This window comes from Bos indicus, chromosome 9, assembly GCF_029378745.1.
Source record: "Bos indicus isolate NIAB-ARS_2022 breed Sahiwal x Tharparkar chromosome 9, NIAB-ARS_B.indTharparkar_mat_pri_1.0, whole genome shotgun sequence".
Lineage (NCBI taxonomy): Eukaryota > Metazoa > Chordata > Mammalia > Artiodactyla > Bovidae > Bos > Bos indicus.
In genome coordinates this window covers 27,937,169-28,513,884 of record NC_091768.1, presented here as the reverse complement: position 1 = coordinate 28,513,884, position 576,716 = coordinate 27,937,169, and the positions used below count along the sequence as shown (strand labels likewise).

The following is a 576,716-nucleotide window of genomic DNA, read 5'->3' as shown; positions in this document are numbered from 1 at the left end:
TCATCTGAGTTAAATTCACCCATTCCAGTCTATTTCAGTTTGCTGATTCCTAGAATGTCGACATTCACTCTTGCCATTTCTTCTTTGACCACTTCCAAATTGCCTTGATTCATGGACCTGACATTCCAGGTTCCTATGCAATATTGCTCTTTACAGCATCGGACTTTGCTTCTATCACCAGTCACATCCACAGCTGGGTATTGTTTTTGCTTTGGCTCCATCCCTTCATTCTTTCTGTAGTTATTTCTCCACTGATCTCCAGTAGCATATTGGGCACCTACTGACCTGGGGAGTTTCTCTTTCAGTATCCTATCATTTTGCCTTTTCATACTGTTCATGGGGTTCTCAAGGCAAGAATACTCAAGTGGTTTGCCATTCCCTTCGCCAGTGGGCCACATTCTGTCAAATCTCTCCACCATGACCCGCCCATCTTGGGTTGCCCCATGGGCACGGCTTAGTTTCATTGAGTTAGACAAGGCTGTGGTCCTAGTGTGATTAGATTGACTAGTTTTCTGTGAGTATGGTTTCAGTGTGTTTGTCCTCTGATGCCCTCTTGCAACACCTACCATCTTACTTGGGTTTCTCTTACCTTGGGCGTAGGGTATTTCTTCACGGCTGCTCCAGCAAAGCACAGCCATTGCTCCTTACCTTGTACGAGGGGTATCTCCTCACCGCCGCCCTTCCTGACCTTCAATGTGGGATAGCTCCTCTAGACCCTCCTGCGCCCACACAGCCACGGCTCCTTGGACGAGCCCCTTGGATCAAACATCAGCTGATTGCCAACCTGATTGAAAACCCAAGTGTAAATTCTATCTGAAGAATAAATTTTGTTTTGGCTACTGTATAAACGGGTGGTCTATTTACTTTGAGTTGTATACTGTTTTTGTATAAGTTCCGCACAATACACTGTAGATTCTGGCATATTAGTAAATATTCTATGATTTAGTGCCCAAATACCTGATTTTAAGTTTATTCATATTTTTAGAAATCATACATAATAGCAAAGGACAGACAAATGAAAGCAAACACCACAACTAGGTTGTAAGTAGGCCTTGAGTTCAATCAATTTCAAATAAGTTAATATTTAAGTTTTCAAAGTAATATTAAAGTAATAAAAAAATCGCCATCTTTCCTCAGATCTTAGCAAATTTTTATCTTTATTCCTTTTGGATGATTAGATTGTTAAGATATGATATCAAGAATTAGCCTAAGGAGAGTTAAGCTAAGGAATCACTAAATAATAAAAAGAAATAAATCATGGTAGTGACAGTTAAAAGAACATTGAATTATTATGGAAACAATGAATATAATACCTTTAATAATATGTCCCCACCTGGTTCTATGTTCTACTTTTTATCTACCAAATTCCATTTAATCCTTAAAATCCTACCACCCTAGAGGGTAGATACTAAGACTGGCCAAAATTTTGAGATGAAGAAACTGTGATTTAAGGACACCAATTAAGCTGCCCAAGGACACACAGCTAGAATCTGAATCCAATTCTGTCTGATTCATTAACCAACATCTTTAACCACTGTAACGTACAAGGACAGACATTGCTTTTAAAGAATTATAAAAGTCAACATGAAGCTTTATATTCGAAATGTCTTGTGCATCGTCAGTGGTCAAAAATGAATGGAACTCAAGACTAACTCTGTTGGGCCCTGCATCATTTCAGGACACCTTGTTCTCCAACTCTTGTCTGCTGATGCCTCAGGGAGACACATCTCCATAACACACCAATTAGAACAGAGCAGCAGGGCTGTCTCCGAGCTGAAGTTGACCCTCCAGGTAGTGTAGACCAGTCAGACCTGTCCTCAGAGGACTCCATAATCAGATTTGGGAAGTCTGGAAGGAGGCCAGGCATTCTATTCAGCAGGAGTGGGCTGAGATTCAGATGTGAAAAGGAGAGAAAGCCTGCAGTGGCAGTGGAAAATAACTACGTAGCCCTGGATTGCCGATTTAGCATAAAGACAGCAATGATTCATGGCTGAGTTGATAAACATGTTTTCCAAAGTGAAAGGCAGACAGGATGCAATTTCCAGCTTGGAGGGCTTCATTACTGAAAGGTTTCTAGAAAGAAGCCACTCAGCCCACGCTTCCGTAGTTTTGGAAATGGATTGGTGCTTGGGGCATAGCTTTTTCCAATGAAATGAAGATGAGAGGAAACTCGAGCAGTTTATCATAGCATAGTTTGGGGTGGATCTTTAGTTTTACTTTCCTCATGCTTCACGTAATGAAGCAGGCCCAGCATCATATTCAGGGTTCATACTGACAATAGGCATGCCAGAAATGCTCACTGGTATGGTCACCACTATCTTCCCAATCCCGGAAGACAATAAAAGGGACTCAAAACTCAGCATTTGAACATCTGTCTGGCATTATTTACTATGGATCTACAGGTGAAAAGAAATTAGAAACATAGCTACGAGGAAGACACAAGGAAACCACCACACCTCAGTTATTAACACAGTGAGTTTACTTTACAGGTTCTCTCTGTAATGCATTTAACTCAAGTTCACCCTCAGGCTTTCAAGACTTCCTCTATAACTCACTGGGGAGAAAGAACTTGTGCTCATAGGTAAACAAACTTCCACAGTCTGTTTGATAGGGAAAGCTGGTAACGAGCATTTGAAAAGACTTCAGTTACATTTGAAAAGAATGACAAAACAGAGTATCTTTCAGAAGAAGAGAGTATAGTATATATAAGGGACCTGATGGTGGTTCAGGGAAATAAATTTTTAAGTATTAAAAATATTTTGTTCATGGAGTTTTTTACTTTTAGAATTTGTGACAGGAAATTCAACAGATTATGCATGAGCTAATTGTCTTTTTGGCAATTGTGGCAAAGAATCTGCCTTCCAATGCAGGAGATGAAGGAGATGTGGGCTCAATCCCTGTGGGTCAGGAAGATCCTCTGGAGGAGGAAATGGCAACCCACTCCAGTATGCTTGCCTAGAGAATTCCATGGACAGAGGGGCCTGGTGGGCTACAATCCACGGGGTTGCAAAGAGTCAAACATGACTGAGCACACACCCACCCACACACAACTGCTGATTATCTAACAGTGTCAGGCAGATTGAAGGTAAATTATTGAGTTAATTAAACAAATACACAATTAAATTGTGAAATATCCAAGTGGTATATTACTTGAGCATTTGGCTATAGTTCTAGGGTTTGGAATAAAGATTGTAATAGAAATATAAATCTGATTTATATTCATGGTCTAAAAGGAATGGGAAGAAATATTAACACTTAAAGAATGAAGATAAATTCAAATATACTTAGACCTGAGCCCTACAAAATTCCAGTCTTTAAAGGTCTACTACTTGGCAAGTGTTACTAGAAGAGACTGCCTGAGAAATGAGAAGAAAAATAAGAAAATGTTCTGTTAAAGAAGAAAGGAAAAGGAGGTGTTTCAACAACAGGAAATTGTTGGTTGACTTGTTGAAATCAACTGAAAGACCAAACAAGTTTTCCTGTGATTGAGCTGTCTGGGTGGCATTGATTTCACTGTCAAGAGTAACTTTTTTAGAGTGATAGAGCCAGAATCCAGACTGGAGTAAACAGAAGAATGAGGTGAAAGTGATGAACTCGAGAAAAAGTGAGGAACAACCATTTGGCTGTGATGATAAAGAAAAGGACAGGGAAATGAGCTGCATCTGAAACAGGGTAATAGAAATAAATATCTATGGAATTAAACCTGTGTAAGGAAGACTTTAAGCCTGGAAGGGTTTAGATGTAGTAAAAAATAATAGGGATCGTGGTCTGATGATCTCAATGTGTGTGTGCTAAGTTGCTTCAGCCGTGTCAGACTCTTTGGGACCCAATGGACTGTAGCCTACCAGGCTCCTCTGTCCGTGAGATTCTCTATGCAAAAATACTGGCGTGGGTTGCCATGCCCTACTCCAGGGATCTTCTCAACCCAGAAATCGAACCCATGTCTCTTATGTCTCCTGTATTGGCAGGTGAATTCTTTACCTCTAGTGCCACCTGGGAATGGGTCATATGAATAATTGCTTCAGGGGACAAAGAGGGATTCCGGGCAAGTGGCTGAAAGAATGGATGTTGTGGTCAGAGTAGGAAATTTGAAATGGGTGCTTTGGGAGTGGCTAAATTTCCTAAGAAGGCAGAGTTCAGGTTGTAATAGAGGGAATAGGTGGCTAGGTGAGGTGGAGGAGATCATTAGGAAGTTTAGTTAACACAGAGTCAAAGATTGTTGGATGGTCTGTTCATGTGGCTATTGTATTTACCTGGATGATTACAGTAGCTAAAGTGAAGATGAAGATTGTGCTAAAGTTTTTAAGATTGTGCTTAAGTTTTCAGTTTCTCCTTGAAACTGCTGAAACTGGATGATATGGGTCTCAGAGTTCTGGAACATGGGAGACTTGGATGCAGCTACTGGAAACCAGGAGGACACAAATCCCACTGCTTAGCCCAATGCTTAATCGCTGGAAGTGTGGGAGGGAAAATAAACAGACCACAAAATAAAAGACCACCTTGCCTGAGGAGGATAAAAGGGAAATTATGTTTTCTGGGAACATCTGCTGCTGCTGCTGCTAAGTCACGTCAGTCGTGTCCAACTCTGTGTGACCCCATAGACGGCAGCCCAACAGGCTCCTCTGTCCCTGGATTCTCCAGGCAAGAATACTGGAGTGGGTTGCCATTTCCTTCTCCAATGCATGAAAGTGAAAAGTGAAAGTGAAGTCGCTCAGTCGTGTCCAACTCTTAGCGACCCCATGGGCTGTAGCCTACCAGGCTCCTCTGTCCATGGGATTCTCCAGGCAAGAATACTGGATTGGGATGCCATTGCCTTCTCCGTCTGGGAACATCTAGGTTTCAGTTAAGGTCATTTTTTAATAACAGACAATTTAGGGGAATATCAATGGTCATTGTGGAAGGTTTGAGAGAGAAGATTAGAGTGAGACATTGGCTTAAGGGAAAGTATGTTAAGCATTGTGGGGATGAGAGCCGAAAAGCTGATGAAGGATCTGAAAGGCTTGGCCTCTGGGCAGTGACAATATAAACAGGGAAGAGAGATACCAAAATCTTGGTTCTGATTGTGTCTTGGATGTAAGCGATCTTATAAACTGATGGAAGCAGCTGCAATCAAGAAGCCAGGGCTAGCAATTGCTGTGGAGGACTAGGGTTCCAGTGGCCAAGTGTTACCTGCAGTGGGGGGAATAATGCTGGCCACAGCTGTCCATGATGCTTTACTGGGAGTCAAGTGATTCTTACTGGGGGACAGCTTGTCTAAGTGAGCTCAGTTAAATTTCTGCACTAGGTGGACATCCCAAAGGACTGATCAGAATTTTCCTTGGCTTTCAAATGACTAGGACCAAATACTCCTTGAGGCAGCCTGTGGGGTCCCAGCATATCCACCTGTGTGCTTGTCTCCTAGAATCTCCAGCAGCATGGGAGGAAGTTTTCAGAAAATACAGACTTAACATTATGAGAAAATATCCCTTTAAGTTACATACTGCAAAACATGACTTTTGTTATACATTGAACATAAACTGGAGAATTTTGTTAATACCTAGAGAATAAGTTTTGAGTTTGGAATATAGTTGCATCACTTACAGAATGACACAGAGACACTATCTTTTCTCATGTTCAGATTCTTTATCTTAAAATGAGAAAAAATTAACCTGTAGGAATGATCTAAGAAATAAATATTAATATTGTGCATATATATATTGTATATTTTTATATATTGTATATTTGCATACAAATTTATATAAATAAATATGCATATATACACACATATACATCTATAGCCTTGTAGAGTTTCTAATAAATATGAAACAAACATGTCTTAATAGGATGTTATTCAGAAGTGATAGTCAAATTATTTAACAATTAGTGAGACAGAGAAGAAAGGTTGCCTAATCAATGAAAATGCATATTGGCTAGTTTGTGATACCAAAGCTGTGAAAAATTAATAAACAGAAACTTCAATTAAATAGTACTGGGACACCAGAAGAAATAGATCTCACACCCTGTGATGACAGCTGAGCAGGAAAGGAAGAAGGAAGACTCCTCTTCTTTCCTGGCAACGACTCATCCAGTGAAAAGAACGAACTCTGTTTACCGTAACCCTCCCAACTTCCTTCTCCTGTCTTTCTTTGCCATTTGGGGGATGGGGAGCAGGGGGTTGGGGGGTGGGGGGCTGTGACCCTGCTTTGCCTGTGGATCACCTCGGTGGTTGCAGACCCCATAATGCAATTCTTTGCTGATCCCGCAACAAACCCATTTTTGCTGGAGAAATAGCTGGCAGTGTGTTTGTTTTAGATCAGTGAAGCATGCCCTGACCGGTATTGGTTCTGACGCTAAGTACATTGAAATAGCAAGAGCAGCTGGACAGCAGTCCATTCTATCATGGCCATGTGCTTGTGACTTTTCTTACAGTGAACTCGCTTCTCATTTTTACCCACTGAATTAGTAAGGCCTTAAAATGCAACAGGCAAATTTCTCTACTGAAAATTAGGGTTATTATTTCAAATGTATTTCATTGTAGTATTTAAACATATTTCTAAACTAGTCTATATAAGGGTAGAAATAGTATTTATCTTCCACTAACAAGTTAGAATTGCCCAAAACAAGTACAGTCATCCATCAGTATCCACAGAAGATTAGTTGCAGGATGACCCACAGATACCAAAATTCACTGATACTCAAATCCTTTGTATAAAAATGGCTAGTATGGTTGGCCCTCTGGGTTCACATTCACAGAGAGCCAACTTTAATAGCTAAAGCAGGTGCTTTTTGATGTCTTCTTTGGAAAAGTCAGTCTTTTGAGGAGGTGGTAGCATTTAATTTCTTAAGGATCCTTCTTAAAAATATGTTTATTTCACTTTATAACAACGTACCTGTTTTTGGTGTGTGAGTCAGTGTTTGAACATTGGTTCTGTCAAACTGAAGTGGTAGCTGCTCTGTCGTGTCTGACTCTTTGTGACCCATGGACTATAGCCCACCAGGTTCCTCTGTCCATGGAATTCTCCAGGCAAGAATACTGGAGTGGGTTGCCATTTCCTTCTCCAGGGGATCGTCCTGATTGAACCCAGGTCTCCCACACTGCAGGCAGATTCTTTACAATCTGAGCCACCAGGGAAGCCCTTCTGTCAAACGAGTCTGTTATTAAACTAAGGAGAAAAGAGTAAAATGATAGTCTTTTTCCAAATATTTACATTTTATGGAATTATGTTGATATTCATGTTATATGTTAAAATAAGGAATTTAGACATTTTTTTTTTTTTAAATTTAGGTCTTCCTTCTCTCCTAAACCCTATTACATGCAAGGAAAAATACCTAGAAAGTGGAATCTAATGTTAAGATTTAGACTGAATTAGTAAGTGGTTCTCCATAGCCTTTGAAGTATGGAAATAACATGTATCTATATCAATCATGTATCTATATCATGTATTTATATACATATATATGTGTGTGTGTGTGTGTGTGTGTGTATCTCATCCCTGGAATATTGTAAGGCTTTGAAAAAGTTCTCTCCAGATTTTGATACAAATTTGTGGAGATTTATACGGGGCATCATTTAATCCTAGCATAATTTTAATTTGCATTGTTAAATGGATATTTTTCAGGAAAGTCACAGAGGAATATGTTTGTTTATCCTTTTTTTTTTTTATCACAAAGAGTCGGACATGACTGAGCGACTGAACTGAATTGAACTAAACTGATATGAATATTTACAAGTTCATGATCCTTGACCTTGAAACACAGGAAATTTAAATTTCTTCTTCTCACTCTAAGAAAATATTTTTCCTGGAGTCTAGGATGCCATTCTAAGTTTTGATTTAAAAATATTTTTATCTTATGTAATAATTCTAAATAATTTTTGCATGTGCCATTATAATAAAATTGGTTCTTTGCTGATCTCTATCAAGTTGTTTAAAATAATGTATTGCCTTGATTTAAATGATTTGGTCCATGAGAAATCTAAGAGCTCATGGTGAATGCCTCACCTGAGTCTGTATTCAATAAATATTTATTAAATTAAAAAACAATATGTTCATTAATTGTAAGTGCCCTTTAAAAAAGTTATTTGATCAAATTATGGGGAAATCACAATACTAAATACAAAAAGCAAAATCAATCTAAGTAAGTTACATAACCACTCTTGCTTTTGTTTCTGTAAAATAACAAGATTACTGTTGGGCTAGACTCCTTTGGCATCCTTTGTGATTCTTACAAATTGTTGCATGATTGATTGCTCTGTAGGTTATCTAAATAAATAAAACCCAGGGGCAGGGAGAATTCACTGTTTCTTCTGTGACAAGCTTTCATTTCAATTCAACTCACAAGATACACATTGGGCATCTAATATTTAGTGGGTCTCATCTAGTTGCTAGGATATGAATATGAATAAGAAATATCTTTTATCTCCCGTAACCTAGTAAGGGAGACAGACATACAATCACCAGTGAGTGACGTGCAGCATAATAACTGGTAGAATCATGTGACAGGAGGGCTGTGAGGAAGCAATTTTTTCTGAATAGGATTAGAGTGAGTACTTAGTAGCTCAGTTGTGTCCAGCTCTTTTTGACTCCGTGGACTGTAGCTCACCAGGCTTCTCTGCCCATGGAATTCTCCAGGTTAGAACCAGAGTGGGTAGCCATTTCCTGCTCCAGGGGATCTTCCCGACCCAGGGATTGAACTGCTTATGCCAGTTCCTGAAGCCTGAGAAAATCATTTTCCAGGTAGACTAATGGAGAAAGACATTCTATGCCTAGGGAAAAGCATGGGCAGAGCCATGACCAGAGGATTTATGTGTGATATATTTCTTGCTGGGCAACAGTGACCCACCAAGAATGGCTATAATGGGAGGCTTGGTGGGGACAGTGTGGAGGCAAGTTCAGTTCAGTTCAGCTCAGTCACTCAGTCGTGTCCAACTCTTTGCGATCCCATGAACTGCAGCACGCCAGGCCTCCCTGTCCATCACCAACTCCCAGAGTTCACTCAGACTCATGTCCATCAAGTCAGTGATGCCATCCAGCCATCTCATCCTCTGTCGTCCCCTTCTCCTCCTGCCCCCAATCCCTCCCAGCATCGGAGTCTTTTCCAATGAGCCAACTCTTCGCATGAGGTGGCCAAAGTACTGGAGTTTCACCTTTAGCATCATTCCTTCCAAAGAAATCCCAGGGCTGATCTCCTTCAGAATGGACTGGTTGGATCTCCTTGCAGTCCAAGGGACTCTCAAGAGTCTTCTCCAACACCACAGTTCAAAAGCATCAATTCTTCGGCGCTCAGCCTTCTTCACAGTCCAACTCTCACATCCATACATGACCACTGGAAAAACCATAGCCTTGACTAGATGGACCTTTGTTGGCAAAGTAATTTCTCTGCTTTTCAATATGCTATCTAGGTTGGTCATAACTTTTCTTCCAAGGAGTAAGGGTCTTTAAATTTCATGGCTGCAGTCACCATTTGCAGTGAAAAGCAAACTGTCATGAGCTTGTGGGGTAGGCGGGACAGGTGGTGGGTGGGAGTGGGGAGGTGGGGAGTAGTGGTGACTCCCTTTCTGCTCAGGAAAGTGGAAAGCAAGCAGAGGCTTTTAAATTAGAAGCAGACAGGATCTGAGTTCAGATGCAGATAAATCATCTCAATCTGTTTATTCTTCCTTTTATTAAATTCTTTTGCATTTTCCTCTTAGAGAAAACCTGGTTTTCATACGGCTATATTTTACTCAGGAGAGCAATTATCTGGCAGTACTCAAAGCAGAAGACTAAACATGGGAAATGGGAAATGGGGAGAGAATTTATATAACCAGCAATTAAAATGAATATTGAAAGGTCATACTCTGCCCTTTGCCTCTTGAGATTAGTAAATCTAGGCACAAGAATCAGAGTTGACATATCTTATAGCCTTAAGGATGATAATACTGAGACTTGCTCACAGCACGGTGTGCCTCTCATTGCAATGCTCATCAGACAAGTCTCCTCCTTTGGCACTCTTGAGTGTGGACCCCTCACTTCAGTCCTTCATAATGAATTTCAGGACCTAGAATTCACATGCTTTCTTTTTTCTGTGCCTTTTAAAAAATTATTTAGTTTTAACTGAAGGATAATTGCTTTATGATATTGTGTTGGTTTCTGTCATACACCAACATGAATCAGCCATAGGTATACATACATATGGGATTCCCTCGTAACTTAGTAAAGAATCTGCCTGCAGTGCAGGAGACCTGGGTTCAATTCCTGGATTGGGAAGATCCCCTAGAGAAGGAAATGGCAACCCACTCCACTGTTCTTGCCTGGGAAAACCTATGGACAGAGGAGCCTGGCAGACTATATAGTCCACGGGGTCGCAAGAGTTAGACACAACTTAACAACTAAACCACCATCACATACATGCATATGTCCCCTCCTTCCTGAACCTCCCTCCCATCTTCCACCCCATCCCACCCCTCTAGGTTGTCACAAAGCTCTGGTTTGAGTTCCCTGAGTCATACAGCAAATTCCCACTGGCTATTTTAATATGGTTGCTGCTAAGTCACTTCAGTCATGTCCAACTCTGTGCAACCCCATAGACGGCAGCCCATCAGGGCCCCCCGTCCCTGGGATTCTCCAGGCGAGAACACTGGAGTGGGTTGCCATTTCCTTCTCCAATGCATGAAAGTGAAAAGTGAAAGTGAAGTCGCTCAGTCGAGTTCGACCCTTAGCGGCCCCATGGACTGCAGCACCAGGCTCCTCCATCCACGGGATTTTCCAGGCGAGAGTGCTGGAGTTGGGTGCCATTGCCTTCTCCATTTTAATATGGTAAGTGTATATATTTCATGCTACTCTATCTGTTGTTCTTCTCTGCCTTTTAATATGTCAATCACTAAACTTGTTTTTCCTCCAATGCTTTTTTCAAAACTGGATATTTCCTATTCATTCTTCAAGATTCAGCTCAAATACAATCTGCTCTGGGTGCTCTTCCCTGTACATTTGCAATCTGGGTTAGAAATCCCCTTATGTGCCTCAAGGTCATCCTGTGTATATTTGGATATTATCACTCTTTCAATTGTATTGATGTTATTTAACTTTTTCCCACATTAAATCTCAAGGTTTTGGTAGTCAGGCACTGTGTCCTGCCTTTATATTCTCAATGACATATTCTTAGAAGATCCCAAACTTGCTAAATCTGATGAAACAGGATGAGATGGAAGAAATGAATAGATTAATTGAATTTGATTTTTTAATAAAATCTACCAATAATATACTTTTGACATTACATAACTTGTTTGATCTCCTTGCAGTCCAAGACTCTCAAGAGTCTTCTCCAGCACCACAATCCGAAAGCATCAATTATTCAGTGCTGAGCCTTCTTTATGGTCCAGTTCTCACATCTGTACATGACTACTGGAAAAACCATCTAGGTAATGTGTGTCAAATAGTTGATTTTCTTTCTTTTCTTTTAGTCAGTTTGGGGCATTGGGAACTTGAATCTAAATCCAAAAGCAATTAGCAACATTTTCTGAAATAAATATAAACTTAATTGCTTTGGGGACTGTATAATAATGTCCATTGAGAAAACATAAATGCTTGAATATATATTTACTCTTTTTCATTAGATGTGGAAAATGTTATTATTCTTCATCCCAGATCATACAATAAAATTACAATTCAGTACCTATTTGTGAACTAAGTAAACAATACACTAATTTTAAGTTTTGTTATTTTTGAAGTGGAGTAAGACTTTGTTTTCTTAAAACTCGAAAAAATGACTTCTTCAGGAAATTGTTTATTAAATTGCTTTCTCTTAAATTATTTCATATTGACTTTTACCATTGCTCTAATGTGCTACTAAATTTGAGCTAACTGTCATTATTTGATTAAATAATCCAAGGGACTAATCTACCTCTCATCATAATCCATAAATACCAAAGTTCCTTAGTTTTTTTTCAGGATACATATGTCAAATCACTTGAAGCTTTGATTGATGTTATTTTGAGGTCAGGCTCTGTCTATGCCATTCAAAGATTTATGTGGACCTAGGCAATGTTCTGGGCCCCAGAGGCTCCCATCTACCCTCCCCACATATGTACACACACTTTTACCATGGCCTTACCTCCTCTCTGACATAGTGCTTTCCATGAACTGGGGCTTCTCATCTTTAATGCTCTCTACATTTATATACTTAGAACATATCTATGGGTTTTCTATTGTTATGTAGCAAATTACCCCAATGTAGCTTTAAACAACAAATAGTTTCCAAGGGTCAGGAGCCTGGGCACACTTTGGCTGAGTCCTCTGCTCAGGCTGTCACAAGTTTCCAATGAGATTATAAGTCTGCGATATGATATCATCTAAGGCTTAGGGTGCATTTCCAAGCTCACCAGTTGGCAGAATTCAGTTCCTTTGACCATAGGACTGAAACCCTCCATTCCCTGCCATGAGGTCCTATCCAAAGATGGCAGTTTCCTTCTTCAAAGCCAGCATGAGAGTATTTCTACTACTTTGAGCTTCTGAACTCTGGACTCACTCTGAAAGTGCTGACCTGATTAGTACAAGCCAACCCAGGAAAAACTCCCTTTTGACTAATTTAAAGTTAACTGATCAGGGATTTTAATTATATCTGCAAAATCCCTTTACCTTTGCCGTATAGTCTAACCTAATCAAAGGAGTAGGGCTTCCCTGGTGGCTCAGCTTGCAATGTAGGAGACACGGGTTTGATTCTGGGTTCAAGAAGATCCCCTGGAGATGAAATGGCAACTCACTCCAATACTCTTGCCTGGGAGATCCGATGGAGAGAGGAGCCTGGCTATAGCCCATGGGGGTCACACAAGAGTTAGACATGACTAAAAAACAATAAAGTGATGCTAGGAAGTGGTAGAGGATGTGGTGAGTCAGAAAGCCTGTGGTCATCTAAACAACCCAACTCTTCTCAGCTCTAACCAATCCTTGTCTTGCAGGAAATCTGGCCCAGTGAGCCATACCTGATCTTTTTTCAGGTAAGGCAGGACTCTCTTTTTCTGTATGTGTATGTGCCTATGTATGTCTGAATATGAAATCTTAAATGTTACTGAGTGAAGTCGCTCAGTCGTGTCCGACTCTTTGCGACCCCATGCACTGTAGCCTACCAGGTTTCTCAGTCCATGGGATTTTCCAGACAAGAGTACTGGAGTGGGTTGCCATTGCCTTCTCCAGAAAATGTTACTAATTAATTTAATTAATTCAAATAATAAGAGTACTCTCTAGGCCCATATCATGCAGAACAAATAAATATATGTACAAGCAAGATTTGTTCTTGTGCTATTACTTTGCAAATTTTATCTTAAGATATTATTTTTGCTAGTACTTTTTTTTTTCATATATTTGACCCCTCTAGATCATAAGTGCTTGAGTTCCTGGGTCATGTCTGTCTCATTCATTCACATACTTCAGCACCCAGCACAGTGCATGACACATAATATATCATCAATATATACTTGTTGAATGGATTAATAAATGGAATATTTTGAGCTATCTCAGCAAGGTGGACCTGGGTTAATAATTTGATTCACCAACTGGACTACTTAATCCTTGACAAATGGATTAATATTTCTGACCCTTAATTTCATCATTTATAAAATGGGGTTGTTTGCAGTTATAGTTGTGAGTAGTTTAACTAGAAAAACTACTAGTAGTTATTAGCTAGTAGTTTTATTAACTAGAGTAACAAATATTAATTGTTTAACACAAAGATTGCTCATAACAATGATGATTCCTTTTCTTAGGGATGGCTCATGATGTGAATACTATCATTTATGTTTGTATAATTTCCATGTTTACAGTGGTGGATGCATTTGATTAAATTCATATATAAAAAATAAATACATAAATCTTATGTATTTTAGTATACATACCCGGAAGACCTATAATTATGAATAATGAAGTATGTATATATGAATGTGTATATATATATATATATATATATATTTGTGTGTGTACTTGTATATGTGTACATATAAATGTATGTCAAAGTGAAAGTGAAGTTGCTAACTCATGTCTGACTCTGCAATCCGATGGACTGTAGCCTACCAGGCTCCCCCGTCCATGGGATTTTACAGGCCAGAATACTGGATTGGGTTGCCATTTCGTGTATGTGTATGTGTGTGTGTGTGTGTGTGTGTGTCTATATATCAGAGGCTGATGTGTTTTGGTTAAGGGAAGAGAAATGGAAAAGTATATTTCATGGGTCCTTGGCAGGAAGACAAATCCTGGAAGATGATGCTGTGAAAGTGCTGAACTCAATATGCCAGCAAATTTGGAAAACTCAGCAGTGGCCACAGGACTGGAAAAGGTCAGTTTTCATTCCAATCCCAAAGAAAGGCAATGCCAAAGAATGCTCAAACTACCACACAATTGCACTCATCTCACACGCTAGTAAAGTGGTGCTCAAAATCCTCCAAATTTTAGAAAAGGCAGAAGAGCCAGAGATCAACTTGCCAACATCTGCTGGATCATGGAAAAAGCAAGAGAGTTCCAGAAAAACATCTATTTCTGCTTTATTGACTATGGCAAAGCCTTTGACTGTGTGGATCACAATAAACTGTGGAAAATTCAGAACGATATGGGAATACCAGACCACCTGACCTGCCTCTTGAGAAATTGTATGCAAGTCAGGAAGCAATGGTTAGAACTGGACATGGAACAACAGACTGGTTCCAAATAGGGAAACGAGTATGTCAAGGATGTATATTGTCACCCTGCTTATTTAACTTATATGCAGAGTACATCATGAGAAACACTGGACTGGAAGAAGCACAAGCTGGAATCAAGACTGCCGGGAGAAATATCAATAACCTTAGATATGCAAATGACACCACCCTTATGGCAAAAATTGAAGAGGAACTAAAAAGCCTCTTGATGAAAGTGAAAGAGGAGAGTGAAAAACTTGGCTTAAAGCTCAACATTCAGAAAACGAAGATCATGGCATCCGGTCCCATCACTTCATGGCAAATAGATGAAGAAACAGTGGAAACAGTGTCACACTTTATTTTTTTGGGCTCCAAAATCACTGCAGATGGTGACTGCAGCCATGAAATTAAAAGACGCTTACTCCTTGGAAGGGAAGTTATGACCAATCTAGAGAGCATATTAAAAAGCAGAGACATTACTTTGCCAACAAAGGTCCATCTAGTCAAGGCTATGGTTTTTCCTGTGGTCAGTATGGATGTGAGAGTTTGGACTGTGAAGAAAGCTGAGCGCCAAAGAATTGATGCTTTTGAACTGTGGTGTTGGAGAAGACTCTTGAGAGTCCCTTGGACTACAAGGAGATCCAACCAATCCATTCTAAAGGAGATCAGTCCTGGGTGTTCTTTGGAAGGAATGATGCTAAAGCTGAAACTCCAGTACTTTGGCCACCTCATGCGAAGACTTGACTCATTGGAAAAGACTCTGATACTGAGAGGGATTGGGGCAGGAGGAGAAGAGGATGACAGAGGATGAGATGGCTGGATGGCATCACCGACTCGATGGACGTGAGTTTGAGTGAACTCCGGGAGTTGGTGATGGACAGGGAGGCCTGGCATGCTGTGATTCATGGGGTCGCAAAGAGTCACACGACTGAGGGACTGAACTGAACTGAACTGGCAGGGAGAATGGGCTCCCCTCATAGCTCAGTTGGTAAAGAATCTGCCTGAAATGCAGGAAACCACAGTTGGATTCCTGGGTTGGGAAGCTATGCTGGAGAAGGGATAGGCTACCCACTGCAATATTCTTGGGCTTCCCTTGTGGCTCAGCTGGTAAAGAATCTGCCTGCAATGTGGGAGACCTAGGTTCAATCCCTGGGTTGGGAAGATCTCATGGAGAAGGGAGAGGCTACCCACTCCAGTATTCTGGCCTGAAGAATTCCAAGGACTGCATAGTCCATGGGTTGCAAAGAGTCGGACACAACTGAGCAACTTTCACTTTCACTTTGGCAGGAAGAACAGGGATCAGGGAAAGTTATTTTGCCACAAGGAGAATGAGACAAAGTGATGTTATACACAGAGCCTCTCCTCTGCCTCCCGCATAACACTGTGGAAAAGGAGCTTCTCCCTATTATCAAGAAATATTTTAAAAGGAAATGAAACCCAATTTGTTTCTAAGTGCTTATTCCACAAATGCTAACAGTAAGGGAGATCTTTATTGTTCATGGTGAATGAATTAAATTCTGGATTTTTGTATTAAGCTTTTTCCAGGAATAGTTAAGCATTATTTATAAGCAGACTATGATAGATATCTTATATTCAATAGTTTATTATTAAATGGTGATAAAATTGAAGTATAAAATAGAAAACCCATGTCTTTCTCTAAAATAATGAATGCATTTGTTAAAATGATCAGATAAACCCACAGTAGCAAAGAAAAAAAAGCCACAAGAAGAAGCCCTGCAGAAAGAACATTCCAGAATTTATAAATATTCAATGTTTTTCATTTCATTTTTAAACTGCTACTGTATCTACAGTGAAAGCTATTTTATTTGTTGTATGTCAGAAGGAGATGAGAATGTGCTTAAGGGAATTTGATGCAATTAGTGTTACATTGCTGACCTTTAGTAAAAAATACACCAAGTGAATTCAAGAGTAGGATTTAAAGAGGCAGATTATTCATTGTATGTATACTAACAGTTCAAAGGTGTAAAAATTTTAACTTTGTGGTTACAAGCAAGTACATTGTAAGATTTTACAATCTGAATTGTTTTTGACCCTGGGGCATCATTTCAAGAAATTATCCTTAGGAGAGAAATACAGCCAAATGAAGCTGAACCATGTAACAAAATTAACAATTGGCATTTGGTAAACAACTTCTTTCTAAATGTGTTAATATCATCAGGGTCTATCTCTCTGACTGCCTACAGAAGTCAAAACCTACAAGAGTAAATTAATTCCACAGTTGTCCAATGTACATTATTAGAAAACTTGTGAAATTATTTTATAAATCACTTCATAAGACATTATCTTCATAGTCATTAAAATTGTTCCATGGCTATCTGGTGTATGTTTTTAATGAAGTTTTAAGTGTAGACAAAGGAAAAAAATGGAGCTGAAAAATAGAGCTAAGCAAATTTCTGCTTTTTCTTTTTCTCAAGATCAGGACCCTTGGGAGTACTGCACTAGAACTAGGCCATGAAGAGTATTTGAGGACATAAAATGGAGCCGATTTGGAATTAGGTGATGCAGATTTTAACACAGGTGGACCTTATTTTACGTAGTAAGTGTGTTTCCAAAACCATACATGCATGTGAACCAAGTAGGAAATGATTTGTGCACGTGAGTGGTAGTTTCACTGGTATGTGAATGATACTGTTGGTGAATATTTGTATCCATATTAGATGTAACTGAACATCCAAATTTATTCCTTAGTCAACGCAAAAAGATGGATCTATAGTGGCTCTTACTTTGCACAGTGGGTTTAGAAAATATCTTTGGCTGCTTTAAACTACACACTATTTTGGAATCAAACTTAGCTGGTGGCTTTCTGAAGTATCAGATGGTGCGACCTATCTGATACTTAGTTCTGCTTTGGTGACTTGAAAATGTGAGACTTACTCAATTCCCCAGTGTCTGGATCAGATCATCCACACTCTTAACATCTTTCCATGTCTGCTCTAAATTTTGGCATCTTTTGAGCTACTCACACTTCACAGGTTTTACTTCTTGCATCACTGTCTTTTTCCCTGTTGGATCATTCACATCAGCAAACATATACACTATAGTTTTCCCCATCTTTAAAAAAATGGTCAAAAACCCCTTGACCTCATATCGCCTTCATATACTGCCCAATTCTTTGCTCTTTGTAGTAAATCTTTATAAATATCTTTTAAAATATTTGAGTTTGTGTAGGCTCCACTCATTCAGTTTAATTATCTCCTGAACTCATCCAGTCTTGTCTCCACCTCTCTACTAAAGGGAATTCCCTGGTGGTTCAGATGGTAAAGAGTCTGCCTGCAATGCGGGAGAACCATGTTCAATCCCTGGGTTGGAAAGATCCCCTGGAGAAGGAAACGGCAGCCCACTCCAGTATTCTTCCCTGGAAAATCCTGAACGGAGGAGCCTGGCAGGCTACAGTCCATAGGGTCTCAGAGATGGACACAAGTGAAGTGACTTCACTTCACTTCACTTCTCTACTAAAGTTTTTTAGTCAAGGCCACCAATAAATAAATAATAAGTCATAGTTATAAATCCAAATTCTAGTCTTCATCTTCCTAGACTTCTCAGCAACATTTAAAATAATCTCTCCCTCTGTGTTTGTAATCATTGTCTTGTCTTGTCTTCTGATGTATCAGTCTTTCAGTAGCTTTACCTGAATCTGATTCCTTTTCCCTGCAGGTGTGTGTGTGTGTGTGTGTTTTATTTGCTCAGGGTGGAAAGTAAACTATATGGAAAATCATATAGACTTGACTTTATCAGTATATAATATCTATGCTGTAGAATTTCAGTGATACTAAGGAAGTTTCTCTGCCCCAAATATACATAAGCACTCTCGATAGTGTTAACTTGCACTTCTAGAGATGTTCTTGGAAATTAAAGATTCTTTAGGTCAGTAATAATCTTTATAATACTGCTGGGAGATGTTACTATTGAACAGTTGATATTTTAAGGGGAATTATCTTGTTTTCTCAATTAGTGACAGTTAAGGGAGTCTGCTCTACAGAGACTAGAAAGAAACATGCCTTAGGTAGAGAGTAGAATTATTAGGAAGGAGGTGAAAAGTAGCACAGGTACTCAGTCTATTTCACAATTTAGCTTAGGGCTGGCTCTGAAAAATGATCTGTTATTGACACACTGTAATTCTTCAGCATTAAGCTACAGTGTAGAGAGAAGACCAGCATCCTTCTAAGACCACTCCTCTGTTCATATAGCAGAGATGGAGAGCAGGTACTGTTCTTTATTGTGTAATGGGTTAAAGCACATTTTCCCCAAGTCTTTGATCTTATATTCCTCATGCTTTTCACAAGAGGCATGATTCCCTGGTAAAGGACTGTGCTGCCAAAAACTATTTGGTAATATCTCTACATTTTGTGTAAGGGAAGGGGATAAATAATAAAGTGCCAGAGTTAGTCAACCTTCTCCTTGAATTCAATAAATATAACCTGAACTGTAATTTACTTAATGTTTAAATTTTATCTTAAATTGACTCAATTTCTTTACATTATGTAGTCTTACCCTAAGTATTAAGAATCAAGCACTGAGTGATAACTATAACCTTATTAATGCGATAAGCCATATTCTCCAAGCCAGGCTTCAGCAATACGTGAACTGTGAACTTCCAGATGTGCAAGCTGGTTGTAGAAAAGGCAGAGGAACCAGAGATCAAATTGCCAACATCCAATGGATCATGGAAAAAGCAAGAGAGTTCCAGAAAAATATCTATTTCTGCTTTATTGACTATGGCAAAGCCTTTGACTGTGTGGATCACAATAAATTGTGGAAAATTCTGAAGGAGATGGAAATTCCAGACCACCTGACCTGCCTCCTGAGAAACCTGTATGCAGGTCAGGAAGCAACAGTTAAAACTGGACATGGAAAAACAGACTGGTTCCAAATAGGAAAAGGAGTATGTCAAGGCTGTATATTGTTCCCCTGCTTATTTAACTTATATGCAGAGGACATCATGAGAAATGCTGAGCTGGAGAAAGCACAAGCTGGAATCAAGATTGCCAGGAGAAATATCAATCACCTCAGATATGCAGATGATACCACCCTTATGGCAGAAAGTGAAGAAGAACTAAAGAGCCTCTTGATGAAAGTGAAAGTGGAGAGTGAAAAAGTTGGCTTAAAGCTCAACATTCAGAAAACGAAGATCATGGCCTCTGGTCCCATCACTTCATGGGAAATAGATGGGGAAACAGTGGAAACAGTGTTAGATTTTATTTTGGGGGCTCCAAAATCACTGAAGATGGTGGTTGCAGCCATGAAATTAAGAAACACTTACTCCTTGGAAGGAAAGTTATGACGAACCTAGACAGCATATTAAAAAGCAGAGACATTACTTTGTCAACAAAGGTCTGTCTAGTCAAGGCTATGGTTTTTCCACTAGTCATGTATGGATGTGAGAGCTGGACTATAAAGAAAGCTGAGTGACAAAGAAGTGATGCTTTTGAACTGTGGTGTTGGAGAAGACTCTTGAGAGTCCTTGGACTGCAAGGAGATCCAACCAGTCCATTCTAAAGGAGATCAGTCCTGGGTGTTCATTGGAAGGACTGATGCTGAGGCTGAAACTCCACTACTTTGGCTACCTCATGCGAAGTGCTGACTCATTTGAAAAGACCCTGATGCTGGGAAAGATTGGGGGCATGAGGAGAAGAGGATGACAGAGGATGAGATGGTTGGATGGCATCACCAGCTCAATGGACATGGGTTTGGGTAGATTCCGGCAGTTGGTGATGGACAGGGAGGCCTGGTGTGCTGTGGTTCATGGGGTCACAAAGACTCGGACGTGACGGAGCGACTAAACTGACTGAATAAGAGATAATCAGGAGCAATTAAGTACATTAAAATATATAAGCTGATAAATGATCTCCTTTGAAAACAAAGAATATGCCATACTGCCCTTTAGCAAATGTGATGCTACAATATACATTTATTTTGAATTTTTCACACTTTAAACTTTTAGAAGATTAAAATTTTCTTTAAAAGCTATGTTACCTTTGACTGCTATTTATGGGTTATTTAGTTAAAAGTCAAGTAGTAATTGAAGCTGTGTGTCCAAGTAATTTAAATTCCTGGAGGTAACCACAAGCAATCTCCACCACCAGTTTTTCCAACATTCTGTTTAGTCCTATGAGCTAGGCACTGTGCTGAACACTTTAAATGCTTTACTGTATTATTTATTACTACATATTGCATATTATTTGGGGCTCCCCTGATATTCAGGGCTAAAGAATCCACCTGCAATACAGGAAACACAGGCGACGTGGGTTCATTCAGGAAAATTCCCTGGAGGAGGAAATGGCAATCCACTCCAGTATTTTTGCCTGGAAAATTCCATGGATAGAGGACAGTCTATGAGGTCACAAAGAGTCAGAAACAACTGAGTAACAAAGCACACACACACACACACACACACACACACAAGGCTCATGCTGTTTACACTATCTTTTACATTGAGTTATTTAATGAGTACCAAATAATTCCTTTTTTTTTTTTTTTTTTGCAATCACAAGGTATCTGTTTTTCATTACATAGGCAATAATTTCAAAATAGTATGAAAAGTCCTCTTTCACAACCATAAAAGGTTGGAAAGAAGTTATTAAAATATATTTTCTTAACCAAAAATTTTCTTTTGGTTTGACAGAATCAGCAAAAGTCTCATTAACTCGCTTAGGAAAATGAAATTGGGTGTGGTAAAGAGTACTTTGTAAAGTGATATTTCCACCAGCAAGGGTGGTCTTTCTTCTCTTCAACACACTTAATTATTTCTATTTAATTTTACTGAGAAAAGCAATTTTTTGAGTTTAGTACTCTATAATTAATGGCTAGCATTATATTATCAAGGTGATAATTTTCCATTAATGAGCAAGTGCCCTGCTTGATTTGCTTTATAAACTGAAACATATACTTTAAAATTAGTTAAAATATCTGATTGCAATCCTAGCAGAAGGTAACATTAGACACTTAATGAAATGATCTATCAGTTCAGTTCAGTTCAGTTGCTCAGTCATGTCCGACTCTTTGCGACCCCATGAATCGCAGCATGCCAGGCCTCCCTGTCCATCACCAACTCCCAGAGTTCACTCAGACTCACGTCCATCGAGTCAGTGATGCCATCCAGCCGTCTCATCCTCTGTCGTCCACTTCTCCTCCTGCCCCTAATCCCTCCCAGCATCAGAGTCTTTTCCAATGAGTCAACTCTTCGCATGAGGTGGCCAAAGTACTGGAGTTTCAGCTTTAGCATCATTCCTTCCAAAGAAATCCCGGGGCTGATCTCCTTCAGAATGGACTGGTTGGATCTCCTTGCAGTCCAAGGGACTCTCAAGAGTCCTCTCCAACACCACAGTTCAAAAGCATCAATTCTTTGGCGCTCAGCCTTCTTCACAGTCCAACTCTCACATCCATACATGACCACTGGAAAAACCATAGCCTTGACTAGATGGACCTTTGTTGGCAAAGTAATGTCTCTGCTTTTCAATATGCTATCTAGGTTGGTCATAACTTTCCTTCCAAGAAGTAAGCGTCTTTTAATTTCATGGCTGCAGTCACCATCTGCAGTGATTTTGGAGCCCAGAAAAATAAAGTCTGACACTGTTTCCATTGTTTCCCCATCTATTTCCCATGAAGTGATGGGACCAGATGCCATGATCTTCGTTTTCTGAATGTTGAGCTTTAAGCCAACTTTTTCATTCTCCATTTTCATTTTTATCAAGAGGCTTTTTAGTTCCTCTTCACTTTCTGCCATAAGGGTGCATCTGCATATCTGAGGTTATTGATATTTCTCCCGGCAATCTTGATTCCAGCTTGTGCTTTTTCCAGCCCAGCGTTTCTCATGATGTACTCTGCATAGAAGTTAAATAAGCAGGGGGACAATACACAGCCTTGACATACTTCTTTTCCTATTTGGAACCAGTCTGTTTTTCTATGTCCAGTTTTAACTGTTGCTTCCTGACCTGCATACAGGTTTCTCAAGAGGCAGGTCAGGTGGTCTGGTATTCCCATGTCTTTCAGAATTTTCCACAGTTTATTGTGATCCACACAGTCAAAGGCTTTGGCATAGTCAATAAAGCAGAAATAGATATTTTTCTGGAACTCTCTTGCTTTTTCCATGATCCATTGGATGTTGGCAATTTGATCTCTGGTTCCTCTGCCTTTTCTAAAACCAGCTTGCACATCAGGAAGTTCATGGTTCATGTATTGCTGAAGCCTGGCTTGGAGACTTTTGAGCATTACTTTACTAGCCTGTGAGATGAGTGCAATTGTGTGGTAGTTTGAGCATTCTTTGGCATTGCCTTTCTTTGGGATTGGAATGAAAACTGACCTTTTCCAGTCCTGTGGCCACTGCTGAGTTTTCCAAATTTGCTGGCGTATTGAGTGCAGCACTTTCACAGCATCCTCTCAGGATTTGAAATAGCTCAACTGGAATTCCATCACCTCCACTAGCTTTGAAGTGATGCTTTCTAAGGCCCACTTGACTTCACATTCCAGGATGTCTGGCTCTAGGTGAGTGATCACACCATCGTGATTATCTGGGTCATGAAGATCTTTTTTGTACAGTTCTTCTGTGTATTCTTGCCACCTCTTTTTAGTATCTTCTGCTTCTGTTAGGTTCATACCATTTCTGTCCTTTATCGAGCTCATCTTTGCATGAAATGTTCCCTTGGTATCTCTAATTTTCTTGAAGAGATCTCTAGTCTTTCCCATCTTGTTGTTTTCCTCTATTTCTTTGCCTTGATCACTGAAGAAGGCTTTCTTACCTCTTCTTGCTATTCTTTGGAACTCTGCATTCAGATGCTTATATCTTTCCTTTTCTCCTTTGCTTTTGGCTTCTTTTTTTTTCACAGCTATTTGTAAGGCCTCCTCAGACAGCCATTTTGCTTTTTTGCATTTCTTTTCCATGGGGATGGTCTTGATCCCTGTCTTCTGTACAATGTCACAAACCTCTGTCCATAGTTCATCAGGTACTCTATCTATCAGATCTAGGCCCTTAAATCTATTTCTCACTTCCACTGTATAATCATAAGGGATTTGATTTAGGTCATACCTGAATGGTCTAGTGGTTTTCCCTACTTTCTTCAATTTCAGTCTGAATTTGGCAGTAAGGAGCTCATGATCCGAGCCACAGTCAGCTCCTGGTCTTGTTTTTGCTGACTGTATAGAGCTTCTCCATCTTTGGCTGCAAAGAATATAATCAATCTGATTTCAGCATTGACCATCTAGTGATGTCCATGTGTAGAGTCATGTCTTGTGTTGTTGGAAGAGGGTGTTTGCTATGACCAGTGCATTGTCTTGGCAAAACTCGATTAGTCTTTGTCCTGCTTCATTCCGTATTTCAAGGCCAAATTTGCCTGTTACTCCAGGTGTTTCTTGACTTCCTACTTTTGCATTCAAGTTCCCTATAATGAAAAGGACATCTTTTTTGGGTGTTAGTTCTAGAAGGTCTTGTAGATCTTCATAGAACCATTCAACTTCAGCTTCTTCAGCGTTACTGGTTGGGGCATAGACTTGGGTTACTGTGATAGTGAATGGTTTGCCTTGGAAACGAACAGAGATCATTCTGTCGTTTTTGTCATTTTGTCGTTCTTGCCTTGAGAACCCCATGAACAGTATGAAAAGGCAAAATGATAGGATACTGAAAGAGAAACTCCCCAGGTCATTAGGTGCCCAATATGCTACTGGAGATCACTGGAGAAATAACTACAGAAAGAATGAAGGGATGGAGCCAAAGCAAAAACAATACCCAGCTGTGGATGTGACTGGTGATAGAAGCAGGGTCTGATGCTCTAAAGAGCAATATTGCATAGGAAGCTGGAATGTCAGGTCCATGAATCAAGGCAAATTGGAAGTGGTCAAACAGGAGATGACAAGACTGAACATTGACATTCTAGGAATCAGCGAACAAAAATGGACTGGAATGGGTGAATTTAACTCAGATGACCATTATATCTACTACTGCGGGCAGGAATCCCTCAGAAGAAATGGAATAGCCATCATGGTTAGCAAAAGAAATGATCTATAGTTTCTCTATTAAAAACAATTATATTGCTTAATAATTTGTACTAGTCATCAAGTCATAGTATACATATTTTCTGCTCACCAAACACAAACTTATGGCTCAAAAGTGACTTTTTCTAAACACTTTTAAATGAAATTTAATAGATATTTCAGTGAGGCTGATTTTCATATGTTCTTATACACTAAAATTATTTTAGGCATTTTGAAAATATTCCTACATTATATTCAAGCTGAAATAACATAAAATACAACTACAAACATATCTGCTACTATATTAGAATATAAAGCAAAGGTTAATTTCCTAATTTAATACTTCCTCTCAGATGGAACTACTGCATGACCTTTTATCAATGTTTCCATTAGTATGGCTGAAATTAATAGTGACCAAATCAGAATTCTAAAGATTATTGGGGTCTCAACTTAATTCTGTAGCATTTAAGCTGAAATATGGTTAATTCTTCCCTGGCCCAAGTCCCTCTCAATGTGATGGTGTTCAGTTTTCAAAGTTTTCTTCTTTCCATTTAGAAACATGACTGAGGACTATAGTGATATAGTTTAGGAACATTCCCTCTAACACAATGTTGGAGTGAAGTAGAGATGGGTACCCAACTTTCTTTTGGGATGAGGTGCTGGGAGGAGGGATATTCTCCTATTCTGAGATTCCCTCCATGCTGAGGATATTGGGTGTTTTTACCTGATCAGCATCACCGACTTCTCTTCTGTAAATATCACATCAACCTGACATTACTTGGGTGAGGTAAGGTTTTTCCCATTCCCACCTCTTCCTCTTGACAGGTTAGCTCAGGCCAAAGCCTTAAAAATAGTTGTTAAACAGTGCAGCCCACATTTGGAGGATATCATATTTGGAGGATGCCAATGTTCCTATCTTTGACCACTGCCCATTTCATAGTCCAAGATCTTAGATGGTCACGTGCTACACTGAGACCATGTTGTGGTTCAGTCCCTAAGTCATGTATGACTCTTTGCAACCCCATGGACTGCAGCAGCCAGTCCTCCCTGTCCATCACTATCTTCTGGAGTTTGCCCAGGTTCATGTCCATTGAATCGATGATGCCATTGAAAACACCAATTCATTGGTGCTCTACCTTCTTATTGTCCAACTCTCACATCTGCATATGACTACTGGAGAGGCCACAGTTTTGAGAATATACCCCATGGATAAAGAACAACTGTTCTTCAATGTACTTAGTATTTTTCTCTAATTTGATTTCACCAACTAAACTTTCAAAAATTTGAAATCATTTTAAATTTACAAGCATTTTTAAGAAGTATTACAGAGATCTATGTACCGTTTAGCCAGTTCCCCCCAGTGGTAACATATTACACAGCTATAGTACAAAATCACAACCATACTGACACTAATACAATCTAGCCATCTTATTTGGAGTCTTCAGTCTTACTTGTATTGATTTGTACATTTATGTATATTTAACTTAATGCAATTTAATCATATGTATAGGACTTCCCTTGTGGTACAGTGGATAGGAACTCACCTGCTAGTGCAGGCGAAATGGGTCTGATCCCTGGCCCAGGAAGATTTCACATGCTATGGAGCAATGACGCCCATGTGCCACAGCAGTTGAGCCCACACTCTAGAGCCTGAGAGCTGCAATTACTGAGCCCATGGGCAACAACTACTAAAGCCTGCACACCTAAGCCTGTGTTCTGCAACGAGAGAAGCCACCACGATAAGAAGCCCACATGCCAAGGAAAAGTAGCTCCAGCTCAGCACAACTAGAGAAAGGTCACAACAAGGAAGACCCAGCACAGACATAAATATTAATAAATAAATACATACTTTAAAAATCATGTTTGTAAATCTACCAACACAATGAAGACAGAACATTTGCATCAAGACGACCTTCACCCTGTCTCTAAACACTGACAACCAATAATCTTTCTCCATCCCTATAATTTTATTATTTAAAAACCTTAAATAAATGAAATCCAATAGCATTCATGTTTTATGATTGGCTCTATTTAGTCAGCTGAATTCTTTGGAAGTTCATCCAGGTTGATGAATGTATCAAAGGCCACTCATTTTTGCTAAATAGTGTTCTGTGGTTTAGATATATCATTGTTTAATCTTTCACCTGTTAAAGGACATCTGTCTTCCTGTGAGTTACTTGAACATTTTTAAGATTTCATTATGATATATTTATAGTGTTTTTGATTGCATCATTTTGTATAGTTTTCTTAGTGATTGCTTTGGAAATCATATTTATGTGTAACTTATCATATCTACTAGTATCAATGTCTACAACTTCAACTGAAATGAAGAAAATTTACTGACATTTTTGCCTCATAACCTTAATCACTTTTAAATATTATTGTCTTTAGTATTAGAAAGAATTACAATTGATATTGTCATATATGATTTAGAAATTTCCAGATGGTAGTTTATTGTGTTTACTCATATTTATGTTTTTTCCACTTGTCTTTCTTTCTTCCTGATGCTCCAAGTTTTTTCTTTAATCATTTCCTTTCTGCTTGAAGAAAGCCATTCTTTATGGGTAGATCTGTTAGTGCTAAATTTTTCAATTTCTTTTGTCTGAGAATGCCTTTATTTTCCCTTCTTCTCTAAAGATTATTATTGTTTGGTATAGGATTATGGTTAGCAATACTTGTCTTTGAGCACTTGAAAAATGTGACACTTGCCTTCTTGCCACCATATCTTTAGATGAAGAATTTGCTGTTATGCAAATTAGTGATCCTGGATATGTCATATGTTCTCTCTGCTTTCATGATATTTTTCTTTGCCTCCAATTTATCTTGATGTTTAATTAAAGTGTGTCAATGTAATTTTGTTCACCTTTATCCTGTTTGGATATCCTGGATCCTATCAGTTCTGACTTCTGACAATTTTTTTTTCTGAAAACTAGAAGGTTTTCAGCCCTTATTTTTTGGAATTTTTTTTTTTTTTAGCCCCAGTCTCTTCTTTCTCTCTTTTTGGGACTTCAATGAACATAATATTGGATATTTTATTATTTTACCCAAGTTTCTAAGACTCTGTTTACTTTTTTTGTCAATCCATTTTCCTCTGTATTGTTCAACTTGGGTAAATTCTATCTATCTCTTCTCAAGTTTACTGATTCTATCCTTTATATCTCCATTCTACTGAAAAACCTGTTAGGGACTTTATTGTTTTAGTTATTGTATTTTTCAGTTCTATAATTTCTATTTGATTATTTCTTATAACATCTATTTTTTGCTGAGATTTTCTACTTTTTAAAAAATTTGTTTCAAGAGAATGTTTGCTGACGTATTTTTATGATAATTTTGTCAGATAATTCCAACATCCGATCTGTCTTGGCATTGTCATCAGCTGATTGTCATTTAAGTTTTGATGTCATTCAAGTTGTGATCTTTCTGGTCACAACTGGTTCTTCTTGGTATAATGAATGATTCTTAGCTAGGGAAGTGAAAGGTGTCTCAGAACTGGTACTAAGGGAGACCACTTCCTCCTGGCTACTTACTGTCAGTGGGGCTCCTGATTGATTCCTAGTGACTGGTGCCACTTGCTGATTACAGTGGAATTCCTGTTTGATCTGGGAAAAGATCATATACCTGGAATGCCTTCTGTTGCTATGTTGATAGTCAGGAGATAATCTTCCAGTTCTAGAGTCACTAATTAATTCATCTTCCTCTTCCCACTTTTCAGAGTCCTTATAGGTTGTTTGCTATGTTACTTCCAGTACATATAACAGTACTTAGTGAGGAGTAACAGGGAGAAACAAGCTGATGCCATCTTCTCTGATCAGAAATCACTAATTTTATTTTAAATTATTTACACAGAATCATCCAAAGAGTTAAGGCCTAGTGAAGTGATTTCTATAAAATTGATCAGCTTATATATATATATATATACATTACATAATATATGTAATTTTCAAATACCTAATAAATTACAAAATAAAAAATGTTCCTCTGAAACAATTGGGCATGTTAATTGTAGTATGCATACCATACCACATTGGGAAATATTGTATACAATATAATGCACTTAAAATAATTTGGGTTTTTCCTACTTTAATTGTTTAAAAGATTATTTTTGTTATTTAGTCACTCAGTCAAGTCTGATTCTTTTGCAAACCCATGGACCATAGCCTGCCAGGCTCCTCTGTCCTTAGGATTTCCCAGGCAAGAATACTGGAATGGGTTGCTATTTCCTTCTCCAGAAAATCTTCCTGACCCAGGGACTGAACTCGCATCTTCTGCATTGGCAGATGGATTCTTTACCATTGAGCCACCTGGAAAGTCCACTTAAAAGATTAACGTCTCCTTTATTGATCTGGTACTTTCTCAGAACCCAGATGCTCCTCTCAGAACACTGTTTTCATGTTGGAATGGAGGGGTAGCAACTTTGGGTACTGGTCAGCAAGTCAGAATATGAGTCATTCCCTGCCAGATATCAAAAATGAAAATGGAGAAACTTTTATCCCAAAGCCAGTTAAGTTTTTGTCAGCCCAGAGTAGACGCAGCCATCCTTACTTCACCCCATCTAAATTCTTGACCCACAAACCTATGAGCCTAATAAAATGACGACTTTTTATGCTACTGATCTTGAGGTGGTTTATTATTCACCAATAGATATCAGTAACAGTAGTGTTGTACATTAGTGTTTTTGTAATGATCTTGATGAGATTTAGTAAAAATAGAATTATCATTTAATTACATTTGGCTATTTAACAGTGCTTACTGAAAGTTTTATAGCTTGGAGACTGTACCATCAAGACAATATTAGGGTAGTGAACTGAATATTTAGTTCAATTCAACTTGCATTTGTTTAATGATAAGCATGTAAGAAACACTCTCCAAATACTCTATCCTTGATATTGCCATCTATTTAAAGTGCCACACTCTAGCTAAGCAATGATATTCATAAAATGGTCCTTAAAGAGCCACCTTTGAGCTTTACAATTTTTAGTTTCTAGAAAAAATTCTTTATGACCACACAGATGTTTCTTTGATGTAAACTTGTTATCAAGGCCTGTGACTATTTTTGGTCAAAGAATTATGGTACATATGTCTTAGAAATCTTTAACAACTTTGGATCACTTCATTATGTATGGAAATGTGATTTGTGAAGATTCAATTTACTGTGGAAAAGCACATTGCATTTTTATGTGAATGCTAAACTTTTACTAAGATATACTTGTGATATTAACAACTATTTTCATGTAGTTCATTGGTTTCATTGGCACATTTTTTCTTCTTCCACAAATTGCAGTTTATGTTTTCTAGCAGTTGATCTACTGCTACCCATTAAACCCCCAGGGGTGGTTCTTTATCGTCTTCCATAGATAACTGTCATCCATGTCTAATGGAGCTTTGATTGAGGAAGTTTATTTTGATCATACACCTCAATTGGACTTTATTCTTTCAGAAACTCAGAGGGCACTGGCATGTCACAGTAAATTTTGAAAGTCTTAAACCCCAGGGCCTCATAAATAAAGTTTCCAATAGTATGCTCAAAGAATAAATGGTATACATTTTAATATATCCCCCAATAGGCACATCAAGAACTAAATATGCAGTCACTCTATTCTGCCTGAGAACATCAAGATGAAGCAGGAGCCATTCTTATCTGACCTTAGAGGCTGTTAAAGAAAGTTCTTTCTTCAAATGAAAATGTATTTCTTATCTGTATGGCAAAGTCAAATATACTTTGGAATATAAGCTTCTCTCAAATCAGAGTTAGAGAAATAAAAAACTCCTTTGTTAAATCAATTAATTATTTCCTCCAAAGTTTGTGTAAAGCAAAAGATCACAATTCTTTGAAAAGTAGAGTTCATGCCATTACTTCAGTTTAGCTCAAACTCTTGCCCTTTATCCAGCATGTAATAAGCACCAAGTACTGTTTACTTTGAAATGAATTGAATTTCACATACAACTAAATCCTGAGGTCCACACATCTCCCAATCCAACAATAATATTAGTTAATACAAGAGCAAAGATGTCCTCCTCCCACTGAATTAAAAAAAATTATAAATCTCTCTTTTACAGAATCTTGTCGAACTGTAAACATCTTACTGGGTACCCTTCAGTCTACATATCAGAATTTACTTACAATGCACTTGGAATCCTGAGCATTCCTAAAATCTTTCTATTAGTACAACCAATTTGGGAAAAAAGAGGGAGAGACCTGCTCAGGTTCAGGGAGCAATGTGAGACAAATCTGATGTGAGAACCCCCTAGCCCCTGAGGTCGTGAGAATGACACTAAACCTCCCAAGAATGAAACTAATCAGATGTAGACCTAGGTTCACTTGATTTTAAACATTTTCTTTTCACCTCTCAAACTTTTGATTATTAAGTTTTAGGCCATCTCTCTGTCTCTCTCTTTTTAAATTACCTTCACCATCTGGTGTAGTCAAAACCACTGAACTGAGAACCAAAATACACTAGTAAGGTATCATCTCTAAGACTATCTCTGAATTTTCTTTCTCTCTCAAAGTCTGTGAAAGTGAAAGTGATGTCACTCAGTGGTGTCTGACTCTCTGCGACCCCACAGACTGTAGCCTACCACGCTCCTTCATCCATGGGATTTTCCAGGCAAGAATACTGGAGTGGGTTGCCATTTCCTTCTTCAGAGGATATTCCCCACCCAGGGATTGAACTCGGGTCTTCCGCATTGTAGGCAGATGCTTTCCCGTCTGAGCTACCAGGGAAGTCTGTGATATAAGCACAGAGTGGAGACAGACTATTACTTCCAAATGTTGAACCATATTTCATTTTATTTAACCTCTTAGGTGCTACAGTTATCTGGGAATTACTTGTATAGAGTACCTATAGAGTTATCAGAATCATGTGAAAATGTAATTTAATCTATTTGTTCTTTTGTCTTATGTGAGTTGATTTTAAGGTACAGTCAACGAGGTGGAAATAACTGGATCTATCAAACTTAATCAGTGTGACTTACTTGATGGAGGGTTTTCAAATTGTATTATGTAATATATACATATAAATATCCATATATATGCATATATTTTGGAGAAGGCAATGGCACCCCACTCCAGCACTCTTGCCTGGAAAATCCCATGGATGGAGGAGCCTGGTGGGCCACAGTCCATGGGATCGCAAAGAGTTGGACACAACTGAGAGACTTCACTTTCGTGCATTGGAGAAGGAAATGGCAACCCACTCCAGTGTTCTTGCCTGGAGAGTTCCAGGGACGGGGGAGCCTGGTGGGCTGCCGTCTATGGGGTTGCACAGAGTCAGACACGACTGAAGCGACTTAGCAGCAGCAGCAGCAGCAGCCATCAAGACTGCAGCCACTCCCAACAGTGAGCCCTGAGGATACTCAGGATGTGCAAACACAGGATATTCACTGGCCTCAGTTAGATGAGGTACAGGGCTTCCCGGGTGGCTCTAGTGGTAAAGAACTTGCCTACCAATGCAGGAGGCTTAGGAGATGCTGGTTTGATTCCTGGATTGGGAAGATCCCCTGGGGGAGGGCATGGAAATCCACTTCAGTATTCTTGCCTGGAGAATCCCACGGACAGAGGAGCCTTGTGGGCTACAGTCCACAGGGTCACAAAGAGTTGGACACACCTGAGGTGACTTAGCATGCACACATGTAGATGAGGTACATGTCAAGGAATGATTTCAATTGGCTCAGACTCTTACCTCTTCCCTTACACAGAAAAGCACTAAATTTCTTAAATTGAGAGATCTAGTTTTCTTTTATTTACAGCAATCTTTTGTTTCTACTACCTGTGCTTTGTTGCAAAACTCCTGTGTATCCCAGCTGCCTCCCTCACCTCCTCAGAGCAGTTCTGTCAGGGTTATTTCAGAAGCTGCTTCCTGGGCTTAAAGTCCTCAGTATGCCCACTGAATAAAACATAACTCAAAATAAAAAACAACAAAACACAACAATGGTACTAACGAATGGTAAAAACAAAAAAATAGTAGGAATAAATTAGACCAAGCCACCTTGGGATTTCAAACAGAACTTTGGGATCCAATGTTTGTCTACATTTCTCTGCTTTTAATTAGTATTTTTGTTAATGTTCAGAGTATGGGGAATCTTTTTAAAAGTGCTATATATTCCATACTTTATAATTTCTTAGAGTTGTTTCCATGGGAACAGAGGCTTCATGTGTGTGTGGGTGTGTGTTACCTCAGACAGTTAGTGATGTTCTCAGGTGCTACAGATGGCAAAGATCATCAGAACTTGTACAATTCTGAATGAATTCCAAAATTCATTCACTCTTGGAAAATGAAGGGAAAAAATGGAAATTGCACTGTGAAAATTAGGGTTCAATATTGAAATTTAATGGGGTTCTTAGGTGATGCTAGCTGTAAAGAACCCATCTGCCAATGCAGAAGACATTAAGAGATGCAGTTTTGATCCCTGGATCGGGAAGATCCCATAGAGGAGGACATGGCAACCCACTCCAGTATTCTTGCCTGAAAAATTCCATGGACAGAGAAGCCTGGCAGGTACAGTCCATAGGGTTGCATAGAGTCACATATGCTTGAAGTGACTTAGTATGCACACTAAATCAATAACATGATTTAATGTAATAATATATAGCATGTTAAATTACAAAATGTTAGTTCTAAACAAAAAAGATGGTATCTAAAACTCATCTTGGATCAAGTAAAAAGAGAATTTTAAAAAGTAAATGTCAAATGGCAACATTAACATGAACTTATGACCTTTAAATAAAAAGGGATTTCTCACTTCATTAATAAAGTGATCCCCTCTTCTAAAGTCACTTGCTTAACATCAGGATTTATGCTTCACTGGTGCCTAGATTTGGATCTCTAATGCTCCTTGACAACCATTTGGAGAATAATTGGTCTCATGTGTTGGCACATAAAAAATAAAAATTATCCTGAAATGTACTGTTTTCAGAAACAAGGAGGCTCAATAATTCCTGAGTTAGTGTTAAAATGGACAATTTGACCATCCAGAAAAGATGATTTTTAGTGGAAAAATTTTGACAGAGCAGTAAGAGGAAAAAAATGATTAAGGTCAATTGAAACATTTCTAGTATATGAGATAAGCTGCAAGTATTGAAGTGTTTCCCAGGTGGCGCTAGCGGTAAAGAGCCTGCCTGCCAATGCAGGAGATTTAAGAGATGCAGTTTCAATCCCTCGGTCAGGAAGATCCCCTGGAGGAGGGCATAACAACCCACTCCAGTATTTTTGCTAGGAAAATCCCATGGACAGAGGAGCCTGGTGGGCTACGGTCCATAGGGTCGCAAAGAGTTGGACACAACTAAAGTGACTTAGCGTGCATGCACAATGTTGAAGCAAAACCCAGGTGTAAGTATGTGCTAAAAGTTAGTTTTGTCCACATGAGTATACAATATTGTTTGCAAAAGTACACGAAGTGACTCACACAAATTGTATGAATCCAAAAGTAAAGCTGTGGTCATCTTCCTAGATATATAAGATTGAAAAGTGGGATTTTTTTTTTTAGTATGGCAAAAATATATTTAAATATGTAAGGAGGATGTTGTGTCATGTATCTGGCTTTGTTGTTTTTTCTCTACTGCGGCTCTGGTGGCCCAGCTTGGCTCTTATTTGTAGGCTGCTCTAGAACTTATATTTTGATTGCTTGGTCGGTGCTCTGTGGTAAGCCATGAGTTAAAGACTGGGTTGTCAGTGATAAAATGGAAAAAAAAGAAAAGAAAAGGGAGAAGACAAGAGGAGAAAGGGAAAGGATAAAGGGGTAGGGTGGGGGGAGAGATTACCTGAGTTTGGACTAATTCTGGGAAACTAAACATGAGCAATGTACATAACAATGGAGTATGATATGAAGACTTCCCTGCTGGCTCAACAGTAAAGAATCTGCCTGCCAATGCAGGAGATGCAGGTTCTTTCCTAGGTCAGGAAGATCCCCTGGAGAAGGAAATGGCAACTCACTTCAGTATTTTTTCCTGGGGAACTTCCATGGATAGACGATAGCCCATGGGATGGCAAAGAGTTAGATGTGACTTAAGGACCTAACAATAACAACAACAGCTATATACAGAGCCTGCTTGGCCTACTCCTGTCATTTCCTAAATGGAATCTTGGGCAGGGTAGACTCGGTTATAGAAGTGCTGCACCAGACTATGTGGACACAAACTGAAGTGTATTTTAATTGTAATGGAGCATAGGATTAAATTAATAGAAATTTAACTCAGAAGGACAGAGAATTATCCATGAAATAAATACTTTCATGATCACTTGGGCAGGACAGCTTTGGAAGGGTAGGAGAGGGTAGCAGTTCTATTCAGTTGCTCAGTTGTGCCCGACTCTTTGTGACCCCATGGACTGCAGCATGCCAGGCTTCCCTGTCCATCACCAACTACTGGAGCTTACTCATACTCATGTTCATTGAGTCGGTGATGCCATCCAACCATCTTCTCCTCTGTTGCCCTCTTCTCCTCCTGCTTTCAATCTTTCCCAGCATCAGGGTCTTTTCAAATGAGTCAGTTCTTTGCATCAGGTGGCCAAAGTGTTGGAATTTCAGCTTCAACATCAGTCCTTCCAATGAATTTCCAAGACTGATTTCCTGGAAATGGATGGACTGGTTGGATCTCCTTGCAGTCCAAGAGACTCTCAAGAGTCTTCTCCAACACCACAGTTCAAAAGCATCAATTCTTCAGCACTCAGCTTTCTTTATAGTCCAACTCTCACATCCACACATGACTACTGGAATAACCATAGCTTTGTCTAGACAGACCTTTGCTGGCAAAGTAATGTCTCTAAAGGTCCCATGCATGCACTTCCATACTCAGTGCTCCCGACCCTGCAGCAGGCCACCACTGACCCACTCCTCCTCTGGAGACTCCTGAACACTCATGGGACAGTCTGGGTCAGTCTCTTGTGGGGGACTGGTCCTTTTTCCTGAGTCGTGGTGCACACAAGGTTTTGTTTGTGCCCTCCAAGAGTCCTGTTTGCCCAGTTGCGTGTAAGTTCTGGCAGCTCTACGGTGGGATTAATGGCAACCTCTTCCAAGAGGGCTTATGCCATTCCTGGGTCTGCTGCACCCAGAGCCCTGCCCCTGTGGCAGGCCACTGCTGACCGGTACCCCTGCAGGAGACACTTGAACACTCAAAGGCAGGTCTGACTCCATCTCTGTGGGTTCTCCTGGTGCACACAAGGTTTTGTTTGAGCCCTCCGAGTGTCTCTGGCGGGTATAGGGTTTGATTCTAAACGTGATTTTGCCCCTCTACTGTCTTCCTGGGGCTTATTCTTTGCCCTTGGACATGGGGTATCTTTTTTTGGTGGGATCCAACATTCTCCCATCGATGGTTATTCAGCAGCAAGTTGTAATTTTGGAGTTCTTGCAGGAGCAGATGAGCACATGTTCTTCTGCCATCTTGATTGTGTAAACATAATCACAGAAAATTAATCAAACTGATCACACAGACCACAGCCTTGTCTAACTGAATGGAACTATGAGCCATGCCATGTAGGGCCACCTGAGATGGACGGGTCATGGTGGAGAATTCTGAGAAAACATTGTACACTAGAGGAAGGAATGGCAAACCACTTCAGCATTCTTGCCTTGGGAACCCCATGAACAGGATGAAAAGGCAAAAAGATAAGACTGAAAGATGAACTCCCCAGGTCAGTAGGTGCCTAGTATGCTACTGGAGAACAGTGGAGAAATAACTCTAGAAAGAACGAAGAGACGGAGCCAAAGTAAAAACAACACCCAGCTGTGGATGTGACTGGTGATGGAAGTAAAGTCCAATGCTGTAAAGAACATTATTGCATAGGAATCTGGAATGTTAATTCCATGAATCAAGGTAAATTGGAAGTGGTCAAACAGGAGATGGCAAGAGTGAACGTCGACATTTTAGGAATCAGTGAACTAAGATGGACTAGAATGGGTGAATTTAACTCAGATGACCATTATATCTACTACTGTGGGCAGGAATCCCTTAGAAGAAATGGAGTAGCCCACACAGTCAACAAAAGAGTCCAAAATGCAGTACTTGGATGCAATCTCAAAAACGACAGAATGATCTCTTTTTCTTTCTAAGGCAAACCATTCCATATCACTGTAATCTAAGTCTGTGCCCCAACCAGAAATGCTGAAGAAGCTGAATTTGAACGGTTCTATGAATATCTACAAGACCTTCTAGAACTAACACCCAAAAAAAATGTGCTTTTCATAATAGGGGACTGGAATGCAAAAGTAGGAAGTCAAGAAACACCTGGAGTAACAGGCAAATTTGGCCTTGGAGTACAGAATGAAGCAGCGCAAAAGCTAACAGAGTTTTGCCAACAGAACACACTGGTCATAGCAAACACCCTCTTCCAGCAATGCAAGAGAAGACTCTACATATGGACATCACCAAATGGTCAATACTGAAATCAGATTGATTACATTCTTTGCAGCCAAAGGAGATGCTCTATGCAGTCAGCAAAAACAAGACCCGGAGCTGACTGTGGCTCAGATCATGAACTCCTTATTGTCAAATTCAGACTTAAATTGAAGAAAGTAGGGAAAACCACTAGACCATTCAGGTATGACCTAAATCAAATCCCTTATGATTATACAGTGGAAGTGGCAAACAGATTCAAGGGATTAGATCTGATAGACAGAGTGCCTGATGAACTATGGATGGAGATTCATGACATTGTACAGGAGGCAGTGTTCAAGACCATCCCCAAGAGAAACAAATGCAAAAAGGCAAAATGGTTGTCTGAGGAGGCCTTACAAATAGCTGAGAAAAGAAGAGAAGCTAAAGGCAAAGGAGAAAAGGAAAGATATACCCATATGAATGCAGAGCTCCAAAGAATAGCAAGGAGAGATAAGAAAGCCTTGCTCAGTGATCAATGCAAAGAAATAGAGGAAAACAACAGAATGGGAAAGACTAGAGATCTCTTCAAGAAAATTAGAGAAACCAAGGGAATATTTCATACAAAGATGGGCACAATAAAGGACAGAAATTGTATGGACCTAACAGAAGCAGAAGGTATTAAGAAGATGTGGCAACAGTATACCAAAGAGCTATAAAAAAGATCTTCATGACCCAGATAATCATGATGATGTGATCACTCACCTAAAGCCAGACATCCTGGAATGTGAAGTTAAGTGGGACTTAGGAAGCATCACTATGGACAAAGCTAGTGGAGGCGATGGAATTCCAATTGAGCTATTTCAAATTCTAAAAGGTGATGCTGTGAAAGTGCTACACTCAATATGCCAGCAAATTTGGAAGACTCAGCAGTGGCCATAGGACCAGAAAAGGTCAGTTTTCATTCCAGTCCCAAAGAATGTTCAAACTACTGCACAATTGCACTCATCTCACATGGTAGGAAAGTAATGCTCAAAATTCTTCAAACCAGGCTTCAACAGTACATGAACCATGAACTTTCAGATGTTCAAGCTGGATTTAGAGAAGGCAGAGGAGTCAGAGATCAAATTGCCAACCTCCTTTAGGTCATTGAAAAAGCAAGAAAGTTCCAGAAAAACATCTACTTCTGCTTTATTGACCATGCCAAAGCCTTTGACTGTGTGGATCACAACAAACTGTGGAAAATTCTTACAGAGATGGGAGTACCAGACCACCTGACCTGCCTGCTGAAAAATCTGTATGCAGGTCAAAAAGCAATAGTTAGAACTGGAGAGGGTAGCAGTTTGATCCAAAAAAAATGCATTGTCTAATAACCCAGTAGTTTTGAGATTTCTTAAAATATAATAATTCCTTGATAATATATTGCATAATAAAATTCCTAAAATGCTTTTCTGACAACTGGGCCTATGTAGAGATGGGGCAAGCTGCTACTCAGTTTGAAAAGTGAAAGTGAAGTCACTCAGTTGAGTTCAACTCTTTGCAACCCCATGGACTGTAGCCTACCACACTTGCCCATGCATGGGATTTTCCAGGCAAGCGTACTGGAGTGGTTGCCATTTCCTTCTCCGGGGTCTCCTGTATTACAGGCAGATTCTTTACCAACTGAACTACGAGGGAAGCCCTGGTGGCTTAGACGGTAAAGCGTCTGCCTATAATTCGGGAGACTCGGGTTCAATCCCTGGGTGGGGATGATCTCCTGGAGAAGGAAATGGCAACCCACTCCAGTATTCTTGCCTGGAAAATCCCATGGACTGAGGAGCCTGGTAGGCAAAGTCACAAAGAGTCAGACACGACTGAGCTACTTCACTCAGTTTGAAGGCAACTATTAAGGATATGTATCAGTAATTAAATTTTCTTAGACTAGAGAGAAATTCTACCTCTATCTTATCTGTGAAGTGGGATGTTGTTCGTTTGCTAAGTCATGTCCAATTCTTTGAGACCCTGTGGATGGTAGAATGCAGGGCTTCCCCGTCCTTCACTATCTCCCGGAGTTTGCTCGAACTCGTGTCCATTGAGTTGGTGATGCTATCTAAACATCTCATCCTCTGCAGCCCCTTTCTCCTTTTGCCTTCAATCTTTCCCAGCATCAAAGTCTTTTCCAATGAGTCGGCTCTTCACATCAGGTGGCCAAATTATTGGAGCTTCAGCTTCAGCATCAGTGAAGTGGGATGCTGACCCTAAATAATAGACTTCAGGTATATCCCAAAAGGGATTAATACTCCTCAAAAATACATCATGAAATCCCCTTGGACTGAATATATGTATAAAATAAGCTCCCTGCCTTATAATGTTTTGAATATGAATTGTGTTTTCAGGGAAGGGATGGGTAATGGATCTTTTGAAAACATCATTGCTCTGATGCTAAAAATTAAATTTGCACATGCAAGTCACCAACTGTGAGTGATATTTAGAACATAGATTTCAGAGAGTCAGTGCCCAAAATGAACAAAGACCTCCCCTGGTTGGGAACTAAGATCCCAGATGCTGAGGGGCAACTAACCCTGTGCCATGCAACTGCTGAACCCATGCTCTACAATGAACAGCCTGTTCACTGCAACAAAAATCCAGCACAGAAAAAAAAAAAAGAAAAGAAAGACCCAACATAGCCTAAAAAACAAGTAAAGCACAAGATACCCTAACAGAAAAGGAGGGAGGATAAAAACAAAAATCTGTGCAAAGAAGTAACATGCCTAATAGAATGTGAAAAGTTATCAGGGAAATAAAAATTGAAATAAGATTATTTTTCACATAATATTAGGATAACTAAGAACTTGTTAATATTTCCTGATGGTTAGGGTGAGAGAAAATGAGTACTCACATAAATGGTTGGTAGAAATTGTTTGGCTTTATTTGAAGTCAATTGGTAGTATTACAATTGAAATGTACCTATCTTTCAACTGAACATTTAGGGTACTGATGTCAAAGAAATATATGAGAACATAAAAAAGTACATACAAAAGTGTTCAGTGCTAGAGAGGGTATAAAGTTTTAATAGATAGTCTCATCCTCATGGAGTTTATTTGGCTGGAAAGACATATGTAAGAAAAATATTAAACCATCATATTTGTGTTTTTATTCAAACAATGTGTAAATATTTACAAGGAAAAATAAAATGCGATCTGAGTTTCTCAAAAAAGATTTTATGGAGAAGGTAAAACTCTGGCTTATAAAACCATATATGTAATTATTATTAAAAGATGAGCCTTTATTAATTAGAATATAAGTTCTATGAAGGTAGTTTTTTTTTGGTTTGTTGTATTTATTACTGTTTTCCAACATCTAGAAGAGTGCCTAGCATAAATTGGTCAATGAGTACATACTTTTAAAGAAATTAAATTACAAAAAACCATGTAAAATAATGAAAAATCTCAAATAAAGAATCTTACAGATGTAAAGCTAAATAAAATAATACTAGAAAAAAATGCCTCATTAATCCCATTATGTTATAGGCAGTCAAGGAATAACAGTACCAGCTGAATAATAACACTATGGCATTTTGTTTTATTCTCTGTGAAATATGCCTCTAAAAGAATTTAAAATGACAGAGAATTTTATCATTTTAAAAACAAAGTAACTCAAAGTAACTCAAGGGAACCCTAAAGGCACAATGTCTAAGCAGTAAAATAATATTTATCCCTCCACTTTCTAAATTAAATTAATTGCTCTTTTTGTAAGTAGCATTGGTATAAGCTGTCAGTTTCAATGAAACATTTTATCATTCTGGCTATATCCAAAATCAAACTTTCCTGAAAAATGTGAATCCTTTTTTTCTCTATTAAAAGAAAGTTTTGAGATTTCTGTATTTCTAAAACTATAGATCAAAGACGTTGTGTTAGCATGTGCTGCATAGAAAATTAAATCCTAATGTTGAAGTCCTTAGAGATTGTCTACTCTCATCCACTTTTATTTATCTTATACATAAAAGTCTAGATGAGTTCGATAGACACTGTATCCTGAGTTAACAACTCAGCAATCCTCAGCCTGTCATTTTTTTCATTGATTAAGGGTCATAACAAATTATTTACAAATGAAATCAATGATAGTATATGTTAAGCAAAACAGCACATCTACATTAGTATGTAGCTGATATTTCCAGGGAAAAATAATGAAATTTTAGTATTGAGTACTTTCTCTAATTTTGATTGTAAGCCATACACGTAAATTTCAATATTGGACAAAGCTTTCTACTTTCTTCTATTTTTCCTTTTTTCAACAAAAATTCCCACCTTGTACTTATTTTCCTAGCATAGTTATTAATAATGACTCCTATTACTTTCAAAATATTCCAGTTAAATAATATTATAAAGTCATCCTTGGTTTAAAGCAGATATATGCTCTCTAACTGACATTAAAGCTTTGTAAAAATTTCTAATTAGAGCCATGTCACAAGGAATAAGGAATATTACTATGGCCTTATGATGAAATATCAAGTTTGATCTATTATATTAACTCACTTTAGAGGCCAAATATCCATTAAATGGAAAAAGTTTAAGAAAAAAATGTAACAAGTCATCTACAACAAGCTGTGGGAGATTTATTAATGATGACAGATTGCCCCAAACCATCAAAGCTTAAGTGATAACATCCTTGCATAAAAACGAACACTTTATAACAGATGGTTCATTGGTATGTAAGCATAATAAGCCCCAAAGTCAACTGAACAAAGGTATTTATTTCCTTTTAAAATGAGAGCTTGCCAGTTATATATTAGGATCAATTGAGAGCTATAAAACTTGCCTAGACATACCTTATGAATATAAGCTGTTTTGCCAAACTAAGACAGCCCACCTGTCATAATCAAGCTGGCTTTATGAAATACTTTGCTGCTTCTAATAAGTCAGGAAGATAAAGCCATTTTTCTGAGAGGTTAGAGCTCTGTGTCCTAGTACCAATACTAACTAAGGAATAGTTCATACTTTTGAATAAATTCCCATTTTCTTTTATACATGTAAAAGTAAATACGTATTTGTGGAAGTGTTTTGGAAAGATTTTCTGCTAATCATTATTCTGTTAGATGTTTAGATTTCTTAAACTATCTTAAGAAAACTTTTACCGTTTCTCTTCAAAAAACCCTTTTTCAACAGCAATTTTGTCCTGATAGGTTCTTTTCTTTTTATTATCAAGTTCATACTCTTTATGTGGAGTCATAAATAATGATATGTGCAAAGGTCAAAAGAAAAGTGAAGACAAGCAGAAGTTTTAAAATTTCCAGGAATTAGATCCCTTTGAAATTAGATGTTAATAGAATAAATAGTTGACAGGCATATTTTACATGCAGAAGAAAGTCAAGAAAAATAGTCCAGGAAATAAGTGATCTTTTTCTTCCTCTCTTTTTTAAACAAGAAAGCAAACTTAGTGTTACATAGTTAACAAGAGCAATTATAATAATAGTAATACCACAGATTAGATGCTCAATAACAATACATTACTGCAAAGGTCATTATAGTCAATAGTCATTTCCTACAAAATCTTAAGAAATATGTCAGCACTCACAATTTAATTTTCTAGCAGAGGCTGAAACTCACAGACACAGAGCAATAAAGGATCAGACCAACATCATAACTCGTTTCTACACTGAGCTCACTGGATATCTGGGGAACGTCCTTCCTCATTCTCTCTCCATCACCAACTAGAGTAAAACAACTTTGTCACATGTAAAAACTATGCAGCTAAATTTCCAACCTCTTTACAAAATGTCAAAGTTTTCCATGTCTGTAAGTTCCCTAGTCCCCTTTGTTTATTTAGGTTTCTATGCCTCCCAGCAGAACTGTCAGAAGAGGTCAGTTTTTGGAAGATTACACAGAAATGGGAAAGCAGAAAGCCAGAGCAATCAAGTTATCATCATTTTTTATTCAACCACATAAGGGAGTGATCCTGTTAAGGGTCTTAGAATATATTGACTAGAAAAACAGAGAAAAGTATTTTTTCATGCTGAATAGCTATTTTAAAAGAAGGCATTTTGTCTTCTTTCAGCTAAGGGATTCATTTATTGATATATTTATTTTATAACGAAAACTCATCTTGAAGTGACAGGTTGTTTTTTTTTTTCAGTTTTGCATGTCTTGAAGTTTCTATAATTTGGGAGCCTCTCTTCTTTTTTTAATTGGATAAATTTGACATGTAATATTCATATGTGTGTGTGTGAGAGACATCTTCTTCATTCACTCATCTATGAATGAACACTTAGATTACTTCCATGTCTTCAGTCAGTTCAGTTCAGTTGCTCAGTCATGTCTGGCTCTTTGCGACCCCATGGACTGCAGCATGCCAGGCCTCCCTGTCCATTACCAACTCCTGGAGCTTATGCAAGCCCATGTCCATTGTGTCAGGGATGCCATCCAACCATCTCATCCTCTGTCGTCCCCTTCTCCCGCCCTCAATCTTTCCCAGCATCGGGGTCTTTTCCAATGAGTCAGCTCTTTGCATCAGGTGGCCAAAGTATTGGAGTTTCAGCTTCAACATCAGTCCTTCAATTGAACACTCAGGACTGATCTCCTTTAGGATGGACTGGTTGGATCTCCTTGCAGTCCAAGGGACTCTCAAGAGTCTTCTCCAACACCACAGTTCAAAAGCATCAGTTCTTTGGTCTTTGTCCTTCTTCGTGGCCCAAATCTCACATCCATACATAACTACTGGAAATCGTAGCTTTGACCAAACAGACTTTTGCTGGCAAAATAATGTCTGTGCTTTTTAATATACTCTCTAGATTTGTCATAGCTTTTCTTTCAAGGAGGTTCAGTTCAGTTCAGTCACTCAATCGTGTCCAACTCTTTCTGACCCCATGAACCTCAGCACGCCAGGCCTCCCTGTCCATCACCAACTCCCAGAGCTTACCCAAACTCATGTCCATTGAGTTGGTGATGCCATCCAACCATTTCAACCTCTGTTGTCCCCTTCTCCTCCTGCCTTCAATCTTTCCTAACATCAGGGTCTTTTCAAATGAGTCAGCTCTTCGCATCAGGTGGCCAAAATATTGGAGTTTCAGCTTCAACATCAGTCCTTCCAATGAACACCCAGGACTGATTTCCTTTAGGATGAACTGGTTGGATCTCCTTGCAGGCCAAGGGACTTTCAAGAGTCTTCTCCAACACCACAGTTCAAAAGCATCAATTCTTTGGCGCTCAGCTTTCTTTATAGTCCAACTCTCACATCCAAAGACGACTACTGGAAAAACCATAGCCTTGACTAGACAGACCTTTGTTGACAAAGTAATGTCTCTGCTTTTAATATGCTGTCTAGGTTGGTCATAGCTTTCCTTCTAAGGAGTAAGCGTCTTTTAATTTCAAGGCTGCAATCACCATCTGCAGTGATTTTGGAGCCCCCAAAATAAAGTCAGCCACTGTTTCCACTGTTTCCCCATCTCTTTGTCATGAAGTGATGGGACCAGATTCCATAATCTTAGTTTTCTGAATGTTGAGCTTTAATCCAACTTTTTCACTTTCCTCTTTCACTTTCATCAAAAGGCTCTTTAGTTCTTCTTCACTTTCTGCCATAAGGGTGGTGTAATCTGCATATCTGAGGTTATTGATATTTCTCCCAGCGATCTTGATTCAAGGAAGCATCTTTTAACTTCATGGCTGCAGTCACCATCTGCAGTGATTTTGGAACCCAACAAAATAAATTCTGCCACTGTTTCCACTGTTTCCCCATCTATTTCCCATGAAATGATGGGACCAGATGCATGATCTTAGTTTTCTGAATGTTGAGCTTTAAGCCAACTTTTTCACTCTCCTCTTGGCCATTGTAAATAGAGCTGCAATAAACACTGGAGTTTATATGCCTTTTTGAAGTAGCGTTTTTGTCTTTTTTAGTTAAACAACCAGAAGTAAAATTGCTGGCTCCTATGGCAGTTTATCTTTGATTTTTTGAGGAAACTCCATATAGTTTTTCATAGTGGCTGCACCAATTTACAATCCTACCTATGGTGCATGAGGATTCCTTTTTCTTCACATCCTTGCCAACACTTACGTGCTGTTTCTTTGATGACAGTCTGACAAGTGTGAGGTGGTATGTCATTTTGGTTCTGATTTGTATTTCCCACGATTAGTGATTTGAGCATCTTTTTATGTGTCTTTGGCCATCTTTATATCTTCTTTAGAAAAATGTCTATTCAGGTCCTCTGCCTGAATAGACCAAGAGGTTTTTGGACTTCCCAGGTGGCTCAGTGGTAAAAGAATCTGCCTGACAATACAGAAGACACAAGGGATGCGGGTTAATCCCTGTGTTAGGAAGATCCCCCAGAGAAGGAAATGGCCACCCATTCTAGTATTCTTGCCTAGGAAATCCCATAGACAGAGGGTCCCGGGCTAGAGTCCACGGGATCGCAAAGCGTCGGACACGACTGAGTGACTGAGCGACTGAGCATGTCTGTGTTTTCATTGAGTTGTTTGTTTTTTGATGTTAAGTTGTATGTTTGCTTTACATATTTAAAAAATTAACCCTTTATCGAATATTAAATATATTGTTTGCCAATATCTTTTCCCACTCAGTAGCTGCCACCCAGTGCCTCCACCCTGAGCAACTGAATAAATGCAAGTGGCACCTATTATGATGGTGAGTGCTGAGGAAATAAGAGTTTGGTTATTTTCTGGTTAAGTCTGAGATGACCATTAGACATCATGGTAAAGATGTTGAGCAGGAAGTTTACTGCGAGATTGGAGTGAAACGTTTAAAGATCTCACCTGGAGACATAATTCCGGGTATTGTCAGTAGAGCAATGTTATTGGACTAGAAAGATCATGATCTGGAAGATGAGTATACAGAGAGAAAAAGTCAAAGCACTGAGGACTCAAGTCATATACATGATATTGTTTACCTTGTGTTCCCTTTGTACCTCCTATTAAATGCTCTGGTTTGAATCTTTTCAGTTTTGTTTTTTTTTCTTGGCACTACTGCTAATCCTAATAGTAGAAGGGTGAGGTCACTCAGTCATGTCTGACTCTTTGTGACCCCATGGACTGTAGCCCACCAGGCACTTCTGTCCATGGGGATTCTCCAGGTGAGAATACTGGAGTGGATTGCCATTTCCTTCTCCAGGGGATCTTTCTGACTCAAGGATCAAACCCGGGTCTCCTGCATTGCAGGCAGATGCTTTACTGTCTGAGCCACCTAACCTTATCTTAAATAAATGTCATTTCCTCATGGAAGCCTTTTCTTACCTTCTAGAGAGATCAGACACAATTCCTATAAACCCCAGTACCACTATTTAGCCTTGTGTAACACAAATCATCTTTCTATACTTTGATAAATAGTATTATGTTGCGTGACCCCTGAGGTCAGGTATTGTATTTGTCTTATGTTCAGTGTGCCCAGTTCTTAATCCAGTGCAAGTATATAATGTTCTCTCACTATCTTATTCTTTAAACTCAATTGAATCATTAGCCAGAAACCAATCTCTTCTGACTTTTGAGCAAGGTTTCCATTATGACACGAGATTATCAACAAATAGTAGTAACTGAAGAATTAATGTTTGAGTTTTTACAGAAACTGCAGTTCTCTGCATTCACATTGCCATTCCATTGCCGTTCCATTCCACTGCCATCTTGATTGAACAGTGCAATTACATAGAGTGTTAATTGTCTGCTAATAGGAGGAATAATGATAAAATTGCATAGTACATTCATGTAATAACACTCAAATTACTGTTTTAGATTCCTTTCCAATTTATAATCAAGTTCAGCGATGCTGATCCAATTTTTAACAAATACACTAGCAAATAGTGTTGGTATAAGTATTTTATTGAAATCAGGAATCTAAAGTATATAGTGGAATTCAGCAATGCAGCAAGATACAAAATCAACACACAAAAAGTATTTGCATTTCTGTACATTATCAATGAACAATCTGAAAATAACAAAAACAATTCCCTTTATAATAGTATCAAAAAGAATAAAACCCTTTGAAATTAATCAAAGAGGTGAAAGACATACAATGAAAAACAAAACACTCCTGAATGAATTTAAAGAAGATAGGTAAGTAGAATGACATTCCATATTCATGAATGGGAAGACAATATTATTAACATGTTAATACTATCCCAAGAGATCTACAAAGTTCATGAGATTCCTACCAAAATTCCAGTGATTTTTTTTTTTTGCAGAAATAGAAAAACTCATCCTAAAATTCATATGGAATTTCAAAGGACCCTAAATAGCCAAAACAATAGCTCTAAGACTCACACTTCCTGATTTAAAGACTTACAATAAAGCTACAGTAATCAAAAGAGTATAATACTGGCATAAAGACAAACACATAGACCAATGGGATAAAATCGGTTACAGAAATAAATCCTCACATCTATGGGTCAAAATATTTTGCACAAGGGAATCAAGACCGTTGAAGAGAAAAAAAGACAATCTTCAAAAATGGTACTTGGAAAACTGGATCTCTATATGTAAAAGAATCAAGTTGGACCTACCCAACACCATATACAAATATTAATTCAAAATAGATTTATGACCTAAATGTAAAGTCTAAACTATAAAACTCTCAGAAGAAAACATAAGGGAGAAACTTCTTGACACTGGATTTGGCAATAATTTCTTGGATACACACAAAAGGCACAGGTAATAAAAGAAAAAATAGACAAATTTGACTTCATAAAATTTTTTTTTAAATTGTGCATCAGATGACGTTAGAATAAAAAGGAAACCCACAGAATGGGAGAAAATATTTTCATGCTTTAATATTTAGAATATATCAGTTCAGTTCAGTCACTCAGTCATGTCCGATTCTTTGCCACCCCATGGACTGCAGCACGCTAGGCTTCCCTGTCCATCACCAGCTCCTGGAGCTTGCTCAAATTCATGTCTATCAAGTTGGTGATGCAATCCAACCATCTCATCATCTGTCATCCTCTTCTCCTCCTGCTTTCAATCTTTTCCATCATCAGGGTCTTTTCCAATGAGTTAGTTCTTCACATCAGGTGGCCAAAGTATTGTAGCTTCAGCTTCAGCATCAGTCTTTCCAATGAATATCCAGGACTGATTTCCTTTAGGATGGACTGATTTGATCTCCTTGCAGTCCAAAGGACTCTCAAGAGTCTTCTCCAATACCACAGTTCAAAAGCATCAATTCTTTGATGTTCAGCTTTCTTTATGGTCCAACTCTCATATCCATACATGACTATTGGAAAAACCATAGTTTTGACTAGATGAACCTTTGTCGGCAAAGTAATGTCTCTGGTCTTTGACATGCTGTCTAGGTTGGTCATGGACTTCCCTGGTGGCTCAGATAGTAAAGTGTCTGTCTACAATGTGGGAGACCCGGGTTCGATCCCTGGGTTGGGAAGATCTGCTGGAGAAGGAAATGTTGTTTCCTTCTTTCATAGTTTCCCCATCTATTTGCCATAAAGTGATGGGACAGGATGCTGTGATCTTAGTTTTTTGAATGTTGAGTATAAGCTAACTTTTTCACTGTCCTCTTTAACTTTCATCAAGAGACTCTTTAGTTCCTCTTTGCTTTTGGCCATAAGGGTGGTGTTATCTTAAAACTCAACAATAAAACCAATCCATTTCAAAGCTGGGCCAAGGACTGGAAAAGACATTTCTCTAAGGGACATAGTGTAGGCCCTCTGTTATCCACAGATTCCACATCTATGACTAGCCAACCACAGAACAAAAATATTTGATAGAAAAAAATTCCAGAATGTCCCAAAAAGCAAAACTTGAATTTGCTTCATGTTGGCAACTTTTTCCATAGTATTTACATTGTATTTAGAACTATTTACATTATGCTATTAGGTATTATAAGTAATCTAGAGATGATTTAAGGTACACAAGAGGATGTCCATGGGTTACATGCAATGACACTCCACTTTATTTAAGGGATTTGAACACCCATGGTTTTCGGGTTTCCGTTGGGTTTTAGAATCAATCTTTCCACAGATAGCAAGTGACAAATGTATGCAAATAGTCAATAAGCACATGAAAATATGCTCAATATATCGTTAATTATCAGGGAAATATAAATTAAAACTACAGTGAGTTACCACCTCACATCCATTAAGACGGTTGCTATCAAAAAAAAAAAAAAAAAAATACAGAAAATGAGTGTTTGTAAGGATGTGGAGAAATTGGAACTCTAATACAATGTAATTAGAGTGGGAATGTAAAATGGTACAGAAGTTGTGGAAAACAGTATGATAGTTCCTTAAAAAACTTAAGCTAGAATTAACATGTGATCCTGCAAGTTCACTACTATATTCAAAATAATTGAAAGCAGGGTCTTTAAGAGGTATTTGCACATTCATGTTCATAGCAACATCGTTCACAATAACTAAAATGTAGATCCCAAGTGTTCATTGAAGAACAAATGGATAAGCCAAATATATATTATATATATATAGGATATATATATATCCTATATATAGGATTTATATATTTGGTATATATAAATGAAATATTTATATTTCACAGACCACAGACCACAGACCACAGACCACACACAGACCACATTTGGTATATACTAATGAAATATTTGTCAGCCTTAAAAAAAGAAAAAATCAAACACATGCTACAACATGAATGAATGTTGAGGTCATTATGCTAAGTAAAATAAGCCAGTTACGAAGTGACAAGCACTGTGTGATTCTACTTATATGAGGTGCTTTAGAAGTAGTCAAAATCATAGAGACAGTAGAACCGTACTTGCCAGGGGCTAAGGGACGGGGCATGGGGAATTATGTTTAATGGTTACAACATTTCAGTTTGGCAAGATGAAAGGAGTTCTGGAGATGGATGGTAACAATAGTTGAACAACAAATATGAATGTATTTAAACCATTGAACTGTACACTTGAAAATGGTTAGACAGTAAATTTTATGTTATGTGTAGTGTATCACAATTTTAAAAAATGGAAAAACTATGCAAATCAGGCTAGCATTTGGGCATGATTTGGAAGCAAGGAGAATTCAGTTTTACATTTTAAAATCTTCATTTTAAATAGCTTTGGTAAGCTTTAAACCTAGGATTTGCTGTAGGATTGGATACGGGGTGTGACAGAAAGAAAAACACATTTCCTAAATTGTTCAACCATGAGTATTCATTAAATGCAAATAGGGGCTTCCATTTAAAAAGTGGTGGAGAGACATTGATTTAGTCCTTGGACACTAATGTATTTATCCTAATGTTTTTCTGATTTTTATATTAGAACAACTTTATTTTAACAATGTACATTATTTATACTAATTCTCCATACTTTTAAAGATTCTAGAAAGCTAACTTTCTCAGAGTATTCCTCAGTGATATATAAAGATACAATATGCCTCATACTATTAAACTAAATAATTAAAGGACTTATATATGCCTATGATCAGGTAATCTCTTTTAAACATTTATAACTGCTTTCTTCAGAAAAATCTCTTACTACCCACTCCTTATGAATAAAGATTCAGCATTTCAGCCTGAATTTGAGGCCATTCACAGCCTGAATTGTGCTCGTCTTTCTTCCACATTAATTTCTCACTATTCCCAGACATAAGCCACTTAAACCTCACCTCACAAGAGCAGACACAGCCAATTTTCACCCAAACACATTGCTCCTAAATCTTGCTCTGTACTTTTTCACTCATGCAAATTCCTCTGCCAAGAATTCCTTTCTTTCTCAAATTCAAATTTCCAAACCCTATAGGATGAAAGTTAGGAAGTTATTTCCATGCATTGCCTCTTGTGTCTGTGTCTCCAGTCACTAAACTAACACAGGATTTGCTCTTTTAAAGACTGTGCTTATTCATTTCTTCTATATTTATTGTCTTTCACAATTTGTTGATTATCTTTTGTGGGCAAGATCTTATTTACCGTCACTCTGAAGATGAGGATCACATCTTATTTTTCCCTCACCACTATCATTGCATTTGTTTAATGCTCTCAATAAATACTTGTTGAACAAATGGTTAATTAATGCACACTTCTGAATTTTTTTCTGACTTAGAAGATAATGCAGTGGACACCATTAGTATCCTGACTAATGTGACCCATTAGTACCCATTACCCACCGAATCCAGTGCCTACGATGGTGGCTAATGTCTGACACATGCGATCTTTGCCTGGACTTGCTCTTGACTGATGGGTGCAATCTCAGCTGGAGAAACCTGGAGATTAACCATCATCTCATCTAGCTGATAGGGTGGTACCAGAGCCCAACAACACTTTATCTAAATTGGAACAAACTTATAGAACAATTTATAGTTAGAACCATTTTGTGCTGCTGCTCACCATCAGGTTAAAGAGAGCTGAGCCTCTACATCTTTACACTCTTCCCCTTTACTCTTTACAGGTTCATCCTGAAGCACACTTTTTCGATAAACACTTTCTCGTGTACATGCAAATCCTTGTTTCAGGCTCTGCTCTGTAAAGTCCAAATAAGATTTCTGGGTGGCCCAGGGAAATTGTTACAGTTTAGGCCCTTTTGCTTGTATTTCAGAGGCCTAACTGGGAAATGATGCTAAGAGCTATACTGAGGCAACGTAATCTTGAGAACACCAAAGTTTCTTTCATTCTTTGCTTTTATTTGCTTATTTTAGATGGCAAGAGTCAATCAGTTCAGTCGCTCTGTTATGTCTGGCTGTCTGCCACCCCATGAACTGAAGCATGCCAGGCTTCCCTGTCCATCACCAACTCCCGGAGCTTGTTCATACTCATGTCCATTGAGTTAGTGATGCCATCCAACCATCTCATCCTCTTTGTCCCCTTCTCCTCCTGCCTTTAATCTTTCCCAGCAGCACGGTCTTTTCCAATGAGTCAGTTCTTCGCATCAGGTGGCCCCAAAGTATTGGAGTTTCAGCTTAAGCATCAGTCTTTCCAATGACAAGAGAAGCTACTGAAGAATTTTTAGGTGGATAAAGTCTGTGCTCAGTGGTGTCTGACTCTGTGACCCTAAGGACTGTAGCCCACCAGGCTCCTCTGTCTATGGGATTTCTCAGGCAAGAATACGGGAGTGGATTGCTATTTCCTCCTCCAGGGGATCTTCCTGACCTAGGGATCAAACTTCTATCTCCTGGGGCTCCTGCATTGGAAGGCAGATTCTTTGCCACTGAGCTACTTGGGGTTTAACAGATTAGGTCTAGCTATTTCTTTAAAAACCTTAAGGTATAATTAACTTGTCTCAGTCTAAATTCTATCACGTATATATATTACGTGATATATATTAACTAAGCATTGATTAGCAAGAACATATGTAACATGAAAAAATAAAATTAGCTATTTATGAAAACTTTAAAAGTGTTCTATAATTTTAAAAATACTAAAATAATAAGAAATGAAAAAAAATGCCTTATTTTGATTACATGAAGAGCAATATCTTTTGGCTTACCAGGATAAAGGTGGCGATATTTAATTAAATTTGAATATATTGATAGAGAGGCAGTAGTAGGGAACTATGGTTAGTTCAATAGCATATCTTTATTATTTTTTGGTTTGTTTTTATTTGGCTGAGCCAGGTCTTAGTTTTCGTTGGCATGCAGGATCTTCATTGCAGCATGTGGTTTCTCTCTCTCTCTTTTTAGCTGTGGTGTTCCAGCTCTTAGTTGCAGCATGTGCAATCTAGTTCCCTGACCAGGGATCAAACCCAGGTCCCATGCATTGGGTAAGAAGTCTTAGCCGCTGGCCCCCTGGGGAAGTCCCTCAGTAGTGTGTCTTTGGACTTTGCAGCATATAAATGAAAACATACACGCTTAACTTGGTCAAAAGCGGTGAATGTTTCTGGACTAGCCTGTTTTATTCCAACTTGAATCTCTGTGAGTGAGCTTGGCTAGAGTGTGTGAAATGAGAAAGGAAGATTAAATCCAGTAAAAATATTAATATTATGAGGCTGGGTTAATGTGAGGAGCCCAAAAGAAGGTTCACAAGCTAGATGGAAGTTTTGTAGATAGAAGTGAGGCAGGAATCAATAGATAAAAGGTTTCAAGGAGAGGATGTTTAACAAATTTAAATTCTCCATTGAGACCATGATAAGAGTATAAAGGTGTCTATAGGAATGGCTAAGAGTAGAAGGTGTCTATTGGATTTGGTAGTTAAGAGTTCACTATAAGCATTTCTGGGTTGGATTGAGCAATGAAAGGGAGATGAAGTAATGGAACAGGGAGTCCATACTCTGATTTTAGCAAGTTTGACATGAGCTTCATTCATTTATTCTTCAAAGAGTAAACTTAGGATGGCAAAACTAATTCAAAATGGGGGGCCAAGTGTTCCCAGATTTGGTGAGAGGTAAATTAATAAAAAAAACAATCTTAGATAGATACCTAAAAAATGACAAACTTGAAATGAAAGTATTAATAAGAACATGAACTATATGAAAAAACATCTCTCTGACCCATCAAATGTGGCATTATGTGAAAATAACTTACTTTTTAAATAGCCCCCATGTCAACAACCCATGGGCACTCAAGTACACTGAATTACAGAATGAGGCTCCATGTCAGTTTTTATGTTTCCATAGTCATTTTCAACATGGCTCTGTGTTGTATTCCTACCCTGGGATCCTGGTTTCTTCTTAGATGTATATGAATGGGATGAAGAAGAATGACCCAAACAACAGACCACTTCAAGTTATCTGACCTCAAGCCCATCTCCATGGGCACCTGCACCTAGAATGTGAGCTTTTCCTTTTCTGCCTTAAAAATAATATCATTTATTAATATCTGCAAATAGGAAGGAAATGAAAGCAGCTCTTTTCCTTCACACCTCTGTCTATTATTTCTATTTACTTTTTTAAAAAATTTTATTTTATTTTTAAATTTTACATAATTGTATTAGTTTTGCCAAATATCAAAATGAATTCGCCACAGGTATACATGTGTTCCCCATCCTGAACCCTCCTCCCTCCTCCCTCCCCATACCATCCCTCTGGGTCGTCCCAGTGCACTAGCCCCAAGCATCCAGTATCGTGCATGGAACCTGGACTGGCAACTCGTTTCTTACATGATATTTCACATGTTTCAATGTCATTCTCCCAAATCTTCCCACCCTCTCCCTCTCCCACAGAGTCCATAAGACTGTTCTATACATCAGTGTCTCTTTTGCTGTCTCGTACACAGGGTTATTGTTACCATCTTTCTAAATTCCATATATATGCATTAGTATACTGTATTTATGTTTTTCCTTCTGGCTTACTTCACTCTGTATAATAGGCTCCAGTTTCATCCACCTCATTAGAACTGATTCAAATGTATTCTTTTTAATGGCTGAGTAATACTCCATTGTGTATATGTACCACTGCTTTCTTATCCATTCATCTGCTGATGGACATCTAGGTTGCTTCCATGTCCTGGCTATTATAAACAGTGCTGCGATGAACATTGGGGTACATGTGTCTCTTTCAATTCTGGTTTCCTCGGTGTGTATGCCCAGCAGTGGGATTGCTGGATCATAAGGCAGTTCTATTTCCAGTTTTTTAAGGAATCTCCACACTGTTCTCCATAGTGGCTGTACTAGTTTGCATTCCCACCAACAGTGTAAGAGGGTTCCCTTTTCTCCACACCCTCTCCAGCATTTATTATTTGTAGACTTTTGGATCGCAGCCATTCTGACTGGTGTGAAATGGTACCTCATAGTGGTTTTGATTTGCATTTCTCTGATAATGAGTGATGTTGAGCATCTTTTCCTGTGTTTGTTAGCCATCTGTATGTCTTCTTTGGAGAAATGTTTATTTAGTTCTTTGGCCCATTTTTTGATTGGGTCATTTATTTTTCTGGAGTTGAGCTGTAGGAGTTGCTTGTATATTTTTGAGATTAGTTGTTTGTCAGTTGCTTCATTTGCTATTATTTTCTCCCATTCTGAAGGCTGTCTTTTCACCTTGCTAATAGTTTCCTTTGATGTGCAGAAGCTTTTAAGGTTAATTAGGTCTCATTTGTTTATTTTTGATTTTATTTCCAATATTCTGGGAGGTGGGTCATAGAGGATCCTGCTGTGATATATGTCAGAGAGTGTTTTGCCTATGTTCTCCTCTAGGAGTTTTATAGTTTCTGGTCTTACGTTGAGATCCCTAATCCATTTTGAGTTTATTTTTGTGTATGGTGTTCGAAAGTGGTCTAGTTTCATTCTTTTACAAGTGGTTGACCAGATTTCCCAGCACCACTTGTTAAAGAGATTGTCTTTAATCCATTGTATATTCTTGCCTCCTTTGTCAAAGATAAGGTGTCCATATGTGCGTGGATTTATCTCTGGGCTTTCTATTTTATTCCATTGATCAATATTTCTGTCTTTGTGCCAGTACCATACTGTCTTGATAACTGTGGCTTTGTAGTAGAGCCTGAAGTCAGGTAGGTTGATTCCTCCAGTTCCATTCTTCTTTCTCAAGATCGCTTTGGCTATTCGAGGTTTTTTGTATTTCCATACAAATTGTGAAATTATTTGTTCTAGCTCTGTGAAGAATACTGTTGGTAGCTTGATAGGGATTGTGTTGAATCTATAAATTGCTTTGGGTAGTATACTCATTTTTACTATATTGATTCTTCCAATCCATGAACATGGTATATTTCTTCATCTATTAGTGTTCTCTTTGATTTCTTTCACCAGTGTTTTATAATTTTCTACATATAGGTCTTTAGTTTCTTTAGGTAGATATATTCCTAAGTATTTTATTCTTTCCGTTGCAATGGTGAATGGAATTGTTTCCTTAATTTCTCTTTCTGTTTTCTCATTATTAGTGTATAGGAATGCAAGGGATTTCCGTGTGTTGATTTTATATCCTGCAACCTTACTATAGTCATTGATTATTTCTAGTAATTTTCTGGTGGAATCTTTAGGGTTTTCTATGTAGAGGATCATGTCATCTGCAAATAGTGAGAGTTTTACTTCTTCTTTTCCAATTTGGATTCCTTTTATTTCTTTTTCTGCTCTGATTGCTGTGGCCAAAACTTCCAAAACTATGTTGAATAGTAATGGTGAAAGTGGGCACCCTTGTCTTGTTCCTGACTTTAGAGGAAATGCTTTCAATTTTTCACCATTGAGGATAATGTTTGCTGTGGGTTTGTCATATATAGCTTTTATTATGTTGAGGTATGTTCCTTCTATTCCTGCTTTCTGGAGAGTTTTTATCATAAATGAATGTTGAATTTTGTCAAAGGCTTTCTCTGCATCTATTGAGATAATCATATGGTTTTTATTTTTCAATTTGTTAATGTGGTATATTACATTGATTGATTTGCGGATATTGAAGAATCCTTGCATCCCTGGGATAAAGCCCACTTGATCATGGTGTATGATCTTTTCAATGTGTTGTTAGATTCTGATTGCTAGAATTTTGTTAAGGATTTTTGCATCTATGTTCATCAGTGATATTGGCCTGTAGTTTTCTTTTTTTGTGGGATCTTTGTCAGGTTTTGGTATTAGGGTGATGGTGGCCTCATAGAATGAGTTTGGAAGTTTACCTTCCTCTGCAATTTTTTGGAAGAGTTTGAGCAGGATAGGTGTTAGCTCTTCTCTAAATTTTTGGTAGAATTCAGCTGTGAAGCGGTCTGGACCAGGGCTTTTGTTTGCTGGAAGATTTTTGATTACAGTTTCAATTTCTGTGCTTGTGATGGGTCTGTTAAGATTTTCTATTTCTTCTATTACTTTTTAAAGCTATTTTTATTGTGATAAAATATAAATAACATAAAATTTAGTATCTTAAACATTTTGCATGTGCAGGTCAGTGGTGTTTAATGCATCCATATTGTAGTGCAGCCATAACCACATCCATCTCTGTAGCTATTTTCATCTTTCAAAACTGAAACTGTGTGTCCATTAAGCACAATTTTCCCCCTCTTCTGAACCTTTGGCAACCACCATTTTACTTTCTGTCTCTATGATTTTGACCGTTCTAGTATCTCATATTGGAGAAGGTGATGGCACCCCACTCCAGTACTCTTGCCTGGAAAATCCCATGGACGGAGGAGCCTGGTAGGCTGCAGTCCATGGGGTCACTAAGAGTCAGACATGACTGAGCAACTTCACTTTCACTTTTCACTTTCATGCATTGGAGAAGGAAATGGCAACCCACTCCAGTGTTCTTGCCTGGAGAATCCCAGGGATGGGGGAGCCTGGTGGGCTGCTGTCTATGGGGTCTCACAGAGTCGGACACGACTGAAGCGACTTAGCAGCAGCAGTAGCAGCAGTATCTCATATAAGTAGAATCATGCAGTGTTTGTCTGGCTTGTTTACTTGGCATAATGTTCTCAAGATCCATCCAAGTTGTAGCACGTGTCAGAATTTCCTTTCCCCTTCTGCCTTTTTAAAGGTGTACCTCAAGCAATGACATATAGGATAATGTGACAGTCCATCTACACATTGATTCGAAGTAGATGTGGCCAGGCAGTAGAAGACATCATAAGTTCTTTTTTATTTAATTCTTTTTCTCATGCTGTCACCTTTTGCCTTTTGGTACAAATTCTTCTCAGACTCCTCTCCAAGTCTTTCCCCAAGATAGAGCTAAGTAGACCATTTGTGATGCCACATTTACTTTATTTTTGTGCATTTTCCTTTTATAATTCTATTATAATAAGGTGAAATACCATCTGAGGGAATAATCTTGAAAGTTTTATGTGTCATTTTCAGTCTTCTAAAATCTTACCATTATCTGGTTAAAATCCCAATGGAGTCTTGGCTTACTTCACTCCCCACATTTTCTTGATAGTAGCTAACCTGGATCACTTTCAACCCATACTGGCCATTCGAAAAAACCATGATTATAAAGTAATCTGCTCAGGGATCACCTGGAGTAGAAAGTGGTGCTAGGGAGCTCTTAGACTTGCCATTTTATTGCCTGAAGAGTCTGTCTTAACATGCAATACAGTGGGAAAGCCTTGGTCTAAGGCTCAGAGCCCCAGATTTCAGTCCTACTTCTGTCACATACTTACCACATGCCCTCATAGAAGTCTTGTGATTGAGTGTTTTGATCGTTAAAGGATCAGAATAATGCTTGTCCTACTGAACTGGCAAGACTGATTGCAGACTAAATAAAATAATGTAAAAAGACTTCAAAGACTCTGAAGTACAATAAAAAGATATGTTGTTGTCGTATGTGAAAAAAGAAAGGAAGCAAGCAGGGCCTGAATTAGACGGGTCCAAATATTTGTGGCTTCTCCAGTGGCTATGGTAAAGTGTCCGCCCGCAATGCAGGAGACCCTGATTTGATCCCTGGGTCTGGAAGATCCCCTGGAGAAGGGAATGGCAACTCGCTCCAGTATATTGCCTGGAGAATCCTATGGACAGAAGAGCCTTGCTGGCTATAATCCATAGGGTCACACAGAGTCGGACACAAATGAAGCGACTGAGCCCAGCACACACACACAAATATTTATAATTAGGAGTTGAAGGTAAACGAAGAAAAAACGTGTGGTTCTTTTTTTTTTTTTTAATTTACCAATATTATTTTCAAGCCTCCAAACTTTGGAAACTGATATTCTATTTCAGGCTTCCCAGGTGGCATTAGTGGTGAAGAATACGCCTGCCAAAGCAGGAGACATAAGAGATGTGAGTTCGATCCCTAGGTGGGGAAGATTTCCTGGAGGAGGAAATGGCAATCCACTCCAGTCTTCTTGCCTGGGAAATCCCATGGACAGAGAAACCAGGCAGGCTATAGTCCAGTTCTATTTGGACTACTAAGTGATGCCAGCCTTTCAAATACCACATTCTTTTGGGGCTCATCCTAATACTCTTTCTGAGTCTTTCAATTCCTGTTTTGGCAAACTCACTAACATAGTCAACATAAAAAAATGAATATAAAGGGAAATGTAGAGTGGCAAAATAATGAAATATTAAAAGTCCAAAACATGTATTTGCCTGAGGGCAGCAAAGCTTAAATATGTAAAATTGAAGCTTGCTGTAAGGTTCAACTATACTTTGTAGAATCAAATAGTTCTAATCAATAGTTCTAATATGTATTATGCATTTTCTTCTGAACTCAAAAAATAACATGATTTATCAACTGATGGTCAAGCTTATCTAGGAAGCAAGAGAAAGTTATTACTTATTTACAATAAAACATTTGCTTTAATACTAAGGGACTTTTTGAGGTCACCTACCCCTCCGCTACTTACTGGCAGAAAATGCCCAAATATATTCAGAGTACAATAATTTATTTACTGACTAGTGTTTCTATTCCTTGCTTAAAATATGAACAAGTTCTGAGTTCTCACAGAGGTATGTACATTCCACACTCTTCCCCTGTAACTTAACTCATATTCTGAGATCACTAAAAATGTGCCACCCTACATTGATTATTTCAGTCTTCTTCTTTATTGAATTTACAATTACAATAGCTAAGAAATTGGTAATTTGGCATAAGAGCAACCAACTTTGCTTTATCTTTTCCCATAATTACCAATGATTTTGTTCCAGGCATTATATAATTAACTTTCATATGGTATAATTTTTATGCCTGAAATTACATAGTATATGTTGTCAAATTTAAAGTGCTACAAATAGGTATAGGTCTATAAATCATTTCCAAAGATTCACATTTGAAATTAATTTGATATAAAATAGAGCATTCAAAATTTTTAAATAAAATATACATTCAATGTTTAATATTCAATGCTGGTTTTGTGTTATGGATCCTCACGTACTCTAAGATTTATAAATACCTGTCACTAGCATCAGACTGTGAGCCCCTTGAAGTTGGAGACTCTTTCATTCACTTCGGCATTTTTTTCTGACTAACCATGCTTGGCACATACCAAGTGCCACATAAAAAATATGTTGAATGAATGAAGGAATCTTCGATGTTGCAGATGATCTTCCTACACAATAGATATTGCACTTGGGACCTAATTTTATTTGAATGCCAATTTCCCCTGCATTTATTCTAAACCTAATATAGCAATAAATATCCCTATTGACATGGGTTTAGGAATGACTATGTGATACAGTCCCAGTTAGTAAGTTATAAAGGAGACTCCACTGGGATTTTCTGGGGAAAGATTTTCTTTTCTAAGAAAGAGATAGCCATAAAAGTAGAATGCTATTTATTCTACTTGACCTTTCCTTCACTTGGGAAAATGACAGGTTAAAATGTGAAACCTTGTCCCCGAGGGCAAGATCTTCCTGATACTATGAGGTTGACAGCCCAGCAAGCAGAGAGTGCTGCGAGTTGGGAAGACAAAATGAAAGTGAAAGTGAAGTCGCTCAGTCCTGTCCAACTCCACTACCCCATGGACTGTAGCCTGCCAGGCTCCTTCATTCATGAGATTTTTGAGGCAAGATTACTGGAACGGGTTGCCATTTCCTTCTCTGGGGCATCTTTCCAACCCAGGGATCAAACCCGGGTCTCCCGTATTGCAGGCAGACTCTTTACCATCTGAGCCACCAGGAGTCTTGTTCATGTATATTTTCACCTTTCTGCACAGGCTTGGCTTTATGAGGTCCAAGGCTAAAAGATAAGGGCCCTCCGTCTTCCAGGGAGGAGAAGGGACAGATGCGCCAGCTGTCCTATATAGGCTCTGAGACATGATTTCCAGGTTCGTCTCCTGTGGGACAAACCCTCACGGTATGCGCAGGAGGCAGCAGGCTTCCTAGTGTCGCCTGAAGAAAAACTGGGGGACAAGGAACCTGCGCAAGATGCTGTGCGAGGAAGTAGTGTGTTCTCTGCTCTAGAGCCTTCGTATTTCCTGTCAGAGTGGATAAATATATATACACATACACTGCCTAATACCAGGTATTTAAGAACATGTCGGGTTGGTATATCAATTCTGTAATCTCTCACGTGAGAGACTTATATGTCTTTATTTCTAAAAGCATTTTTAGACAGGTATCCTGTTATATTTAGTTAAAGCCATCCTAACTGAAACAGAATTAATCTACTTCTTCCTTAGACTCATAAGGTGTGGCAATTCTCTTGGGAATACTTTGACAGGACCTCTATCTAATGCATGCTTAGTTTCTTAGGAAATCCATAATATTCAGCCAAATTGTACCTTCTGTTTACCATATCTATAGCATACTGTTCAAAAATATAATGTTTGTGTACATTCAGATCCAGGTTTTCATTCTAATTCTAGAATTTACTGGCTGCATGTGTGCATGGTCAGTTGCTAGGTAGTGTCTGACTCTTTGCAACCCCGTGGACTAGGGACCCGCCAGGCTCCTCTGCCCATGGGATTTCCCAGGCAAGAATACTGGAGTGGGCTGCCATTTCCTTCTCCAGGGGATCTTCCTGGCACAAGGATCTAACTTGCATCTACTGCATTGACAAGTGGACTTTTTTTTTTTAACCACTGAGCCACCTGGGAAGCCCAGAATTGATTTGCTATATGATACTTAACCTTTGTTCTAAGCTTGAGTGTCACCATTTGTAAAGTGAGTAAAACAACATTTATATCATAGGGTTTTATAAGAGTTAAATGAGATAATTTATGTAACGTACTTAGCAGGATGCTTGGCATAGAATAAGTGCTTTTTAAAACCGGTAATTTCAGTCAGTGAAGTAGAAATTCAACTACCACTACAATTACTGAGAAGTGTGTCAGTGTATAATCTAGATGTATTTTTCAAATTATAAATGCTTAGCCCCTACTCCTATCACTCTCACAAAAGGAGATACTAAATTAATCTATGCTTCAGGTGATAATCTACCAACAGAAGTCTCCATTACTGATGGAAATGTGTCATATAGCTCCAGTATGACTAACACTCACAGGGCTTCCCTGGTAGCTCAGATGGTAGAAAATCTGCCTGCAATGCAGGAGACCCAGGTTCAATTCCTGAATCAGGAAGATCCCCTGGAGAAGGGAATGGCAACCCACTCCAGTATTCTTGCCTGGAGAATCCCATGGACAGAGAGGAGCCTGGCAGGCTGCAGTCGATGGGGTTGCAGAGTCACACACGACTGAGCGATTAACACGCTTTCATACAGAGCCAAAACAAATAGCAGAGAATCATGGCATTAATAAGTCTGCTTATTTTTTATAGGTCTTCTTCAGCAGGATAATATTTTTATGTTTGCTGACAACAACATGCTTCCTTATGTTTCTTCTCTTTCCTATTTGATCTGATTTCCAGACTGTTTGGTCTTCCTATCCCTAATTGTGAATGCCTTGTAGTTTGTTAAAATGTTTTCAAAATATGTGACAGAGAAATAACACCAATAGTTCCTCTCTAAGCATAAACAGTGAAGATCATAGATCCTACTGTCTTTCTTAATCTAATGTTTTGTTTTCGGAAGTTTGCTTACTACTTCACCAACTCTTTTAGTACTGCTGTGGTACCCAGCACTTGCTCATTCTATGCTTGTATCCCGGTTCTGTTTTTTCCTGTATGCCTTCTTTCAGCCAAGATCCTATAATGCACATTAGGAATAAGTTTAGGTATTCTGTCTTTATTTTCATTATAATTAATCTTCAGTTCAGTTCAGTCAGTTCAGTTCAGTCGCTCAGTCATGTCCGACTCTTTGTGACCCCATGAATCGCAGCACGCCAGGCCTCCCTGTCCATCACCAACTCCCGGAGTTCACTCAAACTCACGTCCATCGAGTTGGTGATGCCATCCAGCCATCTCATCCTCTGTCGTCCCCTCTTCCTCCTGCCTCTAATCCCTCCCAGCATCAGAGATTTTTCCAATGAGTCAGTATTTGGCATGAGGTGGCCAAAGTACTGGAGTTTCAGCTTTAGCATCATTCCTTCCAAAGTACAGCCAGGACTGATCTCCTTTAGAATGGATTGGTTGGATCTCCTTGCAGTCCAAGGGACTCTCAAGAGTCTTATCCAACACCACAGTTCAAAAGCATCAATTCTTCGGCACTCAGCCTTCTTCACAGACCAACTCTCACATCCATACATGACCACTGGAAAAACCATAGCCTTGACTAGATGGACCTTTGTTGGCAAAGTAATGTCTCTGCTTTTCAATATGCTATCTAGGCTGCTCATAACTTTTCTTCCAAGGAGTAAGTGTCTTCTAGTTTCATGGCTGCAGTCACCATCTGCAGTGATTTTGGAGCCCAAAAAGATAAAGTCTGATACTGTTTCCCCATCTATTTCCCATGAAGTGATGGGACCAGATGTCATGATCTTCATTTTCTCAATATTGAGCTTTAAGCCAACTTTTTCACTCTCCACTTTCACTTTCATCAAGAGACTTTTTAGTTCTTCTTCACTTTCTGCCATAAGGGTGCTATCATCTACATATCTGAGGTTATTGATATTTCTCCCAGCAGTCTTGATTCCAGCTTGTGCTTCTTCAGCCCAGTGTTTCTCATGATGTACTCTGTATGTAAGTTAAACAAGCAGGGTGACAATATACAGCCTTGACAGACTCCTGTTCCTATTTGGAACCAGTCTGTTGTTCCATGTCCAGTTCTAACTGTTGCTTCCTCACCTGCATACAGGTTTCTCAAGAGGCAGATCAGGTGGTCTGGCATTCCCATCTCTTTCAGAATTTTCCACAGTTTATTGTGATCCACACAGTCAAAGGCTTTGGCATAGTCAATAAAGCAGAAATAGATGTTTTTTTGGAACTCTCTTGCTTTTTAGATGATCCAGCAGATGTTGGCAATTTGATCTCTGGTTCCTCTGCCTTTTCTAAAACCAGCTTGAACAACTGGAAGTTCATGGTTCATGTATTCTGACACCTGGCTTGGAGAATTTTGAGCATTACTTTACTAGCGTGTGAGATGAGAGCAATTGTGTGCTAGTTTGAGCATTCTTTGGCACTGCGTTTCTTTGGGATTGGAATGAAAACTGACCTTTTCCAGTCCTGTGGCCACTGTTGAGATTTCCAAATTTGCTGGCATATTGAGTGCAGCACTTTCGCAGCATCATCTTTCAGGATTTGAAATAGCTCAACTGGAATTCCATCACCTCCACTAGCTTTGTTTGTAGTGATACTTTCTAAGGCCCACTTGACTTCACATTCCAGGATGTCTGGCTCTAGGTGAGTGATCATACCTTCGTGATTATCTTGGCTGTGAAGATCTTTTTTGTACAGTTCTTCTGTGTATTCTTGCCATCTCTTCTTAATATCTTCTGCTTCTGTTAGGTCCATACCATTTCTGCCCTTTATTGAGCCCATCTTTGCATGAAATGTTCCCTTGGTATCTCTAATTTTCTTGAAGAGATCTCTAGTCTTTCCCATTCTGTTGTTTTCCTTTATTTCTTTGCATTGATCACTGAGGTAAGCTTTCTTATCTCTTCTTGCTATTCTTTGGAACTCTGCATTCTGATGTTTAAATCTTTCCTTTTCTCTTTTGCTTTTCACTTCTCTTCTTTTCACAGCTATTTCTAAGGCCTCCCTAGACAGCCCATTTTGCTTTTTGCATTTCTTTTCCATGGGGATGGTCTTGATCCCTGTCTCCTGTACAATGTCATGAACCTCAGTCCATAGTTCATCAGGCACTCTATCTATCAGATCTAGTCCCTTAAATCTATTTCTCCCTTCCACTGTATAATCATAAGGGGTTTGATTTAAGTCATACCTGAATGGTCTAGTGGTTTTCCCTACTTTCTTCAATTTAAGTTGGAATTTACCAATAAGGAGCTCATGATGTGAGCAACAGTCAGCTCCCAGTCTTGTTTTTGCTGACTGTATAGAGCTTCTCCATCTTTGGCTGCAAAGAATATAATCAAGATGGGTGGGTCATTGTGGAGAGGTCTGACAGAATGTGGTCCACTGGAGAAGGGAATGGGAAACCACTTCAGTATTCTTGCCTTGAGAACCCCATGAACAGTATGAAAAGGCAAAATGATAGGATACTGAAAGAGGAACTCCCCAGGTCAGTAGGTGCCCAATATGCTACTGGAGGTCAGTGGAGAAATAACTACAGAAAGAATGAAGGGATGGAGCCAAAGCAAAAACAATACCCAGTTGTGGATGTGACTGGTGATAGAAGCAAGGTCCGATGCTGTAAAGAGCAATATTGCATAGGAACCTGGAATGTCAGGTCCATGAATCAAGGCAAATTGGAAGTGGTCAAATAGGAGATGGCAAGAGTGAACGTCGACATTCTAGGAATCAGCGAACTAAAATGGACTGGAATGGGTGAATTTAACTCAGATGACCATTATATCTACTACTGTGGGCAGGAATCCCTTAGAAGGAATGGGGTAGCCATCATGGTCAACAAAAGAGTCCGAAATGCAGTACTTGGATGCAATCTCAAAAACGACAGAATGATCTCTGTTCGTTTCCAAGGCAAACCATTCAGTATCACAGTAATCCAAGTCTGTGCCCCAACCAGTAACACTGAAGAAGCTGAACGGTTCTATGAAGACCCACAAGACCTTTTAGAACTAACACCTAAAAAAGATGTCCTTTCATTATAGGGTACTGGAATGCAAAAGTAGGAAGTCAAGAAACACCTGGAGTAACAGGCAAATTTGGCCTTGGAATACGGAATGAAGCAGGGCAAAGACTAATAGAGTTTTGCCAAGAGAACACACTGGTCATAGCATAATTAATCTTACTAGTTTTAATTCATTATTCTATCTTATTGGGAAACCTTGCTTATGTTCTTTCATATTTTCAAAAATATATTTCTGAATATATAAATAATACTTGTGTAGGAGAAAATGTGTTGGAAATACAAAATAGTAAAATATTAGCAAAGTTTTTTTTTTTCCCTCAGAATACATTGATAAAATTCACACTGCCTAGTTGTACATCTTTCCATGTTTTTGTGCTCACATTTTTATGCAATTGCCTTAATAGGTCACATGATTATATTATCTTCTCTTTTAACTGTTTGAAATATATTTTGGTACTATGTATGGCTACATCACAGTTGTGTTATAACCAGCCCTTACTTTAAAGACAAACCATCCTTAATTTATTAAGTTCAAGGTAAGAAATAGAACAGAATCAGATATACAGACTTGTAACAGACGCTGAGCACTCTCCTCCAGGTATTAATCACACTCTTTGAACACAGGTGTGCTTCCACATAGTTAAGCTATCCTTCAAACTGTACATCTCCATCATGCTCACAATAAAGGTTTTCATTCAATCATTTATTCATTGATTAAATTAGCTTATGAAAATAGAACTTGGGGAAAGTCTATGTATTATGTAAAGCACTGCACTCCAGTATACAGATACAAATTGAATAAAAACATCTATATCTTGAAAATGCAGTTCCCTGAGAAACAAGGAGATTTGTACAAATATCTTTGAAGTATGCCAATTGCTGAATGTACAAAAAGTTGTGGGAGTTAAGAGGAAAGAAATTTATTATTTCAAAGGGAACAAAGAAAGTTTCCATGTTATCTGAGATACTTAGATCAAATTTCAAATTGAATTCAGGAGATAGCTTGGGAGCAAATGATGGCTGAGTAAAAGATTTTAAACTATTATTACTTTGATGCTAACAGAAAGGAGAAAGCAAATGAAACATAAAGAGTAAAAATTACATTTTTATTGTAACCATAACTCTAACCTTTGAAGAATAGCTGCCCAAAAGAAATTGACTTTGGTCTAATTTAGGACACTGCAGTCTGCATATATTTGCCTCTATCTCTGCAAATCCTTGGAGAAGGCAATGGCACCCCACTCCAGTACTCTTGCCTGGAAAATCCCATGGATGGAGGAGCCTGGTGGGCTACAGTCCATGGGGTCGTGAAGAGTCAGACACGACTGAGCGAATTCATTTTCACTTTTCACTTTCATGCATTGGAGAAGGAAATGGCAACCCACTCCAGTGTTCTTGTCTGGAGAATCCCAGGGATGGGGGAGCCTGGTGGGCTGCCGTCTATGGGGTCGCACAGAGTCGGACACGACTGACGCGACTTAGCAGCAGCAGCAGCTGCAAATCCTGATTGAGTAGAGGTTTCCAAAATCAAATAGCAAGCCTTGGACTGGTAGATCAATGATGACTGATTTAAGAATGTCAAGGTCTGGATATAGGTAGGGTAAAAAGTATATCTGAGGTCTTAACTGGTCAGGTATGGCTGAGTAATAGTGACATGGATATGGCATTTTGCAAAACTTGGGCTTTTTTTGTGTTTTGACAGCATGAAGGATACATGCAATTGCCAATCACCTCTGCAGATGTTGATCACTATCAAAAGAAAAGAAGTTTATGCTAATTTGTGCAGAACTCTATTATGAATTTAACTGCTGTTTCATTTAGTTGCTAAGTTGTGTCCAACTCTTTGGAGACCCTACACGTTCCTCTGTCCGTGGGATTTCCCAGGCAAGAACACTGGAGTAGGTTGCCATTTCTTTCTCCCGGGAATCTTCCTGACTCAGGGATCAAATTCACATCTCCTGCACTGACTGGCGGATTCTTTACCACTGAGCCACCAGGGAAGCCCCTATGAATCTGGTAATGGTAGTAGTACTGTTTGTTGCTCAGTCATTTCTGACTCTTTGCAATCACATTGATTGTAGCCCACCAGAGTCCTCTCTCCATGGGATTCCCCAGGCATGAATTTAGTAAACTTTCTCATACTCTGGAGTTGGGTTATAACTGCGAGTAAGAATTCTGTTAATGAGTTTCTGAGACAAAATAATCACAGCCAAGCTGACATGATTCTTCCCTACCCACAATTTTAGCAATAAATAGCCTAAAAATGTTAGCAACAGATGACCTTCATTCAAAGATAATCATCAGAAAGTGGATAATATCTGGATTTTACCAAAGTATTTCACGGAAAATGGTAGAACTTAACTTTAAAATTAAGATTGTAGGGACACGAGGAACCTTCTGGGAGGTAGAGAAATGGTCTGGATCTTGTTTGTAGTGGTGCTGACTTCAGGTGAGTATATATCTGTCAAAACCCATTTTCTACTTGCACAGAGTGTCAAGGTCAGTCAGTAGAAAGCACTTAGCATTTTCTTATTTCCTGAGCTCACAACCTTGGGTGTGTGCAATGAGGTACCTGATACTAGAAATTTACTCTTGAGTAAACTAACATATATAATGATAAAGTTACTTGCCCATTGCTACACAGGTATAAGCTCTTAAGACACAGATCTGGGATTTAAGCTAGCCTCTATAACAATGGTAACTCTTATAAATGACACAAGTCACCCTGTAGTTCTTCAAGGACACATTATAGCTAGCAATTGTCTGAACTCCCTGAGGAAAGAGACAATGTAAGCCTAGATCATTTCTATTTTGTTATATTATGACAAAAAATACTTACACGGTTATTATTTTCTCTGACATTACAGTTGAGAACTCCTGTGTGGATTAATTCTTGGTTTTATATCTAGGGACTTAAATTGTTTGTAAGTTTTTAAAAAATAACCTTTTTCATTAGATTATCTAAAAGTCTAGGAGTCTCATAGCTCAGTTGGTAAAGAATCTGTCTGCAATGCAGGAGACCTGGGTTTGATCCCTGGGTTGGGAAGATCCCCTGGAGAAGGAAATGGCAATCCACTCCAGTATTCTCACCTGGAGAATCCCCATGGACAGAGGTGCCTTGTGGGCTACAGTCCATGGGTTCACAAAGAGGCAGACATGACTGAGCGACTAAGCACAGGCGTCATATATTATACATTTGTCATTTCTAGAGTCTTCAGCCCTTTGTCATTCTCTACTGAAATATCTATCTGCTGCTCAGATGCAATTTTGAATGGATGCTTAGGTAAACAGAATCTGCTGAATGACACCATAAATCCCACTTTTTGGCATTGTCATGGGGACTGAAGGATATGCCAAGACTGTTAAATACATTTATTTGAAGAGAGTGCTTGGGTTTTGACCAATTGTAAGAATAGAAAAGAAAACAACAGCGTTTTGAAAAGGGAAGGGTTGTAATTCTTTTCTTTTGGGAAAAGTAACCAGGCTTCTTGTGGGGAAGGTATCAGATTAAGAAAACCAAAGAACAACTACTTTTAACATTTAGACTTTTTGGCAGTGGTGACAGCAGACCACAGTGCAGATGCAGATGGAAAAAAATAAATTCATCCCCTAAGACAGGGCTAGATCAGACAGGCAACAACAAATAGCAGACTTCTCTTTAAAGAGGGAGCACCTTGGTATTTCAACAAGCAGGGCATCCAGCACTGGACAGCATGGGTTTGAATCTAACTCTTCTTTCTTGCCAGCCTTGTGACCTTGAAAAAGTGACATGTACACTCTGAGTCTCCATGTGGTCATCTGTACAATGATAATAATTTCCGTAACTCACATCAACTAGTGAGATAAGATACTTGGAAACAAAAGCAGTAAATAACTACATACATGTGAATTGTTACTATATTTAATATGGGTATCTATGATGCAATGCAAATTTATTTCTAGTGCTTTTACATGTGTGAATTGGATGTTGGATTCTAGACCAACCAGTATCTAAATTTACAAGTTGAAAGCCAAACTTTAAAAGAGTTTTTTTTCATCTCTTTAAAAATTTTGCAAAATTGCTTTAAATACCTGCATGCATTATAGTTTGTGAAGATAGAGTTTAATGACAAAACTAGGAGGTTTTAATCTACTCAGTCTTGCAAGTTAATTAGAACTTACTAATAATCACTTGATTCTGTATTGAGGATGTGGATGACCAAAGATCAGTTTTGTTGTAGGATTAAAACACAATTCTTATTATAGTTCTAACAAGCACAATCTTTGAGAATTTAAAAATATATTATGGCATTTCTAAAACATGTTTTTACGTCTATATACTGAAGATGATAAAAACTGGTTTTATTATCTCAAAGAAATTCATATACGGATCTAAGAATGAATCACCAAAAAGGGCCTAAATGAAAACTTGGTTCTGTTCTCTCATTTTTCAAAGAACATTTACTGTTTCCTATCTAACAGACACTAGAGTTTTCCTTTATTATTGAAAAGTTTGACTTCATCAACGGTCACTAACATTTTTATAAATAATTTTCTTTTCCCTCAGATTGAAAAGCTTATAATCTTTATGTTAAACTACTTCGCTTTACAAATTTAGTCTTAATAATAAAAATCAAAGTTCTGCACCTTCAGATCTCTACCTGGATCTGTTGTTATCATCAATAATAATAATCACAATAAGAGATTCCCCGGAGGCGCAGCAGTAAAGAATCTGCCTAAATGCAGGCAATGGGTTCAATCCCTGGGTTGGGAAGATCCCCTGGAGGAGGAAATGGCTACTCACTCCATTTCCTGGAAAATCCTATGGACAGAGGAGCCTGGTGGGCTACAGTCCATGGGGTTGCAAAGAGTCAGACATAACTGAAGAAGCAGATCAAAAAATAATAATTATAATTCAACACTCAATGGCTCCTGGCAGAGATATATGCCTAGTCACTGAAATGTCCCAAAGACAAACTCAAGGAGAAGTGCTTTTGAAGGAGATTGTTATCAAGATTCCAAAACCCACCTGTTCTGTGAGTCTTCTGTGCATGACACAGGCCCCATGACTTCAGTTCTAGTTGGTGGAACCTACAGAACTATGATTCAGCTCAGTTCCTTGGTTCTATCACAGTAAAACTTAAGGCTATGCCTTGTACACGTGTACACACGCAGTATATACGTCTACTGTATGTGTGTGTATTCTAAACTACACTGTGAAGGAGAAGGATGGGTGAAGCAGCTTGTACAGATGAAATTATGAAATATTTGGTTATGGATAATACTTGTAGTCTTGTTAGTCCTAGGCAGAAAAATTATTTCCTGGTAATAAGAAAATCCTGCATCATGAAGATATGTAGCAAGGAATAGCATTTTTTTTTTAACCAATATACTTTGCTGCCATAGGATACTTCTCTCTAAAACTGATCCAGAAAATTTAAATATGAGTAAGGAAATATGTGTTTCAAATTCTTTTTTTTTTTTTTTTACAGATTTTAATTTTTTTTTTTTTGAGGTATTTTTTGTTTTGTTTTGTTTTATTTTTTTTTCTAATTTTATTTTATTTTTAAACTTTACATAATTGTATTAGTTTTGCCAAATATCAAAATGAATCCGCCACAGGTATACATTATTAAAGCTACTTGTGTTCAGTATCAAAATAAAAAAGTTATTCAAGAAGCATCCAAAATAAGAGCTAAAACTATGTAATGTAGTATTATGGTAATGTACTGGCTTCCCTGGTGGCACTAGTGGTAAAGAATCCACTTGCCAATGCAGGAGACGCAAGAAATGTGGGTTTGACCCCTGGGTCAGGAAGATACGCTGAGTAGGGAATGGTAACCCACTGTAGTATTCCGGCCTGGAAAATACCATGGACAGAAGAGCCTACAGTCTATGGAACTGCAAAGAGTCAAACCCGACTAAATAACTGAACACATGTGGTAATACATTACCTGTTTGTATGAGATTATATAGTTGACCCACTGAGCCATGATCAAAACAATACTGAGGAGATGGTTCTGATTCCTGCCTGGTGTTTAGGTGATGGCGGCTCAAGTGTATTGTTAGTAGTGTACTCAGTAACATGAAGAATTACAGTCTGATTAGTTAGGTCTGTTGACCTTCATAACAAAAATAAATGTAAACCTGACTGATTATTTAATCTGTGCTAGTACTGTGCAGAATGTTTTGTAAGTATTTCTAATTTAATCCCAGTAACAATCTCATAAGATGGTTTTTGTTAGCATCTACATGTTTAGATAAAGAAATGGAAAGTGAAGTTAAGCATTTCATTCCTACTCACAAGCTGGTTAAGTGGTTGTAACTCAATCCCTGAACTTTTTGCTTAATCACTGCAAAACTGCTAGATCAGCATACTGACCATCTCAAATGACAGTCAACTTACTTACGTATGTTTAATCCTATTGTATTTTTAATGTTAGATACTATTTTTAAAAATCAAACTTCAATCCAGCTTATATCCTGTCTCTAATGTATGCTTACTTTCCTATAGCTAATGTGACTGAAGAACAGCATTCAGCACAGTTTCTTTGTGGAAAAATGTTCAGAATGACTGACTCAGTCGTGTTCTTATTAAATAAAACTTTAGTGAGCGCCTTTTATGTGTATTGAAATGTAAGGTAAAAAGCTGAACTAGACACAGATCAGCCCTGCAGAATTTTTTGTTCCAATAATGGAGATGGCAGGAATACTGCCAACACCAAATGAAATAAAAGACCAGGCTTAACACAGAAGATGCAATTATTACAGAATTTTTATCCACCTTACTCTAAAAGACCATCAGGAACAAGGTCACCTTGCCTTATGTGGCTCTTGACTACCTTTATCTATCATCACCAGATTTTTTATCCACACAAAGTCTTGTACATTTTTAAATCTCCTTTCCTCTGATCTCCTAAACTTGAGATTTGTATCTCCCTGGAACTCTCATCAGCCTACCAAGAATTCTTCCATAAATTGACCTTCTTTTCATGGTTTTTCCCTGGTACTCATCTGCTCCCTGTCCACTAACAACACTGCTTGTTCAGAAGCCTCTCTGGATATTTTCTCTCCCGTATTCTATGTACCAGAGATCCTAAGAGTAGAATGAATTCCCTGCTGAATAATTCTTGCTCCTCAAAGCACTCATATATTTTAATGTATAGGCCACCAGGAGGAATCACCTGCCACCGCTCCTCTGCCAACCTCTCAGACACTCCCTCCTGACACTCCTGCTTAAATAATTGAAAAATTGGGGATATGGTCACTGTCTTGTTATTCCATCATCTCTCCTGTCATCAGTCTTCCTTAACCTTTTTTAAATTAAACAAAACAAAACAACACCGTGGCTGTTCTGAGGCTTCGTTGCTGTGCATGGGCTCTCTCTAGTTGCGGCAAGCGCTGGCTATCTACTTGCAGGGCACGGGCTTCTCATTGCAGTGGCTTCTCTTGTTGCAGAGCGTGGGCTCTAGGTGTGCGGGCTTCAGGGATCGTGGTGCATGAGCTCAGTTGCTGTGGTGTACAGGCTCAGCCGCCCTGTGGCATGTGGGATCTTCCTGGACCAAGGACTGAGCCAGTGTTCCTTGCATTGCAAAGCGGTTTCCCAAACATTGAACCACCAGGGAAGCCCATCTCCTGTCGTTATTCTTGATGAATTTAAAAAAAAAATGAAGGAGGGCTTCCCTGGTGGTTCAGTGGTAAAGAATCTTCCTGCCAGTGCAGGAGGCATGGGTTTGATTCCTGATCTGAGAAGATTGTACATGCCATGGAGCAGCTAAGCCTGTGTGCCGCAACTACTGAGCCTGCGTTCTAGAGCCCAGGAGCTGCAAATACTGAGCCCTTGGGCCACAGCTACTGAAGCCCGTGGGCGCTAGAGCCAGTGCTCTGCAACAAGAGAAGCCACTGAAATAAGAAACACTGGCCACAAGTAGAGAAAAAGCCTGCACAGTGACGAAAACATCCAGCACAGCCAAAACTTAAAAAGTAAAATAAAAAAAAGAAAACATGGAGGACATATCATATATTATATAACATTATATTCTATAGATGATTTATAGACTAGCACATAAGTGTGTACATATACACATGTATGTGTGTTAGTGTGTGCACTTATACCCTAGCATTCCGTTTCGGTTTCCTTCTCTCCTGATCATTGTCAACAACTAACATACCGCATTCAGACTTGTTATTTCAAACATCCCTCACTTAGATTTGCACTGCTTCCAGTTATTTTATTCTTGTGCCCACATTGATGCTTCACTCCTATCAGGACCTCTCATTCATTGCTGTTACCAATTCTCATTTTCTATCAGTACACTTTTACCATCATTTCCCCCCACTTTATTGTCTTAGATTCTGTTCACTCAGATTTCAACAAATATGTGTGAAGTGTCCAAATCTGCCCAGCAGTGAACAGCCAAAGTAAACACCATGAGCACCAGAAGCCCATGCTTAGTGATAATGGTCCATTGCTGCGGTCATGCTCCTGTTTCCACTTATTTTTCTTTGTCCATTACACTCCTCTGACAAAAGCATCATTCATGCATTTATCTAATTATTTCCTGGAGCAAATTTCCATGATTGAAAAAGACAAACCTAGTTGACCACTTCCAAGTTAAATGTATAACCGAAGATTTCAGGTAGTTCAGTTCAGTTCAGTTCAGTCACTCAGTTGTGTCCAACTCTTTGTGACCCCATGAACTGCAGCATGCCAGGCCTCCCTGTCCATCACCAACTCCTGGAGTTTACCCAAACTCATGTCCGTTGAGTTGGTGATGCCATCCAATCATCTCATCCTCTGTCGTCCCCTTCTCCTACTGTCCTCAATCTTTCCCAACAACAGGGTCTTTTCAAATGAGTCAGCTCTTTGCATCATGGCCAAAGCATTGGAGGTTCATCTTCAACATCAGTCCTTCCAATGAACACCTAGGACTGGTCTCCTTTAGGAGGGACTGGATGGATCTCCTTGCAGTGCAAGGGACTCTCAAGAGTCTTCTCCAACACCACAGCTCAAAAGCATCAATTCTTCGGCACTCAGCTTTCTTTATAGTCCAACTCTCACATCCATACGTGAGAACTGGAAAAACCATAGCCTTGACTAGATGGACCTTTGTTGGCAAAGTAATGTCTCTGCTTTTTAATATGCTGTCTAAGTTGATCATAACTTTCCTTCCAAGGAGTAAGCGTCTTTTAATTTCATGGCTGCAATCACCATCTGCAGTGATTTTGGAGCCCCCAAAAATAAAGTCAGCCACTGTTTCCCATCTGTTTGCCATGAAGTGATGGGACTGGATGCTATGATCTTAGTTTTCCAAATGTTGAGCTTTAAGCCAACTTTTCCACTCTCTTCTTTCACTTTCATCAAGAGGCTCTTTAGTTCTTCTTTGCTTTCTGCCATAAGGGTGATGTCAACTGCATATGTTAGGTTGTTGATATTTCTCCCTGCAATCTTGATTCCAGCTTGTGCTTCTTCCAGCCCAGCATTTCTCATGATGTACTCTGCATAGAAGTTAAATAAGCAGGGTGACAATATACAGCCTTGGTGTACTCCTTTCCCAATTTGGAACTAGTCTGTTTTTCTATGTCCAGTTCTAACTGTTGCTTCCTGACCTGCATACAGATTTCTTAAGAGGCAGGTCAGGTGGTCTGGTACTCATATCTCTTTCAGATTTTAGGTAGCTCTTGACACTAAAATCTTATGGTTTCCTGGTTAGTTCATTTTGCTGCATTCTGATATAATAATTTTACCCTTTCTCCTCTAACTTCCAATATCTCATTCACCCTTTTCATTTACAGTTAGTGATTTCACCTTATCTCAAAAGACAACAGAAATATCAAGGGACAAAGTATTGCAAGGGATAAATTTTTCCTGCACTTTTCTACCCCTGACCTTCCACTTGGTTGTAAGCCCCATCCCTTCTCACTAAATTTAAATATATTTCTTTTGTAGTTTTATTCCCCCTTATTACTTTGTTTCCTCCCTATCAAATAATTCCCAAAGCATGCCAATACACCCAAACCTCTCTTAAATAATGTGAAAACACATGTACATATAAATAGATCTCTGTCTTTTTGTCTCTGTCTTGATCTACCTATATTTATATCACATATGTCTATATCTGTACATAAAATGTGGAGTATACAACATGTATAATGTTGAATATATAACATGTAGATATAAAATCTTGGGTTGCAGTTTTTGCATGGAAAGAAGGAAATTTGAGAGGTTAAATTACTCAGAATTTATCAGTATCTCATCCATCTATCTAGATAAAATATAAGGTTATTGTAAGACATGTGACTTCACAATCTTGAATTTTCTCAGCTGAGACAAATGTCACACTTCTGTAAGGATTACAGAAATGCAGCACACTTTAATGTGTTTTATATATATATATATATCTCATATCTATTTATCTATCAAAAGAGAGAAAGACAGATTTAATCCAAAAAGGATCAAGCGAAATACTGCATCAGTTATTACTGCTATCTTTCCACATTGCTATATTGACATCTAGTAAAAACTAGATGCCACAAGTAAGTCAGAACAATATAAAAACCTAGAATTCACTGTGAGTCGACTGAGGGACTGAACAACAGCAATAAAATAAATGTATGTTCCTTTGATTTAATAGGACAATATGGGACGTTAGAAATAATATCATTCCAGTGAGCTAGAGAGACTGAGAATTTTTGATAGATGGTGGTGACCACCACTCTCAGGCTACACAATCCATGAAGATAGAGCTGGGGACCAGCCTGGACAAGCCCTTCCACTTCTAGAGGTATAGAAACCGTGACAGGACTCAAGGATTGAGGTCACTTCTTTAACTTAGAAGATTTTTCTTCTATTTGTTTCACAGTAATATTAACGCAATGATGATTTAAATTTTCAGCACTACAATTTTAACAATCACTGCATTGAGGAATGTATAGTTATATAGTGGTATAAAAAAGAAGACTGGCAGGATGTCTTAGAAGAAAATACATGGAAGAATATGCTCATTAATCATTTCTGCTCCCCAAATGAAATAAACTAGAATGAAACAATCACCCAACACTGACTCTTAAAAATTCTGATATATTAAGTCTGGTCTTTTCTTAGCCTGCTTCAAAGATACTTAGTGTAGTAGAAGCCACTTAAAACATTTATCATGAGAGCAAATGCAAAGTGATTGTGAAGCATGTGGCCTTTAAAACTCCCAGCTAAGACAGATGTCACAGTTTTGTGATGACTGCAGCAATGCCAAGATAGGTTCTTGATTTTATTATGAAAATAAAATTTCATAATGATGACAATCACTGCTGGTGGGAATGCCTTTTTTTTTCCTTCTTTTTTTGGTCTTCAGTGCTCACAGAATCTAGTGTGTCAAATTTAGAAACATAACCGAATTCTTTTAACACAGAAAGTTTTGCTCTTCTGTTGCTTTACAGTAGAATGAAATAAAGGAGCAGACTCTCGAGCATTTTAAGCATACAGCCTCCCCGGTTCAGGTACTCTTGTTGCTTATTAATCATCTTCTTTCCTTCTCCTTCCCTCTCTCCCTATCTCCCTTCCTTCCTCCCTTCTTTCTTTCCTTTCTATCTTCCTTCTTAACTTCCTTTCTCCCTTCCTTCTTTTCCTCCATCTCACATCATCTAGTTAAACATGATTTGAATGATTATTTTGTGCCAGGAAAGTCTTTAGAAAAATATGCAATTTGAGTAGCATGTATTTTCAGCTAAAAACACAATTATGCTTTGTGAAAAGGATGGAAAGTGGTATTTTCTAGCTTTTCATGGGATCATCAAGAAAGACATGACAGATGCATCTTCAAGGGTAAATAATGGCTCACCAGGAAAATCAGATAGAAGAAACAGGATGTGACAACTCAAGAGATTTGAAAGAGTACATGATGTCCTGGGAACTGCTATTATTTTCAGTGTCTAGAAACCAAGAGGCATATGTTTGACTGCAAATAATGGTGCATCATTTATATAATACGGACCTTCAAATTTGGTTTTTTGATTGTGGAGGGTGATGAAAATGTTTAAAACAGGTATTGGCAGTGTTCTGTCTGTGTTGTTTGCTGGTTGGAAGGTGTAGAGGAATTAAAGGAATCAAGTCTGAGGAGGGGAATTCAGATAACAAGCAAACATGAAAAAGGTGATGAAATGGAAGAAGCATGTGCTTTAAAGCAGAAGCTTAATTTTAAATACAGTAGATAAAAATAATAACCAAGATTGCTATGGTCCTTTGTAAAGTATCAAATATTTTACATGTATCACCTCATTTTAATTAAATTATTCAACTATGTTTAAGAAGTTCTCAGCATCTCTGGAAATGTGTTATAATTTAGCTATTACCTTCAATATACTGTAAAACTCTATGGTCCACCCAGGCAATGTCCTCTGGCAGAATTGTTTATTTTGTACTTATTCAATCTGGAAAGTGTATCAGCGTTGCCCTCTTGGACAAGAATAAAATATCATATGATGACAAAAATCAATATATTCACTTCTTTTTAGTGTAAAGTACAACTATGTAAGAAATACCAAATGTAGAGTTTAGACTTTTTATATTATAAGATACTTGAAGATATTTATATCCTCCGTAGAACCTTAATTACCTCTTGAAAGTAAGTACATCCTTAAAAACCTGATGTAAAGGTGAAGGAGTCATACAAGAGAAGATAAATTATACCCAAAGTCTCCTTAGTGAGCAAAGAAGCAGAATATTAAATCAATTATTTAACATTTTAATTTTCATGTAAAATTAAGGTTTGGCTTTTCATGTAATTTGGATAGATAGGCTATATACATACATACATACATATATATATGTGTGTGTGTGTGTGTGTGTGTATAATTTAGGGGAAAAAGTCCAAGAATTTGAAGTTAACGCTAGGGCCCCTAATGACCCTTTTCCTTTGGAATGGCTTTGTTGGTAAAGAACAAAAAATCTGGATTTCTGGTTCCAACCAGGATGGATGAATCCTACTGCATGCTATCTCTCTCTCTGATTGCAATTTAAAATTCTGGGGAATAAATAAAATGCAGCTTGGAATTTGGAAAAGTAATCCATTGCAGGTATATAGGAGCAAGAAGGCAAAGCTTGAAGAATAACCAGTACGACAGTGAACAGTTTTTTGTTTGTACATTTCCCCCCTTTTTTATCTCCTGGATTTGACCTAAGGGTAGACCGAATTGGGGAATTATGTAGCAGGTGCACATAGCAAACTTCAAGATTTTCTTTCTGGCCTCAGGTCTAGGGGACAAAAGCTGCCATGAACCAGAGAGCATGGGATAAATTCTTATTCATTTTTTCTCTGTTCTCTAGTGTAGGTCTGTCCTGGGGTCAACTTCAATTATGGAACAATGAGCTCACGTTGTTGTCGTGAAGATGTGGGCATCTAACCTCCCTCCCGCCTGGAGAAAGCCTCCCTCTCTGGATAAGACCATAATGATTTACTACTGAGGCTTTATAGTGTGTTGTAATATCTGGTAGGTCTTATCCCCTATTATTTCTTTTATTCCTCTACCTTCCAGGGCTCTCTTGAGTATTCTGATAAGTTTATTTTCCACCTGAAATTTAGAATCTACTGTCAAATTCCAGAAAAAAAATTTATATTTTATTTTATTGGGATACAGTTATTAACATGTTAAATATATTTTCTTGAGGGAAATGGATAGTCTTTTGATATATCTGTTCTAAAAGAGATGTTTTCCATTTATTTAAGCCTATTTTTGTATCTTCAAGATATTTAAAAATTTTCCTTACTGAAGGTTCTCACATTTACTCCTAAATATTTATTTGACCTTTGTGACTATTTTTGTAAATGTGATTTATAGTTTTTTTTAATCTATGAAAACTATTGATTTTTATATGTTATTATTATTTTCTGCATTATTTTACTGTTTTCACTGATTTTTAAAATAGACTACCTTTAGTTTTCTGGTTAAATAATCTGCAAAATGTGATAGTAGTGATGGTAGCAAGAATTCCTGCCTTGAGATCTACTGTTCAGAAAGAAAGATTCCTTTCACAATATTGCTGCTCATTGATAATGCATCTGGTTACTTGAGAGCTCTGACAGAAATAAACAATGAGATTAAATGTTGTTTTAATGCCAGGTAACACAGTCTCCATTCTGCATCCCATGGATCAAGGATTAATTTTGACTTTCAAGTGTTATTAGTTAAAAACTACATTTTATAAGGTTATAGCTGCCCTAGTGATTCCGCTGATGGATTTGGGCAAAGTCAACTGCAAACATTCAGGAAAGGATTCACTATTCTTTGTCGCTGTTGTTCAGTTGCTTAGTTGTGTCTGACTCTTTGTGACTCCATGGACTGTAGCCCGTCAGACTTCCTTGACCCTCACCATCTCCCAGAGCTTGCTCAAACTCACGTCCATTGAGTTGGTGATACCATCCAATCACCTCAACCTCTGTTGTCCCCTTCTCTTGCCTTCAATCTTTCCTAGCATCAGGGTCTTTTCCAATGAGTTGGTTCTTCACATTAGGTAGCCAAAGTATTGGAGCTTCAGTTACAGCATCAGTCCTTCCAGTGAATATTCAGGGTTGATTTGCAATAGGATTGATTGGTTTGATCTCCTTGCTGTCCAAGAGACTCTCAAGAGTCTTCTCCAACACCACAATTCAAAAACATTAATTCTTCGGTGCTCAGACTTCTTTATGGTCCAACTATTATATCTGTACCCGACTAGATGCCATTAACATTTATGATTCATGAGAAGAGGTCTTAATATCAATACTAACAGGAGTTTGGAAAAGTTGATTCCAACCCTCATGAGTGACTTTCAGAGGTATAAAGACTTCAGTGGAGGAAGAAATTCCAGATGTGGTAAAATAGCAAAAGAACTAGAATTAGAAATGGAGCCACCATATGTGACTGAACTGCTGCAGTCTCACTGGGGCTTCCCTTGTGGCTCAGCTGGTAAAGAACCTGCCTGCAATGCGGGAGACCTGGGTTCAATACCTGGGTTGGGACGATCCCCTGGTAAAAGGAAAGGCTACTCATTCCAGTATTCTGGCCTGGAGAATTCAATGGAGTCTATAGTCTATGGGGTCACAAAGAGTTGGGCACAACTGAGTGATTTTCATTTTCACATGATAAATGAGTACTTGTTTCTTATGGATGAGCAAAGACAGTGGTTTCTTGAGATGGAATTTTTCCTGGTGAAGATGCTATGAAGATCACTAATATGATAGGAAAGGAATATTACAAAAAATCTTAGTTGATGGAAGTAGCAGTGGGCTTTGGGAGAATTGACTCCAATTTTGAAATGTGTTCTACTTGTGCAAAATGCTGTCCAATAGTGTTGCGTTACCTGCTACAGAGAAACCATTTGTGAAAGAAAAAGTCAGTTGATGGGATGGACTTGATTGTTGTCCTTTTTACAGAAATTGCTATAGCCACCCACCCCCCAGCTTTCAGTGACCACCACTCTACCAATCAGAAGCCATCAACATCTAGGCAAGACCCTTTGCCAGCTGAAAGATTATGACTCGCTGAATCTTCAGATCATGGTTATCATTTTTTAGCAGTAAAGTACTTTTAATTAAGGTATGCAAGCTGTTGTTTTAGACATAGCCCTATTGGGTGCTTAATAGAGCACAGTATAGTGCAGACATAACTTTTATGTGCACTGAGAAACAAAAAATTATGTGACTTTCAATATTTACTATGGAAGTCTGGAACTGAACTTGTAATATCTCAGGATATGTCTGCATTTTTACTCACTTTCTTCAATTCTCCAGTAGCTGATACAAGTATCAGAAATGTTCTCAACAGATAAGCCATTATGGTTGTCTGGGTGACTAATCTATGTTCCATCACCCCTATGACTTCTCTTTTGTTTTCTCCACAATATTATCCTGACCCTCTACTCTGATATGGTTACAAAATTGGCTCTATCTACTTTCTGATTTTTAGCTCCAAACTTCCATGTAATTTGACCATTTTCCATGTTCTGGTTAGTCTAGTATGAGGATGAAGTTTCATTTTATTTATCTTCCTTGCCTATGCGTCTATTTTTTCCCCCTGTAGAATGTGTAGAGAATCCATTTAAAAATTGCTATTATATTATCCCAGGTGGTGCTAGCGCTAAAGAACCCATCTGCCAATGCAGAAGACGCAGGAGACCTGGGTTCAATCCCTAGATCAGGAAGATCCTCTGGAGGAGTGCATGGAAACCCATTCCAGTATTCTTGCCTGAGAAGCCCATGGACAGAGGAGCTGGATGGGCTATAGTCCATACGGTCATAAAGAGTCAGAAACGACTGAAGCAACTTAGCACACAGCATGCATGCTGTTTATAAAATGGTGATCCTAACATCTTAAAGATTCATGGTAATGGTAATTTTCTATCACATAAAAAATAAATGTTAAAAATATAAATTTGGAGAAAGCAAAGAAAGAATTCAAATGAGATATTTGCATTTCACTCATTTCGCCTTTAAGCTTCTTACAGAAACTATTTCTCATTGTGTATATTAAGTTTTTGTGATATGTGAAAATTACTGTTGTACTGAGGTCATGACTTTTTCCCTGGGAGATGAAAGGAACCTTATCTTTTTTATTAAGCCTCAAACCCCTTTAATATATTTGTAGTTAAAGGATTAACAAAAGAGATGACAAATGGGGCAGAAGTCAATGTTAATTGAAAAGAATTTCTCTAAAAACTAATGAAAAGAAGAGGAATAAACAGCAATACTTTTTCAGCATTAGTGTGGTTGGAATCATATAATTAACTAATTAAGAGGCAATATGAAACATTTGCTTTGAATTTTGAAAACTACCCACAACTTCATTCATTTTCACTACATCTGCTTGTTATATGCACTAAGTTTGGGCACACAGCTTTCTGGATTATACAAAAACAACATATTTCAGTAAGTTTTAAATAAACACAAAGGGAGTTAACAGTTGAAATATGGAATATGGGACAAAAATAACTATAATTAGAATATCAGACAAAATGTTTAAAAACAGAAGGTAAAGCCTGGACCAAATCAATAAAATCTAAGATTAGATTTTCAACATTAGTTTAGAGAAGCAGAATAAGAACTTAAATGAGCTATATAAGTGGCTGATGGAACAAAAGCAGAGTATGCTGACACCCTCAACATCCTTGGCATGCCCAGTGAAAGTGGAAGAGAGCACTAATGGTTTCATACCATTCTAATTCATATTTCATATCAACATTACTTACTTAATTATTAATTTACTAAATCAGACATTACTTCTGGGTAATGTCTCCCATACCATTCAAAGAGATAAACTCACTCATCTGTAAACAAGCAAGTCTACATGTTTATCTTTATTACGTAAACAGGTGAAAAGTAGAACCTATTAAACTCAGCTCTTCCTGACTAAATGAAGAAAAGCCTTAGTCCCTGACTTTAGGTTTCCATCCTAAGCTTTTCTGGCAAGAGTTTGCGCTGGGAACTCCTCAAAACCAGGTACACTTTTCAAAAGTGTAGAAGAGCAGCATTGTCACTCCAAGGCACACGTAGGCACTCCTGTGATGTACATGTCCTGTAATATTTACTGCGAGATATTTGGTTATGAAGACTGATGTATGTGGCATAATTACAGAACTGGAGAGAAAACTTTGCATACAAAAACACTACCTATCCTTAATATTTATTGGATTTTAAAATGCTTTTTGATAGGTTTACTTTAAATCCAAATCTAAGTGGCTAGCACTTTTATTAAGTACTTTTATTTTTTATCAGTTATTTATTCTGCAAATAAAGAGTTGAGTTTAATAGTAAAGGGATGAAAATATCAGGCTCCTGGGGGATGGGAAGAGAAAAGCATTAGAAGGTTGATAAATCACCCTTATTTTTGTGAAGGTCAAAGAATTTGAAAAACATCTTGCTTTTAACTTAGACCAACATATCTAGATGAAGAGTGAAATGTTCAATTAGTCCTTGGGTTGTTTGTCAACATCACAATCACACAAGTCATTTAGAATTATGAAAAAAAAATTTTTTTTTTTTTTTGCTGAGTCACTTCAGTCGTGTCCGACTCTGTGTGACCCCATAGATGGCAGCCCACCAGGCTTCCCCATCCTTGGGATTCTCCAGCCAAGAACACTGGAGTGGGTTGCCATTTCCTTCTCCAATGCATGAAAGTGAAAAGTGAAAGTGAAGTCGCTCAGTCATGTTCGACCCTCAGCGACCCCATGGACTGAAGCCTTCCAGGCTCCTCCATCCATGGGATTTTCCAGGCAAGAGTACTGGAGTGGGGTGCCATTGCCTTCTCCGTATGAAAAAATAATGAGTATTTAATTTTTCTTCTAGATATTTGTCATTATATAATCATAGTCATTAACACAATAATATTTACCATACGAAGTTGGAGCATGTCAGTGTTATTAATTCAAATGTTAAAAAGATAGAAATTATATTAAGACAAAGATAAGGTTATTCCTGTAAGTTTGAAGCATATTGATTACATACATCAAAGTCTGGAATCCCCATCAAACTATAATAAATCCTTTAATTTTTGTTGTTTAATATATTAAGCTACAAATAGAGGAGAAACAATAACAGAATTTTAGAAACTAGAAAGCAGATGAAAGAAGAAAGAGGAATTAACAAAACTGAGAAGACAAATCCTAAGCAAGGGAGGGGAAAACATAGAGAACATAAATTTTTTTTCTGAAAAATTTTCAAAAGGCTCAGAAAATGCCCGCCTGAAGTAACTCCAGAAATTGGAGTAGGAGGGATATGAAAGTAAGGAATAACTTGCGTGAACCCTTGAGTGGAAGTGGAAGATCTGAGTGGGTGTTAGAGTTCAGATCCCTAGCAGACCCCATGCCTTGGGATGACTGCTCCCCTCCAGTGCCAGCCAAATAATGGAATGTCATTTTCTCAGTAGAAAAGAGCATAGAATCTTTGTCCTGAGGAACTATGGAAATGATTAAAGCCATCAGTTTCCCATGGAAAATGGTGTCATTAATTGCTCTTATACATACTCAATGTCGCATCTTGGCTGTCTTCCTTTTTTTCAACTCCCAAAATGCTGGCAGCCAGAACTTTATTCCCCAGACACAGATGAAAGAGTCGTCTCCAGAATAATTGATAACTTCAGAGGAAACAATTAAGGATACTGACCATAGGCACTCCCTCACAAATATCTTCAGATATGCAAGTTTCAAGAAATAGATATTTCTGTATTGTTTGTCTGTGAGGTAGCTGAAGATATCCTTTAACAAAATAGGGCAGTACTCAAGAGAGAAAGAGCCACAAAACACCAGAAGAGAAGATCAACAGAGCAGAGTAGCACACGGAATTTCCAGAAAAACAACAACAAAAAAGAAAGTCCAGGATGTTATCTTATATACCCGACATGGAGGGCAACCAGTGCATTTGGAATGACTCAAAGGGCATGCATGTTGAAAGCTACCACCACTATACTGTTGCTATTATTGTCATTTTTACAATCTGACAAAATAACTGGGATATATGCTCCAGCAAAATTAGAGAATAAATAAAGAAAGAGAAAGACAAGAGATTTACAAACCTGATAATTCAATTTAGGGGAAAGGCAAAGAGAATTCCAAGGGTGAAGCAAAGGACATTTCATGCTGGCAACCAGGCAGCAGAGAAAATAGAGGTCCTCAGGCAAGATGAATGCAAAAAACCATTGTAACTTATGGATGGTCTAATGTGATTGACATTGTTGAAAATTGTACTAAGAGTTTGCTGGAAGGTACGAGAAGAATTAGCAACAGACACAAACAAAACTGAGCAGGAAATAGAAGTAATCAATGTTGCATAGGTGTAGTAAAATGTAACATTCAATTATAAATAACACTTTCATAGATATAACAATGTAAACACTGAATAATGATTTAACACACATAAAATAGTTGTTGAAGTGATGAGGAAGGGGTAGTTGACAGAATGACAATGCTAGTAAAATCTATAACCAAAAAAAAAGAAAGAAAAGCCATTTCACAATCCTTGCTATTACTTTGATTGTCATTGCTACTATTAGTCTAAGAGAATATTAATAATTTATTTACTTATTGTCTTTACAATGTGCCTCATCATATCTCTAGAACAGGAAAAAAAGGATGTGGTATATTTACATGATTTGGTGTGATCCTGAATTAATATCAATGGGCCAGCAAATTCAAAGGTTAATAATGCAACTGTAAATGTATTTATTAATTTAACACACATTTATAGGGTACTTACTTCAGCGATCAATGCAAAGAAATAAAGGAAAACAACAGAATGGGAAAGACTAGAGATCTCTTCAAGAAAATTAGAGATACCAAGGAAACATTTCATGCAAAGATGAGTTCGATAAAGGACAGAAATGGCATGGACCTAACAGAAGCAGAAGATATTAAGAAGAGGTGGCAAGAATACACAGAAGAACTGTACAAAAAAGATCTTCACAACCCAGATAATCACGATGGTATGATCACTCACCTAGAGCCGGACATCCTGGAATGTGAAGTCAAGTGGGCCTTAGAAAGCATCACTACAAACAAAGCTAGTGGAGGTGATGGAATTCCAGTTGAGCTATTCCAAATCCTGAAAGATGATGCTGTGAAAGTGCTGCACTCAATATGCCAGCAAATTTGGAAAACTCAGCAGTGGCCACAGGACTGGAAAAGGTCAGTTTTCATTCCAATCCCAAAGAAAGGCAATGCCAAAGAATGCTCAAACTACTGCACAATTGCACTCATCTCACACGCTAGTAAAGTAATGCTCAAAATTCTCCAACCCAGGCTTCAGCAATACGTGAACAGTGAACTTCCAGATGTTCAAGCTGGTTTTAGAAAAGGCAGAGGAACCAGAGATCAAATTGCCAACATCCAGTGGATCATCGAAAAAGCAAGAGAGTTCCAGAAAAACATCTATTTCTGCTTTATTGACTATGCCAAAGCCTTTGACTGTGTGGATCACAATAAACTGTGGAAAATTCTGAAAGAGATGGGCATACCAGACCACCTGACCTGCCTCTTGAGAAACTTGTATGCGGGTCAGGAAGCAACAGTTAGAACTGGACATGGAACAACAGACTGGTTCCAAATAGGAAAAGGAGTATGTCAAGGCTGTATATTGTCACCCTGCTTATTTAACTTCTATGCAGAGTACATCATGAGAAATGCCAGACTGGAAGAAACACAAGCTGGAATCAAGATTGCCGGGATAAATATCAATAACCTCAGATATGCAGATGACACCACCCTTATGGCAGAAAGTGAAGAGGAACTCAAAAGCCTCTTGATGAAAGTGAAAGTGGAGAGTGGAAAAGTTGGCTTAAAACTCAACCCTCAGAAAACGAAGATCATGGCATCCGGTCCCATCACTTCATGGGAAATAGATGGGGAAACAGTGGAAACTGTGTCAGACTTTATTTTTTTGGGCTCCAAAAAATCACTGCAGATGGTGACTGCAGCCATGAAATTAAAAGACGCTTACTTCTTGGAAGGAAAGTGATGACCAACCTAGATAGCATATTCAAAAGCAGAGACATTACTTTGCCAACAAAGGTTCGTCTAATCAAGGCTATGGTTTTTCCAGTGGTCATGTATGGATGTGAGAGTTGGACTGTGAAGAAGAATTGATGCTTTTGAACTGTGGTGTTGGAGAAGACTCTTGAGAGTCCCTTGGACTGCAAGGAGATCCAACCAGTCCATTCTGAAGGAGATCAGCCCTGGGATTTCTTTGGAAGGAATGATGCTAAAGCTGAAACTCCAGTACTTTGGCCACCTCATGTGAAGGGTTGACTCATTGGAAAAGACTCTGATGCTGGGAGGGATTGGGGGCAGGAGGAGAAGGGGATGACAGAGGATGAGATGGCTGGATGGCATCACTGTCTCGAAGGTCGTGAGTCTGAGTGAACTCCTGGAGTTGGTGATGGACAGGGAGGCCTGGCGTGCTGTGATTCATGGGGTCGCAAGGAGTCGGACACAACTGAGTGACTGAACTGAACTGAGCTATGTGTTAGGCCCTGTTTGCAATATGAAACAGAAAAGAAAATAAATACCTTGTCTCATGAAGCTTATATCCTAGTGAAGAGAAAATAAACAGCAAGCATAAGTTGAATGCTGATAACTCCCACAAAGAACAAAAACAAGATGAAAACAAACTGGAATAATGAAGGATGCTGAATTTCTCATTACATCAAATGTAAACAAACATAGCCCAACAAAGAGTCATCATTCGAATAATCACGTGTTTAAATAAATAGACACTGTCTCAGAATTGGTTTCGCAGGTAAGTTATTACTTTGCAGGGCATGATATCCAAAACAAAGAGAAACTTTTTCTTTATTTTTATTTTTGGCCTCCTGGCATGTGAGATTTTAATTCCCTGACCAGCGATAGAACCGGCACTCCCTGCAGTAAAAGGGTGGAGTCCTAAACCCTGGATCACCAGGGAAGTCCAAGACAAACTTTTTAAAGGAGAGATGCCTTTTCTGTGTAAGTTCAGTTCCACTAGAGCTTGCATAGTTCAAAAGCAAACTGAAACAGAAGGTTTATTCAGAATCTTATTCTAGGCATCTTTGCTTGGGCTGTCCTAACAACTTAAACCACAGAAACTTCTTGAGTCATAGTTCTGGAGTCTAGAAGTCCAAAATCAGGATGGCTACTCAAACCGGGTCTTGAAAACAAGCTAGAGAGGTGGGGTGGGGAGGGAGGCGGGCAGGGTGATCAAGCGGGAGGGGACATAGGTGAACATATGGCTGATTCATGCTGATGTTTGGTAGAGACCAGCAACATACTATAAAGTAAATATCCTTCCATTTCTTTTAAAATAAATAAATTAAAAAAAAATCAAAATCCAGGTTGCTCACAGGATCGGTTCTTTCTGAGGGCTGTAAGGAGAAGATTTGCTCCTTGTTGCATAGACATCCGTCTATGTGCACAAGACTCTGCATCGTCTTCTGTCTATGCACGTCGGTCTCTGTGTTCCCAATTTCTTATTTTATAAGGACACCGGATATGTCGGATTAGGATCCACCCTAATGATCTCATTTCAGCTTGATCACTTCTGTAAAGTTCTTTCCAAATAAAGTCACACTGTGAGGTTTTAGGACTTCAGTGCAGCTTGGAGGGCACCCACTGTAACCCATTACAGCAGCACAGTGATTAGAGTTGGAACTATTGTCATTGTCCCAGGCCTATGGAACCTCTGCTGCTAAGTCGCTTCAGTCGTGCCCGACTCTGTGCGACCCCATAGACGGCAGCCCACCAGGCTTCTCTGTCCATGGGATTCTCCAGGCAAGAACACTGGAGTGGGTTGCCATTTCCTTCTCCAATGCATGAAAGTGGAAAGTGAAAGTGAAGTTGCTCAGTCGTGTCTGACTCTTAGCGACCCCATGGACTGCAGCCCACCAGGCTCCTCGGTCCATGGGATTTTCCGGGCAACAGTACTGGAGTGGGGTGCCATTGCCTTCTCCCTATGAAACCTCAGGTTTTCTCTAGTATCTATCCTGTAACAGTGGTACCCTGCTAGCACATTCCACATACCTTTGGTAATATGAATTCTTCAGGAGAACTGGCCCTATTAGGATAAAATATGATGCTACTCCTGGCACTTAGCAACCCCTCTCATAGGGACCTGGATCCCATTTTTTGCCTCAGTGAATTGGCCTAAAGCCCTCCAGTCAAGGGACTCTGATCTCAGTCTTGCTATTGACTTCCTGTTATTTGCCTCTGGCCACAAATATTTCTGACTACCCTCTTTCTAGCAGACTGGATTGTGTTAGATACTAGTGCCCCAAATCATGAAACACTTTTTCGACAAGGACATGGGTTTAAATGGCTTCGCAGGTGCTAGTGGTAAAGAATGCATCTGCCAATACAGGAGAGGTAAGAGACAAGGGTTTTATCCTTGGATTGGGAAGATCTCCTGGAGGAGGGCATGGCAACCCATTCCAGTATTCTTGCCTGGGGGATCCCATGGACAGAGGAGCCTGGTGGGCTATGGTCCACAGGGTCACAAAAGACTGAATCGACTTAGCACACAGCACATGTGGACATTTAGTATCCCATCCTTACCTAGCCTTGATTTTATCCTCACTTTCAAATAGCTCAGGCAGTTGAGATCCCCTAATATGTTAGGCTGGGTCCATGCCTGTGTGATAGAATGCAAGGCAAGATGCTGCACAGAGATTCTAGATGATACTTGTTTTTAATCACTTTTTAAAATTTAATAGAAATCAGTGATTGACTTGCAGGTATATAAGGCTTAGAAATAGCTATGTATATTTTCTGTTTGAATATAATAAGAATTATGCTAAATATGAAGAAAAAGAAAATTCAAGTAAGCTTATCTTACTTATCTAATCTACTTATATTACCTATCTAGTCTACTTATCTAAGCCTATCTTACTTATCTAAAACTTAACTAATCTTATCTAATAATTTAGGCAGGGCTAGAATGTCCTTAGGAGAAGGCAATGGCACCCCACTCCAGTACTCTTGCCTGGAAAATCCCATGGACGGAGGAGCCTGGAAGGCTGCAGTCCATGGGGTCGCTGAGGGTTGGACACGAGTGAGCGACTTCACTTTCACTTTTCACTTTCATGCACTGGAGATGGAAATGGCAACCCACTCCAGTGTTCTTGCCTGGAGAATCCCAGGGACGGAGGAGCCTGGTGGGCTGCCGTCTATGGGGTCGCACAGAGTCGGACACGACTGAATCGACTTAGCAGCAGCAAAATGTCCTTATGAAAGTGAAAGTGACTCTCCTGCTGCTGCCATGTCCAACTCTGTGCGACCCCATAGATTGCAGCCCACCAGCCTCCCCTGTCCCTGGGATTCTCCAGCCAAGAACACTGGAGTGGGTTGCCATTTCATTCTCCAGTGCATAAAAGTGAAAGTGAAGTCGCTCAGTTGTGTCTGACCCTCAGCGACCCCATGGACCGCAGCCTTCCAGGCTCCTCCATCCATGGGATTTTCCAGGCAAGAGTACTGGAGTGGGGTGCCATTGCCTTCTCCGAAAGTGGCTCAGTTGTGTCCAACTCTTTGTAAGCCCATGGACTATACCATCCACGAATTTTCCAGGCCAGAATACTGGAGTGGGTAGCCTTTCCCTTCTCTAGGGCATCTTACCAACCCAGAGATCAAACCCAGGTCTCCCACACTGCAGGCAGATTCTTTACCAGCTGAATAAAAAGGGGAGCCCAAGTATATTGGAGTGGTTAGCCTATCCCTTCTCCAGGGGATCTTCCCAACCCTGGAATCAAACTGGGGTCTCCTGCATTGCAGACAGATTCTATACCAGTTGAGCTATCCCTGTGGGTTTATAGAAATGTCCAAGGAATCCTGATTATTTATTCTCCATCTGCACAGGAGAGAGCATAGTACTCTGCCTACTTGAAGAACTGCCACAGTGTGGACCTCTGAGAACTGGGAGAAAAATGATCAGGAAAAGGGTGAAGATTTGTACTCAAATCAGCCTAGAGAGATGACCTTGACTTCCAAAAGGCAGAGACTGAATCTTTTACAGTTGAGAAAAAAGAAGGGCTAAGTGCTCAGAAGTTATGAGAGAGCCACAGGAGCAATTCGGGACAGTTAAGTGTTGCGATGGGAGACTTTGTTAAAGGTTTATGTATGTGCAGCTGGAACAATTTTGAAAACTTCCAATACATGGTATTTTATTAGTTTTTAAGAGATCCCAAAGTCTTTCTCATACCCACCCCCAGAACTGTTTCTCAAAAATCAAAGTTTGTGGACCACAGAGTTTGAGTGAGAGACAGATTCATAAGGAAGAATTTTGCGGATATGTCTGTGTGTAAGAATAAACACTATGTCCAAAGCCACTATAAAAAAAATTCATTATATTTTGGGACTATGTATCAATCACTGTGGTAGGTACTGGAGATATACTTTTATGAATAAGATATGGTCCCAGTCCTCAAAAAAATTGTAATGAGAGAAATTATATCCAGGGACCATATAGGACCAACCATAATGGGGAGTCAAGTTATTTATTCTTGAGGATAAGAGAAGGTTTATTTGAGGATTTAACATAAAACTGATTCTTAAAGGGTAAGTAGGAGTTAAGCAAAGGAGGATGTGGGGAATATGTAGGTTGGGGGTCAGGCTATGCTAATGGGAGCATAAACACATTCCAGCTTTGCAGAAATATATAGAGTAAAAGGGAATGGCTATAGGGAGTTGGGACAGATCAATCTGCAGGTAAAGATTGAACACAGACAGTGAAGGGTGGTCTCTGATGACTTTAGACTGTATTCTAGTGGCAATGGGAAGCCACCAATGGGAAACAGCAGTAGAATGACAAATTATTCTTTCAAGTGAAAGAAATGGCTCTGGTGACAGTATGGGATATGGATTGAAAGATAGAGAAGACAAGACTGGAAGCAGAGAGAGCATGCAGAACACCACTGTAGTTACCAGGTGATGAATGTAGGCAATTTGAGCTAAGGATCGAAGTGGAGGTGGAGAAAAGTGGATGGACACTGGAAAGATAGAACTGTTAGCATTTTGTGTGGGAAGTAGTAGCTTGGGAAGAAAGGGATGGGGTAAGGAACAGCATGTGGACACAGATAGATTTCTGGCTTGAGAATCAATATCTTTGCAACTAGTTTTCTTCTGAAGATTTATTTGGAAATTATTAAGCCAGATAATGGAAAATTTAGGGCTTTGAGTTATTCAGCTAAAAAATAGTAAATAGACAACTAGTGTAAGATAGGAGCATCGCCAAACTAGTACGGTCCAGAAATGTGTTTGAGAAACTAGCATTTACATAAATTACATCCTAGCAAAGTTGCTTTTTTTCATTCTTCTAGTCGTTTCTGCTCTTGTTGTGGGAATAGGTGAATGTTTGGATCTTCAGAAACAATTTCCATGAGATATCATTGGAAAGAAGTAAATGAAGACAAGTTATCTACAAGGTTCAGGAATTATGGAAGGAACCATCACTTAGAATCAAAAGCAACTAATTTGTCTTCATTTCAGGAGATTATGGTGTGATGTTAGTTCTCATTTAAGTTCATAGTTTGAGTAACCAGGCAATAGATATCATAGATTCCTTGGTTAAACATTCTGAATGATGTTATGTAGTCTTTTCCTGAAATTTAGTTGGTAATCAATATTTCTTCATCATGAGTTCCACACTCATTTACCAAAGCAGGCATCTTGGTGTTATTTTTGGTTGACTATTTTATAAGCCTCAGTTTCATACCACTCATCCTAATTTCTACACTTCTTGCTATTCCTTCAGATCAGATCAGATCAGTCGCTCAGTCGTGTCTGACTCTTTGCGACCCCATGAATCGCAGCACTATAGCATATCATCAAATTACACATTTTCACAACCCCAAGCCTTTGCTGATACTTTCTGTTTTCCATTGAATTGCTTTTTACTCCCTTGCCTTCCATCTTACCATTGTCAGCTCTCCCTTTAAATGTTCCCAGTCCTTCTACTGATGCCACACAGGACAGAATTTAGCATATCCCTGCTAGTCTCCTACAACTGAGTATGCGTGACCATTTTCACTGTTTTAAATTTATTTACAGATCTATCTCCCCTCCTTGACCTCAAATGCTTAAGGGTAGGAACTACAGTTTCCTCACTGGGTATCATCAGCCTCAGCAACCATGCTTTGCATCCATCACACAATTTATGTTCATCAAACATTTGTAAAATGAATTGATGTGAGATTGTTACCCAGGATTCTTATTGGAAGACCTACAGTGTATAATTTCTGAATTTTATTTCTTGGGTAACATAAAAGTAACATAGGAAATGTGTAATGGTATCTTTAAAAAGAGAGACAATGCTTGGCTTTTATAGGTAAATGCAATAGGGTAGCTACATGGGGACATAATTCTCATAGTTAAAGCCACTGGTCTAGGTTACAACTTTATAACCCTCCAATTGAGAGATAGACTGAATCACAAACTCTCTTGTTATGCTGGCTTTCAATTTAGAGTAATTGACTTTAACCAGTCAACCATTAATCCTTTTGATGGGAACTTTCCGGCACAGATGAAATTTTCTCCAAAGGGTAAAAGCCAAAAAAAAAAAAAAAAAAAAAATAGAGAGAGAGAAAGAGAATGAAAAAGGCATTATCTCTTCTGTGATAATGATTTTTCTTGTTAAGTTCAGAATGGTGGCAGTGTAATTGGATGTGTTTGCTAATTTAAGTAAACCACTTATCTGCCTCATCATTAGTAAAATAGAGTTTCCCCACAGCTCTGCAGAAATTGAACCAAATGTGGGGAAAGGTGTTTTCAGGGATGGCATTAGAGGCAATGAATTGCAAGTGAGTGGAAAATTACACATGCTGATTAAATTATCTTTTCTTAAAAAAAAAAAACCAGTAAAAAATGCTTCACCAAAGCACCTGCTTTAGAAAGGGCAGCATAGGCAAGAGAATGTAGCATTTCCAGAAGCTGAGAGAAAAAAGTTTAAGAAGCGATACAGAGACTCCAAGATAGAAAGGACAGATGGATGGGAATTCTTGAGATGGGAACAAGGACTCTAACCTAAAGCTAAAGCTGGTGACTATTGCTACTATCGTTGTTCAGTCGCTAAGTTGTATCTGACTCTTTGCATTCCCATGGACTGAAGCATGCCAGACTTCCCTGTCCTTTACTATCTCCCAGAGTTTGCTCAAACTCATATCCATTGAGTTCATGATGCCATACAACCATCTCAACCTCTTTTGCCCCCTTTTCCTCATGCCCTCGATCTTTCCTAGCATTGGGGTCTTTTCTTTTGAGTAGGCACTTCACATCAGGTGGCCAAAATATTGGAGCTTCAGCTTTAGCATCAGTCCTTTCAGTGAATATTCAGGGTAGATTTCCTTTAGGATTGACTGGTTTGATCTCCTTGCAGTCCAAGGGACTCTCAAGAGTTTTCTCCAGGACCACAATTCGAAAGCATCAATTCTTCAGTGTTCAGCCTTCTTTATGGTCCAACTCTCACATCCGTACATGACAAAAACCATAGCTTTGACTACATGAACCTTTGTTGGCAAAGTAATATCTCTGCTTTTTAATATGCTGTCTAGGTTTGTCACAGCTTTCCTTCTCAGGAGCAAGTGTCTTTTAATTTCATGGCTGCAGTCACCATCTGCAGTGATTTTGGAGCCCAAGAAAATAAAGTCTGTCACTGTTTCCATTTGATTACTATACATTGCTCCAAAAATGAAAGTCCAAGTAGGAGAGCACTGAAGGAAGATATTTTGGAATACTTAATCTTTTGGAGAAGCAGCTATAAAGCCCAATAAGGATGTATATTTTTGCTGCTCTCTTTGTACATTCCTTTGGTCTTTCACATCAGGAATTTCTATCTGCTGCCAAAGCTTAAACACTCTTGAGCACTGTATTGGGAAGGGTTGCTAGATTCTCTGGTCTGCTTCTCTGTGACAAGGTCACTTCAGGAGGATGCTGAGTGCAAACTGCCAGGGCAACATTGTTTTTGGAACACAGATAAGATGCCTGCATTAAAATAACAGACTTCTTAATTCTTTAGCTCTGGGGAAAAAAAAATTACAAATTATCTCTGAGAAAAAAGGTCCTTAACATTTTCCTCTTTCAAGTTTGCTGAAGTTGAAACAATAATTGTGGAAGATGAGGCAGGAAAGGAAGAGGGGTTTGAGAGCATGAAGATGTGGCTGTGAGAACAGACCAGCAGACAGGCATAAGCCTTGGCTTGGCCCCAAGAAAGAGAAAAAATGATGCTGGATGTTGGGAAACACCTGAGCAGCTAAAACCTCATCTTTAGATTCTGATCTGACAAAATCTTCTGGATATTTGATCAAATGATTTCTCCCCAGGGACCTTCTGCCTAGTGTGCAACCATAAAACTGTTTTATTACTTTATTTATTATCTCAGGGTTAAAATTGCAGTGAAATTATTGAAAAAAATTGTACCACTTAGAAAGTTTTTCACAAACTCTAATATTTGAACCAACTCTTTTTAATTTCTATTACACAGTAAATTATAATAAAAGCCATTATATATTTATTCAGCATTCTAATTTCTATCAACTTTCTAATTAGGCTATTTCTATTAACTGAATGCATTTTTAATGAACAATAAATCTATCTCAGGGTACAGATAGTAATCAAATGATTTTATTCCTAAATTTCTTCTTTTTTTCTTATAAAGCATGTTTTAATATATTTACCTTGAGTTTTATTTTTAGCCCTAGTTTTACCACACAGGAAAATTTGGGGTGTTGTATGAATGAGAATCCATTTTTATCTGTGATTTTATTCTTATACCTTAATTATTTAGATTGGCTCAGCCTGAGAAACAAGGTACCTTGGCATTTCCCCTAGTCCTCATATCTTCTTATACCCAATTCTCATACCACTTTCTTCCTGTGATCCTATTAACCACATCATTTGCCTTCTGAAATGGTTTCACAGGGCTATGATGAAAGAAATTTATATCTACAGAGGCTGGGCTGGTGGTCTAAATAGATATTCTATAAAAAATGTCAATGGGGTTTTGGTATTTCCATTTTCAAACATATTGGAGTAACCATACAGTGTAACTGTCTTTGGAAATTGGAGAACAAGCTTAGCAGAACACTGATTCATGACAGGAAGAAAGCAAATGATATAAGAACAGTGATCACCACATTATTCTGTCTGGAGGAATTTTTTGTGAACAATGGTGAATGAAGGGGAACCCAAGCAGAACATGGCAGGCTTGCTGCACTAAGAGAACAGGTTAAGTTTGGACTGAAATGACAGGACTTTGCAGAGTAGATTGTCAGAGAAGATGAGTACAAAGAAAAAGAATTACAATAAATATGTATGAAGTCAGTTGATGAATAGTGATGTATACTTATCTAAATCAGTTCAGTTCAGTTGCTCATTCATGTCCTACTCTTCACAACCCCATGGACCATAGCACACCAGGCCTCCCTGTCCATCACCAACTCCTGGAGTCCACCCAAACCCATGTCCATTGAGTCAGTCGGTGATGCCATCCAACCATCTCATCCTCTGTCATCCCCTTCTCCTCCTGCCTTCAATCTTTACCAGCATCAGGGTCTTTTCCAGTGAGTCAGCTCTTCGCATCAGGTGGCTAAAGTATTGGAGTTTCAGCTTCAACATCAGTCCTTCCAATGAACACCCAGGACTGATCTCCTTTAGGATGGACTGGTTGGATCTCCTTGCAGTCCAAGGGACTCTCAAGAGTCTTCTCCAAAAGCATCAATTCTGCGCTCAGCTTTCTTTATAGTCCAACTTTCACATCCATACATGACCACTGGAAAAACCATAGCCTTGATGAGATGGACCTTTGTTGGCAAAGTAATGTCTCTGCTTTTTAATATGGTGTCTAGGTTGGTCATAACTTTCCTTCCAAGGAGTAAATGTCATGGCTGCAATCATCATCTGCAGTGATTTAGGAGCCCCCCAAAAATAAAGTCAGCCACTGTTTCCCCATCTAAATGGGCTTCCATAATTCAGGGTAAATAACACCTAGGGCCATGTAAACCTGAGCAGTTCCTTAAGCATTCTCACTGCATTCTGACCAGCTAGAATGGAGACCCCTCACTAAGCACCAAGGACATTTAGTAGGGACTACACACAGCAGAAGACTAAAATAATGGATAATGAAAGTTAAGAATAAGCTTTAAGGGGAAAAGCTGATCCATAAATAACTTGATTGATTTCCACACAAAAAAATGAACACCCTTTAAAGGAAGGCAAAATTTCTAGAACTCAACAATGTGAAAAAATAACCAGCATTATTTAAATTTATTAGACATGCAAAGAATCAGAAAAATGTGTCCCATATCAGAAGATCAGTCAATGGATAAAGATCCAGAAATGACAGAAATTATGGAATTAGCAGAAAAGGACTTTAAAATAGCTATCCTAAATATACTACAGGGTTAAAAAAAATTAGTATAATGATAAAGAAAGTGTGAAATATAAAAAACAATAAAAAGGAACACTTAAAGAAGAATTATAAAATATGTGAAATGACATATCACTGTGCACTTATCAGCACATTACATATTGTTGATGAAAAGATGAGTGAATTTTAAGCACAGCAATAGAAAAATTCCGAATGGAAGCATAGTAAGAAAAAGACCTAAAAGTGACGAGCAGAGCTGCAGTGATGTTGGAGACAAAATCAAGCGGTCTAACGTATCTGTGACTGAGTCTTAGAATAATGAACAGCAGTAAAATATTTGAGAAACTAATGACTAAAATTTTCAGAATTAATCAAAACCATAAACTCTCAGATGAAAACAGGCAGAACACTCTGACAAAAATCAAAGCAATATTCTTTTGGATCCATCTCCTAGAGTAATGGAAATACAAACAAAAGTCAATAAACAGGACCTAATTAAACTCAAAAATTTTGCACAACAAGGAAACCATAAACCGTAAACAAAATGAAAAGACAACTTACAAAATGGGAGAAAATATTTGGAAATGATGTGACCAACTGAGGGATTAATCTCCAATATATATATATATATATATATATATATATATAAAAGATAAACAACCCAATCAAAAATGGGCAGAAGACCTAAATAGACATGACTCCAAAGAAGACATACAGATGTCCAAGAGGCACATGAAAAGATTCTCAGCATTGCTAATTAGTGTAGAACTTCAAATTAAAACTACAATAAGCTATCACCCCACACTGGTCTGAGTGGCCATAATCAAAAAGTCTACAAACAATAAATGCTGGAGAGGGTATGGAGAAAAGGGAACTCTCCTACAATGTTGGTGGGAATGTCAACTGATATGCCCACTATGGAGAACAGTATGGAAGTTCCTTAAAAAACTACATATGGAGCTACCATGTAATCCAGCAATCCCACTCCGCAGAATATATCCAGAGAAAAGCTTGGTTAAAGAGGATAGTGTTCACTGCAGCTCTGTTTACAATAGCCAGGACATGGAAGCTAACTAAATGTCCATCAACAGATGAATGGATAAAGAAGATATGTTTATATGTGTGTGTGTGTGTGTGTATATATATATACACACACAGTGGAATATTAGAATATTACTCAGCCATTAGAAAGAATGAAATAATGCAAGTTGCAGCAACATGGATGAACCTGGAGATTATCATACTAAGTGATGTAAGTCAGACAGAGAAAGACAAATATCATATGATATCCCTTATATGAGGAATCGAAGAAAAAATGATACGAATAAACTTATTTACAAAACAGAAACAGATACACAGACTGAGAAAATAAACTTAGGGTTACCAAAGGAGAACGGTGGGAGGGAAGAAAAAATGGTGAGCTTGGGTATAACATATACACATTATTATATTTAAAACAGGTAACCAACATGGACCTACTGTATAGCACAGGGAACTCTGCTAAATATTCTGTAATAATCTAATTGGAAAAAGAATTTGAAAAAAATAGATAAATGTTTATGTATAACTGAATCACTTTGCTGTACACATGAAACTAACATTAATTAACTATACTTCAATATAAAATAACAATTGAAAAAAAGAAAGCTGCAAAAAAATTAAAAATAAAATAATATGTACCTTCCAAATGTTGATGTACCTGACCTGATTTCAGAAATAGTTTCAGTGAAACAAAGTTTCATCCAAAGTGGATTATTAGATAGGCATGGCCATCATCCTCTCACTCTGTCTACTGCAAAATACTGCTAGGCTGAGGGCTCCTATTTGAAATATTGTTTAAGAAAAATGCACAATTGTGGCCAATAAAGAACTCTACAGGGGTCCTTGTCTTCAAGTGTATAATAAAGAACATATTTAATTAACAGAAGGGAACAGTATATATAACAGAAGAAACTGAAGAAATTTTAGAAAGCAGTGGACATCTTAATGTTTTATTTATCTATTTATTTATTTTTGGCCACTCCATAAGGCTTGCATGATCTTAGTTCCCCAAGCAGGGATCAAATGGGCCGTAGCAGTGAAAGTTCCAAGTCCTAAACAGTGTACTGCCAGAGAATTCCCAGCAGTGGACATCTTAAACATAATGTGATCATTCACCTAGAGCCAGACATCCTGGAATGTGAAGTCAGGTGGGCCTTAGGAAGCATCACTACGAACAAAGCTAGTGGAGGTGATGGAATTCCAGTTGAGCTATTCCAAATCCTGAAAGATGATGCTGTGAAAGGGCTTCACTCAATGTGCCAGTGAATTTGGAAAACTCAGCAGTGGCCACAGGACTGGAAAAGGTCAGTTTTCATTCCAATCCCAAAGAAAGGCAATGCCAAAGAATGCTCAAACTACCGCACAATTGCACTCATCTTACACACTAGTAAAGTAATGCTCAAAAGTCTCCAAGCCAGGCTTCAGCAATACGTGAACCGTGCACTTCCAGATGTTCAAGCTGGTTTTAGAAAAGGCAGAGGAACCAGAGATCAAATTGCCAACATCCGCTGGATCATGGAAAATGCAAGAGAGTTCCAGAAAAACATCTATTTCTGCTTTATTGACTATGCCAAAGCCTTTGACTGTGTGGATCACAATAAACTGTGGAAAATTCTGAAAGAGATGGGAATACCAGACCACCTGACCTGCCTCTTGAGAAATCTGTATGCAGGTCAGGAAGCAACAGTTAGAACTGGACATGGAACAACAGACTGGTTCCAAATAGGAAAAGGCTGTATATTGTCAAGGCTTATTTAACTTATATGTAGAGTACATCATGAGAAATGCTGGGCTGGAAGAAGCACAAGCTGGAATCAAGATTGCTGGGAGAAATATCAATAACCTCAGATATGCAGGTGACACCACCCTTATGGCAGAAGGTGAAGAAGAACTAAAGAGCCTCTTGATGAAAGTGAAAGAAGAGAGTGAAAAAATTGGTTTAAAGCTCAACACTCAGAAAACTAAGATCATGGCATCTGGTCCCATCACTTCATGGGAAATAGATGTGGAAATAGTGTCAGACTTTATCTTTTTGGGCTCCAAAATCACTGCAGATGGTGACTGCAGCCATGAAATTAAAAGACACTTACTCCTTGGAAGGAAAGTTATGACCAACCTAGATAGCGTATTGAAAAGCAGAGACATTACTTTGTCAACAAAGGTCCGTCTAGTCAAGGCTATGGTTTTTCCAGTGGTCATGTATGGATGTGAGAGTTGGGCTGTGAAGAAAGTTGAGCGCTGAAGAATTGATGTTTTTGAACTGTGGTGTTGGAGAAGACTCTTGAGAATCCTTTGGACTGCAAGGAGATCTAACCAGTCCATTCTAAAGGAGATCAGCCCTGGGATTTCTTTGGAAGGAATGATGCTAAAGCTGAAACTCCAGTACCTTGGCCACCTCATGTGAAGAGTTGACTCATTGGAAAAGACTCTGATGCTGGGAGGGATTGGGGGCAGGAGGAGAAGGGGTGGACCGAGGATGAGATGGCTGGATGGCATCACTGACTCGATGGACGTGAGTCTGAGTGAACTCCAGGAGTTGGTGATGGACAGGCAGGCCTGGCGTGCTGCAATTCATGGGTTGCAAAGAGTTGAACACAACTAAACAACTGAACTGAACTGAACTGAAATCACTGCAGATGGTGATTGCAGCCATGAAACTAAAAGACACTTACTCCTTGGAAGGAAAGTTATGACCAACCTAGACACCATATTAAAAAGCAGAGACATTACTTTGTCAACAAAGGTCTGTCTAGTCAAGGCTATGGTTTTTCCAGTGGTCAGGTATGGATGTGAGAGTTGGAATATAAAGAAAGCTGAGCACTAAAGAATTGATGCTTTTGAACTGTGGTGTTGGAGAAGACTCTTGAGAGTCCCTTGGACTGCAAGGAGATCCAACCAGTCCATCCTAAAGGAGGTCAGTCTTGGGTGTTCTTTGGAAGGACTGATTTGAAGCTGAAACTCCAGTACTTTGGCTACCTGATGTGAAGACCTGTCTCACTGGGAAAGACCCTGATGCTGGGAATGTTGAGGGCAGGAGAAGAAGGGGACAACAGAGGATGAGATGGTTGCATCACATCACTGACTCAACGGCATGGGTTTGGGTGGACTCCAGAAGTTGGTGATGGACAGGGAGGCCTGGCGTGCTGCGGTTCATGGGTTGCGAAGAGTTGGACACGACTGAGTGACTAAACTGAACTGAACTGATTGTGGACACCAAAGTTAGGTGGATCCCATGATTTTCATTGTTCTAACTACACTATTAAAAATCACATCACATTTTTTTTTTCACATTTCAGTTCTGCTTGGAACAAGCTTGTGATTTTAGGCAAGTCAATAAATTGCTCTGAAATTTAGTTACAGTGCTTGTCAAATTACTGGTTTATCTCTTCAAGTTCAAAATTTATGTAATCACAATATTTTTTCCCTATGCACTTAAAGCTATTCATAATGACTTTACTGTTTTTCAAATCAATATTATAAGTAAGAAATACATAATAAGCAAGTTTCTTAAACATACACTTAAAAAATTTAATATAACCAATCATTTCTGAAAGATGAAGTTACTTATTCCTGTCATTATCAAATTAATGTTTCATTTGTAAAAGGAACTATCTCCTCATTAACTATCAGCTAGTATCTTGATCCTCTTGACTATGAATAATTACTGATATATTGTATTGTCAATCTGCTATGAAAAGAATATGATTCTTTATTTTAATATAGTTAGAGTTTTATTCCGTCAGATACATGAGAAGTATCTTTATGTCCCAAAATTTGGCCTGGTAACCAAAGAATAAAAATCTTTCAGTCAGTTTCAAGATGTTTTTCTCTATTTCAAAAGACTGCTCATTACTTGCCTAAAGGTGGTACCACTGAAATTAAATTACAGAAAATGTAACTATGTTGTGGTCCTATTTTCTATAATATATATTCCATTTTATGTAAAATGTGCTATTTCTGCTGGTTCACACAAAACGTAAAGCACAGACTATGTTATTTGCTAAAATGTGTTCTAAACAACCACCACACTAAATATGCTTTATTTTTATTCAGTTTGAGCATAATGTTGTAGCAAAAAGTAATAGAAATAACCAATGAAACAAACAACATTTGACAATTCTCACTCAACAGCCTAAAAGTTTGTAGTTAAGGATGAAAAGATATGCTGTAACTAGATTTATAATATCAAATTTTAGGATTGATATCAACATGGATTAAAGTCATTTTCAGCAATTTCATTTTTAACAACTTTACAGAGGTAAGTGGTCTGACTAAGTCATTTTAGGCATACATAAGATAAGTTTTCCTCTCACTAGACAAAGGGTTATAAGCTCTAAAGGAACTGAATAAAATGGAATGTGAATGGGATTTATCATCGATTTCAAGCAAAGACTCCTTTGAACCAAGAACTAAAGACTGCTTTACATCAAAGGTAGAGTTGTAAAGCTGAGGGTGTTAATAATATGAATCATGACTTTTTGATTTCTTTAAAATATTTTTATGACTTATAATGAGATTAAAAGTTGACATTATTTCCAGAGATCTGAAATGTAGGCACCCAACTTTCATCCAAAATGACCAACTGGAAAACCTTTGTTTAACCATCCTCAGAATTATAGAAAGTAACTGTTACAAATGAAAAATTTTTCATCTCTCAAAACAGTTTGTATAACTTCCTCATCCATGCCAAAAGAAACTTAGTTTGAAAAGAAACAAATGATTATAATTACAATAGTCTATGCATTGTATCAGGGCTTCCCTGATAGCTTAGTTGGTAAAGAATAGGCCTGCAATCCAGGAGATCCCAATTCCATTCCTGGGTCGGGAAGATCGGCTGGAGAAGGGATAGGCTACCCACTCCAGTGTTCTTGGGCTCACCTTGTGGCTCAGTGGGTAAAGAATCCGCCTGCAATGTGGGAGACCTGGGTTTGATTGCTGGGTTGGAAAGATCCCCTGAAGAAGGGAAAGGCTACCCACTCCAGTATTCTGGCCTGGAGAATTCCATGGACGGTACACTCCATGGGGTCGCAAAGAGTTGGACACTTCTTGTAAACGACATGGAACAACAAAGAGGACAACATAAATGAACAAACTGAAAAGATCCAAACTCTTGTATGCTCAGCAAAACTTGGAAACAAAGAAAATATGAAAACTCAAAAATATATCTACGTGGAGCGAAAGGTATTCCTTAAAAAAAATGAGAGAGGAAAAAAAAAAAATCTCTTTTACAAAGGTCCACAAAGTTTAAGCAAGTTTTACATAAAATAAGATTTCCAAATGATCAGTAAATATATTAAAAGTTCTCAACTTCATTGGGCACCAGAGAAATCCAAAGTATAAGAGTAACAATGTATGACAACAAAGGCCCTAGAAGTTAAAATTAACAAAATGACAATAGCAAGTATAAGCCAAGGATTTGGAGAAGCTAGAACTTGTGCACTCTGTTGTTGGAAAGCAAATTGTTACCAGTTAGAAAACCATTTGGAATTATCTACCAAAAACGTAGATTCACCTACTGTGTGTGTGACAGTCGCTCAGTTGTGTCTGACTCTTTGCGACCCCATGGACTATAGCTCCCCAGGCTCTTCTGTCCATGGAATTCTCCAGGCAAGAATACTGGAGTGGGTTGTCGTGCCCTCCAGGGGATCTTCCTGACTCAGGGATTGAACCCAGGTCTCCTGCATTGCAGGCAGATTCTTTACCATCTGAGCCACCAGGGAAGCCTTCTGTATAAGCCAATAATTCACCTCTGAGTTATAAACCCCCCATCCATCCATTCATACATTTATGCAGTATAAGAAACTAACAATATTTATAGAAGTGCTGTTTTTTATAGAGGAAAACTAGAGATGTCCAAATTACCACCCACAATAGAATGCATACAGACATGAATGCTATAAGACAATGAAAAAGGATAAACTACTCCCTTAGAATGTAAACAATAACAAGTTGAGTGTGTCTTACCTGTATAATGACATAAAGATACCTGATTTATGATTTCATTTATATGAATGTCACAACAGTGAAGACATTTCTTTGACGATAAAGTCAGACTAGTGGTTATCCAGGGGATATTTGCTTCCCAGATAGCACTAGTGATAAAGAACCCACCTGCCAATGCAGGAGACACAAGAGATGTGGGTTCGATCCCTGTTTGGGGAAGATCCTCTGGAGAAGGAAATGGCACCCGACTCCAGTATTCTTGCCTGCAAAATTCCATGGACAAAGGAGCCTGGTGGCTACATTCCTTGGGATTGCAAAGAGTTGGACACAACCAAGCACAGGGAGATATTAACTAGATGAAATATGAAAGAGGCTTCTGTAGTGCTATTAATATTCTGTATCTTGACCTAACTGGTAGTTTTATAGAGGCTTATAGCTCTCCACTCAAGATAATGTGCATAAGACACATTTACCTGTCTATATCTGTCTGTACTAATAAGGAAGCTCTGTGTTCACTCGTTTAAACAAATAATTCAAGATACATTGGATAAATAAATGAAAGTACGAAACAATGTTTATGATATTTAATATTTATGTAAGAAAAGTATCAAAATGAGAACACATATTAGTTGACATTTGTATTTTCATAGGAAGGACACACAAGAATCCATCAATATAATTAGCTACGGGAAGTAAAGAAGTGGATGGGAAACTGAAGCAAGAAGAATGGGATGAGAAGACACTTTCTATGTACACCTTTATAAAGTGTCATTTTGAATTTGAACAACGTTAATATATTCCCAGTTTGAAAAAGTTTTTCATGTGTAGATGTTCCAAAGATGAAAATACTTGAATTGATTATTTACTATATTTGTTCTTAAAATTGCTAGAATTGAGAGTTGTCTTGTTTTTCCATGAAACATTGGCTCCTTTTTAAAGAATACAACTTCTATTCAAATCATCCCAACTCTGTCCATGATGGCATCAAATATATACAAATGATTTGTCATTGAATTCTGAATATGAGAGGGAGAGAGAGTTCTTCCTAAGCATAGACATATGTCAATTGTTTTAAGATGCAGTAATATTTACTTTGACACTGCCGTCGCTAAGTTACATTGCTGAACACCTTCAGATATTCTGACAAATGTTTGACGCTGCAGCGGTGTCTGGGGTCCATGGACCAACTGGTGTTCTATCTCAGCTTTCTATTCAGGGCACTACCTTTCCGCAGATATCTTACAAGCTCTATGGGTTCTGATTCAATGATTTGAAGGATATTCTGTTGTCATTTATTTAGAATATTATGGACTATAAAGAAAGCTGAGCACAGAAGAATTGATGCTTTTGAACTGTGGTATTGGAGAAGACTCTTGAGAGTCCTTTGGACTGCAAGGAGATCCAATCAGTCCATCCTAAAGGAGATCAGTATCAGTCCTGGGTGTTCATTGGAAGGACTGATGTTGAAGCTGAGGCTCCAAAACTTTGGCCACCTGATGCGAAGAGCTGACTCATTTGAAAAGACCCTGATGCTGGGAAAGATTGAGGGCAGGAGGAGAAGGGGACGGCACAGGATGAGATGGCTGGATGGCATCACTGACTCAATGGACATGGGTTTGGGTGGACTCCGGGAGTTGGTGATGGACAGGGAGGCCTGGTGTGCTGTGGTTCATGGAGTCGCAAAGAGTTGGAAACGACTGAGCGACTGAACTGAACTGAACTGAAGGTGTTTGGGATATATAATATATATAATATTAAATATATAAACCTATATATATTGCTATTACTACTTTATTAACATGCACTTCTGAAATTCGTATGACTTATTTATTAATATGCAGTAATTCATCATTTAATTTGAGCTTTCCTTTACAGTCTAAATGTGTTTTTGTAAGCATCTGTTTTCCTTACTTATTTTGTTAACCTGCATCTTTGGTTGTGTTGAGATTAATTTAAAGAGAGTTGTTTTTTCCTTATTTGGAGCAAATATTTGGAGTCTTTCAGTGACTTATATAGTGTGGAAAAATAAAACTATTTTTATACACAAAGGAGAGCATCCACAGGAATTTCTAAATGTTTTGTTGACATGAATGATTAATGAGGGTTTCCCTGACAGCTCAGTTGGTAAAGAATCTGCCTGCAATGCAGGAGACCCCGGTTCGATTCCTGGGTTTGGAAGATCCCCTGGAGAAGGGAAAGGCTACCCACTCCAGTATTCTGGCCTGGAGAATTCCATGGGATTGCAGAGAGTCAGACACAACTGAGCTCACTTCACTTCATAATTAATGAAGGGAGCAGGTACGAGGTAGCAGTAGTGTTGGCCTGAAAGGAGTCGGGCAGAGAGTGTGGGCAGGAAGCCAGTGACTGGAAAGCTGTGCTGAGTTTCTACATCTTAGTGTATGTAAATGTCAGAGGTAGTTCATGATGGTGGAGACTTCAGCATGGAGTCACACAGGGTGGGTTATATGCGGTGGATTAGAAAACAGAAGATCCCAGTTCTCAGTCTACTTCTATTACTAGTTAGCAATGCGACCCTTTGGCATGTCACCTAACATCTCTGAGATTCAGTTCCTTTATCTCTAAGGCAAATGAATGAAACTCTCAAAGTCCCTTTAGGCTCTCATGTAGAAAAAAGCAAGTCTTTCCACATAGGATTACATTTCTAACTCTGGTGATAATTAAAAAATAAATTTTGAGATGCTGGATTGAACTAGCTAAGATTTGTAACTGTATCCTGAGGACAAAGTTAAAGGCATCTGGGAGCTAGCTGACTAATGTTCTAGGCCTGGTTTTCGTGCAATCAGCTACTTTGGGCAAACTTATGCATTTGTATAAGGATTAGGTTCGTTTTCTGTACTGTGAACTTAGCTAGGTCGTCCTTGAATTTTCTATCAGGAATAATATTGGTTATTCTCTTTGCTTTTTTCCAGCAAAATAACTCGAAGAAATAATCTGAGTCCCTCAACATACAGTTCTAGTTCCCAAAATATTACAGTGAGCAGTTTGGACAGGGCTGTACCAGAAGGAAACAATACACCGGGGCATTTCCTGCGAATTATTCCAAAAAAGCCTGGCCCCGTTATCAGGCTTCATGAAAACTAAACATAAATTAAAACCTTAGGTAATTATTTATCTTCTATAGACCTTCATTTATCTTCTATAGACCTATATTTATCTTAGACCTTCATCTATTAAGAGAAGGTAAAGAGAAGGGAAGAGTAAAGAACGGAAATGAGTAGCCCATACCAATTAGACAAAATGAAGAACTAAAACAATTATCAACTACTTACACATTCATAACCAATATGACATGAATTATGAGTGAACTACTTTTAAACCAACCATTTATCTTTTCATTTTAAAATGTAAAGCACAAACATGAAAGGACTAGAAATACTTTATTTGATGGAACTGTATGAACAGATGAGAGTTCAGTTAACAATTTTCAGGTGCTATTTCATTGTAACTTCAAGCAGATACACCGTAACAACACTGTTAATATTGTTTACAGCATAATTGATTTGTCTAATTACAAGGAGCTGTCATATTTTATTTTTTATCAAATAGTTTTCATGATGAGAATGAAAGAGACCATAATATAATGTAGAAAAGCACTCAGAGGAACAAGTAGTGCCACATTCAAAAGTATTCTTTTAGACACTTTTTTGTCATGTCCATATTAAGATATTTTCTCAGTCTCCACGGTACATCTGTGAGGTATAAGGTTGTTTGTCCAGAAATCCTTATTTTACACATGGGAAAAATAAGCACAGAATGTTTAGCAAATTTTCCAAGGCCACATACTGTGTCAGGATAGCACTGGGAACAGAATTTATCTCTGATATTTTCCTTATATGGCCCAGTGCTAACACAGAGCCTTAGAAAGAGTAAATGCTCAACAGTCATTGAATGTAAAGAATGAATGGATAAACCATTCTTTTCTATGAAATTGAGAAAACCATCATTTTTTCTCTCTATTCCTTTAGTCATTAAATTGGACAAGCTGGAGGAGTAGTTGAGCAATAAACTTCATCCACTGTCCTACCCACAAGTTTTCACTGTTACAAGAAGAGGCTTTATAAGATGGTACCATCTGATTGGTACTGAAGTTACACACTTCCAGGCAGCCCTCCATATGGAGTGGCATTAATCTTGGTTCATCATATCATTGGCTTTTGTGGTATAAGTTAGGTCTACCAGCCAGTGGCCAAGATTAACTATTCACAAAAGTCACTGAGAATTCGTTATTAATAATTAACATGTTACTGATGCACTAGCCTAATGATATTCCAATGAAACAGTGTTCCACATCTTGGACCTAAAGAACTTAGTTTCAGTCCTTGAAAATAAATCACTTGGCTAGTATTGGTTCTGGCTCCTTCGGACTTTGCTGAAGATGATTAAAAAGCCAGAAAGAGTAATTCAATTTACTTCCTGAGTTAATGTGTCATAAGTTAAATTGCTACTGTAAACATAATAAAGGTCACAGTGGCATGACATTTATTCATTTATTTATTTAGACTGTACCACGTGACATGCAGGATCTTAGTTCCCTGACCAGGGATCAAATCTGTGCTCCCAGCAGTGGAAGTGTGGAATCCTAACTCTGCCAGGAATTCCCTGGCATGACTTTTATTGTTGATAGAAGAATGTAGTTAAAAAACAAAAGTGTTTATATCACTGAGAGACAAAGGATGGCAAAAGTATAGCTGTTTTCCCCAGTGATGCATCATCAAATAAGTTAAAGATTGTTATTCATTTCATTAGCACTGGTAACTAATTACCTAAAAAACAAGTAAGATATCTCATGGCAAACTTAATGGTTAAAATGTGTTCCTTCCACTTTGATGACATTTATATATTTTTTTGTTTTGAGCAATAAAACCTATTTAACTCCATAGAATGATCCTATTAAAGTGAAATGAAAATCCTCTTGCATCTGTCGCCCAAATTTGGTGACTGATCTAAAATTTCACCCAGGTGACATTTTACTAGGGCACAGTCTGGAGAAATCTGGCTAGTCTACATCTCATTTGCTTATATTTAAACAAATGATTCACCAGACTTGCCTAATTGGATGGCGTATTTCCACTGGAGTGAATTTCCTAATTGTAATTCAAGACAAATCTTAGGGATAAGATTCATCAAGCCTTTCCGCTCAATCTTATCATGTCTAAAGTTCAGAGGTATTTTGAGCTCTAAAAGAGCATTACAAGGAACTTAAAGCATTCTTTGGTGAAACTGTTACCCATTTTTGGAGAAGAGTCACAAGTAAAATAGATATATATATACAGAAATAAAATTAAACTATTGAATATCAACATATTGGGTAAACTGAGTTTAGATACCTACATGATGCAAAAGAGCAGCTTTTGTATAAGCTACTAAAGCCTTTAAACTTAAAGCATAGTCTGTGTTTTCACTTAAAAGTCAATATCTAACTGAAGCCAGAAATTTCATTTTGTAATTGTGTCAATCATGTTTAAAAGATCATTTTTAAGCAAAAGTTAAATTAGTTTGTGAACAACCTTAAAGTGACTGGAAATAGAAAAATACAAGCACCCACACCCAGCAGCAAACAAACGACAGATTCTTGAGCGCCAGACCCTCCAACTTGTCTTCTTATCATTCAGTCCCTTTGCTCACCCTTTCTACACCAGGCAGAAGAGTAAAATATTTTCAAAGAAATCCCCTGGACTACATGATTTCAATTGCCTGTGTCACTGTAGACAAACAAAAGATCCTATTTTCAAAGTTCTAAAGCGATTTGCAAGGGCTGTGCATATGTGTCTTATTGTCGTTGATGCTTCTGTCCTGGAGAATTTGGTTGGCCAGAGCTCTCTCCGGGGTGGTGCACAGGAGTGACAGGAAACTGAAATCCATAGCCATTGTATCCATCCAAGTAGACACACTGGAAGAAGCTGATGGGGGCTAAGAAAGAGAGCATGATGATTTATTAAAAAAAAAAAAACAACTAGAATGTGATTAGGAACAGAGGTAAAGCATTGCGAGGCAGTCTAATTCAATGCATATGGGCATGGGTTCCACAGACAGACAGTCTTTGCAACAGCCAGCATTCTGTCAACCAACCACAGACTTCTCGCAGCTGGCCAGGAAAGAGAATGATAATTGCAGCTTGCAGTATGTGGAATATGGGGCGGGGGAAGCTAGTTAAATCCACATGAGTCTAAGGGCTTAGGAAGTAGAATAGAGCAAAGCGTGGGTAGAAAGAAGCTAAAGGAGACAACAAGGGATTATTCTGATTTCATCACCCATGATGTCAGCTGACTTTAATCACTGAGCTTTTTCACTGATGAAAATGGTTTGGAGAAATCTTGAATTTAGTTCTTCTTTCCTCTTTATCTTATCCAGAATTGTTTTCTATTTTGTTTTAGCCTCAAAGAGGGTCAGTAACACAACCCTCACCCCTGCACCCTCGCCAAGGTTGTGAGAGTTTAGGGTTAGGGGTTGGACAGGCTGCAGAGAAGGAAGGCAGTAATGCTGGGCCTGCATGAAGGAGGAACGGCAGAGCCAGTACTCAAAGCGGGAGAGACCATCAGAATCAGGCTACCTTCCAGCTGAGCCTTCTCGTTCACAGGCACTGTTCTGACATTTATTTTATTGATGCCAAATGGTTGTGAGTGAAAATATCATTGTAGCTGGACATTCTAGATCTTCTATAAAAGGCTCATGAATGTCAAACTATACAACTGCTTCATGGAAAGATAAAAATATTGTTTTGCTATGGTAAATCCCCCAAGTGAACTGAAAATATTTGACACTTTTGTTTTTTACTAAAAAGTGGAATTATTTTATTTACTTACTTTTATTTAAAATTTTTATTTTGAGATCATTGAAGAGTTACATGAAGTTGTAAGAAATGATGCAGAGAGAGCCCATGTATCTATCACCTAGTGTTCACCAATGGTAACATCTTTGAGAAATGACTGATACTATAATATCCCAACCAGGAGATTGACATCAATATAATCCACCTGTCTTTAATAATTATTTAAGAAATAAGAGATTTTGAGTATTATGTGATACAGCCACAAATTGTTACAAGTAGGTGAACAATTGGGAAAGCACTGCTATATAAATCAAAAACATGCTTAGATGACTTTATGGATTTTGCAACCATATCTGAAAGTATTAAGACAACTTATTTATTTCTTATTTCATACAACCTGATTTATGAAGGATTATAATTTGTTATCCCTCATCTGTTGCAGTAGCCGCAGCATCTAAACAGTGCTTAAAACATAGTAGGCTCTTGATATTTTTTCAATGATTCACATATATTAATATAACAGGAAGTGTTTGCTATTATAGAGGTCATTTTTGTAACTTCCTTCAGAAATACATTTAAGAAGGATTGTTGAACCCAGAGAACATTATTGACATTATTTCCTCAGATAAATGTCTATTTTTTATTTCAAAAGCATTATGTGAAGCAAACTTTGGTTATACTTATTTAAAAAATTCCTTCCTTTAGTCTGTGCAGCAATGACTTTTATGCATATGTGAATTCAAGATGTATTGCTTTACCATCTGAAGAAAAAATGTCTAATTTGGATGTGCTGGAATAATAAGAAAATAGGACATTGAATTTTATAATTGCATATGAATATTGATTGCATTATAAAATCAATGATCCCAAAGATTGAATATTAACAGCCTGCCACATAGCGAGAAAAGTTAAAAGGAAATTTGAATCTTAGAAGTGAGTTTCTAAGCAATTGAATTGCTGAGACCTATTTCTACATTTTTTTTCGTTTTGAGGTAAAAAATTTCAGTATATCACTTCAGCTGTCTTTTCATAAAGCAGACAGTAGCAACATTTAAGCACAGATTCAGTTAGAATGTTCAGGATCAGAGCTGTGTAGAATGGTTTGCAATAAATGCCACTTCAGTCATGACTTTTAATTCCTCCAAATATGTGCCTCTTGACTGACATGAAAAGTGCAGAACTCCTCTTAGAAATGTAAGTGAGCTACTTTAATGTTACTCTTCACGTATGTGCTACAAATCTTTTTCTTCTAATGCCGGTTTTCTTAAGAGAGTCTAAACTTTCAGTTTATATGTACCACCTACAGAATGCCTTAGTGGTTTTAATCATTTTTTTTTAACTTACTTTTCTGCTTCTTTGTGGAAGATACCTCTTCAGCTTCTTCTAGTGGATACAAAAATATGAAAGTAATTACCTTGTACATTCATAGTTATTATACAAATATGTAGGGAAATAAAAAATGTCTTAAAAGGTACACAGTATGAAAGAAACAGGAGCTATTTGGCCTCCTTATAATAAATTCTAGGTTCTTATTCAGATTCTGTTCAGTCTTAACTACAAACTTAAGTAGGTTAAGAGCCAGTAATAGAAGAGGAGGCAATGAAAGAAAAGAATGGAAAGTGCTACAGGCAATTGTTCACATAGAACTGGTCCTGATGTGCTGGATGTTAATGGAGGGCTGGCTTGACACTCATTCTTTTCTTTGAAGAGTTTTTGATGCTCAGAGTTATAATATGGTAAGGATGGAATCTTGCTATGAAACAAATGTTTCAATCAAAATAATTTTAAACTTGTGAGAGACATGAGTTTTAATGGTCATCCTTATCATGAAAGAATAGCAGCAGGCTCATATATCCTGCACCCTTTCCTTTTCTCACGTGACTCAAGGACTCCTTTGCTGAAGTGATATGTACCACGTGTCTATCTAATGAAGGATAAATGACATTATTCATTTGAACCCCTTTCCCCAGGTTAGAAGTTCTTAACTGGTGTACACAGGTAAACTTTCACAAGTTTCTTACAAACCTATGGAATGTTAAGATATGAACATGTATGTGTGTTTCATCTGAAGTAGGTTTTAGATTTCATCAAATTCTAAATGAGTTCAAAAAACTTCCTTCTCAAAGTGTGATCCATGAATCAGTAGTTCTAACATTACTTGGGGAACTGATATAAATACAGTTATTGGTCTCCAATATCAATTTATTTCATTTCAAAAAGATTTCCAAATGCTTTGTATATAAAGTTGTTTGAGAAGTTATGTTCTAGAAGTAAAAAAAAAAAATTAAGTTATTGTTCTTAATAATTGTTTTATAAAACTCCCCACATTTTAGTATTCAAAAATATCTTAGGTGTAAATCATCTCATAAGAATCAAAAACCTATTCTCTTGTGTCTTTTCTCAAAGTGCTGTTTTCCACACTATTAATTCCAGACACTGCCACAAAACTTGTATTTTGATGACAAGAGTACATCTTAGGCAAACTCTTACTGTCCATAGGCAAGTCTGAAAGTAGAATAGAAAATATCTGTCATAAAACAAGCCAAACTAGGAAGCCAGGAAACCCTTCAGGAAAAAAAATGCATTAAATTAAATTAGTTGAAAACCTTACAATATAGATGAATAAATTTAGTCCTGGAAATACACGCCTAAGGTCATGTATCTGGTTGTAGCAAATTTTTCTGAGGTTTGAGATCAGTCTTCCCTCCCTCTCTCTCTTTTTCCTTACTTCCATCTTTTCTTTAGCTATTATTGCTAATATAGGCAAGTTATCTTAATTTTTCTTAATAAACACATGTCAATATCATATTTGAACATTTATGTTGTCCTCCTTCTGTCAAACAACACTTGTGAAATTATGATTTTGAAATATTTCTCTTATAATCTTATTGGCCTACAAATTATTTAATAATTACTTGTAAATAAATCAGTGTCCAGTTAGTCTTAAATATATAGAGATATACAGAGATATATAATATATACAGATGTATAATATATATGTATAGCATGTTTTATATATATATATATATATATACACACACACATATATGTTTTCCAAATAATGTACAAAAGCTGTTTACAGATAAGTATACCATCTAAACTTTGCTTAGGTAAAGTTGAGAACCAGAATAGTTAAATAAAACAGATAGAAAAAAATTTACAGATGAGAAAACTCATAGTGAACTGAAAATAACAATCTTACCTTTAGCTTTCTTTGAAGTTGGTACATCTTCAGAATCTTCTCCTAGAGAGTAAAGAAAGATGTATCAATTCATGACCTATTTCCCAAAGAGGAGATACTGTATTTAGGGGGTTTTAAGACTTAGAAGGTCTCAATCTATAAACTCAGCATCAAGTATCTCTATGAACAAGAACTTTCTACCAAATAAGGCAACTTGCCTGACTGGGACAGAGAGTGGGGAGGAAACAGATGCTGTGCCAGGCCTGTGGTCAGCAGGCCAGCAGTCTGGTGGGGGCAAGCAGGACCTGCAGTGATCCTCCCAAATGTGCCTGTCCTCTGACTCCTAACACTACCTCCCCAAACCACAATTGCTTTTGGAATTTAGGGAATTTTAGGTAAATAAATTTATACACATATGGCAGATTAAGAGGAAATACTCCATCCACATCTTTTGTTAGCTGACTTCTGATGATTGTAAAGACAATGAAATGGCATTAAAAGTTGAACAAAAGCTCAGACATAAACAATGACCCTTCAGGTGCATTACATATATTGCATGGTCTTTTGTGCAGTCTACTTAAAAGACACATAGTGGAATAATGTGGCAGTAATTTTAAGTAGGAGATTATTCTAATACATGATTAATTAATCATTAATAAAGATCATTAAAAAATGATCATTACATATTTATATCAAATTTTTAGCACTTATAATGATTGGAAAGAGGGTCAGTTTTATATTATTTATTCAGATTTTGCATAACAGCTATTCATAAATAGTTAGAAAAGGGATAAATAGGTTAGTATGCAAATTTTCTTTAGTAGGACAGAAATGTGACCTTTGGGAAGAGATATTACTATGTAAAAGAACAAAATGGGGAAAAATAAAACTATTAGCATTTTTTATGATGAATTATTGAAGTTTCAACCTGATTAGTTTTTAAAATATGTAAATATAGGTTTAACCCAGTTAAATATTGGATTAAGTGGTCTTAAACTGTCCTATCAACAGTTATAAATAAAATAATGGTATAAATGATTAAATTATATTTTAAAGTAACATAATATTTTAAAAAATATCAGAATTCTTAGATGAATCAAATAATGATCATATTTGTGTAGTAAAAATCTGCTAATTTCTATGGAAGATATTTACAAAATTAAAATGGTGCAAGGTCCTTGTATAAGAAAGACGTATATTATTTCTGTAGATAGTAAGTAAGTAAGGTCGCTCAGTCATGCCCAACTTTTTGCGACCCCCTGGACTATAGCCCACCAGGCTCTTCTGTCCATGGGATTCTCCAGGCAAGAATACTGGAGTGGGTTGTCATTTCCTTCTCCAGGGGAACTTCCCGACCCAGGGATCGAACCCAGGTCTCCCGCATTGCAGGCAGACGCTTTAACCTCTGAGCCACCATAGTAGCACACTTAAAACCAAAGCACTTATTCTCTGGATCTGTTTGTTACCCCCAGGGAAATAAATGTGGATAGAAGAAAAACCTTATCTTACTCTCTTTCCAAAAATCGGTATTCTGACCCAGAGTAAACTAACTACAGGTGACAGAAACTGGCAAGAACTGATCACCTGTCTACTGCTCAGGCTAACCAGATGGAGAACAGAGACACAAGATAAGCAGCAAGCCCTAGGGCAGCTGCCCTAGAGGCACAATCTCTGTGTAAATAACTTAAGAGTAACTGGAATTTACTGAAGGAGGATCAATTCATGCGATTTTCATTGCTCAGAATACAAAAGAAAAAAGAAAAAAACCCCGAGAAAGGCACTACAGCCCATTTACTCTTATAACTTGTGCCTTCATTGGGCAAGTGATGGTTTGGATGAAATATTCAATACTTGACTCTGAACGCATACAGTCATTATTATAAAAGAAGTATCAAAATATGCCAGGGAAATTTTAGGGAATGCCTTGTTTTAATGGGAGGGGTAATCAGAAAATTATTTTATAAAGAAAGTCTAACTCAAAATGAGCTCTTTCATACAGAGGAGATTTTGACTAAAGGAGACAGTAAGCTTAAAGTGAAGGCTATCAGATGAAGAAAGACTAGATGCAGCAAAAGAAAGAGGCTATTCAAGAAGCACAGGAAACACTGAAGAGGGCACGAGAACCACATCTGGGAAAGCTGGATAGGATTGTCACGTGCGAAGATTTTATAGGTCAGGCTGAGTTGTCTCTACATAATGTCACAGCAAGTGGAAGTTGTTCAAGAGAAAAATAATATTTTAGATGTGTTTAGTAAAAATGACAAAACTAGAATATGTGAGAATGGATTCAGGGAAAGAAATAGGAAATGCATTTTCATAGACAACCCAGAAACCAGTGATTTCTGCAACTAGGCGTCACTGAAGAAGTTGAGAGTAAATGAGGCTTTGTATGTAGAGATAAATGGAATTGAATACTGTGAGCGCAAGAGATGACTACAAAAAGGGGTAACATCGTTTTTATTAAGATTGAAGAAAGACGGTGGTGCCATTCCCAGCAGTGAGGAAAACCTAAGAAGCACTCATTAACTGGGAATCACAAAAAGTTAATTTTTCTATGAGTTCAGTTGTGGTGTTGGCCAGTCATAAAGTTTCAATATCTAGAATGAAGCAAGACAAGGAAGTCAAGATATCTGGAAAAGTTTAGAAGAGATATGCATTGTGTTAATGGACAAAACTGGGAGGGTTGAGACATCACTTTTAATGACAGCAATAAGAGTTAATATTTCCTAACACTTAAACCATCTCTTGGGTCCTATTAAGTAATTTCACATGTACTGGCATATTCAATCCCTACAGCACTTCTCTGCATAGATTCTCTTATTTTATATCTCCTGTATAGACAGAGTAGAGAGGGGTTAAGTACTGCCCAAGGGCATAAAATGAGTGACTGGCAGGGCTAGGGCATGGACTCCAACCTGCCTGGACAGAGCTGCTTGAATGAAGATTTATATTTAATTCACAAAGAGTGCCCTGTAAGCTGCCCTCCTTTGTTCTAAGCACGGATACTAACACATCTCACCTTCTCAGCATACCTGTGAGAAGGTACTATTATCATTCCCATTTTACAGAAGGGATCATTAAAATCTAGAAGGTTCCAGAGCTAGAAGTGGGAAAATCAGGATTCAGACTTCAGCAACCCACTTTGGGTTCCAGAGACTGTGCTGTTCACCACTAAGCAATCCTACCTCTCAAGAATGGCCTTCTAAACTCAGTCTTCTCTGATTCTAGAACATTATATTGCTGTTAGCATTATATTGTTTAACAAGCAGCAGCCAGAAGGCTCAGACAGAGTCAATTCACACATGAATCATGCACTTGTGCAGAGCAGAGATGAAGCAGAGTTTCTGTAAGTATATTCCTCTGCTCTTTCAACAATCTGTTCTCCTTTAGTGTAGATGAATAGAAGAGTTATCTAGCTGTCTTTGGAAACAGTAAGAAGAGTAAAAGGCAATACCTGTTCTGTTTGCCTAACCACTTCAATTTAATCATATCCCAAACAATGGAGAATAAAAATGTATTCTTTTGACTTTCAAACTGAGGACTCCATCCTATACTTTCACAGAAACTGAATATCGCATGCAATTAAAGCCTGAAGATGTGGTGAAGAATTGGTGGGAAGCTTTGTCCAGAAGCGTGGCTGTAAATGAAAGCAGAACAAAAGTACAAGAGCTTCAGGAAGAGAAAGGGTAAGAGACACTTTATACAAGGGAATCATCAGAAGATATTTGTCAGCAGGAGGAAGAGGACCTTTTAAAGTGAGAAATGAAAGTGCGGGATTGAGGGAGCAAGATCAGGGAAGACAAGAAAGGACAGAGTCAAGGAGGACATGGAGTGATGAATCTTGGCAGAAACAAAGCTTCTTCACTTGAGCTTGAGAGGGTAGTGGTGGGTAAGAAAGTGAAAAGGAGAAAAGAGATTGTATTTTGGAGAGAAGCAAAATGTTAAAGGATACACATTGATGGCATATATTGTGTATTTTGTTATTTTTACAGATAACATTTTTCTGTGTAGTGCCCAGTCTGCTCTGCATACTCTTAGCAAACAGGATAAATAAATAAAAACTACTTAAATAATGCATGTGTGTACCAGCAGTTACTGTTTATTTCTACTGGCAGTCTATTCTGATTTGTGTAGAGTTTCAAGAAATGCTCATAGGTAAGCATCTGGCATCCTGAAGCACAGACACAAAAGTAGCTTAGCATGGATTTTTGTATTCTTCTTCACTTCTCTCACTTTATCTTACTCACAGCATCACCTTGTGTCTGCAGACTTATGGAAAGCTTCAAATTATTTTCTCAACTGATTTGCTAGATTGTGTGTAAATAGCTTGATAGAATATTATCTTCTAAGAGTTTATATTTTTTCAAGACATCCTAAGAATCTGCAGTAGTCCAGGCAACAGTTGATGGCCAGTTTATTTTAGCTATCAGGTGTGAATAGCTCCTTCTACACATGCTATTATTTAAAATGGTCAGGAGTTTTAAAGAAAATTAACTGCTACACTGAGCAATATCCACAGATTCCTGGAATTGACCACAGGGAGTAATAAAGTTTGCAGAGACAGTTCACATTTGGAACCTTGCACACAGTGAAGCCAAGGGTATTCGATAAACGTGTGCAATCCTTTCTGAGTGTCTATCCCGTCACTCTAAGGACAAGGCATCACTGTCTTGAGGGCAGTGTCAGAACAACTTAACATCACCAGTAAATGAATGAGGCCACATTGTTGGTACCCGAAGACTAATAATGGACAGTGACAAACATTTCACCAACTATGTCTTCTACACTGACTTTCTCTGTGCTGTGCCATGCTAAGTCCCTTCAGTTGTGTCCGACTCTTTGTGATCCCCTGGGCTGTAGCCCGCCAGGCTCCTCTGTCTGTGGGATTCTCCAGGCAAGAATACTGGAGTGGGTTGCTGTGCCCTCCTCCAGGGGATTTTCCCAACCTGGGGATTGAACCCACATCTCTTATGTCTACTGCATTAGCAGGCAGGTTCTTTACCACTGGCATCACTTGGGAAGCCCTGGGGACTTTCTTTGGGGTCTAGCAGAAGGAGGGATCAGAGGGAGTGAGCCCAGCAGCTAGTACCTATTTAGAAGGCTTCAGCCAAAAGTAACTGCTCCATTTTTTTTTTTTTTTTCCTTCCTGGAACAAAATCTCCATGAATTTTATCACTCGTGTCTAAAAAAGTGGGATTGCTTTAAGTCCACAACAAAATAAGTGAGATTTTTAAATTATTATTTTATCTCATTTTTCCATCCATTTTGACACAAAAGGCTTATAAGCAAAGCCTGTCTCTAACTAGGGAAGTAACGTTTTATCATCATTATCACCATCATTATCATCATCATCCTCACAGACTGCAATTAATGATCACTTACTATCCACAAATCACTTGTAAACTCTATTTTATCTTACTTAATCTTCCCAAAGTTTCAGAGAGGTAATTTTAATATCATTATTCACATTCAAAAAATAAGGCTACTGAGCACAAAGATGTTAAGCAATTTACCCAAACTTTTAAGTCAGGATGGGAACTCAGTCCATCTAAAGCCAGTTTCCCTGTTATCAGCCACTACCCTATGAGGATGTTCGTATTTCTACCATGTATTCATTTCTAAATTGTTTTAAGAAAACCTGCACTGATATTAGTATCCATCAAGAGTCCATTCCAGCAAACAATCTCTAGCAATATTCCATTTCAGCAAGGGGCATCCAACAAAAAAAAAGGAGTCAATAACTTTATCCTGAATTAAGTTTTCATCCATATACTACAAGGAAGTGTGTTTTCTTTTTTTTAAAGGTTTGTGTCTATATATATTAACTGAGGATGAGGATGGTTTGCTTGAAAGAAGATTAAATTGAGGCTTCTATGAGTCAAGCTTTCTACAATTTTAACAACAGATTTAGTTTTGTACAATTGTCTAGAACTAGACTATCAGATATTTTACTTTTTAATTGAGAAAAATAAGGCATGAGCCTTGGTTAAAATGAGATGTGTGGGTGACATTAAAAGCACTATTAGGCACAAATACTTCTGATAATATGGTAGATAACAACAACTATGAAAGCACATCTTTTGTTGCCGTGCTGGACTCAGAGGACATGAAGAAAATCTCCAAACAGAATCCTTCCTCCTGCCCCAGAAACAGGGGAGAGATCCTGCTGATACATGAAGGGTGAGGTCATCCTGAGGACAAGTGATGACATTAAAACTGGAACTCAAAAACTAAGTGTGCAAGGAGCAAAGCGGGAGTGCAAGGGCTAAGATCCTTTTTTATGCCAGGGATGGTAGGATGAAAATATAACTGACCCAGGGATTTTTGAGAAGATAACAGCAATGCAGTATTTAAATCTCCTCCAAATCCCACCATAAGAACAGATAGCAAAACCACAGGCAATATTTACTACAAAATGAAATGAACCCTAAAATACTTGTGGATGGAGACAATCAGACAGTCAAAACCCTGCAGGGATCAGTGTTTCCAGAAGAGAAAGCATAAGGAAATAATGGGGATTCTGAGAAACCTGAAAATAAGGAACCCTCCTACAGCCAGCAGGTATTTTCTGAAAAGTGAGAGAGAATAATTTTTGATCATCAGCTGAAACTAACAGGGACTCTGCCCAGTGTTCAGCAGGCGAGCACACAGGGTTCACCATGAGTCTGGGTGCTCATGCCATCAGGTACTCTTTGACCTTGAGAAACTGGTAAGCTCGTGCTGACTCCCAAGTTGGGGCACCTCAGTTAGGAAGAAATTGCTAGGAGTGGAATAAACTTGAGCACGACAGGGACAATAGAGACAAAGAAAGATAAGGTCAGATAGAAATGAGGGAAAGAAAAACAATGTGATTTCATAAAGTCTCAAACACAGAAAAGACCATCCTGAGTGAGAGTCCAAAGAAACAACAAACAACAAAGTTATATCACAAAGTACTTCATATTCAAAATTTAATATATATGAATGCTTTAAAAAGTAAAATATAAATTTATAAATAAGAACAAGCAACAGGTGATTGTGAAATAACAAATAAGATTTTAAAATAACTATTTTAAGAAAAATACAAATTAGAGGGTTCAAAAAATAATTACTAAATATGTGTTGAAGTGAAGTGAAGTCACTCAGTCGTGTCCGACTCTTTGCGACTCCATGAACTGTTGCCTAACAGGGTCCTCCGTCCATGGGATTTTCCAGGCAAGAGTACTGGAGTGGGTTGTTAGAATGGATCAAATTTCCCTACATATGGCATAGAGACACAAGAAGATGAAAGACTTAAAAGAGGTGTTAAAAGAGAAGAAATAATATACATACCCAACACGTTCCTAATCAGCAGAAAAAAGAATGCAGACACAATGTTTGAAGAATAAAGGCCATTAATCCCTCAAATTGGTAAAAGAAAAAAAAAAAGTATACTGGAAGCATTTCACAATAAAAAGAAGCTCTTATTCCAAAAAACTTGACTGAAACTGCAGCAGATAAAATGCAAAGAGAAAATATTTAAAGAAGCCAGAAGAAAAGATAGATCACATAGGAAGGAATGACAATTCAACTGATAATAAAATTCTCCCACCTCAGTGGAAGAAGCAAAAACAAGACAGTGGAATAATACACTGAAAATGTTCGAAGAGTGATAACTGGTGACCTAGATATGTGCCTAGCAGAAGGCTCTCAGGAATGAGGATTACTTAAAGACATTGTCAGAGAAATAAAAACAGAGTATTTTTTCCACCAATAGGTTTTGCTTAAGGCACTTCTAAAGAAGATTGTCTTGAAAGAAGTAGGACAGCAAAAGAAATTCAGAGATGCAAATGAAATGGTAAATAGTGACATTGGTAAACATATGGGTAAAGACAGACACATACTGATTGAAAAAATAATAATAAAATCTGACATTCATACAGTTTAAAGGTTAGAACTAAAAATACTGAACAAAATTAGCATGTAAATCAGGATTAGAAATTCTAAAGAAACATCTACTTCTGCCTCATTGACTATGCTAAAGCTTTTGACTGTGTGGATCACAATAAACTGTGGAAAATTCTTAAAAAGATGGGAATACCAACCTCCTTACCTGTCTCTTGCAAAACCTGTATGCAGGTTAAGAAGCAACAGTCAGAATCTTAAACAACTAACTGGTTCCAAACTGGGAAAGGAGTATGACAAGGCTGTATATTGTCACTCTGCTTATTTAACTTAATGCCAGGCTGGATGAATCACAACTGGAATCAAGATTGCTGGGAGAAATATCAACAACCTCAAGTATGCACATGATATCACTCCAGTGGCAGAAACTGGAGAGGCACTAAAGAGCTTTCGAATGAGCATGAAAGAGGAGAATGAAAAAGCTGGCTCAAAACTCAACATCCAGAAAACTAAGATCATGGCATCTGGGTCCCATCACTTCATGGCAAACAGAAGGGGAAAAAGTGGAAGCAGTGACAGATTTTATTTTCTTGGGCTCCAAAATCACTGTGGATGGTGACTACAGCCATGAAATTAGAAGATGTTTGCTCCTGGGAAGTAAAGTTATGACAAAATTAGATGGCATATTAAAAAGTATAGACATCACTTGGCCAACAAAGTTCTGTCTCGTCAAAACTATGGTTTTTTCCAGAAGTCATGTATGGATGAAAGAGTCGGACCAAAAAGAGAGCTGAGCACCGAAAAACTGATGTCTTTGAATTATGGTGCTGGAGAAGACTCTTGAGAGTCTCTTGGACAGCAAGGAGTTCAAACCAGTTAATCCTAAAGGAAATCAACCTTGAATATTCATTGGAAGGACTGATGCTGAAGCTGAAGCTCCAACACTTTGGCCACCTGATGGAAAGAGCGACTCATTGGAAAAGACCCTGATGCTGGGAAAGATTGAAAGCAAAAGGAGAAGAGGACAGCAGAGAACGAGATGGTTAGATAGCATCATCAACTCAATGCACATGAATTTGAACAAACTCCAGGAGATAGTGAAGGATATCCTGGTGTGCTATGGCCATGGCATTGCAAAGAATCAGACACAACTTACAGAATGAACAACAATTTAATGTATATAGAATTTTGCCTCTAACCATTAGAAAATGAATATTATTCTCAATGATTTATGGAAATTTACTAAAAGATAATGTATTATTTCATAAGATAAGAGCTCAACACATTTCAAAGAGTAGACCACTTTCTCTAATTACTACACAATTAAGTTAGAAGTTGATTAAAAGAGGATAATCTTTATAATTCCCATAGGCTTGGAAATGTTAAAGTATTTAAAATTCTAAAACTTCTATGAAATATACTAATTAAACAATTACAATGGAATTAAGAAATACTTTAAAATGAATGATAATGAAAATACTACATATAAAGAAGCTTGAGAGAGGCTGTTGAAGTAGTACTTAAAGGAAAATATGTTACTTGCAATATGTGTAGAAAGGGTAAAGAGTAATAAAATAAACATACAGAATAAGATGTTTAAAAAGGAACACAAAAATCTTAAATCAGAATCAAAGCAAATATCCATCAATAGTAGAATAGATTAAAATGCATTTATTCACAAAGTGCTATACTATACAGCAGTGAAAATGAGCTATAACTACACAAAACACTTAAGGATTTGAGAAGCATAGCATTAAGTAAAAAAAAAACAAACAAACAAACTTCAGAATATATCTTACAATGTAAGATAAAATTAGAAAGAAAAGTGATAAAATCAGAAAAAAAAATTAAGAGAATTAAAAAAAAAATCAGTGTATTAGTTACTTCTACCAGGAACCAAGAGATAGGATGGAGAGAGTTCAGAGGTAAAGTCACATCATAGTATCTAGTTTTTAAATATATACTTACATGTTATTTTGTTTATGTAAGATATCAAATAATAAAACACTTTTAAATACTTTGAGCTTGTGGAGAAGAAAAGTAAATTTAAATTTTAACATTAATTAGCATGCAAAGATGAATTATAGAAAAGGATAATCATCTCTCTTGTTAAATCTTCATTTCCTGAGGAATTAATTTAGAAATGGGACAGTCTTTTTTCCTCTTTCTGTTTTTAAGTAATTAATCAATCCCACTGGTTTCAACAACGAATAAGGTAATTATAAAATAATTATTTAAATCAATGGAGATACTCTTTTTAAAAAAATGGTCAAAGAATTTTAATAGACCACAGAGTGATTTAATAGTCATTTAAAGTGTCTGCAATTTAGTTTAGTTTGGGGGAAATATTTTGGTCAACATTAGGCAAGTGAATTCAAGATACAACTGGCACTAATAACACCATTCAAACTTACTCTGTAAAAGTAAGCAAACGATGTTTCAAGACATTTTCTGTAACTGCATCAAATCAGATTATTAAGCTTTCTGTGCAGCACTAGAAATGTGACTGCGATATGTTGTGTAATAAAATTGATTCACTTCTTTGAAAGTTAAAGTGTTGATATGCCACCATTAGTTAATGGCATACTATTAATATTTTTATTAGCAAATCAATTAGTCTGAGATAACATAAATAATTTGATTTAGTCATGAATTAACTCTTACAGGACTTTAGGTTGTATCTGATCTCTTTAGAAAAGATCATTATTTTAATTGTTTATAAAAGGGAATTACATATAATATTAACATAAACCAAAGCATACTCTGTGTTTAAAGGTTTAAGAGAATTAGTTCCTTTTGCCACTATAGTAACACTTTATAGTTCACTGACTCATTAATAGTTTCATGATTGTCTGAATTCATGATTGTCTGACAAAGTCAAACTTTCTTTCAAATAGCAGTAACATGTTTATTAGGAAATTGTGGCTTTCTGAAATTCTTGAAAATTTTCAATCCAGGGATATATAATCAATAAAAACAGGTTATGCTTTTATTAATGACAAATGGTATACTTCAGTTATGTGTAATTATAATCTTATAAAAGAAGTGCTTAACCTAAGATATATCAAACATGTAAATGAAGGAAAAGCCTTTATATAAAAACTTTAATTATATCCATGCTTATTTAAATTTTCAGACAAAATCACAAAGTAGCTGAATTTGATATCTAAAATTATCCACTATACTTTAATATTGATACAAATTACTTATTAGTTTACCAAATTCATACACAAAAAATGCAGAACCAAAAGATGAATGAACATTTTAAAAGTTAGAAAGCATTAAAAAGCAAATTACAAATGAAAGCAACAAAGGAAGCTATATAAAAAATGGAAATCCTGGCTAGTCCTCTGCTGGGTTTGCTTAAGTTTTATTAAAAAGTAATTAACTTCTGTAAAAGATTAAAAAAAAAAAGCAAAATGGCTGTCTGGGAGGCTTTACAAATAGCTGTGAAAAGAAGAGAAGCAAAAAGCAAAGGAGAAAAGGAAAGATATAAACATCTGAATGCAGAGTTCCAAGAATAGCAAGAAGAGGTAAGAAAGCCTTCCTCAGTGATCAACGCAAAGAAATAGAGGAAAACAACAGAATGGGAAAGACTAGAGATCTCTTCAAGAAAATTAGAGACAGCAAGGGAACATTTCATGCAAACATGGGTTTGATAAAGGACAGAAATGGTATGGACCTAACAGAAGCAGAAGATATTAAGAGGAGGTGGCAAGAATACACAGAAGAACAGTACAAAAAAAGATCTTCACAACCCAGATAATCACGATGGTGTGATCACTGACCTAGAGTCAGACATCCTGGAATGCAAAGTCAAGTGGGTCTTAGAAAGCATCACTACGAACAAAGCTAGTGGAGGTGATGGAATTCCAGTTGAGCTATTTCAAATCCTGAAAGAAGATGCTGTGAAAGGGCTGCACTCAATATGCCAGTGAATTTGGAAAACTCAGCAGTGGCCACAGGACTGGAAAAGGTCAGTTTTCATTCCAATCCCAAAGAAAGGCAATGCCAAAGAATGCTCAAACTACTGCACAATTGCACTCATCTCACATGCTAGTAAAGTAATGCTTAAAATTCTCCAAGCCAGGCTTCAGCAATACGTGAACTGTGAACTTCTAGTTGTTCAAGCTGGTTTTAGAAAAGGCAGAGGAACCAGAGATCAAATTGCCAACATCCACTGGATCATCAAAAAAGCAAGAGTTCTAGAAAAACATCTATTTCTGCTTTATTGACTATGCCAAAGCCTTTGACTGTGTGGATCACAATAAACTGTGGAAAATTCTGAAAGACATGGGAATACCAGACCACCTGACCTGCCTCTTGAGAAATTTGTATGCAGGTCAGGAAGCAACAGTTAGAACTGGACATGGAACAACAGACTGGTTCCAAATAGGAAAAGGAATACGTCAAGGCTGGATATTGTCACCCTGCTTTTTAAACTTATATGCAGAGTACATCATGAGAAATGCTGGGCTGGAAGAAGAACAAGCTGGAATCAAGATTGCCGGGAGAAATATCAATAACCTCAGATATGCAGATGACACCACCCTTATGGCAGAAAGTGAAGAGGAACTAAAAAGCCTTTTGATGAAAGTGAAAGAGGAGAGTGAAAAAGTTGGCTTAAAACTCAACATTCAGAAAATGAAGATCATGGCATCTGGTCCCATCACTTCATGGGAAATAGATGTGGAAACAGTGGAAACAGTGTCAGACTTTATTTTTCTGGGCTCCAAAATTACTGGGGATGGTGACTGCAGCCATGAAATTAGAAGACGCTTACTCCTTTGAAGAAAAGTTATGACCAACCTAGATAGCATATTGATAAGCAGAGACATTATTTTGCCAACAAAGGTCTGTCTAGTCAAGGCTATGGTTTTTCCAGTGGTCATGTATGGATGTGAGAGTTGGACTGTGAAGAAAGCTGGATGCTGAAGAATTGATGCTTTTGAACTGTGGTGTTGGAGAAGACTCTTGAGAGTCCCTTGGACTGCAAGGAGATCCAACCAGGCAATTCTAAAGGAGGTCAGTCCTGGGATTTCTTTGAAAGGAATGATGCTAAAGCTGAAACTCCAGTACTTTGGCCACCTCATGTGAAGATTTGACTCCTTGGAGAAGACTCTGATGCTGGGAGGGATTGGGGGCAGGAGGAGAAGGGGACGACAGAGGATGAGATGGCTGGATGGCATCACGGTCTCGATAGATGTGAGTCTGAGTGAACTCTGGGAGTTGGTGATGGACAGGGAGGCCTGGTGTGCTGAGACCATGGGGTCGCAAAGAGTCAGACACGACTGAGCGACTGAACTGAACTGAACTGAACTGAAAAGATTAAAATGTATCAGCATTTTATGAAAAAGTTAAATTCATTATTTTAATACAAATATTTGATCTCAGAGACTTTACAATGATTCAAACCTGTCTACACAGATAATTTTGGTGAGGTGCTAACAGTAAAATCCTCACTATTTCTGATCAGATAAAAATGTTACAGAAAAAGGTGTCAAAGTTAAATTTCTACATAGAATAATTTTAAGAAGTGTTCTTAATACATCACTTCTTTTAAAGTACTCATTTTCAAGGGCAAGCCAACCTAGCTTTACTTAAATGTTGACTAGTAGATACTAAGAACAAAAACTATGGATTCTTATAAAATCTTTTTCCTTAATTATAAATATAATATAAATATACTGTCAGTGTCTCAGCTATGTCAAGAACCTTGATACTCTTCTAGGTGCAAGACTTCCCTTGCCCCATTTGCTCTTAAAGACTGTAATTCCTCATTCCCTTGCTTTGTTTCATGTTTTGCCTACAGGCAAGTTCCTGGGAATGATGTTTTACGTAATTTTTTTGTACACAACTTTTTCTCAAAGGAAAAGTTTTCCAAAGCCTTAAAATACTAATATCAGCAAGAAATAATTATACTTTAAAATTCAAGAATGTGAATATTTGTTTTGCTTTTATTTTTTTAATTTTATTTTATTTTTAAACTTTACAATATTGTATTAGTTTTGCCAAATATCGAAATGAATCGGCCACAGGTAAAAGTATCAGTAATTATATCTTAAATATAGTATAGTTTCATGCCTCTTGAGGTCTTCCTCAAAACTCTGTGGAAAGGTAATTTCATTATATATTTACCATACATACAAAGTAAAAAATACAGAATGAAAATTAAATGACTATTCAGAAATTAGAAATCTACATCCTTTGATAAAGTAAACCCACAGAACAAATATCAATTAAACCATAATAGTCTGTGAATCATGGAAATTTTGATTTTGCAATGTTACTTTCACTGATGTAATAAAGAAATACTATTATTTTGCTGATTATTTTTTATTCCTAAAACAAACCCTCAGGGTAGCTGAGAATCTAGTCCACCAGGATGATTTCAAGAATCTCAATCAGAGTAAGCCATGAGATTTCGGAAAGAGATACTGCTTCTCTCTTTTACATCAGTCTTTTCCCACATATTAACAGTCTCCCCCATTCCCAACAAAAAAATCTGGGAATGAATAATGGTCTGTGCGCATCCAGCACCAAAGCAGAAAAAATGATAGAGCAGAGGTGGAAGACCTGCTTCTGTTCAGAGGACAAGAGACACAGGCCCTAGCGGTGGAGAGAAGGTTGGAAGGCAGCAATGGGCACAAAGGAACTATTTCATCAACTTCCTTTAGTAAAGACAAACAGCTAAAAAATAAATTAGACATCTGACAAAAAAAATTACATAATGTTAAAAAAAAAAGAGAGTTCAGGGAAAGAACAATGATTCTTTAGTTTAAATTATCTTTAGTATGTTCTACTTGATATGTATCTGAGGCAGTTTTTGATAATTACCTCTAAAAAGGCATGATGAAAAGTATGTGCTATAAAAACATAATTTTCATATACACACAAAACAAGCTTATTAAAATGCATTATTCCAAAAGACTGTTCTATACATCTGTGTCTCTTTTGCTGTCTCACATACAGGGTTATCATTACCATCTTTCTAAATTCCATATGTATGCGTTAGTATACTGTATTGGTGTTTTGGGGTGGGATGATTTGGGAGAATGGCATTGTAACATGTATAATATCATATAAGAAACGAATCGCCAGTCCAGGATACAGGATGCTTGGGGCTGGTGCACCGGGATGACCTAGAGGGATGGTATGGGGAGGGAGATGGGAGGGGGGTTCAGGATTGGGAACATGTGTACACCTGTGGCAGATTCATGCTGATGTATGGCAAAACCAATACAATATTATAAAGTAATTAGCCTCCAATTAAAATAAATAAATTTAAATTAAAAAAATAATAAAATGCATTATTCCATGATGTCTTGGATATTTATAACTTATTATCCACCAGAATCAATATATTGTCTTCCTCACACATTTCTCTTTTCAGTTACTACTCTTATTCTTACTACTTCTATTACTGCTATTCTTATGAGGTTAGACTTTCCAACAATTCCTCCATATTTCACTCCTTTACACAAAATAAACCATAGCCCTCTGTGGCAATAAGTCTAGAGTTCCTTGATGGGCAGGTTCTCTACCTCACAGTTTCAACCTATATGTTCTTACATCTCACTGCTTTCTAACACAGCCAAAGAAATCTTAAGAAAGAAAAACTGAACTGGAGGAATTAGGCTCCCTGACTTCAGATTATACTGCAAAGCTGGAATAATCAAAACAGCATATCACTGGCGCAAAAAGAGAAATTGAGATCAATGGAATGGGATAAAAAGCCCAGAAATAACCCCCAACATATATAGTCAATTAACCTATGACAAAGGAAGCAAGAATATACAACGAAGAAAAGACAGTCTCTTCAATAAATGATGCTTGGAAAACTGAATAGCTACACGTTAAAGAATGAAATTAGAACATTCTCTAACACCATACACAAAAATAAACTCCAAATGGACTGAAGACCTAAATTTAAGATTAGATACTATAAAACTCCTAGAGGAAAATATAGGCAGAACACTTTTTGATATAAACTGTATCTGTATTTTTTTGAATCCTTTTCCTAGAGCAATGTAAATAAAAACAAAAATAAACAAATGGAACCTAATTACACTTAAAAGCTTTTGCACAATAAAGAAAACTATAAATAAGACAAAAAGACAATCTACAGAATGGGAGAAAATATTTGCAAATGATGCAACTAACAAAGGATTAATCTCCAAAGTATACAAACAGCTCACAGATAAATTTTTGATTGGCAATTTATGATGTGCTAAGTCTAGTTAGTATCAGAATTAAATTGAATTGTAGGAGAGCTGGTGTCACAGAGAAATGCTTAGTATGAAAACAATCCTACTTGCCTGGTATCAGAAGTGTTAGGAGTATGGTAGTAGCGTGAGAGTAAAGGAGAAATACACAGGACAAGTGAGTTTTTTCTTTACACCTTCTTTTGCCAATTATCCAATCCTAACCATTTTTCAAATACAAATTGTAGAATTATCTCCTAAATGAATTCTATCCTGACTACCTTTGGCCGTAGGGGAAGGGTGTGGAGTGAGATAGTTTCAGAGGGTTTTCTGAAGATCAAATATTAGCTTTGCCTGTGCATCAATGAGACAGTGCTGTAACCTTGTAATTATTTTCCTTTTTTCAAAAATATCTGAAGCAAGTCCATATGGAGCTCTATTACTTGCAGTCAAGGAACTTTGAGATATATGGCAAGTACCACCTTTACTGATTGTCTTATATCATCCTTATTACTCACTAAATATTGAACACAGCAGAAATACTCAATAAATCCTGAGAACTGCTCCGCCCAATGCAGTAGCCACTGACGCCCGGGGCTGTTAGAGAATTGAAATACAGCTAGTGCAAATCAAAATGTGCCATAAGTATAATATACACCCACAATTTCAAAGGCTCAATAAAAAATTAGATAAACTATCAAAATACTTCTATATAGATTACATTTTGAAAAAATATTTGAAAATAGCATCAGATACAAATATTAAAATTGTTTTCATCTATTTGTCTTTACCCTTTTAATGTGTCTGTGCTGCGCTTAGTTTCTCAGTTGTGTCCAACTCTTTGCCACCGCATGGACTGTAGTCTGCCAGGCTCCTCTGTTCATGTGGATTCTTCAGGCAAGAATACTGGAGAGGGTTGCCATGCCCTTCTCCAGGGGATCTGCGCAACCCAGGGATCGAACCTAGATCTCCTGCATTGCAGGAGGTTTCTTTACAATCTGGAACCCCAGGGAAGCCCAAGAATACTGGAGTGGGTAGTCTATCCCGTCTCCAGAGGATCTTCCCAACCCAGGAATCAAACTGGGGTATCCTGCATTGCAGGTGGATTCTTTACCAGGTCAGCTACCAGGGAAGCCGTTTAATGTGTCTACTTGAAAATTTAAAACTACAGATGTGGCTCTAGTGATACTGCCTTAGATAGCACTGATTTAAAATCATTTGTCTTCTTAAATCTGGAAACTTGAGAAGGAAATTTGCTATTTCCCAGAATTTTAAGATTTATAGGAAAATTCATAGTTGTGGCATGTATCATTTGAGCTGCTATCTACACCTAGATCTTGGTATTTCAGAGAGTATTTTCTGAGAGTTTGGTCAGTGTATGTTACACATAAGATTAGATCTATTCCTAACTATGTATTCTTTTCAGACCTATAATTAAGTTAATGAACATTAGAAAACAACAGCAAAGCAAGCATTATTGCTCAACCAGATGTGCTCTATTTCAAACGTTTAGTGATTGAGGGCTGAAGACGAAAGTAGGATTATTTTATTCCATTCAACCTTAATCACTGAAAAGACTTATGTATTGAATGCAAGTCACTTTAATCTTCAGGCTCAAGAACATGATAAGGTATTTGTTACAAGTTGTTTTAATAATACAGTTTTGTTTTTTTAAGTTTCAACATAAATAAGATGAAAAGTCATCAAAATCCTGTCAGAAGGTTTAATATGAAATGACTCAATTTCTGAACACATTAAAAAAATAAATATTTCATGAATTTCAGCTTGAAATTCATACTGTATGCCAAAGAGAATTTATTATCAATATAAGCAGTACTTACTTGATATTCTTGCGGGTTTTTCTACTAAAAATAAAGAAAACAAGTCTTGTTTAACTCAGGTAAAATACAAAGATATTATACATCAATAGACTGCATAAAAGAGTCTAATATCTTTTGACTTTCTTCCTTATTTTTCATGAGTTAGTGAATAAGTGGAGCTCTCTGTTGTCTGATAACATGGATCTTTGAATATCTTAATTGCTATTATGTGAGACATCAAAAAAGTTATTAATCATTGCAGGTGTCACAACATACTTATGCTTTTAAACATGCTTACTAAAATCATCAGGATCTTTGTTAAATTGTTTTGGTTAAACTATAATTATATCCAACGCCAGTGAAATTACTTTGCATGATATAATTAATCTAAATACTTGCTTTAAACTTTCAAAATTTCATAAAATACATTATTGAGAATTATTTTCCTTTTGGACATGAATAAAACCTTCTCCAAAATCTTAAAAAGCAACATGTAAAATCAACTAAATTTTCATAATCATTTATTTATTAGTTTCAGTGAGAGATTATAATTCTTCAAATATGTTTTTCCATTAAACTCTATGTATTTAGGATGAAGATATAAAGTGAAATGACTGTCTTAAATATAGCAGACTTTCTAACTTTCTGAAACAGAGAGAATGGGTAACATTCATATTCCATTAATGTCTAATTTAAAGGGCTAGGTTTGAAAATATAATTTTTAAGGAATCTGCATAACGTGTTTTACTTTAAGACTTGTAGAGTTTCTGATATATCCTAATAATTGCAAAGTTACAAAAGTTAGGCTAATGGAATTCAGAAAAATACTTTAGAAAAGCTAATGCTATAATCTTTCCTTTCTAAATAGCATTGGCTAAAGAGACAGGAATTTAGATGTAATGAACCATTACTTGAGTGAAGGAATGAATAGAATGTGCTTATATTCTCAACTAGTTCTAGGTTAGACTTATGCTTTCAGTTCAGTTCAGTCTCTCAGAAGTGTCTGACTGCGACCCTATAAACCACAGCATGCCAGGCCTCCCTGCCCATCACCAACTCCCGGAGTTTACCCAAACTCATGTCCATTGAGTCAGTGATGCCATCCAACCATCTCATTCTCTGTCGTTTCTTCTCCAGCCCTCAATCTTTCCCGGCATCAGGGTCTTTTCCAATGAGTCAGCTCTTCGCATCAGGTGGCCAAACTATTGGAGTTGCAGCCTCAGCATCAGTCCTTCCAATGAACACCCAGGACTAATCTCCTTTAGGATGGACTGGTTGGATCTCCTTGTAGTCCAAGGGACTCTCAAGACTCTTCTCCAACACCACAGTTCAAAAGCGTCAATTCTTTGGGGCTCAGCTTTCTTTATAGTCCAACTCTCACATCCATACATGACTACTGGAAAAACCATAGCCTTGACTAGATGGACCTTTGTTGGCAAAGTAATGTCTCTGCTTTTTAATATGCTGTCTAGTCTAGGTTGGTCATAACTTTCCATCCAAGGAGTAAGTGTCTTTTAATTTCATGGCTGGGATCACCATCTGCAGTGATTTTGGAGCCCCAAAAAATAAAGTCTGACACTGTTTCCACTGTTTCCCCTTCTATTTGCCATGAAGTAATTGGACCAGATGCCATGATCTTCATTTTCTGAATGTTGAGCTTTAAGCCAACTTTTTCACTCTCCTCTTTCACTTTCATCAAGAGGTTCTTTAGTTCTTCACTTTCTGCCGTAAGGGTGGTGTCATCTGCATATCTGAAGTTACTGATATTTCTCCCAGCAATCTTGATTCCAGCTTGTGCTTCTTCCAGCCCAGCGTTTCTCATGATGTACTCTACATATAAGTTAAATAAGCAGGGTGACAATATACAGCCTTGACAATATACAGTACTCCTTTTCCTATTTGGAACCAGTCTGTTGTTCCATGTCCAGTTCTAACTGTTGCTTCCTGTCCTGCATACAGGTTTCTCAAGAGGCAGGTCAGGTGGTCTGGTATTCCCATGTCTTTCAGAATTTTCCACAGTTTATTGTGATTCACACAGTCAAAGGCTTTGGCGTAGTCAATAAAGCAGAAATAGATGTTTTTCTGAAACTCTCTTGCTTTTTTGATGATCCAGTGGATGTTGGCAATTTGATCTCTGGTTCCTCTGCCTCTTCTAAAACCAGCTTGAACATCTGGAAGTTCACGGTTCATGTATTGCTGAATCCTGGCTTGGAGAATTTTAAGCATTACTTTACTAGCGTGTGAGATGAGTGCAATTGTGCAGTAGTTTGAGCATTCTTTGGCATTGCCTTTCTTTGGGATTGGAATGAAAACTGACCTTTTCTAGTCCTGTGGCCACTGCTGAGATTTCCAAATTTGCTGGCATATTGAGTGCAGCCCTTTCACAGCATCACCTTTCAGGATTTGAAATAGCTCAACTGGAATTCCATCACCTCCACTAGCTTTGTTCATAGTGATGCTTCCTAAGTTTGGCCCACTTGACTTTGCATTCCAGGACATCTGGCTATAGGTGAGTGATCACACCACTGTGATTATCTGGGTCGTGAAGATCTTTTTTGTACAGTTCGTCTGTGTATTCTTGCCATTTATTCTTAATATCTTCTGCTTTGGTTAGGTCCCTACCATTTCTGTCCTTTATCAAACCCATGTTTGCATGAAATGTTCCCTTGGTATCTCTAATTTTCTTGCAGAGATCTCTAGTCTTTCCCATTCTATTGTTTTCCTCTATTTCTTTGCATTGATCATTGAGCAAGGCTTTCTTATCTTTCCTTGCTATTCTTTGGAACTCTGCATTCAAATGGGTATATCTTTATCACGTTAATCCAAGTCTATGCCCTGACCAGTAATGCTGAAGAAGCTCAAGTTGAACAGTTCTCTGAAGACCTACAAGACCTTTTAGAACTAACACCCAAAGAAGATGTCCTTTGCATTATAGGGGATTGGAATGCAAAAGTAGAAGTCAATAAACACCTGGAGTAACAGGCAAATTTGGCCTTGGAGTACAGAATGAAGCAGGGAAAGGCTAACAGAGTTTTGCCAAGAGAATGCACTGGTCATAACAATAACCCTTTTCCAACAACACAAGAGAAGACTCTACACATGGACATCACCAGATGGTCAATGCTGAAATCAGATTGATTATATTCTTTGCAGCCAAAGATGGAGAAGCTCTATACAGTCACCAAAAACAAGATTGGGAGCTGACTGTGGCTCAGATCATGAACTCCTTATTGCCAAATTCGACTTAAATTGAAGCAAGTGGGGAAAACCACTAGACCATTCAGGTATGACCTAAATCAAGTCCCTTATGTTTTCACATGTAATTATTTTTTCCTGCCATGTATTCATAATATGAAGATCTTAGAAATGGACTCACAGAATACAGTAAGAAAGAATCTTCTATCCAGTGTCCAAATCCCTAGAATTCTTTGGACAGCCACCCTCTAGTCAGCACCAATAGACCACTTTCTAGGGGACAAAGTGGGGTGCCTTTTGTCTTTGAAAGTGAAACTGTAGCTGGACAGGCTCCTCTATCCATGGGGGTTCTCCAGGCAAGAGTATAGGAGTGGGTTGCCATGCCCTCCTCCAGGGGACCTTCCCAATCCAGGGATTAAACCCAGGTTTCCCACATTGCAGGCAGATTCTTTACTGTCTGAGCCACCAGGGAAGCACATTTTATCTTTGGGCTGCTCTAATTGGTAGAAAGCTTTCCCTTATATTTGCCTACCATAATGTGGTTCAGTTCAGTTCAGTCGCTCAGTCGTGTCCGACTCTTTGCAACCCCATGAATCGCAGCACGCCAGGCCTCCCTGTCCATCACCAACTCCCGGAGTTCACTCAGACTCACGTCCATCGAGTCGGTGATGCCACCCAGCCATCTCATCCTCTGTCGTCTCCTTCTCCTCCTGCCCCCAATCCCTCCCAGCATCAGAGTCTTTTCCAATGAGTCAACTCTTTGCATGAGGTGGCCAAAGTACTGGAGTTTCAGCCTTAGCATCAGTCCTTCCAATGAACACCCAGGACCTATCTCCTTTAGAATGGACTGGTTGGATCTCCTTGCAGTCCAAGGGTCTCTCAAGAGTCTTCTCCAACACCACAGTTCAAAAGCATCAATTCTTCGGCACTCAGCTTTCTTCACAGTCCAACTCTCACATCCATACACGACCACTGGAAAAACCATAGCCTTGACTAGACGGACCTTTGTTAGCAAAGTAATGTCTCTGCTTTTCAATATGCTATCTAGGTTGGTCATAACTTTTCTTCATATTAAAATGTGATTGAATGGGCTTAAGCCTTTGACACCACACCCACTTGGAGCCAACTCCTGTCTCTATCAGGTAAACACTCCTAGAGGTTAGACTTCCTTCACCTAACATTAACTCAGCTTTAAACTGTGAATGATCACTGGGTCTATACTAAGATGGAAGTTGAAATAATAATAGGAAAGGCTATAGCTGTGAGTTTTCAAAGTAATACATTACTTTTTATTCTTCTGCCTGCTGCTGCTGCTGCTGCTGCTGCTATGTCGCTTCAGTCGTGTCCGATTCTGTGCTACCCCATAGACGGCAGCCCACCAGTCTCCCCTGTCCCTGGTATTCTCCAGGCAAGAACATTGGAGTGGGTTGCCATTTCCTTCTCCAATGCATGAAAGTGAAAAGTGAAAAGTGAAAGTGAAGTCGCTCAGTCGTGTCCGACTCTTAGCGACCCCATGGAGTGGAGCCTACCAGGCTCCTCCGTCCATGGGATTTTCCAGGCAAGAGTACTGGAGTGGGGTGCCATTGCCTTCTCCTATTCTTCTGGCTAAGTATCTTAAAAGATATAACATTTCTGGAGAAATTTCCAATATAAAAATTGTGTTCTTGTATCATTTTACAAATCTGATTTGCTCTCTTACTCCAAATTTTACACCTTAATATTACTAAAAATTGTGTCTAAATATGTTCTGCCATTTCAGGTATACACATTACAGTAAGCAGCAACAGGGACCAGTGAAAAACTAGGTTCCTCCCTCTCCACACTCCCAGTATACACACAGACTAGAGATCTATATTTACTCTGAATGAAAATTCTTATTTAATTATGGCATGTTTACTTAGCATTTTAAAATATAAATCACTTATGTTTTGTTACATTTTGAATTAATTAGATTCATCTAAAATTTTATGACCCAGACTAAGTAATTCAGTTATACTCTTACAGATTTATGATGATGTCACCAAAATAGGTCATTCTCATTTTGGGTGAAGAACACCTGCCTGTCATGTGCATGCTAGCTTCTGCCCTCTGCTATCTACTTTGTATCTAATGTTGAATTAATTTCAAAGATCGACTTATAAATAATAAAACTATATTCATGATATTAGTTATATTTGATGTAGTTGCAGATAAACAGACTATTGGCTCCTTCTCTTTTTACTACTCTATCATCCTTGAATGTAGTCATGCTGGGAAAGTCTTCTTACAATAATAAATTTTTCCTTCTGATAGGTACTGGGATATCTAATGAATGTTTATGTTGTTGCTGCTGCTGCTAAGTCACTTCAGTCGTGTCTGACTCTGTGCGACCCCATAGACGGCAGCCCACTAGGCTCCTCTGTCCCTGGGATTTTCCAGGCAAGAATACTGGAGTGGGGTGCCATTCTCCTGTTTATGTTGTTAATAGTTTCTATTTCTTCACATTTCCTAGTTTTCCACTGAAATGTAAGCATTCTGTTCTATTTCCTACCTGTCCACTTCCCCTGCTGTTAGAATTGTATAACAGCTAGACTTTCTTGCTTTAGAAATTTAGTGTTAATATTAAGCACCAACATAATTCAGGCATCTCCACATCAACACAGCATTTGAGGATTTACCAAGGTCAAGATTACCTTTTGTCACATTGTGTAATTGAAGACTTTCTTTTCTTGTTGGCACTGTATAAAAAAGAAAATGTAAATTAAAATATTAACTTTCAGAGCAAATATTCATAAAAACTTTGGCTCACTTCAACTCTAAGCTTTAGCAACATGAGAATAATTTAAATGTTGTAAATATTTTCTCAAGGTGTTTTAAAAGTTTTCTGCTAACACCTAAGAAAAATAAATGTTAGCTGAAGAGATTGTTGTATCTGCATAAACATAGATATGACCTGAACTCAGTGATTACAGGGTATTTAAATGAATCTGAGTCCACGGACAATGGGTAATGCTGATTAATTGAATTTAGATATAAACCAGAAAAGTGTCTTCTTTTGTTATTAGTAATCTTTTTGGTATGTCTAAGAATGCTTTGCTCCTGACTCGACAGAATATTTCTCTGATGATTAAGGCCTTTATAAGGTTTTTAGATGACTAAACATGGAAATCAGTGATTATTGTATTATTTATGTAGTTTCCTAAGTAAATAAAACTAAAGTTAAGATAAAAAAGCAGCATCGCAGTGCAGCTTCTAAGGTTTCTCACCAATGACCAACACATGACTGCACACTGCAGGCGTGGCCTGCATCCATCGCTCCTCTGACACTGTCATTATCACAGGCTGTGATTATTTACCACTCTTCTTCTTTTAATCAGGCCAGCAATCATCGCGTGCATAAACAAAAGTTTTCTTTAAAATTGAAATAAATAAATTTTGACTCAAAATACTTTGACTTCAGTAACTTTTAAACTTTTAAAAATTACCTTTTTCTTCTTTAAGATGTCTCATTTCTGCTTTTTCTATAGAGATAAAATGACAGAGTCATATACATATTTATTCAAAATATTTTGACTTCAGGAACGTTTAAGCTCTTAAAAATTACCTTTTTCTCCTTTAAGATGTCTCATTTCTGCTTTTTCTATAGAGATAAAATGATAGAGTCATATACATATTTATTCAAAATATTTTGACTTCAGGAAGTTTTAAGCTTTTAAAAATTACCTTTTTCTTCTTTAAGATGTCTCATTTCTGCTTTTTCTATAGAGACAAAATGACAGAGTCATATACATATTTATTCAAAAATATTTTGACTTCAGGAACTTTTAAGCTTTTAAAAATTACCTTTTTCTCCTTTAAGATGTCTCATTTCTGCTTTTTCTATAGAGATAAAATGGTAGAGTCATATACATATTTATTCAAAATATTTTGACTTCAGGAAGTTTTAAGCTTTTAAAAATTACCTTTTTCTTCTTTAAGATGTCTCATTTCTGCTTTTTCTATAGAGATAAAATGAATCAGTCCTAATGAGGTGGATGAAACTGGAGCCTATTATACAGAGTGAAGTAAGCCAGAAGGAAAAACACCAATACAGTATACTAACGCATATATATGGAATTTAGAAAGATGGTAACAATAACCCTGTGTACGAGACAGCAAAAGAGACACTGATGTATAGAACAGTCTTATGGACTCTGTGAGAGAGGGAGAGGGTGGGAAGATTTGGGAGAATGGCATTGAAACATGTAAAATATCATGTATGAAATGAGTCACCAGTCCAGGTTTGATGCACGATACTGGATGCTTGGGGCTAGTGCACTGGGATGACCCAGAGGGAGGGTATGCGGAGGGAGGAGGGAGGAGGGTTCAGGATGGGGAACACATGTATACCTGTGGTGGATTCATTTTGATATTTGGCAAAACTAATACAATTATGTAAAGTTTAAAAATAAAATAAAATTAAAAAAAGAAAAAATAAGTAAATAAAAATTACCTTTTTCTTCTTTAAGATGTCTCATTTCTGCTTTTTCTATAGAGACAAAATGGTAGAGTCATATACATATTTATTCAAAATATTTTGACTTCAGGAAGTTTTAAGCTTTTAAAAATTACCTTTTTCTTCTTTAAGATGTCTCATTTCTGCTTTTTCTATAGAGATAAAATGGTAGAGTCATATACATATTTATTCAAAATATTTTGACTTCAGGAAGTTTTAAGCTTTTAAAAATTACCTTTTTCTTCTTTAAGATGTCTCATTTCTGCTTTTTCTATAGAGATAAAATGGTAGAGTCATATACATATTTATTCAAAATATTTTGACTTCAGGAAGTTTTAAGCTTTTAAAAATTACCTTTTTCTTCTTTAAGATGTCTCACTTCTGCTTTTTCTATAGAGATAAAATGGTAGAGTCATATACGTATTTATTCATAGGTCTTTCTAAGTTTGAAATTACATATTTTGCAGTCAATATTTACAATTCAGGAGTTATATGAAAAGAACTCTATGGTGTTAATATAGCAATAACAGATGGAGTTTGCTTTAAGATCTCAGTTCCTGTTCCCTTTAGATATCTAATAATAATGTAATACTACACTCCTTGCATGAATAACACCCTACATAGCTTCGATTCTGATATATACTTTAAAACCAATGTCCATATTTTCATGAATTGCTTTTTTAAGTGATATAATTTGTATAATTACATATTTTTGATTCTTATGCTTTTATCACTAATTTGATATACATGCCTTAAAATGTATTTACCTTTACTTTCCTTTTCAGATTTTTCAATTTTCTTTTTTGCTAGGGGGGGAAAATAACAATAACATTGGCTTAAAAACATAATTTTCTTACTCAGTTTTGGAGTAAATATTTGCAGATGAAACTTAATCCTGTAAGTGAAAGAGGGTCAAGGTTCTGCTTTTAAAGATGTGAAGATAAAGTCTCCCGCCCTTGTGTAAGAACATGTATATTTCTGTTATCCTTGGTTATTTGGTTTTATAAATCACAACCTCCTCCTTTTGTTTTCTGGTTTTATTTTTGTACATGTTTTCAAGTAAAGCTAGAGTAAGCCATGCATTTATTAATAAGTTTAAACTAGTAACAGAAAAAAACATTCAAATTTTCTACTGTTACCTTTAGGAAATGAAAATTTGATTAGTGCTATGAATACTCAATGAATTAACTGTTGAGTAAAAACAATGTAAGAGTCACAATATATCTCTGAGGAAAATGTGGACACATGCTTTTTAAACCAGAGTTTTGACTGACTGATGCTTTTCTTTAACTATATTTATCAGACAAGAGTAAGAAAGGGAAAGGGAAAGTGAAGTCTCTCAGTCGTGTCCGACTCTTTGCGACCCCATGGCCTATAACCCACCAGACTCCTCCGTCCATGGGATTTTCCAGGCAAGATACTGGAGTGGGTTGCCATTTCCTTCTCCAGTTTATCAGACAAGAGTAAGAAGGACACCAATATTTAATGAGTGACAACCAAGCATGTAGTGGGAATGTTATATACGTTATTTCATTTCATACTTATTACAAGCCTTTTGGAAAGTCATTATGTCTATTCTATAGATGAGTAAACTGAGAATCTGAGCTGTTAATGGATTTTCCCAAATGTTACGCAGCTATATAGAGATTCAAATTTAAATACTATTCCTATTGATCTGTGTTACCTCCTCTGTGAAAGCAAATATTTACCTGATTCTGTTACTTCTTGTGTTTCCTCTTTAGAAAAAAATAATAGAAGGAAGGAAGAAAAATAAAAGGAAATAATAATTTTGTTTTTCCAGTAGCAGACAACTGAACTTCATCTTTATGTTATTTCACATTAATTGCAAAAGTAGTGACAATAGACACATACTCAAAATGGCAAAGAGATACGTTGGTAACTAACATTTCTGAAGACATAACTGGTATCTATTCTGGAAATAGAACCACTATATAAATTAATATTAAATAGTCTATTCATACATGGTAGAATGGATCAGTTTGAAGACATTTGGGTCGTTTTCTCATTACAAATTATAAATCTCCATTACATAAACTTTTAACATGATTTGAACATGTGCCTGCACACATTCATTCATTAACTTTTTATAAAGCAACTTCATGTATAACAAGGACTTAGTGCAATGAGTGGGGTTGAGAGACGAGATTTTAAAATATCACAAAAATAATTTCAACTCATAATGACTACAGTCAGAGTAGTGAGACAAAATATAAAAATGTTATATAAGAACAAATATATATAATGAATAATGTTTTATAAACAAAACAGCATTTGCAAATAATTATGGTGATATTTCTTATCAGTAATCTAGTTTTGACTTTCAGGCCTTAATTTTTGTAATAACGTTCATATTAGTAGCATTTACACAGACTAAATATACTAGATATTTTTGCCAACCCAAAGGCAACATTTAATGTTTAACACTGGCATTGAATCCATTCAGAAGAAAATCATAGATGTATTCACAAGAAATCTATAACACTTTTAAGGAACCAGGTTAGTCCTTGGCATTGAAAATCTTTAGACACAACTTCTAGTTACACTCGATTGAAATGTGCATATTTACCCACAGGGTAATGTCAAGATCATAATTTAATAGTACTAAATATACAATTTCATTTTTATAAAATTTCATACATTTTCATTTTTTCATACATTTAAAAAATTATTCCTTTTTACTATTGTTTTAAATGTTACAATAAAACAGTGATTCTGAAACACTAAAACAACTCATCTTTAGCTTTTGAAGAAATATGAAAATAAAAAGCTAATATGTTAAGATTAAATAATTGAAGATGTGTATTGTGTGTTCTAAGCTTGGTTTAACCCAGCAATGACTATAAGAGGAACCTCCATACTGTATTTATTCAATGTATCCTAACAACTGAAGTACATAAAAGAGAGATGGAACCACTTTTTTTTTTTTTTTTTGTGGGCAGCATTAGTTAAGATAATTGAATTAATTACACAGATAATGACAACAGAAGTCATTTTAGGCATTCCCTCACTGCTATAGTGTAATTGACACTCAAATATATGTTCAAATATTAATGAATAAAATACACACTATTCTTTGTCAATAGGAATCATTTATGTAGGCATGTCATAATAGCTACTGCATTAATAAACATACCACAATAAATTTTACTGCATGTACAATTTAAAGAAATTATAAAATTTAAATACTTAAATAGAAAATTCTTACAATTTTAGTATGGTACACTTACTTGGAGTTGGTTTTGGTTTGTCTAAAAAGTAAAAAAAAAAAAAAAGAAAAGGTCATTTTGTGGCTATAGGTAAAATATCAGACTTTTACATTTCATAATTCTGTTTGAGTTAAAATAAGAAAACGCTAAACTTATCTTAAAATGAGCAATAGGCAATACAATTTGAGCAATTTTAAAATCATGTTCTAAAGAATTCCATATTCCAATAAAACTTCAAAGTATAGGATTTTCTTGGTCTCTTTATCCTTGTAAAGCCTCATATTTCATCTGATGCAAAATTAATGCTTAAGATAATCTGAACTCCTTACTGTTACTGAATGGCATAAAAGACACATTCTGCTATTGTCCTTTCAGAACATATTAATATTAATTAATATTAACTATTTAAACCTTTCCAATCCAGTCTTTTGAATGAAGAAGCTGACTTTATAAAATCTCAAGAAAAATTAGTGAATTGTTGGTGAAAAACACAAAACTATGCCATCCAAATACATGATTTGTTTCTCAAATATGCTTTGTCCTCTGAAATTAACTAAAAGCATTAATTATGCAGACTTACATGTAAATATCTATTTATTAATAAAGAACTAAATATTTCTTGATGATTGTGAAGAATTTGAATCATCCAAAATTAAATTAATTCATTAACAGAGGAAATATAAGTTAATACAATTTTTAGAGAACAATTAGAGAAATCTATAAAACTTACATTAACTATATCATTTCACTAAAATATTTAAGGAATTTTTACCATAAACATAAATTTACAAAACTAGACAGATAATTATATTTATAATTTTATATCATTAAAGAAAGCTTGTCAGATAACTTAAATATAGGTCAATCAGAGACTAGTTAAGTAAACTCTGTATAACAATACAATAGAATACTAAATAAAGAAATGCTTTGTGTACTGATACAGAAAAATCTTCAAACACACTATTAAACAGAAAAACCTAGGGAAAGAGCTATTTATAGTATATCATGACTTGGGTAAAAAAGGTGAGCGTATATATGTGTGGGTGTATATATATATATATATATATATATATATATATGTATATATATATAAAATTTGTAGACTATCCATTCTCCAGGGGATCCTCCAGACCCAGAAATCGAACATGGGTCTCCTGCATTGCAAGCAGATCCTTTACACAGTTGAGCTACCAGGGAAGCAAATTTGTATGCAGGTATGTGTGTATATGTGGGCTTCCCTGGTGGCTCAGCTGGTAAAGAATCCACCTGCAATGTGGGAGGCCTGGGTTCGGCTTCTGGGTTGGGAAGATCCCCTGGAGAAGGGCATGGCAAACCACTTCAGTATTCTTCCCTAGAGAATCCCCATGGACAGAGGAGCCTGGTGGGATGCAGTCCATGGGGTCGCAGAGAGTTGGGCATGACTGAGTGACTAAGCACATGTTTATATGTATATGTCTTTTACATATATTGCTAGATGGACACATTAAAAAATAACAATGATTACCTATCAGACATTATTGGATATTTGGGAAATGGGAGCTGGTAAAACAGGAAAAGAAGGGGAGGAGGGAAGCTTATTTTTGCAGTGAATCTCTGGTTGCTTTATTGTTGAACCATGCTAAGTATTATATATTTTAAAAATTGAATTACAGTTTTAAAAGTATTAAGCTACTATAGAATTGGATGATTTCTATTTTAAGAAATTATAACAAGTTGAAATTCATAATTAATTTTCAGTGAAATATAATATGTACAATTAGATATGATATTTTAAAGTATCTCAATAGTGACTCAACATTCATGCTCATGGTCAGTTCTGTCTGACTCTTTGTGACCCCATGGACTGTAGCCCACCAGGCTCCTCTGTCCATGGGATTCTCCAGGCAAGAATATTGGAGTGGGTTGCCATTTCCTACTCCAGGGGATCTTTCTGACCAAGGGATTGAACCCATGTCTCTTGTATCTCTTGCATTGGCAGGCAGATTCTTTACCACTGCACCATCTGGGGAGCCCCAAGTCAACATTACCAGTATTATAAATGATATCAATACTGGCATCAGTAAAACACTGAATATTTTGGAAGGATCTTGTGAATCATGAAAGCAAATACTATTACGTTAACACAGCTGTATTATAATAGAATGCTTAGCATTCCATATATGTTGGTTATAATATTTAGCAAACTGCTTATCAGTACTACCATAGCCCTTATGTCAGATAAACTAGATTCTATTACAAAATCACAAGACAAAACATTACCAGGAAAGAAAATAAAAAGTGCTTATGTGCTTTGCTTTAATTTTCAAAGGTAATAAAAACAGTGAATTGGGATAGAATGCAAACCAAAAAGGCAAAATCACCTGTTTTGATAGATGGAGATTCTTTTCCTTGATGTTCAGCTTTTTCTAGAGAGAGAAATAAGAATTAACTCACAATCTGTAGATTGTTTGTGTAGCAAGCATTTCTCATCTATATATTTGGAGGTAATCCTCAGTTTGTATGGGAAGCATGCTCCCAAAGTCATTTGCATGTCACTTGGAACACAGAAAGCATATTGCCATGGAAACATGTTATAAACAAGATCAGGTTCATTCTCAGGGCATCCTGTAAGATACTTTGAAGATGCTAGCCCTCTTGGTATAAGAAGAGGATAGAATATGACAAAAAGGAGAATAATTGTAGAAGGATTTTTCTTTCTTTGCTGAAGCTTGAGTCATTCTTTGGAGATATTTTAAAGCAGATGATATTTGTCTTGGCATTTTATGAGCTTCCTTTTTACCTCTCTGACTTCTTCTAGGTCCCTTCTTGGCAGGACAGAAGCAATTTGGTGCTGGTCATTCGTTTCTTATTGAAAATTTAACCTGCTGCTGCTGCTGCTAAGTCACTTCAGTCGTGTGACTCTGTGCGACCCCATAGACGGAAGCCCACCAGGCTCCTCCGTCCCTGGAATTCTACAGGCAAAAACACTGGAGTGGGTTGCCATTTCCTTCTCCAATTTAACCTAGACTTGCTTTATTCCAGAAAGTATCACGCTTTGTATTTTCATTTTCCTGGACTACCCTCTCATTTTAGGTTCAGTTAGAACTCTCACAGATGAATCTCAACTAAATCTAGGACATGACAACTGGAATCACAACATGTACTTAATATTCTTCTCAGACCTTTGAAAAATATTTGAATTAAAGTAAATTTTAGGAGATATTTTTCTTTCATCAGAAGTAGAATTTCAAATAAAGCTGTTTAGAGTAGGATAGTTTGAATGGAGTTAGGATTATGTGGAAATATAATAGATCACTGCCAAGTGCTGGTTCTTACTAATCACCCCCAGGCTTATTACCCCTGAGCTGTTCTGCTTTACCTGTCCTTTCCTTCCCTCAGCCTGAATTTGGAGATTCTCCACAAGCAATATTATTTTCTCCCCATCATCTTGCACCAACAGTGAAGTAGGTGGGGAACTGTGGGATCTATGTTTCATAAGATTTAATTGGATATTTGTAAAGTAAGGATTGATAGCATTCAAGAATGAACTTCGATGATCTTAAAATTGTATAAATGTTAATGTTACATAAGCATGCACAATAAAACAAGCCAATAATCAAGTTACTAAAACTGTGATAATAATAGAACTTCAAAAGTACTCCAAAAATTAAAGTAAAGATAATACAAACTGTATATATTTTATATTGCATTCAAAATGCATGCAATAAGTTCTAGGAGGTAAATACATTCTATTTAGGGTCCATATATTTCACTTTATCTCCTGAATCACTAATATGACTTCTTAACTGTCCTCACCAAATCTATCTTTGGATCTTGTCAATTCATTTTCATACTGATCCAGAGAACATTTGACAAATATTCACTCATATCTTCATCTAAGCCTCTGTTTCACAAATACATATCATTCAAGAGCCAAGGTCACAATTCTGACACAACTTTGGATACATTTACTACTGTGACAGTGGGCAAATGCTCACGCTTTTCTGAGACCATTGGTCACTTTTTTAACTCTCTACACCTGTAACATCTGTATCACTCCTGAGCAATGAAATGGATGATCTTTAAAATCTATGCTCATAAGAAAATTCCATGGTTTTAATAAACAAGTGGCAAAATTTAATATTTCATAAAATTATGAAAAAGAATAATACCAAAGATTACCTAACATAATCAATGCTGCCTAAAGCAAATTAAAAATAGTATGTGCTTCATAATACCAAAAAGTATATATTATTTAATTTTATTTTGTTATTCATTAAGTATGTTTAAAATATTGCCTATTTATTCTAGCTTCTTAGTGTTATTTATAGCTTGTATAGTCTCACTCTTTTAGTATTAGTGATACAATTTCCATAGTTTTTTTTCCATACAATTATAGTGAATTATTAATTAGTAGTGAAAGACAAATATGTTAAATCAAAGCCATAGCAATAACAGTAATTTATCACCTACAGAAGTACTTAGCATTAGGCAAAACTAAAAATAATAATTGGGAAAAATAAGCATATTGTAAAAGCTGAAATTGCCAAGTAATAGTTTTCAGATTTTATTTTCATCTCTTACTTGTTGGTTTGGGTTTGACTGTGGAGAATGAAAGAAAACAGGTGACATATGATGAATACAAACTATGGAAAAAATAACTCTTTGGCATCTGTATTTGTTACTTCTTCATTTTAAGTTCTCCTTAAGATTAATTCATTCTCTCTGAACACTGTTATTTCACTGTCAGCAAAGATGTTAATCACACTACTTATTGAAAATTAAGATGCACAAACTTTTGTGTAAAGTTTGAACCAATCTATATATTTGAGACGCAAATACACTGGGCTAGTTTCTTCATAATCTCCAAATACCCATATAACGAAATGAGATACTCAAGGGGTCATATTAACACATTGAGTGAGTGAGTGAGTGAAGTCGCTCAGTCGTGTCTGACTCTTGGCGACCCCATGGACTGTAGCATACCAGGCTCTTCTGTCCATGGGATTTTCCAGGCAAGGGTACTGGAGTGGGTTGCCATTTCCTTCTCCAATTAACACATCAGGGTGAAAATTAAACTAATGTTAACCAAAATTATGAGCTTAGGCAATGGTTGGGATACAGTACAATGGTCATATGAGCTAATGTGAAAATAGCCTTATGAGATTTCTTTCTAAAGAAATAATAGTTCACAATTTCTATAAATAATTAGTTCTCTCCTGAATTCTATTATATTTTCCTGTGAGAACTATACTTAAACCCTGATTATCATGATTATCTGTTAAAAGAAGGAAAGTACTTCATAGTCCTTTTCCTTTGGAAAGATTTTTAGTAAGAAACAGGACTCTATTCATGGCCAAGGTAGTAGGATTTTCATTTTGGGATCAAATGGAGGCGATTCAGTCTTTCAAGATGTCAGCTGAGATGAAAACTTACTTTTGTTCATCCTTTTAGGACAGAACTCCAGAAATGAAAGAGTGTGTACATTTCTTTTTTTTTCCTCTCACATTAAATGATGAGTTGATATTATATATTCTGTTGATCATTTTTCAAGGCAGATTTTAAAACATTATGTAATTACATATAGTCTCTATGAAGTTCTCATGAATGAAAATTATTCCATCTCATGCATGAACAGCAGACAGTTCCAGATTTTTGTGATTTTAAAATTGGAGAAAATGTGGTTTGAAAGTGAGATTAAACACCTAATAGAACAGGATAATCAATGCATACATAGCTTTCCTTGCAAATTATATGTAAGCTTAGGTCAATCACACTTAAAAAAAATAAAGTATGTCACTCTAGTTTTTCACTGTTAATTTTTATTGAATATATCTTTCAGTTATTTGCAAGAATCTAGAATCTTAGAACTTATGACACAAAGTGCTCACACTCCAGTGAAGATGTGTGTGTGTGCACACCGACATAACACAAAACTGATACATAGAAGAAAAATTTAAAGCAGTTTATTTACCTGTTTTTTCTATTGTGGTAGCTTTTACATGCTTGACAACTTTTTCATCTATGATAGGAAAAAAGTTAACACAAGTGGACATTTTAAATGCATCAGTTCAAAACAGTGACACATTTCAACCTTGATATTTTGTATTCTCTTTAAAATAACACCAATACTGAGACAACCTTAGCTGTTTTCTCAATTAAACAAGTGTTATCTTTTATTCAAATTGGATGAGAGCACAAAGAAAATCTGTCTAGCTGCAGATGTCCTTTGCAAGTTTCTTGCCACAAAACTTTTTCTAATTCAAATGGTCCCCTAACCCCTAATCAAAGTACACTGCATCCTTTGCCTTCACTGTATTTCACTGCATTTATCTATACAGGAGTACACATAAAATACATAATCCCTTTTCATTATTGAATAAGAATAGGAATAAACAATTTTTTATCTTTCATGAGCAAGACACCTCCCTGAGAAGCCAGGACTAGCCTGAAAACCCAAGTTTTTATGTCACAAAGATGGGGAAGGGCAAAGGTGGTATATTTATGGGATGTCTTGTGTGCTGTAGATTTTTGTAGACATAGTTAAAGAGATTTGGATCAAAGTAAAGGGATTAGAATAAAGATTCTATATAAAATTAAGCTTTTCAAGTATTCAGCAGTGGGAATGAATTGGTGAAATATTCTAATTGGAAAGTTTCACTTGCAAACAGAATTTAGAGTATGAACATGATCACTGAAATAAAAGATGTGGCCAGAGGGGAATGCCTTTGTTAGATACTCAGAGATGAAACTCTCTCCTGCTCTCAGGATTTCATCTCAAAAATGGGTGTCATTTGGGACAATAAAGACACAGGGTTTATTATTCATGATATTAGACTGTTCTAAAAGTTGTTTCTAAAGTTTTGCTTATGTCAGTACAGACTGCTTTTCTTACCACCCCACAATCAGGCTCTGTTTTCCTTATTTCTATCGACTCAAATCGACTGCAAACAGATTTTCTAAAGTAAAATCTTAAAAATATAAGCAGAAGTTTCCTAAGATATGTTTGGAGAAGGTGCTGTTATCTTTTTAAAGATTCTGACCTAACCATATTCACAATGTCAGGTAGACAATTCAGCCTAGAATAAAAGACCATGTTCTACAGAACAACTGGGAATTGGTCAACCTCAAAATTAAATTCATATTTAATTGGGTTAAATTAAAATTTAAATAAAGTTTCTATTCTTAAATAAAAACTAATGATTAAACTAGTCTTGGTAATTTTTCTATTTCTTTTTATGAGCAGAACCTATTGGCTTACCTCTACTTTCTGTAAAGTGTAAAACTAGGAATAAGAAGAAAGGAAGGGAGGCAAAATGAAGGAAAGAGGGAAGAAGGATGAGAAGCAGGAGGAAACTGCTTTCTTTTTATTTCCTTTTTTTGAGATTTTTGGAATTGAAGATGATCACGTTTGAATGGGCCATTCTGAATTACAAGTTTTCTAGGGATGTCTTGCCCCAAACAGAACAAAGCAAAACAAAATATGGAGACCATTCAACTGAATGGGCATTCAGCACTCAAGTGATTGCTGGCAAAAATGGTCTTTGTGCTAAGCCAAGTTTCTGATAGGAAAAGAGCATGAGCTATCTAGTTATATCTGGCAGACCAAGTTCTCAGCACTAAAAAGAAACCAAACCAAAACACTGTGAAGATGACTAACATTAGAAGCTGAGTGACTTAACACATGAATCTTTCCTAATAACTTTAGATTTGACTCTAAGCTCATCAACCTGCTAAAATTAGAACACTGAGAGACAATTTGATACTACAAATACCACCTGCAAAATACCTGGTTTACCATGAGAAATAGCCTTTTCTGGTTTCACTGTGTCTTGTTCTGAAAATAATAAAAAAAAATATATTTGGATGTGTGTTAGTCACTCAGTTGTGACTAACAGTTGTACTCTTTGCAACCCCATGGACTGCAGCCCACCAGTCCCCCGTCCCCTGTCCATGGAATTTTCCAGGCAGCAATACTGGAGTGGGTTGCCATTCCCTTCTCCAGAAGATCTTCCTGAACTAGGGATTGAACCCAGGTCTCCCATATGCAGGTGGATTCGTTTCCCGCTGAGCCATAAGGGGAATCCAAGAATACTGGAGTGGGTAGCCTATCCTTTCTCCAGGGGAACTTCCCGATTCAGGAATCCAACTGGGGTCTCCTGCATTGCAGAAGGATTCGTTATCACCTGAGCTACCAGGGAAGTCCTTTGGATATTTAGAAGCTTTATAAATTAACATATGGTGAATTTTCTCTGTGAAATGGTCCCATGATTTGTTAAGTAGAAAATAATTGATAGATTTGAACAAACGTGCCTATGGAAAAGAACTATTCCTCATTTTTCATGTCATCCTAGTTTAGATAAAAAAACTTTAAGGTTTCAGTTGCATGAAAACAATATACCAAGATTTCTTATTTACATTTAAACACTTATAGTTTCCAAAACATAGGCCATAATAAAGCACAAATACTGAGGCATATATTGCATATATATTATTAAAATACTTAATTTTTTGTTAAAATTCTATATTAGCTTTATAGATAAAATAAAGATACATACTGTGTATTTGAGCTTTTTCAGATGAAGCTAGAACATAAACATTTATAATATAAAAATCAATTAATTTTGCCTGCAAAATTGTAGTATTTATAATAATAAATGAAAGTTCTAAATAGTACTAGACCTAAACAGAAGTTTTAAATGGTATTGGTCTTCTGATTTAAAAAAAAAAAAAAAAAAGAGGCAAAATGCAAAATGTTTATATTGGGTAACGCTCATCTGCAGCCAATAAACATACTCAGGAAAATAAATTATAAGATAGTAGTTTGGCATTTTTAAACCTTGGTACATTAAAAAGATATATTTTTTATAAGAGAAACTAGGCTCAAGTTTATGATGAGTTGTCAAGTAAGTTCTGGTGAGAATTAAAGGAATAATATAGTATTGTATATATACATCTAGACTTGGATTTTTGAGTTTGTTGTTGTTTAAGAATCCTGCTACATAATTTTTATAATGAAGAAATAACATCCATAGAGCCTGAGGGTTGTTTTTTTTTTTTGACTTGCCTCAGGTGAGTAGCTAGTTGGTACCAGAGCTAGGACTTACACACACTAAATAGCAATGTAAACTTGGAAAGATTGCTCTGATTTAGGTCAATGTTGCCTCTTAATAAAGTCATTGTTAGTCTGGGACAGTCTCTTAGTGAGATTACCCAGGGTTTTGCGTAGACCAAACATGGGCACAAATCTAGCTTCAACATTGACTAACTTGGAAATCTTGTCTATTGAACTGTTTCCACAGATACTAAATATGGGTAATAACTGTCATGTTACATGCCTCTCACAGTGAAATGATGAAAACTGAATCTTACACTATTCCTTAGCTCATAGCAGATGCTTGATAAATTCTTGTTCTCTTTCAAGTCCCAGTAGTCTATGATTTTGTGACTCTGGTGTGTTATCAGAAATAAACTCACAAATTAAATATGACTAACACCAGACTTTGAAGAACTCTAAGAAACGTCTCTTGAAACCTGGAGTCTCTGCTGACATTCATTTAAAGCCACATTCCAGATATTTTGCCTATGGAATATCCCCATTCTCACCAGTGCTGTAAAAACATATGGAATAATGGAGTAGGGAAAACAGTGAGGAGATGGAAGGCGCTGTGTAAACCCCCACTGGTGACATTTTAGTTCTAAAATAACAGCAACATTAGCTCTGTATCTATTTAAGAATAAAATATTGTTACCTGGTTTTGCTTCTTTTTTAACTTGTGACTCTGAAGGGAAAACAAAAGACAGAAATTTTAAAATCTGAAAAAAATAAACTAGAGCACAAATTCATTTTCAGACACTATTTTATTTTATTTACCATAATTTGAAAAAAGCAGAATTTTAGTAAAACTTATCTTAGTTTCCCACTGGCCTGCCTGTACTGGACTATTAAATACACAGTAGTTAAAATCATGCCACGTACTTATACATTACATGTACATGCATGTCATTAAGTTGTTGCTACTGCTAATGGATTTCAACCTGAATTTTCTGTTTTCTCAAGATTATTGTTGTAGAGAATAGCCCCAATGTCAACATAAGATAGATTACTTGATGATAGGATTGGGAAGAATATTCTTTGAAATATACCTAGTTGTGATTCAGAAATTTAGAGAATGTTATGACTTGAATTATATGCTGTTGTTGTTCAGTCTCTCAGTCGTGTCTGACTCTGCAGACTCATGGACTGCTGCATGCCAGGTTTCCCTGTCTTTCACAATCTCCTGGAGTTTGCTTAAACTATGTGCTACACACACACACAAAATATGTTTAACTCCCGTCTGTTGGGTAGAAGGTGGAGTTTGTAAGTGAAGGATATCCATCTTTAGTTTAGAAAACTCTGAGGACAGTGTGGAAAGTACAGCATGGATTCTCTTCATTGCTTATAATACAATGAGAAAGAGACGATAAACTGAGGAGAAAACTGTCATGTAAGAGGAACCAGTACTTGGTGATTGAGAAAATGCTCACCCTGACTAGACAGTGCACCCTAGAGACAGGACCAAGGGTGTGGCTGGACAGGATCATGGATCCAACCCTCCACCTCAGCAGAAGGCAGAAATAGAGATGTGGTGACGTAGGGAGATCTATGGGGGACCCTCTTGTCCAATGACTTGGATCTTCAGGAACTGAACACAAAACGAGTCATGTTTTTGAAAATTTTATGCAAACAAAAATAATGCTGGCCTGGACAGAAGTGGACAGAAACAGGATGAAATGAAGGAATATCAACTCTAATGGCCAAGCCATGACTCAACGGCTGGGATGATGGGACTTCCTTGGGCAGAGAGGGCAGGACTGTCATCCCAGTGGGCCAAGAGGCCAGGGCCACCATCCCTTCACCTCAGGTCCAGACAACACAGCACTGAATCAAAGAGGGACATTTTTAGGCTTTGATTCCTAATGGAATCTTCCCCGCTATGTTTTGGATTTACTTGGGACCTATGACCCTTTTTCTTCCTTCCAATTTTTCCCCATTGGAATGGGAATATACATTCTAACCAGTTTCACATTTTTTTTTTTAAACATGATATTCTTCTGGTTTCACAAGTGGAAAGGAATTTTATGAAAGAAGAATCATACCCTGACTTTTACCCATACTGATTTAGATAAAGAGATATGAGACTTTGAATTGATAAAATTTTGGACGTATGGATGTGAGAGTTGGACTGTGAAGAAAGCTGAGCACCAAAGAATTGATGCTTTTGAACTGTGGTGTTGGAGAAGAGTCCCTTGGACTGCAAGGAGGTCCAACCAGTCCATTCTGAAGGAGATCAGCCCTGGGATTTCTTTGGAAGGAATGATGCTAAAGCTGAAACTCCAGGACTTTGGCCACCTCATGCGAAGACTTGACTCATTGGAAAAGACTCTGATGCTGGGAGGGATTGGGGGCAGGAAGTAAAGGGGACAACAGAGGATGAGATGGCTGGATGGCATCACTGACTCAATGGACATGAGTCTGAGTGAACTTCGGGAGTTGGTGATGGACAGGGAGGCCTGGCGTGCTGTGATTCATGGGCTTGCAAAGAGTCGGGCACGACTGAGTGACTGAACTGAACTGAACTGATGCTAAAACTATTAGGACTCTTAGGAATGTTGAAATGGGGTGAATGTATTTTGCTACATGTGAAGGACATGAACTTTGGAGGGGTCACAGGGTAGACCTTTGTAAGTTGAATTGTGTTCTCCTAAAAGATGTTCTGCAGTCCTAATCCCCAGTGCCTCACAAACAAACAAAAAGTGAAAGTGTCAACTGCTCAATCGTGTCTGACTCTCTGTGACCCAATGGACTATAGTCCATCAGGCTTCTCTGTCCATGGGGTTTCTCAAGCAAGAATACTGGAGTGGGTAGCCATTGCCTCATACCCTGCTGACATCTTGATTTCAAACATCTAACATCCAGAACTGTAAGAGAATACATTTCTGTTGTTTTTAGCCACCTAGATTGTGGTATTTTATTACAGCAACCTCATAACAATGGCGGAGAAGACAATGGCAACCCACTCCAGAACTCTTGCATGGAAAATACCATGGGCGGAGGAGCCTGGTAGGCTGCAGTCCATGGGGTCACGAAAAGTCAGACACGACTGAGCGACTTCACTTTCACTTTTCACTTTCATGCGTTGGAGAAGGAAATGGCAACCCACTCTGGTGTTCTTGCCTGGAGAATCCCAGGGATGGGGGAGCCTGGTGGGCTGCCGTCTATGGGGTCGCACAGAGTCGGACACGACTGAAGCGACTTAGCAGCAGTAGCAGCAACATAACAATGGACTGGTTCAAAATTGGGAAAGGAGCATGTTAAGGCTATATATTGTCACCCTGCTTATATAACTTTTATGCAGACAAATCATGAGCAATACTAGGCTGGATGAATCACAAGCTGGAACCAAGATTGCTGGGAGAAATATCAATAACCTCAGATATGCAGATAATACCACACTGATGGCAGAAAGCAAAGAATAACTAAAGAGCCTCTTGATGAAGGTGAAAGAGGAGAGTGGAAAACGCCAGCTTAAAACTCAATATTAAAAAATCTAAGATCATAGCATCCGGTCCCATCATTTCATGACACATAGATGGGGAAACAATGGAAACAGTGACGGACTTTATTTTTCTGGGCTCCAAAATCACTGCAGATGGTGATTGCAGCTGTGAAATTAAAAGATGCTTGCTCCTTGGAAGAAAAGCTATGACAAATCTAGACAGCATATTAAAAAGCAGAGACATCACTTTGCCAACAGAGGTCTGTATGTCAAAACTAGGTTTTTTCCAGTAGTCATATACAGATGAAAGAGTTGGACCATAAGGAAGGCTGAGTGCTGGAGAATTGATGCTTTTGAATTGTGGTGCTGGAGAAGACTCTTGAGAGTCCCTTGGACAGCAAGGAAATCAAACGAGTCATTCCTAAAGGAAGTAAACTGTGAAATAGTCATTGGAAGGACTGATGCTGAAGCTGAAACGTCAATACTTTAACTACCTGATGCAAAGGGCCAACTCATTGGAAAAGCCCCTGATGCTGGGCAAGATTGAGGGTAGGAGGAGAAGGGGGTGATAGAGGATGAGATGGTTGGATGGCATCATTGACTCAATGGACATGAGTTTGAGCAAACTCCAGGAGACAGTGAAGGACAGGGAAGCCTGGTGTGCTGCGGTCTGTGGGATTACAGAATCGGATATGACTCAGCAACTGAACAACAACATAATACAAATATGGTTGGGAGACATGAGTCAAAAGTTAACTGTTTTGAAAATCATAGTTGTGTTTTCTTTTAAACAGTGCCTGCTGCCTGCTATTGCCCTCAGAAATGTTCATCTGACTCAGGAGTCCCCCAAAATTCGAAGAGTAAGAGCAGCTGTTTCTCTGACAGGATGTTGTGTTCTACAGCAATGAGCGAAAAATAGTCTTTAGTCGTTTGTTTCTTCTGAATGATACAAATTTATCAGTGATTTCATCTTTGTAAATAGGACTTTTTCTAGGAAAAGGTAGTATATGTTTGTTTTATTTTAAAAAGTTGTTCAAGAATAAAATTTTAGTATAATATTTGCACTCGGACAGAATATTTGCAAAAAGAATGCTATGGGGTTTTCCGGGAGGCTCAGCTGGTAGAGAATCCGCCTGCAATGCAGGAGACCCCAGTTTGATTCCTGGGTCCAGAAGTTCCCCTGGAGGAGGGATAGTCTACCTACTTCAGCATTCTTGGGCTTCTTTGGTGGCTCAGGTGGTAAAGAGTTGAACTCAGGGAGACCTGGCTTCAATCCCTGGGGTGGGAAGATCCCCTGGAGGAGGGCATGGCTATACATTCTAGTATCCTTGCCTGGAGAATCTCCAGGGACAGAGGAGCCTGGTGGGCTACAGTCCATGGGGTTGCAAAGAGTCGGACATGACTGAGTGACAAAGCACAGCACAGCACACACTATCGTTATAAACATGGAGTGCAAGTATGAATCTACACATTAAATGTACATACCTGGCTTCTCTTGTTTTTTTACTTGTGGCTCTAAAAATGAGTAAACATTCATAATTATGATTGTATAAAAATATTTACTTCTTATGCCCATGCATATTTTGTATATATTACTTATTATTTTCTAATCATCAATATCTTTAATTTTCCTCTTATAATTGCAGCAGATTAATACACACACAAGTAAAGATTCCTTATTACCAACCACAATAAAAATTATTTTGAGAAAACATTGGAAATGCGCACTAAGGATTTTAATGAGAAATTAATGAAAGGTATTAATTTGTTCATCCAGTGAATGAAAGATGAAGGAAAATTTCAGCATAGTAAATCCTCAAAAATACAAGATAAGCAGCACATTATCTACACAAAATAGTTAAACCTTTGACTTTATGCAAAACACTCAACAATAGAATCAGAGGCTGAGTAAAGCATGCATTTAAGATTTTTTAATATTTGGCATGCACATAACATACGTGGAGACTTGGGCTTGACTTCTTTGCCTAGAAAAAGTTTAAAAATTATTAAAAACAGAGTCATTTCATTGTTATTGGATCAACATTGTGTATGACAGAATATCACATATTTGAAAATCAAACACTGTAGATCCCAACTATCTTTATTTATTGAAATTTTTATAGGATATGTATTTTAATGTCTAAGCCAAGTTACTAATTGAAAAATCATTTAAAATAACAGCAGTTTAGTTTCATGGCACCATCAAAAGATACTTTTTTCACAAACTCTTGTACATAATGTTAACTGTTTAATCTAATGTTAAGGTAGAAGATATCATTTTATTTTGAAAAATTACTTTTAGCCTTTCATTAACCAAAATGAAAAATTCAAGACTGCTGTTTTCATTTCCATTAACATTATAAATATGTTATTTGTTCCAGTATGATATATTATGAAGTGACTGCTGCTGAATCTGTAATTCTTGATGATCTAAAGTATACTATATGAATTTATTGCATATTAGATTCTTAGTGTAAGGGTTCTCAAATTTCTGTGAAAGTTTATATATATATATATATTTTTTTTTTTTTTTTTTTTTACTTTGGAGCCATATGATCTCTGTTGGAGATCTATGGAGATTTTTTTGGAGCCACTATTTAACTCTGCTGTTGTAACACAGAAGGCCCTACAAACATTATGTAAATGAATAGACTGGCTATGGTCCAATAAAACTTCACTTACACAAGCTGGTAGCCAGTCTGCAGGACATTGTTTGCCAACCTCTGTCCTACCCATAGTCAATTTTAACTTTCTCTCTTGTCTCAACAAAGATTTTGACAGCAAACAAAGCACCTTTGATTCTGAATTCCCCTATAAATAGCATTCAGTACCTTTTCATCACTGCTCAACTAAACTTCTAAAGAATGTCACCATTACTTGCTTTCTCCATTTGTTGACTCCCACTTAATTATTAATTCACTATCATCTAGCATCTATTCCCAATGTTACATTTATTAGACATCTGTGGTCACCAATTCTCCTTACTTTCCAATATCAATGAACATATGTAATTATGTGGATCACTTCCTTCTTTCTAAATTTCTGTTCACTTATCTTCTGGGATGGAGGAACATAACATTTTCTACTATAATAAGATAAACATTTATACCACTCTCTTCATTCTTAAAAGTGTCCTAGTGACCTTCCCTTCTAGCTAAGATAAAATAAAGGGACTTGATTTGTTTTCGTACTTGAAACTACAGGAAACAGAAGAAAATTATATACAATAAGGTTGAACAACAGACAATAGAGGGCAGTGACTCTTAAGTGATGAAAAACAAATGAGGTGTGCTCTATGATTATCCCAGCTTAATACTGTGAGGAGTTGCAGCCAGTTAGTGCAGGCATGGAGTAGATTTGGTGACATCTAGCTGAGAATCTTGAGAAACCAAGACCATGAGAGATCAGCGGTCAGAATAATGTAAAGTGTTAGTTGCTGAGTCATGTCTGACTCTTTGTAACCCCCTGGACTGTAGCCCACCACGGTCTCTGCCCATAGAATTCTCCAAGCAAGAATACTAGAGTGGGTAGCCATGCCCTTCTCCAGGGGATCTTCCTGACCCAGGTCTCCTGTGTTACAAGCAGGTTCTTTGCTGTCTGAGCTACCAGGGAAGCACCAGAATAATGTAAAGTAGGAAGCTAAAGATACTAGAAAGAGATAGAAAAGAGATAGTCTGGGGAATTTGTGGAAGGCTCCCTCAAATCTTCAGCAAGAACTGACCAGCATGTGTACATAAGGAAACTACTTGACGTAGAGGAAGAAATATAAATATTACTACTGCAGTCTATAGTAAGTGTTGAAGTTGGGTAGTGTCAGCCCATCAGCTTTGTTCGTTTTTTTTTCAGTTTTGTTTTGGCGATTCTGGATTTTATTCTGATCCATGTAAATGCAACCCACTTCAGTACTCTTGCCTGGAAAATCCCATGGACAGAGGAGCCTGGTAGGCAACAGTTCATGGGGTTGCAGGGTTGAACGTGTCTGAGCGACTTCACTTTTACTTTATGTAAACTTTAGAATTACTTAGTCAACATGCACAAAATAACTTGCTGAGATTTTAATGGAAATTGCACTGAATCTATAGATTAAGTTGGGAAGAACTGACATCTTGATACTGAATCATCCCCCCTACATTTTATAAAGGGACTATCTCACAATTTATGGAAACATTTCCATTTTTTGATTTTTTTCTATCAGAGTTTTCTTCCCTCCATTTTTTAATTAGAGTTCAGCTATCTCTTCCTCAGAAAGCATTATCTGATATGGTTGCACAACTTTTCCCCTTTATGTGCCAACATTATGTTTTGGATATCATGATCATTGTTAAGCACAATCTACTGTCTGAAACATTCATCTTCCTTCTTCATCTGGCTAAATCCTATTGATTATTCAGACCAGCTCTGGGGTCTGTGGTGAGACGGGCCACTCATTTCACTTTCCTCCTATAAGGATGGGCTGCCCAGGCTTGGGGAAGGGGAATGCAGGGAAGGTGGATCTATTTTTCCCATGCTCTTTAATGTATCTTTACTTATTTCTTTGCTTCATTCAGGTATTTTAATCCCTCAGAATCCTTGGCTCTTGTGAAGTTTTTTTCATGCACAGATAGTTGTTCAGATTGAAGTTTCTTGAGAGGAAATGAACATTAAAAATTCCTGTATCACCACCTTGCTAATGTCAGTCCTAAATATTCTTAGCTCTTTTATGTCCCTACTTTCTTATCTTATACATTCAATTATGACAGTATATAATACCAGTTTAAAATATGATGATACTTCACAGGCAAACACACTTGCAGATATATGAATGAATAAAACGCAACTAAATGTCTGTTTATACATGGTCTAAGCCTAAATATTTCCTAAGGTCCATATTTAGGCTGCAATAAACATAAGGATAAGTGCAGAATTATTTTTGGAGGAGCATTCTGTTAAGGCAGCAGTTTTCAAACAGTCACACCACCTGGGAATTTAAAAATGTAAATTCTTAGTCCCATCTCTGACCTTCAGAATCATAAGCTCTAGGGGTAGGCCAGCCCATCAGGTGTATCTGACACATGTTGAAGTTTGAGAACCATTGTTTGATAACCATGACTACATTTGTTAATAGCATTCATTTAACAAAACACTAGGGCTATTTTTTTTTTTTTTTTTACAATTCTGAATTCCAGCTAATGGTGTATGTTATATTTCAGCAAACATAGTTTAATTAAAATCAGAGAAAGCCTTCAATAGACTGAGACATAAATGGGTAAGCTAAAAAAAGAACATGCTTATGTTGATTATAATGTGTCAGCTTTTCAATATAGATGACAGCAATATTCTACTCAGATGTCTGTGACTGAGATCTGGAAAGTGTGATGTGAAATCAAATTTATATAAAACAAGAATATTTTATTTTTACAAAGAAAACCAAATCATTGTAACTTCGATGTTCTCATGGAAGTAGTAATTGACTCCACATTCACAGAATACATTTCAAATAGTAAGCAGCAATATAGTAAGTATATATAGACATAAATATATTTGTTCATTTTACTTATGGAGCTTTGAGATTTTTCTGTTTCTATTGTAGCTTTTATATTTTCTATATGATCTAAATATATTGAATTGTATTAAAAACAACATGTCAGTGAGTATTTCCCATTACTACCCTTACAATGCATATATTTAAAAGAATAAATGGTCATATTTCAACACATAAAAAAAAGAAAGCAAAAGGAAACAAACTAAGAGCCAACATAGTCTAAAATATTAGACACATGAATGATAAAAGTCACAGCCTTTTAAAATTATATACATAAAAGAAAAAATAGCCTATCTATATCTATACATAAAGGAATCTTGAAAGTAACATCTGACAAAATTAATAAAATTTTGACCTAGTACAATCAGAAGCCATTTACTTTGTAGGACACTGGGACAGGTAGTGATAAGATATCTTAAGTGCTGGGTCTAATTCTCATTCAGACACTCATTTACTGTGGAACCTTGGCATGGCCATTTAATTTGTTTGGTTCTCCTTTTCCAAAAAGAAAATAAATGTAGAAAGTTAGATTAGATGATTTATAAGATACCATCCAGGTTTTAAAATAATGTATTTACTTTAAATATGAATTTAAGTCTAAATAGTAGATCACTTTTACTAGGAGACAGAGTTTAGATGGTCAACCTGAAATGTTGCAGCATTAACTCCTCTTAGGTTTATTGCTCTTTAGTAAGTCTTTTTACTCAATTCCTGATAGATCTTCTGCTGTGGAAGCACATTTGTAAGTATAAGGCAGATTAACAAACCTTGTTTTTAAGACCAGTGATTTTGTTTCAGATATATCTCTTACATAGCTATTTAGTACAGAACAGAAAATGGTTCTGTTGTAGATATATATCTTAGCCCAGAAGAACTACTTAACAGGCACTTTGGCTTTTAAATTGACTTGGAGATTAATATCTAAACTTTGTGCTGCTGCTGCTGCTGCTAAGTCACTTCAGTTGTGTCCGACTCTGTGCGATCCCATAGACGGCAGCCCACCAGGCTCCCCCGTCCCTGGGATTCTCCAGGCAAGAACACTGGAGTGGGTTGCCATTTCCTTCTCCAATGCATGAAAGTGAAAAGTGAAAGTGAAGTCGCTCAGTCATATCCGACTCATAGCAACCCCATGGACTGCAGCCCAGGCTCCTCGGTCCATAGGATTTTCCAGGCAAGAATACTGCAGTGGGGTGCCATTGCCTTCTCTGTATAAGGACTTTTATATATGCCTGAATCAGTTCAAAGATCCTATTACATTTTACTAGAAGTCACTATTTAGTTACATGTTTCAATAAGTTTTTAAACTTTTAATTATCAAAATTAAAATGGAAAAGTATAAATGTTAAATATATAAAATACATTGCAAAACCCTAAAAGGAAATCTTCTCTTATTTGTATATGAACTTTTTCCTATAGAGGCAACTTATCAAATATACTGTGTAAAGTTACTTGGTTGAAACAATAACACAGTATTATTTATCACAAATATATTTTTAGAGATTTAATGAAAACAGAGAATTAGCATTATTTATGTAGTGTTGGAAATCAGGAAAACAAAATACAATTAAGGCTTTTAAAAAAAGCTTTTAGTTTTCTAGAAACCATTTGGTAAGCAAGAATTGCCTTTAACACTTGAAACTAAATTTCCAGAACAATTTTATTTCATAATAGAGAGAAATGCATTATGGAATACAAGAAGTAATATATTGTTCATGGCATTCTTTAAAAGTAGTATATTGATATAGTGTTTGGAAAGGTCTTTAAGGTCTACTGTGGTTATGTACTTTCATGGATACATGAATCCAGAGAAATTTATATACAGAAACACTTTTTTTTCCCCCCCAGCTTCATTGGCTTTGCATTGTTCTAAGTCTTCTAGGCACCAATTAATTCATTAAACTTCTTGAAGCTGTACTAATAAAGTTCTATGGAATCTTTTCAGTTATTCAAGCATCCTGCCTCTGACAATTCTATTCTCACAATGCCTCCTAAATAGTTTATATTTTGCCTCAAATGTGTGGTGATGGACCCTTTGAGTCCTACTTCTTAATGTTCAAAAGAATTTAAAGTGATGTTGATGAAACTATTTAGCAGCAAATGTTTTGTTTGCACCAAGAGCAGGTATGAGAGATTAGAGGAAGTTGGAGAAGGAAATGGTAACCCACTCCAGTATTCTTCCCTGGAGAATCCCATGGACGGAGGAGCCTGGTAGGCTACAGTCCACGGGGTCACAAAGAGTCAGACATGACTGAGCGACTTCACTTTCACTTTCAAGAGAAAAGCAATATAAAGAAAGTTAAGAGAAGTAATAGAATCATTTTGAAGTCTTTTTTAATGTAGAACTTAATATAGTGGTGATGTCACACCATAAATATCACACCATAATTATTCAACTATTCAGTCATTCATTCAGCAAGTGTTGACCCAGCATTTAGTACATGTTAAGCACTTCAGTCCCCCAAGAATACTTAGCCTATAGAACTCACCTATTAATTGAAACAGAATTATTACAAAAGTGTTTAATTCTGGTGAAAGTCATGGAAATTAGATTTGGTTGAAATGCCATGCTAGGTTCATCTCATTCAAAGGGCATAGAAAATTGTATCAATTCTAGATATGACACCTATCCTTTGAAAGGTTGGAGAAAAATATAAAGAAATAAATGGACTTATTCCACTACTGACCCACCTAGCTAACTTTCTAAAGAATAATGTATATATCAACAGGAAATTCAAACTTAATAAATTCAAAAATGAATCATGATCTATTATTCTCTCCTGTAACCAAGTTCTCTATCTTTGTAAATGGTACCACATTCCACCAACAATTTCAACCAGGAAGCTAGAAGTCACCCAGTATTCTCCATGCTCTGCCATCCCTATTTAGTTGTTCAGAGTCCTGTTCCTTCCATTCAATAAACATATCTTGAGTGTAATTCCACTTGTTTATCTCCTCCTCAGTTTGTGCCTCCGTTATAGCCTCAAATATATCCTTTTCATGCTCCAGTTTTCTTTTCATCTGATGTCCTTACCCCCCTCTTGCCATCTTTCACCGTATCATGCTCATTTATTAAGATAGCTCAGCTCTTGTCTCCCTCACAAAACATTTCTTGACCTCTTTTCATGGTGGGTTAAATGCTCCTAATCTGTACCAAGTAAAAGAGGAGAGTGAAAAAGTTGGCTTAAAGCTCAACATTCAGAAAACGAAGATCATGGCATCTGGTCCCATCACTTCATGGGAAATAGATGGGGAAACAGTGGAAACAGTGTCAGACTTTATTGTTTGGGGCTCCAAAACCACTGCAGATGGTGACTGCAGCCATGAAATTAAAAGACGCTTACTCCTTGGAAGGAAAGTTATGACCAACCTAGATAGCATATTCAAAAGCAGAGACATTACTTTGCCAACAAAGCTCCGTCTAGTCAAGGCTATGGTTTCTCCAGTGGTCATGTATGGATGTGAGAGTTGGACTGTGAAGAAAGCTGAGCACCAAAGAATTGATGCTTTTGAACTGTGGTGTTGGAGAAGACTCTTGAGAGTCCCTTGGACTGCAAGGAGATCCAACCAGTCCATTCTAAAGGAGATCGGTACTGGGTGTTCTTTGGAAGGAATGATGCTAAATCTGAAACTCCAGTAACTTTGGCCACCTCATGCGAAGAGTTGACTCATTGGAAAAGACTCTGATGCTGGGAGGGATTGGGGACAGGAGGAGAATGGGACGACAGAGGATGAGACGGCTGGATGGCATGACCAACTCAATGGACGTGAGTTTGAGTGAACTCCGGGAGTTGGTGATGGACAGGGAGGCCTGGCGTGCTGCAATTTATGGGGTCGCAAAGAGTCGGACACTACTGAGTGACTAAACTGAACTGAACTGAACTGAATCTGTACTCTACGTATCCAGTGTAAACCATCACTCCTTGCATTGTGATTATTTGCAATACTTGTGTGTGCTGTGTGTTAGTCACTTCATTCATGTCCTACTCTGGGACCCTATGGACTGTAGTCTTCCAGGCTCCTCTGTCCCTAGGATTCTCCAGGCAAGAATACTGGAGTGTGTTGCCATGCTCTCCTTTAGGGGATCTTCCCTACCAAGTCTTATTATTTGTAATGCTTAGTAATTATTTACTCATTTGTCTTTTCCAAATAAACTATGAGATTCACTAGGCAAGGACTGAAACTCTCACTTTAGTGTCCTTTACACTTGTTTATTATCTCGTATAGTTCACAATAATTGTGTTTAATGAACAAGGGATTATTAAATTCTGTATCAGTGGAGGGTTGCTCTCTTGAGTAATACACACACTAAACACGTTCCCACTGATGACCCATTGAAGATGCTACTAAAATATTTGGAAAGGGTTTACAAAAAATGGAGTTCTTTAACTCTGTGACCCTGCAATAAAACATATTATCAAAGCAGAAATCTTCCATTTTTTTCTCCACATAGGATATTTTTCAAATGGTATTGTGATCATCTTGCTTTAGGATACATGAAAAAACGTGAAAGTCTGTGCAAGGGATTTCTTATTAATGTGATTATTTCATCTAAAAAAAGGAAAAAATTTACTCTGTTTAGGTGTGACTGTTGTATGGTTTGGGCCTGGAATATAGAATGCACTGAAGAGCATTTTAGATTGATTAGCACCACCTGGCACAAGCATGTTTTAATTATTATTTACTGAACTATATTACTTTGCCAACAAGGGTCCATCTAGTCAAAGCTATGGTTTTTCCAGTAGTCATGTACGGATGTGAGAGTTGGACCATAAAGAAAGCTGAGCTTCGAAGAATTGATGCTTTTGAACTGTGGTGTTGGAGAAGACTCTTGAAAGTCCCTTGGACTGCAAGGAGATCCAACCAGCCATCCTAAAGGAAATCAGTCTTGAATATTCATTGGAAGGACTGATGCTGAAGCTGAAACTACAATACTTTGGCCACCTGATGCGAAGAACTGACTCATTTGAAAAGACCCTGATGCTGGGAGGGATTGAAGGAGGGAGGAGAAGGGGACAACAGAGGATAAGATGGTTGGATGGTATCACCGATTCGATAGACATAAGTTGGAGTAAGTTCTGGGAGTTGGTCGGAGAAAGCAATGGCACTCCACTTCAGTACTCCTGCCTGGAAAATCCCATGGATGGAAGAGCCTGGTAGGCTGCAGTCCATGGGGTCGCTGAGGGTGGGACATGACTTGAGCGACTTCACTTTCACTTTTCACTTTCATGCATTGGAGAAGGAAATGGCAACCCATTCCGGCGTTCTTGCCTGGAGAATCCCAGGGATGGGGGAGCTTAGTGGGCTGCCGTCTATGGGGTCACACAGAGTCGGACATGACTGAAGTGACTTAGTAGCAGCAGCAGTAGCTGGGAGTTGGTGATGGGCAGGGAGACCTGGCGTGCTGCAGTCCATGGGGGTTGCAAAGAGTCGGACATGACTGAGAGACTGAACTGAACTGAACTGAAACTATATTACCCTAAACACCCTTTCATTACATCCTGATACTTTAAATGGGTCTTAGGCGAAAAAGTAAGACAGTAAGAAATGAGCCTCCATTATGATGTAAGCTCAGTGAGATTCCATACTTAGTTTAAAGATCAGGGCATTGATTAGGGCACAGTTTAGGGGTGGAGCATTTGTGAGGAGAACACATTAAAATGTTTGAATTTGGATAGGCCTGTTTAAAGTTGGCAGGCATGGCCTCAAAGGAACCATTATTTTTGCCATGTTAGTTATTTGTTGTATCAATTTCAGTTCCAGAGCTCTAGAATATTATATTCTGAAACCAGGGATGTGAGAATAGAAGAGACAATAGTTAATATTATTTCATTTTAACTGTACCCACATAAATAGTCTCATTTTCCTTTCTTAAGATGTTTTGGATCAAAAAGAGATTGAGGATAGGCTCAATTAATTAATAAAACTAGTATACTTTTGAATAGCAAAGAAGATATAAACTAAGCAATATATTAACATGGGGGAAAACTGAATTTTTTGTAAATTTTATAATATTCTATCAGAGTAACTCACAAATTAGCCTGGAGTTAGAAATCTTTCTAATAGAGTTGACTTCTTAACAGGCAAGTGTTTAAAAAGCTCTTGAGTTTTTTTTTTTTTTTTAAATTTAGAAAAACAGATCATCAATTTCCTCTGGGGCAACTAATAGAGTCTTCATTAGTGAATTGCTTTTGCCACCCTTAAAGCTCTCAATTCAAATCTCATTACTAACACCTTCCCCAATTAGTTTTTGGAGTGGGTTGAAATTGGGAAGGACAATTTTCAGTGAAAATTTTACATAAAGGGCAAAAAGAGCACTTCTTTATTACCATAAATTACAGAAGGAAGAAAATCTTTCTGAAGAAAACATAAAAACTAAAAATTATGTCTTTTTAAAGAGTTTAAAATATGTACCTTGAAGCAATATCTCTAAAGAAGGTGAAATATCTAATTAGTGGTGCTTTGTTTACACTAATACATAAGTAGAGTTTAGTAATTTTAAATGAAGCCATCGTTATTCCTTTTTGTCTTGATAGAAAGGCCCTTCCTAGGATTCATGAAGCATGAATCTTTCAACCAGCTGAGAAAAATCGTACCTGTCACAGATTGATTCAGAAGTGACTAATGGGACTGTGCTTGATTGATTGAATTGGCTAAGACATATTTCATCTCCCAGTCTCTAGAAGATACATTTCACCAGAAAAACTTAAGACTACAGTACTCAAGTCATTATTATAAATGAAAAAGAGAAGATTTTAATACAGAAGTGGTCAACATCCAAAGGTCAAACAGGAAAATGGTTATATCGTTTTTCCACAAAATAAAAATTGCTTATCTGAAAGCCAATCACTTAAAAAATCTCAGATTTTTAAAAGACTATCAAATTTTAATTCTGGAAAATTGTCTCATGTATTTATTAGCATAATTTATAGCTAACACACTAAATGTTTATAGGTGCCCAGACCCAGGCTAAGCATTTTCAATAAAATACTGTAACATTTAGAGTAACCCTCATGAACTCACTTTCTCATTTTAACAAATTAGGAGACAGGCTTCCAGGTCCATTTGACTGAACAACTAAACTCTTACTACATTTGTTTATTCAAAAACATTTACTGTATTTCTTACTATGTGCTAGAACACATGTACGAATGAAATAAACCAACAAAGTCCTGCCCTAAGGAACATAGAGTCTACTACCCCAATTTGTTACCAGATAGTATTATCCACATTTATCTAACAATAGGTGTACCACCACTCTTAACTTTTTTTTCCACCACTACCCCCATCATCTCTATTTATATTTTACTGAGAATAGAATGATAATACTGTATTTGAGGCTTGAAATTAGGCAGAAAAATATTATGTTGAATTGACCAAAAAGTTTGTTCAGATTTGGCCAACCTAATTTATCTGTGATGTGTTGGCAAAAGGAAGGTAAACTATATTTTATGTTACTTTGAAGTCAAATAGGACAACTTGTGAAATTGTAAGTAATTTGCTCACTGCCATAGAAATCAAGTTGAGTATATGAGTGTGGTCATCATTAATATGTTGAAAGAAGCTAGGTCATCCCACCTGTGAATTTTGTAACCTGGGAGTTCACTTCATTTTTATTCTGGTACATTGCCTGTAACTTCAGCAAAATAATGAAACCTAAGTCACAAAATTTTATAGAATTGATTATATTATGCATGTATATGATTAAATCCCCTTGATCTTTTAATTAAGTGTTCCACCAATATTGGTTATTTTTCCATTTTCTAGGATTTGGATTAGCTGGCATTCAATAAATGTCCTTGAACTTACATGGTAAAAATTATTTCAATTTTCTTGATTTCTTTGTGGTAATAATCCCTTTCAGAATATTATAATGACACATACCTACTGACAACTCAATAAATATTAGTTTACAGTAGGAACAATGGTTGACCTACTGCATTTGCATGGTTATCTGTAGGGATATTTAAGAAGTATTTATCACTAATGCCACTTATCAGTGATTAGTTAAGTTTCCATGTCTGCGTAATTTTAATACTTTTTTTTTTAACCTGAAAGAATATTATTGCCTCCTCCCCCAAGAATTTATAGTAGAATTTTTTGTCTGCTTGATGTGGGAAAAAATAAAAGGAAATTTTGAGATAGCAATGCCTGGGTATAAATTTATTATTTGTGTTAGCATATCTTCATTGTTCTAACTATAACATTATTTCTAGTCTTTCTCATTCAGTTTTTCTTCTTTTTAAAAATCAATGTTGTCACTACTTAAAAAAAATTGTATTAGCTTTGATCTACTGCACTATGGTAAATTTAAAAAGATACTGAAATATATTTATATTACATTATAATAGACATAAATTAATACAGTAACCAATTGGAACTAAGTTCTGTAAAAGATATAGGCCAGAGATACTTTGATAACTGATAGATACAAGGACATCCTGTTTTCTTTGACTGAGTCATTCATCCACTGTATCAATATCTTACCCAGCTGGTAAAATAAGAAGACTGTTTACCCTTGCCAATCATGTCCTTCAAGCAAAATTTAAGTTTATTTATTTATTATTATTATTTATTTATTATTAAGTTTATTTATTTATTTTAAGCTCAAATGAATGCGCATGTACAAGCAGTGCCCATTTGACTGTGCGTTGTTGGGAGAAAGGAATGATTGACGATTTAGTCACTTTCTGGATGACCTAAGCCAACCAGTGCTCAGAAAGTGTGACGCCCTTGTTGCTAGTTAGAAAGAAACCATTCAAAAACACATATGCACTTTGCATAAGCTAAGTTTATGGAGAGAAGACTGATGTATTTCTTGGAGATAAGGGCAATCATAGATGCCTATGAATTCTATAATAGTCTTTGTCAAATTTTAATGTGCATACTAATAACTTCAGGGACTTGCTAAAAATCCAAATTCTTATCCAGCAGTTATTGATGGGACCTAAGATTCTACATTTCAGCAACCAGGTGATGCTGATGTTATTTTGTGAACCACCCTTTGAATATCAAGGGTATAGATGATAATCATGGTTTTTTTTTTGCTTTCATAGCTGTTGAAGGCACTTTCACATACATTATATCACGTGATTTAACAATAAGTCTGTTAGATTTGCATAGAATATATTGCTGATGAGAACTCTATTTAATAAGCTATGTTTTTTTTTTTTTTTTTTTCTGGAAGTCACGTACGGATGTGAGAGTTGGACCATAAAAAAGGTTGAGCACTGAAGAATTGATGCTTTCGAACTGTGGTGCTGGAGAAGACTCTTGAGAGTCCCTTGGACTGCAAGGAGATCAAACCAGTTAATCCTAAAGGAAATCAGTCCTGAATATTCATTGGAAGGACTGGTGTTGAAGCTGAAACTCCAATACTTTGGCCACCTGATATAAAGAGCCAACTCATGGTAAAAGACCCTGATGCTAGGAAAGACTGAGGGCAGAAGGGGGCAACAGAGGATGAGATGGTAGGATTGACTAATGCCTCCCTTTTCATGAGGATATTTGGGTGACCTGTTGTAGCTATGGTGGCTTTTGAGTGACTTTCTGTCTCCCCTGAGAAGAAGACTGCATAGCTCACAGCAAAGATAATACAGGAGCTGAAACACAGAGTTTGAAGAAATCCATTCAACAAACATGGCTATCACATGATATGTTAGAGAAAAACATGTACAAGAAGACCAAGGCTGGAGAACTGTGTGGTGTGTGTTTACAGATAGAGAAAAGGCGGGAGAAAGTAAGTTTTAATATTCTGCTCTCACTTCAGCTCCATATCAAAAGCATCTTACCTGTTTACCTTGCCTCCAGTTTTGGCAGTGAGAAATGCAGTAACAGAACTTTGAAGATTTTGTTTATGAATGTTAATTTTCCTGATAAAAAATTACTTATGCAAATATTTCTGTTTTTAATTACATTGCTACTTATAATTAATGCCTATTGCTTCCTGAAAAGAATATTTAGCTATTCTTCACTTACCTAATAAAATGCATGTCCTATTTGCTATCATTTTAGTGCCTAATAATATGGGATCTTCCTGACCCAAGGATGAAACCCAGGTCTCCTGTATTGCAGGCAGATTCCTTACTATCTGAGTCATGAGGGAAGCCCCATATGCCATGTCAAAAATAAATAATTGCTACAATGTTGACTCAGTTTTAAAAAATGTTGTCATCTTTTGTTGCTGTTTTATTTTTAACACCGTTGGTTAAATGTTGTAGTTTCTGCCAAATAAAAGGATTTTTGTTTTCTTTTGAGGAATAAGAGATGATGAACATGGTCAGATATTATCCAAAGGTTAGTACAATATGAAGAAAGGAAACTATGCCCTGTGTTTGGCAATGAACACATTAGTGGTCACCTTTCAGAAGAGATTTTAGGACAAAAGAGTACTCAGCAGAAGCACCCTCACAGACCCTCAGCTTTAATTTAATCTATCCTTTCAATGTTTTCTCAAAGGTGGGAGGGGGGCTATATAAGTTAATGCCCTCCACCTATATTGTGTATCCCAGACCTTGATCTGGGACAGCTCACTTGGAATTAATATCTCCCTCTGGATTTCATGCTCCTCCTTTCCCTAGAATGCTCCACCCTATCACAGATATGAAAATGACAAACACAGCTCATTGATTCCACCTGCTGGAATATAGTATTTTGCCTCCTTTGAACAGCAAACTCCTGAAAAAAAGTAGTTGGGGTGTTCTACTTCCACTTATTACTGATAAATTCTCTTATTAATTCCTCTAAACTGCTTGCTACTTCCACCCCTTTACTAAAAATGCTCTCTAGTGATGATCCAGATGGGTGGGGTTGGGGCAGGGTGGAAGGGAGGTCCACGAGGGAGGGGTGTGTATGCATGGTGTAGGTTGAGTCATTAAGTTATGTCTGACTCTTGCGACTCCGTGGACTGTAGCCTGCCAGGAGTTCATGAGATTTCCCAGGCAAGAATACTGGAGTGGGTTGCCATTTCCTTCTCCAAGAATCTTCCTGAACCAGGGATTGAACCTGGGTCTCCTGCATTGCAGACAGATTTTTTTACTGACTGAGCCACCAGGGAAGCATAGCCAATTCATTTCATTGTACAGCAGAAACTAACACAACATTATAAAGCAATTATACATCGATACAAAAATAAAAATGCCTTCAAGTGGTCATAAAATGACAGATTTTTGTTAAATATAAGGGTTTTTCTCAGGTATCATGCCCCTTGACTTTCCTGTGACATTAAGACTATTGATTTTTCTATTGATCCTTTTTCTTGAAAGTGTCTGGCCTTTAGGATGCTGATACACTGTATCCCTATCTTCCAGGTAACACACTCTCCTTTTTGACCTGTTCTTTTTCTTTTCCAAGAAGCTGCCCTTCATTCTCTTCTCTTTTCTCTCCAAGTTCTGGTTTCTTGAAGAAATCCTTCTCAGCTTTGGCTTCTAACTCCAAACCTCTAAACTTACGGATACATAGTGTGAGGAATCAAAGTGAAAGTTCCCTATTGCCCAGTGTTGCTAGTACATCTCTCTCCCCGCAACCTGCATTTCCTCTGCAACTTCTACCTTTGATCACCTTCTCCATCCTTTCAAAGTTGAGACCTAGGAGTTTTACATATATATATAGGCTTCCCTGGTGGCTCAGAGGTTAAAACATCTGCCTGCAATGCAGGAGACCTGGTTTCGATCCCTGGGGCGGGAAGATCCCCTGGAGAAGGAAATGGCAACCCACTCCAGTATTCTTGCCTGGAGAATCCCATGGACGGAGGAGCCTGGTGGGCTGCAGTCCATGGGGTCGCAGAGTCGGACACGACTGAGCAACTTCACTTTCACTTTTCACTTTCATATATAGCTAATGTCATCAATTTCTAGCCTCTTCCTGTGAAATAGGTTGACACTTACAAAAGTAGTGATATTAATTACACTATAGAGTGTGGTTGTGATTATATATACTCAAATAATTGAAAGGGTGTATAACAAGATGTTATTAGTATTTTTCAATGAGTTGCTAGGTCCTGTGATTTTTAAAAACTTAATTCCTAATAATTTCACACAGAATATTAGTCATGGCCATAAAAAAATATTTAAAGTAAACAATTTACTTCCTTATTGCTGCCTCTCTCTCCCTATCAATTTCACTTGCCTTTACAATACTAGATTACTATCAAAGCTCTTGAGTTGAATTTATGATTCAAAATTCTTCATGTAGAATTTCACCCTGCGTGGCATTCTAAGACTTAGGATGTGACTCTCTTCTCATTCACCTTCTAATCATCCAGACTTTTCACCCTGGTTTCCTAAGTCCAGTTTTCTAGATTTCCAGAACCATGCTCATGTGTCTACACATCACTACTGCAGTCTTGGCATCCTCTCTTCCTCTGTGGCCCCTGGAATCTACTTTGGTTCTTGGTCCTCTCCTCACTGTCTCTTCTCAAGTCACTCTCATCCCTGTCTCTGACTAACTCCTGAATATAACTCCCATTTATTAAATCTGAAACAAATAGAAAACATCAACTCAGTTTCTTATTAACAACTCTACCAGGTGGGTGTAATGACCTTTCTTCAATAGATAAAATATTGAAACTCAGAAACATGAAGTAATTTAAGTCACATCCTTAGCAAATGGCAAGAGAGTAAAATTCATATTTTTCTTCTATAAAGTTGGCTTCCACCATGCTTTATAGTCACCTTCCTGTCTCAGATGCTCTTGCGTACTCCTAAAATCCCAGCTTAATCCATCATCTCCCTGAAGTTTCAATGATTAGCACAGACTATAGGAATGCCCCCTCTCTCTAAACTCCTAGAGACTCTTCACTAATTTAACTAATTATCTAAGAACCATCTTTCAATAATTCATGTCTATGTCTTTGGTTAGACTCTCTTGGGATGGGAAACAGCACTTGTTTCTAAACTTTGTTTCACCAAGCACAGTTCTTAACATATGGCAGTGATATTAGCATAATATATATTGTTAACAAATTGTGAATTGATCGTGTTTTATAATAAAATATGTCATTAGTTCTGATTTCTCTTTCCTTTTAGGAAGATGAAAATAAATATAACATAAAAATAGACAAAAATATTTAATGTAAAGTACCTGATGCAAAGAACTGACTTCTTGGAAAAGACACTAATGTTGGGAAAGATTGAAAGCAGGAGAAGGGGATGACAGAGGATGAGATGGTTGGATGGCATCACTGAGTCGATGGACATGAGTTTGAGCAAGTCCAGGAGTTGGTGATGGACAGGGAAGCCTGGCGTGCTGCAGTCCATGGGGTTGTAAAGAGTCGGACACAACTGAGTGACTGACTGACTGACTGAATAATAGGGAATTTATAGTGCATATATTGGAGAAGGCAATGGCACCCCACTCCAGTACTCTTGCCTGGAGAATCCCATGGACGCAGGACCCTGGTAGGGTGCAGTCCGTGGGGTCGCTAAGAGTCGGACATGACTGAGCGACTTCACTTTCACTTTTCATTTTAATGCATTGGAGAAGGAAATGGCAACCCACTCCAGTGTTCTTGCCTGGAGAATCCCATGGACGCAGGATCCTGGTGGGCTGCCGTCTATGGGGTCGCACAGAGTCAGACATGACTGAAGCGACTTAGCAGTAGCAGCAGCAGTGCATATATTACTTTTTCCATTATATATCAAAAGTAAAATAAGCCATAAAATACAGTGTTGTTTATAGGAATGGGTGACATGATGCAACTTTTAACTGACCAGCAATTTTTCGCTGACACCAGTAAGCGTGCTTACAACAGGAGAGCAATTTTTATACATAGCTTTTCTTTTTTTAGATATATCTAAAGCTTAATTATAATTTTTGATATTAAGATTCAATGTATCATTTTGTCTTTATCATGCATTTTTTTCACTGTTTAAAATTGCTCATTTTTCATTTATCATCCAGAGAACACATACTTTCAGATTTTATGCTGCGGCTTAGTCACTCATATAGTCTGTGACCCTATGGACTGTGGCCCACCAGACTCCTCTGTCCATGGGATTTTCCAGGCAAGAATATTGGAGTGGGTTGTCATTTCCCTCTCCAGGGGATCTTCCTGAGGCAAGGATCAAACCGTGTCTCTTGCGTCTCTTGGCAGGTGGATTCTTTACTACTGGTGCCACCTGGGAAGCCCTTCAGATTTTATAAAGTACCTCAAATGATTATGTTCATTCATTAAAAATACAAAAACACTTAAGCAATTCCTTTTGATATGTTGGCAACACTTTTGATACAAAGGAAAATAATTCAGGTTAATATTTAACCTATACATGGAATGGTGAAGCAAGAATTACTTAAATGTATGTTAAAATGTGTAAAAATGTGCTCAAGTATATGCAAGTATTTTAAAACCAATTATACAAATTTCTGGACTGGATGAAGCACAAGTTGGAATCAAGACTGCAGGGAGAAATGTCAGTATCCTCAGATATGCAGATGACTACCACCCTTTGGGAGAAAGCGAACAGCCTCTTGATGAAAGTGAAAGAGGGGAATGAAAAACCTGGCTTAAAACTCAACATTCAAGAAACTAAGATCATGGCATCTGGTCCCATCACTTCATGGCAAATAGATGGGGAAACAGTGGAAACAGTGACAGAGTTTATTTTCTTGGGCTCCAAAATCACTGCAGATGGTGACTGCAGCCATGCAGTTAAAAGATGCATGCTCCTTGGAAGAAAACTATGACCAACCTAGACAGCATATTAAAAAGCAGAGACATTACTTTGCCAACAAAGGTCCATCTAGTCAAAGCTATGGTTTTTCCAGTGGTCATGTATGGAGTCATGTATGTGAGAGTTGGACCATAAAGAAAGCTGAGTGCCAAAGAATTGATGCTTTTGAACTGTGGTGTTGGAGAAGACTCTTGAGAGTCCCTTGGACTGAAAAATCAAACCAGTCAATCCTAAAGGAAATCACTCCCGAATATTCATTGGAAGGACTGATACTGAAACTGAAGCTCCAATACTTTGGCCACCTGATGCGAAGAACTGACTCATTGGAAAAGACCCTGATGTTGGGAAAGATTGACTGCAGGAGGAGAAGGGGACAACAGAGGATGAGATGGTTTGATGCCATCAGCGACTTGATGGACATGAGTTTGAGCAAGCTCCAGGAGTTGGTGATGGGCAGGGAAGCATGAATGGCATGCTGCAATTCATGGGGTCACAAAGAGCTGGACATGACTTAGTGACTGAACTGAACTGAACTGATCTGAATGTCTGCATGTACACTGTATCACTTTCACTCTAAGGAGACATATAGATATAACCTTATTGCATATGTAGATACAGGTGTGTAAATATCTTCATAAACATCTTCATATAGATAGTTTATATCTTTATCTTCATATAGTATATAAAATATTTGGAATGGAGTTAGCCCTAGAAAGATTGTAATTAAAAGAAGTTTTCATCAGGAATTTTAGTGTTTTCTTCCTGTCCTTTATTCTATAATGTTCCTTCTTCTAACTTTTAACACCTGTCTTAAAAATGACAAGCTAATCTCTTGTCTTCTTTTCTCATAAAAATTTTCAGGAAGTCTCTTTTAAAAGTACTCCTATTTTCAAATTAAAGGTCAGTAATACAATGGATTACCTCTCCTAAAATATGTGGATATTCAAATAGTAAGGGAGAAAATGATTGAACTTTTATGTTAAACCATATGAAACTACTGTTTTTTAGGTAAAAGATGTTCAAGTGTAGGCGATTCCATAAGGTTCAACCAATTATAAGATTTAGGCATTTGTCACAATCTGGCTACATCCTCTGAAATTCAGATTGTCCCGTTAGCACTTTGAAAACAGTATTCAGTTACCCACTAGATAAATAAGGAACAGCATATGTTAACAGGTCCAATACTTGGACAAACAACTAAAATCTGCTACCAGAAAACAGAATCCATATTAATTTTAGCATACATCTGTTTATTACTTATTACAATGAAAATATATGAAATACACAAGTATTTTTCAATGTTTTCAGCCTTGGACAACCTGGTCATAACACCAGCCTTGTTCATGATAAACAGAATATAAATTAAAAGGTAAATCTCGCAAGGTTTCCTTACCTGCTTTGGGCATCTTTTCATCTTTTTTAATTTCAGGTTCTGGGGTAAAACAAACAAATTGGAAAAAAATAAGCATTTTTTAAAAATCAGTACTAAATGGAATAATAGGCAGGCTTTAATAGATTTTTCTCATTTGTTCTCAGTTTCAATTATAGTTTCATACTTTAAACAATATACAATGGAATATGTATTTGAAATAAACTATAAAGTAACTTCAGCAAAAGTACTTTGGTTTAAATTTCTATTAAAAACTGAAAAGTTTTAGTATACTAATCAAGAAATTTGGCATTATACTAATCAAGAAATTTGGCATTCTGTCTTCAATAAGAACCATCTATTATGATTCATAAATTCTCTTAGCATTGCAGATAAGAAAATTAGCCAAAACTGCTCAGGAAAAAATATGTTCTAATTTTTCCTAATTTGACCAATTTAAGCAATTTTCTATTTTTGAAAATATACATTGAATTCATGGAGCTCCACCTGGTGGTTAATTTAATCATTTCAAACTGGTATAATTGTTTTTACTAGTATTTGTTATTAATTTTATAAAAATAAAAAAATGGCTTAACTTTGGTATAATAATATAAACACATTAAAATATTGTCCTTTCTTACTGTCCTAGGACAATGGCATTTGTCTATAAACTCTGCATTCTAACTTAATATAAGTATAGGATAAATACATAGTGTTTTGAGTTATCTTCATGACATTATCCCAACCACTGTAATAATTACATATTTTCATATTTCCCAGTCTTTTCCCTTATTTAAACAATTTTGCCTCCGTCTCAGAGTTCTCCTTTGTTGGCATAAATTCTTGTTTGATTAATGGAAGGGTTCTGGTACATTACAATTTTTCCTGCTTTCAAACAGCAGAAAAACTGAGCTCGTGGTTGAGCTATTACTGAGTATAAATTTTGTGTCAGGCATAGTGCTAACTGGCTTTATTTAGGGCTTAGCCTAATAGGGTCTATTTTCTAAAGTTATGATTTTTTAAAACATAAAAGCTCGTTTGCTTAACTGCAGAATTGGCTGTAATAGAGAATTGCATAGCCATTGACACCCTACTTCCTGTAACACTTGAAGGCACATCCTGTGAAAAGTGATTATCGGTACTATTGCAGGTCCACACTCCCTGGCACGTATCTCTCTTTTTCAGTTAATACATTCATTAGCTGGGGAAGAAGTGGAGTTGCTCAGTTGAGTGCAACTCTGCAATTCTGTGGACTGTAGCTTACCAGGCTCCACTGTCCATGGAATTTTCCAGGCAAGAATACTGGAGTGGGTTGCCATTTCCTTCTCCAGGGGATCTTCCTGACCCAGGGATCAAACCTGGGTCTCCCACATTGCAGGCAGACGCTTTACCCTCTGAGCTACCAGGGAATCCCATACACTATTTTAATGTTTCCTATGTGCCTTAATGTTATATAAAGTTTTGTTATACATTTTTTTAAATTAAATTTTTGTTTGTTGTCTGTGTACTGTCATTAGATTTTAAGTTTCATAAGGGCAAGAGCTGTGTCTTGTTTATTACTCAAATATCAGTATTTGGTCAAATATCTAACAGGTGGTGTTATGATCAATAAATATTGTTGAATGAATGGCTGAACAAAACAAATTCAGGCAAAGAAATATAGAGCAAAAAAATATATAAAAAGATGAAATGCTCCCTCCTGTGTATCTGTAGTCCTAGAAGAAATTGATTAATCCCATGGTTCTAGAGTTAAAGAAAAATTCAGTGCCCTAGGATGGGGTCCATAGGCATTTTGTTCATCATGTAGAACTGTCTGTTTGAAAGTTTTTCTTCTCACTGTACACTTGTTTTTCTCCCCTGTCAATCACATTGCCACTATAATCTTGAAATGGAACCATTTTAGCCTTGATGCTTGTCAAAAGATCTTCTATAAAAAATAAAAGTTGTGGGGAATATTTTTATCATCTATGTGCACAGTACAATCAGAACCAACTTCTACCTTGTTCATGAAATTTTATAATTTTATAATTATATAAATGTCTTATCATCATGCAACATGTACGGGGCTATGGACCCTCTCATGATGCTGGAACTACTGACTTTCGGTGTTATATAAACACTAACAAGATAAATGCACAACTTAGGAATTCTTGGCAAGTGTGGAAAGAAGGCTCTTGGATATGTAATCTAGCTTTAATAGCAAGCTCATTTATTTAGTTTTGTTACCTTGGGCATAACTTAAAACCTCGTCTCAATTTTGTCATTGCTGAAATGGAGAAAATAATGTGAAACTGATCAGAGAATTAAGAGTAACATACAGAAAAAGCTTACTTATTTTAAAATTATGCTCATGAACTTAAATTGCAGCACCTCCCAAGGTAATTTTCTTTTGTTCTTACACAACTGGGATTTTACCCTTGAATATGCAAAGCAGGAATTGATAGGTGAGTATTTCTAAGGTGAACATCTCTTTTATTAGGCTACTTGGTCACTACGAACTCAGTGTCTCTGTTTTGTAGATGGCATTTTTACTGAAGCTTGTCTTTGAGTCATATATAGATGCCTGTTCTTAGTCATATAAAAATGATAACTAGATATATATGTCTTTTACACATAGACATATTTTATGTGTTTATGTTGTTGTTGTTCAGTCACTAAGTTGTGTCCAACTCTGCAAACCCACGGATTGCAGCACACCAGGCTTCCCTATCCCTCACTATCTCCTAGAGTTTGCTCAAACTCATATCCGTTAAGTCAGTGAAGCTATCTAGCCATTTCACCCTCTGCTGCCCTCTTTTCCTTCTGTCTTCAATCTTCCCCAGCATCAGGGTCTTTTCCAGTGAGTCGGCTCTATGTATACATCTTTCAGTCACTCAGTTGTGTCCAACTGTTTGCGACCACATGGACCGCCAGGCTTCCCTGTCCTTTATCAACTCCCGGAGCTTGCTCAAACTCATGTCCATTGAGTCGGTGATGTCATCCAACCAATTCATCCTCTGTCATCCCCTTCTCCTCCTGCCTTCAATATTTCTCAGCATCAGGGTCTTTTCCAATAAGTTGGCTCTTTGCATCATGTGGCCAAAGTATTGGAACTTCAGCTTCAGCATCAGTCCTTCCAATGAATATTCAGGGTTGATTTCCTTTTGGATTGACTGGTTTGATAAAAACAATATATATGTCTATAATAATGTGTGCTCAGTCATGTCTGACTCTTTGCGACCCTATGGACTGAGACCACCAGGCTCTGATCTCAATGGGATTTTCCCAGCAAGAATACTGGAATGGGTTGCCATTTACTCCTGCACAGAATTGTCCCAACACAGGGATCAAACTCACGTCTACCCGTGTCTCCTGCATTGAAGGCAGATTCTTTACCACTGAGCCATTGGGAAATCCCTATATATGAATATACATTTTTTTTTTTAAGTTTAGTCAAAAGGTTTAATTGAAGTTTCAGGAAACTAAGGGCAGTGAATGATGCTGAAGATTGCAACCTGGAAGTTGGAAAAAGAGAATAGGAACTTTTATTTTCACCCATCTATACTGCTAAAACATTTTTACCATTATTATTATTATATAAGAAAAATATCTGGTGTCCATAAACATTTTTCACGAGCCCTTCATTTGAGCTTCACACACAAGCTCTGCAGAAACATGGGATCAAACAATCCCCAAGCTGAATGGTTGAAGCAGACAGCCTGCCAATTTGTATGTAGCAGAGTTTTCCAGGCTGTTGATTTCATTTATGAAATGTGAATTGCTGGTGGGCCTGGGGAGGGGAGCTTCATTAATGATTTTTCAATGTCATCAACACTACATTCTCAAGTGAAGCAGGCCAACCAAATTTAAACATGCATATGCTTGAGTTTAAAAAAGGGTAGCAGTGGAAAACAACTTTGTTTAGGAGTCTCTGCTTTGTCTTCACAAATCAAAAAGAAGGTATAAATCCCAAGAATGTGCATTCTTTTTCGAATGCCTCCATTTTAAATACTTTGCAAGTTAGAAGCTGAATGACACTACTCTTTCTTTTCCCAATCTTTTTTATCATTATCACACAATAAAACAATTTATCATTATCACACTGTTATTTGCTTCTTCAGCACATAGGAGCTTTATATGTGCAATAAAATATAATAATTCTTGGTTTTGCAACCAATGATGTTTTGTATATTCTACATGACACTCAGTAAGTGTATTATATACATTATCTAAAATTTATTTAAATAATGTTAAATATTCATAAATATTTATTAGCTCACTAACCACAGTAGAATACAAACTTCCTGAGTCCTGGGATGATTTTCTGTTTTATCTTTTATATGATAGTGCCTAGATCAGTGTTTTGCACAGACTAAGGATCAATAAATATTTGCTGTATGAATGAACATACAAACCTAATATAAACCTAATATTACACCCACTTTATAGATAATAATATTGAGGCCTACAGATAATAACATTGAGGCTTAATACTTATCTATGTATGTACTTCCTAGTAAGTGGAAAAACTGGTCTCTGAATACTGATTTTTTCCAACTCTAAAATGTGAAGCATTTGTAAGCACACTGCTATGGGTTTTTCTGGTGGCTCAGACAGTAAAGAATCTGCCTGCAAGGAAGGATCCCTGGGTCAGGAAGATCTGAAGATGGGAATGGCTTCCAGTATTCTTATCTGGAGAAAACCATGGGCAGAAGAGCATGGTGGGCTACAGTCTACGGGGTCGCAAAGATTTAGACACAACTGAGGGACGAACAAACACACAAGCACCCTTCTATAACTACTGTTGATACAGATAGAATGAATGTTTTTAAATATCTCACACAAAAAGACTACATAGAAAGCCACATACTACATCGTAGAGGTACACATTACTAACAGAGTCATTAAGATTGTAATTGGCATGAACAGTAAAGCCATTGAGGTTTCTAGTTTTTTCAGCCAGTCATTAAATAATGAATCATATAAACAATTTCCTAAATTAAGCTGGTTAAACTAAATAGACTGACTATTGATAGAAAATTGATAACTGCCTCACTCACTGCCAGAGTAGTAGTTAATATTTAGTGTCAAGGAGAGACTTCACACTTAAAATCAGGTCACCAAACCCATTTGTATGAAATATATAAAGGAGCTTCAGTATTGTTTTCCTTTGTCAATTCTATGTCAGTTTTGGTCTGAGGGAGTCTAGAGAGCCTGCTAGCAAAGGAGGCAGGTCATGCTGCCAGGCACGAGTCCCAAATGTACCTCAGGTGACTGTGTGACCTGGGCAATTCACTCCTAGCATTTCAATTTTCACATTAATGAAAAAAAGGATTGTTGTGAAAATTAGATTGAACACAACTGTGAAGCACTTAGAACAAAGCCAACAGTGTATGTTAGTCTCTTTACTGATATTTGAAATGATTTTTCTTATATTTTTCCACCATAATGTTAAAGCATATTTAAATATAAATATATTTAAATAAAATAATTAAAGTTATATTAAATGAAGTTACATTCATAAATTTAAATCCATGATTTTTGTATCTTTTGAGTAGTCATTTGCACTTTTCAATGAATATCTGCTACTATTACAATTATACACATACACATTTACATTTCACTGTGGTCCTCATTGGGCTTCCCTTGTCGTTCAAGTGGTAAAGAATCTGCCTGCAATGCAGGAGCCGCAGGTGACACAGTTTCGATCCCTGGATCAGGAAGATCTCCTGGAGGAAGAAATGGCGATCCACTCTAGTATTTTTGCCTGGAGAATCCCATGGACAGAGGAGCCTGGCGGGCTTCAGTCCATGGGGTCGCAAAGAGTCGGACACGACTGAGCGACCTAGCATGCATACGCACGTGGTCCTCACTGTATTATTTAACAATCAATGTTTTGTAAAACACACACATACACACTTTCACATTTTCTTTCCTGCATGAGAGATGGAGCACTACTGTCACTCTAACCAGCTTCACTACAAGATTTGGATTTGGAACAAACTTCAGTGAATCCGTGTTTCTTCTTAATTATGTCTTAAGAGAAACTGTTGAAAATAAGAGATGTATTTTAGTAGGTAGCATTTTATTTCATCTGCCGTGGACGCATGATTTTGTAATCCAGGTAAATACAACTGTGAGAAAGACAAGCTCTGATTACCAATCAGTCTGACTGGGATCATCTTTAGTTCACAGACTTTCAAAAACACAAAACTGCCCTGAGTTTGGGTAAAGTCACAGAGAGAACCAACACCTACCAACTTCTACTCCACTTTTCATCTTATCTCTGTCTACGTTTCTTTAATTCAATACTACATGGGCTGTTTAATTTTTTTCCTTTCTCTTATTTAACCACGTTCACATGTTTATGAAACCTCATGCACCTTCTATGTTCCTATTTTTCTTGTTTGAGTTTTTAAATCGGTGTTATCTTTGGTTATAAACTGAGGAATCCTTTCATGCATAATAAAGGGGTAAGGTGATGGTGTTCTCAAGTAATTGCCCAAGCTCATCCAAAGCAAGAGATCATTTGTTGCACTGCAGTTGGAGAAAAACCAACCAACCAAACAAAAAAGTCCTTCAGTTTAAAACGTATTTCCCTATTTATTAACCAAATGATCTAATGCAGGCATCAGAAAGACTCTAAATTTTAAATTCCTAACCTTCTGAAATGGGAACAATGATAATTAGCTGATGTCTCTGTGGCTGAAATGAGACTGAATAATTTAACAAATATTTCCTGAGCATTCATGTACGAACATACAACACATAGACATCCACAGATTGGATGAAAACTTTCGTATGCCTCATCTAAGGCACCACTGGAGGCCGCTTCACTTTTACTGTCTTCCAGCTTTCTTTACCAAGTATCCTGAGATCTTGGAGGACAAGGATTGTGTCTTCTTCATTAGTGGAGTCTCATGACTAAGATATCCCCAGAATATTATACTATCACTCAAATGTTGTTATGAAACAAAACAATTTAAGATGTGGTTTAAAAATGCTGAGAAAATAAAATTTATGTTTCATTTTTAGATGTTTTAGATCAAAATATAAAGTAGAATCCTTGTCCCACTAATCAAAAATTTGCATGGGTGGAAAAGACCATTAGAATGGACCCAGCAGACACACAACACTGGGGGAAATTATCTTCAGATAACTATCTGGTAATTTCAGAGCTGCAGTTAGAGTCTCAAGCTACTGGGCACAGCGCTCTTTCCATAACAGGTATGCACACATACACAAACACACCCCCACCACACCCATGGTGTGTATTTCTGTCCGTGTCTGTCTCTCTCTCACCTCTCATTCCCATTGTGTCAACAGGAAAAGAAATTATGCTTTATAAGCTTCTATAGTTACAGTTCTAAAAATAGCTTTAGTTTGCAATACAAACACTTAATGCATGACCCAACGTTTATGCCTAAGTCCTGATTCGGCAACACTTCTTTGGCAAGATTCCCATAGGACTTTGGTGCTCAAAAGTAAGTTTGCTGAGTGGACACTAAAAACACAAAATGAGCCAGAGGGTATTCTCTCTTTGCAGTGCAGAATAAATGCATACATTTTCCCTGCCTCATCCTGTCATCGTTTCATTTTTGTGATCCTTTGTCTTTTGTATATGCTAAATACAATGTACCACGTTGCTGATAGTGTCACTCTGTCTCTGTCTAATCTTTTTTGTATGCCTTGCTATGTGCCTCATTATTCTACCTTTCCCTGAAACTTCCCAACATGAAGACTCTGTACTGAAATAAGTAAGAAATAATGTGAGGAGACTGAACATACTGTAGGTTGCACAGATAATAGTCAGTACGAACAAGGTCCTGTGATGTTATCTGAAGATGGCAGGAGAGGTGGTTGGATTTATTGCAGGTAATGAGCCAGGTGACTTTAAACCATTCAAATGGTCCAGAAAATGGTGGAAAAATCACTTGCCAAGGCAAATAAGCAGACATTCTTATTCTTTTTCCCCTTAACAAAAGAGAGTCACTTTTTCTTACTTATATCTCTGAGCACCAGCATGCATTTTCTTTGACTTGAAGTGAGAAGAATCAGTTAAATTAATAAAAGGTCAAAGGTCATAGGTATGGATCATCCTACATCTGGTTAAATACTTAAAAATAATAGATGACCTGATATGAAAAACAATACATTTAAAGCTTTTTAAAAAAGTGAACAAGAAAAATAAAAATGAATTAATAAATAAAAACTATGATATTTAAAAACTTTTTCCTTCAAGGAGAGAAGCACATTAGGATATTTGCATAAAGTGGCTTGGAGTGACAAGAAACATGAACACACAGAGTGAAAGTGAGTCATTCTTTAGAGGGCTTAAATGGAAAGAATACCAAGGAAGGAATACTGAAGCTTTACATTTATAACTGCCATATATTTCACATACATATAGTTGTACATATATTATGTACATTAGTTTTTTGGAGGAAGGAAGTAAAATTCACAGTACTTGGATGCATTAATTTTGGAAAGCCAGTGATTACAGAAAAAATTTTGGCAGTCTCAACTACTTCACTTACCAACATATAACCACTTTCCATTCATTCTATCAACTTGGCAGTTTGGCCTGATGGGCTTAACTGGAAAAGCGTTGGGCTGTTAACCGCTGCTTAGAATAAAAGTGCTATTGTTTTTGGTACTATTCTTATCTTCAGGAAAGGAACTGTAAATGACTTTTGTTCACATGTTTGGCAGAATTCAGCATGAAGCCTTCTGGTCCTGGACTTTTCTTCATTAGCAGGCTTTTGATTATGTTCTCATTGTTATTATTCTGTGCAAATTTTTTATTTCTTCATGATTCAGTCTTGGCCATTGCATGCGTCTAGATATTTACTCATATCTTCTAGGCTATCCAAGTTGTTGGCATAGAAACATTCATAGTAGTCTTTTATGATCCTCTTTTTAATTTTTTGTAGCAAGAGTTATAATATCTCCTCTTTTACTCTGATTTCATTTTACTTGGCTCTTCACTTTTTTTTTTTTAATCTAGCCAAAGGTTTGTCATTTTTATTGATCTTTTCAAAAGACAACTCTTGGTTTTGTTGATCTTTCTACTCTTTATTTTGTTTAAGTCTGCTCTAATCTTTTTTATTTCCTTCCTTCTGCTAACTTTGGGCTTAGTTTGTTCTTTTTTACTCTAATACCTTGAAGTATGCAGTTAGGTTGTTTATTTGAAATCTTTCTATTTTTTAATGTACTTATTGCTATGAACTTCTCTCTTAGAACTGCTTTTGATGCCTTCTGTTAAGTTTTGGTATGTTGAGTTTTCATTTTCATTTTTCCGAAGATATTTTCTAATCTCCCTTTTAATTTCTTCTTTGATTTACTGGATGTTTAAGAATATGTTGTTTAATTTCTATGTATCTGTGAATTTTAATATTTAAGTGTGCATGATATTATCATTATGTTTCATGCTTTTTGATTGGACATTAAATGAAGCCTTTCAATAATCCTTTCTAGGCTACAGTCCATGGGTCTTAAAGAGTCAGACATGACTGAGCAACTAACACATTCACACTTTCAATTTCATTATTTACTAAAGAAGATATGATAAGCTTTCAATCTAACAAGATTTCTTTTAAAAATAATTTCTTTTTCAGCAGGAATTTTAAAAATTGTAGCTGTAATAATATATGTGAGAATTTACTGACTCCCTCTAAGGAAAGAAGGTCTAAGGTGACACCATCTCTCACAGGTGAAAGTGAAAGTCTTTGTATATAATGCTATTCTTTCTGTCAAAATGTCCAAGGACTGTCATTCACACTCAGCACCACAGGCCCGAAACTTGGTTGTTTGGTAGTAAACAAATGATGACATTAAATGCATAAAATTTCAAAGCACCAATAATATCTCAGTGTATTACTATAAGAGGTCATTGTTGCTTTAAATGATAAAATAAAAAAGATACTAAATATTCTCAAGCAGTTATTTGAAACATACAGCAATGCAGAAAGCTCAACATTAATGAAATGAGGATATAACTTTTTAAAAAATGCATCTTTTCCAAAATGCTGCCTTCTGTGATCATGCACTGGGTGGAGCTCCGCTGACCGTCTGGGATAGGATGATGAAAAAACAATCCCCAGAATGATGGAAGAAGACAGGAAACTCTTAAATAGATATTTCCAGTGTCCAAAGACTCAAATTAGCACCATGTGTTTTTCTTGTTGTTTATTCGCTAAATTGTGCCTGACTCTCCTAAATTGTTTTTCATTTATATATTTATATATTCCACACACATTTCTAGTGGGGAAAAATTTTGCATTTTGCTTTCTTAATAAAACTGTGGAAATTTATAACACTCCTGTCCCTCATTTTTTAATACTTATATCTTAGTTTGGAAAAAATTATAACATCATTGAATGATTAAATTACTTGATGGATATTTAGATATTTATATAAATGTTTATTGAAATTGACAGATCATGAAAAAGAAATCTAGAGTTATTTTAAAGAAATAAATTATCTAAATACAAAGAATGTCTTTAGTCTTCATAATTAATTCATTCTTCAAATAATACAATGTAACAACATTTTGCTGCCTGTTGAACATTTAACATAACGTGTAAGAATTCTCCTGCAAGCAAAATATTTGAATTTACATATTATGTCAGAATAACTTGAAAGCGTATGTAGCACCAAAATAACTACTACATAGGGGACAATAAAAATAAAGTTTTGGATATGATGATATTTTTCTAAAGTGAAACATGAATGCCTTAATAGGTTTGGAATCCTTATTGCTTTAAGTACTTTAAAATAAATTAAGTACGTTATGTGGGCTAAGAAAAAAACTATGCTGTGCTTTCTTGTTTCATTAAATAACAATTTCATTTAATTTAAATTTAATTGAAAAATAAGAAAATATATGACTTGAGGGTATGTTTTTTATCCATTGCTACACTGACTAATGGAGTCTCTCCTGCATCCTTCATGTATCTCACTAAGTCTTCTGTCAGCTTCCCCTCCCACTGCACTTCCACATTGCCCTCAGCGCCAACACATGTTTATACAAGTTCATGAAAAACCTTTTCTTTTAATACAATTCCAATAATTTGGGATTTTTACACTAAGCCCTTGCATATTGGTCAATAGTTCACACAGATTTCTCTTCAGGGTAAAGTAGAAACGGGCTCTATTTGAACATTCGATACAGCAGGTGTATTTCATGGTTTTACTGGTTCACTAATATGTTCATTTTAATGATAAGAAATATTAGACAATTTGGAGAACGATACCAGGCCCATAGAAGTTACTGGGATAATTAGAAACTAAATGTATTACATTGGACTTAACATATTTACTTACATTTTAGGGAATGTAACTTGATGCATGGCATATCAGAATCCACATACCTATGAGCCTAGTATAATAGGAAGGCCAGAGGGCTAATAAGACCCCTTAGTAAGATCATAGTGCTTGATTGGGAGATCAGAGTTCTCATGCAGGTTCTGCTGCAAATTATAATAACTTTGAAAAGTTTCTAGACTATTTCAGTTTTATCCATCTATAGGGTGAGGATTTTGGACCTCATCCAAAAATCTTTAGAGTTTACCTCTAAGTGTTTCCCAGCTATAAAATTTGTTAGGATTTTACTGTATCTGAAATGAAAGAATGGCAAGCTATCACTGAGAAGTTTTAAGTATTTTTTTGTATCTTAAACCTTTGGTTTTCATGGCCACGCCTAATAGGATTAACCTTAGGATATTTATAAAATATAGATTTTCTACTACAGACTCATAAAATCAGAACAGCATATGTATTTTTTTTATTTATGTAAAGCTGATTTACAATGTTGTGCCAATCTCTGCTATACAGCAAACTGACTCAGTTTTACACATATATACATTCTTTTTTAATACACTTTTCCATCATGGTTTATCTCAGGAGATTGGATATAGTTCCCTGTGCTATACAGTAGGAACTTGTTTTCTAGACATTCTAAGCTTTCTCAGTATCTCTGACATGGCTATTCTTTCGTATGTTGTTTCACAGTACAGTTTAAAATTTTACAATAGAGAATAAGTTCTTTTCCCTTTGCATCAAAACACAGAAGTACATATGAAAGTTATACCTTTGAAAGTATAAAAAAATAAATGAATAATATGTGGCCTTATTGCAAGTAACTGAATATGCAATAGGTGGATCAATGTGTTTTCACATTTCATTATAGAGTAATACCTTTTTCCTTTAGGGAGGCTGGAACCTTTACTTCTTTTTCCTTAATAGGCTCTGGAAAGAAACATTGAACATGTGTTTGAAACCAAGATCAAAATACTAACACACACACAGTGGAGTCAATAAGCTATCAGTAAGGTGAACCAAGGTGGAAATGATATGATGTTTTCTTTCAAAAATAATTTTAATCATAAAGAACAGTATAGAGTACAACAAGCCATTTTCTAGTCATATTTTTTAAAATAAATGTAAATTGTAGAATGATGTACAATCTATGTATTCATTTAAGAGGATGAGTTTTTGGATAGCTAGGAACTTGCTTTGTCTGTGATTTTAAAAAAAAACACATGACTTCAGCATCTAGAAGTCTTCCAAAACTGTTATAATCAGCACTAACTTAGTTTACTTCTCTCAGGCTATGTTTCTTCAAAAAAATAAACAATCAAATGGAAAACTCTGCATATATCATGTAAATGTGGTGTTTTAGTCATCAGACTCAAGTTAAACAGATTTCAAGAATAAGAGTAAGATAAATACTGAGACGGTTTCATCTATGAGCTCCCAACGTCTTAAACATGTGGTCCTTAGTTAAAGCAAATCAAGTAAAACTCCACTTATTCTACTAGGTTCAAATACAAAATGATTCTGATCATATCATGGGTTCCAGAGAAATCAAGGGGCAATGCCTTGAACAACATTATGCTTCCTCAGTAACTCATTAAAAATAGAAAATAAAACCAGTTCTCTGCCTTTTCTGCAACACTAAGTCTCAGTATCTATTTTACGGACAAAAATGACTTATAATACAGTGAGAAAGGAAGGAAAGAAAGAAATCAATCCTTCCAGCCCTTTTTTTTCCTATTCCCTTCTATAGTGTGGGATGGAATGCAAAATATTTGGTGGTGGATGAACATGCCACTCAAGCAACTCAGAATTCACTGAGTCGAGGTGAGTTTGGATCATTTTAAGAATGGATTTTGGGGTTCCATTGAAAAGGTTGTGTCCCTCAAAGCAAGATTTTCTCAGTATATAAACTATAGCCTTAAATAGCCATCGGCTTATAGAATTTTTTTAATGGTTTTGGTGGAAAAGAAGTGTCCCTGTTGCTATTTATTGTGCTAAGAATAAATAGGATCCATTTTTTTTTTTCACATTTCAGCATGTGAAAATGAAACCAAGAGCCATGAATTGAATAAACAGACTGGAAAGCTTCATTAACTTTTTCTTTCGGGATGAGGGTGGTAATTTACTGTTTTGCATTTCCTGGCTAAACCAAAAGAATTAATGTGTTGTAAAATGAGAAGTGGTGATAGGGACAGATCCTTGGTGGGATGGGAGAATGCAATGCCTGGAACTTCAAAATTCAAAATCCAGCATGTTGATTTAAATGGATATCTGTATACAGTTGTGTGAGATTAAAGTAGTTGTAAAGTACAAGACCTCAGAAGAGGGCCCATGGACTGCTTTGATTTTAAAGGAGAAAGAAAGAAGATGTGGAAAACAGACAGACTTTTTAAAACTATCTGAAGGCCATAAACCCATCACTGTAAATTTGGGGAAAGTCCTCAGAAAATAGAAATGATTTTTATTTCCAAGTTGCTAACAGGAAGATTCCTTTGCTGCCATGCTGGGTCATCTGCACTGACCTTCCTGCATCTCATTTCTTTTGCGTGTCCTTTTTGACTTCAAGGGACTTTGACCTGATTTAAGAAGTCTGTAGGGTGGTCTGAGCAGTCCCTAACTACCCAAGGATGCCAAAGCTGACCAAAAATGGGAGAGGGTTATATGGGAACTCTTCACTTCTGTGTTAGGAAGAATAAATATATCATTGGTTTGGGTCAGCTATTTACACATTTTTTCAACCTAACTGTCTTTTTTGTCAGAAGCAAAGCATTAGAGAGCACATTTTTGCATGTGTGTTGTTTGTATAAATATGGTAGTTTCTTTACATTTAACCAAGAGCCTACAGGAAGTCTTAGAAATCTTCATTATCAGGATCTAGAACATGTTTAAAGGTGCTGGGATATAACTTGGAATTCTCAAAATAATCTGGCAGCGAGGTGGTGATGTAGAAAAGTTCACAAAGAAACAGGAAGATCATTCTAGGTTTTCCATTCCCGTACCCTGCTCCCAGAGTCAAAGGCAATAAGGAACTTGGGTGAGAATTCATGATGAATAAATCACTAGGGATCAGATGCAAAGTCATTGAAAACTTACCATATCCTTAGCGGTAGCTTTTGTTTGGTGAGTGGGAATGGCCAAGAAAAAGTATGGTGAAGAAGACAAATAGAAGTTGGGGGAAACCTCAGGTGCATGGCGCTGGGTATGAATATGAAAGAAGATAAGCTCTGCTGAGAATTCCCTGGCATTAGATCCAAACATACACAAGCCTGAGTCACAAAACTAGTCAAAAGCTCTAATGTCCATCATATTACACCAATACCAGAGGCACCTGCGGGTGCTATTATTGCATTCTCAATAGAAGAGAAATAATTAATCTCCTTGTTGCCTGGTTACAGTTTGGTTTGCAGTTCCTTGGACCATCGGTGAATCCCACAAACTCAGATAAATTAGACCAGTTGTAAGAAGCAAGTTGCAAGACGATAGGGTGAATGTCAGAAGGGCTACAACAGGAGTGTCTGATTTCTGGGTGGTCAGGGCCACTTAAGCAGGGCTCTGCCCACTTGAGGATGTAGAGAAGACTTACTATCCCAGAGAGTCAGTAGCTGAATCAGCAGCAAAAGCCAACAAGATGTGTCTTTCTCTGGCTCCTTTTCTTTGTAATGATCATCTCCAGCCCTCTCTATATGTCCTTAAATACACAAGCCTGATGTTCTCTGGGCTTCCCTGATGACTCAGATGGTAAAGAACCTGCCTACAATGCAGGGGTCCTAGGATTGATCCCTGGATCGGGAAGATTCCCTGGAGGAGGGCACGGCAACCCACTTCAGTATTCTTGCCTGAAGAATCCCATGGACAGAGGAGCTTGGTGGGCTGCAATCCATGGGACAGCAAAGAGTTGGACACAACTGAGCAACTAACACATTGATGTTTCTCTAAATGCCTAATTTACTCGCGGTTGTCATATCCCCAGTAAATGTGGCCCTAAATGATTTCTGTGTAATAATTCTGGTTTTAGAAATGCAGCATTGTTTCAATATGGATTTCCTAATATGTACATACAAGTGGAAACTATAGGAGACCGGCAAAGGTAGGCAACCTTTGGGCTGCTCCATGAAATAAGTAGCTACGTAGCAAGTAGAATTGCTGCACTCTGACTCTGCCACAGTTCAGCAGCAGGTTTCAAAAACTGATTCCAGAAACAATAACACTGCAGAGGTTAAAGTCACTGAAATTGTATGGGTAATAAGCCATTTTCTCTGATTTTTCTAGGTAAAGAAAATTATATTCAGAAACTAAAGGAAAAATGACAATAACATTCTTCTAAAATAGCCCTCAGCTTGTATATAACAAAGATAATCGAGGGCATTAACACAGCTTGAATTTAAAAAGAGGTTCATTTAAAATAGTTCTAAATCAATAATCATATGTAATAGACTTTAATATACATGATTTTGTAGTGACCATGGAGACATCTTACAAATAGTAGAGAATTTAACACTGAGGAAAAAGTGTTCCCTAGGAAATTGTCTGCAATTGTACGTTAGTAACAACAACAGCAATAGAAATTACAAAAGCCTACTTCGTAGGCTACTCCATCAGTGTGGATTTAAATTGTCCCAGGTAATGTTTTCCGGGACAGATGTTTACAACTACCATTTCCAAGTAGTTTAGGCTGCAGCAGAAGTGAAGTCTTTAAGTAATAATTGAAATTTTTTATAATCATCATTGCTTGAAAGATAGTGTTAGAGGTAAGACCCAACGTTTCTGTTGAGTTGTTTTCATAGCAAACAATAATATACAGTCTAAGTATTCTCGTGACATAAATGCTCAACAAAATAAGTCTATTTCATACTATACTGGAAGGAGGAAGGTTTAGATTTTGCATCTATATATGGATTTTCCTGGTAGTGTGTTTCAATAATACTTTTAGTTTCCACACAAACAAGGACACTGTTTTTGTAAATTGCCAGATAAAATGAGAGTGGAGGTGAGGAGGAGTCTCTCTCTCTCTTAGAGAACAAGTAATCACCGGTGAAAAATGGACTGAGCTCTTCTGTGGGAATTAATGGGAGTCACCCATTAGTAAAAGGACTATGAGTATATTTTTCCACATTGTATAGACATTTGTCTATGTCAAATAGATTTTCAAGAATAGGTAATGAGCTCTATACTCAAAGCAAAGGTGCTTTGAAGAATATTAAAAAAAAAAAGAGCCTTTGTTTAAGGATTAGACAATATCTGTGTTAAAATGGAATAAAGGGGTATTAAATCCAGCAGACTTGACTCTGATTCTTGCTTTTGCTTCCCACCCACAGTGTGACATTGAGTAATTTAAATTACATATACCTCAGCTTCCTTCCTTCCTTACTGAAATGTATATATAAAGCACAATTTGCAGAACAAAATATATAAAGTAGAATTCAATGTGCCTGGCAAAGAGCAGATGCCCTGCTTCTGTACTTCTCCCAAATAATCCTCACATCTTCGTCTGGATAACTCCTCTCCCTTCATACTTGAATTTAATATAACTTCTTCAGAAAAGCCTTCTCTAATTCCTCAGACTTGATTATGACCTCAATAGAAAAGACCTGAAGTTTTATGTGACATTATTTTTAGAAAGAGTCCTGGAATTTGGATGGATTGAGAGAAAAGTCAATTCATTCAAGAGATTGAGGTTGAAAATTTAAAGAATGTTATGCTCTTCCATAGCAATCAGGAACCTGACAACACCAAAGCAGACAGCACATGACTAGGAGTCTGAAAATAGCAGAATTCAGAATTTCAATTCCCAAGTCTTCCTCCCTATTCCTAGCTTTGCCATCTTTGTTTCACCAATGATTAGCAGGTTTGGAAAGATTATGCAGTAAATACAGATTTAATGAATGGATAGAAAGAAAAGAACCAGAGGGCATGGCAGCAAGTCCTTCTTATATCCTTTACTTTCATTTTAACACTTTTCTTTTACCCTTTCATTCTTAATTTTTTTTCATCATTTTTCCTTTCTTTCAGAAATTATAATAAACATACTTTTAGATCATGGTGAACAGAAAGTAAGTATTTAGGGACAGGTAAATAAACAAAAGTTTTCAAATATATGAGTGTCATATGCAATTCTGACCCACAAATCTGCAAGGAGATGACTGACATACTGTGGACACATTCAGATACTTTTGTTAATACATTTCTAGTGTTATGTTAAATTGACTCTATTACCTTTGTTATGTTAAATTGACTCTATTACCTTTATCCTTCGGAACTGAAGAAGTCTTCCCAGATTTTTCTTTTCTAATTTCTGCAAGAAGAATCATGAGGAGAAAAGGTTACAAGGAATAACAGAGAAAAATGGCAAGTTCTTTACATTGTGTTTACTGAGGCATAAAGAACCTAGGGGCTCTGCATTGATACTCAAGATAGAGGTTTCTACTGGGATAAATTGCCTGTAACATATCGAACTAAGTATGCATAAGATAGAAAATAAGCCCAAAAATTATTATAAGGGGCAGATTATGGTATATAGAAAAATATACAAATACAATTCTATGGGCTTCGGAGAAAGAAGATATGATAAGAATAATAGCTAATATTGTCTACTCACTAGGTATCACAGGGAATGCTCTCTACTATTTAGTCACACAGTGTTCACAATAGCCCTAAAAGTTATTTTGGTTCAGTTATTACCCTTGCTTTTCACATAAAGGGATTAAATCATGTTCCCAAGGTCATGTAGCTCTCATTAATAAATGGGAAATATGAGATTTGAATTAAATGTCTCTTTGAACTCAAACAAAAAGATATTGGCTCTGGTAGCTCAATGATAGAATCAGGAAAGGTTCTGGCAGGTGGCACAGAATAAGAGCTTGAGAGATGGCAAGGAATTAGACCAAGAGCAACAGAGCTGAAGGGACGTTTTAGGACAGAAGAGAGAATGGGGAGGCGTGGGCTGCACAGTCTGCCAGTCTGGCTGAGTCACTTGTAATCAACAGAATAGAGTGGAAGTGTTGCTGTGTGAATTCCTAAGCTAAATCAGGATAAACCATGTGGTTTCTATCTGCTTCTGCTTCTCTAGGGGCGCTAGCTCTGGGGGAAGCTGGCTTCCATGTGAATACTCCAGTCGACACCGCCAGGCTGGCAAGACTACATACAACCAATCCAGTTCAACAGCCCCAGCTGAGCTCCCAGCCACGAGCTAGCATCAACTGCCAGCCAGCTAAGCAGGCCATCCTGGACATCCAGAAGTCAAATTACTTTAGATATCCACAGTCCAAGCTTATAACTGACTGCAATCACAGGAGATATCCAAGTGAAAAACTGCTCAGTTGATCCCTCCTGAACTTCTTGATCCTCTAAATCATGAGGAAAGTAAAATCAGCTGTCTTATATCACTAAGTCTTAAAGTGGTCTGTACATAGAAACAGTATGTGAAACAGCTAGTAAATAGAAAAATATTGTACCATGCACATTACAAGTTCTTCAGTACAGCCAAACAGATAACAGAAAAAAAGATTAGTTCTACTATTAAAACTGGGGAAGGTTTTTGCTGAAAAGATGCCATTTGAGTTTAGGTTCTTCAGTAGACTAGAATTTCACTGGTCAGGAAATAAAAACAGTTTATCAGGGTGAAGGACATAAGTCAGATTTTTTAAAAGCTGAGGATCATGTAAAAAAAGGACTCCAGGAATTCTTGATTCATAGAAGGATAATCTACCATCAATTGTGATATGGAACATAGGGAACAGAGTTCTTTGGAGGAAGACATTATCTTTGTTTTGAATGTATTTTATTTCATGTGTCAACAAGATACCCAAAAATGACATGTTGCAGGGAAAAGCCAATTTTGACTCCATGTTGGAACTGTTTTTTTCGCTTGCTTTTCTTTGTTTTTGTTATTATAAACATACATAATGGTCTGCTTCAGAGAATTCTGCCCTTTTGCCTGACTAAAAATGCCTTTGTTCAGGACCCTGTCCATCTGTGGATGGCAGTGAGGAATAAACGAACACATCCCTTGCCTGAGGCTTGCCATTCTAGGAGATGTTTGCAAGATTAATAGCTTTCTTACTTTTGTTTCCTCACCTCTGCCCACATTTGTTCTATAAAAGAACCTGGCATCCAGATCCTGATAAAGGTTAATTTGAGACATTAGTCTGGCATCTTCTCCGTCAGCCGACTTTACTAATGAAGTTGTATTCTTTGCCTCAACACCTCATCTCTTCTATTTATTGGCTTGTTGTGGTTGAGCAGAGCAAGCTTGGACTCGGTAACAGACATGTCTTGCAAGCAGCTGGGAATACAAATGAAGTGCACATTTCATGCAAGTGTTGCAGAAGCAAAGCAGCTTAAAGTCTCATTCATAAATGGAAACTATCAATACAATTAGTAACAAAATTTTTTTAAAAGCTCTAAATAAATCTTATTTGCTTTTGTCACATAGATAAACTTGACTTAGTGAAAAACTAGGTATATAAGAGCAAAATAAACCAGAAAGTTAAAACCATTTTCTTAATCATATGTAATTAAAAGAAAAAGTGATGTCCTGTGTTACTTTTTACCTGCATGTTTTAAATCCAATCTCACATAATTGGCCTATATTGACATCAATTCATATATTGATAATAATAAACTTAATTTTCAGTTCAGTTCAGTTGCTCAGTTGTGTCCGACTCTTTGCGACCCCATGAATCGCAGCACGCCAGGCCTCCCTGTCCATCGCCAACTCCCGGAGTTCACTCAAACTCATGTGCATCGAGTTGGTGATGTCATCCAGCCATCTCCTCCTCTGTTGTCCCCTTCTCCTCCTGCCCCCAATCCCTCCCAGCGTCAGAGTCTTTTCCAATGAGTCAACTCTTCCCAGGAGGTGGCCAAAGTACTGGAGCTTCAGCTTTACCGTTAGTCCTTCCAAAGAACACCCAGGACTGATCTCCTTTAGAATGGACTGGTTGGATCTCCTTGCAGTCCAAGGGACTCTCAAGAGTCTTCTTTGACACCACAGTTCAAAAGCACCAATTCTTTGGTGCTCAGCTTTCTTCACAGTCCAACTCTCACATCCATACATAACTACTGGAAAAACCATAGCCTTGACTAGACGGACCTTTGTTGGCAAAGTAATGTCTCTGCTTTTTAATATGCTATCTAGGTTGGTCATAACTTTCCTTCCAAGGAAACTTAATTTTACCAGTTATACTATTGCCAGATGTTTAAAGATGAATACCACACAAAAAGTGTGATCAAAATAGCTATAAATAGCAAACTAAATTTTAAATATTATACTTTACTAGATAAAAAGTATTAATTTAAAGAGAAAAATATTCAATTTAAAAAATTCAGGGATTTTTCTTTTTAATTTAGGTACCTGAATATATCTAATCAAGACAAATAAATAGAAAATAGCATCTACTTTTTCTTTTAACATTATCCTCTAAAAGATAAAATGTATATATAACAATACTGTTTCTCTCTGCAAGATTTTTTTTAAAAGGCCTGTGAAACAGGCACAACAAAAAATGGAAATAATGGACAATCATGTAATAAAAGAAATCAGCACTAGAGTTCCTCCTCAGCACATAATTGTTTTGAACATCAAATAATGTGTATAAAGGAGATGGCAATAATTAATAATATCTTTCATTCATGCTCAGTCACTCCAGTCTTTTGGGACCCCATGAACTGTAGCACCCAGGCGCCTCTGTCCATGGGGTTCTCCAGACAAGAATACTGGAATGGGTTGCCATTTCCTTTTCCAGGGGATCTTCCCAACTCAGGGACTGAACTTAATGTCTCTTAGATCTCCTGCATTGGCCGGCAGGTTCTTTACCACTAGCACCACCTTTGATTTGGCTATTAGTTATTATTCATTGTTCCAAATGATCAATACCAATTTTCTATTAGTGACATTAGGATATTAACAAAAATATTTATGCAGAAGTGTTGTGGCTTGATGTCAATGTTAAGTGTAGCTAAAATGCAAAAAAGAAACTAAAATTTGAAGGTATAAAAGATCCTAACAGAACTGTCAGGCAGTTCAGACTTCCTGGCTATGTGAGGAATAAAATTCAAAATTCTTAACCTTTCTTTCCCAGCTAGCACTACTAAAGGGCTCAATAATATCACTTCAAAAATTTTATTTCTTTCCTCTTTTGAAAATATATAATTTGTCTGCTGATTTGAGGTATTGTTTCATGAGCATCATGAATAAGATCAAGTATCCTTTTTTTTTTTCCTTCTGATGGAAAGAATGGTTTTAAAGAAACATCTGGAGCAATCTATCCTTATGTTCAATGATAGGTAATTCCTTAGATCATGTACATCACACCAAAAATTATGTTAAATTGTTGCGTTTCTATTGCTTCCTAAGGTGATCTTACCTTGTTTCTACAGTGATTCAATTGTGATCAATTGTATGATTTTTAAATATTTAATATGCAATGCCCTACATGCATGTGTCATTGTTTTTTGTTCATCTGAACATAAAAGTGACAATCAGGGATATTTTAGAAAAAGTATTTTACAATATTTTATATCCTTTTCAAACTCTAAAATATATTTTATAAACAAATACAAAGAAAAGAATTTTCAAGTTGTCTAAATGGTTTAGCATTCTATGCTTATAATTCCCATGAGGAAAAATATATTTTGATGTTTTATGCAATACTAACTTGGAATGTTCCTGAAAAGATGTTGTCAGTGTTTAATTTTACTCGGGACATTGTTCATTAACTTTTAAGTAAGTATAACTTGATTAGGAAGCCATTTTTAATTTTGTTTTTGTCTTAATGATAGATTTAATTATTTACCTTATTCTATAGGCTAGCTTCCTAGGGGACTCAGTGATAAAGAATCTGCCTGTCAATGCAAGAGACACAGAGACAAGGGTTGGATCCCTGGGTCAGGAAGATCCCCTGGAGGCGGAAAGGGCAACCCACTCCAGTATTCTTGCCTGGATAATCCCATGGACAGTGGAGCCTGGTGTGTTATAATCCATGGAGTCGCAAAGAGTCAGACACGACTGAACGACTAAACAGTAATTCTGTATATGCATCTCTAAAGAGCTTCCTTCAATTACTCAAGCATTGTCTGGTTCTAGGCAAGCTAGTCTGTGTCACCATGTTAAAACTGTCACATGAAGCATGGCGTAGGAATTCAAAACAACAGATACAGAACTTATTTAATGTGTAGCTTGCGATCACCATGGCGACAGAAGTCTTGTCCAATGGACTAAGTATTCTAGTACTTCTGACAAACTCTTTCCTATAGTAATATAGTTCTTCAAATTACCTTAGCTGAGGGACTTCCTGAAGTCATCGAACTACTATTTTCCTTTGACTGAATTCTGATCCAGCTTTGTAGCTTGGGTCTAAGAGAATACTAATCAGAATTCTGCAGTGTACTTCAGTGGGGTACATTTTACTCTATCTATGATCAGCTCTTTTAGGAAGAATAGTAATATGCAATTATTGAAAAAATAAAATAAGCATTCCTTTATATTTTGGGAGCTGAGGTAAACTGGGACACCTTAGGAATATAAATCTCTGAGCACTAAAGAATTTGTTTTTCAAAGAAAACTTTATTAGCCATGAATTTTTCTCATGTAATCATGTTCAACTTAAGATGTCAAATTTCTCATGATTCTTTCAAGAAGAAAATCTTTGTTAAACGATTAATTTCCTTAAGGGCAGACAAAGTTAGGTCTTGGTCATTTGTGTATTCACATATGATGATGAAGTATTGTTTCTTATGGTTAGACATTTTTACATAAAATCTTGCTATGATTGCAATGTTTATTTCATCCTGAAATTGATATGCTGAGGCCTAATACTCGATGCAACAGCATTTGGAGGTGGGGCCTTTGGGAGGTGATTATGTCATGAGAGTGCAGCCCTCATGAAAGGGATTAGTGCCCTTTCTTATAAGAAGAGACATGAAAAAGATGACGTTTCTCTTCAATCTCTCTCTCCCCCTCTCTTTCCCTCTCTGCACTATAGAAGGATATAGTAAGACATTTGTTTGCAAACCAGAAAGAGCTACTTTATCAGGACCCAAATTGGCTGGCACCTGACCTTGGATGTCCTAGCCTCCAGAAATGTGAGAAATAAATTTCTGCTGTTTAAACCACCCAGTCTATAATATTTTGTGATAGCAGCCAGAGTTGACTGGGACAGATCTCTCACTCCTCACCCATTCCAGGGAGGTGGACATTATCTAGATTTTATAGATATGATAGTAGGATCTAAGAGAGGTAAATAACTTGTCCAATATCACAACTACTAAATGGCAGTGGGAAATTTGAACCCAGACCATCAGAATAAAAATGACAGCTAAACTACTACAGTAAGTGCTGGGAGCACACTGGAAGATAAATTCGATAGCAGCACAGACGGCTCCTAGAAGTGAAGAGTGAGCATACTTGCACCACCACCTCACAGCAATGCTCTTCATAACTGCCAGTCTGTCGGAGCTTTCAAAATTCTTTTCCTAAAGCAGAGACCATATCATTCGGCACATGCTAGGAAGTTAATAACTATTTGTTGAATAAATTAGCCAAATTTATGGTGACCATATTTTATCAGAAAATTTACTCTTGAATCTTTACACAAAAGCCTAATAATCATATAATCACCTCTCATGGTTAGTAATTTCCCAGCTTTGCCGTCCCAAGTTGGCTGAGTTATCAAAGTAAAATGAAATCACTAGTACTTGACGATATTCATGGATAAAAATAAAAAATTATATATATTTCAACTCTACTTCATGTAGCAATTTGCTTTTTTTAACCTAAGAACTTTCAAATGGTGAATTTCCAGTGCTTAATAACCTCACACACCTATATTTGTATACTTAATTTCAATTAATTTGTTGCAAAAATCACTAATCATCTCTTCGTTTTAAATATAACATATTTTATACTTTCTATGACAATTATAATATTGTATATATTCTACGTTGTCTTTGAAATTCTTTCAATTAGAAATCTTCTACGAACACATTTATGTGTGATTTGATAAATGTCTCCTTGTCGACTGTGTTCAAATATGAAACTTGTTTCATGAGGAGATATATATATATATATAATTTGAAGAAATATAATTGACTATAAGAAAAATATTAACTTAAAATTACTAATATAACAAAATGAATAAGATTTTGAAATAAATCCTTCTGCTATTCAGTATGAAATGTAAAAATATAGTACTCTGAAATTCACTTGGTGGATACAGTCTTTGAGATTTCCATACATTTTTTAGTAGCATTCCCGGTCTTTGATTTATTTATTTATTAAGTTTTGGCTGTGCTGGGTCTTCATTGCGATGGCCTCTTCTTCACTGCTGTACGCAGCTCTCTCTACTTGCCATGTGTCGGGCTCCTTCCTGGTTGCAGAGCACAGGCTTCTTACTGTGGTGGCTTCTTTTGTTGAAGAGCACAAGCTCTAGGCATGCAGGCTCAGTAACTGTGGAGAATGGGCCCAGCTGACCCGTGGTATGTGGGATCTTAGTTCCCAGATGAGGGATTGAGCCCACGTCCCCTGCACTGGCAGGCAGACCCTCAACCGCTGGGTCACCAGGGAAGTTCCTCCATACAATTTTTTAATTTAATGAACTATAATAATTTTTAGAGCAGATTACTGTTTACAATAAATTGAATAAAAGTTCAGAGAGTTCCCACATACATCCTCCCCTAATATAAATGACCTTTTCCATCATCAAATCCCTAATGCTGTACAGTTGTTACCATTGATACATAATTATCAATATTGATACATCATTATCAACCAAAGTCCACAGCTTACATTAGGGTTCATTCTTGATTTTGTTAATTATATGGATTTTGAAAAATGTATGCCATACATATACCATAATTGTATGATATAAAATAGCTTCACTGTCTAAAAATCCCTTCTGCACTACCCTCACTGTTCCTAAACCCTTGGTGACCATGAACTTTTTACTATCGCCATAGTTTTGCCTTGTCCAGAAAGTCATGTTGGAGTTATATAATCTGCAGGCTTTTCAGATTGGCTTTTTTCACTTAGAAATAGAATTTAATGTCCCTCAATGGCCTGATAGCACACACATTTTTAACACTGGAGAAAATTCTTTTGTATGGACAACAGAATTTATTTATCCACTCACCTATTGAAAAATACATTTGTTGGTTTCTAGCTTGCAGCCAGGCTAAAGCTGGAATATTTGTGTACATATGTTTTCAACTTATTTGGGTAAACACCAAGAGCATGACTGCTGGATCATGTGATAAGAGTATATTTAGTTGTAAAAAAACACCAAACTGATTTCCAACGTGTCGGTACCATTTTGCATTTCCTCCAGCAAAGCATGAGAGCTCCTGCTGCTCCACATTCTGTCTAATATTTGATGTTTCAATGTTTTGGATTTTAGCCATTCTAATAGGTATATAGTGGTATCTCATTGTTTTAATTTGCAATTTTCTAATGAGTTGGTGATGGACAGGGAGGCCTGGCGTGCTACGATTCATGGGGTCACAAAGAGTTGGACACGACTGAGCGACTAAAGTGAACTGAACTGAACTGAATGACGTGTGACATTGAGCATCTTTTCATATGTTGATTTTCCATCTGTATATCTTCTCTGATGAGGTATCTATTCAGACCCTTTCCCAGTTTTTAGAATGGGTTGCTCATTTTCTTGTTGAGTTTTAAGAGGTTTTTGTGCATTTTGGATAACAGTCCTTCACCAGATATGTATTTCACAAATATTTCATCTTATTCTGTGTTTTATTCTTTAAATATTCTTGACAGTATGCTTTGCAGAGCATACTTAATTTTAATAATGTCCAACATATCAACTTTTCATTTATGGGTTGTGTCTTTTGTGTTGTATCTAAAAAGTAATCTCCAAACCCAAGATAACCTAGATTCTCTCTTATGTTATCTTCTAGGAGTTTACAGTTTTATGTTTTACATTTAGGTCTATGATCTGCTTTGAGCTAATATTTTGATAAGGATGTAGAATTCTTACCTAGATTCTTTCTTTTTCTTTTTGCTTGTGAATGTTCACTTACTCTAGTATGGCTTGCTGAGAAGACTATCCTTTCTCCATTGAATTGTTTTTACTTCTTCGTCAAAGACCAGTTGACTGTATTTTTTGTAAATCTATTTCTGAGGTTTTCCATTTTTGCTTCTTTGTCAAAGACCAGTTGACTGTATTTTTTGTGAGTCTATTTCTGGGTTCTCCATTTTGTTCCATCAATCTGTTTGTTGATTCTTTTACCAACATCACACTGTTGACTACTGTAGCTTTATAATAAGTCTTGAAGTCCAGTAGTCCTAAGATTTTGTTCTTCTCCTTTGATGTTATCTTGGCTATTCTGGGTCTTTTATTTTCTGTATAAACTTTAGGATCAGTTTGTTGATATTCATAATATCAGTTTGTCAATACCACTGAGATTTTATCATGATTGCATAGAATCTGTAGATAAAGTTGGGAAGAACTGACATGCTAACAATTTGGAGCCTGCCTACTCATGAACATAGAATAGGTTATATCTTAGATTTATATTTAAGTCTTTCCTTTTTGGTGCTAATGTAAATAGTCTTGCATTTTTTATTTTATTCATTCCAATTATCATTGCTGGAACATAGAGCAGCTTACTTTTACATATTAACCTTGTGTCCTGCAACCTTGCTATAATCACTGATTAGTTGTAGGAAGTTTTTCTTGATTCTTTATAATTTTCTAAATAGATGACCATATCATGTACAAAGACAGTTTTATTTCTTTCTTTCCAATGGGTATGTCTTTTCTTCCTTTTCTTGTCTTATTGCATTAACTAATACTTCCAGTACAATGTCGAACAAGTGTGCTGAGGGGATATCCTTGCCTTGTTTCTTTATCTTAATGGGTAAGCTTTTTGTGACTCAACATTAAATATGAGGTTATGAGTAGGTTTAATTGTAGATATTCTTTATCAAGTTGAGGAAGTTTCTCTTTATTTCTAGTTTGCTGAGAGATTTTCCATAAATAGTTGTTGGATTTTGTCAAATGATTTTCTGTTATCTATTGAGTTTCTTTCTTGTTTATCTTATTGATGTGATGAATTATATCAATCTATCTTCAAATGTTAAACCTGTTTTGCTCACCTAGAATGAATCCCACTTGGTCATGGTGTATAATTCTTTTTATGCACTGTTAATTTGACTTGGTAATGTTTTCGACTTCTATTTTGATATATGGCAAAACCAATACAATATTGTAAAGTTAAAAAATAAAATAAAAAAAAAGAGAAAAAAAATTAAAAAATAAATCCTTAATAGTACTTTAAACTTTGTATTGTATGTGTGCATGTAAAAGAAATTTGAGGTCTTAGAGTCTCAAAAAGGCTTTGGTTGGAGTAAAAAACAACAAGAAACTCTGCAGAACAAGAAACCCAAGTATAAATTTCTTCACTTTGGAACAACAGAATTCATTTTGGTATTTTAAAAAGGTAAACTTGATCTAGTCAATGAATATTTATTCAGTGTCTCTTTTGGATTCTGAACTGGGAAAACAAGATGGTTGCCTGGAGTTCAGTCCATGCTGGAAGAACTTCATATAGGCAGATTAAGTAGAATGATGGAGACACATACACATACACAGAGTTCCGAGCTCACAGCAGGACTGACAAACTCTACCTGATGCAATAAGAAAAGACTTCACAGAAGTACTGGCATCTATGGTCAACTATGAAATTGCATATAAAATCTGTTATCAAGAAGAGTTGGAAAGACATTTCCAATACAAGGAACAACATAAGAAAACAATGTAGTGTGAAAATTCAGGTGGCATGATTGGTGGGTGTACAAAATGAGTGAGAAGCATATAAGCAAAGGCTAGAAGTCACACTGAGGGTTGGTGGTAAGGCAATCTTCAGTACCTTGCTAGAGAATTTGAATTTATATCCTTCCAGTGATGAGGATGTATGGATGTGAGAGTTGGTCTATAAGGAAAGCTGAGCACTGAAGAATTGATGCTTTTGAACTGTGGTGTTGGAGAAGACTCTTGAAAGTCCCTTGGACTGCAAGGAGATCCAACCGGTCCATCCTAAAGGAGATCAGTCCTGGGTGTCCATTGGAAGGACTGATGTTGAAGCTGAAACTCCAATATTTTGGCCACCTCATGTGAAGAGCTGACTCATTTGAAAAGACCCTGATGCTGGAAAGATTGAGGGCAGGAGGAGAAGGGGACCACAGAGGATGAGATGGTTGTATGGCATCACCAACTCAATGGACATGAGTTTGGGTGAACTTTGGGAGTTGGTGATGGACAGGGAAGCCTGGCATGCTATGGTTCATGGGGTCACAAAGAGTCGGACAATATTGAGTGACTGAAATGAACTGAACTGAACTGAGTGATGACGAGTCTTTAAAAATCTTAAGTTGAAAAATTTTTTTCTGTTATTGTATCAATGCAAATAAAGTTTTGCTCATAGGAGAATATGATATGTACTGAACTGACTGACAATACTTAGAAAGTCATTTTTATTTTGTTTGGAAATAGTCCAAACCAATAGTGAAACCACAATTCACTGACAGTTGTGCTACCCACACTCTCTTCTCTCTTGAGACAATATCTTCTGTTTCATTTTTTATAGATTCTTTTCTGTGAGTGTGTTATGGGCAGAATTTCTGCACTCTCTGAATCATTATCACTGATTCTTATGGCTAAATTAATATTTAGAGAATCTTCATGTCATTTCACTGGACAGTCAATGGCATGCTTTGCTCCAGAGATGTAGTTTTTGAAACTTAAGTAAAACTTACGTGTACATTTTGAAATTCAAGTGAAGTAAATACTTCAAATATTAGGATTCTATTTAGTAGATTTATATAATATTCAGAAGTATTTTCATGTTAGAATCTGAATCTGATTTTCCTATTTGTATATTTGCACAGATTGTACTTGCAATCAGAAAAATAAGTTTATTCTTCAGCATTTGGGACAAAGTGGAAATGTTTCATGCATGGGAGACATTTCTTACAAATGAGAATTAGACAATATTAAGACTGGAAAAGTCTGTACAGAATGCTTAGTAAAATAATCTCAGCCTGTAAAGAAGGCTTTCAAGCAAGTAACCAGCCTAATGTCACAGAATAAATTTTTTTGGTGTTTTATAAGGGATAGACCAAGCCTTAGGTTTTATTTTGAGATAACTGTATACTCTATTATTAAGGCAAATTAGTATTTCTAATCATTACTAGGTTTTAACAGCTATTTCTTTTCAAGGACCAACAGTACAAGTGTTAAGTCCAAGCTAAGAATTGATGACCATGGTTTTTATTGCCAAGACTTTTAATGAGACTGTAGATGCTTTTTATGAGTTACCTGACCTAGTAGCTCTTTCTGATATGAAATCAAATGAAATGAAACCCCAAATTTGCAAGTCAAAATGATGAAAAAATTTTGAGTTATATTTTGCCATTTCATAATTCCAAAGGAGTATCTGCACTGAATTTTCAGGTTTTAAAAACTGCTTTTCTTTAACATATAATATACCATCATTCTACAAAAAAACTGGGACAGTAATATAGTCAATTAAGTGCAACTAAATTTTATGTAGAATGGTGAAAAATTTTCATGTTTATTCCTGAAATTAGTTGATCTATAATGTGTACTTTACAATTAGAAGAAAGTAACAATGCATTTTTTATGCAGAGCAGATGATTTCAGATAAAATCTGCAACTTGATTTTTAGAGTATTTTAGCTTAAATTAATTTTTTAGCTTAAACTCCATTAATTTATTATAGGATATGACATAGCAATTGATTTTAAGTAGTTTTATTCAAGTTAGTGTATAGTATATGCCTACTTTTTTTTTTCCTGAATAGGCTTTTGGTAGAAAATGAATTTATACATAAAAGAAAAAATTCAATAAAGAAGGGATAAAAAAATTTTCCCCAAACAATCTCTGTTCTGGCTACTTAGGTTTGTAGCATAGCAGCTTATAATATACTTTCTATTAAAAATCCCTAAAGGAAAAAAGAGAACAAACCCATAGGTTGTTTCAGAATAAAAGTAGGAGTGAAAGCAAATATCAATAGAAAAGAGAGACAAAATTAGAAGCTCAATATTCTTGAGCTTGTAAGGAAGTATTTTCATGGTATGTTATAAGGTAAACACTACAAAGCATTTCCTCAGTTTTTTTTACACTCTAGTGCAGAGAGTTGGACTGTGAAGAAAGCTGAGCGCTGAAGAATTGATGCTTTTGAACTGTGGTGTTGGAGAAGACTCTTGAGAGTCCCTTGGACTGCAAGGAGATCCAACCAGTCCATCCTAAAGGAGATCAGTCCTGGGTGTTCATTGGAAGGACTGATGCTGAAGCTGAAACTCCAATACTTTGGCCACCTCTTGCGAAGAGTTGACTCACTGGAAAAGACCCTGATGCTGGGAGGGATTGGGGGCAGGAGGAGAAGGGGACGACAGAGGATGAGATACTGGCTGGATGGCATCACCGACTCGATGGACATGAGTTTGAGTGAACTCTGGGAGTTGGTGATGGACAGGGAGGCCTGGCGTGCTGTGATTCATGGGGTCGCAAAGAGTTGGACACGACTGAGCGACTGAACTGAACTGTACTGAGTGCAGAATAGCAAGGGAACAAACAAAAGTCAATTTTTCTCTCTGGAGAACAAAACTGTAATCTTCAAATATCTATAGCAAATAATTAAAAATAGTTTTTACTGACCAAATCCTGGGGCTAGTGATCAAAATTTTCCTTGAGTAAAAATAAGATTTGCAAGAGAATTTTTATTATAAAGAGGATGAGAATGGTCTTTTATAGATTTAGGGATTTCTAAAGAACCATAAACTTAATATTAAGATGTAAATGATGATCAAAAATATGCACTTTAAATTGCTTTAAAATTATTAAATTACATTAAGTATTGCCAAAAGAAATCCGAAGTGCATTGTCATTAAATTCAGAAAGCATATGATAACTTTTCTTCATATTTCACTTTGATTTGACTGGGCTTTAGAAATGGCATATAACTACATTCTATTAGTTTACATAAAGATTGTTGGACCTTAAATCAAGACAAAGTTCCATAATTAAAAGATAGATGTAGCAAGAATATATGCTTGATGTAAAAAGTTTGTTGTTTTTAGGAGCCTAAAAGATAGATACGATTTCCATTAGGAAAGTACTTTGATGAATCATGGAAGGGGTAAAGTATAGACAGAGTCTTCCAGACCCAGGGGTCGAACCCTGGTCTCCCGCATTGTGGGTAGACGCTTTACCGTCTGAGCCACCAGGGAAGCCACCATAGACAGAGTAGGACACATTATCCCTGGATACACTGTCTGTTCTGGTAATGTCAGGTGACTTAATTTGGCTTATCTAACAGCCAATTCCTCTGAGTCCAGAGTTAGAAAGGTAAGCTGGGGGTAAAAGCGGTGATCCTAGTAATAAAGTACATGGAGAGATTCTTGGGATAATCTTACAGTTTTAGTGTGCTTCTCCATGAAATGCCCACAGTCTCTAAGCAAAGGAATGAAAAAGATAGGCACCTAGGTCACATTAGGCAGAGGAGTGGTTCATTTTCACAGCCAAAAAGCAGAATTATGCAAAATGAAAACTGGAATGTGGACATTACACTATATCTCTCTGTGTGACTTTAACTTGACTATAGAATATCCTAAGGTTCCCTGGTGGCTCAGTGGTAAAGAATCTGCCTGCCAAAGTAGGAGACATGGGTTCAGTGCCAGCGTTGGGAAGATTCCCTGGAGTAGGAAATGGTAACCCACTTCAGTATTCTTGCCTGGGAAAATTCCGTGGACAGAGGAGCCTGGCGGGCTACAGTCCATGGGGCGGGGGTGGGCTGGGGGGGTGGCGGCAAGCAGTCAGACATGACTTAGCAACTAAACAACAACAAAATGGTGAAAGAGAAGGGATGAGAAAGAAATTGCCATTCATGAGGTCAAACAACTGTGAGAACATTCTAAAAGTATTAAAACAAGAGTAAGTAATGGTGTAATATGTGAGCAAATGAGGTAGTGGAAAATTGCAAAAAATTCTGTTGAAAATATACGAAATATGTAAGCAAGCAGAGTACGCTCACTTTTACAGATGATTCATGAGCTCTGTGTATAGACCATCTTTTCTCCGAAGCCCACTCCATACTCCTCACACCCATTCCCAGCGCCTAGTCTGTTGTGGGCGCTCAATAAATATTAAACAACCAAAGCACAAACTAATGTCAAAAGTTTGAAATTCACAGGAATCAATAGTGTTATTATTATCATTTAACATTTATTGAGGGTCAACAGCATGACTTAGTCCACATGTGAAAATAGGTTATTTTATAACACACATTAAGCAAATAATTAAATACAATATGTTTCAACTACACTTTCAGTTTTACTCCATTGATCTTAAATGTAAAATTGTTTCTGTTCTTTTATAATGTTGACACATCATGAATTATAAACATTTATTATTTAAATAAGTTTCTCTCAGAGAAATCACTACTGTAGATATTATTAACATTCACTTGAAAGTATGAGATCAATCTACAACAAATACATATCACAGGTTCTAAATAGACCAGTTCATTTACAAAGAATAGAAGAGAATCTGAAAAGTGTCTGAGGACAGTGACAAATACACAAAGCATGTAAATAGCAATTGGGTTTCACTTGCTTCTGCGAGAGTTTAAAACACTAATACAATGATGTGGGATACCACTGTTTACAAAATAGCAAAAAGCCAAAGAAAGACAAAAACTCAAGTGGACACAAATCACTATACTTACAAATTTAGAAATATTTCATTTTAAGCAAAATACAATTTTTATTACAGGAAATGAACTGCATTTGATGTATTTATGATCCACATTCTCTAATTTTACCCTTAATAAAATTACTGTGCTCAAACTTATTCTTGGTGGTTAATAGGCACTTAAATTCTATTTAATCATTTTTCATGAATATTTTTGTCATGTTTGTACTTAAGTAGATTTTGAAGTGATTTTTAATTGTTAAGAGGATGGAAAACTATACTGAATATTTCTGTAATGAAATTTTCAGCTTAATTTTGGGGTACTAAATTTTCCAAGTTTATAAAGTATGTTTTCCCTTAACATTTGAGACTTAGAATCTTAGAAATAAGTCTTTCTAGACCAGCCTTCTCCTAGAGATTTCATATTCTGATACAAGGGATATACTACTTGAAAACTTCAGTGAATATAAGTTTTTTTATAATTCAAAGGAGTGTAAGATCAGCTAATTCAGCTCTGTAATTGTAAAATCATGAACAAACAATAAGGATAAGGCCTAATGTTGCTATGTTTACACTTATACATTGACCTCACTGGGCAATTACTAAATTTTCTCTTTCACTTTAAGTTTTTAAAAAATTCACAATATAGAAGGTACAATTGCTAAAATGTAATTTATTAAAAATTTTTATCCATATGATGGTTCACCACAAGCAGTTTTGTTATGTAAGAATACCTTCTACAAAGATCATAATAATGATGTAATTAATGATCAATTAATATTTAGTTGGGCTTCCCAGGAGGTGCTAGTTGTTAAGAATCTCCCTACCAATGCAGGTAATGCAAGAGCGGAGGGCTCGATCCCTGGGTCAGGAAGATCCCCTGGAGAGAGGAATGGCACCCCACTCCAGTATTCTTACCTGGATAATTCCATGGACAGAGGAGCCTGGTGGGCTACAGTCCACAGGACTGCAAACAGTCAGACATGACAGCATAGCACAGCAGCAGCAGAAGATGTAATTATTAATTTCACCTAGACTTTTTACTTTAAAATGAGGGTAGTTGGATAATTTAATCAGTTATATTTTGGTTTCTGAGATATTTGGCAACTTTTGCTTCAGAAATCACATGTGATTTACTAAAATATCATAATTGTACAGTATTAGAGACACAGATTATTGAAATCTGCATCACCTAATATTCCTTTCTTTAGGAATTCCTCTATGTTTTATTCAACCCACAAGTATTTATTGAATACTTCCTACATGCCAGCACTGTTAGAGTCCCTTAGAACAAATTCTTAAAGAAAGCTTTAAGTGATATCATGCACAGGTATGAATGAAAGAAAAAGAAAGATGATATGTGAGTGATTTGATTTATTACTATTTTCTTCACCTTTTCATTTACTGTTAGATTGAAATCACTTAGAAGGAAGAAAATTAGAAACAAGGAGATGCTGGGACTCCAATCTACAACTCATATCATTAAAGTTAATTGTCCTGACTGGTCTCCTGCTGTGCCCTGGTAAGTAAGACATCACTGAATGCTTCCTGAGAGTGCCTGCTTTGATCTTCTGCCTAGTAACAAGCAAATATTACCAAAGATTTTCTTCTGAGAGAGAGCAAGATTAAAAAAGAGAGGGAAATTGGAGTTAGGGGGACAGGTCAATTTTGAAAAGTAATACCAAGGAGAAAAAAGTACACTAAATATGATAAATTAAATATCAAACAATAAATAAATCAAGCTTAATGAAATGTGAATTAACAAGCTTAATAAAATGAAATAAACCAAGCTTAATGAAATGAAATTATACTGAAGTGGTTTCCCTGGTGGCTCAGTGGTAAAGAATCCACCTGCAATGCAGGAGCTACAGGAGCTGCAGGTTCAATCCCTGGGTCAGGAAGTTCTGCTGGGGTAGGAAATGGCAACCCACACCTGTATTCTTGCCTGGAAAATCCCATGGATAAAAGAGCCAGACCGACTACAATCCATGGGGTCACAAAGAGTCGGACATGACTTAGTGACTATATCACCAATGAAATGTGATGTATTCTTTCCAGATATAATATACAATAAATATAAAAACAAATCCTCATACAGTAGAGTGTGTTGTGATGTTCTATCTTTGGCATTCCTTGGCTCTCACTATAAGGACAGCAACATGTACTATGGAAAATATTTGTGTCTCCTGATGCTTCTAGGTAACTGCTTTCTAAACAAAGAGAAATTGCTAATGGTGTTTGTGGTGTGTGTGTATGTGTGTATCTTTAAAGTGGGGAAATTTATAAAGATTTTCTTAACACTCAAAATTCTGGTCTAGCCAAGTACAATCTTTATGAGAAGAACAACTGAAAACCACATGATCCCTCAATGAACTACAGATAAAATTAGAGGTATACTTTTAGACTTTTGCAAAAGTTAAATTAACTAAATTTCTAATTCTTACATAATATGAGGTTCAGTTTACTGAATTACATTAACGTAAAATTTTTTCACCTATCACTATATGAATTTTCCATAGCATAAAGTTTAATCAATGTTTCCCTAACAATCATAATGCAGAATAGGTCCAGAGGTTCAATATACACAATTTTACAAAGATCAAAAAATGTATTTGGAACCTATTAAGAATTATGAGTAAAAGTTTGTCCCTAGTAGAGTTTGTAAGTTCAAATTTAAATTAATGAAACTAACTCTTTATAAACCATTTAATTGTACTTCAGTGCATTATGAACTAGTTTCAGATTACTTATACTTCTAAATATAACTAAAATCTATATAAAGAAGAGGATTACACAATAGTCAAACATCATCTCAGGAATAAATATTAGAATATTATGATGAAATCTGTAGAATGTAAGTGATTTATTCTCACATAAATTTCTTAATTTATTAAAATCACAAAATATATTTTCATATAAATTATTTGTCATAAATATACCATCACAAAAACATTCAAGTTATCCAAATACTCTATTTTTTATGATCTGTATAGTTAAAAAATATGAAGCCATTGCTTTATAATATTTAAAATTGAAATGATTTACTAAATCAATATTAAAAAGTCATTGAAAGACTCATTTTTATATAAGCCAAGAGTGTAAGTGTTTATAAAATAAAATGTATTTAGTAAAAGAATGAATTATAAAATCATCTGAAGGAGTAAATTCATATCTCTAAAAGCCATTTCCAGTCTCTGAACTTTCTGAGGCAACATTATATAATTAATGAAACTGACACCAACATGAAGGTTAAAAGAAATAAAACAATCTGTGTTTAAATCAGTTATATGTTAGGTATTATTATTAGTGTGGGCATTTTATATTCCAGTCAGTCTTCTCTTAATTTGCTGTGGTTATAAAAGCAATTTGCAAATGCCATAAGATGAGCAGCCCATACCTTTATACTAGCGAGGAGAAAAATTATGAAGCTTAATGAAAGCAAAGTGATTTGATTCTCACTTATACTGAAGCGGATTTCACAAGAGAAAAGGCCTCCTAAATCCTAAATACTTAACTAGGAGTTTACATTTTTTCATATCCTTTCACATGTATTTTGAACTCCACATCTTGTCAGACAGGCAGGTCAAGAATAATAAACCCTGTTTTTTAGAGAAGAAATTTAGGCTCAGAATCTTGTCAAAGCCAACAAGTTGAGAATGGGATCCATGCTCCTACACCTCACCTTTATATTTCAGAGACTAATGTATCCACCTCAAAAAGAGGCTGACAGAAACATTCAACCGAACTCTAAAAGCCCAGGTAGTCTGCAGAAACCAAATTTGAAAACTTTTTCAATGTGATTTAACGTGATTTTTATCTTGAAAAGCCCAAGGAAATCAATCCTTGACTAATTTTTTAAATTAGTCAATCCTTAACTTAGTTTACTTATCTGAAGTGTGAGGGTTTGAATGATTTTCTTAATATATTTGTGTAAAAATACCTAAATTTCTGATATTAGGAATTTGTCTCTAAGAGGAGAAATTATTTTCATTTTATTCTTGACAAAATTATGCTAGTTTTAATCTCATCTACTGATTATAATTAATAGTAAATATTATAATATTATAATGTATTAAAAGCCAAAGGATTGAGGGAACAACAATTAAAATTATTAGCAATGTGCGCTTTAACAGAAGGTACAACATCACCTCAAATGCTTTTACTCTACTGTGCTGTAGTACTTTCCTCAAGCATATTCTAGAGTGATATATTTATTATATAGCTGCATAAGTAAAAAGAAAATGCATTATTTATAGCATTGTGATTTATAACACTGAAATTTTAGACTTATTGGGAGAATCAATTGCTGAAGTCGTAATACAGACTCAAGTAATTTACTTGTATTGCTGGTTTTTCACTTTGTTTTAACATTATTTTTCAAGCAGTAGAAATTGTTCTTGCATAAACAGAATTGTTTCATCTCTGTTCTTTAAACTATGATCAGCCAGGTGGTGTTAAAACCACAAATCACACAGGAAAAAATGTCTACCAACTGGCCTGAAAATTTTCCTTATTCCCAACAATCTTCAGCATTTTTCTTGATGTAATTAAGCAGTTTGTGGAGCTTTCCTGTTCTGAACTTACACTCAGAGTTTAGTTATACAAAAGAACAAAAACCCAGATTGCCACCTCACATTCTCCCTGGCAGAGAGAAACATGCAAGGACAGTGATAGAGAGCAATCGATTTAAAGGTTATTGTCGTCCGCCTGTCTGAATCCAGTGCTTTCCTCCTCACGTTGTTGTCTTTCTAAAGAAGATAATGTCAACCTCCTTCATTTTTTTTTACCTTGCTCCACTGTCTTGGTTGTTTTCTCTTCCTTCTTTCCAGGTACAGCTGCAAAGCAGAGATAAGGTTTAAATAAAAGTTCCAATGGAAATGCTGCTTCTGCACTAAAAGGCATCTTGTAACTCATTCAATGCCAAAGATTTCTTCTAAATAGACTATTTTAAAGCTTTTTCAATACTTCTCATTTCTCTATAATTCAACAGAAACCTACTATTATAAGTCTGCTCTTAAAGAATTAGAGAAATAAAAATAATCCCTTGCCCTCTTCTTACTAGTTTTTACATACTGTTTCCCACCTTATTCTTTTACTTGTTGCTTTGATAAACAAGCTCTGTGAGGAGTTCTGCTTGACAGGATTATGATTAATCGACTTACATTCCAGGTTATTGCTGGAACCACTTGGCATCTTGAAAATGTCAACTAGGTGCTCCTTTAAATTCATGCTTAATATCACTTAATCAGCTCAAAGGACAGTGTAGTCATGCTTGAGATTTGCTTAAATATTAAATGAAGTCATCCCAAATCACAAGTAACCAAAAAAAAAAAAAAAAACAAGTATCACTTTGGTACTGTTTCCAATGAACTACTAAGATTTTACTGCTGTTGGTGGAGCAGTAAAATTATGTTTACCTGTTTATACATCCAAGAAATACAGTTCAGACAAAGTCAATGTACTGAAATAACTGATTAAAGCAAGGATCTTCAGAGGACATTGGCAACTATTAGAAGAAGGATGAATGGGAAACTGAATATTGCCATAATACCCAAGTATACCCTCAAGAGCTGCTCAGGGAAAACTGCAACTTTGAAGCGAAAATGTTGTTGTCACCAACTTAACACACTGATGAAACTTAGAGCCACTCATCTATAATGGGACATCCAGATATTCAGTGCTTCTAATGACACACAATATGATATACAACAGTATCACCTCTGAAGTATTCTTGCCGAAACATTCAAATGGAATCAAGTTAAGCCAAAGATTTAGTTTAATCAAACATGGGATATAAAGAACATATTAAAAAATATTCTGAAGAAACAATTATAGAAAACCTAAAGTGTCTGCAGTATAAATGACCATGATCTTTTCAAAAAGTTAATGATATTAACTAGAGCAAAAAAAGGGAAAAGTTTTATATAAAACTTGCTAAATTCACTCAGTTGTAAGAGTTCATCTGTAGATTCTTTAGAAATTTAAAAAAAAATTAAAAAAGAATTTTTCAAATAGACAATTTCACCTGTGAATAAAGTTATATTTTTAATTTTTTTATTTATGTACAAATTACTTCTTTTTATCACTTTATTGCAAGGGATGGAATACCCAGTATAATGTTTAATACAAGTGCTGATAGCAGACATCCTTGTCTTTTCCAATTCTCAGTGAGAAATCTTTCCATTTTTTCCATTGAGTATAATATTTGTTAATAGTTTTTGTATATATATTTTCAGAATAGGGAAGTTTCTTTCTACATTAATATGAAATACATCAAATGCATCATTTATGAAAAGTTTAATTTCCCTTTATATTATTATGGTTAATTATGTTGATTTTTGAAATTGCATTCCAGAAATAAAACCAACTTGGTTGCATGTTGTCTTCTGCATGTAATATCAGGCTTTTTTTGTTGTTCAGTTGCTAAATCCTATCCAATTCTTTGTGGCTCCATGGACTGCAGGCTTCCTTGTCCTTCACCACCTCCTGGAGCTTGCTCAAACTTATGTCCATTGAATCAGTGATGCCATCCAACCATCTCATCATCTGTCACCCCCATCACCTCCTGCCTTCAATCTTCCCAGCATCAGGGTCTTTTCTAATGAGCCAGGTCTTTGCATCTGGTGGCCAAAGTATTGGAGCTTCAGCTTCAGCATCAGTCCTTCCAATGAATATTCCAGAGTGATTTCCTTTAGAATTGACTGGTTTGATCTTGCAGTCCAAGGGACTCTCAAGAGTCTTCTCCAGCACCACAGTTCAAAAGCATCAATTCTTCAGTACTCAGCCTTCTTAATGGTCCAACTCTCACATTCATACTTGACTACTGGAAAAACCATAGCTTTGACCATATAGACCTTTGTTGGCAAAGTAATGTCTCTGCTTTTTAATATGCTATCTAGGTTTGTCATAACTTTTCTTCCAAGGAATAAGTGTCTTTTAATTTCATGGCTGCAGTCACTATCTGCAGTGAATTTGGAGCCCAGAAAAATCTGTCACTGCTTCTATTGTTTCCCAATCTATTTGCCATGAAGGGATGGGTCTGGATGCTATGATCTTAGTCTTTGAATGCTGAGTTTTAAGCCAGCTTTTTCACTCTCCTCTTTCACTTTCATCAAGAGGCTCTTTAGTTCCTTTTCGCATTCTGCCATAAGGGTGGTGTCCTCTGCAGATCTGAGGTTATTGACATTTTACTGGCAATCTTGATTCAGGCTTGAACTTCATCCAGTCCAGCATTTTGCATGATGTACTCCGCACATAAGTTAAACAAGCGGGGTGACAATATATAGCCTGGAAGTACTCCTTTCCCAATTTGGAACCAGTCTGTTTTTCCATGTCCAGTTCTAACTGTTGGTTATTGACCTGCATACAGGTTTCTCAGGAGGCAGATAGGGTGGTCTGGTATTCCCATCTCTTGAAGAATTTCCCACAGTTTGTTGATATCCACACAGTCATATGCTTTAGCATAGTAAATAAAGCAGAAGTAGATGTTTTTCTGGAACTCTCTTGCTTTTTCTATGATCCATCATCAGATGTTGGCAATTTGACCTCTGGTTCCTCTGTCTTTTCTAAATCCAGCTTGAACATCCTGAAGTTCATGGTTCACATACTGTTGAAGCCTACCTTGTAGAATTTTGAGCATTACTTTGCTAGCATGTGAAATGAGTGTAATTGTGCGGTAGCTTGAACATTCTTTGGCATTGATTTTCTTTGGGATTGGAATGAAAACTGATATTTTCCAGTTTGGTGACCACTGCTGAGTTTTCCAAATTTGCTGGCATATTGAGTACAGCACTTTCAAAGCATCATCTTCTAGGATTTGATAGTAGCTTAGCTGGAATTCCATCACTTCTATTAGCTTTGTTCATAGTGATGCTTCCTAGGGCCCACTTGACTTCACATTCCAGGATGTCTGGCTCTAGATGGGTGATCACACCATTTGGATCACACCATTCATATTGATCAACATTTGGAGGGGTCTATTTCAGGGAAAAAAGTAGATTTGTGCTGCACACCTTCAGAGATTCCAGCTACTAAGGAAACAAAGTAGCTACCATTCTTATACAGTAATGCCTTGATTATGGACAGAGAGTCCTGAAATGAACTGTTAGGTGGAGAAGTTGGTTTTCCATAGTTTCAGGTTTGTTTTCTTTTTATTTACTTTATCACTGTTTAATTTACCTGCAAAGTTCCAGCCTATAGCAAACTTCAATCTCACTTTTATTACAAAGATACCAAAAGATGCTTTCTCAAATTAAAGCTAGTGGCTTTAGTATTTATGTCTTACTATATAATACTATTGAGGTAACATTGATTAATAATGTTATGTAACTTTCATGTGTACAAGATTATATTTCTACTTTTGAATACATTACAGAATGCTCATCACCAAAAATTTAGTTTCCAATCATTACTATCGTATTTACACATTCATCCCTGCTGCACCTTCCCCACGATTCTGATCTCTCTATCTACATGTTAGGTTTTGTTTTCTTTGTTGACTTATTTTAGTTTTCTGTTTTCTATATTCTACTCATGAGTAAAATTAGGTGATACATGCCTTTGTCTGACTTAATTCACTTGATGTTACTTGCATGTGCCACAGCACTTTAAATATGTCTAAAATTAATCTTGTCTTCTCTCACAAAATAGTTTATTTTTATCTTTCTTTTTTATTTTTATTACTCATTATTACTCATTTTCTTACTCATTTTCATTTTTATCATTTCATATTTATATTAAATAATATTCTTCTAGTTGTTGTTGTTTAGTAGTTAAGTTTGTCTGACTCTTTGTGACCCCATGGACTGTAGCCCACCAGGCTCCTCTCTCCATGGTATTTCCCAGGCAAGAATATTGGGGTGGGTGGCCCTTTCCTCCTCCAATATTCTTCTAGTACTCAGATTCAAAACTTTTTATTAGATAATTTCTGAATTTTTCCCTTGTAAAGTTGGACAGTTGTCAAGTTCCATAGAATCTATTTTATAATAGTGCTCATATAATATCCCTTCTTTCCAATTTCATGACTAATATCAGATCCTAATGCACATTGACTACATCATTGCCAAAATGTCCTAACTAGCCTTAGTTCAGTCAGTCAGTTGAGTCGCTTAGTTGTGTGCAACTCTTTGCAACCCCATGGACTGCAGCATGCCAGGCCTCCCTGTCCATTGCTAAATCCCAGAGTTTACTCAAACTCATGTCCATTGAGTCAGTGATGCCATCCAACCACCTCATTCTCTGTCATTCCCTTCTCCTCCCACCTTCAATCTTTCCTAGCTTCAGGGTCTTTTCAAATGAGTCAGTTCTTCACATCAGTTAGCCAAAGTATTGGAGTTTCAGCTTCAGCATCAGTCCTTCCAATGAATATTTAGGACTGATTTCCTTTAGGATGGACTGGTTGTATCCCTTGAGAGTCCAAGGAACTCTCAAGAGTCTTCTCCAACACCACAGTTCAAAAGCATCAATTCTTAAGTGCTCAGCTTTCTTTATAGTCCAACTCTCACATCCATACATGACTACTGGAAAAACCATAGCTTTGACTAGACGGACCTTTGTTGGCTAAGTAATATCTCTGCTTTTTAATACGCTGTCTAGGTTGGTCATACTTTTCTTCCAAGGAGCAAGCATCTATTAATTTTCTAAAGCAAAAGTCTGAGTATCATTCCTATACTTACGATTCTTCATTGACTCCCTAGTGCTCATAAGATAGAGCTGAATTTTAAAATCAGGCCCCCTTACAGCATTATTAGCACAAGTTGTATTAATTCATATTGTATTCTTGAGATTGTTATTACTCTTCATAGACATGCAGTTTCCCTCTGCTTTGCCTTCCTCTGTTACCTAGGCCCAAGATACTCTTTAAACTAATTATTATATAACTAAAGTCTACCTGTTATTTATGGCTTAAATTTAAAAGTCACCTTTTACAGCAAATCTTTTGCTTTTCCTCAGGTAAGAATAATTTTTAAACTCCTATGGCATTTTATCTCTATTTATCTATTTACGCTGTTGGCTTTCAAACATAAACTATGATCATATGGAAAACATTTAGCTGAAAGCAAAAAAAAAAAAAAAAAAGAGGCCTAAATAACTCATGGTGTCAATCAAGATTCATATATTCATGATTTTAATTGCTCAAGTAATATCTGAATATTTCCTTAAGTTTTCACATAGTGTATGACCCACAAGTATATGTTGAATGAAAATGAAAGGTATTTGAAAACTTCAAAACAAATATAAAACAGTAAGATAATTATCATATTGATGATTTAATACTATATATCTCCAAATAAAATTTGATTTTAAAGCAAGCTTAAGATTAAACAATTTATACTAGATATAAACTGGCACATTGTGATTAATTTAAAATATTTAATTATTTTTCTAACTTTGAACATTTAAAACGATTGTAAAATCAGTAATTTCCACTTAACATTGTAACACAGTTCCTAGTTCAAGCCTCAATATAGAATAACAAAGTCCAGTATCTTAAAAACAAAGAAAGCCTAAAGGAGATTGGGGGCTGGTTACTATATATATGATAAAACAATATATATTTCATGTGTGATTAATCATCACTGATAAGGAGAAATGAAACTACCTGACAAATGAGAAGAGTCTCCTTTGAATGTTATTTGTCACTTGTCAGACTGGTCCCTACCTGAGTTTCAAAATGTTTATGATGGCTTTGGAAGGAACACTTGTTTCTGTTCATTTTCTATAGCTGGAAGGAAATCTAATACATAGAGTCATATTTAAATTAATGATTGAGGTATGAGATCTAATTAACTAGAGGCAAAGTAAATAATGCCAATATTCCATTTTCATAAACAGGTTATTTACCTCCTTGCATTTCATTCTGAGCCTAGCAATCAGTTCTAATTAATCCCAACCAAAATGTTTGGCCTTACTCTAAACTCAGAGATCATTCTTGGTTGAATATTTCAGTGAATTCACTTAATTAAGATTCAATGTTAATTCAGTATGTCTGTTTACTCGAATGGGACTTGACTAACTCCATATTATGTGTGCTCATATTTCTACCCTAAATATCTAGGCTCCAAGTGATTCAGAATCTGTGTATGGGTCAGCTACTAGTTTTCGAATCTTTCCTTTTAACTCTGTCTCCAGACTGTCTTGACAATCAAAGATTTCTTGACGCTCAATATGTGAAATCTAATTCCAGATAAAATCCATATAACTACTACTTGGACATCCCACTGGTTTCATTCATGGCTGAAGATTTTGAATACAATTCTGCCTTCCTTCTGTTCTTGCTTTAACATATATAGATGTACTTACCTTATAGTTACTTACTAGATCCATGTACCCTGTATCCATTCCTAGATTATGACTTTCTCTGAATCTGTATTTAGACCCTTAGCCTTGTTATTGACACCATGGAATTATCCATTCTGAAGCACCCAGGTTTTACTCACACATTACACTTAATGCTGACAAGCAAAAGTGATTTTAGAATAAGTCCTCATAAAAGAATGACATATATTAATATGGGCTTCCAATAAATTCAAGTCTCTGCCACTTACGGCAAATTGATACCTAGTAAAACATGTCAATGAAACAGGTATCGTGGTCACTTATCACAAAAATGACATCACAAATACTAGGTTACTAAGAAAAGAGCCGTCTAGGAAACAGATTTTATTTCTGTCTACTATAAATTCAGAATAATAAGTAGAATTATATTTGAAAAAGAAAACCCATTAAATAATTCAACTGATTCTAATTAGGTATTATCAGACAGTACAGTTTATATTTCCTTTAAGTACCTTTTAATTTTTTGTCTTTCATTAGTATATACATGTGTATAGTAACTTGTACACTAATTTATATAACTAACATATTAATTTATAGTTTATTAACTAATATATACATTTATCAATGTATCCACATATTCATTTATATATATGTATAAATATAACTTGGGAATGTGGATATGTATCATATATATTTTATATCTCCCTATAGTCCTGATACATATTTTCCTAAAGAGCATATGCAATAAAGAGCTTTTAAGAAGAAAAATGTTAAGTCATTTTAGTGGCATATATGGGAAAGGGTATGTGTGTAGTGTTTGTGTGTGTGTGTGTGTGTGTGTGTGGAGGATAGGGTTGCTAAACTGTGTCTTGAGATTCTTACAAAGACACTGCATATATTATTGATTTCATTTCTATTTGTAAAGCAAAATCACAAATTTAAAAATTATCCCAGTTTATTTTGAATGGAGAATATGTAAATTTCTCATCATACTGAATATTTTTAACATATATTAATGTTCTTAAAGTTATTCTTTAGAGTGTCAACTAAGAAGAGTCAATATTCACATAATGGTTGCTTCTGATTAGATGTGACAAGAAAAATGGATTTAAAAACTTAAATTCCAAGCTTCCTAATATGTTTCCTTCCAGGCAAGCATCCCAAGGAATGTAATTTCTAATCTTACACTATTCTTACATAAAGTGAGCATTGTTCATGGAAGTTCTACTGGTCAAAGTTCTGTTTGTTCAAACCCTAAACATATAAATCAGTGTACTAAGTTTGAATGCTCTCCAGATGATTGGATCCTGTGGAGTTTACACAGTTGCATTTCTTCACTTTATTTTCAAAAACTAACTTAAAATTGGACTATAATTACTATCTCTAGTTTATGACCCTAAAAGAATAAAAACGTTTGGCATCAGAGTACTGAAGACAAAACCGTGTTAAATAGGTACTACAAATCTTGTGAAAGTGACTTTGTTCCATATCAGCGAAATAGTAAAATCAATAAATAAGGCTCTTCTATAAGCATTCAACAATACATTAAGTTAGAAACTTTAGCATAAAGATGTTACAGTCATGACATCTTTTTCTTTAAGCTGCACTGACCTTTTTTCGATGAGGCAGAACCAACCTCTTCTTTGGTTCGTTCAGTCTCTGTAAATTCAGGTATTAAAGAACAAGAAATGGATATTAGACATGCCAGGTCAATACCTTATAGTATTCGAAGTCAGACAAGACTAAAACTACCTAAAGGATAAAATGTATGTGGCACCTAAGAGCAAAGCAAGCAGCAGAGAAAACTTAGCTTTAACGTGCTTGAATTTTTTTGTAACCAATTGTTAAATAATACAGAAATTCTCTTCCAAGATACAAACCTTGTGAAAAATGCATACCTTTCCAATCCCCGGTAAGCTTAAGTAATACAGTATCACCAAAGCCTTTGAAACCTCTTATTTGTCTTACTACTCTTTGCATATCTCTCTCTTTATCTCAGAATATCATTGCCCTAATTTCTGTATAAATCATTTCTTTATTTTTCTGTAGTATTTTATTACATGAATTTATCTCCAAACGAAGGTAAAGCCATTATACACAGGTTGAGTTATATTGTTTAGTGATAAAACTTTATATAAATTGAATTATATTTTTTAATTCTTGTAATTGGCTTCCTTCAAAATGTGCTGAGATGCAGTGTTAAAATAGTTTAACGAGACGGCCTACTAGATTTTAACAGCTTTAGTGCCTTTACTGGTCTACATAAAGAAACCAAAGGCAGAGTAAACAAGATTTTTCTTGAATCAAGAAAATGGTACTCAAGAGCAATTATCGTAAGAGCCAAATAACTAAATTTTCCCAAATAAGGCGATATATGTCATAGCCAATTAATATTTTTTTGCTTTGCTTCCAGGTAGTCTGTACAAAACCTTTGCCCCAGCCCCTACGAGTGGAGTTGCCCTCCTGTTTTTGTCACTGCCCTATTTGATCCACCGTTTACTTAAATAAGCTGTTTAACTTTTTACACAAGTCATGCTGATAGGAGTAGCTGTAGTTGACTGCTTTCACTGCTGTGTAGTGTATCCCACTGTATACACATTCTACATATTATGGATCCATTCCCCTGCCAATGAACACTGGGTCCTGTCCAATTTTGTGTTATTATAAATAATGCTGCTATGAATATTCCTGCATATGAATCCTGGTGCAATGTGCAAGAATTTTCTTAGAAGTGAAAGTGCTAAGTCATAGCATGTGCTCGCGTTTAACTCTAAATAAATGCCATATTTTCCCAAAGTTTTACATTCATACCAACAGTATATGTAAGAGTTTCTATTGTTTCATAGCATAACCATCACCAGAATGAACATTTTCCTCCATTTTTGGTCAATTTGATACGTATAAAATAGTATTACTGTGATTTTAAGAAAATTTTCATTATTAGTAACACACTAAATCTATTTTGATATATTTTCAGGCCATTTTGTGTCTTTATTGTTTTATTTTTGATACTTGCTTATATCTTTTACTCATTTTTTTCTACCCACTATTCTATCCAGTTCTTTGTCCTTTATTAAGAGTTTTTTTTTTTCACTACTAACCTCTAGTTACTAATATATGCTACAAACATCTTTTCCACATATGTAGCTTGTCTTTTGGAGAAGGCAGTGGCACCCCACTCCAGTACTCTTGCCTGGAAAATCCCATGGACGGAGGAGCCCGGTAGGCTGCAGTCCATGGGGTCGCGAAGAGTTGGACATGACTGAGTGACTTCACTTTGACTTTTCACTTTCATGTATTGGAGGAGGAAATGGCAACCCACTCCAGTGTTCTTGCCTGGAGAATCCCAGGGACAGGGGAGCCTGGTGGGCTGCCGTCTATGGGGTCGCAAGAGTCAGACACGACTGAAACGACTTAGCAGCAGCAGCAGCAGCAGCTTGTCTTTTATCTCTTTATGGTATCTATTGATTGGATTTAATTTTAATATAATAAAATATATTAAACTCTTTATAACTTGAATTTGCATGTAATTTTTGAGATTCAACTGTATTTCAAAAAAATATAAAAATATATCTTCCTATACTTATTTAATGCCTTGTTTTGTTCAATTCCTAAACCATCCAGAATTGATATTTTGAAGTTGTACAAAGTACAGTCGTGTACGACTCTTTGCAACCCCGTGGACTCTAGCTCGCCAGGCTCCTCCGTCCATGGGATTCTCCAGGCAAGAACACTGGAGTGGGTTGCCATTTCCTTCTCCAGGGGATCTTCCCGACCCAGGGATTGAACCCAGGTCTTCCGCATTGCAGGCAGACGCATTAACTTCTAAGCAACCAGGGAAGCCCTAGGAATAAATTACTTCTTTGCAATAAATACCAACTGCATCAGCAATACTCAAAAATAATCTCTCCATTCTCTATTGAAATGGCTGTTTTTTCTTACATCAGATTTTGATCAAGTGGAATTATTTTAGGTCTCTTTTGTCCCTGTCCTACTGGAAAACTTTAGATCTGCCCCACTATCATGCTACCCTTTAAAACGCAATATCAAGAGATTGCTTTATTAATAAGACTCAAGTCACAAAGCACTTGTCTCAATAGTCATATATTTTAGTGTTACTTTGCTGTATTCATTATACTTCCATAAAATTTATTTCTGATTTTCTCTTTGAAATTCTTTCCTCTTCCTCCCTGCTGCCTTGTTCTAAACTGAACTCAGATTCTTCTACTAGTACTTCTTTATCTAGCTTGGTTTTCTTTGAACCAAACTTGATGAATATTCTTAAGCTCCAAACCATGACATTTTCCAGTTTCAGGATAGCACCCAGGACACCAACTGTGGCTTTATAAGTAGGATTAAACAAGAAGCATATCTTGCCCTACAATCTAAATCAGTCCCAGGTCTATCACAGTCTAGTTTTTATGGTACGTAAATTCCCAAACCAGCACCTGGCATTGTATCAGTGCTATTTTAAGTTCAATCAGGCAGCATCATATGTGATTTGGGTAGTGATCATATAATTTATCATCCAAACTAAGCAGGTGAAAAGAGTTGCTAGTAATTATTATTCTGGAATAATATGAATATACCCAGTCTGCCCTAAATGACTGAGATACAGTGTCATATAGGACATGCAACCTGTGGTCTAGACACATCTCACTGATATCAGATCTATTAGTTTAGGCCTATAGATCTTTTTCCCCAGCAATTTCCATGACAGAATATTTAAACTGAGTAAAAAAGCCATGTCACTTTCTAAGTAATATAAGCTGTTCCCAAATAGTCTTCTAGTATCATATATTTGAATAAATTCAAAGGTACTTTATTTTTAAGTTCTGCATACTGGATATTCCTGGAAGATCATGACATATATTGGTAGATCAAGAGATAGATGTGTGTAGATGTGTGACTCACGCAGGTTAGGTATTGACATGTAGTTAAGGTGATAAGCAGAGTCAGGCTTGGTGTCTGAGCATAACAAAAATCTAGTGTGGTGCTAAAATCAAGAAATGAAAAATTCCTGATTGTTGTCATTTAATTCAAATTTAGACCCACAATTAAAAATAACTAGACTTTGGCTCTGATCTTGTCTTTGTTATCTTTTTTACTCATAATTCAAACTGACCACAGGCTAGTCAAATATGCACAAGAAAACATTATCAAAGCCCTGCTGTCCTTGATAAGAGGAATGTATGGCAGTACTCTACAAGGGTTTGAAGAATACTGGTCCTTGAAGTGTTCTTTGGGAAAAAGAGAATGATGTCTAATGTATTTGCTAAGCACTGTCTACTATATTCCCTCTTGATCACCAAGAGTAGTGTAAAAGATCTGCATCTAAAAACCTACTTGTTTCATCCCCTTCCTTCTTGAAAATAACTAGTCATAATCATCAACCCCTATATCATTATCCAATGTGGTGGTAAGGAGTTGGGGGGGATGTGCAGTGGACTGCAGGAAGGAGAACTGGGTGTGTTGAGGCTTTTTTTTTAATGCAGTATGACAATGGAAAAGGTCAATTTTCATTCCAATTCCAAAGAAAGGCAATGCCAAAGAATGTTCAAACTACTGCACAATTGTACTAATTTCACATGCTAGCAAGCTAAAGATCAAAATCCTTCAAGCTAGGCTTAAACAGTACATGAACTGAGAACTTCCAGATGTATAGCTGGATTTAGAGAAGGCAGAGGAACCAGAGATCAAACTGCCAACATTTTGCATTGAAGAGAAAAACAAGAGAATTGCAGAAAAACATCTACTTCTGCTACACTGACTATGAGAAAGCCTTTGACTGTGTGGATCACAACTAACTGTGGAAAATTCTTAAAGAGATGGGAATACTAGACCAACTTACCTGTTTCCTGAGAAATCTGTATGCAGGTCAGGAAGAAATGGTTAGAACCAGACATGGAACAATGGACTGGTTCAAAATTGGGAAAGGAGTACGTCAAGGCTGTATATTGTCCCTCTGCTTATTTAACTTATATGCAGAGTACATCATGTGAAATTCCGGGCTGGATGAAGCACAAGCAGGAATCAAGATTGCCGTGAGAATTATCAATAACCTCAGATATGCAGAGGATAACACCCTATAGCAGAAAGTGAAGAGGAACTAAAGAGTCTCTTGATGAAGGTGAAAGAGGAGAGTGAAAAAGCTGTTTAAAACTGTTTAAAATTCAATATTCAAAAAACGAAGATCATGGCATTAGGTCTCATCACTCATGGCAAATTAGATGGGGAAACAATGGAAACAGTGGCAGGCTTTTTTTCTTGGGCTCCAAAATCACTGCAGATGGAAATAGCAACCATGAAATTAAAAGACCCTTGTTCCCTAGAAGAAAAGCTATGACAAACCTAGACAGCATATTAAAAAGCAGAGACATTACTTTGCCAACAAAGGTCCGTCTAGTCAAAGCTATGGTTTTTCCAGTAGTCATGTATGGATGTGAGAGTTGGACCATAAGGACTGAGTGCTGGAGAATTGATGCTTTTGAACTGTGGTGCTGGAGAAGACTCTTGAGAGTCCCTTGGACTGCAAGGAGATCAAACTAGTTGATCCTAAAGGAAATCAGTCCCGAATATTCATTGAAAGAACTGATGCTAAAGCTGAAGCTCCAGTGTTTTTGCCACCTGATGTGAAGATCCAACTCACTGGAAAGGACCCTGATGCTGGGAAAGATTGAGGGCAGGAGGAGAAGAGAACAACAGAGGATGAGATAGTTGGAGGGCATCATCAACTCAATGGAAATGAGTCTGAGCAAACTCCAGGAGATAGTGAAGGACAGGGAAGCCTGGTGTGTTGCAGTTCATGGGGTCACAAAGAATCGGACTCAACTTAGTGATTGAACAATAACAATTATAATGGAATCTTTATCGACCTGCAGAAATTGTAAATCTAGGTTTGTCATCTCTGTTGGTAAAAGGCACTCCTGCTCCATCCACATAATCACTGATGCATAACTTTACATGTGGAAGCAGTAAGTGCCCTTCCGTAGTGCATGCTACATCACTGAACCTGAATGATTTCTCTTTTCTTCAAGCTTATGACACCATGAGAACATCCACCCTGTACTGATACAGCTCCAAAGTAGTCTAAGTCCTCCAGTGTTTTTCTTATACTGATTTTGGCTTCCTTAGGACCTAGAACAAATAATTCTACACCACAAATTCAATTCACATTCTAGTTATTTCCTTTAATTGAGTGCTGAAGACAAATTACCTTTTACTTTTCCCATAGATTTGCACTAGTGGTGTCAATCTCACCTTTCCTTGTTAACTCAATTATCCCATAAATACTTAATTTATATTAAACTATACATCTCACTTCCTCACTTGCTCTCATAACTTAAGATAATGTAAAATCATATCCTGAATATTCAGGTTACATACAAAATACTATGTGCCCCATACTTTGTAAGTAACAGAAGGAATTTTCAATAGTATTTGTAATGTGATGACTTAGGCATTAACTTTATAAATATCTCACCATATATGGAAGCTATGGAAATATTCTTCTGTTGTGTGGTTTCAAGATCAAACAAAACAAAACAAAACAAAACAACTTCTTATTTGGGGAAATGGACAGTCACATTGCTAGCAGAGATTTTAAATAATTTATGAATTGTTTTTAATTAACTTTATACTGGGAGATAATGCCTATGTCAAGTTCAAATCATTCAACTATATAAGGAAATGGATATCAATTCTTTTGAGACTTTTATATTGAGTCTAAGATGATTTGGCAAGCTAAATTTGTTAATTTCCTGCAAAAGATGCTGATCTCTTCAAAACTTGATTGGATAGTGTTTCATAGATAGCAGAACTTACAGAATTTTTTTTTTCATTGCAAATGAGTTATTTTTATCTAAATGTCACATTTTCCTAGGAAGAAAATGTTCATTTTCAGAGTAATCTCCAATCTAAAGTTCTGAACCACTGCAGCAAAATTATCAATTTTGTTTTATATATTTTCTTGATTATGCATTTCTACAGACTGAGTATTAGCATACTAAATACTCAGTAATATCAAGTTCTAATCAGCTTATATTCAACTAAAAATTTTCATGAAAACATAAATGGAATTTTAGATTCATGTTACACCTTTCCTTAAGGTCTAAAATGTCTATGTAAACACTTTTAACTGTAATTTTTTAAAAAGACACCAAGCTACACAACATTATATCTTCCATTTTTCTCTGATATATTCACCAATGACATACTCTGTCTCAAAAACCTGGCAGTAAATAAAACATGCATTCTCTTTTTGTACTAGTACTACCGTTAATACTTATGTACCTCTAAATCAAAAGGAAAATATAAACATATTTACACCATGCATAAAAATGTGGTTTGATCTTAAATCTTATAGACAAAGTTTAGAGAAGCTGAAAGAATATTTTTTTTTCTAAGCTCACACACCATTTTTCCTAAAATAATTATCATTAATGACAATCTGTTAGATACTTCATCTAATTGAGAAATACCAACAAAGAAAACAGCATTTATTCTTTAGTGTATTGTCAAAGTTTCACAGATGCAAATGCCACAGTATGTTACAGCTACCAGTTGATAGCTATTAAAAATCTAAGGTTCAAGATGAAGGGGACATATATATACACTTATGACTGATACATGTTGATGTATGGCAGAAACAAACAATATTGTAAAGCAATCATCCTTCAATTAAAAATATATAAGTTTAAAAAATTTTGAAGATAAAAGCCTTAAAAAATTATGATATTGTAAGAGTAATAAATAAATAATAAAATTGTAGGGAGCTTCTTCATTCCATTAAATACACAATAACTTTCACTAGTAGACAAATTATGTTGCCTCCTGGTTTGATCAAGTGATTAACCATTAGGAAAACTGTCTATTTGTTTAAAAAAACTGAAGAGATCACTTATCATTCTGTACAATGGGAAACAAAAATACAAACAATTCAAAAAGATGTTATGATCTAGACAAATTAACATTTACAAATGAAAGTTCTATAGGTAAATTTTGAGAAAAACTGATTCACAAAACAATACAAAGTTGAGTAAGTATGCATATTTGTTTAACACAACACATAATCAGAGCAAGGAACATTTGGTAAGTCAGCCTTAAAAATTAGCATTAGCATTGTCTAAGCAGAAAGTTAAATGAGTAAGCTGCTGAAATACGCTTTTTGTTTTTTCAAGTTTTAGTCAACATACTTGCTTTAATGTGTTTTTCACTTGGAGCTGTTAAGGACAAAAAAAAAATAATAAGATCTAAATCAGTTATAAGTGTCCTTGGATCTCTCTAAAATAGTTTTACAGCTATTTTCATTTTTAAAAAAGACTATATTATAGCCTTGTAAACTAAAGAAAAAAATATATCTGAGAAAAAGAACATACAATGTTGTGCTATTTTCTTTTATAAAACTTAAATATATTAGGGCTTCCTTGATAGCTCAGTTGGTGAAGAATTTGCCTGCAATGCAGGAGACCCCGGTTCGATTCCTGGGTCTGGAAGATCCACTGGAGAAGGGATAGGCTACCCACGCTGGTATTCTTGGGCTTCTCTTGTGGCTCAGATGGTAAATCTGCCTGCAGTGAGGGAGACCTGGGTTCAATCCCTGGGTTGGGAAGATCCCCTGGAGAAGGCAAAGGCAATGCACTCCAGTATTCTGTCCTGGAGAATTCCATGGGGTAGTAAAGAGTGGGACAGAACTGAGCAACTTTCACTTCTACTTTTATGAACCACAGATTTCTGATATTCATATACCTTCTCCCTACACAGAATGCTCATTCATGACTCATTCATTTTGTTTTCCATTTTAAATTATATAAGAATCTGATTGATTTTATATATAAGCCAATGCAGTTTCCTTAAAGTCTCAAAATGGAATGAAAAGAAGAAAGTGAATCAATCAATTATCCAATAGTTGCGAGAAAAAGATTTCAAGAAATTTAAATTACTGCATTTTGTCAAATATTGGATAGTAATGTTTAGCTATTAAAACTCTTAAAACTGATTATACCTATCATCATTCTTCATGTCTCTCCATGTTTCTATTTCTCTGATGTATGCTCTAATTCAACTTTCTGCATATGTACACATGTAAGAATATATGTTATGGCCAAATGGTGGGAACATTACCTTGGAATACCTAATGTGGTGAAAGTGGGATTATTACATATAATAAATTATTTAAGAGTTATTCATGTTTATGTTTTTTCAAAAATATATTATCATATGTGATAATTTTTTTTTCATCCAATCAAACATTATCAAGTGCCCAAAATGTTCCTGACATTATAATAGGCATTGTGGGGATAAATATATAAAAAACGATCCTTATCTTCTAATTTCTATTTAAACTGGGAAATAGAAAAGGTAATATGATCATAAAAGTATGTTAAGTGTTTTTATATGGAAAATAAAATGATGCCATGGGAACTAGTTGGAGAATCACCTAAATGATTTGGGTTTGCTGAGGAAGTTTTACAAACCTGAAAGAAGAATAAGAAATGTGGTTTTGAATCTGACTTGCTATGGTTTGTGATACAGGTAGAAGTAATTTAGCTAGATTTGCTTGGTTATTTACATAATATTGAAAATTTTTATTTTGTGCATGTGTGCTAAGTCACTTCATTTGGGTCCAACTCTGCGACCCTATGGGCTGCAGCCAGCTAGTCTCTCTGTCCATAGAATTTTCCAGGTAAGAATACTGGAGTGGGTTGTTGTACCTTCCTCCAGGGTTTTTTCCCAGCCCAAGGATCAAACCTGAGTCTCTTACATCTCCTGCATTGGCAGGCAGGTTCTTTACCACTAGTGCCACCTGGGAAACCCAATTTTTATTTTAATGTATCACTAATGTAAATGCTATTTCCATTTAAATATATTATGATGGGAGGAGTGACTAATGGACATTATATGAGGCTATGACTACCTACACACATACACACACAGATCATTAAATTTCCTTGATCAGGAAATACATTTATTTTCATTTGAAACAACAGGGCAAGTTAAATGCCTGGAAACTTTAAGAAAATCATTTGATATCTACAGGAACTGAATTCTTAGTTTTTGTTTGTTTGTATGTGTGTTTTTCTGCTTGTCTGATTCTCAATTTGTTTTTTTTTTTTTCCCTCATTCAAATGTAAATAGGTTGGAGACATAATCTACTTCTCTCACTGCAACTCCCCTACGTACTCAAGATGTGTCAGTAAAGAACATTTTGAATAGACAGAGAATATTTGCTAGAATTAAATATTTCATATTTAAAAACAAAGCAAGATCAGATGCACTTACAGGAAGGGTTTTGCTTTTATTTTTGTTTTTCACACTAGACTATAATGGGGCTTCTCACACACTGCATTGACAAATCCACTGGGGATGTTAGGAAGTTTCAGATTCTGATTCAGAATCTCTGGAGCCAGAGATTCTGCATCTCTAACAATCTCTCAGGAGACCCTTACACTGCTGGTTCACAGAACACACGCTGAGTAGCAAGAATGTAACATATTACTCGGCTTCCATTTTCTTACATGGCCTTGACACTAACTCTATGTCCAGAGCTTGGAAAAATAACATCTCATAAGATGGAAGGATTTCCTGCCCTTTCCACCTATTTTGGTCCTTACCCCCTGTCTGAGGCTGCAGCATTAATAAAGCCTGGACATCAGATAGAAAGACCCCTGCAGCCCCAGTCTGACTCACCTGACTGTTCCTTCTTTGGTGACTTTGCTGAATCAAACAAGAAAAGAAAAACAAAATTAACATTCCATGCTATTTGATGGCATTTTAGTATTTAATTGCAAATTAATATCTCAAAATTAAGAGGATGGAGGAATTTAAAAACAGTTACCTGGTTCCACGTGTTGTTCTTTCTTTTCCTGTTCTGAAATATAGTATTTTTGTTATTATTATTCCAATTTTATTTTCCAACTTAATTGTTCTAACACAAAGAAACATGCATGTACTAGTGCAGTATTGCACCAATAATAGCTGCCATGAAGACTAATATTGATGTATATTTAAAATAAGTTTTTCCATTTCTCAGTTTTTCCTCATAGAACAGCAATAAAGATGTTCTGAATATGAGAGGAATTAAAATTTTTCATGGATAAGAATCTAGAAAGATATCATAAGGTCTATAAAGGATGGAAAAAGTTTAAATTTTCTTACTGACTAGATCAATATGTGGAGAAGGCAATGGCAACCCCCTCCAGTACTCTTGTCTGGAAAATCCCATGGACGGAGGAGCCTGATAGGCTGCAGTCCACTGGGTCACGAAGAGTCAGACACGACTGAGCGACTTCCCTTTCACTTTTCACTTTCATGCATTGGAGAAGGAAATGGCGACCCACTCCAGTGTTCTTGCCTGGAGAACCTCAGGGACGGGGGAGCCTGGTGGGCTGCTGTCTATGGGGTCGCACAGAGTCAGACACGCCTGAAGTGACTTAGTAGCAGTAGCAGATCAATATGAAATAAATTTGGGATAAAAAGTAAGCAATAAGGATAATTGTTGCAGTTGCTTTAAAATAATCCTCAGATAAGGACGAACAGACTTCTGAACTTTTTATTATAAGGTGAAATTTTCTTGTATTGAAAAGATATTTGTTTAGCTAAGACAAAGGCTTTGCTGAGGCAGATTTAAGACACTAAAAATAGACTAAGAATTTTCAGGAATAAGCAAAACACACTTCCCTTGTTTTTAGGACAAATGCTTCTTACAGAGTCCTTTTCAGACAGTGTTTCTTTTTAAGAACCCACTTTTTCCAGTATTATATGAGACAAAGCATTATTCTGGCCTCAAGATTAAGGTGACATTTATGTTAAAATAAGCACTAATTTTATATGAAGTGCAGGTACTAATTTTATATGAAGTGCTATTATCTACATTTCTATTCTTACTTATTTTGCCTTGACAAGCTTGTCAAGTTAATTTAAACGATTGTCAAATGCTTTAACATAGACACATTTATATCTGATTTTTTAAAGAAAAAGAATGAGATTTCTTTAAGTTTTATTTGGTGCATATATTTTTGACACTAGAAGATGTTTATGCTGAAAGAGTTCTTAGAACTTTATTTAGAAACATAGAGTGTCATCGAACCTCCTAAGGTCATCTCATTGATCTCTCAGGTATACAGTTTTTTTTTTTACCAGGTTTGTAGTTGTGAGGGTATAATGAGTGATTTAGCCACTCCCAAGATAGCAGGCAGACAATAAAACAAATAAAACGGATGGCTTGACCAAGTGTTACAAGTCAAAAGGAAGAAGCACAGGTGACTTAGTTAAAATTAACAACACAATTAAGAACTTTACCAAAAATTGTCTGGAAAACATGGAGTAATTAAATGCATTGCTTAACTTATTGCTGAGCTGAACCACCAACTACAAAAATATTTCTAAGAAATTTCTAAAGTGATAACAATCAAAAAATACTGGAAGTAGATTTGGGTATGCATCAAAATCGATTACGAGCTGTCTGTGAGATTTCAAAGTTAAAATAAGGGTCTTCCAATCATATCAGAATATTATTCTGTAAGTAGAAAAACACCTGTGTTAATTTGGGATGATATGCAAGAAAAGGCTGTCAAACATTTATTATATGGGATAATTCAAGATGTAATTATTGAATTGTCTTAATAAATAAAAAAAATTACCCTTATATCTACAGGGACTGTGAAATGATATTTACAACTGATTTTAAAATTTTTTTTACGTTTTATTTTGAAAAAAATATAGATCATTAGAATTGACAAAACTATACACAGGAAGGTCCCATGTACACTTCCCCCATTTCCTCTACCATGATTTGTATTAAACTGAAAAACAAAACAAAATAAATAACCAACAAGTTGTGGTTATAGCAAAATAAGAATATAGGATTGGAGAAGTATAACTGAATAAAGTAATCTTGAAGTAAAAAAATATGTTACTAAATCCAATAAATTCAACGATATGACAATAAGAACAACAAAAGCAGGTCCAGATGATAAACTAGAGCAAAAAATGTATTTCGAGGAAAACTCTTTTTTCCTGTCCTTATTACTGTCCAAGTCACAACCCACAGAACTTCCCAAGGAGGGAGACAGTTGGGATGCTAAACAAATGTCTGGGAAGGCATGTTTATTTATCAAATATATCAATACTGTGAAGATTATCAAGGAGTCACAGTGTCTGTGGGAACTTTTGAATCATATAGATTGTAATAAAGTGAGTGCCTTAAGGTTACATAAATATGTTACTTAACACCATTTTTCAAATCTCCAGTTGTCCTCCATTTCCCTGCTGGTGAAGTGGTGTATAGAGTGTTTTCTATATCAGTATGCCACTGCCCACCAGATGCTGTGCCCACACAGAAATCTAGGACTGAAGGATCACAAACTTCTCTGTAGATAGATTGCTCCCCCTGGCTGAGCTGCAGTACAATTTCATGACTCTCTTCACAGGACTTTCTAGAGCACTTTTATGACATGAGGAGTCTCAATGCCCTAAGTTTTGCCAGACCAGAGGGCACATAAATTTTTTTTAATTGGTATATATTTTTAAACATGTTTTTAATTTCTCCTAGAATTCTTAAAGTACTACATACCTGGGAATTGATGGCTTTTAATGGCTAATTGAACAGGATTAAATTGATAATTTTTGTTTCTGTCTGTTCAACATACCCTGTATCTTCAGAGAAGAGTATACATTTGCAAAAGACACAACCTCAAAGTATCAAGCTTTACTGAACTGTCGGCAAGCAAGCTTTAATAATATGTGTTAAACACTGGGTGCTGCCTAAGTTATGCATCCTAAACAAAGCAGTTTCACAGAGCTCATAGTGCTTGTAGGGAAAAAGAATCATTTTATGGACAAAATGTCATATACCATGCAAACACACCAAAATATTTATGGATTACAAGAAGAAAGAAAGCAGAAAAGAGACTGTAAATCTAGCCTGAAATAGAATTTCTCTTCTATTTTCAACTACAGAACTAACCAGATTACAGAGACTACATTTACACTAACATAATATAATACCCTTTTGGTTAATGGAACAAAGTTATATTTTTTGGTGATGACTGTGGATATTATCGGAGAAGGCAATGGCACCCCACTCCAGTACTCTTGCCTGGAAAATCCCATGGATGGAGGAGCCTAGAAGGCTGCAGTCCATGGGGTCGCTGAGGGTCGGACACGACTGAGCGACTCCATTTTCACTTTTCACTTTCATGCATTGGAGGAGGAAATGGCAACCCACTCCAGTGTTCTTGCCTGGAGAATCCCAGGGACGGGGGAGCCTCGTGGGCTGCCGTCTATGGGGTCGCACAGAGTCGGACACGACTGAAGTGTCTTAGCAGCAGTAGCAGCGGATATTATTAGATGACTGCATGAATTTGAACAGGACTCAAAGAAATTAGAGTGCCATGCTTTTCAGTTCACTCTGACCATCCCCTCCCTGGGTTGTATATTCTTTCATTCTGAAAAAAATAAAGAGTTCCCATGCATAAAACATTGAAAAGAAAGATTCAAAACCACAAGTTTAAGTATAACAGCAAGCCAATAGTTGTAGTAAATAGAAAAAAATATATACTTTGCATGCATTTCCTTACTTTTTCCCTTGGGTAGTTCTGTTGAAAAAAATATAAATAGAAAACTGTTGCTCATGAAATTGTCAAAGATAAAATATACTCCCCCAACACACTGATTTGATTTTAATTTTTTAAATCCCTCCCCCCATTCTCTCCCCTTAAATTTCACAGTAAGTGTTGACCTGAGGTATTGTTGACTATTATAGGTGCTTCCATAAGTTGATTGTAAAGCATTATTTGACAATGGATCTAAGATGATACTGTTTAATCATTTAAAATAATTATATATTTTAGTCTTTTTTAAGTACATGTGAACATATAAACACTCTGTACAAATAAACACATACAAACAAATACAGAAGACCCAGGTATACTTGCCACATAGTTTATGATTCTATTCAAGACTTAAATGATTCAGTTTTATTGATGCTGGTATATCCAAGATTAATTAAATTTATGCTTTCTAGCAAAATAAATGCTTGATACTGAACATGGCTCAATTTCTTGTCCAGCTAACATTTCTTTAAAAATAACTGCCAAATATTTTTCATAGAATTATTGTCAGTAAAGACTCAACTCTTTCTCTTTGTCTCTCATTATTTCTCTCTTTTTAATCCCATATATATTTTTTTCTTTCATGGGAATCCTTTAAAAAGGAATTCTGCTTGGGGTTCATTAAACATAAGACAGAAAAAGGAAATATTCCCAATACCTTCTGTAGGTGTTTTTGTTTTCTTGGAATCTGAAAACACAAATATAAATTATTGATAAAGCAGACAAGAAAAATCAGCAACTGATAAGTGCACATCAAAATGTCCATACACTCTGAAATCATTTTAAATGAAATGGATTGATTGCATGATGTATTTCTAGAACATGGGGTTTAAAGATAAATTATTGTGTTTTTGAGAGGAGGATTATTAGGTTAAGGTCGGAAGTGAGAAACTAGAAACTTTAGATGCATAAAATATAGAAAACTACGAAGGAAGATATTCATACCTAATTTGCAAAGAAAGTACATTGTGTCTATCAAAGCTAATGACCTTTTAATAAAAAGTCAAATTGAGTAGATATACTATTTCAGTAGAGATTGTTTGGAATCCCTGATTTTAGTTGGCAATTTCCTCATTTGTTCAATCTATAGCAATCCAGGGGAAACGCACAGTACTCTCCTTGAACTGATATATCTCCAATAAAAACATGAAATGACTCCTATTATAATGAAAAGAAACAGGAGATGATGGCTCATGGGTTACTGATGAACACAAAATCTACTTAGTAATTGCTATGTAGTAATGTGCATTCAGTGATCAAAAGGCATCTCTTTAATTTTTAGTCTTTTGGGTATTCAGCTTATATCTGAGAAATTTATTATTTCCAGTATTTATACCATGAAACTATCTGTTCCTATCACTTGAAATTAAAAACAAGTTTTTAAAAACATGTTTATTTTAGGATTGTTGTTCAGTCGCTAAGTCATTTCCAACTCCTGTGACACCATGGACTGTAGCCCATCAGGCTCCTCTGTCCATGGGGTTCTCCAGAAAAGAATACTGGAGTGGGTGGCCAATTCCTTCTCTATATTTTAGGATGGAGGCATCTTTCTTTCTTTTTTTTTTTTTTTTTGTTGGGATAGAGGCACTTTAACTTAGATTTTTGTTTAGAATATTTTATCCTATTTTTTCTTTTACCTCTTCTGTAAGTTAGCTTTGGAATGCTCTGAATATTATTGAAAATAGAATAATAATAATGAACGATGAATTGGCACTTGCACAAGATAGGTAAACTGTTCTCTGGCTGACGATCATTTGGCTTAGAACCTACGCCAACAGATATTCACTAACATTTGGCTAGTTAATGGATTTGTGTGCTTTTTGGTGACATAGACAGACTATGATTATATTTACAAATGGACCTAAAATGACTGAAGATGACAGTGAGTAGGAGACTGTTCACAAAAGGCAGTTAGATGGTCAACTGAATTGTTTTATGAGAAAATGATAATCAGCAACAGAAATAGTGTGGTGAAAATAATAACAATTCCATAGAAGTAGAAAGATGAAAACACATTTTAGGAGAGCAACTTGGGAAAAAAAAAGATCTAGAAAGTGATTAAAATGAGCATGCTTTCTGAAGCAATAATTTCACTTATAGATTTCCAAGGAGAAAAATGCAAACCTATCTCATAGAAAGATGCTTTGTTTCTGACATTGTTTTATACCTCTAAATAATGGGAGTATTAATCAGTACCCTCCATGCAGTAGGAGAATGGTTCAGGGGATTCATAGTATATACACATAATTGAAAACTACAGTCATTAAAATGATGTTTTGCAACTTCTTTCTGAATTTCTTTTTTTTTCTGTAAGAGGGTTATATTTCATGTATAAGAGAAAAACAAACCTTATTTTTAAGCAACATATCCTTGAAACTATACACTTATTTATTGAGTAAATATTTATTAAACACCACTGTGCTTAGCATCGTTAGTAAAAAGAACTTCTGACTAAATTTTTCTTAATACCTGCCACCTCACCCTCAAAAAACAATCTTTTTCTTGCTATTCAGTTTCTCACCAGGAAGTATAATAAAGTGGGTGAGATTTGTGATCTAAAACAAATGTGCTCTGCAAGCAATTTCTCATTCATTTCCTTCAGGAGTAAATACCCTAATTATGTAAGCAGGTAATTCAAATACTAGAAAAATATTTCATAAACAACTCCATACAAGAATGCAATAAATGCCATTTGTCATTTTACTCGTATTTAGCTATAATGTCACTTCTATTTGGAGACATATTCTCATATTACAACAACAATTCTCATATTACATGGGCTGGAAGTGTGAAGTGAACAGTTCAATGGCCCACACAAGTTATTAATTAGTTTGGCTCTAGTATACTAGAATAGGATTTATCCCTGAGAGGTCCTGTGATTCTCACCGAGCAATCTTTTGAGCCCAGAGTACAGCCTAATGCAAACCACTGAAAGATTATGGTGGGCACATGTCATTCAGAACTGCAATTGAAGATGAAGCCGGGGAAGAAAGGTAGAACAGACAGAGGATAAAATGGGCTTATTAGAACTGGATTATTTTCAATCCCTCTGTTTTTAAACTTGATGCTGGCACGGGGTAGGGGTGAAAAGCTTAATACAATATGGGTAAGTCTAGAATTCCCATTGTTTTTAATCTACTGTTCTTTTCTCTGGTAGTAAGAATAGATAAAATATTGTGTGTACTAAGTCACTTCACTCGTGTCCAACTCTTTCAACCCTGTGGACTGTGTAGCCTGCCAGCCTCCTCTGTCCATGGGCTTCTCCAGGCAAGAATACAGGAGTGAGATGCCATGCCCTCCTCCAGGGGATCTTCCAGACCCAGGAATCTAACACACATGTCTTATGTCTTCTGCATTGGCAGGTGGGTTATTTACCACCAGTGTCACCTGGGAAGCCCCGATAAAATACTGTATTAGCTATCAATTGTTCTGTAATAAAAGAAAGAAAAGGATATGAACTCCAGGGTCAGGTAATGTATATCACTTGTTGAAACAGAGAAAACATTTCACAAAGTAGAAGTGTAAAAAATAACAAGTCATGCTATTTTTGATTTAACTGGATCAATCTAATTTACTGATCTAATCAAATTGGTCTTTAAAAAATTCAATATATTTGCTGTGAGAACTGGGAGCTATAGTGAAATGTACTTAAAATGTCATCATAATTACAAGTCTCTTCGTTAGGAGTCAACAGAGCAGAAGATTTATATAAGTAAATACCTGAGCAACCAAAAATACAATGCTTGAAACTGGAAGATCACATACTGACCCTGAAGAGCCATTAGTACCAGGCCTCAATACTCATGTTACTAAACTTCATTATGCTCTCTCAGCATCCTGCTGAGATGGCTTAAAATATTATAAAGACTTACTTGCTGAATATATCTCCCTATAGGCCATCTGCCCAATAATCTGAACAACAATCTTCTATTAAGAACATAGAGGCCCACAGCAGCTGTGATTTAAAGGCAGTGATGTATTTGCAATCTGTTCATCACTCATTCAACTTTAGCCGTGTATCAGGTATGCTCTATTATGTTCATAATGATGCCAGAGAATAATGAAATTCCAATTGGAATTAAAGGGAAAAATTAACTCTCTGATAGGCTAATAAACCAGGTAATGAAGTATACCATTTGTGAGTGTGTGTATATGGAACTTGCCAATTGACATCCTTATTCAATTACAATATCAGAGACTTTGCATTGTTTTTTAGCATGACTCCTCTTCAAATTTCAATGATAAAGTCCTAGAACTTAGGACCAATTCTCACATGGGTTTAACTCTATTCAGTTTTGCCCTAATTACAGTAAATAATAAATCTTATCTGGCTAGTTCTCAATGGAGTTGTATCCTTCAGAACATAACCTGTGTTGAAACAGGTTTTCCAGCCCCTAGAATTTCATCAATGAAGCTGGTGTTAGATGAATGAGATCAATCTAGATCTGCTAGTACATCTCAAGTAGCAGCTAGAGACAATATACGCTTAAGACAAAATTGTTAATGTGTGTGTGATCAGTCATGTCCAAATCTGTGATCGTATGGACTGTAGTCCATCAGGCTCCTCTGTCCAAGGAATTTTCCTGGCAAGAATACTGGAGCAGGTTGCCATTTCCTACTCCAGGAGATCTTTCTGACCTGGGGATCAGACTCACATCTCTTGTATCTCCTGCATTGGCAGGTGGATTCTTTACCCCTGTGCCATTTGGGAAGCCCCATATTGTTAATAATTGACTAGCAAATTCCTAGACCTAAAAAGCTCAGTGTAATATAACTCCTACATTCAAAAAGCTAAGATCATGGCATCTGGTCCCATCACTTCATGGCAAATAGACGGGGAACCAATGGAAACAGTGACAGACTTTATTTTGGGGGGCTCCAAAATCACTGCAGATGGTGACTACAGCCATGAAATTAAAAGATGCTTGCTCTTTGGAAGAAAAGCTATGACAAACATATTAAAAAGAAGAGGTATTACTTTGCCAACAAAGGTCCATATAGTCAAAGCTGTGGTTTTTCCAGTAGTCATGTATGGATGTGAGAGTTGGACAATAAGGAAAGCTGAGTGCCGAAGAATTGATGCTTTTGAACTGTGGTGTTGGAGAAGACTCTTGAGAGTCCCTTGGACTGCAAGGAGATCCAACCAGTCCATCCTAAAGGAACTCAGTCCTGAATATTCATTGGAAGGACTGATGCTAAAGCTGAAATTCCAATACTTTGGCCACCTGATGCAAAGAATGGATTCATTGGAAAAGACTCTGACGCTGGGAAAGACTGAAGGTGGGAGGAGAAGGGGACGACACAGGATAAGATGGTTGGATGGCATCACTGACTTGATGGACATGAGTTTGAGCAAGCTCCAAGAGTTGGTGATGAACAGGGAAGCCTGGCATGCTGCAGTCCATGGGGTTTCAAAGAGTTGGACAGGACTGAGTGACTGAACTAAATATAACTCCCAATTGAAAAAAAAAGTCCTTCCTTGTCTGCATTGTGAAAATTTGAGTGCCTGCTCATATTTCTTGTGGCTATATTTATCTTAAGATTCCTAGATATTAATGATTCATAATAAATATCTGTTGAGCAATGTACAAACTAAGGAAATGTGTTAGTCCCTGTAGGGGATAAAAGTGAATAAGAGATGGTCCCTTTAATCAAAGTCTTAAAGTCAATTAGAATAGAATGAAAATGATGCAAAGAATAAGAAGTACAATGAGCATAAGGTAAATAATATTAAGGAGGTACACATAAACTCTGAAGGAGGACTATAAATGAAAGAGAAAAAATATTTCATTGGGAGGATCAAACATTCCAGAGCAAAGAGAATTTAACTCTGAAGGAGGACTATAAGTGAAAGAGAAAAAATATTTCATTGGGAGGATCAAACATTCCAGAGCAAAGAGAATTTATCTTGAGCCCTAAAAACACTGAGTATTCATAGAAGGAAAAGGCGAGGGCAAGATCTATTACGATAATAGCAAGAACAATAGCAGCACATTGTATCTGTTTTTGAAAGTGGTTTGCTATACATAAAATGCATAATACTTAAAGGAAGAACGTGGTGAGAGTGCAGGACATAGGCTCCACCACGGTGCCCTGGCAACTTTTGTTCTAGGTATGCATGCCATTCAGGCAAAAGTCTGAACCACAGCTAATCCTGAGTCTGGCAGGATGCCTTGTGTCCTTCTAGAACGTAAGGGGATGAGCCTCTGAGGACTTGCTATGAGACCATTTTCCTTGTGCCTCTCTGTTCTACTGCCTGTCAAAGCTGTGTCAGGACCTACTATCTCTTTTTTCTTGTAAGATCTCTTTATACACACCACAACATTCATCATATAAATCATATAATTTCTAAAATGCGCTGAAATATTTCCCATGTATATGTATACTGACTTCTATGCCTTGATAATAAGTACATTAATATGTATTAGTTGACTTTATTATGATACTATGTAATAGTAATAACCAACTAAAACAGTTTCTCCTCAGATCTATTGACTCTTAGATTCTGGTTTAACAGAAGTAGAATGTGACCCCCCTCCCCAAGCTCTTATATGTAAAATTCTGATACAACTAAATTTAAAATATAACACTTATCTTATTTTTCTCAGATCAGATGAACACTAATTAGAAAATAACTGTCATTTTCAAAGTCAGAAGTGATTGCTTATCTTTACATGTGACTTTTCACTGAGAAAATAAGCCTAGATGAACAGGGGTGATATCTAGAAATCCTGTCTACTAGTCAGGATGTGCATTAGAAACATCTCTAAATAGAATCACAGAGATTTAGAGGGCCTTAACAGTCTTCTCAGCTTGAATAAAGTTTAGACAGTGTCCTTCTTGACTACAGGCCCCTGACCTCCCTTTTATCAGAGCATTTACTTTAGAAAATTGTAAATTCTTTCTCTGTCCCTTTGAAACATAAATCTTTTACAACCAGAAATACCTTTTTCAAGATCTGTAAGATATCACTTTGGAATATAATCATCTAAGGGGATGCATAGTCCTATATGCCAGTCAATGAGGAAGGGTAGGAGCCTAATTTCCCAGGGAACAATTAGGAAATCTAAAGGGCCTCATCACATTGACCAGCTCCTACCCCAAGTAGGAGTTGAGAGTTAAAGTTGAGAGTTCAATTTCTCCTACTGTAAACACACTTGACCCCTTTGCAGCAGTCTTGAATAAAGTCTTCCTTGCCCATTTAAGTCCATCAGGTGCAGTCTCTCTTTGGCAACAGAGAATAAATGACTCCATATCAGGACACCCTGACAAAGGGAGGTGGAATGCAAGGGATGGATTATGACTTATTTGCAACTTAATAGAACAAAGTAACATCAATCGCTTGTCAGTGTCACAGATATAAGTAGTTGCTATGAGAAAATTGGTCTATATTTTACATATTTTTGACGTTTAATAAAATTTCTAATGAAATAGAAGGCCCAAGATTTTGAGAGATGGTGTTTCACCCCCTACATATTGAGAAATATTAGATTAAAATTACTGTTTAAAAAAGTGGTTCACCCTTTAGTGGGAGGAGATGTAGAAAAAAACACAATCACACAAAATATATGCACATAATAGATCCAAAGTAAACATAGACAAGCTGGCAGTCAAACTTCCACTCTGACTTTTGGTAACTCGTTCACATAAAAAGCATAAAGGAACTCTGTATAAAACATACCTTCCTTCTTTTCCTCTTTTTTAGTAGGTGCTGAAATAAGGGAAAGAAAATAGCATTAAAACATATTAAATAACTATTCTTCAGAAAACTGGGAACATGCGAATGTAGTGCATGTATTCATAAATTTAGTGGTTATCAGTGAACAAACTAACTCATCCAAATTTGAAAATAAGAAAGTAAGTTGAAAATAATATTCATATGAAGTTTTTTTTTTAATTCAGATATAAACACAGAACAAAAAGAATAAAAATATGCTGTTACACAGACAAGTAGTTAAAATAATGTGTTTAGCATAATTCCATTTTAGGTTTGAAACTGTTATATCTGAGCAAATCACAATCACTTCTAAAATAAAAGGACTGAAAGTCGCTCAGTCATGTCTGACTCTTTGAGACCCCACTGACTGTGTAGTTCCCAGAATTCTCTGGGCCAGAATACTGGAGTGGATAGCCTTTCCCTTCTCCAGGGGATCTGCCCAACCCAGGGATCAAACCCAGGTCTCCCGCATTGCGGGTGGATTCTTTACCAGCTGAGCCACAAGGGAAGCCTGAGAATACTGGAGTGGGTAGCCTATCCCTTCTCCAACGGATATTCCCGACCCAGGAATCAAACCGGGGTCTCCTGCACAGCAGGCAGATTCTTTACCAACTGATCTATGAACTAAATCTATGCAAAAATAATGGAATATATAAATTATTTGTGCCTAGTTACTGAAGAATTACATACCAGTTTATTATACATAGTTATAATACCTGTATAAAATGTATCATTTCTGAAAGAGTTACTAAAAATTCCACCCTCCTTTTAGCAAATGTATACCATCATTTACAAACAGAAAAGGCATAGCACACTTTAATTACCTTTGAATCTTGACTTCCTCTGTGGTGGAATTCACCTAACCCTAGATCACAAGTCTAAACAGGATCCAAGTTATAGTTTATAAATGTTACTGGAAGCATTTGAGGGAGGCATTCAGTCGTCTGGGAGTTGTTCCAAGCGAGGTGACCCTAGGTTCTGTGTAACGTTCGTTCTGGGGCCAAATCTATGATGCCTTAAGCCACATTAATTGAATCAGAGATTGTGTGCATCCCTTAAAGCAATTCCTTTTGAGTGGATTAGAATTTGGGGGACCACTTTCAACCAATATCCAGGACTACACTGGATCTATACTTTGTGCTACAATTGCCAAAACACTTTCGTGTACATTCTCTCTTTGGCCGTCATAACAATCTTATGAGAAAGGCAGGCCAGAGTAAGGAACTAAGCCTTAGAGACATCGGATGATTTACACATGTTCACACTGTGTAGCAGACTGTGAGCAAGTAGCAGAACTGGGAATAAAAATCAGGAACAAGAGACTCAAAAGGAATATACTTAAATTTATTAATGTATAACAGGTCATTTTTATCTATCTTCTAAATGTTATTAACACGGCATTATTTTTGTAGTAAAAAAGTAAATTCACAAGTAAATTAATTCTATTTGGTTCACATTTGTTTCTTTTAAAGGAGTTTTAATTAATAACACACAAAATATAGAGAGGATCTATACCTATATTGTTTTTAAGTTAAGACATTCACCTGTTCCAATGATATGATAAGGAGAGTAATGAAGATACTAAGATGCACTGTAGGATATCAACACTGGCCAATAGGTTTCAAAGCCATCAGCCATTATTTCAGCAAATTCTTTGGAATTGACTCAATAGACTTATTTGTAGTTAGTTCTTTACTTAACAAATAAGAATTTACTTCAAGAAACTGCATAATTTTCAAAAATCACCCACCATGTATACATTTGATTCTCTAATTTGCTTAAATGTCCACATTTTACCTGGAGCTTGTACAACAAGGACAAGAATTGAATGGTGTTATCCTTTTAGATACTGCAAAGAGGATTTTGCTTAGTTTTTCTCTTACAATTATCTCCACAATATCTCCCAAATTTAAGTTATAACCTCTCTCAAGAAGGATCAAAGAGTGAAGGTAGAGGGTTCTTTAAAAAAATAAATAACTTAAAACAACATATGTCTCATGTCTTTATAATGACAACAACCTTTTATAACTACCACTAACTCTATATTTACTTAAGTCATCCACTTACCAACAATGCATTTTTTCCTCCAGTTTATTTTTCAGTCATGCTACAAATCCAAGTCATCACCTCTCCCTCATGAGAAATCCCACTTCCTGAAAATCACTTTGTCTTAAAATACTTTGGCATTTATTATCTTTACAATTCAACTTAGCACTACTAGGTAGCCAATTTGTGTTATTACTTAAAGTTTCCCAGTCTCCAAATTGCAATCTCTTATAGCATAGAGACCTTCATTTCATAGACTTCTCAGTGCCTCAAAACACTAAATGCTAAATGTACTTCCAAAAAAAAAAAAAAAAAAAAGCATGCTAAATCTTAATTATAATTAAATATGTACATACACATACAGAATTTATCTAAAACTAGGTTTAAAATATTTAGTTATAAAAATTAAAGAAATAAACAATAAACTCTACTTTTAACCCACTATAAACATCACTGTTAATTTTACCACTTTATCCAACAAAGATATCAGTCTTTGCTATAGCAATATTGCCATTGTTTTTAAGCTGCCTTCACACGGAGAACTTGCAAATATTAATTAGTACTATGAATAATTTAATTGGGCAGCTGTGGTGTTATAAAACCTGTCTACAAAGGGTCTACTGAGTCTGTGCACAGCACAAGTGACATTCATCCCTATTTGGTGTGTCCCTGCTTTGAGGTGTCATTACAATTCAGTGAACACGTATATCCATCTCCTAACTTTTGCCTTGTACACGGTGTTCAATCAACACTTTCATCCAATCTCCCTAAAAGGATAGTTCTAACAAGCCTTCAAAACTCTACATTATTATTCACTCGACAATAAATCCTTTATTCTTAAAGAATAAGTTCTGAGGCTGCCTTATCCAATGTACTTAGAATGTAAAAGTAAAGAGTCCATGGCCCCAAGCTCAAGTTTGAAGTAGATTTCCAGATAGCTCTTCACTTCTTTCCCCTGTACCCTCTAAAATGAGGCTAAACTAACACTAAATCCCAGCCTCAGATCATAGTTCCACATCCACCATGGCCTTCAGAAACCTCTGGGCTGGTGCACTGGGATGACCCAGAGGGATGGTATGGGGAGGGAGGATGGAGGAGGGTTCAGGATGGGGAGCACATGTATACCTGTGGCGGATTCATTTCAATGTTTAGCAAAACTAATACAATATTGTAAAGTTTAAAAATAAAATAAAATTAAACTAAAAAAAAAAAAAAAAGATAGACTGTGCTGGGTGATTGTGCTTTCTTTCATAAGAACCTATGTGTTTTAACTGCAGTAATTCTTGAACCAGTAGACATTCGCTTACGGAATTTATTCATGAATAGAAAACACAAAAGAGATGATGATGTTTGCCCTGCTTTTCCCATACTATTTATTACATTCCTTATCAGAACTCTTCTAAAGAAGAATAATGATCAAATCATAATTCTTAACCATTCTAGCATATATATATTATATACAGCCTCATTGGTCTGATGGCTAGTCAACCCATTTTATCAAATGTTCACTAGATTGATTCAACATACAGTTGGGTTCAGGATTAAACGTAACAGAAAATTTTGGATCAAATGTAATCATGTCATGTGCCGAGAAGTCTGCTACAAGGGCCTTCTGCCCAGAAACAAATGTCCCACCACCTAAATACATCTCCTTTACCGGTCAATACTGTATAATGTGGCATGGTGGTGGTTTAATCACTAAGTCGTGTCCTACTCTTTGCAACCCTATGGACTATAGCCTGCCAGGTTCCTCTGTCCCTGGGATTTCTCAGGCAACAACACTGGAGTGGGTTGTCATTTCTTCCTCCAGGGGATCTTCCTGACCCAGGGATCAAACCCGGGTTTTCTGCTTGGCAGAAGGATTCTTTACACTGAGCCACCTGGAAAGCCCCATAATGTGGTATAGGAGAGAAAGATTTTCTCCAGCAAATATTTTACTTTTCCTTTTTTAAGAGTGTTCTATAAAGCAGACACTGGAGTTAGAATAGCTTTCTCAAAGGATGCGATTTCAGGTGATAGTTAAAAAACAACATTATAGAAAAATTAAAGTAATTTTCCCAAATTGATGAATTAAAAATCATTATATTTTCTAAAGATCTCTTGAAGAAAACCACTTTTGATGCCCTAACGATGTTAGGGCAAGTTTTCACAAATGACTCATAAAATATAGGATGATTCCTTTGTAGTCATACCTGATTTTTACAGTCTTAGTATACAGATAAAGTAATACTAATTTAATAATATTCTGACTGAGTTTTCTAGGATGACAGTAATTACAATATGTACCTGAAAACACTGGAAAATGTATATATTTGTGTCTGTCTGCATTATCATCATCATTATCCAACTATCAATTAATCTATGGTTTATTTTTGGTAGTAAAAGGAAAAGCTCAGCAACATATTTGGAGTCAGGATATGAATTCTTGGGTTGTTAATTGTCTCCTCTGCAAATACGGCACTACTCTCAGTTACACTTTTTCCATTTACTAAATATGTACTTGAAATGTGTATCTTCATGCAACAAAAAATTTTTTTCTATAATGACCCAGCAGATGGTGCTATTCTGCAATAAACAGCTTGGATTTTGTCAATAAAGTGCTAAGACCTTTTTTTTTTTTTTTTTTTTAAACAATTTTAAAAGTGTTTTACTGCTTACCTTGTGCTGCAACTTTTATTGTCCCTTGTTTGGTTTCTGGGGCTTTGCTAGGCTCTTATGAATAAAAAGAGAAATAAATTACCATGAGATACTATTTGAGAAAGATATGTAACAACAAAAAAAGGAAAATTATAAAAACAAACATAAAAACACTGAGGAGGGAGGAGGGAGGCAGGTTCAGGATGGGGAACACATGTATACTTGTGGCGGATTCATTTCAATATTTGGCAAAACCAATACAATAGTGTAAAGTTTAAAAATAAAATAAAATTTAAAAAAATAAATAAAAATAAAAACACAGGCATACCTCAAAAAAAAAAAAAAAAGACAAGCTTTTAGTTTTACTAATCTTTGCTACTGTTTTTTTTTTTTTTCATTTCTTTTTCATTACATAAAGGAAATAAAACTAAAAGCATAAATACAAAAAAACCCCACAAAACAGTGTCCTTGGCATTCAAAATTTTTGTTAAGAAATGAACACAATTATTAGGAGAAGTGCTCAGAGTTAGGCTTACTAAGACAAAAATAAATATACCAAATAAAAGAATAAAATAAAGTTCCCCAAAACTGTTTTGCTTCACTGTTAACTGACCATAGGATACTTTGCACTTGCTTTAGCACCTGATTTTGAAACTCTCAGAATTCTTTCCATATTGTTTCTGTATTATTAGCCCTTTGAAATGCATGGAGCATTTAGACATAAATAAAGTGGCTCATTGAAGGTCACTGTGTGACTGACTAAAGCCCAGGAAAATCAAATTCCAGCACCAGCCTTTGACTGAATATTTCATTCCCTGTACAACTGTGGTGCCCATAAACATAACCATGGCCCTGGGCAACAATATGTGTTGTGAGAGAATCAGCAAGTTTCATTTTGAATTTTTCCTCCTTCTTGTCTTAGGGGATTTGGTTGTTTTTGTTTGTTTGTTTTTTCTATTTGTTCAGAATGTTCTCTTGAAAGAAACAAGAGTATCAAAAAACCCCTCCACTTGTAAATAATTGAATATATTATTTGAGTAATTAGCATAAAAATAAAGGAGAAATAAAGATTTTAAAAAGGAATGGATCATTGCACACTTCACTAATTGTTCATGATTGTCTTTACTGCATTTTCAATACTTGAATTCTCATTGAACAACATGGGAAGGAAGATTTAGTCATTTGTTTCAGATATTAATCTTTATATGTTCATTTACCACATATTTATTTAGGATCCATTATTTTTATGTACTAAGCTAGGTGTAAATGCAGTAATTGATATACACACATATTCAGCCTTTCATTTAATTGTCATCAAATGTTGATTACAGATTGTTTAATATTACAATTCTATTTAGAGTTAGAAAATAACAAGACTGCATTTGAATAACTTGGCCAAGAATCAAGCAAAGAATCCATGTTTCTTTGGCCAAAATTGAAGAGGTTTAATTTTAATTTATGCTTTACCTCAAGATAATTATTTATCTGTATTGTAATCATAGTTATGAAAATGGTAAATTTTCATTCTGTTTTTATATAAAATAAATATTTTTGATCCACATATATGGTTTACATTATAACTAAATTTACTTCTTTAGACAAAATATATTTTGCCAAAATTAAATTCCTAGTCCATTCTACCTATGATCTCTTTATTATTAATTTGTTTTTACCTGGAAGAAAACTCCATGCAGCTATCATGTTAGTGCTATCTTTATCACATCTAGATTAGATGATCTCAAATCAGAATTAAGATTTATATTTAGATAGTGCAGATTCCTTAGTGGCTCAGATGGTAAAGAGTCTGTCTGCAAATCAGGAGACCAGGGTTCAATCCCTGGGTTGGCAAGATCCCCTGGAAAAGGAAATGGCAACCCACTCCAGTATTCTTGCCTGGAGAATTCCATGGACAGAGGAACCTGATGGGCTACAGTCCATGTGGTCGCAAAGAGTCGGATACGACTGAGCAACTGAACTGAACTGAACTGAATTCCTCAACCTTATAAGTAGCATTTAGTGGTGACTTAATAAATAATTGGTGAATGAAAAGGTAGATAAAAGGATAAAATAATACATAAGAAAGAGCGTTAAAAAGAAATGATCAGCATCTAGACTGCCTAGGTGTTTTACTACTTAAAGATCTCAACATATCAGAATTGTGGAGTAGCTCTTAATTAAAAAACAAACTATTTAAAAACCACCGTCAAAGTACCTTAGCATTTTATAGTCAAATTTCCACCTATCTTTTCTTTATTTTTTAACTGTATTCTTAGATCACAGATCCTAAAGGATTTCTCCATGTCTAAGATTCTGTTAGACCACCTAGTATACCCAGTTGTGAATTATAGATAGCTTTTCTCAGGGCCTTATTAATAACTTTTCTCATTGATCATTCAACTCATCTCTCAGTCTCAGATCTGTTGAGGACACATACAGAGGTGCTAAGATTTGACATTTGCTTGTGTACAGCATTTCAGTTTTCAAAACCAAGGCTTTAGGAACAGGGTAACTCTGAGACCATAAAAGTACATTAAGAAGACCAGACTTCTTAAAACCCTGTAACAGTAAAAACAATTAAATCCTGACAGACAAGTTTTTGTTACATATAACTTTTTGGCCTCCTTTTGATTACTGCCAACTGCAAATGACACTAGCCTTTTACTAGTCAAAATTTCAGATATATACAAAATAAAGAAGGTATAGTAAGCTCCATTCTCATTGGTATTCTCAACATTCATTCAAAAATTAAGTGATAGTCAGTCTTATTTCCTCTGTATTACTCACTACCTCTACTATACACATCCCAAATGAAAATTTTATTACATTTTTAAGTTTTTATTTGATAATTTTTATAGTTATACTTTGGAAATAAAATAGTGATTTAAACAAAAACCCAGAACAATGAGAAAATTCAACTGAAGTTTATAATAATTCTGAAATCCACAAATAATATATTGTAGTTCAAAATCAAAGACAGGATGGACATAGATGTAAGTGTAAGTGTAAGTCTCCTGGGAATATTTTAACAGGAAATTATCAAAATATTTATTGTACTTTGATAGTATTCCTAGCTTCCTGAAACATGTTGTGTTTATACAAATTGTTATGAATCAGATTAGGCAAATATTTTAGTGTCTTCTGATTGCTTATGCTTGAAACAATCATCTAACAAACTGAAAAAATACTGTGAGTCTGCAAACATTTTGTTAAGAAATCAATTTTGCATATAAGTCTAAATATTAGTTTATTATCACAAACTTTTCATCTACAGGTCTCTGTTTATACTCTGACTTCTTTCAATGTGACATGTGAATCCATTGAGCTCACAAATGTAGGATTCAAATGTAACTTTAACAGTAAATGTAGTTTTGTAAATTCAGTGACAGACACCTTTTTAAAAATGTTTCTAGTTGAAAACTGTAGGATTCAAATGCAGTATTTTTAAAATCTAATTATGAAAGTGACCAAAATTCCAGTTGACTGATTTTAAATGAGACATTACATTTAATAAATCATTTCATTTTCAAGATAACACAAAACTAACCTGAACTCCTTTTTTCTCTCTTCAATGATCCTGTATTATTCAGAAAGTGTTTTAATTTTAAATTTCAGAATTTTATTTTCACTAGCACATACTGTGGCCCTGATTACATTTGGGAAGTTGCAGAATTCACTATTTCAAACACATTTCTTTTTAATTTTCATAGATTAGGAAATATAGAAATTCTTTTTAAAGATATAAACTAAAAACATTTAAGGAACAAAAAATTTCCCTAGGATTCAAATTAAGACTCAACCTTTTATTAATTTTCTAAAAAGGACTAGAAACATTTTTTAAAACCTGTCTGTCACTAATTATGCAATAGTACAAGGCATTTAGACTGTTAGGTGAGAAAACTAAATATAGAAAAGTCAAATGACTTTTCCACAAACCAGAAGAAAAATTAATATTTATTAGTTCAGAAGCGAAACAATATAAAAACCCCCTTGATCCTTCAAAAATAAACATCCTTTTCAAGTAATATACAAGAAACTAATGACAAATTATCTTGCAATTCAAGGAGCTGCTAAATGAATCTCTAAATTTTTATTTTTGAGTCTTATAAGATCCAGTATTATTTTTAGGTGTAGATACTCCCCAAGTAGAAAAAGGTTGGCAATTAAGCTAAAAGTTACTACACACTTAAGAACTCTTAAGCTAACTAAACCTCTTGTGCTTGTAGCTCCAGGAAAGCATACTTCAGGGGTATTGCACATTTCAGTATGATAATAACCCCACTGAGATGAAATTAATCATGAAGCAGCCTTCGGCCATCCTGTCTGACCATGGGGACTGAAGCCTGAAAGGTGGGCCTATTTGCTGCCAGATATGCAAATTGCAAAAGGTGCACAATGCAGAAACATGAATAATTTATCAAAATAATCTGTTATTGCTAGAGGTTAAAAATCTGAATAAACTGGCAGCATCGCTACAATAGGTAGCATAATTTAGCTAGACTATTTTTTTCCCAGAAAATCTTACCTGATTAAGCAATGTGTTTTGTAGGTTGTATTTGCCTTAGACTCTAAATAGCCTTTCATTTAGTAGCATAGCATTACTGAGTTTAAATCAGAGGAAAAAAAGATTCCTCAAGGTTTGCTAAAATATAGTCCTGATTTTTTTTTAATCTTTAAGAATACAGACTATGTTTTCCATAAAAAACATTAAGTATTTCTTAATTTGAAACAAATAATTTTGATGTTTGATTAAATTTAAGTGAAAATCTACCTACATTTTCTACGTACACATGGGGTCAGATTTTTCCTTATTATTTGAAGAGAAGCAAGCTTAAGGAGAAAAGAAACTGGAAAATATCAGAGAGAATATTTACAATTAGAGAATCAGGCATTTCCTCTCAAGGCATCATGTAGCTCTCTGAATGTGTAAGAATGGTAGGTTTCTTAAACATTTAACAATTTAGAGTTGAAGATCAAGGTATAAATTTATTTAAACAATTAAAAGAAGGAAACCTGTTTTAATAGAAAGAGAAGATATGAATGAGACACAGATCAATTAGCCTTTCACTGAAAAATATATTTGGCATGTCGGGGCAAGGCTGGCTGGCTGATTCCATTTAGATCAAGATAATGCCTCCTGCCATACAGCTAGTAAAACAGTGGAATGTGATACCATGGGAAGATGTGAGTCCCATTCCTGGGGATGCCAGATACATATCTATTTTAGAGAGGTCCTCAATGTATTTGCTTAAAGCAAAAAGGCAGTCCCAGATGATCACTCTAGGTCCCTTTCTACTTCTATAACACCTTTCTAAAATCAGTGACTATGAACAAAGTGAAGAGTATTTGAAAAAATTACCTATGTTATGTTTTGATGGCAAATCTCTTACTTTTATTATTGAGGCTTACCTTGGTAGTCTTCCTTTACAATCAAATAATGATCCTCTTTTCTTTGATCAAATCATAAAAGCAAATATTTTGACCAAGCACTTTGGACTAATTCTCTTAGAACAATTAGGACTCAAGTAGAAACTTGATTCTTTTATTGAAATAAATGTTATGATTTGGAAAAATTATTCTATTCCCAATATGAGTGAGCCACCCAAAATTGATTTTGGCTCTTTAAGCAAAATAAAACAACATTTTTAAAGAGTCAATAATTTATTCTAGCAAATAAACTATTTTATTCTCTATATATATTATTACATAAACATATCAAGAAAACAAAATTTGTGACTGTTCAGTCATATTTTTCAGGTAAAGTTTGTCTTAAAAATTAAGATATGTGTTGGTAGATTCTCCATCCCATAACTTGTACATGGAATGGAGAGTGATTTCCTCACTAAGTGATATCATGGAGCATCATGATCTAAATTCAGCCCTTAAAACCACCAGCCCCTTATAACACAGGTAGCTAAACCCAGTGCTCTGTGACAACTCAGAGGGGTGGGTTGGGGTGCCAGGGCAGGACAGAAGTTCAAGAAGGAGGGGACACATGTATACTTATTCACACATGCTGTGTTGTGCAGAAACCAACACAACACTGTATACCAATTATCCACCAATGAAAAATAAAAAATTAAATCCATTCATTGATAATATTGTTCAACATGTCATGTTTCAACCTGTCAAAACCATTTTTGTTAGAAAAATAAATACATGTTTAATAATAAAAAATCACTAGCCCATATTGTTCTAATATTAGTAAACAGTGTCCATGAATATTACTACTCTGTTTTTCATTTTCTAGAAAATAAGAAATTCACACATATCTCTTTTATCTCATTACCCAATCAGGGAATGCTATAAATAAACAGAATTGTTAAATGCAAATGTATCCATATGAAAATATATATATATGTATATATATATATATACATATATATAAGTCGCTTCAGTCGTTTCAGACTCTGTGCGACCCCAAAGACGGCAGCCCACCAGGCTCCCCCGTCCCTGGGATTCTCCAGGCAAGAACACTGGAGTGGGTTGCCATTTCCTTCTCCAATGCATGAAAGTGAAAAGTGAAAGTGAGGTTGCTCAGTCGTGTCCGACTCGTAGCGACCCCATGGACTGCAGCCCACCAGGCTCCTCCGTCCATGGGATTTTCCAGGCAAGAGTACTGGAGTGGGGTGCCATTGCCTTCTCCTATATATGTGGATAGTGGAAGCAAAAACTGAGAGCAAAGACTGATTTATTTTTAAGTCTTTAACACAGTTCTTGGCACTAGAAGGCATCTAGTCAATGATTTTATATGGATACATGAATAATGATTAGGAGACAAGCTGTTTAAAAAAGGCATTGTTATATGCCTGAAATTCTAAACGAAATGGGTAGAAATATCCTAATAAAACTGCTCAGACTCACTGAGTCTTCTTTCCTCTACAATATTGCAGATGTCAAAATCTGAAGATATTATAATCCGCTTCAAAGAGAATCCATTTTTGTAAAAATGGCTAAGTTTATAAAATGCAGATCTATTACACTGAAAATCAGCATGATTTCCAAAAAGAAGAATCCTTAATAGAGAGTCCTAAATCAAGCAATCCAAAGAAGAATTAAGTTATATTTTTAAAGAAACACTTTCAGCTGAACTTTGTCCTCATGTTTAACAGACAGTTTATGGTTGAACAACTTCCAATTTGATATTAAATGAGAAAACCTTTCTCCAAGTAATTACTGAGTTCTATTACTCATTCTTGCTTCCATATTTATTGCACTCATGCTTACTGGGGACAGGGACCATAATACTCACTGTAAGGACTAGTTCCACCCCTAGTCTGGTTAGGGATACTGTATAAAAAACGCTAAATGAAAAATATAGTAATCTGAGTTCTGGATATGGGTAATTTTTAAGGAGGCAGGAAATAGGTAAGGCTTGAAGGAAAGTACAGAGTCACAGGGGTAAGGAAAGAAAAGTTACAAATTGAGTGACTGATTCAGTATTCCTGTGGATTGTGGATCAATCTGTCTGGGGCAGAAGAGTCTCCTTTGTGTTAATGAGAAGTAAAAATAAAAGTTTTCAATTCTCTAAAAGTAAATTATGGTCAAAATAATAACCTTGAAATCTCAGTAAATGAGGTGTACTTTATTCTTACAACATTAAGACCTATTACATTTTTGGGCAAGGGAGTTTTATAGCAATGTTTTGAAGAGATAAGACTTTCTGTGATTGTCAGGAGAAAGGAAGCACAGGAGCCAGGTAAATTGTCACCAAAGTATTCTAGTTGCAAGATGATAATGTCTAAGACTAAGCAAGTGTTCATGGAGATGAAAGAAAATAAGAAGTCAGACATTTAACAGCCTTCTTTTTCTTTTTCTCTAGATGTGCCTGACATGTACTGAGGAGGAAAAAGAAGGCTGTTTATTAAAATATGACAGGTTTGGGCCCTGATAAACAGAACTGGTTTTAATATAATTTAATTGAAGTTCATAACACAAATAGATATTGCGTTTGAGATAATAGAGTAACTTCAAGTGAAAACACTGAGTAGACAATGGGAAAATATATGGCCTTCGAAGAGAGATGGAGATTTTCACATCATCTGCATAAAGGTTAAATTAACGTTATGAGAGTGAGAGTGAACAGTTTCTTCAATGGACAAACAGAAGGCCTCCAGTTACCTTGAGAAAAATGCTGGTTAATGAGGTATAAGAACAAATCAGAGGTTAATTTCAACAAGGTCAATGAAAGAGGATATTTAAAACAAGTAAATAAACCTCAGGATCAAATAAAAAGAGTTCATTTTTATATCTAGAACATGATTTTGGAATTGGGATGCAAATAGCGGGGGGACTATTGTTTTATGCTGGTCATGGCCTATTGATAACCTTTGCTGTGTCAGGACAGGCCTTGATATTCTTAGTATGAGTGCAAGACACCTTCAGCAATAATCATCAGGAAACCACCGAAGGGTCAGAAACTACTTATCAGTCCTGGAAATTACATGACACAATCTGGGGGTCACAAAACAAGTTCTTGAGGGGAAAGAGAAGGAGAGAGAGAGAGGGTTAGCAAACCTGGAGCTCTGCCTTTGTTGGGGTCAAGGTTTTTCTGGGCTCACTGTTGATGAGTATAAAACGTAACAGCAGGAATTTTTTTCTGGGAAAAAAAGTCTTGGGAAGAGGGAAAAACAAGCGGCCCAAATGATTGGTTATTGAAATAAACCAAGATCTCTAAAAAGAAAGAAAGAAAGAAGCCTGGAGTGTGGAAGTAGGCTGTGAGCCCAGAGCAAGGTACCACTCTGAGATAGCCATCTAGGAGGTGTTCGCTTATTTGAAGCGGATGGCTCAGAAACCAAAACTTAAGTCAGGCACTTACGCTAAAAAAAGGGAAAGCCAACTGTCAGGGCTTATACTATATCTGTCTTTAAGGGCTTAAGGTGGGCAGTGACCAAATCAAGGTGAAGCGTGTAAGTCATTTATTTGATAAATGTGGCAAAAAACCACAGGGGGGAAAAAGTGGCTTGAAGGTAGCAGGAAAATCAAGCAAGCACTGTTTTCAAAATAAGGGACTCCTATTTTATTTGAAGAGAGCAGAGAAAAACTTGATGGAGGTAAAAATATTAAAAAGTCTGGGGGAATTTCCTGGCAGTCCAGTTAGGACTCCACACTCCCACTACAGAAGGCACAGGTTCCATACCTGGTCAGGGAACGAAGATATCATATGCCATGATGCAACCAATAAATGAATTAAAAAAAAAGTCTTGGAAGTGGGAAAGCTATTAAGGTGGCAAGATCCCATGATGTGAGAGAGGGCATAGTAAAATGCACAGGTGGACAGAAAGGCATCGCTTCCTCTGGAAATCAAAATTACCCTATTAAATGTGAATCAAGCCCAACTATTTCCTGCAAGGGCAATATTGTGGTCAATTATGAGTACAAGGAAGACATCCAAATTCAAAATACATTCAATTTAACTGAAAATGGAATTTTATTAAATAAAGAAAAAATCTGAGATAAAAGAAGAAAAAGAAGAAAAAAACCACTAGAGGGAATAATTGGAAAAATGTAAAAACAAGTAGCAAATAGTGATATAAAAGATGACAGTTGAGAGAAAAAATGGGAAAAATATTTGAGATTCAATTTATTATTCAAATGACTCAGATTTTCTAATGCATAAAATTTCATTATTAAACATTGTATATAAGTATTCTGATATATCAAGATGATAAGGCAATCTTTTTTTCTCTAAAACTAAAGAGGACTATTTGGCAAATAGTTAACAGATCTAATTAAGACAGAAAGTAATATTTGATTATTTTCTTCTATCTGATATAAAGATTTTAATCTTATCCTTCAGCCTTTACTAACACTGATAAAGAGCAAAATACTTCGAAGAAATGACACCTAATTTTTGAAGCTATGTATTATGATAGATGCCACATGTTTGAGGTTTTTCCTCTAATCTATTATGTAAAGTACGCGATTAATTATTTGTTTAAACATGAAGGTGATTTTATTTGCTTTTTGTTATCTCTGGGATGCTTGGGAAAATATGCACTACACATTTAGGATGAAATGTCACTGCAAGAATCATAGATAATCATCTATATTTATTCCTAATTTTAGAGATTGAGGATTTATTGTAATTCATGATGATCTGTTCTTTAGCGCACATTTGTGTCAGAGCTCTAAGAGCTCAAATGCTGTAACTAGCAGTTCACACATGATCAATCCAGAGAAATAAATGGGCTTCACATTGTTGTCCTCCCTGGAAGGATATTTCACCACTTTGTGCTCTCCTTTCCATCAGTGTTGAAGGGAATTATGTACACCTCTCGGGAACAGTAGTTCCCAATGTCAAGGATGCAGATTTAAACTTAAATTGATACTTAAAAGGAAGCCTACAGGTTCTCTTAACAGTAAAATGACAAGCTGAGGTTACTGAGGATTGACATTGCTCTGAAGCCCACATTTTCACATATTGTAGCAAATGTACTGCTTTCCCTGGGGACCAGCCAATGAAGCATAATGGGTTACTTTAGCAGCCGGTCTCTACCTTCAAATATTCAAAATCCACGCTCATATGCACAAATAAGGGAGTTAATATTCAATTACTGGAGCAAGATGCACAGAGGCATTTGAGAGCAAGTCAGTGAAAACACCTTCCCACATACTTTGGTAAAAGGCAGGGTATTAATCTTGTTCTAACAAATGATTAAACTGAAACCCACTCTTGGAGCTGTAAGCCTTCCAAAAAGCCCATCTCCAACACCCCATAGACGGACAGGATTCCACAAGACCCATTTGATGGCAGGAGAAATTTTATAAACATGAACTACTATACATATCTGAGTTCGGAAGTCAAAGAAGAGTTCAAAAATCTATGTTAAGATGAAATTACAATTGACTTTTTGTGGAGCATGAAATATTTTGAGGACTTTAACACTGACAAGAAATCTCAGAAGCAAGCAGAATAAGTTCCTGTATTATATGATGGGGCTGGAGGGAGAAGGTAAAAATTAAGGATGCATTAGATGCTAACATGTTAAATCCTCAGAGCTGAGATTTAGTAAATAATCAAATATCTCTAAAACAAGCTTAGATAGTGATGGAAAATTTTAGAAGTCAACCTGATTTCAAAAAAATCCCTGATAACATGGCAGACAAATTACTGGAAAATGCTATCACAGAAGGGTTGAACATTCCACCAATGGTCCCATATTAATGGCAATCTTCATATGTATGCAATGTGGGAGACCAGGGCTCCATCCCTGGGTTGGGAAGATCCCCTGGAGGAGAGCATGGCAATCCACTTCAGTATTCTTGCCTGGAGAATCCCCACAGACAGAGGAGCCTGGCGGGCTACAGTCCATGGGATCTCAAAGAGTCAGACACGACTGAGTGACTAAGCACAACATAACACATGTATCTAACCCAAAATTTCTAGCTCTAGAACCAGAGAACACTCAATAGATGACTAATACCAAGAAGGATGTTCTATCTCTTGAATAGTAGGCAGAAACTTAGTGTGGTACCTCAGTACTTTGTGCTGAAATGTTCAAAATATTGATTTATCTTTGCCCATACTTGACTCTCTATATCAGTCCTGGGAATATATGTCTACCCAAATTTCTAAAAATTTTATAGATTCTTCATCCATTAGTTATTGAATTTTCTAGAAGATCAGATAAACAAAAATATACAGATTAAAATCATAATCAGATATTTCTTAAACAAAGCAAAAAGCCAAAATAGAATAACAGAAAACAAAAAAATCAAAACCTATGAATATTCTGCATATTATATTCAACAAAGGTGTATTTCACAGACATCAATAATGTTTGACACATTAAGTTCTAGAAAGTGCTCACCAAAATATTGTAAAGCTCACTTCTGTATTTGAATAAAATTTCAAATTTTTGTGCATCAGTAGAATTTCTAAAATCCTTTGCATAAATTATTTCACTTGATTTATGTCACAATCCTATCAGACAAGCAGGTAGGCCTATGCTAAGTCATAAACACTCTGATTCCTAGTCCAGCATGTTTTCAACATAGAAAGTCTTATCAACTCTTTTCATTTAATGTCATTGTTTCTTGGAGTTTTAAACTATAAAAATTAATATAAAGTTTAAAATGTTATAGTATATTTGTTGTATATTTTATATGTATACAATCAAGAGAAGATAATTTCTCATTTATCCTGCTATAAATCATCTTGACAGCCATATACAAACACAGGAAAATCTTTTAATACAAACAGTTCTGGCCTTAAAAAAATAACAATAGCAATACTAACAAGCAATTTCTATAGTACTTTATTGTGGTTGTTTAGTTGCTAAGCCATGTCTGACTCTTTTGTGACTCCCATGGACTGTACCCCACCAAGCTCTTCTGTCCATGGGATTTCCCAGGCAAGAATACTGGAGTGGGTTGCCATTTCCTTCTCCAGGGGATCTTCCCAACCCAGGGATTGAACCCACATTTCCTGCCCTGGCAGGTGGGTTCTTTACCATTGAGCTGCCAGGAAACCCAGATAGCAATTTATAGAAAATCCTGTATTATTTGACTTAAACAAGAAAGAAATGCATTATTTCATGTAACAAAAATAATAAAACAGAAGGCTGCCTTTTAATTACTTATCTTGTTGGGCATAAAATAGTGTCAATATTGCAGTATCATGCTAAATTAGTGTATTGTTATTACAAGAATATTAATTGTACATGTGCCCCAACGTTCATTGTAGTGCTATTTACAATAGCCAGGTCATGGAAGCAAACTAAATGTCCATCAACAGAGGAATGGATAAAGATGATATGGTATATTTATACAAGGAAATATTACTCAGCCATAAAAAGGAATGAAATTGGGTCATTTATAGAGATCTGGATGGACCTAGAAACTGTCATACAGAGTGAAATAAGTCATAAAGAGAAAAGCAAATATCATATAATATTATGCAGAATTTAGAAAAATGATACAGATGAACTTATTTGCAAAGCTGAAATAGAGACAGACATAGAGAACAAACGTGTGGATACCAAAGGGAGAAGGGCATGGTGGGATGAATTGAGAGATTGGGACTGACATATATACATTACTGTATAAAGCAGATAACTAATTAAAACCGACTGAATAGCACAGGGAACTCTACTCATTGCTCTGTGGTGAACCTAAATGGGAAGGAAATAAAAAAAAGAAGGGATATATATGCATATAGATGACTCACTTTGCTGTACAGCAGAAACTAACACAACACTATAATGTAACTATAGTAAAAACTAATTTTAAAAAGTTGAAAAAAGAATATTAATTATAAATAAAACAATGATCTTGATAGAGGATAAATATATTTACCCCCAAATTCTTTATATTTAAAATAATCCTTACAAAAATATCCAAATAATGGCAGCAATTGTATTAACCAAAAATAGAAGAATAAGATCTAGTTCTACTACTTTTTAGTTAACTTTGGATTTATAATTTATTTACTTCTAATGAGTTTGGTTGCCTTCACATGAATTTAATCTTTGAATTGTTCCCAGAATTTTTCTTTTTAATCATTTAAAGTCTATAATATATTTTAGTGATTTTGAAGTCAGATCATTTAAAGAAAAATATTTTTAAATACAGATTTTTTATATGTTAGAGGATTGTCGAAATAGTGAAACAAATTAATTTGGTCTAAGAAAAATCATTTCATATGATTTACATTCAGTGTTATAAACCACTGTCTCAGTTAAAAGGAGCTTGCTGGGCTTTAAAAAAGGAAGATAATCTTTGAGAGTCTCTCCTGAGATCTAACACTTAAGGAATATCTGAAAACAGAGCATGAGTTTCTCTTGTGTATTGATAAGAACAATGGTATCTTTGAATTCAATAAATGCCAAATAAAGAAATGTACAAAGAACACAGCATGCTATGCACACAAATGTTCAAAGTTATCCTACAAATAGGACCATATAGTTGATTTTAAATTAAAGTCTTAAAGAAGCAGTTCAGATATGAAATAGATCTGAAGGTAGTAATACATATATTAGATGTTTGAAGAATTTAAATTGTGGCATTCCTAATTCCATTCAAGCAGGCATTGGCATACTTTTTAAAAAAATTAAATTATGATTATTTCAGATGGCAGTTAACCCCTCTGTTTCTGATTATTCCTAAAGTCAAATCTGTGTACCCCTTTACACAAAAAAGAAAAAATGAAAAAGACACAGTCCTAAAAATAACATGTATTTGTTTCAATTACTTGAAAATTTTATACTAAGAATTTTAGTTTTAAAGTTATTTAGTTAACTTGACAACTTCTCAATGAAAGTGAAATCGCTCAGCTGTGTCCAACTCTTTGCAACTCCATGGACTGTAGTCCATAGAGTTCTCAGGGCAGAATACTGGAGTGGGTAGCCTTTCCCTTCTCTAGGGGAGCTTCCCAACCCAGGGATCAAACCCAGGTCTCTCACATTGCAGGCGGATTCTTGACCAGGTCAGCTACAAGGGAAGCCCAAGATTACTGAAGTGGGTAGCCTATCCCTTCTCCAGCCAATCTTTCTGACCGAGGAATTAAAGTGGGGTCTCCTGCACTGCAGGAAAGACTCTTTACCAACTGAGCTATCAGGGAAGCCCAATGGTATAGCATATATTTGGTGTGCAAATCTAATATTTAAATATCCTACACGCGATTGTTGTTGTTAATTAGTTGCTAAACTGTGTCTGACTCTTTTGCAACCCGATGGGCTGTAGCCTGCCAGGCTTCTCTATCCATGGAATTTTCCAGACAAGAATACTGGAATATGTTGCCATTTCCTCTTCCAGGGGATCTTCCCGACCAACCTCAGGGCTCCTGTGTCTCCCACATTGGCAGGTGGGTTCTTTATCATTAGCACCACTTGGGAAGCAAATATCTCCTGGACACCATATTTGAATTATTCTATGCATCATATAGAGAGAGAAGGGTTATTACACTACAGAAATAAATTTTAAATTAATGGCATGTAACTTTTTATTTGCGTGTGTGTGTGTGTATGAAAGTCGTTCAGTCATGTCTGACTCTTTGCGACAATATGGACTGTAGCCCGCCAGGCTCCTTTGTCCCTGGAATTCCCCAGGCAAGAATACTGGGGTGAATTATCATTTCCTTCTCCAGGGGATCTTCCTGATCCAGGGATCAAACCTGGGTCTCCCGCATTGCAGGCAGATTCTTTACTGTCTGAACCATGAGGGAAGCCCCATACTACTAAATAATAAGTTAAATCACACAAAAATATATTTTTAGTTAAATAAGAGAGTCTAATAACATCAAAACTGATATAAGATTCTCAATAGATTTTCATCATTTTCTAGTGTAGAAGAGGTGATATATACATTTATGAATTTATAGATTTTAGTCATCAATTATGGTAACAGTTATTATTTTAGTCAATATTCAGACATTATTTGTTCCCTTGATGAATTTGCATTATAACATGCTCCGTAAATAGGATCAAACTTCTGCATAAATAATGTATAATTTGCATTTGCATGTCTTAATGAACGAAATACCAGAGATACATTTTTAAAAACAGGTTTACATGAGAAACTAAACACGAACATTAGGTAGTCACAGCAGACAGGTTAATCTTCAAAAGTGGATCATTGAATCAAAGCAGATACTGTATTTAATAGTCTGAAAAGGCACTTATGGCACATAGGGTATTATATATGGTTTTAAGAAACTTCTGGGCATTGTATTCACGGTTTAAAAGAGTCATATTTTCCACTAGACAAACATTAACCAAAAAAAAAAAAACTGTTCACTATTATAAGTGAATCTTTCACTGGAAAGATGAAAACATTTGTGTGGAGTGATCATTAGGCTATATTGAGAGAGAGAGGAAAAAAAGAGAGAGAATGACGATATTTCTCCTTCACCTTAAATCATGCTGTAGAGCTATGGAAATCTTGGTATATGTCTTCTAAAATGGGGACTGAGGGGATAGAGATTCATGCACTTGCACCTGTCTGACACCTGGAAAAGTCTACGGTGAGACACTGCCCCTTGAGTGGTCCATAGCAGCAGAGCAAAGATGGTGATAAGGTAATAACAGCAGGTTGAGGAAATGGAAGGTTCTTAAGCAGCTAGCTACCAGAGGCCAGTCACAGTTATGGGACAACAATCAGGTTGGTCCAGTGCAGAGATTTCAAAGAATCCAAAATAGTATCTCGTGAGAGAAAGAATCAATTGGCTTTGGACATCTGCCACTAGGACAGAAGGCAGCAAAGCCGGGTATAACACTTGAGGCAGTGAGGTACAATCGTGTCCGTCATCCCTGCTGCCTCCCCTTCACTCTGACCCTGGAGGAGAGGAAGGCTGGGGGTTGCAGCAATCAGCTGCCAGGCAGCAGAGTAAGGAACAGCGACAGGAAGCCCAGGGCACCCCACCCACACTTACAGGCTTCTAAGCTCAGGGCAAGTTCAAGCTGACCAATGGGAAACTTCTTACCTGGGGTGGATGTTGGGAGCTTTCATATTAGACTGGATTTGGAAGTCTTAAATGCTTGTAGGAAAATACCATTGTTTTTAATCTGAGCATGATAGGGAAAAAATATAGGGTCTTTTTCAGATTTCACCCAATGGGGTAGAGAAAAGCAAGTCTAGAGAGAGGGGTTTGCAGTGGTAGTCACTGAAAGAACAAAGGTGCTTACTGCTTACACCCAACTGAATACAGCATGTTTTAGGGACTGCAGACATATAAAAATAACACGTGGGGTCTCCTCTGTACTCTTATTTGTGCTTGTTTTCCTCTCTTTTTATCTTCACATCCAACTACTCTTTTTCATCCAATCTCATATGCCATCATTCCTGGAAACCTCTTTGGTCCCCACAGAGCAAGTTCTCTCTCATTCCTCTGAGCCTGGATTGCACCTCATCAGGACCTTTCTTAACATATCTATACCTTCTGTGTGTGATTTCATTGTTCACGTATGTTTCCCTCTCTCTCCCTAATCTACACATGCAATGAGAACAGACTTTCCAGATACATCATTTTTCTTTTGTTGTATCTATTTATGAGAGGAGTAACTTAATGAGCTATTTTGCAACCCACATGTATAAGTTAATTTCTAACCTTGCAACCTCAGAAGTAGCCATCCACACTGGTTTCAATTTACATGGAAGAACACATTTTTAAGAGTAATATTCTCTGATGAGAAATTTTATAGCTACTTTATAAGTGGTCCATAGAATCCTTGTTCCAACAGATGCTCTTCTCCACAAAGAATTCAAGGTCAAAGATGTTACATTTAAGCATGTAGACAATATGTTACCTTTCAGGACTTTAACATGATATATTCCACACTGAAATCCTACAGTGCAGACCAATTTAAGCTAACTCATTGTTTTCTAAACATATTTGATGACAGGATGAGGAATAAATACGTTTTGCTTCTCACTAACACTAATGATGTTATTAATACTATATAGTCATTTATTCATTAGATGCTTATTGAATACCCATAGCTCCCTGTATCTGTGTAGAATATTTATAGTTTACACAGCTCTTTAATATACATATTCTTCAGTTCAGCCAACAAGATGGATAGTAGTCAGCAATTCAACTTTCTGAACAATGTGGATTCGTGAAAAGAACATAAATACTGTATTCAAAAAGGTTAAGCTTAGAATCCCAGCCTTACCACAGTAGTATTTTATATCCTTGAGTATGCTTAGGTTTTCAAAGGCTCAAATTGCTCTGAGGACTAAATGAGGTGACATATGTAAAGTGCTGAGCACAATACTTTGAGCATAATAGACACTTGCAGATGTATGCCTTTCACCGAGTCAAAGTTTCCTAATCATGGATAGCACTCATTAATTCTCCTTAATTTTGAACAGAAGCATGATATACGTTTTACATTGTACTCAGCTCTGTCAGTTAAAACCAAGAAAGTGATTTCAAAAAACAAGACTGAGATCTAGTGAGAGACAATTAAATGCCTAGTGCTGTGCACTGTGTTCCACTGTAGGAACAGAACACCAATCTATCCAGAGGGGCAGGAAGGGATGATATTTTATGGAAATAATAACTGGATACTTCAACATGTATTCAAAACAGAAGAGATGGAGAGGTGAAGATAAGGGTTCAAGATAAGGTGAAGATATGGTTTTTATCTTATAAAGCCTTTCTAAAGAAAGGAAACTCTGAAAGAAATGAGAGTGTAAGAGAGAGATGACTTTAAATGATTGGAGAGAATTTTGTGTGGGGGAACAGTTATCAAGAGATGAAACTAGAGACAGAGTGGGAGAGAAATCAAAACCCTTAAATTTGGACTTTATCCTAAGGATGAAGTAAAGCTTCAGAAAATTAAGTGGAGAGTAAAATAACCAGCTATGCATGATATGAATCCCCACACTGCAAATTATGTGGTGTAGATTATGGGCTTTTCAGAATCAACTGAGAAGGATAAAACAGTGCTCCAGACTAAAGGTAACAGTATTCTGGACTAAAACTGAGGTTGTGGAGACCTAGAGCAGTAAGTAGGAAGGTGTGAGAGACAGACTTTTGAGCCATGTCTATGTCCAAGAGTAGGAAGTCACACAGAACTCTGTATCTCCCCTCTTCTGCTACAAGCACCTAGCATCAGGGGAATAAAATATTACCCAATGTACTTGTAAAAATGACCAAATAATAGTACAGTAAAAACTGAAATAATGATCAAAAAAGCAAAATAATCCAAAATATATGATTAAACATAACTATAACACTGTACTTTTCATTTATTTTCTCTTTCATTGAATCCAAAAGTGACTTCAATGCATATTTACTGTGTACCCACAATGTATAGTTAGGGAATTTATAGCAGAATCAACAAAAACAAATAAACACAGGTCAATGGAAAAGTATGCTTGTATTCATTAAAAATGCGCAACTTTGTTAAAATGATGATGGGTTACATCATTGTCTACATACTTGAGAGCAATAAATATCATGACTGAAAAGACTTTGGAGGTGAAATAGGATTTCAATTAGAAGGAACAGATAAATGTATTCATTATGAAATAAAGAAATGGAAAGCTTAATATTTCTGAGGATCACATCATTTATTTCTTTCCCTTAATGTTTCTAAATGATTCTGTGCTGTGTGTAAAATCGTTTCAATCATATCCAACTCTTTGCGACCCTATGACTGCAGCCCACCAGGCTCTTCTGTCCATGGGATTCTCCAAAGAAGACTGCTGGAGTGGGTTGCCATGTCTGCCTCCAGGGGATCTTCCTGACCCAGGGATCGAACCCACGTCTCTTATATCTCCTGCATTGGTAGGTGGGTTTTTTACCACTAGTGCCACCTGGGAAGCCCAAATTTTGCTTAAATGACATCTACTGAACGCCAACATATTATTTGGGCTTCCCTGGTGGCTCAGAGTTTAAAGCGTCTTCCTGCAATGAAGGAGCCCTGGGTTCAATCCCTGGGTTGGGAAGATCCCCTGGAGAAGGAAATGGCAACCCACTCGAGTATTCTTGCCTGGAGAATCCCATGGATGGAGGAGCCTGGTAGGCTACAGTCCATGGGGTCGCCAAGAGTCAGACATGACTGAGTGACTTCACTATTGAACACCAACTTATTATTAGCACTGTACTCGGCATTTTGACAATTATTATACTCACTACAAATGTAATAGATGGCCAACTTTGACATTTTCAATCAGAAGAGTACCTGGCATATAATCAGTATTCAATAAATATTGTTGAATTTATGAATAACTGCTTTATAAGGAAGGTTGATCCTGGTAAATAAAAGGCCCTTTAAGCAAAATAATGAGTTTGGATACTAAAGGGAGAGTCTAGGAGTAGAGACTGGAATTGGTTAGATTACTTTAATGACTTAATGTCAAGTTTTAGAATTCCTGAGGGTGATCCAAAAGTGAGGGGATGAGGACAAGTGAGGAAAAATGAAAGTTGGAGAGGAGTCAGGGATGACCCAAGGCTGGAGATTACCAGGGAAAGGACAACAAACAATATCCAGAGAGTATTAAATAGCGGAGATAGCCGATATTTAATCTGTATTTCTTACCATTGCTTGGAGTGACCACACACACACACATTTACACATACTCTACCATCCAGAAACTTCTAAAAAAAAAAAAAATCAACTCTTCACATAGTTTGCATGAATGGATTTTTGTGGAAATTAAAATGCTAGTAAGAAAAAAGGACAGAATCAAGGGGATTAACAAGCCAACCTACTAACTGACTCTTTGCAACTCTATGAACTGTGGCCTGCTAGGGTCCTCTATCCATAGGATTTCCTAAGCAAGAATACCGGAGTGGGTTGCCATGGCTCAGTGAGAAAAGAATCTGGTTGCCAATCTAAAAGTTGCAGGAGATGTGGGTTTGATACCTGGATCAGGAAGATCCCCAGGAAGAGGAAATGGCAACCCACTCCAGTATTCTTGCCTAAGAAATCCTATGGACTAGAGGAGCCTGGCAGGCTACAGTCCATGGAGTCACAAGGAGTTGGACACAACTGAGCAACTGAGCACACAGGAACTCATACCACCTGAACCAATTAATTAAGAACAGGGTTCACAGCCAGGGGTGGTATTCATCATACAAAACTGGTGAATTTTAGAGCAAATGTGGGAGGGCTGTGAACTTTCACGGGCATGGGTACATTAGAGCCAGTTCGTACAAGCTTAGGAGAGCCACTAATAAAATTTTCAGAAATTTCTCCTGTTGTTTATTTTCACATTGATCACTTCAAATGGCCATGGTGGGGTTGTTTACACCATAGAAATGAATAAATGATAACTCAGTGCTATAGTTTTCTCCTCAAGAGCAAGATGGAAACTTACCCAGCTCTTGGGAAGCACAGGAATCCTAACCGATATCCATGTTAAACAAACTAGGACTTTTTATCTGTGTTCTCAGATAAACAGTGGAGTGGGGAGGGAGCAAAGGAAGGATCTAGTAAATGTCAAGAGTAGGCTGTGCTGGTCAATAGGGTACCATTGACAGTCACAGCTGATTTTTCAAATATAAAACTAAACAAAATTTAAAATTAGCTTCTTAATAGTACCAGTCATACTTCAAGAGTTAAAAAGCACATGTGGTGAAAAGCTATTATTTTCAACAATGCCAATATGGAACATTTCTATCAATACAAAATGTTTAGCTGAACAGTAGTCATAGATTATCTAACGTCTGATAAATGTCACATTTTTCTTTCTAGGATTCAAAATCCCCCAGTCATTGTGGTATGCCTTCTTCGTGAGTTGTAAACATCCTTATTTGTCGCCTAATATTGTTTAAGCAAAATATCTGATCAATATTGATTACATATTTTACCAACAGATTGTGTGCAGTTTTTAAAAGAGTTCATTCAAAACTAACAAAAGTCTAACATGAAGCTTTTAATAATGCCCAAGAATGGAAATTTTTTAGTAAAAATGTTAGGAATAGCAATTTAAGCAAAATAATATCATTTTTAAATTAAATTATCACTATAAATCAGAAAAAACCTTAAAGTTTATACAATATAAAAAAACTTAAGAGTAAAGAAAAAATAATTGTGATATTAATAAATAGCAAATTTTAAATGTGGCTGCTTCCAGTAGGTTATAATATTTTTAAAATGTCTAAAATGTTTTATTATTCTCTGATCAAACATATCATTACATATGTTTACTTGATGGGGGATGAGGTTGGGAATGAAAAAAATCACATTACATAGAAAGTAGCACAAATAAAATGGACAACCTAGAAGAAATGGACAGATTCTTAGAAAAGTTCCACCTTCCAAGACTGAATCAGGAAGAAATAGAAATTATGAACAAGCCAATTACAAACACTGAAATTGAAACTGTGATCAAAAATCTCCCCAAAAACAGAAGTCCAGGGCCAGATGGCATCACAGGTGAATTCTGTCAAACATTTTAGAGAAGAGCTAATTTCTATACTTCCATGTGTGTGTGTTAGTCACTCAGTCATGTCTGACTCTTTGTGACCCCATGGATTTGGGCCCGCCAGGCTCCTCTGTCCATGGGATTGTCCAGGCAAGAATACTGGAGTGGGTTGCCACTCCCTTCTCCAGGGGATCTTCTCAACCCAGGGACTGAACCTAGGTCTCCCACATTGCAGGCAAACTCTTTACCTCATTCTATGAGGCTACAATCACCCTGATATCAAAATCAAACAAAGATATCACAAAAAAAGAAAAAGGCTAATATCACCAATGAACATAGAGGCAAATATCCTCAACAAAATTCTAGCAAACAGAATTCAACAACATATTAAAAAGATCATATACCATGATCAAGTCGGGTTTATCCCAGAGATGCAAGGATTCTTCAATATATGCAAATCAATCAATGTGATACACCATATTAACAAACTGAAAAATAAAAACCATATGATAATTTCAATAGATGCAGACAAAGCTTTCAACAAAATTGAGCTCCCGTTTACGATAGACTCTTCCAAAAATGGGAATAGAAGGAACCTATCTTAACATAATAAGGGTTATATACAACAAACAGACAGCAAACATTATTTTCAATAGTGAGAAACAGAAAGCAGTCCCTCTAAGATCATGAAGAAGATGAGGGTGCCCACTCTCACCATTATTATTCAACACAGTTTGGAAGTCCTAGCTATGGCAATCAAAGAAGAGAAAGAAATAAAAGGAATCCAGATTGGAAAGGAAGAAGTAAAACTCACTATTTGCAGATGACATGACTGGAGTGGGTTGCCATTTCCCTCTCTAATGCACAAAAGTGAAAAGTGAAAGTGAAGCCACCCAGTCGTGTCTGACTCTTAGCGACCCCATGGACTGCAGCCTACTAGGCTCCTCCATCCATGGGATTTTCCAGGCAAGAGTACTGGAGTGGGGTGCCATTGCCTTCTCTGGATACTGTGCATAGAGAACCCTAAAGATACTAACAGGAAATTACTAAAACTAATCAGAGGATTTAGTAAAGCCTCAGGATATAAAATCGGTACACAGAAATCACTTATATTCCTATATGCTAACAATGAAAGATCAGAAAGAGAAATTAAGAACTCAGTCCCATTCACCGTTACAACTAAAATAATAAAATATCTAGGAATAAACCTACCTAAGGAGACAAAAGAGCTATATGCAGAAAACTACAAGACACTGATGAAAGAAATCAAAGATGACATAAATAGATGGAGTGATATTCCATGCTCCTGGGTTGGAAGAATCAATATTGTGAAAATGATTATACTACCAAAAACGATCTACAGATTCAATTCAATCCCTATCAAATTACCAATGGCCTTTTCATAGAACTAGAACAAAAAATTTCACAGTTTGTATGGAAACACAAAAGACCTCAAATAACCAAAGCAATCTTGAGAAAGAAGAATGGAGCTGGAGGGATCAACTTACCTGATTTCAGACTATAATACAAAGCTACAATCATCATGACAGTATGGCACTGGCACAAAAACAGAAGTGTAGACCAATGGAACAAGACAGAAAGCCCAGAGAAAAACCCACGCACATATGAGCACCTTATCTTTGACAAAAAGAGTCAAGGATATACAATGGGAAAAAGATAATCTTTTCAATAAGTGATACTGGAAGAACTGGACAATTATATGTAAAAGAATGAAATTAGAATACTTTCTTCCTAACACCATACACGGGAGAAGGCAATGGCACCCCACTCCAGTACTCTTGCCTGGAAAATCCCATGGACGGAGGAGCCTGGTAGGCTGCAGTCCATGGGGTCACACAGAGTCGGATACGATTGAGCGACTTGACTTTCACTTTTCACTTTCATGCATTGGAGAAGGAAATGGCAACCCACTCCAGTGTTCTTGCTTGGAGAACCCCAGGGACGGGGGAGCCTGGTGGGCTGCCGTCTATGGGGTCGCACAGAGTCAGACACGACTGAAGCAACTTAGCACCAAGCCATACACAAAGACAAACTTGAAATGGATTAAAGACCTAAATATAAGACCAGAAACTCTTAGAAGAAAACATGGGCAGAACACTGTATAACATAAGACATAGCAAGATCCTTTAAGACCCACCTCCTAGAATAAGGAAAATAAAAACAAAAATAAATAAATGGGACCCAGTTAAACTTAAAAGTTTCTGCGCAGCAAAGGAAACTATAATCTAGGTGAAAATACAACCCCTAGAATGGGAGAAAATAATAGCAAATGAAACAACTGACAAAGCATTAATTTCTAAAATATACAAGCAGCTCATACAACTCAATACCAGAAAAACAAACAACCCAATCAAAAAATGAGCAAAAGACCTAAAGAGACATTTCTCCAAAGAAGACATATGGAGAGCTAATAAACACATGAAGAGATTGCTCAACATCACTCATTATTAGAGAAATGCAAATCAAAACTACAATGAGATATCACCTCATACTGGTCAGAACGGACATAATCAAAAATTCCACAAAAAACATGTGCTGGAGAGGATGTGGAAAAAAGGGAACCCTCTTGCACTGCTGGTGGGAATGTAAATTGATACAGCCACTATGGAAGACAGGATGGAGATTCCTTAAAAAACTGGAAATAAAAACCCTCATATGACCCAGCAATACACTTCTAGGCAAATATCCTGAAGAAACCAAAACTGAAAAAGACACATGTACTCCAGTGCTCATTGCAGCACTATTTACAATATCTAGGACATGGAAGCAACCTAGATGTCCATGAACAGATGAATGTATAAAATAGCTGTGGTACATATATAAAATGGAACACTGCTGCTGCTGCTGCTAAGTCACTTCAGTCGTGTCCGACTCTGTGTGACCCCATAGACGGCAGCCCACCAGACTCCTCTGCCCATGGGATTTTCCAGGCAAGAGTACTGGAGTGGGAAAATGGAATACTACTCAGCCATAAAAAGGAATGCATCTGAGTCAGTTCTAATGAGGTGGATGAACCGAGAGCCTATTATACAGAGTGAAATAAGTCAGAAAGAGGAAAACAAATATCATATATTAACGCATATATATGGGATCTAGAAGGATGGAACTGATGAACCTGTTCGCAGAGCAGCAATGGAGATGGAGACGCAGAGAACAGACTTATAGACAAGGATGGGGGAGAAGAGGGAGATGGTGAGATGAATGGAGAGAGTAGCATGAAAGCATATACATTGACCTAGGTAAATAGATACCCAATGGGAATTTGCTGTATGATTCAGGGAACTCAAACTGGGGCTTTGTAGTAACCTAGAGGGGCGGGAATGGACGGGAGATGGGAAGGAGATTCACAAGGGAGGGGACATATGTACACCTATGGTTAATTCATGTTGATGTATGACAAAAATCAAACACATATTGTAAAGCAGTCATCAATCAATTAAAAATAAATATTTTTTAAAAAACAAAGAAAGTAACACAGAAAAAAAAAAGAGTAATAGAAATAAGAAGTCAAGAAATAATAAACAGCAATTCATGGAGGAATGTGATTTTAAAGATGAACATCTTTCAAGAGTTTAGAACCTATGCAATGAGACTTTGAAAGCATCATTTTAAGGGTTTCATCACACAGTGTTTAACAAGGTCTCGGTGGTAGTAATGAATATCATATAAGCACCTCAGGCTTCTAAATCAGGTGTCTTGGAGTAAGAACTGAGGGAAGTGCTGGGCTGAAGCCTGGACATATCCTTCTGTATCTGTTTCTAGGAGTGACATATACATATTACTATATATTGATATAAAATAGATAACTAATAAGGACTTATTGTATAGCACAGGGAACTCTACTCAATACTGTGGAATGGCCTATATTGGTAAAGAACCTAAAAAAGATACATGCATAGGTATAACTGATTCGCTTTGCTGTGCATCTGAAACTAACACAACGTTGTAAATCGATTATATTCCAATGAATGTTTTTAAAAAAATAGAAATGCTTCAAGGGCAGAGACCTATATATATATAACTCATATTTTATGATAAAAACCATCAAATTATGAGCACCACTCTAACTGGGACTATATCTGAAATAACAACTTGGTGAAGTACCAGACAATATTGATGACAAAAAAAAAAAAAAAAAATTAAGAGGACTCTTTTTGAAAAAAAAAACAATGCTGTGACTTGAGGGCTTCCGGGTGGCATTAATAGTAATGAACCCACCTGCCAGTGCAGGGGACATAAAAGACAAGGGTTCAGCCCCTGAGTTGGGAAGATCCCCTGGAGGAGGGCATGACAACCCAATCCAGTATTCTTGCCTGGAGAATCCCATGGACAGAGGAGCCTGGTAGACTACAGTCCATAGGGGCGCAAAATGCTGGACTCAACTGAAGCAACTTAGCACACACAATTAAAGCACTCAGAAACATTAATTTTTTTCTAGTGAGATTGAATTGATGACTTCACAGCCTTGAAAAAAAGCAAATTCCTCAAGAATAACTTGCAGGGCATGGTACAGAAAGCACTCAAAAACAGAGTGGTGTTTGATATAGCCTGCTGGCAAGTGAATATAGGTCCCAGTAAGCATTCTTTCACATAAAATTGTTATAAATGTTATTGACTTTGAGGATGTGCTGGCCTATTATGATAGCAAATGTTTCATAAACCACTGATGAGTCATGAATGAGCCTCCTACCAATAAATACTTTACAGTGCCACAATTCAAGCTTATTATCAATGATAACTAAATCTAGATACTCTCAAGAAATGGTGCAGGTCTCTACATATCACTAGAGGTCTCTGCCAGATTGAGAGTAGTTTATTACCGAGTTGAGTTGGTAAGTAGAAGTCCAAAGGATTACTAGCTCTCCCTTGTATTCAGTCCATTCTCTCCCTTTTAATCACACATCACAAGGCACCCTTTCAAAAGCTTTGCAACACATTCACTGAGTGTACATAATCTCTCTAATCTTCCAGTTCACTTTCAGATAAAGAATTAAGGTTCATTTTACATGCCTTATTTGATTTTGGTGAACCCATGCTGGGTCTTTGTGATTAGCACTTCCCCTAGGCCCCAATAAATAATCCTTTCCTAATACTTTCTGAAATATTGATCAAGGTTAACATTAAGGTTACAAGATCCTTTTTATTCAAAGTTTTTAAAAATTCTAGAGACCACTGAAGCATGATTAAAATGCAGAGTAAGTACTATATAAGAAATCACTCTACAGGATCCGCAGACGTACCTGAAAAATATGTGAGTTCGAGAATAAAAATGTTCACAGTGCTCTGGTACTCTGAAGTTCATTGTTTACGGGAGGTTTTCCATGGACATATATTGAAGATTAGCAAGTAGTTGATGATGTGCTGAGATTATTTAACAATTAGTGAATGTATATGCAAATATCAGCTTTCCTTAAGTCTCAGAAAAATGAATCCTTGAGCCCATATGTTGTGAAGATGAGTTTTGGCCAAATAGGAAATAAGAAAGTATACATGTAAATTCCATTTTAGTACACATGTATATATTGGGGGAAAAGCCAACATAAACAAATTCAGTAATTTGTATAATAATTGTGTCAAAATTCCTCCCTATAAGGATCCTGTTTCCAACTAATAATGCAAGAATCTTTTGATTATTGTTGAAAAATCAGTACCTCGGGATATCATTAATACTGATAACATTTTTCTATGGAAACTATAATAACAATAATATAATTTTAAACATCATGCCAGTTTTACATATGTCTACATGGTAGCTTAGTCAGAGAAGAATCTGTCTGCAATGCAAGAGACTTGTGTTTGATCCTTGATTTGGGAAGATCTCCTGGAGAAGGAAATGGAAACTCACTCCAGGATTCTTGTCTGGGAAATCACATGGACAGAGGAGCCTGGTGGGCTACAGTCTCCAAGGTCACAAGAGTCAGACTTGACTTAGCAACTAAACTACCAACATACAAGAAGCAAAGTTATATGAAGTTCCTTTTTTTAGTAGTTACATGACTAAGAAGTAAAACTGGAGAATTTTAATATTTATGGAGTTCTTTTTCATTCATTCACTTAGCAAATATCTATCGAATGTGTACTCTGTGCCAGATGCCATTCTAGGCTCTGGAAACACATTGTTTAAACTCCCAGAAACTTGTTCTTCTCAGTAAAGCACATATTTGTTGGACATACCAGAACAGTGCTTGCTACAAAGAAAATGTTTACTCAAATGCTTATTGACTGATCGGACTAAATCATCTTTCAGTTCAGTTCAGTCGCTTAGTTGTGTCCAACTCTGCAATCACATAAATTGCAGCATGCCAGGCCTCCCTGTCCATCACCAATTCCTGGAGTTCACTCAGACTCACGTCCATCGAGTCAGTGATGCCATCCAGCCATCTCATCCTCTGTTGTCCCCTTCTCCTCCTGCCCCCAATCCCTCCCAGCATCAGAGTCTTCTCCAATGAGTCAACTCTTCCCATGAGGTGGCCAAAGTACTGGAGTTTCAGCTTTAGCATCATTCCTTCCAAAGAACACCCAGGACTGATCTCCTTTGGAATGGACTGGTTGGATCTCCTTGCAGTCCAAGGGACTCTCAAGAGTCTTCTCCAACACCACAGTTCAAAAGCAACAATTCTTCAGCGCTTAGCTTTCTTCACAGCCCAACTCTCACAATCCATACTTTAGAAGCTACTAATTTTTTTCATACAAACTTTTCCATGATATAATTTGACCTTCAGAATATTAAGCAGAATAAATAAAACTCATAATAGTGATAAATGTAGGAACTATTAATATGTATTGACTGCTTATAATACGCCAGATACTGCACTAGGTATCTGACCTACGTTTTCTCATTTAATCTTCAGAAAACTCTCATGACATGACAACTGTTATTGTCTTTCCAGATGAGGAAACTAAGTTTTATCCGCAAGATAGTAGGTGACTGAGCCAAGCCTCAAACCCGGAACCTTGAGTCCACAGCCCTTGACATAAACATCAGTTCAGTTCAGTAGCTCAGTCATGTCTGACTCTTTGCGACCCCATGAACTGCAGCACACCAGGCCTCCCTGTCCATCACCAACTCCCGGAGTTCACTCAGATTCACGTTCATCAAGTCAGTGATACCATCCAGCCATCTCATCCTCTGTCACCCCCTTCTCCTCCTGCCCCCAATCCCTCCCAGCATCAGAGGCTTTTCCAATGAGTCAACTCTTCACATGAGGTGGCCAAAGTACTGGAGTTTCAGCTTTAGCATCACTCCTTCCAAAGAAATCCCAGGGCTGATCTCCTTCAGAATGGATTGGTTGGATCTCCTTGCAGTCCAAGGGACTCTCAAGAGTCTTCTCCAACACCACAGTTCAAAAGCAACAATTCTTCGGTGCTCAGCTTTCTTCGCAGTCCAACTCTCGCATCCATACATGACCACTGGAAAAACCATAGCCTTGACTAGACGGACCTTTGTTGGCAAAGTAATGTCTCTGCTTTTCAATATGCTATCTAGGTTGGTCATGTGACACGAAAACATAGCTATTTCTTTCCTATAAATTTATTTACATTTATTAGGTGCTGCTGCTGCTGCTAAGTTGCTTCAGTCGTGTTAGGTGAACACTATGTAGAAGAAATCTGAGTGCTAGCCAAATAAACACACTCCAACAATAGCCACTACACCAAATAGAATATGATGTAGTCTCTCTGTGGCTTCAAGAGAATTATAGTCATATACATATGAAAGATGGTACTTCACTGATGACTATACATTAGACTCATTTCAACTGAGTAACAATTTGCCTAATACCCCTTGTGTGAATGGAATTACATATATAGACACAAATAAATGTCAGACTAAACTAATGTACTCAATAGTTGTAAATGTATCAATAGAAACATTTACCTAGGGTGATGACTATTATTGGAAGCTTCATTAGTTACCCTTAGGCCTGAATACTTTCATTTTTGCAAATACTCTAAGACTGATGCTTAAAAAAAAAGAAAGAAAAAAAAAAAAAAACAAGGCTGATGTTCATAAGTGTGGCCATCAGATGGCACTACTTTTCCTTTTCTGAAGAGAAGAATTTTGCACGCAAAATTCAGTGACTAGCGGTCACTAGAGGCAAGAGAACAGAGCAGGAGGCAAATTAAAAGAAAAAAAAAACATTTCTCGTGAACAGGGGACTTGAGGAATGTGTTTATCATTCCTATTTTTTTTTTCACTTTTTAATTGCTTAAATTGATTTGTACTCAGACCTTTTGAAAGCTCCCCATTTGACTGGAAGGGCTTCCCTGATAGCTCAGTTGGTAAAGAATCTGCCTGCAGTGCAGGAGATCCCGGTTCAATTCCTGGGTTGGGAAGATCCCCAGAAGAAGGGAAAGGCTATCCACTCCAGTATTCTGGCCTAGAGAATTTCATGGACTGTATAGTCCATGGGGTCGTAAAGAGTCGGACACGACTGAGCGACTTTCACTCTCACTTTTCATTTGACTGGGGATTAAAAATCCTTACAATCCACATCTCCACAACTTGATGATCTTACCTCTGCACTCCCTCCTTGCTCACACCATTCCAGCTGCACTGCATCTTTTACTGTCCCCTGTGCTCTGGGACATTTTCATTTACTCTTTCTTTCACATGGAATGTTTTCCACTGCCTTGTGCTCAGCTCACTCTCTCACATCATTCAAATCTCTCTTCTGATAGCAGCCCTTGGAAAGGCCTTCCCAGATGACCCTGCAGGAAACAGCACCTTCCTCACTCTCTATGCCCTGAGCCTTGTAATTCTTCCTAGCACTTATCAACTGAACGTGTTATGTTACATACCAGACATTAAAAACAGACATTTATTGTCTGTTTCCTTTACTAGACTGGAAAGTTCTATAAGGGCAAGAGCTTGGTCTTTTTACCATTATTTCCCAGCACCTAGAAGACTGACTCTCATGGTAAAACTCAATAAGTGAAAAGATCAATGAAAGAATGAATGAACAAACATCTAGGAAGAATTAGAAAATTACTAAATCAACACAAATCATCTGTCAAGAGTACAGATTTGCCTTGCACCAATGCCATTCACAGGTTGACATTTCTTTGATACTTGTTTCATAAGATTATTACAGCATGATCTCTCAAAATTTGAGAGTTTTTAAATTAACCTGAGGTAAGCATGTTAAGTATACATTTAAATGATAGTATTATTGTCCTAAACTCCTATATCTGAAATTGCGGTTTTATTTTTACACATTTTTCAGATATTAATTTTTTGACCCCCATCACCAGCACCACAGAATGCAATTTGATTTTATTTTCAGCTGAGACAGGAATGGCTATCTTTAGGGATGAAAATTATTCTTTATATGCTAATCCATGAAGGCCAGGAGGAGCAGTGTATATAAATAGCACTGTATGAGGAGTTATTTTTGTGATTGTTTTGAAGATCGGAAATATGGTCATAGGGGCTCTCTTAATGTCTATATAAAGCAGAACCGAAAGGTCAACCAATGGGAAGACAGAAGATTTTTTTCCCTCATTCCCCCATGTATCTTTGCCCTTTTGTACTGTAAATTGCATAGGCTGGCATTTAAATGCACAATGTCAAAGGCAAAGCACTTGCCTTCAACCTATGCTAAAGGACAGCTGGCAAGGGGCAGAAAGAAAAATACTGCCAAAGGCTCTCCAAGCTGAACTGCCTATTGCACATAGCACCTCTCCAGTTTCTCATATTACAGTATTTGCCCTGTGGAAAAAGAAGTAGCCGCCAGAGGAGTGACTTTTTTTTCCAACAGAGCAACAGCTATATTCCACTTCCGAGACCAATAACCCCTCCTGGCCGCCTCTGTTAAGCAAAGACACCAGGGATGATGATCTGAACCATTTCAGCCCTTAAATCACGTTTGTAACAGTGGCTATTTTTGTCCAAGGCTATTTCTACATTTTGCTTATTTGGCTCTCACAAGTAAAATTACATCCAGGACTGGGTAGGTGTAATGCACAAATGCAAGTAGAATTCAGACACTAATAAGGACATGCTGTAATAATTTCGACCAGAGGCAGCTTGTCATAATGGGGAGGGTAAGTGTGACAGTTATATCCCTGGTTTAGGAATATGAGCCAGCTGGCAAGGAAGGGTGGATGTTCACACTATTGTCCTCCAGCAACTCAGTAGGAAAGAGACTAAAAAAATCAATTTCTGCTCTCATCATCAAATACGTCTTCAGCTGTTGTTCCACATATTGTGTGTGTTGTGTGTGGGTGGTCAAACCAAACCTGACGGACAAGATATTTAATCAAGGTGTTGCTAAATACAGTCATAGTCAGTTCAGTTCAGTTCAGTTGCTCAGTCGTGTCCGACTCTTTGCGACCCCATGGACCACAGCATGCCAGGCCTCCCTGTCCATCACCAATTCCCAGAGTCCACCCAAACCCATGTCCATTGAGTCAGTGATGCCATCCAACCATCTCATCCTCTGTCGTCCCCTTCTCCTCCAACCCTCAATCTTTCCCAGCATCAGGGTCTTTTCAAATGAGTCAGCTCTTTGCATCAGGTGGCCAAAGTACTGGAGTTTCAGCTTCAACATCAGTCCTTCCAATGAATATTCAGGACTGAGTTCCTTTAGGATGGACTGGTTGGATCTCCTTGCAGTCCAAGGAACTCTCAAGGGTCTTCTCCAACACCACAGTTCAAAAGCATCAATTCTTCAGCGCTCAGCTTTCTTTATAGTCCAACTTTCACAACCATACATTACTACTGGAAAAACCATAGCCTTGACTAGACAGACCTTTGTTGGCAAAGTAATGTCTCTGCTTTTAAATATGCTATCTAGGTTGGTCATAACTTTCCTTTCAAGGAGTAAGTGTCTTTTAATTTCATGGCTGCAATCACCATCTGCAGTGATTTGGGAGCCCAGAAAAATAAAGTCAGCCACTGTTTCCAATGTTTCCCCACCTATTCATAAAGTTTTTAAAGAGTGTTTAGGTTTAGAAAGAGAAATTAAGGATCATCTACTCAAGTTTTTAACTTTTCCTTTTTCTTGCTCCAAGGTAAACGATGACGATGACATTCTTCCAACACCAACACTGGTACTCTAAAAGCAGTGATGGTCAAAGAGAACACCACTTCACACATGCCCAACTTCCACGGAGGTGCCATCTGAAATCTCATGTAGTTTGACACAGTGTCCTCTCCCAAGATACTCGTTTCCCCTGGCCTGACCCCCAACCTCAATAGAGAGCCACTGATACTATTCAGACTCCTTAGTTTGAAAAGAAAAAGCAGAAGCCTGGAATGATGAGGGACTTGTTCAAGGTCACACAGTCAGTAGCAGGAGTAGACCTCACATTCAGGCTTCTGACTCCTAGCAGAGTATTCTATTTCATTGCTAATGGCTACTTCCTTTATGGGCCTAAATGAATGTTTTCCTTATTTGGTGTAATTAGCTGATGCTTATGTTCCCTGGCCATCCCTGGATTCACATGTTGAAGCTCTAATCCCCCAGTATGTTGATATTTGGAAATGGGGCCTTTGGGAGGTAAGCGGGGTTATGAGGTCATGAGGTTAGGGCCCTGGTCTGAAGGGATTGGTGCCCTTGTGAGAAGAAACACCAGAGACCTTTCTCTTTCCTTGTATATGCAACAAGGAAAGGCTTCTGCTCAAACAGTGAGATGGTGGCTATCTGCAAGCCAGGAGAAGACTCAGAGTGAAATCTACATTGTTGGCCCTTTGATCTTAGCCCTCATCATCTCTAGAACTGAGAGAAATAAATTTCTAATGTTAAAAAGCCACCCAGTCCATGGTACTTTGTTGTGGTAGTCCAAGCAGACTACTAGATCACTCTAGGCAGCATAGAATCACCTGAGGATCACCAGTAGGCCCCACACCAAGCCTGCTGAATCATAATCTCTGAGTGGGTGATAGAGTCTGGTGCCTGACCCTTCTAAATCTCTGGGAAAATATAATTTTAAAAGCTGCCTAGATACAGGTACAATTATCTATACCAGATACTTCTGAAAATGAAAGGGAGTGTGATAACTATACCAGTACAACAGATGCAAATTAGGATGTATCTTGAGTCATCCTAAAGCACCCCCTGCCTCCCAGTTGCTGATGATCACTGAGGCTTTGACTCTGGTTCTGGAATCAGAGAGGACAGAGTTCAAGTGCTGATCCCGTCTTGTATAAGCAGTAGGATCTTTTACTCTCAAAAAAAAAAAAAAAAAAAGAATATGTGATCCTCTTTGCTCACCTGTGAAATGTGGGTAGTAATTTTCATCAGTTTGTGTTTAGTATCTGAATGGTTAAAACATTAAAAGTATTAGACATGAATGTTGACATGACTGGGTCAATCTCATTTAGAGGGGAATCCTGAAGTTTTAAGGCAATAATGCAAGTAATAATAATGGGCAGAGATAAATTTAGCTTTTTTTCTCATATAGCTTAAATATATGAAATTACAACTCTTTCAAGCAATCTAATTTCTGTTGTGCTGCTTTTGGAAAGAAATCATTTTTAAAGGCAGTTTTATAGTTGTAAGTAAACAAATGGTTTCCATAAAGTTTAGAAGTGACTATCCTTTTGTTGTGTAGTGGTGGCAAAGGATGGCAGCTCAGATATAAGCATCCTTTCAAGTCTTCTTTCTGGTTCCACTGTCTTTCTAGAGGAGACGCCATGACTTTCTCACAGCAAAACTGTCTATTATTCTCTCAAAACAATTAACACAAAAACTTTTGAATTCAGTGAAGGTCAGAGGATTAATAGGTTTTATCTTCAATGTGTTTGAAAAGCTAATTAAGACTCTACATACAGCAGAGGAGACTGGGAATACAATATTTAGCTTTTCTCGACATGACCACCGTGAGTATAAGTGAAGAGAGAAAGACAAAGTGGATGTAGAAACTTCACTGGCAGGAGGCAAGTACTTTTTAAAGAAAATAAAACTAAAAATACTTCTTCTTTGACAGAAGATGCTTCTTTTATTTATTCAATGAATGTATTCAGCATCTGCTTTATACTCACATTATTCTAGGAGCTGTATATTCAGTGTTGAACAAAACAGATATGGTCTCTCTGTCTTTTTATTATGTTTAGATTAGAGGCAACCTAACAAAGAAATCACATTAAAAATTAATGAAAAGATATGTTAATTGTTAACAATGGGAAAAAGGAAATATTCTTTGGTTCCCCAAAACATTATTTAACAAAATTGACTTAACCAACCAACTTAAATATTGACATGAAAACAAGGGTGTTATTTAAAGTCATTATAACAAGATGAAACCCACTTCCCTGTACTTCTTTTATATTCATTTACTACAACATTCTTCTTCCAATTAAAAGACAGGAAATAACAGAGATCTCAAAATTCTCCAGGAAACATTATCTCCTAAAGCCAGCATTTTAGCAGATATGGGTTTTTGTTTTTGTTTTTGTCTTGCTTTGAGCCCTGGTTGCCACAGTGTGTCATTTTCCCTTATAAAGTTTGGAATGTCTATCTTGTCTGAATACATCATGTTAGTTCAGCCCCCCTTTATCTCTCATCAGCTCTATTTTAATAGACTTGAACTCTATAGTATTTATTAAGATTGTTTTCCAACTAGTATTTCTCTTGGTCTTTCCCCCTGACAAAATATTAGCAGGTTAATATTTACGTCATGTATACACGTATTTATACACACACATATGATCACGTCAATCCCTTGCTTTTATACTTCCAGCGGCTCTCCACTATCTGCCAAATGAAGTGTAAATTAGTTAGGTATACACTCAAAGCTAATAATCAGTTTCCATTTTAATCGGTACCTGGTTTCCCAGTTTTACCTCCCACTCTTTCCCCTTCTACTCTTTGTCTATGCTCTACATGGACTTTTCTCTGTCTTCTTTCCACCTAATCCCTCTAATGGGACCTCACCCATAGGAGGGAAAACATATAACCCAGTTTTGCCCATGCATCTAGCATGTGATCCAAGTTTTGCTAATCAGTGTATTTCTTGGCAATTTTGAGTTACATGATTTTCCTTGGGATTTACTATTTAAAGGAAATGTAAGCCTGAAGCTTACAAAAATAATTTTGCAACAAGGTGGTAGAGCGATTACATGAGACTACAAATAAATAAACTGATGAGAGATGGGGGGGGGGGAAGAAATCAAAATGGAAAGCCATGATAATACCATTTATTCCTCCCTTTGGACTCCCAAGGAAAGTAATCCAATAAATCTTTTTGTATAAATTAGTTTGAACAGAACTCATCATGATGAATCAGAATTCAAATGCTTCCCACAAAACAGTGGGCACTCTAAATATTTTTTAAATAATTGATGAAGTCCGCATGATCTTCACATGAAGATTGTAATGGCAAATTATTGCTGCTCACAGTTTACACAAGGAGTAACTTAAGATATAATAGTTGAATAAAACTGTACAAGGTTATATAGCAAAAGTTATGCTTCACAAAAGAAGCATTTGGTATTTTCAGTACTTACTACCTAAAGATAAATTCTAGATTACGAACCCTTCTAATTTCCTCTGCTCATCTCAATAGTGACAATTATCATAGGTTTTAAAAACTTCCTGGATCTATAATAGATACTGAAGATTATAATAGAGAGGATATGTGTTTTTAAGGGGCTGTTAGGACAAAAATAGCAAAAAAGTCATAACAGGAATAAAGTACATTTGAAACAGAAAGGATAGTGAGCTCTTTCTAACTACAGTTACTAGAGAAGCTAATAAATATAACAGCATTATGGGATGTTGTATTATCTCTAATTTGTCTTCAGCTGACTCACGGTGTTTATTAATAGCTTGGAGAGATAAACATGTTGTTAATTTTATACTCCAGTTATAAAATGACATCTTTTCAAATTAAAAGTCAAAAAGAAAGGCAGGTTTAAACATAGAATAAAATTAAAAGAGTCAATTGGGTTTTATTTCCTACTATTCTTTATAAAATAATACAAATGAGTCACCCCTATTTTTAATAATAAAATTTTTTTACTATATTAACATAAATGTTTTCTGGCAAGCAAGTGCTGAATTGATGAATATAGTTTCCTTTCTAGGTCTGATTAAAAATATACATATTTTTTCCACTCTCTAAAGCAGACTACCATGTAACAAGCACATATGAACAAATATCAGAGAAGAATTCTTTCCTATTTTAAGATTTCATGCAGCAACACAAGATTCATCAAACACAAAATTCTTGATATAGTTTATCTACCTGCATGATTTGAGTTTTTAGAATGCTGTAACTATTCTAAACCTGCATGGAAATTTCATTTGGTAATGAATATTTAGGTTGCAAACGACAGAATCCCGGCATAAACTAACTTGAACAAATGGAAGAATTAACAAAATGATGTAACCTAACGGCAGGAGGTCAGGAAACGGTAGTTTCCAAGGACACAGGACCATAGGTTTGAAATATCTTTAAAATTCTACCTTCATTCTTTGTGTGTCAGCATTATTTTCAAGACTGTCACAACAAGAGTGTAAATGTAACCAATGACATTCCCTGGACTCACGTTACCTAGTTTCACCACCTTAAAGGAAGAGATCATCTTTCTTTTGTCCTTTGTAAAATATCCATAGACAAACTCTGGACCAGCCTGGTCAGAGTGAAAGGGGACAACCATTCACCAAAAGAGCATGATGACAAGAGAAGAGAAGTATCAGAAGGAAAAATAAACTGCTTGCTGCCAGATTTTGTTGATATAATATTTCACCAGGCAAGAATACTAAGTTTTTTTCTTTTTTTGTCATTGTTCAGTTGCTAAGTTATGTTCGACTCTTTGCAACCCCATGATGCTGAGAAAGATTGAGGGCAGGTGGAGAAGAGGGCAACAGAGAATGAGATGATTGGATAGCATCACCACCTCTACGGACATGAGTTTGAGCAAACTCTGGGAGATAGTGAAGGACAGGGAAGACTGGCATGATTTTAATTCATCTTATTTATAAACCCTCCATAACTGGATTCCATGGCATCTAAGGTTACTTTATGCCTAGGGTTACCAATGCATCATTTAAATGCAACAGCATATTAAAAAGCAGAGACATAACTTTGCCAACAAAGGTCCATCTAGTCAAAGCTATGGTTTTTCCAGTAGTCATGTATGGATGTGAGAGTCAGACTATAAAGGAAGCTGAGTGCTGAAGAATTGATGCTTTTGAACTGGAGTGTTGGAGAACACTCTTGAGAATCCCTTGGACTATAAGAAGATCCAACCAGTCAATCCTAAAGGAAATCAGTCCTGAATATTCATTGGAAGGACTGATGCTGAAGCTGAAATTCCAATACTTTGGCCACCTGATGCAAAGAACTGACTCATTAGAAAGGACCCTGATGCTGGGAAAGATTGAAGGCAGGAGGAGAAGGGGATGACAGAGGATGAGATGGTTGGATGGCATCACTGACTTGATGGACATGAGTTTGAGCAAGCTCCGGGAGTTGGTGATGGACAGGGAAGTCTGGTGTGCTATTGTCAATGGTGTCACAAAGAGTCAGACACGACTGAGTGACTAAACTGAGCTGACCAAGGCATCAAACTGAATGAAATCTGTCTTGCAGCTCACAGTCTTTAAATCCTTCCTGCCTTACCTCCTCTTCCCATTCCTAATTGGTTATTCTGGCCTACTTCTTTTACAGTGACTTTCACACATTTACACTTTCTTACCAAGACTAAATCTTTCATAGCGACCATTTTATAATAGGGTTGAAATGCTGGCTTTTTTCATCTGTATTATATTTTTATGGCTCGCTACAAGTAAGGAAGAATAACTCATACATTAATTAGCTTTCTGTCTGTGATTTTATTAAAACCACTTGCTAGCTAAAAGATCTCACTTTGACTGTAGCTGTCTTTTTGATAAACACTTGAGTGAAGCTAAAATTCATTTGAAACAGCAAATTAAAATTTGCACATACTTGTGAGTCCCAAATGCTGAAACTATTGGAAATAAAAGAAATTTATTCAAAAAAACAAATGCTTAGAAATGGTAAGAACATATGGTTAGAATCTCAAGTTAATGACCTTGGCATACATAAGTGCTACCCTGGAGTTATCTGGAGCCCTCAGCTCATGAAGCCTTTTACAGCACTGTGGAAATTAGATTCTACTCTGAGTGAGATAGAAGTCTCAATAGAGGTAGAAGTAGATGGGGATAGGTCTCCATTGGCCTGGAGTCTCCACAACTATAATGAGTGGAGTCTCTTTTTAACATGGAGCATGAACAAGAAATAAATTTTGTCAAAATTGCTGAAATTTTTAGGTTTTCTATTGTTATGTTGTTAGTGTGACTTTGCCTACAGAAATAGATGATGGTACCTGAATGAGGGTAGTTCTTAAAGACAGTGAGGAAGGGTCCTCTATGTCAAAGGTAAATTTTACAGGATTTAACAATGGGTTGAGCAAAAGAAATAAAGGAATCACTGGTGACTAGGGAGATTTGGGCTGAAGCAGAAAAAAATTGTCACAATAATTTACTGACAAGAGGAAAAGAGAGTGTAGGGAACACTAGGGTATGTATACATGAAGATTTATTTTTTATAAACCATATTAATTTGGGCATGTGCAATAGATATTTAAATGGAGATATGGAATAGGAAAGTGGATAGGTGAGTGTGGAACTGAGGGAGATATCAGAGCTGGAGACATACATTTGAGACTCATTATCCTAAAGACAGTATTAAAACCATGGAACTATATGAGGTCATGTTAGAAGTGAGTACAGAGAAAGAGACAGGATTGAGCCCTGGATTGCTTCCACTTTTCGATGCCAGAAAGAAAGGAAGGAAACCAGCAAAAATAGACCTAGAAGGAGTGACCAGAGTGTTAAAAGGAGAAAATATTGTCCAAGAGGCTGAGTGAAGAAAGAGGGATCAGCTATTAAATGCTCTTGAGAACTGAGAATCCACATTTGGATGTGGTAATGTGGAGGTCAGTAGTGCCCTTAATGAGAATTGTGTGAGTTCAAAAGCCTACATACAGTGAATACATGCAAGACTGGGAGAAGAGTATAGACAACCCATAATGAGTTTAGTTTCTAAAGGAGATTTGAGAAATGGGACAATAATCTGAGACAAATTGCTGTCAACAACAGGATGTGAGTTTTAATGTATAAGAGATGTTATAGCACATTAAAGGCTGCTGGGAATGACCAGTAGAAGTCAAAATGAGTTTTCAGAGCAAAGAATTGCTGGAGAAACATTCCTGAGCTAGCAGACCAAAATAGCTTATTGTGCACAAGTGCAAAAGTTGTTCTTGTATGAACATTTTACTGTATTGTATTGTGTTGCATTGCATTGTATTCAGCCAAGAAGGCAGGAGCTGTAAGGAGATGGATGAAGCACGTTAGTGGATTCCATGGTCAGAGTTCATGAAATCTGTCTTCTAAGTTTTATTTTCTAAGGGAACTAGGAAACAAGATGTTCAGCTGATAGAGAAAAAGGGTGAAAGGGTGAAGAATGATTGAAAAGGGGAGAAAAGCTTGGCAATAGTAGCCTCAGAAAGGAGACAGCGAACTCTTAGGCTTCCATTCCTAAAAAGGTAACAGAATCACTTGGCAGCACCATTTCAAAAGATTCAGTATTTACTTGAAAAATGTCCACTGAACCACTGGATGTAGGCATAATAGAGCAATAATAGGTAATATGAATTTCTAAGAGTATAAATATAGTGAATATACCTATTTTTAGGAAGAAGAGGGCCCAAGCATTTCATCTATTCTTTTAATAGACATATTTCACATATTTTATATTGCCCTTTTTTTTTCTCTGTCCTTTGATTTGTGTAACTTGAGTATGTACCCAACTCTACATCAGTACAATATCAGTACAGTACAGTATCAGTATCAGTATCAGTACAGTATCCTGTATCTTTCAGGATAATTATTTTTATCTGCCTCTGATTCTGAGGTATTTTAGCAATGGCCTTTTCATTTGTTCATCTTTTTGACTTTTTGTTCTGTGATAAGATAGCTAACAGGACTATGATTGACTTACATAATTGCTACTTTTTTCACCTAAAATTGAAATTGCTTCGAGGAAAAAATATTTCTTTTGATTACAGAAGTATTATATATGTCCCGCCATGTCTTCTTCATAAGTAACAGGCAAATTTCCTAAAGCATAATCACAATTCATATTTTCCAGCTTGAAAACTCTTATTGTCTGAAAGCTTTATTTCCCCTGTCTTTTGTATTACCATTGTTATACTATCCTTTCTACTTTAAGTTCATTGTCATTGGAGTTTTCCTTCTGAGATGTTTCAAGATATTTCTTTACCCTGAGGGCAATTAATCATTTTTCCATATATGCTGCATATTTTACTTTCTTTTTTCATAGTGTCCTGGGTTTATGCAGACATTAATAAAACATACTCTGATTAGATTCAGAGTAATGTTTTATGCTATAGCAGACAGACAGGAGAAAGAGTCTGAATTTAGGTTATATACAGTGAACATTGACTATGACCTCATTTCCTAGAATCAACTCTTGGCCAGTATTTTTTTAAAAAATAATAATCAGTTAGGAGTTTGACAAATGGCCAAATTAAAATCATCATTTAAAAAAAATACTGCACTTCAAAAATTAATTCAGACATGAGTTTAATTTAGCCTGATATTTAATTGTGCAAAAATACAATCTTATGAGTCTCCTTAAATTTAACATAATTATTCTCCTTGTAAGATTAACCTCCACAAAACACAGAGACATATCCATTCTTCTGCTTGAACACTTGGAATGTTAGACTTCATTGACTGAAAAGACTTCCTGTATTATCTTGAACATCCCAGAGTATCTTCTTTTAATTTCAACCATTGAGTCCTAACCCTCAGGGATAGTAAAGAGTAAGTACACCTGAATAGGAGAGCACATTAAGGTTACAAATATGGTGACGCCCACTCTGGTTTCTTGTTTCCATATTAAATGCCTACATTCTCAAGGTAGTCCATTCTGAATATAATCCGGTTTATTTTTTAAAATCTTTTCTAAAATTAAAGACCCTTATCCAAGGAAGGTTCTAATATGGCAAGGTACAGTGGAAAGATTTCATTCTTTACTCTAGACCGTAATGTTCTGATTGATGAAACCTGCCATTTCATTTGCTTTTGGGGGGCTACATTATATTACATTAGTCTGTTTTGAGTTGCTTTCTAAAACACTTAAGTATTTTCTTCAAGGATGGTAGCTAAAAAAATTCCTTATGCTATTCTGTAAATAAATTAAAAAATAAAATAAAATTATCCATATTTCCACCAGCTAGAAATAGCTTCTTGAAGGGAATTCTTATGTTGTTGGGTTTTTTCCTCATGTAGTAACTATTCCATCTCATTGTGGTGTTATTATCCTAATTTAGCTTTGAGGGAATCAACTTCATCCTTCCAATCTCAGTCCAAATATCTTGGACAAGTTATTTAATTGTTCTGATTAAGGGATAGGACCTATGGTCTAAGCTAAAATAATCAGATTATTCCTTCACTCTCATCACAAAGGTTAGCTCAGGAACAAATCCATAAGAACCAATGTGACTCAATTCAGATTTTCTGTTTGAGCTCTCAGGAAGCCAGTCTATTCTTTTTCTCATAGGACATGAATAGGAGAGGATGCAGGGCAGGCCATATCTGATATGGCCAATTTGTAATCACGTGGGCCAACGTCAAGGAAACAGAGTCTAAAAATGAAGAGAGATAAACCTCATTCTAATGATATCATTTGACCCCTAGGTCAAGATGAACTCAAAGACACTTTACTCTGAAACTGTATTTGCAAAAACCAATAAATTCTCTATTTCAGAGGGTCTGCCATTTGTGAAAGTAAGTATCTCTAGTGATAAACCACTGTTAAAATTTTATGAGTTCCAGTCTCCTGGCTGTTTAAAAATATGATAAATGCATCTAGGTTATTACATAAGCCTGTGGCATCCCTATTCTAAATCTCTAATGGGTACCAACATATTAAAAGAGACACAATTTCTATACTTATCCTTACTGTGAGCTCTTATATTTGCCCTACTGTGACAGCACTCACAAACTCTTATAAATGTCTATCTGCCTCTTTTCTAAGGTCTTTGGGAACAAGTACCATGTCTTTTGGGGCTTCCTGGGTGGCTCAGTGGTAAATAAACTGCTTGCCAATGCAGGATGCATGGGTTCTACCCCTGGATCAGGAAGACCCCCTGGAGGAGGAAATGGCAACCTACTTCAATATTCTTGCCTGGGAAATCTCCTGGTCAGAGAAACCTGACAGGCTACAGTCCATAGGGTCGCAAAGAGTTGGATACGACTGAGCATGCACACACCACATCTTTTATATTGCTAGGTCTCCAATATTTAGCAAATTTCCCTTGCAGATGTTATGCACTGATTAAATATTTGTCAAGTGAAAGAAGGAAAGAAGACATAATTTCTACAAGAAAAAAGAATCAGACTTATATCTTCTTTATTTCCTCCTTTCTTAATGCTTAGCTGCAATATGATCTTAAGAGAATTAGGATAAAAAAAAAAAGAGGAAGAAGAAAGAAAGAAAAGTAAAAGACACTAAGGCAATCTACAATCAGCATTTCCTAGAGTTGGAAAAGATGTCAAGTGGTTAAAAACAGTGAGCTTTATCTGGTGAACTTCTTAGTGCCTTTAGTCTATTACTAACTAGTAAGCCCAGCCAAGACACTCAACTGCTCCAACCCTGAGTTCCCTTTCTATAAAACAGGTTTTATAATACCTACTTCAAGAGTTGTAAGGATTAAATGAGAGCACAGTGAATAAATTTGACTGTTACTACTATCATTTTAAAGTGCCTTGATAAAAATAACTCATATTGGCTGTGCTAAGTCACTTCAGTCATGTCCAACTCTGCGATCCTATGGACATTAGCCAGCCAGGCTCCTCTGTCCATGGAATTCTCCAGACAAGAAGATTGGAGTGGGTCGCCATGCCGTCCTCCAGAGGATCTTTCCAACCCAGGGATCAAACCCGCATTTCTTACATTTGTATTGGCAGGCATGTTCTTTACCACTAGTGCCATCTGGGAAGCCCTTTATATACAGTATGTAAATGTTAATCCCAAATGCCTAATTTATTCCTTCCAGGATTATTATTCAGAGTACTCTGTCTTCCATGGCTTCTTTCATTAATGTGACCTGATCATTCATAAGAACACTTGTGATGGGCAAGATCCTAAGAGGGTCTCCAAGACTTCCTGCTTCCTTGGTGTTCAGGCCTTGCATAGTCCCTCAGTTGGTATATATGGTAAATTTCCTACCATGGTATGTTATATGGCACATGCATGCATGTTTAGTTGCTCAGTTGTGACATGGACTGTAGCCCACAGGTTCCTCTGTCTATGGGATTGTCCCGGCAGGATTACTGGAGCGGGTTGCCATTTCTTATTCTAGGGGATCTTCCCCACCCAAGGATTGAACCCACATCTCCTGTGGCTCCAGCGTTGGAGATAAATTCTTTACCACTGAGCTACCTGGAAAGCCCTCATATTGGCACAGCTTACTAACTTATTTTGAATATCTGCTTTTGGAATTCCAAGAGAGATAGAATTGAGTAAGATATCATTTTGAAATGTTTTAAGCTTTACTTTTACTGAAAGAAAAATCTTGAGGATTTTTAGGATGCATGATACAAAAAAAATTACTGGGCATTTTGCATCTATATGCTAAGATCACAAGGGAAACTCAGGCTACATAATTTTCCAATAAACTGGTCAAAATCATCCCATGTGAAAAAAAACTGTTTCTAACATTTCACTTCCTGTTCCACTCTGTATAATCTCATTAAAATTTAATTCATGGTGTTGGGAAGAGAAAATGTTTTAATGTTAAGTTTTGTTTTTGTTTCTTGTTTTCAGAAAATAATTCATTCTGAATATAAACTGTGATCAAAATAATTTACCTTATATGGGTACAGGAAATACTTAAATATCATGATGTGGATGCATACAGGGAAGAAATAGTCTACTTATTTACTCTCTTTCTTATGTATTTCAATCCTTCTTGTTGAAAAACTTCACAGATCAGAACACACTCCCTCATACTCAAGTTTAGGGTTGATTTTATTTCTCTCTTCATTGAGAGGGAAGTCTGGATTCTTTGTAAGAAACACTAAAAAGACTTAAAAATAGTCTCTTTGTATACTCATTTACTTTTTCCAGGCCCGAATATCATTTTTCCTGAATAATTTTTAATATGAACTTTTTCCCTTTCTGAGTTTTAAAAATTTATTTTAAAATTCTTTTTTTTTTAACCGAAACTCCTTTATGTCCTTTCTGCTTTGAGCCCAAGCACACTTTTGTACTGTTCAAACGAAGGCTAGAACATGGGGGATTATCTCAGAGATCCCACAGCATGTCATGACGTTAAATCCCTCTGAAGTATTTTAGCTTCTATCCGGCTAATCCAGATGTGATATAAGAAGCAATCTAGGATCATCAGAGGTAACAAGTCAGCTGACTTTTCAGTACAAAACTTTTCAGTTTTGACTTTCCAGTACAAAACTCATCCTCAAAAGAATGAGCAACTATTGTCCTATATGATTTCTGTGATTACAAAACACTGGAAAATAGATTCTCTTGACTTCAAAGCAATTCAAGCATTGTAAATGTTTTAAATATAGTCAAGCTGCCATCATCTGAACTCAGACTTGCAACCTAATCTATTTGGGAATGAAAAGCTTACTTAAAAGTAATCTACTGTTGCCCTATAATTTTGGAGCAACCTGAAATCAAGGCTTGGAATTACTAATTAAATTAGGTCCTATTTATGCCAGAGTCCCAATTATTTATTTGTCTGAACAGTTTTTAAAATACGTTCATCTAGAACATTGAATTTAGTTCAGTCACTCAGTTGTGTCCGACTCTGCGACACTGTGAACTGCAGCACGCCAGGCCTCCCTGTCCATCACCAACGCCAGGAGTTCACTCAAACTCATGTCCATTGAGTCGGGGATGCCATCCAACCATCTCATCCTCTGTCGTCCCCTTCTCCTCCCACCTTCAATCTTTCCCAGCATCAGGGTCTTTTCAAATGAGTCAGCTCTTCGCATCAGGTGGCCAAAGTATCGGAGTTTCAGCTTCCACATCAGTCCTTCCAATGAACACCCAGGACTGATCTCCTTTAGGATGGACTGGTTGGATCTCCTTGCAGTTTAATATAATTGTTCCAATATCACTCATAAGTGTGTGAAGTATCTGTATAATTGATATTAACTGGTAAATCACCACAGAATACATAAAACCCTAAAAAAAATTATTCTAGATTTCAAATTGTCTAACAAATAATGACAAGCTGATGTATTTGTCAAATCTTGCCCAAGTGGGTATGTACAACATACAAAATTCAAATACAAGATAACTTTCTACAATCAAGTGCTTTTCAAATATAAAAAAGATGGAGTGAACATAAAAGCTATAATCTTCTCAAAATACAAGTTTGGAAAATAGAAGGTTGCCCTTTTAGACTGAAACTTAACAGTGAACACATATGAAAGATACCATATATTATCTTGCCAACTATATCTATATCTACACACAACAATATTTCAAAAATTATTTTTAATTACAAATAAATATATTGTCACAGTCTGTAAATTATTTTGAGCTCTGGTAGGTAGAGAAACATATTACAAAAGTTTCTTAAAGTAAAAGATGATAGCCTATGTTTGGTAGGCATAGTTTTTAATGCTATGTTCAAAGCTATAAGGCTCTGTCAAGTATTTTCTGTAGTTTATCAATGACAAAGGAAGATCCTCTATGGAGAAATCAAATAGCTAAAGGTTTTAGTTTGTTCAGAATTTAATAGCATCTGCCTTATGGGGCTTCCCTGATGCTCATATGGTAAAGCGTCTGCCTGCAATGTGGGAGACCTGGGTTCAATCCCTGGGTCAGGAAGATACCCTGAAGAAGGAAATGTAAACCCACTTCAGTAGTCTTGCCTGGAAAATTCCATGGATGGAGGAGCCTAGTAGGCTACAGTCCATGGGGAAGCAAAGAGTCGGACATGACTGAGCGACTTCACTTTCTTTCTTTCTTATACAGTAACTGAAAATATTCTATGGAAATAGATTCGATTGTTTCATTTAAATAGCACAAGTTGGATTAATCAGATCTAGTTAACTCATTACCACAAAGGTATTTTAATGTAAGTTCTAATGGAGTAATATAATTGAATGATTTTTTTTAATTTATTTATTTTTAATTGAAGGATAATTGCTTTATAGTATTATGTTAGTATCTACCAAAGATCAACATCAATCAGCCATATGTCTACCCATGTCCCCTCCCACTTGAAATGAATGATTCTTTAAATACATTGCTGTATTTCACAAACTTACCTTTTGCCATTCAATTATGACCAACCTAGATAGCATATTGAAAAGCAGAGATTTTACTTTGCCAACAAAGGTCCATCTAGTCAAGGCTATGGTTTTTCCAATGGTCATGTATGGATGTGAGAGTTGGACTGTGAAGAAAGCTGAGTCCCGAAGAATTGATGTTTTTGAACTGTGGTGTTGGAGAAGACTCTTGAGAGTCCCTTGGACTGCAAGGAGATCCAACCAGTCCATCCTAAAGGAAATCAGTCCTGGGTGTTCATTGGAAGGACTGATGTTGAAGCTGAAACTCCAATACTTTGGCCACCTCATGCGAAGAGTTGACTCATTGGAAAAGACCCTGATGATGGGAGGGATTAGGGGCAGGAGGAGAAGGGGACGACTGGGGATGAGATGGCTGGATGGCATCACTGACTCAATGGGCATGAGTCTGAGTGAACTCCAGGAGCTGGTGATGGACAAGGAGGCCTGGTGTGCTGTGATTCATGGGGTCGCAAAAAGTCGGATACCACTGAGCGACTGAACTGAACTGAACTGAAGCATCAAGGACACAAACACATATTTTCTAAAACTGAGTCCTTCAATTCAGAATGTATTACTATTGGAGTTTTAGTTTTACCACAACAGCCTCCTAATCTTATATTGTATATCTTGTAAATGTATACCTTCCTTCCTAAGGCAGTCTAGATGAATGCTTCTTCATAATTTGAAAATAACAACTTTTTACTACTGGAGTGTCTGTGGTGCTATCTCTAAAAAAGGCAGATTGTTTTTCTTACCTATGAGCTTATCAATTAATCCTAAATTATCTATCTCTTATGTTTTCAGTTATACCTCATCCCTTTAAGCAGCAGTCTCTCACAAATCTGTTTATCAGGCACTAAATTCACCTCCCAAAGCAAAATTGAAGACTCTTTACTCCTTATACAGTCACACACACGCATATAAAAGAAAGAAACACTACTTTATTCTCATTTTTGGATCTTCATTCCAATCTGGATTTATCCTTTCACTGTTCTTGTCTTTTCTGTCATCACATCACAACTTCTAAGTGACATTTGCCAAGTTGATAATTTTTAACTTCTTGAAACATCCATTTCTAAAATGTCTCTATTACCAAACCCTTTTGCTTTTCTTTTAACCTCTCCCCCAATTCCTTTTAGTCCCTATTACTTTATTTTCCATTTTCTAATGTCTCGATGTTGGGAATTCCCCAGGTCTTGATTCTGTATTCTATTCTCTTCTTTTGACACAATCTCTCCAGGTGATCTCATGTGTTCCCAGGACAATAATTTTGATCTAAATGGAATGCTGTTTTTATGGTTTCACTTCAGTATCTGCTCTGAATTCCAGACCCGCCTCTCTGACTCTTTGGAGTAATGGGCTGTGGAGCCACACCGCCAGAGTTAATGTTCTGGTCCTGACATTTACTGTGTGTCTGAAGCAAGTTACTTAACCTCTCTGTGTCTTGCTGTGCTGTGCTCAGTAGCTCAGTCAATTCCCACTCTTTGAAACCCCCATGAATGGTAGCCCACCAGACTCCTCTGTCCAAAGAATTTTCCAGGCAAAAATATTGGAGCAGGGGTTGCCATTTCCTACTTCAGGGGATGTTCCTGTCCTAAGGATCAAACCCATGTCTCTTGAACCTCCTGCATTGACAGGTGGACTCTTTACTACCACACCACCTGGAAAGCCCCTCTCTGTCTTCAGTGCCTCAATTTTATAAGGATTATTATAAGAGCTTATCTATTTCTCATAAAGATTGAATGAGTTAGTATATATGCTGCTGCTGCTAAGTCGCTTCAGTCGTGTCCGACTCTGTGCGACCCCATAGACCGCAGCCCACCAGGCTCCTCTGTCCACGGGATTCTCTTGACAAGAATACTGGAGTGGGTTGCCACTTCCTTCTCCAGAGTTAGTATGTATAAAGTACTTAAAATAGTTCCTGATACAAAAGTTGAGAAAATGAAAGGAATCTAGGATCCAGTGCCTAGGGCTCAGCACCTTCAATGCCAGAACTAGTTCAATCCCTGGTCAGGGAACTAAGATCCTACAGCATGTAGGTGTGGCCAAAAATAAATTAATACAATTTTAAAAAGTGAATTATGCTGTGTCACATATACCTGAAACAACACACTTGAATTCTAGGTTTTTTCCATTACAGCTTCCCCATTTCTATAAATGACCCCATCTTTGCATTGGTGCACCTCTTCTCTTTTCTCCCTCTAACCCTATTATCTAAATGGGAAAGTACCTGTGTTAAATACAAATCAAAACATTTCTCTCCACTGTAAACACCCGTCAAGAGTTTCCCATCACACTTTTAATAAATTCAAACTCCTGTGCATGTCCCAGGTAGTGCAAGTGGTAAAGAATCCGCCTTCCAATGCAGGAGACTTAAGAGACATGGGTTCGATCCCTGGGTCAGGAAGATGCCCTGGAGAAGGAAATGGCAATCCACTCCAGTATTTCTTGCCTGGAAAATTCCATGAACAAAGGAGCCTGGCAGGCTACACTCCATAGGCTTGCAAAGAGTAAGACATGACTAAGCACACAGGTAAAATGTCCCTGCATATCCTGACCCCTTGTACCTCCTCTCCCACAAATCATACATATACACACTATCATATACACACCACATTAACACATATAAAGATGTCCTCATCAATGGCTGGATCCTTCCAGTACACTGGATTACAAATAAATGTCTCTGAGAGAGGCTGATGAACCCATTGTTCCCATTGTTATTGCCCAGATTTGTTTCCTCCAAGTCCCTTACCCCGTGTTACACATGTGGACATTATGTTTTCTCAGTCAATGTATGCCTCCCATATCAAACTGTAAGCTCCATTAGGCCAGGGCCTAATTGGTTTATCCACCTTTAGGTATACTAAGCCCTTGGTACAATAGAGGCATTTAATGACTATTTCCTGTAGGAATGCATGTAAGAATAAATGAGTGAATTCATCCTTTTCTAGTAGCTTATTTCAGAAAAGTGAGCCTGGTTTTTCAGGATCCTTTTTATTATTTATACTTTTATTCAGATAATTCTTCGGGAAAAAATCATGTTGCTACAGTTTATGTAAAGAACAAATTACATTTGTGTCTCGTGAGCACCTTAAATTGCCCAATTTTATTATGTTGTTTGATTGAGCCATCTTTTGTAGCTTTTAGGGGAACTCAAAGATAGGTTTAGTCATTGTACAATTCAGGTCTTCAAAACCATTTCATATATGAATTTTATCTTCTACAACATTTCTGAAAGAATCTGTATTACAGACACATTGGATAGCCTCTTTCAACTTCCATTCTTCCCTCCTTCCAATTGGAAAAATTGGAATGCAAAAAAAAAAAAACAAAAAACTGTCTTCTGGACTCCCTTGCAGCATAATAAATTTTATTATTTAGATGCTCCTATAGGAGACTGAAAAAAGGCAGGAATGCTTTTGCAAACAAGGCCACTTTAATGTAAGTGAGTGGCTGAGCCTGGCCTCAACACTTTCAGTATCTAGTCTGTGGGTGTGGAAAGACAGGCCTTGAGGCAGCTTTGAAGAACAAAGCAGTTTCCTGGCCAAGAGATAATCTTTGCTGCTCCATAATCCAATGTAGTCTCTTGATACCAATTTTTCCTGTCCTTACAACAATTTTTTGTGCATCCAGTTCCCTGTACATAACCCCTACTGCTTGTATTAACTAGAGTGGTACGTATATCTAGCACTTAGTGAAACTGAAAGTGAAGTCGCTCAGTCGTGCCCAGCTCTTTGAGACCCCATGGATAGTAGCCTGCACCAAGCTCCTCCGCCCATGGGATTTTCAAGGCAAGAGTAGTGGAGTGGATTGCCATTTCCTTCTCCAATCTAGCACTTAAGCCTGATACAAACATAAGGAAGATTTTAAGTTTTTACTTCCTTTCGTCTTTGCTTTTTTAAAAATAGTATTTCTTCAGGGTGAAACACATCTCATAACATTGTAAAAATATATTGGTGATTTTTTTTTTTCATTTCAATTGATATTTTTAGAATGACATATTTGGATTTTTTCACTGTGGACAATTTCAAATATATGCAAACAAGAAATTATTATACTAAATCCCAATCTATCAGTTATCCAGTTTCAATTCATGGACTAGCAACTTTATCTCCTATAAAATCCCACCTATCTTTTCCCTAATAGATCACTAACAAAGTGTGATTTACCAGTTTCAAGCATTAGAAGCTCTTTTATGAAACAGAACTTAAGCCTTAAATTCATTTGCATCTATATAATAGTAAAATATAAATGTAATAAAATAAAATAATAATATAACGTATAAATATGCTCTATAATCATACTAATATGAAAGTTAATAGAAATATAAAAAAATACTGTGATAAAACCCATATATTAAATAAGCATCTAGGCATATTTCACATCTTGCAGATTTGCTACTATTTGGGACTAGAATAATGCTATCAGATGTTCTGCTGTGTTCTTCTAACTATTTTAGGAAAAAATAACATACGAATTGCAGCTTTTTAAGATTTTAGGTTATTCTCAGTTTCTCTTGTTATCTCTAGAAATTTTTACTATTTTAATAATTAGCTTCAAACTGGCTGTTTTTAAAGCATATTTCTCTCTCATGAAAATATAGTTGGAAAATTATTAAACTCTGAAAAGAAACATGGGCTTCCCTGGTGGCTCAGACAGTAAAGAATCCACCTGCAATGTGGGAGACCTGGGTTGGCAACCCACTCCAGTATTCTTGCCTGGAGAATCCCTATGGACAGAGGAGACTGGCAGGCTATAGTCCATGTGGTTGCAAAGAGTCAGACACAACTGAGTGACTAAGAACAGCACAGAACAAAAAGAAACATGAATTGGAGATCAACACTAATTGAATATCTCTGTCTGTCTCTCTCTCTCTCTCTCTCATACACACACATACAAACACAATTTTGAGTATGTAGAAGTTGTGTTAGTGCTCGGTTGCTCAGTCATGTCTGACTCTGTCATCCCATGGACTGTAGCCCACCAGCTCCTCCGTCCATGGAATTTTCTAGGCAAGGATATTGGGGCAGGTTGTGATTTCCTTTTACAGGGCATCTTCTCAACCCAGGGATTGAACTTGGGTTTCCTGGGTCTCCTGCACTGGCAGGAGGATTCTTTCCCACTAAGCACCTGGGAAGCCATTTGGAAGTTAAGATCGTGCAAACAAATAACTTGTGCATATTTTAATCAGGAATTTGAACTGATTGGTAAAAGCCAATAGTATTTCATGTAATTAAATGTAAAAATGACATATAAACAAACTGAAAAATGATTCCAGGGACAAGCTTGATTTTTCCACACTTGCTGAGCAGCCCTCCCCAGATATGCTGTGCAGTCACCCAGTTCAGACCTTGCTTCAATGGATGAGCACTGGCCTTGCAGGTAAGGATACTGGCATCATTAGTTCTCTTGCCAGTGGTGTACAATCGCACTCTGACATGACTGCTGTGCTAATAACACAGGTCTCCTAGTAGCAGAGACGTATCGGATTTTCCCATCACTCTCTGAACAGAAAAGTGTGGTGCCTTTCCCTTCAAAAACAAAATTCAAATCAAAACTACCACCATATACACACCATTGCATTTTGCCGAAAGCATTTTTCAGGATTTTGCTTTTTCACACCTGTGATAAAGACTTCGACAATTCTAATTCAAAACTTTCCTCTGCAAACACTTCAGTAAAACTGATGGCCCAGGTAAAACCGTGTTTCTCTTTAGCACTCAATCATATAGCTGTCACAGATACAGTGATCCAAGCAATCAACTCTCAGTATCATCATGTGGTAAGAACTGTGTTTTCCCTTTCTTATGATAATGTTAGGGCAAGTACACTGATTGAAACCACCCACCCTGGCCAGGCACCATAGTAACCATTTGCTTGAGTTATTTTACAACAGGAGGTTCTGGTAAGGAACAGGGAACTAATAAGGCTCCACAAACCGGAAGAGTTCGGGAAAGGTCAAAAGGAAACACCACATGTCCAACCATCTCCCAGAATCCTTCTCTCTGGCATCCATCTTGACTGAACAAGGCGTGTACCACCAGGAAGGACTTGAGTCAGAATGATTGGCTAAGGACAACCAGGAAACTAATCCCATCACCATAAAACCTGAGACTGCAAGCCATGTGGCAGAGCAGTTCTCCTGGGTTCCCTTACCCTACTGCTCTCCACCCGGGTCCCCTTTCCCAATAAAATCTCTTGCTTTGTCAGCACATGTGTCTCCTCGGACAATTCATTTCCCAGTGTTAGACAAGAGCCCAGTTTCGGGCCCTGGAAGGGGTACCCCTTCCTGCAAGATGCACATTTCACTAGAAGAATAAAGATGCTTTAAACAAAACAAGATAAATGAATGTTCAATAATAAAATTAATATAATAATAATAATAATTGAAGTTCAAAGTAATTGGCAGTGAAGTCCCCAAATCAGAGAACACATGACTATCTCTTCCTGGATTATTTCATAAGCCAAGCAGTCATGTATTTTACAACATTTTACCCTACTTATAGCACGATTTTCTGTAATTTCTATTTACTACTTATTTACTACTTACCAAGAGTAATCCATGTCTAGTTTGTCATCCTATGATCTCCTTTTTCTCCTTTACCACATTCTATTCCCAACCAACGCTGTTATTTCCTAAGAGAAGTCTTCACTAATGGCATCCAGCCCAGTCTACTCTCCCAACACCATGTCCTACCTTGGAGCTCTCTTCAATTTCACCTTCATTTAAGCTTACCTACTGACTCATTTTCAATGGCATTGTTTTCAGCTTATTATCACACAGGGAAGATCAGGAAATCTCATTTGCTTTGTGTTAATATAGCTCAGAGGAATTCGTTTGCTACCCCATGCACAAAGGCCCTAAGAGATTTGCATTTTAATAGAGGACAATTCTTTCATAATTCAAAGAAATGGAGTTTCTCTAATGGTGGAATTTCAAGCATCACTGACAGTAGTGGAGGAAATATTTGGGGTGAAAATACTTACACCAAACAAAAATGGTTGGGACTACTATCTTTTTCACCTAGATTTAAGCTTAACTTGAATAAAAGCAGATATTCATGTTTGAACAAGAGCAAAAGCAGAACTAAATTTAAAGCAAAAATCTACACTGTTGAACAACACTATTTCTTAATGGAATGCATTATTATCTTTGTGTTCTTCACTTCTCATCTTTGCAAAGTTATACTATGTAGCTCTTCTCAGTTTCATTATGTCTTGACAAAGATGGCCTTAAAGTTCTCCTCAGCTTCACTAAACTTAGGCACCTTCTGGTCCTTAGGCTCCTGACCTTTCTTTTCTCGCAGCATTTACTTTAGAAAATTTGTAATTGTAAATTTTTTCTCTGCTTTTTCAAGACATAAATCTTCTTAAAAGCCTTCTTTTAGTTTTACAACCTAGAGTGCTTTTTTCAGAGATGTGGAAGCCACTTCTTTGAAATATAATCATCAAGAAAGATAGTGCATCCATCTCCAAGTTCTGTGGGAGGGTAGGAACCTAATTCCCTTGGGAGCCTTGCTCCAAGTTGCAGAAGTACTCTCTTGACTTGAAAATAAGAAAAAGTTCACTCTGCTTCTGAGTAAGCTCAATCAGCAAACACAGATGGCTTACAATCCTCCCACCCTTTTCCAGCTCTTAAAATCTCTCTTGCTTTGGTTTCAGTGAGACAGACTTCAGAATGATTTCTGGTCTCCTATCTATTTAACCTTGTACTAAGAATTTTTTGCTTTGACATCCTGTACATGGACAGATTCAAGTAACTATATTAAATCTGTTTACACTGCCTCAAGATTCCATCATTAACGAGCATCCTGATATAATCCAAGGAAGCAAAGAAAGTACAATACCTTTTCTTTTCACATCCATGGCAGTTTCCTTCTCAGTTTTCATTTTGACATCTTCTTTGTCTGGCAGTAAAATGAGAAAATTATAAACATCTGTTTGCTAAGTCTGCTAAGTCGCTTCAGTCATGTCCGACTCTGTGTGACCCCAGACACGGCAGCCTACCAGGCTCCTCTGTCCCTGGGATTCTCCAGGCAAGAACACTAGAGTGGGTTGCCATTGCACTGCCTTCTCCAGTGCATACGCGTGAAAAGTGAAAGTGAAGTCGCTCAGTCGTGTCCAACTCTTTGCGACCCCATGGACTGCAGCCCACCAGGCTCCTCCATCCATGGGATTTTTCCAGGCAAGAGTACTGGAGTGGGTTGCCATTGCTTTCTCCTATTCAGGGCACATTTTACTGCTATTAACATCCAATTCATCTTGTATACAGTGATTCTAAATTAGAGTCAATAGTCACGTCAAATATGAGTGAACTAGCACCACTGTAACAGAACAGTAGTTTGTGTGTGCTTTCCTTTCAGGGAAGGAACACGTTTTCACTAAGTCAAAGAAATAATCTCTCATGATTGTACGGATATTAGATAACATTGTTAATTATGATATAATCCAACAGTTTTTCTAAAGGATATTAAAAGGGGTATATTGAATGTTCTCTGGGTTATCAGGCCACCATAAGCATGTCAAAAGCTCAGAAAAGTCTTGAGATCACTTGGGACTTCAGATGCACTATTTGAAAATGCAAATAATGCATTCAAAAAGAACAAAATAGCAAACCAATCAACTAGTTTCTTTCCCATATATTCAATAATTTGCTCTTTTGATAGACCATTTTATTAAACTAAATTGAATAGTAATAGTGACATATATATAATCAAGAAAAATAATGAAGTAGAATTGAGTATCATTACTAAGGAAGGAAAAAAATAATCAGTAACACATTTTAGTGGGGAATGGAATGCAAAAGTAGGAAGTCAAGAAACACCTGGAGTAACAGGCAAATTTGGCCTTGGAATACGGAATGAAGCAGGGCAAAGGCTAATAGAATTTTGCCAAGAGAACACACTGGTCATAGCAAGCACCCTCTTCCAACAACACAAGAGAAGACTCTACACATGGACATCACCAGATGGTCAAAAACGAAATTAGATTGATTATATTCTTTGCACCCAAAGATGGAGAAGCTGTATACAGTCAGAAAAAAACAAGACTAGGAGCTGACTGTGGCTCAGATCGTGAACTCCTTCTTGCCAAATTCAGACTTAAACTGAAGAAAGTAGGGAAAACGACTAGACCATTCAGGTATGACCTAAATCAAATCCCTTATGAGTATACATTGGAAGTGAGAAATAGATTTAAGGGCCTAGATCTGATAGATAGAGTGCCTGATGAACTATGGACGGAGGTTCATGACATTGTACAGGAGACAGGGATCAAGACCATCCCCATGGAAAAGAAATGCAAAAACGCAAAATGGCTGTCTGGGGAGGCCTTACAAATAGCTGTGAAAAGAAGTGAAAAGCAAAGGAGAAAAGGAAAGATATAAACATCTGAATGCAGAGTTCCAAAGAATAGCAGGAGAGATAAGAAAGCCTTCCTCAGCAATCAATGCAAAGAAATAAAGGAAAACAACAGAATGGGAAAGACTAGAGATCTCTTCAAGAAAACTGGAGATACCAGGGGAACATTTCATGCAAAGATGGGCTCGATAAAGGACAGAAATGGTATGGACCTAACAGAAGCAGAAGATATTAAGAAGAGGTGGCAAGAACACAGAAGAACTGTACAAAAAAGATCTTCATGACCCAGATAATCATGATGGTAGCCAGACATCCTGGAATGTGAAGTCAAGTAGGCCTTAGAAGCATCACTACAAACAAAGCTAATGGAGGTGATGGAATTCCAGTTGAGCTATTCCAAATCCTGAAAGATGATGCTGTGAAAGGGCTGCACTCAATATGCCAACAAATTTGGAAAACTCAGCAGTGGCCACAGGACTGGAAAAGGTCAGTTTTCATTCCAGTCCCAAAGAAAGGCAATGCCAAAGAATGCTCAAACTACCACACAGTTGCACTCATCTCACATGCTAGTAAAGTAATGCTCAAAATTCTCCAAGCCAGGCTTCAGCAATATGTGAACCATGAACTTCCAGATGTTCAAGCTGGTTTTAGAAAAGGCAAAGGAACCAGAGATCAAATTGCCAACATGCGCTGGGTCATGGAAAAAGCAAGAGAGTTCCAGAAAAACATCTATTTTTGCTTTATTGACTATGCCAAAGCCTTTGACTGTGTGGATCACAATAAACTGTGGAAAATTCTTCAAGAGATGGGAATACCAGACTATCTGATCTGCCTCTTGAGAAATTTGTATGCAGGTCAGGAAGCAACAGTTAGAACTGGACATGGAACAACAGACTGGTTCCAAATAGGAAAAGGAGTTTGTCAAGGCTGTATATTGTCACCCTGTTTATTTAACTTATATGCAGAGTACATCATGAGAAACGCTGGACTGGAAGAAACACAAGCTGGAATCAAGATTGACGGGAGAAATACCAATAACCTCAGATATGCAGATGACATCACCCTTATGGCAGAAAGTGAAGGGGAACTCAAAAGCCTCTTGATGAAAGTGAAAGAGGAGAGTGAAAAAGTTGCCTTAAAACTCAACATTCAGAAAACGAAGATCATGGCATCTGGTCCCATCTCTTCATGGGAAATAGATGGGGAAACAGTGGAAACTTTGTCAGATTTTATTTTTGGGGGCTCCAAAATCACTGAAGATGGTGACTGCAGCCATGAAATTAAAAGATGCTTACTCCTTGGAAGAAAAGTTATGACCAACCTAGATAGCATATTCAAAAGCAAAGACATTACTTTGCCAACAAAGGTCCGTCTAGTCAAAGCTATGGTTTTTCCAGTGGTCATGTATGGATGTGAGAGTTGGACTGTGAAGAAAGCTGAGTCCCGAAGAATTGAAGCTTTTGAACTGTGGTGTTGGAGAAGACTCTTGAGAGTCCCTTGGACTGCAAGGAGATCCAACCAGTCCATTCTGAAGGAGATCAGCCCTGGGTGTTCTTTGGAAGGGATGATGCTAAAGCTGAGACTCCAGTACTTTGGCCACCTCATGTGAAGAGTTGACTCATTGGAAAAGACTCTGATGCTGGGAGGGATTGGGGGCAGGAGGAGAAGGGGACGACAGAGGATGAGGTGGCTGGATGGCATCACCGACTCGATGGATGTGAGTTTGAGTGAACACCGGGAGTTGGTGATGGACATGGAGGCCTGGTGTGCTGCAATTCATGGGGTCGCAAAGAGTGGGACACGACTGAGCGACTGAACTGACTGACTGAACTGACTGAACACATTTTAAGAATGTTTAGGCTTGAATTTTCTTTTAAAAATTATCAATCTCAACTTCATTTGGAATATTTATATTTGTTTGTTAAGGACAATAACTAAAATTGTTAAGGGAATTTCTTTCCTAGAAAGAACAGCTTTAACAGTAACATTACAAATGAATACTAATTAAGTTATGTTAGCTTTAAAACTGGAGAAGGCAATGGCAACCCACTCCAGTACTCTTGCCTGGAGAATCCCAGGGATGGAAGAATCTGGTGGACTGCCATCTATGGGGTCGCACAGAGTCGGACACGACTGAAGCAACTTAGCAGCAGCAGCAGCTTTAAAATTGCTTACCTTTCTTTTTTGTTTCAGAAGTCACGTTCTTCTCAGCTTTCTTCTTTTCTTCTTCTTTTTCTAGAGAAGAAATTTAAAATATTCCCTTTAGGAAAATGTAGTACAAAAGGAAAATCAAGTTTTGAATAAAGGATTACTGTTAAAGTTAATTCTGCCTCCAGATAGTTTTGTGACTTTGAGCAAGTGATTTAATCTCACTAAGCCTTATTTTTCTCTTTTGTAAAATAACAGTACTTCCTTTAAAGTTAGATAATGTTTACAAAACATTCTGCACAGTGGCTGGCTGACAGCAAGTGCATGCAATGGTAGGCTGCTAATATTCTTTACAAAAAGTGAAAAAGATAGTTCAAGCTTTCTGAACCAAACAGTTGTTTGTCTAGTGCCTAAAATAAGATATTAATACTGGAAATTAAAATATAATTTCAGAGGAATGATTTTGCAGGTAGGCTAAAAGAATTACTTTTTGTTTTCATATGTTCAGTCTCCTTAGAAATAATACATTAGGCCATTGTGTGTGTGTTAGTCGCTCAGTTGTGTCTGACTCTTTGTGACCCCATGGACTGTAGCTCACCAGGCTCTTCTGTCCATGGAATTCTCCAGGCAAGGATACTGGGGTGGGTAGCTGTTCCCTTCTCCAGGGGATCTTTCCAACCCAGGGATTGAACCCAAGTCTCCTGCATTGTGGGCAAATTCTTTACTGCCTGAGTCACCAGGGAGGCCCACAATAGGCCATTAATGATATCTATTTTGATTTTACTGTTTTTCAAATCTGCCTCTTGTCAACAGACATTTGGAGTCTGGTGACATTTGTCTGGCACTGTACTGGGGACATAAGTTCCAGTGGCCTTTCTGAGTGGCTCTATCAATCCGTGTGCTCAGACTGTCTTTTCACCCAGAGGTTGCAGTAAATCTGACTGACACACAGAGTGGTTTGACACTTTGTGGGGCCTCTAGACTTCTTCATGGGGGATTTGTCTTTCAGAGATCTGAGAAAATCTTGGTCTGAGGGGCAGAAGGAAACTCAAATGGTGGCCAGTGATAGCCATGCAACAACTAGACATCCCTGGACACTCTTCTGGTAAGTGCTCTCATTTCAGATGACAAAGTCATGTAGAAGTACACAGTTGTTAAAATGGAATATTCAGTACTTTTAGGTGTGAGGCAGCTGTAAGCACAGTTAATGTCGGAAACTGACTGATTTTTATCTTCAGTTAGTAGTGCGATTTACCTTATATTTGAAATACCTTTCTGTTTGTAATTTGTCTCCTCAAGTATAAATTCCAGGCATTCGAAGATTTTTATTACCCAGAACTATTATGAGATTGTTACTATGCTGAAGAAACTCAATGTGTAGTTCTAGTATGAATGCTTAAGTTGCCTACTAATGACTGCATCTTATTAAATACAGGAATTAATTCATTCCCTTAGGTATAGAGATTTTTTACCTACAAGATCAAACACAACCCTTTCTTTCAATGTCAGACGTATAATTTATAAAGAACCTCTTTTCATGACTCTTAGAGATAAGTTAGTGTGGTAGGGAGAAATATATTCACACTCTGTCTAAATGTATCTACAGCGTACCATTACAGCTCATCTAATCAGAAGTAGAAAGTCAGGAAGTCAGATTTTGATAGTTCTAGAGTCAGAAATAAACCAAGTGAATTCTACTTTGCTTTTTCCTAAAGGTTTATCCATATTAAATATGTAAATCATGTTTAAAATTCTGAATAAATATACTTTTGATTTAAGTATCAGTACTTTCAGCTTCTCTGGAGGAAATTTTATGTTGTAGGAAATTTTTCATCTTATCTAAATAGATACATATGCCAGACAATTGAATTGGCATTTGCTAATAAACATTACCATCAGATGCCACATGTCAGAAAAGGAGTTAATTAACACAGAGACTAACTGTAAATATTTCTTAGCCTAACTTAAAAATCAATGCCATAGTCATGATAAATACAGGATAAGATCACACGATAAGATCACAATTTAGTATCCAACTTAGTATCTGAGTCTCTAAGTTTCATAATGTAGGTGAATAAATATTTTATTAAAAAGTTCATGATAATTAGTTCATCTTATATTAAACTTGGGAATGAAAGTAGGTATTTGAGGCTATAAGATGGAAGACATTCTTTTCATTTTTTTTTTAAAGAGAATTACTTTGTGTAATAAATTCTACCCTTTATATTAATATAGCTGGGATTTTATTGTGGTGATACAGTATCCTTGCTTTAGTTCAGATTGATTAATGCTTCCATTATACACTCTTCCTGTGATTATGGCCATACACTGAAAGAGTCGTGAATAAGAACAGAAATCCACAAAAAGCAGGTATAAATAATGTACTTTAATAACATTTTTATGAATTAGACCTTTAAGCTGTCATTATGGGACTTACTTTATTCATGGTTAATTTATTTAAAATATCAACTTCTGAAGATCCCTGCATTTCTTCAAGTACTACCATCTATTCTCTATGTGATCTGGCAGCAGAGAAATTAAATTTTTCATTTATAAAAGGTACAACAATTTAATTATCTCCTTCTTGGATATAAAAGTAATCCATGTTTCTTACATGAAGACTCTCCTTCCCTTGACATTTTTCTCCTTCAGTAGTCAACAATCCTCCTTTCTTTCCACCTGACTATGCACCCACATATCCAATTTACTCCTCATGCTCTCCTCCAATTTGTTTGCTGTTTTGTTAGTAACAGCTAGAGAAGAGTTAGGACATTTTATATCATGGGTTCTCAGAGGGTTCGCAATTGAGTGTGTCCATAGAGTGTGAACTTATCAGTATAGTGCCTTTCTCTGACAAAGTGTCATAGGCTGGGAAATGATGGCTCTATCTGGTAGGGATCACAGGAAAGACTGGCTGAGAGAGAAATTCTGTCCACAATAAGCAGCTCTGAGCCACAAGTATGTTATTAGTTTCTGCATAAATTAACATCAGATGAAAGAAAAATTAAATGACTTACTTTTTACTTCCTAAGCCCTTACAATGGGCTTTTCTCTTGCTTTTAAATGTTTTTATGCCATCTCAAAGCCAGAGAATTCACAATAGTTAATTATAATTGTAAAGCTTTTGAAGATGCCTGTTCCTAGCAAAACGAGCAAACAAATGCAAATGCTTCATTTTCATCTTATGTTTTGTTCTTCCCCCTCATGCCTTTCTTGTGTAGAGATTATCCAAAATTTACATGCTTTTGTAACTCTCTGTGGCCAGGATTGATGTATTCTTGGTCCCAGTTAAGTAAATAAGGACATGCTTCTTTCATAACAATGCATTCCAACACAGCTCTTCACTGTCACCTTGTTTGCTTAGAGTGGCAGAGGTTGACCTGGAGCCCTAGTCACAGTACATCACGGAAAACGTCACAGAAACAGATAAGTTCAATTACACCAATGACTATCAGAGCTTTCCACTGTTATCTACAGAGAGGAATGAAACACGAGACAATGGGAGGGTGCTAGCACCGGTGACTTTGGTCTGAATTCTGTCTCTGATCCCTTCTGGTTGTGACATTGCAACGTGCTCTGACACACGGAATTTCATTTACCTCATTTGAAAAATGGAACTAGTAAAATCTACCTTGCCAACTTATTGTGAAGAAACTGAGCCAAAGTGCTTGGACAAGAGTGGACGTTCCAAAAGAATAATGATAGCATATATTACTATATTTTTGAAACAATCAAAATCTGACTACATAAAATCTTCAGTTTTTCTAAGTGTGACATTTGTTGATCTGAGTAAATGCACATTAATTCTTATTTTTCTGTGTTGAGGGAGGCTATATCAAGAATATTATATATTGTGAAACTTTAAGAAAAAAAATAGGAATTAACATGTTATAAAGGGGCATTGTGTTGGAATGAAGTGGATTCCAGTTATTCTATAAATAGTAGTTTCTGCATAATGAAATTGTAAGCAAATCTTCTGTCTTCAACCATAAAAGGCAGAGAGAATGAGTAGCATATACTCAAGTCTCTCTTCATTTGTCTATTCCTTTATTTCTCCAAAGGAAGTATGTCTCATCTTGCATCTATTTCCTAATTTTTCTGAGAACAGTTAACTCAAAAAGCTTTCAATTTGTAAATAGCTGCTTATGTTCTCCCATTGCTATGGCTTAAAACATTTTAAGGCTAGAGAAAAGTCCATTTTTAAGTCTTAACGAATATGTTTATGTTTATATGTATGCATTATATATTAATACATATATAAGTGTATATAAAGTCATATGATAATAAGGGTCAGAAAAAATACAAAGCTAGGTTAGAGGATTAGAGTATGAGGGAATGGGAAGTGGCTTTTTTTTTTTTTTTTTTTTTACGAGGAACAGGGTTATACATTTTTGAATGAGCACCATTTGAAAAGATACTTGAACAAAAGTAGGCTCCTAGGGAGAAGAATCTTCCTGCAGAGGCAACATATGTGCCAAGATCTTCAAAGAGGAGCATTCTAGCTATATTCAAAGAAGAGCATGGAGACCAGAGTGGCTGAAGCGGCAGATGTAGGAGGAGAATGGGAAGAGAAATGGTCAGAGATGTAGCTGGGACAATCACATCGAATCTTGTTCACAATAAGAATTTTCCATTTTATTGTGAGTAAAGTAGGAAGTCACTGACAGGTTTCAAGCAGAGTAACTGTATTGTGATGAGTTATGTTTTAAGAGGAATTTTGGCTGCTGCTGAGTGATGGGTGTCAAGTGCCCCACTAGATTGTGTGACCATGTTGCAATGAAGACTAAGAAAGTAAAAGGATTCAGTAATAATACTCTTCTTCATTTTTTCCTTTTTTTCCCCCAAAAATTGCCTTCAAATTTTATCTGGGACTCTTGAAGGAATGCAACATTATAGGCACATGGTGGGAGTACCTCTCTTTACATTGTAACTAGGTTACTTTAATAGCAAAACTCTTCACTTGAGTTATATGGAGTAAACTAAACTGGCTTTTCAGAACCAGAATCCAGTCTTTCCCTTGACTTTTCCTTTAGTGAATGCTGAATTTTTCTTACAAGTCAGTTTTTCTCATTATCAGCTACTAACAACAATTCACAACCAGAAATTCTAGAGCATTTTCCAGTGACTGCCCAGAGCCTTTACATAAACAGTTGGTTTATGTCAACAAATCAACAAATGATCAGGTAACCTTAAGTCAAACCCTTTGCCAGGGTTTGAATTTTAAACTATTCCTACGAGGAATTTTGGGTATGATACTAACAAGGGATAAAGTTTACAGTTAAAAAACATGGATTTAGGGGCATTATGGGTGGAGACAGGGTGGCTCAGATTGTAAAAAATCTGCCTGCAATGTGGGAGACGTGGGTTCAATCCCTGGGTCAGGAAGATACCCTGGAGAAGGGAATGGCTAACCACTCCAGTATTCTTGCCTGGAAAATTTCACGGACAGAGGATCCTGGTGGGCTATAGACCAACTCCATGCAAAGAGTTGGACCTGACTGAGAGACTAACACTTCACTTTCATTAAGGGACGTAGTTCACTTCAGTTAAGTTCAGTTGTTCAGTTCTGTCCGACTCTTTGCGACCCCATGGACTGTGGCATACCGGGCTTCCCTGTCCATCACCAACTCCCAAAGTCCACCCAAACCCACGTCCATTGAGTTGGTGATGCCATCCAGCCATCTCATCCTCTGTCGTCCCCTTCTTTCCTGCCTTCAATCTTTCCCAGTATCAGGGTCTTTTCAAATGAGTCAGCTCTTTGTATCAGGTGGCCAAAATAGTGGAGTTTCAGCTTCAGCATCAGTCCTTCCAATGAATATTCAGGACTGATTTCCTTTAGGATGAACTGGTTGGATCTCCTTGCAGTCCAAGGGACTCTCAAGAGTCTTCTCCAACACCACAGTTCAAAAGCATCAACTCTTCGGCACTCAGCTTTCTTTATAGTCCAACTCTCACATCCATACATGACCACTGGAAAAACCATAGCCTTGACTAGATGGACCTTTTTTGGCAAAGTAATATTTCTGCTTTTTAATACACTGTCTAGGTTGGTCATAACTTTTCTTCCAAGGAGCAATTATTTTCAAGGCTGCAATCACCATCCGCAGTGATTTTGAAGCCCAGAAAAATAAAGTCAGCCACTGTTTCCCCATCTATTTGCCATGAAGTGATGGGACTGGATGCCATGATCTTAGTTTTCTGAATGTTGAGCTTTAAGCCAACTTTTTCACTCTCCTCTTTCACTTCCATCAAGAGGTTCTTTAGTTCTGCTTCACTTTCTGCCATAAGGGTGGTATCATCTGCATATCTGAGGTTATTGATATTTCTCCCGGCAATCTTGATTCCAGTTTGTGCTTCATCCAGTCCAGCATTTCTCATGATGTACTCTACATATAAGGGAGGCAGCAGAGGCCCAAATCCAAGAGCACCACGTGAAAGTGCAAAAGCTGCTCCTGGGACAATGGTATGTGAATTCTGAGATGAGTATGCAAGAGTTACTCTCAATGCCAGCCGAAGGAGGTGCCTGCTGAGTGCCTACTCCTGTCCAGTAGGTAAAGGCTGACAACTCTTTGTGAAACAGTACCATTCATGAAGTAGATGTCCAAAGGAATCCAGAGCTAATTAGTGTAAATCCAAACATTTTCAAGATACCAGATTATGTACACTTCTTTAAGCTTCAAAAAAGACCGTCGAAACGTGTTCTCCATGTTGCAAGGAACAGCCAATTCTGACTCCGTGATGGATATGTTTCTTTGATTTTAACCTTTGCTTTTTGTTGCTTTACTATTGTAGTCATACATAATGCCCTGCCTCAGGGAATTCTACCCCTCTGCCTGATTACTAAACTAAAAGTGCCCTTGTTCAGCCTTTGTTCAGCTCATAGGAAGATAATCTGACCCTGTTATTGTTGTTCAGTCGCTAAGTCCTGTTGGACGTTTTGTGATTTCATGGACTCCAGCATGCCAGACTTCTCTATGCTCCACTATCTCTCAGAGTTTGCTGAAATTCATTTCCATTGAGTCAGTGATGCCATTAATCATCTCACTCTTTGCTGCCCCCTTCTTTTGCCTTCAATCTTTCTCAGCATCAGGGTCTTTTCCAATGAGTTGGTTCTACCCATCAGGTGGCTGAAGTATTGGAACTTCAGCATCAGTCCTTCCAATGAGTATTCAGGGTGGATTTCCTTTAGGATTGACTGGTTTGGTCTCCTTGCTGTCCAAAGGACTCTCAAGAGTCTTCTCCAGCACCATAATTCAAAAATATCAATTCTTAGGTGCTTAGTCTTCTATATGGTCCAACTCTCATATCAGTACATGACTACTGGAAAAACCTAGCTTTGACTATATGGATCTCTGTTGGCAAAGTGATGTCTCTGCTTTTTAATATGCTGTCTGACCCTGCTCACCTGTGAATGGCTCCAAGAGTAAAGAGGTTATCACATCCTCTCCCTGAGGTTGGCCATTCCAGGAGATATTTGCAAAATAATGGCCTTTTACTTTACTTCCTCAACTTCTCTTGTTCTCTGTTCTATAAAAGAACCTGGCATCCAGACCCTGACAAGATGGTTATTTTGAGACATTAGTCTGCTATCTTCTCAATCAGCTGGCTTTCCAAATAAAGTTGTATTCCTTGCCTCAATATCTTGTCTCTCAGGTTTATTGGCTTGTTGTGTGGTGAGCAGACTGTGCTTGGACTCGGTAACATAAATAGTTATTTTATATGATCAGAACAAGGCCAAAATATTGTGTTAGTTTGGTTTAATGAAACTGATTTTAAGGTGATATAAAATTACACTGCAGTAGAATAGTATAATAGAATATAGCACATGACCTTATATGTGTTAGAATATATACTTAGTTCTCAGATGAAAGTCTACATATCCTTTATGAGATAAAACGGGCTCAGGAAAGATGAGTAACTTGCCCAAATTCGCAAATCATGTAAGTGACACAACAAGGATTTAAAACTAAGGATCGTTGAAAACTCTGTTCTTTCCCCTACAACGTGGAATATGAAGTTTGCAGTAGACTTACTCTAACAAAAAATTACAAATGAACTAAGGTGTGGGCAGAAAAGAAGTGCCAGCTTCTAACCTATCTTTGTGAAACTTGTCTTTCAGATCTCTCACATCCAAAGTTCTCTGACATAATGACAATTTTTTTGTTTCTGAATTTAGTATGCAAAAGAGAATGCAAAGGGAAAGATTATTTGATATATTTCAAATTGCAAAAAAGTTTGTTAATTAAACTTCCCATTTGAAATGGATAAAGTAGATTGCGCCCAAACCTTTCAAAAATGAAAAAAAAAAAACTTTATAAACAATAAAACAATTGCATTATTTTTGAATGGATTATGTTTATATAGATAAAGATTGCCACATCTGTTCTTTTTCCTTCTGGTATTTATTTTTCCTCTCAATGCTTTTACATTCTGGGAAGCAAATGCTCAATTAAAGTTTATTGAGTCCTAGACTCAAGTGAGAAGCTCTCCATCCACACTCTCATCTCTGAATAGCTTCAAAGAGAGTATTTTGCATTTTCTTTTTTGTTCTTTTTTATTTTATTTATTTATTTTCTTGGTGCTACAATTATTTGAAGTTTATCTAAAAACTTTTTAACCCTTTTAAAATGTAGTTTTTATGCAGAATCATTGCTTGCTGAAGATATTTTAGTATAAATTTTCTAATGCATCTTTCTACAAGGGTAAGGAAAATATAAGATCCATTTCTAGTAACTGTCAATTTTCAAAATCATATTATTTACATATAATTATCTTTTCCATATTTTTATCTATATACATTTCCTACATTTGTCTGTAGCTGGAAATGAATTGCAAAAGTACTTTGTTGCATTTAAAATGTCAAAAATACCTAAAAACATCAGAGAATTGAGTTTTTCCTGTATGTGACTAAATTATTGATATTTAAGAAAAAAGTTGGTTATCATTTAAAATCAAAGTATAAATTACTCTAAAGTATTATTTCAAAGATATGGCTATTTTTATAACAGATCCTTGAGAATTTAGCTTTTCAGTTACTAAATAAATTAGAAAGACTCAATAGTTATTTTGAAATAAAATTTGACTTTAACATTACCAAAAGTTACTGGTATATTGGGCATATTTATAAGTGTGATTTTTAATTAAAGCCTTTTAATTATTGACATTAAGCTTAATGCATGAAAGTGAAAGTTGATCAGTTGTGTCCAACTCTTTGTGACCCCATGGACGTCCATAGAATTCTCTAGGCCAGAATACTGGAGTGGGTAGCTTTTCCCTTCTCCAGTGGATCTTCCCAACCCAGGGATCGAGCCCAGATCTGCCGCATTGCAGGCGGATTCTTTATCAGCTGAGCCACAAGGGAAGCCCAAGAATACTGGAGTGGGTTACCTATCCCTTCTCCAGCAGATCTTTCTGACGCAGGAACTGAACCAGAGTCTCCTGCATTGCAGGTGGATTCTTTACCAACTGAGCTATCAGGGAAGCCCAAGCTTAATACATATCAATATTTATAAAGGAAATAAGTGCCCCTTCAACGAATACAACTTTTCTAGTTGTAATTGTTATAATATATGGAATTCAACTTTATTTCAAATGATAGACCACATAAGTTTCATCATCGTTCATAAATTATACCAAACCATTAATGCAATTTTGGTCTTCTTCCTAATATAAGGAAGGTCTAGTCTAGTAGATCAAATTTTTTTACACAAAATTCTTACATAATTTAAGTGAGTATCTGTCACCATTTATCATGTGAACAATTGCCAAGACTTCTTACTCCACTTGGGTAAAACAGACCTGGCTTTAACAGTGCAGCCACTTTTTCCATCAGTACTAGAGAGAATGAATAATCTCAATGGGGATTCTAAGAAGTTTATAAAACAGAAAGAAACATTTAGGTTAAGCTGAAACAAATAGCAAATAAATGTTTTATGATGAAAAAATGGTACTTATAAACTAGAGCTTTGGAGGGACCTGGCTCTTTCTTGTAAAATGCTTTCTGAGAGAAATTTGCTGGCACAAGAAGGTTCCAATTAAAATTTCATAATAAGGAAGCTATAAAAATCACACTCACTCTTATTCACAAAACTTCTCATCCCTAATTTTCTCTTTGGTCAAAATATAGGGGAAAAATCTAATCTTAATATCAGCATGAAAGTTATGAAAGATCTCTGAGTCAAAAAGCTGGCCTTCATCAACAGAAAGCCCCTTACTCTTCCCTGATTCTTGGTTGTCATCTCTTGATTTTTTGATTTTTTATTCTGGGGATCTCCAGAATAAAAATATTGCCACTGGACTGTCAAATCAGATGACATTCCTTGCTATATTGACAGATGTATAGGGGAAGAAAAACATAACTTCTTTATCTTATTATGGGTAAAGTTAATGATTTTCGCAAAGAGTATTTTTAACCAATAATGGGAAATCAAGACTATTATAACAAGATGGAAAAGTTTTAACTCTGGAGATGCAAGTTTCTTAAGAATATTTAATGTGTACTAAAAGACAAACCTAAGGAGCATATTAAAAAGCAGAGATATCACTTTGCCTACAAAGGTCCATATAGTCAAAGCTATGGTTTTTCCAGTAGCCATGTATGGATGTGAGAGTTAGACCATATAGAAGGCTGAGTGCCCAAGAATTGATGTTTTCAAACTGGTGCTGGAGAAGACTCTTGAGAATCCCTTGGACAGGAAGGAATTCAAACCAGTCAATTCTAAAGGAAATCGACTGAATACTCACTGGAAGGACTGATGCTAAAGTTGAAGCTCCAATGTTTTGGCCACCTGATGGTGAAGAGCCGACTCATTGGAAAAGATCCTGATACTGGGAAAGACTGAGAGCAGGAAGAGAATGGGGGCGGCAAAGGACGAAATGGTTGGATAGCATCATCCACTCAATGGACATGAGTTTGAGCAAATTTCAGGAGACAGTGAATGACAGGGAAGCCTGGCATGCTGCAGTCCATGGGGTTGCAAAGAGTCGGACAACTGAGAAATTGAACAACAACAAAAAATGCAGATTTGTATTTCACAAAAGTGAAAGTGAAGTTGCTCAGTCATGTCCAACTCTTTGCAACCCCATGCACTATAGCCTGCCAGATTCTTCCATTCATAGTATTTTCCAGGCAAGAATACTGGAGTGGTTGCCATTTCCTTCTCCAGGGGATCTTTTCAACCCAGGGATTGAACCCAGGTCTCCTGCATTGCAGGCAGACTCCTTACCATCTGAGCCATTAGGCTGCTGCTGCTGCTGCTGCTAAGTCGCTTCAGTCGTGTCCAACTATGTGCGACCCCATAGACAGCAGCCCACCAGGCCCCGCCGTCCCTGGGATTCTCCAGGCAAGAACACTGGAGTGGGTTGCCATTTCCTCCTCCAATGCATGAAAGTGAAGAGTGAAAGTGAAGTCGCTCAGTCATGTTCGACTCTTAGCAATCCCATGGACTGCAGCCTACCAGGCTCCTCCGTCCATGGGATTTTCCAGTCAAGAGTACTGGAGTGGGGTGCCATTGCCTTCTCCAGCCATTAGGCTATTATATTTCATATACAGGACATGTCCTTATATTTCCTTTTTCTTGACACTCTTCCACCTATTTGTTTTTTGTGTTTCTATTTTTTCCCGTTAATTTAGTCAAGTCAGTTGTTAAGGCTTACTTACTTTTCCATGATACTAAGCTGAATTATACTTGTTTCAGCATATTAACTCCACATAACTGTGTTACCTCATGCCTAGCCCTGTACAGTGCTGCAATCAAAAGAAATGGCAGTTTAAAATTCAAGGAAGAGTTGAAGACATATTTAAATCTTTCCTGAGGTCTCTCAAAATAGCTAATGTTGTATTACCCAAAGCAAAACGTTCTAAAGGTTCTCTCCTTATTGGATTCCCCAGTCATCTCTCATCATAGCAGCTCTTCCAAAAACCTTCTCTCTCTGGAAGTGGAAGTGTTAGTCGCTCAGTCGTGTTCGACTCTTAGGGACCCCATGGACCGCAGCCCGCCAGGCTTCTCTGTCTACGGGATTTCCCAGGCAAGAATACTGGAGTGGGTTGCCATTTTCTTCTCTAGGGGATCTTCCCAACTCAGGAATCGAACCCAGGCCTCCTGCATTGAGGGCAGACTCCTTACCATCTGAACCACCAGAAAGCTCTCTTTCTGGAAAACACACTAAAAACTTACTCCAGCCCATGCTGACTCTCCTATTCCCTTCTCAAGCTCTTTTCTCAGTGTCCAAATCTTATGTTTTCTTCTGGGGACTATCCCTTGTTCAAACATGAATTAATTTAATTATTTGAGCTTCTTCCAAATGTTTTTTTTTTTTGGCTCAGCCAGCATATCCTGAGTCCTAAGTATAATATAAGCACTCAGGAGCTGACCAGGCATATCTAGAATATTCCTTCAGCATTACGGTGGTGGGGAAAAGCTATGAATACATGTGTTAATATTTGTGTCCTCATCACACGTGTAAGAAAGAATAATTAAAAATTTTTTTTACAAATAATTGAAAGGTGAAAGTTGAATTCAGTCTGTAGTTCAGTGACTAGTGTACCAAAGTTTATTTCTTAGTCTTGGTAGGTGAATCATAGTTATGTAAAATGAAAACATTAGAGGAAAAATATATTAGAAATCTGTATATTATCTTTACAATTATTGTTAATCTAAAATCATCTGAAAATAAAGAGTTTAAAAACAACAAAATGTTGGAAAAATTTTAAGACTTAAATAGATGATTCATTTTCCCCTCAGAAGTAGGGATTAGCCCTTGTGTAACACAAGGAAATAAAATAAATGTGTAGGGAGGAAAATGAATGAAATAAAAGCCTCAAGCATGATAAAACTGTGGAGATGAAACAGATTTTTGAGATTATTATGTTGAAAATAAAACTTTTTAGATGAGGAAGCTGAGTCATTTCTCTGAGTTTAAGAAACTAATATGAACTAGTGGATCTTTAGTTCAGACTCCTGATTGCTATACCCTCATTTATGGGTAGGGTATAGCAGTAGGTCACCATGATCTTCTAATCAACAAATCTAAAGGACCCTGGCCAATTTTTGTCATATCCATCTCTCTGGGGCTATTGGCTTTGTTGTAGCCTTTCTTTTCTCATTATTTTTTCATATTTGGCTTTCTAGTCTGTCTTCTGCTGATGTTTTTGATGGTTAATTTTATGTGATGACATTTGGTATGGTTCATTTTGACTACGCCATAGTAACAGTTACTTGGTCAAAACCATTCTAATTGTTGCTCTAAGGTATTTTTTAGATGTGATTAATATTTAAATCAGTAGACTTTGAGTAAAGTAGATTGCCAATCAGTTGAAGGCATTAAGAGAAAAGACTGACATTTTCTAAAGAAGGAATTTTGCCTCTAGTCTGCCTTTGGACTTGAGAAAATAATATTAACTCTTCCCAGGCATGCCCGATGGACTTCAGACTTACCAGCACCCCAAATCACATGATCGCATGAACCAATTCATTAGAATAACTTCTATTTCTCCCCTCTCCCTGCCCCGCTGGGTGTGTGTGTTTGTGTGTGTGTGTGTAGGGGGGCAGTTGTGTGTGTGCACATGTATTGGCTCTATTTCTCTGGAGAACTCCAAGACAATGTTATTCCCACATTTTCCTTCTTGGGTGCCCTAAACCTCACTCAAACTCATGACTGGCCTGCCATTTAGTTATATTCAAAACGAAAATTTGTATGACATAGGATATTTTTAAGATCTCCTGTTCCTTGGGAGCTCAATAAGTATTACTGGGAATAGTAATGCTTCTCCGATCACAAATTGTGAGCATCACTGAGGTTAAAAATAATTAAACAGTTTTCTAATAAGAATTTCATAGTTCTTTTTAATATAATTGTATACATTGAAGTGAAGTGACGTGAAAGTCACTCAGTCGTGTCCAACTCTTTGCGACCCCATGGACTGTATAGTTCAAGGAATTCTTCAGGCCAGAATACTGGAGTGGGTAGCCTTTCCCTTCTCCAGGGGATCTTTCCAACCCAGGGATTGAGAACCCAGGTCTCCCACATTGCAGGCAGATTCTTTACCAGCTGAGCCACAAGGGAAGCCCAATTGTATACATTAAGACTGTCCAAAAAGGAAACATAACATATTATGCAGACCCAAAGCATTACACTATGAATTCTTTTTCACCAAGAATAACATAGAACTAGAATTCCCCACCACATGCTTCTGGAAATGCTATGCTCAGATTAAGTTTATGACTTCAGTGTCTGTAGCTCCCTCATTTGTGAACTCCAGACTCCTAGCTTCAGTTGTCTGCTGGAGATGACCACTTATGTGAATCCCACTTAACATGCTGCTCAACACATGGCAGAGTCTTCATTTTCTCTCCAGGTCCAAGATCCACCCTCACCTTTATGGACTGTGTTAACCAAGGATTAATACAACCTCTGGATTCAGGTTAGTTTGCCCAATAGGAACAATATCAAGAGATAATAGAGCAGGAAAAATAAAAGGGATAGTTGAATATTTATTCTCCAACTACCTCCCTGGCTCACTGGGAATATTATATACATAATTTTACACATTGTTGATGATATGTTCTTCTACTAAAGGACATAGTTCTGGCTGGGCATATCTCTCTTAGAGTTACAATGTTTGGGGATTTGTAAACCTCTCCATTTCCATGACTCCTCAGGCCTAGGACTGATAAAGCCTTCCTGAGTTGGTCAGGCTTGGGGTGCTTCACCATAACTCCGCTCAAACCTTTATAAACACTACACTCATTAAACACTCTTAATCATCCATTTTGAATATTCCAGGGACCCTGATGTGCTAAGCAAGTCTGAAACTGAATGCATTATCGTCTCCCCAAACCTGTTCTTATTCTTAAGTGCCATTCATTTACCCAGGTCAGATAAGACTTTAGCAATTATGCTCAGCCATAACTTTTAATTGCTAGCTCTAGATAATGCAATAGACTGATCCTGGGCATGAGACATTTGAATTCCAATTCCAATTATACCATTGTTAGGATGGCGTTATCTTAGGCAATTTATTTGATTCCTCTGATCTTCTCTTGAAATGATATAAATCATATTCACTGCTTGAAATTGTTTTGAGGGTTCAATGTGATTGTTTATAACAAAAGTAGCATGATTTTTCCTCATAAACAGTAGCCTCCTACATTTTTCTTACCTCTAAACCTCCAAGCTCTACCCTTCGTCATCCACCCTTACTATCGCTGACTCATTGCTGACTCATCACCTTACTTATCCCTGACTCAGTAATCTAAAATGCAAATCTAATTGTACTACTCCTCTGCTCAGTTGTTTTAGCAGGCTCATGCAGTCTATGGGTGGGGGGGGTGAGGGGTGGGAGGGAGGTAAATGATTCAGTTTTGTGTACAAAATTCTTCAGGATATGACCAGAGTCCTATATTAATAAATTTTATAGAGTTTCACAATTGCTGACTAATGACATTAATGCAATTACCATATTAACTTCTACAGATATCAATAAAAATCTACCATGAAAATTAAGTATTTACTATATGTACAAATTTGCTGATTAAAAAAATAATGATAATAGTAACTAATAGCTAAGTACCTAATTGTGCTAAGTTGCTATATACATTATTTCAAGCAGTCCTCATAGCAACTTTCTAAGTAAAAGAGGCCCCAAAAGTAGTATGGTTTACCTATGTTATCAAAATTTACAACTAGAGGTCAATTCCATTAAAAACTGCACAAAGATATGAGTTAAGTTCACCTCAAAACAAAGGAAAATATTGTATTGCCCACAAGTTCAACAAGATTTACTGTGTCATAGAGTTAATGGAATGAGAACCTGAGCCAAATTTCTATTTTATTATTTTATGCTTCTTGCTTCCCAGGATGTATCTCAATGAAGAGCAAAGATGATAAAGTTCCCAGTTTAATAGAACTGTAAATAAAATGTTACTAGCTCCTGTAGAACATTGTCCTCGAATGCATCCTATGGTAAGAAATTATCTCATAATAAGTTTCTTATATTGCTCCTTTCTCCTCCATACAAATACTACCAACTTACTCTTTATGACCCAATGCAAGTCTTGTGATTTGACCACATAGCCTTGCCTCAATCATATTTCATCTTCCTCTTAACTTTCACAGCCTTTATGACCTGTACAACTCACTTTTGAACTTCAGAAAATAATACTTCATAGTGTTATCCATTTCACAGGGACATGCCTGGTTGCCCCAACTTTGACATCTGTATCCAGACCATGGTCACAGCCTTACACATCTATAGGAGCTGTTTAAATCTGGGCCAAGCCATGGAGTCTTCACTCTGTTCTTAATACAGCTTACTACCAATCCACCAGCCTGGAAAAATAAGCTTGAGATCTCTCAGTGTGAAAGCAGAAAATTATCTCTGAGATTATTTAAGTTCGGTCTCCACAGTTGACAGTAGAAGAAATGGAGGCCCTAAAAAGTCAATCCATTTGTCAAAGATAATTAGTGTCAAAGCTGCAATTGGAAGCTGGGGCTTTAGTCGTCTCTTGAGAGTTCTCTTGCCCACTTTTGTGTGATTGCATTTATAATATTATTCACAACTGCAGTACTAAGTTAGTACCAGTTATATATTTATTTAAGAAGAAGATAGGGTATATAGTAGTAGTTCACCTTACTTTATTTGGTTCCATTACTGCAAATTATGTCTGTAATGGAATATTAAAAGTAATTTAAGTATAAGATATATACCTTTCCACATCTTTGCCAGAATAGATGCAGTGTGGCCAGTTTACATTAAATGTCCAGTAATCAATCACATGTGGATTGAAGTCTTTAATTCTTCAGAGATCACTGAGAACATACAACATGATTTTTGGTAGTGGTGGAGGGGGTTGTGTTGAATAGGAGGAGAGAAAATAATATCCAGCAATGTTGATTAAAGAATCAGTTCAGTTCAGTCGCTCAGTCACGTCCGACTCTTTGCGACTCCATGGACTGCAGCACGCCAGGCCTCCCTGTCCATCACAAATTTCCGGAGTTTACTCAAACTCATGTCCATTGAGTCAGTGATACCATCCAACCATCTCATCCTCTGTGGTCCCCTTCTCCTCCTGCCTTCAATCTTTCCCAGCATCGGGGTCTTTTCAAATGAGTCAGTTCTTCACATCAGGTGGCCAGAGTATTGGAGTTTCAGCTTCAGCATCAGACCTTCTAATGAATATTCAGGACTAATTTCCTTTAGGATGGATGGGTTGTATCTCCTTGCAGTCCAAAGGACTTTCAGGAATCTTCTCCAACACCATGGTTGAAAAGCTTCAATTCTTCAGTGCTCAGCTTTCTTTATAGTGAAACTTTCACATCCATACATGACTACTGGAAAAACCATAGCTTTGACTAGATTGACCTTTATAGGCAAAGTAATGTCTCTGCTTTTTAATATGCTGTCTAGGTTGGTCAGAACTTTTCTTCCAAACAGCAAGTGTCTTTTTATTTCATGGCTGCAGTCACCATCTGCAGTGATTTTGGAGCCCAAAAATAAAAAATAAAAAAAATAAAAAGTTTCCACTGCTTCCACAGTGGAAACAGTGATTAAAGAATAACAGGATCATATCCATCAATTGTACTAACATTAAGATTTAATGAAGCAGATTTTTTTGATGCTTGGAAGGGGATGGAAAATGTTGCTTGAAGCTCTTTTGTTTCATCACTGAGGACTCTCTTCTAGAGCAGTCAGACTAATCTCTCCTAAAAAAAACAGCTCTGACAAACATGATAAATGGGCTTTCATGTTAAGGCTTAAAACCACCTGTGATGTTAATATAATGAGGAACCATTTGGTGAAGCAGGCGAGGTACTCACATAGACCTGTCCCACTTGTGGAATGTATGGGTAACTACAGTGGCTTGAACTTGCAAGCCTTTCAGCAGCAATGAGAGCTCACAGTAGATAGAAAAACTAATTCATTGCAAAATGTAACACTGTTTGAAAAATCATAAGAATTAATACTATATTGAACGTAGTTTTCTGTTTAAGTTAGTTCCAGGTAAGTTATGTCCATAATTAAAAGCAAATTGACAACAATGACCAAAATGATTGCATGAGATTGTCATTATACAAGATCTTTTCAATGATGCTATAGTTAATTTTCATGGACAAAGGCCAAATGTATTCTAAAACATATAGTGGTAAGGGCTTTCCTGGTAGTTCAGAAGGTAAAGAATCTGCCTGCAATGCAGGAGACTCTCGTTTGATCTTTGGCTCAGGAAAATCCCCTGGAAGAGGGAATGGTGACCCACTCGAGTATTCTTGCCTGGAGAATCCCACGGTTGATTGTTGTTCAGTCATGAGTTGTGTCCGACTCTTTGTGATCCCATGGACCCTCCAGGCTCCTCTGTCCATGAGGTTCTCCAGGCAAGAATACTGGAGTGGGTTGCAATTTCCTTCAGGATTCAAAGAAAACAACTGATTTAATATATGGTTAGTTTTTACATCTGAAGATTCAAAGCAAAATAATTTCATTATGGTGTACAAAGTGTGTGGTGTGGGGAGAGGTTGAAATTCTAGGAAGACCAGAGACACTTCTGGGCCTTCGAGAAGTGACCCAAGATAAGAAGTGCATAGAAACTTCACAGAATGAGAAGCAAGTGTTGTGAGAAACTCATTGCTTTAAGTGGTATGAAAGCACAAAGGAAGCGTTAAAGGGCTTCATGGATGTGCAGAACGCTTTTGCCCATAACAAGGTCTTTTTTTTTCGATTTTTACTGATAAAACCCTAAATTGTTTCCACTCTTTTGTGAGCAAACTTAATAATCTAGTCTATATATAATCCCCCCTCTTTTAAACATTAAAATGCAAATATGTTTAAGCTCCTACATTTTGACCTGTTTTAACTGTATTCCTCAAATCAAAGAGCATATGTTAGTGTCACATGTAAGTTCCTTTTTACATAATACCATTTTCTTGCAACTTGGTCCTAAGGAAGTTCCAGACTAAAATAGTGCATCAAGGACTGTGCATAATCAGCCTCACTAAAAACAGCTTGATTAATACTAAATATGTCCTAGTTCCTAATCAATTATGTTAATGAAGTCCCAGGCAGCACATCTGCAAGCGCTGACAAAGCCCATGATCTCAGCGTTGCCTGATAATGTGGGCTCCTTAGGAAGTTGCTCAGTGGCAGCACGCTCAGGGCAAAGACTGCCTTTCTGCAGACAAAACGTGGATACTACTAACAAAAGTCCTGGAATCCTACAATATTGCTAGATTATTCACTTAAACTGTATTGGGCTCCAGGATGAAATGTCAAATAATATTTCTCTTTAAATATAATAGCAGAACCTAAGCTTCCCATTTAACAAATGACACGTTCCTTTCCAAGTGACAGACTGATAGGCAAAACATTTGCTACACGATGGTTTATGAGCCTCTTCCAGGAGCTAAGGTGGAGTCAAACATTTGAATAATATGCCTATCAGAAACTGCCTTAGATTAGGGAATTGGAGTCCCCAGATTTATGTCCATCTCACAACAACAGTAGAATTAGAATCTGATGAAACATAAAGGTGACAGTATTATTTACAGGCTATCTCTTGCTCTGTGAACATTTGGACAGTGAGATGGTTACTTGTCTGTTTTTGTCTAATTATCTCAAGTCACATAAGCTATTATAGTCCAAATGTCAGAAGAAATACAACTCTGATCTCCCTCCCTTGCTTTTGGACTATAAATTTCTTCTTTCTTACTAGCTAGGTAAATTGATATATATCAGTAACCAAAAACGAGAGTGATTTTTTCTTGTTTTATTACCATCAGTATAAACTCAGTTATATTTGAGTTCAGTTAAGAACAATTTTTGAAAATATTTAACTCCTATCAGTTATAAGCATGTATAGAAGATGATGCAAGTTAGGGATTTATGGTGTTAGGAAGACATATATGATAGAAATGAAAAAGGGAAAATCATTGATTGCTAAAAAAGAAATACTTAAACAACTTATTAAACTGAACAAATTATATGAGGTAAACATTCAAGTTGCTTTACATTAACTAAACTTAAAGGTTACCAACTGCTATGGACTGAAGCTTATATGTTGAAGCCCTAACCCTCCATGTACCTGGATTGGAGACAGGGCCTTTAGCAGGAAATGAAACTTTAATGAGATCACAAGGGTGGAGTCCTGATCCAATAGAACTTTCTTTGCTAAGAAGAGGAAGAGACACCAGCGTGTGCTCTCTGCCATGTGACAACACAGCAAGAAGGAGACCGTATACAAGCCAGGAAACAGGCTCTCACTAGAATCCAATCTCAGGTACCCTGACCTAAGACTCCCAGTTTCCAGAACTGCGAGAAAATACATTTCTGTTGTTTAAGCCATCCAGTCTGCAGTATTCTGCCATGGCAGCCCTTGCAGACTAAGACACTAGGCTGATAGTGAATTTAAGAAATTATCATATCAAGAAGAAGCTGTCCTCACATACTTGTCTCACACACAAAGGAAATCTGGACCCAAATGAGTGATGGGAGAAGGAGATGTGAAAGTCAAGGGAGGCAGTGAGACCATCACCCTATCAAAATGATCACATTTAAAGATTAATACATAAAAGACCTATGTGGACCAACTAAATGTGTCTTTAGCTTGGTTGGATGGGAGACAAAAGTTTCAAACCTTGGACTATATCTGTATCATTCTCTAAATATTCAAGAAGTGTTGCTTATTTGGACTCTTGAAGTAAGACTTTACATGAACTTTTCATTAAATCATGGTCTCTAATAACCAAATTCTTTTCTTCAGATTGGTACTGATACAGTACTGACTTACAGATTGTATTTTTATTTGAAATTTGCAACTGCTAATTCATTCAATTTGTAGCTGACCAACTCAAAATATCTTGCATACAATATATAATAAGGTTGTTATAATTTACAAGTATAATGTAACCTTTCCCTCAATCCCAATGGCATTTCTCCTGCTCTCTTACCTTTCTACAATGCTTAGGTATGTGGCTTGAAACCTTTTGCTTTCCCCCCACACAACTAGCAATCAAAATTTTTCCATGTGTGCCACTCCAGTTATTCTGAAGGACATTTGGCCAGTAGTAGGTCATTTAGATGATTACTACTAAGTTGAAAGTATTTTTAGGAATATTCAATTGCTCTCTACCTGCCTCCTAAAGCAGGTGGGACTTTACTACTCAGATGAAGTACTGAAGAAGCAGCAGCAATATTTGGGAGCTTGGTGAAAATGCAGAATCTCAGGCCTTCCCCTTGACCTAGCAAATCAGAATTTTCATTGTCAAAGATCCCCAGGTGGTCTCTGTGTATATTTAAATATTGATACACATTGCTAGGGTACCCTTGATTGACATCAGAAGATGATACGTCTATCATAGAACTGCCTGAAATCTGAAGCACAAAACGTTATGCCTTCATGTTACCAAAGTTGCTGATGTCTCATAAAACATTAAGTTACAATCCTCAAACTTCAAAGTCTGCATAGTAATGTGATGGAAAGATCCTTGGCTATAGATCTAGAAAGTCAGGGCTAGAATCTAAGTCCTTCTGTATACTAGTTAAAAAAAAAATAAACTCCAAGTCTAAATTTGTTAATCATTGATAATAATATCTACAGGGTTTTGAGACATCGAATAAGAAATGCATATACCCACAGCCAACATAAAAATATTCTAAATAAATGTGAGTTGAATACAGCATAGCCACAGGCATGATTTGGTCAGAATCTGGCCATAAAAGTACATAGAACATGCTGGTATTTCAATCTAAACTTAGGAAAACTTTACCTGCTCGGCTACTGAAATCCTCCCCTGGCTACTGACTGTAACATAAATAAATGTATTGACTGAAATAGAAATGTATAGCCAAATGACTTCTGGGTCTGTGGTCAATTAGACAATGTATCTTTCACCAAGGCATTCAGATTTTATTAAAAAATAAAAATATTTATTTATTTTTTTTTTAGGTGTCATGAAAAAAAAAATAAAAAAAAATTTAAAAACAATTTGAAGCAGGCTACCAACTTTATATGTTTGGTGTAAAATAACTGCTTGAATTTGTAGTCATTTTTACACATAAACATAAGCCAAAGGCTCTTAAAATTCAATGTATATAAGACTCAACTGAGGAGTTTGTTAAAAATACAGATTTTCCTCTCTGAATTGCCAGAGAATCTGATTCACTAGATCTAAGATGTGGTAGGAATATGTATTTTTTTTAATGAGCTTTACAATTGATCTTGATGCTGGTGATCTACAAACTATTCTTTGTGGACAGTTGTAGTAAGCTAATACAATGAAGTTAAAGAAACCCCTAAGTTCATCACTATCAAATACAAAAATAAAATTTTTGCAATTGTTACAGTTTTATTCTACCTTTACAACACTTGTTTGTAGTAGTATTATTATTATGAGCATCAGTATTTTACTAATAAAAAGTCTGAACGTTTAGGTATCACATTTAAGGTCATCCAGGTAGAAAAGGGCAGAACCAGAGTCTGGACCCAGATCTGTGTGATTGTAGAACACAGGCTGTTAATCACTATATTATTTCCTAAGGCACAAAGTTACTACCATCTTTCTAAGTTACAAGAGGTTATCAATAGGCCTGGGTTATCTTTGTAGGAGGGGCTTGGAGGATACATAAGAAGAGCTGAAAATCTCCAACATTTTCTCCTAATTATTGGAAATTTATTTGGGAGTGGATTTAGGGGACAGAATATAAATAAGGTATAGAGGAGAGAATAGGCTAACATGAGTGTATAATTCCTGATAATGAGCATACAATGTTTTCTTGAGTTTCCAATTCAAGAATTACAAGGTATTATCTGTCCCTTTGACCCTATACTTCCTGGCTTGATTTCCAGAGTATGAAGCTGGTCATCCTTCTGGAAGCCAATGGCTACCAATGTATAATCACAGGAGGAAATTTTTGGTGTTCTAAATAGGAGCAAATTGTACTTTTAGGAAGAGTAAACTGTAGTTTAGACATACTAAAACTATGAGAAAAGGTGGATTTTGTTGTTGCTGCAACAACTATTTTGCTTTGTTTCTCTATATTCTATCTACAATAGAGATGATCTTTGGAAAAATAAAATACTTGCCTTCAAGAGTAGGTGATGCAAGAGTGGGTCTGGAAGCTTGTTCTGTTGGTAACGGAGGTGGTATGGCTGGGCTCTGCCCTGTGCACACAATGCAGGAATAGATATTGAAAAAAATTATTAATAAATTTAATATACATAAATAGAATAGCTAGATCTGTCCCCAATATGCATAATTCATAATCCAAAGTATAAATTCATATTATTATGCAATAAGAAAATTGATATTAGGTGAGATCTTTAAGTAGATACATACAAAGATTCAGTTATCTTCAGAGTTATTTCTGAATATATTTCTTTTCTTAGATATATATACAATGTCAAATATATCTACTGGACTTTATTAATGAAAAACCTACATGTATTCAAATAAAGCAATTATTTTCAATATGCACTTCAAATTATGGAAACTGAAATCACAGAAGCTAAGAGGAACCCTAATACATAGAAAAATCACCATTTTCTTCTTTTAACTAAAAATTCTCGAGTGATATAATAAGGCAATAAAGGAAAATTAAAATTCATAGGCCTTTTGATATTGAACAGGTACATTTTCTCCTGCTAAAATAAATGACCCGCAGTTAAGTAAATAATGGGCCACAGGGAAAATATATTCAGTTTTATAGAAACTTAAAAGCCTCCCTCATCTCTAGGCTTATTATGAACCATAAAATCTCACAATTGTTCTCAATACTTCCTTATCCCAAGTGATTTCTTTAATTAAACAAAACCATCCGGGCCATGAACTGTAAACATTAACTAACGTATGATCCCATATGAAATGCTTGCAAAATCTTTTATCATTCATTTTCATTTCATAAACTCCTGCTGTGTGTCTCTTTTAAATCTAAGAATCAACACGGGCATATATATGCACTTTCTAAAATTTCACTGACAACTAGATATTATTGAATGCTAGCAGACCTGCCTGCTTACTAGAAGTCTTCCTTTTTTAGAATTTGTCAAAATTAGTTTGCTCTGGTGAATTGTGGATTAGCAGCCAGAGCTGCACACACAACACCTTCTGTGGTGGCAAAGAAGGGAGGAACTCCAGGCCCTCAAGCTGAGTAGAAGAGGTTACTAGCTACTCATTGAAGGATTTACTTTTAGCTGTTAAACCCATCCAGATGGATTACTGAGCACACCCATATGCACAGAAGCAAAGCATATTTTCATGCAGGCCATGCCATATATCTAGAAAAGTATACATCCATATTAGTACTGATTATTTTCCTAATGAAAGCAAAGATGGAAATATGGAATGTAACATGGAATTTCATTTTTCAGTAAGCAAGGAAAAGGTAAGGATGGGTGGGCACATTAAAAAAGGAGTTTGTGCCACATTGATTTTCCCTAGCTAATATTTATACAGTTCTTACTACACATATGCCTAGAATGATCCCAAACAGTTTTGACATATGAAGTCATTTAATCTTCATAAGATGCTTAGAATGCAGGTATAATTTTCATTTTGCAGTTTAAACTGAAGTGAACAGGGATTCAGGGGCTCAGCTCCTAAGAAGTGGACTTGAGGTGCTGAAACTTCCTCTCAGACTACCTAAGGCAGTTAAAGATAGTCACATGTAAAGGTCCATCACATGTAAGGATGAAGAGAGACAGAGGAGTGGAGTTTCCACCCTGACTTTCTACCATCTTTGTAAGCCAAAGGGATGTACACTAGGGAGTATTCTCTCCCAAATTCTGCTTGAAAGCTGTCCTTGAAAAAATGTTTCTAAAATAGGATGGTATTTTGTAGCTTTTAAAATCTATGGAGAATCTAGACTGAGGAAGGAGTCAATTAAATAACTAAAGCTTAAATACAAGTGACCATGAACATCCATAAATCAATTATTTCTAAATAATAAGGCTTTCAAAAATATCTTCAAGGGATCCTGCTTGTTCAAATTGAACTGATTTCTCTGCTGTCAAATACTTCCTTGAACAGCAGTAATGTATGATCTTAGTTTTGATCAGCCATTTAAGAATTTATTTTTGAATGTATTCAATTCTTTCCATAGGGAATAGTTTATAATTTAGACTACAAAATCTTCGTATATTTTCCTGGAGGAACTCTGAAGTCATTATTTTATTTTTTAACTTAGCACTTATTATATCTCAGCACAGGAAAAACATTAATCCCCAACTCTGCTTGTAAGAAGTTCCCAATATCATGGCTAAAACAGATTTACAGACAGATTATTATAACATAGTGTGATGATGGGAAATAATATACACAGAGGAGATGTCACAGAATGATTCTTGCATTTAAAAGCCTGAAGAGAGTTTCCCAAGTAAAGAATGGAGGAGGAGAGGGAGGGATAGCAGACAGTGATTATCTAGTGAAAAAAAAAAAAGCCTGGATGCCAAGATACATAGAACTATTAGAACAATCAAACAGGTATTTCTGCAACATAAAGTACAAAGTGCAGTTTATATCAGAAATTCTCTACAACTATAATAAACAATATCATACTCTCTAAAATGGACAACCACATGATGGTGAGACAGTGGACTCAGTAGCGAAGTATCACCAACAGAAAAAGAAAAAAAAAAAGTTTTTTTTTTTGCCTCTAGAGTGACAGAGCTAGGTAGCTCTGGCAGGGGAATTATTAGCTCAGGGCAAGTTTTTGTTTTGTTAAGGGTCACCAAAACAAATCAGGCATGTCATACTTGAGAATGACACCTGACTCTCTGGTACTGACTTACAGAAAAGGCCTCTTTTATGTTCAAATAATGTCAGAAAATGCTACTGAAATTACACACTATTTTTTCTATATGAATGAATATAAAATTATATCTATATAATAATTTATGGATATAGTAATATAATTTTATAATGAAAGCAAGCTGTTTATTATAAAGCCTACATGATTGGAATCAAATAAATATGGGAGTTTCAGCTCCACTGCCTATAATCTGTGTGAATTTGAAAATGTCATGAAGTATCCAAGCTTCATGGCCTTTCTAAAATGAGGAGAGTTTTTGTCAGCTGTTGTGAGGATTAAGAAATGAAACATCTAACACATAGTAAATACTCAAAATATTCTTTCTCATACAATATATTTACAATTTATATCCCACCTAATTACACAAGAGGACTTGAAACAGACTTTTGAAGTAAGACAACAAAGACATAATAACAGATAAAATTAAACATGACAGAAATAGCAGAACTCATTTACAGGAAAGAGGCTTATCATTTTATTAGGAATATATTTCTTTGGAATTTGTGAGGATTGTTACTCTCTAAAGGAAGAATTTACGTTGTTGAAATTTACATTGGATCTCTAAAGGTGCCCTTCATTTTACAAGCTATTACCTGAAAATCCCTCTGACATTCAAACACAGTGAATTGGCTTTATTTTTGTTCCGTGAGTGATTTTGACTGGCTTATTTCCATAATACCTGAATCTCATGTTTGTAAGCTGCCAATATTTTATTGTTCTGAGTTTTTTCTCACTCAAGTCAATATGATTGCTTTCGGTTTAGTCTAATTCCACTGAGGATGACATATAGTATGCATTCCTCCTAATGATCTAAGTTACTGATGTTTTCTTTACTTTACTAGAAATAATGAATTACTCAGAATCTCAAATCAAGAAGGAGGCTATGAGCAGAATTCAGGTAATGTGAAGGAAAAAGCAAATCACAATACTGAAGCTTGATTTACCTAGTTTTTTAATCAAAGGAGATTTCCTAGTTCTAAACCATCTCTAGATAACTAAAGTCTACCTCCTAAATCTTGAAACAAATATTGAGGATATTTTTTACTCTAATGCTGATAGTTATTTTTTTTTCCCCTTGGGCCCCCATTGCATTTTCAAGGGGGTACCCAGTACATCCAGGAGACTACAGACTTTGAAAGGCCTCCTGCGCCGCAAACAATGAAGTGATAGATCTCATGACAGAGGGAGTGTCACTCTTGTAAATGACCACTGAGTTAAAATTCATTTACATCTTGAGAAAGTATAAACTGTGATTAATTACAAACACCTATCCCAATGCATTCTGTCAATAGTATTTAAAGCATTTGTGCATCTACTGTCATTGTTTGCTAGGTGACTAAGTCCTGTCCGACCCTTCTGCAACCCTGGAGCCTGCCAGGCTCCTCTGTTTATGGGATTTCCCAGGCAAGAAAACTGCAGGGCGTTGCCATCTCCCACCTTCTCCAGGAGATCTTTCCAACCAAGGGATCGAGCTTGTGTCTCCTGCATTGGCAGGCGGATTTTTTACCCCTGAGCCACCTGGGGATCTATGATGAACATAAAATGGGAAAATTTGAAATTAATAAGAAAACTATTGCCAAGTATGTTAAAGCAATAGTATTGCTTTTATTTGCTGGCACAAGGTTCCTAGACTATTTTTTATAACATATAGAATAATATTTTCAAAGTTTAGAATTGAACAAATATTAAAATTAAATGAAAATATGGTTTATATTTTAGGCTGAGACATATAGTAATTGTGCTAGTGTCTTTATTAAAAGAGGGACAAGTTGACCTTCAAGTTTCTTTACTGAGGGTTCCTTTCTCTGCCTTGTCCTTTTGGACTACCTCTAAAATGGAAGGAATGGAGCAGAGGTGTTTAGAGTGTCAGTAACTCTTCCCTTTTCCACCCTACTTATTAAAAAAATTAAGATATCACTCATACAATAATCCCAGACTTGGTGAATTTGCCTATGAAATGAAGAATAAGGAATCTGAAGCTCAAGAGTTGGTATGAGGTGGACAGATCCAAGGTTTTTACTTCAGTCATAGGCATCTTTATAACTCCCACTTGTGTATTGCTAATTTCTACATATATAACTTTGCAGCCCTTGTACTTGATCTTGTGAAGGATACGTGTAAACAGGCAATTATCACTTAACTGAGGACTCAGATGTTAAGAATGTTTCAGGGTGAAACAAGAACAGTAATGTCTCTTCCAGCTGGGTTGTTGTGAGGGTTCCTGGGCATAGCAGTACAAATAAAATCAGTGAGGGACCACAGGGAAGAGAGAAGGGCTGTGTTGTTATAAAGTTTACATTAAAGATGAAGGGAGACAGGTGACAAGCAAGACTGATAATTTCAGATCTCAGAACTGGAGGGACATCAAAACAGAGTGGTGAGGCAGACAGTGACTGTGAGAAAGAGATGACACTAAATGGGTTGGAAAAGGAAGAACTGGGTTAGCACTGAGCAGAACTCCACTAACCTATGACGCTTTGCTCAAATTGTCTCCTTTCTGTGTGTGTGCTGTCCATGGTGGTATGGTTTAAGGAGGAGGACTTGCTTAGTGCAAAATTAAGAAGCAGCTCTTCCCAACTGGTCAGGTCACTTGCCACGCCAGTCCAAATCTTGAGATGAAAGAAGAGCAGGGGGCCTTTGTATAAGTACACAGACTGCAGGACAACTGCACAATGTATCAAGGGTCTCTGTCTCCAAACGGGAGACACAAGTTCTGACTTGAATACAAAAGAGTAAACCTCAGGAGAGGCCGGATGAAAGGATTCCTGGCAGGGAAAGGCAAGTTAAAATGCCTATGCTAGGAACAGCCTGGATTGCTTAAAGGTCACTGGTGCTGGAGAGCAGTGATAGGCTCATATCAGAGCATTCTGGGCTGCTCTTGTGAGTCTGGATATGTTCTATGGGTAATGGTAAACTTTTGAAGTGTTTTAGTATGACACATAGGGTTTTAAAAACTCACTGGCTGCTGTGTGAACAAAAATAATGTTTGCAAAGGAAAAGATATAAGAAGCAGCCGCAGATCAGTTGGAAACTGTTGAAAAAAACCCAGGTGAGAGATGACATGAGCCTGGTCTAGGTTTTGCAGTAGAGATGTAGTTGTTCCTGCAAAAAATGTACCTGAGTGCCTATTTAGTTCTAGGCACTTTCTTAGGACATGGAGTTACAGCAGTACCAATACAGAGAAAATCACCTGTTTCACAGAGCTGAGATTCTACTGGGCAGAGAGAAAAAATATCAACTAAATAAGTAAAATGAAAATAAGCATCTTATTAAAAATGTATCAAGGAAGAGTAATAAGGAGTGCTATTTAGAATAATAGATGGAATTTTTAAAGATATGGTCAATGAAAAACTCAGGAACTGTAGATAAATGGATGGACTCAGAGTGCATTTTTATACAGACCCAGTAGGATTTTTTTAAATGAGTTTGATATGGTAAGTGCAGGAAAGAAATCAAAGATGACTGACAATTTGGCTTGAGCATCTGGGAACAAATGAGAAATATTCAGATAAGGGCAGGAAATTTCCTATTTACTTAGTCAGATGCTATTTATGGACTAATTGCTTAGTCATTGTTGTCACTTGAATTACATAGTTTTCCATTTTGCCAAAGGATTTATATAGAAGACATTGAAGTATAAGTCATAGCTGCTTTGTTGGCTTATTCTAAAAGTACAGCATATTGGTAATTAATTTTCAAGATATTTTTTCATGATTTTAGAAAACTTTTAAGCAAATGGTTTATTTAGTATAATTTGGTAATGCAACCCTACTGTATGGGTGTTTAAAAAACCAAAAGCTTCAACTACTTAGATCAAAGAGCATCCTCCAGGCCAAAATGTTTCTACTCGAAAGGTTTCTTTGCATCCTGATAAAAAGTTTCCCTAATATTTCCATGTGCTATTACATATTTGCATATTTGCTTTGATGGAAAGCAAGGAATAGAAGTCAAATACATATTTCATAATTCCTTTGATTAAAAATGATAAAGGTAATATTAGTGTGTTTTCGTCTTCATCTCTAATTTATAAGTTAGAAATAATTCTACCATGGAAAAGCTAACTGAAAAAGGAAATGAGATTGATTCAAGATCATATCATTGTTTCATTTATTCTTACACCTTGATTATGACAGAATACCTGATATCCAGGATTTAATAAAAATAGATGCATGGAATCACAATCATAGAGTTTTAGGGTATGGAAGAGATCTTTGAAATCAGTTATTTCAACACCCTAATGTTTCAGGTGGACAAAAATAGTCTCTAGAAGGAAAAGTGGCCTAACCAAGGTTATACCTCAAAAGCATTTAAGATAAACATTTTTCACTTCATTTTTATTTTTCTATTTATTGAATATTTATTCGGAAGGTCAAGATAAATGACAATTATTTTACCCATTGTCATAAATGACTAATAACTCTTATAAGATCTTTAAAGATTCACTTCCTAAGATTAAAAGTCTCATAGTTTTCTTCACGATCATATTCTGCTTAACATTAATTAGATATTAAATTGACCTCAAGTACCCATCTTGGTCCCTGATCTCATTTTGACAATTCTAGATAGACTGTCAACTTGGAGGTTTTCAAAACTTGCAGAATTACTATTTCTTCACTTTTCTTAAATATTTCCTTCTAGCTATCCAAATTATATCTCTGTCAACCCCAGAGCAAATCATATTTATACATAAGATGAGGCAATAGGCGACAGTAAAGATGGAAAAAATAGACAAATAGGTAATATGAACTGTAAATTTTTCTTTTAGTACAAAGGTCAGAGCTGATATGAAAAGAGATTATGAGGCATATTAGATAGAGTGCAGTCTCAATTTACAAAAATAAAAACTATCTCATGTACTTAGGATACAATTACCCTACTCGCCTTGGAGTCATCCAGTGAAATGCCTTTAATCTCTTCCTTGATTCCCTTCCAGCCACACCCTTCACAACTCTTATGTTCTCAGAATAGCCAGTGTACACTTATCTTCTGATTCTCAATGCATTTGTTTATTTACAAGTCTGTGCTGGGATTTTTTGTTATTGCTATTGTTTCTGTTTTTAATCCTCATTTGACTATGAGCAACTTGAGAACAGAGTCTGGAATATGCATACATATTTAGTAAAGAGAAATGAATACCTACAAGAGAAAATGAGCACATGAGTAAGTGAATAAATGAATGTTACTACATGCTATTCTGTTACACTGTTTCTAGAGTGTTTGAATATGAACAAACCAAATTACAGTATTTTTAGATCTCAGCAGAGTACAGAATACTTCCAACAAAACACGTGATAAAATTTATTTTTTGCTTTCTATTTTTCAGTTATTTACAGTTCCAGGCCAAAGTATTCATTTTCTTTCTGTCAGAACTTTTACCAATTTATTTATGAGTACCAATCTTTCCATGAAAGTGAAACTTTAACAGTTTTATCCATTAGTGGGAAAAATTGAGCTTAAAGGTCAAAGATAAAGAAAACTAGCTTCATTAGCCCAATCAAGATATAACACATCCAATATATTCTGAATCTACAGTTACCCTAAAGTGCAAAGACTATGTAAATTACCCATTGTGGTATGCTTCAAGCCCAAAGAAGTACACACCTACACATGTAACCCGAAAAGAATATTAATACCAGAAGAAACTTAAGAATTTACTGAGAACCCTGAAATTCAAAGAAGCTAAACAACTTGCTACATTGACCTAAGTGACACATAAGTATGATACATGAATGCAGATTCTCAACTCAGTGTTCTTCACAGCAGAATGTTGTCTGTCTGCATTTATTTTAGAGACAGCAATGAGGCACAAGGAACAAATAAAATAAATGATGAAATCTAGAATAATGGTAAACAATTTCAACTCAGTACAAATGCTGTTTTGTTAGGCTTTAGAATTCTATAGCCAATGATACTCATAATAACTAAGAAAAAATAGATCTTAAGTGCAGTATCCTATATTACGGCATAATGGTATTTGTAATGGATATGTTAATTCTTGTTTCATTTGAAGATGATTTGAAATACAAATAGTGCATGCTTTTGACCATCAGTTATGTCAATTCAATTTTCAAAGTTATAATTAATTCAAATTAGGTCTCTGAAATGCTGCTCTCCAATGTCAAACATACTTTATCAAAATGGAGTTGCCTATTCTCTAAGGAGTTGAAGGATAGAAATATAACAGTGATTTATTTTATTGGAAATCAATTTTTTCAAATATGACAAATGCTTAAAATATTATATTTATGTTTAAAACTTTAAGGTATAATTCAATAGAATTAAAAAGGGATCATTTTTAAGAAAAATTACAAAATTTCAATAAAATTTTGAGTTAAAAATCTCAAGTTTTATTTACATCTCTAGGCATGGCCCTCCTCCTGGCACATGCTAACTTACTGACTAATAAGTGATGAGCTATTATTCATTTAGTTTAACTGATCATTGCTACTAAAATAGAAGTATCAGTTCTAATAAGGCTGCTGTTTACCAACCTGGTCATTATAAGATGGCATATCCCTGAATACATTGTTGTTGTTTTGTTGCTCAGTTGTGTCTGACTCTTTTGCCACCCCGTAGACTGTAGTCAGGCTCCTCTATCCATGGGATTTCCCAGACAAGAATACTGGAAGAGGCTGCCATTTTCTATTCTAGAGAATCTTCACGACCCACAGATCAAACCCGCATCTCCTGCAAGTTTCCTGAGCTGCAGGCAGATTCCTTACCACTGAGCCACCAGGGAAACCCCCCTAAAAATGAGTACATTTAATATATCATAGACCATCCCCAAGAAAAAGAAACGCAAAAAGACAAAATGGTTGTCTGAGGAAGCCTTACAAATAGCTGAGAAAAGAAGAGAAGCTAAAGGCAAAGGAGGAAAGGAAAGATATACCCATAGGAATGCAGAGTTCCAAAGAATAGCAAGGAGAGATAAGAAAGCCTTCCTCAGTGATCCATGCAAAGAAATAGAGGAAAGCAATAGAATGGGAAAGACTCGAGATCTCTTCAAGAAAATTAGATATCAAGGGAACATTTTCACACTGTTTATGGGGTTCTCAAGGCAAGAATACTGAAGTGGTTTGCCATTCCTTTCTTCAGTGCACCACGTTTTGTCTGAACTCTCCACCATGGCCCGTTCAACTTGGGTGGCCCTACGTGGCAAGGCTCATAGTTCCGCTGAGTTAGACAAGCTTGTGGTCCATGTGAGCAGTTTGGTTTTCTATGATTGTGGTTTTCATTCTGTCTGCCCTCTGATGGAGAAGGATAAGAGGCTGATGGACGCTTCCTGATGGGAGAGACTGACTGAGAGAGAAAGGGTCTTGATCTGATGGGCGGGGCTGTGCTCAGTAAATCTTTAATCCAATTTTCTGTTGATGGGTAGGGCTGTGTTCCCTCCCTGTTGTTTGACCTGAGGTGGAGGTTATAAAGATAATGGTGACCTCCTCCAATAGGTCCCATGCACACACTGCTGCACCCAGTGCCCCCAACCCTGCAGCAGTCCACCATTGACCCACGCCTCCACCAGAGACTCCTGGACACTCCCAGGCAAGACTGCGTCAGTCTCTTGTGGGGTCACTGCTCCTTTCTCCTGGGTCCTGGTGCACACAAGGTTCTGTTTGTGCCCTCCAAGAGTCTGTTTCCCCAGTCCTGTGTAAGTTCCGATGACTCTGTGGTGGGGTTAATGGTGACCTCCTCCAAGAGGGCTTATGCCATACCCAAGTCTGCTGCACCCAGAGCCCCTGCCCTTGTGGCAGTCCACTGCTGACCTGTACCTCCACAGGAGACACTCAAACACAATTCTGGTTCAGTCTCTGTGGGGTCTCTGGGTCCTGGTGTGCACAGTTTGTTTGAACCATTGGAGCATCTCTGGCGGGTATGCAGCTTGATTCTAAATGCAATTGCACCCCTGCTACGGTCTTGCTGGGGCTTCTTCTTTGCGCTTGGTTGTGGGGTGTCTTTTTTGGTGGGATCCAACATTCTGCAATTGACAGCTGTTCAGCAGCAAGTTGTAGTGAAATGCGAAAGTGCTGTGAAAGTGCTGCACTTAATATGCCAGCAAATTCGGAAAACTCAGCAGTGGCCACAGGACTGGAAAAGATCAGTTTTAATTCCAATCCCAAAGAAGGGCAACGCCAAAGAATGTTCAAACTACTGCACAATTGGACTCATCTCACACGCTAGCAAAGTTAACGCTCAAAATTCTGCAAGCCAGGCTTCAAAACTATGTGAACCGTGAGCTTTCAGATGTTCAATCTGGATTTAGAAAAGTCAGAGAAACCAGAGATCAAATTGCCAACAGCCTTTGGGTTATTGAAAAAGCAAGTGAGTTCCAGAAAAACGTCTACTTCTGCTTTATTGACTATGCCAAAGCCTTTCACTGTGTGGGTCACAGCAAACTGTGGAAATTTCTTCAAGAGATGAAAATACCAGACCATCTTACCTGCCTTCTGAGAAATCTGTATGCAGGCCAAGAAGCAACAGTTAGAACCAGACATGGAACAACAGACTGGTTCCAAATTGGGAAAGGAGTTTATATTGTCACCCTGTTATTTAACTTATATGCAGAGTCATCATGCAAAACAGCAGGCTGAATGAAGCACAAGCTGGGATCAAAATTGCCAGGAGAAGTATCAATAACCTCAGATACATAGATGATACCACCCTTATAGCAGAAAGTGAAAAGAAACCAAAGAGCCTCTTGACAAAAGTGAAAGAGGAGAGTGGAAAAGCTGGCTTAAAACTCAACATTCAAAAGACAAAGATCATGGCATCTGGTCCCATCACTTCATGACAAATAGATGGGAAAACCATGGAAACAGTGAGAGACTTTTATTTTCTGGGGCTCCAAAATCACTGCAGATGGTAACTGCAGCCATGACATTAAAAGACCACTTGCTCCTTGGAAGAAAAGCTATGACCAACATATAAAAAGCAGAGACACCACTTTACCAATAAAGGTCAATCTAGTCCAAGCTATGGTTTTCCAGTAGTCAGGTATGGATGTGAAAACTGGACTACAAAGAAAGCTGAGCACCAAAGAGTTGATGCTTTTGAACTGCGGTGTTGGAGAAGATTCTTGAGAGTCCCTGGAAATCAGTCCTGAATATTCATTGGAAGGACTGATGCTGAAGCTGAAACTCCAATACTTTGGCCACCTGATGTGAAGAATGGACTCATTGGAAAAGATCCTGATGCTGGAAAAGATTGAAGGTGGGAGGAGAAGGGGATGACAGAGGATGAAATGGGCATGAGTTTAACCAACTGGGAGTTGGTGATGGACAGGGAAGCCTGGCGTGCCACAGTCCGTTGGGTTGCAAAGAGTCAGACACAACTGAGTGTCTGAACTTACTGACTGAATATATCATAACTCTTGAGTCAAAATTTAATACTTTAGGTTTTGTATTCTGGTTTACTTTTCAGAGATCCAACACACTTTATTGATCTATTCAAAGACTGAAAATCAAGTCACAATAAATTATTGATAATAGAAATGCGAGTAGCAAGTTGAGAAATTGAGAGAAAAAAGAAGGCTCCCAAAATATTTGCAAAAATACATTTGCAAAATGCATTAAAACAGCTTTCAAGCAGAATAACAAATTCCCTTCTTAAGAGGTAAGAGACTAGACATTTTTGTAAACTATCTGAACATGGAGAATAAATAATGCCTCCTTCTGTCTCAAATCTTTTCTGGCTTTTTGACTTGTGAATTCTACCAAAGAGGTTATTGACAGACAACAGCTGGCATAGTCAATTGCCAAATGAATTCCTAAACTACTAGAATCTGTTATTTTCATTCTCAATAACTTCAGGACCTACCAACAACCTTAGAGATAAATATACTCTATGTTCTCTTCTATCTCAATTTGCTGTCACTCCCACTACTAAAAATAAAATTTGACTACAAATATAATGATGGAACTGGGTGATCTTTTATCAGGACTTAGGGGCAGCTTAATAGAAACCCAGGAAATTTAAAAGTAAACCATATTCTAATATTCCTCCAGTAATTTTGGTGAGAAGTCATTCGTGCCTCTGAGAATAGAATCACAGTTCACTCTGCTTGTACTTTCTATACCAGATTCCTGTCACTGACAAAACCAACAAGGGCAGCTAAAAGTTATCAGCAAATTGCTTGCTTTCTTTGGCAGTTGTACTGGCAAGATTTAGGAGTATGCGTCAAGTGTAAACTATAATGGAAATAGAGATTGTGAGTTTGTTTTAAATTGTACCACTCAAATCAGAGTGAAGAAAGGGAAGGGAAAAAGAAAACCGAAGACACAGTGACCCCCTTTTCAGAAAACATAATTCTCCCTACAGTGCTGGAGACAATATCTATGTATCTGAGCAAATTCTGCCACTTCCTCTAGGTTCAATTTCCTAATCTACGAGGTGGGAGACTTATAACCCACCTCCGAGGGTTCAGTGTGAATTCAGTGAGATGATCCATGTGCGGCAACTCGGCACAGTGCCTGGTACACTGCTGCTGCTGCTGCTAAGTCGCTTCAGTCGTGTCCGACTCTGTCCGACCCCAGAGACGGCAGCCCACCAGGCTCCCCCGTCCCTGGGATTCTCCAGGCAAGAACACTGGAGTGGGTTGCCATTTCCTTCTCCAATGCATGAAAGTGAAAAGTGAAAGTGAAGTCGCTCAGTCGTGTCCGACTCAGCGACCCCATGGACTGCAGCCCACCAGGCTCCTCCCACTGCGGGCTCTCAGTAAAGTAGTGAATGTTTTCCATCATCAACGTTGTCATGACCATCCCTAACAACCCTCCAAAATCTTTTAAGGGTAGACACAGAATAACGTCTGGATGATTTCCTGAGTTTTTCTCCAGCTCTAGGCAAGCCATTGTTTTCAAGCTTCACAGTATCTTTCCTTTATCCTTATCCTCAAATACAGGGAGGTACGTTTTTAAGCTATTATATCAAATTTGAAAGACAGCATATTCTCTTTTATACAGAGATCTCATTCAAACAGAATAGAATCAGTCTGATATCTTTCAACCACCTCCAAGTCCACACCACACAGGACTTGGCAAAGGGAAGGGATACTGCCATTATCCTATCCTTTATATACACCTGTAGGAAAATTTCTTTCCTGTCCCCCAATATTTTCTCTGACACATGAAACCATTCCATATTTAAAAGCATTTCAAAGAAATATGAAAAGCCTAAAGAAGAACCATAGAACCAATTAATAAGGAATATCCTGGTTTTGGAATTTACCTTAGGAAGAGAAAAGAAGGGGTTAGCATTTTGTTTTAGTAAAGAATTTTCTACTGGTTGCTTTAATAAAGATTATAAAACTCCTTATCTTTTCAACTACAAGCACATAACACAAATTTAAATATTTCAGTGCTTGTGCTTAATAGATAAAGGATAAAATGGGACCATGTTAATAATTATTATGTAATAGGATGAAAGCACAATTAAATTCACAAACACATTCTCACTTGAATGACACATTTGGAAATCATCCAACTTTTCTTCCTGTTTTAAATTGTGTATAATTGATATTGTGTCATTTAAAACAATGCACACTGCTTATCCAGTGTCTGCCAGGAGGCTATTTATAATTTACACAAAAAATATCCCTCTGGGGTAAAAATCATTATTAATGTAATCATTGTCATGAATAACAGAAAATGGAAAAGGTTACATCTTAGGTAACCTCCATCTAAGAGAAGATTAAATCATCAGTTTGTTTCTCACTGGATGTTTCAATATGACAATGTTGGTGCTTTTTCTATGTCTATTTTCCTCAATTTGTATCAGAGATTTCAATTATTACAAACCTTGTCTACTAAACATGTGCCTGTTACATAAACAGCATGAGTAGCTGCAGAAGTGGTGATTTATACATGACAATTTTTTCTTCAGGAGGGCACCATATCAACCACAAAGCCATAATATTGAATAAAATAGAGTAGTGGGGATTTAAGAAATGCAACATAAATAATTAAGTGCGAATGACAAAGGACAGACCCTAAAGTATTGTTGTTGTTCAGTCACTAAGTTACATCTGAATCTTTGCAACCCCATAGACTGCAGCACACCAGGCTTCCCTGTCCTTCACTATCTCCCAGTATTTGCTCAAACTCACATCCATTGAGTCAGTGATATTATTTAATCATTTCATCTTCTGTCTCAAGGAGAACTCTTGCCCTCAAATCTTTCCCAGCATCAGGGTCTTTTCCAATATGGGGTCTAATTTGGAAGAACACACCTGTATAGATAGTAACTATATTTGTTCAGTTTTTTCTCCTGCATTGACTTCTCATTTGGTATTGTAAATAAAAAAGTTCATCTAATTATACCACTACATTTCCCCACCTTAGACTGAAAAAAATTGACCACATGAATAAGAATCAGGCTTCCCTGGTGGCTCAGTGAAGAATCTGCCTGCAATGCAGGAGACCTGAGTTGGATCTTTGGGTTGGGAAGATCCCCTGGAGAAGGAAATGGAACCCAACCCAGTATTCTTGCCTGGAGAATCCCATGGACAGAAGAGCCTGGTGGACTATGGTCCAAAGGATTGCAAATAATTAGATATAAGGATAAATACTAAACTCATTGTAAGCAATTAATAATAACAATCAGAATAAAGCTGAAGATAAACATTGGCAAAACACTAGGACTTCACCTTATCAAGCCTGTCCGAGGTTCTGTGGCTCTTTCTTCTTTAGTTTATACTTCTCTAGATTATACTCTAGTAATCATACAGTTTAGTTGTTAGTAGAGAATCCCAGGGATGGCAGAGCCTGGTGGGCTGCCGTCTATGGGGTCGCACAGAGTCGGACATGACTGAAGCGACTTAGCAGCAGCAGCAGCAGCAGTACTTTCTTCCCGGAGAAGGCAATAGCACCCCACTCCAGTACTCTTGCCTGGAAAATCCCATGGACAGAGGAGCCTGGTAGGCTGCAGTCCATGGGGTTGCTAGGAGTCGGACACAACTGAGCGACTTCACTTTCACTTTTCACTTTCATGCACTGGAGAAGGAAATGGCAACCCACTCCAGTGTTCTTGCCTGGAGAATCCCAGGGACTGGGGAGCCTGGTGGGCTGCCGTCTATGGGGTCGCACAGAGTCAGACACGACTGATGGGACTTAGCAGCAGCAGCAGCACTTTCTTCCATTTTCTCCCCAAGCTTTCTTAATACTGTTCATTGCTTGATTTATAATAACTTCGGACAAGATTGTTGCTTCCTTTGCTTTGAAAATCATGTTACCACCACTAGCATTGAATGCATACTAGGGGTCTGTACCAGGCTTCCCTGGTAGCTCAGCTAGTAAAAAATCTGCCTGCAAAGCAGAAGATGCCAGTTCAATTCCTGGGTTGGGAAAATCCCCTGGAGAAGGGATAGGCTACCCACTCCAGTATTCTTGGCCTTCCCTGGTGCCTCAGACAGTAAAGAATCCTCCTGCAATGCAGATCTGGGTTCGATCCCTGGGTTGGGAAGATCCCCTGGAGAAGGGAAGGGCAACTCACTCCAGTATTTTAGACTGGAGAATCTCCCTGGACAGAGGAGCCTAATGGGCTACAGTCCATGGGGTTGCAAAGAGTTGGACACGACTGAGTGATTAAGCACATACAGGGGTCCAGTAACTGCTGGGAGACTGATAGGATGACTTCAACATGTCAACCTAGATATTGAGAAGGAGACAGACAAAATGTATTATCTTCAAATGTGGGATAATTATTACTACTACGTGGGAATAACAGTACCATTGCCTCGACACAGAATATTTTTAGAGAACCAAAATGTAAAATACATTAGACCAGCAGTCATGTGTGTACAGTGTGCCACAGAATTGATCAAAAAACCCAGAGCAACTGGCTCAACAATCTACAACCTGTGAAGTTAATATTAGTATCGAAAAAATTCATTATTGTCTTCATCTTGCACAAACATTCTATGCAGGAATAAAGCTATGGACAAGGAATATTTGGTTGCCAAATTAGGTCTCTCTGAAAGTAGCTGTATCAAACTACTTAGTTCATAATTACTTATATCAAAATAGGTATGGGATATATTTATTTCTGTCTATGGATAAAATAAGGGCTTCTTTTAAAATAATAAAATAAAATAAGACCTGCTTAAGAAAAGGGTTAAGAATTATGCATTTATTTGAATGGTTAGAAAATCCTAGATTCCCCGTTCTTTATCTACTGGCCACCCAATTGAACCTTGGAAAAGCACTAGGAGAATATATTCACATAATCACTAGAATGCTTTTTTAATCTGCGCTCTTGCATATAAACGACAGATAAGATTATTACAAGACAGGACACATTAATAAATAACACCTAATTAGTTTGATAATTCTTTGATTAAGCCCTAATTTTCCTTGCTTCTCATGCAGCAATTCAAATTACTCTGTATTATTTGTTCCTTTTCAGACTATTTTAGAACATGCTTTGAATAGTCCCAGTAGGCTACCTGAGCAGGAATTTATTCTTATTTGACAGCAGGTCCATGCCATTAATAGTGACAAGGTGAGACCAAAACCGACACTGTAATAAAAGTCCCTGCACAGCAAAGACATTCCTCTAGAATCTGACACCTCTTTCAAAAGGGGAGGAGACAAAATTCTGAGAACATGAGAAAATGAAACGTTAGGGCTTCAGTGCAAAGAGAAAGTAATATGAACAGTATATTGTGGGGAGAACACTTACTTACTTACCTGCCTTCCTCCCAAACCTAACGCCCTTAATCACAATGACACTGACTGAGAGCAGTTGCAGTGTCCGAGGAATCGTGGCCACTCGGAAGCGCCTGGATCTATTTCTGCACATTCTAGTTAGTTATAAGGACTACAATCTTTAATGGGTTGATTGAGACAACTGTGAAAATTGGATACATTTATTTTAAACTGATTCTCCATACTTCATATAATCAAATAATCACAACTCTCATGGGGCCAAGTCTAGGAACTATGCTCACCAGTGATGAGGTGTAGGCTCTCTCTTTTTTCTCACTGCTGTCTCATTCTATATGTTGTCTGCAGTTTATTGACACTCACAGCAAACCCAGCTTTGTTAATTCTGAGCCTCTGTCTCTAGAGGTACTATCAATAACTCCTTTAAGAATCTTTACACAAAGCCTATTTGCAATGCTTAGAAACCTGTCATCTTTCTAAATAACAGGATTATTTCCAGGAATGAATTAAAAGGGCTGCTCTGGGATGATCATCAATAATATTTTCAGCAAGATAAATATTATACATCATGAATTCAATTCAGTAAACACAGCATGTATCTGGCAAGGTATGAGGCAACAGGGATTTAAAGGCAAATTTTTATTGAAGGTGTTTATAAGGAAGTTAAAGAAGACTTGCTAGGGAGTGAATGATAATAATATGTGATAATTAAATCAGAACGATAATAAGAAGTGGTGAACAGATAATCATAATTTTGCTATATTTGGGCACCACTGCTACCATTATACATTTAAATAGTACATATTGTGGTTAGGTAGTGTTCTAAGCATATCATCTATGCATAAACTATTCTGTACCTTAACCCTGTAAAATAACATCAATTTTCCTATTTTAAAGGAGAAATAGGCATCATGCATAATTTTGTTCACTGCTCTATCCATAGAATCTGGATAGATGGATGTTCATAGAACTCATCTAGAAGACATTTAAACCAAACTCATTAATGCATATAATGCAATATTTCTATGGACCTTAATTTAACACTATAAATTACATATTATTACACACATATTATATAGTTAGCAGAACCAAGGATAGAAGACATAGGATGACTGCTGCTACTGCTAAGTCACTTCAGTCGTGTCCGACCCTGTGCGACCCACAGACGGCAGCCCGCCAGGCTCCCCAGTCCCTGGGATTCTCCAGGCAAGAACACTGGAGTGGGTTGCCATTTCCTTCTCCAATGCATGAAAGTGAAAAGTGAAAGGGAAGTCGCTCAGTCGTGTCCGACTCTTCGCAACCCCATGGACTGCAGCCCACCAGGCTCCTCCATCCATGGGATTTTCCAGGCAAGAGTACTGGAGTGGGGTGCCATTGCCTTCTCCTAGAGCAGACAAAATTGGTCTAGTATGCTATCTGTTGATGTGGTTCTAAAAAATATTTCCCCTCCCTATCAAACAACCTTGGATATATGTTCAGTTAGTAAAGAAGAGCCAACAGTTGGAAAGCGTTGGATTCTTAGTGTGCTTTGACCATCTGCTCATGTGTTCTGCAATAATTCCATTATTAGCCTCATTTGACAGAGGAGGAAACAGAGACTTAAAGAGATTGAGTAACTTGACTAAAGTTATCATTTCAAGCAAGTGGCAGAGCCTTGATTTGAAACAAAGTAGACTGACTCTGGAGTCTGTGTGCTTAACCACGTGTTCTCACCCCCTGTCATGTCCATGCACTACATGGCTACTGCTGAAGAATAAAAATAAAATGATGCAAAACAAAAGGAATCAGCCAAAGGAAAAAAAAGGAAGCTATTGCTCCCTTTTAGGTTATGAACAGGTCTGGTTCCAGCACTTAACTTACAATTGGTTTTGGTCAAAGTCACACATATTTCACTTTTCTTATTTATATCGATACCTCATTTAAGTTTCTACCTCTTGTGTGGACTTAAATTGTCAGATAGTTAGTAGCATTTTGAGTTGCAATACTTATTTCTTAAGTCACTTATACACAGTTGCCATCACCCATGGGAAATGGCTTGTGAATTGTGACTCTCCTTCCAAGTTATATTTTAAACAACAGCTTTAGCAATATTCCACACACTTTCTTCTGTTTCTAATACCTTCAGAGGACTGCATGATCACATCTCTGAAATGCTGGTTTCACGTCACTGTCCTGCTTTAAATCTTTCAAAGGTTCTCTCCCATGACAAAAATCAGCTGTGCCTGATTGACCATGTGTCTGTAATCTATCACTACAAACATCACTTCTTATGCCCTAATGTTTTCTAATCTTAATTTATCCTCTTTCCAGTCTGGTATCATCATCACCATACAAACACATCGATGTGACACACCCTGCTATATCCTCATTCATTTTCTCTTTCTTTCATACACAAAGCAAGCCCTATGTATTCTTCAACAGTGAGTCAAATTTATCCATCTCTCAAGTTCTAGATGCATATTACCTCCTCTGAAACTTGTAATATTTAGTGTCTGTATTATGAAATTTCTCAAGTTTAAACTTTTTCTTTATTAGTTCCTGTTCACTCTTTCAAATAATCATACGCCATACTTGTTAAAAGAGAGATCATCTTTAAGTATTCTTATGTCCTTTATTGTGCTCACTTTGGGACCGCTGAGCATGCAGAAGATACTCAGTGTTTATTTTCTGACTTAGTTCACTCACTGTCTTGGCAACTCTATCTCCACAACTGAACTCTCCCTGGAAGTCCACAACTGATCCTCTAACAGCCTCCTCATTTAGAGTTTGCTGTGGGAGTTAAATGAGTGTGTGAAGGTACCCAGAATGATCTTTAGTATTTAGCATATGGATGATTATCAAATGACATTTGGATTGGAATTTTCACATATTCCCCTTTTGCAACGGACTACTATTTGTGGCTTTAAGAATAAGTGAATTCAAAGTCTTCTCCAGCTCTGCCCCCTTCAGTGGGCACTCTCTTCCTTTACTTCCTATTTAGGGCATCTTTTGGGGTTTTCAGGCCAACAGTCTCTGAATAAGCTTTCACTTTCCTCTCCTATGGTACCAGTATTGATAAATCCTATGAGTTTACCTTTGTGATATTTCTAAAATCAACTTAGTTATCGTCATACCACCTGAGGTCAAGCTTTACTTCCTCTCTTTGGACATACTTGTCCTTCCAGTTTCGTTCTGTCTGAACCATCTTGCATAATGTTTCCAATTTTGTTTCTCTTTCTAGGTCCTTTCATGACAATCAAAGTGAAACACTGGCAGTTCCTTGTCTATGTCTGGGAAGCTGAGAGATTTGGTCTTACTTCTGAAGGCTTGAGGATTAGGCAGACCTGAGTTTAAATTCTCTGTCCACGCAGTGTGTGACCTGGACAAAACACTTGAACTCTCTGTGCCTCAGTTCTCTCATCTATTTATATAAAACAGGGATAATAAAACACTACACTCAAAGTTATATAAGGATTAAATAAGATTATTTTAAGAGCCTGTGTACTGAGTTGCTCAGTCATGTCTGATTCTTTGCAACACTTTGGACTATAGTCTACCAGGTTCTTCTGTCAATGGGATTTTTCAAGACAAGAATATTGGAGTGGGTTGCCATTTCTTTCTCCAGGGGATCTTCCTGACCCAGGCATTTCCTGAGTCTCTGCATTGCAGGCAGATTCTTTACTGCTGAGCCATCAGGGAAGCCCATTTTAAGAACCTGGCAAAATTAAACACTCAGTAATTGATAGTCACAAAAGAACATTTCAAGATATTGTGATTCTGTGCTTTAATTATTATCCCTTCAGCCCTAAATGTTTTTAGCCTTAAGCTGACATAGGCATATCCTACCCATTTTTCAAAGTGCATTTCAATTTTTACCTCTTCCACAAGATTTTCTCTGAACGTTCATACTAGAAGCACTATCCTTTTGCAGTAAACTTCCATAGTAAAAGAGAAAGCAAAAAAAGCTTGGGAAAGGACATGTGTACATATTACTTTATCATTTTAAGAATCTCAAGAAATGAATTTTATAAAAAAGTTCTCAAGATGAAAAGCGAAAAACAAACAAACCAAAAAAACCCACAGGAAAAGTATTTAAATCCTATTTTAATAGAAAGATGGTCCTCACCTTTCCATTCTCTCCATTGGTTCCCAGTGTATTATCTGGGTCCACTGAAGCCAATCTTGGTTTTTTGGTTTCTTTTTAGGAGCTATTCTCACTATTCACAAAGACTAATATTCCATGTCTTATATTTATAGATCTTCCAAGGAACAAAGAAAAATGAATTATTTTTAAGCAATAAAACTCATTCTATCTTGTAATTATCATGTGGCACTACTGGTTAGTTTTAAAAATTCAGGACACATTATGGGATATTCCTGATCTTATTTTTCTTATATCTTGAACAATTTCTATTTCGTAAACTTAGGAATTATTTCATCATTAATTATTAATTATTCCCAACAATTTTTGTAATAAGAAAAAAATATTAAGAAGATAGAATAATGATGGGATTGCCTAGAAGGATGATGTAATTGTAAAACAAATCATTATTTCATTATTCGGTTTTTTTCATTGTCTTGACTAAAGTTTTGTATCATCATTCAAGAAGTTACAAAAGTCTGGAGAAATTGTTATGGTCCATAATTTTTAGTTTCATTTAATACAGTTTAGAATTTAGAGTTTTTATTTCCCACCCATTATTGCAAAGAGAAGAATATTGACAAAGGAAGATATTTAAGTTATTGGGTGAATCAGAAGATGAATGTAAAAAGACAGTTTGTAGTACATTAAACCTTAATGATTAGGATGAAATTGAAATTGACCATTCAAGTGAAATTTAAGACTATGTATCTTCACAAGAAAATGAATTTTCTAAAATTCAAGAATCAATGAGCAAACAACACATTCAAAAAGGGAATGTGGTATCCTCATCCAATTAGTTCTTCAGCTTGAACTTTATCATGCAATAGTTTGTGACTAGAATATAAAATATCTCATTTCATTGAAACGTTACGTCATAGTACTCTTTTGTGTTTTCATAAAATCTGTGTGCCAAAATTTATGCTTTTTTAAACCATACAAATGCGAAGGAATTCAGAAGGATTAATAATGTATAAATTTAAAGATTATTGGATTTATCATTCTAATTAATGCTTATAAATCTAAAAATAAAAATGTTTTTCAATTATGGAATCAAGATGACATCTTTTCAACAAAATTATGACCCATCAAAAATTTCAAAAATTCATTTGCTGCATCCTGATGATGCACATTCTGAAAGAATTTGAAGATATCCCAGAGTCTATTAAAGATGTTTGAAATGTGGAACTGGTATCTACAAGGTGGATGCATTGTAAGTTTATGCATGATAGTTGATGAGAAGTTCAGTTCCTTTTGAAAGAAGTTTCCCATTTGGTGTGTGTACACCTTCAAAACCAGGGAATTGATGAAATAAACATTTAACTTTGATATGTTTAAGTTTTTAATCACAATTTTCACCATTCCTTTAATCTTACTTCTGCAAACAATTTTTAAATGATTTAAACTATTAAAAATATTAAGAGGTCCAGATGATAAGTGAAGATAACCATTTACTCCTAATATCCTGAGATTAATGTACATTTTCTGAACATCTATTGCATGTCTATCTAGTTATCCTCAGTTATAAAATTATTTGTACTGTGTCTTATCTCTTTTCTGGATTATCAGCTTAGAGAGGGGATTCAACAATTGCTTTTCGAGTAAACATCAAAACTCCCAAAGCTTTTGCTTTGTAAAAATAATTAGATGTTTGGAACTAAAGTGAGTATATTTTTTAGGAGCAGGATTTTTTTAGAGAGGAGTACAGCAAGGCTAAATTTTACCTCTTCTTCTCCAATTGAGCTCTGAAATACATTAGATTAAACCATTAAATAACAGTGACTATAATGCAATTACATTTGACCTCTTCTCAGCAGGATCAAACCAAAAATGCAGTTAAGCACCACTGAAGTTCAAGAAAAGGATCTTAATAAAATGAGCATACTAACTTATTCCTTGAGGCTCTTTCTAGCTATGGTCTTAAAACCCACAGAATTGGAATATGGGCTGCCAAAGAATACCTTATTATAGTCAGAAAAGATTTTGGTAGGTGAATACCTTCAATTTTAAGAGAATAAATGACACTGAAAGTAGAATAAATTACCTTGACATAAATTCTTGACTCAAGCAAAAGTCAGACAGCAGCTGGAATTTCAATGGTGGGATAACTTCTAAGGGATAAACTTTAACTTGTATTGAACTTTAAGCATAATGGCTACAGAGATGAAAAGTTGGAAAAAAGTGTTAAAATTACTAAGTGAAAGCACATTAACCCTGGTCCTTGTACAGGACATTTAAATTGATTTCTTTATCTATACTGAGTATAAAAGACTCTGTAAGCCACGTGATTTTTTACCCATAGAAATGTGTCTCTTGTTTAACTTGGTTGACTCTGTCCAGCAATGCATGCAATTTATTTGGCCCAAGTGGAAGTTGATTAAGAGGGAGAATGAAAATGCCTAGCCAGATCATGATACTTCTTTTAAAGAGTCTGCCTAAATAATGAAACTACCAGTAGGCTGTCACTTAAGAAAAATATGCTTAGCCACAAAATATGGAAGAGGAAATTGGAGTTACTGGAAAGTTGATAAAGGTTAATAAATCTAAAGGCTTCTACCTTGAACATCTGTACTATGGATTTCTAAAAACAATAAAAGCAAAAAGACAAAAGACACTGTAAATTGAGTCTCAGTCTGGCAACCAATGTCTGCCTTGACCAGTTTTAATAGTTCTCTTATAAGATTATTAATTTGTAAACATATATGTACTTCTATGTTCACTGCAGCACTATTTACAATAGCCAAGACATGAAAGCAACTTAAGTATCCATCAGTAAATGAATGGATAAAGAAGATGTGGTATATATATATATATATACTTCAGTGGAATATTGTCCAGCCATTAAAAAGTATGAAATCTTTCCATTTGAGGCAAGATGGATGGTCCTGGAAGTTGTTATACTTAAGAGAAATAAATCAGAAAGAAAAAACAAATACCACATGATCTCACATTTACGTAGAATATAAAAAACAAAACAAATAAACAAACAAAATAAAACAGAAACAAATGCTTAGACACAGAACAAACTGGTGGGTGCCAGAGAGGAGCCGGTCAGGCAATGCACAAAATAGATGAAGGGGATTAAGAGGTAGAAACTCACAGCCATAAAATAAATAAATCATGGGGATGTAATGTACACATAGGAAATATAGTCAATAGTTTTACAAAAACTTTGTATGGTGATGGATGGTAACTGGATTTATTGTGGTTATCATTTCATAATAATATTTCATAAAAATATCAAATCACTATGCTATAAATCTGAAACTAATATAGTAATACTCTATGTTAATTATAACTGAGTAAAAATTTTAAAATACAAAATAAATTGAAAAAATAAAATGACAACTAGACTCTCTAGCCCTACAGAGAAAGTAGAGGTCATCGGCTTCAGGACAGTCCCCATGGAAGGATGGGGTCTCTCTCTTTCTCTTTCTCTTCCCCTCCTTCCTCCCTAAAGAAGGTTAGGGGCTATTCAAAATGCATCTTATTACACTGAACATCTACACATTTAGGAGATATCATGGTGGGGTTGTTAGATCACTGAAAGGCAGCAGCAAAAGTATTTATTTATATTTGATAGCAGTTTTATGCATCAGTAACTCCAAACTGGAAATAACCCAGATATCCAACAACAAGGAAATAGCAAAAGTATTTCTTGAAGAAAGGAGCTCTTCAATGTCTAGAATATCCTAAAATTATAGACTGTAGACATTTGTCTTCGGAAGTTGCTTAGTTTCAGGCTTAATAGCAAATACTAACTTTCTAGGTGTAAACAGAATTTTCTTAATTTTTTCAACTTTTTGCTTCCCAGGTGGTGCAGATGGTAAAGAACCTGCCTGCGACGTGGGAGACCAGAGTTTCAGCCCTGGGTCAGGAAGATCCCCTGTAGTAGAAAATGGCAACCCACGCCAATATTCTTGCCTGGAGAATTCCATGGACAGTATAATCGATGGGGTTGCAAAGAGTCAGACGTGACTGAGCGACTAACACTTGCACCTTCACTTCATAGAGTGAGTTAGCATAAAAGAGTTTTAACTCAAACAACAGAGTGATCTGATCTTTACAGTTAAGATTACAGGACCAATTAAGATGGTCCCTGTAATTGAGGTGGGGATTGTTTCTGACTATAGGATAGTGCATATTCACTGCAGAGAAAGAGCAATTCTGTTCATCTTTAGATAGCTAAAAAAATTTAAGACTATATTAGTTAGAGGCATTTTATTTGATGGGATAAAAAAGCAAAACGTGAGACTTCCATCAAGGCATTAGCACATTAACAAGGCTTTTCAAATTTGAGCTGTAATTTGGGCTACTTTGGAGGATGGGACAATATTATACCAAAAAAGAGAAAAAAAACCACTTTCTCCCACAGGGAAAAATCAAGTTTTAGTTTTAAAAACTCATTACCAATAATTAATAACGAACTCTAACTAAACAATAACAGGTGTTCCACTAATCCCAAACAGAAACAGATGGAAGCACAAATGTTTTATAAATACTGGATACATGCAGAGCAATAAACTTGGCAGGAATTGTTTTATTCTGTAATTGTCAGTCAGAGTCAAAGTCTTATCACTTGCATTTTCTCTAAATTAAGATACCCATATTAAATCTTGTTTTCCTTTCCTTATTTCTGAAAATGTGAGCCATATTTAGTGATTTCTCACTTCATCTTATGTACTATATCACCAAAAAAGATAGTATTATTAGTTTTCTTTCTGTACACTTATGAAGCTTTATATAATCTTTTATATGAAACAATGAGCATACAGTACATGTTTCCATTCTCCAACTTCTTCCATTTCCAAACAAGAAATAGTGATTTACATATTCTTTAATTTCTTATACATTATAGCAATGAACTTTCAAACTCATGAAGGCAGGCAGATGAAATAAATTATGAGGGCAACTAGAAAGTCAATGAATGGTATTAAGAAATCTAATTCTATGGCACTTGGGAATTTTTTTTTTTTTAAGAGTTTGATTATTACACAGTGCTAGAGATTTGAACTCATGGCTATTTAGAGAATGTTTACTTATGACTTTAAAAGGGCTCCTCTGTATGGCTAATAGTATGGGAACTATTAGCCATAATAGTCTCTCAAGGGATCTCTCAAGGTATGCCACTTTGGCATGTGGATTATTTTGAGCTAAAGGCAATCAAGATCCTACAGGCTCAAGAGAAATTAGTGCCCATCCCTTAACTAAATACAAGTATTTAAGTTGGGGATTTTTCCCAGGAAAAGAGTTATTATAGGAGATAATTTTTATCTAAGTGTCCTCATCTGTATGGCAGGATAATCACCTAAGTACCTAAAACCTGATTTTTTTTTGTATTGTCCTGTGAAATCCTCTTGTCCTTGAGAGCCCTGGACCCCTGCCCTATTCCACAGCTCGGGGTGGCAATATATATTCTCATTTTACCTTTCTGTCTATGAACCTCTTTGGTATGTGAGCTCTCTGAGCCCTGTGTGTAGTTGGGGGCGATTCCTGTGTGTGTGTGTGTGTGTGTGTGTGTGTGTGTATGTGTATAGCTAGGGGCGATTCCTGTAAATATGAAATTAAATTTGATTTTTTCCGTGTTAATCTGTCTCATGTCAATGTTATTTTTACAACCTAGAAGAGGAAAGTTTTTTTCCTCCCAAACAGCTGGCTTAGTTAGTGAGATAAACTTTCCTGGCTGGACTCTGCTCCCTCCAAGGCTGCTGTAGCTGAGGGATCCTAGGACATCAGACAAATGGTAAGTGTTTTTTTGGTCTTTTTTCCTTAATAAAAAATTTAATTAGCAGGAGAAATTATTTGGAGAGCCGGTTCATTAGACTTAGTGACTGGAAAATCTGGCAGAGTACTCCTGGTTCCTTTGATCCATTTTTTCCCCAGAGATGGTCGCTGTTTTTTTTGCTGTTGTTGTTGTTGTTATGTTTCTTTTGTCCTGTTCTGTCCTGAGAGTTTGTTTGGCTTTTGAGAATAGTCTCTTCGGTATTTGCCATCTAGAAGACTGATGTAACTATCTGCACTTGCAGATAGTTTGACTGACTTAGTCAGACAGACTGGGATTTAGAGCAGCTGTAACCAGTTGGTCCTAAGTGCAGATGTCAACCGGGGCTTTGACTAGCATCTCTTTGTCCAGGCGTGCCCATTGTCTGGGGAGTTTATCATAAGGGTCCCAGTCTATAAGAAGCCTTTTTCATAACACCTTGTGAAAAGCTTTTTCATAGCACCTTTTTAGCTCTGTTAGTGCAGGCACTACATCATCCTTTGCGCAACAAAGGTCTCTACTTTCTTAGACTATTTTGGGGAGTGAACTTTTTTGGGTCTTTTGAGGGCTGCATCTCTTTTTATTCTACTTTGGGGACATCTCTTGCACCTATGGTTGAGCCATAGAAAGTCTAATTGGTTTGAGTCACTATTAAGATCCTATTTCTCAATTATGGGTCCTCTGAATTGGAAAAACTTCTAAATTGTTAAGTTTTTAGAGAGCTGTCAAACATGTTTTATTGGTACCTTTGGAAAGACCAAATTAAAAAGTAGATACAAAGCAATATAATGGCTAGCCGTAAGAACTCCCCTAATTATAAAAAAAAAGTTTCAAGAAGCAGTCTCAGATTTCCCTTATGGGTCTCACAGATGCTAATAAAAACATTAGGTTAATTAACAAGATAATGAAAAGAGGCTTGCGGGGAGAGTCAAGGGACTCTTCCCAACAAGGTGAAATTTTTTAAAGGGTTATTAAGAAGTAAGGTAAATAAAGCAAGTATTGAAAGAGACGGAACAAAGAGAACTCAGAAAGAGTCTCGGGACTCATCCCTGCAGGGTGGAATCTTTAGATGGTTATTAAAAAAGGGATTGAGGCATAGGACTGGACCCAAGGACAGCCTCCTCATTTTGGAGAAGGCAGTTTCTGGATAAGAATAGAGAAACGAAAAAAAAAAAAAAAAAGAATAGAGAAACGGGGGCACCAAGCACCAAATGGCAAGAAGTCATACATCTTAACAGTAATCAACTGGGGTCCTTGGGCAGACAAAGAAAAGCAGGAACCTCCAGAATGGCAGGAAACCACATTTGGGGGTGATAAGTGACCTGGAGGCAGACAAAGAAAGGTGGGAACAGGCAGGAACCTCTAGCATCCCAATGTAACCTTTTGCTCATTATGCTCTCATTACAAAATTTATCCTTACAGATACGTTCCTATCATGCACTGATGCCAAGACACTCCTGACCAAGACTAAATAAAAATAAAAATCCCTCCCTCCCTCAGGAAGGTGGAGCTAGAATGAAAACCTGGGAATAAGACCACAAAATCCTCACTCCCCAGTGAATATTCCGCCGCTTCATTTCTACCCTCCACATAACCAGCTAGGCAAAGCTCAGGGCAGCTGCTCACCTTATAACTGTCTGCTCTCCCTTTGACAGCATTCTATCAAAAAAATTCTCACTTTGCTTTTTTTCATTTCCCTGTCATTTCTGAATTCTGTGATGAGAGAAAGCCTACCCTCTGGGAACACCTTTGGTGAGAACAGGAGAAGAATTTGGCTAAGCTTCCGACTCCCTTGAGCTCCAGAGGTGCTGCCTGATTTCCGCCATTTTTCTCTCTGCTTTCTTATTGTCTGTGGCATTTTCAGACCTACTGCAGCAAGGTGTGGTATTGCGTTGAGCCATAAAAGCCACAGGACACTCACCACGAGAAATCTCCCGCAAGAGGGTGTGTCAGTCGTGAATAGAGAGAGGTCTGTCCACCGACCTCAAGGCGATTTCCACGGAGTTTCTGGCACACAGGTAAAACAAAACACAAAACCAGAAAACCGCCCTCTCCCCCGCGGCTGCCCTTACAGGGGTGTTATTGGTCCACCCGTGCCTGACTATCCTCTCTGCCTCCCTACCTCACTCCGTTCTTGCCGCTGCGCCTTACTCAGCTGGGAATGGCGAAAAAGAAACCTGCCAGGAATTTTGCAGCCTCACCGCTAAGATCTTGCATTTTTTACTGTACCTGGCACGTCAGGAAGTTTCCAGCCTGTCTCACTGGCATCTGGCGACGGGAACCACAGGAGCCTTGCCCTCTGGGTTTGCCTTATCCATCATTTGATTAACTGCCCTTATGTTCAACTGTGTGGAAATCTAAAGCGAGGCCTTACCTACCCTGTAAGACAATCTGCAGAGAGGCCCTGCCGCCTTCCCTTCAGGAGCTGCCTCGGGCCACAGGCGGCCTTGGTATCGGGAAAGTGCAGAGCTCCACACTGCGCTGTGGGGCCCATTGTGGAGGGGCTGCGGCTAGGCAGTCATCATTTGCTGCCACAGGGCGCCTCGCGGTGGTCCGCCCGCCCCCTAGCTGCCCAATCTTCCCTGCCACCAACACCCCCCTCTCCCGCCCCGCCCTTTGGGGTAAGTTGGCTTGGGCAGGCGTGGGTAGCGGAGATGGCCATGCCCAGGGGATACAAGCCCCAGTGGTAACCCATGCCCCCACGGCGCTTGCCTCTTCAGGGTCGATGGACTGCAAGAGTGCTCACAGGGCCCTCGAGACCTCTGTCACTTGTAAGTACAGATATAGTGCCTGGTGCTGCCCTACCCCGTCCTGGGCCACCTCACATAGCTTGCTGGAAAGAGGTTGGGTGGATGGGGGGCGGACTTGAGGTCCAATGGCACTGCCCACAAAAAGGAAGGGAAAAGAGAAAGCTTTAAATTGCCTCCCTTAATGGCCAGTGCCTATTTTCAGAAACTTGTGGCTCAGGCACTAAAGAATCCACCTGTCAATGCAGGAGACACAGGAGGTGCAGGCTCTGGGTCGGGAACATCCCCTGGAGAAGGAAATAGCAACCCACTGCAGTATTCTTGCCTGGGAAATCCCATGGAGAGAGGAGCCTGGAGGGTTACAGTCCACCAGGTCTCAAAGAGTCAGACAGGACTGAGCAACTAAGACTTTCAACACACTTTTAGATAAAAGATGGCTCCCTAACTAAATAGGTCCTAGAATGATGAGGATGTCCATTCCAGGGGAACATACCCTGAAACAGAAGGATTCATCATTGAACTTAGAATCTGCAGAGGAGCCTTCAGGAAAGTTGCTCATCCTGGGTACCACAGATTCCAGGAAGGACACGGGCCCCAGGATGCTGGGGCCAGCAGGACTGCCATGGGTTGGGGGGAGAGGATAGCTAACCCCCATATTGGCTAGGGTCGTTTCACTAGATGTACAGGGAAGCCTGGAACCAGTCCTGTCTTAGGGAACCCCCATGGGACCTCCTAAGGCTAAGGCTAGTGCTTCTCTCTTATAGGAGCATTCTCGCCCTGAACGAACTATGGGAAACACCTCCTCCATCCCCAAGGACTCACCTTTCAGGTGCATTCTGGGTCACTGGGAAAAGTTTTCTCTAGACTTTTTAAAATGAAAAACACTCATTTTCATTTGTAACCCAGCTTTGCCCTGATATAAACTTGAGAACCATGAGACCTGGCCAGAGAATGGAAGCCTCAATTATAACAGTATCCTCAGTTAGATATTTTTGCAAAAGGCAGGGAAACCAGACAGAAGTTCATTACATTGCAGCTTTTATGGCCCATAGAGAGAACCTGTACTATTCAAGTCCTATGTTAGGGAACCTTGCCAGTTGGGACCTATTCAGGCTTCACAAATGCCTTCTTTAGTGGCACCCCTGGAGGAGCACAAGCTCCAGACAGACGACTCATGTCCCAACTCTTTTGCTATCTTCAGCCCCTCTCCCACCCAATAAACCTTTTTACCCTTCTGTCCCATGCAGCAGAGAAGGCAATAGTACCCCACTCCAGTACTCTTGCCTGGAAAATCCCATGGATGGAGGAGGCTGGTGGGCTACAGTCCATGGGGTCCCTAGAGTCGGACACGGCTGAGCGACTTCCCTTTCACTTTTCACTTTCATGCATTGGAGAAGGAAATGGCAACCCACTCCAGTGTTCTTGCCTGGAGAATCCCAGGGATGGGGGAGCCTGGTGGGCTGCCATCTGTGGGGTCACACAGAGTCGGACACAACTGAAGCAGCTTAGCAGCAGCAGCAGTCCCATGCAGTCAGAGCTTCTTTGTCCCCTCCAGGAAGTAGCAGGTGGGCCTCAGGGAATTACCAGAGTCCACATCCATCTGAAGGGTCCTTCTTGTTATTCACATCATCATAGCTTAGCTTACAAACATTCACTATCTGACACTATGAATGCCATTGCTAAAGGTACTGAGTCGTTTGGCTGTTGGATCTGTGCCCACAACCACACCTCCCCAGAGGACCTAAGTCTTTCAGGAGTCCCTGCCTCCTTGAGGAACCTGATGGAATTAACAGAAATGTGTGCTGGGTTCTCATTTACCACCCTAATTTTCATTAATCACAGGTAAGTGACAGACACCAACCAGACTGCTCATATCCAATATGTGGGGAATATCACTATCTGATGGAAGAATCTAGTCACTGAAATAAAACTGAAACTCAAAATAAAAGCATAATAACAAGACAAGGCCAGAATAGAGATTAGATAACATTCTAGACTATTCTAACTATTATTATGCTTCTGTTGTGAGTTTCAGTTTTGAGAAAGCAAGGGAATTACAGAAAAACATCTACTTCTGTTTCATTGACTATGCTAAAGCCTTTGACTGCGGGGATAACAACAAATTGTGGTAAATTCTTAAAGAGATGCACATAGCAGACCAGTTTACCTATCTCCTGAGAAACCTATATGCAGGTAAAGAAGCAACAGTTAGAATTGGACATGGAAAAACTGACTGGTCCCAACTGGGAAAGGAGTATGACATGGCTGTATATTGTCTGTGTGCTTATTTAACTTATATCCAGAATACATCATGTGAAATGCCAGACTGGATGAATCACAAGCTGGAATCAAGATTGCTGGGAGAAATGACGATTATATTTGAGAAATAACATCTCAGATACACAGATGATACCACTCTAATGGCAGAAAATGAAGAGAAACTAAAGAGCCTCCTGATGAAGGTGAAAGAGGAGAGTGAAGAAGCTGGCTTAAAATTCAACATTCAGAAAACCTAAGATCATGGCATTTGGTCCCATCACTTCATGGCAAATAGAAGGGGAAAAGTAGAAGCAGTGACAGATTTTATTTTCTTGGGCTCCAAGATCACTGAGGACAGTGACTGCAGTCATGAAATTAAAAGATGCTTGCTCCTTGGAAGGAAAGCTATGACAAACCTACACTGTATTAAAAAGCAGAGATGTCACTTTGCAGACAAAGGTCTGTATAGTCAAAGCCATTGTTTTACCAGTAGTCATGTATGTATGTGAGAGTTGAATTATAAAGAAGGGTGAGAACCAAAGAATTAATGCTTTTAAATTGTGGTGCTGGAGAAGACTCTTGAGAGTCCCTTGGACAGCAAAGAGATCAAACCAGTTAATCCTAAAGGAAATCAACACTTAATATTCATTGGAAAGACTGATACTGAAGCTGAAGCTCCAATGGAATCGGAATCCAATACTTTGGCCACATGATGCAAACAGTCAACTCACTGGAAAAGACCCTGATGCTGGGAAAGACTGAAAGCAAAAGGTGGCAGAAGATGAGATGGTTAGATAGCATCATCAACTCAATGGACATGAATTTGAGCAAACTCTGAGAAATAGTGGAGGACAGATGAGTCTGGCATGCTGTTGTCCATGGGATCACAAAGAGTTGGATGTGGCTTAGTGACTGAACAACAATAAAATGTGTAATATATCTAATAACTATACTCAAATATAGTCCCATTTCTCCCTATTAATAGCTGCTGTATTGAAACCTGAGGTGCTTCAGAAACCCCATGGCTTCAGAAAATTCCAATTTCAAATGATGATGCAGGAATTTCAACCTATCCTACCTGAAGCTGAGAACTATCTACATACACTGCACAAGGTTGCTGCCTCCTGCTGTTCCCCACTTTCCATCTCCAATACTGTAAACATCACCAATACCCCTATCTCTGACAGATACCAAGGAGATCTGCACCCAAAGGTAGAGACAATGCCCACACTCAGCTTGAAGCAGTTACAGGAGATGGACTATTGACCCTTTGCTCATTAAAAGATTTTGAGGGTTCAGACTCCTTGAAGGTGGGATGTTAGAGCAGGCAGAAAGCTAGATACAAACAGAGAATGGGGTATATGGGCCAAAGGGCAGGAAACCACACATCTCGTGCACAGCACAGCTACTCAACTTATACTGTCTGTTCTCTCTTTAAGAGTATAATATCCCTTAGATAAATCCCATGGACGGAGTAGACTACACAGTCCACGGGGTAGCAAAGAGTCGGACATGACTGAGTGACTTAACTTTCTATTGTTATGTAAAAAAAAGATAATCATTGGACTACATTTAATAATTAAAAGTTACTGCTTATAGGGTGAATATGTAACAAAGGGCTCATACCTTCATATGTAAAGAGCACTGGCAAATCAATAAAAAGAGCTCATCCAACCAAAAAAAAAAAAAAAACCCTCACTTTGCTTTCTTGACCTCCCTGTTTCATCTCTGAATTCTTTCTGCAATGAAACAAGAACCAACTTTCCAATAACACTCATGTGTAGTCATTAGGCAAAAAGGCAAAGCCACTGAGGAATGGCATCAGCAACAAAACATAAATTAGACTTTGATTAAACGTTGTGATATCTAAATAGGGAACCCTGATCATAAAACCCACAGAGCATGGCCAAGCATGCTCAATAAAAATGTCCAGGCTTCATATGACCACTATACAACATTCCAGGTGTAGTACCTAACTGGTAAGGGAAAACTTAAGGGAAAATAGCTCTCAGCATGGGTGTGTGGTGGCTTTAGGAGTCCAGTGCACAAGAACCAAAGCTGATATAAGTACATAAGATAATCACCTGGCTTTCACTTTCTTATCAATGAATGTGTGCTGTGCTTAATTGCTCACTCATGTCCAATGCTTTGTGACCCCATGGACTGTAGCCTGACAGGCTCCTCTCTATCCATGGGGATTCTCCAGACAAGAATACTGGAGTGAGTTTCCATGCCCTCCTCCAGGGGATCGTCCCAACCTGGGGATTGAACCTAGGTCTCCCACATTGCAGGCAGATTCCTTACCATCTGAGCCACCAGGGAAGCCCCATCAATGAATATTCTGCATCTAATAGAAAAAACTCATGACTATTCAAAGATTAAGATGAAATAAAAAGGGTAATCAGAAAACCTGAGGGGCACTCCTCATTTGCAAGCACACCCACATCCTTTTCTGAGTGCATCTTTTAGCTTCTTAATAAACAGTTTTGTTGTTTCTCTTTATGCCTCTCTCTCTCTCTCTGTGTTTTCCTTTGCATTCCTTGTCCAAAATTCTTTTTGGACAGGTAGAACAATATCCTGAACCTTTAATAAGGCCATCCAGCATCAGGATGAATAAAACAGACATTGATATGTTTACCATAAAGGTTTTCATATAGCTACCAAAAGGCTGGGTGGGCTTGAATGTCCCCCCTTTCATCCAGCAATGTTAAAGAAATCCAGACAGGTTCATCTGTTTATCCCAGTTTGGAGAAATTTAAAAAGCTGAAAGGCAGAGATTACTGTGAGAAATCTGATCAACAATCACTAGGGGCAACCAGCCAGTTAATCAAATTAAATATTGACAAAGGAACCAGGATTCCTTGGCTTAACCCCTCACTGGGGGCCCAAAGCCTTCTGCAGAAAAATGACTCAAATGGTCTGGGGATAGAAAATAGAAGTTTCCAGGAAACCCTTGATATGGGAACCCCATGAACTGGTACCAATATCCACTGGTAGAGCCTCTGACTCAGGCTATAATTAGATTGAAAGGATGTAAGTACAAGAAATGTAAGAGTTGATAAGATTATTAAAATATGAATGTTTAAACAAGCTTTATGTAAAGAAGTAATGGCAACGTTACCTGGATATTTTATGGGAATAGATATTATGTCTGGCTGGGACAACTTCCCCTACCCAATACTGTAGAACTAAAATTTATTCATGAAATCCTAATGGAGGCTATAATTAGTAACATAAGAGTTAATGGAATTAAGATAAAAATTTATAAGAGAACTGATAAATCTGAACAGGCTTTATATACCTTATTGTATCTCTTTCTCCTGACTGTATAATGGAGACGGACATTGTATCTTACTGGGGAATGTTTCCTTTAACTCGTTTTGTAAAACAGAAAGCGCATAAATCTGCCCTTCAAGCAATATTAATTGAACATGCCAACAGAACTGCCTGAGAAGAACATATAAATATTTTTATTTAAAACAAAGTTAGAAGTCTCCCTGACATAAAGAAGCAAATTGAGGATGATGTAGTTCGACGGTTGATCAGGCTTTGATCTTACAAATCTTTGCAAAATTGGAAATTCAGTTCTAGAGGAAATTCACATTCCACCCATTTCTCTTCATAGATCTCCTAACCTCCCCTGCAAAAGTCTTGTAATCTCTGTAGGAACTTGTATCTAGACTATCTCCAAATCTTAATACTCAATTGTTTAAAAAATAGAACGGGCTTTTAAAATATGAATTGCTATATAAGCAGCCTTGTCCAAAATTATTGTTCAAAAAATGTTTTAATGAAAATCATAAGGTCTCTCTTTTATGTCCATCTATATGTACGTACATTACAGACATGGTATTTTTCTACTTCTGAATGGTATTACTAAACTTAATTATAAAAGAGTTCAATTTAACTGGCTTAAACACAAACAAGCATAGCAAAAACCAGCACAACATTGTAGAGCAATTACTTTCTAATTAAAAATAAAAATTAAAACAAGCACTATACAAATTAAGTATGTTTTCAAAGATACAGTAGAAACTAACTCGAATGTTTTTCAGGTTCACAGCAGCTACTATAATTTTTGGTAAATAAAAGTTTAAGTTTGTAATTTAATTAATACATACATGTCTTTAGAGTTATAAACATTAGGTATCATATTATACATTTATTATACTATTATACTAAATTTGTCAGAAAAACAATGTAAGATGATGATTGATCTATATGATCAATCACTGTTCTTACTGTACTTATATACATAATTGGGCCAAATTTATTGAAATGACTTATTTTGCAAAGAGATTAGTCTTAATTTGGCAATATTTGATACATATGAGAATGATTTTTACAGAGAAAAATTATGTTTCAGTAATATACTTTTGTGGGTATTAGATTCTACTACTGTCCATTGTCTTTTGAGGTTTTGTTTTCTACCTATAAACTTGACTCCTGAATTCTTCCAGTTTTCACCAATATTTGGCAACAGTTCTCCAAATTAAGTTTTCCAACTTTTCTTCCACTCTTTTGACTTGAAATCATTGAGAACGAAAACTGCCCATTTTCCAAAGACATGCACACTAAAGTTGGACAACTTGATAAAAACTTCAGAGAAATCACCATAACAGCTCATATACAGATAATCTTCATGCCTGTTGCTAGGGCCAATCAGAAAGATCACTAGATACATTCAAACTGCAAACCTGAAAAATCCATCAGATTATCACTGCCTGTCCCTGCTCCCTCTTAAAATGCTTCAAGTTGGACATCTAGAAACTTTCTCAACTGGAGTTGGAGTTCAGAAACTGGAGTACAGTCTACTCCAATTACTAAGCATTACTTTTCTTTTGTTTCCATATAAATGTCTCTTATTAAATACCTGACTGCTTGCACCATAGGCCTAACTTTGGGAGCCCACCCGTTATCAGTGCCTCATGGAACGGGATACAACTTTAACCGAGATGACCTATTTTCAATTCTAAGAGACTGGTTCAGAGAGATACAGCAATCTACCAACTCAAATTCTGAACTGGGAAACTTCCTGGGGAAGTTCCAAAGAAGGGAGCCCTGGGGATTCAGTACAGACCTCTTCAAGATGTGCCACTTTGACTTGTGGATTATTTTGAACAAGGACAACAGAGATCCTACAACCTCAAGAGAAACTACTTCCCCTCCCATAACTATCTACAAGGAATTAAACTGGAGGGTTTTCACAGGAAAAAGAAAACTTATTACCAAAATTTTATCTAGGTGGCCCCATCTGTATGTCAGGGCAAACATCGAACTGCCCAATATCTACTCTTTTTTTATGTTGTCTTGTGAATTACTCTCCTGTCCTTCAGAGCCTTGGGTGCCTATTTCATTTCTTAGTTCAGGATAGCAATATATACTTCATTGTAGGCTTCCTATGTTTATGAAATTAAATTTGATTTTCTCCTTTTGACCTCTCTCATGTCAATTCAATTGTTATAGCAGATAGAAGAGCCTAGGACAGTAAAGGAAAGTTTCCTTCCTCCCCAACAACAACAAAATTCTCCTTAACTCAAGAAGAGACGGTTTTACTGCTCCTTCTGATCTTAACACATTGTTGAATTTTCAGAAAGACACAAATGGCATTGTGATTACAAAACTGTTAACATCTCTCACTGACTGGATACCCCAGTTATCTGCTTCTTGTGATTTTCTTAGAAACTGTATTTTATAATCAATTAGTAGCTCCTACAAATAATTTAAATGGAATAAAGAACACATTTTCTTCAGATGATGGTATTTAAAAACTCACACTCATCAACACTGTAGATTCATTTTGTGTGTAAGTAAATAGCTAACTGATATCTTCAAGATTCGGTCTCTTAAAAAAGCAAAGTATAGTAGAGTATAAGTTTCTTAAACTATCACAGCTGAATAAAATGGGCAACAGTCTGCTACTTAAAGATTGAGTTAATGGTGTATAGAGACAGAGACTTGTCAATGTTGATATGTTCTCTTTAGGTTCCCTTTATGTGGAATGCTTGTCCAGACAGGCTGGGGTGAAATAAATGTATTATAGAAAAAAGTACTTTGTTGTGTATCTATTAGATGTTCTATCAACAACTTTGTAAGTTTGTTACATAATCTCAATTTTAAATATATGAGCCCTGAAGATCAAATGAAGTTCAACAATTTGCTGAAGGTCCAATGCTAAAAAGGAATGGAGTCAAGAATGATACCTCTACTTGTGTCCAAAGCTCTCTCTTTTCACTATATTAAACAACCTTCCTCAATGTTTCTATCTTATTTATTATGATACTGTCACATATGTTAACACTAAGCATTTTTACAAAATAAGTAATTGTATTTTTCAGTATTTTTCTCCTTATTTCAGTTTCTAACACAATAAGAAAGTGAAAAAAGGATACGAAAATAAAAAAGGAAGTGAAGGAGGACATTAACTTGAATAAGGTACTAAAATTAACTGTTTTCCTGAGAGCTTTAGTTCTCATGATCTTCTAATTTTCAAGGACCTAGGTTTTTCATATATATATTTTTTAGATATAACATGCCTGTTTGTCTTTATATGCATGAATTATAATTGTACATTTTAGAAAGATTTCTATAAAAGTAGTGAAGAAAACAAAATGCAGTTTGCTTTAAACAATCAGCCTTAATTATTCTAATGTAAATTAGTTCCTTCCTTAACAATGCCATTTGGCTACATGGGCACAGGAGGGCCAAGAGGAGCTACTCCACCACGTTCAAGGTCAGGAGGGGCGGCGGTGAGGAGATACCCCTTTGCTGGAGCAGCCATCAAGAGATAACCCATGTCCAAGGTAAGAGAAACCCAAGTAAGACGGTAGGTGGTGCAAGAACGCATCAGAGGGCAGACACACTGAAACCATAATCACAGAAAACAAGCCAATCTGATCACACGGACCACAGCCTTGTCTAACTCAATGAAACTAAGCCATTCCCTGTGGGGCCACCCAAGACGGGCGGGTCATGGTGGAGAGAGCTGACAGAATGTGGTCCACTGGAGAAGGGAATGGCAAACCACATCAGTATTCTTGCCTTGAGAACCCCATGAACAGTATGAAAAGGCAAAATGATAGGATACTGAAAGAGAACCTCTCCAGGTTGGTAGGTGCCCAATATGCTACTGGAGATCATTGGAAAAATAACTCCAGAAAGAATGAAGGGATGGAGCCAAAGCAAAAACAATACCCAGTTGTGGATGTGACTGGTGATAGAAGCAAGGTCTGATGCTGTAAAGGGCAATATTGCATAGGAACCTGGAATGTTAGGTCCATGAACAAGGCAAATTGGAAGTGGTCAAACAGGAGATGGCAAGTGTGAACGTCGACATTCTAGTAATCAGCGAACTTAAATGGACTGGAATGGTGAATTTAACTCAGATGACCATTATATCTACTATTGCGGGCAGGAATCCCTTAGAAGAAATGGAGTAGCCATCATGGTCAACAAAAGAGTCCGAAATGCAGTACTTGGGTGCAATCTCAAAAACAACAGAATGATCTCTGTTCGTTTCCAAGGCAAACCATTCAATATCACAGTAATCCAAGTCTATGCCCCAACCAGTAATGCTGAAGAAGCTGAAGTTGAATGGTTCTATGAAGACCTACAAGACCTTTTAGAACTAACACCCAAAAAAGATGTCCTTTTCATTATAGGGGACTGGAATGCCAAAGTAGGAAGTCAGGAAACACCTGGAGTAACAGGCAAATTTGGCCTTGGAATATGGAATGAAGCAGGGGAAAGGCTAATAGAGTTTTGCCAAGACAATGCACAGGTCATAGCAAACACCCTCTTCCAACAACACAAGAGAAGACTCTACACATGGACATCACCAGATGGTCAACATGGAAATCAGACTGATTATATTCTTTGCAGCCAAAGATGGAGAAGCTCTGTAGTCAGCAAAAACAAGACTGGGAGCTGACTGTGGCTCAGATCATGAACTCCTTATTGCCAAATTCAGACTGAAATTGAAGAAAGTAGGGGAAACCACTAGACCATTCAGGTATGACCTAAATCAAATCCCTTATGATTATACAGTGGAAGTGAGAAATAGATTTAAGGGACTAGATCTAATAGATAGAGTGCCTGATGAACTATGGAATGAGGTTCATGACATTGTACAGGAGACAGGGATCAAGACCATCCCCATGGAAAAGAAATGCAAAAAAGAAAAATGGCTGTCTGGGGAGGCCTTACAAATAGCTGTGAAAGAAGAGAAGCAAAAAGCAAAGAAGAAAAGGAAAGATATAAGCATCTGAATGCAGAGTTCCAAAGATAACAAGAAGAGATAAGGAAACCTTCCTCAGCGATTAATGCAAAGAAACAGAGGAAAACAACAGAATGGGAAATACTAGAGATCTCTTCAAGAAAATTAGAGATACCAAGGGAAGATTTCATGCAAAGATGTGCTCGATAAAGGATACAAATGGTATGAACCTAACAGAAGCAGAAGATATTAAGAAGAGGTGGCAAGAATACACAGAAGAACTGTACAAAAAAGATCTTCATGACCCAGATAATCATGATGGTGTGATCACTGACCTAGAGCCAGATATCCTGGAATGTGAAGTCAAGTGGGCCTTAGAAAGCATCACTACAAACAAAGCTAGTGGAGGTGATGGAATTCCAGTTGAGCTATTCCAAATCCTGAAAGATGATGTTGTGAAAGTGCTTTACTCAGTATGCCAGCAAATTTGGAAAACTCAGCAGTGGCCACAGGACTGGAAAAGGTCAGTTTTAATTCCAATCCCAAAGGAAGTTAATGCCAAAGAATGCTCAAACTACCACACAATGGCACTCATCTCACACGCTAGTAAAGTAATGCTCAAAATTCTCCAAGCCAGGCTTCAGCAATACATGAACCATGAACTTCCAGATGTTCAAGCTGGTTTTAGAAAAGGCAGAGGAACCAGAGATCAAATTGCCAACATCCGCTGGATCATTGAAAAAGCAAGAGAGTTCCAGAAAAACATCTATTTCTGCTTTATTGACTATGCCAAAGCCTTTGACTGTGTGGATCACAATAACCTGTGGAAAATTCTGAAAGATATGGGCATACCAGACCACCTGACCTGCCTCTTGAGAAACCTATATGCAGGTCAGGAAGCAACAGCTAGAACTGGACATGGAACAACAGACTGGTTCCAAATACGAAAAGGAGTATGTCAAGGCTGTATGTTGTCACCCTGCTCATTTAACTTATACGCAGAGTACATCATGAGAAACGCTGGGCTGGAAGAAGCACAAACTGGAATCAAGATTGCCGGGAGATACCAATAACCTCAGATATGCAGATGACACCACCCTTATGGCAGAAAGTGAAGAGGAACTAAAAAGCCTCTTGATGAAGGTGAAAGTGGAGAGTGAAAAAGTTGGCTTAAAGCTCAACATTCAGAAAATGAAGATCATGGCATCCGGTCCCATCACTTCATGGGAAATAGATGGGGAAACAGTGGAAACAGTGTCAGACTTTATTTTTTGGGGCTCCAAAATCATTGCAGATGGTGATTACAGCCATGAGATTAAAGACGCTTACTCCTTCGAAGAAAAGTTATGACCAACCTAGATAGCATATTCAAAAGCAAAGACATTACTTTGCCAACAAAGGTCTGTCTAGTCAGGGCTATGGTTTTTCCAGTGGTCATGTATGGATGTGAGAGTTGGACTGTGAAGAAGGCTGAGCGCCGAAGAATTGATGCTTTTGAACTGTTGTTGGAGTTCAAACTGTTGTTTGAACTGGTGTTGGAGAAGACTCTTGAGAGTCCCTTGGACTGCAAGGAGATCCAACCAGTCCATTCTAAAGGAGATCAGTCCTGGGTGTTCTTTGGAAGGAATGATGCTAAAGCTGAGACTCCAGTACTTTGGACACCTCATGTGAAGAGTTGACTCATTGGAAAAGTCTCTGATGCTGGGAGGGATTGGGGGCACGAGGAGAAGGGGATGACAGAGGATGAGATGGCTGGATGGCATCACCAACTTGATGGACATGAGTTTGAGTGAACTCCGGGAGTTGGTGATGGACAGGGAGCCGTGGTGTGCTGGAATTCATGGGGTTGCAAAGAGTCGGACAGGATTGAATGGCTGAACTGAACTAACAATGCCATCTTCCTAGAAATGTTTCCCCAATCATGAACATAGTACTGTCAGTTTTTAAATCTGAAAACAGAGTATAAGCAATTAAGTTACTAATCCTTAATTAAGATGTTAGTAAAGAATCCCTTGGGGCTTCCCAGGTGGCTCAATGGTAAAGAATCCTCCTGCCAATGCAGGAGCTTGGGGTTCAGTTCCTGGGTTGGGAAGATCCCCTGGAGAAGAGAATAGCTACCTACTCCAGTATTCTTGCCTGGAGAATCCCATGCACAGAGGAGCCTGGTGGCCTATAGTCCTTGGGATAGCAAAGAGTCTGAGAGGACTGAGCAACTAGTACTTTAATACCATTGTAGTATTTACTATGGGGCTTCCCTGGTGGCTCAGTGATGAAGAATCCATCTGCAGTGTAGAAGATGTGGGCTCAATCCGTGGGTCAGGAAGATCTCTTGGATAATGAAATGGCAACCCACTCCAGTATTTTTATCTGGAAAATTCTATGGACTGAGGAGCCTGGCAGGCTATAGTCAAGAAGGTTGCAAAAGAGTCAGATACAATGTAGCGACTAACCAACAGCAACAAAGAATTCCTTTGTATACTCTGGGCAACATTTTAAGACAGGAGAGATGATAGATACATTCCTTTAGGTAAAAAGACTTCTCCATTGCTGACTATTAACTCCAAGGTTGACTGTCTCCATCAATAGTAGTTCTCTGGAGTGATTAACTAAGGTCATTTGCAAGTGAGAAAATCAAAAAGTTTTGAAAAAAGATTCAATATTTGAAATATGATGGATTTTAATATTTATTCTGTTCTTGTCTAAAAAAAAAGAATGCTTTCATTGTCACAGGTCTTTTATTCTAAATTTACTGAGACTAAGATGATTCAACCCTTCACTTGAAGATATTATTGAAGATATTAGCATTTTTTTGTACATAAAGATATTAACACTTTTTTTGCTTTCAAGAGACTTCATTTGCAATAGGCCATGCAGTCATAGCAAGTAAAATTAAAGGCCCTAATGCCAGTTATTACTTCTGGTTTTTATCGGTTTACTCTAAATCTACACATGCATTATGCAATTTTTTTAAAAAAATTAAAATAACAGTTTAGTACATATAAAACAAACAATCTTGAAAGCAAAGACTGTTAAAACAGACAAATAACAAGGATTATTTGGAATACCTGGTTTTAAGTCCCCATGGACAAATATGTCAATCATATATCGACAGAATGCATACTGATCTGACAAAAGTAGAAAGAAAAAAAAATGAAAAAATGCATCAATACCTTTCTTTTTTTCTAGGGAGAAATGCCTTAACAAAATAAAGTAGCATAATTCTATTTTAGTTACTACAATACTTTATGTGAAGGAATAATTTGCACGCATATGAACACAAAGAAATAATAATAGACATGTTTTCATTTATTCCATACAAAAAGAATACCCTTAAAAATGAAAGCAGACTAGTTCATAGTGATATTATAGTGGTTGTTTTTAAAGATCAAAACCTTTGTCATCAAATTTATTATGAGTCATCATATTTAAGCAACTTTTCCCATTGTTTACATATATACTTCCAAATAATGACACAGAAGTTTCACAAGAAACTTGGAATGTTTTATCAAATACTCACTCCCAACCCTTCACCTGATTGTCTAAATGAAGCTGTAGAATGTTTCTTGAAAAGGAAGCATGAGGGTTAACCCCTTTGCAATGTGTCAGGTCTTCTACATAGAGATTTTTTTCAATTAGAAGAGTAAAATTCAGGAGAACAACCTTAACAGCACCAAACAACACCATTCTTAAAGTAACTGATTGGGTAATCCTTATCAGAGGATCATCTTATAATCTTGGTTAGTTTATCAGCCCTGGGAAAAGTGAAGAAAAGCACAGATTTGAGCTTTTAGGGCAGACTTTGTCAAAAAGAATTTCAGAAGTTCTTTTTTGTTTCCTTCTAAATTAAAGACATTGCACTGAACTTTAAATTTTTACATAACTTTAGATTCTGCTGAAGTTATTCCAATCCAAATTTCAGTTGATGAATCACTGCCTAAGCTTTACTGTATCTTCTTTAAAGCTTGCAGATTATTAAATGAATCTTGTTCAAAATGATTTACATTTTAATGTTTTTAAATAGGCATCTTATTAATTCAATAAATCCAAAGGCAGCTTTAGTATCAAGAGAGTTTATTAAATTTATACAACATGACATACCCTTAGGTGCTTTAAATTACGTATTGATATATCAGACCTATGAAATAATGAAACATTACTATATAAATACCCCACAAAAGGATTTTTGTAAAACTCATTGTTTTTAGAGTTTTACAGTATTTTTAGAGTAATCCATTTTATTATGAGACTCTGCTAGGTATTTGAAAAAAAATAAATGCACCTACTGCAGAAGATGCAAAAATATAATTCTTTTCATTAGTACCTAAATGAGTAGGCCAGAACTCATAAAGTTTCAAAAATTTGCATGGATTTTGACTGTTGAAATCAATCAACAATCACCAGTGAGGTGGGTAGTGGCAGGGAGCTAGCTCTCAGATCAGTCCAAGAATCTATTTGTTCTTGGATGTACTGACAGTAATAACAGGGGATTCTCATCCCCGGACCAGGTAATCCTATGATACAGCAGAGAAGATTAAGGTAGAGGGTATTTTCCCTTTTCTGGGTATAACCCTTTTCCTTAGTGAAATTGTAGAGTGAGCCATTTGACTCTAAGATGAAAAGTGCATTTCCCTTAAATTGCAAGCTTGAGGTTGGGAAGTGAGGAGTTCCTAAAATTGGCAGGCTTTCCTCTTTCAGTAGTTAATGGGACTGATCATTTTAAATGTGTCCTGTCTACATCTCAAGAAGTTGTTCTCAAAGGGCAATTTAAGTACAAAAAGATGAGGACTTTGTTAAAATGCAGATTTCTTGGCACAGTCAGGCCAAGGAAAAAAAAAAACCCAAAAAACAAAAGCCCTACAATTCGATGGGGTCTGGACCCTAGGAATATGTATTTTTAACCAACTTCCCACAGGAATCAGATTAGACCACACTTTTGGAATAACTAATTTAAAATCATTAAAAATGTCTTTTTTGACAATCATTTCTAGTGTCTCTAAAGCCCTCAGCAACAACAATGGAGAAAGTATGTATCTTGGAAGTTTAGAATGCAGAGACTTCTTGCAATTTGAAGGGTTTGGACACCCCCCAAATGAAATATGGTGCTCGGCCCCAAGCTGTGATAGGCTGTTTTGTATACATAACAGGTGGACTAGTTTATTGAATTAACTAAAATCTTCATGCTTCAGAGAGTCTTCTTTAACTGAATGCTGATAGAGTAATGAAGCTATATGTCATATTATTACCTAAGTAAAATGTTTGTATTTCTTATGCCACTATTTTCTGGATCCAAAAGCATTTTATTTAATTAATGCACCAGTAGTTCTACATGCTTCCAATTTGAAAAAGAAAATCTCTTATGAACTCAAGAAGGTTAATTTTTTTAATCTAGAAAATTATTTTGGTTATACCACACAGGAGGTTTCTATTATATTTAACTGATGCTGTGATGTTGCATTTTAATGGCATCAGCATATCAATAAGAAGATGAAAGTATTTTTACAATATTTAAAGTTAAGAATTTTTTTTGGCCACATTTTGTGGCATGCAGGGTTTTAGTGCCCCCACTAGGGAAAGAAACTGTGCGGGAATTCCCAAAGTTAAGACATTTTAAATATTTTAAATTAAGATGCTCCCTTCCACCTGTCCTGTGTGCTGACCTTAACAGCGTGTAAGAATTCTAGACAGGTATATGTCGGGCAGTCCCCAGTGTGTTTGCTTCACCTGTCTGAGGATAAAGCGAATCCAGGCCATCCTGAATTTGGAAACTTCATTTTATAGAAATGCTTCTTTAAATCCAACTCAAATGTTAAAACAGGTCATTTTTTTTCCTAAAGAAAATCTGAACTATTCTACTATTCTTTCATTGTTATGTGACAGTCATTCACATAAGGTAATTTTATATCTCCTCATCCCTTCTTAGTTTTTTTTTTTCTCCAAATGAACATCTTTCTAGGAATACCACATGCTGTCCATCTCTCCCCTTCCCGATCCTCAGGGAGCAGTGATAGATGTCATTCAGCGGCTGCCTTGTTGGTTGTTCCCTGTGGAGTAGCAGCTGAGAGAAAATGCATTCAGGGTGCAGAATGTTAACAGAAAAGACATTTTAGAAAATCTCTAATGAGAGTGGGACATATGTGGTCTGGCGCTCTACGGCAGATTCACATTAGCTACAATTTCTCTGCCTGCCATGAATAGTTGTTTAAAAAAGTAAGAAGAAGGAAGAAAAGAGAGAGAGAGCATAGCAGTGGGGAGGTTTGATTTTTCCTACCCCACAAATTTGCCATAGCCTATGAGAAAATCAGAGAGCAATGCTTGATCACGCTGACCCTTCTTATCCTACTTATTAAAACAGATTGGTCCATAAAAAACAGATTATGTAGTGCATAAGAGTGTGTTTCGGAGAAGGCAATGGCACCCCACTCCAGTACTCTTGCCTGGAAAATCCCATGGATGCAGGAGCCTGGAAGGCTGCAGTCCATGGGGTCGCTGAGGGTCGGACAAAACTGAGCGACTTCACTTGCACTTTTCACTTTCATGCATTGGAGAAGGAAATGGCAACCCACTCCAGTGTTCTTGCCTGGAGAATCCCAGGGACGGGGGAGTCTGGTGGGCTGCCGTCTATGGGGTCGCACAGAGTCGGACACGACTGACGTGACTCAGCAGCAAGAGTGTGTTTTAAGTTTAGAATAGGCATGTACCTATATATATATATATATATATAAATCTTATTCCTGATGCTTTAGAACCATGTATGAATATATATGCATGTATACTATATAATTAAATAATTTGCTACACATAAAAATCTGTGTCTAGTGAATAAAAGACCTAGAGAACCTATTTATTTAAAAAGCACTATTAGAGATCTATATGCAAGTATGAATCAAATTCATTAGGTCTAACTCAAGCTAAGCAAATAACCAATCCTTTGCCTAAATGAGAAATAACTATTTTACTGAATCAAAATCAATACATGTCTCAAAATCAAAGCCACCTCACAAGTAGATAATTTAGAAAACACTATGTCTTTATCATGGTTGAGTTAAAACTATAATGCAATTATTTTAAAAACAAATGCTCTTAAATCATAACATAATTTCTTAAATGATATATTTATATATCTGATAAGCTTTTACAGGTAAAATTTCCATTATTTACCTAATAATACATTTATCTAATTGAGATGGCAGCTCTTCTCAATAGAGAGCCTGAATTTAGCAAAGGCATTTGTTTAGCTGATAAAATCACATTTGTGCTTTTATTTCTAAGTCTTAAGTGATAGTTGAACATTCTTTTAATAGATAAATAGTTCTTTTATGTGAAAATGAAATTAGTAGATTGAAAATGGAAAGGTAATATAATGCTATCTTCAATAATTCTGGTTACTGTTAGGAATAAAATACAATATATGTGACCTAGAAAATAGATATCATTTGGAAATATTTTAGTGATGAGTCCCCATCAATAGAATATGTACCCTAAATAAGTAAGATACTAAAAATGAACATTGAAAAGTGTATTTGTATTCTTAGTTGCTAGATGAGTATTTTGGTACTCCCATATATAAATGGAATGAATTTTTACATGCTGTATTTATGGGAAAAAAATAAAAATATGCTTGGTACATTTAATCAGTTTCATGTGATTCTTTTGTTTTTGTGATTATTTTCTTTTTGAAAAGACAATCTACAATGCAAAGTATTTTAGGATTTTTATAATAATTTTAAATAAGTATATTAGTGAATCAGAAGATTAATTTTCCTGTCTATCACAATAAAATAGTCCATTCAAAATATTTTTTCTTTATTTACTATGTTTTTCTACCCAAAATATTGCATAAAAAACATACAGCTTTGCTAGAGATGATAATTAATTTTTTAATTGATTCAAGGCAATATAATCATCTTTAAAATTGAAGAAAGGCTTTGGGCTTCAAAGATTTAATTTCACTCATGTCTCCTGCATTCTAGGTGGATCCTTTACCAGCTGAGCCACAAGGGAAGCCCAAGAATACTGGAGTGGGTAGCCTATCCCTTCTCCAGTGAATCTTCCTGAACCAGGAACTGAACTGGGGTCGCCTGCATTGCAGGCAGATTCTTTATCGACTGAGCTATCAGGGAAACCTCTTTAAATATTACTTTGAAATAAAATTACTTAAATACAAAAATTGGTTATTTACTAAAAAAACAAAACAAAACACTTTTCCTTTCTTTTTTTCCTTTTCAAAATACATTTTCAAAAAATATACCTTTTCCTTCATATAAACAAACATTTCCAAATATTACTTTTGCATTCAGGGAAAAAAGTGATTCAAAGATAAAATATGAGAGTAGATTACAAAGACAAATACCATATAATTTCACCTTTATGTATGGTTCTCAAATTCCATATCTTGTACCTTATAGTAGGAAAACTTATTTTCAGTTTCATTGTCCAAATAGCGTACTCAGTAATGACATTTTTAACTTTTTAAATGCAAATCTTATAGAAGCAAGTCCTTAACTTTAGCCCTCAACTAAAATTATTAAAGCTATCAGAATAAGGAAAACATTTTAATGTTTAAAAAACATTGATAGGAATAGTCTGCACAGAGAAGATCCCACAATCTGTGTGGGGAAGCTCAGACTGTGTACCAGCTTGCAACCAGGAGTGGATTTAGGCAAGGAAAGATTCAACAAGGGCTAGAGATGTTTGACAATAAGGTCCTCAGCAAACCTCTTAAAACTCCACCCTTTTATGTTTACAAACACCTTTCTTTAAAGAATGTCATTTACATTCTACCTTCATTTAATTGCTCTATTTCTGTGAAGTATGGATGTAAGTTTGACATCAGTCTTACTGAAAAGCAGCACTATATGTAAGATACAAAGTTTTCTAAGGTCATAAATTTAGTCATTGTACAAAATGGATTTAATAATTCAATGTATCTTCTGAATTATGTGCTCTTGCAGAGCTACAGGAATGTATGGATACTTTTTCTGATACTTATTCTATATTATTTGAAGATATACCTTTTAATAAAATTGCTGTCATTTTCCTGGATGGTTGTTCTTCAAAGAGTACACAAAGGACAGAGAGTATGTGTCCTTTAAATAATTTCAGATACTAACTCAAATTCTCTTTTAAAAGTGCTTCAACACGCATCTTTAAATATGTGAACACAGTTTAGTGTTTCTATAAATAAAATTTAATTTCCCAATTATTGTATTTCCTTTCAGGTATATTCACTTATACACATCTTTTACTCCCTTCTCAAGGCTGATCTTCATCTTTTTCAGGTTTTAATTTCACTGCATCTGTTTCTTGCCCCACACTCTCTTAGAACCTCTGGCCGCCTCCTCTGAATGTTTACCTTTCTGTTCATGCTTGGACACGGCTGCAGCATCTTTCTCGTCCTTTTTAGGTTTGGGTGAGGTTTTCTGTACTTCTTTTACTTTAGTAGCTGTTTGCTTCACCTTCTCCTGTTTCACACCTTTCACTTCCTTTTTAATCTTTTCTTCAATCTTTTCTCTAGTCTTAGCTTTCTTCTCTTCTGTATGGAGTTAAATAAAAGTTTAATTATATAAGTAAAAAAATATATATAACATATTTTTAAACCAATGCAGCATTTTATCTTTCATTAGTTATTAAGAACAATTTTAAAAGAAAGAGAAAAGAAAAACAAATTTAAAAACCGTGTCACTGACATAAATTGTGACTATTATTTGACTTTTATACAGCTTATGAAGTGGCATGTTAGAGTACTGAAAAAATGTTAACTTGAAAGTTGGGCATTTTCTTAATTTGTACACAAAAACATTATTTTTTAGGTAGTCAGGAACTGAGTATATCAAAAGGGAGGCATTTGGATTCTGCAGGGCAGTTATATATAGACATGCTCAGTGAAAACCCATGTCTGTACCAAGAAGCCCAATGAAAGAGACCTTTTAAATGGATATGGTCATTTTGTTCTACAAATGAAATATCTTCAAAGTTATTCAAGAAACTAAATTTTCAACACAATAGTTTTTAAAGATAACTACTGTGAATGTAAATGTAAAATGATTTGTACTGGTAATGAATATTAGAAACAAAAGAATAAAACCCATTAAAAGATAACTCAAGAGACATTCAGTCTTTAATGGTTTGACTTTAAAGTAATGGAAAGAGAGTAGAAATTAAGATGTCGGCTCCTGTGTCAAAAATAATAATTCAATTGTCTTTTAAAGCCTTTGTGTGTGTGCTAAGTCGCTTCAGTTGTGTCCGACTCTGTGCAATGCTAAGGACTGTAGCCCACCAGGCTCCTCTGCCCATGGGATTCTCCAGGCAAGAATACTGGAGTGGGTTGCCATTTCCTCCTCCAGGGATCATCCCAACCCAGTAATCAAACCTACATGTCTTATGTGTCCTGAATTGGCAGGCAGGTTCTCCTAGTAAACAGCAAGGGCTATAAATTAGAATACATATGAATTTTTATTTATATTCTATATGTTCATATTCTTAATTTTATATTAGTACATGTATTTGGAGGAAGAGGACTGGGACTGTGAATAAATGAGTCTGTGAATGTTTCAATTTTTTTTTTTAAAGCAACAATAGTATAGTACATTTGTGTAAAATGTTTATAATAGATGCTGCATATAGGACATTTACTCTACGGGATCACACATAATCCTTGACTTCATAGTAAGTCTACTATAGTGCTGGACTCTGTCATTTGCCTATGTAATAGGTAGACTTTATTGTCATTCATGTTGCAGAATTTGATGAAAATATTATAATCAAGTTTCCTGACTTTGTGCAGTAAAGAATAATTTGAGACTAAGACAAGATAATATTATGAAGTCTTGCAAGGAGAAGGATAAACATGATAATGCTCATGAAACCAAAATAACCTGCAGTTCTACATTTAATTGAATGGGCTACCACCTCCCAAAGTTTCCTCAGAACTTTGCAGGGAGATATTGATGTTGTGTTAGGGGTAGAGGGATATTTCTATGATCAAATAAATTGGGAAACATTAAGCTAAACTCATTTCTTTTCTATGGAATTTCTCAAAGCTAATGTGTATTAAGAGTCTTAAGGGAGGTAGATTATGCTATCCACTGTTTCCCAAAGCTACTGACCATAAAACTCTCATAAAAGAATCACCCACTTACTCCACAAACTTCCAACATCTTGGTGGCTTTTGTGACTTCAATCAACTGGGGATTTTCTTCTACTCCCTTTAAACCTCAAAGTCTCCTTTACTGCTTTCTGCTGCTTCCTACAGCAGACACATACATTGCTATGACTGAAACCAACACCTCTGTCCAGACGACTTTCAGTCAACATTGTTTCAGGACCCCACACCAAAATATTTATCAGTTTCTGCCTGGAGAAGAAGTTCCTTTGAGAGGGCCAACAACACCTCTAAGTCATAGAATTCACATATGATCTAACAAACACTTCCAGAGAGCCTATCATGGCCTGGGTTCAAAGCCAGTTGCCAGAGCTCTGAAGATCAGCAGATTCCTATCTGAGGAATGTCAAGTAAAAGCCTGTGACACCCAATTAAAAAAAAAAAAAGGAAACAAAACCAAAAAACCCTTTGATATCTAGCTTTATTATCTCTCCTCTCATAGCATTTTTCCAAAAATTCCTTTCTCCAACAGACTACTTTGTTTTTTAAAAATTATCTCATGTATTCTCTACATGTCAAATATTTCCAGGCTATATCATATGTATGTTCCATATCTTACACATGTATAAATCCCTCTGTGCTCAATTCATATGCAACAAATGACTCTGCCCTTGGAACTAATCATTTACTCACCAGTGCTTAGATTTGTCTCAACTTTTGTTTAAACACACATGCTATACCCTACGATTTATCTTGTATTACAGATGGCTTTCACATATCTGTCTTCCCTACCAGACTGAGAGAAATTTGAGAATAGGAATTATATATATACTATTCATTTTGTAGCAACATAAGGTCTAGCACAGTACGTCTTTCAGAGAAAATGAAGAATAAATGTTATAAATGAACAATTTCGTTTTAGAAAACAGTAAATTATCTTTAGATCATGTACACAACATAGAGACATATAGATTACATATGTAAATATGTGTTTAGAAATGGACTTGACCACAACCTGGAAAATCTGCCAACTAGCTTTTTGTTTGTACTTTTATATGTGTGAAATTATTATCGTGGTTACCTTAAATGACACCTGATCACTTCTTGTAGGTAGCAGCTGATTTAACTTTAGCTTTGTACTATGAAATTAGACATATGAAATTAAGATTTACTTTTAGTGCCATTACAATTTACAAATGAACACAGGTCATTTTCTTACACACAAGACTACACCTAAAACAAATTCATTTATCTGTGGTTTTTAAAGTATAAAAATAACAAAATTTTCTCTTTTAGACATTTTTAGTGATCTTCATCTTTCAAACAGGTAATGTTTCCTCACATTAAAAATAAAAAATGGATGAGAATGCAACAGTGATGTGGATATAATGTGGAAAATGCCATAAAAGTAAATCAACACCCAATTTATATTTATTTTTATCAAATTAGATAGGTATTCTTAAATTTTGTGCCAAAATACTTTTCCTGATCTTTCTCAAAAATAATTTAATTGACAACTGCCTTTAGGAGTTAATTAAGGAACAATGAAGCAAAAAGTATTGTCATGTTCAAATCACCCAGCTCAATTTGGGAAGACATTTAATTTATTACTTTTGTCAAATGGAAAACCAAATAGCCTAAACGAAAGAATGACATCAGCATATTTGATCCAATTTTGGAATACCCATTAGCAATCTGTACCAGAATCAAAATATCTTAATCAAAGAAGGGAAATCATATTATGCAATAAACATGCTAACAAACTATACCTTTTTGGAGTTAGGAAATAACCTATATCAACTCTCGTTCATTAAGGAAATGCCAACTTTTAACTTTATCTCAGTTACTTATATTCTTATTAAGTATTTTTGATTTTTGGTAGGCCAGGTTGACTTACCATGGCTCCCAAAGACTCCTACTTGCCTACTTGTATAATCTTCATCCTTTGAATATGGACTGGCCTAGGAATTTGATGCAGACCAATAGTATGTGGTTTCCATGGTTAGTTTACATAAGATTGCTATTTCTGTCTTACTAGCTGACTCTTTCTCTTGCTGAATTTGATGACTCCAGCAATATTGGTGAGACTCATGTGGCAAGAACTGAGGATGGCTCCTGCCAATAGCCACCTCCTCCCCCCCAAAAAAACTGAGACTCTCTCAATTCAATAGGCCTTGAGGAATTGAATCTTGCCAACAGTCATTTAAATGAACTTGGAAATAATTCTTCCCCAGCTGAGCCTTCAGATGGGACTACAGCCCTGTCTAACACATTGATCACAGTCTTGTGAGACACTGTAAAGTAAAAGACTGAGCTAAACCATGTCCAGATTGTCTGTGTGGTAATTTTTATACAGCAAGAAATAATTAGTACAGTATTAAATAAATATTTGTTGAAGAAATAATTGATGCTTGAAGAACTTTATTTAATTAGCTTTGGAAAGAATACTTGATTTATATTCGGTTCACTTGGGGTTTGGTCTTAGTTCAATTACATACTAGTTTTCAATCTGGCCAAATTGTTTTCTCTTCTCAGAGGTAAATTTCTTCATCTGTTAAGTTAGGTAATTAATTGGGATAGTCTCTAACATCCTTACTATCTTAAAGTTTCAATTCATCCATGTTATCTTCAAAAAATGATGTTTTGTTATCTCATGGAAAAATTTAGTAAAAAAGACATCGTCCTCAAATATCTAATTATTTTACATTTTATAGGTAAACACTAAATTTTGAAAATAGATTCCAATTTTTATCCACATGTTTAGTCTCTTGAAAATACTAGATTGAAATTTCCAAAATATATTGATCACATAAAACCTATATTTTAAAATAAAAGGACAGATAAGATAAAATGGCTAAGTAGGAGGACACAGAGCTCACCTGCCCCCACGAACACATCAAAAATACATATATATGTGGAGCAATGCTCACTGAAAACAAACTGAACATTGGCAAAAGACTCTTTTTATAACCAAAGCTCTGTAAAAAATACACACAAAACCAGGTAGGGAGGGAAGAGAAGCAATTAGGTTGGACCTGCACCTTTATGAGAGGATACAGAAGAGGAACAGGATTACACAGGCTTGGAGATTCCCTTCTGGGAAGTGAGCAGTTCAAAAGACATATAGGCCACCCCAGTCCTGGGTCTAACATCAAGAGTATGAGTCCCCTTAGCTGATTTGAAAACCAGTGGGACCGACAGCAGGGCTGGAGGAACGTAGACTATGCTGGGGAAGAACACACACATGCTCACTTTTTCCTGAAACAAGGCAGAGGAAAAAAATTGAACTGCCTTTGCTTCTAGACAGTTTCTAGTGACCACCGCACTCGTACCCCAGCCTGAGCCAAACACCCCTCCAGCCACGCTTGTTCTGTGGTACAGCTCCACACCAGGGCAAAGGCCGCCACAGCTGAGGAGAACGCATAGTTGTAAAGGACAGAGCTGGCTCATCTGAATGGGGTGATGGCAGTCATTCCTGGCACTTATAGCAGATAGGAAGTGGACCAGAATTCGGCCGGTGCTGGGACCACCCCAGCCTGCACCCTGAACCACACTGAGCACACGCTCCAGCTCCTCATGCTCTAACACTGCTCTGCTCTACGCTGAAGGTGCCAATGCCTAGAGTCAGGAGAGCACACACTTAGCAGGAACAGAACCAGCTCCGTTTCAATTATCAGGGCTTCTCCTGCAGCAACTTGGGACTGGATCCAATCCCCAACAGGGTGGTGTGAGCCTCAGAACAGAGAAGAAGCCCATGCTTACACCTGGCTCTGGGCCTAGACCCTCCATGTCCAATCCCACATCCTTCCATGGTGAGAGCAGCCACAACCCCATGGGAGAATGAGACTCATGCTCACATCAGATCCACCCCTCCCACCAAAGCCACTTGGCACACGCAGACCACAGATGCACTCCCACACAAGGACAGCCTTCAAGACTGGGGTAGGCTACTGCATCACATAATATCATACAGAGAGTTAAGAAAAATGAGAAGATGGAGGAATTTGTTTCAAGTGAAAGAACAACAACAAAAAACTCTGAAAAAACAACATGAATCGGAGATAAATGGTATCAGATAAAGAGTTCAAAGCACTAGTAATAAGAATGCTAATTGAATTAGTGAAAAGAATAGACAAACCATGATAATTTCAACAAGAAACTACAAAATATAAAAAAGAAACAGACAGAACTAAAGAATACAATAACTGAAATGAAAACACACCAGAAGAAATTAAGAGCTGACTAGGTGAATATAAAATAAATAAGCTACATGGCTATATGGTACAACAGGGGAATACAGACAATATTTTATAGTAACTTTAAATGGAATATAATCTTTGAAAATTTTGAATCATTATGTTGTATACCTGAATACAATATAATATTGTAAATTATAATATATTGTAAATCAATTTACTGTTGTAAATCAATTATATTTCAATACAAATACAAATGTATTAAAAATAAAATTACAAAAAGACACACATATGATACCATTTATATAAGGAATCTAAAAAATAATACAAAGGAACTCGTTTACAAAACAGAACAGACTCACAGATACAGAAAACAAACTTATGGTTTCTAAAGGAGAAGGTAGGGAGGGATAAATTAGGAGTATTGTTTAATAGATACATATCCCTATGTAAAAACTAGATAATTGACAAGGATTTACAGTATAGCACAGGAAACTATATTCAATATCTTATAATAAACTATGATGGAAAAGAATTTGAAAAATATTCATATACACATAACCAAATTGCTTTGGTATGTATCTGAAACTAACACAATATTGTAAATCAACTATACTTTAATATATATATAAATAAAATATGAGAAAGAAAATTGAATTTAGTAGATAGGACTGAATAGTTAGAAACTATGTTTTGTAGATAATCTATAATTTAGTAGATAATATTGAATATACAGAATCTATATTTTTCTAACATCAAACAATTGACAAATTTAGAATAAAAACTAGTTAATGTAGTCTTCCAAAGTTTATAACATTACATTTATATTCTAACTGCTTTTTTCTTTGGTATATTATCAAGACAGTTTAGGCCCTTACTGGCTTAAAATATTGATCAAGATGATGCATTATCCTTCTTGAAAAAAGAAATCCTTAATGTCAGTGTTCTAAAATTAAACTCAAGGTGTAATACTGATTAAACTGTAAATCAGGTATGTTTGTACTAGTTTGCCATTGTTCTAGAAACTGCTACAAATTTAGCTACTTAACCCAACAACCAGAATCTATTATCTCCTGGTTTCCATAGTTCAAAAGTCTTGTTACAATGTCGCTCAAACAAGTTTTCAGCTTAGGGTCCACAATGCTAAAATCAGCTTGTCAACTGGGCTACATGTTGCTACATGTTCTGAAGAAGGGCTGGCTTCCACACTTCTTCAACATGTTGGCAGGATGCATTCCCTTCTTATACTTTCCATGTGCCTCCCTCAATTTTCAAGCTAGTAATGGCGGCGAGTCCTTTTCACATGTCAAAATCTTTCTTTTCTGTCACTTCTCTATGTTTTTTAAGGTTCATGGGGATTACACTGAGCTCATCTGGATAATTCAGGAAAACCCCCATATTTTAGACCTATCTGAACTATTTTTGCAGACTGCTTTTTGCCATATAATGTAACACAGTCAAGGGGAAGACACCAAGGGGTGAAGGCCATGGGGGCCAAAATTCTGCCTGCCACAGACAGGAAAGCTCTTCAATTTCTTCTCATATTTGAAATGCTCTATTATTTTAAGTATTCACTTTTATTATTCTTTTACATATATCATTTCAAATGTAAAGTCAAATTTTTTGTAAAGGAAATGCTAAATGCTTACAATCATCCAGCTGCTACCCCAAATATATTGCTTTTAAAACAGAAAGTATAACTTACCTTTTGCCACTGTCTTTGTTTCTGGTTTTTCTTTTTTCTGAATTTTTTCCTTGTGAGTTGCTTAAGCAGAAAATTTTATATTAGTACACACTTTTAATAGATTTCAAGACTAAGCTTTTTCTTTACCTCATTTTTACAGCCACCAAAATCATAGGCTAGTTTGATGACATTAATGAACCTAATCTAGGAATTTTTTAAAAATCACCAATTTAATAAAAACTATAAAAAAAGTTAATTTCAAAGACTTGGCATTAAGACTTAGAAAGCATTTGAAAGCTAGTCTCATCCTTCTGTTTAAAGTTACCATTCTAAACGGTATTTTGGAATTGTCTCCAGGAGAGACAAACAGAAAAAATAATTTTATAAGAATTTGTGGAAAGATGTATCATTTTATCAGGAGGAAGCTCTGTCTTTACAATTAAAAGAAATAATTAAATCAATATTAGAGCTTTGATTAAGAATAGTGTGTCTTAGGACTTGACTTCCCTGGCAGTCCAGTGGTTAAGACTTTGCCTTCCAATGCAGGGGGCGAGGGTTCAATCTCTGGTCAGGGAGTGAAAATCCTACATGTCACATGGTCAAAAAGTCAAAACATCAAATAGAAGCAATATTGTAACAAATTCAATAAAGAGTTTAAAAATGGTCCACATTAAAAAAAAATAAAGTAGTATGACAATATGAATTTATTGTATTGATTTCTATTTTCTTTACATAGACTAGTAAACTCTTGTGTCTCTTAATGGCTTAAGTAAATGAGTTCAGAGAAGTACAACAGCATGTGAAGGTTATTCCTATATTTCAAATGTATTAAACAGTGCAGTTTAATAGTTATCCAAATCACTATACATTTTTCAACATGTATATACTATTTATTAAAGATTAATAAGGAGAGTTAAAGAAATTAAAGAAAAGTAAAGATAAAATAGTAGATTTTAATGAAAACATCCAGGTTAAGGAAAGAGTCAAATTATTAGGGTAAAAAACTGGAGCCCTAATTATTTTCATTTTTCTAACTATATCCTAGGAATATTAATATCCATCAGTTTTACTTGTATTATAAAAGGAAAATGATGTGCTTAAAACATATATTTAAATAATCTTCTTAAAATACAGTCTATGAACGGTTTCACCAGAATTTTTGAGAGATGATACAAGCCTCATAGAAAGCTTAGAGAAGAAAGTCCATGAGATCGTAGCAGCTATGGAGTTACCGAGAGAGCAGGCACCTGCACTTCCAGGGTTTCAGCCTTTCCACCCCTAAGCCTGCCCCATGGTCATCTCTACTACCACTTGGGGTTATGGGTAACAGTTTAGAAAATATTAGCTGAAGGAGGAATAACATTCGAGGTTATTGGGCTACAGCATAATAACTGTCTCATAAAAAGCAAACGCCTTTAATTGGTATACAGTAAATAAAAAGACACAACGGTTCTGTTTCAGCATCTCAATTTGGGTAAGTTTCCTTCAAATGAATGATTTAGTGGCAACAAATTCTCAATTAATTTTAATTAAAAGTATCTGGCCATTGTAAAGATTGAAAAATCACAAGAAATATAAGATTATTTCCTTTAGTCGGAGTACACAGAATCTGATGCCAATAACTGTGTAAGTCAATAGCTGGTAGGAAATGGACACCTGTTTCTAGAACAGAGAAGATGACTGTACTGAAATTCATGGATATTATCACAAAGTAAACCTTAATAAAAGAACAACTATTTAGTTCAAATATCCAAATGTGAGTTTAGAATAGAGAAGAATGAAGCATGTTTCAACTGATCTGATTTCTAAGCATTGTAAATTCTAGCTAAATAGAATGCTTTACAAAATAAAATTGCTCAGTAGTCTATGTGTATTGTAGATACAAAAATCAGCTGAAATCTAGCCTAAATATCCTAGACATGATCCACTTTAAAACAAAAGCAAAAAAATTAACTTAGAATTTTATATCATATTAAAATGGATTTTTGATGAATTAAAGTTAAATATGAACTTAATTTTTAAAACTTGAGAGATATTACTAATTATTGAATTAATCCTTATATGAAGATTCAAGAGTAGAAATACCAAAAGAAAATATCAACATATCTAGCCACATAAAAATTCAAGAATATAAATAACACACGCTTATCACACATATGTACTCACACATGTCTATTCATACAGACAGAAACCCTTACATTAACTATGACACTGAGAAATGCATTTGTAAATGCAATAGGCCAGTTACATATAGCCAGTTTAGACACACACACATATCATCAGGAGAAACAGGAAGTAAGTGTGAAGAGTTACATAAATGTGTATCACTAAAAACCATATCTAAATCTTTAAATCTACAAATAATAAGTAATCAAAAGATAGAGTTAATATAGCTTAAGATATATATTTAAATATCTCCATTTAAATACTATGCAGCATTTTTAAAAGAATGAAGGAAATATCTATTTACTGATATGAAAAGACATCTAGGATGTAATATTAAACTATAAAGCTAGAATATAGGACATGCTAAATTATATGTAAAAATAGGGAGAGACAATAATATATATTGTCTTATAAAGGCAAAACAAAGTTTTGAAAAGATGCTCATAAAAGTAGCTTGCCGTCTGTTTGCGTGGGTAGATGAGAAAAGGGATCAGAGGGTGGGAGCAAGGCAGGAGCGTGCTTTCATAAGTACCTTTACATGTTAAACAGTGAGTGCACATTGCTTATTCTAAATAAATAAAAGCTAAAAAAAGTTTTTAAATCCAGTCTAATACATAATCACCAAATGCAAGTTAAAGTAATAGACTATACTTTTTAACCTATCAAATTAGCAATTATTTTTTGAAATTATATCCTCATTGGCTAAAAGCAGCCTTAGAACTGTCAGGAGGAGAAATTGATACATTTCTAGAAAAGAAATTGGTAATGGATTTCAAGAGAGTCTTAAGTATTTTATTTCCTTTAACCCAGAAATTGTTCTTTTTACATTCAATTCTAAGGAAAATTATCATAATATAGTTTCAAAAAATAAATTCATGGTCATCTAAAATCTAACATAAGGAAGAAACGGTCAAACAGTGACGGGCCAATGAGTAAAACAGCAGTAAGAAGAAATCCATACCTTTCTTCTCAGGTTTTTCTTTTTCTTTTAGCTTGTCTTTTTCTTTATGTGTAACTGAAAAGAAAGACGATATTTTTCATTTAAATAAAGGGAATACAAGATGAGATACATGGCAGTCCTTGGTGTCAAAAATTACCTACTGCCTTTGGATATTTTTATTTAACTAGTATGAAGCTTTACATAGGTTTAAATGTTAATTATAGATATTTTAAATTTCTATTTTTATTTCATAAGTAAGGAAAAATACACACCGAAACTAGTCTGATTGAAAAGAGTATCCCTAAACTTTTCCAAATCTTTAACTTCAGTTTAATGAATTGGAAAATTTTTTAAAATGTGAAAGTTGCTTAGTTGTGTCTGAGTCTTTGCGACCCCATGGAATTCTCCAGGCCAGAATACTGAAGTGGGTAGCCTTTCCCTTCTCCAGGGGATCTTCCCAACCCAGGTCTCCTGCATTGCAGGTGGATTCTTTACCAGCTGAGCCACAAGGAAAGCCCCAAAATGTATTATGCTATATGCCAAAGAAGGCCAACTCAATACTGGAGAAATACTAAAAATATAAAGACAAAAATACAGAGATAATCTAAATATGAAGCAAAGAACACTCAATCTAGTATATGCAATATATGTTAATCTTCTTCAGAAAATTTCCACACTAAAAGTTTTTGAAATTATACTGAGGCGAGACTAGAAGGACACCAAACTGTTTCAAAGAAAACAAAATGTAATTCAATATGAGCTATGATTCAATTAATTAATATAGTAGGGCTCAAATTTAAGTCATAATCTTCCCCTATAATTTAGTCATAACTCTTATTAATGGCACCTCCAATTATCCAACCTAGTAACTTGGGACTCATCCAGGATTCATCTTTTCTTTCTCATTTTTGTTCATTTGCCAAGTTTCTTCAATTCTACCTTTAAATATCCCTCTTACTTATCTTCTTCTATCCAATATTACATTTCCAACCTACCATTTATTTACACTAAAATATAGAAATTGGGTTAGGGATAGCGCTAGGATTCCCTGGTAGCTCAGCTGGTAAAGAATCTGCCTGCAATGTGGGAGATCTGGGTTCGATCCCTGGGTTGGGAAGATCCCCTGGAGAAGAGAAAGGCTTTCCACTCCAGTATTCTGTCCTTGAGAATTCCATGGACTATACAATCTATGGGGTCACAAAGAGTCAGACATGACTGAGCGACATTCACTCTCACAGAAAGAGCACTGGCTATGTGTTAAGACTTGGCTAGTCAAGACAGACTTCATCCTTGTCAACAATGGATGATGGATGCTAAACAAATAATTACAAAGGTAGTTAATTGCAGTTAAAATAATTGCTGCGAAGAAAATATTCAGGGACACATCAGTTAAGTTCAGTTCAGTCGCCCAGTCAAGTCCGACTCTTTGCAACCCCATGAATCACAGCACGCCAGGCCTCCCTGTCCATCATCAACTACCGGAGTTCACTCAAACTCACGTCCATCTAGTCGGTGATGCCATCCAGCCATCTCATCCTCTGTCGTCCCCTTTTCCTCTTGCCCCCAATCCCTCCCACCATCAGAGTCTTTTCCAATGAGTCAACTCTTTGCATGAGGTGGCCAAAGTACTGGAGTTTCAGCTTTAGCATCATTCCTTCCAAAGAACACCCAGGGCTGATCTCCTTCAGAATGGAGAAGCATATCAATGTTTAAAATGAGACCTAATCTAACCTGTGTGCTTGGGAAAGGTCCGCTGGTAGAAATGAGATTTAAGAATGTGAATGATGAGAAGAAATTAACCTAGTAGGGGAGTGGGAAGGAGAAAGGGAAAGAGACCATTTAAAAGATGGACTATGATATCCTTCTTGGGTATATTATTATTATAAATATTATTACAATAATATCCTGAATAGTATCTTGAACACTTAGATTTTGATTTTTCTGAGTCTCCGAGTAGCCTCCCTAACATGAAAATCTGATCATATGTTGATCTGATAAAGTGTTAGTATCTCCCTCCTTGCCTAGCATGATAATCTGTCACAATCACAATAAACTGTGGAAAATTCTGAAAGAGATGGGAACACCAGACCACCTGATCTGCCTCTTGAGAAGTCTGTATGCAGGTCAGGAAGCAACAGTTAGAACTGGACGTGGAACAGACTGGTTCCAAATAGGAAAAGGAGTACGTCAAGGCTGTATATTGTCACCCTGCTTATTTAACTTATATGCAGAGTACATCATGAGAAACGCTGGACTGGAAGAAACACAAGCTGGAATCAAGAGTGCCGGGAGAAATATCAAGAACCTCAGATATGCAGATGACACCACCCTTATGGCAGAAAGTGAAGAGGAACTCAAAAGGCTCTTGATGAAAGTGAGAGTGGAGAGTGAAAAGGTTGGCTTAAAGCTCAACATTCAGAAAACGAAGATCATGGCATCTGGTCCCACTACTTCATGGGAAATAGATGGGGAAACAGTGGAAACAGTGTCAGACTTTATTTTTCTGGGCTCCAAAATCACTGCAGCCATGAAATTAAAAGACGCTTACTCCTTGGAAGGAAAGTTATGACCAACCTAGATAGCATATTCAAAAGCAGAGACATTACTTTACCAACAAAGGTTCGTCTAGTCAAGGCTATGGTTTTTCCAGTGGTCATGTATGGATGTGAGAGTTGGACTGTGAAGAAGGCTGAGCGCCGAAGAATTGATGCTTTTGTTGATGCTTTTGAAGTGTGGTGTTGGAGAAGACTCTTGAGAGTCCCTTGGACTGCAAGGAGATCCAACCAGTCCATTCTGAAGGAGATCAGCCCTGGGATTTCTTTGGAAGGAATGATGCTCAAGCTGAAACTCCAGTACTTTGGCCACCTCATGCGAAGAGTTGACTCATTGGAAAAGACGCTAATGCTGGGGGGATTGGGGGCAAGAGGAGAAGGGGACGACAGAGGATGAGATGGCTGGATGGCATCACTGACTCGATGGACGTGAGTCTCAGTGAACTCTGGGAGTTGGTGATGGACAGGGAGGCCTGGCGTGCTGTGATTCATGGGGTCGCAAGGAGTCGGACACAACTGAGCGACTGATCTGATCTGATCTGAGGTACTGTATCAAATATAAAAATATCTTATTATTCCAGTAATATGACATTTGCTTATCAAACCAATCTTACATATGAGGAATTTACCTTTGAACTTTACATTCCACCTGTAACAAATGCTTGGAGTTCCATAAATATATGGAACTTTGCATTTCTGCCTGCTGTGCCATCACCAAGATTTCTCACATCCACATTTCCTCTGTTTCATGCAACCTTTCAGCCCTGACTCAAATGCCTCTTTCTCTGCAGAGTGTTCTTTCATCTCCATTTATCCCAAGAAGGTGAACTCTCTTTAGAGGCTATGCCCTACTGTTTTATTTTTTTATCCTAGCTATCACATGGTATCAGTCACATGGTGGGCTCATTAGATATTATTGAATGAGAAAATTTCTAAAATATTATAAGAGCTATTTTTATCATGTAGTACAGTTCTATTTACTGGTGATGTTGTATAGATATAATATAATATGCATTGTTTGCTTGCAATCATTAACATGTTTTACATTAAAAAAATTCTTAAATAATTAAATCTCAGTGAGAAACAGAAGAAACAAAGATCATCCAGACATTGTTTCTACTTTCCACATTCAATGATTCTTTTGGGTTTTCTAAGTTTAATATAAAAATCTCACAAAATAAGAGAGGACATCAGCACTCACACATGACCAGAAATAGCTTTGGTTTCTTTGGATCACTATTAATTAAGCTGAAAACCAAAAGAAAGTCCTGGCAAGAACAAAGCCTCTTTTAAAGTTTCTCTAGGGGAAAGGAAGTTTGCATGAGATAAGCTTTGCTTTTGGAGCCCTGGTTAGCTAGACCCCCAGGAGACAACCTAATCTGTGTCTCTGCTTCTGTGAAGGACCAGACCTCAGCCACCTTGGACAGCTGGTTGTCCATTCCACTAAAGGATTTCCCAATTGATGTGTACATGAGCATAAATGGAAGAATTAATATGAAATCAAAAGAGCAAGGGGGCTGAATTCAGGCTCAAATTAGCATATTAATGCCTTATTCCTATTACTCTGGGGAAAAATCCAGTTCCTCACAGTCTAAGTTTTGATTTACAGACACAGTCCTGTATGCTGAAACTTCATTATCCTCTTCAGAAATGGTACCATAATACTGCTCAGTGAAGCAGCTGGAATCACATGCTCTAGGGAGCTGTTCACCACAGCAGACAGCCTCTGAAACTCCTTGGATAAAAACTTCAAACTTTGGCAAGACTGAGCTCAGACACTAAGGTTTGATATTACTTTGATCAAAACTGTGCCACCATCAATATCTGCCATAATAATCCCTCTAAAATAAAAGTAATCTGCTGCAACAGTTACATTAGGTCCTGTGTCTGTTTGCTTAGAATTCACAGAAGTTTTCATATGAAAGAAGAAAAAGGTACCTTTCTCGTCACCAGCTCTGTTGGCAAGTTACATCTTAGCTAGGACAGTTTTAACTCAGAGCAGAATAAGCTTGTTGCACCTGCTAGAGCTTAATTTGTTTGTCACCCTTATTTACAAGAAACAAAAGTCCCTTCGGCAGGCTGACAGTTAAAAACAAACGGAATCCGCCAGTTGGAGCGGACCTGATGTTTGGCATCTGAGTTGGCAGGGCCCCGCCGTTCCTGCACTTGCCCAGACTCTGACCTTTCCCTGACCAGAACACTCAGCTCAGCTCAACTCCAAAGTGCGCCTTTCGTCCTCCCCGCATGTCCCCTCTCCAGCACTCTGCCAGCTGTGCTCTGTGCTTCCACAGCTCCTGGTCCTGGCAACCTGCCAGGTGGACTCTGTGTCCTTTGCTGAAGTGTATCAGTGCTCACAGTGAGCTGACCCTGGGTTCTTTTAATGGGCACTACACTCCCAAGGGGCCAAGCAGCAGGCATTGAGGGCCAGGTTGTCAGAATCCTTTGCAGTTCTCTCTGCTCTTAGTTCAAACTCAAAAGTTTTGGCATCGAATGTTTTAAAGTACTGATTTATATAGGCTACTCTATTCGTTAATTGATGGTTAGCAAGAAAATTTAATGAAGCAAAATTCTGGAACATATACTTGATTTCAGAGCTATTGGACAGGACTAATCTTGGGTATCTAAAGCAAAAGGAATCAGATAGCACATTACTTTTGAATTGTAAAAGAATTTGGGGAGCACCTTGGTGGCTCAGATGGTAAAGAATCTGCCTGCAAAGTGTAAAACCTGAGTTTCATCCCTGAGTCGGGGAAAATCCTCTGGAAGAGAAAATGGCAACCCACTCCAGAATTCTTGCCTGGAAAATCCCATGGACAGAGGATCCTGGAGGGCTAAAGTCTGAAGGGTCCCCAAGAGGTGGACACAACTGAGGGACTAACCTTTCACTTTCATTTGGGGAGCGTGATTACCTGTAACAGATTTTACTGATTTTTCTTTTTGTTTTTAATATATTATTATTATTATTGCTATTTTTACTTATTTTTTGGTACGCCACACTGCATTTGGGATTTTAGTTCCCTGGCCTGGAATTTAGGATCTTAGTTCCCAGATCAGGGACCAAACTCACACCTTCTGCATTGGAAGTGCGGAGTCTGAAAAGCTGGACCATCAGGGAAGTGCCCCTCACCAAGTTTTCTTTTAATTAACTGCTCTATTTCTCAGATTTCTGGCACTTCTGTTGTGGGAGGTATTAGCACCGAAGTGGTTTATAAATTTTAAATAGGTCAACATTTTAAACAGCTTATAAAATTCATATATATTCACGTTTCCATTCATCATTTTTTATGAAAGAGCAAGATACACATTCATTTTAAACCCATTTTTAAAAATTTTGCTTTAGCCACCGCTAAATAAAAATGCCAGATGTACTCTTGGATAGTGTATATCTCTGTGTGCTTCTTCTTTGTAATTTTAATGTGTTGAATCTTAATTTTGTGCTAAGACAAAATGATCTACACACTTTAAATGATGATAATGAACTCAGTAGAAAAGCATTCTTGAGTAGAGAAACAGTTCTTTATGATTGTACTTTCCATTTTTCTTAAAGGAAGAATTTATCATTTTTAACATAAGCACACAATGTTAGAGCTGGGGGAACCTAAGAGATCAATTAGCCTGAATTTCTTTGTCCATGGATAAGAAAATACAGCTGCCTAAGTGTCCACGGTAGAGCAGAATAAGAACATAGTTATTCTGTTGCTAAACTAGTACTCTCCCCACAACCATGCTGTCTTGTCCATCCCAGGTCCTGTGCAGACTTGTCCTTATGTGCCAAAGTGCTGATTAGATTTCCTGAGCATGTTATCGGCAATCTAGCCTACAACAATGCACACACTTCTTTTTCATAGTAAAATTATATTTATTTATGTATTAAAGTGAAGATTAGGCAAATTATCTAAGGTTACAAAGCTCATTTGATACATACGCTTTCAATTACAAAATAGATCTTTTAATTCTAAAGGATTGGTGTTACTCCCAAATCTGATTTAATTGTAGGAGTAATTTCTGCTTCACCTGGGGCTACATGGCCACAGTCAGAACTGTAATCGTTTCCTCATAAAAGAATAATCGCTATGGAGGAGGAGAAGTATAGCTTTGTATAGGGCCTACTGTTCTCATTTTCCAGGTTTATCATACACAGCAGCCAGAGAAGAAAATAAGATATATTTTGCACTTTAAGGAGTCAATTAAGTCCAGCTGAGAGAAGGCAAAAGTGAGTTTATACAACATGGGATGACTAAATTAATCTGTGGACTTGAGAGCTCTTTCATAAAGGGCTCCAGGATATTTAGATACATTTTAATGCCCTGTCCTCTCTGGCATTTGAGTCTCAGCTTCAGCCAAATCCCTTGCCAACCTATGATTCCAGTCCTATAATTGTTTCTCAGAAACAATCCTAAACCAGTCTCTTAACCCTTTTTTAAAAAGGTCTGCTGACTTTAATTATGGTACGGAGAAAAGGTATGTAACCTTATTTGGAAACATAGTCTTTATAGAGGTAATCAAGTTAAAATGAGGTCAGGAGGGTAGGCCCTAATACAATATGACTGGTGTTGTGATGAAAAGGGGAAATTTGGATAGAGAAAGAAGAACACAGCAGGCAGCGACAGAGACCGGGAAGAAACACCATCTGAATCTGAAGGCAGAGACTGGACTGATTTGTCTACAAGCCAATGAAAGCCAGCACACCCTTCCAGTTCCTTCACCCCCTACCCCAGTCCACCGAAGGTGGGAAAAAGCCTGCAGATTCTCCCTCACAGCCCTGTGAAGAACCAACCCTGCTGAAACCTTGACTTTGGACTTTTAGCCTCTATGACTGGGAGACAAGAAACTTCTGCTATTTTAAACCACCCAGTTTTCGGTACTTTGTCACGCCAGCCCTAGGAAACTAATACTAACACTAATCCCTGGACTCCTCTTGTGCTCCCTCAACAGAGTTCCTACCAGGTTCCTTGAGGACTGACCCCCTGAACTAGCTGTTACATCTTCCGTTAAAGGTTCTAGAGTGCACACCTAAATCTCAAATTAAGGCCCTGCCAGAAAACCTACTCAGGAACTGAGGCAAGCAGCTGTTTCCTCAAATAGTGTTTCTCCTCCAGGATATTTCCTATAATAATAATCTTCCTGTAATGCAGGAGACAGCCGTTTGATCCCTGGGTCAGGAAGATCCCCTGGAGAAGGAAATGGCAACCCACTCTAGTATTCTTGCCAGGGAAATCCCATGGACAGAGGAGCCTGGTGGACTACAGTCCATGGGGTCGCAAAGAGCTGGACACGACTCAGCAACTAACACTTTCACTTTCCTCCAGGACATCTCTTTTTGGAGCACTCACCACACGACGGTGAGGCTATGTGCTTGGTTGTTTAGGTCTCTTCTTAGATTGAGTCCTATTCTTTGAATTCTTAGTGCTCAGTAGAGTGTTTGGCACAAAGTAATTGCAATGAATAAATTAATATGTATTACTGCCTAATGGCTATAGCCAGTTTTTCTATTTACACCATCTGTCTGCTGGGTCACTCCTCCATTCCCACCAATTGGCCTACTCAGATGTTAATTACATGCCCTTCCTCAGCACACACCCTGCCTTGTAAATTACCTCCCTATTCCTAAAGGTCAGTTCTCCACATGAACACTTGAAAACCCAAGTGGATGTAGCAGACACCTATTGCTCTGAATGCTTAAAAGGCCCTTCTATTGTCTAGGAGCCATTCTAGAGAGACAAAATGCTCTCACCTAGTTATATGTTTATCATCAAGTTCTAGTCTTTTCTGGTTTACTTTGTTCTATGAATATATTGATATGTTTAATAGTTAAGTAGAAGCGTAACTGTTATCTGAAACCAAAATTAAATTTGCAATTGAAAAAGAAATAAGATAATACTCAATTAAAGAGTAAACACATGGAGGGAAAAAAGGGGGGAGAAGTAAAAAATGAATTACTATTTTTCGCTGGATAATTGAATTTTGCTAATTTGATAATTGAATTTCTTTCTTTTTTTTTTTGTACTTTCCAAAGTGTCCAAATTAATCTGTATTACTTTCACTGATATTATTATATTATATACTTATTGTGGGTTTTTCTGATTACATGTTACAGACAGTTTTTGTTTTAATATGGAACTGTTAAATTCTTCAATTGCCTCTGACCAAATAAATTTGACATTACAGTGGCCTAGTTAAAGTTTCATAATTATATATATTTGAAAATAAACACAGAAATGGCAAATGAAATAGCTCTCCATCAGAATCAAGTCAATATTAACAAAATAGAGAAAACAAATGCTTTACTAATTAATTCATTGATATTTCAACATATGTTGAGTGTGTTTCATATGTTTGGCACTTTAGAGATATTAGAATGATTTTTGAGGAGACGGAAGGTGGCGGAGGAGTAGGTGGAAGTGGAGTACATCTCTCTCCACAGATATATCAGGAATACACCTTCAGACACAGGAGATCTTGCAGAACACCAGCTGACAGTGGGCAGGAATACCTGACCACTGGTAAAGAATATATAGAAGCACCCAAAACGCGGTAGGATGAAGAAAGTAGTGGGAAAAAAAACAGACTGGACCTGCCCTTGGCGAGTGGGGGAACTGAAGCAAGGGTCCCATCCCCATATGGGGCAATTGTTTGGGACAGAGGATATTAGAATCGTTTTCAATTTAATATAAGCACACAAACTCAGAGCTGATCCAATCCTGAGAGACCACTGAGTCTGAATCTCTTTGTTCACTGATAAGGAAACACAGAATCATATAAGCAAATGTCAACACAGACCTAGAACATATAAGACAAACTGTTTCTGCTCCCAGTGAGTTAGATCCACATACCCACATTTAAAATTTGGTGTCAAAATGCTTTAAAGGTTGAAGGCATGGATGTAAAGTAGCATGGAGGAAGTAACTAAATGCTCACAGAGTGAGCAATAGCAAAGGAGGCCTATTGAAGGATTTGACTTTCCATCTGAGAATCAAAGAAATGAGCAGAAGCCTGCCCTGTGGCTGATGGTCAAGAGGACAGGCATATAAAAGCACAGAATTACGAGATAGCAGCAGGGCTGGCTTAGGGACTGCCCGACAGTTCAGTCTGTGGCATGGGGTTGGGGGTGTTGGTGGGGTCTGGACTGCAGTGCTGGTGCGAAGCAAGGAGAGAGTTGGGAATGGAAGGGACTAATGAGGAGGTTGCAGAGTAAGGACGGTAAGCAGTAAAGTGGACAAAGCTGGAAATGTGTAGGGCTATCTATTAGTGATCATATGATGAGGGCCTTTTATCTCAGGACAGACAGTGTGGCTTTTATCTCTGTATATAGCACTGTGGTGACAACAGATAGATTTAAGCCCATGAGTATGATTCATATGGATTTGAGAGGTTAATGGGGGCTTCCATAGTGGCTCAGACAGTAAAGAATCAGCCTGCAATGTGGGAGACCTGGGTTCGACCCCTGGGTTGGGAAGATCCCCTGGAGAAGGAGATGGCAACCCACTCCAGTATTCTTGCCTAGAAAATCCCGTGGACAGAGGAGCCTGGTGGGCTAATGCAGGGGAGGCCTGAGAGGTTAAGGCAGAAGTTACTTAAGAAGTGACTGTCACAACCTAACTGGTAGATGATTGTAGAAGGGATAATAATGGGAGAGGAGAGGTGAGAATGGACTAAACTAGAGTGAAAAGGGAGGACAACAAGGGGCTAAGCAGGATTGGGCTTTGGTGTTGAAAGACACCAACAAGTCAGGGATTGCAACTCAAAGGTCCTCAGAGATAAAGCAGATAGATAGATGTCTACTCCAGTAGTGACAAGGGAGAATGGAGGAGACTGATAAACAGAGGGTGCAGGTTCTACCTAATGACATCCAGGTGTAAGTTATTTTAACATACTGGCTGGTCAAAGAGAACTTCTGTGGGATATACTTGAAATCTAGGCCAGGAATTTGACTATATTCTAACCATGACCTCTCATTTGAAGAGGTTGACTTGAATTCCAGCCTTACCTCCCAAACGTTAAAGGAACCAGGATGGAATCTGCATATGGATATATATATATATATATATATATATTTGGCTTAAAAGAAAATTACAACCTCTTCTTTCTATTTTATTTTTGGCTGTGCTGGGTCTTCAATGATATACAGATTTTTCTCTAGTTGAGGTGAGTGGGGGCTGCTTTCGAGTTTCAGTGTATGGGCTTCACATTGTGGTGGTTTCTCTTTTTGCTGGGCGTGGGCTCTGGGACACGTGGGCTTCAGTAGCTGTGGCACATGGGCTCAGTAGTTCCCAGGCTCTAGAGCACAGGCTTAGTAGTTGTGGCACACAGGCTTGGTTGCTCCACATCATGTAGGATCCTCCTAGAACAGGGGTCATACCCATGTCACCCTCATTCCCAGGTAGATTCTTTACCACTGAGCCACCAGGGAAGGCCTGGATATATATACTTTAAAACCTATCCAGATGATTCTAAGGTCCAGTCAGGGGTGCATACCACTTTAGGTCAAAATGACTCCTAACTTTTTAGCTTGAATAACATGGGTGAATGGTGATATTAATTTTTAGGACAAAAAATACAGAGGAGTGAAGACATTTTGTGCAACAGAAGTTAATACACCAGCTTCTGCATAACATATCTCTTTAGACTCAGATATTTGCTGGCTTGTCTGTAATCATTGCAGGCTACTATTACCTCGGATATACTCTACCATTCCATATAAGAATTCAAGTGCTTTGATAACAAATTCCTAACTATCTATCATATATAACCATAACTGATATGCAATGTGGCATAGAGAAAATATTTAGACAAATGAGCAGTTATAAAACCACATTTATTTTCACTGAAATACTCGGGAATAGAAAGCACGTTTTATCCTGTTCTACCTGGATGAGGAAACTAAGCAGTAAAATGAAATCTTTTGTTCATACTTGCACGAAAAAAAAAAAAAAAATTGTAGAAAAAGTATCTCTGAAGCCTATTTCACTGTTGAACAACTGAAGCTCCATTTTCTCTTTCTTGAGAAATGTTCACTTTCCCAAAATATATTTCATCTATTCAGGAAATATATTCAGGTACTAATCTCTAGCCCAGCCTTTCAGAAGTTTATTTTAAACTTCAGCCAGATTCACTGTTTTAATTATGCAAAACTCACTTGTTTAATAAACCCACTCTACAGCCCGCTGCTCAAAGTCTTTAACAGCAGGATTCTAATAGAGCCAGGTCCAAAATGCAAATGGTACCATCTGTATCACCACATCCACTCCAGCAGCATTGCTATTAGATTAGTAGTACAGTCTGCAAGATAAAACAGCAGACACCCAAATCATGTGGAACCAGTTGAGTTTCTGTTTAACCTCCAGCCGATAGAAACACATAACCAGTTCAGTGATGGCTAGCTTAGTCAATCCATAGCCAAGAGCTGTGTCCAATTTCCCTGACTAAAGGAATTAAGAACCAAAAAGGGAAAGGGAGTAGAAAGAAGACGTTAGTTCTCTAAGTCCAAATATAAATAGGTTTCAACTGAGTAACCTTCATTGTCCCTGCTTGTATAAAGATTAGCTGACCAATCTGGAATTAATTCAAACATTAGGATTAAAGACATAATATTTGCAGAATGATTTGAACTCTTCACAAAAAGAAAGTACATGAAGTATATTAAAAAAGAAAACATGGTATTTTAGTGTGGAATCACATACTGGTATAATTTCAGCTTAATTAGAACTTGTATGAAATTACTACTTGAAACTTTGATATTTGTACAGATCATTTTGTACTAGTCAGTTTTTGACATAATAAATATTAGACAACATTCGATTTTTATCCAGGAAAACTCTTTCATTTTCAGTCTGCATCACACAAATTCAGTAATAGTAAGGTTTTTATTTTTGCTCTGGCTCACCCACTATCACATGAGACTGACCACTGGGGAAACTGGGGCATCTTAAGAAACATGTTCTTTTGAATGTTTTTGCTTCCTATAAGTGTTTTTCATTTTTTTTAAGTTTTAGGACTACATGGGTCACTCCTAGAAAAATGATGCTTGCAAGATGAACAAGACAATGCTGGCCATTATTTGTACGCTTCAAATGCAAGATTTCAGTTACGAGATTCAGTTGAGCTGAAAAGGACATTAATTATCACGCTGTCATTGTGCCTCTACTCCTTGAGACTGTTTAAGCAAGCTCTGAGACCACAGCAGTCATCAGTGAGATAGGACAAAACTTTTATTTCTATGCTGACTATTTTGAAGGTATTGCATGGCATAAAAAAATTCAAGTTAAAAAGAACCGAGCTCTGATTTATTATATTAACTGATTAAAGACAGAAAATTGCTTGCTAATAGGTCAAAATATATGTTTGTGGTACTAGCTTAATAAACAAAAGCTGACTGCAAATAACTGAAAGACTGTCACCCATTTTGAAGTTATTCTGATCCAATAATTAAGCATTATATATTTATACAGAGTTTCCCTAGAAGTAAACTTACTTAAACACTATCAAAAATTAAGACAAAACAGCACGAAACATAAAAATTTTCCATTCTCTCATGTAAATGTACAAAATATATACCCTGAATAAAAACAAGATTAAACATAAAATTCAACACTTACCTTTAGTTTGTATTTTCTTTTCAGGTTTCTCCAGTTTTTCAGTCTTTTCTTTGTGTATTTCTAGGAAAAATTATGATTTGCTTTTAAAAACTCTTTTTGAAAATGTACAAAATATAAATCATAACTATGATCTAAATGTCATAATATTACCATGAAGTCCAAATTATTTTATCCAACAAATTTATAGGTATCTAAAAGGAAAGAATCATTGAAACATATTGCCACATAAATCCCTCATTTATTGATATAAGGAAAAACTTGAAGTTATCTAAAAATTAGAGTTATTGAAAAAGCTTAAAACTTACATCAATAAATGTTGCCACTGTTTTCAGTGCTAAATCTGATCACAAATTATAATTATGTTTTATTTCAATTACTCTCAATACAAATTAAGGCTCCTTAGTAAAAATGTCATTTAGATTTAGAAAGATTTAGTTTTTACATATTAAATTAAGAATTTGTGAAATGAACTGTAACTATCTAATAAATATATCTCAGAAGTATTGATTCTAAGCCATGTTTAGAATCAAAATTTGGCATTGCATTTAACCAATAATTACTGCAAGCAGATAGACACATTTCATAGAATTAGTTAGCTATTACATTTTTTCTAAATATCAGGTTTTAAGACATATATTTGATTTGCTGCTAGTTCAGTATATATACATTGCCAAGGCTTAGAAAATATAGTTAATTCTGAATTTGCAGTTAATTTGGACAGAAGTAAATTTGAGATTAGAGTTTACAAATATGATTACTACCTCTGAAAAGAGACTTAGTCTTAAATACCATGGTGTTTCTTATAAAAATGCTAATGAGTTTTACTTATTTATTTATCATAACTTTATTCTACAGATGGTCTGAGATGGTGCTAATTACTGTACTTATTCTAAATTCTCCATTTGTATGTTTGAATTTGCATTTTTATGATTTTTCTGGATGTCTAAAATCAAGATCAACTAGAGGAAAATACTAAAATCTTCAGAAAAGACAGTTTCTTTCACTCACCAGTTAAAGAAATAATCACATTGTGAAGATCTCCTCCCCTCATTTTCCCCATTAATCAGTTATACTATTTATAAAGCCACTCTTCTACCCTTATCCCCTTCATGACTGAAAATGGCAATGGAGATACAGAAGAGTTAAGATTTCCAACTACATTTCTGGAAAAAAAAACAACAACAGAAAAAGCCTTCAAGGTGCATGGAACGATTTCCAAAGAGCATAGGAAACATTTACCTTCCAGCTTCTCTCATTATTATTATTATTAATCTCTACTTTATGCCTCCAGATCTTACTCCAAAGCATGGTTTCTCATCCTAGCATTATTGATTTTTGGATTGGGAAAAATCATTATTTGGAGGTGGGTAGGGCTATTGTGTGCACTGTAGAGTACTGAGCAGCACAGCACCCTATTAAATGATTCTAGATGCTACGCCATCCCTAGTCATGACTACAAAGAATGTCATTAGATATTGTCAAGTGACCTTTATTGACAATTTATATCTTTAGAGCAATCACTCTTTGTCACCCATATTGCCCAATGCAGTGGCCACTAGACATGTGTACATGTTAAGGATATGATATGTGATTAATCTGAATTGAAATGTGCTATAAATGTAAGTACAAAACGGTTTATGAAGACTTAATGCTAAAAAGAATAAAATATATCATAATTTTTATATTACTTACATATTGGAATGATATTATTTTGGACATATTGTGGTGGTTTTATTTGTGTGTCAACTTGGCTAGGCTATGATCTCGAATCATCCAAATGAACACTAATCTAGAGGCTGAAAGTGAAAGTCACTCAGTTGTGTCAGACTCTTTGCGACCCCATGCACTACACAGTCCATGGAATTCTCCAGGAAAGAATACTGGAGTGGGTAAACCTTTCCCTTCTCCAGGGGTTTTTCCCAACCCAGGTCTCCTGCATTGTGAGCAGATTCCTTACCAGCTGAGACACAAGGGAAGCCCAAGAATACTGGAGTGGGTAGCCTATCCTTTCACTAGCAGATCTTCCTGATCCAGGAATCAACCTGGGGTCTCCTGCATTAGAGGCAGATTCTTTACCAACTGAGCTATCAGGGAAGCCCAATGTAGAAGTTTCTATGAAGGTATTTTGCAGATATAATTAAAATTCCTAGTTTATTGATTTTTAAATAACATAATTCTGGATCATCTGGGCGGGCTTGTCTGATTCTATTGAAAGGTCTTAGAAACAGGTTTGAGGTTCCCTGGGAGAAAGAATAAAGTCTTTGGGTGTACAGCGCTTTGGTGCATGTACATGGGCTCAAGCTTGCTCATGATTTTTACTTTCTAACTGCCTGTCCTGTGCCTTCTGATTTGCTCAGCCAGTCTGCACAATCACATAGGCCAATTCCTTGCAACAAATGTCTTAATAGATAAATATACCTGCATAATTTCCTACTGGTTTTACTTCTTTGGTTGAGATCTGACTGATACTAAAGATTAAATAAGAAATATTATTCAAATTAATTCCATATTTTTCTTTTTGTGCTGTGCTCAGTCATGTCGGACTCTTCATAATCCCATAAACTGCAGCCCACCAGGCTCCTCTGTCCTTGGCATTCTCCAGGCAAGAACAGTGGGGTGAGTAGCCATTCCCTTCTTCAGGGGATCTTCCAGACCCAGGAATCGAACCAAGGTCTCCTGCATTGCAGGCAGATTCTTTACAGCTACCAGGGAAGTCCTTATTTTTTCTTTTTATAATTTTATAATGTGGCTACTCAAAAAAAATTTAAATATACATGTGGCTCACACTATATTAGTTTTGGACAGTACTGGTCTGGTCCTGGGGCAGGCAAATTACCTTTTTAGGTCGTCTACAGGATTGAATCTTCTATAAATGAATCATAAAACCAAACTGAAAATGCTCCCTTGCCCATACCATTCTCCTTCCTTGCTCCTATTTAAACTACCAGAAGCAATGGAGAAGACTGGTGCCTTGTATAATTCAGTCTGATTAAGTAAAATGATTCAGAGTGGTCAAAGATTTAGAGTGGTCTTTGCAAGCACCAAGGGAATCATCCTTAAGAAATAATTTCTTATTCCCAAAGGGGATTAATTTCTATATTCTATTTGAATACAGAAATGGGATGCAACATTCTAAATTAAAAATTTATATGAAATGTTGCATCTTCTGTGACTGAACTATTGTTGAAGCTATCATTACTTTTCTAGATTGACTACTTTTCTGCGTCTCCTCACTTCCTTAGTTAGTAACTGCTTGAGTCTGCAATTTGGAACTCAGAGAAGGCCTCAGAGACTAAGGCCTCTTTTATCCCCTACAAACAAGAAATGGGTGATACAGAGAGGCTTTCAGTCCAGGGAGCCCCTGAGGGTCCTGCTCATTACAGTCTCAAGGACAAAGTCCTAACTTTTTCTATTTCTGATTCTGAACTTCAGCTTTCAATAAACTAAGACAGCTCTACTGATCTGGAAAGATACATTCAGATTTTTTGAAAGTGAGAGTCCCAGATTAAAACTCACACACACACACACACACACACAGTGTGTGCACATACAAGTCTCTACGGCTAACAGTGAAATATAATGACTTACATAGACAGTGTTTTGCAAAAACATCATCAACAATTTTTTTTATTTGATGATCTCTTAAAGACTTAGTATTTCTGTACACATAAGTGCAGACAGGCACAACCAACTTTGTAAAGGCATACACACATACATTTATTTGCTTGTAGATGACAAAAGAAACTTATTTCTGATGATTCTGAATTGGAACTGATTTTGCTACCGTGAAACACATCTCTTTGGCATAAGGCAATCAAAGCCCAGTAGATTCAGAAAAAGCTCTTTACCTTCCCTTCAAGTGCCTAAATATACATGGAAAGATGGCCTGTACCAAAGAGAAAGCTATAACCAGAGACACAAGAAACTTATCTGTATAACAGAACATTCTTTATTTTCCAAACATCTATTGTCCCTTCTTCTGAATGGCCTTCCTTCCCTTTGTGTCCTCAGACCACTCTCCCTTTCCTTAGCTCAGGATGCTAATTATATAAGTCTTAAATACTTGGCTGCCCTTCGGGTTTCATATTTTTAATGAGGCTTCCATATGTACGAACTTTATTTTTCTCCTTTTAGTCTGTCTTATATCAATTTAATTATTAGACCAGCAAAAAACCTAGAAGAGAAAAAGCAAAATTTTTCTGCCCCTACTTTTCAAACTTGAGGATAAATGAAATGTCTCTGCATGTTCTATTGCAACATTACATTTTCTTTGGGGATTGTATTACATCACTATTGTCACTGTCCACGGCTATCAAATGTCCAAAGAAGCCAATGCAGCCTCTACGCAGTGTGCCTGCCAGTTCTATCTCCTTACACTTCAGCCAGGAAATGATGACCATTCAGGCTCCTGCCCAACTGAGTAACAGCATGCTACCAATTTAGACTTCAGAAAGATCTTTTTTCTCATAAACAGATAATGCCTAATTTCTTACTCTCAACTGCTCTTGCCAGCTAAGGGCCATTCGTGTGAGAATGGAAAATTAAATTTAAAGATTCAAGTCAGTAAAGTAGAAATTTATTACCCTATGGCTTTCAGCAAAACTCAAAGAAAAATAAAATTTTGTATATTAATACTAGCTTCTAGTTATTCAATAATGTCTATAGACAGGGGAAATGCCTCTACTTACATGACACAGCAGTAATGCATAGCAGCATAAAGTTTCATTTAACTTTGACACTCCTTAAAAATAGTTCACTAAACCTGAACCAATTCTGGACACAAGGGACAAAGAAAAAGGTCAAAGCAGTCATTATTTACCTCCAAATGTATGTGCTTTACCTTAGGTTACAGTCCAGTGTCTCTGAGAATGTGATAAGTCTCAGGATCAGATTCTAGTTGGAATGATAAACATTTGGTAACAGTAAACCTGAGAGATTGGTTTGTGTCTTAAAAAGCAGGAAGTCAAAGAATTTCAATCCCAGGTGTCAGACTATCCATAGGTCCTCAAAGGTACAGAGTTCAATTTAAAATTTTGAGAATTGGAGAAGGGAAAAACAAATGGGAAAGAGTGACAGTTATCTCAGTGTGTCAGAAAGTAATGAAAGGAAACCCTTCGTTTTACTGAATTATCAATAACCTTAACTGATACGAATCAGTTCTCCACTAGTGCTTACCGTGTTTGTAATGATACAAGGGGTACTTAAGAGAAGGGCAAGTTACTTCCACAGAAATGGGAAGTGTATTCCAACTCCTTTCGCTAGTCCTGTTTCTCAGTCACATTTCTCATTATCTGTAGGGAAGTATGTGTAAATATGAGAAGTGGAGAAAAAAGTATAAGTCTTCTTTCAGATTCTTATTATTATTCATCTCACTTTCCTAGGCTTTAAGGCATTTAGACATTTTTCTTATTAAAGGAATCCAGAGAATTTAAACTCTGGCTTTCATGCTTTATAATTCAATGGAGATAATAAAAAATATACCCTCCTAGGTCAGGGTGTTTTTCTAAAGTCGAATGCCAAATAAGTAATTGGATTACAGTTCAACGTCTCTGAAGAAGTATTAGTCTCAGCATCAGACTTGTAAAGTGCTCAGAAACAAGAGAAGGAGATGTAATAACTTATTATGTTGCTGAAAAAAAAATAAACATTAGTATTATTTAGAGTATTCATTATTTCTGGATTAAACGATTATTTGAATAACTGTCATACTAAAGATGATATAAATCAATAAAATTCTGGCATAATTAAAATGCATTTTGTTAGAAAACTCTGGACACATAAACTATTAAAAGATCTACACAAAAACATTATCATTGCTGGCATGTATTAAAATGCAATTTAGTGTTGGAAGATAATTAATGCTTGAGTCAATCTACTCCATTCAAATATAATTCTCATACCTACTAGCTGTGCGAACTTTATGTCCTCATCTGGAAAATGAGGTTTACAATAGTACCTCCCACATAGATTTAGGCTTCCCTAATGGCTCAGTAAGGAATCTGCCTGCAATGCAGGAGACCACCTGCAATGTGTGAGTCCTGGATTCAGTTTCTAGGTAGGGAAGACCCCTTGGAGAGGGAAATGGCAACCCACTCCAGTATTTTTATTTGGGAAATCCCAACGACAGAGAAGCCTGGCAAGCTATATAGTCCATGGGGTCACAAAAGAGTTGGACATGACTTAGTGACTAAACCATCACAACCACATAGATTTACATGAGGAATAACGTAAGTTAAAATGTTAAAGGATTTAGAGCAGCACCTGGTATCTGATAAACATTATGTAAATATTGGCTATTATTATTATTATTATCATCTCCCTTACTAAATTCTAAATTTTCTGAGGGCAAAAACTATGTCTATTTTGTTTCACAGTAAATTTTCAATAATAATTGGCACATACTAACTACCTGATAAATACATATTAAGTTAAAAAATAAATATTTGAGCAAAATTATAAACAACCAACTCCTACACAACAAAGAAAGTTGTGGTAGATAGTATTTCACCTGTTATTTATGATAGAATGCTCAAATGACTTAAATACTAAAATGCATGTGGTTGAAAATTTTGAGACAGTAAAACGTTGTATTTCTTAACATTTTTACTTCCTATTAGAAATGCTGGAGAAAGTTGCAGGATTTTACTATTGGTGGAAATTTTAAAATGTATATGAAAGATATTGTAAATTGCAACACTTGTACAAAAGGTAGGGTTTTTTTCTTATTTGTTTACAGGAACTTTATTTATAATTGTCAAAACTTGGAAGCAACTGAGGTATATTTCAGCAGGTAAGTGAAGAAATATACTGTTGTACCTCCAGACATGGAATATCATTCAACACTAATATGAAATAAAAATACATCATCAAGCCATAAAAAGATATGGAAGAAAATTAAAGGCATATTACCAACATATTTTTAAAGCATTCTTCCCCACAGTCATCAACATGGGTGTCAATAAGTTAGGGTTTTTTAATATTGTTTTCCTGGAACACTGAAAAGCTAAATAATAATCAAATTAAAGGCACTGAGCGTTTTTAACACTTTGCCTTAAGTTATCCATAGATGCTTACATGCAGGATATCAACTATGAACTGACATATATAATTGACAATTATACCTATAATAAAATATTAACAATTAAAATCATCTTCATTTTAACAGAAAAAAAAGTTGAAACAGGTTTTAAAGTGAGATATGCTATCCCATCTAACTTGAAGGGAGGGGGTAAAAATTTCTATTTCTTTTGGTCTCCATGTTAAGGAATATTTCATTTCAGTTTTCCCTATTTGTGATTATGGCATTTAAGTGATAATCTGCATTCTTTTGTGTAATAACACTGCTTACATATTTATAGTATTTTATATGTAGAATAGTGACATGTTGGCATTTGTTGTATATATTTCTGTTGGATACCTGAGAGGACAGATATAAATTTTAGTGATCTTCCTGGTGGCCCAAAGTGGAACTTCTATGTATAATGGTGAATTTTCTGGTTCTTATCAGGAATAAGCAGCACATAATAGCCAAAATCTTTAAAACTCCCAATGAGAAATGATAATTTGTTTCATTGGTTTGGTTATCTTTCTTCATCTTCAGGCTGTTTAATTCTATCAAAATGTATTTATCTAAGCTCTACATCTCCCAGGGTGCAGTGTTAAATACAGACTAACCAATTTTCCCAAGACTCTCTGAGCTTAACTCTCACATTTAACTTAGGAAGAGAGGCCAAATGTACAAAAAACAAATAGGAAGGTCAACAGCAGCAGCAACCAATGGGACCAGAATTAGTAAAAATAGATTGTCCTAAATAAGTCCAAAGAATGAGTTTACTGCAGTAAAGACTTTCTGAATTATTTTGTTATATTACATGTATTTTACTTATTATAAATTGTTATTATCTACTTAAATCATAACACAGTTTATTGTTGAGCAGTTTATAAATTTGTTTAAGTCTTACATGGATAGTTTAAAGCACACAATTTTTTTCTCTATATGACATACTGTTAATAAATTAAAAATATTATCTCTTCAAGATTTTAAAATGACAGACTCAAGAAATTTAAAGGATAATCTCTGTCACCAAGGCAACCATCCTAATTCTTTTCGATGACAACCCAGTTTATTAAATTGTTCTGAGGGTTGTGGATTTTAAATAATGCCTTTTGTCAAGATGTTTTCTCAATATATCTCACAAGTGCTAGACAGTATAAAATATCTTTTTATAATTTTTATTTTAATATTAAAAATTCAAATTATTTATTCACTTGAACATAGAATCTACACTTGTCAGATTTTGCCAATTGTTATTAGGACACAAAAGTTCAAATAAATAACTGAACAAATTTAGTTATCTCTTTAGTGGCTAGTTAAGGAATGCTAAAGGAGAATATTTTGCTGAATTCTCAGTATTTTATATGATTATACCAAATGATGTGCAGCTATTTGTATTTTAATGAGCCTCATAATTTTATAGTGCACTGATAAACAAAAATTTTGAGGAAAGTACACTACTAACCATTAATAAAGGGTGAAAAAGAATACTTTCTCCTCCTTAACGCATCTAGTGTTTTTGAATAAGTAGGGAAACATTCCAGGTATTGTGATAGGCAAATATTGAGGACAGTTTTCTTCAGGGTTATTGAAGCCCATACATACATATATACACATATATATATATAACATATATAACCATATTTTAATATGTTTGAATGTTTGATTACTTGGCAAAATTTTCTAAAATAAGCAAAACTTTTTCAAGAAAACTAATAATCTTAGCACTGCATAGTATTGACCCCTATAAAAACGGCAAAACATATATATATATATGTGTGTGTGTGTGTGTGTCCAATCTCATTTTTTCCATAAGCCCAGTGTGTGTGTGTGTGTGTGTGTGTGTGTGTGTGTTGCTCAGTCATGTCTGACTCTTTGCGACCCCATGGACTGTAGCTTGCCAGGCTTCTCTGTCCATGGAATTCTCCAGGCAAGAACACTGGAGTGGGTTGCCATTTCCTTTTCCACAAAAACCCAGTAATTTCTGGTTAATTCATTTTTCCTCTCTGATTTGTATTTTCCCTATTTTTCTCTGCAAATTTTATTTTCCCCACTCATAAAATGAGAACACCTTCATGGATCACAGCCTTGTCATGATGAAAGAGCTTGTATACTCAGTGAAGCTATGAGCCATGCCATACAGGGCCAGCCAAGATGGACAGGTCATAGTGGCGAGTTCTGACAAAATATGGTCGACTAGAGCAGGATGCACAGAGTAGGACAAAACTGAAGCAACTTAGCAGCAGCAGCAGCAGAGCAGGAAATGGCAACCCACTGTAGTATTCTTGCCTAGAGAACCCCATGAACATTATAAAAAGACAAAAATACATGATATCAGAAGATGAGCACTCCCAAGTAAGAATGTGTCCAATATGCTACTGGGGAAGAGCAGAGGGCAATTACTAATAGCTCCAGAAAGAATGAAGCAGTTGGGCCGAGCAGAAACGATGCTCAGCTGTGGATGTGTCTGGTGGTGAAAGTGGTCTGATGCTGTAAAGAATAATATTGCATAGGAACCTGGAATGTTAGGTTCGTGAATCAAGGTAAATTAGATGTGGTCAAGGAGGAGATGGCAAGATTGAACATTGACATCTTAAGAGTGAAAATGGACAGGAATGGGTGAATTTAATTCAGATGACCATTATATATACTATTGTGGGCGAGAATCCCTTAGAAGAAATGGAGAAGCCCTCATAGTCCAAAATGCAGTACTTGGGTGCAATCTGAAAAAAGATAGAATGACCTCACTTCGTTTCCAAGGCAAACCACTCAACATCACAGTAATCCAAGTCTATGCTGCAATCATTGATGCCAAAGAAGCTGAAATTGAGCTTTTATGAAGACCTACAGGGGCTTCCCCAGTGGCACAGTGGTAAAGAAAGAATCTGCCTGCAATGCAGGAACTGCAGGAGACTCAGGTTTGGTCCCTGGGTTAGGAAGATCCCCTGGAGAAGGGAATGGCAACTCACTCCAGCATTCTTGCCTGGAGAATCCCATGGACAGAGGAGCCTGGCACACTACAGTCCATAGGGTTGCAGAGTTGGACATGACTGAAATGACATAGCATGTAGGCACACATGAAGACCTACAAGACCACCTAGAAGTAACACCAAACAAGATGTCTTTTTCATCTCAGGAGACTGGAATGCAAAACTAGGAAGTCAAGAGATACCTGGAGTAACAGACAAGTTTGGCCTTGGAGTACAAAATGAATCAGGGCAAAGGCTCACAGTTTTGTCAAGAGAATATGCTGGTCATAGCAAACACCCTGCTCCAACAACACAAGAGATGACTCTATACATGGACATCACCAAATGGTCAATACCTAAATCAGATTGATTATATTATTTGCAGCCGAAGATGGAGAAGCTGTATATAGTCAGTAAAAACAAAACCTGAAGCTGACTGTGGCTCAGATCATGAGGTTCTTATTGCAAAATTCAGGCTTAAATTGAAAAAAAGTAGGGAAAATCCCTAGGCCATTCAGGTATGACCTAAATCAAACCCCTTATGATTATGCAGTGAAAGTGAAGAACTAGGAACAAGGTCGGTAACACTGTACAGGAGGTGGTGACCAAAGCCATCTCCAAGAAAAAGAAATTCAACAAAGCAAAGTGGTTATCTGAAGAGGCTTTACAAATAGGAAAGAAGAGAAGCAAAAGGCAAGGGAAAGATACCCTCAACTGAATTCAGAGTTGCAGAGAATAGCAAGGAGACATAAGAAGCCCTTCTTAAATGAAAAATGCAAAGAAATTGAGCAAAACAATAGAATGGGAAAGACTAGAGTTCTCTTCATGAAAACTGGAGATATCAAGGGAATATTTCATGTAAGGATGGGCACAATAAAGAACAGAATTGGTAAGGGCTTAACAGAAGCAGAAGATATTAAGAAGAAGTGGCAAGAATACACAGCTATACAAAAAAGGTCTTAATACCTGGGTAACCACGATAGTGTGTTCATTCACCTAGAGCCAGACATCCTGGAGTGTGAAGTCAAGTGGGCCTTAGGAAGCATTACTATGAGCAAAATTAGTGGAGCTGCTGGAATTTCAGCTGAGCTATTTAAAATCCTAAAAGACAATGCTGTTAAAGTACTGTTCTCAAAAAGACAGAAAATTTGGAAAACTCAGCAGTGCTCACAGGGCTGGAAAAGGTCAGTTTTCATTTCAGTCCCAATGAAAGGCAATGCCAAAGAATGTTCAAACTAGCAAACCATTGTGCTCTTTCACATGCTAGCAAGGTAATGCTCAAAATCCTTCAAGTTAGGCTCCAACAGTATGTGAACTGAGAACATCCAGATGTAAAGCTGGGTTTAGAAAAGGAAGAGAAACCAAAGATGAAGTTGCCAACATTTGTTGGATCATAGAGAAAGCAAGGGAATAAAAAAAAAAAACAAAAAAAATTTGTTCCATTGACAATGCAAAAGCCTTTGACTTTGTGGATCAGTCAAAGGAAAACTGAGGAAAATTCTTAAAGAGATAGGAGTACCAGACCACATTACCTGTGTGTTGAGAAACCTGTATGCGGGTCAAGAAGCAACACCTAGAACTGGACATGGAAAAACTGACTGGTTCCAAATTGGGAAAGGAGCATGACAAGGCTATCTAATTGTTAATCTGCTCATTTAACTCATATGCAGAGTGCATCATGTGAAATGAAGGGCTAGCTGAATCACAAACTGGAATCAAGATTGCTGGGAAAAATATCAACAACCTCAGATATGCAGATGATACCACTCTTATGGCAAAAAATGAAGAGGAACTAAAGAGCCTCCTGATGAGGGTGAAAGAGAGAGTGAAAAAGCTGGCTTAAAACTCAACATTAAAAAAGTTAAGATCATGAATCCAGTACCACCACTTCACAGAAAATAGAAGGGGAATAAGTGGAAGCAGTGACAAATTTTATTTTCTTGGGCTCCAAGATCACTCTGGACAGTGACTGTAACTATGAAATTAAAAGATGCTTGCTCTTTGGAAGGAAAGCTATGACAATCCTAGACAGTGTATTAAAAAGCACAGAGATCACTTTGCTGACAAATGTTCTTACAGTCAGAGCTATGGTTTTTCCAATAGTCAGGTATGAGTGTGAGAATTGGACCATAAAGAAGACTAAGCATCAGAGAATGAATGCTTCTGAATTGTGGTGCTGGATAAGACTCTTTTGTCTCTTGTACTACAAGGAGATCAAACCAGTCAATTCTAAAGGAAATCAACTCTGAATATTCACTGGAAGGACTGTTCCTCCAATGCTGAAGCTCCAATACTTTGGCCACCTGATGTGAAGCGCCTACTCATTGGAAAAGACCTTGATGCTGGGTAGACTAGAGGCAAAAGGAGAGGGAATGGCAGAAGATGAGGTAGTCAGCATCACCAACTCAACAGACATGAATCTGAGCAAACTCTGAGAGATAGTGGAGGACAGAAAAGCCTGGTGTGCTTCAGGCAATGGGGTCACAAAGAGTTAGGCAGGACTTTAAGACTGAACAACAACAAAATAAAATGAGAAACTATTTCCCATGTGTTTATAAACCAGACAGAGGTGAAAATGATTACATAATACCTTTTTGAAGATAATTACTGGTGGAGTTTACAGATTTGGATGAGGTTTTGTCTCGGTTCATATGTGTGTTTCATATTTGATGATATACTAGACAAGATCAATGTGGCTATATGTCAGATTCATCTGGAGAAATTTTAAAACATATTCCTAGCTGTAGAACAAATGTAATGTGTTTTTCATGGTGAGAAACCTTTTAGGAATCTCCAATTTAAATAAACTCTGAAGTAGTTTCAGAACCACATCAGAAGTAGAACCTACTGTCTAAACCGATATTCCTTTGCCTGGGGAATTTTCTTAAAATGTAGATTCTGATTCATTTGGTCTAGATGGAGACTGGTTCTGCATTCCTAAATCCCAGGTGATGCTAAAACTACTGTCCCATTAAGCACATTTTGAGTCAAAGGTCCTAGTCCAGTTGAAACTCATAGAAAAATTATTAACATATGACTGCACAATTCAACAATAGAATCAAAAAATATCATAGCTGGAAAGGACCTGGTCATCTGTAAATCTAGCATCTTTGTTTTGTAGATGTGAGAACTGAGAACCACTGAGGTTAAGTAACTTAACCATAGTAGGTAGGTTAATAGCAGAAAGGGAACTAACACAAACATCTCTTCGTTGTGTTTATTAGAGGCTATCTCAGTCATGTTCAAAAATGTTGATGTGTTCAGCTGATGAACATCAATTATCAAGAGTTATTTCAATGATCTAGGTCAATGTGACAATGATATAGAATTAGTTTTTATTTTATCCTTCACGGTTTAGTATTTTCTTAACAGCAAATTCATATATAAGAACAGTCACTATGTGTAAACAAAATATGCAGTTATCCGCTTATCCTCAACTGTCTCCCTTACTGGTATCACAAAGCATGTTAGTTGCTCATTCACGCCCGAATCTTTTCAACTCCATGGACTGTAGCCTGCCAGACCCCTCTGTCCATGGAATTTTCTAGGCAAGAATATTGGAGTGGATAGCCATTTGCTTCTCCAGCGGATCTTCCAGACCCATGGATCAGATCCAGGTCTCCTGCATTGCACGCAAATTCTTCACCATCTAAGCTACCAAAACTTCTTAATTTTTTTTTTTTTTGGCTTTGCCTCATGGCTTGTAGGATCTTAGTTCCCCAAGCAGGGATTGAATCCGGGCCCTGACAGTGAAAGCAGCAAGCTCTAACCACTCAATCACCAGGGAATCCCCCAAACCTCTTATTTTTAGAATTAATCACTGGGTTGCAATGGTTCTCAACCTGAGTGTGCATTAGAAGCACACTGTGGAGATTTAAAAAATACAACTCAAACTCTGGAAATTCTGAGGTGGGAAGTGATCTGGGATTTCAAATTAAAAATAAAAGTAAAAATTAGGTATTTTGGACAGCTGTAACTTTCCTGATGGAATCAATTATTATAACAGTGACCCTCTTTTAGTCTTAGGAACTAATCCTTTTCCAATATCAATACAAGTATTTGGGTGATACTAAACCTGATTTTCGCAGAGTCAAACACAACTGAGTGACTAAACACACAAACCTAATTTTTAGTTTCAAGAGTGGGTCTATTCCCTAGGTCTTGATAAAGTGCTTGTTGCATATCCCTGACTCCCTGATTGCTTGTAACAAGAGTATGTTACTCAATATGGATCAATGAGTCAACTACATTGCTTTTGCTGAAACCGATAGGAAATAGCACGGGCTCCTCTCTAGAGTTGTTAAAGTAGTAATTTTGGCCTCAAGTTTCTGGTAACCATAATTGCAACCAGGACAGGAAAGGTTGCCAGAGAATCAAGCAAACAAAGCAGACAAAGGAAAGCAGAATCAGTAAATGAGAAGAAAAGATTTACTAATAACACTATATAAAAAGCTGTATCTAGACATCCCTAACGTAGAAGGTAATGGCACCCCACTCCAGTACTCTTGCCTGGAAAATCCCATGGACAGAGGAGCCTGGTAGGCTGCAGTACATGGGGTCCCGAAGAGTCAGACATGACTTCACTTTCACTTTTACTTTTCATTTCCATGCATTGGAGAAGGAAATGGCAACCCACTCCAGTATTCTTGCCTAAAGAATCCCAGGGACGGGGGAGCCTGGTGGGCTGCCATCTATGGGGTCACACAGAGCCGGACATGACTAAAGCGACGTAGCAGCAACAGCAGCAGCAGACATCCCTAAAGCCAGTTCTACTTTTGTAAATTTTAGTCACTTGAACCAATAACCTTTTCCAGTAAGTCAGTCTGAAATGGGCTTAAGTCTCTTGTGGAAAATATAAGTTTAATTAAGACAGCATTTGAATCTGATGCAGAGTTGAGAATCCCTGATGGTTTTTCTGCTTTGCTTCTTTTAAATCATTTGTTGCATTTTTCAACAAACCTTTCTAAAAGGAGAAACATAACCTGGAATAGGTAAAACTTTTAGCAAACTGCTGGCAATTCAATGCAGCACCTTAGTGTCTCATGATGTTGAAAGAGGAAACATGCAGAATCAGAAGAGAGAAGAATCTAGAAAACATATAAACCTAACACCCTCTAACTCAGTTCAGTTCAGTCGCTCAGTTGTGTCTGACTCTTTGCAACCTCATGGGCTGTAGCACGTCAGGCTTCCCTATCTTTCACAAACTCCGGGAGCTTGCTCAAACTCATGTCCATGGACTTGGTGATGCCATCCAACCGTCTCATCCTCTGTCGTCCCCTTCAATCTTTCTGAGCAACAGGGTCTTTTCCAATGAGTCTGTTCCTCACATCAGGTGGGCAAAGCATTGGAGTTTCATCCTCAGCATCTGTCCTTCCAATGAATATTCAGGACTGATTTCCTTTAGGATCAACTGGTTGGATCTCCTTGCAGTCCAAGAGACTCCAACACCACAGTTCAAAAGCATCAATTCTTCAGCGCTCATCTTTCTTTGTATTCCAACTCTCACATTCATACACGACTACTGGAAAAACCATAGCTTTGACTACATGAACCTTTTTCGGCAAAGTATGTCTCTGCTTTTTAATATGCTGTCTACGTTGGTCACAGCTTTTCTTCCAAGGAGCAAGCATCTTTTAATTTCATGGCTGCAGTCACCATCTGCAGTGATTTTGGAATCCCCCAAAACAAAGTCTCTCACTGTTTCCATTATTTCCCCATCTATTTGCCACGAAGTGATGGGACCAGAGGCCATGATTTTAGTTTTCTGAATGTTGAGTTTTAAGCCATTTTCACTCTACTCTTTCACTTTCATAAAGAGGCTCTTTAATTCTTCGCTTTCTGCCATAAGGGTGGTGTCATCTGCATATCTGAGGTTATTGATATTTCTCCCAGCAATCTTGATTCCAGCTTGTGTTTCACCCAGCCTGGCATTTCATATGATGTACTCTGCATATAAGTTAAATAAGCAGGGTGACAATATACAGCCTTGATGGACTCCTTTCCCGATTTGGAGCCAGTCTGTAGTTCCATGTTGTTTTAACTGTTGCTTCTTGACCTGCATATTGATTTCTTAGGAGGAAGGTCAGGTGGTCTGGTATTCCCATCTCTTTCAGAATTTTCCGCAGTTTATTGTGATCCATACAGTCAAAGGCTTTGGCATAGTCAATAAAGCAGAAGTAGATATTTTTCTGGCACTTTCTTGCTTTCTCGATGATCCAAAGGATGTTGGCAATTTGATCTCTGGTTCCTCCGCCTTTTCTAAAACCAACTGGAACATCTGGATTTCATGTTTAATGTACTGTTGAATCCTGACTTGGAGAATTTTGAGCATTACTTTGCTAGCATATGAGATGAGTGCATTTGTGTGGTTGTTTGAACATTCTTTGTCATTGCCTTTCTTTGGGATTGGTATGAAAACTGACCTTTACCATTCCTGTGCCCACTCCTGAGTTTTCCAGATTTGCTGACATATTGAGTGCAGCACTTTTATAGCATCATCTTTTAGGATGTGAAATAGCTCAACTGGAATTCCATCACCTCCACTAGCTTTGTTTGTAGTGATGCTTTCTAAGGCCCACTTGACTTCACATTCCAGGATGTCTGGTCTAGGTGGGTGATCACACCATAGTGGTTATCTGGGTCATGAAGATCTTTGTTGTACAGTTCTTCTGTGTATTCTTGCCACCTCTTCTTAATATCTTCTGCTTCTAAGTCCCTACCATTTCTGTCCTTTATTGTGCCCATCTTTGCATGAAATATTCCCTTGGCATCTTGAATTTTATTCTCACTCATAGACTCTTAAATTACTTATCCAATCTTATTTCCAAAAGGAAATACTTAAAATGGTTGGACCACAGCTGAGTTGTCTCAGCCTTTTTATTCTCTGTGATGTTGGCACCAAAATTTAATCCTTTGCTTCCACCAGCTTGTTAAGCTCCAGTGTTACTAGTATTATATCCATCATTCTAGTTCCAGTTTGCTTGCCTTGGTAGAAATGAGCTCTTCTGGGTCCACAATTTGCTACAGCTGCAACTCCCTAGCAAAGTGAATCTCTGGATCATTCATTAGATCTCACTTTACCTCAGCCTCCTCAGTCTTTTTCATTCTAATCCCATCTCCAGGCCCACTGTCTGTCTCTGGATTTTGCTTCCTGTCCTCACAGGCCTGATCAATATTGGGAAAGACAAGCAGAAAATAAAGCACTGAGTTCCTTCTGCAGCCTAAGGGGAATATGCAGTAGTGCAGTAATGGGGCTGAGTTTTGATCTGGACTTATTTAGATAAGCAGTCCAAAGATAAATGTATATACTTAACAGTGTTACTAGGGCCAACCTGGTAACCAATATTCTGGGGCTATGAATTTTAACAAGTTTAGTCACCTTTCCATTCTCCCTCCTTTTTTCATGCACAATATTTTTCAGACACTTTATGTTCAGCCTGGTGTAAGGCACCGAAGCTGCCAGCAAAGATTGATGCATTGAGATCTCTGGCACAGAAACGTGTCCATCTATCTTACTCCTGATGATGTGATACAACCTTCTGAATGGCCTAATCCTAGAGTCTTGAATATTTATGATGCTCAAATTTCCTGGCTCTTTCTTATTCACCCTGACTGCAAAGAGCTATTGCAGATTTCAATAAAGTGAGAAAAATACACAATGAAAGAACTGAGTTTAAATTTACTGGACTCTTTCAACCCCAGGAGCTTTACGGAAACTTTAAAACACGATTATAAGGAGATGTAATTTGTTTTGCTCTAAGAAGAGCCTCTTTCTCTGCCATTGGCATGCATCAGGAACAATCTCACAGAATATCAGCCTTCATATTTGAGTCCTGTTCAAACTTCAAGACAGCTCCTTGGTTCATAGAGCAAACAGTTGGGAAAAAAGGAAATTCAACATAATATAGAGGGGATTTGGGTTCTTTCTTTAAAGGCAGGTGATGATTTATCTCATACGGCCTCTATATCCCTAAAATTGAAGACCAATTTTTCCTTCCCCCCAAAACTGGTATGTATGGTTCTGAAGGACTAAAAGTATTCTGCCTTATCTTTAAAGCTGAATGTCAGGAAATGATATTATAAGATGTAGTTTCTTGTTAAAAGACAATTATTGTCTCCTAAAATCACATATTTCAAGGAACATAAATGCTGTAATGATTATTATTATATACAGACTTATTACAGACTAAGAATTAAGTAAAAATAAACTGTAAAAAGAGATAAATATATCCATTATGTTGTACTTAGACATGTTAGTACAAAAAAGTTAAAAAGCTTTATCCTCAACAAAAATTATACTTTTCATGAATGCTTATGCAATCTCAAAAATATGAAAGAAAAATCAATTAGGTTTGAGAGTAACCAGTATTTTACTTTTGAAAAAGAAATAGAAAAATGCTAAAATGCCTATGCTAAATAGACACATATTTTAAACTTTGTTTTAAAAATATTTATTTAGCTCCTCTGCCCATTCTTTAAACTGGATTACTTGTCTTTTGTTGTTTCTACTTTGTTTTGTTTGTTTTTTAGATTCCAAAAGATAGAACAAGCTTAAGACTACAAGGGGTGGCGGGGCGAGGGCCAGATGAAATCAATGAAAGAGATTAAGAGGTACAAACCTCTAATGTAAAATAAATGATCAGAGGAATATAATGTACACGTAGGGAATATAGTCAATATTGTTACGACTCTGTACAGCAACAAATAATAACTGGTTTTACTGCAGTGATGATTTCATAATGCATAAAAACAATGAATCACTATGTTGTATTAACATAATATTGTATGTTAATTATAACTCAATAAAATTTGTAAGCTGTAATAATTTTTGAAAAAGTGCTATTGCTTTATGTTTCAGATATAATTCCTGCTGTAGGTATATTTCATCTAAACTTTGGTGCTGCTGCTCACTTAATTTATGGAAAATGTTTGCTATGTTAACTAATGGGCAAAGTCAGCCTTTGTTTTCAAATTTCTTACTCTAATCAAACTTCAGTTCAGTTCAGTTCAGTTACTCAGTCATGTCTGACTCTTTGCGACCCCATGAATCACAGTACGCCAGGCCTTCCTGTCCATCACCAATTGCCGGAGTCTACCCAAACCCACATCCATTGAGTTGGTGATGCCATCCAACCATCTCATCCTCTGTTGTCCCCTTCTCCTCCTGCCCTCAATCTTTCTCAGCATCAGGGGCTTTTCAAATGAGTCAGCTCTTCCCATCAGGTGGCCAAGTACTGAAATTTCAGCTTCAACATCAGTCCTTTCAATGAACACCCAGGACTGATCTTTAGGATGGACTGGTTGGATCTCCTTGCAGTTCAAGGGACTCTCAAGAGTCTTCTCCAACACCACAGTTCAAAAGCATCAATTCTTCGGTGCTCAGCTTTCTTTATAGTCCAATTCTCACATCCATACATGACCACTGGAAAAACCATAGCCTTGACTAGATGGACCTTTGTTGACAAAGTAATGTCCCTGCTTTTTAATATGCTGTCTAGGTTGGTCATAACTTCCCTTGCAAGGAGTAAGCGTCTTTTAATTTCATGGCTGCAGTCACCATCTGCAGTGATTTTGGAGCCCCCCCCCCCCCGCCCCCTGCAAAAAAAAGTCAGCCACTGTTGCCATTGTTTCCCCATCTATTTGCCATGAAGTGATGGGATTGGATGCCATGATCTTCGTTTTCTGAATGTTGAGCTTTAAGCCAACTTTTTCACTCTACTCTTTCACTTTCATCAAGAAGCTCCTTAGTTCTTTACTTTCTGCCATAAGGGTGGTGTCATCTGTATATCTGAGGTTATGATATTTCTCCTGGCAATCTTGATTCCAGCTTGTGCTTCTTCCAGCCCAGCATTTCTCATGATGTACTCTGCATATAAGTTAAATAAGCAGAGTGACAATATACAGCCTTGATGTACTCCTTTTCCTATCTGGAACCAGTCTGTTTTTTTTGTTTTGTTTTTTTGACAAGGAGTCCTGGGATTTCTTTGGAAAGAATGATGCTAAAGCTGAAACTCCAATACTTTGGCCACCTCATGCAAAGAGCCGACTCATTGGAAAAGACTGTGATGCTGGGAGGGATTGGGGGCAGGAGGAGAAGGGGACGACAGAGAACGAGATGGCTGGATGGCATCACTGACTTGATGGACGTGTGTCTGAGTGAACTCTGGAGTTGGTGATGGACAGGGAGGCCTGGCGTGCTGCGATTCATGGGGTCGCAAAAAGTCAGACATGACTGAGTGAGTGAACTGAACTGAAGTTTGATTTGTTCCATGTCCAGTTCTAACTGTATGCAGGTCTGGAAGCATACAGAAAGAACTGGACATGGAACAAATCAAACTTACTCCTTGTCAAAAATAAAAATAATTTTCCTTTTCAGTTCAAAAACAATTTTAGTAGGTATTTTTAGGAAATTATTTTGAAAGCGATAAATTTTGTAACATACTTGGAAGATAAATTATTAAAAATAGATGAAAATGTTTAAATTATTTGGATTTAATATAACAAGTTCATTTTACAATAAACTATACAACACGACAAATCATTATTCTACTGCACATTATTTTATTTGAACTAATGTCAGGTAAAATTTTGAACTGTTTATAAAGCTAAGAGTATTTTTGAAAGTTTGATATTCCAGAAATATATATGTGAGGAGTATACTAAATTCTGATGCTTCACTTTAGGGAATAATTTTTAAAGTTTTAAATATAAAAGAAATAACTCCAACAATTTTGTTAGGTATCATGAAAAAAATGTATAAGCAAAAGAGAATATATATTAAATCCATATATTTACATATATTTATTGAGCAACTAGCATTTAGTGAGTTTTTTGTTATAGGAGGCAGAAAATACTTATAATGAATAAATGTTACATAATGTATTATGTATATATATGTATATGTGTGTGTGTGTGTGTGTGTGTGTGTGTATGTGTATGTGGTCAGTTGCTCAGTCATGTCTGACTGTCTGTGACCTCCTGGACTGTAGCCTGCCAGGCTCTTCTGTCCATGGAATTTCCCAGGCAAGAATACTGGTATGGGTTGCCTTTTCCTACTCCAGGGTATCTTCTCGACCAAGGGATTGAACCCATGTCTCTTGTATCCCCTGTATCTCCTGCATTGGCAGGTGAATTTTTTACCACCGTGGCACCAGGGAAGCCCACATATATATACATACATTCATATATATATATATATATGAACATAAACATAGTCAATTGGTCCTGCAAATAGTATATAATTTAATTTTTTGTCAATGAAAATGTTAGTGGCTCAGTCATCTCAGACTCTTGCAATTCCACTAACTGTAGCCTGCCAATCTCCTCTGACTATGGGATTCTCCAGGCAAGAACACTGAAGTAGGTTGCCATGCCCTTCACAAAATATTAAGCATTTTACATTAAATAAAATATGATAAGGTCTGACTTCAATTAGATTAAATATTTCATAATATAATTACATAAATTAGGCTTTACATTTATTTTTCAATTATTCAGAATTAGTCTGAAATGAATCACAGAAATTTGACATCCATGGGTTTGTTCAACACGTCTTTAACAGTTTGGTTGCCTTAGAATATATCCAGTTATATTTAAAAGAGTCAGTGTTAAACTCAAACTGCTTTGGTTGTTTCAAAGCACTTTTTTTTCCCAAGCAGTCATACTTCCTAGGAACAAGTATTGAAAATAACTGAAAAGAACTGCTTACATTTAAATTTTTAAAAGACATTTTTAGCTATCAGTATTTATTTCCTATGGATATTCTTTTTGTTTTGTTCTCAAGGGACTCTCCCTCAAGAGCATTGCATTCTTTCACATTATTCAGCTAAATAAAAGGCAAAATCATGAAATGAAATTTTCCATTGCTCCTGTATCCCACTCTACCTTGTTTTTGACTTTACACCATCCCATCATGACACAGAAAACCTGAGTATCAGCACCACCGCTCTCCTTTAGCGGATATATGCAAGACAGGACAGGACAGCCTACTGGTCTCTTTGGTTGGCATTCTAGCAATTTGATGATGGGTGAAAGATACTTCTTTATTTTGTAACATAGAATAAGTATTTGATAACTCTGGAGATGTTCTCAGGCAGATCAGTTTTAGGAAAGCATACACATTAATTTGATTCCTTTACTGCTACTGGCATTCATTTATCCCTTAGAAGATGTGGTGATAACATGTCCATGTTTACCCGGCTGTGAAGAATACTACTGAACAGGGTGATTCCAGGTAAACAAAGCACACCCACCATACACAGCATGGAATTGTTCTAGAATATGTGATTTACAATGGTATTAGTTTTCGTAGTTAGAAGTTTTAAGTAATCAAATGATAAAAATATATATTTTATAATGATTCGGTGCCTTTGATCCTCATCCTGGAGTGTTTGGCAATAGAACTTAATATTTAAAAATTTTGACAAGCTGAAAAATAAATATGTGTAAAGAATATAAAGACACTAGGTTGAAGGCAGGAGGAGAAGTGGATGACAGAGGATGAGATGGTTGGATGGCATTACCAACTCAATGGACATGAGTTTGAGTAGGCTCTGGGAGTTGGTGATGAACAGGGAAGCCTGGCGTGCTGCAGTCCATGGGGTCGCAAAGAATCGGACACGACTGAGTGACTGAACTGAAATGAATTTAGGTACTACATTTAATATCCTGATCAGATCAGATCAGATCAGATCAGTTGCTCAGTCGTGCCCGACTCTTTGCGACCCCATGAATCGCAGCACGCCAGGCCTCCCTATCCCTCACCAACTCCCAGAGTTCACTATATAACAACATAAACCACAGAGGAGCAGATTCTAAAGCATCATCCATATTAAGAACCTGTTTAATAATCAATCCTATAAACCTGAGATTATGTGACTGGACAATTATTCCTTATCAAATTAGAAATGCAAACTCCACTCATAAATAACAAGGTGGTTGAATTTTCATTTTGGTAAAAATAGCTAGAACTGGACAAATGAAACCAACATTTTTAGCACATATAAACAAAATGTTTCACATAGACACAGTTAAATAAATAATGCCACAACCTGATAATTTAGGTAGTATAAAATGGCTAAATATTATTCAATTTATCTGAATGGGAAAGAGTACTAATGAAAAGATTAATACTCATTTAGACAGGTGAAAATCAAATATTTTTAGAGAATATAATTCCAGATTATAGAAAAACAATTAAAAAATTCTTAAAACAAAATTTTAAAATGTGAAATTTATAAAATAATCCATAAGGTAGAGATAAGCTCATAGAATCTCTCCCCACATAATAATATAAAAATATGCTTTTAAAAGCAGAATATGTATTACAAATGTTTTATAAATTAATACATGCTGATTAAAAACTCATTGTTTCTATGATATTCTACAAAAGAAAAAGTTTTAAATAAAATATGTTCATTGTAGTGAAATATATTTCCTTTGGTCCACTTCAACTGAGGGTCGTTATTATATAGGTTCTGTAACAAGGTAGGGTGTATAACATGTTTCTCTAAATGTCCATTTTCTCATGTAACTCTGTGAACAATAATATTAAGAAAATATATTCAGGTGATTTTAGTCAATTCTCTTTCTAGTAATCCTTGAAGGCATTAGTGTACATGGTTTTAAACATACATATCCCTTAAGACTGTTTGAACTAATGATCATTACTGACATTTAAAAAAAGCATCCTAAACAATTATTTAATAGTTTCTCTGTTGATTGGATAAAGCAAGGCAATAATTTAAGAAACAATGCACAGCTTTATGTGCATTTGACATTTATGGTAAACATTTTATAAAACTTAATTTTAAAATAATCCCACCAGGAAATTCAAATCAAAAGTAATGAACAGATTCTATATTAAATACTAGATATTGATTTATGAAGAATGTGATCTTATATGATATTCTCATAGAATTTATTATTTTATTTTTTATTTTTATTTATGTATTTATTTTTAATATAACTGATTTCCTTTATTAACACTGAAACAAATACTGTCAAACATTCCACTTAAGTCATCATGGAAACATGATTTTTGTCACAAAGAGAGAGTCTTGCATTGTCTGTTTTTGTTTTGTTTTTTAATTTAATTTTATTTAAATTTACAATATTGTATTGGTTTTGCCATATATCAAAATGAATCTGCCACAGGTATACATGTGTTCCCCATCCTGAACCCTCCCCCCTCCTCCCTCCCCATACCATCCCTCTGGGTCATCCCAGTGCACCAGCCCCAAGCATCCAGTATCGTGCATCGAACCTGGACTGGCGACTCGTTTCATATATGATATTATACATATTTCAATGCCATTCTCCCAAATCATCCCACCCTCTCCCTCTCCCACAGAGTCCAAAAGACTGTTCTATACATCAGTGTCTCTTTTGCTGTCTCGTATACAGGGTTATTGTTAGCATCTTTCTAAATTCCATATATATGCATTAGTATACTGTATTGGTGTTTTCCTTTCTGGCTTACTTCACTCTGTATAATAGGCTCCAGTTTCATTCACCTCATTAGAACTGATTCAAATGTATTCTTTGTAATGGCTGAGTAATACTCCATTGTGTATATGTACCTCAGCTTTCTTATCCATTCATCTGCTGATGGACATCTAGGTTGCTTCCATGTCCTGGCTATTATAAATAGTGCTGTGATGAACACTGGGGTACACGTGTCTCTTTCAATTCTGGTTTCTTCAGTGTGTATGCCCAGCAGTGGGATTGCTGGGTCATAAGGCAGTTCTATTTCCAGTTTTTTAAGGAATCTCCACACTGTTCTCCATAGTGGCTGTACTAGTTTGCATTCCCACCAACAGTGTAAGAGGGTTCCCTTTTCTCCACACCCTCTCCAGCATTTATTGCTTGTAGACTTTTGGATCGCAGCCATTCTGACTGGTGTGAAATGGTACCTCATAGTGGTTCTGATTTGCATTTCTCTGACAATGAGTGATGTTGAGCATCTTTTCATGTGTTTGTTAGCCATCTGTATGTCTTCTTTGGAGAAATGTCTATTTAGTTCTTTGGCCCATTTTTGGACTGGGTCATTTATTTTTCTGGAATTGAGCTGTAGGAGTTGCTTGTATATTTTTGAGATTAGTTGTTTGTTGCTTCATTTGCTATTATTTTCTCCCATTCTGAAGGCTGTCTTTTCACCTTGCTTATAGTTTCCTTTGATGTGTAGAAGCGTTTAAGTTTAATTAGGTTCCATTTGTTTATTTTTGCTTTTATTTCCAATATTCTGGGAGGTGGGTCATAGAGGATCCTGCTGTGATGTATTTCAGAGAGTGTTTTGCCTATGTTCTCCTCTAGGAGTTTTATAGTTTCTGGTCTTACATTTAGATCTTTAATCCATTTTGAGTTTATTTTTGTGTATGGTGTTAGAAAGTGCTCTAGTTTCATTCTTTTACAAGTAGTTGACCAGTTTTCCCAGCACCACTTGTTAAAGAAATTGTCTTTAATCCATTGTATATTCTTGCCTCCTTTGTCAGAGATAAGGTGTCCATATGTGCATGGATTTATCTCTGGGCTTTCTATTTTGTTCCATTGATCTATATTTCTGTCTTTGTGCCAGTACCATACTGTCTTGATGACTGTGGCTTTGTAGTAGAGCCTGAAGTCAGGCAGATTGATTCCTCCAGTTCCATTCTTCTTTCTCGATAGCTTTGGCTATTCGAGGTTTTTTGTATTTCCATACAAATTGTGAAATTATTTGTTCTAGCTCTGTGAAGAATACCGTTGGTATCTTGATAGGGATTGCATTGAATCTATAAATTGCTTTGGGTAGTATACTCATTTTCACTATATTGATTCTTCCAATCCATGAACATGGTATATTTCTCCATCTATTAGTGTCCTCTTTGATTTCTTTCACCAGTGTTTTAAGGTTTCTATATATAGGTCTTTTGTTTCTTTAGGTAGATATATTCCTAAGTATTTTATTCTTTTCGTTGCAATGGTGAATGGGATTGTTTCCTTAATTTCTCTATTTTCTCATTATTAGTATATAGGAATGCAAGGGATTTCTGTGTGTTGATTTTATATCCTGCAACTTTACTATATTCATTAACTAGTTCTAGTAATTTTCTGGTGGAGTCTTTAGGGTTTTCTATGTAGAGGATCATGTCATCTGCAAACAGTGAGAGTTTTACTTCTTCTTTTCCAATTTGGATTCCTTTTATTTCTTTTTCTGCTCTGATTGCTGTGGCCAAAACTTCCAAAACTATGTTGAATAGTAATGGTGAAAGTGGGCACCCTTGTCTTGTTCCTGACTTTAGAGGAAATGCTTTCAATTTTTCACCCTTGGGGATAATGTTTGCTGTGGGTTTGTCATATATAGCTTTTATTATGTTGAGGTATGTTCCTTCTATTCCTGCTTTCTGGAGAGTTTTTATCATAAATGGATGTTGAATTTTGTCAAAGGCTTTCTCTGCATCTATTGAGGTAATCATATGGTTTTTATTTTTCAATTTGTTAATGTGGTGTATTACATTGATTGATTTGCGGATATTGAAGAATCCTTGCATCCCTGGGATAAAGCCCACTTGGTCATAGTGTATGATCTTTTTAATGTGTTGTTGGATTCTGATTGCTAGATTTTGTTAAGGATTTTTGCATCTATGTTCATCAGTGATATTGGCCTGTAGTTTTCTTTTTCTGTGGCATCTTTGTCAGGTTTTGGTATTAGGGTGATGGTGGCCTCATAGAATGAGTTTGGAAGTTCACCTTCCTCTGCAATTTTCTGGAAGAGTTTGAGTAGGATAGGTGTTAGCTCTTCTCTAAATTTTTGGTAGAATTCAGCTGTGAAGCCGTCTGGACCTGGGCTTTTGTTTGCTGGAAGATTTCTGATTACAGTTTCAATTTCTGTGCTTGTGATGGGTCTGTTAAGATTTTCTATTTCTTCCTGGTCCAGTTTTGGAAAGTTGTACTTTTCTAAGAATTTGTCCATTTCTTCCACGTTGTCCATTTTATTGGCATATAATTGTTGATAGTAGTCTCTTATGATCCTTTGTATTTCTGTGTTGTCTGTTGTGATCTCTCCATTTTCATTTCTAATTTTATTGATTTGATTTTTCTCCCTTAGTTTCTTGATGAGTCTGGCTAATGGTTTGTCAATTTTATTTATTCTTTCAAAGAACCAGCTTTTGGCTTTGTTGAGTTTTGCTATGGTCTCTTTTGTTTCTTTTGCATTTATTTCTGCCCTAATTTTTATGATTTCTTTTCTTCTACTAACCCTGGGGTTCTTCATTTCTTCCTTTTCTAGTTGCTTCAGGTGTAGAGTTAGATTATTTATTTGACTTTTCTTGTTTCTTGAGGTATGCCTGTAGTGCTATGAACTTTCCCCTTAGGATTGCTTTTACAGTGTCCCACAGGTTTTGAGTTGTTGTGTTTTCATTTTCATTCATTTCTAGGCAAATTTTGATTTCTTTTTTGATTTCTTCTGTGATTTGATGGTTATTCAGCAGCGTGTTGTTCAGCCTCCATATGTTGGAATTTTTAATATTTTTACTCCTGTAATTGAGATCTAATCTTACTGCATTGTGGTCAGAAAAGATGCTTGGAATGATTTCAATTTTTCTGAATTTACCAAGGCTAGATTTATGGCCCAGGATGTGATCTATCCTGGAAATGTTTCCGTGTACACTTGAGAAAAAGGTGAAATTCATTGTTTTGGGATGAAATGTCCTATAGATATCAATTAGGTCTAACTGGTCTATTGTATTGTTTAAAGTTTGTGTTTCCTTGTTACTTTTCTGTTTAGTTGATCTATCCATAGGTGTGAGTGGGGTATTAAAGTCTCCCACTATTATTGTGTTATTGTTAATTTCTCCTTTCATACTTGTTAGTATTTGTCTTACATGTTGCGGTGCTCCTATGTTGGGTGCATATATATTTATAATTGTTATATCTTCTTCTTGGATTGATGCTTTGATCATTATGTAGTGACCTTCTTTGTCTCTTTTCACAGCCTTTGTTTTAAAGTCTATTTTATCTGATATGAGTATTGCTACTCCTGCTTTCTTTTGGTCCCTATTAGCATGGAAAATCTTTTTCCAGCCCTTCACTTTCAGTCTGTATGTGTCCCCTGTTTTGAGGTGCGTCTCTTGTAGACAACATATGTAGGGGTCTTGTTTTTGTATCTATTCAGCCAGTCTTTGTCTTTTGGTTGGGGCATTCAACCCATTTACGTTTAAGGTAATTATTGGTAAGTATGATCCCGTTGCCATTTACTTTATTGTTTTGGGTTTGAATTTATACACCCTTTTTGTGTTTCCTGTCTAGAGAATATCCTTTAGTATTTGTTGGAGAGCTGGTTTGGTGGTGCTGAATTCTCTCAGCTTTTGCTTGTCTGTAAAGCTTTTGATTTCTCCTTCATATTTGAATGAGGTCCTTGCTGGGTACAATAATCTGGGCTGTAGGTTATTTTCTTTCATCACTTTAAGTATGTCTTGCCATTCCTTCCTGGCTTGGAGAGTTTCTATTGAAAGATCAGCTGTTATCCTTATGGGAATTCCCTTGTGTGTTATTTGTTGTTTTTCCCTTGCTGCTTTTAATATTTGTTCTTTGTGTTTGATCTTTGTTAATTTGATTAATATGTATCTTGGGGTGTTTCACCTTGGGTTTATCCTGTTTGGGACTCTCTGGGTTTCTTGGACTTGAGTGATTATTTCCTTCCCCATTTTAGGGAAGTTTTCAACTATTATCTCCTCAAGTATTTTCTCATGGTCTTTCTTTTTGTCTTCTTCTTCTGGGACTCCTATGATTCAAATGTTGTAGCGTTTAATATTGTCCTGGAGGTCTCTGAGATTGTCCTCATTTCTTTTAATTCGTTTTTCTTTTTTCCTCTCTGATTCATTTATTTTTACCATTCTATCTTCTAATTCACTAATCTTATCTTCTGCCTCTGTTATTCTACTATTTGTTGCCTCCAGAGTGTTTTTGATCTCATTTATTGCATTATTCATTATATATTGACTCTTTTTTATTTCTTCTAGGTCCTTGTTAAACCTTTCTTGCATCTTCTCAATCCTTGTCTCCAGGCTATTTATCTGTGATTCCATTTTGATTTCAAGATTTTGGATCAATTTCACTATCATTATTCGGAATTCTTTATCAGGTAGATTCCCTATCTCTTCCTCTTTCGTTTGGTTTGGTGGGCATTTATCCTGTTCCTTTATCTGCTGGGTATTCCTCTGTCTCGTCATCTTGTTTAAATTGCTGAGTTTGGGGTGTCCTTTCTGTATTCTGGCAGTTTGTGGAATTCTCTTTATTGTGGCGTTTCCTCACTGTGTGTGGGTTTGTACAGGTGGCTTGTCAAGGTTTCTTAGTTAGGGAAGCTTGTGTCAGTGTTCTGGTGGGTGGAGCTGGATTACTTCTCTCTGGAGTGCAATGAAGTGTCCAGTAATGAGTTATGAGATATCTATGGTTTTGGGGTGACTTTGGGCAGCCTGTATATTGGAGCTCAGGGCTGTGTTCCTGTGTTGCTGGAGAATTTGCTTGGTATGTCTTGCCCTGGAACTTGTTGGCCCTTGTGTGGTGTTTGGTTTCAGTGTAGGTATGGAGGCATTTGATGAGCTCCTGTCAATTAATGTTCCCTAGAGTCAGGGTTTGGACTTAGGCCTCCTGCTTCCAGTTATCAGTCTTTTTTTTACAGTAGTCTCAAAACTTCTTCTATACAGCACCATTGATAAAACATCTAGGTTAAAGATGAAAAGTTTCTCCACTGTGAGGGTCACCCAGAGAGGTTCACAGCGTTACATGGAGAAGAGAAGAGGGAGGAGGGAGTTAGAGGTGACCCGAATGAGATGAGGTAGAATCAATAGAGGAGAGAGCGGGCTAACCAGTAATCAGTTCCTTATGTGCACTCCACAACTGGACCGCTCAGAGATTATACAGAGAAGAGAAGAGGAAGGAAGGAGACAGAGGTGGCCAGGAGGATAAAAGGAGGGAATGAAAAGGAGAGAGACAGATCCAGCCAGTATTCAGTTCTCTAAGTATTCTCCACCATCTGGAACACACAGATATTCACAGAGTTGGGTAGAGTAGAGGAGGGTTAGGGAGGAGACACAGGCGACCTGGTGGAAAAAAATGAGAGTCTGAAGGGGGAAAGAGCAGTCAAGCCAGTAATCTCACTCCCTAGTAAAAAATGGGTACTGAAGATTGGGTTCTTAAACGTACAAAATTGGTAACAAATATCTAAAAGCAAAAATTAAAAATCTAGAGTAGAGTTTGGAATTTCAAAAATACAGTGTTAAAGAAAAGACAAGGAAAAGAAACAGAGAAAAAGAAAAAGAAAAAAAAAGTCACAAAAATTATAAAGAAAATATAGGTACAAAATTGATAACAAATACCAAAAAGTAAAAGTTAAAAAATCTACAGTAGAGTTTGGAATTTCAAAAATACCATGTTAAAGAAAAGAAGAAGAAAAAGAGAAAAAAATAAAAGCAAAAACAAACAAAGTCACAAAAATTATAAAGAAGATATAGGTACAAAATTGATAACAAATACCAAAAAGCATAAATTAAAAATCTAGAGTAGAGTTTGGAATTTCAGGAATACAATGTTAAAGAAAAGATGAAGAGAAACAAAGAGAGAAAGAAAAAAAAAAGTCACAAAAGTTATAAAAAAATATATAGATATAAAATTGATAACAAATACCAAAAAGCTAAAATTAAAAAACTAGAGCAGAGTTTGGAATTTCAAAAATACAATGTTAAAGAAAAGAAGAAAAAAAAAAAAAAACAAGGTCACAAAAGTTATAAAAATATATATATATGAAGATTGGTTTTTTAAAAGAAAAAGTGTCTTTTTTTTTTTTTTGCAAAGTAATAGCAGGTTATAAAAGTGAAAATTAAAGGAGTAATAGAGGACTTAAAATTTTTTAAAAAATTAAAAAAAAAGAAAGAAAGAATGATTGTAAAAATAGTAAAAATATATATAGGACTTTCTCTGATGTTGTTGTGGGTATTGTGGGTTCAGTTCATTTTCTGCTAGTTCCTTGTTCCGGCTTATATTTCTCAAGATCTACAGGCCCCTTCCTATGTAGTTGGTACTAACCATGGGGTTTTAATCTATTGCCCGTCGCTTCCAAGGAGGTTCCCTCTGTTATAGTGTCTTCTGTTTGCTGGTCTCTTCAGTATCTGATTTCCACCCTCATACAAAGGGGACGGTGGTGGACACCTTTTTTTTTTTTTTTTTAAGGCTCACTTGTTCAGTCGTGCTGTGGGGAGGGAGGGACACTGCAAATAAATAAGACTGGCGTGTGCTCGCAGTGCCTCAGCCACACTGGGCCTGCCCCGGCTCATGGCGCATGTAGCCTCCCTGCCCACGCTGCTCAGGCTCTAGATTGCTCTGCCAGAAACCATCCATGGCTGGCCCTGGGCTGCCTGCACCTCGCAGGTGTAAGCCGCTCAGGTTCAGGCACTCAGGTAGTCCTCAGACGTACAGACTCGGTTGGGCCTGCGTTTTGTGCCCTTCCCAGGTCCGAGCAGCTCAGACAAGAAAGACAAGACATATAATGATAAGGTGTTTGGTGAGCGCGATTGCTGCGACTTATCGCCTCCCCGCCACTCAGTTATCTGGGTGTACAACCGGCGCACCTTCTCAGGCAGATGTTGACTGTCCAGAACCCCAGGAAGTTTTAGTTAGCAAAGAATCCTGCTTACAGTTTTGTAGATAATGTCTCTCTGGGGCTGTGATTGCCCCCTTCCGGCTCTGGCTGCCTGTCACTGAAGGGGGATGGTCTGCAGCTGGCTATCTCTATATAGTCCTTTGTTCCATGTGCGGGCCTGGCAGTGTCTTAGGTTAGGCCTGGCTTTTCACGTGGTAGATATCCCACAGTCTGGTTTGCTAGCCCAAATTATTTCGCTCAGGTAGCGCTCGGGGTATTCAGGCCAGATCCTTACTCTAAGTGATGCAGCCTGCGCCGAGCCTCCCTGCCAAGCCCCCACTTGCTAATGGAGGATGCAAGCGTCTGCGCTGCTTCTCCGCTGGGGGAGTTACCATAGGGCTCGTAATCTGTGGGTTTTAATTGTTTATTTATTTTTACTCCCTGTTATGTTGCTCTCTGTGCTTCCAAGGCTCGGCACAGACTCGGCAGTGAGAATGTTTCCTGGTGTTTGGAAACTTCTCTCTTTTTAAGACTCCCTTCCTGGGACGGAGCTCCATCCCTCCCTCTTTTGTCTCTTTTTTGTCTTTTATATTTTTTCCTACCTCCTTTCGAAGACAATGGGTTGTTTTTCTGGGTGCCTGATGTCCTCTGCTGGCATTCAGAAGTTGTTTTGTGGAATTTACTCGGCGTTTAAATGTTCTTTTGATGAATTTGTGGGGGAGAAAGTGTTCTCCCCGTCCTACTCCTCCACCATCTTCTGCACTGCCTCTCATAGAATTTAATTTATAAGTAGGAAAATATTTATCCTCCTCTTTTCCACAACTAAATAGACTAAATATATACATAAACTGTAATTTCCATACTATGATTAGTAACTCATTATATTAAACTTTGACTATGTTCTGTGCACTATCCATTGGAGATCAGCTATAAAAAGACTTTACTTTTTATCCCAAGAAGTTTATAAACTAATCTAGAGTCTCTAAACCCAGATTTGATGACAAAGTCTGAGTTCTTGGGTTCTCATCATGGATTTGTGAATAGGGAAACCCATCCTTTCTCCTCTCAATAGCTTCATAAACACTTTCATTTCTAGATGGCATTCCCACATTTGAGTTTCACTACTTAATTTATCATTTATTGGACAAGTTGTAAATTCAAATTTTCCAAATTAACATACATACACTAAGCAGATTTTATTCCAAACAGTGAGGTGATCATGATCTGTTGCTGCTGCTGCTGCTGCTAAGTCGCTTCAGTCATGTTCGACTCTGTGCTATCCCAGAGATGGCAGCCCACCAGGTTCCCCCGGCCCTGGGATTCTCCAGGCAAGAACACTGGAGTGGGTTGCCATTTCCTTCTCCAATGCATGAAAGTGAAAAGTGAAAGTGAAGTCGCTCAGTCGTGTCCGACTCTTAGCGACCCCATGGACTGCAGCCTACCAGGCTCCTCTGTCCATGGGATTTACCAGGCAAGAGTACTGGAGTGGGGTGCCATTGCCTTCTCCAATTAGTTATGTGGACCAATAACTAGTTGCATTAAGAGTGATTTCTATGCTTCTCTCTCATACAAAATAAATCTCAGGATAATATACTTTGCCTTCTAGGCATAATTCCTACCCCTTCCTGTAAAATCTCTGAGTCTTTTTCTTCATGGTTCTAACTCCCTTTCCCAGTCATATTGCTCCCATCTTTTGGATTTGTGACCATTCCATTCAGTGACTGAAGACCTTGATTATTCCTTAAAGGGATCCCTGTGAACCACATCAAACCACACTCAGATGACTCAATTGCTTTGTGAGGACACATGATATATACTGCCTCCAAGATATTCTCCTCCACATTATATCAGCCACATTGTCCAACAGTCATCCTCTAAAATTGAATAAAATACTGATAATAACTGAAGAAAAAGAAAAAAAAAAAAAAACAAATTAAGTCCACAACAAAGTAAAATCTATTTGAATCATGGTAAAAATCAACATTACCATAAAAAATACTTTTTTTGCAGAGGTGAAACAACTAACCTTTTTTTTTCAAGGGAGGCTCCTCTATTTCTCCTAAATGAAGACAAAAACAGTAAATTAGAAAAACTTTCAGCAGAGCATAAAATTGCCTCTCAATTTTCCCATTTTCTTTTGTTCATTCTTTTATAAAACATCTATTAATTTTGATAATCGTAATCTATATATTACTTTGCCTTCCAAATTCCAAGCTTTAATATAAACTTTGCCTATGTACATTTATTTAAGATAGTTTCACTTTTATGAGTTCAATAAAATTGTGGCAGTTATCCAAATTATACATTATGGTTTGTATATCATGTTCATTTCAGTTCTCTGCTGTTCATCTCAACCTCTGACAGAGGCCAAACAAATACAAATTTAGACAAAGTCATAGAAAGGGCTAAAATAATAAGAGCTTTCCTGGTAGTCAAGGCTGAATACGTAAGTTCTGATGAGCAAAGCTGATCTTAAAAATGTCATCTAAAAGGCAGAATCACAATGCTTGTTCTTTTCACATCCACTCAACAGAAGTTTACATGTGGTTTAAGTTTGTTATTTCCTTTTGTTCATTCATATATAACAGAGAGTAAATAGGTTAGTTGCATAATTGCTGTGACATTTACCTCCATTTGTTTCAATCAATTTACTTTCATCGTGATTTTAGTAGGATTGCTTTCTGCTATTTATGAATACAAATTATATGTATAACATATATATATATATGTATGTATGTATATTTAGTCTTACTATTGTTATTTCAAACTTGGGAAATAGTAACTATTTCTTTCCTGAAAAAGTATATAAATGTGAGTTTCTATTGTGGTTTTCTATTGTGGTTTGCTTAATAAATCTCTCTGTACTACTCTAATATAGCATTTAATTTTGACATCTTTGCCATAATGGCAGATAATCTATAAGTTGAAAGCCATATAAAGACCAATTTACTGAGTTTGGCAGCCTGTTGATAGGCTGTTTGCACTCATAAATGTGTTCATTTTGGTTTAGCTTGACCTAAGTGCACATTTGTGCAGAAACTTAAGCTAACTATTATTATACATATCAAATAGCAGTCCCAGCAGTTGGATGTCTCTGTGCTCTTTGTACCTTTATCAGTGTCCTCCTCTCCATCATCATCATCTTCTTCATCACCCTCGGATGAGATGATGTCAGACAGCAAAGAAAAGAAGCCATAGACCCAGTCCGTGGTTTCCTCCACAGCATCATGTACAAGTTTTAGAGGATCTGAGCCAATCTTGGAAATAGAGCTTGCTAAAAGTAATTAAAAACAAAGAAAAGCTTTGCAAATATTCCCAAAGAAACCAAGAAAAGCTGCTTTTCCTGATTTATTCTTTTAACACAATAAATATGTCAATTTCATTAATTTAAATATTGCTTGGCAATAGTTCTTTTGCTCATAAAGAGAAATTAATTTTTGTGGTAGTATACATGTGTGTTCAATTAAAAAGAGAAGTTATTGGGTACATCTGGTACCAAACACTGTAGGGTTACCCTTGAGAAGTTTACAATCCAAGTAAGCATTCAGCACAGGGAAAAATTAAGAATAAATTAAAGTAATGTGTATTATGTTATCCAAATTGTAGCAATCCTGAGTTACAGATGTTCTGGAACAGAAGAAATCATTGTTGGTCTATATTGTACTGGAAAGCATCAGGGAAAAATGCCTCTGTAAATTTTTAGACAAACAGTAAGTTCTGAGTTGACTAAGATAGCTGTGACTAAAGTAAAACTGAGAGGTCCATTTATTATGATTTGTGATACATCAGGAAATATCTAGAATCGTCAAGGTGGTAATCATATCAAATTCCAGCTAGATTCAATTGTTTTATCTTTGTTAGATATCCTAGTACCTAAAAATAAAAAAAAAGCATTTGAACTTTTAGTAACTTCAGTGGATAGTATTAGGAAAAAACTGAAGTCTGTAAATCTTCCCTTTCTTATATCCTAAGGGGGTATAAACTGTTTGTAAAATGAAAGATTAAATAATAAAAATGCAAGCAAGTAAACAGACATATTACAGGTTTCCAACATGTTGTTATTCTCATTCTAGCTATATGAAAATTGCTCGGAAGGAGTAAGGGTAGCCTTTAAGATCTGATTGAAAATGTGATCTAGCCAGAAATATGGTCTGAGTTGCATCTGATTTTTCAACAATCTGTAATTAACTTTTAGATTTATGTTTTTTCTTAATTTAAAAAACTACTTAAGTTTTCAGGGATTCTCTTCCTTTGATATCTTAAGAGACTAGAATTATATCAACATTTTATACTATCTAAAGGTTAAGTATGCCAAAATGAAGCTTTTACTCTGATTAAGATAGGAAATCATTGGAAGGTTTGAGCAGAGGAAAAAGTGATTTGATTTATATAACTTCATTTGCCACATTGAGGATTGAAAGAATGCCAGGTTGGAAACAGGAAGATAAGTAAGGAGCCAAGTGAAACGATCTATAATCCAAGAGGAAGAAGATGGTGATCTCTATATCACCCATACAGAAGGTTGATAACTGTGTGTGATGAAGTGTGATTGGATTCTGAATGTACTTAAAAGACAGAATTGATGGCACAGACTGACAGTATGGGCTGCTGGATGTGAGAGAAAGAGAGAGGTATGGAATAACTTCAAGGCTTTTGGATTGAGAAACTGGAAGAATGGAACTACTATTTACCGAAATGGGGAGAACTGGAGAATCCCAGGGACAGAGGAGCCTAGTGGGCTGCTGTCCATAGGGTCGCACAGAGTCGGACACGACTGAAGCAACTTAGCAGAGAGAAACAGGGTTTGTTGGGCAGAGTATTTAAGTAGCTAATTTTTAAACTTGTTAAATTTGAGTTGTCGACTGGTCTTTAGGTAGAGATGTAGACATTTGTGTAGTTTAATATGATCTACAAAAATGAAGTTCTAGTTGAAGATGGAAACTTGGAAGTTCAACAGAGACTAGAAAGAACTCAAAGCTATGTGATCACTAAGGAAGTGGAACTAGGAACAGTCCAACATTTAGAAGATAGGCAAATCAGAGAGATGAGGAAAAATCATCAATGAATTATGAGAAGGAGAGATGAGAGACAGACAGAGACAAAGAGACACACAGAGACAGATTAATTGAGAGGAAAGAAAAACAGAAAGTATAATGTACTAGAGATCAAGTCAAGAAATTGTTTCAGTGAGGGTAAAGTGAGCAGTTGGCAAATGTTGCTGATAAGTCAAGAAAGACAAAGACTTAGAATAGAACTTTAGACTTAATGATGAGGATGTCACTGGCAACCTTCAAAGGGCAATTTCAGTGAAATACATTCAAGACCAAATGGGAAGAACTTACAGATAATAAATATATTTTACTGTAAAGTAAATGACAGAGATTGGGCAATAGTTGAAGGACTGGAACCATAGTGGGGTTTCCATTGTTTGTATTGTTCAAGAGGGAAGAATATTCTATTTTTATGCTGATGGGTAAGATCCCATAGAGAGGGGAAATAATATGAGAGAGGAGATTTCTGAGCAAAATTTTAATTTTATGTTCTGTTTCAGAGGATTCACAGCCCATCACAGGGATGCCAAGTTACAACTGGTCCCAAGGAAATGTACCTCCATGAATCAGTGACAGTATAACTTTACTCTTCGGACCTTATTTCACTGCATTCTGGAGAGTTTCATGTGAATAAGATATGGTAGTCTGAAAGGTGAGACTAAACCTTAGAGAAAGGAAATGGAATTTTATAATTGCAATTGAGAATTTTAAAAGAACTATATGTAAGAAACTGGATTGTCCTGGCACCATTAAAGGCATTTTTAGCAGCAGTATATTTTATATCTAATGGAAGAATATTGCAAATGGGATTTTTATGATTTGAATAGATTGAGACCATTTCCCCATTCCTCTTCTTTCTAAGTGTTCACTGAGGAACTTAACAATAAAATCCAACAAAATAGATAGTTTAATTATCCTTATGCTTAAATGCACTGTATCTCTCTCTCTATATATATATATATGTATACTTTGCAGACATGCATATTGTATGGTTCTAAAATCATCAAACTGCGTTATTTTTATTAAAAAAATGCTGGCTTGAGACCAGCTTCTGATTTTCAGTCAAATGAACAACAACTTTAAAAACATATAGGGATAGATATATCTCAAAAAAGATAGCAGTCCTCATGTTAATTCTGATTTCCTCTCTCAGACATCACATCCAAATTACATCAGTGGGAATAATATTATACAATGCAACTAAACCTTTTATAGATGCCTTCTTTTTTAATCATACTTTCCTACCTCTCATGTTCCCATGAGTTAAATTACATACACTATAAAAAATATCATCATAAAAATGGTAGTAGCCAACACTTTTAGGGTGTATATTACCTGTCAGTAAGAACTTAAATGTATATTAACTCACGTTTTCCTTTCAAAAACTCAGTGAGGTAGGCATCTCTATTTTAAAGACAAAATTGAGACAGAGGAAATGTAAATAAGATGCCTAAGGCTACATAGCTAGTCAGTAATGGAACCAGATTTTGCTCTCTCCAGATCATGACTCAACTACTACACAATACTGCTACCAAAAAAACAAACAAAGATGTGAATTCAAAACTGGTTCCAGAGTATGATGTATTTCATCCAACATCTCAGCAAGACATTGCTAAAGCACTGAGACCCTGGAATACTTCCTGAGCTTCTGTTATATGAGATAAGAAATGTTTCTCAATATTCAACTCACTCTTAATTGTCTCTTATGTTTCTTACAGAAAAACATACCACTGAATGCAAAGCTCCTTATAATCAGTAATTGGATTCTTGGCACTGATAAAAGAGTGCCAAGAGATGCAAGAGAGTCAAGGAAAGGTTTTAAGTTAAATAAGATTTTTATTCATCCAGTGTCTTTGAAGCCAAACTATATTGATACTTCATTTCTAAATGAGAACATACACAGGAAATTAAATTAGTCATCTTCTCTGCCTTACTCCTAAAGAACAAAGTTTGTGGTTTCATCATTATCTTTGACCATCAGTCTTACATATAATTGGCTCTTCTCTATCTTTCAAATCTTGAGAAGCATCAGCAAATGACAACATTTACAAGCATGGGCTCTGAGTTCAGAATGATAGTGTTCAAGTTCAGCTCTCCTATCTAGTACTAAACTGTGCAATAATGAAGACAGAGACAAAAGGAAAAATCAGTAATAATGCTTCTGTCTTTATTTACAATTTTGTTCATCCCAAATTTTTGCATTAGTTTTTAGGTATTAGAGATGTATTAAAATACTGGCATCTTAACTACTGAGTTGTTTGGAGCCTCTTAAATTTGGCAACCAGAGTGAGTGCTTTATTCATCTGACTTAGTCCTAGTGTTTACGCCACCTGCATGCTGTGTGGTGTTGAGAAAATTAACTTCTACCGTATCTATAAAATTCATTGATATGTCTCCTTTTCTGAAGTCACTGGTCTAAACTAAGACCTCAACCCCTATGCCTGTTGTCTTTATATTCAGCCTTCTCATACCTCAATTTATAATATGTCCAGTTCTGGCAAACACTATTATACAGTATGATACAAAACCAAAGTACTCTGTGCTTCAGTTGGCTAGAATGAAAAATGACAATAAGAGTACCAATACTTCACAAGGCTGACATCAGTATTACATGAGATAATATATTCAGAGCACATCGGAAAGTGCCTGGTAATTAATCAATGTCACTGTGGGAGAAGCAAGATTGCCTTTGAATTCTGAATGACCCAAGGGCTCTTCCCAGTTTGCTATCTGGGCCTAGTGGCTTCTCCTCCCCTCAGCAGCAGGAACTGTGTATGATCTCATCTTTCTCAAGGTGTCCAAATGTTGCACAGCTGTCATTTCCAGTAGCCCCTGGGGTGTTTGGGACCTTAGTTCTGACTGCATGGTATCCATTCCCAAAGGAGTGACCCCTCCAACTATAAGGCCGACCTTTTGCATTCCTTAAAGAAGGAAAGAGCAATAGTGTCTCTCTGAGCCACTCCACAGGATGGCCAGAGAACCAGGCTTGTAGGTATCTTCTGACTCTCTGCCCATAAGTCTCTGCCAGATGCTATTTATTGAACTTCATTCAACCTTACTATGCATAAACTCTTCAGGTGTAAAGCACCTACAATAAAGTAAAAGATGTAGCAAGTGTTAGATAATTATTAATTCAATTTCAAGGAGATCCAACCAGTCCATCCTAAAGGAGATCAGTTCTGGGTGTTCATTGGAAGGACTGATGCTGAAGCTGAAACTCCAATACTTTGGCCACCGGATGAGAAGAGCTGACTCGTTGGAAAAGACCCTGATGCTGGGAGGGATTGAGGCCAAGAGGAGAAGGGGATGACAGAGGATGAGATGGCTGGATGGCATCATCGACTCGATGGACATGGGTTTGTGTGGACTCCGGGAGCTGGTGATGGACAGGGAGGCCTGGCATGCTGCGGTTCATGGGGTTGTGTCTCTTTGAGACACGACTGAGCGACTGAACTGAACTGAACTGACTGAATTTTCAGAATCATCTAACTCACACATATGGTAGTCTGGGCTTCCCAGGTGGCTCAGTGGTTAAGAATCTGCCTGCCAATGCAGGAAATGCAGGAGACACAGGTTCACATCCTGGCTTGCGAAGATCCTCTGGAGTAGGAGATGGCAATGCACTCCACTGGTCTTGACTGGAAAATCCCATGGACAGAGGAGCCTGGCGGGCTATAGTCCCTGGGGCCACAGAGAGTGGACAATGACTGACACCCAGAGCACAGAGCAGCATGGCAGTGCTCCACAAGTGTGCACTGCCATAAATATGACCCTGTGATCACTTAGTCCCTAAGTCCTCAAGGCCACATTGCCAGAGCCTGTGAAATCCAAACACTGCTTTCGTCAGGACTCAGGAAACAACCAGTGCTTGCCTCTTATCTCCCAGAAAATATTCACATCCAAATATTTGGATCTAATCTGAGCTAAGGATTTTTTAAGTGTCATAAACTCTACCTAAGTTAGAAAAAAATTCCACTTATATATATGTTGATGTGTATATCTTAAACACATTAGTACTCAGTATCAGTTCAGTCAGTTCAGTCGCTCAGTCATGTCCGACTCAAATATAAAATTCTTTTAACACAAATTATTTTGCATTTATTACATGAAATATCTTAAACGTAATATAATTAACGTTGCTGTTGTTTAGCCACAAAGTGGCATCCAGCTTTTTGCAACCCCGTGGACTGTAGGCCACAGGGTCCTCTGTCCGTGGAATCTCCCAGGCAAGAACAGGGTAGTGCGTTGCCATTTCCTTCCCCAGGGGATTCTCCCAATCCAAGGATCAAACCTGTGCCTCCTACATTGGCATGTGGATTGTTTATTGCTGAGCCTCGTGGGAAGCCCCATAATTAACATAGTGCTGCCATTTATGGGCTTGCTATCTAGTTTTGATATGTGAGGGGTGTTATTTCATAATATATAGTGGTGATTCCAGACCTAAAGAAATTATTACATTTGAAACGTCTAGCGTCTCATTTTCTGCCATTAAGTGTTTCAACACTTCAGGCTCTGCTGGTGAAATTTTGACCAAGTTAAGAAAAATATTAGCAAATTATGCATCATTTAATATGCTATGAGTTACACAATAAGTTTTGCTTGATGTACTGAGTTTTTGTTCAGATGTTTTTGTTTTTGTTCAGATGTTCAGTTTTTGTTCAGATGTTCAGTTTTTGTTCAGTTTTTGTTCAATTTGTTCAGAATTCCCTAGAACTTTACCAGTGCAGAATAGAGCTATCGATGTGTTTTCCCATTCCCAAGCTACCCATCAGCAGTAGAGGAAGGGAAACACAGGGAAGAAAAACAAGACAAAAAGATAAAATGATCTGAATGCTGTCAGAAAATAATGGTTGTCTGCCGTCTATGGGGTCGCGCAGAGTCGGACACGACTGAAGTGACTTAGCAGCAGCAGCCACTGTGTTATCAGGCTTCTTATATGCAGAAATGTAACTGAGAAAACACAAATTTTTATTAAACAGTTGAGACTTGAGATTTCACATCATTCAGAATAGTCAACTATTTCCTAAGTCAAAATTCTGATTCAGCTTATTTTTAACCAGGACATATTAGAAACAAAAAGCACTCACAGTGAGTTTACTAGCCCTCTGACTCTTTGGGCCCCAGAGTCTCCAGCATTGCTGATACTAGGCACAGACATTTAAGAAATAATGAACAAAAACAGGTACTTTCACATCTACTAGAAAGGCTATTGGGCTTCCCTGGTGTCTTAGTGGTAAAGAACCTGCCTGTAATGCAGGAGAACTGGGTTGGATCCCCAGGTCAGGAAGACCCCTTGAGAAGGGAATAGCAACCCACTCCAGTATTCTTGCCTGGAGAAGTCCATGGACAGAGGAGCCTGGTGGGCCATGGCCCATGGGGTCACAAAGATTAAGACATGACTAAACACGAGTGACTAAACAGCAGCAGAAAGGTCACTGTCTTCATCAAAGTGATGATTACGCAAGACATTACATTGTAAGTGTTTTAGGTCCAGTGTGAAGTAACTTCCAATTTCTCACAGGTTAGACCAACAGCCTTGAATATATCTGGCTATACTCAATCATGTCAGAACTGTCATCTTTAGCTGTTATCATCACAATGGAGACCCATTCAAGCTCTGACAGTCTTTTGCATTCCTTTTTTCTCCTGCAAGTTTATTGTTTTCATAGTCTCTATTTCATTTCAAATTGAAGATAATGCCAATACGAGAAATGAGAAGTAATACATCCAAGGAGGTCAAGAATTCAAGAAATGTTTGATACAGCAACATTATTCCTTCATATTTAACCTCTAAACTGTATTTACATCCTTGCAAATGAAGTTTGTCAAACTTACACTAATTGGAATTACAAAAATTTCCCATTACTTTCTCTTGAAAAATTCAGCAAATAACTATATATTTGTAAGACTGCTTCAGTTCTAGAGATAACACATGATATTTTGGTATCCAGTAAGCTACTTTGTTGTAGTGAAAAATTGTGGCCCTAAAATAGCTTTTCTAAAAATGGCTTTTCTATCCAAGAAATATTTTGAGAGGCCATTTTTTAATATCCTGTCTTTAAAACCACTTATAGTAGCACTTCAAAATGATTTACAGTGAAGAGTTAATAGGAGTGGATATGACTGATAAGGGTTTGAAAGAAGCAAAGGTAAAAATAATAATAAAATGGAGTGGAGGCCAAAGAAAATTAAATTCAGCTACTGTAGTACATGCTTTGGATTAAGTAACAGATTCTCACATGGACAAAAATATGAAATTTAATCTATGTTGCAATATTTCTTTGAAATTGAAAATATAGGTTAAAATGATTTTTGTATTAATTTACATTTTGTCATTAAGCAAAAAATATAAATATTAGATCAGTTCCTTTCTGAGAAGGAACTCAGGGTTGGCACTGCTGATAGAGAACCCACCTACCATAAGAGATGTAAGAGACCTGGGTTTGATCCCTGAGTGAGGAAGATTCCCTGGAGGAAGGCATGACAACCCACTCCAGTATTCTTGTCTGGAGAATCCTATGGACAGAGGAGCCTTGTGGGCTACAGTCCATACGGTCACACAGAGTTGGACATGACTAAAGTGACTTAGCATGCAGGAACACAATTAAGTCATGAGTAATTTGTGAGATGCTTCTATACAGCATCTTTCAGATGTTTTTGCAGAGAAAAGTATATGATGAAATCTCATTTTGATATGTTTAAATGATGTCTTTTACAAATGAGTACCACGACAATGCCATACTCAATAACAGATGTTGTATTTTAAAACTATAAAAACATTTTGAAAAGTTGTATGTAATCTCCTGCCCTGAATTACATAAATAATTTAACTTCAAAATCAAGTGTCTCTTGTATAGATTTTCCTTCCAATAGATTTTTAACACAGATCACATAGAGAGGTTGAAATTCCCTATAATCTTTTATCCTCACCCTCAATGAATAACCCTCAGAATATGGTGATATAAAAAGCTGGACTCATAAAATTCCTATGGTACTTCTAATGGTCGCCACACTAAGAATGATTTTTACTAATGCCTGTGGTGCTGGGGTCTGAAGAGGGAACAACAGGCACTTGGGAACAAAAAATGGGTGAAAAGTGAAGGAGGCAGTGGAATCTGGAGCCTGGGAAGGCTGAGAGAACACAATGGAAACCGCATCGGTCATATGACCTCCAAGCCTCCCTCTTCAAAAAGGAGAAGCTCTCACGCTTCTCATGGAGCTAACTATGCACCTCAGGCAGGACTGACGATGCCAAAAGGAGGCTCTGGCAGGAGCTGGGGCTGCTGCAGGAGGGGCCGTTTGTCACCACGCCAACAAGGTGAGCCGAGGGATCAGGGACAACAGACGTGTGCAGCTGCACATGGTCAGCTGCAGTGACCTTCCTGGTCCTGCTTGCCTCTGCCTCCCAAGTCTCCCGCACAATGATTCTTCGGGCTCACACAAGCCCACAACTATGCAGACGAGGGAATTCTGGAAGACACAGTCTTATCTTAGCCAAAGGGACTCAATACAAATTCACCACACCTAGCTTCGATAATTATCAACATTTTCACATTTATATATTTCTTCTCTCCCACCCTTTTCTTTTTTCTGGCTTACTAAATATTTTAAAGCAAATCTTAGATGCTTAAATTCTAAATCCAAGATCCATAAATACTTCAATAAACATGTCTTTTCCATCATTTGTCTGATTGTTTTTTGTTTGAGGTCAAAAAATGTCCAAAGTATGTTTTTATCTTTCTTTTGACAAAGTCTGGAATCAGCTACTTCTTGAAGGAGTCATGGTTCTTTTTATTGGGAAATAGTATTTTGAGACTAAAATTTGATCATCAGCGGTGCTCATTGCAGAGAAGGCAACTGCACCCCACTCGGAGAAGGCAATGGCACCCCACTCCAGTACTCTTGCCTGGAAAATCCCATGGATGGAGGAATCTGGTAGGCTGCAGTCCATGGGGTCGCTAAGAGTCGGACATGACTGAGAGACTTCACTTTCACTTTTGACTTTCGTGCATTGGAGGAGGAAATGACAACCCACTCCAGTGTTCTTGCCTGGAGAGTCCCAGGGACGGGGGAGCCTGGTGGGCTGCTGTCCATGGGGTCGCACAGAGTCGAACACAACTGAAGCGACTTAGCAGCGGTGCTCATTGAGTTGGATTGTTGTGGCAAGAAATATTAAATTTCAAAAAAGGTATGTGTTTACACTGATATTTCCAAGTAAAATCTGGAATTTTCACCCATCTTTTCAACTATGATACACTTCTCTTCTGTTGAAAATATTATTTCTTAATAATATCAATTGAATTAATTACTTCATTTTTTCTACAGTATACCAATAAGAATTTCAAATAAAATGACATCAATACTACTAATAACAATAAAAGCAGTGAATGGAGTTTCAGATCTCTTTTCGTTTCTTTTTGTACTTGAACTATACCACAATAAGGACAGAGAGTCTGAATTGTATGTTTTAAAGTTATTTGAAGTAATTCTTTTCTTTGGTTATACCAATAACTTCATATATAGTTAGATTCATTTGCTTCACTGTGTTTTCAGATTTTGGGGCTCATTTAAATTATTTAAAATATAAAAAGACATTTATGAGTTCTCAAAGTCAAAATCCATTTAAGAGCACATCTTAAGAAAATTGGGGGACTTCCCTGATGGTCCAGTGGCCAAGACTCTGTGCTCCTAATGCAGGGGCCCCAGATTGAATCCTTTAGATCCCACATGCCGCAACTAAGACTGAGGATCTGGAGTGCTGCACAGACTCGGCGTCGTAGACAAATAGATAAATAAATAAATATTTTAAAAAGAAAGAAAGAGAAAATTGTGTTGCTATTCTGATCACTTGCTGTAGTGTCTTCTTCTTTTGACAGCTACCTAATTTTGTTAATTTTGACTTATCCTTTCATTATTTCATGTATTTCTTTCACATACATACTTATATGTAAAGGAATACATCTAAAATTATAAACAGGGGAATAATAAAAGGAGATTTGCAATTTGCAGTAGTCTGGCCAAAGAATGAGCAAGGAGGCAGAGGTAAGATTAGAGGCAAAGAGAAAATATGAGGCTCCTCTAACTATCTGGGGGAAACTAAGGCAGGAGTTACAGAGACAAGGTCAGAGTAAGCAGAATCAAGAGACATTTAGAAAGTACAAACAATTCTTTTTGATCGCTTTTTGAACGAGTAGTGGGGAAAGAAGGTGAGGAGTCTCATGATTCTAATTAAAGAAACAGGAAACTGGATTTGGAATCTAGGAGGCAGGCCTAGAAAGAAATACAATCAGCCCAGTGAGGAATTTTGAGTTTGATGCTCCGACTATCTTTCTAAAATTGGAGAGTGATTAGGGACAAAGATGTGAACTGGGAAGTTATTATGTGTGAAGGTCAGTTATAAGCAAACTTCTGAGCAAGTAGGTCAATTAAGAGGAAAATAAAAACACTGATGAGCTCTTTTTTTTTTTTTTTTCAAAATAAAAATCACTTACCTACTCCCATGGTGGGAAGAATGTATTTCTTAAAACTTATCTTGGATGCTTTAATTGTTTAGAACTGCATCACTGTTTTTGGCCTTTAATCTAATTATCTGACCATTTTAAGGAAGGGCTGATCCTGTTATTAGACTGAAAGTCATATATTAAAGATAAGCAAGCTAAATATGATGGCAATTTACTCATCACTTGTATGGGAAACTCAAAGTCATCACAGCAATGGAATAAGGTGGTATTGTCTAACAGGGGAAAGAAGCTGCTGCTGCTGCTGCTAAGTCGCTTCAGTCATGTCCGACTCTGTGCGACCCCATAGACGGCAGCCCACCAGGCTCCCCCGTCCCTGGGATTCTCCAGGCAAGAACACTGGAGTAGGTTGTCATTTCCTTCTCCAATGCATGAAAGTGAAAAGTGAAAGGGAAGTCGCTCAGTCGTGTCCGACCCTTAGCGACCCCATGGTCTTCAGCCTACCAGGCTCCTCCATCCATGGGATTTTCCAGGAAAGAGTACTGGAGTGGGGTGCCATTGCCTTCTCCGATACAATAAAAAAATAATACATTTAAATAAAAATAAAATAAAAAACAATTGGAAAAGAATAAAAATCATGAGAGGTCATGTTTTTAATAAGCAAGTGTCAGTCAACGGTTCTAGTACTGCAAGATTTAACTGAGATGAAGATAACTATGCTACTTGTTCTTTTGTTCATCTGTTCCATTTCTTTATTTAGAAATCAAGTGTATATTTGAAACATTTCAGCAGAGTGATAGAATCGTGTCAGATTATCTCTTAGAGGAGCTTGGCCACAGGGACAGAAACAAAAACGTTTGCATTTAGAGCTAAATAGGGATATAGGGAAGTGAGGGAAATTTGTCGGTTTTTTCAAGTTAGAAAACACATAAACATATGTAGAATGGAAAGAGGGGATACAGCAAAGACTGACGGTACAGGAATGAGATGTCATTTAAACCTAGAGACATTTAGATGTAGCAACATTGAAAACACACCTTCAAGAGGCCTTCTCCTATCATACCACACCCTCCCACACACATATTTCTTTAAGAGTAATAATCCCTTTTAAAAAGCAAGATCTTCCTGAAGCAGTAACTTGTACTTCTTTGTTAGAAAGCCATTAGACAGGTGGTTCTAAAACCATAGCAGCCTTTGTAAGCAAACAAAAACTAAAGCCTTTAAATGCCTCAAGGTTAAGATATCAAATCTAAGGACAACAAGTTGAAAGGAGTCAACTAGCCCTTCCCAAATAAGGCAAAGGCTTTGGCTGCAACCAATCAAATGACTTCCTTCCTTTGCTTCTGTCTCTTCTTCTAGGTGTGAAAGTGTTAGTCACTCAGTCCTGACTGACTGTGATCCCAAGGACTACAGCCTGCCAGGCTCCTCTGTCCATGGAATTCTCCAGGCAATAATACTGGAGCGGGTAGCCCTTCCCTTCTCCAGGGGATCTTCCTGACTCAGATATCAAACCCTGGTCTCCTGCCCTGCAGGCAGATTCTTTATAATTTCTGCTAGGTAGTACAGTGGTAGAGAATCGGCCTGACAATGCAGGGAATGCAGGAAATCTGGGTTCCATTCCTGGGTTAGGAAGATCCCCTGGAGTAGGAAATGGCAACCTGTTCCAGTATTCCTGCTGGGGAAATCCCATGGACAGAAGAGCCTGACTAGCTACAGTCTATGGGGTCATAAAAAGTCAGACACGACAGCATACAGCACACTTTTCGATAGAAGGTTTTTCCAAGGTCCTGTCAGCAGAGCACTGCTAACCACTCGTGGTTTGGTGCAGTCCGATATGAATCAGCTTTTGCTCATATTCTTAACATTTTGAGTTTGCCTTAGTTTATCTTTTAACATTCCTGATAACCACATATCCCCAAATCATTTTCTCTCCCTTTCTCTTTCCACCTCTCTCATCATCCTCTTCCTGTCTCTCTCTCCTCCCTCTGTGCTCTGGATACTGCCTGTATTAGATTGCAAAATCAGACTGCTCCATCTGATAGTGAGAATGATTTAAAAAATAAAGGGTGAACACAAAGCCCCTGAAGTGCATCAGATACTAAAAAATAAAACCCATTTGAGTTACAATTTTGAAAAAAAAAACAAAACAAAATACTTTCAGATGTAGATACTTAGATGCATTTAAAGCAAAGAAAAACTAGGATCCTGATTTACAAGCAATTTTAGTGAGTTCGTAAGGAGTACGTCAAAGCTATATATTGTCCTCCTGCTTATTTAAGTTATATGCAGAGTACATCATGCAAAATGCCAGGCTAGATGAAGCACAAGCTGGAATCAAGACTGCCGGGAAAAATATCAATAACCTCAGATACATAGATTACACTGCCATTATGGCAGAAAGTAAACTAAAGAGCCTCTTGATGAAAGTGAAAGAGGAGAGTGAAAAAGTTGCCTTAACACTCAATGTTCAGAAAACTAATATTAAGACATCCAGTTCCATCACTTCATAGCAAACAGATGGGGAAACAATGGAAACAGTGACAGACTTTATTTTCTTGGGCTCCAAAATCACTGCAGATGGTGACTGCAGCCATGAAATTAAGACACCTGCTCCTTGGAAGAAAAGCTATGACCAACATAGACAGCATATTAGAAAGCAGAGACATTACTTTGCTGAAAAAGGTCCATCTAGTTAAAGCTATGGTTTTTTTCCTGTAGTCGTGTATGGATGTGAGAATTGGACTACAAAGAAAGCTGAGTGCCGAAGAAATGATTCCTTTGAACTGTGGTGCTGAAGAAGACTCTTGAGAGTCCCTTGGACTGGAAGGAGATCCAACCAGTCTATCCTCAAGGAAATCAGTCCTGAATATTCAATGGAAGGACTGATGCTGAAGCTGAAACTCCAATACTTTTGGCCACCTGATGCGAAGAACTGACTCATTTGAAAAGACCCTGATGCTGGGAAAGACTCAAGTCAGGAGGAGAAGGGGGCGACAGAAGATGAGATGGTTGGATGGAATCACCGATTCAATGGACAAGAGTTTGAGTAAGCTCCGCGAGTTGGTGATGGACAAGGAGGCTTGGCATGCTGCAGTCTATGGGGTTGCAAAGAGTCCCACAGGACTGAATGACTGAGCTGACTGACTTAGTGAGTGCATTGTTTTATTGACTGCCTGAGGAAATGACTGACTTCTTCTAATCTACATCTGAATAGTCAGAGGCTCCGATTCTTGCCATTCAACATCGGAGGCGTGTGCATTTTCCTTCTGATTTTTAACATTTTTGCAATTGAAATTTTCCCACACTCATCTTCACTATTAACCAACTTCAATATTTTAAAAATGTACGCTTGTGTGGAAACTTAATAACATTAAAAACAAGCAACTTTAGTTTAAATCGTGTGATTATGTGGGTGTTAAACAGTTTCACAGCATGTTTCTAAGTTGTCCTTCACTGTACCTCAACTGTTACTTTTTGAGGCAGTAAGAAGCATTAATGCAAATAAATGTACATTTCACCTTTCTTTCTCAATATGACCCCAATCAACCAACTTTTTACTGGCAAAATTGCGTTGCAGATGTTTAAGCCTGGAATATTTCCAGCTAGCTGGAGCTAGATCCATGTCATTTTATATCCAAGGGCATTTTATATCCTGAAATAAAAGTCACAAACAACTTTTGGCTGTTGTTTTTTATTCTTATCAAGCATCTATAGAAAAATTTAAGAGTCTTATTATACTTTTATTAATAAGCATGGTGTGGATGTTATTACATCAATTGAAAAAATTAACTTTCCTCCTCTTAGAAAAGTATATTATAGCTGAAATATAAATACAATCCCAATGTTACATGAATTAATAAGGAATGAGAAAGCAAGTTTTCTGTAGATTTATATTAGTAGATTTCTACAGATTTTTTTTTCCCAAGCTATAGAATTAATTTTCTGGTAGCAGAAGAAGAGTTAAAATATCATAGTACTCCAGTTAGATGACTTACTTGGATCAGTATGTTATAAACTTAGCAGACCAGTGAAGAAGAAAGATATTAAATTTGAGGTTAATATAGCAATTAGCATATTCTGACTAATTATTTAATAAACATGTATTTCATCAAGTTAAGATTTGGTTTGAGAAACTCTTGATTATATTATATATTCTCTTTAGCTATTCTATCACTATGTTAGCCACAGAAATCATTTTAAAGTTATTTTCACCACATTACAATGTAGCATGTAGGGTCATGAATTATGTACTTACTATATATCATAGAAAAATAACAAACTATTTCAGAAAGGCTGGAACATTCCCTCAGTGTGAAAATAAAATAGAATACTTTAATCATTGTATTTCTATTGTATAACTGGGAAAATCTATGTATATTCAAATGATATTTAAAATTGGAAAGCATGTAGTCAATCCATCTTTTTGAAATATGCCTATTCATCTTTCTGAAACACTGAATAGCCTTAAAGTCATGAAGAATAAATTAAAATAATACTAACTACAATTTATCTAACAATTACTATGTGCCATTCAAAATTCCAAGTGTCTTGTATATATTACCTCATTCAGTGATCACGGAACCACATGAAGCAGATACTATCACTGCCTACAGAGAATGGAACTGAGGCACAGAAAGTCATGTTTCCATGGTTACACAGCTACTAACCGGAGTGAGGGCTGCAATCCAAAGCCTGCACTCCACTACTTCACTCGGGGCTTGAGGTCCATGTGTTCTTTTATTATTGCTGTCTTGTGTTTTTGCTTGTTTGCTTGCTATGTATGCTTAGCAAATAACTCCTGTTAAGCTCATACAAATTGTACCAAACAGTATGTGGCAGGCAGTCAGCAGGCTAACAAGAATAGTAAGATAAATGAGACAATCTTTTCTTTGAGATGCTTAAGTTTCAATCAGGGAGACAGAAGTTTAAAAAGTGAATCCTAACACTTTCAAAGTCATCATAAGGAACAACTATGCTCATTACTCAGCATTCAGAGTGTAAAAAATGCTACCACATTTTCCTTTATTTATTTACTTATATATTCATGCTTTCATCTTAGCATTCATTCAGATGTTTATTGAGCTCACAGTGCTAAACACTTCTAAGTACTAGAAAAATCAAGCAGATAAAACAGTCAGTCACTTTCCTTGCAAAACTAACAGATAAGTGGAGAAGAGAGATATTAAATAAATAATCACACACAATCAAAGATACATACAACTTGTAATAAGTGCTGTGGGTAAAGAGTAAATGATATAATGGGGAATTAGGATAGAGTACCTTGATTTACATTCAAAGTTCAGAAAAGGTTTCTCTAAGGAAGCGAATCCAAGCGCAGCATGAAAAGATATTTAATAGTTGGACCATTGAAAAGTGGGTATTAACATTTGATATGATTTATAATTGTATCCAACTAGATGCATTTATAAATATAAACTATCATTTGCCAAGGTTCAAATGAATGGAATAGAGCATTGGTATCAAATTTGGGGGTTTTTGACCTTGAAAACTGCCACCAGCAAAAACCTGGAGCCCAACATCGAACTGCTAACTTTTTATTTTGTAAGAAAATGTCATTTAAAAAACTGTAACAGAAACAGTATCTGCCATTATCATCATTTCAAAATAAAATTTTCAGACCAAAAATGTATAAGTAATAGAAATAAGGACACATCTTTAAAGTGGATAAATTCTTCTTTATCTTTTTCTTCATTTCATGAAGAATCAACAAAACTTGATTAGGATCTGGGAACCACTGGACTACAAAAACTGCTATCTCCTTAAGGTGTTTAAGAGCAGATTGCAATTAAGTAATGAAATGTATCCTTTTAGATATGGTGACCAAGAGGACTAAATAAGCCTGGGACACTGAACAGAAAATGTGGGGTTGGAGATAAGACTTGAATCAGAATAAGAAGCACACAAAATGTCAACTATTCTTGAAAACTCAGTACACAGGAGAACTGATAAAGTCTTAAAATGTTGCATTTAGTGTTCCAGTTTTCCAAGTCTCCTGAAATGTAATAACAAATTCATATATATACAGTCACACAGTCATTTCTATACACACACACACAGACACACATATACATGTATACATAACTATTAAATGTTAAATTTAAACATTCTGATTGACTTTGGGTCTTCCCTCAGTCATTTTGCTCATCTAAACTCATACCCTGACAAGCAGTGCACCTGTGTTACTGGGCTAAGTGCCAGGGGAAGAAAAATCAGGGAAATTAATTTTCAAGAGCAGTAGATAAATGGCACACCTCATTAGAAAATCTATTTAAAAGGCACATCAGGAGATGTCTGCAAGACTTTCATAAGAAATTGATGCTTCTTACCATCATATTCTGGCTGGCTCTCTTCTCAGATTACTGATCTTACTTCCTGGTAATAAGATTCAAATTCAAGTTACATTTAATGAGTGCTTCCTATGTGCCAAGCAGGTATGTTTTACATAGATTATCTTCTCTATTTTTTCAAAATTGTTTTGAAATATTTTGTGGAATGCCTGCAAAAAATTACTTTATGTGCTTTGAGACCCCCCGGATATAGCCACACAATGATTTTCCCTTCTTATGCATGAAGATGCTAATAAATTATGACCCTTGTTCTTAAGTTAAGAAAAGCCACAAATCACTACAATTTATTCCTGTACATTCTGACCTAGAGGAAGATCATTAACATCCACAAAGGCCTCTAAGTTTGTAGTCATTTCTTTAGCAATACTACTTGCTTGCATTTATTGTTTAGAGAGAAAGTTGTATCTGTAAATAAGACAAAGAAGTCTATAAGGAGTATCAACAAAGACCACAAATTCTGATACTGAGTCATTAAATTATCAGGACACCCCTCTGTTTTCTGGAAGGACCTCCTGGCTGAGTCTACAGAAGCTTGGGGGCAAGGCCTCTAGCAGCCTTGTGATCTCCATTCCACTCTCGCAGGTGTCCTATTCTGGATGATATAGTCATCCTATGGTGTGGCTTCGTGTGCTCTCTAATCTCTAACTAGAACTATGTTTCCCAGGATTCCCTTATATGAATGTTCCAGGTAACTGTTATGTGTGAGAGAAATTTATAGGAGCTGTGGAAGACAAAATAGAAGTAATAACCACTGTTTATTCTCTGAAGGTTGGTGTAGAGCAGGCTTTGTCACCTCTCATGCAATGCACATTACGACAAACACACAGGCTGATCTTGACCCGTGATAGCAGTGGACTGCATCTCTTTGAGTTCCCACTGGATTTCCTCCTTCAGCATCTCGAAACCCTGGTGTAAGGCTCGTGTGTTCCCAAGGTGGAAGGCACCAGCTTATATTGAAGCTCACCCACATCATCATAATTAGAAGTGGTAAGAATCAAACGAGGGTTCCATTTGTTCTTAGTCTCCCCTTTCTATTTCCATCTGTCCTTTTCAGTGAAGGAGTTCAGGATATGCTACCCTAACCTGTGGCTCCATAGCATACCAAGCTGGAAGAATTAGAGAAAGAGCATGTGCAAGAATTTTCTGATCTTCCTCTGAAGCAGGTCATAAACCCTTGTGTGAGAGGGCACCCACTATGCCCAGAGGAAAGTAATGTCCTTGTCCCCAAAAGTCCAGAGGAATCTGAATGAACAAGCCTCACTGTGTCCTCCAGCTCGCTATAGTTAGCTCAGACCCTTTTTGGTCCTGTCACATTTTTTTACAATTTTTCATCAAAGCAACCACTAAAATGCTCAAGTCTAACTGCCTCTTAAGGTCTTCATTTCCTTATGAAGGGCTCCTATGTCACATAAAACTTATATTAAATAAATCTGAATGCCTTTCTCTTGTTAATTTGTCTTTTGCTAGAGGGGCCCTAGCCAAGAATTTAGAAAGAGAAAATAAACAGTTATATTTCTCTTCTACCCTGTCTTCAACTCTGTCGACTTCTGACCCTGTACCAGATAAATTACAACAGCCTCATCTAGACTGCTTAATCAGCTTCCAAGAATGTCCAAGTCACACAAAATAAATTCCCTATTTTACATTACTTATAGATGGTCAACACCGAAATCAGATTGTTATATTCTTTGCAGCCAAAGATGGAGAAGCTCTATACAGTCAGCAAAAACAAGACCAGGAGCTGACTGTGGATCAGATCATGAACTCCTTATTGCCAACTTCAGACTTAAATTGAAGAAAGTAGGGAAAACAACTAGACCATCCAGGTATGACCTAAATCAAATCCCTTATGATTATACAGTGGAAGTGAGAAATAGATTTAAGGGCCTAGATCTGATAGATAGAGTGCCTGATGAACTTTGGAATGAGGTTCGTGACATTGTACAGGAGACAGGGATCAAGACCATCCCCATGGAAAAGAAATGCAAAAAAGCAAAATGGATATCTGGAGAGGCCTTACAAATAGCTGTGAAAAGAAAAGAAGCGAAAAACAAAGGAGAAAAGGAAAGATAAGCATCTGAATGCAGAGTTCCAAAGAATAGCAAGAAGAGATAAGAAAGCCTTCCTCAGCGATCAATGCAAAGAAATAGAGGAAAACAACAGAATGGGAAAGACTGGGGGTCTCTTCAAGAAAATCAGAGATATCAAAGGAACATTTCATGCAAAGATGGGCTCAATAAAGGATACAAATGGTATGGACCTAACAGAAGCAGAGATATTAAGAACAGGTGGCAAGAATACACAGAACTGTACATAAAAGATCTTCATGACCCACATAATCATGATGGTGTGATCACTCACCTAGAGCCAGACATCCTGGAATGTGAAGTCAAGTGGGCCTTAGAAACCATCACTACGAACAAAGCTAGTGGAGGTGATAGAATTCCAGTTGAGCTATTCCAAATCCTGAGAGATGATGCTGTGAAAGGGCTGCACTCAATATGCCAGCAAATTTGGAAAACTCAGCAGTGGCCACAGGACTGGAAAAGGTCAGTTTTCATTCCAATCCCAAAGGAAGTTAATGCCAAAGAATGCTCAAACTACTGCACAATGGCACTCATCTCACATGCTAGTAAAGTAATGCTCAAAATTCTCCAAGCCAGGCTTCAGCAATATGTGAAACGTGAACTTCCTGATGTTCAAGCTGGTTTTAGAAAAGGCAGAGGAACCAGAGATCAAATTGCCAACATCCGCTGGATCATGGAAAAAGCAAGAGAGTTCCAGAAAAACATCTATTTCTGCTTTATTGACTATGCCAAAGCCTTTGACTGTGTGGATCACAATAAACTGTGGAAAATTCTGACAGAGATGGGAATACCAGACCACCTGACCTGCCTCTTGAGAAATCCATATGCAGGTCAGGAAGCAACAGTTAGAACTGGACATGGAACAACAGACTGGTTCCAAATAGTTTCCTATTTGGAGTTCGTCAAGGCTGTGTATTGTCACCCTGTTTATTTAACTTCTATGCAGAGTACATCATGAGAAACGCTGGACTGGAAGAAACACAAGCTGGTATCAAGATTGCCGGGAGAAATACCAATCATCTCAGATATGCAGATGACACCACCCTTATGGCAGAAAGTGAAGAGGAACTCAAAAGCCTCTTGATGAAAGTGAAAGTGGAGAGTGAAAAATTTGCCTTAAAGCTCAACATTCAGAAAACGAAGATCATGGCATCTGGTCCCATCACTTCATGGGAAATAGATGGGGAAACAGTGGAAACAGTGTCAGACTTTATTTTTCTGGGCTCCAAAATCACTGCAGATGGTGACTGCAGCCATGAAATTAAAAGACACTTGCTCCTTGGAAGGAAAGTTATGACAAACCTAGATAGCATATTCAAAAGCAGAGACATTGCCAACAAAGGTGCATCTAGTCAAGGCTATGGTTTTTCCTGTGGTCATGTATGGATGTGAGAGTTGGACTGTGAAGAAGGCTGAGAGCCAAAGAATTGATGCTTTTGAAGTGTGGTGTTGGAGAAGACTCTTGAGAATCCCTTGGACTGCAAGGAGATCCAACCAGTCCATTCTGAAGGAGATCAGCCCCGGGATTTCTTTGGAAGGAATGATGCTAAAGCTGAAACTCCAGTACTTTGGCCACCTTATGCGAAGAGTTGACTCATTGGAAAAGACTCTGATGCTGGGAGGGATTGGGGGCAGGAGGAGAAGGGGACGACAGAGAATGAGATGGCTGGATGGCATCACTGACTCGATGGATGTGAGTCTGAGTGAACTCCGGGAGTTGGTGATGGACAGGGAGGCCTGGCGTGCTGTGATTCATGGGGTCGCAAAGAGTCAGACATGACTGAGCGACTGATCTGATCTGATCTGATCTGATAGTGACTCTACTCTGATCAAAGTAGACAAGAGTATTACTGGAATAGTATTTCGACATTGCATTTAGTAAGAAATGAAGGGTAGGTGAAATCTCTTATCTAATATCTGATTTTGTTGCCCTAAAATTTGTCCTATTTGAAGAGATGAAGCAAAGTCACAAATTTTTCAGACCAGGAATCCAGGTGTCATCCCTAGTTTACAGACAAGAAAAGGTAACCACCTAGTAATGCTAACTTGTAGGCTATAGAGATATAAGTGAACCCAGTCTTTTGAATTAAGCACATATTAAAAGTTACTTCTACTAGTGCTTCACAAGTAGATTATATACAGATCAACCAAATCAAATTCAGAGAATAGCGAATTGAGAAGATTGTCCAGATGAGAATCATTCTTCCCAATCCAGTACTTGCTTATGAAAACAGATTTTCATTTCTCTGTAAACATTTTTTAATATATTGGAGTTGCTTATCTACTTTTCTCAAGTGCCAGAGCCCAAGGACAGTAAACCTGCCTGGTCTTCAGAACTATTTCTGATATGCTTTCTTCTACCACCAACCTTGTTTTTAAACATTAACAATACATATTTCAAAGACTACTATGCAGTACAGAAGCCCCATCATAGTAATAATATTTATCCCTAGTAAATGTTTGAGAGGCACCAATTAAAAATAGCATTAGAAACATAAGAGAATCATTTATATTTGAAACTCTCAATGAAGTGAATGTTTTTTCTGCAAAAATGTTGTTGTAAAAACAACATTAAAGAGAGGTTGAAAACATAATAAATGGAGAAAATAAACCAGAATTTTAATATAAGTGTATGTATACTATCCAACCAGTGGTTAATATGAGTTAGAAGTTTTATGCTGTAATTATACAATGTCCTTGAACTTATACTCTTTTGGTTCTAGAAATTATTCAAATTTTAATTAGCAAAAAGTATTTGAATTTCTTATTTGAAGAATTATATATATATATCTCATTGAGAATTTTAGTTTTGAGATTTTTAAGATATCAAATTCATTAGAGAATATTTATTTTCCTAGATATGGCCCCATGATACCAGCCATTCCAATACACCAACTTTCTCTTTGCACCTGTCTCTCTTTTTCAAGTAAGAGAATTGAATGCTACTTCTTTAGATTTAAGTATTCATCCAAAAATACATAACTTGGCAATATAACTTTCTGACAATATAATACGTGGTAGCCAACCACCACCTTGGCCCCAGTGATTTTTGCCTATGGGCACTCATACCACTGTGCAGTCTCTTCCAACACTGAGTAGGATGAACTGTGTGACCAAAAGGATTTTACAGAAATGGCAGTGTGTCATTTGCAAGTGTAGGCTATAAAGGGCATTGTGACTTCTGTCTTGCTCTTTCTTGGATCACTCAGTCTAGAGACACCAGGTGCCATGTTCTGAGGACAAACCGGCATTAACTTGACAGCCAAGTGAGTGAGACATCTTGCCAATGACTCCGCAACCCCAGAAAAATTTTCAGATGTCTGCGACCCCAGCCAGTGTTTTCATGGCAACCTCAAGATATACCCTATACCAGAACCACCCACCTAAGCCATCCCCAAATTCCTGACCCACAGACACTGTGTAAAGCGATAGTTATTTATTATTCTTTAAACCTCTTACTTTTAAGGTAATTTACTATGCAGCCGTAGATGACTATTACAAAATATGAAAAGTATCATTTCATCTTATAAACATATTCAATTTTCTTATTCTAATTTTGTTAAATTTGTAGCCCACTAGGCTCCTCTGTCCATGGGTTCTCCAGGCAAGAATACTAGGGTGGGTTGCCATTTCCTTCTCCAGGGCATTTTCCCGACCCAGGGATCAAACCCAGGTCTCCTGCATTGCAGGCAGATTCTTTACCATCTGAGCTATAGGGAAGTCCCAAAATTTGAAGAAGAAAATGGCAACCCACTCCAGTATTCTTGCCTAGAAAATTCCACCGACAGAGGAGCCTGGTGGGCTATAGTCCATGGGGTGGCAATATGACTGAGTGACTAACACACATATAATTTTGTCAAATTAAAATTACTTAAAAATTAAATTACTTATTAATTTTTTAAGTTGCTCAGAAGCTGGGTGAAATAAAATTTTTATGATAAATATTTGTTTCTTCATTATTACGGAATTATTTCAAAATCAAAATATCAGCATTATTCATTCCTTTAAGCAATATACAGCAAAACATATGCTACATGACAGATACTCATGTACAGAGATGAATAAGAGAGTTTCTTCCTTGAATAAGTTTAAGTTTCTGAATGAGATGGACAAGTAAACAGATACTAATAATACAATGTGATAGCTGCTGATAATACTGGTGCCCATAAGGGACTAAGAAAAGGAAAGCATGGCACAGCGAGTGTTTCCTAGGAAATCTGGAAACATTTAGCAAAAAAGGGATGAATCCATCCTTCAAGAAAAGAGGAATGAATCTCTCACTAGTGGTATTAAAATGTACACAGTACTTTGTGATAAACCGGGTTCTGTTCTGAACACTCCACAAATAAATTCATTTATATGATTTCCTTAATAATCTTATTGCATGGGTACTAATATTATCCCCACTGTTTAAATGATGAAACAGAAGCAAAGAAATTCCAAGCAACTTTTCTCACAACAGCTAGAAAGTTCCAAGATCTGGATTTATTAATAATAGAGAGGAAAAATCCAGTACCAGAGTAAACATTCGTGGCCTCTTTCGTACACTTTCTGCTATATTGGACCATGGCATGGGGAAAGGACAGCACGAGCGGAGGCGGGGAGCAGTGAGAGTGTATGTGCTCCTAGGGAAAGAAAAACAGGTGAGAGCAGTGGGAGGTAGCATGGGGCACATGAGCGGAATCACAAGATGAACATAAAGGGCCGAGCCAAGGACTTGAATTTCATGCCAGGGGAGCTGTACTTGGCAAAAATACGTGATGAAACTTATGTTTTATGAAGATACCTTAAGGGCAATGTTAAAAGGGAGAGACTGGATGAGGCAGGCAAGAAGAAAGTGCACTAGCACCCTTGAACGACAATCAAGGTCTAAAGTGTCGTAATGGAGACCGTGGTCATACGAGGAGGAAGCAAATTTATGAGGGGTACGAAGGCTGGCTGGCACACAGTATGGTAATTGATCAGGTGCCCAGAAGATTTAAAAGATGACTTGCAGGTTTCTTTTTGCAGGGAATGGAGAGATGGTTAGGTCATTAATAAATATAGAGAACTGGAGGAAGAGTCTTCACAAAGAAGATGTACTTAATAAGCACTTCCTGAAAGAAGAAATGAAGTAGTAGGAATACAGAGGTTATTTTTTGCCAATCAAATGTGATACCAGTAACAGAGGCATTATCCATAGTTTCTCATTACAGTAGTCCAAGGAAGCTCTACTGTGGACTGTAAGTGTGTCTTGCATTCAAATAATCTAACCTGAAAGTCTAATTATATGTAGCTGCTCATTTTATCAAATAATTAAAGACAAACTCAACAGTAATTTCTTTAGTACACTTATTAAAATAGTAACTTTACAAATATTAGATTTACATGCAATTCTAAAATACATCTACTATAAAAATTGAAGAACTATATTTTATGACCATATTTGGTTCTAAAATTTGAATGAATGAAATTCTTATAAAGAATGGATGAAATATCACATTCAATTAGGCTCAAGGGAAATGAAATCTCCTAGAGGAATGTAACCAACTGATTTTCACTTAAAATTCTAGGTCATATTTTATATTATTCACATTTTTAACAGTATATTCTTTTAAGAGGCTGCCTTATACACAGTATCAAAACAACTGCCTATTTAAAGCAGATGCTCATGGCTCTATATAAACAGCCCTTTTGCTCTGGTTGACATCGTGGGATTTGTCTCTCTGTTGTATGATGCTCATGCTCACTTTAGCCCACCACAATGGTATGGGGGCAGTTGACTCAGTCACACCTCCATGTCAATAAACCCAACCATACATTTTTATGACTTCCCCTTACTCCTACTAGCATTTCTTTTAACTTAGCCATTTCTTGGCACATATAGTAGATACTTGATGATAATAACTGTTGAATAAGCAAAATACCATAATGAGAAATAGAGGATCTCTTACTGTATAGAATGCAACATAACAGTTTCTGTGCTCTACTGAATCCACTCCTACTACAGAAAGAACAGGTGGGTTGGGTGGTGCTCAGTGCAAATATGAATGAGCACATTAAGAGGTTGATGAAATGTTTTTGCTTATGATACAAAGACATAAGCATAAACTCATTCATCTATTCATTTAATACTTACAGAGCACCTGACTGATTCCTTCCCTCAAGGAACTCAGTCAATAGAGCATGGCAGATGTGGAAATAAACAAATATAATTTAAAAAATACAAAAAGACCTTGAACAAAGAGATGAACAACATACTCAGACACTGAATAGGCCACAGTGAAAATCTAAATTTCATTACTTGTGATCTTCCTGCAGGTGTATGTGCTAAGTCACTTTAATTGTGTCTGACTCTATGCGATCCTATGACTATAGCCAGCCAGGTGCCTCTGTCCATGGGATTCTCCAGGCGAGAATACTAGAGTAGGTTGCCATGCACTCCTCCAGAGGATCTTCCCAACCCAGGGACTGAACCCATGTCTCCTACATTGGCAGGTGGGTACTTTACTATTAGCACCACCTGGGAAGCTCTGTGCTATACCTATCTCACTTCAAATTATAAAATACATGGTTGGTCATAGTATCTCATTACAAATAATTAGAAAACTCAAAATAGGGGGTTCCAGTGGGAGGAGCAAGGGCTTCTCAGGTGGCTCATTGGTAAAGAATTCACCTGCCAATGCAGAAGACATAGGAGATGTGGGTGCAATCCCTGGTTGGGAAGATCCCCTGGAGGAGGGCATGGCAACCCACTCCACTACTTTTGCTTGTCCATGGGGTCACAATGAGTCCTACATGACTGAGTAACTGGCTATTCATTCAATGGGAGGAGCAAAGAGAATATCTGGGAAGGAAGCTTGGAACCAGATGGTGAGGGGACTTACACAATTTTCCATTTATCCAAAAGTGCTTTATTTCGTTTGGTTTAGTTTTATGTTACCCCTTACACTTTATTCCTTTATAAAGGAGTACTAATCAAGTATAAGATCTACAAATTATCCTTTATTATTGGTTGATAAAATCCCTATTCCCAAACCAAATATCCACCACCACCATGCTTTGGGATCATTAACCTCATGGGACTATAGCATTCAGCTTTTACTCAGCTCTTCAAATAAGGCTGCATTTGAAATCTATAAGGAAAACAGACAAAGAGAAGAAGGAAAGGTGAAGATGGGAACTAGCCCTCAGTGGCCTTCAAGCATGTTTGTAGTAGGACGCTTTATTTGCGGGGCAAAGAGAAACAAAGCTAGAGCTGGAGAAAACACCGCTTCTTTTCATGTAAGAGCCAAGCTTCATGGACCTTACCTGATAAGTTTTTGTAATCCACTAAGTCAAACATAACAACGGCCACAGCTGACCATGTGATGATGAGAGCGATGACCAGAAGCCAGGCTGCTGGGGAGCTGAATGTCGTCACTAGGTCCTCTGTGACTGTCCTCTTCAGCACTTTTCCAGAGGCCTTGGGCACAGATCCATTCTTGCTGTCTATCACAGTCGTGGTTGTAGATGCATTTCCTAATCAAACATTTGAGAAAGGAGAATTACGGTTTAGGATTTCACATCAAATATTGATGACAAAAAAACCCTCACAAATCACAGACTTATATAAGTACATATAGCTCTTTTACCGCACTTTCTACGGCAGAGTACACCTCCTTAGTGGTAGGGCCAAACTCCCTGTCCATTACCGCATTTTTACTTCCTCAGCATTTACCCTGCACTCTGATACCCATAGGCCCTCATAATCGGCATTCCTAGTCTCCTAAGTTCCATAAATACTGCCACCCAGGCCATAAACCTTGGCATCGCCTTCAATCATTTTTACATCTCCCTTACCACCGCCTTTATTCACTACCATCAAGGGCAATGGCTTTTCTGGTCAAGTTGCTTTTTAATACCTTTTTCACTTATTTAGGTTCATACGTCAGGTCTAAATGCAAGCAAAACATCTCCTCTGGGAGAGAAACAAAATCAGGGATAAAATAGTTCAAATGGATGAAATTCCTTTTGGATATCCTGGTTTAACAGCGTAACTGACCCTCTATTGATGTCATTCATTTTTATTTGTGAAAGGGGCACAGAAAATCTAAGAGATTAATGTTGGAAAAATCTTATTATATCCAAAACCTTTTTATATTTGCTTTTAAAAGTCTACACATTTATGACTGAAAATTCAAAACTATAAAAAATAGCAAAATACATAAATAGATAATTATTTAGACTCTTTATTAAGTAATAGTTGATTTATTTGTGTTCTCAGCACCTCAAAACAACTGTTGACATATTGTTCTAATTACACCTGCTTTTTGGCATATGCAAATAAATACATAAACGTGATTTTATTTGTTCCTGACAAGTCATCATCATACTCTCTGTTATTTTTTTTACTAGGCGATATATAATAAACATGTTTTCTTGCTGTATGTATTCCATAAAACACCACTTAAGTGGCTACATGGCATGTCATTCCGTGGCTATGCATAATTTAGTCAAACAGCACTCTACCCTGGAACATGGCAGAAGTTTTCTCAGCACTTATTAATGATTTTTCTATTAGGAGAATTTTCTAAACATAGAATTTCTGGGCAAATAAAATAATTACTTTTATATCTTTTGAGAATATATACATATATTTGAAAGTCTATTTTAGAAAACTGTATATGCAGGCAGTCTGTTTCCTTATCCTTGACAACTCTGGGTATTACCAGTGTTCAAAATATGTGTTATCACATAGTAGGATAATTCAACTTCATTGGCAATTCTTTGATTATTAGAGATAAGCTTTTTATATGTTTATTCTTCATTTATATTTCTTATCTTGTAAAGTTTTTTGTTCATTTTTCTAGAAAGTTCCTTTTGGTGGTTTATTAAATTGTGTTCATATGTACATATATATAATGTATATGTATTTTGTTTTATATATATGGATGGCATCACTGACTCGATGGACGTGAGTCTCAGTGAACTCCGGGAGTTGGTGATGGACAGGGAGGCCTGGCGTGCTGCGATTCATGGAGTCGCAAAGAGTGGGACACGACTGAGCGACTGATCTGATCTGATCTGATCTGATATGTACATATATAGGTTTCCCTGGTGATTCAGTGGTAAATAATTCAACGCAGGAGACATGGGTTCAACCCTTGAGTCAGGAAGATCCCTTGGAGGAGAGCATGGCAACTCCCTCTAGTATTCTTGCCTGGACAATCCAATGGACAGAGGAGCCTGAGTGGCTTTAGCCCATGGGGTCGAAAAAGAGTGGGACATGATTTCGCGATTAAAGCAACAACAAATGTACATATACATATATGCATGTGTATGCATGCATGTATACATGCATGCTTATAAATAAATACACACTTATAGGATAGTACTGCTTTAACCTTATATTGCAATTTTTTTTCCTTCAACTGTTTACCTTTTCTTTTTAATGATAGTTTTATGTGTAAATATTTAAAAATTTTGTAACTCATGTTTCTCCTGTAAAGTTGCTGCCTTTGCATGCCCAGAAAGTTGCCTCTCAGTGGAGAGCAGGCATATATGATTATATCGATAATCTTTACTCATAGAAACTTATCTCAAGAGGAAACATAGAGATAATTTGAAATAAATACGTCATGTTTTATTTAAAAACAATTGAAGACCAACCAGAAATTATACAGATGTGAAGTAAATGCCTAAGTGCTAAGGAGAAAAAACACTAACAATCCAAATATTTTTGCCAACATCACAACTTAACAACACATTTCATATCCTTTAAATATGAGCTACATTGTCTGCAACAATTAAAGAATTACACATCAGGAAAGTGAATTTTTTGATTAATAATATTTTAATATACATAAGTAAATATTTTCAATTTTATCTCTAAATTATATTCCCAATTTCTTTTTTTAAAAAGCAAATTTTCAAACTTCTTTGACATTAAAATTTTTTAAAAGTTTTTTTTCCATTCCTAACCAGAAACTTTTTTTGACATTTTTCACAAAATAAATTTCACCTAAATGGAATTACTCTTACAATAATCTTCATTATTATCATCATTACATTGACCACCATTTCCACAGCTAGGATTATAACCACTACTGTCATTAAATGGAAGGCCTAGAAGCACAAGATTAACCTTAGAAGCAAAGGTTGAGGGCCTAACTCCTAATAAATGCAGACATTTATTTCCACTTTATAAGCATACACATTAGGCTAAGACATTTTCAACGAACCAGAAAAAAAAAAAAAGAATGTTATAATTCCCTCACTGTCTTTTCTAATCAATATATTTTTTGTAATATAGGAAAAGAGGAATGCATACTTTAATTGATTCATATTAATGGATACTGTTTACCCCATTAACAAAATTAAGAGAGATGATCAATAAAAATAGTTACTTTTGTTATAGTACAAAAATTATCAGTGTAACTGAATTCTTTAAAAGTACAAAAATAAAGTTTGAACCCTCAAACAGATGTGTACACCAGATACTTAAAGTATAAATCCAGTTCATAAGACAATTAATTGACAGAAGAAATGAAAATAACGCGTGCAAAATTAAGTATTCTAGTTAATAAAGTTTTACCCTTTTGTTTCTTTACCAATAAAATGGTAATTACCTCCCCTATATAGTAAAAAAATAAAATAAATGACATAAAATCTAGACTGACTAGGGCAAAGAAAATCAAACACATTCAAGTGTATACATATATTAGTAGGTATTAATAACAAACACCTGGAGAAAGAAAGGGCCATCCAGGATTCTTGCCTGGGAAGTCCCATGGACAGAGGAGCCTGGTAGGCTACAGTCCATGGAGCCACAAATAGTCAATCATGATTTAGCGACTAAATAACAGTAATAAACAGATGTAACTAGTGCAACTATTTTGAGATGACAGTGGTGAATCTAGGCATATATTTTTAAGAGTAAAAAGCTGATGAGAAACATCAGCAGTAAAAACATTTAATTAAAGTTTTAAAACAACTTTAGGTATAAATTAACAATAGTAACAATGAATTTCTTTCTCTGAAAAACTATGTGAATACATATCTCAAGCTCGAGAACTCAATTTAGTTGAAATGATATCAAGACGGAAAAATAACTTTAAAAAACAGATTTCACAGACTGTACTTGAGATGGTGTTCAAAGAAGAAAAAATTGGAAAGAGCTCATATCATATCCTCTCATTGATTTTGGTGCCAAATTCCCATCACTTCTAAATGGCAGTTCTGAAAATGGATGAATGATAGAAGTGCTTTGAAATGCGATTTAAGACTCAAGTGGGGCTACAAGTGAATCAAATCTTTGGAATAATGATTTGCAGGAGAATAAGTGAATTGTGAGTGTTTAGGAGAGGCCCACCTGAAAGCTAATATGTTGCTAATCTCTGGATTTTTAACCTCAGAAGGCTTTCTACTACAACTGTATAGAGAATCTGGGAAGAATTGCTTTTGCTCTTCAGAGTCACTTCAGTGAACTGTGTATTAGGGAGTATTTCTGCAGACAATGTAGTACACAGCTGTTTGGTATCTTGAAACTGAATGAATAAACTTACTGAAATTTGATACAAAATTAGTTGAACCCTTGTCACATTTTTAAAAGACAGAAAATTTTAATATAGTAAGAATTTATATATTTTCTCCTTTTTTATCAGAAAAAAAAAATGAGACACTATAAATTCAGGAAGTAATGCAAGTTTTGGAGAAGGCAATGGCACCCCACTCCAGTACTCTTGCCTGGAAAATCCCAAGGACAGAGGAGCCTGGTGGGCTGCAGTCCAGGGGGTCGCTAGGAGTCGGACACGACTGAGCGACTTCACTTTCACTTTTCACTTTCATGCCTTGGAGAAGGAAATGGCAACCCACTCCAGTGTTCTTGCCTGGAGAATCCCAGGGACGGAGGAGCCTGGTAGGCTGCTGTCTATGGGGTCGCACAGAGTCGGACACGACTGAGCGACTGAACTGAACTTAACTGAATGCAAGTTTAGAGTTAAAATATGACTTTTAATTGCTTAAAGAACTGCTTTTAATGTATATTCTAAATTTTATTTCACCTTACAGTCCTGCCTAAACAACTATGGTACGATATTTTAAATAAATACAAAATAAAGTTAACACTAAGCAATTTTTAAAATCTTTTTTATGTCTTTCATCTTCACATCTTCAAAAATTCTACTTAAGAATTAAGATTAAAAAGTGATGGAAACATATTCTGAGTATCCAACAACAAAACCATAAGCAATTTGAAAGTAATCTGAAGGTTATTTTGTTTAAGGAAAATTATGTGTTGCCTTTGTTATAGAAACACATTAGCTTGTACCTTTCAATTTCCATTCACATTTATTTACAGACGCCACACACATGCACAGCCAAGAGGAATAAAATTGAGGGGAAATAAATTGCCTTCTCTGACAGCTGGTCAAGATAAATGCAAAGAAAAGAGTGTGTAATCTGAGATTATTTAATGTTTGAGAAGCACTTTGAAGATAACAAGAGCTAGTTATTGATATAGCAGAAAAAAATGAGAGGTAAATATTACTGAGTAATTTGACATGGGTGATGCTTCTTGAAAGTTGGTGTCTCACAATTGAAGCCGAGCAGTGAGGGTATATGACAGTATTTTCCATGACTACTTTTTCATTCCATTCCTTTTGATTTCATACAAATTACTTTGATTGCCAGATAGCCAGAATCAGCTTCAAAAGAAGTGGGGCTCTGGCTGGAGGGCCAAGAAACTGCTCTATAAAATAAAATTAGGGGCTGTCTATGTAGTGGTTCCAAAGACCAGCTTCACAGACAGGTTATGCATTGAAGAATAAATCACAAGCCTTCTGAAAGAACTCACTTAACTTCTCATGCCTTGTTAATCAGATGAGGAAACCGCCATGCACACTTGACCATTATTACTCCTCTGGGACAATAGCAATGCACTCTCTTCCAGGATGCTCAAGAAAGACACCTACACTCTAGAATGGTATAAATAAAATATTGCATATCCATTTCATAAAATCATTAATTATGAATTCACATTTAATTGTGAGATGCAGTTTATGGAAAATTCTAACACTAAATTTTTTATTCAAAAATTAGAGAGCAAAGAAGAGAAGGGGAGTATATATTATCCAAGGAAAAAAATGTTATTTAAAAATTATATTAAGAATGTAAATCCCAATTACAAGAATGACCTTTACTATATTTTTAAGTGTTCCAGAAGACATGCACATAAGTAACAATTTTGGAGAAACTCTATTGAAAATATCCTTAAGCAAATACAGTTGAAGAGTGAAGATTTATACATTTTTTAACTTGTATATTTTATTAATCCTAGTGTTTGAAGAATATCTGTATGTATAAATCCTATATTGATAACAAACATGGTTATCAAAGGGGAAATGTGGCAGGGAGTGAAAATCAGAAGACTGGGATGAAAACACATACTATATATATAAAATGGATAACCAATAAGAGCCTATTATATAGCACTGGGTACCCTACTCAATATTTTGTGATGACTTATATGAGAAAATAATCTGAAAAAGAAATAATATATGTATATGTATAACTGAATCACTTTGCCGTACACCTGAAATTAACACAACATTGTATTAATAAATCAACTATACTACAATAAAAAATGTCTATGTATCATATGCAGAGATCTGTAACAACTAAATCATGCTTCTTCTTATATATATAAACTGAATGAAAATGGATTTTGAGGGCAAGATAAATATGACAATTCACAAAAACAATCTTTATCAAAATAATCCTAGATATTCTAATTGATATACATATGTGTGTAGTATCAGTAAACCATGAGTAGTAATTTAACATAATTTTTAGAAGAATCTAGATTCTAAGCACTTTAAAAGAAACTATATATTCTTTCAAGGTAAAAACTGCTTTTGTCTTAAACCAGAAACTGACCCCCTGCCAATTTCACTGAAAGTCCTAAATTGCCATCTTTTCCCCCAGATCTGGGGCATGTGATTACTATGATATTTCAGAGGATGATTTGGCTACCTAAGCTACCTGGGAGATGGAGAGATACACACCTCTATTTTATATTATCTAGCACTCCTTCCTACCTACCCACTGCCTGTACTCTTCCTGCAAGTGAATTTCTTTTTCCAGGGGTGAGATTAGAAGATGAACCCTTCCTCAGCCATAGCAATGGGCCTTTAAGACAAGCCTGGCCATCAGAGTATTTCATCTTGCCCAGGACTGTGAAGGGATGAGGCAATCAGAAACCTCCTCGTTTTTCATGAAACTGTTGGAGGACACTCTTTCTGCTGGGCTTGCCAAGCTGGTAGGATCTGCCAGTGGCTCTCTAGCCCACCAGTTAAAGAATCTGCTGCTAGATGGAAACAGGCAGAGTCCAGACACCACCATGTGGGTTCATGGTGCCAGCTGTGTTTAGAGCCAGATTGATCGCTGGACTTTCCAGTTATATGAGAATATATAAACTGTTTTAATTTGGTTGAGTCCACATTACCAGCCATCAGAAATTGTGATCAATGGTTTTGCTTCTGCTAGGATTGTAAATAATTATTTTCCTTCATTTGTTTGTGTCATAAGGAGTGATGATCAGAATGATCTAAATATCTAGCTTTTCTTTTTGTTCTTAAATCATATCTGAAAGAAAACCTCAAATCTCACTCGTATATTTTAAGTGGTTGTGCTATTATGGTCCTAAATGAAATGAGGTGTTCTGGTCAAGGTCAAATTTTAATATTAAAGGGCTCCTTCCAGGAGGAACTCCCTTGTGTTCTGGGTGAGAGGCAGGATCTCCCTCCGTGGGCAATGACCTCTCGCTGTGACCCCCTAGCTCGCCTCCCAGTACTCTTTACTGCCAGGTAACAGATGTCTCTTCTTGCATTGGCAGCAGTAAGCCTCCTTTCCCCCTACCTTTTGAACTTTTCTTTTTCGACACAGCAGTTCCTATCCATTCAGAAAACTTGTTTTCTGACAAACAGCAAATTGAATTTAAAGGTGAAAAGCAATGATAAATGCATAACTAGAATTCACTTTATGAAAACGTACTGAACTTAAAATACATTGTTTTACCAATCTGAAGTGGGTAAGGATTTCTGATGAATTCCTTTTTTTATTTCTATTTTTTTTTAAAAATAGAAACTCCACTCTTTTTCTTTTAAATTAATTTATTTTAATTGGAGGCTAATTACTTTATAATATTGAGGCAGTTTTTGCCATAAATCGACATGAATTGGCTCTGGGTACACATGTGTCCCCCCCATTCTGAACCTCCCTCCCACCCTCCTTCTCACCCCATCCCTCTAGGTTATCTGAGAGCACCGGCTTTGAGTGCCCTGCTTCATGCATCCAGCTTACACTGGTCATCTATTTCACATATGGTAATATACATGTTTCACTGCTATACTCTCAAATCATCCCACCCTTGCCTTATCCCACATAGTCCAAAAGTCTGTTCTTTACATCTGTGTCTCTTTTGCTGTCTTGCATATAGGATCTTTGTTACCATCTTTCTAAATTCCATATTATGAATTAGTATACTGTATTGGTGTTTCTCTTTCTGACTTACTTCACTCTGTCTAATAGGCTCTAGTTTCATCTACCTCATTAGAACTGATTCGAATTCATTCTTTTTAATAACTGACTAATATTCCATTGTGTATATGTACCACAGCTTTCTTATCCATTCATCTGCTGATGGACATCTAGGTTGCTCCCATGTCCTAGTTATTGTAAACAGTGCTGCAATGAACATTGGGGTACATGTGTCTCTTTCAATTCTGGTGAAATTCCACTCTTACAAGCCAAATTCTCTTTCAAGAATTGCCTCAGATCTCAATGCCATAATGATATTCCCTTGATCTTATTAAGTGAACACTACTGTTCTTATTTACAATTCTATAACATATTTTATTCAGAGAAGGCAATGTCAAACCACTCCAGTACTCTTGCCTAGAAAATCCCATGGATGGAGGAGCCTGGTAGGCTGCAGTCCATGGGGTCGCTACGAGTCGGACATGACTGAGCGACTTCACTTTCACTTTTCACTTTCACACAATGGAGAAGGCAATGGCAACCCACTCCAGTGTTCTTGCCTGGAGAATCCCAGGGACGGCAGAACCTGGTGGGCTGCCGTCTATGGGGTCACACAGAGTTGGATACGACTGAAGCGACTTAGCAGCAGCAGCAACATATTTTACTAAGTGGATTAATTTCACATGGATGAAATTATCCCAACTCTTCTATAGTTTTTGTTTTGTTTCCAACAAAGTTCCAGGTTGGAAGCAAGTTATTTACCCTTTCATAGACCTTAGCACAGCACTTACTTTACACAGTGTGGCCCCAATAAATATTTAATGTGAAAAAATTCATAAGTTTTGCTAAAGAAAATCAACTAAAGAAACTATCATGATAAATAGCATCTATTTCTACAGATAGAAGGATCTGCAGGATGCAGTGAATTTGTAAGAAATAAAAAAACTTAAAAATGGTCCATTTTCAAGGGTTTTTGGCTTTGAGTGGAAAAATTACTACCAGCCAAACTTGCTTAACAGCTTACTTATGTATGCAGTGTTTATAAGGATTACAAAACCGGAAAGTCTGGGCAAACAAAGGGAGGGTGGGATGCCTAGGATTTTCACATGGACTCATTCTATTGGTGAGTTCAAAACAGAAGAACAGGAAGGGTTTCATGCAGACTCATTCTATTGATGAATGCAAAACATGAGAATGGGATAGGTGCACAGGAAAGGAGGAAACAAGATTCAGGGAGGGGCCCGCCCAGAAGGAGGGAGGGAAAAAACGCAGGCCACATCCGGGAGGACTGTTCACTCCACAGTACTCAGCCAGTGAGGAACTGGGGGAGGAAATTGCACACGAGGAGACAAAACTGCTTGTTGTAATGACACTGGCTGTGCCTGCTCACAGACACCGGATCTTGCAAGACCATCATTGAAGCCCTGCTTCCTGCTGCACCTGGTGTCTTCAAGTCCATTCTTTGGGTTTGGGCCAGTGGCTTTTATTTCTGACAAGTTCGATCCAGAAATAAATATAAACCAAAATATATTTTTATGACATGAAACAATGTTGAATTAAGATATATATTTACTGATAGAAGTTAAAGCACATCTATTCATAAATTTGGCCATATGCAGCAACACAGGTAGACTTGAGTATTATTCTAAGTGAAATAATTCACACAGAGAAAGATAAATACTGTATGATGTCACTTATACATAAAATCTAAAAATACAACAAACTAGTGAATATAACAGAAAAGAAGATTTAGAGATACAGAGAACAAACTAGTGGTTACTATCGGGGAGAGGGGAGAGGAAATGAAGGGGTGGGAAGCACAGACTACTGGGTATAAGATAGGCTCCAAGTTGTTTTGTGCAAAGCAAGGAAAATAGCCAATATTTTGTGAGGACTGTAAATGGAAAGTAAAATTGTATAGAATTAAAACTGTATAGAATAAAAAAAAATTAATGTTAAAAAAATTGTTCAGGGTGCATTTCAAAAGAAGTGCAAAGTTTAGCTGGTCAAAATAATTAATTAAGGCTTCCACAGAGGAGGAAACATGAGTGGGGCAGAGAAAAAGATGTTCAATCTCCCTGACTAAAAAAGCTTTTATTTACTAAATAATGCCAATAATTAGGAAGAGACACTCTTTTCCAATGAGGCAATTAAAACATTATTAAGGTTGTTAAATCTCCAAAAGGTATAACACCTGGGAGAAGTTTCTACAAGCAGATTAGGCAGAATAACTGTGCAGCTGACTAAAAGTGCTGAGGATCAAGTTACAAATATGTGACGCAGTTTCCTAGTCAGCTGGGGATCATCACAAATACCACAGGCTGGGTGCCTTAAACAACAGGAATTGATTTTCTCACAGTTTTGGAGGCTAGAAGTCTTAGATCAGGGTACCAGCATGCTTAGTTTCTGGGGAGGACTCTCTTGCTGGCTTGCAGATTACAGCCTTCTCCCTGGGTGCTCACATGGGAGGGAGAGCTCAGCAAGCTCTATACTGTCTCCCTGTATAAGGGAACTAATTTCATCATAAGGGCTCTACCTCTATGACTTACTGCTACTGCTAAGTCACTTCAGTTGTGTCCGACTCTGTGCGACCCCATAGACGGGAGCCACCAGGCTCCCCTGTCCCTGGGATTCTCCCGGCAAGAACACTGGAGTGGGTTGCCATTTCCTTCTCCAGTGCACGAAAGTGAAAAGTGAAAGGGAAGTTGCTCAGTCGTGCCCGACTCTTAGCGACCCCATGGACTGCAGCCTACCAGGCTCCTCCGTCCATGGGGTTTTCCAGGCAAGAGTACTAGAGTGGGTTGCCATTTCCTTCTCCAATGCATGTGAAAGTGAAGTCGCTCAGTCATGTCCGACTCTAGCGACCCCATGGACTGCAGCCCACCAGGCCCCTCCATCCATGGGATTTTCCATGACTTAACCTAAACTTAATTACCTCCAAACACCTTATCTCCAAGTACCATCACACTGAGGAATAAATAGGGCTTCAGCGTGTGAAAGTGGGGGACACAATTCAGTCTACAGCCTGCATGTTTCTGTTTGATTATTTAAAAATTACTCAAACAAATATTGATATAATTAAGCTTAATAGACAAAGCTATTTTAATAGAGTTATATCTTTCATAATAAATTAAAGGAAATCATGGCCATGGCCCCATACTACCAGTACATGCCCAAGTAACCCAAATCAAAATGTCAGTGGAATAGCTTTGTGACAGAAATTAATCAACAAGACCCATGATGTGACTTTTTCATGGCAATGATTTTGAGAGATTCAATCAGATTCATTTTAGGAAAATAACCCATCCTGACTTCATGAGCCCAGAAATCCTTATGCAAGAAGATAAGTCATTTTGGGATCTGATTTTCTCAGTTTGAAGTTTGAATATGGGATTGATAGAAAATTTCCCAAATTCTGTGGATTCAATTTTAGGCAAAGAAATATTAGACACTGGTTCCTAGCAAATATGATTTGAATAGAATAGACGTAAGATCCATGAGTATATTTAGTTCTTTTGAGAAATTAATCTTCTAGTATTTTATCTTCAGGTTGACATGTCTTCTTCCTGTGCCAAATATATAATTGAAATGCTTTACCCAGCCCCGGAAATTTTCCTGCTAAATAGCCCCACTGTCATTGAATTACAAACCCCTTGAAAGAGAAAAGGTCTGAGTAATGAACCTGCTATTACAATTTGGGAAAAAATCCTAAATTCAATGCTTCAACATCACTAACTTTCCACAACTTGTTGACTCAAATGCGTGTTTTTTACTTTATTTTTCTTAAATTTTCATGGAAATCAACTCTTCTATAAGAATTAATCATCTCCAGCTGCTTTTACCTCAGAGGAGTCGAATCCTACCAATGTGGAGTCACAATAGCTTTTACTTTCTTTCCATTAAGAGACTGTAACAGTCTTCCCTGCCCCAAAAGAGCACACAGAATATTTATACTCTTTTCATTTGAAGGTACTCTGTAATAATAATAAGGACTTCAAGGAATGCTTCTGCTTAAAACTACAGTCACATAAAAATGATTGGTTTCTCACACTGCATCACCTTTCAGGAAACTTAAGGAAATGCAAGAACTTTCAAGTTCTTTCAAGAAATGCAATACTTCTTTCAAGTTTACTTCTCTGAGTGAATTTTTAGGCAATTGTTTCATGAACCAACCTGGTTTATTTTTGACATAGTTCATGTTAGTCAGAGTCATGTCCGACTCTGTGACCTATTGTCTGGCTCCTCTGTCCATGGATTTCTCCAGGGAAGAATAGGTAGCCAATCCCTTCTCCAGAGGATTGTCTTGACCCAGGGATGGAACTCAGGTTTCCTGCATCGCAGGTGAATTCTTTACCATCTGAGCCACCAAGGAAGCCCTATTTTTGACATGGTGTTGCTTTAGTCTCTAAGTCGTGACCAACTCTTTTGACTCCATGGACTGTAGCCTGCCAGGCTCCTATGTCCATGGGATTCTCCAGGCAAGAATATTGGAGTGGGTTGCCATTCCCTTCTCCAGGGGATCTTCCCAACCCAGGAATTGAACCCAGGTCTCCTGCATTGCAAGCAGACTCTTTACCGACTGAGCTACGAGGGAAGTCCACATTTTTTACATATTTATATATAAATAAGGGCTTCCCAGGTGGCACTAGTAGTAAAGAACCTGCCTGCTAATGCAGGACACATAAGAGACACAGGTTCCATCCCTGGGTTGGGAAGATCCCCTGGAGGACACGGCAACTCACTCCAGTATTTTTGCCTGGAGAATCCCACGGACAGAAGAGCCTGGTAGGCTACAGACCATGGGATCACAAAGAGTCAGACACAACTGAAGCAACGAGGCACACACCACACATATATAAATAAAAGTAAATCTGTGTTTTCTATTTAAAAGGAAATTTGTATCCATTGGCTGGAAAATAGTGATAATTCAATAGCATAAAATTTTCATATGTGCATGTATATGGATAAATATATTTTAGAGTATATAATCATTAAGTAGGGACATAACTGATTTTATTGAGTACCTCAGGGCTTTTAAAATAAATAAAAATTACAATGAAGTATCACTGTTTTCATGCATCTGTAATTATTAGTAATATAAACTGACACTGTCTATAATCACTCCAGAATTAATGCTATTGCCATATTTGAATTAAAAGCAGACACGTAGATTTTTTTTAAAGTTTTATTGCCATATAGCTGATTTAAAATGCATTAGTTTCTACTGTTCAGTGAACTGAATCAGTTATACCTATACATATATCTACTCTTTTTTAGATTCTTTTTCCATACCAGTCATTACTAAGTATTGAGAAGCGTTTCCTATGCTATACAATAGGTCACTATGAACTATCGATTTTATATATTGTAGTGTATACTGATCAATCCCAATCTCCCAGTTTATCTTTCCCTCCTCCTTGTTCTTTACCCCTGGTAACCCTAAGTGTGTTTTCTACACCTGTGACTCTATTTCTGTTCTGTAAATAAGTTCCTCACCAGGCTCCTCTATTCACAGAATTCTCCAGGCATGAATACTGGAGTGGGTTGCCATTTCCTTCTCCAGGGAATCTTACCAACCCAGGGATTGAACCTGGGTCTCCTGCATTGCAGGTGGATTCTATACCATTTGAGCCACTAGGGAATCCCCAAAACACCCTTCTGTTTCTGCCCAGTTTCAAACAGGGGAAGCTTTCACATGTTCAGGGAATGTAATAACCACTACACTATGGAAACAAGTGAATAAATTCACTTGTCCCATTTCTTTAGATTCTATATATAAGTGATATCATATGATATTTGTCTTTTTCTGTTTGACTTACTTAGTATGACAATCTCTAGGTGCATCCACATTGCTACAAAGTATATTATTTCCTTCTTCTTATGGCTGACTAATAGCCCACTATATATATATATATATATATATATATATATATACACACCACATTTTCTTTATTCACTTCTTCTGTTTAGAATTTTTTAATATTGAGTGAAGTAAAATACTTAAATTTTGTGAGAAAAAAAATGTATGCTTAGAATTGGGCACCATTATAATAAGATATTTTATTTTGTTTAACTTGAACCCAAACCTTCATTAAGCTATTTGATAGGTTTAGAAACACAGAATAACCTAGCCCAAACCTTTATCTTTCTGAACTGAGTCCATATACCCCATGAAGAAAAACACATCTTGCATGAATAAAATACAGTCTGAAAAACTTATTAGAGAGGGAAGATTTGCTGTGTATTTTTTAAAAATCATCTACTCTATAGGGAAAAAAAATCAGCTTCCTGTGCTTTTCAAAGGACTTCCAAATGAGCTTGAAGCTCTTTTATGTATTTCTGGAAAGAACATTAAGGTATCCATGCCCACACTTGAAAAATGCAAGCAATTAGGTAAACACAAACAATACTTTATACAAATCTTCTAAGGAACTTACAGGGTTTTAGAAACAGCTGATAAAGCTGCACACATGATATGAAACGAAACTGAAACAGAGGAGTTAAAGAGAACCAGTTGAAGAATTAAAAAGACTCTTCAGAATCTTTTCTGAAGACTACTCATTATCAGAGTTTTCAAAGTATTATGTATTGCTTAGTCTCTAACATTTCATCCTCTGAATTATTTGTCCAAATAGACTAAAAATTGATCTTAAATTGTATGTGAGGAGGATGCCACTCATTGGCAACTAATAAAAAGGCTTCTTCTCTAGGCAATTAAAATTCTGATACAAAAAATGTGAGAAAGCAAAGAGATAAACAAAATGATGAATGGTTTAACTTTTTCCTTTTAGCCCCTTCATACCTATCAACATTTCAGTTTTTATTGAGCAGAAGAGCAGTCATTTTACTGTGTATTCTGAAGATAAAATTATATCCTCAGCACCTCAAGGAGTAAGAAATAAATGGAAAACTAGGCCATTATTTTCTAAGAACCTACTTGGTATTTACTGTTGGGTGGGCTTCCCAGGTGGTACTAGTGGTAAAGAATCTTCCAATGTAGGAGATTAAGAGATGCAGGTTTGATCCCTGGCTCAGGAAGATCCCCTGGAGGAGGCCACGGCAACACACTCCAGTACTCTTGATTAGAGAATCTCATGGACAGAGGGGCCTGGCAGGCTATAGTCCATAGGGTCACAAAGACCTGGACACGACTGAAGCAACTTGGCACGCACACACGGACTTGACTTTGGTATTCATGTTAAGGACTGGGAGAGAGGGGCCACTTTCCTCAGAGTTAATCCAGGGTTAGTTACCACAACGTGTTGGGTCTGTCAGTATTATACAGAACAGTGAAACTCCCTAACCTATCATTTGAAAGCTTATACGAATAGGATTTTACTATTGATAGACCAATATTTCTGACGTTAGATCACTCAGAGCAGTTATTTCTATGGACTGAGCATTTTTATAGGCTTTATTTGACTAAGCTTATCCAAGCCTTGTAGCTGCATTAGTATTACCAAGCCATAGCAAATTCAGTAAAATAAGCTTTATAAAATTGTGGTTGCCCTATAGCATGTGTTTTTAGAAACTACTAAGCAGCTTTAGCTGGAGGAACATAGCTCCACCGTTATGCTCCACAAGATTCTTGCCATCCAATGTCTCTTTCCATCTTAGAGGAGAAGAGAAAGGAGAAACAATTTAGGGATCATTTTTCTTGCATAAAAGTCACTTTCCCTTGTAATGTTATAACAAAAGGGAAATGCATTAAATATTCAAATATGAATATTAAACCCTTTGATTCAGTATTAGAGGAGGTTCTTCAAAGATGGCATCAAATCTTTTCTGCATCTTAGTTCTGCGGAAATGTGCCTCCTATAAAAGACTCCAGAGATTGTAAAAAGAATCAGATCATAAAAAAAATTTTGCTAAGGCAATTTTCATAAGAAAATCATAACTGTTAAAACTCTAGTCCTAAAACTGATCATAATTATGTTGCTTTAGGCTTATAAAGCATCTCTGCTCCAGGGAAATGAAAGACAACCACACAAGTCAGATTTTCTGGATATGTGTGTGTGTGTGTATGTGTGTATTATTTCCTGGAATAAAACTCAGTCACTTCAGAAGCCACAGTGACTCATAAAGAGCATTTGGCTTCCAAAGGTAACTGAAATTACTCAAGTAATGACTTCTGGAAATAACGCTCTTGATTACTTTCCTGTTATAGAAATGCTAATTTTAAAAAAATATATATGTATGTGTGTGTATTTAAACATTTGTATGCACAGCTAAACACACACACAGTAGGCTAGGCAGACATATGTCATCAACAGATTTTAATAAAATGATAGACTATCAAAACCCAAGGTAATTACAATAAGGCCACTACTTGTCCAAATTATTCATTTTTCACTAAATTGAAATACTAGATCCTTTGAACCAAATGTCTTTGCCATTCAGTCACTAAACCATGTCCGACTCTTTGTGATCCCATGAACCACAGTAAGCAAGGCTTCCTTGTCCATCACTGTCTCCCAGAGTTTGCTCAAACTCAGGTCCATTGAGGCAGTGATGCCATCCAACCATCTCATCCTCTGTGTCCCCCTTCTCCTCCTGTTTTCAATCCTTCCCAGCATCAGCGTCTTTTTTAGTGAGTTGGCTCTTCACATCAGGTAGCCAAAGTACTGGAGCTTCAGCTTCAGCATCAATCCTTCCAGTAAATATTCAGGGGTGATTTCCTTTAGGAATGACTGGCTTGATCTCCTTGCTGTCCAAGGGACTCTCAAGAGTCTTCTCCAGCACCACAGTTCAAAAGAATCATTTCTTTGGCACTCAGCCTTCTTTATGGTCCAACTCTCATATCCGTACATGACTACTGGAAAGACCATAGCCCTGACTATGCCGACCTTTGTTGGCAAAGTGATGTATCTGCTTTTAAATATGCTGTCTAGATTTGTCGTATCTTTTCTTCCAAAGGGCATCTTTTAATTTTGTGGCTGCAGTAACCTTCTACAGTGCTTTTGGAGTCCAAGAAAATAAAATCTGCCACTTGCCCCGTCTAATTGCCATGAAGTGATGGGACCAGATGCCATGAACTTAGTTTTTGAATGTTGAGTTTTAAGCCTCGTTTAAGTTGAAGCCTACCTTGAAGGATTTTGAGCACTACCTTCCTAGCATGTGAAATGAGTACAATTGCATGGTAGTTTGAATTTTCTTTGGCATTGCCTTTCTTTTAGATTGGAGTGAAAATTGACCTTTTCCAGTGCTGTGGCCACTGCTGAGTTTTCCAAATTTGCTGGCATTTTGAGTGAAGCACTTTAACTAGATATTTAACAGTTAAATAATTCTGTTCCTTATCCTTTAATCCATAAACTTTAATGCAAATAAAGATGACACATTTTGCATTTTGCCAAAGGAATCAACATTTATGGGTGTTACGCTTTCAGATAAAAATTTATTATAGATTATAGCCTTTGTTTAATTTAATTATAACATGTGATAAAAAGCTTAATTGTGGCTAAGTTAAAATATTTACAGTAAAAATGTTTCTTCAAAGAATACCTGCTTCTTTCACTAATCCAAGAAAAAGAAAAAAATTCTAATAATTAAAAAATGCCTAAAGCATAAATGCAATTATGCAGAGTAAAATCCTGGCTATAATATTTGCTGATTCATCCTAAGAAAATTTACTCAACAAAATCCACTGGATTGGCCAAAAAGTTCATTTGAGGTTTTCATAAGATTGAACAGAAAAATAAACTAACTTTTCGGCCAACCTAATACTAGCCTCAATACTTGGGAATCCTTTTAGGTTAAGGATTAAACAACTTAAAATTCATAATGTGAAATGTCAAAAAATCAATCTGAACTTTTTTTTAGTTATTTAGATAATGTATCTTTCATATTTAAAAAAGAAACAAGCTTTTCAGTTTATCCATCAATCCTAAGGAATTCTCAGTTGCCAAATGATCAAATTTCATTCTCTAACAAGCGTGCATGCTTAGTCATTCTAGTTGCATCCGACTCTCTGCGATATCATGGACCATGGCCTGCCAGGCTCCTCTGTCCATGGGATTCTCCAGGCAAGAATACTGGAATAGGTTGCCATTTCCTTCTCCAGTGAGAAAGTATGAAGTGAGTGAAGTGAAGCTGCTCAGTCATGAGACAGACTAATAACTGCAAAGCCTAAAACAAACAAACTAGAAAAATAAGTCTAGAATATATAGCCCAAAATATGCCTCTGTAATACAGAAACAATGCTAAGTACACAGTCTGTGAGAACAATAATTCCTCATTCATAAAAAAGACAATTTTTTAATCCATTGCCTCCACAGTACTACAAAAATGTTTAGAGCAGAATAGTAACATTCCCTGGTGTCCTACAAATTGATTCTCATGAAATTGAAATTGAAAATAATCTATAAAATTTGTCTTGATTATGTAATGCAGAAGATTTTAATGAAATCACTTATTAATTTATTCTACTGTTCATTTGTACTTCTCATAGAACTTATGAATAGAAGTTTTGTTTTTTTTAAAAACTCATTATTCAGGTGACACTTAAGAAATACAATTTTATTATTTTTCACATGGCCCTTTCTATAGTTATGCATGCCTCAGATTCTATGACCTATAAAGCAAGCGACTGGTGAATGGGACAAAATCAATTGGTTCTACAATGGATCCAAGATGAAAGACTGAACAGCTGCTAAGTGGACTTTCCATAAATAGATTTATAAACCTAAATGAGAAACTAAAAAGCACTCAAATATTCTTTTAATCTTCTTTTAAAGATGGCTTTGGTTCTTCTGACAGGAGAGAATAATTAGAAAGGACTTGTCATATCATATTTTTTTGAAAAAGACAAAGAATATGCCACAGGTCAATAGCAAGAGCCTGGGAATGGAGCAGTGAGCTAGGCACTGGAGCAGAGGTGACCAAGGCATCTCTTGGGTGTCACTTCGCCTACCTACAAGGCTACCAGTCTCTGAAAATGTGAGTCAAGGACTGTCTTTCCATCCCTACAATGATCAAGACCAGCTGAGAGGGAAAAAGTCATACTCCTCAAGGAAAACTATAATGCTCAGCAAATGTGGTAGAATGAATGTGACCAACAGCAAAGTCCTAAGTGCATTAAAAGGGTTTTTAAGCAGATGGCAGAAAACCAACAGGTCATATTACTGTTACCTTTACCCTTGAGGCTCTGTTATCTACCAAGACCTAACCCTAATACTGATAAAAAGTATGAGTACAAAGGATTGCACACACCAAGTCTCAGGCAACCCTGGCTTCCATCACTCAGCCCTTCCATCTATATGCTCTGTGAGAACATGCTAAGTCACTTCAGTCGTGTCCGATTCTTTGCGACTCTATACACTGTAGCCCACCAGGTTCCTCTGTCCACGGGATTCTCCAGTCAAGAATACTGGAGTGGGTTGCCATGCCCTCCCCCAGAGGATCTTTCCAATCCAGGGATTGAACCTGTGTCTCTTATGTCTCCTGCATTGGCAAGTGGGTTTTTTACCACTAGTGCCATCTGGGAAGCCCTTTATATACTCTGCAGCTGCTGCTAAGTCACTTCAGTTGTGTATGACTCTGTGGGACCCCATAGACAGCAGCCCACCAGGCTCCCCCGTCCCTGGGATTCTCCAGGCAAGAACACTGGAGTGGGTTGCCATTATATTCTCTGGCCAACTCCAGATTTCTGTGACTCCTGGGACACACAGGGTCCTCTTTCTCTTCTGTGAATATAAGTAGTCTGCAGTCTAAGACTGAAATGACTTCATCCAGTTGTCCATCTTACCTCTTACTGTCTCTTCAGGACTCAGTTTTATTGGAAAACAATCACACTCATTTGTTTATGACTTGTCTTTTGTCTGTTTCTACGATTTCCTGCTAAGGTAGCAGAATGGAGTAGTTGCAACCTAGATCATTTGGCCCACCACATCTAAAATACTTACCGTTTGGCCCTTTATAGAAAAAATTTTCCAATCCCTGCTCTTGGAGGAGAGTAACAGATAAAGTACGAATTTAAAAATACATGTTAAGTGGTTACTTCCCTGGTGGTCTAATGGTTAAGAATCCGCCTGCCAATGCGGGGGACACAGGTTCGATCCCTGATCTGGGGAGATTCCACATGCCTCAGGGCAACTAAGTCCATGTACTGCAACTGCTGAAGCGGCGGACTCTTGAGCCCGTACTCTGCAATAAGAGAAGGGACTGCCCCACTACGCGAGAGTAGTCTCCACTCGCCAAAATGAAAGACTGCGTGCAGCAACAAAGAACAGCACAGCCAAAAATAAATACGTAAAATTTAAAATATCTGTGTGTGTGTATAAAGTGGTTTTAAATCAGGAAATACTTTAAGCTAACATTTAAAAAGACTAATTAGGTACAGGGGAGGTGTATGACACAGTGACATAAAAGTACGCTTTAGTACTGGGTTTGAAGTTTGAATCCTGGCTTTTCTCTTTACTACTAACTCTACCCTAGTGTTCATGTATAAAACCAAGATCATTAAAATCCTCAGAAGACTGTCAAGAAGAATACATTTTTTAGCACAGTGTCAGGCACAATAACTTACTCCTTTCCTTCTGTTACTAACCTCTCCTACCTTAATGTATTGCTGATAATAGTGACAAATACGCTTCCATAAAAATATGGCTTCTTAAAACGTCTCTCTTAGGAGGAAAACTACTTTAGCTCCATCCATTCATTCTTTTAGCTCTGTACATGGTATTCTGAAGTACAAAGATTAAACTGCTTTTTCATGTATATAATAATTGGGGTTATATAACTGAGAATGTAAGCCCTGGAGGCTCAGAGGTTCATCTCTTTAAAGAGACTGTACATTGCAAAGTATACAACTGATGTTCAACTCATTCATAACTACCATTAAAATAAGGCCAACAGATGTAAACAACTCAGAATGTATTTCTCCAACCAATGTTCAGAATGCATAATGGGTAAAATCATGCATTTTCATTCATATGAAAAACTCATAATGTTTTTAATGCATTCACCGCCAATTACAAAAAGCACAGTACTGCAGTTTTTGTTAATCTCTGCCACAATTTGGTGCTATTCTTTATTCTAAACAGGCATTAGGTCCTGAAGGATTTTTTCATAAGGTGGTTATTTGGAGCACAAATGTATTTCCCCATTTTAATTAAAGCATGTTATGAAGTTTGGTTATGGTCTCAGTATGCCCATCAAAACCTTTCTAATATTATGCAGCTGAATTGTTATACAAATAAAACCGTAGACATCCTCATGCTTTTTAATATGTTTGTATATTATCTGCATGAGGAATGGGAGCAAGTCTTAGTCAGCTTAGGCCTCAGATCTTTCAAAAGTCTTATATGTAAACCTCCAGGGTGACTTGAAAATGTCTCTCCTTGATGCTTCCAGACCACGTGCTCCGTACATTTATGTAAGACCTAGAGGACTTCCCAGGTGGCTCTGTGGAAAAGAATCTGCCTGCCAATGCAGGAGACTCAGGAGATGTGAGTTCAGTCCCTGGGTTGAGAAGATCCCCTGGAGCATGAAACGGCAACCTGCTCTAGCATTGATGCCTGAAAAATTCCAAGGACAGAGGAGTCTGGCAGGCTACAGTCCACTGGGTCACAGAAAGCTGGACACGCCTGGGAGACTGAGTGCATGTGCATCACGTTATGCTGCAGCTGCCTGTGGGTCTCCAGCTGGAATGCACGCTCCCTGAGCCCTCTCACACTCACTTGTCTACTTCTGATACCCAGAGCAACGACCAGTTTGGAAAGACTGTTAGTGAATTGTTGCACTAACCTGAATATCGAATGCCTCACAGAGCTTGTTACATAGGAGATGCTCCAAAGGTATGTGATGTGGGAGAGAATTTAACCCTCTGCACCCTTGGTGTTCTCAGTCCCAGGCCCTTGCTCCGAGGGTACATTTGGCCTCTGCTCCTCTGTCACTAGATTATCACAATGTCTGAAGCCTGTTGGCATGTCAGGAAACAGCATGGTCCCTATCCCTAAGCCCACAGAGGGTCTGTAGGAGGAACACAGCTTAATCTCAGCCACTGCCTGCAGCTCTTCAGGAGGAAGAGCCCAGAATGGTGGAGTGCTCTTCTGGGAGTGGTATCTGGGTGGAGGATGTGAAGGAAAGGGATTTAGGATCAGAAAGGAGGGCTAAGCGGGCCAACAGTGAAGTGAATGGGTGAACAGCCCTGGCAGTGGGGGCTAAGGAGGGGGCAAGGAGTTTTGTTACAGAAAAATGAAGGAGGGATAGAAACAAAGTTTGGGGGACAGGTGGGTGGTAGCTGTTCTCAGCTTTTCTGGGTCCTGAGTTTTGTTTAGGTGGAGATATACATGCAGAGATGGGAAGAAAATTCAGAGCTTTGTTTTAAAAATATTAACAACTCACAGTGAAGAAGATGGCTGAGGAACAGAGAGCAACTACCATCACATTCACAGATAATTACAAGTATTGTTGGGAAGTGTTCCTAAGTACAGAACTAACTCTAGTGCCCCCCCCGACCCTTTTTTTGCTTTCTAAATATAAACTCTGGAGAGCAGACTTCTTAGTGGTATCTATTGGATACCACTTACTGAAATTCAACTTATCGGTTGAATAACTCAACATAACTGAAACTTTCCAAATATGAAAATATTTTTTTAAAAACTGCTACATCCACTTGACTCCTTACCCTTTCCTTACTCTCTCTACTAACCATACTTGACAAGTTTATTTGCATTAGTATACACGACAGGCCAAGAAAGACTATTTGAAGTATAGCATAACCAAATTTGAGATGATGGATATTAAGTATTTGCATATAGATTTTTAATAAAGATCTTAGTGCAAAAATTATATATTTCCTGTATAGTGGAGACAGAATTCTCATTTTACAAATAAGAAAATGTGTTGCGATTGGCAACTCTAAGGACCAAAACTGATCAGCTCTTTAAGAACAACATAATGCTTTGTTATACCACCATTGACACCTTTTGCTCACCCGTACGTGATACATGCCTAGCCACCGGGATTTCAGAATAAGGTTGCAGTCCTTTCTGTACCTTAGCAAGCAGGTTTCATCATGGTAGGCACTATGTTTCTTCAACACTAAATCAAGTGTAAGAGAATCCAAGAATGGTGGTCTTGCTCAGGGCTCCAGATACTCATGACTCATTTGTACGAGACAAAAGAACCGTCCTTTCTAAGCCTTCACAAGGGCTACACCAGAGCTCAGGACATGCTGAAGACAGAACATGCTAGATTTATACTGTGAAAGGAAAATCAAAATGGAGTTGGTACTGGTAAGAGAGCTCCCTAGAAAAGGGCCAGGAGGCTGTTGAGAAAGGGTGTTACTCACGCACATCTCAGCCTAGATGGAATCTAAACATTGTCCACTTACAGCCTTAAAGTAGGCATCCAGAACATCTGCCCAGTGTCCCACATACTCGAGGACAGGTATCCTACATCACTCATAACGATCTGTCCCTTCAGGACAAATATTTCCCTTCTTGCATCAGAGTCGATCCTAGTTCTTATCAGACAAGTTCAACAACCTTGTAACTTTTGCCTTTATAAACCCATCTCTTTCTCTTCCCTAGAATACTCTTGGTTTTACTCCATCTATGTCTTCCAAATTGTGATTCCTAAGACCCCCCCAAATAAATATTTTCTTATGTGCAGCCTTCTGTGTTTCTTAGTTGACAATACCCTTTCTTGTTTCTTTGACCAGGTATTCTTCTGCAGGGCACAACCTGTGGCAGTCCCCATCTTGGTCAACATGGACAGAGGAAGTGTAGGTCAGTAGGTAATAAATAACCATCCAGAAAGTTTTTATTTGTTTGTTGGGCTAGGAATATCATATTTTGTGCATCATTTCATAATTTATAAAGCCAATTTCATATGAATCATATCAACTGATCTTCCTGAGGGAGAAGCTAATCCCACTCTCACTTGAAAGAAGAGAAACTGATGCTCAGAGAGATTTTGTGAAAAGTACTGGAGAAGTTCCAGATGTATAAGCTGAGAAAAGGCAGAGGAACCAGAGATTCAATTATCAACATTCACTGAATCATAGAAAAAGCAAGGGAATTCCAAGAACACATCTGCTAAAGCCTTTGACTGTGTGGATCACCATAAACTGTGGAAAATTCTTAAAGAGATGGAAATGCCAGACCACCTTACCTGTCTCCTGAGAAACCTATATGCAGGCCAAAAGCAACAGCTAGAACTGGACATGAAATGATGGACTGGTTCAAAAGTAGGAAAGGAATACTTTAAGGCTGTATATTGTTACCCTGCTTATTTAACTTATATGTAGAGTACATCATGTGAAAGGGCAGGCTGGATGACTCACAAGGTGGAATCAAGATTGCAGGGAGAAATAACAACCTCATATATACAGATGATACCACTCTCATGGCAAAAACAAAGAGGAACTAAAGAGTTTGAAAGAGGAGAGTGAAAAAGCTGGCTTAAAGCTCAACATTCAAAAAATGAAGATCACGGCAGCCAGTCCCATTACTTCATGGCAAATAGATGGGGAAACAATGGAAACAGTGACAGATTTTATTTTTTTGAGCTCCCAAATCACTGCAGATGGTGACTGCAGCCATGGAATTAAAAGACGCTTGCTCCTTGGAAGCAAACCTATGACAAACCTAGACAGTATATTAAAAAGCAAAGACATCGCTTTGTTGATAAAGGTCTATATAGTCAAAACTATGGTTTTTCCAGTAGTCATGTACGGATGTGAGAGTTGGACCATAAAGAGGGCTGAGTGCCAAAGAGTTGATGCTTTTGAACTTGGTGTTGGAGAAGACTCTTGAGAGTCCCTTGGACAGCAAGGAGATCAAACAAGTCAATCCTAAAGGAACTCAACCCAGAATATTCATTGCAAGGACTGATGCTGAAGTTCCAATACTTTGGCTACCTGATGCAAAGAGCTGACTCATTGGAAGTGACCCTGATACTGGGAAAGATTGAGAGCAGGAGGAGAAGAGGGTGACAGAGGATGAGATGGTTGGATGGCATCACCGACTCAATGGACATGAGTTGAGCAAACTCCAGGAGATAGTGAAGGATAGGAAAGCCTGGTGTGTTGCAGTTCAGGGGGTCACAAAGAGTCAGACTTGACTTGGTGACTAAACAACAACAACTGAAAAACAATGGTGTCAAGATCAGAGCCCAGATAGTTAGACTTAGTTATATCAGCTTGATCTAGAACATCAAGAATAATAGTAAGGCAACTATATCTACTGAGGCAACTGTATGTCAGATACTGGTTCTAAGGTCTAGAAATATAGTCCCTATTTTCATGCTGTCTATATTCGAATGAAATAAAAGTACATTTGAAAATGTTTTCAAGGTGAGTTTGAATAAAAAGAAAAGGTTCAAGTTTAACTAAACCTATTGCCTCCCCGAACTCAGCTAACTCCAGGAGTTACCCTATCTCAATCTATTGCCAAATGAAGGGAAAAGAATTAAGATGCTGCTGGCAACAAAGAGAAACTGAGTTCCATAAATTCACAATACATACCATAAATGTCCCTCACCCCACACTTATGAAGACAGACTTTGGAAAGTGCTGTTTTCAAAATAAGACTCTCATAATTTCCATATGCCCTATGGACTGGTAACAACAGTCCTGTCCAGGATAAAAACCTCAAAACAACAACAAAGGCAAAACTTAGTCATTATGTTATTTCTTCTATAATAATGACTTCATACTATTCCTTTAGCCAAAGGACAGTCATTATATTTAAAATAAGCATGCAATTTAGATTTATAAAATTATGCAGCCATACAAAATTAAATTTTGACTTCATGATGTATTATTCAATTTAATATCAGTTCTTATTTAAATTTCAAGTATCTAGAACTCAGATTTTTTTTATTCCAAAGGCTAATGTATAACAAAATGGTTAGATCATGGGGCTATTGAAATCTAATCACAACCATAATCCTATTCATTGTGACTTTTTTTTCTCTATGGTGGTTTTTAAATATAATCAGCACAAAAGAAATTAGAAAGACATTATAGAAAAACACATACTTCCATTTCTGTCCAAGTTTGATTTTTTTCATGAATTGTGAACATACTCTAAGCTAAGATCATTGGTACACAATTGCAACTAGGAATGAACATCTTAACTTAGTCTTATCTGTGAGGCTATTAGGAAAAATATAAAACTTGATTTTGTTTTTCTGACCAAACTCAATCCACATCTTACATTTTATTAAAATTTTAGTAGAATAAAAGATGTTTACTTGCCAATATTATAAGTTCTGGTTTATATCCTGAAAATGTTTTTTATTGTTTAAGAAAATATGGAATCCTCTTTCTTATTTACTGATAAGTTGCTCCACAACTTCACAGCCTGTTATATTCTAAACACCTAACCCATTTGCTAAGTCACTTTAGTCGTGTCCGACTCTGTGTGACCCCAGAGACAGCAGCCCACCCGGCTCCCCTGTCCCTGCGATCCTCCAGGCAAGAACACTGGAGTGGGTTGCCATTTCCTTCTCCAATGCATGAAAGCGAAAAGTGAAAGTGAAGTCACTCAGTCGTGTCCGACTTAGCGACCCCATGGACTGCAGCCTACCAGGCTCCTCCATCCATAGGATTTTCCAGGCAAGAGTACTGGAGTGGGTTGCCATTGCCTTCTCTGACCTAACCCATTAGGGACATATATTGGGTTCATGCTTTCAAAATATCTTTTTACTAAAAAGAGGTGAGTGTCAATAAGATGCTAAAATATACCCCCAAATTTACTGACTGCAAGTGAAAACATGAGGTTAATTTAGAAGCCTGAGATAAATGTAGAATTTAAAAGCATAAGCTTTTAGCTCTTAAGCAAGTCATTATACCTCTGGAATGTTCATGCTTATGTGTAAATGATGATAATAATAGTAGCTATCTTATGGAGTTGTCATAAGGATTAAATGAGACAATAGCAAGTTGTTAGCACAGCATTAGGTACAATATAAATGTTCAAAATATGAGTGTTATCATTATCATTATTTACTGAGTCAGGAACTAATCTGAGCTTCAGTTTTCTTGTCTGTAAAAAATGTCAAGATAAAAATACCCATTCTATCTTACTTGTTCATTGCAAGTACTATCAAAAAGATCCTTATATGAAAATGTCAGGGAAAGCCCAATAGTGATATATAAATACATTCACCATTAGGTTATCATCACTAAATACCAATGAATCCATCGGAGAGCATCACCCAGTGGGGAGCCACTTGATCAGGCCTTCAGGTCTTCATTGTGAATGGTCATTTTCCTATACTTGTATTTTTCCAATTCTAACTAAGTGCACACCTTATCTGTGGACTGATGTTCAAAAATACGTGAAGAGTTACTTCTTATATTCTGCCTTCTTAACACAACTTACATTTAGTGTACTTGATTGTCAGAGTAATGAAGAATCAAAGTATGATTTGTAAAACATGAAAATTTCAACAGCTTTAGAAAACTTCTCAGAAAAAGCTCCAAGGCAGCAAGCTTAGAGAAAAAAATATGTCTTAAAAATTGTTCTTTTAAAGATCTAAATATAAGAACTAAAACCATCAAACGCCTAAAAGAGGACATAGAACACTCTGACATAAACTGTAGCAATATTTTCTTGGATTTGTCTCCTAAGGCAAAAGACATATAAGCAAAAATAAACAAATGGGACCCAGTTAAACACAAATCTTGCATGCCAGAGAAAACCACTGACAAGACAGAAAGACAATCTACAAAATGGGAGATAATATTTGCTAATGATATGACCAAAAAGGAATTAATATCCAAAATACATAAACAGCTCATATAGCTCAAGAGCAAAAACCATGCAACTCAAATCAAAAATGGGCAAAAGACTAGAAATAGACATTTATTCAAAGAAGACATACAGGTGGCTAACAGACATATGAAAAGATGCAAATCGAAACAATGAGATATCACTGCGCACCTGTCAGAATGGATATTATCGAAAAGTCTACAAATAACAAACGTTGGAGAGGATGTGGGAATGCAAACTGGTACAATCACTACGGAAAACAACATGGAGGTTCCTCAAAAAAATGAAAATCACACTACCACATGATCCAGCGATTCCACCCCCTTTGGTCTCTCGCTACTGCCATGGGCTGGTATTTCATGTGTATGCAATCATGGTATTATATACACAAATCTTAACTGTTCTCATATAAAGTTGATAGCTCTCATTATACTACATTAAAATTCCTGATTGTTCTCCCTATTAATCTCTATCACTTTCTACAGTATCTAGTTTTAAAAGAAGTGCTCAGTACATGATTGTTCAAAGGATGGATGAAATATAAAGTTTCAAGAAAAGAACAAAATTCAAACTAGAAATTATGAAAACAACTTACTTCAATAAATTAAAATGGAAAAATCAATTTTAGTCAATGTAATTAATGTTGCAGACCAGAGAAGAAAGTGTCAAGTGATAAATATAAATGGTTTTACACACAGCTTTAATTTTTATTTGTTTAGTTGATTTTGTCTAACAGACTATGTAATAATTGTTAAAGATATCCAAAAATATACTGAAGTTTAACAAGTGCTATTTCTGACAGCATCTTGGTAAATGGCCAGGTACTAAAAATATTAAATAAGAAAAAGTTGAAAATGATTACATCAAAAAGCACCATAGCTAAGTCATAGTCAGGAGCCATTCTCATGATGAATTCTCTTACTCCTTAACACAGCATTAAACCAGGGCTACTCTGTTGCTTCCTGTGGTTTGATAACATCACTTATATGGCAAAGGGAGAGCTTTGAGCCTGAAAACTCTTGTTCCAGATGCTCACATATGCATTCACACAGCAACTATTTGTCAAAGGCCTTCCCCGGTGGCTCAGCTGGTAAAGAACTGCCTGCCAAAGAGACTTGGGTTCGATCCCTGGGTGGGAAAGATCACCTGGAGAAAAAAGTGGCAACCCACTCCAGATTACTACCTGGAAAATTCCTTGGACAGAAGAGCCTGGCAGGCTACGGTCAATGGGGCTACAAAGAGTCAGACCCAACTGAGTGTGAGCTCTCTCTCTCTCTCTCTCTCACACACACACACATGCACACACCAAGCATTTTGCTAGGTACTTGGGATCAAAAGGTGAGCAAATTTCCTTATGGTCTCTGCCTTCACTGGGCCAAGCCTAGTAAGTAATGTAGACATCTATTAAATAATCATTCAAATGGACAATTGCAATCATAATAAAAGCTACAGAGAAGACATATGAATGCTATAAGATCCTATGGACTATAGCCCGCCAGGCTCCTCTCTCCACTGAATTATCCAGGAATGAATACTGGAGAGGGTTGCCATTCCCTTGTCCAGCAGATCTTCCCAACCCAGGGATCAAACACAGGCCTCCTCATTTCAGGCAGATCCTTTACTATCTGAGCTAACAGGGAAGCATGATAAGATCCTACAATGGAGACTTAACCACAGGCATGGAAAACCGAGATAAAATTCGAGGAATTAGTAGAAGTTAATTCATAACAAGAACAGAAAACCCTACTTTTTCTTTTCACACAAGTATAGGGACATTCTGGGAACAAGGTTAAAAGTCTAGTCCCTAAGACTTTTCATAGTATTTGACGAAAGGTAAATACTATTAAGCTCCCCTGAGTACCCAAGTGGGATTCTTGGACTCAAATACACCTAGGAAATCGGATTTCATCTTCAAGACATGTTGAAGCAAAACTTTTGATGAAATGATCCATGAACGATCTGATGTGATAACCAGAAAAAACAAGCAAGAGAAAATTTTTCTAGTTCATTCAACCCCACCCAACAGTATCAACCTGGCCAGTCGTCACAATTAGGTCACTGTAGAAGCTGTGTTTTAGTGGTACAAATCCTAATCCATGAGAATCTCCCATTTTCAGACACATCCCCCAGGACTGGAAACTTCCTTTGTCCTATTTCTAGCAGTAAAGTTTCTTTTAATTAAATTATCCAAGTGCCTAAATGCAGGAAGGGACTAAAATAAACTGAATCCAAATATTATGGTCCCTGGGGAAGCAAAACCATTTATAAATAATTAAATAAAAGCATATTTCATGTCTTAACTCAGTCTCATAAAATTTAATTTTTCAACTAAGCCTGATTAATAAACAGGCTTATTTCTGACTTATTCAACTGAAGATCAGATCCTGAATTCCAGAGGCTGTAGCAGACAAATTCTAAGATAGCCTCTGTAATATCCATCTTCAGATAGTTATGTCCTTACATAATCTCCTATGGATTGTAGACATGACTTGGGACTAACTTCTAACCAATAGGACATAGTATAATGAAGGAATGTGTGCATTATTGTTGTTTCTGTTCAGCTGCTCAGTTGTGACCAACTCTTTGTGACCCCATGAATTGCAGCACGCCAGGCTTCCCTGTCCTTCACTAACTCCAGGAGTTTGCTCAAACTCATGTCCATTGAGTTGATGATGTCATCCAACCATCTCATCCTCTGTCACCTCCTTCTCTTCCAACCTTCAATCTTTCCCATCATCAGGGTCTTTTCCAATGAGTTGGCTTTTTACATCAGGTGGCCAAGCTACTGGAGCTTCAGCATCAGTCCTTCTAATGATTATTCAGGTATGATTTCCTTTAGGATTGACTGGTTTGATCTTGCTGTCCAAGGGACTCTCAAGAGTCTTCTCCAGCACCACAGTTCAAAGGCATCAATTTTTCAGTACTCAGCCTTCCTTACGGTCCAACTCTCACATCCATACATGTCTACTGGAAAAGTCATAGTTTTGACTATATGGATTTTGGCAGTGAAGTTATGTCTCTGCTTTTTAATACACTGTCTAGCTTTGCCATAGCGTTTCTTCCAAGGACCAAGTGTTACCTTACATAATAGTGTAACACCTGACTTTCCTAGGAGACTTTGTTTTTTTATTTTTATTTTTTTTGGTGGTCATGTTGGGAGTCCTATGTAGCAAGGAATTAAAAACAGCCCCTAGGGATTGAGAGCAACATCCAGCCAACAGGGTCTTCCAGGAACCAGCAAGAAATTGAGGCCAGTCCTGCGATCATAAAATGAATTCTGCCAATAACTTTGTGAGTTTGGAAGTAGATCCTTCCCCCATTTAACCTTCAAAGGAGACTTCAAGTTTTGTTGACACTTTAACTGCATGTTTGACAGACCTTGAAGTAGAAGATCCAGATAAGTTACACACAGATTAGATTCCTAACACAGAGACTGTGAGAAAATAAATACATGGTAATTTAAGTCACTTGGATTATGTAACTTCTGTTCCACAGCAACAGAAAAGTTATACAAGGGCCTGCCAAGCTGAATTAAACCTGGAAACATGCAGTTTATGTTAGTTATTTGTACAAGTTCTTAGAACTGGAAGAATTAAATTATCTTAGAAATTTCATAATTCTTGTGAAATACTAAAATGTGATTAGTATGTGGAAGAAAATTCAAATGCAAAAACTTTATGTATAAGTAGAGGTTTTCCTATAAATTTTAAATCTGAAAAAAAAATGCCAATAATTTTAGAATAGTCAAGAAAATCAGACTGAGAACAAAAGCTACACTATTTTCACAAGATGTGAGGAGGGATTAAAAAAAAGAACAATGAAACAACTGACCCTTTTGTAACTTTCGTAAATTAGAGGAATATTATCATCTTTATTATCTGAGTAAACCGAGGTAAAATAATGTGTATATATTATTGATTGCATGTGTGTATGATTTATACATACACCAACACAGATGCATGATTCTTCAAAGCTCCCATAAAGATGTTTGATCAATGTAAGAGAAAATAAACGTTTTTTACTAATGTTTATATTGTCCTAGGATGTGTCACACAATGCTGGGCACTTTCACATACAGGCGTATGTCAGAGGTTCGGTTCTAGTCCACTGTAATAGAGCAAGTCATGTGATTTTTTTTTTTTTTGCTTTCCCAGTGTACATAAAAGTTGTGTTTACACTAAGTCTATTACATGTGTGGTGGCTTTAAGAATCCACCTGCAATGCAGCAGATGCAGGAGGCACGGGTTCAATCCCTGGGTTAGGAAGGTTCCCTGGAGAAGGATATGGCAACCCATTCCAGTATTCTTGCCTGGAAAATCCCATAGACAGAGAAGCCTGGTGGGCTACAGTCCATAGGGTCACAGAGAGTCGGACACAACTGAGTGACTGAACACACATCATATCCAGAAAACCATATACACACCTTAATTTAAAAATACTTTACTGCTAAAAAGTGTTAATCATCACCTGAGCCTTCAGCAAGCCATGATCTTTTTTAATGGTGGAGGGTTCTGGCTCAATGTTGATGGCTGTTCATTGATCAGGGTGGTAGTTGATAAACGTTGGAGTCACTGTGGCAATTTTGTAAAATACACAGCAATGAAATTTACCCAATGTATTAGCACTATCTTTCACAAATGATTTATCTATAACTTGCAATGCTATTTGATAAATTTACCCAGAGTAGAACTCCTTTCAAAATTGGAGTTAATTTTCTCAAACCCTGCACTGCTTTATAAACTAAGTGTATGTAATATTCTAAACTCTGTGTTGTCATTTCAAGAATCTTCCCATCATCTTCACCAGGAACAGATTCTATCTCAAAAGACCACTTTCTTTGCTCTTCCATAAGAAGAAACTCATTTCATTCAAGTTTTACCATAAGATTGCCATTCAGTCCCATCTTCAGGCTCCGCTTCTAAAACCAGTTCTTTTGCTACCTTCACTGCATCTGTAGATACTTTCTATACTCAGTCTTGAATCCCTCAAAGTCATCAAAACTGAGGCTGGACTCAAGTCTTCCAAACTCCTGTTAATGTTGATATTTTGACCTCTTTCCATGAATCACAAATGTTCTTAATGGCATTTAGAATGGTGAATCCTTTCCAAAATGTTTTCAATTGTTTGCCCAGATCCATCAGAGGAACAACTATCTTTCATAGCTATAGCCTTACAAAATATATTTCTTAAATCATAAGATTTGAAAGTCGAAATGACTCCTTGATCCATGGGCTTCAGGATGGACGTTTTGTCAGCAGGGATGAAAACAACATAGTCTCCTACGTCTCCATCAGTGCTCAAGTGCCCAGGTGCATTGTCAATGAACAGTAATATTTGAAAGGAATTTTTTTTCCTGAGCACTAGGTTTTAACAGTGGGTTTAAAATATCCAATAAACCATGTTGTAAGAGATGTGATATCATCCAGCTTTTATTGTTCCATTTATAGAGCAAGGTAGATTAGGCTTAACATAATTATTAAGGGGCCTAGGGTTTCCAAAGTAGTAAATAACCATTGGCTTCAATTTAAAGTTACCAGCTGCATTCTTCTTCTCTGGTAGCTCAGCTGGTAAAGAATCTACCTGCAATGAAGAAGGCCCTGATTCAATTCCTGGGTCAGGATGATCCCCTGGAGAAGGGATGGATACCCACTCCAGTATTCATGGGCTTCTCTGGTGGTTCAGAGGGTACAGAATCCACCTTCAATGTGGGAAACCTGGGTTTGATCCCTGGGTTGGGAAGATCTCCTGGAGGAGGGCATGACAACCCACTCCAATATTCTTACCTGGAGAATCCCTATGGACAGAGAAGCCTGGCGGACTGCAGTCCACGGGGTCGCAAAGAGCCGGACAAGACTGAGTGACTAAGCACAGCACTAAGCACACACCACAGCTGCATTAGCCCCGAATAAGAGAGTCAGCCAGTCCTCTGAAGGTTTGAAGCCAGGCATTAATTTACCCTCTCTAGCTATGAAAGTGCCAGATGGCATCTTTATCCAATAGAAGGCTATTTAGGCTACACTGAAAATCTGTTGTTTAGTGTAGCACCTTCAGGAATTTATCTTAGCCAGATCTTGATATTACAACCTCTTGCAGTTTCTAAGCAGCACTTGCTGCTTCACATTGCACTTTTGTCTTATGGAGATGGCTTCTTCCCTTAAACCTGATGCATAATCTCTGCTAGTTTCAGACTTTTGCAGCTTCCTTACCTCTCTTAGCCTTCATAGGATCAAAAAAAGTTGGAGCCTTGCTCTGGACTAGCTTTGGCTTAAAGGAATGTTGTGGCTAGTTTGATACCCTATACACACCAACTTTTTTCATATCAGCAATAAGGCTGTTTTGCTTTCCAATCATTCATATATTCACTGGAGTAGCACTTTTAATCTCCTTCCAGAACTTTTCTATTGCATTCACAACTTGGCTAACTGGTACAAGAAGCCTAGCCTTCCACCTGTCTTGGTCTTTATGTGTGCTTCTCACCAAGTTTAATCATTCCTAGCTTTTGATTTAAAGTGAGAAAAATGCAACTCTTCCTTACACTTGAACTCTTAGAGGCCACTGCATTATTAATTGGCATAATTTCAATATTGTTAAGTCTCAGGGAATAGGGAGGGCTGAGGTGAGGGAGAGAGACTGGGGAAGAGCTGATCAGTGGAACAGTCAGAGCACGCGTATTTATCAGTTAAGTTTGCCGTCTTAAATGGGTGTTCTTTGTGTTGCCCCCAAATAACTACAATAGTAACATCAATGATCACTGATGACAAATCACCATCACAAATAGAATAATAGTAAAAAAAAAAAAATCTGAAATATTGTGAGAATTACCAAAATGTGACGCAGAGACCAAACATAAGCAAGTGCTGGTAGACTTATTTGATGCTGGTAGACTTATTTGATGCAAAGTTGCCAGAAACCTTCAATTTGTAAAAAAAAAAAAAAAAATAATAATAATAATGCAGATTTAGAAAGAGCAATAAAGTGAAGCTCAATAAAATGAGGTATGCTTGGATATGCCCTATGAAGTGTCACTATAACCTTTCTAACGTGGATAAGAAAACTGCATTTCAGAAAGCTAACATGGATCACGTTGTGAGTACAAGGGAGGGCAAGAGTTTAAAATCTATGACTGTTTGACCTTATACAGTCTTTTCATCAAACATTCGCAATTCACAAAGTTGGTAGAAGTTAAGCACAAACAGCATCAAGGCTGACATTCTTTTTGATTGGTTTGGGGGGGGGGTTCTTTTTTTTATGTCAGTATCTTTGCTTTATCTATAAATAAATGTTTGAAATATCACATCTATACATTCTCAAAAAAGAGCATTATTTGAAATTCATAGGTTAGAAATTAATATGACTAAAAGACTGAAAAACAACATACAGCATATGGAGAAATATCTTTTCTTCTTGGCTCTTTCAAATTGTTAAGTAAAAAGCCTAGAACAATGTAAAATTAGTGTTCTAAAAGACAAAGGGTCACTGTAAAGAGAATGGTGACCTCCTATTTCCAAGTTCAAAAACAGAAGAGGAAATTGTGTTAAATCTTAACAGAAGAGATTTAGGTGAGGACATCTTGACATGAGTATATTATAAAAATAGCTTTCTAAGGAAAAATGTTGAGTACCCTTGAATGGAAATATTTAGCCATACGATGGATATTCATTTTCTTTGACATTTCTTATAGTATAAGTATATTTCTGCTTAGGGACAGGAGAAAGACTAGAAGTAGTTTCCAGGCACATAATTTTACAACATGAATAACTCTTGTAGTGCAACAGGAAATTGTTTGAAATGACCTTGAAAACTGTTTCAACTCTACTTTCTCACAATTCTCACTATTTTTTCATTGTAATATACTTTCTTGTCACAGAAATACAATCAATAACTGAATTCAGCATAAGGATAAAATTAGATGCACTGAATAACAAGGAAAAGTGATACATTTGGTGAATAGTGACCTAAAATAAGTATGAAAGGCAACTGTATCATGCTTCACTTCAGGAGATATTAGAAAAATGTTAGACTCATACGGTTTAAACACATGTGTGCTAGAAAAAACTCTCATGATTTGGGGATGGTCAAGTGATACCAGAATCAACACTAAGAAAGTCTCAATCTACATTTATACCAGGAATCATTTTTAATTCCAATTGAAATAAACTTAGAGATTCCTAGCAGTTTAATGAATAAATGTATTTAAATATATTTTTGCAAGTTTTATGTTTCTTAATTATTATAAGGAATTCAAAACCTATCATCTTAAAGAGAAAACATAATCTCCTTCAGCATTAATCAATTAATGTCATCAACATTATTAATCAGCTATTTGATCTGCTTAAAACCTCATTTATTCAGATTGAAACTTTTTAAAAAGGTTAAGCATAGAGACAGTCTACAGTGCATTATAAAGAGATATGTGTTCGATCATTTTGAAAGTGTGAAGCCTAAAACCAAATACTGAATGATATTCAATGAATGTAAATTGATAATAATTACTAATTTTTAAGTGTTCAAAAGCATTTAAATAAAAGTTCATGCAATTTGTATCCCTTTGCAAAATCTAAGTCATCATAAGCAACGGAGAAATATCATTTAAGGGTGAAAAAACTCTTTTTAAGATTTGTCAGAAACTAAACTATTTACTACTACAAACATAATAAACATGAGTTGGATGGCATACAAGTAACCCAGAATTATGAATATTTCTTGTTATAAAGACTCCTATATATCCTTTAAAGAGTCATATGAAAAACAAGTTTTAAAAAATGTTCTTCCTCATTCTAGTCCTCTCTCTCAGGATACCCATTGGTTTATTCAGTTTAGCTGAAAATTAGTTACTAAGACCAAAAGCAGAGTTTTTCCCTAATCATCCCTTGAAATGCTCTAGGTCTTTTTATGCAAAATGAGATCCAGGTACAAACAGAATCCTCATCAACTGGAGCATGTTAGAAATGCAGATTCTTAGGCCTCATCTCATCCTTACAGAGTCAGAATTAGCCTTTTAATAAGATCCTCAAGTGATTCATCTGCATATCAAAGTTTGGGAAGCACTGGCTTAGGTGTGTATAAATCACTTCAAACTCTCCACCATTCAAAGGACATACTACTTTTACATGGGACTATACTTAGTTATCTTTTAAAATAACCTCAGGTTGATCCTTTTAATATTAATGCAAAGATAAATGAAAAATTTAGAAAAATAAGGCATACTTACAAAATTATTCTAAAATAATTATTTTCTGTGGACCTTAAGCTACTATTTTAAATTAATGTTGTAAATACATTTATCAAAGAATATCAATCATGAAATCATAACTTTTTATGATACAGTTACCAAATACTTTCTCTTAGTGCTTTATTCATAGTGTTGTATGGTCTAGGAACTCAATATTAATTAAAAATTTAAATTCACATTTTATTCTCTGCATCACAAGATAAATACATGTATGCATGTGTGCATGTGCACATGCTAAATTGCTTCAATCATGTATGACTCTTTGAGACCCTATGGACTGTAGCCGGCCAGGCTCCTCTGTTCATGGAGTTCTCCACGCAAGAATACCAGAGTGGGTTGCCATGCCCACTCCAGGGGATCTTCCCGACCTAGAGATCGAACCCACACCTCCTGCACCTCCTGCACAGCAGACAGATTTCTTTACCACTGAGCCACTAGGGAAGCCCAAATACATATATAGTTCATATTTTTTCATATGCATAAATTCTGTATAAATATTATACATTTATGGTTTCTTATCGCCTACAATTTGACTTTGAAGTTGCTTTCTTTCCTTTCTAAAAATTGTCCTTTAATATTTATCAACAAAGATATAACCCTTTAATGGACATTCAGTTTCTTCAGGAATTTTAATTTCCTCTTTTTTCACATCTTCTTGAATCCCATGATGTGATCACCTCTTTGATGGGTTTTATTTAGAAGATGTTTCAGCACCAAGATTGTGTCAGCAGTTTAAAATCTGCAGAAACTTTATGCAAGGATATGTTAAAAGTCTCAAACAAAAGAAGGAAAGTTTCAAAATCCGAATATAAAAGGAAGACATATTTATTTTAGTTTGAACAGTAAGCAGAGTAACCTCACATCTTTCACCTACCGCAAACAGATCATGTTTAGCTGACATGACTGTGGGTTCCATGAAATTAATCTCTGACCTGAATTTTTTTTTTAACTGCAGCAGCGTCAGCTTTCTATTAATAGGCTTTTATCCAGTGGAAAATGTACATAGCTTCCTGGTGTGTGCAAACCTGGAAAGGTGAAGGATACCCATTCCAAAGAAGGGCAAAGTGTCCTGATTTAAGAACTAAGAAAACATTTTAAAGAAGTTTACTTTATAATTTTCAAGGCAGTGTAGAAAATATGTATTACATTTTCTGCGTAGGCAACTAAACACGTATATGCAAGTGCTATTGATTATAGAAAAAGTCACAGTTCGTGTTTTAGAAATAGCGTAGAATTGAACGGAAGCAGACTAACTGTAGAGCTTTTAAGAAGAAATAAATATTGCCCCTCTTTCCTATGATTTCAATTATCCATTTCTGAAAAACATGGGCCAAAATGAAGGGCCTCTCTAAAGTTGCTGATTATTAGAAGGAAAGTTATTACTGACTAGGAAACTCCATTTATTGGAAGAAAAGTCAGCATGCATTTCTACAGAAAGATCAACCTAGCTAGTCATTAATCTATGTTAATTGCCCCAATAATGAACTCTGTCACCTTGAGAGGATGACTCCTTTTCAGTCTCGGGTTTCTTATACAAATGGGAGACCTATTTATTTAAAAAGGTGACTTTGTAAAAAAATTTTGGTGGAAAAATTTTGCAGTTATTCTACGCCAAATTTTTACGAGGATTCTGAAAAATTTGTCTCTTAGTGCAAAAGAAAGAGTTGCAGATATCAGACAAACATTGGCATATTAAGTTTCGACTGCTTCCATAACAAATTACCACAAACTCAGTGGCTTAAAACAATACAAATTTATTATCTTAGGGTTCTGTGGTACAAAAGTCCACAGGGAATCTCCAGGGACTAAAAGCTAGGCATTTTCAGGGCTATGCTCCTTTCTGGAGACTCTAAGGGAAAGAATTCATCTCCTTACACCTTCTGACTTCTGCATGCTACCACATCCCTTGGCTCATGGCCTCTTCCTCCATCTTGAAAGCCAACGGTGGCCGGTCAAGTCCTGACATCACATATTCCTCTGACCACAACCAGGAGAAGACTCTCCACTTTTAAGGACTCATATGATTAGATTAGACCCACCCAGTTAATATAGAATAATCTCTTCATCTCTAGGTATAATTTACTCACACCTGCAAATTCTCTTTTGCCAGGTAAAATAACATGGTCACAGGTTCTGGGGATTAGGGAGTGGATGTTTTTGAGGACCGTTTTATTTTGCATACCATAAATAATATTCTCTCTGTATCCACAGACATTTTGTGAGCACTTCTCAATATAAAGTGTTTAGGCCTGCTCAGTAGAGCAAAGTATTGTTGAGGATCTTAAACATGGAAATTTGCTTACATTCCCTGGCCCACAACCAGGACATTCTTTAAGCTCTGTAACCAAAATAAAAAAAAATGTTCACTCCCATTTGCAAAATCTCCAAATAGGGTGATAATTGAGAATTTGTTCAGAGTATATTAAGAGGAGGAATTTCTTCTGTTCCTTTGCATTCTTCTTCTTCCTTTTTTCCATAAGCATACCTCCAGTGACTAGAACATGTTATAATAGTTAACATTTCTTTAATATTTTTGAAAAAAAGGAATGAATATGTGGATAAATGAATAATAAACCTGAGGTTAACAATTGTGCAATTGCTGAATATCATGTTGAACCTGGAAAAAACAACTCTACACTGAATGTGTTATCCTTATTCCATAGATAAATATAGTATGGATTTACTTTTGTAGTCATGTATTAGAGATGCATTAGAGATCAGATTACATAGAATACTATACAGTATATCTGTTATCTGTTGCTGCATAACAAAATATCCCAAGTGGCCTAAAACAACTATAATTATTTACTTTGCTCTAAAATCTGCAAAATCAGTAGGTATGGCATGCCTCTGTTGTACAAGTGTTCAGATGAGGTTGGCTCATCTTGACACTGGAGGATCCATTTTGAAGATACCACACTTACATGGCTGGAAAAATTAGTGCTGGCTGTTGTCTGGAAGCTCAGCTGGGTTTATTGGCCAAAGGCCTTGTTCCTCTCTTGTTCCTTGTGCCTCGCCCTGGAGTGCTTGAATTTTTTTATAGCATGACTTCAAAAGTAAATATCCCAAGAAAGCAAGATGGACATGCCTGGCACTTTTAGGATCTATCCTTGGAAATCATATAGCATCACTTTCCTTATATCTTATTTGCTGAGGCTGTCACACAGGTTTGTTTAGGTTCAAGAGGAGGGAAAGTAGACCTAACTCTTCCGTGGAAGAAGAATCAAGATATCAAGATTTCATTATAAAAAAAACGTATATGTGGTGGTATACCGCACAAACTGCTCCTGCCACTTGTGAAAAATAAAATGAATCAAATATAGGGTTCCAAGTATGAAATGATGGGAGCATAAATTAAAACAAGAAAAATGGGGATAAAGGGGAAAAGATGGAATAAAGAAATGAAGAACGCAAAGGTTAGAGACTGAGCATATAGGGGGAAAAAACAAGCAAAATTCTGTATGGTCAGAGGAAAAGCTGATTGACAAAAAGTAAGTTTCAGTAGGCATATATTGGACTATTGGGCTCCATACACCTTCACTGTTTTCCAGACAAATAGCTCTAACTTTCTTTGATTTTTTTCCCCCATCTCTATTCTTTAGATTTCATAATCAATGAGAAGAATCTTATTATTGCACATAAGGCTTCCCCAGTGGCTCAGAGGTGAAGAATCTGCCTGCAATGCAGGAGGAGCAGGAGATGCTGGTTTCATCCCGGGGTCAGGAAGATCCCTTGGAGGAGGAGATGGCAACCCGCTCCAGTATTCTTGCTGGAAAATACAAACGGACAAAGAAGTCTGATGGGCTACAGTCCATAGGGTCACAAAGAGTCAGACATGACTGAGTGACCACACACACTGCACAGATAGGGCTTCCCAAGCGACACAAGGGTAAAGAATCCGCCCGTCAATGTGGGAAACGAAAAGAGATGTGGGTTTGACCCCTGGGTCAGGAAGATCCAGGAATACTGGATTCAGTATTCTTGCCTGGAAAATTCCATGGACAGAGGAGCCTGGAAGGCTACAGTCCATGGAGTCTCAAAGAGTGGACACAACTCAGCTCACACACATTGCACATAAACACAAATTTATCATAAGACTCTTCAGCTATAGAGTATTAATTTTAAGCCTCTACACTATATGCATGATTTATGATTTATATATTTATTTTTAACATAACTGGAAATAGAGAGGAACTTGGCTTAAAAGTCTGTATTTAATTAACTAGGAAGGGAGTTCTCAAGCTTTAGAATGTGTCAGAATCATTGGAAAGGATTATTAGAACATAGATCGCAATTCTCTAATCTCAAAGTTTATGATTCAGAAAATATGGGGTATATACCTATTACTAACTTAATTAGAAAGGTAGATCTTTCTAATGAGTACTTTGATGATGGTGATGCCTCTGGCTGCTGGTCTGGTGACCACACTTTGAAAGATACTGATTTAAGATACTGCAACTTATTTGGAATTTTTCCAGTTATATCCACAAAGCTTATATGCATTCTTACATTTTGATTAAAAATAAACTGAAATTAAAAACTGAGTTGAAAAACCAAAAAAAAATTGTCCATCATACTCATGACTCATAATTTTTCACAAATAGAAAATTTTCACATTCATTTTTAGAGGTAGTAAAATGTTAGTTTTCCAGTAGTCATGTACAGTTGTGAAAGCTGGACCATAAAGAAGGCTGAGCTCTGAAGAATTGATGCTTTTGAACTGTGGTGTTGGAGAAGACTCTTGAAAGTCCCTTGGACTGCAAGGAGATCCAACCAGTCCATCCTAAAGAAGATCAGTCCTGGGTGTTCATTGGAAGGACTGATACTGAAACTCCAATACTTTGGCCATCTGATGTGAAGAGCTGGCTCATTGAAAAAGATCCTGATGCTGGGAAAGACTGAGGGAAGAAGGAGAAGGGAATGACAGAGGATGAGATGGTTGGATGGCATCACCGATTCAATGGACATTAGTTTGAGCAAACTTCGGAAGATAGTGAAGGACAGAAAAGCCTGGCATGCTGCAGTCCCTGGGGTCATAAAGAGTTGGACATGATTGAGTGGCTGAACAACAACAAAATATTAGTTATGAGGGCATAAAATGAGGGTGTCTCTTAATTCTTCTTTTCTCACTCACTGAGGCAGAGTTTGACTTTCTACATCAATGAAATTTACTTCCATGGAATAGGATCATTTTTTTAGGGTTTCAGTTGACAAAATGAACATGAAGTGGATAAAATTAAATTTCTGAAGCGGATTTCTGTTAAAGACAGGAGGTCCTGATCTAAAAGCAGGGAGAGCAGACTAGAAACTTAAGGTACACCTGAATGTGAACAATAGCAATATCTGAATAAATGTCATTGAAAACTGATTAAAGCTTGTGTTCATTGAATAGAAATGTACTAGGTAGGTATCCTAGAAAAAAGGAGCCTGATCACCAAGAATTTGGTCATACTCAGCAGTGCCAGAGAGATCAACATGTAGAACTTGGCGAGGGTGAGTGGTCATCAGACAGATGTTTTCTACATCAGCATAAAAGAAAATAGGAACTCTTTTTTGCTTTTACTAGCCTAGCTCCAAGCACAGTGATTGGCAAAAAGGAGGCATGATATTTAATAAATATTTACTAAATAATCTATTTTTGTGTCAGGTCTAAATGTTAGTTCTTGAGTTGTTGCTTATATAGTCAGATACATTGGGGATTTTTCTTTTTTTTAATTTTATTGAAGAATAGCTGAATTACAATGTTGTGTTAATTACTACTATGCAACAAAGTGACTCAGTTATACAAATATTCTTTTTCATATTCTTTTCCTTTATGACTTACCACAGCATATTAAATATGGTTTCCTATGCTAAACAGTAGGATCTTGCTGTTTATCCATTCTACACATTCCAGTTTGCATCTGCTAATCCCAGACTCCCAATTCTCAGCTCTCTCCCAGCTCTGCCCGCCTTGGCAACCACCAGTCTACTCTCTATGTACATGATTCTGTTTCTATTTCATAGATTCATTTGTGCCATCTTTTTAATTCTACATATAAGTGATAGCGTATGATATTTATCTTTCTCTTTCTGATTTACTTTACTGAGTATCATCATTTGTAGTGGGATCCATGTTGCTGCAAATGGCATTATTTCATTATTTTTCATGGCTGAATAGTATTCCACTATATATGTATACCACATCTTTGGGAGATTACTTCTTTATATCTGAGAAGTCCTTATCTACTTATTCTCTCCATGGTCCTCCATATACCCATCTTAGGCTAGGTTTATTTCTTCTGAAAAACAAGCTGGCACACTTCTAGTAGATGTCCATTGAGGTCATCTTTCTCCATGTTTTTTCAAGTAGCTAATAATTGAATTTAATAAGCTAAATGATAATCTACACAGTATTCAATTTGAGTGAACAAGTTGTCTCCTTCATGCCTAATACACCTTTTTATCACACAGTATAATGCCATGGAATGATATGCATTGAGAGTAAAACCATAGAATAATAAAACTAAAAAAAGATAAATGATTGCAGCAATATTGCACATAATGGCCCTCAGTTTTTAAAAAGTCCACAGGATAAGCAAATTATAACATTCATACAGTGAAATACTGGGCAGCAAGACATAAAATACAGCTACATACAGGCTTCCCAGGTAGCAATAGTGGTAAAGAACCCGCCTGCCAATGCAGGGAACGTCAAGAGATATGGGTTTGATCTCTGGGTCAGGAAGATTCCCCAAGAGGAGGGCACGGCAACCCACTCCAATATTCTTGCCTGAAGAATCCCCACGGACAGAGGAGCCTGTTGGGCTACAGTCCATAGGGTTGCAAAGATTAGAACACGACTGAAGTGACTTAGCATACACACACGCAGAGCCACATACAACAAAACAGAAGAGTAATAAAAACAGTGCTGAATTAATGCAGCAGGAAATAGGATAATATATGCTGTGTGGTTTCATTTATGCAAAGAACAAACATGGCAGAATTAAACTATATGATGTTGAAAGATGTAGCAAGAACCGTTAACGAGTCAGAATAGTTGTTCCTTATGGGGGAAGAGATGGAGAATAGAAGTCTTGATTGGGAAGTAAAGTCAGTGAGAATCAGTCTATTCTTGGGCAGATGGGAATATGTTTCAGAGGTCATGGAAGTGTTGTTTTCTGATTTGGACGTATGTTTTGTGGATCAACTCCACTAATGTTTAGTAAATGTTATGCAAATATATACATGATGTATGCAGCTTTCTGTGTTTATATTTTTAAAAAGTATTTTAAAGAAAAAATTTAAAACTTTTTAAAATCTGAAATGTCTCATGTTATTTCTTGTAACACTGAAATGATGAGATGGCTGGTCTTTTGAAAATCAATTGGACAGTATCATTCACAAATTTCCACAGCTATCTAATTATTAGGTCACCTGTAGACACTGTTCTTGTGCATTTTGGCTTCTAGATAAGTCTTATATAACAACATAATTTTAAGTGAGTCTCTACATGATTAGAAAACACACTTGACCTTTTGGTAGTGTAGCAAATGATTTAAAAAAAAAAAAAAAAACAACACTGGAAGTCCCTAAGTCGACACCAAATTTAATATGCCATGATGTAGGGTGACTCTCAGGTAAAGAAATTTAATCCATCCTCAAGTTTATAATTTAACTTGTAAAACTATATGAGGCAATTTTGCAAAGTACTGACTTTCAGTTTACCCATCAGGGCTGCTTCCACCTGTGCCTTTCCTCAAATTATGCTGTCACTTCTCAGTTCATTAGCTCAAGGACACAGAAAACAAGCCATCACCTTTCACTGATTTTTCTCAAGGGGGAATTGTGTTATTTCATTTAGCTTGTGAATCTCTTTGACCCTTAAAATTATCATGTTTTAAGGAATTAACACTTTCTAAAAATTATCGTGCTTTTTCTCTTTCTACTATAGAATTAAAAATAGCAAATCAAGACAACCAGACATAGATTTTTTTCAGTAAGAATTTCATTCTATCCCAGTTCAGTCCAGTTCAGTTGCTCAGTTGTGTACGATTCTTTGCAACCCCACGGACTGCAGCACGCCAGGCTTCCCTGTCCATCATCAACTCCCAGAGCTTGCTCAAACTCATGTCCATTGAGCCACTGATTTTCATCCAACCATCTCAACCTCTGTTGTCCCCTTCTCCTCCTGCCTTCAATCTTTCCCAGCATCAGGGTCGTTTCTAAATAACTTTCTAATCATTGAACCAGATGGCTATCTTTAATATAATAGCTCTTAGTTGGTAACTGACTAAAGACTATTAACAAAACCTTCCTACCAATCCAAATCTTCTATATTGACCTAAAGAATCCTCTGTATAAAACTGGAAGATAATTAAGCCAGGGATTTCTCATAATTGAGTACTTTGATGCTAGCTCCTTCACAATTATTTGGATCTTTGCTCACTTCTGTCTTAGATTCTTGGTTGTTAACTGGGTTGTGGTTTAGCACCGCTTTGGAAAATGTTTGGGATTGTATGTGCAGTCAAAATCATAGTACAGACAAATATGCTAATTGTCCTGCAATGTCTGGGAAAGACTTTTCTGCCCCAAATGTCAGTAGAGTACGTCTTCTCCAGCTTTGATTCCCCAACTTAGAACATGAAGACAAGATATTAACTTAAAATATTTTGAATAATTGTTTGTTAAATAAATTAACTTGAAACTTTTAGCATCAAGGGATATTGGTGAAAAACTTAGTTATTTGCTTTTCTTTTATGTTGTTATCCTTTTATTAGAAAGATATTTCAAGTTTTAAGTTAAATTCTACTCCTTTTGAACAGTCCCTGGTCAACCCAGTCCATCTATTCTCCTGCTTCTCAGTTTTCCCTGATAATCATCTCTCATAACCCTAATTTGTTTATTTGTTATATATTAATTTATTTTCCAGTTCTTTCATATATGTAAACTTTGTCTTAAATTTGAGTGACAAGAAACCAAAAAATCTATCTCACAATTTTTTTTTTTTAATTTATAATTTTATCTGTACTTTTACTTTAGCTACCTTAGAATTTCTAAACTTGTACCATATGGTTATTTATACAACTATCTCATCTTTCTTTGAATGCTAGATTAATATATATTTCACATTTCATCCTCAAGCTGAATAAAGTTATTGGAAAAACCAAATACTCAAAATATAAACAAGTAAGTACTTACTATGTAAATGAATATCTTTGGGATGTCAGAAGTTTTGCCCCTCTGCATCCACAAGTGAATTACTGAGTGATGGAACAAAGATAAAATGTTCTGTCCCAAAACACCTGGGTACTGCCAGCCTGTGTCACTCAAAGATAGGGACCCCTTCTAGAGTCATTCTAAGCAAGACCTACAAGACATTTCAAATCTAGAGAGTCTGAACAGAAATTCAATAATTAAATTTATCTACTTAATTCAAGAGATAACTGGCAACTTTAAAAACTATTTTTTTGTAATATAACTCTTCCAATTACTATGAACAAAGTCTCCAGAGGGTTCTGTTAACTTATTGCTTTAATCTAATCATAGCTAGATTAAAGATTCCTGTTTACATATACTAAACCTTAGACTAAGGATCATGTCCCTTTATCTTTGTCTTGAAAAAGGCCTTTCCCTAGCACCTTTAAAACTTCTTGCTTTGCTTCACTGTTTAATTCATTGCCTTCATAGGACTCCTTGAGAAGACCACTGGCATACAACACTAGTTCTCACAGTACTTAGCACAACACTGGCCATATAATTAATTTTTATAGCTTATTTTTCACTATTAATCTGAAGAAACTTATTCAGTGAGTACCTGTTTGACAGTTAGTATTATCTCATTATTTTTTCATGAATTAGAAATAGTGCTCCATAAATACTCAAAGTAGAGTACTTTAGGATCAAAAGCAGCAGTGGAGATATGGTGTAAGAACACTTAAATAGGAGGGAAAAACCAGGGATCAAAACAGTTTAAAATAAATCAGACACGTGAGACATCCAACCTTTTCAATAATACAGCAATAGGATATCTTAACAAAAATACAGGGTTTTTACCAAATTTCTAAGCCAGATACCTCTGTACCTTGGTTATCCTAGGGTTTCTTCAAACAGACCACTAATTCTCACCTACCACCCATTCTTTTTTCTTCATCTCTACATTGATCAAACTCACTCTTGATCCCCTTACCCCTTGGCCAGTCACAAGGTGGCCACCTTCACAAAAACAGTGCATGCAATGCAACTGATCAATCAAGAACAGAACATTCATTCTGAAGTTATTTTCAGCACATTTTGATCTGTGCTCACTAATCATAAGATACATGAACAACAGCATGACTTGGTTCAACCAAACTGAACACTCATCATTCATAAATCCCAACTGAAGTCATATGTTTTAAAATCTGTCCAAACTAGTTTTTCTCTTTCCTGCTTGTTCTTAAATCTACTGCATTAGAGCCAGGGACCTTGTGTTATTCTTCTTCACATCCCTATTGTCTGGCATTCAGCCTGATGCATAATATGTGCTAAAATATCAACTACAACTGACCTTTTGACTTGACCTGCTGCTTTATAAATACACTTGTGGGTTGGTAATTAATACCATAGATTGTAAATTTTTACTACATTTTGAATGAATGTATTTTGTTTTTCTCTAAATGCAACACCTAATACTTCTGCAGATTTAAATTCACAAGCTTGAAGTTTTACCATCTTAATGGTAACTTATAGATTTTATAGTGCACTGTTTTTCCCCAGGCAATTATACTAAGTTAAATAAGAATACCCACAGAAGAAAATAATACTCTAGCACTGAATGTCTAAGAGTAGCATATAATATTTGCCATTTTTGTCTTGACATTGTATCAAATGTCTCCCATAAACAGAAAATTCTTTTAATCACATGATGATTTTATTTTAAAAAGCAAAAATAAAATTTCCAGGGAAACCTAGCTAAAAATGTATTTTGAAAGTTATATAAGTAAGTGGAAACTGATTCTTTCCCATCCACAAGCTCACCAATGCCCTTGAACAAAGTTTTAAATATTAAGAGCTCTTTCCTTGTTTAGTTTTTCTCAACATTTCAGGAACCTGTGTCACGGAAAGGAGAATGATATAATAAATGAGTAGCAAGGATAAAACTGGTCTACCACAGTGAATCTACCATAGTGAGTTCTAGCCTCATGCCATCTAAAAAAAAAGTTTCCCCTTTAGGTTACAAGACTGTATCTTTAACTTGTTTAAGGAAAAACCAGGTGCCCCAGCCTCTGCCATAGAAACTAAGTTAGAAAATATCTGAATGATATATATTTAAATGCAATATTTAAATACTTTGTGAGACAGACTCTGAGGTTTATGAGGAAACAGTTCATTTACATACCAAAGGATCTCTCAAAATTGTAAATTCCTTGCGCCTTTGACAGCTTGACTTGGGGCATGGAGATGTGGAGATGTTTGATGTTTAGAGAGCATATCTTGTACAGAGAGAAGCAGGACTTCATTCATTACACATTTGCCAAGGATATTCTTTTTAACTTCCTTTGAAGATGGAAAATACTATCTTTTTGGACCAGGAAGTTCATCTATCTCTGCATAACCCTCACTTGGGGCAATACGTGTTTATGTGACATTCAAATAAGCACGTCCTATCAGACATTATGCATGGTACTCACATTATCAAGAGAAAATGGGAAATAGGGAGAGCAAAAAACTTTGACAGATCTTCTTAGAACTTTAAGTTGAACAGAACCCAAACTCCATAAACTTAGAATTATTGTATAATGTTAATGCATAGTTACCAGATGAAGCTTTCCCCCCTAATTTGCTCTTTTTAAATGTGTTACTTTAAATAATACGCATTTTAAAAAATATATTAAGCATGTCCCCAAAGGGTTTTTTTTTAATCTGAAGGAAGAAAAGAAAATAATAAAACTTTAAACTCTATAACTATAAAACTAAAAGCTTGGCTGGAATATCTAAACCATCTATGTATTCTCTTTCATATTGATATATTCAACCCAAAGGTCAATGTAGATGATTTTAAAATTGCTTAGTCACACTGCTTTAAGTTTCTTTCATATTAAATATTGTTAACTGATTAAAAATTAATATAAACAGCATTGAAGACTTTAACTCTCTAAGGATTCCTAAGCTTTTAGAATAATAGCTAGAATAGCCTCAATTCACTTTTGCATTGTAAAAGTAGCATGATTTTTAAATTATAGTCACAATGATGAGCAAAAGTAAATAGGAAAAATTAAGAAGCATTTAAGCTGACAAAGAGAATATTTTTCCATGAGTACTGTGAGCTTGCGGGCAGGGGAGAAGAGTCAGTATCATAAATAAAAACACAAGCCACAAAGAAAAGCTTCTTAATGAAACCCAACTAGGGCTGACACTACAGAGATGTGTTCTCTGTGTACTTTCACTACCAATTTTACAGATTCTTGTAGCTACAACTGAAAAAAGTATAATTCTCCAATGAGCACAATCTTGTAAAAAGTTGGAAAATTTCCTCTGGTCATATTAGTCACTACTAACCAAGGTTAACTAACCAGGTATGGCGCCTCCCCATCCTCCCAGACCACCTAAGGTTAAGTAGTGGACCTAGGGCTTAAACAACATTTCTGACTTGAAACGCCACACACTTCCTACTCTATCACACTGCCTTTAATGTTTTAATGATGCCCTCCCTCAGCTCTGTACTGCTTTTCTCTCTGATTTTTTACTGAACTGTTAATATATAGGCCACTGTTTTTCACACTCTGCTTTTCTTCTCTTTTCTAAATACAATTTGAACAGTAGATAGAGATATTTAGTCAGACTGATGAGGTCTTTGTGATATCTGCCTTTCAGAATGTCTGTAATATTTAAAAGATATAGCCACACAAGACTTTGACATTCCCTGACAATAAATATGATGTTCCTGACCATCGTATTTTTAGGACTATTTTTTCTTGCATCATATTGATCCTGGCTTTTAATCTCTTCTCAGGTTTTCACGTGGACCATCTCAAAAATGATCTGTGGCTAACTAAAGTCTCTCATTAATGTCACTAATAATACCAAGAAATGTTATGAAACTAAGCAGGATGGGGAAACTTCCCCAGGATGGGGAACACATGTATACCTGTGGTGGATTCATTTTGATATTTGGCAAAACTAATACAATTATGTAAGGTTTAAAAATTAAATAAAATTAATTAAAAAAAGAAAAAAAAAAGAAACTAAGCAAAAGATTTCCATATTATAACAAACATTTCTGAAAATCATTATTTCCTGGTATGTTGTTATAAATATAAAGGAGATCTCTGGACACTTCTCTCTAATATGAGCAGTTTTGGTTTCCATTTCAATACCTACAGGTTGTTCAATTAGAGAGTGATTTGCACTTATGAATAAATTTGGTGGCCAAGAGAGTCACTGACCTTATATTTACTAAAAACGTTTGTTTTCTTAAATTTATTTACTAAAAACATCAGTTCTTTTGTTTCTAATTCTTTATTGTAGAGAAGCTTGAATATTTATAAAAGTAGACAGAATATTATAACGAAACCCTATGTACCCTTCATCAGTCCCAGTGTAATTAATTCATGGCCAATCCCTACCACACTAACAACTCATCTATTTTCTTCTCTGGCATATTATGTAGAAACAAATTTGAAATATTATGTCATCTCATCCATATTTGAGAATGTGTATCTTGTAGGGAGTCAAACATTACTTGGAGACTGAATAACAACAATCTCCAAATAATATGTAGTTTGAAAACATAACCACAATATTATTAATCCCACCATAAATGTGATGATTTATTAGTATCATCTAAAATGCAGCATCTATCAAATTTCCAATTATTTCATAGATTTTTTTAAGTTTGTTTGAATCATGATCTAATAATCGTGATCTACACTTTGTGATGTGTTGCTCTGTTTTTACATTTTTTTCAATCTATAGGCTTCCTTGGTATCTCTTTATGGTCCTAGTAACTTACTTGAAGGTTATTTGTGGTGTAGAGGTTACCACAGCCTGGGTTGTGCTGACTGCATAATATGATGCTGTTTGTAACATATTCCTTATTCTTTTATTTCTTGAAAATTCAAGGTTGTATTATTTTTCTTTCATTGGTTTTCTTTTCTATTTTTCTTTTGCTTTTTCCCCCCCTGTTTTTAGTAGGAAGAGTCAGTTCTAGATATCGTTTTAATGGTTGGTTATGTTTTGCCTTATATTTCACCAACAATTTCCCTTTTTGTGGCTTCCAGACTTTTTTATCCATGGGTCTTTGCAGTGCCCTCTAGTGCTACAAAATGAAAAAAATCTAACCTTCAATTAAAGGATCTAAGAACAGTTCTTTTATTTCACTGTACCTCTTACCATCACGGTCCTCCTCTTCTGCGTGTACTGCCTTGTCAATGACAATTTTAAAATGTGTTCCTGGAGCTAAAAATGATATTCTGTAGGTGGCGCATTGCTTTTCTTGATCAGGAGAACATAACCCAGAACAGATTAAGCTTTGAACCTAGTGCTTCCTCTTCCTCCTTTCCCACACCCAAGTCATCTCCCCTTAGGTCTCCTTTCCCGCCCAGGAGTCATCTCCACTCCTGGGTTTGGCGAGATAAACATAGACATGATGTAGGTTGCATCTTCTCCTCTTAATTCCACCATCTGTTACTCTGGATAATATAACTTGTGTGCGTAGTTGTTAAACATTCTGGCTGTGAATTTTTTTTTTTTTTTTTTTTTTTGAGCTCATCAATGGGTACTCTTGTGTTAAATCAGTGCAGCACATAAAATAAATGGCCATTTTTGCTTTAAATTTGGATCATCAAATCCTCTCAAATGTTTGTTACAGAGCAGTAAAATGTGGTTCAACTAATAGTAAGGGAAGAATTCCATACATAGTACAAAAACCCTTCTGAACCCTGAAGTTGTATGAAGTTCAGAAGTTGAGAGTCTGACAAAAACTTGAAAAAAAGAGAATTTCCTGTAACTAACTCTTCTAGCAAATGCTAATTTAATTGTATATAGGATGTCTACCAAGTTGAATTTATTGCACAAAATTTATATTTTCCTACATTTTTAGGGTACTTGGACCCAGAGATTCAATTATATGAATATTATCATAAAACATAATTTGACATTTATTAGCTAACTGGAAAATTGAAAACATTACATACTTTACTTTTTTAAAAGTCTTCATCATTTCAACAGAGTCATTAAGAATTAACTAAATTTTACTTTGTTATCAAAACTACTCAAAAATTCTTTTTACCTTTTGAGTGATACATACTGTCATGTAGATGCTGAAATGACTAGTTGAAAGTTCTTATGAACCTCAGAAGGCAGAGCTAACTTTGGCACTTGTCTAGGAATAACTGGGCCCCTGGAAAGAAGGTACAAGGCTATTTATAATTCTAAATCTTAGTGCTGTTTGGAGTCTGGAGCTATACCTAACCAGAGTAGCGGGGCTCAAACCAGAACAGGGGTCTAGTACAGGTTCCTCTTAACCTCTAAATTAACATCAGGCTAAGTATTAGTCTCACATAACAAAAGGAAGTATTCAACATGACTCTGGAGTCAGAGGTCTGGGTGTGAGTCCTAGCTACACTGTATATAGCTGTGTGAATTTAGGCAAATTTCTAACCTCTCTAAATCTTAGCTTCCCATGCTATAAATAGCAATGATAAAAGTATCTATCTCATTTTGCTGTCCTGAGGTTTAAATGCTCATTATTACAAGCTTAATATCTGACAAATAACGTCTTTTGGATAAGTGAGTTGTTATTATCATTATCATTATTTTTATTAATTTATAATAGCTAGAATCAAATATATTGTTTCCCTAATGTCCTTTGAGGTTCAAATTTGTTCTAATTTTAGTTCTACTCTATTGCTCTGTGCCTGAAATACAATTCCATATCTAAAATTACTTCCTTTCTTCTGTCAGTTGAAATAATCCAGTTTAGGACATGCAGTGATGATCTATGTGAGGAACTCAGTAAGGTGCACAGATAAGTCATGCATTATAGCTGAGTAAGTACCACAAAAAACATGAACACTATTCTCAGACCTCCCCCAATTACCAGTGACCACAAGAGAGTCGTATAATATCCATGACCTTCAGTTTTACAAAAACTGAGGTGAGGACAGTGGCCTTAAGCTTTCTAAGGAGCTAATCCAGCTCCGTCTTAAGTGCTGCAAGGTGTTCATTTACTTTGTGATCAGTGGATGGCAAAAATAATCAGTAGATGTCCAAGACTACTAATGAAGTGCTTACATTTCAATAATGTGTCCAAAGTGGCGGCAAAAGAACTATAACAGATGAGAGGAAAGACTATTTCAGGTTGATGGAACAACCTGTACCAAGGCTCTGGCACAAAAGTACACCTTTTATAAAAGACTGAAGGAAGGCTACTGTAGCTGGGGCACAAAAAGTGAGAATCATGAAGACAAAATAAAAGGAGTGTAGTAGAGCAGCAGGCAAGACGCTTTGGATGGCCACAGAGAATGACTGTGCCAACTCACCTTAAAAGGTAAGCTCATCTGAGTTGTCAGTCTAATTATCAGTTGAGAAATATGGTTAATAAGGCATTCCAGAAAAGGAAAAAAGTACATAACTAATCCCTGAAGTTGAAATGACAAAGATCCTATGAACAGTTAAAGCCGGAGTACAGGAAATGTCCATCATCTAGGACCTAGATGGTATTTTTATATTTTTAATTCATTATTAATTCAATGATTTTTTACAGGTGACAAGAGGTCTTCTAAGAACCCCTTAAATTCTCCACGGGGAGAAGACAGAAACATAAGTTCTATTTTATAATCAGGAATTTTCCTATAAAAATGTTTATTAATCAAGAGCAAAAGGCCTACAGAGCATAATTCACAGGCCAGCAAAAAATGTTTCGGCCGAGTGCCCCTGAATCAGTTGGCCGTTCACAACCCATACAGAGCAAGGGAAACATATTCACAGGTATTTAACAACTTGTGCAAGGCTAAGTGAGACATTTCTATAGATGGATGTCTTGAAGACAATCTAAAGGTCACATGATGCAGAATATCTAAGGAATACGAAAAAATGCTATTTATATTGAGCTAGCAAATTCTGAACTAAAATTGGTAAAGAGTAAATTTGATACTTCGTAGAGAAATGAAAAAACATGAACTAGATTTAAGGGAGCTGATTTCTAATCTTGGCAATGCTATGGTTTTCAGCAAGTCTCCAAACATTTGAGTTACAGTTTCTCTGTCTGAAAAATGGAGATAATAATGCCAACTTAATTGAGTTGTGTGAGGTACAAATAAGTACATAAAGTCCGGAGCAAAACGCCTGATACATAGAAATCTCTCAGTAATTATTTCTATTAATTTGGGGTGCTAGACTAAATTTGTTAGTGGAAGGTGAAAGTAAGACAATTCTCCTTATAAATACTGACTGCAAGTCTTAAACTCTGTAATCACTCTGTGCCCATACTAATGTCTGCCCAAAGATCTAAAACCACACATTCTCTTTTTCAGTTGTCTGATGGAAAACAAACCAGCTCAGCATTAGACTTGGAAGCTGTGAAGAGCACCACCTGTCTGATTTTTGCTTACAGCTGTCAGAAGCAAATTTTAGACACACCTCCCGAATTTTTACCCCAGCTAGAACTGGATTGTGTCTGTATTCAAAATGCTTTAGGCTGTTTTAAAGAATCTTTTATATATTTATAATATATATATATTATATATATACATGTATACATATATTTTGCATACATTCTATTTGAGTGAAATGATTGCTATCATGGTTGAATAATAAAGAGGTTCTTTTCAGAATAAGCATTAAAACAGAAAATATTGACTTTCATATAGAATTTATCACATAGAGGTAAAAGACATGAGTATATGAAAAGAATCAGAAGCAAAAGCTTAATTATTTTATTTTTAAAATCATACTGATCTACAGTGATTTTGTGTAATTCCAAACCTTTTCTCTGAATACCCACCCACATATACACATTTTTTAGGTATATAAATCTTATATATGTGGTGTGCATATTTATATACTTGAGTTAGAAAGGATAAACAAATTTAAGATCTCCAAGTTGACATATCATAAAGTAAAAATGGTCAAAATCAATTTTCTAAGTTTAAACATTAAGTGCAACATTTTAAGTTCATTGTGGTCTCTAGCCCTGCACCCAAACCTTGTCATTTTTGCTAGGTAAGATATTGGCCCTAACATTATATGACCATAGCTATTTATAGAGGTGTGGGTGATAACTGTTAACTAGTGGGAACTTTGGCATCACAGAGAACAGTTTCCACATGCAAAATTTCACAGAAATCTCTTTTTACTCCCCAACATAGAGACCTGCCAGTTTGGGAGACTTCTCAGCTCCCAAACCCACTTCTCTGATCCCATATAGAATCACTGATCAAGATAACTCTAAAAGCAACATTCTAAGAGGGCACATTGACCATCAATGGGACTGTCAATTTCTACCTTTTTTTACCCTGTAGTTGATGTTATTGGAAAATGCTAGCAATACCTTCAGCCGTGATCTCAGTCATGGTGGTTGGAGAAAGAAAAAGGCAGGCAAGAATTCCGGTCAAGTGGCACTTTGCAGAATACTTTAGGACTGGAGAACTCTGATAGGGGGCTCTGTGTGAAAGCGTGAGGTCTCTTCCTTTTCCTGGCTGTTCCTGCTGCTCTTTTGTTGTCCTGTTGAACTTTGTCTCTTCTCTGCAGAGTTCTCCCCCTGGAAACAACCTGAGCCCTTTCCAGGCAGCACTTGTGGCTCAGGCAGAAGTATCAGCTTCGAATAAAAATAGCTTCATCTCCCTAGGACTCTTCAGCACTTTTTTTTTTTTTTGGCACTCTAGATGAACACACACACACACAAACACACACACACACACCAGTTCACTAGTCCCAAAGAGAGACAGGCCAAAAAAAAAAAAAAAGGCAAAGGAACCAAAAGTATTGCCTAAGCCCCCGCAGTTTCCCTAAGATAATTACGGATTTGGGGATCTATGTCAGAAAACATAAAATAAAGAGTTGGAAGTAATCTTATCCGTAATAGCTCAGATTTATTCTTAGTGCCCTTAATGCTCAGAACATTCCTCATTCCCTTATTTGGTGTGGGGAGGGTCCTGTAATGTCTACCAGGAGCAAAGGGGAGGGTAGTCTTGTCATTTTCTCCAAGTTGTTTCCTTATTGGTCTAAATCCACTTAGCAAAAGCAGTTATTTATATAGCGCTACACTTGAAGTTGCAACCATTAAATCCTGAAGGTTTCTTGTAGGAGATTAAGATTTTCCAAACACAGGCCAATAAGAAATATGTAATGAAAAGTTGTATTGACACTTGAGAACTGATGAATTACTAGATTTTTCATTCTTTTCAATACTTTCATGAAAACAAAATACCTGAATTTATCTATGCAATAAAAGAAAGGAAAGGTGGTATAAAGTTTAGAAGTCCACAGCTCATATTTTAATAAAAGATTTCAACTTTTCTCTACCTCAACTTCAAAAAAAATAAAATATAAAGGATCATAGCAGCCAACAATTAGCCAAATTGGCTGATTAGCATTTCACCTTCCCACTACTAGACAGGTGTTAATGAGCAGAGAAATATTCAATAGCTGGCAGTTAGAAGGAGAAGGAGAATCAAAGGGCATTGATAATCATACACTCTAGCCAATCTGTGAATAATCAGAGGTTGGCTACACTTATCTTTTATTTTATTCTCACATTCAACCTAACGAATGCTTGCGGTTTAAACTCTTAGCCTTAACTTGTTGCCTTTGGTTGCCAGAACCTCTTGAATTTGCATGGTACTTCAGAGATCAGAAAGCAAAGTCACACATGTTCTTTAATATCAGAAGTGCTACAACAGCTGTATCCTTTGCCTCCATGTTGGCAGCTCTGTATTTGTTGCCTTAATTCCTACAAAAGAAAGTGTTCATATACCAGCTGAATAAATGAGTTAGGGAGTAAGCAATCTTAATTCACAAAAGAGGAAATAATTCCAGGTAACACTCATGATTTATACAAAATTCTACATCTAGGGTTAGGCTTGAGGCTTTTGACTTCAAGTCTGATCTTTCTGAAGAGGCAGGACTTATGGCTTACAATACCATTTGCAGGTACAGGGAGCCACAACAAATTAGGTCTGCCAGTGGATGGAACGGCTCTGCTGGTGGCTCAGTGGTAAAGAAACCACCTGACGGTGCAGGAGACATGGGTTTGATCCCTGGGTTGGGAAGATACCCTGGAGGAGGAAACAGCAACCCACTCCAGTATTCTTGCCTGGGAAATCCCATGGACAGGGGAGCCTGGCAGGCTACAGTCCATGGGGTCACAAAAGAGTCGGACAAGACTTAGTTAGTAAACAACAACAACAACAACAAAAATGGATGGGAAGATGTGAACTCCTCCCAGCACTTCTGTAGAACACCGGGTTAGTGTCTATCTTCTTCAGTGGGGAGGAGGTAGCCTAAAAGCAGAGCCCTCCTCACTTTGCCCCCAAAGGCATCTCCATTATCACAATGCTGCTTCTAACTTGAAGAAAGCATCGTGCTTTGAATTTCCATTTGTCAATCACTTTTGTAGTCTTTCACTGTAGTTAACTGATAAAATAGTAATTCCTTATGTAACTCATTAAGAATTTACATTAAAATGTTCAAACAAGACTATAGTGCAAGATCAGTGATTGATGTTACTCTTAAATTTGCTGTCACTAATTTCATGTCATACTAGAAACAAAAAGAAGAGTAAAAATACTCTAGCTAAACATGCTTACAGGGTAATAAGGTTTTTTAACCCATTTATTGGAAGAGTTGATGAATTTTCTTAGAATATTAACATGAGAACTCAGTATATTTCTCACTTTGAAAAGTTACTAGAACTTTTTCCACTTATTTGAAACCCAATTCATAAAATATGTCTTTGAGTTTCAAATGGAACTCAGAAAAGCTTTCCAAAACAAAGCAACTGACATTCTTCTAAAGGTACACATCTCATTCTTCAGGACATTCAAAGAACAAAATATTACAAACAATACATTTGCTTTTCTTCATTTTTTTTTCTCATTTTTAACAAGTATTCGCTTTAACGGGATCTCACCAATTTACTGGGATCTTTCAACATGACCTAAATGTGAGGATTCTCGCTTCTTTCAGTGATAGCTTCTGATGTACTTTCACATTTTTCATTACTGTAGGATCAGCACAAATAAGCTTATTTTGGTTTTGCATACAAGCACACTTCTTCCTATATGCATTATTAACTGATCTGGTCTTCAATAAGTCAGTGGCAAACCATGAAAAGTTTTTTCTCCTAGAAAATGCTTCATTTAGTCCAAGCTGCATCTCCAACCTGATTATACTGATTATTACCCCTTGTGATTTTCACTAGATATTCTCAATATTCAAGTTAGCAGCCAAAAATATTCATTCTTAGAGCATTAAAAAAAATCTAGCTGCTCTGTCAGCTGTTATCATAAACTAACAATCGGTAAGACATACTCTGTAATTGACTCTGAGCTAGATATTTTCATCTATGCTGAATTTTAGAATATAAAAAAGAGTCAGAAGGCAAAGAGAGATTTTTTTTTATGACTTTTGGTTTCCGCCAAAAAAAAAATCAAAAAACAATTTCATTTTTAAAAATTAATTATTTAAAGATCATACTACATTGCCTTGTTCAGTAGTGAATAGAGATATAAATGGAAGTAAGTAGCTAGTTATCATCAGTCACCTATTTCTTAAGGACTAGGGATATTTGAGAAAAAGTAAAGTTAGAGTCACTTCTTAAGATCTTCTGTTTATTAATTTACAGATATGAACAGCTTACACTTGAAAACCCCATACTTAAATTGGTGTTAAACAGAAGAAAAATAATTAAAATTTATATAATATTATATGTTTATACATAGTGGGAGTAAATTTATGTGTATTTAATTAGGATAGAAAGTGCTCATTACTTAATCTTAAAATAATGATAGATGTTACTTTTATAAGTTTTCAGATTAATTTTAATAGAAGGCAAAAATAACCAACTAGATTGCTTGGGGAAAAAAAGGAGTGAAGGTGGGGGACAGAATGTCATAATATAAGACAGCTTTATATATTAGCTAACAAACTGCAAGCTCTGCCGTGGTTGAAGTAGCTTAGGGGGCAAATATACAAGAGAAATCCTTTACTTTTAGCTTCACAGGTGAATAAATATGGCAAAAACAAACTAGGTACATAAAGGATTGGCTTATTAAACTTTAGAATGAAGAAATACAGAAGAAAAGAGGAACACTGAAAGTGAACTTGGGGAACATTTGATTGCATTTGCTTTCATCTGACCTGTGATCCCAACACATAACCTAGAAATGAGGCTCACTTGATAAACTTAGTCTTCAGAATCACAGGAAAAGCCTCAATTGAACTATTAGTTCATTAATCTTACTTCATCTCAGCTCTGCTGTTCACTTTATTTTAAATTGTTTGTGTTCTATTTGTGTCATGGAAAAATCGCATTCTGTCCTCCTTACTTTCTCTAAATGGTCTGTGCTCATTTCTTTAACCAAAGGTTGAAAGTCACTCCATAGGTTTGGCTTACCAACTGATTATTTAGAAATGGTGCAATCCAGCTCGTTTCAAATGACAGAAGGCATTCCAGTGCAATTAAAAACTTTCCTCCGTTTAACTCTGACTCATGAGTAGCTGAGTCTCCAGTATCAGGCTTCACACACATTTGACATTGTCAAACATTTCCCTCAGAAGCCTGCCCATGTCAATCCAGCCTTCAATTAAGAAAGGCAGCGGATGCTCTTTCTTCTTAAAGATTCCTTTCTCTGAAGAGCCAGCTTCTTTCCACTATCACTGTCCTCTTCTTGAGGACTGGCAATATCCGGTAGTATGTGCCCCTGTGGAGTCCATAATTCAGATTTTTGTTCACCGCTCTGGAGTCTGTCCCACACGATCTTCACTCTGTGGTCCTGGTTACTACTCAAAGGGAATTTATGGTTTGTGCTTTTTTGTTTTCTTATAAAAGCCTAAATAGTTTCTTATAAAAGATAAATTGTTTGCTGCCTAGTTTTTAGACACAAATTTTTCTCTAAAATTAATATAAATGGATATTTCTATTTGCTAATTTTCAAGAAGCTCACAATATAATCATTTTGTGTTTTACATTTTGATGCTTTGCTTTATCAATGATATAATCTGTTATACCTGTTTATCACAAATGAATACCAACTAAAGGACTAACTTTGGAAGCCTGCCTATAAGTAAGCAAATAACATATTCATTCCATTATGTTTTCTGTGTGTGTGTGTGTGTGTGTGTGTGTGTCCCTCTTTTTCTCTCTCACATACACACTCTTTACTCTGCCCTCAGCACTAGGCCAGGTTTTAGTGATATCAGGATAAGTAGTACAAGATTTTGTTTTCAAGGAACTCACAGTCTACTAGTAGAGTGAAAAAAAGTTATACCAAAAATTATAACGCAGCCTGGTTAGTCCTAAGTACAGAAACACTGTGCACTGAATGACAGGAAAGGAGTTTTAATGCAACAGGAAAGGCTTTAAGAGAAAGAAATACTAGAATTGGGTCTTAAAGTGTAAGAAATTACTTAAATGACCGATTGAGGACACACTTGCCAAATAAAGGAACTAACTATCAAAGAATTATAAAGGTTTAAGCATCAGATCAGATCAGATCAGTCGCTCAGTCGTGTTGGACCCTTTGCGACCCCATGAACTGCAGCACGCCATGGCCTCCCTGTCCATCACCAACTCCTGGAGTTCACCGAGACTCACGTCCATCCAGTAAGTGATGCCATCCAGCCATCTCATCCTCTGTCATCCCCTTCTCCTCCTGCCCCCAATCCCTCCCAGCATCAGAGTCTTTTCCAATGAGTCAACTCTTCGCATGAGGTGGCCAAAGTACTGGAATTGCAGCTTTAGCATCATTCCTTCCAAAGAAATCCCAGGGCTGATCTCCTTCAGAATGGACTGGTTGGATCTCCTTGCAGTCCAAGGGACTCTCAAGAGTCTTCTCCAACACCACACTTCAAAAGCATCAATTCTTCGGTGCTCAGCCTTCTTCACAGTCCAACTCTCACATCCATACATGACCACAGGAAAAACCATAGCCTTGACTAGACGAACCTTTGCTGGCAAAGTAATGTCTCTGCTTTTCAATATGCTATCTAGGTTTGTCATAACTTTCCTTCCAAGGAGTAAGCGTCTTTTAATTTCATGGCTGCAGTCAGCATCTGCAGTGATTTTGGAGCCCAGAAAAATAAAGTCTGACACTGTTTCTACTGTTTCCCCATCTATTTCCCATGAAGTGATGGGACTGGATGCCATGATCTTCGTTTTCTGAATGTTGAGCTTTAAGCCAACTTTTTGAACTTTAAATAGTTCAGTAAGGTTTGGTCACAGGGTACTTGGAAGAGAGCTCCATAAGAAACAAGAGAATAAAAAAGAACCCGATACTTAAGTGCCTTATAAGTCAAACTAAGATTTTTGGACTTAACTCTAATTTAGGATGACACTGAAGTATTTCAAGCAAAAACAGGAAATAATCAAATTTATCTTCTGGAAATACTGGATTCAACAACAGTGATGACTACAATTTCCTTAAGACAATTTCAAGACAGCCTTAGAAATAGAAGCCAGATTAAAGAATATGAGGCAAATGAGAAATCATAAAAATGGAAGACAGAACTTGGAATATACTTCAAGGAAGCTTATGTGAAAAGCTAAGGAGTGAGACGGATTAGGAATTAGGCTACTGTCCATAGGGTGGCAAAGAGTTAGACATAACTGAAGCGACTTAGCACATACTAGGTACAGCAAATTTTTTAAGATTAAGAAAACCTTGACCATGTTTTCCTTTATAGGAAGGAATATAGGAATGAGGAAGAGATTAATGATCTAGGAGAGAGGAAAGGGAAGGAATTTAGAGAAAGCGTCAGGCAAATGGAAGGGTAAAGATAGAGCTCATGTGGAGAGTATTTCTGAAGAGAAATAAAATTCTTAGTAAAAAGAACTAAGATGGGACAAATGTGGATAATTTTGACTTGTGAAAGGGGAAAAGGAAAGGAATTCATGCCTGATGACATTAGTTTCTGTGAGTCAGTGTCATCTGCTGAGAAATAAAGGGTTAGAGGTTAGAATGACATCTTGAAGAAAGTTCTGCAAGTTTCACAAAGCTGCAGAAGTAAAGAGAGAAGCAGCTTCTTAAGCAAGTGCAGAGTTCCACTGAGACGCCACCGAGGCTTAGAGACTATGAGCTTGCAGTAACAAACCCACTTACATTACTTAGCATAATCAAAGGGGCAAAAACTAAAGAACTCCAAATACACCTACCTCCCCCAACATACAAATAAAAACATATCCCTTTCAGGTTAACAGGTTGCTGCTGCTGCTGCTAAGTCGCTTCAATCGTGTCCGACTCTGTGCGACCCCATAGATAACAGCCCACCAGGCTCCCCAGTCCCTGGGATTCTCCAGGCAAGAACGTTGGAGTGGGTTGCCATTTCCTTCTCCAATGCATGAAAGTGAAAAGTGAAAGTAAAGTCGCTCAGTTAAGTCCGACTCTTAGTGACCCCATGGACTGCAGCCTATCAGGCTTCTCCATCCATGGGATTTTCCAGGCAAGAGTGATGGAGTGGGTTGCCATTGCCTTCTCCAGGTTAACAGGTTAGTGGGCAGTTATTCACCATGAGGCCATTTACAGATTCAGGGTGATGGCAGCTCTATTATCTTTATGTGGCTCCTCTCCAGTTGGCTGAGAAGGGAATGGCAACCCACTCCAGCATTCTTGCCTGGAGAATTCCATGGACAGAGGAGGAGCCTGGTGGGTTACAGTCTATGGGGTCACAAAGAGACACGACTGAGTGACTAACACACCGCCAGTTGACAAAGACAGGAAAGGTTTACAAGGCTATATGGGTCAAGCCTGGAAGTGGCATAGAGCACCGCTGCTTCTACTCCACGGTGAGAATGTAATTCTTGGTCATACCTGTCCGTAAGGGGAGCGAACTGCGGCTGGCCTCAACTAGGCCTCCAGTCCTCCAGTCCAGTCCTAGGACTGAATCTCTGCCACAGGCCTATTTTTGAGTCCTCCACAGACATGTTAATAGACTGAGCACCGGAGCAAAGAAGTAGGTAACTGGCCTGAAATCTCTGGGCAAGTGTAGCCTTCAGGAAAAATTTTGGCTAAACTTAAGCCAAGGCGAGGATAAACAAAGGGCAATAGAGAGATGACAGTTTGGGAGAAAATATATGATTGAAAAGGCCTTTATTTTAAGTAGTGTGTACGGATTACCGTACATATTTATAAATCAATCTTTTTGCATTCAGGATGTGGATTACCCTTAACAGCTAAACACAGGAAGAGTTGTGATACACTATGAATATGCATGTGAATGAATTACAAAGACATACCTACCAAGATTTAAATCATTTCAAATGACTCGATATTGGGACATTTGACTTCCATTTTTATAAGCAGTTTTTTTGTTTTCTTTTAGCATTTGTTTATCCAAATCTCTTCTCTTTCTCTCTACTTGACAAAGGGGGAGTACTACCATCCAAATGTGCCCCTGCAGAGTATTTCATCAATTCAAATTAAAGATGTATTTTACAGTTGTCACTGATATATGACTTTGAGAATATGAACTGCTATATAAATGTTAAATGTTCCCATCCTCATGAAAATCACATTTCACCTCAGAGCCATGTCTGGTTTTGCTATTCATTATTCATTTGAAGTCAGAGTTTTCCATTTCCAATATTATAATTAATTTGAATATTATTAAATGTTGTCACAAATAGCAGATTGTCAGCTTTCCTTGACCTCCTAACGTGTATGTATTCGTTCTCATTTTAAATAGTTTATTTTTATCCTTAATCTCCTTCAAAACAAAACAGAACCATTTGCTCTGGGTCTCTAAAAATTCCATTTAACAAAATAGATCCATTCCTCCTTCTTCACTCTGTACCCTTTCATTTAACAGGAGTTATTTTCTGTCTTACACGCCCCCAACAGTGTCAGCCTGACTACCTGAAAGCCAACACATGTAGGATTTGCATTAGGAAAAAAGTACGTGTTTTGTCAACTTTACATCCCACACAGAAATCGTGGGCTCTAAGTTTAGAACAGAATTTCAAACCAATATAAGTGGTATTTCATGCTGGGGACAAATTGGAGTTGTGAAAGACACTGGGGATATAAATTCATACTATCTTGGCACAGTCAGTAAGCTGAATATATGATTGGATATGAAGAATAATGTAGAGAGTATCCTGGTCCCAAAATGTATCACCCAGTAGGAAAGCCTGTTATATACAAATCAAAGGTTCAGTCCTATCATTTAAAATTGAATTTGAAACTTTTCCATTAAAAGGCAAATAACATTTGGAATACAAAATTAAGTTAGCAATTGGAAGGCAATACCCATCAGAGTCGGAAAAGCCACATTTTTCGACAACTGTGCCATTTTGTACACTTTGCTTATTTATTAGAGCATCTTTTTCTACAAGCCTGCATACAGTCCTGTAACTTTCTCCCATGCAGCGTTCCATGCAGCCACTACAGTTTATCCTAGTTGGCTCTGACTATAAACTTAGACGTCTTCCCAGGTGGCACAGTGGTAAGAATCCACCTGCCAATGCAGGAGATGCAAGAGATGCAGGTTCAATTCGTGGGTTGGGAAGAGCCCCTGCAGTAGGAAATGGCAATCCACTCTGTATTCTTGCCTGGGAAATTCCATGGACAGAGGAGCCTGGTGGGCTATAGTCCATGGGGCCCCAAAAGAGTCAGATACAACGGAGCACAAGTGAGAAGTATGAACTTAACAGCCATGCCATGCGTCTGGGAAGGGATTCAGAAGGATGGGTTCTGAGGGTTGAGACCCCACTGGAAAGACTAATAGGGGCATTTCTAATGCCAAACTTCAAGAACCTCTAAATTTAGGGGCTGCTGTACATAAGTGCTCAGAATTATAATCTGCAGAGACAATCAATTCTGACAATTCACTATCTCATTGGAACTATAAAAATCAGCAGTTACTTCAGCTGGTTCGAATTAGAAGGATATATAATTTTGTTTTTGCTTTGGAAATGTCGTGGACTACAGACACATTTGATTTAGTCACTGATTGCATTTACATTCCACTAGATTAATCTGGTAGCATCATACTTTTTATTTTTAACAGAAAGCTTAAAAGCAAAGGAATGGAAAAGAAAAATGTTATTAGAAGAAAAAAATTATTACACACTCATTCACTGGTGGGGCACTTATTTCAACGTGTGATTAGTTTAGTGGTGTCTAGGACATGTAAGTTTATAGTTTTAAGGATCTTAGAAACAGATGAAGCTAATTTGGTCATTTTACAGAGGAAAGGACCGAGTGTTGGAAAGGCTGACTTTGTAGCCTGGTGGGCTATAATTCATGGGGTTGCAAAGGGTCGGACACGACTGGGAGGCTAAGCACAGCACAGCTCCTGAATCCTAAAAAGAGGTAGATGGCTTTAAATATCTTTGAATCCAGGGATGTGACACTATCACCGGTACTTTATTTTTCAGTTCTGTTCTTTGCTATATATTTACTTAATTATCTCTCACTTTGTAAAGACATGTTCTGTGTGATCAAGTGGGCATTTTCCATGTGGGCATGGCTATATAAACAGCCCCTGCTTCACTCAGGTCAATTAAGATTACAACTCTAGAAGAAAGAGACAGCTGCCTTTTCCCAATATGTATATATAAATATTACTGGGAAGAACTCATTGATTTGGCCTAATCACATCCTCAGTTAATCTCTGTGACCAGGAGAGTGGGACACTTTGATTGCTGCAAGCCAATCTTTTGTGGCTGGGGAGTGGCTCAGTACAGTAATTGAGAGCCTCATCAGAAATCTCCAGGACAAGGGAGAGGGGAGGGCAGAGAGGAACAGGTGCCCAGAGAGGATGATTCTATTGTCAGAAGACAGTGAGGAATATTAAGCTGACCAGGACAGATGTCTCCTTGATTGTGAGTATCACTACACACACACACACACACACACACACACAGAGTCATACATACTTCTTCCCAGATATGTATACCAATACAAGTACCCCATGTACAACTAAAAATACACCCACCTCTTCCTCTAAACAAAAATCATGTCACTTGATTCATCTCCGAGTGATGAGAAATACTCTTGACCTGGTCGACATGTGTTATTTTAGTAATTATGAATCTAAAGTTAAAAATAAATGTAAATGATCTATACTCAACATACAATGATGAGAAGAGATAACCTCCTTAAGATGAAAAAAGAAGTAACAAATAGTTTGTCCCTGGTCCAGAATGTCTTGCATAGTTTGGAAGGGAACAAGGACTAATTCATTGTTTCCATTTTTTTTTTTTGAAAAATAACACAGCAAAGGTGCCATCATAACATCTTAAAACTGTAGTCTCTCCTTAGCAAAATCCTCACCCTCTTCTCGGTATTCTCTTTACCTTTGTGCTTTCCTGAGGACTGGTTTTCATTTGAAGACACATTTTCTCCCTTAGTCTGTCAAGTAGGGGTCATATTCTCTCTTGTACCTCAAGGCCTGGAGGAGTTCTAGTTGTCACTCTTACTTCTCATTAATTTTTTCTAGAAAGGTTTCTCCTCCTTTTCTCCAAAATGCTTACTTTCACTGTCTCTCTTCTTGTCAACATCATCATTTTATGTCCCAATAAGTTTCCTCGAAAAACACAGCTACCTATAAAGCCCCCACTGCTTAATCTATTTGCACATATTGCCCACCCTCATAAATCCACCCACTAGGAGATGCAGGCCCGAAGAGGCCTAGGAACTGCAGGCTGTTGGGAAATGACTGTGTGTATTAATAGCGATAGTATTTAAATGTGTATTAGATAGCAAGAACCATGCTTCACAGATTACCTCGTGTAATTCTAGCTGTCTTCTCCACTTTTCTCTAAGGTTCATTAGAGCAAGGACTCTGTCTCTCCTACTCACATAGCCATACTGTATCTCTAACACCTAGCACAGTATCAGGGCATTGATGAGTCATAATGCAAATAATATAAATAGTGAGATAGAACTGAAAATGAACTTGGGCTAAAAATATAAAATGACATCTCTTTCCCAATATTTACTTGAACCTTTTAAGACTGGATTATTTTGAATGGTTTTGTGTTTGTCGAAAGGCTTTCCTAATTGAATTAGAATATTACTGTTAAACAAACATGCCTCGTGAAATTGGATTCAGTTTCAGTGCCTTTTTTTTTTCCTTATTTGGTATAATGGGTTTTTATATGAAAAGCAATTCCACTTCTAGAAATGTCAAATGGGGTAATTTGTACCAATTCTCTCACCAAGACAACAAGAAAAGCTGGCCAAAATATTTTTAAAAGTTTATATTTTAGAACTAATAAAACAATGCAGATTGGTATGATCCGTTGAGGACAGAGGCTCAGCTGATGAGTATCTCTTTCCTTGAGATTATTTGTTATTTCGGAGGGGGCAACCGAAGGTTAGGCTGAGCTCCACTTTTGACAGTCTTCACACACTAGGAGAACAGAGATTTGGAGCACGAGCTCTCACAAAAGAAAACAGACCTGATGAACACCCCTCACGGAAAGGCGCTACCTGTGAATCCAAAACAGCAAAGACTGAATCCAGGATAGGCTTCCAAAGGGACTACAGCTCAGTCTCATATTATATTGAATCTAAAAATTATATTAAGGTAATTCTGAAAGCCTATTTCCCCAAGACATTTGGCCAAAGTCATAATGGTAATAATAATAATAATAAATCCTCTGTGGAGGAAAGTAATATCCTAGGGCGGAGATTATTTCTACCAATTGTTTGCAAAGACGGTTTAAAGACACAGTTAAAAACACCCAGGCAAAAAGACAGAAGACAACATGAACCAGCAAAAGCAGAAACAAGAGGCATTTGTAAAGGACTCTGAAATCCTCTGATATCAGAAATATCAGATCGTGACTTTAAGATAATTGTTTCTTACTATATTCCTGGTCACAAAAGACAAGATGGAGAATTCCGAGGGAGAACAAATAACTGTAAGAAAATGGAAATCGTAGAACTGAAAAAATACAATAACTGAAATTAAAGACTCACTTAGCAGGTTTTAGAGCAGATTAAGCAAAGACTGAAGTGGGAGAAAACAGAAATGATGGTGTACAAGACAAAGATGATCGAAAGAATGTCTATTACATGTATAATTAGAATTCTCAAAAGATTATGAGAGACTAATTGATAACTTCTCAGATTTGAAGAAGAAAGTCATCAAGACATAAAGTCAAGAAGCTTGAAGAACCTCAGGCAGAATGAATGCAAATAAACCACTCTCTTTACTGGCTGAGTAACAGAACCCACTGCATAGCACAGGGATCTCTGCTCAATATTATGTAACAACCCAAAAGGGGAAAGAAGTTGAAAAAGAATTGATATATGTATAACTGTATCCCTTTGCTGTACACCTGAAACTACCACATTGTTAGTCAATGATAGTTCAACATAAAATAAAAAGTTATTTCCTGAAAAAATAAATAAACCACTCTCAGGCACATCAGGAAAGCCAGAGATAAAAAGGGGAAGAAGTTTTAAATAGAGCAAAAGAAAACTAGGAATTTCACCTTAAAAAATGCATCAGCTGAGACTAACAGGTGATTTTTACACAGAAAAAGTTCATGATAACCATGATATCAAACCAGGCATGAATACTACAGGAAAGAGAAATTAAAAGTTAGCCAATTTCTTTATAAATACAGATGTGAAAATTCTAAATAAAAATTAGTAAACCATCCCAGCAATATATAAAAGGATAATACATCCATCCATATCCAATTTAGATTGGTTCCAGGAATATAAATTTGACTTAACATTAAAAAATCATTAATATAATTTATAACCAAACAAAAGAGAAAAAGTATATGACCATATAAATATAGAAAAATATTTTACATAATACAATATTTTTTGGTATATGTGTACGTGTTTACAATATTAAAAATCTTGTTTTAAACTTTTTTAAACTTTTAATTTTATATTGAAATATAACCAATTAACAATATTGTAATAGTTTCAGATGGACAGCAAAGGGACTCAGTCATACATATACATGTATCCCTTCTCCCCCAAACTCCCCTATCATCCAGGTTGCCACATAACATTGAGCAAAGTTTCCTGTGCTATACAGTAGGATCTTGTTGATTTTCCATTTTAAATACAGCAGTTGGTACATGTCAATCCCAAACTCCCTAACTATCCCTTCCCTCCTCAAGAATCATAAAGGAATCTTCTCTAATTGAATAAATGGCCATTACACAAAACCTAGAGCACCCAATTTATCTAATTGTGAAACGTTGAAAGTTTTCCTTGTAAAAGTGGGAATAAAACACAAATATTTCTATTTAATATTGTATTGGAGCTTATAATAAATAATAAGGAACAAAAAGTAAACTGTTAAAAGATTTGAAAGGAGAAATACAGCTGTTATTAATCATTGCTGACATGATGGTGCACATAGAAAACACAAATAACCTCTAGATAAACTATTAGAAATAAGTTAATTAGGTGAAAATTCATAAAATAACTTTTGGAAACCAGTGTTATTACTAATTCTAATCTGAAGCACATATCCAATATAAATGCAAGCACATATATCATATGTGCCACAAGGGATTTCTATAAAAGTGGTCTTAGCAGTATTGTTAGTAATAGCCAAACACTGAAAACAAACCGAATACTCATGAACCATAGAACGGAAAAACTGTGGTATATTTATACAATGCATTACAATTCAGTAAGGAAACTGAACAAATTACAACCGAGCGCAACATCATAGATAAATTTCACAGGCTTATGTTGAGTAAAACAAGCCAGACAGAAAATAGTATTCTATTTGTATAATTTTTTAAAAAAATAAGCAAGTATAAACTGTGACACTTAAGAATGCATGTTTAGACAGACATCTGTCAAATAAATCAAGGCAGCAATTACCATGTAGAAGGAGTCAGTCTTTTAGAAAGGGAAAAGGGTAACTATGGACAGTGGAGGGGTGGGGTATGAGATGCGGGCAATGTTCTATTTTTTGATCTGCATGATCACTGCATTTATTTGCTTTGTGTTGAATCACATGCATGTCTTAAAAATATTTTTCTACATGTACTATAGGTTTCGTAATTGCAATATTTAAAACAAAATAAAGGAGGATTTTTCAAATTAAACCAGGGGCAACAAGAAGGATAGCAATGGTCTTGTGCTGTTGCTGGAATATAAACTGATATAGCCACTATGGAGAACTGTTTGGAAATTTCTTTAAAAACTAGGAATAAAACTACCATATGACCCAGGAATACCACTACTGGGCATATACCCTGAGAAAAGCATACTTGAAAAAGACACGTGTACCCCAATGTTCATTGCAGCACTATTTACAGTAGCCAGTACACGGAAGCAACCTAGATGTCTAGGGACAGATGAATGAACAAAGAAGATGTGGTACATGTATACAGTGGAATATTACTCTGTCATAAAAAGGAAGGAATCTGAGTCAGTTGAACTGAAGTGGATGAACCTAGAGCTTACTATACAGAGTAAAGTTAAGTCAGAAAGAGAAAAATATACATAGTATATTAACGCATTTATATGGAATGTAAAAAAATGGTACTGATGAACCTATTTGCAGGGCAGGAGTGGAGCTGCAGATGTAGAGAATGAATTGGTGGGCAAGGAGTCGGGGGAGGAGAGGAATTCAGACAGTAGCATTGAAATATATCTACTACTATGTGTAACATAGATAACCAGTGGGAATTTGCTGCATGACGCAGGGAGCCCAGCCTGGGGCTCTGTGACAACTTAGCAGGGCGTGATGGAGTGGGAGGTAGGAAGGAGGTTCAAGAGGGAGAGGACATGTGTATACCTATGGCTGATTCATGTTGATGTATGGCAGAAGCCAACACAACAAGGCAAAACAATTCCTCCAATTAAAAATAAATTTCAAAAAAGGAAAGGGAGCAATGGCAATGATTTAAGGACAGGGCAGGAATAAGAGGAGATGAGCAAGGCACTCACTTTGGGTGCAAACTTTAAAAGACACTAACCATAAATAAATACTCTTTTAATGTATGGCTATTGTTCAGTCACTCAGTCCTTGCCTACTCTTTTGTGACCCTATGGACTGTAGTCCACCAGGCTCCTCTGTCAGTGGCCTTTCCTAGGCAAGAACACTGGGGTGGGTTTCCATGTCCTTCTGCAGGGGATCTTCCTGACCCAGGATCAAGCCCACATCTCCTGCATTGCAGGCAGATTCCCTACCACTTAGCCACAAGGGAAATCCCTTTAATGTATTAAAAACTTAATGCAAAAATTCAAGATGAACGAAAATATCAAAAGGATCGATAATAAAGAACAAATATGAAGACAGGATCAATACAGACCAGGCACTGTTTTGAGCTTTTACTTACATTAACTGATTTAATCCATACAGAACTCTATGAGATAGACTCTATAATTATCCCTTTTTTACTAAGAAGGAACCTCTGGCACAGAGGAAAGTATTTATTTTCCCAAGGTCATCCAACCAGTCCATGGCAAAGCCTGAGTTCAAACCCAGTTCAGACAGAGAAGCCAAACTCAGAGACAGAACTACACCCCACCTGCCCTTTTGCAATAGTAGTGAAGCAGTCAGATCATGACAGCCATCTATCTTCCCTGGGTGATACTGGTTCTGAATCCTTCTACTGAGCATATGCCCTCCACATCCTATGTTTGTGAATACTGTGTTCAGAGGACAGATGTAATTAAAAGGAAGAAGATTAGGGAAATCAATATAATTGGGACCTTATAAAATTGTCATGAAACCTCTCTTTTCTTAAGTGTGATTCCTGTGGTGTGGGGCGTGTCAATCAGCCAATAAACTCTCCTAGAATTCTCCCTATCAAATGATTCTGTCTGACAACTGTAATTCATGCTGCTCTAGGACTCCTGTGAGGGTTAGAGTAAACGTAGTATCTGCTAAACATTGTTGAATTAAAAAAAGACAGATTTATATTAACTAATTTGAAAATTATACCATAGCACATTGCTACACTTTTAAAGCAACTTAGAACTATATAACTTTTCGTGTATTTTTTTGTGTGTAAGGATGAGGGCTAGAGTGGGGTGTATATGGTCTCAGGTGTTATTTACCTTCTGCAGTGCTAACTCATTATTAACCAAATGTCATCATTTAGACAGTTGTCTTCTATTGAAGTAAGTTCAGTTTGAGCCAGACAAAAAGAATTCACAGTATCAGTTTGGGAAAAGTGCACAAAACAGCTTAAATTTCAAAGGTAGCTCAAAAATTAATGAGTCCTGGTTCCCTCAAGGTGCAATAGTATGCTTTGAGGAAAGAAAAAAAGAAAGAAAGAACAGAAAAAAATTAGGGAACTAAATAATTCCAATGACTATTAATGAAAGATGGGTACATTTCAAGCAGAGCTTCGTATGTAGAAAGGAAATAGAATTTGTAAGAGAGTAAATTTCAATAAACAGTTATTTATAGATATGGGGAAAATGAGTTCTGCTGAATTTCAATCCTTCTTAAGCTGTGACAATGTCCATTTTTTCAAACACATCAAACTTTTTGAGAAATAAAGTTTGCTATAGGCTGCCAATATATCTCCCTAGAACATAAAAAATTCCATTAAACAACTACTTTTAAAATATCTTTTCTAAATAGTCAGTTTGATGGTTTCACAGAACTATAACCCTGAGCCTACATTCAGAATTTTTTAAATTGCCATCAAGTCTTTAGCCATTCTGCTTTCTGTTTTAATCTAACTGTGGCATAAATAATCACTGTAAAAAAAAAAATGAGAGTTCAACTGCAGAAATATTCTCTACATGACAATGATGAGAGTAGAGTAGAGAAGGTGGCACTGAAAAGTGGAGATGAAACACTCAGTACTCCATATAGAGGTGGTGATGGAGTGAAGGCAAGACCCAGGCTATCAATCACAGTAGGAAAAATCAGAAATAAATGCTTTAAAGTGCCACTGTGAGGAAGTCACAGTTTTCTATTCTAAACTTAAATTAGAAACCTGAGAAGCAAATTTCTCTCAGGCTCATTTTGAAATATTTTAGAATGAAAATTAATAGACAAAATGTCAGGTCCAAGACTTTAGAAAAATCTTTGTGATACTCAGTTGGGCCCCAAAGCCTTTCAATTCATCTCCTCCTTATTATTTTTTTTTTGTAACAAAAGGAGTTATTTTTGACTGTAAGTGTTTCCATGCAACCATCTTTGACTGTTAAAGCTAGAGATGGATCTGTCAGAGCTGTCAATATCTTTCTGTGTTTGGGATTTCAGCCTTTCATCCATCTGAACATATAAACGTAGAGCTTTTGTGCTTTGCAGTTTTGTTTTTTCATGAGCATGAATGCAAAAGAAACTGAGCTAAGAACGGCAGCTACAACTCTTCTGACGAAAAAAAGATAATGCAAAGAGGGCCAATTTTTAAAAGAGGGAAAATGTTTGGGGCGTAAGAGGTTTTGTGACTCTAGCAATATGTTTCTCTTTTCCAAATTGTTACTCATTACTGTCAATCACCTTCCTATCCTAGAATGCTAGATCCTGTCACTTGCTTTTCCAAATGCAAATGAAAAAAAACATATGTCGTTTCAATCCAGTCTTCAAGTTCATTTTAATTAGGTCTGGGTTTGTGGTTTCTTTTCCCCCCGCCCCCCCAGCATTGAGATCTAAGTACATACAAGCAAAAGAGAGTACTCACCTAGCTGTGGTTCACAAAATGAAAGCTCAGATCTTTCAAGGAGATAATTTGTGCTGAATGCTGGGAGACAGCACTGAGCTGTGGACCACTCTTTCTAGAAAACGGGTGATGGTCACTGGGGCATACAAATATGAGCCACCATGATGATCCAACCATCCTCTGGATTGATGTTAAATTTTTCCATTCTGTCTCCATAGATTCTCCTTCCCTCAACAAACAGTAGTTGAGTCCTATTCAGGTGCTGAATAGGCCTGGGGATAAAATGGTGAACAAGTTAGTTTCAGCTATAAAGAGATGAAGGCCTCTGAAGAGGCATTAGACTAACACTGGTGAAACTGTGCAGTTCTCTGGGCCATTACCCCACATTCACTCCTAAAGGGCTCTGTCCATGGGATTCTCTAGGCAAGAATACTGAAGTGGGTGGCCATTTCCTCCTCCAGGGGATGTTACCAACCCAGGGATGGAACCCACAATCTCTTATGTCTCCTGTACTGGCAGGTGGGTTCTTTACCACTAGAGCCATCCGGGAAGTCAGGAGCCTATTGCGGCTGCTAAGTCACTTCAGTCGTGTCCGAATCTGTGTGACCCCACAGACAGCAGCCCACCAGGCTCCCCTGTTCCTGGGATTCTTCAGGCAAGAACACTGGAGTGGGTTACCATTTCCTTCTCCAGTGCATGAACGTGAAAAGTGAAAGGGAAGTCGCTCAGTCATGTCCGACCCTCAGCAACCCCATGGACTACAGCCTTCCATGCTCCTCCAACAATGGGATTTGTCAGGCAAGTGTACTGGAGTGGGGTGCCAATGCCTTCTCCAGGAACCTATTAACACATAACAAAAAAAGAACCCGCTTTTGAGAAACAATCAGAAAGTCCAATAAGTTTAGTCTTTGAGCTGTTTCATTTTGAAGCCTGGGAAAGACTTAGAGCTTTACCCACACATTGACTATACGGGAGAGATTAGTGTGGGAGAACATGGGAGTCCCCTTACCCCGCAGGAGCTAATAAACTAGATCAAACTAGATTACTGTCCAGCCCAAACTCGATGGTTTGTCACCACAACCGGAATAAGGCTTCCCTGCCTATATGGTTCTGCATGACGTGGCCTGAATACCTCTCTGCCCTCCTCTTCCCTCTGACTAATGCTGCTGTCATGAGAGCCTCACTTCAACCTTCAAATATGTCTACGTTGTCCCCACATCAAGATACTAGTGTGTTATTTTTGGCTTGGAATTTTCCTCTAGATCATTGCATGGCTGCCCTCTCCTCACCATTCAGGTCTCAATTCACAATTCTCTGAACCAAAATAACACCCTCTCTTCTCCTCCTTAGAATCCAGTTAATCTGCCATATTTTCTTGTTTGACTTTCCTTGTTTGCTTTCAGCATTCAGCTGTACCTGAAATCATGTGTATGTCTGTGTGTTTATTGAGTGTCTCATAATCCTGTAGTCATTCCATATTCTTCACTTCTCTTTCTAGGGCTTCAAGTATTGCCTGTCCTCTAAGTGGTCCTTCCAAAAAATTGTGCTGATTGATGCACTGACTCCTTTATGAAAGAATGAGCAGGAGAGTTTCTATGGGTACCAGTGTTTGGCAGAAACAAGAAATGTATTCTAATGTCATTATAACATCACTGCAAGCAGACTGAAGAAACTCATCATATATGAGTTATATGCAGTTCAAAATGATATGTGCTAAGAAGGGAATAAATTCAGATTTTGAGAGGTGAGAAATACCCAGGGAATAATGACATCTCAGCTCAAATTTCAAAGATAAGTAAGATATGGCCAGATTCTGGAAGAATAAGAGATGAAGAGGGGAGGCCAATTCCTAACCTCCACCCCTACTCTCCACCCCCACCCTCCCAACTGCATATCAGATCAGATCAGTCACTCAGTCGTGTCCGACTCTTTGCCACCCCATGAATCGCAGCACGCCAGGCCTCCCTGTCCATCACCAACTCCTGGAGTTCACTCAGACTCATGTCCATCGAGTCAGTGATGCCATCCAGCCATCTCATCCTCTGTCGTCCCCTTCTCCTCCTGCCCCCAATCCCTCCTAGCATCAGAGTCTTTTCCAATGAGTCAACTCTTCGCATGACATGGCCAAAGTACTGGAGTTTCAGCTTTAGCATCATTCCTTCCAAAGAAATCCCAGGGCTGATCTCCTTCAGAATGGACTGGTTGGATCTCCTTGCAGTCCAAGGGACTCTCAAGAGTCTTCTCCAACACCACACTTCAAAAGCATCAATTCTTCGGTGCTCAGCCTTCTTCACAGTCCAACTCTCACATCCATACATGACCACTGGAAAAACCATAGCCTTGACTAGACAAACCTTTGCTGGCAAAGTAATGTCTCTGCTTTTGAATATGCTATCTAGGTTGGTCATAACTTTCCTTCCAAGGAGTAAGCGTCTTTTAATTTCATGGCTGCAGTCAGCATCTGCAGTGATTTTGGAGCCCAGAAAAATAAAGTCTGACACTGTTTCCACTGTTTCCCCATCTATTTCCCATGAAGTGATGGGACCAGATGCCATGGTCTTCGTTTTCTGAATGTTGAGCTTTAAGGCAAATTTTTCACTCTCCACTTTCACTTTCATCAAGAGGCTTTTGAGTTCCTCTTCACTTTCTGCCATAAGGGTGGTGTCATCTGCATATCTGAGGTGATTGATATTTCTCCCTGCAATCTTGATTCCAGCTTGTGTTTCTTCCAGTCCAGCGTTTCTCATGATGTACTCTGCATATAAGTTAAATAAGCAGGGTGACAATATACAGCCTTGACGTACTCCTTTTCCTATTTGGAACCAGTCTGTTGTTCCATGTCCAGTTCTAACTGTTGCTTCCTGAACTGCATACAGATTTCTCAAGAGGCAGGTCAGGTGGTCTGGTATTCCCATCTCTTTCAGAATTTTCCACAGTTTATTGTGATCCACACAGTCAAAGGCTTTGGCATAGTCAATAAAGCAGAAATAGATGTTTTTCTGGAACTCTCTTGCTTTTCTATGATCCAGCGGATGTTGGCAATTTGATCTCTGGTTCCTCTGCCTTTTCCAAAACCAGCTTGAACATCAGGAAGTTCACGGTTCACATATTGCTGAAGCCTGGCTTGGAGAATTTTGAGCATTACTTTACTAGCATGTGAGATTAGTGCAATTGTGCGGTAGTTTGAGCATTCTTTGGCATTGCCTTTCTTTGGGATTGGAATGAAAACTGACCTTTTCCAGTCCTGTGGCCACTGCTGAGTTTTCCAAATTTGCTGGCATATTGAGTGCAGCACTTTCACAGCATCATCTTTCAGGATTTGGAATAGCTCAACGGGAATTCCATCACCTCCACTAGCTTTGATGCTTTCTAAGGCCCACTTGACTTCACATTCCAGGATGTCTGGCTCTAGGTCAGTGATCACACCTTTGTGATTATCTGGGTGGTGAAGATCTTTTTTGTACAGTTCTTCTGTGTATTCTTGCCATCTCTTCTTAGTATCTTCTGCTTCTGTTAGGTCCATACCATTTCTGTCCTTTATCGAGCTCATCTTTGCATGAAATGTTCCTTTGGTATCTCTGATTTTCTTGAAGAGATCCCTAGTCTTTCCCATTCTGTTGTTTTCCTCTATTTCTTTGCATTGATCGCTGAAGAAGCCTTTCTTATCTCTTCTTGCTATTCTTTGGAACTCTGCATTCAAATGTTTATATCTTTCCAACTGCATATATAAAGCCCAAATAGGTTTGACATTTACCAAGAAAAAAAAAGAAAAACAGTGAAACGTAGAGTAATGGCATCATACTGGCATGACAAATAAATGGAAAGGTTGATACTGAAAGCAGGGAATCATGTTAGAGAGCTGTTGAAGAAACCCAAGGGAGAGATAATAGCATTCTTCAACTGGGGTAGATTCACAGGGTGTGGGTAGAACTGGATAAACCAAGAGATTTAAAGGTGTTATATTAATAAAATCAATAGGACTTGGTTGATTTGGTGTGGGAATAAACAAAAGGAATATATATATATATATATATTTTTTTTTTTTTTACCCAATTTACGTTAGTAAGCAGAATTGGATGCATCCTGGCTCTAATGACTGACATAGAGGACCTTGAAGGAGAGATGAGTTTCAGTTGACAAGATAGTGTTCTTGTCGAGCTTAATATGTCAGAGAAATAGTCAAGTAGATATATCTAGGAAGCTACTGGATGTACATTTCTGGGGAAATGCATTTGTGAGTTAGCCTTGAAATGATAATTAAAGTCAGGGAGCTAATGAGATCATAGAGCAATAGTTTACAAAGGGATAAAGGAATGCAAACAAATGTGGAACCCTATAAAACATGGACATGTAACATTTTTTTTTTTAAAGGTAAAAGAGCTGGCTATGATGTTTACTTAGAGCAACCAGAAAGATTGGTAGAAAACAAACTGTGTGAATTATAAAAGCCAGTGAAGGAGAACATTTCAATAACTATTCAACAATGTCAAATGATAGGGAAAATCTTAAGTTGGATTAGGTTTCCAAAGTGTTTATGGGATTTAGTGAATTTGCTGGTTACAGTCACAAGAAAGTTTCAATGGAGTGTTGAAAATGAAAGTGGGTTCCAGAAAACAGCTCCAGAACCCTGAGTAGGAAATGGGAGCAAAATATGCCCATAATGAGTAGAGAAAATACTTTAAAGAAATTTGGTCATTGTTGTGAGCCAAATGAAAAACTGGAGTAGAAAGAGAGATGGTGAAATATTGTGTCTATGATGGAAAGTAACTTAGAATATTTAAATGATGATGGAAGAAAGCCAGTGAGGAGAGTGATTTTGAAGATATAGGAAAAAGATAATTAACGGGGCAAGATTACTGAGGAGGTGGAAGGAATGGCTATGAAAGACTGAAATAGATTAAACTGTAAGAAGGGACATTTCTTTCTTATGAGATGATTATAAAAGGAAAGAATATGTGTACACCAAGTAAATTATACATGTGTGGAATAGCAGAGACAAATAACTAGAAGAACACAGGGAAAATGACAGATGGTATTGATGATATAAATTTTTCAAGGCACCAGCCTATGTAAGTCTGTGATTTCCCTTCAGTGGGGCTCATCTGTCTGAATACAGAAATAAAAAGATGGCAGTTAAATTGGACAAGATTTGGGGGGTTTTGGGTATTCAGATGAAAAGGCAAGATAGCAAGCTAATTAAAACTGGTTAGAGACTGTGATCGTATGATGAACTGAAAGTAAAGTAAGGAATAAAATAAATGTTAATGTAAAGTATAAGGCAGTTAACAGGCTGGCAAAATTCCAAAAACTGAATATTCTGATTTATCTTACTTTTCATTCTGTTTTTAATTCCTTCCAATAAAGTTTCATCCTTACCACTCCATAAAATAATTTTCCCTGTGAAAGCACTCATGATTTGCATCTTGCTAAGTATCCATGAATAATTCTCAGTCCTCACTTCCCTTGACTTCTCAGCAGCATTTGACACGTTGATCATTCTCTCTCTCTCAAAATCCTCTTTTTACTTGTATTCCAGAACCGCACACATCTTTAGATCTGCTCCTACCTTATCAGTTACTCCTCAGTACCAATTTCCTATCTATCACCTTTATTTGAATGAGAATTTCTGGAAGCATCCAGAGCTGAATCATTAAGCTTATTTCTTCTTACTCCTTAAGTGATGTCATCAAATCTTAAGGCTTTAGATACTACCTATTTTCTGATGGCTCCAAAATTTACATCTGTAGCACCAATTTATTTTGTTCTCACTCTCCCAACACTTGAACCTACTGAGATATTCAAAATGCATCTCAGACTTAAGCTATGTAAAAGAAATTCTCAATCCTAACCTCAAAACCCATTCCTCCTTCAGCTTTCTGATTTAATAAATGACACATCAATTAATAAGCTGCTCATGCTAAAAACTTAGCATGTTATCTTTGAATTCCTCTTTTTCTCAGGTATAATATCCAAATGATCATCATATAAAATTGGTCCTTCCAACAACATGTACTAAGAAATATGTGGTACCCATCCAAGATGTCAGGTGTTATTTGATGAGCTCATTTTTGTATGGCTAAACTGTTCTCAAAATTTTGTATGGCTTTGTTACTTAGATGTCCATAACCCAGGGTTAACCATAGGAATTTGCCTTATATTGGGGAATGGTACCCTTAAAATATAAAACGTGACATTTTTCAATTCTGGTTTAGTTGCTTCCTGAGGTTGGACCTTGGTAACCTTAAGAGAAAATAAATACTGATGCCCAGAGACATTTAAGATTTGGTTGATGGGCCATTCATGTTAGGTTCCCAAGTTATAGTTACAGTTTTAAAAGTATTGGACAAGAACAACTGTCCACAATTTAAGTTAGATACATTTTAAAATATTAGAATATGATTGTGCCTACAGAAGAAAAACATCTGAATCAAAAGCATTGGGGTTTGGGAAGTCCTCAGCAATTGCATGGAACTCAGCTTTAGTCCTCCATTGCTCTTGCCTGGAAAATCCCATGGACGGATGAGCCTGGTGGGCTGCACTCCATGGGGTTGCTAAGGGTCAGACATGACTGAGTGACTTCACTTTCACTTTTCACTTTCATGCATTGGAGAAGGAAATGGCAACCCACTCCAGAGTTCTTGCCTGGAGAATCCCAGGGACGGGGGGCCTGGTGGGCTGCCATCTATGGGGTCGCACAGAGTTGGACACGACTGAAGCGACTTAGCAGCAGCAGCTTTAGTCCAGGCAATGTAAGAAACAAGTTGGTGATTCTGGTTAGGGCTGGCTTGGTTAGGACAGGAGGGTCTAGCATAGCTTCAGAATCATCTGGATAGGAGTAACAAGAAAGGGAAGTTTGGCAAGAAAAGGTTAGAGGGAGGAGGGGCTGAGAGGAGCAAGGCAGGTGCAGCACTGGCAGGAGTAGAAAGGAGCAGCAGGGGAGCACTGGGAGAACATGTAGAAGTTTCTTTCAGTTCGGTCAATCACTGAGACAATTCAGAATCAGCCTTAGATAATTTGGAATCAATATCCTAGAGGGAAGCAATTTTGGAATTGCTAGTTGTTTAGAGGGCTCAAAATGCCAATTTAAACAAGCTTCCCATTCAGGCCACTTCATCTTACACCTTTTTCTAATCATCTGTATTGATAAACTAATTAAGAATTTCAAGGAGCCTAAATTTGGCCAATTGTAAATCATTCTGACTAACCATAATCCAGTGAGACTGATACTCATAGGAGACAGGCCCACAGTTTTTATACATAAAACAATTAGGAGTTCCAGAAGAAGGCCGCTCCATAGCCTTATCCTTAGAGAGTGAACTTCCCTTTTTCTAAGAGCAATTAAATACCAGACCAAAATGGGAAACAAAGTTCCTAAAACAGAAGCCAGTACAGAGGATTCCCAAATAAAGCAGAATCTCTACCAAGATAAAGGGTTCATTCCACGTCCTGGGATCACCAAGGAAATGATAGAGAACAATGGATTATGGCAGATACCTTACTGGAATCCTTGAAGTGCCAGAGGTTGGGGGTCGGTGGTGAGCAAGCAGAGACTACATAGGTTGCCTTGTATCCCACTTCTGACACCATGTATTGTCAACTAAAAAAAATATATAGAAAACTGCTAATAAGAATAAAGGATTTATTTGGGTTCTTAAGAATTGCAATTTGGAAGGGACCATTTAAGAAGCAACTCAAATTTCCTCTGAAGGGAGTAGAAAATGTCAGAGGTTTATAAGGACAACAGAGAAAAACATTCCAAAAAAACTACACAGGAGGTTACATTTAAGGTTACCAACTTACAATTGGTGCTGGCAGGCATACTGTCACTTACCAGTAGAAGACTGGCTGCTAAGCTGTTATTCCTAGAGAGTAAAGAAAATGAGCTCCAGATTAGCCTGAAGATGACCAGGTCAAAACTTTATTTTGGATCCATTCATGGACATGCGCAAATTCTATCTCCGTAATGGTGCTCTAGCTTCAGTTTTGCTCCCTTTGACATAAATGCCTCCATTTTGTTGTTTACAGTTCACAACAGGCATAAATTTGTTTTCAAAGTATTAAAGACACCACAAATAGCTAGCTAACATAATAGATAAGATGGGGAATTATTTTAGAAGAGAAAAGGGGCACTTGAAGTCATAAGAATCGTACTGAAACTATTTGAATCTGTCCATTAATGTTAATAAGTAATTTGAGTGAATAAAACTTCCTCTTCTTATCTATTAACTTTTTACAAAGTTACCACCTCAGAACATCTGTTTGCATAATGGGTCTTTCCAGTGTTCTTGAACTAAAATGTCAATTGGCAGGAAATATTTAACATTTTTAAATGCCTTGAAACTAGGGATTTGTTAATTATGTCTCCATTTTTCTGTGTTTTTACTATTTTCTTCTTTGAGCAGTTCATTTTCCTGAAGGCCATCTAATTAATGGTCAGGCACTGAATACATGCTTAGTATTAGAGTGATACAAAATCTATAATTCTGACAGTAAATTCCTAACATTTTTACGCCAGTGCTATTGAAAGTCAGCTTCCTGAACTCTGAGTGTGGTTAGAATGTGATCTGACTTTTACATATGCTTGTGTCTCTCCAATCAATAGCTGAAGTCACAGAACACAAGTGCCAGTTGTCCAGGTTTCAGTTAGTTGTCCATGATGCTCAAAAAAGAATAGGAAACAGACTGCTCACAATAAGGTTCCCAAAATTATATGGAGATGTGGCTCCTGAAAGAAGGGAGATAGCTATTGGATAGTAAGGTTTAGACATAGTACAATGAAGTGTATTAGAATTACTTTTCAAATAAACTTAGGTCTAAAAAACATCTATTTTAATCAGTTTTCTCTTATGTCACAAAACCTTTCATTACATTCAAAAGTAGCATCAACGTAAGAGCTTCTAAATCTATCCTCTCTCAAAAAATTGGGTGAGAATACACTCATTATCTGCTTTACATATGTTAAAATGTACTAAAAAACAAAACCCCTATACCTATGACTTTGCTTAAGAAGACCTAGCCAACAGAAAATCCCTCTAAGATATCTTAATTGTTTGGTTGCTAAGTAATGTCCAACTCTTTTGTGACACCCTAGACTGTAGCCTACCAGGCTCCTCTTTCCATGGGATTTCCTGGAATGGATTGTCATTTCCTTCTCCAAAGGTATCTTTAAGCATATTATTCAGTGAAAGTCGCTCAGTCGTGTCCGACTCTTTGCGACCCCATGGCGTATACAGTTCATGGAAATTCTTCAGGCCAGAATACTGGAGTAGGTAGCCTTTCCCTTCTCCAGGGGATCTTCCCAACCCAGGGATGAAACCCAGGTCTCCCACATTGCAGGTGGATTCTTTACCAGCTGAGCCACAAGTCATGACTGACTCTTTTGTGACCCCCTGGACTGTAGCCTACCAGACTCCTATTTCCACGGGATTTCCTGGAGTGGATTGCCATTTCCTTCTCCAAAGGTATCTTTAAGCATATTATTTAACTTTTTGTTAAAATTTTAAAACAGAATGTAGAATTCTCAAGATTGCTGGCAGGAAGGAATTATATCAAATTCTTTTTATATTTCTTTAAATATTTCTTCTCCAAAATATAGTTATTTCAATCTGGGATGATTTAGATGAAAGTAGTGAGAACCCCACAACAGCTTGAAAGAGCAGTTTTTATTTGAAAGATTTTAAGCCTCTTTCTGAGAATCTAGAGTAGAAAGTAGAGCTCTGTTTAAGGTGAGCGGAGAGGGCAAGTTGGGAGGTGTTGAGAAGCGCATTTGCTTCCTGAAAGCCTTTAATCTCCAGTTCTATCTGCACATTCACCTTTTGATTCTTCCTCTACCAGCAGATTGGTGGTATCTGGTATTCTAAGTACAGTAGCCTCAAAGTGTCCAATGTGTTCTTAGATTTTAAATTCTTATGTATACTGAGTTCCACTCTCAAATTCTCGGGCCTTGAAACTGACCTGCACTGCATGGGTAACACTGCCCTGGGGACACACTCATGTGCAAAATTAGTTCTTCACAAAACTGGTGGACCTTCCAGGATATTTCTATCTCTGCAGAATATCTGTGCACGTAGAAAATTTTTATGACATTTGCTATGCAATGATGACCAATAGGCAAAAGCAGATGTAATAAATGTATCATGTATCCTTGAATGCGTGTACATATAAAATATGTATATATATAATTTATTATTGAGAAGAACAAAACCAGCTCGTGTACAATTCCTCTATACCTTACATGCAAACAAAAGCACCAAAAATTAATACACACCTTAAAATTTCATAATTGAAAAAAATTAGTTTTCTAATTTTTACTCTAAAATTGTACTTGCAAAGATTTTAGAGTTAAGAAGCAAGGACGGTTAAAATGCTTCTCTAGACTCACACTGCCAGACTTTGAATTCTGACTCTACCATTAATTTGGTTTCTAAACTTTCAATAAATTACTTAATCTCTCTTCCCAATCTCCTCATTCACTAAATGAGGGTAATGATAATCATAGGATTGTACTAAAGATTAAAAAAGTGACTGTATGAAATACTTAAGACTCTCCCATCTGGCACACAGAAATTTAGTACATTTTAATGATTCAAATGTTGTTGTATACTTTTGTTGGGGGAGTGTGTCATTTCCTCGGTTCTTTCTCCCCACAGCAAAGACTTGAAATGGTGGACCAGCAGGTTACAGCTCAGTTTTATTAAGCAAAGGATCCTCGAGGTGTGAAGGCAGGCTGACCCCAAAAAAGAAGAGGACTCAATCTTGGCTCCTCTTTTTCTATGTTTTGTCTCCTCTCCCGGAGCCTGCCCTATGTAAACTGGGCTAGTCAAGAGGGCTCTTTGTTTCACCTGAGGTTCTCACTCCAGTCCTCAGATTTTCTTTTGTTCCATTTTCACAGGCTTTTTCCTTTCTTTGCCTTTTAGCCACTGCCATTTTGGACACCATTCTCCTATTCTATTAACCTAATACTTTCTTTTCAGATGCCTGAGATTTCAACTTTTTTAACACGGACTAGTAGAATATCCATTGTTTGTGGCTATAAAGTTGATTTCGTGGAAACTGTTTAATAAAACAAATTCTGTAATTATCGTCAGTCTCAAAATAAATATTAACTGTAAAGTAAGTACATTTATAGAAATTTACAGCACAAATATAAATTTTTAGTTAAAAGCTTGACTAATAACTTCTGACTCTCAAACTCATATTAATTTTGAATAATTTGAGAAATAGTATGTAATTAGGAAGCAAAGTAGTTCACTGATAATCTCAATTGTCAGAAAGAATTATTGTTACATTTTCCATTTAGTTCTTCATGTATATGTATTTATAATTTAGTTGAGACCATTTAGACATATAATGTTATCTCTTGTATTTTCATTTAATATTAACAATGATTTAATAAAATATTTATATAATTAATTTATAATCATATATTCCATAGATTTGTAAATAGAACAATTCATGAATTGTTTAATATCTAGGTACTTTCTAGGCTGTTTGAGCGTATATGGAAGTAATGAAGGTAGTTATTTAGTCAATATCTAATCCAGGGAGCCTACAAGAGTACTTTATGCAACCAGATTCAGTTTACTGACATTCTCAGAGGTTCCCAAGGGCTTCTATACAAACTATCTCTCACCCTTCCTACTGCTTTCTGACTTTCTAAGACTTTACTATACATATTTTATAAACAGAGCACTGATTATCACCTCCAATGAATTCCTGCACAAAAATTAATTTTACACACACTCAGTAATCCCAGGATATTCCTGTGTGAGAGGAGCGTTGATCAGAAAAGTAGAAATCTTTACATTCAAGACTTTACCAACATGTTTTGTATATGTTGCATTCGTTTCCTATTATTACTATAAAAAATTACTATAAACTTGGAGGCTTAAAACAACAAAAAATATTTTTCTACAGTTATGGGGAATAGAATTCCAAAATCAGTTCTCAGAGGTTAAAGAAGACAATAGGTCTGAGTCCTTCCAGAAATTCGGAAAGAATTTGTTTCCTTGCCTTTTTCAGTTTTTAGTGGCTGCCTGTATTTTTGGACTGTATTCCATCTCCAAAGCACATCTTTCTAATCATTGTTTCTGTTATCCCATATCTTCTTAACTGATTGACTCCTTTCACATCCCTCTTATAAGAGCCTTTGTGATTAGATTGGTCCTACTGCATAATCAAAGATAATCTCCCATCTCAAGATCCTTAATCACATCTGCAAGGCACATTTTGCCATAAAGGTAACTTTCACAGATTTTGGGAATTAGGAAGCGGACCTACTAGGGACGTGGCCTTTATTTAACCAACCACATATGTTTAGTGACTTATTCTCCTGGCTAATCCCTATGGTACATTTATGGACTCTTTCTAATATTAATAGATTGATTTCTCTTTTAGTAATATCCATATCTTTACCACAGTTATTCATTTTGTTCTGCCAAACACAAATTTTAATTTGTATATCACACCCAGTAACTACCAAAAAAAAAAAAAAAAAACCAAAAGAAAAATGTATTACACCATACCTAAATATATCTCTCTGTTTTGGAACACATGAAGGTATTTCCAAAGTTCAAATAATCCAAATTTTGCTTGGGATGATTGCAGTGATGAATGTCTTTGAGCAAAAAGCATCTGCATTTTAAATTATTCTCTCAGGATAGATTTCTAGAAGTAGAATTATTGGGTCAAAGGATATAAATATTTTATTACTCTTAAGAACTATTGCCAAATAACTTTCCAAATATGTTGTTCTAAATGATATTCCCAGAAGTAGAGTATAAGAGAGCTTATCTCATGACACACTTGCTGTCACTGAGTCTTTGCAATCCAAAGGCAAAAATCATAGCTAACATGCTAGGATAAATGAGAAGAGATGCTGTTTGAGTTCATATTTTATTGAAGAATAATTATGGTGATTATTCCTTTCATTTTTAACTGTTTATTTTTTCCTCAAGTTATATATTTATGGTGTTTTAACTATTATTGATTTCTTAACACTTTTTTTTATTTAGTATAATATCATCTGAGAACTCCTAGCAAAATACTTTGTTCTAGCATAATTATTCTTACAATAAACCAATTAACCCTATTTAATAGTACTTTACCTTGAAGTCTCTATGTTTGTGAATGCAGTAAATATTCTGATATGGCACTGAATTTTTGTGTTTCTTTTATCATCCCATTCATTTCATAATCAGACCATATTAAAACATGGTCTGAGTCAAAGCAAAACAAACATTTATATCCAAAATTCTTAAGACTATGGAAGGTTAGGTTTAGTAAAAGTTGAGTAGAATTTTATGCTAGTGTTATTTATTCAGCTCAAAATTCTCCAAGCCAGGATTCAATAGTATGTGAACCGTGAATTTCCATATGTTCAAGCTGGATTTAGAAAAGGCAAATGAACCAAAGATCAAATTGCCAACATCCACTGGATCATCCGAAAAGCAAGATAGTTCCAGAAAAACATCTACTTCTGCTTTATTGATTACACCAAAGCCTTTGACTGTGTAGATCACAACAAACTATGTAAAATTCTTCAAGAGCTGGGAATACCAGACTACCATACCTGCCTCCTGAGAAACCTGTACACAGGTCAAGAAGCAACAGTTAGAACTGGACATGGAAACACAACTGACTGGTTCCAAGTTAGGAAAGGAGTCTGCCAAGGCTGTATATTGTCACCTTGCTTATTTAACTTATATTTAGAGCACATCATGCAAAATGCTGGGGTGGATGAAGCACAAGCTGGAATCAAGATTACCGGGAGAAATATCAATAACCCCAGATATGCAGATGACACCACCCTTATGGCAGAAAGTGAAGGAGAACTAAAGAGCCCCTTGATGAAAGTGAAAGAGGAGAGTGAAAATGCTGGCTTAAAGCTCAAGATTCAGAAAACTAAGATCATATCATCTGGTCCCATCACTTCATAGCAAATAGATGGGGAAACAATGGAAACAGTGACAGACATCATTTTCTTGGGCTCCAAAATCACTGCAGATGATGATTGAAGCCATGAAATTAAAAGATGCTTGCTCCTTTGAAGAAAAGCTATGACCAACCTAGATAGCATATTAAAAGCAGAGACATTACTTTGCCAACAAAGGTCCGTCTAGTCAAAGCTATGGTTTTTCCAGTGGTCGTGTATGGTTGTGAAAGTTGGACCATAAAGCAAGTTGAGCATTGAAGAATTGATGCTTTTGAACAGTGGTGTTGGAGAAGACTCTTGAGAGTCCCTTGGACTGCAAGGAGATCCAACCAGTCCGTCCTCAAGGAAATAAGTCCTGAATATTCATTGGAAGGACTGATGCTAAAGCTGAAACTCCAATACTTTGGCCATCTGATGCAAAGAGAAGACTCATTTGAAAAGACCCTGATGCTGAGAAAGATTGAGGGCAGGAGGAGAAGGGGATGACAGAGGATGAGATAGTTGGATGGTATCCCCAACTCAGTGGACATGAGTTTGAGCAAGCTCTGGGAGTTCGTGATGGACAGGGCTGCCTGGCGTGCTACAGTCCATGGGGTTGCAAAGAATAGGAAACAACTGAGCAATCGAACTGAAGTGATTTACTCAGCTTTACAATTTTACTCTAATTGATAACTTTTCTTTAAATTGTTTAATAATTATTACCACCTTGCTGCTGCTGCTGCTAAGTTGCGTCAGTCGTGTCCGACTCTGTGTGACCCCCTAGACGGCAGCCCACCAGGCTCCCCTGTCCCTGGGATTCTCCAGGCAAGAACACTGGAGTGGGCTGCCATTTCCTTTTCCATATTACCACCTTACCTCACAAATATTATTTTGTGTAACATCTTTCCCATCTTTCAAAAAGTGATATATTCTCTATAAATGTTTTTAAATTTTGTACATTTATAAATAAAAGTTTTACCTTTCTGCCAAATCTCTTTTAAAGAAACTATAAAGTTACATTTTAAAATTATTTGGAAACCTGATTTCTGATAATTTTTGAGAATATATATTGAAAGAGATAAACTATACTATTTTTTGAAGACTATGTCTAAAATTACAACCTAGAATATATATATTTTATGCTATAAAAGGATAAACATTTTCCTAAGTAATCTAAGAATTTATGATTTACAATTTAAATAATTGGTCTGGCTGATATGATATTTATATAATTTTATAGTAGTATCCTGACTTTATTTTGAGATGGCTATTTCTATACTGCTAATGTAATATTCTAAAGGAATCACATTTTGGTACATTTTAATCATGTGATATTCTATTTTCTTGTTCATTTCTCTATCTACTTATTACTGAAAGGTGGGGTCTGGCTGCTTGCTGCTCAAAAACCAAGAAACAGGCCGCCTTGCTGAAAAGGAAAGTTTCTTTTATTTCAGATGCTGGCAACTAGCGGGGAGAATGGATGTCTATCCAAAGGCTGATGCCCCCACCACTGACAACCAGTGGGACAAGAGCTTTTATAGTCTGAAACAGGGGGCAACATGCAGAAACAGCACAGTCAGCTCTGACAGTCAGCTTCAAATTGGTCATTGGCAGGCTGACCAGCATCATCTTGATTGTTTTATGTACAGTTAACCTTCAGTTCCAAGGTCGGCTTGTTTCCATTTCTTCGAGGCCAATTCTCAGAATTGTGGCAGCTTATGTCACGGCTGCAGTCTGGTTACCATGTAGTTAACTTCTCCACGTGATGTTTCAGTATCTATAAGACAGCTCATAGGATATGGCTTAGAATTCTATCGATAGCCCTTGTGAAGGAACTAAAGGTCTTTGACTATGCTAAATGAGTACATCATTATTATTTGGTTTCCACTGAATGTTTTCTTTTGGTTTTCTTTGTTTTTGCATTTTTCTTATTTCTCTGATTGAACTTATTCTCAGACAAAGGGTAGGCTGAAGACATGGGGTGGGGGTGGGCAGTAACAGACCACAGGGTCCTGCTCCATTTTACACTGGCAAAGGGAGTTTCAAAAAAATTCTAAATAACAGATTGCTTTTATAAATTTGATTAGTAAAATATGAGATCATGATATATTTATTACACCATATTTTGATAGACAAGTATATTAAGCTTCCTGAGACTGCAGTAACAAATTGCCACAAATTCGATGACTTGAAACAATAGAAATTTCTTTTGCCATCCTGGAGGATAAAAGTCCCAGACCAGTTCCACTGCTACTGCTGTTGCTGCTGCTAAGTCGCGGCAGTTGTGTCTGACTCTGTGCGACCCTATAGATGGCAGCCCACCAGGCTCCCCCGTCCCTGGGATTCTCCAGGCAAGAACACTGGAGTGGGTTGCCATTTCCTTCTCCAATGCATGAAAGTGAAAAGTGAAAATGAAGTCGCTCAGTCGTGTCCGACTCTTAGTGACCCCATGGACTGCAGCCTACCAGGCTCCTCCGTCCATGAGATTTTCCAGGCAAGAGTACTGGAGTGGGGTGCCATTGCCTTCTCCAACCAGTTCCACTAGATTAAAACAAATGTTGGCAGGGCAGGCCTCTTCTGGAGGCTCTTCCAGCTACTGGTGGAAGCCCACATTCTTTCACTTATAGTTGTATTACTCCATTCATTGCTTCCGTTTTCATGTCACCTTTTCCTTCCATGTATGTGTCAATCTCCTTTTGTGAAACATGATTGCATTTAGGGACCACCTGGATAACCCATAATTACTTATCTCAAAATCCTTAATTTAATCATGCTGGCAAAAGCCTGTTACATAGAAGCAAACAGTCACAGGTTCCAGGGATTAGAATCTGATACCTCTAGGGGGAGTCAACTTTCAACCCAGTTCAACCATATCCCAACCAGCTTTTCACTAGATTTTAATCTCTAATCATCCTGTGTTAAGGAAGAAAAGATTTAGGAAATGCTTTCTAAGGGCTTTATGTTTTGGCACGTAGGTCTAGTGTTAGAACCCTGGGTAATACACAGAAAAAGAGAGACAAAGGAGAAAAGACAGTTTTCTTTTTTCTTGAACTATTGGTACCTAATAAAATTCACTGCTTTCTAGAGTTAGGATAACATAGGGAGGAGGAAATATTAGCACTAAAGAATATTATATTTCCCATGTAAATGTGAAACGTTTGTTTCTGAAATGAGAAAATTTTTTCCAATGTGAAATAATGCCCTCAACAGCAGGCTTGGATTTGTAATCATCTGACAAAAGATTTAAATGAATACATGGAAAATCCAACATTATGTGGTTTACACACATTAATCATTCATTTCCAAATAAAAAATTAGTATGATTATCTCAAAATGCTTTCCTATGCTTGAAATAAAAGCAAACCATGTCCATTTGGGTATTCAATTACTTTATGTCATAAAATATGTAAACTTCTAGAACTAGTTCAGGCTCCATTTCTATAATCTCATATTTTCTTTATTATTTTTAAAAAGTTTATGAAGGAATATTTATCCTTCTTTTCACATATGTATAGAACATTTCCATATCTTTATTTAACTCACAGAGCTGTAGTGCTTTTTTATTATAAGAGATTCAAATATCTCTGTCTCAAGACCTATCTTTTGAGTATCTCAGTAGCCCGTAATATCAACTATTACAAAAGAGCTTGTCAAAATATATCAAGACCATGTTCTCAAAACAACAGTAGTTTTCTTCTACAAAACTACACCCGTAAAATGCTATTTGAAACACATAAGTGTATGTGCTTGATGTAATAAGATCATGACATACTGACAGTTCAGTTCAGTCGCTCAGTTGTGTCCAACAATTTGCGACCCCACAAACCACAGCACGCCAGGCTTCCCTGTCCATCACCAACTCCTGGAGTTTACCCAAACTCATGTCCATTGAGTTGGTGATGCCATCCAACCATCTCATCCTCTGTTATCCCCTTCTCCTCCTGCCCTCAATCTTTCTCAGCATCAGGGTCTTTTCAAATGAGTCTTCTCTTTGCATCAGATGGCCAAAGTATTGGAGTTTCAGCTTTAGCATCAGTCCTTCCAATGAACACCCAGGACTGATCTCCTTTATGATGGACTGGTTGGATCTCCTTGCAGTCCAAGGGACTCTCAAGAGTCTTCCCCAACACCACAGTTCAAAAGCATCAACTCTTCGGTGCTCAGCTTTCTTTATAGTCCAACTCTCAAATCCATACATGACCACTGGAAAAACCATAGCCTTGACTAGATGGACCTTTGTTGACAAAGTAATGTCTCTGCTTTTGAATATGCTATCTAGGTTGGTCATTACTTTCCTTCCAAGGAGTAAGCGTCTTTTAATTTCATGCCTGCAATCACCATCTGCAGTGATTTTGGAGCCAAAAAAAAAAAAAAATAAAGTCAGCCACTGTTACCACTGTTTCCCCATCTATTTGCCATGAACTGATGGGACTGGATGCCCTGATCTTAGTTTTCTGACATACTGAGAAAGGCAGGACAATTTGAAAAGCTGAGGATTTCTCTTCTAGCATTTCCCCCTTTTTCCTGTTACACTGACGTCTTAAGGAGTGTAGTGGGAAACTTCATGGAGCATACACAATGTAATTCCTGGAAAGGGAAAAAAATTTCGGAGTAGTATCATATTTAAAATTTTCTTGGTGATTTGGGACTTTATTTCTGCCAAATTCTCCAATGTCTGTGTATAATTTTAATCCTAATAAAAAAAAATCCTAAGTCTTTCTTGATACAGCTTTGGCAATTAATATTCATATTCAACTTAGAGACATTTTCCCCACCACAGGCAGCCATTTGCTGACATTTCAACTCAGAGATTTGCAATCGCAGACAATTGGTATCTAAATGAGTTGTGACAGCTAGAAGAAAAACTACTGTTTTAAGATTTTCTTTAATATGTCAAATCATTTCATTACTTAATATTCAATGACACATCTAATGGCATTTTTTATCATGATGAAAGTAACACAATCCAGAAACTGGTCTTTTGACATGCAATGTATTTTGATGTAAATAAAAAAATATATATATTAAAATTTTAAATCACACCACATTATGGGTCTCCAGTTCACTGTTACCTTATCATTGGGTGTCTACAATGTATAAGCCCTATTCAAAAGATTGGAAAACACTTTGACTTTTCTAAGATGATATGCTTCATGGTTATGTATTTTGTGAAGAAAAGGAGAAAAGTTTACTCACTTGAATTCCCTGGGGATGAGTGAAGAATGCAGACATTTGAAAAATCCTTCTGGCTACCAAGCTGTCTCTAGGCGAAATCAACTGCAGTGCATAGCCTGACTACAAATTCTGGAGTTATTTATCTACCAAGGAGTGTTCTTTATTACAAGTGGGGCTTTTGAATGGTTATGGAACTATTTAAACCATGAAGAGGAGACCTGCCACAACAGACAAAGGAGCAAAATTAAAGTCAATGGGAAGAAGCAATCAACACACCTTGTAAAACGCTATAAAACAAAGAATATTTCCTATCATCTGGTTGGTCCTACAACAATTAAGTCATTACCCACTACAGTCTCTGACTCTTAAAGAAACCCTGAAAGAAGTTTACCTTGAAAGAAATTCAGGACAAAGAACAGGATGAGGTACTCTGTGCTTTAGGAAAACAGGCAAAAAAGGCTCCTTAGTTAAATATATTTCAGGAAACAACATTCATGAACCCAGATTTCTTGTATCTTCTCACACATAGAAAAGTACTAAAATCATAAATACCTGTCCTTGTGACTGGCAGTATCTTTTTACCAAGATGTATACTTGACTGCACATATTCGTTAGCCAAAATCATACACATTTAAAAATTTTCAGTCCACAGGATCTACTTGCAAGCATTTCTTGCAAATATTCTATGAAATCTCAAAAATCACAATGTGCTTGAGACAGAGCTTCTGCCAAGTTCAGCAGGAGGCAGGTCTAGTCAGCCTACTTGAACTCAGGGATGGAGATACTTGGGAGGTGTCTCGCTGTTTGCAGAACTCAGGTTAGACAAGACATGAGCAGGAAGAAGTCGTGAGGAGCTGTAGGAACTGCAAACGTGTTTATTCTCTCCTGAATGGCAAGGCAGCAGCAGCAGACATGCCCTATTCTGTCATGGTGGACCCCGTGGACACGGCCGTAACACAACTCAACCGCAAGACTTTCAGGTGGTGCCCATATTGTGCGTGCAGTGGTATAAATGATCTCAGCTGTTACATAAGTCGTTTACAAAACGTGGGGCGAGCGTGAGAGGACATGGGGTGAGAGAGCCTGATCATGCCATCTTGGCTAATTTGCTTTCCCTGCAGGAGGTTAAGAAAGTAAGGTGAAACTAAGCGATTTAAGTAAGCTACCACATATCCTTTTCTCAGTGGAGAAATGAAACCATATCTGATTAAAAATTAATCTGCCTTTCATATCATATAAAACTTCTGAGATTAAGAATCACAGAATGCAAAAACAAAACAAAGATTTACATTTAAGGACATTTTTTACAAAAAAAAATGCAGTATTTGGAAGTGGAGAGGAAAAAAAAAAAGACATGCAAAAACCCAGATGCCTAAGAGCAATACATCTTAAGAATTTTTACATTAAAAATAGTACTTTGATATACTATTTAGGAGGAGAAATATATATCCATGGCACAAAATACAGATTGAAAATACATCTCTAACCATACCTGAAAATAAATAAATAACAACTTGAGATGGTCCTTAGTTCAAATATCCCTTTCATGATGGGCTTCAAGCATTTCTCCCATGTTATAATGGAATTCCTGCAGTTCTGATGTTTTCAGAAAATTACAAATGTAAATAACAAACTAGAATGTTTAATTCACTAGAGGACCTTCAAAAACCTTACTTAATATCACTAGATTAACGTCTTTTGAAAAGGAACAGAGAGTTGCCAGGTTTACTGTTTGCCAATAAGAAAAGAGGATTGTCATTTTATTTGCTCTATTTGCATTTTTCTTAACCGGTGCACTTGAAATATCCACAGCTGAGAAGGTGTTGCTTTTGAATTCAAATAAGAGGATGAACCATATCTTCCTCAACCAATATTCATTCTATTCCTTTATTGACTCTTCTTTCTAAATAGCAGCTCACATTAGTATCTTTTGACCTTACACAAAAGGAAGGCATTCAAGTGTCAGAAATGTATTCCTGATCCATAACCCCAGTGATCAGAAAACAGAGCCCTAGGAACTCTTGGGGGTTTTACACCTGCCTCTAATTTAATCACCTACTGTGACTGTTGCTCAACACCAAAATAACTCAAGTAGTCTTCATCTGCCAGGAAAAAAAAAAGAGGAATTTTTTAAAAGGAAGCTTACTAAGAGAATTTCAACTACTGACACATTTCTAAGAAGAAAAAAAAAGAACTTAAAAGCTATTTTTCAAGTGATTAACATTGATTAATTCACAACTAAAAAGATCATTTGCATAATTTTAGAATATATAATTAACTCCATGATTTGTCTGAATACTTCAGACATAAAGAGTTCAGCTTTTTGAGGTTCCCCCCCCCCACTATGAATCAATTTACTATTTATACCCATACTTAATGTAGCTGAACCAAGGTGCTAGTGCTCTCAGCAATGCTGGGTAGACGGAACCCAGAAAGAGCAGCGGTTAGATTACAGGTTTGGAGGTCGCAGATCTGAGTCCCAATCTTGATTCTACTACGTGCTTTGGGACTTTGGACAAGTCACTTAATCTCTCAAGACATTGTTTCCTTAGCTATAAACTGGTAATGAAATTGCAAACTCAGAAAGTTTTTATAATTATCAAATGACATAATTAATGTAGGTTATACACTTAGCCTATGACTGCAGCAATAATTTGTTTCTGGTAAAATTATTATCATGATAATGATGCCCAATGTTTTATCATGGAAATTATATAAATTTCAAGGCTGTACTAAACTCATAGAACACTAAGTATTTTATTCAGTATCACAAATGGTAGACTGAAGCAGTGAGGAGTGAGTAAGAAAGGTAACTAGAGGACACATTTCTCCAGAATTTCTGCTCGCTTCTCAAAAGCATGTGCATACTGAGAGCAGGGGTAAAAATTCATATATGTTTTGCAATTCACATTTGACAAAAGCTTTTACGTTTTAAATTAGCATGCAGTCACCAGAGGCTTACAGAGAATACTGGGTAAAAAAAAGTTACATGGAACCAGCAAACAAGAAGCAGAAAAGAGATGAGTATCTGGGAAGTTGCAACATCAGCACAAAAAGCTCCATGAATATTATAATAAGTAGTAAGTGAGATTATTATAATAGTAAGTGAATGCTTGTAAGAACTAACATTTAGTGAACTCCTATCTGAGGTAGATCCAAGTTTGTTGTTGTTCAGTCACTCAGTCATGTGTGACTCTGTGACCCCATGAACCACAGCACCCTAGGCAGCCCTGTCCTTCAGAATCTCCCAGAGCTTGCTCAAACTCATGTCCGTTGAGTTGGTGATACCATCCAACCATCTCATCTTGTCATCCACTTCTCCTCCTGCCTTCAATCTTACCCAGCATCAGGAACTTTGCTAATGAATCAGCTCTGAGCATCAGGTGGTGAAAGTATTGGAGCTTCAGCTTCAGCATCAGTCCTTCCAATGAATATTCAGGACTGATTTCCTTTAGGACGGACTGGTTGGATCTCCTTGCAGTCCAAGAGACTCTCAAGAGTCTTCAAAACACCATAATTCAAAAGCATCAATTCTTTGGCACTCAGCCTTCTTTATGGTCCAACTCTCACATCCATACATGACTACTGGAAAAACCATAGCTTTGACTATACGCACCCTTGTCGGCAAAGTAATGTCTCTGCTTCTTAATATGCTATCTATGTTGGTCATAGCTTTTCTTCCAAGGAAAAAGCGTCTTTTAATTTCATGGCTGCAGTCACTATCTGCAGTGATTTTGAAGCCCAAGAAAATGAAGTCTGTCACTGTTTCCATTGTTTCCCCATCTATTTGCCATGAAGTGATGGGACCAGATGCCATGATCTTAGTTTTCTGAATGTTGAGTTTTAAGCCAGCTTTTTCACTATCTTATTTCCCCTTTATCAAGAGGCTCTTTAGTTCCTCTTAACTTTCTGCCATAAGGGTGGTGTCATCTGCATATCTGAGATTATTGCTATTTCTCCCAGCAAACTTGATTCCAGCTTGTGCTTCATCCAGTCCAGCATTTTGCATGATGTGCTCTGAATATAAGTTAAATAAGCAAGGTGACAATATACAGCCTTGACAGACTCCTTTCTCAATTTGGAACCAGTCTGTTGTTCCATATCTGGTTCTAACTATTGCTTCTTGACCTGCATACAGATTTTGCAGGAGGCAGGTAAGGTGGTCTGGTATTCCCAGCTCTTGAAGAATTTTCCACAGTTTGTTGTAATCCACACAGTCAAACTTTGAAGTAGTCAATTAAGCACAAGTAGATGCTTTTCTGGAATTATCTTGCTTTTCCTGTGATCCAATGGATGTTGACAATTTGATCTCCAGTTCCTCTGCCTTTTCTAATTCCAGCTTGAACATCTGAAAGCTCCTGGTTCTCGTAATATTGAAAACTGGCTTGAAGAATTTGAAGCATTACTTTGCTAGCGTGTGAGATGAGTGCAACTGTGCAGTAGTTTGAACATTCTTTGGCATTGCCTTTCTTTGGAATTGGAATGAAAACACCTTTTCCAGTCCTGTGTCCACTGCTGAGTTTTCCAAATTTTCTGATATACTGAATGCAGCACTTTCACAGCATCATCTTATAGGATTTGAAATAGCTCAACTGGGATTCCATCACCTCCACTAGCTTTGTTCGTAGTGATGCTTCCTAAGGCCCACTTGACTTCACACTCCAGGATGTCTGGCTCTAGGTGAGTAATCACAACACTGTGATTAACTGGGTCATTAAGATCTGTTTTGCATAGTTCTTCTGTGTAGTCTTGCTACCTCTTCTTAATATCTTCTGCCCATTTTAGGTCCACACTGTTTCTGTCCTTTATTGTGCCCATCTTTGCATGAAATGTTCCCTTGGTACCTCTAATTTTCTTGAGGAGATCTCTAGTCTTTCCCATTCTATTGTTTTCCTCTATTTATTTGCATTGATCACTGAGGAAGGATCAATGATCCAGGTTTAGTGGGGCCAAAAACTTGCATGGTTTATGGGGTGATTTGTAAGAAAATAAATGAAAAAATATAAATACAGGTTTAGGAACAGAGCTTTGAAAGGAGTCCATGCGATTAAGGGTCTTGAAGCTTAGCTTTCTTCATTTCTTGGAAAACCCACTTCTGCCCGCTTACTATATGCCCAACTCAATGAAGATCCTACAACAAATGATATGAAATCTGGTGGCTCAGAAGGTAAAGAATCCATCTGCAATGTGGGAGACCTGAGTTCGATCCCTGGGTTAGGAAGATCCCCTGGAGAAGGGCATGGAAACCCACGTCAGTATTCTTGCCTGGAGAATCCCCATGGATGGAGGAGCCTGGCAGGCTATAGTCCATGGGGTTGCAAAGAGTTGTACATAACTGAGTGACTGAGCACAGCATGTGAAATCAAACAGCCTCAGTCCATATCCTGGTTCCATCCATGAACACTATCAATCTGGGCAAGTTTCTTTCTTTTCTTTTCCTCTTGAGCCTAATTTGTTTCTTTCACAGTGATGCCCAGGTAACTGTGTTGTAGTGAAGTTGAAAATGAATTATATATATATATATATAATTCATAATATATATATATATATATTACATATATAGTAATCAATAAGTAAGCTTACTCATTATGACTGCTATTATTAATAGTTTTTTATCATTTTACTTATAAGCAGGAAATGTGACAATTTAGTTTACAAATTTTAGAAATGTATTGCAATTAAAATAATTGCAAAGCTAAAAAAAAAAGTAAAAGCAGATGCACTCCTAAATTTGACTGCAAATTCCATGCTCTTAACCATGATACAATATTCTCTTTGGAACTCAGAGTGGAAGTAGATCTTCTGAAAATTCCTAAAACTTCACAGAGGAACCAAAAAAGCATGGCTTTTTAGCACTCTGCTTTGTAAAGAGTTTCAAAGAACTAAACCCTAGAGAAGATATTGCCAATCTGCGTTCCAAATTCATGAACCAAAGCAATTGTAAATACTGAGAAAATATGACTGTAGACATGCTAAGTGAAAATTCAGATACTGCACTGCTACTGAAGAGGTTTTCTTGGAGGTCTGATGCTGCTGCTGCTGCTAAGTCACTTCAGTTGTGTCCAACTCTGTGCGACCCCAGAGACAGCAGCCCACCACACTCCCCTATCCCTGGGATTCTCCAGGCAAGAACACTGGAGTGGGTTGCCATTTCCTTCTCCAGTGCATGAAAGTGAAAAGTGAAAGTGAATTCGCTCAGTCATGTCCGGCTCTGAGCGACCCCATGGACTGCAGCCTACCAGGCTCCTCCATCCATGGAACCCTCCAGGCAAGAGTACTAGAATGGGTTGCCATTTCCTTCTCCGCTTGAAGGTCTATATATTCATAAATTTAAGTGAGGTCCAGGGCACTTCTTTCCCATCATTTTTCCATTAAGGAAGATCACTTCAGTTCTAAATAAGCTTTCTTAGAAAGCTAGCATAAAAATATTTTTAAAACAGTAAAACTTTAAGATGTCACCAGCTCAGGAGCAATGCAGAGAAAGTAAGAATATATATGGTGGCTTTTGTGATGTCTCTTACATGATGTCTCTTACCCAGGTCAAATCCAATACACAATTTTGCTTTCCCAAGCTTCAGTATTGTCAAAACGGCCAAAGGTAAACATGTGCTTATAAAACTTGAGACCTCTCAGAAAGAAAACAGTGAGATTCACAAAGCATGGGCAGTTTCACACAGTTTGTGATACTTGTGACAGACAGCTTGAAGCTTATCTTGAAATCTATGAGCTTAGGGCAGTGTCTAGCATCTGGAGCGAGCACTTAGTAACTGTAAGTTATAATGTCTATCTTGCTACTTTAAATGTACTGTTCCTTCCATGTACTACCCTAAAAACACAAAGTAGTTCCATGATCAGTACTCCAGGTACTTGCTTTAGATGCCTCTCAGCTTATTGTCTCTGTGATGTCTTACTACTCTTGCTTCTTGGTTCCCAAGGCCTATATCCCACTTCCATCTTCTCTGATGGCACATTTAGCTCCTATTCTTGGCTTCCAACTACTCTAGTTGTAACTTTAGTTCAATCCTGTTTTTCCCCAAAGTTTTTTTTTTTTTTTTTTAAGGAATTCTGGGCACAGACCACAAGGTAATATCCAAGATGTCCTAACTCTTATCAAGTCGCTGTCCATCAATTGAACTTACTATCTCTAATCCGGAGAAGAACTTTAATGTGCTTCCCATTGTGAAAAGTCCAAGAACTATGAAGGCCTGTTACTGGAAAAGCTCAATTTAAAGGTATCTGAGAAAGAGAAAAAAAATGTTCCTTTCCCAAGTGCAGATGTGTAAGAGAGGAAAATCTCCTTAGATCTACAGTTCAAATTTTGAGCTCTGCAATTATGAATAATAGCCACTCTAGAGCACACTACCTCCTAGTAAGGAGAACATAGAACACAAACCTTAAAGCATAAAAAGGATTAATACAAAATACATACCCAAAGAGATAAAAGCTGGAGGACTTATCATTTTTGATTCTGAGACAGTATAAAGCCACCATAATCAAGGCAATTTTCCATTGGCACAAAGATAGATGTGTTAATCAATTGAACAGAATACAGAATGCATAAATAGACCCACACACAGCGATCAATTAGATTATGGCAAAAGTGTCAGGGCAATTTAATGGGGTAAAAGGAAGGTCTTTTCAACAAACGGTGTTTGCTCAACTGGATGTCTGTACAGAAAGGAGGAAAAAAAAAGGAACATCAATCCAACTTCAAATAATACTTAGACCTAAAAAATATTCTCAAATAAAATATAAAAGAAAATTGTTGTGACCTGGGAGTAGAAACTGGAGAAGGAAATGATAACCCACTCCAGTATTTTTACCTGGAGAATCCCATGGACAGAGGGACCTGGTGGACTACAATCCACGGGGTCACACAGACTCAGACACAACTGAAGCAACTGAGCAGCAGCAGTAGGGGATACGAAAAGTTCTTTTGGATAGAACAAAGGACACTTGAGCCATGCATGAAAAATGTTCAGTTCAGTTCAGTCGCTGAGTCGTGTCTGACTCTTTGCGACCCCATGAATCGCAGCACGTCAGGCCTCCCTGTCCATCACCAACTCCCGGAGTTCACTCAGATTCATGTCCATCGAGTCAGTAATGCCATCCAGCCATCTCATCCTCTGTCGTCCCCTTCTCCTCCTGCCCCCAATCCCTCCCAGCATCACAGTCTTTTCCAATGAGTCAACTCTTTGCATGAGGTGGCCAAAGTACTGGAGTTGCAGCTTTACCATCAGTCCTTCCAATGAACACCCAGGACTGATCTCCTTGAGGATGGACTGGTTGGATCTCCTTGCAGTCCAAGGAACTCTCAAGAGTCTTCTCCAACACCACAGTTCAAAAGCATCAACTCTTCAGTGCTCAGCTTTCTGGATAGTCCAACTCTCACATCCATATATGACCACTGGAAAAACCATAGCCTTGACTAGACAAACCTTTGTTGGCAAAGTAATGTCTCTGCTTTTGAATATGCTATATAGGTTGGTCATAACCTTCTTTCCAAGGACTAAGAGTCTTTTAATTTCATGGCTGCAATCACCATCTGCAGTGATTCTGGAGCCCAAACAAATAAAGTCTGACACTGTTTCCACTGTTTCCCCATCTATTTCCCATGAAGTGATGGGACCAGATGCCATGATCTTCGTTTTCTGAATGTTGAGCTTTAAGCCAACTTTTTCACTCTCCTCTTTCACTTTCATCAAGAGGCTTTTTAGTTCCTCTTCACTTTCTGCCATAAGAGTGGTGTCATCTGCCTATCTGAGGTTATTGATATTTCTTCTGGCAATCTTGATTCCAGCCTGTGCTTCCTCCAGCCCAGAGTTTCTCATGATGTACTCTGCATATAAGTTAAATAAGCAGGGTGACAATATACAGCCTTGACGTACTCCTTTTCCGATTTGGAACCAGTCTGTTGTTCCATGTCCAGTTCTAACTGTTGCTTCCTGACCTGCACACAGGTTTCTCAAGAGGCAGGTCAGGTGGTCTGGTATTCCCATCTCTTTCAGAATTTTCCACAGGTTATTGTGATCCACACAGTCAAAGGTTTTGGCATAGTCAATAAAGCAGAAATAGATGTTTTTCTGGAACTCTCTTGCTTTTTTGATGATCCAGCGGATGTTGGCAATTTGATCTCTGGTTCCTCTGCCTTTTCTAAAACCAGCTTGAACATCTGGAAGTTCACAGTTCACGTATTGCTGAAGCCTGGCTTGAAGAATTTTGAGCATTACTTTACTAGTGTGTGAGATTAGTGCAATTGTGCGGTAGTTTGAGCATTCTTTGGGATTGGAATGAAAACTGACCTTTTCCAGTCCTGTCAATTATTATATGACAATTCTACAATAAAATTCATGGTGTATGACAATTGTTTGACAATTCCACAAGAGCTACCAGGTAAATGTACCAAAAAATATTTTTAGGAAATCTTGGCCCATGCTTTATTATCTCCTTCTGATGATGAATTAGAAATTAAGACTAAAACTACTAAAATATATGGTTCATGTATCTGAAACAGAAAACCTTATAGAAAATTTTCGCTTACTTCATCAAAGCATAAAAAGGGTTTCTGGAGAAGCTGCTTAGAGGTTGAAAGGTCAGAGCAAAATTGAGAGAGTACTGTGGTTTAAAGTGGCTCTTTTGAGAAAACATTATAACTCCATTTCTACACAGGAGGTTGGGACACATTTGCTGTGGGAAGACCTGGCAGAGAAGTAATCCAGAAGAGATTTGGGTAAACAGAACAGGAAAAACTGGAGAATTTTGATAGCTTGGTCCACTCTCTGAAAGTCATCCTAAATTCAGTCTGTGACCAGAAAAGTATCAGAGATCATAGACCAGGAGAATCCTGTGAGGAGTCGGTGTTCAAGTTCCCAGGAGCTGTGTGCACATAGAAAAACCACTTAAGTCCCCAAACACAAAACAACAGGTTCGATACAGCTGCCTGTTACACAGAGGAACAAGGGAGCTACTCCAGCCTCAAAACTTCATCCAGCTACAATGCAAGTAAATAACCTTCTGCTTGGTTCTCTGGGTCTTATTATCTTTTAACGTCATTATCTTTTAATGACATCCCAGGATGCCTAGACATACTGTGAGAAAGCATCACCAACACTTACCAGAATGGTGGCAGAGAAAGTTGAAGTCATCTATATATTAGGACCAAACTGGAATAAGCTAGAGTATTCCAAACTTGAAACAAGGGGTCTTACATAAAATTAATATTTAAAACAAATTATATATAGACTATATATAGCTTTCTGATCTAAAGTGTTTATTTCTAATTGCTATTTTTATTTTATAAAATGCTGACATATGTTGATGACTGGATCTGATAGACTTAACCCAACTGAAATTAAGATTCTAATGGTCAAAACAGTGAGATCAGATAAGCAGTACACCTTGCAGAGTCCTACCAGAGGCTGACTTCCTCTTGTCTAGTTCTGTTTCAGCTTCATATTTCATCACTAAATGATTTTTCTTCATTTTCAGCTACAAAGCACACATTCTTTTGAGTGAAAGTTATTTAATAGCCAGGACATGGAAGCAACCTAGATGACCATCAGCAGATGAATGGATAAGAAAGCTGTGGTACATACACACAATGGAGTATTACTCAGCCATTAAAAAGAATACATTTGAATCAGTTCTAATGAGGTGGATGAAACTAGAGCCTACTATACAGAGTGAAATAAGCCAGAAAGAAAAACACCAATACAGTATACTAATACATATATATGGAATTTAGAAAGATGGTAATAACCTTGTATGCGAGACAGCAAAAGAGACACAGATGTATAGAACAGTCTGTTGGAACTCTGTGGGAGAGGGAAAGGGTTGGATGATTTGGGAGAATGGCATTGAAACAGGTATAACATCATATATGAAATGAATTGCCAGTCCAGGTTCGATGCAGGATACAGGATGCTCGGGGCTGGTGCACTGGGATGACCCAGAGGGATGGCATGGGGAGGGAGGTGGGAGGGGGGTTCAGGATGGGGAACACGTGTACACCCGTGAAGGATTCATATTGATGTATGGCAAAACCAATACGATATTGTAAAGTAATTAGCCTCCAATTAAAATAAATAAATTTATATTTAAAAAAAAAGAAAGTTATTTTTCAAGTCTTTGGAAAAATCCATTTTTAGCAGGATTAAACTAGATTTTTAAGTTTACTATTACTGCAAGGTTCTATCTTTGCAGTGAAAATACACATACACAAAACAAAAGCTACTCAAAGAAAATTCCATAGAACAAAATTATGGGATGAAATATAGAAAAATCAGCCATGTGGAAAGAAAACATACACATCAGAGTGGATAGAAAGGTAAAAATAAGAGGAGAACTCTTGATTAATGAATCATGAAAGAAGGTAGAACATGTATTGTTTCTGTGGTTTTCCCTCTTTAGAACAATGATTTCATGCTTTTATATTATTTTATGTGACTGTGGTTTTGTTTTGAAAGAACCATTCATGTTTCTTATTATAAGAATTAATATAAATGGGAAAACAAAGTAATAACTCCATTCTCATAGATGCTTTTACATCGAAGTCATTGGTTTCAAAGTATTACTGAAGTATTATTTTATAGCTGTTAAATACAGTATCATTTAAGTATAATATTTGAAACTGGGTGCAAGTGTTTTGGCTTTTAATTAACTACTAATATAGCACATTGTTTTGGAAAGTGCATGGGGATTTAGATGTATACAAAGTAGTCACTGTGACTCTGAAGTTCATTAAATGATGACTCAAGGCAAGTTCATATTTTTTGAATCCCATTCATGACCCCATGATAATATAATACTTATATTATTATGAGATCTGTTGTAAAATTTCAAGGTGATAACATACCCAAAGCCTACCAGTGTCACTTCCTACACTCAGAATTTACATTTATGTTTTTAGAATATTTATTGAGGAGTTTTCCATGCTAGAGAATTAGAATAAACTCATTTTAGAGACCCTAGAAAGGCCAGCATGTCCAGTTACTTATATTATCCATCATGAGAAGTCCATGAGCAATTTGAGCTTTCTTTCTTTTCTCAAAGACTAAGAGGCTGTGTTTGCTTGTCTTAACATTAGAGAGAGTGTAGAAATAGCGGTCATCCTTCCATGATTTCTAAAACTGCACCAAGATGAGAAGGAATATTGGTACAGAATGGTAAAGTGCACAGCCTCCAGAGCTGGCTGCCTGGAACTGATTACCAGCTCTATTACATGTTAACTCCATGACCTTGGGCAAGTTTCTCCACTTCAGTGCCTTAGTTTCTCATCTCTAAAATACATCATGGGTTTGTGTGGGGTTAAATTGGTTAACATACAATAAAGCATAAAGAGAAATGCCTGGCACAAAGCAAGCACACAAACTATAATCGCTGTTATTGTTTCTCTTGTAGTTTTCTTTGCCTCAAGCCAACAATTAGCTTTCACTTGAAAAAGGAATGTAATATCCCATCTCCAATCTTGATATTAGAAATGTCAATGCAGATAGGAGGTGCTAAGTGTGCAACTGTTCTGTCCTCAAGGTTCATTATTCATTCATTGCAGAACAGAGCCAAAATAAGCTTTCAAGGAGAAAACATGTAGAAAAACACAAATGGTTTTCTTTACTATGATAGTAGAAAAAGCATAGTTTTTATTTTATTTAAATTTGAATTGTATTATGATGACCAAAAACAAAGCTAAGAAAACAGGTCATGGAACCAGTTAGAGAAGAACTGAAAAGTGGGGAGGGAGGAAGGAAAAGTTACTTCTCTGTACTTATGATAATGTAATATTTCTGGGAAAAAAAAACAAAAACAAAAACCAGAGGAAAGAGTGAGGAGAATAGTCGTGACTCTTTTCTTATACACTCTATTTTCTACCCATCAGTATGTACTGTCAGCCCTTCCTCTGAATAAATTCCACACATGCAGCTTCCCACTATCTTAGTTATGGTTTCTTTGGTTCCAGCTTTCATCCTTTCTCCCTAGATTTCAGCAGCACCACTTATCTGATCTATCTGACTATCCTTGCCTCCAGGGTGTATCTGCCACACAGTGGTCTGGATGATCTTTTTGAACTGTAAATCATATCATTTTACTACCTTTTTAAAAGCTGCAGGGGCTATGGGTTACTATTAAATAAAAATCTGAACCCTGTGTCATGTCCTACCAGGCCCTCTATGATCTTCTCATTGCCATTTTTCTGGTTTCATGCCCTTCCACACTCTTTCTCATCTATTTCTCTCCATTCACTGGCCCTTTTCCTCATCTTTGGAACACATGAGGCTGTTCCCTGGATCAAGGCTTTCGCATTTGCTGTACTTCCTAACTGGAATTCTCTCCCCCAGATCTTCACATAGCTGCCCATTTAACATTATTCAACTCTTAGTTGAAATGTACACTTTTGGAGAGGCAATTCCTAATCAGTACTTGGATGCAATCTCAAAAACAACAAAATGATCTCTGTTCATTTCCAACGCAAACCATTCAATATCACAGTAATCCAAGTCTATGCCCCAACCAATAATGCTGAAGAAGCTGAAGTCGAACGGTTCTATGAAGACCTACAAAACCTTTTAGAATTAACACCAAAAAAAAGATGTCCTTTTCATTATAGGGGACTGGAATGCAAAAGTAGGAAGTCAAGAAACACCTGGGGTAACAGGCAAATTTGGCCTTGAAGTACAAAATGAAGCAGGTCAAAGGCTAACAGAGTTTTGCCAAGAGAACACACTGGTCATAGCAAACACCCTCTTCCAACAACACAAGAGAAGACTCTACACATGGACATCAACAGATGGCCAATACCAAAATCAGATTGATTATATTCTTTGCATTCAAAGATGGAGAAGCTCTATACACTCAGCAAAAATAAGCCTGGAGCTGACTGTGGCTCAGATCATAAATTCCTTATTGCAAAATTCAGACTTAAATTGAAGAAAGTAGGGAAAACCACTAGACCATTTAGGTATGACCTAAATCAAATCCCTTAAGATCATACAGTGGAAGTGAGAAATAGGTTCAAGGGATTAGATCTGATAGACAAGAGTGCCTGAAGAACTATGGACAGAGGTTCATGACATTGTATAGGAGGCAGTGATCAAAACCATCCCCAAGAAAAAAGATTTGCAAAAAGGCAAAATGGTTGACTGACAAAGCCTTACAAATAGCTGAGAAAAGAAGAGAAGGTAAAGGCAAAGGAGAATAGGAAAGCTATACCCATCTGAATGCAGAGTTCCAAAGAATAGCAAGGAAAGATAAGAAAGCCTTCCTCAGTGATCAATGCAAAGAAATAGAACAAAATAATAGACTGGGAAAGACTAGAGATCTCTTAACAAGAAAATTAGAGATTCCAAGGCAACATTTCATGCAAAGATGAGCATAATAACAGACAGAAATGGTATGGACCTAACAGAAGCAGAAGATATTAAGAACAGGTGGCAAGAATACACAGAAGAACTGTAGCAAAAAGATCTTCACCACCCAGATAATCACGATGGTGTGATCACTCACCTAGAGCCAGACATCCTGGAATGTGAAGTCAAGTGGGCCTTAGAAAGCATCACTATGAACAAAGCTAGTGGAGGTGATGGAATTCCAGTTGGGCTATTCCAAATCCTGAAAGATGATGCTATGAAAGTGCTGCACTCAAAATGCCAACAAATCTGGAAAATTCAGCAGTGGCCAAAGGAAAGGAAAAGGTCAGTTTTCATACCAATCCCAAAGAAAGCTCAAACTACTGCACAATTGTACTCATCTCACACGCTAGCAAAGTAATGCTCAAAATTCTCCAAGCCAGGCTTCAATAGTACATGAACTGAAATTTCAGATGGTCAAGCTGGATTTAGAAAAGGTAAAGGAAACAGAGATCAAATTGCCAACATCTGCTGGATCATCAAAAAAGCAAGAGAGTTCCAGAAAAACATCTACATTTGCCTTTTTGACTATTGACTGGGTGGATCACAATAATCTGTGGAAAATTCTGAAAGACATGGGCATACCAGACCACCCAACCTGTCTCTTGAGAAATCTATACGCAGGCCAAGAAGCAACAGTTACCACTGGACATGGAACAACAGACCGATTCCAAATCGAGAAAGGAATACATCAAGGCTATATATTGTCACTGTGCTTATTTAACTTATATGCAAAGTACATCATGTGAAATGCTGAGCTGGAAAAAGCACAAGCTGGAATCAAGATTTCAGGGAGAAATATCAAAAACCTCAGATATGCAGATGAAATCACCCTTTTGGGAGAAAGCTAAGAAATAAAGAGCCTCTTGATGAAAGTGAAAGAGGAGAATGAAAAAATTGGCTTAAAACTCAAAATTCAGAAAACCAAGATCATGGCATCTGTTCTCATCACTTCATGGCAAATAGATGGGGAAACAATGCAAATAGTGAGAGACTTTATTTGGGGGAGCTCCAAAATCACTGCAGATGGTGACTGCAGCCATGAAATTAAAAGACACTTGCTACTTGGAAGAAAAGCTATTACCAACCTAGACAGCATATTAAAAAGCAGAGACATGACTCTGCTGACAAAGGTCCATATAGTCAACGCTATGGTTTTTCCAGTAGTTTTGTATGGATGTGAGAGTTGGACTATAAAGAAAGCTGAGTGCTGAAGAATTGATGCTTTTGAACTGTGGTGTTGGGGAAGACTCTTGAGAGTCCCTTGGACTGCAAGGAGATCCAAGTATTCAATCTTAATGGAAATCTGTCCTGAATATTCACTAGAAGGACTGATGCTGAAGCTCCAATACTTTGGCCACCTGATGTGAAGAACTGACTCATGGAAAAGACTCTGATCCTGGGAAAGACTGAAGGCAGGAGGAGAAGGGGATGACAGAGGAAAAGATGGTTGGATGGCATCACCGATATGATGGACATGAGTTTGAATAGGCTCCAGAAGTTAGTGAGGGACAGGGAGGCCTGACATGCTGCAGTCCATGGGGTCGCAAACATTCACACGCAACTAAGTGAGTGAACTAACTAACTATTCCTAAATATCCTATCTAAAGTGCCATTCCCTATTATGATTTCTCTTTTTTGTAACACTTTTCAGTGCTGAAATCAGCTTCTTTATTTTCAGGTTCACTATCTGTTTCCTTCAATTAGTGAAGCAGCTTGGAGAGAGAGCTCAGTCTGTTCTATTTCTGTATCTCCAGAACCTAGAAATAATACATATTTGTGGGCTGACTGGTCGACTCCAGGTACAAAGAGCCTAAGACTGATTGCCCCTCACTGCTGGTGCTATTACATCACTGAAACCTGGGATCCTTCTGCCTTTTAACACCTCTTCTGCCCTTACACTTACTTTTTAAACCATGACTACTTTAAAAATGTATGTGGTGTCTCTTTTAGTAAGAGAAGTGAAAATACTGTTTGTCCTCTTAAGTGTTATTCAGAAGTCTGTAACACAAACTGGATGGACCTCAGTGATCCTGTGTCCCTGACCTGACAAGCGGCCTCCATTGTTGGCTACAAGTTTATGTCAAAGGTATGACAACTATGTGTTAACATTAAAACTCAAGAATTAATTGTACAAAAATAACTTATATTGTGTGGGAAAATACACTCTTGGAAAACAAGAAATTTCTCTGGGAAAAAGGATAACAGTGGACCGATGGGAGGAAATTGATTTGAAGTAAAGCAGATGCATCTTCCATCTGCACTCTCACAAGAGAAAACTCTAAACACTACATTCCAGCAGATTTTTTTACTTCTCAATTAGGAGCACAAGAAAAGCAAATCCTGCTTCTGCAGTTGGTTTATAAGAATCATTCTTTCTGATTTTAATGAGAGGGTTTGAGGAAGGAAGAATCAGACATTTAATACAATTTATCCTACCAAAGCAAGGATATCAAAGGGTGGATGGGATCTTCTGAATGTATACAGTGATGTCAGCACCAGAGAGCAAAGTGCCTTCAGTGATAAAGATCCTAGAATTTTATAAACATTTATTAGAATGAAGCAATAGAAGACAGAGTCCAATAATGATATGAAGAAAATGCAAGTAAAATGGCTCATCATGTGCTTTGAGGTATAAGGGTAATATTTGTTCTGCAGATAAATCTAATGGACTCAAGAGTTAAATTGTAGGATTTATGGAAACTAAAAATAAATGAATAAAGTGGTTAGATAGCCTGGATGACTTAGATTTGCCTACTTATTCCAGGGAATGTATCATATCCTGAGTGATGAATTAGTGTACAGAACAAGCTTCTGCTTGGTAGCACCATTCAGACAGGACAGAACATTATGCC

The 576,716-nt window shown here is 37.0% G+C and overlaps 1 protein-coding gene across 50 annotated transcripts; it reads right to left on the bottom strand.

Annotated features, from left to right (window-relative positions):
* Positions 1 to 107,357: 107,357 nt before the first annotated feature.
* TRDN (triadin) lies at positions 107,358 to 522,446 on the bottom strand. Of its 50 annotated transcripts, none has more exons than XM_070795839.1 (49): positions 522,142 to 522,440; positions 466,467 to 466,676; positions 439,322 to 439,486; positions 438,239 to 438,271; positions 404,580 to 404,639; positions 391,454 to 391,507; positions 388,348 to 388,407; positions 380,698 to 380,877; positions 374,411 to 374,470; positions 330,867 to 330,944; positions 307,822 to 307,881; positions 304,135 to 304,194; positions 249,138 to 249,191; positions 244,398 to 244,427; positions 237,375 to 237,404; positions 236,684 to 236,701; positions 232,942 to 232,974; positions 232,794 to 232,820; positions 230,300 to 230,326; positions 222,717 to 222,764; positions 214,616 to 214,663; positions 194,346 to 194,396; positions 188,984 to 189,034; positions 176,831 to 176,869; positions 157,209 to 157,244; positions 156,736 to 156,765; positions 152,464 to 152,493; positions 151,270 to 151,296; positions 150,510 to 150,548; positions 148,686 to 148,733; positions 147,296 to 147,313; positions 145,093 to 145,137; positions 142,754 to 142,774; positions 141,215 to 141,241; positions 140,273 to 140,311; positions 139,860 to 139,895; positions 139,741 to 139,776; positions 139,622 to 139,657; positions 139,503 to 139,538; positions 138,973 to 139,008; positions 138,854 to 138,889; positions 138,734 to 138,769; positions 138,615 to 138,650; positions 138,496 to 138,531; positions 137,704 to 137,748; positions 131,858 to 131,881; positions 113,971 to 114,012; positions 112,113 to 112,151; positions 107,358 to 109,909 (listed from the first exon to the last, which is right to left on the bottom strand). In XM_070795839.1, the coding sequence occupies exons 1-49, from the start codon at positions 522,161 to 522,163 to the stop codon at positions 109,770 to 109,772; spliced, it is 2,472 nt and encodes an 823-aa protein (XP_070651940.1). In that variant the 5' UTR covers positions 522,164 to 522,440; the 3' UTR covers positions 107,358 to 109,769. The 50 variants fall into 50 exon arrangements, with proteins under 50 accessions (XP_070651940.1, XP_070651938.1, XP_070651937.1 ...); XM_070795837.1 differs by having other exon boundaries at positions 131,858 to 131,878; positions 150,501 to 150,548; positions 522,142 to 522,438; XM_070795836.1 differs by having other exon boundaries at positions 150,501 to 150,548; positions 522,142 to 522,436.
* Positions 522,447 to 576,716: the final 54,270 nt, after the last annotated feature.

What these genes read in the sequence shown, in the direction of transcription:
- TRDN (XM_070795836.1), bottom strand. Translation starts at nt 522,163, where the DNA reads ATGACTGAGATCACGGCTGAAG. An exon ending in ACATCTTAAAGGAGAAAAAG is followed by an intron (nt 138,532 to 138,614) that starts GTAATTTTTAAG and finishes TTATCTCTATAG; the next exon opens with AAAAAGCAGAAATGAGACAT. An exon ending in ACATCTTAAAGAAGAAAAAG is followed by an intron (nt 137,749 to 138,495) that starts GTAATTTTTAAA and finishes TTTTTTATACAG; the next exon opens with TGCCAACAAGAAAAGAAAGT.